The 526,958-nt window shown below is 35.4% G+C and overlaps 13 protein-coding genes and 1 long non-coding RNA gene across 26 annotated transcripts; 5 read left to right on the top strand and 9 right to left on the bottom strand.

The window, feature by feature from the left end:
• Positions 1–7,354: 7,354 nt before the first annotated feature.
• On the bottom strand, positions 7,355–19,604 carry LOC128559857 (KAT8 regulatory NSL complex subunit 1-like). Its single transcript, XM_053552628.1, is given in 9 exon segments — positions 7,355–8,363; positions 8,797–8,854; positions 10,016–10,277; positions 11,846–11,962; positions 13,241–13,341; positions 14,778–14,883; positions 17,128–17,306; positions 17,308–17,886; positions 18,684–19,604. Coding segments are annotated over 9 exon segments (2,895 nt in total). The 5' UTR covers positions 19,556–19,604; the 3' UTR covers positions 7,355–7,742.
• A 27,398-nt stretch (positions 19,605–47,002) lies between these two features.
• Positions 47,003–66,919, bottom strand: LOC123559497 (neogenin-like). Its single transcript, XM_053516855.1, has 10 exons — positions 66,100–66,919; positions 63,375–63,686; positions 62,655–62,993; positions 62,079–62,384; positions 61,103–61,396; positions 60,194–60,535; positions 59,090–59,395; positions 49,241–49,390; positions 47,917–47,950; positions 47,003–47,617 (listed from the first exon to the last, which is right to left on the bottom strand). The coding sequence occupies exons 1-10, from the start codon at positions 66,143–66,145 to the stop codon at positions 47,446–47,448; spliced, it is 2,301 nt and encodes a 766-aa protein (XP_053372830.1). The 5' UTR covers positions 66,146–66,919; the 3' UTR covers positions 47,003–47,445.
• On the bottom strand, positions 56,267–58,666 carry LOC128559856 (uncharacterized). Its single transcript, XR_008372686.1, has 3 exons — positions 58,138–58,666; positions 57,209–57,242; positions 56,267–56,950 (listed from the first exon to the last, which is right to left on the bottom strand). It is a non-coding gene; the product is annotated as an uncharacterized LOC128559856 (long non-coding RNA).
• A 1,810-nt stretch (positions 66,920–68,729) lies between the features above and the next one.
• Positions 68,730–115,298, top strand: LOC128546384 (zinc transporter ZIP10-like). Its single transcript, XM_053516854.1, has 7 exons — positions 68,730–68,956; positions 90,304–91,374; positions 106,111–106,351; positions 108,156–108,325; positions 108,845–109,027; positions 112,368–112,478; positions 115,254–115,298. Exons 1-7 carry the CDS (start codon positions 68,951–68,953, stop codon positions 115,296–115,298), a joined length of 1,827 nt encoding a protein of 608 aa, XP_053372829.1. The 5' UTR covers positions 68,730–68,950.
• A 21,725-nt stretch (positions 115,299–137,023) lies between these two features.
• LOC123559484 (long-chain specific acyl-CoA dehydrogenase, mitochondrial-like) lies at positions 137,024–168,956 on the bottom strand. Its single transcript, XM_045351344.2, has 9 exons — positions 168,805–168,956; positions 155,345–155,488; positions 154,983–155,013; positions 154,322–154,428; positions 152,163–152,327; positions 149,357–149,588; positions 143,731–143,946; positions 141,798–141,925; positions 137,024–139,176 (listed from the first exon to the last, which is right to left on the bottom strand). The coding sequence occupies exons 1-9, from the start codon at positions 168,876–168,878 to the stop codon at positions 138,996–138,998; spliced, it is 1,278 nt and encodes a 425-aa protein (XP_045207279.2). The 5' UTR covers positions 168,879–168,956; the 3' UTR covers positions 137,024–138,995.
• A 19,214-nt stretch (positions 168,957–188,170) lies between these two features.
• On the bottom strand, positions 188,171–206,344 carry LOC123559485 (dual oxidase maturation factor 1-like). 2 transcript variants are annotated; one of them, XM_045351345.2, is made up of 9 exons: positions 205,819–206,344; positions 201,455–201,617; positions 200,705–200,762; positions 198,733–198,867; positions 198,052–198,111; positions 196,359–196,512; positions 193,443–193,654; positions 192,938–193,128; positions 188,171–190,760 (listed from the first exon to the last, which is right to left on the bottom strand). In XM_045351345.2, the coding sequence occupies exons 1-9, from the start codon at positions 205,896–205,898 to the stop codon at positions 190,389–190,391; spliced, it is 1,425 nt and encodes a 474-aa protein (XP_045207280.2). In that variant the 5' UTR covers positions 205,899–206,344; the 3' UTR covers positions 188,171–190,388. The 2 variants fall into 2 exon arrangements, with proteins under 2 accessions (XP_045207280.2, XP_045207281.2); XM_045351346.2 differs by lacking the exon at positions 198,052–198,111.
• On the top strand, positions 205,408–287,583 carry LOC123560845 (dual oxidase-like). Of its 10 annotated transcripts, none has more exons than XM_053552622.1 (38): positions 205,408–205,480; positions 207,152–207,232; positions 228,491–228,549; positions 236,969–237,045; positions 237,940–238,011; positions 242,925–243,095; positions 246,328–246,515; positions 246,999–247,206; positions 247,742–247,905; positions 248,213–248,273; positions 248,667–248,763; positions 249,191–249,266; positions 249,434–249,536; positions 249,887–250,059; positions 250,612–250,787; positions 251,367–251,485; positions 252,098–252,241; positions 252,878–252,985; positions 253,499–253,537; positions 256,678–256,898; positions 257,350–257,535; positions 258,235–258,324; positions 259,245–259,380; positions 259,666–259,759; positions 260,220–260,441; positions 261,010–261,057; positions 272,414–272,554; positions 273,642–273,787; positions 275,478–275,708; positions 276,136–276,226; positions 276,509–276,558; positions 277,118–277,221; positions 277,763–277,940; positions 283,842–284,071; positions 284,358–284,522; positions 285,021–285,176; positions 285,933–286,064; positions 287,069–287,583. In XM_053552622.1, the coding sequence occupies exons 4-38, from the start codon at positions 236,982–236,984 to the stop codon at positions 287,189–287,191; spliced, it is 4,707 nt and encodes a 1,568-aa protein (XP_053408597.1). In that variant the 5' UTR covers positions 205,408–205,480; positions 207,152–207,232; positions 228,491–228,549; positions 236,969–236,981; the 3' UTR covers positions 287,192–287,583. The 10 variants fall into 10 exon arrangements, with proteins under 10 accessions (XP_053408597.1, XP_053408595.1, XP_053408598.1 ...); XM_053552620.1 differs by lacking the exon at positions 205,408–205,480 and adding an exon at positions 206,475–206,602; XM_053552623.1 differs by lacking the exons at positions 205,408–205,480; positions 207,152–207,232 and adding an exon at positions 218,108–218,125.
• A 1,664-nt stretch (positions 287,584–289,247) lies between these two features.
• On the bottom strand, positions 289,248–295,427 carry LOC123560846 (beta-1,3-galactosyltransferase 1-like). 2 transcript variants are annotated; one of them, XM_053552626.1, is made up of 3 exons: positions 295,084–295,427; positions 290,721–290,886; positions 289,248–290,284 (listed from the first exon to the last, which is right to left on the bottom strand). In XM_053552626.1, the coding sequence occupies exons 2-3, from the start codon at positions 290,881–290,883 to the stop codon at positions 289,305–289,307; spliced, it is 1,143 nt and encodes a 380-aa protein (XP_053408601.1). In that variant the 5' UTR covers positions 290,884–290,886; positions 295,084–295,427; the 3' UTR covers positions 289,248–289,304. The 2 variants fall into 2 exon arrangements, with proteins under 2 accessions (XP_053408601.1, XP_053408602.1); XM_053552627.1 differs by lacking the exon at positions 295,084–295,427 and adding an exon at positions 294,040–294,263.
• Positions 295,428–297,161: 1,734 nt separating this feature from the next.
• Positions 297,162–325,732, bottom strand: LOC123559486 (coiled-coil domain-containing protein 191-like). The gene is made up of 19 exons (XM_045351349.2): positions 325,560–325,732; positions 324,314–324,352; positions 323,767–323,902; positions 322,418–322,627; positions 320,908–321,065; positions 320,075–320,298; positions 314,131–314,305; positions 312,965–313,155; positions 312,428–312,680; positions 311,789–312,028; positions 310,745–310,994; positions 309,048–309,279; positions 308,358–308,452; positions 307,873–307,955; positions 307,152–307,253; positions 303,736–303,914; positions 300,718–300,835; positions 298,886–299,040; positions 297,162–298,288 (listed from the first exon to the last, which is right to left on the bottom strand). The coding sequence occupies exons 1-19, from the start codon at positions 325,635–325,637 to the stop codon at positions 298,120–298,122; spliced, it is 3,087 nt and encodes a 1,028-aa protein (XP_045207284.2). The 5' UTR covers positions 325,638–325,732; the 3' UTR covers positions 297,162–298,119.
• Positions 325,733–325,993: 261 nt separating this feature from the next.
• On the top strand, positions 325,994–356,612 carry LOC123559487 (PR domain zinc finger protein 10-like). The gene is made up of 20 exons (XM_053516853.1): positions 325,994–326,222; positions 327,285–327,536; positions 328,943–329,143; positions 329,946–330,128; positions 330,696–330,789; positions 331,494–331,588; positions 332,104–332,182; positions 332,815–332,942; positions 333,532–333,808; positions 334,337–334,470; positions 335,431–335,527; positions 343,581–343,724; positions 344,674–344,786; positions 345,669–345,848; positions 348,678–348,750; positions 349,237–349,302; positions 350,068–350,234; positions 351,207–351,293; positions 351,908–351,915; positions 352,873–356,612. The coding sequence occupies exons 2-20, from the start codon at positions 327,336–327,338 to the stop codon at positions 354,773–354,775; spliced, it is 4,230 nt and encodes a 1,409-aa protein (XP_053372828.1). The 5' UTR covers positions 325,994–326,222; positions 327,285–327,335; the 3' UTR covers positions 354,776–356,612.
• Positions 356,613–362,657: 6,045 nt separating this feature from the next.
• Positions 362,658–443,587, bottom strand: LOC123559489 (sodium- and chloride-dependent glycine transporter 2-like). Its single transcript, XM_053552614.1, has 14 exons — positions 443,433–443,587; positions 431,890–432,111; positions 418,212–418,348; positions 412,345–412,485; positions 403,680–403,839; positions 401,312–401,444; positions 398,511–398,645; positions 388,462–388,565; positions 387,573–387,810; positions 386,771–386,911; positions 385,695–385,794; positions 383,473–383,573; positions 373,732–373,911; positions 362,658–371,790 (listed from the first exon to the last, which is right to left on the bottom strand). The coding sequence occupies exons 2-14, from the start codon at positions 432,096–432,098 to the stop codon at positions 371,602–371,604; spliced, it is 1,968 nt and encodes a 655-aa protein (XP_053408589.1). The 5' UTR covers positions 432,099–432,111; positions 443,433–443,587; the 3' UTR covers positions 362,658–371,601.
• Positions 443,588–461,851: 18,264 nt separating this feature from the next.
• On the bottom strand, positions 461,852–463,792 carry LOC128546383 (centrosomal protein of 135 kDa-like). Its single transcript, XM_053516852.1, has one exon. It carries the CDS (start codon positions 463,790–463,792, stop codon positions 461,852–461,854), a length of 1,941 nt encoding a protein of 646 aa, XP_053372827.1.
• An 18,158-nt stretch (positions 463,793–481,950) lies between these two features.
• Positions 481,951–509,231, top strand: LOC123559492 (KAT8 regulatory NSL complex subunit 1-like). 2 transcript variants are annotated; one of them, XM_045351359.2, is made up of 8 exons: positions 481,951–483,858; positions 484,660–485,420; positions 496,208–496,313; positions 497,718–497,818; positions 499,085–499,201; positions 500,759–501,017; positions 502,185–502,242; positions 502,686–509,231. In XM_045351359.2, the coding sequence occupies exons 1-8, from the start codon at positions 482,567–482,569 to the stop codon at positions 503,304–503,306; spliced, it is 3,315 nt and encodes a 1,104-aa protein (XP_045207294.2). In that variant the 5' UTR covers positions 481,951–482,566; the 3' UTR covers positions 503,307–509,231. The 2 variants fall into 2 exon arrangements, with proteins under 2 accessions (XP_045207294.2, XP_045207293.2); XM_045351358.2 differs by having other exon boundaries at positions 500,756–501,017.
• A 4,301-nt stretch (positions 509,232–513,532) lies between these two features.
• Positions 513,533–521,401, top strand: LOC123559494 (uncharacterized). The gene is made up of 7 exons (XM_045351368.2): positions 513,533–513,691; positions 514,797–514,959; positions 515,521–515,731; positions 516,097–516,271; positions 516,930–517,043; positions 518,134–518,243; positions 521,193–521,401. The coding sequence occupies exons 1-7, from the start codon at positions 513,586–513,588 to the stop codon at positions 521,361–521,363; spliced, it is 1,050 nt and encodes a 349-aa protein (XP_045207303.2). The 5' UTR covers positions 513,533–513,585; the 3' UTR covers positions 521,364–521,401.
• Positions 521,402–526,958: the final 5,557 nt, after the last annotated feature.

Genomic DNA, 526,958 nt, shown 5'->3' with positions numbered 1-526,958 from the left:
CAGATGAGGATCTACCAGGCGGTGACATTGATAAAGTGTATTTCTGTTTTCCTAGTGGTCCCTAAAACGGACAAAGTGTCCCCATTTGAAGCAAATTTAAGAGTACCTTACAATGGTTCTACAGATAAAGTTTCATGAAGATCCATCAAGCGACCCCATTTGAACAAATTCGAGAGGATTTTATAATTGCGATAAAGACCAAGTTTGATGAATATCCTTTGAGTGATTAATGAGAAGTTGTTAAAAGGTAGTTCTTTTATTAGCCCTATGGGCCGCACGAGTTCCCACTTGTGCAAGAGCTCGTAGAACACGAAATGCAACCCCCTCCCCCCAACCCCCCACACACACCCGATGCATTCAGAAATTGCACAAGGAACAGAAATTATTTGGTCACTGTACACAAAAGTTCTACTGTTCTGGGTCAAGTGACCTTGACCGTCGACCTATTGACCTCTAAATCAATAGGGGTCGTCTGCTGGTCATGATCAACCTCCCTATCCTAGGCCCAAGCGTTCTCAAGTTATCGTCCGGAAACGGTTTAACTGTTCCGGGTCACTGTTACCTTGACCTTTGGGTTACTGACCTCAAAATCAATAGGGGTCATCTGCTGGTCATGTCCAACCTCTCTATCAACTTTCATGATCCTAGGCCCAAGCGTTCTTGAGTTATCATCCAGATACCGTTTATTCCGGGTCACTGTGACCTTGACCTTTGACCTGATGACCTCAAAATCGATAGGGGTCATCTGCTGATCATGATCAACTTCCCTATCAAGTGTCGTGATCCTAGGCCCAAGCGTTCTCAAGTTATCGTCTGGAAACGGTTTTACTGTTCCGGGTCACTGTGCCTGACCTTTGGCCTACTGACCTCAAAATCAATAGGGGTCATCTGCTGGTCATGATCAGCCTCCCTATCAACATTCATGATCCTAGGCCCAAGCATTCTTGAGTTATTATCCAGATACCGTTAAATTGTTCCGGGTCACTGTGACCTTGACCCACTGACCTCAAAATCAATAGGGATCATCTGCTGATCATGATCAACTTCCCTATCAAGTTTCGTGATTCTAGGCCCAAGCGTTCTCGAGTTATCGTCTGGAAACGGTTTAACTGTTTCGGGTCACTGTCATCTTGACCTTTGACCTATTGATCTCAAAATATGTAGGGGACATCTGCTGGTTATGACCAACCTCCCTATCACTTATGGCCCAAGCGTTCACGGGTTATCATCCGGAAACGGATTGGTCTACATACCGACCGACAGACATCTGCAAAACAGTATACTCCTCCTTCTTTGAAGGGCGGCATAATAAAATTGAGAGGGGACCTTGCAATTATGCTACAGATGAAGTTTGATGAAGATTGATCTAGGACTTCCTAAGTATTTTCAGTTTTTTTGTTGTTTTTAGCTCTAGTGGTCCATAAAAGAGCGACCTCATTTGAACAAAACTGAGTGATGCTACAGACCTGACCTTGCCTATTTGACCACGAATATAGAATATATTTATGACTCACTCACTCGCGATGGTTGAACATACAGAAACATAAAGCAGTTCATGTGCCACTATTTGAGGGCCTTAAAATGATTGTACATATGTGGTTGATGAAGATCCATCGAGTGGTTCATGAGAAGTGGTTTAAAGGGTTTTCCCCCTATTTTTAGCTCTATTGGCCAACAAGAGGGCCATGATGGCCCTGTATCGCTCACCCGAGTACCATTGCTCTAAATGATATGATCGAGTTCTGCCATAGAGCACATAGGCATACACATTAAATATCAACAGGATAAACATTTTCTTATAACAGTCCCTTTTGACCTAGTCAGGGCCAATTTCCATACCAAGTTTGAGGGTCCTAGGCTCAAATGCTGCATTTTTGTACTAACATGACTATTCCTTTGCCTGGAAGACTGAAATAACATTTAAAACCAATCTCATTAGATGTTGCTGATATATATTCGTTTACATAACATAAAGGGAGGTAATTTGTCATAAATTCAGTCAAAAGTTATCTACACTGATTGCCCGAGTCCATCTGATGGCACAAATGACATTTCAAATCAGTATCTTCATTGGTTACCGAGATACACCCATTTTAATTTGAAACAAAGGGAGGTAATTTGACATAAAATCAGTCCAAATCCGTCTACCCTGATTGTCTCAGTCCAACTAGACAATAATGAAATTTCAAACGAGTTCTTTAAATATTTACCGAGATAAATACATTTTTATTAACATCAGGGGATGCAATCATGCATTGGTATATGCATGTAGAAGATACAGAATACAAGCCTATACGACAATATATTAGTAAAGTATTCATATTGATAAATGTTCAATCAAGAGTTATCTAATATGACTAAAGACATAAATAACGTTTCAAACCAGTCTCATTAGAAGCTGCTAAGGTGTATTCATTTTCATAAAAATAAAGGGAGGTAATTTGTCATAAATTCAGTCAATATGTATCTTCACTGATTGTCCAAGTCCATCTGTTGAAATAAATGAAATTTCAGATCAGTATCTTCATTAGTTACGGAGATATACCCATTTTAATTTGAAATAAAGGAAGGTAATTTGACATAAATCAGTCCATAGTTATCTACCCTGATTGTCTCAGTCCAACTAATGACAATAATGAAATTTTAAACAAGTCCTATAAGTACTTACTGATATAAATCCATTTTGATTACAATAAGGAGAGGTAATCAGATATAAAATAACTCTGGAACCTACGACTGGATCTGACAGATTCGTCAGTGAATCCAAGATTTATTGTTGTTGAAGATATTTTGGAAGTTTGTATCAAATCAAACCATAAATGAAGTCTCTATATGGCTGCAAAAGCCAAAATAGCAAATTTTGGACCTTTAAGGGGCCAAAACTCGGGAACCCATGATGGAATCTGGCCAGTTCAACAAAGGAACCAATATCTTGTGGTGATACAAGTTGTGTGCAAGTTTGGTTAAAATCAAATCATAAATGAAGCTGCTATTGTGCAGACAATGTCAAAATAGCTAATTCTGGCCCTTCCAGGGGCCACAACTCTGGAACCCATGACGGGATCTGGCCAGTTCAAGAAAGGAACTGCGATCCTACGGTGACACAAGTTTTGTGCAAGTTTGATTAAATTCAGATCATAAATGAAGCTGCTATTGTGCAGACAAGGTCAAAATAGCTCATTTTGGCCCTTTCCAGGGCCGTAACTCTGGAACCCATAAAGAAATCTAGCCAGTTCAAGAAAAGAACCAAGATCTTATGGTGAGACAAGTTGTGTTCAAGTTTGCTAAAAATCAAATCGTAAATAAAGCTGCTATTGTGCAGACAAGGTCAAAACAGCTAATTTTGGCCCTTTGAGGGGCCACAACTCTGGAACCCATAATGGGATCTGGCCAGTTCAAGAAAGGAACTGAGATCTTATGGTGATACAAGTTGTGTGCAAGTTTGGTTAAAATAAAATCATAAATGAAACCTCTATCGTGCAGACAAGAACTTGTTGACAGACGGACGAAGGGGGATCACAAAAGCTCACCTTGTCACTATGTGACAGGTGAGCTAAAAATGCAAGATATCTCATACCTTAGAACTGAGATATCTCATAGGCAACACAGCGATAAAGTCAGAGGATTCCAAATGATGGGACCTACTAACAATTTTATTATCTTGGACATAATCCAATAAGGGAGACAATTTGAAACTCACCAAAGTCCCTCATTCTGGGAGTTTAGTCCAAATCTCTTGAAACTGTAAGAGTTATCCAGACAAAGATAGATTTCGGGATGGAGAGAAACCCTGAAAACAGACTTCCTGCTGTAATGCAATGTAATCACAAAAGAGACGAATTGCAATTCAGTTCTTTTAATTCTATATTTATACCAGAAATAGGAAAGAGCAAAATGGATAGAATGTTAAGCATAATGAATGAAATACATTGACTGAACTGCATCTCATGAAAAAGTTTCTGAAACCATTTCTGAAACATATTTGTATAAATCTGAACATTTTTTAAACTAAACTTTTAATTACTAAAATCTCTACGTAACTACATGTTTCCAAAAGTATAAATAAAGAAGATATTACAAGAAGTTTAAAGTTACTTTTTCATGCGACACTTTTCATGTGATAAATTCCATACTTCAATCGATTAAACTTGATGCAAAATTTAATACAAAACATATCAAGGTAAGTTTAAGGGTTATGAACATGTCTGAAAATAAAAATGTATTGCAAACATAGTTATCTGCACAGAATAGCACTTTAAGGTTGTAAAGATTCAAATATGTATTTACTTAAATCACAATGGTATAGAAACTTAAAAACTCCATTTCAAAAACTGGAACTATATTAACATGATTTTGTTCAAAACACATTGTTTGGAATTTTAAGCTAGTACCAGCCACATCTGCTGATAAAATTCCAGGGAAAAATTCTTCATTTCAAGAAACAAAAGGGCCATGATGCAATATTTATTCAGCTATGTCAAGTAAATATGCTGATATATAGATTATTCCTATCATTTCTAGATATAGAGAAGTTTTCCATAGCAGTAAAGTTTCTATATAAAACAGTAATTTGAATAAGTTACAATATAGCAAATGTACCTGTGTATTCATTGTTGAGCAGGCAAGTTTTTTGGGTTTTTTTTACTGGTAGTGACAAAAACATTTTTACCGACTGGCTACACTGAATACAAGTGTTTATATTATATTGGTATCACACACACCTACGTCACAAAATAAAAGCTTTACTAACTTTTAGAAGGATCTTTATCTCTAGTAAAACATAACTGAAATACATTTCTCCAGGTCAAGCCCCTTTTCAGGCATCAAAATGGTGATTTTAAAATACTGCTATAGCCCAATTTATTGAAAACAGCGGCCTTGAGCAAAGTTTCAAGGTTTGCAACGGACCATGCAAACCTAAGAAGATAGAGATATAAACTGCTTGCATTAACAACAAACATTGCAAAACAAAAACTACCGTGGTGTACTTAATTCAATGAAGCAAGTAAGCAAAGTTAAGCATGAAATATTCCAATAAACTCCTATTTATAAACACATCAAGAAAATTGCTTTTTTCAACCTTTCTCCATGAAACAAACACAGTCATCATATGTTAAGTATCTTAATATGCAAAAACAATTATTCTATACCATTTTCCTTCAGTATACAAAAAAAATAAAAAATAAACTTTGTAACCGACAGAAAATTGTTAAAGCTTGTGATAGTTAATACTCTGGAACAGAAAATGCTCACAGATTGCTTTAATCATGTTAAAATGTAACTGCAAGTAAAGGAGTAAGGGAGGTAACTTTATCTGCAAAAATTGTCTGAATGCATCATCCCAGTGTATAGAAGAAACTGGCAAATTTGGTTTCCACAATGCAATGGCACACTTTAATAGCACATTGTGCACATTTCATGCAGATAAGCATATCCCCCTTATCCAATTAAAGCAAAATGATATTTAAGGACACCTCGTTTCAGAAATAGGTAGCACCTATAATTAAACCTTACAAATAGCCGTACAAAGAAACTACGTAAAATTTTCTCAATGTTTGACTGGATTAGAAACAATAAACCAGATAAAAAAGAAACATTTAGAAACTGTCAGTTGAAGCTCTCTTTTGAGCTTTCCAGGCTGGTAAAAACTACTGTGAATTTTGATGAAAGCTTTGTAACTTGCAAAACCCACACCAACAACAACATATGATCTGAACCATTTCTTAACATGATCACCATTAATTTATATAATGAAAACAGTAACTTAGCATGCCATTTAACTAGGAAATAATTTTGTTACAAAGCAGCCATCTATACATTAATTCATACAACAACAATTGTATTTAACACAGCTATGAAATTGTGGTCCAAACCGTTATAACAGGGAAATATCACGGGCACTGACACCAGTACAGTTTACGGCACGTACCAATCAATGCCTTATATCACGTGTATAGGATATCCTCATTTCTACAAGATGAAAATCAGAGATTCACTTTATATACACTATACAATACTGCCAACTACACTGTATATACATATCAAACAATTAGAATCACAAGGAATCAACTTTTTTCTTTCATTACGAACTGAAATCGAAATTCCTTAAGACAAACTAAGAGGGAGTATATCGAGCCAGCCAAAAATGCAAAATATGCTTATGACTGCAAATTTTGCTGACGAACGCTATTAAAATGATCAAACTGAAAAGAAAAATTGTAAATTAAAGTGATAGTTTAACTGAATGCCTTCAACATATATGCTTTGAGATTTTTTTCTTTTTTGTAATGTAATTAAGATAGCTGAGAATAAATGTATCCACCCCCACCCGCCCCCGCCCCAACCCCATTCAAGTATTTGGAGAAATTTATCCTTTTCAGTAAAACAATAACACATTTATCTGAATACATGTGGAAACTGTTTTAAAATGAGAAAGAAGAGTTCTTTAATATCCTCTGTCTCCTAACTTTACCATTCAAACATTTGCAACCTGTAAGTAAGTCAATTTATTTTCTTGAGCATGAAACTTCATTGTTTTGACCCAAACAGCTATTTCGTAGAGATATAAGCTCATAGATTTTGACCTTTGAAAATAAAATGAATAGAAATTTTACTACTTCACTGGGGTTAAATTTTGCAACAAAAATTAGACCCCTATAAAAAAAATGAGTGTTTTCAAAGTAAGCCGTTTTTAAAATGTCCCAGGTATCAAATAATGTAATGGGACAAAAAAAGCATCTTTCTCCCTGCATAATATTACAACCTTGTAGCACAGTACAGCAAGTATATAATCAACATCATGATTATCGTTATAAGATAGAAATTAAACAGAACAATAACTTACTTTTGTTAATTGTATGCTAGAGAAAAATATTTGAAGTACTTTCTTCCATTTTTTATTTATTATACTAAAATTCCCAGTGTCCTACTGAAGTTATATTTCTTTAACAGTTCTGATAATATATTCCCTTTCCTTAAATTAATATCTTATAAACATATAAAACGCTTATAACAGGGGTAGAAGAATTCAATGTCACAACTGTTTTTTTCTAATTCTTAACTGCATATAAAACAAAACTTTATATCCATCAACTTTGCATCAGAACATTTTAAGTCGTTTTAATCTTAAAAAACTACCAAAATAGCAAAACTGTTTTCTGAACACAAGAAAGCTTCACAAGAATTCAATGTCACAGAAAAAATTCAACCAACATTAATAAGAAAATATATACATGATCGTATGAAACAGAATAACAAGATTATATACAACGTTCTATATACATCTGGAATATATTCACAATGAAAGCACAATTTGCAAAGAGTTCTATGAATGAAAGTTTTAATGGTATGTAAGTTTCTTTTTTTCCAAGAATTTGTCTAGCACTACAAATGTTTGTTCTTTAATTGTACCTTAAAGAACCTGATCCATGTAATTTTTTCTTCAGATACATTCTCTTCTTTTTCCCATTCTGTTTTATTTCGCGAAATATTGATAATTCTTTCAATAAGTGATGAATTTTAGTACAATTTCCTAGAAAGCAAAAACTTCTAGTTCAACTTGTTGAATCTCTTTCTTGACTTTCCTCTTATTTGATTTGTTCTTATAATCAAACTTTATATTCTAAACACTTTGTTTTCTTACTGCCCTGTCTTCCTCCAATACTGCTTTGCTGAGCCTTACATGCTCAAACACTGCCCTTACTTTTTTAAATTCCTTGGCAACACTTTTTGTATGCTTCTTTTCATCTCTTTGAATGTTTCATACTTATTGATGATCTTCTATCACCTCTATTCTCATTCCATTCGGGATCGTTTTCATCATCACAAGTTGAAGTTGACGTTCCACTTGGTGCTGGCGAGGCAGCAAAAGTTGCGGAATCCAATGGTTCAAAGTCGGGACTGATAAATTCCATACTAGGATCGTCCTGTACTTTAACAGTTCTTGGACGTCTGTATGTATTTCTAGTTGAACTCACTCTGTTCTGTTCAATTTTCATTTCTTCGTACACATCCTCGGGTATGGGGAACTGTCTTGCCGGCCATAGCTCCATATATTCATAATCATTGTAGCTATCATACTCTCTGACACTGTCATCAAATGTATTTGATCTACGTGAGGTTGACCCACTTCGTCGCCTTTCTTCGTGAATGTATGACAAACATCCAGCACTATCTGTCTGGAAAGAGGCTTCATTTAAACTACACTCTGGTGAGAATGTTTCCAATGTATTACTCTCACTTTCTCTAGAAAACCGTCCACGGCGTACAGGAGGGTATGTAATGAAATTTCGGAATCTTTTTCTCTCCTCCGCTTCCATAGTCTCATGTCTGTCAGCAAATGTATCATCAGTCATGTCTTCCACCTTAAAAAGTAAAGCAGATTTGTATGTTCCAGATTTTACTCTGTTTACTTCTTCCCACTCAATTGACCTATTTACATACCGATAAAACAACAAAGTGAGAACTGTCTGTACATTTAAAGTCAGTTTAAATTTTGTGAAATGGCATATACAGCAAGTACAGGAAATTTGTACAGATTTTTGCAAAATTTATCTCCCCTGATAAATGTGACTAATATGGCTGCTTGGGCAAATAATCATTACTATGTTAAAGGATCCTATTTTAACTTTCGTAGCTGGTTTGCCAAAGATTTCTGGAGGTGCACCTTGGAAATAATACCTCACACCTAAAAATATTACTCAAAAGATACCACACTTGAGGTCAATATTCTGTATATAGTTTCTACCCATACAATTGGTCAGAGAAATTGAGAAAAACAAGTATTATTGTGTTTACCTCTTGTTCTGCCTGTGGCTCCTCAGTATCCTGCTCTGACTGACCAAGTTCTCTCCATCTGAAATGATTCATACAAATTAATTTATCATTATAATGAGAAGAGAGCACTAACTCAAGGGGAACAACCTGCTCTTACATTTCCATATCAAGTAAATTCATGATTTCACCCCTTGTTAGAAGCGGAATTTTCTACCTTTACTATTGTCTGGCTTAATGTTGTACTATATCAAGACATTTAATGAAAATTTCAGACACATCTGATGTCAGGGAAGTTTTTTCTCTTTCACTGTTAAAACACCATCAATACATTTCATTTTGGAAAACTGCCTCATCAAAAATCACAGGAATAACCCAGAGGTCCCTCTAGGCATTCAGGGATGGACTGGGTGGGAACCTGGCTGTATAGAACAACTGACCTTCCACAAGCCAGCTTAGGATCTTTCTCACATGAAGAATTCTAAACACAAAGCAAGATTTCAAACACACATCAGTGAGAGGCAAGTGACTCAGCGACTTTAACCACTTGGCCATGACGGCAAAAGTGTTTACCTCTACTCAAGGTATCAGATTCTAGTGTCAGTGTAATTGAGGTTCAAGTTAACCTCTGAATCAGTATTATGAACTGTTTCTCTTGGGTTTCTTATCACACAGGCACAATTATAGCTCAATGACTTTTCAGCTTTTCATGGAGGACAACCCTAGGTGCCCCTCCATACATCATTTCAGGCATAGGCACCCTGGTAGAACCACAAACCTTCTGCAAGCGAGCTGCCTCGTTTCTACACATAGAAGAATTGGTTTATACTAATTTATTTTAGCTTGTGATGAAAGCTTCAAGCTTATTTGAACTCCCCACGAGTCTGATTCCTGGAAAAACCAGTATTGGTGTCATATGAGAAGGCATCGTGGGGCTGGAACCCATGACCCCCCAGGTTGAGCAGCCAATACCTTGACCACAAGCCCACCTTTTCAGACCCAGTGGGGCAGGGCTTTCAGTCTGGGCAGTGGAGGCCTCTAGTACTATGGACTTTCTTATATCCAAGTTTCTATTTCAATCAGCAACTGCAGGTTTCAATCAAAATAAGCCATCAAGCATCAAAAGGCCAATCTGCATAAGTTTTGTTCTAAATATAAAATCCTTAATACATGTACTTCAGATTAAATTTTATTGAAATATGTTGGGAAACCTTGCAAATCAATTATTGAGAGAAGAACTTACTTCGGAGTCTGAATCTCTTTATACTGCAGTTTTTCCACTCTTGTTGATGCAGCCATACTGTATGGGATAACAATGTTGTTGATATCATAGGCATTCTCAAACCTCTTCTTTCTATGCTCCTTCTGGTCTTTCAAGGCGCTGGACGATGCGCTGTGTGACAGAGTTCCATCTTTCATCTGCGGAGAATGAGTCGGGGTTTGACTCAGCGTACTGAGACTGTCCATATCTGTGTCCTGATTGATCATAGACTTCTTCAAAGCTGCTAAACACACACAAAAATAATTAACATAATGGAAAATGGATAAATAGGCATACAAATTCACTATAAACTAGACATAGGAAATAAGAGATCAATATAAATGCACCTTTACTAATCCAACCTTTTCTGTATTACAAAGTGCTTCTATTGTGACATTCTGATACAAGCAAAACTGTATTATCTGCACTATAAAATACTTACTGATATTTCATTTTATTATCGGCTTGTTAGAAGTCAATTTTTACAAGTAAGCTGACAAAGTCATAAGAAGCAGGTTTTAAAAGCTAAATCAAACACATATGAATAAATCCTAAATGTTTTTGTTGTGCAAAAAGATATGATATTGTGTCTTAAACCGTTTTCATTTTCCACTCAATCCTGTAATTGCAAGAGAAGTAAACTAATAGATACTACTGGCCTAAGGCAAGAGTTGCCATTATTTGCGGAACACAACTTTAAATTAAATATCAAAACTTCTGTTATTGATATTAAGAAAACTAGCACAAATTGCACATTTGTAAAATCTTTTTTGGTTATTTCAAGGACTTAGAAATCAATTTCTAGACTTTATTTAATGTATTTCTATTGTTGATTTTCGGGTCTATCTCTATATGAACAATGCAAAAAAGATTCCAACAAAAGCGTTTAGTTCTCTTTTCTTTCATTACATCAAGATCTTTAATCAGTGTATCTGACTGATGCTCTTAAATAGGGCTTTGTCAAATGATCATTGCTCTGTATAGTAGTAGCAACCACAGCTGATAAGCTAATCAGGCTTCTATAATAAGGAAATTTCCTAATTTTCATGGGTCACTGTACTTTTTTGGCCATAAAATCAGTATTTGTAAAGGTACAGAAATAAATCAAACATGCTTCAAACGGTCATAAAATGCCCCATATGGCTGAATAAATCGTTTTCCAGCTGTGTACCCCACTGAGCCTCAAGGCTTTGTTTATTCACAGCAGCATGACACTTCCTAACAAGCTGCCGATAATTGCACTAAAGAGACGTTGCACTCATTGGGTACCTTCTTCAAATCAAAATGCGAGTTACAAGATTCTAATGAATATTAAAATAATTTATGTAACAAGAAAGCTGATTGGATGACCTTTACGATGGTAGGCATGAAATTTATGTCCAATATTCATGAGCTAAGATATAGGCCCCTAAAGTCAACTTGAAAACTTTGACAAAATAAGCATTTTTTTCAAATTTTCATTAAAAGTTATGAAAAATATGATTAGTAGAAATACTTTTTGAAATGTACATAAAAATTTATTCTGCCAGGGTGGATAACAGACTGCAATTTTTTATGAAATGCCTTCAGTGTTCTTAAATACATACTCCAGACAAGCATCAATAACACTTACTAAAATAGTGAAAGAAGAAAAATAATAGTGAAAAGCAGAAATATTTATATCATAAGAGGAAATTTTATGCTCTCTGAGCTATGTATTTCCTTTCATTGGCATGTATTGTGATGTATAGATGGAGTGACTTGAAAGTCAGAATAACATATTAACTAGAGTATATTCTCCTTCCTACGCATAGAAATAATTCTTATCCTTACCAACTGCTAGTTGTGCTGCTCTTCGTCTCTTCAGTTCCTTCCTACGCATTCTAGTTTCTGCAGTAACCTTCTTTGATTTCTTATGTGGGGATTTACCATCATATTTGCTGCGTAATTCTACAATTCAAAGTAACTTGTTAATAGCCATTACACAAGTAGAAACACGCTTTATCTTCTTCAACAAAAACAAAGTTTGAACCATCTCGTACATTTCTTCTCACTGTGAAATGTTTATTATAAAAAGCTTGATTTTGGTCCTCTTTAAGTCAGTCCTAACTCAACCTGTCATATTTCTTTTAAATTAACTACAATTTAAAATCAGTCAAGTACATAAATAATAACACTTGCATGTAACCTTAAATTTCTCACTTTTCCCAAACTGTCCAACAGTATCTCACATTTTTGCTCCTCCAGACACCTATTTTTCAAAGATTGTCAAATAAAGTGAATATAAAGTAACCTTGACCTAAAAGCATGTATGTGACACATTGTCTCATCATGGCGTACATTTGTGTGCAGTACAAAGATTTTGTAATTCACCAATGCACCTAAAAGTTATTGATTGAATGGTGACCTTGACCTTCGACCGACAACCACGGGTTATGTGCGAGACACAGTCTAATCATGGGGGACATGTCATTTCTGTGTAGTAATAAAACGAGTCATTGACCATTAAGCGTTCACCTGTGTACAAGGCTTCAAGTGTGTTTGTATAACGTAACGGTACAAGTACAGAGGTAGGTTTCTTCTATGTTAACGTATATAATATACATGTCACACATAATTTTTTAACCTAGGGCAATAATTTGAACAATTACAGTAGACAGTACATGCCAAATATCAAGATCTAGCTATTATTGATTCAGAGAAGAAGACTTTCAAAGTTTCTTATATATGTGAACCATTAGGATAATCCATCAATGCATATAAAAGTTATGGAGCAGAAACAAGTTTTACTTGACCTTCAATTGTGACCTTGAACTGTAACCTACAAGAATATGTACACGCATAATCTACACAATGCCCTCTATTCACATACCAATTTTTTAACCCAAGCTTGAAAACTTTTGGATTAATTGCAGGATCCAGATTTTCGGACAGACAGATGGACGGAAGGCATTCTTATAGTCCCCTCTGGCATTCCATCAGCAGTGGACTAACAAACTTGTGAGAGGACCTTACCAGGATCCTAAGTGACCAATTTTGCTGCAATTCTAATATATGTAGTTTTAGGGATGTTTGACGATGGACACCAGATCATCCATCTAGAATACCAATAACTCACACCGAATCTTTGATTTATCTGAGCTTAAAAAATAGAGCTCTGTGGTTATAATTTTCTACTACTGAAACTGAATGGTAAGGTGTTTCAATGCTTATCACATGACAACTTACTGGCTGATGTTAGAAGGACAGCTGCCGCAGTCTTGTTATACTTCTTGCGATTGTTCTTTCTTGACTGCTCTTTTATCTGGGCATTTAATAACTTCTGTCGTCTGCAAACATCAAATAAATACTTGTAAAATAAATTTAGACATTGATTACACGATGCAAACGCCCAGTTTGACCTGAAGAATGAAAACACAACTTGTTTTAAACAATTAGCAACTTTATCTACTAAACAGCTCATTGATACATTTGTAATAATTACATACTCATTATGAAGTCTGATATGTAACTATGGAACCCAAAACATATTTTTCTAATATTATTACTGACATATTACTTTCATATATCAGCTGTCTGATGTCATTTCTTACATCATCATATCATCACATTGTTATTTTCAAGTTCAAACAATTTAAGAACTCTACAATGTAGATCTCCAGCTATGCCTCATTAAGTGGAACAAGTATGTAAGTTATGCAGTGAGAAATATGCACATATTCTTCTATGGATTAATACTGTATAACTAATGTCAAAAAATTATCTCGAATGAAGGAATTGTGAATAATTTTCAATACTAGATTAATAGCATATATAACAATAACCAATGTTTAAACAATTATCTGACCTTTTCCTTGGTATCTAACCAAGCTTACCCTTTCATCTAACCAATAATGTCAGACTATACTGACCTCAGTTTAAAATGAGGCCTTGAAAAACTATTATTATTAAGCCTGAAATGCCTTTTCCCTGTAGATTTATGTTTATAGGAAATTCTGACAATCAAAATCCTTAAATCAGGACCAGTCCACTGTCCTGAAAAACTCCCAGGCTTATTTGAAGTCAATATAAGATTTTACTCTATAACAAACTGTTAAAGTGACATAGAAAAACAAACGCTGTGCCTGGAAACAAAAGTAAACACTAAAATTGACAGCCGGAAGCCTTCTACAGGGACCAATATATACAAGCATGTCAAGTAAAGCATTATTAATTTTTCACAGTAATTTTTATTATACTAAATGTATCCAGTAATACTCTTGTTTCTAACTGCATTTTTCTCCCAATATAGCTATTGAAATTCCCAACCAGGCTTTAACTGACAAGCAAATCATGTACTTTCGTAATCATATGATACTACCAGATAAAATTAATTGCTGGTAGCTAGCGACAGATACCTTGACAAGTTAAATAGGCTGTACTTGCAAAGAGAAAATTTACACTTATTGATGCCGAAAACATACATGTGCAAAGTCTGAAAGCATTTGGGCAGGTAGTTTTTAAGATACCTGCTTACATGCAAAACTTTTGTGATGCCAACGCCAAAAAATGGGCGACAACATTATTAAATATTGATCAAATGTTTTCAAATACACGAGCTAAAACTGGAACCAAAGTTTACCTCTGAGTCTGTGTCAACAGTGAGTGACAGAGACACAATATCGGCCTGTATCAATACTGGGCTTTATCTCATTTCAAATCAAGCACACAAATATGGCTTATAAATATGACTTGCTCTTTATTGACATGAAAAACAAAAACCCACCTTTTTTCTGCAGCAATGGCCCTCATGGTGACTTTTGGTTGTGACTTTGAAGACTGCCATTCTCCACTCTTCAAAAGTGCTTCAAAGTGCAGTGGCAAGGCTATTTCTAAATGAAAGAAGTGTCCTAGTATGAAACATAAATCTACTAAACAGAGTTACAGTTCTTTGTTAGTTCATGCAGTTGATGAAATAGAGGGCCCAGAATGTTCATCTGACATAGTTCTTACCCCATATATCTAGTATTTAATTTGACGCAGTATTCATTAGAATAAACAGAACATTAACCTAAGTTTTTCAACAACCTGACTTTAATACTGTCCAAGTCATCAATCGTACAACTTCTAAAGCTGACAGGAAGAAAACAACAGTTGGTCGCCGCACGAAAAATCTTGTATACATGTATGCAATCCTTGTTCAACCATGCATCAAACAGCATCACTTATTTTTCATTTGCAGTTATATTAGAAAGAAAACGTAAGAATTTCTTACCTATGTCTGTTTTTACATTAAAACCATCATAACCGGAAGTCAGAGCAGAAGCATTTACATACATAACCAAAGTTTGTGATTCTGGAGATTACTGGCGTGAGTGGGGGAGGAGTTGGACACACAAGATTTAGGGATAGAAGGATGTACGGACAGCAGCACTACTATATGCCCCCCCCCCCCACATAAATGTGTGAGTCCCTGGGGGTGTTCCAAGGTTTTTCTATGATTTGACCCTAGGACCAAGTTTCTGATCTTTAATAATCCGGTTTCAACTCTTGACCTAGATTTTACAAAGAAAAACAGACTGACTTGTATGTAGGATGTGACCATTAGTGTTAGCAATGATTTTCTATTATCTGGCTCCATCTTTTTAATACTGTCTATAAAAACTGTAACCCAGTTTCAAAGATGTACTAGATTTCACAGACATAAACATTCTAAGATAAACCTCTATTGTCAACAAGCTTTTTCTATGATTTTACACACTGACCAAGTTTAAGACCTTAGGTAACCAGACTTTGAACCTAGATTTCATTCAGAAAGTTTATTAAGATCAAGCAGAAAATGTAGCCTTCAGAGAGTTGCATTGTAACAATGTTTATTTTTTCATTATTATCTCGCCTAGTGACCTTGGTTTAATCAAGACAAGCATTCTGACAGATTTACGAAGATCAAGTAGACAAGAGCTCATAGAACACGAAATGCCCTCCTTGATGCATTCAGTAACTGCACAAGGAACAGAAATTATTTTATCACTGTGCACTAGATGTTCGACATACTTACCTCAAATCAATAATTATGGGTCATTTACCAGTCATATGTGATCTCCGTATCAAATGTGATCTTAGGCCAAAGCATTCTTTAGTTATTTGGAAAAAAGTTCTAGTACCTTCTACTGTTCTGGGTCAATGTGACCTTGACCTTTGACCTAATGACGTCAAAATCAGTAGGGGTCATCTGCTGGTCATGATCAACCTCCCTATTAAGTTTCGTGATCCTAGACCCAAGCGTTCTCAAGTTATCGTCCGGAAACGGTTTAACTGTTCTGGGTCACTGTGGCCTTGACCTTTGACCTAATAACCTCAAAATCAATAGGGGTCATCTACTGGTCATGACCAACCTCCCCATTAATTTTCATGATCCTAACCTAAGCGTTCCAAGTTATCGTCCGGAAACAGTTCAACTGTTCCGGGTCATTGCGACCTTGGTCTTTGACCTGCTGACTTCAAAATCAATACGGCATATCTGCTGGTCATGATCAACCTCCCAATTAAGTTTTGTAACCCTAGGCCCAAGCGTTCTCAAGTTATCGTCAGGAAACAGTTTAACTGTTCCAGGTCACTGTGACCTTGACCTACTGGCCTCGACCTTACCTACTGGCCTCAAAAGCAATAGGGGCCATCTGTTGGTCATGATCAACCTCTCTATTAAGTTTCTTGATCCTGACCTCAAGTGTTCTCAAGTTATCGTCCGGAAACAGTTTCACTGTTCCAGGTCACTGTGACATTCAACTAACTGACCTCAAAATCAATAGGGGTCATTTACTGGTCATGACCAACCTCCCTATCTGTTTTCACTATTTTAGGTCCTTGGAAGCATTCTTGAGTTACCAGAAACCCTTTAACTGTTCCTGGTCAATGTAACCTTGACCTTTGACGTACTGACCTCAAAATCTGTAAGGGACATCTGCTGGTCATGACCAACCTCCCTTTCAACTTCCATGATCATAGGCCCAAGCGTTCTTGAGTTATCATCTGGAAACCAACTGGTCTACGGACCGACCAACATCTGCAAAACAATATACCCCTCCTAAGGCGGGCATAAATACTGGTAAATTTGTAACTTCAAAACATTTTTATACCTTGTGGGAATGACAAAACTGGATGAAAAGCTGGATCCAACAGCGGCACCTTCTCCATGATAGGCATACACTCTGCATCAAGTTTTTGCACATTATTATATCGTCCCCCACACATGGGACATGGCATCACAGGCGGGTAACATTGACATTTCACACTAGATAAGCGCGCTGCTTTGGTTCACTTGATGTAATCCAGCTGTGTGAAGGAGTTTACGTTTTCTATAAAACCTCACTGGTCTACAGCGAGCTGATACACATGAAGCATCTAATGGCTGACCCAACACTGGGGACATATTTGCACTAGAACAATCACTCAATGCCTTTCCATTAACTGGAGTACATGACTGCTGAGAATGTGCAGAACTTGATGAGTCTTGGTTGGAAACATCCACAATGCCATTCAGCGACTTAGAAGAATCCTTGTTCAAAGTACCAAGCCCCGCTGCTGGAGCGGGTGAAAGACTATTTCCAAGAGATTGGGACAACCTAGAAGCTTGCTTATTCACACTGATCATTAAAGTTGCTACATTTGCTGGGGACATTTCCTGAGCCCTTTTTGAGCCAGCATCCCCACTTGGTCCAACTGACAAGGGTGGGTCAGACAAGGTAACCACACCCTTACTCGTTCTTATAGTTTTGTAGATTTCACTCTGTTGCCGAATACGATACTCGAGATCAGACACTTGCGCTTGCAACCAAGTCCATCTTGCCATTATAGCCGCTCGATCAACAGACCATTTCCACTCCGCACGCTTATATCTGTAATACAAAAGCCTTCTTATTTTTTCAAAAAGAACCCAAACATCCAACCCTATATAAGAATACAAGTGTAGATGTTCTTGCACATTTTTAAACCATTCGTTAACTATAACACTGGTGTGCCTTTTAAAGTTATTATTATGATTAAACCTATATTTGCAGGAGGGCATAGCCTAAATGCCAAAATACAATCTATGCTTAAAGAGTGCTAGTTACCAAGTAAAGCATGTCATTGCGCTTAGATTAAGTTAGAAAGTTGCATATTATGAATAATACCTAAATGCAATAATTAGTACTCTGCAATTCTAATTATATCAAATATCAGAGTTAAGTTTTTAATGCAACAAAACAGAGTAAGATGATGTCATACACACTGTACAGCATTCCAGTAACAGGTTACTGCACATGTATGCTTCCAGTTATTGGCATGGCTTGTAAGATTTTAACAGTTTAATAACAATGTTCCTGCATTAAATTATACCCCAACTGGTCCTTTAGAATGACAATTTCCTTATATATATATATATATATATATCAGTCATTCAAATATTCAACTTGCTAAGTAACTGACATTGCCATCATTTTGTGAAACAATTAACTTCAGAAAGCCCAAGTTTTGAGTGACACTTGGGTATCTTACAATCAGCAATTTTCAAGTACCAATCTGGAGCTGGGTTGACTTGGATATATTGCAATAAAAAGCCTTGCCCAAGGCCACCCTTCAATGTAAGAAGCCAAAATATGAATTATATTAATCTCAATAACTTTCAGGCTGGGAATATAATATATATACTTACAAAGGCGTCGGAACATTTTTGTCCGACATCAGAGGGCAATCTTCCCATTCTTCACAACTTTCACCACCAGAACTGCTCTCTGTAACATCCGAGTCAACAATGTCATTCCAGTGACGCAAATTTCTCCGTAGATGGCCAGATTTCCTTTCAGACTCTGAGGAAACACTCTGCTCCATGACAAGAACACTCTTTCGTGCATCAGACTTTTTATTTGATTCAAAGTTATGCTTTGGTTGTGAAGCTTGGAGTTTACGAACCAAAGTTACCAAATTTGACGTTGACAAGTTTTTAACGTCACTACTATTAAATAATGTGTTTGGTAGATCACCAAACGGTCGGGCGGCTTTCGATGCAGCAGACTGTAAATTGTGATGCTGAAAATCAACAAAGGCTTTCAGCTGTAGTTTTACATGTGACTCAAGATGTTTACCTTGAAGCCTGCGTAATCTCCTCAAGAGGAACTGACTCCTTCGCTCAAGAAGATATTCTTTTCTAGTAATTTCTTTCAGATCTGCAGGCTTAACCTCATTGTTTGTCTCTTCAGAAACTACACGAGTTTTCACGCCACTATTCACATGTAAACTTGCGGAGTGTTGCTCTCTTGACGTACTTGGATGTGCAACAGTTTGCTGGGCAGTGGCCGTTCCAATATTTAAACACATTTTGGAAGTTTTACTTAAATCAAGGGCAGTATTCTGTGAATCTGGCACTTTAGAATAAATCAAATTTGAATGTGTATAATTCACCCGCTTTGTCAAGTCATTATGTTTACTTGAATGTCCATTCAAAGTATTTTCTTTTAACACTGGGTTCTGTTTTATAACATGTAGATCTGTTCCATTTGATCCAATTTCTGGAGAGGGCTGATTCATTTTCTTATCACACGCTCTCAGATGATTGTCAATTTTATTGTTCACTTCTGACTTAACTATGGCGTACCGTTGGGGTCGAAAATGCCGATTTAGCTTTAAGACAATTCGAATTAGTACGACCCAGGGTCGGACATATTCCAATTAGTATGACCCTGGTTGAGAAATAGCTTAAAGCTATTTCATTTAGTACGACCCTGGGTCAGACAATTTCAATTTGTATGATACTAAATCGATTTAGTACGACCCTGAATTAAGACAAATCTATTTAGCTTTAAGACAATTCGAATTAGTACGACCCTGGGTCGGACATATTCCAATTAGTATGACCCTGGGTCAGACATTAGCTTTAAGCTAATTCCGAAATAGTATGACCCTGAATTAAGATAAATCTATTTAGCTTTAAGACAATTCGAATTAGTACGACCCTGGGTCGGACATATTCTAATTAGTATGACCCTGGGTCAGACATATTCCAATTAGCTTTAAGATAATTCGGAATTAGTATGACCCTGAATTAAGATAAATCTATTTAGCTTTAAGACAATTCGAATTAGTACGACCCTGGGTCGAACATATTCCAATTAGTATGACCCTGGGTCGGACATATTCCAATTAGCTTTAAGACAATTCGGAATTAGTATGACCCTCAATTACAGCAGCCATCTTTAGTACGACCCTGGGTCGGACATATTCCAATTAGTATGACCCTGGGTCGGACATATTTACAATTAGTATGACCCTGGGTCGGACATATTCCAATTAGCTTTAAGACAATTCCGAATTAGTATGACCCTCAATTACAGCAGCCATCTTTAGTACGACCCTGGGTCGGACATATTCCAATTAGTATGACCCTGGGTCGGACATATTCTAATAAGCTTTAAGACAATTCCGATTTAGTATGACCCTCAATTACAGCCGCCATCTTTAGTACGACCCAGGGTCGGACATATTCCAATTAGTATGACCCTGGGTCGTACTAAATTGAATTGATTTAAAGACATATTATTTAGCTTTAAGACAACTGAATTAGTATGACCCTCGGACAAAATACCAGAATGCACCAAATTCACTGACCAATGAAATCAGGTGTTACATTTTCCTGTACATAATCGTCTATATCCAGAGGCCACCATAGGTCAGTTGAAATAAAATTTTGAAATCTTGAAAACAGTTATCATAAAATGTCGCTTTCAAGTTTCCTTGATCGTGTGAGGGATATAGTAAATGGTGTATTTGATACGCGTACACAAAACGGTGTAAATGATCAATCGATTAAATATTCGCTTATGGGGCTTAATTAATTGCTTTTAAACATTAATGCGCATATGTACCAGGTTTCAAGCTTATCAGATGGCCAGTGCCATAAATACACATTATCTGATTCTTAATGGGACATCATGCTGACGAGACAACAAGCCTGAAATTTCAAAATCAAAATTGATTTCCAGCTGCAGACACTTGTCCTAGGCAAAATAACGTATCTGTTGATAATGCATATATAGCCATATACCTGAATCACTGCAACAATCACTTAAGATTATTATTGGTTGCAAAAAAGGAAAAAATGTTACATAAGCAAGATCAAATAAATGGCACGAAATACAAATACAATAAAAATATAAATAATAATAACATAACGTCTGTTATAATACACTGAAAAGAAAAGAAAAAATGCATTATTTACTTCTTTAATATCTTTTGAACAAATTGTCCTAGAAAAATAGTGGTAATACTCACCTTTCATTCTTTTTGAAATTTAATTGAAGAAAAAAAACTTCATTTCATCATTTTTGTCAATTTAAAATCTGGTTTTATATTTGTTATTCATTGATAAAACATAATATGTTGATGTGCTTATAGAGAAATTGTTGTAAAACAACACACATTGCAGTAACAATATTCTTATACAGTATGCTAGTAAACTACTTGGTATCCAAAAACAAAATTTATTATCAACACAAAAGTTTCGAAAACTTTAACTGATCTGGATTTTAATGAAACATATCAAAAGCAACGCAAGACATAAATAGGAGGTGTCAAGCAAACATTTCATTTGATGTTCCACAGTTTCCATTGAATATCGAGGCCAGATTTGTCAAATTCAGAACTGGATAAACAGAAAATTACATTGAACCACATACTTTTGCTAAACATTTCCATTATACAATGTATTTACAAAGTATAACGTAATAGTGCTAGATATGTTTCATGATTCAATTAACAATATTTCAGTGGTAAATAACTTTCTTGATTGAATGAATTACCACAAGAAAAAACTGATGATTTCATAAATGCAAAATTAACGGAAATAGAAATTATCAATTTGAATTTATCTATGTTATTTTTGTCATAGGTTTTAATTTTTTGTGGTGAAGATTTTGTCATTTGTAATATGACATTATGTAGATATTGTATTCCTGAGAGAGTGATATGAAAAATGTTCCGCACATAGCTCCCCGGTCTTGTTGCAACGAGGCTGATTTCTAAAAAGCAACTGTAAATATAGAATAGTCCGTATCCACATTTTTTTCAGTAATGTGTGAGACGATGGCTCTAGGATTAGAACTCAGCATTCGTATTTATATAGTGAAAAACGAAAACCGAGCACGGCCACTAGCATCAATTTTTATATTTGACTGAACAAAAAGATTTAGCAAAAAAAAAAGCAAAAAATGAATGTCGGGTTTGAAACTCGCACCTGACGGTCATGCTCAATGTGAGGCATTTGATAGAGAATGACAGACCGGTTAGAAAATTAAGTTACCGTTGAAACACCGTGACATTATCCATTATCGCGAGTTCTTTTAAAGAGGGTTACTGCGTTGTTTTTGTTCGTATTATCAATTATATATTAATTGTATATGCCCGCAGTAAATTAACCTATCATCGTTCCTGTGTTTTGTACCGTGCAGTAGTAGAAAACGAATGAATACCTATTAATTGATCATGGGTTCTATTTCTTTGTTTGACTTTTACAATCAAGGCCATAGTAACTCATTATCCGATGATCATCACTACCGACAATATTCCCTAACTCTCCCTTTCCATCCCTACAAATTTACTGCCCAGCCCCCTCCCCGCTCCCCCCTTATTTGTTTTACTATTTGTGTCTTAGATTCCCGTATCATCACTCACCCATTTCCTTACCCCTACCCCGTCATAGAGTGTTATTACTAGACGTCTAGCAAAGGCCAAATTGAAAAGTCAGACATTCAGTCAAACACTTGTAAAATACTAATATTCCAAGTTTCACATAAAATATTGTATTGCTTGAATCTGACTCTATCTTAATTATTACCCTTTCTTCCAATCAGCTCATGCCTCATTGAATCTAACGGGTTTCCTACAATTGTTCAACCTATCCAAAGCCATGTCTCAATAACAACATCTGACCTATCTACGGAAGTGTTGCTTATCTTGCAATGGAAGTCCTGTGCGCCATGCTAATTGTCAATTGCCAAATACCTTATAAGAATATTTCGAAAACGAGTGACATATATAACAATGAAAGGCCGATGCACCATGCTAATTGCCAAATGCTAAACAGCAAATATTTTAATGCTATATTCTAATTACGTAATGCAAAAAAATGACAAATATGTAATAATAAATGCAATGTATATAATATTGAGCATTAAGTATTTGGCATTTAGCGTTAAAAAATGCCATTTCGGATTAAGTAGTTGATTTTATCATTGATTATTGAGCATTTATCAACTGGCCATTACCATGGTACACTGGCCTTTCATAATGCAACATACCAAATGCTATATACATGTGCCTGTGGAAGGCCGATGCGCCTTTCTAATTGGCAAATCGTTAATGAAAAATGCTTTTTACCAAATGCTTGAATCATATATTGGCTGTCAAACGGTAATTGTCAATGGTAAATGCTAACTGTTGAAACAATAAACGCTAAATGCTTATTGCTGAGCAAATAGCTGACAATATCAGTGGATGAATGCATTCTTTATATAGTATATACTCATTGTTCATCGCTCTATGTGATATTTTAGTAAGCATTTTACAGCAAAAAGGTACGGTTCCATGTCCCCATAATAGGTGCAACATATTACTGCTTCAAATCAGTAAGGTAGATTTTTTTCAAAGGAGTAAAGTGACATTCATTAGTTGAAAAAAAATATGATCATATATGTATAAAGCTCAATAATTTGAGAATTACCATTTATCATTTGACTATAAGAATTAGTTTGTATAAAATTTAGCATTTGACAGTAACCATTTTGTATATAGTAGTAGTTGCAGCAGTAGCAGAAGTAGTAGCAGTAGTAGTAATAGCAGTAGCAGCAGCAGCAGCAGCAGCAGCAGCAGCAGCAGTAGTAGTAGTAGTAGTAGTAGTAGTAGAAGCGGTAGCAGTAGCAGTAGCAGTAGCAGCAGCAGCTGCAGCAGCAGTAGCAGAGTAGTAGCAGTAGTAGTAGCAGCAGCAGAAGAGTAGTAGCAGTAGTAGTAGCAGCAGAGTAGTAGCAGTAGTAGTAACAGTAGTAGCAGCAGTAGCAGCAGCAGCAGCAGCAGAGTAGTAGTAGTAGCAGCAGCAGCAGCAGCAGAGTAGTAGCAGTAGTAGTAGCAGCAGCAGAAGAGTAGTAGCAGTAGTAGTAGCAGCAGAGTAGTAGCAGTAGTAGTAACAGTAGTAGCAGTAGTAGCAGCAGCAGCAGCAGCAGAGTAGTAGTAGTAGCAGCAGCAGCAGCAGCAGAGTAGTAGCAGTAGTAGTAGTAACAGTAGTAGCAGTAGTAGCAGCAGCAGTAGCAGTACTAGCAGTTGTAGTAGCAGTAGTGGTAGCAGCAGTAGCAGAGTAGTAGCAGTAGTAGTAGCAGTAGTAGCAGTAGCAGTAGCAGTAGCAGTAGCAGCAGCACCAGCAGCAGCAGTAGCAGTACTAGCAGTTGTAGTAGCAGTAGTAGTAGCAGCAGTAGCAGAAGAGAAGTACCAGTGGTAGTAGTAGCAGTAGCAACAACAGAGTAGTAGCAATAGTAGTAGCAGCAGCAGCAGCAGCAGAGTAGTAGCAGTAGTAGTAACTGTAGTAGCAGTAGAAGAAGCAGAGTAGTAGCAGTAGTAGTAGCAGCAGCAGCAGAAGTAGCAGTGGTAGTAGCAGTAGTAGTAGCAGCAGCAGCGGCAGCAGTAGCAGTAGTAGTAGCAGAAATAGCAGCAGCAGCAGCAGCAGCAGAGTAGTAGCAGTAGCAGTAGCAGCAGCAGCAGCAGAGTAGTAACATTAGTAGCAGCAGCAGCAGCAGCAGCAGCAGCAGCAGAGTAGTAGCAGTAGTAGTAGCAGCAGCAGCAGAGTAGTAGCAGTAGTAGTAACAGTAGTAGCAGTAGTAGTAGTAGTAGCAGCAGCAGCAGCAGCAGTAACAGTACTAGCAGTTGTAGTAGCAGTAGTAGTAGCAGTTGTAGTAGCAGAGTAGTAGCAGTAGAAGTAGCAGAGTAGTAGCAGTAGTAGTAGTACTAGCAGCAGCAGCAGCAGCAGCAGAGTAGTAGCAGTAGTTGCTGTAGCAGTAGCAGCAGCAGTAACAGTACTAGCAGTTGTAGTAGCAGTAGTAGTAGCAGCAGCAGCAGAATAGTAGCAGTAGTAGTAACAGTAGTAGCAGTAGCAGCAGCAGAAGCAGCAGTAGCAATACTAGCAGTTGTAGAAGCAGTAGTAGTAGCAGCAGCAGCAGGGTAGTAGCAGTAGTAGTAACAGTAGTAGCAGTAGCAGCAGCAGCAGTAGCAGTACAAGCAGTTGTAGTAGCAGTAGTAGTAGCAGCAGTAGCAGAAGAGAAGTACCAGTGGTAGTAGTAGCAGTAGCAGCAGCAGCAATAGTAGTAGCAATAGCAGTAGCAGTAGCAGTAGTAGTAGTAGTAGTAGTAGTAGCAGCAGCAGAGTTGTAGCAGTAGCAGCAGCAGTAGCAGAGTAGTACCAATAGTAGCAGTATCAGTAGTAGCAGTATCAGTAGTAGCAGTAGCAGAGTAGTAGATATATCATTGTGGAAGCATGCACGGATGATATATCACGCGGCTATGTATGTAAAAACATATGTATATTGTAAAAGCATGCACTGATGACATTTCACGCGGCTACCTGTGACGATGCATATGACCAAATACACTCACTGTAGAAGCCTGCACAAAAAATATTTCACGTAGCTATCTGTGACGATGTATGTCACTAAAAATAGTCACTAGCAGTAGCAATAACAGCAGCAGCAGTAGTAGTAGAAGTAGCCGTAGCAGTAGCAGTAGCAGTAGCAGTAGTAGTAGTAGCAGCAGTAGCAGTGGCAGCAGCAGTAGAAGCAGCAGCAGTTGCAGAGTAGTAAGAGCGGTAGCAGTAGAAGTAGTAGCAGTAGCAGTAGTAACAGCAACAGCAGCAGCAGCAGTAGCAGTGTAGTAGCAGAAGCAGTAGCAGTAGTACTAGCAGTAGCAGTAACAGTAGCAGCTGTAGTAGTAAAAGTAGCAGTAGTAGTAGTAGTAATAACAGCAGCAGCAGTAGTAATAGTAGTAGAAGTAGTAGTAGTAGTAGTACCAGCAGCAGCAGCAGCAGCAGCAGAAGCAGTAGCAGAGTACTGGTGGTAGTAGTAGTAGTAGTAGTAGTAGTAGAAGTATTGATCGTACACTCTTGAGTCCTCTCCCTGGAAAGACCAGTACTGGTGAATTATGATTAGGCTCGATCGTGACCTCAGTTGGACTCGAATCTTCGACTCCCGGGTCAAGCGGCTATCGACATTTTCAAAAGCTATAACAATACAAATTAAGTTTTCTAATTAATTAAAGGATGATTCAGGACAAATATAGTATTGAAGGTAATTATGTAACTTTTACAAGCCCTTATTACTGAACAAAAACTGGAATTTCAAACATATGATGTGCTGTTTTGACTTGTTTTAATAGCTAAAGAAAGAAGATTTTTTGATGTTTCGGCAGAAAAAAATATCATGTGATAAAAAGAATATTACATTTGTGACTTTCCACATTGAATTTATTAAACTCGTTGAATAAAATTGATTAAATGCTCGGCAGAGCCTCGCATTATATAATTGTATTCAACTCGTTTAATAAATTCAATATGAAAAGACACTCATGTAATATCCTCTATTTCTCAACTTTAAAGAGTTTATTTGATATGTGTGCATTTCCGGCAAAGCGTTCGCTTTTTTGTGGATACTGTATTATGATTATGGACTAGCTCCTAGACTATGACATATCTTTTTTACATTTTATAATTGAATGTAACGAACTGAGACAGTCTATATCCTATGGCCATTATGATAATTTTAACATCATTCCTCTGTGAAAATCTGTAGAATTAACTGGCTTTTGTCTCTATGAAATTGGGTTCGTCAAAAAAAAGGTGAAAAATGCAGAAATATATTTATTATCAGTCTTGTTGTAATCTACTATGATTATGGCATGCGAATAATATTCGATTATTAAGCGATCACTATTACAAGTAAAATGATCTTAGTCTGGAAGTGATCTTTTTACACCATCCCTCGACAAAAATACGACTAATCCATTCAACTGAAGCTTGCGTCCCCTGAAATAAATATTTTCAGTTTTAAAGTGACCGATTTATATTCATCAAATGTGAAAGAAAAGACACGATTCTAACAAATGACGTTTCAACTGAGATTTTGGCGTAACACCAAATGGCGCTATATAATTAATGTCTACTTTATGAAGAAATCATTAAAAAACAAAATAATAAGTACGGACGTGTCCACACCCTGGTACCGGCGCTCCCAAGTACAGGTGGCACTCACACATACAGCGCTCGATAAGCGATTTTGGAGGAGCGGTGGTTTAAGTATTTCTTATTGTATCTCCGGTAATTCAAAACTTTTCTTAAAATGAAAGATATCTGCGCCCTGATGTATAATTGGTGACTATGTTTTGTGAGTGTCACAACATTCCATCTTGAGATAAACAAAATACGGCGAGGTAAACGTGAACGTTTGACTCAAAAATGTCAAATGTCAAAAAAAAACACGTAAAATACTCAGTAAATACTCCAAATGTATTCATTTTTGATAAGTATCGTATAGTCATGTCTTCCTACAATAACCAGTTCAAATTTCAAGACTTAATTTGTTATATTTAAAGAATGACTCGTGTTTAAAGATGGTATGGGATTTCAAAACGGCACTCACATGGCACAGGTGTTTTTTTTTGGCGCTCAACAAGTACAGCTAGAGAAAAGTCTTCAGAAATGTAGACTTTGTTGTTGTGTCTGTATATATGATCATAAATCTTTATACCGTTAAAAAACTGACTCTAGAAGTCGACCTTTTTATGTTAAAAGTTACGGCGACAATATTTTAACATTATTTTTTATGAAAAAGTTTGTTGAAAACTGATAAATGCTGAAATTTGATATGTCCTAGGATTTCGTTGAAAAATGAAAAACGTGCTTCAAAACATTCTCAGTGGGATCAGTGGACGGTAAGGTTTGCAAGAAGATATGTGTGCTTGCGTTCGTTTGTGCGTGCGTATGCGTTTGGTTAAACGCCGTTACTAAATATTTCAGGTCAATTTCAACGTTTTTGAGTACCAGTATAATGCTATGAGCATCCGTATGATATATATATATATATATATATATATATATATATATATATATATATATATATATATATATATATATATATATTTATTATCAGTCTTGTTGTAATCTACTATGATTATGGCATGCGAATAATATTCGATTATTAAGCGATCAGTATTACAAGTAAAATGATCTTAGTCTGGAAGTGATCTTTTTACACCATCCCAATATTTTACTTGTATTATTAGATTTAAGATTCAGTTAACACTCATAACAGAGAAATGGAAGATTTTACGGTGGCTGATTTATACCATTTCACCAATTCGCCACGCGACCCCGTCGAGCGAAAACACGAGAATTAAAAAAGTTAAACGCGGAGTGTTTAGCGAGCAAAAATTCGATAACATGTGCGGAGCGAAAACACGATTATGGGGATGAAGGGGGGGTGGGGGGTGGGTGGGGGTTTGGGGTGCTGGCGTTGAGTGAGATTCAAGATGTAAAGCGGCTGGGTGCCCGGGTGCCCACCAATGTTATGCCTTTCAAACCTCAACTCCTTGCTCGGAGCCCGCTGATCAGCCAGTTTTCGCTCGACTCCCCCAACGATTTACATATTAAATCTAAACTAATACTAGGAATAAGAAAGGGCGGGAGCGTGGATTGAAAACATGATAATTAGTGGGGGCGCTGAGCGAAAAGTCGATATTTACGTTATAAATCGGCGCCCAAAATTAGCGGAAAGACGGAATGGCATACATCAGCCATTAAAGAATTTTGTTAAAATGTCTGTTAGGTTCAAAAGACGCTCATAGTTTAATATCTTATTAATTCAAGGAATTTATCAATTAATGAGTTCTTGTTTGGCTCTCTCATAAATTGATGTGAGTCATTCCGATTTAATAACAGACATGAGACGTGATGACTAGTTCCATTAACTACTGTTTAATCCAACATCAGACTGTTCTTGGTGGTGTTATCTCTACCACACATAACTAACCAGTCCGATTCATCTCTTTTCCGTTGTAGTTGCCTTAGAGCTGACGATTTGTCCACATTTCTGAAGACCTTTCTCTAGCTGTACTTGGTGAGCGTCAAAAAAATACACACCTGTGCCATGTGAGTGCCGTTTTGAAACCCCTTACCATCTTTAAACACGAGTAATTCTTTAAATATAACAAATTAAGTCTTGGAATTGGAACTGGTTATTGTAGGAAGATATGACTATACGATACTGTATCAAAAATGAATACATTTGGTGTATTTACTGAGTATTTTACTTGTTTTTTTGACATTTGACATTTTTGAGTCAAACGTTCACGTTTAACTCGCCGTAGTTTGTTTATTTCAAGATGAAATGTTGTGACACTCACAGAACATAGTCATCAATTATTCACCAGGCCGCAGATATCTTTCATTTTACAGAAAAATTTAAATTTACGGAGATACAATAAGAAATACTTACACCACCGCTCCTCCAAAATCGCTTATCGAGCGCTGTATGTGTGAGTGCCACCTGTACTTGGGAGCGCCGGTACCAGGGTGTGGTGTCAGCTATGTGATTCTGCATGTTCGCCCCAAATTTAGGTCATTTAGACAGTAATCTTCATCATCATAAATCAATGCGATGGGAACTGATGTACTTATAGGCCTATCGTGTGTCAAGTTTTACTGAAAAGTATTCAGTCGTTTTAGTTTAAAATCAGTTTTTTAAAAAGCAGCATTTATAGGCGTTAAGTTGGTCTGCAGTTTGCATTTTGCAGTTCGCATTTCGAATTGCAAACTGCAAACTGTTTTGCATTTTGCAGTTCGCAATTCGAATTGCAAACCGCAAACTGATTTGTATTTTGCAGTTTGCATTTTGCAGTTCGAAATGAAACCGCAAACTGATTTCCATTTTGCAGTTTTGCATTTTGCAGCTCGAATTGCAGAATGAATTATTTTGTGGTTCGAGTTGTATATAAGTAAATTAACTGTGATTCGCTTTCCTAGAAACATGTTATTTTATTTTGCTTTCAGGCTTTTAACTTAAACATTTCAACCCAATTTGCACTTTTAAATTTTAATTGCAAACTGCAAAACATTATGCATTTTGCAGTTCGAATTGCAAAATCAATTTTATTTTGCGGTTCAAGATAATATATATACTTGAACGGCGATTCGCTTTATAAATAAAGATTCTATAATTTTTTGCCTTTCATGCTTTATTATTTAACATTTCCATCTAATTTGTACTTCGTAATTTGAATTGCAAACTGCAAAACATATCGATTTTGCTGTTCAAATAGCAAAATGAACTGTTATTTTGCGGTTCACGTTATAAATATTTGTTTGTTTTTCGTGAATATGGAATAGGCCTATATCTTAGAAGTGAGAAAATCTCAAATATTTTCTCGAGCGCTACTCCAGTGAAAATGTGAACATTTTCTCACTTTGAGGTGAGATATATTCCATATTCACGAAAAACAAACAAATTTTCTTTTTATTTTATGCTAATTATGTTGAGATATGCATTTTGCAACAAATTTTAATCTTAACGCGGGGAACAGGCGCGCGTATACGAATATGACGTCAGACGTGTCGTGACGTTAAGTGACTCATTTTTTTCCGCTGTGAAATTATATGAAAATAAGTTGGTTACTTTTTGAAAATCCTTCGCTTGTCATTGGTTAAAAAAGATTTTTGAACTGTAACATATAAATATGTTTCCGTACTACATGACTTCTTATTTCACAATATTTTATTAAACGTTTTATTTTTCTACGGCTGCCTACTGACGCGAGTTTCGTGAATTGTAAGTTAGATGAACCACACACTTGTTAAAGATTTCAGTCGACATATTGAAGAATGGTTTATTGACATGTACGTTTGCGTTGAATAGTACAGTATTCTTATATAGATGACAGTATTTCAGTCATGTAACGGCGGGCAGTTAACCTAACCGGTGTTCCTGGATTCTGTACCAGTACAAACCTGTTCTCCGCAAGTAACTGCCAATTTCCCCACATGAATCAGAGGTGGATGACTAATGATTACAGACACAATGTCGTTTAACAAATAGTCACGGAGAACATACGCCCCGCCCGAGGATCGAACTCGCGATCCCTAGACCAACGCTCTTACCTACTGAGCTAAGCGGGCGGGCAGAGAGTCGAACACACAATCACGAAATTGGTAGCTGAACAGCTTTGATAATAAACTTTCAATAGCTATATCGTTATTTAGGTTCGGACACCGACAATTAACTTACGCTAAACATATGGAGTACTCATGACTGTCGGGTCAATACTTACAAAAGATAAAAATGAAATCAGTATTTATATAAAATAACACATTACAATTTTTATGTATGTTTATGATGGTGACTCGGAATATGTTCAATAGCTTTCTGTAAATAAAGACATTGTTGCTCTAAGTGATATACAGTGTGAACTGCAAAAATGATTTATATTTATTTATTTACTGAACCGTGGTGAAGTTTCTCAAAAGATGGTATAATTTTTAGGCTTTGGGATTTTAAGACTTAATTTTTAAATCTTGTTTGAAATTTTGACATTTTGTAATTTGAAATGCAAGCTGCATAATATTTTGCAGTTCGAATTGCAAAATGAATTTTGGTTTTGCGTTTCAGAATTCAAGATTTCAATGTCAATTGCGCTTTGTTATTTGAATTGCAAACTGCAAAATATTTTGCATTTGGCTGTTCGAATTGCAAAATGAATTTTTATTTTGCGTTTCAGAATTAAAGATTTCAATGTCAATTGCGCTGTGTAATTTGAATTGCAAACTGCAAAAATATTTTGCATTTTGCTGTTCGAATTGCAAAATGAATTTTTATTTTGCGTTTCAGAATTAAAGATTTCAATGTCAACTGCGCTGTGTAATTTGAATTGCAAACTGCAAAATATTTTGCATTTTGCAGTTCGAATTGCAAAATGCATTTTTATTTTCGATTCAATATAGGCCTATGTATCGAACTACGATGAAGGTTCTCAGAAGCATGGTATTTTGTATTTTTATTTTTATTTTTTTTTTTTGGGGGGGGGGGGGGGGGGGGGGGAAGCTTTTCTGGCTTGAAATTTTAAAGTTTCAATTTAGGTTGCGTTTCGTAATTTGAATTGCAAACTTCAAAATATTTTGCATTTTGCAGTTGGAATTGCAAAATGAATTTGTATTTTGTGTTTCAGAGTTCAAGATTTCAATATCTGTTGAGCTTTGTAATTTGAATAGCAAACTGCAAAATATTTGCAAAATATTTTGCAATTTGCATTTTGCAGTTCGAATTGCAAAATGATTCAATATGTATTGAACTGCGATGAAGTTGCTCAGAAAGACGGTATTGTTTGGGGTTTTCAAAACTGAAAATTTAACGTTTCAATCTTATTTGCGTTTTATAATTTTAAATTGCAAACTGCAAAATATTTTGCATTTTGCAGTTCAAATTGCAAAATGAATTTTTGTTTTGCGTTTCAGAATTCAAGATTTCAATGTCAATTGCGCATTGTAATTTGAATTGCAAACTGCAAAATATTGTGCATTTTACAGTTCGAATTGCAAAATGAATTTTTACATGAGATTCAATATATGTATTGAACTGCGATGAAATTTCTCAGAAACATGGTATTGTTTGGGGCTTTTCAATTTATTTTCGCTTTGTAATTTGAATTGCAAACTGCAAAATATTTCAAAATATACGCAAATTATCGCAAATAACCTTCAATATCAAAAATATCATACATATTTGTTTTTGATACAGAAAAAAAGAAATTCTGTTTCAAGTAACTAGCATTCAGTGAGGCAAATGTCTAAATACAGTCATTCGTAATACTTTAGACATCCCCCATCCCTTTTGTCCTATTAGGGTTTTGCTAAAGTCTGCTACGTCGACAAAGATTGTTTTTCTTGAGACCTCGGACGCTTGATTTCGTATACAGACATTCTCTTTTGATCGTACCAAGTAGGAGCTCGTTGGCTCTAACCACGGTTTGATGGCGGGGATCAGAAATGGCATCTATTAGCTTTGTGCAACTGATTCATTTATACGGTTTCCAGCATACTGGGGTACATTGTTATTAGAAACTCTTGATGTTTGTGTTTCTGCACATAATATAGTCAATGTGGAAATACATTTTTCACAATTTTTCCGTTCATACTTCTCTTTGCCGAGTAAACTAAACTAGCTTTACCTACTGGCCTTGATTGTGATCTGAGGTCAGTGTACTCAGTCCATATTCTTTTCCTAGCATCGCCGAAAAGACAACTTGTTGAATCTTAACCAGAATAGGAAAAAAACGCATTTGAAATTCGAACTGCAAAAAGGAAAATATTTCGCGGTTTGCAATTGAAATTACTAGCACTGGAATGATTTTAAAGCCTGAAAATCATTTTCTCGGAAAGCAAATCGTGGTATAAATTTCCTGAACCGCAAAATTAAAATCTAGCATAAAACTGCTGTTCTTGACACGTTTCGATAATGTTTTAACTGGAGAGTAAACGTGTTCTCGTGTTCACGTGCTGTTAAAAACATTTTTATGTGCGCGTTTTATGCTAGAATTGCGTTAACGCATGTACATTATATTTTCGTGTTATAACATCATCAGCTATCCCTCGGGATACGTTGCTACTCTCGCCCTCGCCCTACCGAGCTTGAGCACCAACCGATCCCTTGGGATTCTGCAGATGTTATAACAAGAAAAAAAATACGTGCGTTATCAATGCGTGCATTTTGAAAACTAATAATGTAAAGCGTAAATGAGAATGAAATGTTGAAATAAAAATTCTGAAAAGTTCAAAACATTAACATCTTTCTCGGAAAGCGAATCGCGATTAATCTGTATCTTAAACGGCGAAAAGAAAATCATTTTTCAATTTGAATAGCAAAGTGCAAAATATTTTGCAGTTAGCAATTAAAAATACAAAGCGCAAAAGTGACTGAAAAGTCCTATTTTAAAGCCTGAAATATATTCATTTTTAAAAACTGAAAAGCTCAAAACATCACAATTCATATATATAATGAATAATAAGTAAAACTTCATTTTGCCATTCGAATCGCAAATCGCAGAAAAGAAAACGATGTGACTGAAATATTCAATGTTATAGCCCGAGCTGCTCAAAATATTAACATTTTTCATGGAAAGCGAATTGCGGGTTTTATATATCTCTCGAATTGCAAAATAAAAGTTCATTTTGCAATTCGAACTGCAAAGTGCAAAATGCAAAATATTTTGCTGTTTGCAATTCAAATTACAAAGTGCAAATTAGATTGAAATCTTCAATAATAAGACCTGAAAGGCAAAAAATAATAGATTATTTCTTAGAAAGAGAATTGCCGTCCATATAGTTATATCTTGAACCACAAAAAAAATGCATTTTGCAATTCGAACTATAAAATGCGAAATGTTTTGCTGTTTGCAATTCAAATTACAAAGTGCAAATTAGAGTGAAATGTTAAATTTCAAAGGCTAAAAAAATGCGCTTCATATGTATCGTGAATCGCAAAATAAAAATTCATTTTGCAATTCGAACTGCAAAATGCAAAATGTTTTGCAGTTTGCAATTCATATTACAATGTACAAATTAGATTGAATTGTTAAAGTTTCAATCCTAAAAAGCCCAAAACAATAATAGCTTTCTCGGAAAGCAACTCGGTTCATACAAATCTTGAATTGCAAAATAAAAACGCATTTTGCAATTCGAATCGCAAACTGCAAAACAGTTTGTGGTTTTCAATTCGAATCGCAATCTGCTAAACAGTTTGCAATTCGAACTGCAAAATGCAAAACAGTTTGCGGTTTGCAATTCGAACTGCAAAATGCAAAACAGTTTGCGGTTTGCAGTTCGAATTGCGAACTGCAAACTGCAAACTGCAGACCAACTTAACGCCTATAGTCAAATGTTAACATTATATGTTTCTTGTCCGATCAATAAATCGGCCATTCATCAAGGGATATTAAAATTTATTGTCACAATTGTTCCATATAATGAGTTGGTGTGTCATGCTCAAGACCCAGCCCCTAGCTTCAAGGTCAATGTTACCTTTAGAGAACTTCTTTTATCTGGTCACAAAATGATTCATACCTAAACTATTATGGCATTTTTTGCGCAGATAAGTGTAGCATTCTTGAGCACACTTCGGGGGCGTTTGTCACTAATAGTGACAGCTCTTGTTTGAGGTTCAATGTTGGTGTTTTGAGAGTTATGTATACTTGCAATTTTTCCTATAAAATGTTACGGTCAGTAGTGGCTGTTTGTCAAGTTACCGTAAATACGCACCACAAAATAACTGTACTCTTTTGTATTTCTATGATGGTAATTATACATTCTTTGCATGGAGAAAATGAGAAATAACAAGTATCTAGTTAAAATTGACAGTGACATATATAAGTCAATGACAATGTGTTTAATGTCTAAATGTATTATTAAATTAATGCAGTAGTATGCACGGTACTTCATGTATTAGGTGAGTTTAGACCGCACTTTCTTTCTACAGTGTAAGATAATTATTATTCTATGTATATAAAATTAACTGGGAAGAGAATGACTGAATAAGTTTGCAGATGAAGCTCTGAAAACACATTAATTCAAGGAGAGCCTAGATTGTCCCAGTACTTTTAGAATGATTTACACCAAGTTCATGTGGGAGGAATAAGTAGGTTAATAGGTCGTGGTGGGTCTTTAACAATTCAAGTAATTTCTTGAATACCGATGGTTCAAAAATACTATACCCTACTTATTAACAGTTAATGCGCATGCGATAATGTTACGCACTGATAGACTCGTCATAGTGCACTACTGCGGGAAATATAAAGTGATAGTATTGGACTGGGAAATTCATGTCATGAATAATTTTGATTGATGTATTTTTTCTGCAAATAAATTTTGGGAGATGAGTGTAAGGGCATAGGAAGAAGGCGGCTTTATACTACACCGCTCCCTCGACGGAGTGATATATGATTTCTATGTAGAAATTAATGAATTAATAGTTTATATGACTGAAATTGAATGTTATACTATGGCAATGAGGATAACAAAGTCCAAATGTTAATTTATAAACATGTTCTTTTTGCTCTCGTTGATTCTCTTTGATTATGGGATAGATGACTTATTTTTATTTAGGAAATAATGCTTGGGAATTCAAAGTTGTTACAGACACGCTTGCTTATCCTTCCAAATTTTACTAGTGATGGACAGTTGCCATTAAGAAGATCGTTCTTATAGTCAGTACCAGCTATAGTATATATGCATCTGAAATCATATATGTATTTAGAATTTTAAATGCATTTAGATTTAAATATGTATTTACAATAACAAGTGCAAGTGGAGCAGGAAAAAACAATAAAATTTATAAATTTTGATCGAAATTTTGATAAAAGAGCAACAGCAATCTGCCGTCACAAACATTATTAGTCAAGGACCAAGACAACAACATACTCATATGCTATGACATTGTCTTACACCCATACCCACTCCTGATCAGTTTTATATTGCTTCTACAGTTTTCAGCTGTTTTTTTTTAAATGCTACTCGGCCGAGTAACTGAGTATGCCACGCTACGCGCATGTAATGTATCTATTTATGTCCCTGATATTTTCGAACAAGACCACTAACGTCATCTTTTCAAGACTGCGCAAAATGACATGCCTGATTTAAATTAATTCATTTTTTTCTATTGCTGACTGTAATGAAATGATAAAAAGAATTAAGTTGCTATTTCATAGCATTCTTTCATTAGACCGGTGTTTCCGATATTGGCTCTCCTATACATGTCATACGCACAATTGCAGTATATGCGCGTGCGCACTGTCCAACACAAATACAAGGGGCCTCCGTGGTCGAATGCCATACAGCGATGTAGGTTCGAGCCTCACTCAGAGCGTTGAATTCTTTATATTAGCAAGCTTAACATCTTTATCCTAAATCTAGACTGGATGTATTCCAAATCGCAATTAGTGTGCTTTACATGATTAAAGGGGCCTTAATTCAAAGCCCGGGTGTTAGTTTTAGAACATGTCTGCTTATTGGTGGTGGCATAATTGATTTATTTTTTGCAATGTTTTAAGTGTTGCTTTCCGACCGAATTTGTCTAAAGCTCCAAATTGTAAAAAAAAAGTTTTAAAATGTTAAATAGATGTTACGAAAATGTTTTAATACTGTTTACTGCAAGTTATTATTTTACGTATTCATCCACAAGGATACCCGCGGTTTCCCTTCCTGACATCCAAGGGAACAACTGCCACGTCCACGGACTGTCTATACTCTACATTTTATTAATAAAAACAACATAATAAAATTGAGAACAAAGATTTATTTAAAATTTGTAGACTTTAAACGCTTCGTTCGATAAGCAGCTATCATTAGTTTAACAGATATTAATTTTGTTTGACACTGATTACTCTATATTTTTAAAATGCTGCCGTTTCTTAGTTATAAAAGATTTTTCTGTTCTGTTTTTGATATCTTCTGAAAGTCTGAATTTTATGCCCGTAGTATTTCACAATTATTAACGATAAAAACGAAATAGCTATTTACGATCGCGCCGTATGAAATATTAAAGGTAATTTTATATAAAAAAAATCGGTTGTTTCTATATATTTTTGCTTAACATTCTACTATTATCATATCAAAATTGCTATAGAGTTCGAGCTATGTTTATTTACAAGCGGTGCTGAAAGTTTCAGGTTGTAATATGAAATGATGAATACACTACTGTTTTTTTGTGAACGTAACGGCTAAATTTCGCGGTGTTTTGATTACTTATTTCGTTGTACTTTATTTACCTTCTTCCCGACGTCGTCTGGTTTTGTACTGTACACCATCTCTACTGGACTTTCCTATGGTGGCCTCTTAAATTTGTATAAGTTTATAAGGTTTCTTTAATTACCATAAATTGTAAAATTTTGATCGATAATATCAACAATAAGAGTTTGAAATATTACATAATTTTCTGCAAAACCATTGTTTTCCCCGGGGAGGGGGGCTTCGCCCGCCTGCCCCCCCCCCCCCACTCCCCACCAGGGCTCTGCCATGGACGCTCACGTATCCATACCCCTGGTCTATTTGGTGAAGCCTTCCTATGCGCCTGGATAGGGTCCATTATCTTCAAGGTGTCTGGTGATGTGTAATTTTGAATGTGATTGAAGAGTTTTAACATATATCTGTAAAATCTAAAGTGTGTCGGTTGGGCGCACCCTGACCCATCTCCTCTCAGCTTGGGGTTCCGTGTCAGGTAGACATTTATGGAGAATGTTCTGAGAAAGGTCAAATTCTCGTCTGCTTACCATAATAAGAGTGGGCACCTTGTTAGAACCATCGACCTTCCGTAAGCCTGCTGGAAGGATTAAACGTCCCGAATGATGCTCGAATCAACATCGATGAGGGGCATGTGGTTTGAAGTCAGCGATCTTAACCACTCGGCCACGGAGGTCTCTCTGATTAATATAACAGGATTGTAACAGTGTCCAATTGGTTATGACATTCTTTTTTCAATGCAGGTCTGTCATGCAATGGTGGTGTAACGTTGAAATGACCCCGGAGATCAATTTTCAACGTTGTAAAGAGACCCCTATGTAAATTACCGACGGAGTCTAAATATAACTTACAACACCTTTACATGACTGAAAGCAAAACACCAACTGATACGAATGCCTAATATATTATGGGTGGATCATGTCAAACCACTCTGTGAAATGAGATAGTATTGCGCACATTCCGAAACTTTATGCAGAAATCGTACACCCAAACTTTCTTCATCATGATAAACAATTAGGTTATCCGTAATATTATCCCCCTTATCCGGTTAATATTGACTACGTCTTTTTCTGGCGAGATCGCTTATGTCACAAAACGCTTAAAGCCTTAAAGTGTTCTACTTTCCGCTGAAAGCTACGGAATCCTATTCGTGCCACTTAAATTGTCGCCTCGCCAACACGCGACAATGCGATAATTATCGCGTTGTCGCCTTGTCCGAAAACATATGTACATGCGAGATTTTACAATCCTCGCGAGGTTAAGAGGGCGATAATTATCGTCTTAATTGTCGCATGTCTTTCTTAATTCTCGCGTCGTGAAATTGAAATCCAATAGAAATAGTTGCGAGAATTAGTAAAACCTCGTATTGTCGCACTGTCGCTTGGGATTAAATTTCCGGACAAATTGATCGATGTAATTCTTCCTGGGTACTATTTATCAATGCCACGGTGATGTAGTAAGAAATTATCCCCTATACCGGACGACAATGCGAGGTTTTACTAATTCTCGCAACTATGTCTATTGGATTTCAATTTCACGACGCGAGAATTAAGAAAGACATGCGACAATTAAGACGATAACTATCGCCCTCTTAACCTCGCGAGGATTGTTAAATCTCGCATGTACATATGTTTTCGGACAAGGCGACAACGCTATAATTATCGCATTGTCGCGTGTTGGCGAGGCGACAATTTAAGTGGCACGAATAGGATTCCGTAGAAAGCATGGAATTAAAGGTGGCGGATTGGATAATTTCTTCGAAGTCTGAAACATTCTGAGAATGCTTTTTATGTTTCGTTTGACCTAACTAGAGAAATGTTTTCCAAATATTTTGCAAAACTGCTCACCAAAAACTGAAATAGTGTCTTATATTACACTAGGCAATTTCTCTCGTTAAATACGAAAACAAATACTTTTTTTGTCTGATACACAAGTAATACAATTATGTGTGTAATAAACAACCAGGTCAGAACTGTCACTCGAACCAACGGCCCCATATCGATGAGAGCTTTTGAATATAACATTGAAATATGACCAGACTGTAGTTGATCAGTTCGTTAATAAGCATCCAAAGATGTGTAGCTGGGTTTTTACTTCTATTCTGACCAGTATCTGCAGAGTCAGAGATATTGCCGATGAGTTATGTATTATTAGCTCGTGGCGCGCTCGAATGTATACATAACTAAATGATTATTACTTAAAGTTCTGAAAAAAATACAGAAATATTAATCTTTCATTTGTATGGTTATAGGCATATTGCGTAATATTATTGGGATCAGTTTTCAACATTGAAATATGACCAGCCTATAATTGATCAGTTTTCAACGAGGGTCAAATTTTTACGCGTGGGTGGGTCATTAAATAACGGGAAGGGTCAATTTTCAACGTTGAAAATTGATCATAAGTCCGTTGAAAAATGACCCATGGGGTCAATTTTCAACGGGGTCAAAATTTAATGTTACATCGGCATGTTCATATATTTTACAAGCAGATTGTTCCAGATTGTCTGAAAATTGACTTACCCGACAAAAGAATTAGCAATATATAAAGAGACATCCTTAAACACACCATAATCGAAAATGTCAACTGTTCGGTCTCTCCGTCAGTTAGGTTAAAACTTCCTTGTTTATCGTAATGTACGCATATTACATATTTAAGTTTTTCTTATGCTGATTTGCCTATCGTTTCTACATGTCACGCGGTTTTTAATAGCGGTTATGTGGATACTTTTGAACAATATTTAATTGTAGCACAGGGTAAATCACACATGCAGTGAGGTGCTATTTTCACAAAACAATTTATTTTTACATGTTCATTTAATTTGATCAAGTTAAACATTGTCATTAACTGTTCCTTCTAAATATAGCTTAAAAATTTAAAATTGTTTAAGTACGCAAAAAAGATCCTAAAAATATGTAATTAAAATACTTTCATCGTGTTATAAAATTCAGCTTTACTGACAAACAAGCTATATGAACACGTCAGATAGGTTGTGTGAATTGCGGCGAGCAACACTGACTGCAATACATTTAAAATCGAAAAGAAGGTTCTTCAGGTCACATTCACATTGGGCATTGTATTCCCGGACGCCGGGCAAATTGCAATTACCAGATTTTTATTTCTATCACTTACATCACTTATTCATCAATTACAAAATTTATCTCAAGCAAAAAAAAAAGCGTATTGATGCGTTCACTCAAATCGATTCAGACACTGCCCGTAGCGTGCACTCTCTCGTTTCGTTAGCTGGTAAACAATCAACAATTGTGTCGAAAAATCTTTACCTGCAATACAAAATGTACCTAATAACAAATCACAATCATAACGTACTAACAATACAACTAGCAATATATCCGCAAACACTTAAACATAAAATTGAACTGAATACCTACCGATGTAGACTGGCATCAGTCGTTAGAGTCATTAAATGTAAAGCACTTGGCCATAAAATCAATCCTCTTTGATAGCATTTTCTAAAAAAATTTACAATATCTCTAACCTCTGACTCTAACGACTGGACAAATGCGATCTGAGCTAGGCACTTTTCATCCCAGCTATAATAATCACCATCTCATTAGAGATCATTGCAAATGTGTTCATGATGTAACATAACCCTTGAATGACTCCAGTGCCCTGGATCATAGTTCTCCTTTAATGACCTTCACAGTCTGTATAGAAGTGCTTGCCAACATTTTATTTCAGGTGTTAATCAACTTTATACTTTCATAAATGTATCATCTTTAAATTGCAAATTAAGTAGAAATGAGTGTTTAGTACCAAAAAAAAAAAAAAAAAAAGAGTATCAATAGTTTATTGTCATGTTAAATCATGCTTTAGATGCAGTTACAGTAATTTCCTGTAACTAGTTAAAACTTGAACTTATTACTTGAACTGTATGTAGAAAAAAATGATAATAACACCAAACAGATATTGATTATCAAAGCTCTGTCCTCAAGATCATAGGACAACAGAAAAAAGAGAAAATTTTAGGTAACAAGAAATTATTGCTATAAATCTTAAGAAAGCTTTGAATTAATTACTGACAGACTATATGTTATTGAAACACATGAGAATTGGTTGTTTTTACTAATTTTTACACTGGAAATTCAAAAGCGTTTATAACATTTTACTCGAGGTAAACTGCCTAATTATAAATTGTTGTATACATATTCAGGTCCTTAGCAGCAGGAAAATTTTCATTGCCGTAGCTGCCTGGGTTCAATTCCCGACTCTGGCATCTTGTTTTTCTTGATTGAGCAAATTAAAGATAGTTTAGAAACAAAAACTCATATTTTAATGTTCATAATATGACCGAACTTCAATTTAAAAGAAAAATCATTCGTAGCCAAATTTTATAGGTCAGTGCCTTAGATGAGAGAAAGATTATTAATCAAATCACACAATCGGTCGAAACAATAACTGGCAGTCAAAATATTTAGTAACTTTCATGATATACTTTAATTATACTTTTGCACTGTTCACATAATTTCAAGAGAGGCCTCCATAGCGGAATGGTAAAGGTTCCAGACTTCACATGAGATGTTTCAATTCTACATGCGCATAAACCGTCCGGGTGGCTTATATAGGGAAGGTCGGCGATTTTAATCTGATGTCTGCCCATGCCTGGAACAATGCCTAGAGATGCCCCTTGTGTCTCTTCCACTGCTATAAATGCCATCGCATGATCAAACTGTGACAGCGTGACTATACCCCAACTACATACCCCGAAAAATACCAAAAACAAAAAATAAAAAGTTCAAAAATATCTAATAAAACAAAGTTCAAAAATATCTAATAAAACAATACTGAATTATTGCCTACTTCATCTGTCGAATTCAGAACTTGGTCAAATGTGTCTTTAATTTATACTTAGGAAGTTTGTGCGAGACATTGAAAGAAGGGAGATGTTTAAATAATTATTTTTGAATATATAATCTATTAGATAATCAGGAATTCTTTATGAAATTATATATGTACCATCTATTATTGGTTCTGTAAACAAGAGCTGTCCGTAAGACAGCTCGCTCCACTATTTGGCGATTTGACAGTAAAATGAATATATGTCTCTATAAGAGACCTCGGTTTTAAGAGGAATTCGACGATACACCAAATGGGCATAATTCTGTCAAGAACACAAATTAGAGTTAGTCGGATTGTTACCACACATGCAGATGATGATGGTAAAGATATATTTTGAGTTTCAAGTCATTATCTTATAGAGTACCAAAGTTATGTGAAGAAACCAAGTTTGTCAAAAGATTAAAGTATGAAAGGGGCATAATTCTGTCAAAAATACATTTAGAGTTACAGGGAATGTAACCACACATGCAGATGATAATTATAAAGGAATATTTTTAATTTCAAGTTACCAAAGATATGTCTATAAACAAAAGTTTCGATAAAATTTAACATGAAAATAATTCCAAGTATAACAACTTTATGACCTTGACCTTGGGTATAATGAGCCCAAGTCCTGCACATACTTTGTTTGTATGCTGGACAATGTTTTTGTGAACTTACAGTAAGATATAAGCAATAGTAACAAAGATATGTCAGAAAAAAAGGTTGCCGAAAAACTTTAACCTTAAAAATAACCTAAGTACAACACCTTGGTGACCTTGACCTTTGGTATAATGGGCCCAGCTCCTGCACGTACTTTGTTTGTATGCTGGACAATGTTTTTGTGAAGTTACAGTAAGATATAAGCAATAGTAACAAAGATATTACAGAAAAACAAAGGTTGCTGAAAAACTTTAACCAAGAAAGGTCACGCCAGCGCCGACGCCGAAGCGAGTTGAACAGCCCCCCTATTCTCCGAATAGTGGAGCTAAAAATTCATATTACTAAATATATCTATACTAATTGACCACAGAAGTCTATCTAACGTTTTCAAAAACAGTTCTTATGATATTATGATAAAAACATAAACTCCTGTCATATTGTCCATAACAATGAAAGTAATAAAACATATTTTGAAGGGTGTAAATGTTAAAAATATTTAACATTTAGCATTCAGCAACTATAAATGCTTGAGCATACTTCTGCAGGGAATTTACAACATGGTAAAGGCTTTGTTTTCTTTCATTTCTAGAGAAAAATCAAACATCTGGTACAGGTGATTTGAAATAGTTTAATTTATCTTGTTGCCGGTCAGTTCAGGGTGGCTATTGACAGGTGGAACTAATCCCTCTTCATGACATTATATAACCCCAGAATCGCATTTTATAAGTCTGTTGAGATGAGCCTAGAGAGAAAATGTTTTTCTTGGAAAATATCAATGTCAGTATGAAGAAAGAATAAACTTTATTACAGATAAATTGATCTCAACAGACTTTGTAAGTCTACTACCGATGGTGTGGGGAAGGGATCTAGTGGTCCCATCAACCGTAACAACCCAATAGTTGTAGATATGGAGAGGAGGATGGACATTCATCTAAACCTCTCATTCCATCAATATCTTCGACGGAGCAAAATAACGACTACAACCACTTTTCCCTAGAAGACTTGTGTTTACCATTTTTGTAAAATAACACCACTTTATTCCAAGTAAAGAACATCAACTTGATGTATACCATGTCAAGCACTACTATTATAAATAGGACGTGTACTTATCATAAAACCTGAATATGAAATAAATCTTCTTGCACCAGTCAATATTACAAGAATAACACTTGATATTTTTGCTGTTTATATGTGTTTTTACTTGAATGATATTTTAAGTACGTTCTTTAGCTTGACTTTCCTTCGGTGTATATGGTATTTTTGTGTCCAGTCGCTGTAAAATCCAGCTCACTCACTCATTCACTCACTCACTCACTTGACTCAATGTTACAAAATAATCACGCCATGAAGTCTAGTGACCCTACATGCCATGTGTTCTCCAGCTATTGTTCGGAAACCATATTTGGTCTAAAGACTCTGTGACCTTAACCTTTGATCTACTCACCCAAACAAGAATGAGTGTTATCAACATACCACAAGCAATCGTCTCCTGAAATGTGTCCAGTGTATGCCGTATGCCAAAGCATAGTTGCTGATAAGGAACTACTTTCAGTCTCGAAGCCACTATGATCTTGACCTTTAGCCAACTTAACCTTATTGCAAAATCGGGCAAAGGAGCCTCCCAATTCGAGAATATCGTCAGTCCTTTAGAAACAACCTAGATACTACATCTTCAAGATTATCAAATAAGTAGATTGAACCTGGAATGAACAGTAACTTTGATTGGGGATATGTCTTTCAAAGAAAGGGAAAAAACTGACATTCTAATATAGTTTACTGTTTTATATATTCGTGGATTACACTACAACACCTCAGAATATTAAAATTTAAGCATGCAGCCATTTGTCTTCAGCAGCCAGGCAACTAACTTATAAAATTTATTTTTGTTCTACCTTCAGCTTGTGTTAAGCAGTCATCTGACTTATGTAAACTTGCCGTTTTGCTTCCTTGGCTTGCTGCTTAATACATGTTTGACTGTATTTGTATGACTAACATATAACTTCTGTACTCAAAACATACTGTGAAATCATTTATTTTCGTGAGGGATATGTTCTTGGACACAAGGGTTTCTGACCCTAGTGATTAAAATCACTCGCCTGGTATGCAGTTAAATAACTAAGCAGTAACTACTTTGGACAATGAAACCTTATGAAATTAATATTTGATATGTGTGTTAAAAGTCGTTTCCTAAAAATCATTGCATATGTGTAATAACGAAAAGTGGTGGTCTAGTGCTTAAGGTGTTCGCCACTTAACCTGGAGGTTATGGGTTCGAACCCTATATGGGTCACGGCTGCATCTTCTCCAATACCGGTAACACCAGTACTAGTTTTAACAGGAACGGACCTAAAGTTAAGCAAATAAGATGCCAGCTTTAGCAAAACTGCTGAACAGCGAATTAGTTGACGTACCTGGCAACCTTGAATTTAAGCGGATACCTTACTTTGTGAATCCCCTGTTCATTGTGCTAGTCAGTGTTTAAATATTTGCCCGGGATGAGAAAGCCCTGATATATTTGTTACGCATGTCCATGAGTTTAACGTCGTTTTCAATAGTATCTAAATGATATAAAATGGGTCATTTTGATCCTGCTCGTGTACTAACTAGTTCTCTGCAAGTAACAACCTGTTTTGCTAGGGTTACCTAATACTATTTTTGACAAAAAAAATGAAATTTTGACTATTGGTTTTATGGAGAAATTATTCTGTTTTAATATTACCGTATAGAGAAACATGGCCATGCCTTTGGCAGTCATATTTTAAGCATATATGTCTTTTGAGAGTCGCTAAGTGATCATTTCTTTAAAATCCTATTGATTGCAAGAAAACAACAAACACAGTCAGAATTGAATCTAACTAATTTAATTAAGGACCGCTGTTCGAATGGTTATTGCAAGCTCGGCTGATTAAAAGTGCTCCTTACGGTGTCCTCAGTTGTCACTTAAAAGACAATACCTATGTGTAAAGAAATGGAATTTTGCCCAATGTAAAGAGGAACCATCTTTATAGTGTTATAAAATTACGTGTACTTTGCAACAAAATCTATTAAGGCGTTCTTTGGTAGTTTAGAACGCAACCAAACAAACAATCTCAGGCTCCTTAACACCCGTTTAAGCGGAGCTCTTTTATCCAGAAATACTATAAGAACTCCGCAATCCAAAGGCACCAGACAACAACACTATGTCCTAGCACGAGGAGACTTTTTACGGCCGTAGACTGCTTGTGGTAGTTGATAAAATTCCTTTGGAATCATAGAACGCAACCAAGCAAAATAAGTTTGTTTGAAATTCCTAGATCAACGAAAGCAAGTGCTATGGTGTATGGTGTTAACATACTATGATTTTACGCTCCCTTCAGTTTTAAAGGTTTTGTTGCCTTCTTCAACAGTATCATTTATTATGCCACTCTTTTTTGGCTTGTCTGACGTTTTATCGCAGGGTCATTCGGAAGACAATTTAGTTTGCAAGTATAAACTGGAGAACGCTAAAACGAGAAAATGTGAACTAATTAAGAAACATGTGAACCAAGGGACTAAATAACCAAAGGACGATGGAGAAAGACGAAAATAACTGGCCGTGGATCTCCAACGGTGCATCAAATGTAACTTGAATGTTAAGTAGTAGGTAACTGTACATTTTGAAATATATTTTTTTTATGTTTCATTTGTTCACATCATCAGAGTAATACATACAAAAAAAGCAAATAAAATAAATGACAATATATGTTTATATGAAATGTCAATTCTGAACTTATTCTACACGTGCTATCATAACAAACATTGTTTTTGCTGTTGTTTTTCGGTTTAGATAGAAATTGCGCAAAAGTATTTCAGTTATGTAACGGTGGGCATTTAATCTAATCAGTGTTCCTGGATTATGTACCGCTACTAACTAGTTCTCAGCTTCTCCGTATGAATGGAGGGGGAGGCTGGAGAATTTGGTACACAATGTTTTATAAATTATCACGGAAAACGAACGTCTCGCCCGGGGATCGAACTCACAACCCAGTGATCCGTAGATCTTCTCTCTCTTGAACTAAGCGGGCCGACAACATACTTTTTATCACAATACATATGCAGTTTGCTGCATATACATTGTAATGACAAATTGTTTAACAGTGCTATATGGACGATATTGCATCATAAGCCGATCCTATATCTCTTAATTGGTTATCTAGATCGGTGTATTGATTCTCAAACTCTTTACTGTCAGCCATTGTTTTATTTCCGTCTGATTGTGTCTTTGAACTTTGGCTGCCTCTGTCTTCTGTCAGCAAACCAATATTTACGTACCTGAAAAGAAAAGAAGAATTCAAACCACAGATTAAATAGTTCAGAAACGTTTCAAAAACCTATATTTAAATTTCACAAGTAAAACTAAAAATATCATTGAGATACCTTTGTATTTTCAGCTTAGTATGTTCTATTATCTTAACGTTGTTGTTTGTTGTGTTTTTTTTTTGGTGGTTTTTTTTTTTTTTTGCATTTTGTTCATTTTACACGATTTTTTTATATTTCAATATTATTACTGTTTGTGCAAATGTTTATCAAAACAAATCTGTATAAATAACTTTTAAAGATAAGAACCTTACATTTTAGCGTCCGACTGCTCAGAGATATCTGTCCCTGAAGAAAAGAATTGACATTACATCTTTTACACCATTATAGCATTGCTTGACATCAACTTGTGATTTTCTTCGTATTCTTCTCTTTTGATTTTGATACAATCAGTTTTACTTCAATGCGGCTTAAAATCAATTAACATTTAATGTCTTATACCCTTAACATAACGTTCATATCATGTGAGCAAAGGTGGGGGATACGCTATGAAAGGATGTTGTTGCAAGAGATTAAATACATTATTTTTACAGTCCAAAAAAAATACATCTCCCTCGATGAAATCATATCCAGTTATTGCATTTCAATTCCTATTAATTGACAAACGCGCTTCTTACTGGACGGGTACGCTGTCACGAGGCGTCAACACGTTGCCTTTTCTTTTGTCAGTTGAGATTTAAAATATCAAATTAATACAGTGCTTATTCGATTAAAACAATAAAGAGGGAAAAAAATCAAACGGTACATTAACCAAATAAGATAAGAATAGTGCTTTGAACAATTTTTATTTAGGATGACACATATGGGCGTCTTTTTCTGAAATATAGACAAAGGAAGGCATTCAGTGCCTACATACTTAAAACACGCCGATAGAATTCATAAGTTGTTTTCATAGAAATTATCCAACGATATATGTTGTCAAAAGGCGCACGGACAGAGCGGTTTTACTTCAAAGAAAGGTTGAAATGCACTTAGCTAAAAGAGAAATTTAAAATAGCCTTAAATGTCAGAAGTTCGGTGCAGAATATTACAAAAGTACAATACAAAGTATGCATTGAATGAACATTGTAAGAAACCTGACTAAAGATATAATGTTTAGAGGTAATGAAAAGTGCAACACCCCTCACGCCTTCGTCCCTCCCTAGCACCAACATAAGTGGAATCCTATCATTAAAAAATATATGGACTCCCTGGTCAAAAAGTAACGGACAATGTAACAACAATGAGTACGGGGTAAATTTTACGATAGATATTTAAATCTACAAGAGCCTTATACAACCAACCAAGCTAATAGCAGACTCGGTATTCGAAACGCAGATATATGGCTGACTCGAACATGGACACGATAAAGTGCACAAATTCTTCATAATTTACATGATAATGTACATTCACAAACCAACACAGTCTTGTGAAAATATGTTTCGCTTTAATAAGCTTCTTCATTTGACAATATATGAAATACACTAAGATATATGAAATTCGGAAATGATGTCGACGCGCCAAAGCTATTTCTTAACAATTGTTTTCCCTTATTGCCCTCAGATGCATATGGAACTTTTACACTAAAATATTTTTTACCTTTCAATGTGCCTTCTGTTTCTTTACTTTTCCTTTTCAGTAAGATTGTAACATAAGCAGCATATAATGCTAAAGCGACTATGACCAATCCTAAAACTACTCCAACTATTAGCGTAGAATTGTCGTCTGTGCTTGCAGTTGTGTCTTTATCTGTTGAAATTAAAACCAATCACATTTAAAATATTATCAAATTATATGAAAGTTTATTTACATGTCAAAATGAGTGTATTCTTGTTTGACTTTCACAGAAAGATTGATATGAGATGATATTAAATTATCTCAAAGAAGTGTGCAAATTAAAACTGGAAGAAGAAAAGCAGTAAAAATGTGACAAAAACGACACAAGGACCTTAACTTTTGCTCTACTTTTGGAATGTAAGTGTATGTTTCTTAAAATGCTGCGTTCGTACATACTCACATAATTAGAAAATGGTTGAAGAAATTTGTTGCCAAGGTTTGAAAATCTAAAACGATCTAGGTGCATAGACCCTGTAATCGACTCCGCTCGGAAATGGAAAAGATATTAAATCAGCAACGGCGTAATGGTGGCGTCTCATCGTCCACACACTTTCATTGTTTTAAATGAGTTTCAGTCTTATTTATCTAAAATTATACTCAATTCTGGCTGATATAACACTAGCTATGGTGTTTGTATATTATGAAAGGGTAATTATGCATTCGGCTGGAGCTTCTTCTTCTTCTTGTCGTTCGCATCTACACTGTCAGACCAGTAGCCTCGATGAAACTTGTGGTTTGCCGAAGATCCTCAATGCCTCCATACAGTTTTTGGTGGATTGAGGTATCTATCGGCCAAGTCGCAGCTCGCTCCTGGTCGTGCCTTTTACATCTCTGAAGTATATGCTCCGCAGTCTGATCTTCTTCACCACATGGACAAGTTGGCGATGATATCAGTCTGTATTTCTTGTACATGTGAGCATTGAGCTTGTTGTGCCCTGAGCGGAGCCTGACCATCATCACTTGTTCAGACCGATAAAGGAGATGAAAAGCATCTTCCTCCATCCTTGGTCTCGTTAGTGCCTTGATGATGGTGACTTTCTCCTTGTACCTCACAGGTTCTGCTGGTTGTTCTGACTGAGCTCCTAGCTTAGCCAGTTTGTCTGCCTCTTCATTGCCTGCAAGTCCACAATGGGATGGAATCCACTGAAGTGCTACTTTGCAGGTTATACTCAGGCTCTGCATTCTCCTGGCTAGCTGAGGAGCTTTATTGTTGATCAGAGCTTCCACTTGGCTGGATCACACTCGGCGCAAGTGCCTCGTGAGATCCAAGCCAGGCAAAATCTACTCGAGCCGAATACCACATTGTAGGTTCTGTTTTAATTAACCCCACTGGATTATTTAAAGAAATCTCATATACATTAGAATATTATATGTAGACTGTAAATCAGATCATAAACTTCACTTACGAAAAATCTTCAACTGCAATACAAAACGTACCTAATAACAAACCACAATCACAACGTACTAACAATTTAACTAGCAATTTATCCGCAAACACTTAAACATAAAATTGAACTGAATACCTACCGATGGTGTGGGGAAGGGATCTAGTGGTCCCATCAACCGTAACAACCCAATAGTTGTAGATATGGGGGTGGGGGTGAAAATTCATCTAAACCTCTCATTCCATCAATATCTTCGACGGAGCAAAATAACGACTACAACCACTTCTCCATAGAAGACTGATGTTGTGTTTACCATGCTTGTAAAATTACACCATTTTATTCCAAGTAAAGAACATCAGCTTGATGTATACCATGTCAAGCACTACTATTATAAATAGGACGTGTACTTATCATAAAATCTGAACATGAAATAAATCTTCTTTAGACTACTTGTGATATTACAAGGATAGCACTTGATATTTTTGCTGTTTATATACGTTTTATTGGAATGATATTTTAAGTAAGTTCTTGACTTCCCTTCGGTGATATATGACCTTTTTGTCCTGTCGCTGACCATAGAAAATCACGCCATGAAGTCTAGTGACCCTACATGCCTATGTGTTCTCCAACTATTGTCTGTAGAATACTTCAATAGGATAATAAATATTCTCAAATTATGAATAAAGTGGCTACAGGGGAAAGAATAAGATACGTATCACAGGGGTTCGCTTATTTTATTCAGTAAATATATGCCGTAAACAGAGACTGATAGTGATGTTTTTTAATCGCCAAGGGAAGCATTAATTCTTCATTTTAGATAAATAATTTTTATATCTTTGTAAAGAGAACAGAATGACGAACACTTCAATAGGATAATAAATATTGTGTGTTCATTTTAATTAAAACAATATTTGTTCAAACTTTTTTTCCTTCTTTGTTTCTATAGGAAAATATCAACCAGATACAAATCGATATCGCACAGTCAGGTGATTTCAAGGGGGATAATTTTACCGATAAGACGGCAAATTTTACCTAATTGTTGATCATGCAGAAACCATCTTAGGTCTAAAGGTCTCCGTCACATTGACCTTTGATCTACTCACTCGGACAGGGTGTCATCAACATACCACAGGCAATCATCTCCTGAAATTTGACCACTGTGTGCCAAAGCATAATTACTGATAAGAAACTAATTTCAAGCATAACAATCCTATGAATTTTGACCATTGTATGCACAAGCATTCTCCAGAAATTAATAGGAAACATGTTCAGTGTTAATGTCACTGACATTGAACGTTGACCTACTGACTTCATAAACAAAACGTGTCATTTAATAATCATCCTATGAAGTTTGACTACTATTCAGAAACCATTTGCAGTATCATGACATCAGAACTACTGGCCTGTGGGAAATAGGAGTCATCCCGTGACCAAACTCAATCATCCTATAAAATTTGGCCACTGGAGGCCGAAACATTCTCAATAGGGAACTGTGACCTTGACCTTTGACCTACTGACCTAAAAACAAAGACCAAAAACAATAGCAGTCGTCTCCTGACCACAGATAATCATCCCCTGAATATTGACTACTGACCCAATGACCTTAAATTCAATAGGGGTCAATCATTCTCCAGTTATTGATAAGAATTTTTTTTCAGTCTAACGGTCTCTGTGACTGACCTTTGACCTACTGAACCCAAAAGCAGCAGGGATCATGCTGCGATTACACACAATTACCACATGCAGTTTGATATCTGTATCCATAAGTATTCTCCAGTTATTAATACAGTGTCAAGGCCACTGTGACTTGATCTTTGATGTACCGTCCATAAAAAACAAAGGGGTCATCTATTGATCAAAGGATAATAAACCTATCACGTTTAGCCATTGAAGACGTTATTGATCAGAAACCATTTTCAGTCTCAAGGTAACTGTGACCATGCATTTTGCCCTACTAGACTCCAAAACAGCAGAATTCGTCTACCGAGCGCAGGCAATCATGAAGTTTGAATAGTGTATACCAAACAGTCTCTAGATATTGGTCAGAATCTGTTTTAGTCTCAATAACACTATGACCTTGATCGTTAATCTACTTATCCTATAAACTTTATGTGCCATCGAGTGACCACACACAATATTATTTATTAAGTTGGACCGCTGTAGGCTCAGGTGTTCTCCAGCTATTGATCAGAAAACATCTAGAGGTGAACGTGGCCAACCTACAGGCCCCAAAATCAATAAAGGTCATGAAGTGACCACATGCAATCACACTATGCAGTTTGATTACTGTAGGCCGAACCACTCTCCGGTTTAGAATTCAGTTAAATTTCACTGCGACCATGACCTCTGACACAATGAACCCAAAGGTAAGAGGTCATCTACTTGCCACAGACAATCGTTTGACCATTGTAGGCCCAAGCATGCAAAAACAGTTTTCAGTCTCAAAGCATTGCAGCCTTGACCTTTGACCTACTGATTCAAAACATAATTAGGTCATCTACTGACCAACGGACAATCATGCCATGAAGTTTTAATACTGTAGGCCAAACCATTCGGAAACCAAAGTGGACCAACATGACAGAACTGACCAACCATCATGACCAAAATATACCATCATTCTTCCAAAATAGGTTGGGATTAGGGCATAAAATTTCCTAATACTTTTATAGATTGTATGTTTATTTAAAAAATAAATAGAGTCCACTCAGTATTTATAAGACATAGTTACAGTTAAGCCAATGCTATGGGGCATGAGGGGTTTTGTGCATTTCATTACTTTTCAAGACCTGACTCAAACTGCGTCTGCTATCATTTTGTTTTGTGGTGATCTGTGTTTTGAAAATTGTCTCTCAGAGTCCATAAAACTTCATGTCGGAGTAAAACATGGTGACAACCTTTGTCCAAACTTTTTTTACTTTTTTAAAATTTACATTAACGACCTGCCAACTACTTTTAACAATAAAGATGACCCTGTGACGTTAAACAAAGGTAAACTTTGGTTGCTACTGTACGCAGATGATCTTGTATTATTGTCTGCCATTCAAAGCAGTCTACAGAACTGTATAAACAAGTTATCAGATTATTGTGAACAAAATTGCCTCTCTTTAAACTTAAAGAAAACTCAGGTTATTGTATTCTGTGGAGGTAAAAAAACTGCATTTAAATTTCATTACAGGTCGCATCAGTTGGAACAGGTCCATAGTTACAAATATTTAGGTGTTGTTTTTACATCTGATGGCAAGTTCAGTCTTTGCCAGCAATATTTACACAAGAGGGCTTCAATGGCATATTTTAAGCTACTGAACTACTGCAATAACTACACTGTTAGACCCAAGAGTTTCATTCATCTATTTGACCATTAAGCCTATTCTGTTATATTCTTAGGAAGTGTGGGGAACTGTTAATACACAATCTAAAATTGTTAAGAACGAGGATTATAGCTTTGAAAAATCATTTTGTAAAATACCAGGCGAAAAATTACATTTGAAAGCCTTAAAGTACATGCTGGGTGTAAACAAAAAAGCAACAAATGATGCAGTTTAGGAGAGACAGGACGATATCCCTTATTTGTCACTGTGGTAGTTCAGTCAGTTAAATACTTCCAAAGACTCTTAACAACAGACTCCACTTCTTTACTTCATGATGCATAAAAAGAGAGCTGTACATCCCACGAAAACAATAAAACTAGCTGGAAATCAATTATACTTTTTATATTGACCCAGTTGAATATTAAATCTCATCTATACAAATCTGAAAGCTTAGTCCGTATCATAAAGTCGCAAATAGTCTCGAACTTCAGACAGAATTGGGTAAACCAGATAAAAAAATATGACTTAGATAATTCTGGTAAACTTAGCACATATGCAAAATTTAAAAATATTTTTTGAATTTGAGAACTATCTAAATAAAATTAATGGGAAAATTATATCTTGTTATACTAAATTTAGAATAAGCGCCCACAAAACTTTATACTGAGAAAGGCAGGTACAATAAAAACACCTCTAGCTAATAGACTCTGTGAGGCATACAACCTTGGAGAAGTCGAAGATGAGTTACATATGATGTTTAGATGTTCAAAATATATTCTAACACGACTCGATTTGTTTTCCTATTAAACAAAGAAGGCTGAAAACTGTGTTACTATTCAACAATACATTTTTCTGACGTCACAATTATTATGTCATAGCGTTAGACGGCATAGCGGCGCGCTGGAAAAGAAATCGACAGAAATCAGGCATATAATTGATGGATATCGAGAAGGGCGTACATGATAATCCTTGATAACGTGTTAGAATCGAAATAATATATCTCAAACAGTGATTTGCGCGTGAATAAAATCATTTAGATGCGTATTATTTTATCACTTGGGCTGCGCCCTCGTGATATAATTCCTTTGCATCTTAACTCCAAACTATGATTTTATTCAACGACGAATCACTGTTTGGAATACATTATTTCTTAAACAACATTAGGTCTTCATTTATATCAGCTGTATCAGAATTTTGAGTCCTTGCCAGAACAACACCAGTTTGTGTTTCAAACTTTATACTTAGCAATGGTGATAAATCTTTTCTAAGTCTAACAGCAAATTATATTTTAACTGTTTCAGCGTTAGATGCCATGGTGTGACTCCTTAAGGAGTTAATATAGTACTTAAAATTGTTAGTTTAAGGTATTAAACCCCTAATATTAATCTTTAAAAAAATTACATTCTCTTGGTAGCCCCCCCCCCCCCCCCACCCCTCCCTCCCCATATTCTTTAAGTTAACCTTGTTTCACAGTTATGCAATTTTTAAACAACTTTTATCGTGCCGTTTTTTGATGTTTTTTTTAACTTTTGTATAGTTTATGGTATTTCCTCAAGCTCAAGTAGACACAAATTTCAAAGTGATGGCCACTGTCCAAAACGTTTGCCGAGAATTCATGATAACATTAATTTTGATAAAAGAAACGTCAAACTATCGCCAAACACAAAATAAAACTGTCAATACCATTTTTTCTAGGTTGCCTCAAGTAAAAGGATTTACTGAGACAGAATTCTTACTCCAACATAATAATATCTGATTACAGTGATCTTGACTTTTATTCTTTAGTTTAGAACGCAACCAAGCAAACTAATAGTAGACCCGATTTGACTGAAACAGTTCATGAGAGTTCATGAAATGTGCAACAATCTCAGGCTACCCAACACGGCCGTCAACTGCTTTTATGGTAGTTGACAAAATTTCTTTGGAATCATAGAACGCAACCAAGCAAAATAAGTTTGTTGTAAGTTCTTAGATCAATGAAAGCAAGTGTCATGGTGTATCGTGTTAACAAACTATGATTTTACGCCCCCTTCTGTTTTAAAGGTTTTGTTACCGTCTTCAACAGTATCATTTTTATGCCCCTCTATTGTTTGGCTTGTCTGTCCGTTGTTTGCAAGGTCATTCGGGAGACAATTTAGTTTGCAAACATAAACTGGAGAACGCTAAAACGAGAATATGTGAACTACCTAAGGAAAATGTGAACCAAGGAACTAAATAACCCATGGACGATGGAAAGAGACGAAAGCGACTGACTGTGGATTTCAGACGGTACATCAAATGTTACTTGGATGTTAAGTACTAGTAATATGTAACTGTACATTTTAAAACAGTGTATATGTTATTGTTAACTTTCACTAGTTCACATCATCAGAGTAATACATATAAAAAACAATAAAATAAATGACAATGTTGGTACGAAATGTCAATTCTGAACTTATTCTACACGTGTAAATATAGCAAACATTGTTTTTGTTGTATTTTGCGGTTTATATAGCGCTGTTTTTCAAAAGTATTTCAGTTATATTACGGTGGGTAATTAACGTAATATGTGCTCTTGGATTCTGTACCAATACTGACTTGTTCTCAGAAAGTAACTACCAACTTCGTGGAAGCTGGAGGATTTCAGACACCATGTCTTTTATCAAATCATCACGGAAAACGAACGCCTCGCCCGGGGATTAAACTCATAACCCCGTGATCCGTAGATCCTCTCTCTCTCTCTCTCTCTCTCTGTCTTGAACTAAGCGGGCTGGCAACATACTTTTTTATCACAATACATATGCAATTTGCTGCAAATACTTTGTAATGTCACATTGCTATAACAGTGCTATATGGACGATATTGCATCATAAGTCGATTCAACAGCTCTTTGTTGGTTATCTAGATCGGTGTATTGATTCTCAAACTCTTTACTGTCTGCCATTGTTTTATTTCCGTCTGCTTGCGTCTTTGAACTTTGGCTGCCTCTGTCTTCTGTCAGGAAACCCATATTTACGTACCTGAAAAGAAACGAAGAATTGCAATCACAGTTTGATGGTTAAATATTAATGAAAATGTTCAATAACCTTTATTAAATTTCACAAATAAAACTAAAAAATATCACTGAAGCACTTTTATGTTTTTAGCTTTCAATTAGATCTATTATCTTAACGTATTTAGTTTAATTTGCACGTTTCTATTATTTAAAGTTTGTTACTTTTATGCAAAGTGTTTATTGAAACAATATTCTTTCAATAACTTTAAGATAAGATCCTTACATTTTAGCGTTCGACTGCTCAGAGATATCTGTCCCTGAAGAAAAAAGTGACTTTATTAGATTATCAAACATCAATTTTACTACAACATAATAACATTGCTAGACAACAAAGCTAAACAATAGCAGACTTGGTTTGACTGAGTCTATCACGAGAAGTAATGAAATAAGAAACGCCCCTCACGCACCCATCTGCAGCTTAGGATGAATTCTGTTATTAAAAATGAATGGAATCCCTGTCTCCAAATGAGTTTCTTTATAGATGATTCTATTAACAATAAATACTAAAACACAACTTTATACATTTTGCATTATTTTATTTATTTAACATTTTAAAATTTAGTAAAGTTAATTGGAATATAACAGCAGAAACATTACAAAAAACAAAATTAAATCAAAACATCTCCACCAGTACTCAGACATGTTCTAAAATAACACCTGGACCTTGAATTAAGGCTCCCTTTTATACATAATACATTTATTACAATTAGGAACATATCAAGGCATCAACCTGTAATTGATATCAGGTCTTAAAATTCAAATCTCGCTGGGCCTACGATTGATTAATTTGGCTGGAAACGGCCGTAACTACGCAGCGCAGCGTAAACAAATAAAAATGAATAAAACAAAACAAAACAAAGACTACAAACGAGTTAAAAATAAAACAACACGGAGTCCAAGTAAGGGGAAATCTACATGAAATCCTTTGGAAGCACAGAACAACCAACCAAGCAAAATAATAGCAGATTCGATTTGACCGACTGCTCATGTATAACACACACAAGTGTGACCGACTCACAAATGGACAGAATAAAACGCACAACATCTGCATAATTTACGCCTCTGGAGATCATACTTTCATAACGATAATAATGCTATATATCAGTTATCACTCTCTAACGCACAAGGTATTTTATACTAAAATATTTTTACCTTTCAATGTGCCTTCTTTTTGCTTACTTTTCCGTTTCAGTAAGATTGTAACATAGACAGCATATAATGCTAAAGCGACTATAACTAATCCTAAAACTACTCCAACTATCAGTGTAGAATTGTCGTCTGTGCTTGTAGTTGTGTCTTTGTCTGTCGAAAATAAAAAACAATCACTTTTAAAATACAGTTCATTTACATTTCAAAATGATTGTATCATTGTTTAACTTTCATATGAAAATTGATATCAGATATTATCAAATTGTCTCAAAGGAGAGTGCAAAATGGAAGAAGAAAATCAGTAAAAATGTGACAAAGACTAAGCAGTGGTTTCATATTTTATATGTATCATGGTTAATTAACTTTTGCTCTACCTTTGGAACGTAAGAGTATGTTTTCTAAAATGCTGCGTTCATATATACTCATATGTTTAGAAAATAGTTGCTTTAGCTATGGAAATTTGTTGCCAAAGCTGGAAAATCTAAAACGATCCAATTGCACCGACCTTGTATCCGACTCCCATTGGATATGGATTAAATATTAAATCAGAATAGACGTAACGATGGCGTCTCGATGTCAAAAAGTTCATTGTTTTAAACGAGTATCAGTCTTGTTTATCTAAAATTAGCTTCAATTTTGACTTATATTACATTAGATGTAGGTACTTGAACATTATAAAAAGAGGATCTTGATCTGCAATTATGCAATCGGCTGGAGTTTATTTTCCTAGGCTGGATCAAACTCGGCGCAAGTGCCTCTTGGGATCCAAGCCAGGCAAAATCCACTCGAGCCGAATACCACATTGCAGATCAAGGTTCTGTTATAATTAACCCCACTGAATTATTTAAAGAAATCTCATACATATACATTAGAAGATTACCTATAGACTGTATATCAGATCATAAATGTCACCTACTATCACAACATATGAAATAAAAGAGTAAACAAGCAATACCTTTAGTGAGTGTTGTAAAGTTAAAGCTTTTGCTAAAACTACTCTTCCCTCCTTCGTTATAAGCATACATTCGTATAAAATATATTGTCGACTCTTGAAGATTTTCTAGTCCTGTACTGAATTTCCCCTCATGTTCCCCAGTATCAACATACACCGTGGTCGCATTAAACCAAATAATGTTATCTGCACTCATCTGGATCACAAAAGTCTGCGGAAACTCACTATCAAACCTTTGCTTCCATGAAATGCGAACAGATGTACTTTGAATGTGTTCAGTCTCCAAATCATATGGCACAGCTGGAGGTTCTTCAAATCAAAATTACGTGTATAGTTTTCAACGGTAATAACAAGATTGATGCGAAATTAATCTTGTTCCAATGTTTTAAGTTTTTTTAATACCGTTTATGTAGTACTTCAAATCCCTTGTGTATTGCAGTGGCCTCTATGCCCGAGTGGTTAAATGACTTCAAATTACTTGCCTCTTACCGCTGTGGGTTCGAAACCTCGATTTGGGAATAGATTTTTTTTTCTTGTGTGGAGGACATCTGGAAAGGTCGGTGGTTTTACTCAGTGCCTGAAATAATGCCTGGATGGCCATCTGGGCCTTCTACCAACACAAAAAAGCTAGAAAGTCGACATATTAACCACAATATTGTCGGTGTGGCGTTTTTGTTTAAACTCAACAATAAAAAAAACTTTCTTATGTCGTTATATACCAAACAGTTTCCAACGTGCAATAGACTAGTTACATCTCTTATAAGATTTCTGACATCGGCTAAAATATATAATACTTAAAATATAGCCGAAAATATAAACAACAGTCTACGGGTCGTGGCTCGTGCACGGCGATTGTTCTTATCAATTTGCTAGAAGAAAATGTGTTTTATTTATTCAACTTCCTACTCTGGTTGAAAGTTACTTGCGAACTTTGGAACAGATAAGTACTGATACAGAATCCGGTAGACTGGCTATATCAACCGCCCGCCGTTACACAATTATCGTTGAAAAAAATACGCGCTTAACCCACTCTAAATATAAGTAGCTCCAATCTATAGAATTTCTATCATACATCATTGAAATTTTTTTAAGAAAAAGAATATTTACCAATCGGTAAAATCTGTAACCTTAGTGATGCAGAGCCTATCTCGTTAGAGAAAACTACGTCATAAAAACCAAAGTCATTCTTCGAGTTTATCCCTAATGAAATGGTTGCTCGTATTCCATCAGTTTTGATGATATGCCCAAGAACTGGCAAATGCACAATCACTTTTTCCTGAACAAAATTACAAATGTTTTCATCCTGCCTTTTGTCATTTAGAACTTTGAAGCATTTTACATCAGACTCGTCCACGTTGGAGAAGTAGTCAACCGTTACTCTGGCTGTTCCATTTACTGCTGCAGATGCATTTACAGAGTTGACTGTCGGATTTGTGATGACAGGAAATGCTAAAACATTCAAATAGCAAAAATGTATGAAATGGATTCACTAAGCAAACAAGTTTAGCAAATCGTGAAGAACAGTAAAATTCTCAGTCGATCTATCTGACCTGCTGAAAAGTGAAATACTAGTATAACTTGTCTCGTTTTATGTGGTTCGCTACAATTCGAATCAAAAGACAAAACAGTCTTAGGTGGTGCTTACGTCAGCAGAAACCGCTTATTGTTCATAAAAGACATGGCAATATATCATTTAGACCCGAATTTCTAATTATAACGACAGAGGTTATCATCTTAACACCATCTCACCATCTGCTAAAGTTTGACCATTCCAGATTGGATAAAGAATGCCTTTACGAATTTCTTCCGCACATTCATCATAGTCGAACTTCAAAACCGGAGTCTCCTATACTAAAATATTTGAACCATGGATTCCAAACAAAACAATGTATCTGTGTAACAGAAGTTCGTTTAAAGATCTTCTTCCAGATTGTTATATTTTTATTATCGCTTTGAAGAGCGGTAAGATAAACTTTATACCAGTATATTAACAAAATGAAGTGGCATAATGCTTACATTTAACCAAAAGTTGAACAGACCCCTCTATAAATTCTTTGGTAGTTCCAAACACTTTGATTCCATTGCTTGCAGAACACGTGTACACACCGGAATGTTCGTATGTCAAATTTGTCAACACTAGCCTCTCACTACCGGGTTTCTCTGATAAAACCGTATTTATTCCTGGCCACGTGTGCACCCATTTACCATATTTATAGTCTGTATTTGGTGACCCTGTAGCATTACATATTAACACAGCATGCTTTGCTTCGACTGTGGTATTCGTTGCTGTTACCGTGACAACTGGCGGATCTGCAATGTTACAATTAACAGTTCCTATAAAAAGCAGTATTTATGTTTGTGTGTTGTTAATAATAAAATCTGTAAAAAAATCCTTTGAAAGCAAAGAATGCATCCAAGAATGATAATATCAGACTCGGTTTGATTGAGTCTGTTCATGAGAGGTAATGAAATGTGCAACACCTCCCACGCCCCTTAGCACCGGCTTAAGCGGAACTCAGTTACAAGCGGAACTCTATTACACATATGTTGAATGGACTCATGATCCCAAAGGACCAGAAAATATAACAACATTGAATCCAAGTACGGGGAGACTTTTTACAGCCGCCACACGGCACTTAAAGATTGCTGTTTTGATAGTTAATAAAATCTGTAAAAAGATCCTTTGAAAGCAAAGAATACAAACAAGAATAATAATAGCAGACTCTGTTTGATTTAGTCTGTTCTTGAGAGGTAATGAAATGTGCAACACCTCTCAAAGGTTGTGCATCACTATATCACTATTCATTTGCTACTAGTGTAAACCGATGGGCAAATCCAGGAGCATGATGGGTTTGTCAATAGTACTATAATAGATCAGACACTATAGAAATTTTAACTATTTAAAATCTAAGTATGAATAACTACACTTTCGTTTTCTGAGAGATTTTTTCTAATAATGAATTTCATGATTTACTATCAACTGTTAACTTACAATGAACATTCAGAACTACTGACGCAGTTAACTGTGGTGGTTTGACCAATGATATATGAGTAACTATACACTGAACAGTCTGTCCATTATCCTCGGCTGTGACACGTCTTTTGAATAAGGAGACGACTGCATATGTCTTTGATGTAGCATCAAGAGTTGCTGTTACTTCACCAGCGGGTATTTCTCCCTGGTAAGACCAAGACATATTTGCAGCAGGCCTACTTCCATTTGTACTACATTTGACCACGGCAATGTTACCCGCTGATACAGCTGATGTTTGCCAAGCTATAGGCAAGTTCGGTTTCACTGAATCAAAAAATATAAAATAAAAATCAAAGGTGTTTCCAAAGGTTCACAAATATGAAACCAAGGTGTTAATAACTTAATAAGCAAGTGTACTGAATTGTATTATTCTATCATCATTGTGTTTGCACTGTTGTTGTTTCTGTCAGGCAATGGATCAGTAGACTTTATAATCAAATAAACTACATCTATATTTATAAGAATTTCATTGACAACGCAGATAGAAAATTTATGGGAAAATAATACAAAGTAAATGACGTCACCGAAACTTACAATTAAGTACAAGCTCGGCGTTTACATCAGATAATATTATACGCTTTAGTTCCGTCTTGAAAGAAGTTTGACAGATATATCTGGTACCATCATCTTGTCTCTGTGGTGTAAACGTGTACTTCTCACTAACATTGAAGGAACGGGTTCCAGCAGTGACTGTAGAAGTAGAAGTTAGTGGTTTTGTTCCGATGTTTCCCCTGTACCATTCCACCAGTGGTTCCGGATAACCGCCACTTGACACACAAATAAGATTTATAACTTGAGACTCGGTAGCTCTGATTATCAAACTATTGCCTGTCGAAACTTCGGTGTTTGAAATGATTGGTGTACGTGGTGGCACTTAAAAAAGAAAACCAAACCTTGATTATAAAGTCACGGAACATCCTCTGATCAGATGCTGAAAATCTAATGTGAAATAAATGTGGCATACATTATTTCTGGTCAGATGGAAAGAAAATTACTTTTGAAACTAATGAGTAATCGCGTTTTCTACACACAAAAAACTGTTTACGATGCACTCTCTTTTAGTACAGATATGACTGTCTTGACCTAAGATAGACACACAGTAACCACAATATGCAATGCGTATTTCAAACACATTCTCAGAAAAGCGAAAGTTCAAATAAAAAGTGTAAATGTGTTACAATATAACATAACTTCTTTCTTTTCATAAAACATATACTGTTTTGTTCTACCAAGATAGTAACATAATTAATGCACATGACGTATCTCTAACAGAAAGGTTTATCTTATCGGAACACTGATACAACCCTTCATCGGTCACCGTTACATTCTTTATAACAAGGCTTTTGTCATCACTGCCCCACTCTAGTCGCGCTTTTTTCTGTACAGGAAGGTTGGGATTGGCAAAGTTTTTGTGCCCAGGATTGTTGTACTGCATCACGAAACCATTGTGCATTTCTGGACCGACCCATACAGGATACGACACTGTAGATGTACATGGAATGGTAACATTGTCCCCAGCGGTTACCACAAGCTGCTGTGCTGAGCAAAACACTGACAGCTGTATCACTGTAATTTAAGGTATTACTGTATTATTACAGTTTTATTACTGTACTCGGAGAGTACATCTAAATATATACAATTTGAAAGCCTATAATATAAGTGAATTTATGATAATTTGTTCAATTAGATTTGTTCATAATGTGCTCTCTTGTGATGACATAGTCGATTTCACACCCTTCTTCATAATACTAGCTTACACATAAAAGTCTAAGCAAGCAACGAGCAGAATTTAATTAATATATAAGGAACGTTACTCTTTTGGATATTTGTATTGCAGAAGTCTTATGTAGAAAGTTAAAGCATACTAAAATATCAGCTTACATAAAACTCTCTGTAGTAAAATATTTTAAGTCGAAATCGAGGAGTAGTTTTGAGTTGTATGTTGTATAATGTGAGAGTTATGGAACTTGGAACAGCGTGCCAATTAGATTTTAATAGGGATTTAAAGCATTCTGACTAAAAGTGACTGAGTAACTGCTTACATTCTAGACTTTTTAAGTTAATAGGAATATAAGTTTGACAAATTATAAGTCAGATACGAAACATACCTTGTGGTATCATTTAATCATGTCATGCATGAATTTCTAAAGCATTCTGCTTTCATCGTATAGTCAATAGCAAGTGCCATGTCCCCTATCTTTTGATGTCATTTATTGAAGCCAAAGACTTGTGTCGAGACTAAAAGAATTATGTTAGGTTGCTGCAGAGAATCCGACGTGTATGCAAACTGTTCACCGATTTAAGTTAACAAGAGGCATATGTTTTACAAAATGTAACCTTTCCTGCGAAGTCATCTGATGATAGCGGAGTTGCAAAAATTTTAGTATAGTCATTGCTGAGAAACAAACATACATGTGAAACTTTCACCAAAATTGCTTAGTTAAAAAGGGAAGTGATTTTGACAGCATTTAAACTGGATCTTGACCTTAACATGTTAGATGTGGTCCTGCAGTCTTCACCGCCAGCAAAAGGATGACACTAATATTGCATAGATTTTAGGAAAGTGTCGGATTATTCCCAAAAGAATTTGGAAAGTGCGATATAATCTAAATAGTCTCAGGATTAAGTTCTTCACAAACTAATCTTAATTTTCCTGCTGTTTTCTTTGCGTTATTGAAATCTAATAATAGTAAAATGGATTCATCTGCCATATCCTAAGCATGATTTTTTTGCACCGGGAACAAAATGTGCAATGGAATTCCCTACTTTTTTGCTGCACTCAAAGTAAAAAGCTTAGATATGACACTAATAATAAAAATATATCCTTAATCACCAGCCTGTCCTCCATGATGACTAGACAGAAGACATATGGGTAACTCGACATTCTTGCATAAAAACTACTTTTTTCACTGGATCCGCCCATGTATTAACGGGAGAAAAATCGTGTGCAAACAAGGCAATTCACGTGCTGTTTATACATGATTTTTATTTTTGAAATGCTTTGCCAGGGACATATGTATGTATTTCTGCGCAGACTGATATTTGGCATCTGCATCTTGTTTCTTCCATAATAACCTCTTCTTGTAGCATTATAGACACAATGTAATTCATAGTATGTTTAGCTGTATCAGTTTCCAACCCCAAACGTACTGCCCCCATCAATGTACGCACTAGCTTCTCTTAGAGTTTACTCCCTTTAAAAGCGTCTGTTCAGTTATTGTAAATAACTGTGAATAAATAAGTATCGCGTGTAACTTGTGCTATTGCCAGTTTTAAGGTATTATATTAATGACTTTTGTTAGTATCAGTCGGTTTGTTTTTACTTGATTGTTCGCAGAATTCATATAATAAACCTCGAAAGCTAGTCACTAGCTTCGTACTCATCCGTACTCTGTTTGTTCGTACTCAAAATAATTCGAATGTAAAGTTGTTATTCTTAAAATAATTGTGTTCCTGTTTATCAAATTTTTAAGTTATATGCAAAATTATGTGTAATGTAACGTTTGTAATAACTAAAAATAAAAATAAGATACTCAAAAACCTCCAAATCACGCTTTTAGTAGTGTTGTTGTTAAGTGTGCCCCGGTTATGGATATTTAAAACATGTTTACCGTTTCCAAGAACAACAAGAATGGTAAATAAAAAATGTACCGGAATCGTCAAGTCATTACATATGAAAACAATGCATTTAGTCGTCGTGTAATGTTTTTTATGCAATAATAGCGACAATACACGTTTGTTTTGTGTATTAACGCCTGCAGAAGCCCTTGGGATATGTTTGTGACCTCGACCTTCGGTCTCGGTCACAAACAATCCCGCGGGCTTTTGCAGACGTTAATACACAATAAAACGTGTATTATCCCTACAATGTAAATATTACCGAACTCTGAGCGGATTGTCGAACAGGTGGTAATCAATAAAAGTTATGCAATACAAATATTACATTCTTATTTGTTATCTGTTAAAAAGAAACACTCACCCAAAGATAGGATAATACATAAGATATCCAGCATATTATTATACATTTCCGTATACAGTGTTGAATGAATTATAACTTCCGTGTTTAAGATATTGTTAAATACTTGACCGTTGTTTATAAATTACTACGTAAATGTTTTTTTTACTGCAAGTTGTTTGCAAGTTTTAGTTACCATTTTTAACTACAAATAAACTTGCAGCCACATGTTGTTGTTTTTTTTTGGATGTAGCTCGACAAGGTATCTGTATATAATAACTACAAAAGTAAGCATCAACCCAGTATTATAAGGTACAATAGTACTAAATAGGTATCAGGCGAATCGGACAATGGCGAAAGAAAAAAATCTTTTTTAACCATGTTTTATGCCAGTTACTGCTTTTTATTTCATTGAGGACCTCTACTTGATATTTTGGTAGCATTTTCAGGGAGATTGTTTTTGCATTTTTAGAAATGTAAACAAAGCTTCTTACATATGGGTTCAACCCCTTATTTTAGCTGTCAGTTTGGAAGGTATTCCATAGTGTTGACCTGTCAGACAAAAAAATCTCTTAGAAGATACGTGACCCCTACTTAGCGGGGTGTTTTTGTGTGATTTATAGGTCATTTAAGAACATGCGGCTAGTAATCCCTGGTTATGTGTTAATAGCTCTCAGAAGATTGTTAATTTTATATAGAACATATAGCAAATTTATTTACCACTGTGTAACCTATAATTAAATATATGAGTGTCTACGTACAATCCTAAAATACAAACTATTATAATTATAGATCATTGGTAATATTTTGTACATGAAAATCAATCCTGTACTTTAATATCCAGATGCTGATATGTTAAAAGAAAAATCTTTCCACAATCATTACAAGATATTTTGAAAAAAGATACTGCTTCTTATAATTTCTGAAACAAAAGAAAAATATTTCCCACATTCTTAGTGTAGTAAAGTTTTAAAGTTACAGCCTAATGATAGACAAGCTCACTGTCGCTGAGTGGCTGCTTTTTTTAATTTCTAACGATAAATATATTTACGACAACATGACAAATTAAAACAGCAGTATCTAAGGCGTTCTGAAAATCCGCCGGTTATGTAATAAGTGCTTTTATTTAACAATTTACTGGCAAAATATCAACATGATTCAATGAATTCTCAAGCCGTTCTGAATATTGTGAATTAATCAGTAACGAGGATTCAGGCCTAGCTGTTTAGTTTGTAATTATATAATTACATATTCTAATAAACTTAAATGATAAATAGATATTTCTTTTTTCTACCCTGTCGTAATATATTTATAGACCGTATTATGTAGATGTCATACTTTCACTGAACTTAATTTGTACTCTAAAAGGTGTAATAAATCAAAACCTTATCAACAATTTAAATCTAAACCAAAACTAGATTTCATATTTTGATTAAACGAAAAGAGCTTTTAGTGTACATGTAGAAACTTACAAATAACGAATGTAGTAATAAAATGTAAAACAAGAGCTGTCGGAGGACAGCAACGCTCGACTATTCAACAGCCTTGTCAATTGAATGAATACAAAAGTTGAAAAAGGGGCATAATTTTGTAAAATGCAAAGTAGAGGTATTGAACCTCTGTACTGCATGTCATATCGTGACAGTGAACAAGTGTGTGAAGTTTCAATCCTTTCCAATTTGTGGATACTGAGATACCAGCTTACATACAAAAACTTAACAAAAAACTGCTAAGTCAAAGGGGCATAATTTTGTAAAAATGCCGAGTAGAGTTATGGGACCTTCCCAGTGCATGTTAGATCATGACAGTGAACAAGTGTGTGAAGTTTCAATCCATTCCAATTAGTGGATACTGAGATATCAGATTACATACAAAAATTTAACCAAAAACTGCTAAGTCGAAAAAGGGGCATAATTTTGAAAAAAAGAGAGTCGAGTTATGGGACTTGCTTAGTGCATGTCAGATCATGACAGTGAACAAGTATGTGAAGTTTCAATCCATTCCCATTAGTAAGTACTGAGATACCAGCTTACATACAAAACCTTAACCAAAAATTTCTAAGTCGAAAAAGGGGCATAATTTTGTAAAAAAGCAAAATAGAGCTATGGAACCTGTGCAATGTAGATCAGTTCATCACAGTGAATAAGTGTGTGAAGTTTCAATCCATTCCCACAAGTGGTTATTGAGTTACCAGGTTACATACAAAACCTTAACCAAAAATTTCTAAGTCGAAAAAGGGGCATAATTTTGTAAAAAAAGCAAAATAGAGTTATGGAACCTGTGCAATGTAAGTCAGTTTGTCACAGTGAATAAGTGTGTGAAGTTTCAATCCATTCCCACAAGTGGTTACTGAGATACCAGCTTACATACAAAACCTTAACCAAAATCGGGACGCGGACGCCGACGCATGGGCGAGTCCAATAGCTCACTATTCTATGAATAGTCGAGCTAAAAACGTTACAACTTGAGAACCCTTAAAACCAAGGACAAACGTCCAACACGGAAAACCACATTCAAGCAACGGCACACACACTTTCTAGACCTATCATTGATTGAGAAAATGTTTTATATAACGTGATAATATATGCTATACTATAATAATTAGTTACTCAAAATAATGAGTTAATAAATAAAACGCACCTGGCACTAATGTTCTTCCGCATGTACCCAACTCTAGACGTTGAATGACATTAAGTTAATATGTTAAGGTAATATTCCCAGGATTTATCAATATATAAATAGATGTATATAAAAAGAGAGATTTACAACGTCTGAAATTTTGCGCACGGCGTAACTTTTGCGCCCGATGTCACTGTACCCAGCAGTGCTCTTAATCTTTCCGCCAAAGGAGATAAAATTGTTATATTCGTGAAAGATGCAGGTATGAATTATTATTAAATTGTAGTAATGATAAATTTACTATTCTTTTTTCTTTTTTCTTTTCTTTTTTTTAAATATTAAGCGATGTAGGTTTATTTTTGTACAAAAGCGGTCAAAAATACACTTAACATCGAAAGTAATATTATAAGTAATATTACACTTTATGTATTTCATTTCAATGGTTTAACCGAATTTAGTGGCTATATTTAGAAGAGGTCTGTATAGGTTAGAGCAGTATCAAAAACTGTTTGTCGTGAAATATAACGACATCTACATTTTGAACTATTTAGGATATTTTCCCCTTTCAACACCGTGATATCTTTGCAGTGCTACAGAAACATTTTTACTTCAAAGTAACAATTATTTAATTTTAGATACAGCTCTCAGGGTATCAGCAACGGTGGGGAAAATTTTTATGCCCCCTGTCCATCCCTCCCTTCTAAGGAGGTGTATATTGTTTTGCAGATGTCAATCGGCCTGTCCGTTCGTCCGTAGACCAAGGAGTTTCCGGATAAGAACGCTAGAACGCTTGGGCCTAGGATCATGAAAGTTAACAAAAGGTTGATAATAATCAGCAGATGACCCCTATTGATTTTGATGTCAGTAGTTCAAAGGTCAAGGTTACAGTGACCAGGAACAGTTAAACGGTTTCCGGAACGCTTAGGCCTAGGATCATGAAAGTTCACAAAGAGGTTGATCATGGCCAGCAAATGATCACTATTTATTTTGAAAGGTTAGTAGGTCAAGGTCACATTGACCAGAAACAGTTTAACTATTTTTGAACGATAACTTAAGAACGGTTGATCCTAGGATCACGAAAGTTAATAGGGATATTCATCTTGACCAGCAGGTGACACCTGTTGATTTTGAAATCAGTAGGTTAGAGGTCAAGGTCACAGCTACTCGGAACATTTAAACGATTTTCGGATAAATCAAGAACGCTTGGGTCTAGAATCATGAAAGGTGAAAGGAAAATGAATCATGAACAGCAAATGACCCCTCTTGATTTCGAAGTCAGTATGTCAAAGGCTTTGGCCTAGGATCACGAAACAAAATAGGGAGGCTGATCATGACCAGCAGATGACCCCTATTGGTTTTGAGGTCAGTAGGTCAAAGGTCAAGATCATAAGGACCCGGAACTGTTTAACCGTTTCCGGACGATAACGTGAGAACGCTTATGTCTAAGATCACGAACCATAGTAGAAAGGTTGATCATGACCAGCGGATGACCCCTATCGATTTTGAGATCAGTAATCCAAAGGTCAAGGTCACAGTGACCCAGAACAGGTAAACCGTTTCCAGACGACAACTTGAGAACGCTTGTGCATAGGATCACGAAACTTTCTAGGAATGTTGATCATGACCAGCAAATGACCCCTATTGATTTTGAGATTAGTAGAACAAAGGTCAAGGTCACAGCGGCCCAGAACATTTTAAACTTTTCCGCACGATAACGTGAGAACGCTTGGACCTAGAGTCACAAAACTTAATAGGGAGGTTGATCATGACTAGCAAATGTCCCCTGTTGATTTTGAGGTCAGAAGGTGAAAGGTCAAGGTCGCGGTGACCGGAACAGAACGTTTAGGCCTAGGATCACGAAACTGATTAGGGAGGTTGATCATGACCAGCAGATGACCTCTATTGATTTTGAGATCAGTATGCCAAGGGTCAAGGTCACATTGACCCAGAACAGTAGAACTTTCTTTGCCAAATAACTAAAGAATGCTTTGGTCTAAGATCACATTTTATACGGAGGTTACTTATAACTGTACGTCAAACAGTTACCAGATAATTTCTGTTTCCTTGTAGGTTACTGGATGCATCAGGGGCGGAGGTATTTCAGGTTCTACGAGCTCTTGTTTGAAATGTTTGACATTTGTCGACCTATAGTATTTGCTTATTTCGCATGAATTATTCAGCGACAGTGACAAAAGCCGATATTAACATTCTAAGCACGTTCTTAAGTGCAAGTTTACATAGTACGTATACAGTGGTATAGGTGCGTTTAAAGCACTCCATAAACAAAAATAGAATAGTTTAAAATGAAATACTTATTAAATGAAAGATTATGTCTGCGGTGATTTTGTAATAAAACACTAGCTGTATTCAATATTAGAGATACAATTTCAAAATTTCAAAAAAGCGGAGATGTAGCAATGTGAACGTAACAATTGGTCCGTGTAACCGCATATCAGACTTTTCAGCAAAACGTCTCAAGTAACAGGGTGACAAAAAAAACCCCTAATATTAGAAAAGAAAGCTAATTTGACTTAAAAATAGCGGATCACCTTCATAGCATATTTATGCATGCACGTTTTTTAAAAGGGCGAGTTAAAATGCAAATTATTAGCAATTTTATCTATCCATAGCTATTGCTACAACTGAATATAAATTCATTATCAGTTTTTACTATAATCATATTTGCACGCATGTTTCATGCACTGACATGTGCAAACAATTATTAAAACACTAATGATTTTAGATATGAACAAATTTGCATTAAATGAAATATCTTACATGACTTTAAAGATAACAGTATTCGTTATTTAATATAGAGGAAATAAGAGGGGAAAACAAGCTTCTTTCATCAGTAGAATAAGAAAAAATGAGCCGCGCCATGAGAAAATCAACATAGTGGCTTTGCGATCAGAATGGATCCAGACCAGCCTGCGCATCCGCGCAGTCTGGTCAGGATCCATGGTGTTCGCTAACAGTTTCTCTAATTGCAATAGACTTTGAAAGCGAACAGCATGGATCCTGACCAGACTGCGCGGATGCGCAGGCTGGTCTGGATCCATGCTAGTCGCAAACCCACTATGTTAGTTTTCCCATGGCACGGCTCAAATGAGTTTTTCCATATGATTACAACTATGACAAAATGTTATTCGTCTTCGATGTCAGTAGTTCCACACAACTCACAAATGGCCGACTCTTTCGAGCTATTTCCTTTTTGTTGTTTATTTTGTTCCTATGATGAACATTATTTTGCACATATGTTATTTAGTATGTACATGTGAATATTTAAAACACTCAAAATTTCCTTATTAAGAAGTACATGGAATTCAAACATCTTAAAATCATATCCAAGGATTTTTAATGCCTAATGCCGCTCAGTTTGTTATATCATTGCTTTCTTCTATATATATATATCCCACCCCAAACGACGACGAGAGACAATAGCATAAACATGCTCGTTTTTTTTCACTCCTCATTCTAAAAACAAACTCCGTATTATACATATATTTTTTTACATTCATATTTCCATTCATACAACACGACACACATACATTGTACTAACACAGCCTAGTTATCATTCTTCATTTAACCTCTGTTTTTCTTATGGAGCGGAATTAATTCATATTTTTAAGTAACTTGTTTTCCAATACATTCGATTAATACTTTGTTTGTTTGTACTACTTTGCTTGATGTATGTTTTTATCAAACTTTGTTAACTTAAATATAAGTACTACTCGTGTTTGTAAATATAAATAATAATTGTGGAAATAAAATACAGTTTAAACCAACATTTATATATTTATTGCAAAAGTAAGTGGCATACCGGAAACATTCAGAAAATGAATAAATACAAAAATGTATGACTGAATGAGAGACAAATAGGTTTAATCGTGCCGAAAAATTGAATAAAGTAGCAATATATGGTATGTGCGGGACACCATTGTGCGTTCAGTGTTACCAAGCTGTGTTAAAACATGTAAAGCCTTTTCAAAATATCGCCCGACAATTATTCTTTTTTTGACACTCTAAACATTGTTAAACTCGGTGATACGAAGCGTATAATATCATTTGCAGTACAATCAACCGGAATTTCAAGGTTTTTTCTTCCTCTTCATGGAAAGCTGGTGGTTTCAAACAGGTTTCCGGAGTTTTGGTTTCGGTGGGCTGAATGTTGTATTCTTGTCTATTTAAACAGTTTTTTTTATGAATTTAACTTTACATTGAGGTATCCAATGTCATTCAAGCCGACACCGCACTTTATCCGGCTAAGCATTCTACAAGGCGGAACACCGTATCTAATGACGTTTTGCCTGCGGATTAATGTAATTTATCAAGAGGGGGAGGGGTGGGATGGGATCGGGTAGTGGGTGTGGGTAAGGAAATGTGGTCGAAAATGGTCAGATGTCGAGGCTCGATGGCCGTGTGCGAATGGAAAAATTCAGGTTATGAAACAATCTTGACACCACTCAACAACTGCTGAAGACAAGTTTGGTATAATGCCTAAACCATGAAAAAGAAATGTATGCGCATGCTTAAATATCCTCGTAAAGTCTAGAATCCGTATATATTCCATGATTTTACAAAAGTTTGGGTGCCAGCTTTATATACTTAGAAAAAAAAACCAACTGCACGTAGTGCTGTACTTGTAATGGCCTTAGTGCGGATTGTGCGGACATTACTAATATGTTATGCCCATATCACAGAAAGCCTCGAAAAAGTGGACAGCGCTACTCCCAAAATGTGTATGCATATGCTCTTCTAAAAGCCAAATAAAGTTACATAATAAAAAATTAACATAATTTTCACTTTAAACTATTAAAGATAGCCTTTGACTTCCAAGTGTGACCTTGACCTTGCAGCTAAGGACCCGGGCTTTTTTCGCATGACATTGTCTCATCCAGAGGGAATATTTATGCAAACTGATATTTAAATCCTGTTTTGCATGACAAAGTTTTAGACTGGACAGGAAAAAAATCCCATTGACCTTTGATCTCCAAGTGTGACCTTGAACTTTAAGCTAGGGTTCTGGGTATTGCGCTTGGCACGTCGTCTCATCATGGGGAATATTTATCCCAAGTAATACTAAAATCCCATGATGGATGACAGAGCTCTCGACCAGACAGAAAAAAAAATCCTATTGACCTTTGATCTCCAATTGTGACATTGACCTCTGAGCTTGGGGTCTGGATTTTGTGCAAGACACATAATCTCATCATGGGAAACGTTAGTGCCAAGTAATTTTAAGATCCCTTCTTGGATGGCAGAGTTATGGACCGGACAGGACAAAAGCCTTCTTGGCATTTGACATCCAATTGTGACCTTGACCTTTGAGCCAGGGGTCCGGGATTTGCTCATGACAGTCGTCTCGTCATGGGGAACATTTGTGCCAAGTGATATCCCAGCCAGCAGGGGCGTACCTGGATGATTTTGAACTGTACGCCAGATAGACGAGCAGCATAACTCTGAACCAAACAGCGACGCTGCGAGTATGGGGTAGGTAAGAGAGAGAGTCTCGATTGGATTGTGTAAGGATATTCTAGTTTTCTGAAATCATCGTAATGTTTAAATATCATGGACGACTTCTACAACCGCATTTTAACAGCTTTTTGAAAGATTCATCTACCCGTATATTGCGAATGTGTCCGGTTTTATCAAATAATAATTGATATATCTTTCCCACACGGAAGTAAACATTTTCTAGAAAACGTAAACAACATCTATTTTTTCTTTTTTTCAAACGAAAATTCAAACTGCGTCAATTGCTTTGGTATTTCGGTATCCTGATCTGGCTATAGATTCATAGATTGAATGCACACTCGATATGGGCGTTAAATGTTATATTAAGCGCAAGTTGTTTTTTTTTTACTTTAGACCTTGGATGACTCAAGCATTTTTGTTCTCCCTTTGCAGGCTTGAATACCAATGTTTTACTAGGGGCCTTTATGGCCGAGTGGTTAAGGTCTCTAACTTTGAATCACTTGCAACTCACCGATGTGGGTTCGAGCCTTACTCAGGGTGTTGAATTCTTCGTATGGTTTCGGAAACCATCCAGTTGGCTTACGGAAGGTCTTGGTTCTACCCGGGTGTCCGCCCGTGATAAAATAATGCAAGGAGGAGCACATTGGGGAAAAAAACTAAATGGAATACTGTCAATAGGACCAGCTTTTATCAATAGAATTGTTTCTTTGTAAATAATATATAATTTAGAATGAAGAAATATATTTTTTTTCAAATATTATTGATAAACGTGAAAAAGTAATGTAATTGTTTACATGTGCTAATTTATTAAGCAAATATGATGTATGCCAGAATTACTCAAACTAGACTGTATTTACTAGTATCAAATTTTTATATATGTAATAAATGAGCTAATAATTAAGATGCATTTTTATTTTTATGTAAAATGCCGCCATAGAAATACTTATATTTACAAAAAAAATAAAGAAATATAAATGTATTTAAAATTCTAACTGAACATTTTTAATAGTGTTAAGAATATACAGAAAGCATACGTAACTGTATAAAACATGCAGTATATACTTGTGAAAAATATTATCTGAAGAAAATCAAGTAAGGATCATACACATGATGCAATACACATCAGTTCTCAAGAATATTACTCAGTGTACCTTTTAAGAAAAGTTTGATAAAGCACTGCGTGTCACACTATTTCGCGAACACGATATACTACAGTTTGCAGATCAAATTGCCCTTTCGTCTTTTCTTAAATCGATGAACTTGTACCTTTACGTCACAAAAGCAGCGATACTGAAGCTATTTTTGGATCTCGTCTATACAGGTAACTCCGCCTTTCCGATACGAGTAAAAAATACTGAATGAACTTGTTTACATAGGCTGCATGACCGAGAAATGATGAATAAAATATTGTTAGAACGGGTGTTTAACTGGATTGTAACAGATGTACTAGATCTAATCTTCATTTAAAATTTAAATGAATCTTGCCACAATGCACACTACATTTAGGTAGCGTGGATGTGGAAAAAAATACCCTCTTATACGTTACAGGCCTTTTTCTGCCTAAATTTCAGTACCTTTTGCTGCAGACTTTTCTTTTAAATAATGTACCTCGTGTTTAGTTTTCACAATAATTATAAAACGTGACTGACTCGTGTTGTTGGATCCGCTCATCGTTGATTGAAGGACATAAATTCGATTCCCGGAACCGACCATGCTTCGTTAATTGAAAAAAGTCGGCAATTTCTTATGGAATATGTGAGTCTTTAGTCTAACTAATTTGACGCGATCCTAGGAAACAGTTACGAGTAGTTTTCTCCACTCGAAGGAAATTGTCATCGCTAGATTCGGGTTTAAATGCTGATTTTGTTGCGAATATAACATAAATTCAAATAAAGCTTACATGTATCAAAAGGTAGTCCAAATAATTTTACTTAAGAGTTGAATATCGTTATATTTTTGACTGGTTGATATCCCTTTTAGGTAGACAACGTAATATATCAAAATGTAAAACCGGTCTACCCGAGGATCCATTATTTAGACTAATCAAAAGTGGGATTCAGTTCCTCATTAATTTATGTAAAAGTTAACATAATTCCCCTTTAACACGATTAACGTTACATATAATGTGCAAGTGATAAAACCAATAACTTTACATGATGGTGTACTGTTATTTTTGTCTTTTTAGAGTGACCGTCACAAATATACAACAAACTAAACGTCGAATTATTTTGAATTATGTGAGGTCTATAAATTGTTCTTTCCATGAACGAAGACAGGGTTTATCAACTGCCTGTATGTAAATAACTGAAATAGTGTATAAACGACTTCAATTGAATAGTAGATAAATTCAGATACATATAGAAGCTAAACTCTGAACTGAACTAAAATAAAAAGCTAAATCTATAATCATGGAGTTAGATTTGCGAAAGTTAAGCTACGGAAGACTCTGCAGAAGTTTGAATATCAAATAAATCAGTTTTTATGGATATGACAATTAGATCTACAAGTGTTGCGTAACTGGAAGGCTCAATGATATACTTTTCTATAAAACCTTATATACCTTGCGTGGATAGAAATTTCGTCGATAATAATTTTCATAACAAACAAAAACGCTGTTTTCATTTGAATGTAGTTGATATATTCAATATTCTACTTTTAAAACATACCCATTATCACCTTATTGCACTTTACAATGTATGCAAGTACGGCGATACTTCAAAGATAGAGTCAAAGCGCGCGCTTTGTGTGGCGTAAAGATAAAGAAAAAAAGTTTCACGACAAGGTGAATGAATAATTAATGCGAATGAGGCGGAGTTAACCTGTCAGGATTACTCCAAAAATAGCTCCAGCTTCACAGTTTTTGTGACGTAAATATGCAACTCTATCGATCTGAAAAAAGTTGAAGGGGCAATTTGATCTGCAAACAGTAGTAATCGGCCAAAACCGGACCGATATCATTTTGATGTTGGCCAAATATCGTTTCCCAATATCGGACCAATGTCATTATGATGTTGGCCCGATACCGTCTGCCGATTTAAATCTCTTTAAAAAAATGACAGAGTTTTGGTTTTGCGCATGACACGTCGTCTCATCATGGGGAATTTGTGCCAAGTAATATTAAAATCCATTCATGGATAACAGAGTTATGGACTGGACACGAAATTGCGGACGGACGAACGGACAGGATGACGGACGGACGGAAAAGCGCATTCCTATAGTCCCCGAAACTGGTTTTCAACCAGTAGGGGACTAATAATCACCTGTCAACAAGCTCTGTGTGATATTTGGACCTGAAACTTGCAGTCCGAAGCTTATCGAAAGTGCATAGAACAAATACTATATGTTAATTTTCGCAATACCTATCCTGCTTCGAAACAAAATATCAAACAATTCTATTTCCTTCTCAGTTATGGCGAGGGATTTTTATCTTCTCAGTGGAAAAAAACAAAACAAATATAGTTCCAATTTATAAGAAGGGCGACAGGTCAGACCGATACAATATTATATGCTTACTTAAAGCCCACAATGCTTTTAATCTTACGTTAAAAGCAGCAGTTCAAATAGAGAATATGCATTATCTAAAAGTAAGAAAAACACTACTTTCAATATTGCACATGAACTTATACAGACAGGGTCTTAAAGGGAGGTAATCAAAACAATGGACTCAGTAATACTTTCTACTATGTTAATCAAATATCCAAATTTATTGCAAATGTTTGAAAAAAAACAAATATCGAAATGGGATTTAACCTGAAAAAAAATCCAAGTTCAAAACAAAACATATGGCAGCAACATTTTAAACAGAGGGATTTTGACCGTTTAAGACAGGGAGCACGTAGTTTCCTCATCAATTACCAAACATCTTACAACCTTGGCATTCTGTAACATCTACAATGATGGTTTCCGAGGAAAAGAAGTTACAGTATTACCTAACTAGTTAGTTTAAACATATTTATATTCAGGAAATCCTAAAATATGCACAATATCAAGTTTCAGGAATTGGACAGAAAGCTATATACGCTTAGGTTATCCTCTCCTTACTACCTAACTAGTTATGCTTGTAAATGATCTTGTCAAATTAAGTATTTCACAAAGTGAGCCGTGAGAAAGTACTGTTGAACATTAACATGCGTAGGTTACCAAACCCTTAAGTATATGTAAGGGCTTCTTTGGCAACCAACTTTGATCTGTAATCCTAAAGACATTAATTCAGAGCCCGTACTTGTCTTTTCTGGAGTTCCGCAGGGGTCCCTACCTGGGTCCCGCTCTTCCTTTTATATAGACTTCCAAAAAAATTGTCTAAAGTCTTTCTGCAGATAGCACCGCAGTATACATATATGTAACTAATCAAAACCTCTTCAACATTCAAGTTCTCAAAACATTTGAACTGGGGCATCCAAGTTCCAATCTATCAACGCCACAAGAAGGAACCATCATATCCCACTCACAATGGTTACAAAATACTGCAAGTACTAGAATTTATGACCTCAGCAAAATACTAGTATGCCTGGTGAGATTATTTCAAACAATCTTTCGTAGACTTCTACACAATAAGATCAGCTAAACGGGCTAATCAAACTCTAGGTTTCCTTCGCTGGATCAATAATGATTAAGTAATATCCCCTTAATTTCACGGCTAACCAGACTCTAGTCAAACCCTAGTCAGACCTAGCTTGAATTTAACTCTAGAGTCTTGAAATCCGGTTAGGCCAAATAGATGTCTGACATTGACAAATCTAATGTCATAAAAATGCTAAAGATGCTTAGATTCCAGAAAGTATCTTAAATTAATTAATAAACACCACACCTGATAAGGCAATGCATTTGTTTTTCTGTCCGTTACTTGTGAAATACAAGCCGTAAATTCTATTTGTACAAAATTTATACAGGTCGTTTCTATGATAAATATAATCTAACACTTCAATTTCCAGTTTAAGTCATTTGTTGCGTCTTGAGCATGAAATCACGCCATGTACCCGGATAATCTTAACTCTGTTCAGCGACCCTAACTCAGTGCCAACATGGCGGATGTAAAGCCCATACAACTTTGTTTTCTGTGTAATTACGATGTATAAAGGAATTTTCTGTTGTTATATCTATCTCCATTGATCAAGTATATATTTATTTCAAAATGTATCATGTTAAATATATCAATCCTTGTGTTTTCAGGTGGAAAAACGACGAACAAGGCAACTTTTTCAATGAAAACTTTGACAAAAAATCTTTAAAAATACTTCTAGCTTTTGATGCCTCGACTATTTGTTGTTTGAAAGCAAAGGTATACTGCTTATAGGCCCGTTTACACTATGTTGTTAACCCATACATGTTGACACAATACATGTTTAAATGTTACTGACAGCGAGAAAAGGGATAAAAACCTAACTTTGATTTGATAAAAACCGAACTCAGTTTTACATGAGGAATGGATACAAACCTAACTTACACGAAAATTGCGTGACGGATAAACACCATAACTGACTAGTATATCTATAGAAATGAATGAGTTGACATGTACATGGTCTGATTATTGTAAACAATACTTTATAAGCGGTATTGTCTTCAAAATGTGTCATTAATTTTACAAGATGTTATATGTATGCCCACTACAGTCAAATATTTTTTCATAATTTAATATTTATGCAAATAGCAATGTTTGGAAAAATCTGGATAAACCCCAAAAAATACTCAGTATAAAAGTCAAAATTATTATATTTATATAAGAATTTATTAAATACCACCGATGTTCGAAGTTCTGTAGTCCCCAATCCTCTCTCTCTCTCTCTCTCTCTCTCACTCACTCACGCACGCACGCACGCACGCACGCACGCACGCACGCACGCACACACACACACACATGTTTCAGAAGAATTGTGTTTGTTTCAAATCTTGTATATCGTATAGTGTAAGAGATTTTATAGAGGAGCTAATGGAATATTTTTGATATTGTTTAAATTGATTAGATTATGATTAATTATAAATAATGAATTTTTCAGACGGTAAATAGGGAAGAAAAGTGTGTTGTGTGGTGTGGTGTTGGGGAGGGAGAGTGATGCATGGACTGACGGACAGGGTGTGGGTATCCTTACATTTTTCACTTGTCCACGGACACTTAAAAATCCACTGTCCATAGTCAAATTTTCACTTGCTCTGATTTGAAATATTAAACCTTCATGAAAGCGCAAATAGACTGGAGATCGAGTCTTTATTTAGAACAATAAAATAGAAAAATCATATCACAGTAACTGTGGTAAAAAATAAGCAGTTGAATATTTGCCTTTTAACGTTTATAAAAGTCTGAAATCGCGTAAGCAGTGTCGGGATCTTTTGGGGTCATGCCCGAAACACTGCCCACGGAATGGTGCAAAGCCAGATGAATTCAGAGAAAGACTCTTAAAACGTTCCGACTTATTTTAGTCATACTTGCGATCTCTGTGTGCTTTTGATTTTAATTTGTGGCTGACTACTGGCTCAATATTTCCTTTGACAGTGACTTATTGTCTCAGCAGTTGGAATTCTACTTACAAACTGTCATAATACTTTTTTTTAAGTTGTTACGTTTCTGATGTCTTTAAATGCCCTTTTAGTTCTCTGTGTGTAACCCTTGTTTTCCTTTTTTAGTTTTAGTTACAGAATGCTATATGCTGAGATGCAAATATTTTTCTTCAGCTACTTTAAGTAGTTCTTATGTTCCCTTTAGCATGTATATGATTTCTTCTTTTATGCTGTTTTTTTTTTTAAATGCATATTGTAAAATGTGACTCTTCTTATTTTTGTGTAGTGTCAGCTAATCTTTTTTTTTTTTTTTTTGTTGCTTTAAATGTGCTAAATCTGTATGTGGTAAATTACTTTTTACTTTTATTTGCAAGTACCTATGTGCTATTTTGTTTTAATGCGCTGTAACATGTATGTGATAAGTTGTGATTTGTTTCTTATCTACTTAGAGCCAGATGCTTTCTTTGCTTTAATGTGCTTTAACATATTGCATTTAATTACAGCGTTTTACTTATGTTGAGCTTATTAGCATGTGTTTGTCGGAAAATAGCTTTAAGCTAGTGTTATATAAGTTTATACTTATCCGACGTTAAATAAATCTTCTTGTATCTAAATCTTCTCTGATACTTATATCATAGTGACCGAGTTACAGTGTGCGCGAGACCTAGTCAAAGAACCCATTATCTTATCACCTCATACACTTGAAGCAACACACAATCTAAATGATATTTTATGTTTTCTCATTTTATACTCGAAAAAGTAATGCTTGTCCGCGGACACACAGAATGAAAAATGCACTTGTCCGCCGCAAAAAATCACGAGTCGGATAAGTTGGACATAGGAATCCCACATCCCTGAAGGGTGGGTAGATCAAAGAACTTCGAGCATCAACAGTCCATAAAAAAAGCACAGACGAACAACCGTTTTCGTTTGGTTAGGTGTTTATCCATTCTAAAGTTTGTATTTATCCAGCACTGTTCCTATAACCATTAGGAATTAATCCCCAAATTTAAACCTACCTCAAAATCAATAAAAATTTTTAAGCATAAAAAATCAATTTCAAACTTTGATACTGTTAAACATTGTCAAAGAGATATTTATGGAACTAATACATTTAATAAGTAAGGTCTTACTGCAATTTCTGGTACTTTAAAACAGTTAGAAACATAAAACATGTTCATTTTGAAGACTTTTTTGAGTACATTTTAATGAATTCCAGCCACATAATGTGACATTTCGATTGAAATATTTAGTACACAAAACATGTTATCAATAAAGGATATTATGACTATCAAAAGTTTTACGCTAACATTGCATACTCACATAAAAAACATGAAAAAAAGACAAGGAAATTAACTACATACATCGTCTTTCTGTCAGCCATGTTGGCACTGAGTTAGGGTCGCTGAACAGAGTTAAGATTATCCGGGTACATGGCGTGGAAATGGGTCTATCTATGTGTGACAGGTCTGTAGGCTGATCTGACACTACCAAATCAAATATTAGCCTCCACAAGTAGTCCAAATATAAATAGTACTAATCTTTTTTTTTTCTTTCCTAGTAGATCTATCTTTTCTCAATAGCAACGCGTTTTCTTTTACTGGCGAACTGTAGTTTTCTTATATTAAATATAAAAGTAACACTCCTTTTTGTTTTTGTTTTTCTATAGTAGCGATATGGTTCTTTACTGCAGTATAGGAATATGTCTCTGAAAATCTGATAAGCTAGAAAATGTCAATAAACCGTTATAAGTAAGTGGATTTTATTAAATAAAGAACACAGCCGGATTTAGTGGTGTTCAGCCTGTAAACTGGGTTCGTGAAAATCACGTGATAGAACGTGAGGACCGGAAATTACCGAGTAGCTTTCGTAAAAATCGGAATTTGTCGCGCAAGCGCAGTTTCCTATTTCACAACCTGTAACGGCTATTTCTGATGCAACGGGAAATAGAGGGCAGCCATATTTTCACATAAAATTTCACACGACACTAATGTTTTGAGGTAAGAATTGATAGTTTCAGTTTCATTTTGATGTTTAGGTACAGGTATTCGTAAATACAATAGGACGACACATAATAATGACCAAGTCAGGGCATCGGTTTGAGCAAATTACAGTTTTAAATCAACACAGGTCTGGAACATGTGTTCTGGATAAAACCTGGAACAACTGATACGGGGACTGGAAACCGGCATTTATCTATGCCGTAGGTTATTCTGCTATTACTCAAACACTTACGCCTTACAGTTTAACTCGTCCTTTCAGTGAAAATCTGGGAAAGCATTTGTTGAATTTTTTGTTGAAAAAAAAGTTCTGCCATGAAATTATTGCCTGCATCTGTTTTTAAATGGAAAATATCTACATTCATGTTACTTTTCGCCCTGTGAAAATGGCTAAAATCTAGACTTACCCAGAGAGAAAGATGTCGTTTTTTACATGATATTTGCCTTGTTGATTCAGAGTATTTAGAACAAAAAAATTAGGACATATTTTAATGAAAATAGCAAGTAAAAACTGTAAACATTGCCTGAGAATATTTGTTTTTGATATTGCTCTGTTCTTCACCATTTAAATGCGTGTTAAACCTAGATGATTTTCTGCAGTTTTATTTAAAAGTTCGGAATACTAAATGTAACTTCGTTGTCGGCCTTTTTTTTTAAAAAAATATTGTTATTTTAATTTAAATACATTGTATTTTTCACACATCAGTTTTAAGATTAGATTTATTAAACTAATTTTTGGAGTAAAACAGAAAAAAACATGAAACACAGAAATACTTACAACCAAATAATCCATTTAAAAGCCTCCTTGGTTGAATTAGAATTCCAACGAAATACATCGGAAACGTTTAAACAAAATTTTTGAAATTCCAAATCAAAATTTAACATATACATGTATAAATAAAATGAACATATTTCCTAGAGAAAATCAGTACTTAAGGAATCATCGAGTACATTCAGATAAATCACATTTCCTGGAGAAACCAGATAGTACTTGACACAAATCATAAATGATCATTGTGCACATTCAAATGAAATTTCCTGGGGAAGACCTGAGTACTTTACACAAATCGTAGTGATTCATATAGCACATTCAAATAAAATTTACTGAAGAAAGGTGCTAATTAGGGCTTAATTATAATCTGCTGAAACAATTAACAGTAATATTTTTTTTCATTTTAAATTAATATCTCGATATGAAATGACTATCAAAATAAGTAAAATATTGAATAAAATAAAATAGAGTGGATATGGACCTTAACTTTGTCTTTGAGGTATGAATATTCAAATATAATAGCGCATATAATTTTACCTTATTAATTATGACAATTAACATTTAAATTTAGTAAAAAACGTTTCAAGTAACATAAAATATAACATTTTCATCAAGTCAAAACAAAAATGATCATCCATTATATATCATATATGTGGTACATAAGGTGTCCAAAGTGGTACATAAAGTGTCTGGTACATAAAGTGACACATTCAAGTTATAAGTATTTTTACATGGGGAAGGAATGAATTTATGATTGGAAGTCTGTAAATCAACAGTTGTTTGAAAATTTAACCCGATTGAATCATTTGGTTTATTACCTGCCGGCCGTATCGCCAGTTTAATACTTTAATAAGCGTCTGTTGATTTGATCACAAGTGATCAAGTCAGCAAACGCTTCAGTAAGATAACGCGCTGGCACGAGCTTATGCGAGATTATCTCCTGTTGCCATTTTGTGTTTTTTATACTTGTTTGATTTACATTATATTTCCTTTCCATTTGTAAACAAGATTATATTATAAATTTCACAATTTTGTTGCATTTAACATTAAAATCAGCACCCCAGCCATTCTGTTCACGGAATAACTGCGACTTCATCAAAGGAACGTGCTCCTTGACTATATGAAGTTATGTCTGTATGTATTCCGTTTAAGTTAATGTACACCATTAAACTAAGGTTGACATGGTAATACTTACCCTAACCTTTAGTCAGTATATTACACAATGATACCAAACTTAAACAGTGTACATACTTCAACAGTGTGCATATAGACATTTTCGACTATACGCGGACATCGTCAAAACAGCAGCCCGTTTAATTTATAATTTACTAAGCAGTGTTGACACAACTTTTGCGTCTTTTCTTTTGCTGTTCATATGAAATGAACATCATTATTTTCAATGGAAAAGAATAGGGCGAACGTATATGGCAAGCCAATTGTCCAATAATTACGTGAACCCCAGTTCACGGTCGAAAAACTAGGATTAACAATCGATAAACTAGGTTTTTCGAACGTAAAACTAGGTTTTTCAAATACTAACCTATATTTTCGAGTGAAAACATCAGACACCGGGCGTAAACCATAGTTTACGCTTGTGAACCCAGGTTTGCGTTCGATAAACTAGGTTTCTCGATTGAACTATGAATTTCGGCCGTTATCCTATGTTTACGACCATAAACTTGGGTTTACAAACGTGAACCTACGTTTACGAGCGTGAACTATGGTTTACGACGTTATCCTATGTTTTCGCTCGAAAAAATAGGTTAGTATTTGAAAAACCTTGTTTATCAGACGTAAACCTAAGTTCACGCTCGTAAACCTAAGTTAAGTTCGTAAACATAGGTTCACGCTCGAAAATATAGGTTCAAGTCCGTAAACTATGGTTCACGGTCGTAAACATAGGTTCACGTCCGTAAACATAGGTTCATGGCCGTAAACCCATGTTCACGCCCTAAATTCATTGTTGATTCTATAATCCTAATATAAAGACCGTAAACCATGGTTTACGTTTGATAAACTAGGTTTCTTGATTGAACTATGAGTTTCGGTCGTTATCCTATGTTTATGATCGTTATCCTATGTTTACGCTCATAAACCCTGATTCACGCTCGTAAACCCCGGTTCACGCTCGTAAACCATAGTTTACGAACGTGAACCTATGTTTACGACTGTGAACTGGGATTTACAATCGTGAACCTACATTTACGAGCGTGAACTATGGTTCACGGCATTATCCTATGTTTTCGCTGGAAAATATATGTTAGTATTGGAAAAACCTAGTTTTTCGACCGTGAACTAATGTTCACGTATTTATTGGACAATTGGCTTGCCATATAGTTACAAATCGATTAATACGGTTTTACGAAGGTAAAGCCGTAAACCTAGGTTCACGCTCGTAAATATAGATTCACGACCGTAAACAAAGGTTTACTGCCGAAATTGATAGTTGATTTCATAATCCCAGTATATCAATCGTAAACCATGGTTTTCATTCGATAAACTAGGTTTCTCGATTGAACTATGAATTTCGGTCGTTATCCTTTGTTTACGACCGTATACTTGGGTTTACGAAGGTGAACCTATGTTTACGAGCGTGAACTATGGTTTACGACGTTATCCTATGTTTTCGCTTGAAAAAATAGGTTAGTATTTGAAAAACCTGGTTTTACGTTTGAAAAACCTGGTTTTTCGAACGTAAACCTAAGTTCATGCTCGTAAACCCAAGTTCACGTTCGTAAACATAGGTTCACGCTTGAAAATATAGGTTCAGGTCCGTAAACTATGGTTCACGGTCGTAAACATAGCTACATGGCCGTAAACGGATGTTCACACCCGAAATTCATTGTTGATTCTATAATCCTAATATATCGACCGTAAACTATAGTTTACGTTAAATAAACTAGGTTTCTCGATTGAACAATGAATTTTGGTCGTTATCCTATGTTTACGACCGTAAACTTGGGTTTACAAATGTGAACCTACGTTTACGAGCGTGAACTATGGTTTACGACGTTATCCTATGTTTTCGCTCGAAAAAATAGGTTAGTATTTGAAAAACCTGGTTTTACGTTTGAAAAACCTGGTTTATCGAACGTAAACCTAAGTTCACGCTCGTAAACCATAGTTCACGTTCGTAAACATAGGTTCAGGCTCGAAAATATAGGTTCAGGTCCGTAAACTATGGTTCACGGTCGTAAACATAGGTTCATGGCCGTAAACCCATGTTCACGTCCGAAATTCATTGTTGATTCTATAATCCTAATATATCGACCGTAAACTATCGTTTACATTAATAAACCAGGTTTCTCGATTGAACTATGAGTTTCGGTCGTTATTCTATGTTTACGATTGTTATCCTATGTTTACGCTCATAAACCCCAGTTCACCCTCGTAAACCATAGTTTATGAACGTGAACCTATGTTTACGACCATGAACTGGGGTTTACAATCGTGAACCTACATTTACGAGCGTGAACTATGGTTCACGGCGTTATCCTATGTTTTCGCTCAGAATGTTTGTCTTGATAATCTTTAAGTCTAGTTCGAATTTGGGTCATGTGAGGTCAAAAACTAGGTCACCTGGTCAAATCAAAGGAAAAGCTTGGTAACATTCTAAAGGCCACATTTATGACCCTTCATGTATTTTCATGAAACTTGGTCAAGATGTTTATCTTAATGATCTTTAGACCAAGTTTAAATCTGGGTTACGTAGGGTCAAAAACTAGATCACTAAGTCAAAGCAAAGGAAAATCTTGTTAAAACTTTCGAGTCCACATTTTAAGTTTGAAACTCATGAGAATTGATCAGAATGTTTGCCTTGATGGCCTCTAGGTCAAGTTCGAATCTGGGTCATGTAGGGTCAAAAACTAGGTCATTCCATCAAATCAAAGGAAAAGCTTGTTAACACTCTAGTGGCAACATTTATGACCCTACCTTTCTGACACTTGGTCAGAATGTTTGTCTTGATGACCTCTAGGCCAAGTTTGAATCTGGGTAATGCAGGGTCAAAAACTAGGTCACTAGAGCAGATCAAAGAAAAATCTTGTTAACACTCTAATTTTAGTTTGAAACTCATGAGAATTGGTAAGAATGTTTGTCTTGATAAAATCTAGGTCATGTTTAAATGTGGATTATCTGGGGTCAAAAACCAGGTCACCTGGTCAAATCAAAGAAAAATTGTGTTTGTGCAATAGGGACTGCAGTTTCAACTGGATCTTCATGAAATTTGATCAGAATGTTTTTCTTGATGAAATCTAGGTCAAATCTGAATATTGGTCATCTGGGGGTCAAAAACTAGGTCTCTAGGTCAAATCATATCAAAAAGCTTGTTTACACTCTAGATGCCACTTCTTTTCTACAAACTATTGGTCACCTGGGGTCAAAATTTAGATCTCTAGGTCAAATCATATCAAAAAGCTTGTTTAAACTCTAGAGGCCACTTTTTTCCTACAAACTTCACGAAACTGTCAGATTATTTGTTTTCATGAAATCTTGAACAGTTATAATCTGGGTCATGTGGGGTCAAAAACTAGGTCAAATCAAAGAAAATGCTTGTTTACACTCATGAGGCCACATTTTTAGTCCAATCTTGATGAAAATTGGTCAGAATATTTATCTCAGTGAAATCTCGGACTGATGAAAATTGGGTCAGGTTGGGTTAAAAACTAATTCACATTGGTCAAATTGAAGAAAAAGCTTGTTTACACTCCAGAGGCCACATTTTTGCTCCAATCTTCATTAAACTTGGTCAGAATGTTTATCTGATTAGGCTGATTATTCATATCGATTGTTTCGTTGTAGAAATATGGGGTGCTTAGGGTAGCCGTCAATCTTAAATTTATGAATGCAAAGAGCCGAAGTGTTTTACGTACACTCCTTTTCAATAATAGGTTGTAACTAATTATGTATTATAATACAATGGTCAACCATCGGGGCTTAAGTTGCGTCCACTATACATCATTGACAGATATCAGTTCATTATGATATACTGCAGTAGAAAAAATTAGGTGCCTACCAGTAGAGGACTTTGTATTGCATGGCAATACTTCATTCACTTCTTTACTCGGTTTTAGTATTTTCATGTAACTTAAAATTAACTTTTCAAAAGATGTTAAGAATCAGGCAGAGCTGTTTATTGACCTTAAATGAGTTTATGAGAAAAAATGCAATTGATACGATATTCTTTCCACACCCGTAAAGTAATAAAACATATCAGCTTCTGATGGCCTTTTCAAGGTTCCGTAGAATCAACATTTATTACACAGAATTTATATTGAAAATATTTCTGAAATATCTGGGTCTGCAGCTCTCAAATGCGGGAAATATCTAATATCTGAGGCATATACTGATAACTATAGACAACATAAAAAAGTACCGGTGTTTTGAATGATTCGACAAAGTTCCAAAAATCTCCATACACCCTTGCTCTGTTACGGACTCCTATGGGATGTGTGGTTTTTCAGAGTGCAACTATTTTTTCCTAGATGAAAAGTTGACATGTCATGCTGAAGCCCATATGTGTTTTCAAATTGTAAGAAAGTGCTGACAATTGACTCCCCATTAGCAAAAAAAAAGAGAAGTCCATGCACATACATTTAGATGGGGTGTCGAGTATATGTACTCATATTTGGTTTATTAAAGGGTCCCTATTAAGTTTGTATATAAAATTTTGACCCACCAATCAGTTACAATCAAAGAGATCCACTTATCGATTCCCAACACATTAGGCTAGTTTCATAGGGGTACCCCACCCCCACCCACTCCCATTGGGGAAGTGGTAAAACATAGTTGGGTGCCAAAAGACCCACTTTTCCACTTCGTGGCCGAACAATCAACTTCGGACCCAACTGTTGACTTTCTGAATTTTTAATTAGACCCCAATAATTAACCAGGTTTAAAACTTTAATATATATATATATATATATATATATATAGCGGGGAAAAAAGATTGAAGGAAATGCCTTTTTTGATATAACATGGTTTAATTCAGTAAAAATATAAGTTAAAAATCTCAACCGGTTTCACCATTAATATGGATCTTCAGGAGAATGTTTATGTTTATAAAATCAGATAAGACCTTGAAGTTTATAAACAATAACTGATAATAGTTCATGGTCACTGTGATAAATGAAGTAGGTTAGATAAACATTTTTAAAGCAAATAATTTGTCATAAATTATCGTAAAAAGCTTTTGTGATTTTTTACACAATTTATATTTACGATTTATTTGTGACAGAATACCAATAAACGGGGTATGATTCATTGATGTGCACTTTTTTTTATTGCATGGCACATTTGCAAGTAAATATGGAGAACTCTTAAAGCCCATAAAGTAAATACACACAGATTGAAAATACCGTATGTAATGGTTTGAGGAGTGTTTGTTCAATGTATAAAGATCAAACTTTTTTTTTCACCAAGTGAACGTGATATTGTAAACACCAGATTCAGTAGTTTCAAGAGTGGTGCAGTGTAAGATCTGATCTAGAATAGGGTACTTGATCTTACCTGTAAAACAACCACATTCGCTTTTTATTTTAATGTTTTTCAATGGTTTTAGACAAAATTTTGTAAATTTATTATTTTTCATTCTTGATATATTTCTTTGTGAAATTGCCAGATATGATTCAGTTATTCGATGACAAACATTATGTTATATTATATTATAATAATATCACATTTCAGTGATTTTTTTTTTTTTTTTTACATATAGTCAGCATAATCCTCCGTTCTTTATATTAACATGTAAATTCAACTTATTTAAACAGTTTTTATCGAAGTCAATAACAGCATATGGTACAGATATTCATCGTTAATGTTTTAATATATTCTTATATTCTTATAATATATTCTTATTTTGTGTACTTTCAGGTCCTAACCATGTGCGTTTCCAGTGGACCTCGTATTTGTCTCCTATGCCTATTACTGTATGGCTGGCAAGCAAAGGCAGTGGTGCCAAACACAACTGGTGGCATTCCAAAGCTGTATGACAAGGCTGAAGCAAAGCAGGAACATAGTAATGCTGATGAGGAACAAAAAGAGCTGTATTTTATGGAGAAAGATTATTTTTTGACAAAATTGATGACAAAGTATGGAAATGGAGTTGAAATGTCTTATGAAGGGTTTGAACATCTGTTGCATAAGCTAGGTCTCGGAGGGTTGTTGGAGTTTGACCACGAGGTCAGTTGTCATAAGGCTGAAAATAGTTCTGATTTTCAGGAAATGCATCTGCACCATAATCATTCAGGGAACATATCATCTTCAAAAGTATGTGAGAATAAAGACGAACATTCCCATGAACACAAAGATCATAAACATGATAATCATCATCATATTCACAGTCACAGTGAACATGAAAATGAACACATTCATGAGGACCATGTACATGAAGAACATGATCATGGACATGCAGATCACAAACATTCCAAAGATCATGATCATGATCACACTGGAGACAATAATCAGGAACACACTGAAGAACATGGTCATAAACACAATGAAGACCATCATTATGAACACTCTGAAGAACATGATTATGAACACTCTGAAGAAAATAATCATGAACACTCTGAAGAACATGATTTTGATCACAACGACCAGAATGAAACTATTGAATTAGATGTAGATCATGAACACGATCAAAATCATACAGATGAACATGATGACCATCATCATGACCATGATGACCATCATCATGACCATGATGATCATAAACATGAGCATGTTGAAAAGGAAAATATAGATGACACTGAAAATAATCCTGTTGTAAATGAACCCACAAGTCATAATCATGAACACAATGAAACAGCAGATCACAGTCCAGATTATAATGAAGAAATGGAAGAGACTAAGAAAAGTGTCCATGATCATGTCCATGAACATGATCATCACCATGACCATGACCATGATCACCATGTTCGCAAGAGGGAGACTGATCATGAGGTAATGCTTAGTGCAAACTTTGCAATTTTTTGCAGTTTTTGATGGCTTTTTAGCTCACCTGAGCCAAAGGCTCATGGTGAGCTTTTGTGACCGCTCAATGTCTGTTGTGTGTCATCCATCATGTGTCCGTCAACATATTCTAAAAAAATCTTCTTGAAAACCACTGAGCAGAATTACACCAAACTTCACAGGAATGATCCTTGGGTGGCCCCCTTTCAAAATTATTCAAAGAATTGAATTCCATGCAGAACTCTGGTTGCCATGGCAACCAAAAGGAAAAACTTTAAAAATCTTCTGGTCCAAAACCGCAAGGCATAGAGCCTTGATATTTGGCCTGTGAAATTATCATCTAATGATCCTCTATGAAGATTTTTCAAATTGTGCCCCTGGGGTGAAAAGAGGTCCTGCCCCAGGGGTCCCAAGTTTTACATCTACCTGTATAGGAAAAACTTTAAAAATCTTCTTGCCTGAGACTGCAAGGCCTAGGCTTTTGTTATTTGGTATGTTTCATTGCCTTGTGGTCCTCTACCAAATTGTTCAAATTATGCCCCTGGGGGCCCCAAGTTTAACATAGACTTATATAGGGGAAAAAAATAAAAATCTTCTTTTCTGGAAGTTCAATGCATACGCCTTTGATATTTGGTATGTAACATTGTCTAGTGGATCTCTAACAAGATTATTCAAATTATGCCCCTGGGGTGAAAAGAGGCCCCGTCCTGGGGTCACTTGTTATATGAGTTATCCAAAAAGTATCAGATCATATTTCCTAGACTGTTTAGTTATAATTACCTGATGACCCCAAGCGATTAGGTGTCACTTGACCTACTGACCTACTTTCTTGTTATCCCCCGACGAAAGTTGGAGGGATATAGTTTTGGTGTTGTCCATCCGTCCGGAGCCATATCTAGGAAATGGTTGGGAATATTTATTTAAAACTTCATATACACGTTCACCACTATGAGTTCTTGCGGCCCGTCAAGTTTCAGTCAGATTGCCGAAGTAACACTAGAGTTATGGCCCTTAGAAGTTTCTACTGTTAACCATATAGGGTACTATAAATATGGCAATTTCTGCATCATAACTTTTGATATATTTGACCTAGAACTATGAAACTTAAACAGAATTTAGGTCACCATAATGTGGTTGTGTACACACAATTTCATTCGGATTTATTTGTAAATTAAGAGTTATTGCCTTTTAATTGTCTAAAAATCCACATATTTGTACATAACAAACTTACCATTTGGTAGAATTTCATTAAATTTCTTTTTCTTTTCCATGAACATTTATTGTAAACATGTGAAGTTTTGTACCTACACCTGGTCACCCCCTTACCTTGATCACACACCTTCCCCCGACACCCGCCCCCCCCCCCCCCCCCCCCCCCAAAAAAAAAAAATCATTCCTTATTTTAGATTTTTTTCAAACAAACTTCATATACATGTTCACCACTATGAGGTTATGGGGCCCATCAAGTTTCAGACAGATTGCCCAAGTAACACCAGAGTTATAGGGTACTATAAATATGGCAATTTCTGCATCATAACTTTTGATATATTTGACCTAGAACTATGAAACTTTAAGAGAATTTAGAGCACTATAATGTGGTTGTAGTGCATGTCAAATTGTGGGAATATGCACCGCCATGAGAAAAATATTGAGAAATTAGAGAGCTATACCACATTGTAGATTGAAGTGAGTTATTGTAATTTCCCATGTATCTCTTTCCAGACACGCGACTGGAAGAAGTTATGACGTCATAAATATGGCGGCTTAAGAGAAAATAAAAAATTGTAGGCTGCTGAATAAATATAGGTGACAACGTCTTTGAAAACTATGTTATGATTGCAAAATTGATATATTTAGTGAAGGTAATATTTATTCTAGCAGATAAAACGCTTTTATGGAAAAGGATGGAATTCATTAAGCTTAAAATGAAAAAAAAGATATCCATATGTATCAAAAAATGACGAAAACGACTGAATAACGATATTAAGTGAACAATGTCTATTTAATGGCGCAGTTTGTTCGATTTAAATAGAAACAGTCTGATAATCTATCACTACAATAGACGATTAGCATAATTATATGTATCTATATACCCTCTTTATCTGTATGAGTGTGTCAGATCAGCTTAATGCCCCGACACTGTGGTCGGAACTCAAAATCAATACACTACACATTGAGTCCTTTCAATAAACAAGATTTGGTCACTAATCACATCCCTTTATTTGTATTTTCAAGCAAAGCCCGCATATATGATCAGCAATACTATTTTTGATTCCTTAATTGCATATACAATTAGATTATGTCTGTTTTGTAGATAATTTAACCTCTAATACATGTACCACTTCTAATTTATTAAATCGTATAACTTCATGTCGAACTGATATTTACCTCATGTGAAAAAAAATATTGCGACAAAGTATATGCAGATTCTGAAAAAAAACATTCCCAGAAAAATTAAAATCCAGCAATTACAGGGTGTGCTGTTCCGTCGTTTCATATGATTCCTTTACTCTTTATTCCCTTTTTATTAGCTCACCTGTCACAAAGTGACAAGGTGAGCTTTTGTGATGGCACGGTGTCCGTTGTCCGTGCGTGTGTGCGTGCGTCAGTCTGTAAACTTTTGCTTGTGACCACTCTAGAGGTCACATTTTTCATGGGATCTTTATGAAAGTTGGTCAGAATGTTCACCTTGATGATATCTAGGTCACGTTTGAAACTGGGTCACGTGCCGATAAAAACTAGGTCAGTAGGTCTAAAAATAGAAAAACCTTGTGACCTCTCTAGAGGCCATATATTTCACAAGATCTTCATGAAAATTGGTCAGAATGTTCTGGTCAGAATGTTCACCTTGATGATATCTAGGTCAAGTTCGAAACTGGGTCATGTGCCTTCAAAAACTAGGTCAGTAGGTCTAAAAATAGAAAAAGCTTGTGACCTCTCTAGAGGCCATATATTTCACAAGATCTTCATGAAAATTGGTCAGAACGTTCACCTTGATGATATCTAGGTCAAGTTCAAAACTGGGTCACATGCTGTCAAAAACTAGGTCAGTAGGTCAAATAATAGAAAAAACTTATGACCTCTCTTAAGGCCATATTTTTCATGGGATCTTTATGAAAGTTGGTCTGAATGTTCATCTTGATGATATCTAGGTCAAGTTCGAAACTGGGTCATGTGCCTTCAAAAACTATGTCAGTATGTCTAAAAATAGAAAAACCTTGTGACCTCTCTAGAGGCCATATATTTCATGAGATCTTCATGAATATTGGTCAGAATGTTCACCTTGATGATATCTAGGTCAAGTTCGAAATAGGGTCACGTGCCATCAAAAACTAGGTCAGTAGGTCAAATATTAGAAAAACCTTGTGACCTCTCTAAAGGCCATATTTTTTCTGGGATCTGTATGAAAGTTGGTCTGAATGTTCATCTTGATGATATCTAGGTCAAGTTCGAAACAGGGTCATGTGCGGTCAAAACCTAGGTCAGTAGGTCTAAAAATAGAAAAACCTTGTGACCTCTCTAGAGGCCATACATGTGAATGGATCTCCATAAAAATTGGTCAGAATGTTCACCTTGATGATATCTAGGTCAAGTTCGAAAGTGGGTCACATGCCATCAAAAAATAGGTCAGTAGGTCAAATAATGAAAAAACGTTGTGACCTCTCTAGAGGCCATATTTTTCATGGGATCTGTATGAAAGTTGGTCTGAATGTTTATCTTGATTATATATAGGTCAAGTTTGAAACTGGGTCAACTGCGATCAAAAACTAGGTCAGTAGGTCTTGAAATAGAAAAACCTTGTGACCTCTCTAGAGGCCATACCCTTGAATGGATCTTCATGAAAATTGGTCAGAATGTTCACCTTGATGATATCTAGGTCAAGTTTGAAACTGGGTCACGTGCCATAAAAAACTAGGTCAGTAGGCCAAATAATAAAAAAACCTTGTGACCTCTCTAGAGGCCTTACTTTTCATGGGAACTGTATGAAGGTTGGTCTGACTGTTCATCTTGATGATATCTAGGTCAAGTTTGAAACTGGGTCAACTGAGGTCAAAAACTAGGTCAGTAGGTCTAAAATTAGAAAAAACTTGTGACCTCTCTAGAGGCCATACTTGTGAATGGATCTCCATAAAAATTGGTCAGAATGTTCATCTTGATGATATCTAGGTCAAGTTCGAAAGTGGGTCACGTGCCGTCAAAAAGTAGGTCAGTAGGTCAAATAATGAAAAAACGTTGTGACCTCTCTAGAGGCCATTTTTTTCATGGGATCTGTATGAAAGTTGGTCTGAATGTTTATCTTGATGATATATCGGTCAAGTTTGAAACTGGGTCAACTGCGGTCAAAAACTAGGTCAGTAGGTCTAAAATTAGAAAAATCTTTTGACCTCTCTAGAGGCCATATTTTTCAATGGATCTTCATGAAAATTGATCTGAATGTTCACCTTGATGATATCTAGGTCAGTTTTGAAACTGGGTCACGTGCGGTCAAAAACTAGGCCAGTAGGTATAAAAATAGAATAACCTTGTGACCTCTTTAGAGGCCATATTTTTCATGAGCACTTCATGAAAATTAGTGAGAATGTTCACCTTGTTGATATCTAGGTAAAATTCATAACAGGGTCACGTACCTTTGAAAACTAGGTCATTAGGTCAAATAATAGAAAAACCTTGTGACCTCTCTAGAGCCCATATTTTTCAATGGATCTTCATGAAAATTGGTCAGAATTTTTTTCTTGATAATATCTAGGTAAAGTTAAAAAAGGGGTCAAAAGGAGCTCAAAACTAGGTCACTTTTGGTAAAAATATAAAAAAAAATTACGTCATACTAAAAAACGGGGTCAGGGGAAAAAGAGGTGAGCGATTCAGGACCATCAGGGCCCTTTTTTTACTAAAAAACCCAAAAGGAATTTTTAAAAAGGAACGGGTTTTAAAATTAAAAAACCCTTTTCTTGTGTATTTAATTTAATTTCGGGTTAAAAAAAGGTTTTTTCCCTGCCTGTAACATTGCTAAAAAAAATTTTCCCCAATGTAAAACCGTGAGGAAAGTTTTGTTAAAGATCCCCCTTTTTAAACGATGTCCGAAAAGGGGAATGCAGTTTTTCGAGAGAAAACCCAAGAAAACCCTGAAAACCTACTTCTCCCTAGTTGTGAATATTTAGAAAATGTTAAACCAGTTATTTTTGGCTACAATATGAAAAAAAAATTTACGAAATTCTTAAATAAGTTTTAAATTTACAAACAATCAGTTGTTGCTTGAATAGTTGACATTTTTTTGTCAGGGAGGTGTAGTTATTAAATGAACTAACAATTCAAAGACACAGTACTGACCCGCTTGGGATTGATAAAATTTTCCCTTATCTTAAATTGTTTTTACTTTAAAGTTCTTTTACTGGAGTTTTTCGTTTTAGAGGGGATGTTCCCCATACAATCTTCTGCAAATTTCACTTAGATAACTACTGTTTAAAAGGGTACGAAATTTGGGACAAAACAGGGTGTAGGGCATGTTTTTGTCAGTTATTTTGCGGGGGGGCGTTTTAAAAAAATTTCACTTTTTTAACTTTTAATTTTTAATCTTTTATATTTGCAAGGCGGGCTTTTAAAAATTCAGTGAAGTTATCAATATTTCCTTTGCAGATAACCCGCTATTTATCCCGTGCAAGAAAAATTCTACTAAATTTTACGTTTTTAATTTAGACTTGTGTGGGTTTTTTTTATAAAGTTTATTAGGGAATTTAAAACAACCCATTTTCTAAGTGTATCAAAACAGTAGTTATTTTTCAATTTCAATGAAAATTTTTTACAAGTGGAAAGAAATTTTATCACTTTCGGTTCGGGCCCTCTTTTTTTGGAAAATATGTTGCATATTCGGGTTCATTCTTTTTCAAACTGGTTTCTACACTTTCCTTTTTATCGGGACCAAAGGAGAGGTGGGCCACGCCCAGCTAGTGGTTCTTAAAGGCCATTGGGGCTGGCTGGGTTTGATATATTTTTACTTTCCTGATTTGTCGGGTCCTTAATTTAAGGGTTTCCCCGGTATTCCTTGCTTTTTGTTGCGGCATGGAGAACAAAAAAAATGCGCAAATGAAATTTTTTTAAAAGCTTTTAAAAAGGGTCCCTTGAAAAATTTAGAAAGCAAATAATCAAGATAATAGAATACTTGGTTTGACTAAATTTGTTCCTGAGAGGTTTAGAAAGGTGAAAAAAATATCATGCCCTTTAGCACCAGCTTAAGCTGAATTATATTATAATGATATTTAACTAACTTCGTAATACTAAAGGACAAGAGGCTATTTACATATTTAATGTAGATATTTACCTGATCATTTTTGTGTTTCAATTAATAGCGTGCCCTCAGTTTCCCTTGCGTGAATAAGACACTCAGCAGTCGGGGGATTAAGTTTACGTATAATGTTCTATAACATTGGAATTATTGCCAGACTACTGTTTAAGCACACCAGCATTGTTTTGCAACTGACCGTTCCAAGGCTTTGCCGCACTACGTTTCTTTATTTTACGTTTTAAGCTTTCTGTCTATTGGCTTTACTTCGTTCAGGTATTTATCATGTTCTAACCTATACATGCATTGCTGCAGAGTTTTACGGTTCAAATATGCGTTGCGTTAACATGAATCAGAGTTTATCACAAATTGGATCTGTTGAGAAATATTTTCAGTTTCAGAGAAAGAATGACGAAAGAAAGAAAATGAAATGATTATCCCCTGCCCCTGATGCCCCTCCTCCTGCACTTAGCTAAACATAATTACGGAAAGCCCTCAATAAACGTTTAAATGAATAAATAATATTGTTTATGGATACTTTTGTTATCGCGGAGCTGAAGACGAATTAAGTAAAACGCTTTCAGTGTTGATGTCAAGTTTGAATGCATATGATTAACCAGTAATTCTGAGTAATTGAGTCGACTATTATGAATCTAAATATCTGTTAAATTTCCACCGGCATAGTCGTCTTGATCGTACTTTAATCTTGTTTAAATAAAAAAGCAAACAATGCATGTAATATGCACATGTTCTAATGCTGTACATGTTCTAATAATAACAGCATAGACAATTACTTGTGCCAACATTGATTTGTATTGCATTTTCGACAAAATCCTTCCCTTCTAGGTACTGATTAAAACCAAATATTAATAACGTATTTTCCCTTATTATATGTTTTATTTCTTGTAACATTTGGAAATAATCTCATTTCAGATTCAATGCCATAAGATTAGTCGAAAATATTTTATTTCAAGAGGTAGAAGCGACATGTAAAAATGCATTGCAAATTAGGTGGGTGGGGTACAAAAAACAATTAAAACAACTTAAATATACTTTCTACTGAGAAAGTGCAAATATAATATATTTGATATGTCCAATTGGCTTGTTTAATAACATCATATCCGATATTATAAGCAATTTTACTAATATTTTTAATCATTATTCAGCAGTATTATTTTCGTAAACTGTCGCCATATTGATGACGTCATTTCCGAATCCAGACGCGGTCCCCAAAAGAGATACATACATTTTATTTTTGTCTTGGACCAAGGAATTATTAGATATATGTGGCTATATTTCTCAACTACTTTCGAGCAGGATTACGAATGGCCGTGGACTATTGTGCACAGACAATTTTGTACGGATTTCTTTTGTTACTTCAGAGTTATTGCCCTTTAATTGTCTAAAAATCCACATATTTGTACATAACAAACTTACCATTTAGCAGAATTTCATTAAATTTCTTCTCTGTGAACATTTATTATAAACATGTGAAGTTGCGCACCCACACCTGGTCACCCACTTGCCTTGGTCACACCCCGTCCCCCTCCCAACCCCCCTCCCAAATTTTTTTTTTTTTTTTTCATTTCTTATTTTAGATTTTTTTCAAACCTTCCAAGTTCTACCATTCCCCCACCTCATTTCTCCACCCAGTCATGCCCACCACGGATCATGCATCCTCTGCCCCCCCCCCCCCCCACTTCACCTTTTTACCCCCTTTTTTTTTTTTTTTTTTTTTTTAAATTTTCAATCAATATTTATAATCAACATGTGAAATTTTGTTTCCTCTCCAATTCCCCTGCACCCCCACCCCCTAAAAAAATAAATATATACATATAGATATATATATTTCCATTCCTTTTTTTTTTTTTTTAAATGTTCAAACCTTCAACATGTTAAGTTGTGACTGCACAAACCTTGCCCAAGATATCTTACCTGTGTTCTCTTAAGGACATCTGTTCTTTTAAGTTCAAATGTACATGTTAAACAGCAACACCTGGTGCCAAACCACTCAAAGACAATATTTCGTTCCAGTTAAACTTCAAGCTCACATTTCAATTAACTGCATTTAATTTTAAAAGCTAAGCTTATTACAGTAAGCATATCCCATTCAAAATAAATTCTTTAGTCAGGATCAAAGTATCATACAATTTAATACTCTTTAATTAAACATTTGTTTTCTGTTAAATTGATTTTGACTAATGAAATTATTTGCTTGTTATTAACATCCTTAACTTTTTGCCGGATATATCTTTTTGCCATTTCTCACCACAAACCCTTTCGGCGGAGTATACCAATTCATCGAATTTGCTTGTTTTTAGCTCACCTGTCACATAGTGACAGAGTGAGCTTTTGTGATCGCCCTTCGTCCGTCAGTCCGTCGTCCGTCCACAATTTCTTGTCTGCACAATAGTGGTTTCATTTATGACTTTATTTTAACCAAACTTGCACACAACTTGTATCATCATAAGATCTTGGATCCTTTCTTGAACTGGCCAGATCCCATTATCGGTTCCAGCGTTATGGCCCCTGAAAGGGCCAAAATTAGCTATTTTGACCTTGTCTGCACAATAGCAGCTTTATTTATGATTTGATTTTTACCAAACTTGCACACAACTTGTATCACCATAAGATATTAGTTCCTTTCTTGAACTGGCCAAATCCCATTATGGGTTACAGAGTTACGGCCCCTGAAAGGGCCAAAATTAGCTATTTTGACCTTGTCTGCACAATAGCAGCTTCATTTATGATTTGAATTTAATCAAACTTGCACAAAACTTGTCTCACCATAAGATCTCGATTCCTTTCTTGAACCGGCCAGATCCCTAATGGGTTTCAGTTATGGCCCCTGAAAGGGCCAAAATTAGCTATTTTGACCTTGTCTGCGCAATAGCAGCTTCATTTATGATTTGATTTTAACCAAACTTGCACACAACTTGTATCACCACAAGATCTTGGTTCCTTTCTTGAACTGGCCAGATTCCTTTATGGGTTCCAGAGTTATGGCCCCTGATAGGGCCAGAATTAGCTATTTTGACCTTGTCTGCACAATAGCAGCTTCATTTATGATTTGAATATAATCAAACTTGCACAAAAACTTGTGTCACTATAAGATCTTGGTTCCTTTCTTGAACTGGCCAGGTCCCATAATGGGTTCCAGAGTTATGGCCCCTGAAAGGGCCAAAATTAGCTATTTTGACCTTGTCTGCACAATAGCAGCTTTATTTATGATTTGATTTTTACCAAACTTGCACACAACTTGTATCACCATAAGATCTTGATTCCTTTTTATACGCCCTAAGAGACATATTATGTTATCGCCTCGGTGTCTGTCTGTCTTTCTGTCTGTCTGTTGGTTAGCAATTTCCATTCCGCTCTGTAACTCTTAAACCCCTTGAAGGATTTCAAAGAAACCTGACACAAATGTTCACCTCATCAAAACAAAGTGCAGAGCGCATGTTTCGGATGGCTCACTTCAAGGTCAAGGTCACACTTAGGGGTCAAAGGTCATATTACTTTGTTTTGTGTGTATATTGCTCAGCATTTGCGTTGCATTGCAGTGCTCTTGTTTTTATTTGGCAGATCCTTCTTTTGTTCACTTATAATATTTTTTTTTTAATTACTTCCCTTTTATGTTACTATAAATAGCTTATTTAGTAACTTTTTTATTATTGGCTGTAGGGAAAAACCGAGACCACTTTCCTGTGGTACAACATGGATGGTACCTCCAATTTATAGGTGTATTTTGACATATCTGTACCTTTAGGAAAATTTCAACTATGTTTTCTCATGATTCTTTTGATTGATCTTGATTATGATTTTCTGACCTTCTTGTCCTTAAGTGCAATGATGACAAGTGAGCGATATAGGGCCATTATGGCCCTCTTGTTTAAGATATAGCCTTGAAATTTGGATGACATATACAGTTTTGCACACCAATCTTAAAACTGATTTTCAGTGACCATAAATGAAACAGTAAAATGGTTTCCAGGCAATAACTCTAGAACGCTTGGGCCTAGTGTCAGGAAAATTGATAGTTAGGTTGGCTATGACCAGCAGATGACCCCTATTGATTTTGAGGTCATTAGGTCAAAGGTCAAGGTCACATTGGCCAGGAACAGTTAAAACGGTTTCTGATCTTCTTGTCCAAAACCATAGGGCCTAGGGCTTTGATATTTGGTATGTAGCAAAATCTAGTGGTCCTCTACCAAGATTGTTCAGATTATTTCCCTGGGGTCAAATATGGCCCCACCCCGGGGGTCACATGGTTTATATAGACTTGTATAGGAAAAAAATTTGAAAAACCTCTTGTCCAAAACCACAGGACCTAGGGCTTTGATATTTTGTATATGACATCATCTAGTGGTCCTCTACTAAGATTGTTCAAATTATTCCCCTAGGGTCAAATATGGCTCCGCCCTGGGGGTCACATGGTTTACATTGACTTATATAGGGAAAAACTTTGAAAATCTTCTTGTCCAAACCACAAAGACTATGGCTTTGATATTTTGTAATGTAGCATCATTTAGTGGTTCGAGATCTCTACCAAGTTTGTTCAAATTATCCCTCTAAGGTCAAATATGGCCCCGCCCCAGGGGTCATATGGTTCATATAGACTAATATAGGGAAAAACTTGGAATCTTCATGTCCATAACTTACATCATTCAAATTTGGACCACATGTATAGTTTTGAGTGGCAAGATGAACCTTGACAGGAGTTGACCTTGATCTTGACCTAGTGACCTACTTTCACATTTCTGTAGCTACAGCCTTCAAATTTGGACCACATGCATAGGTTTGTGTACAGAAAAAAACTTTGACCTTGTTATTGACCTAGCGACCTACTTTCACATTTTTGAAGGTACAGGCTTCAAATTTGGACCACATGCATAGTTTTTTGTTCCAAAATAAAATTTGACCTTGATTTTGACCTAGTGACCTACTTTCACATTTCTCAAGCTACAGCCTTCAAATTTGAACCACAAGCATAATTTTATGTACTGAAATGAACTTTGATCTTGAGATTGACCTAGTGACCTACTTTCACATTTCAGAAGGTACAGGCTTCAAATTTGGACCACTTGCATAGTTTTGTGTTCCGAAATAAAATTTGACCTTGATTTTGACTTAGTGACCTACTTTCACATTTCTCAAGCTACAGCCTTCAAATTTGAAGCACATGCATAGTTTTGTGTACCGAAATGAACTTTGATTTGAGATTGACATAGTGACCTACTTTCACATTTCTGAAGCTACAGGCTTCAAATTTGGACCGCATGCATATTTTTGTGTTCTGAATTGAAATTTGACATTGATTTTTACCTATTACCTACTTTCACATTTCTCAAGCTACAGCCTTTAAATTTGAAGCACATGACTGTATAGTTCTACCGAAATGAACTTTGACCTTGAAATTGATCTTGTGATCTGCTTTTACATTTCTCAAGCCACATACACATTGTTTTGTACCGAAATGAAATTTGACATTGATTTTGACCTTGAGCTAGTCTTGAAATTTGGAACATTCAAAAATGGCTCAGTGGATGGCGCCAAGATCACTCTGTAATCTCTTGTTAGGTTAATAGGTTAAAGGTCAAGGTCAAATTAAACCAGAATGATATACAGTGAGCATATAATTTCTGTTCCTTGTGCAATTACTGAATGCATCAAGGGGGCCATTTTGTGTTCGACGAGCTCTTGTTACCTTTTAAATTGTGTACTCCATGATTTTTGTCGAGCCGCTTGTGGTGAGCTCGACTTAGTTGCCACCTTGTGCGGTTCGGTGTATGTTCGTGCGTGTATGCGTCCGTCCGTCCAATTTTGTCCTGACCATAACTTTAACATGCATGGACCAATCTTGTTTATATTTGGCATGAATGTTAACCTCAATGAGAAGGAGTGTCATGCGCAAACCCCATGTTCCTATCTCAAAGGTTAAGGTAACAGTCTTAGGTCAAAGGTCTAATTGAAGTTTGTCCGGAGCATTTCTTCTAAATGCTTGGTGTGATTTTGATTTAACTTGGCATGAATGTTCACCATTTTAAGACGGAGTGTCATGCGCAAGAACCAGGTCCCTAGGTCTAAGGTCAAGGTCACACTTAGAGGTCAAAGGTCAGATACAAGAATGACTTGTCTGGAACATTTCTTTTTCATGCGTAGTGGGATTTTAATGTCACTTGGCACAGTTTTTTTAGCTCACATGTCACAAAGTGACAAGGTGGGCTTTTGTGATCGCGCAGCGTCCATCGTCTGTCGGTCCGTGCGTCCATAAACTTTTGCTTGTGACCACTCTAGAGGTCACATTTTTCATGGGATCTTTATGAAAGTTGGTCAGAATGTTCATCTTGATGATGTCTAGGTCAAGTTTGAAACTGGGTCACATGCGGTCCAAAACTAGGTCAGTAGGTCTAAAAATAGAAAAACCTTGTGACCTCTCTAGAGGCCATACTTTTCAATGGATCTTCATGAAAGTTAGTCAGAATGTTCACCTTGATGCTATCTAGGTCAAGTTCGAAACTGGGTCACGTGCCTCAAAAACTAGGTCAGTAGGTCAAATAATAAGAAAAAACGTTGTGACCTCTCTAGAGGCCATATTTTTCATGGGATCTGTATGAAAGTTGGTCTGAATGTACATCTTGATGATATCTAGGGCAGATTCGTAACTGGGTCAACTGCGGTCAAAAACTAGGTCAGTAGGTCTAAAAATAGAAAAACCTTGTGACCTCTCTAGAGGCCATATTTTTCATGAGATCTTCATGAAAATTGGTGAGAATGTTCACCTTGATGATATCTAGATAAGATTCAAAACTGTGTCACGTGCCTTCAAAAACTAGGTCATTAGGTCAAATAATAGAAAAACCTTGTGACTTCTCTAGAGGCCATATTTTTCAATGGATCTTCATGCAAATTGGTCGGAATTTTTATCTTAATGATATCTAGGTCAGGTTCGAAACTGGGTCACATGAGCTCAAAAACCTAGGTCACTATGTGAAATAATAGAAAAAACAACGTCATACTCAGTTCAAAACTGGGTCATGTTGGGACAGGTGAGCGATTCAGGACTGTCATGGTCCTCTTGTTACCATCATGAGATGGAGTGTCATGCGCAAGAACCTAGAATTACTTCCCTTTGTTGTTACTATAAATAGCTTATATTGTAATGGTGAGCTTTTGTGAACGCTCAATTCCGTCGTCAACGTGCGTTGTGAGATGTGTGCCGTGTGTCCGTCAACGTGTTCTAAAAAAATCTTCTTCTTGAAAACCACTAGACAGAATTACACCAAGCATCACAGAAATGATCCTTGGGTGGCCCCCTTTCAAAATTGTTCAAAGAATTGAATTCCATGCAGAACTCTGGTTGCCATGGCAACCGAAAGGAAAAACTTTAAAAATTCCCGACAAGGGGTCCCAAGTTTTACATAGACTTGTATAGGAAAAACTTTGAAAATCTTCTTGTCTGAAACCGCAAGACCTAGGCCTTTGATATTTGGTATGAAGCATTGCCTTGTGGTCCTCTACCAAGATTGTTAAAATTATACCCTGGGGTGAAAAGAGGCCCACCCTGGGGGGTCCCCAGTTTTACATAGACTTGTATAGGAGAAAACTTTGAAAATCCTCTTGTCTGAAACCGCAAGACCTAGGCCTTTGATATTTGGTATGAAATATTGCCTTGTGGTCATCTACCAATATTGTTAAATTATGCCCCTGGGGTGAAAAGAGGCCCCATCCTGATGGGGTCTCAAGTTAAACATAGACTTATATAGGAAAAAAATTTAAAAAAATTCTGTCTGAAAGTTCAAGGCCTAGGCCTTTGATATTTGGCATGTAGCATTGCCTAGTGGATCTCTAACAAGATTGTCCAAATTATGTCCTTTGGGTGAAAAGAGGCCCCGCCCTGGGGTTCATTAATTATTTTGTTATATGAGTTATATAGGAATAAATACTTCAAAAGTTATCAGATCATATTTCCTAGACTGTTTAATTATAATTAACTGATGACCCCAAGCAATTAGGAGTCACCTGACTGTGACCTTGACCTACTGACCTACTTTCTTGTTTTTTAAGATACAGCCATGAAATTCGGATGACATGTACAGTTTTGCACACCAGTCTTAAAAGTGACTTTCAGTGACCATGAATGTGACCTACTGACCTACTTTCTAATATTTTAGTATCAGTTTTCCATTTTAAACATGCGGCTCAGGTGAGCGATTCAGGGTCATCATGACCCTCTTGTTTATTACTGGTCGTAGGGAAGAATCAAGACCACTTTTCTGTAGTACAACATGCATGTTACATCCAATTTTAAGGTGTATTATGACCTATTTCTACTGGTAAGGATTTTTGTGTGGACTTGGAGTGTCTTATGCAACTCATAGTCCTTATGACAGCTGGCGGGCTCGACATGTTGCCTGTGGGCATCTTGTTTATTGTATTGTTTTCTGTTTCAGTGTTTGGCAGCAAATGTTATGTTGCGTATGGTCCATGTTGATAAACCGAGAAGTCTAACAAAAGATATGTTTAAAGAACTGTGCCCAAGCCTTATTTATCAGATAGAGGCAGACTCTTGTCACAGTTCTCATAGTAGCCACGATAGTTACCATGGCAACCATGATCATGACCATGATGACCATGATCATTCAACTGAAGCAGAAAGTGCCAAGATTGACTTGTTAAGTGTCCCACCCAAAGGTACTTTAATGTATTTCTATGATCATGAATAGGAGCAATTTTACAATCAGAGGGGAAGTAAGTAGGTGCTGCTGTAACTACTGCCGTAAGTAAGGGCTGCAGTAAGTAGGTTCTGTGGTAAGTAAGTGCTGTAGTGCTGCAGTAAATAGGTTTTGCAGTAAGTAGGTGCTGCAGTGCTGACGTAAGTAAGTTTCACTATTAATTGTAGGGTTAACGCACGTTTTTTTGTGTAACAACATCTGCAGAATCCCTCGGGCTATGTTGGTGCACGAGCCCGTAGGGCTCGTGCACCAACATAGCCCGAGGGATTCTGCAGATGTGTTTCACGAAACAAATGTGTGTTATCGCTATTCTTGCATAAAACACAACTTAAGTGCTGGAAATATCGAAAAAACAAGACTATCCAGCTGACATTAGCCGATCCAAGTCGGCCGTTTCAGGTTGTTATGGACACATGTTTTATTTATGCATTTCCAGGGCATACAGAAACAGTGCGTATTTTATACATGTCGAACGGACATTCTTGTTGTGGTAATTTCTTTAATATTAAATATATGTAAAATAAGCATGACTTCCCCTTTTTCCGATATATCGGTAGGAACTTTAGCTTTAGAGGCTCGGAATTATGAGAAAAGGGCATATTCATAACCCTACACGGCATCGTGTCTTTACACAATTTGCAGGTGAGGTGCCGACAGAACACAATTCTGCTTGGTTTAAATTAATAGTCTGCCCCTTACGCAAATGAAAATATTATCGTTTAATAGAAACTGGTATCAATACCTATATTCTTCATGTCGTTAAGAATGAAATCTCTAGGCCTATAACTAGAAAATTTTGCTTTGCACCCCACCCCATCGCATTCAAAGTTTGATAAAGTTTCATAAACACAAAAATTTGAATTTTTCCAACATCGATATAATCAACTTAGATTGGATTTATAAACTCAAACATGGTTGGTGAGATCTACAAATAAATTGAAAAATACATAATAAATACCTTCTGTTCATCAAATGTTCATTAACTGTGGAAAAATCCTTCAAACTTTACGCTTCGTCATGTTTATGCTTTACATTACACACCATCACTGCATCAGTAGACTACATAGATGTGTAAAGTAGACACAAACATTTTTTAAAAGTTTTAGTGTAAGATTTAAAGTTAGCATGTCAACTTTCTCGACTCAAATTAATTTGGAAAACGAAATTGTATTTTGTAAATTGTTGTTTGCCTATCATTTCAGGGATTTAAATCGCGGCGTGTAAACTTACTTTGAGTCTAATACGCGTAATAATACAATAATAAGGAACGTCAATTCAGTCGCGTATCAAGAGAGGTAGCGCTTATACAAGTTAAAGTAAAGTTAGGTTGAAAAATGATATTTTTAATAAATATGCAGATGAAAAGATTTCATAAATCTCGGACCTTTCGACTTCGGCCAAAATTGATTCGGGATCCATAATTTTGCTTACGTTGGACCCACAACAGCATATTCAAAACGTTCACCAACAGCGCGTGCTCATGAGAATCTCCTTGTTTGTACACGTTTTTTCCCTGTTTGTGCATGCCCAAAATCGGCAAAAAACAAAGGTTTTATGCAAGAATGATAGATAAAGAATTTCTTCATTTTATTAAGGCTTGAAATTTGTAATAAAACATGGAAAGTTCTGAAATTTTATACTAGTACATTAAAGTATAGAGCATTTTGAAAACAATGTCTAGTTATACTGTTTTACATAAGAAAGGATTTAAAATTGTGTTGAACATTTGTTTTCCTAAAAAGACAATTTTTGTTTATTTTCAGTATGGGGATTCAGTGCAATAGCAGTCATAATTATATCTCTTGTGGGGTTGCTAGGTGTTGCTGTGATACCAATCATGCAAAAGGTGTTCTACAATCACATGCTCCAATTCCTGGTTGCCTTAGCTGTCGGAGCACTGTCCGGCGATGCTCTGTTACATCTTTTCCCACATGTAAGTTGGTATTACTAGACTTAAAACTATTCATCTTGTAAATTGCTGCTGTAGTGTTTGAGACTTTCCGAAAAAAATACCATGAGTTTCTGACAATTAGTTCTCTATTTAACCTGACAAGAGGTGGTAGTAATGGAATGTTTGTAATATTTTCAACAGGTAAATCCAACTGTATTGATGAGTCATTGACCTTTATGTGAGGAAGCCATCCAACTGGCTTATGGAACGTCACTGTTTCTTGCCTGTACTTAATGAAATTAAGCACGGTGGGGCACCTTGGGTCCTCCTCCACCATCAAAGCTAAAAAGTTGCTATATGACCTATTAAAGTTTCAGTGTGACGCTAAACACAACAACTTAAATTTTCTGTTCATGTTAGAAAGTTATACTGTATATTTGAAATTCTTCTGAGGTCTTTAAGTCATTTACAAATACAATATGGTCATCATGTATGTCTTCTAAAATGCACAAGATACAGCTGTAATCATTTGATGGGTGTCATACTGATAAACTGTTTCAGGCAATAGCAGGAGGTCACGGTGATGAGGGTGGCGGACATGGTGGGCATGATCACGGCAGTGGCGGCCATTCTCATGATACAGGACCAATATATAAAGGTCTGTGTGGCCTGCTGGGAATCTATTTCTTTTTCTTCACAGAGAGGGTGCTAACAATGTTTACAGAATATAAGAGAAGGAAAAAGGTAAGTTCATGAGTTTGTTCGCTATCTATTTTTTCAGCATTTTTAAATGGCCTAGTGTTACCTTGGTCTAGTTCTAGACTGGTCTGCACAAGTTCTTGGCAACTTGTTTACATTTATAAATCAGAAGTGGAGGACTGATGACTTTGCACGTACTGTCTGGTCAGATCATGACAGGAAACAACTGCTGCGCCAAGGGAAAGAATTTAGAATTCCAATGGAGAGACCTGTTTTATAACTAGTCAAGGCAGTAAGCTGACTTTCGTGAGCTCAGAGCAAAGCGAACAGTCTTAGATACCAAGATTCTAGCAATAATATGATTCCTGGTGCATTATTAGCCCGCCATCATCAGATGGTGGGCTATTCAAATCACTCTGCGTCCGTGGTCCGTCGTCCTTCCGTCCGTCCTTCCGTTAACCATTTCTCGTTATCGCATCTCCTCAGAAACTACCAGGGGGATTTTGACCAAACTTTGTCAGAATGATGTATTGGTACCCTAGTTGTGTCCCCCTGAAAATCAGACTGGTTCAACAAATTTTTAGTAAGTTATGGCCCTTTTTTTATTTCTATAATTTACATAGATTTATATAGGGAAAAACTTTGAAAATCTTCTTGCCCCAAACCACAGAGCCTAGGGCTTTGATATTTGGTATGAAGCATCATCTAGTGGTCTTCTACCAATATGATTCAAATTATTTCCCTGGGGTGTAATATGGCCCCGCCCCTGCGGTCACATGGTTTATATAGACTTACATAGGGAAAAACTTTGAAAAACCTCTTGTCCAAAACCACAGGGCCTAGGGCTTTGATATTTTGTATGTGACATCATCTAGTGGTCTTCAACTAAGATTGTTCAAATTATCCCCCTAGGGTCAAATATGGCCCCGCCCCGGGGGTCACATGGTTTACATAGACTTATATAGGGAAAAACTTTGAAAATCTTCTTGCCCAAAACCCACAAAGCCTAGGGCTTTGATATTTGTAATGTAGCATCGTCTAGTGGTTCTCTACCAAGTTTGTTAAAATTATCCCCCTAGGGTCAAATATGGCCCCGCCCTGGGGGTCACATGGTTCATATAGACTTATATAGGGAAAAGCTTATAAAAACTTCTTGTCAATAACCTACAACATTCAGATTTGGACCACATGTATGGTTTTGAGTGGCAAGATGAACCTTGACATGAGCTGACCTTGATTTTGACCTTGTGACCTACTTTCACATTTCTGTAGCTACAACCTTCAAATTTGGACCACATGCATAGTTTTGTGCACTGAAATAAACTTTGACCTTGACATTGACCTAGTGACCTACTTTCACATTTTTGAAGGTACATGCTTCAAATTTTGGACCACATGCATAATGTCGTGTTCCGAAATGAAATTTGACCTTGATTTTGACCCATTGACCTACTTTCACATTTCTCAAGCTACAGCCTTCAAATTTGGACCACCTGCATGGTAATTGTACCGAAACTAACTTTGACCTTTACATTGACTTAGTGACTTACTTTCACATTTTTGAAGGTACAGGCTTCGAATTTGGACCACATGCATAGTTCTGTATTCAGAAATAAAATTTGACCTTGATTTTGACCTAGTGACCTACTTTCACATTTCTCAAGCTACAGCCTTCAAATTTGGACCACATGCATGGTTTTGTGTACCGAAACAAACTTTGACCTTTACATTGACCTAGTGACCTACTTTCACATTTTTGAAGGTACAGGCTTCAAATTTGGACCACATGCATAGTTTTGTATTCCGAAATAAACTTTGATTTTGACCTAGTGACCTGCTTTCACATTTATCAAGCTACAGCCTTCAAATTTGGACCACTTGCATAGTTTTGTGTACCGAAATGAACTTTGACCTTAAGATTGACCTAGTGACCTACTTTCAGATTTCTGTAGCTATAGGCTTCAAATTTAGACCACATGAATAGGATTGTGTACCGAAACAAACTTTGACCTTGATATTGACCTAGTGACCTACGTTCACATTTTTAAAGGAACAGGCTTCAAATTTTGACCACATGCATAGATTTGTGTTGTTAAGTGAAATTATGTCTTCCCCAGGAGACATATTGTTTTTGCCCTGTCCGTCCGTCCGTCCGTCCTTCTGTCCGTCCGTGTCACTCAGTTAAAGGTCAAGGCCACAGGGGCCTGAACATGGAAAACCATTTCCAATCAATAACTTGAGAATCTCTCGACCCAGAATGTTGAAACTTCATAGGATGATTGTTCATGCAGAGTAAATGACCCCTATTATTTTTGGGGTCACTCCGTTAAAGGTCAAGGTCACAGAGGCCTGAACATTGATAACCAGTTCTGATCAATAACTTGAGAACCAATTGACCCAGAATGTTGAAACTTCATAGGATGATTGAACATGCAGAGTAGATGACCCCTATTGATTTCGGGGTCAGTCTATTAAAGGTCAAGGTCAGTGGCCTGTTCATGTAAAATCATTTTTTGGAAATAACTTGAGAACCACTTGACATACAATGTTGAAACTTAATAGGATGATTGGACATGCAGAGTAGATGACCCCTATTTATTTTGAGGTCACTTGATCAAACGTCAAGGTCACAGGAGCCTGAACAGTGACTTGAGAACCACTAGGCCAAGAGTGTTGAAATTTAGCGGGATGACTGGACATGCCAAGTAGATGATCCCTATTGCAGCCAACCATCAGTGTCTCTTTGACTTTTCGCTCCTGACCCCTATTGACTTCTTGCCTATAGGACTTTGCATTGGGGGAGACATGCGCTTTTTTACAAAAGCATTTTCTAGTTTGACCTTGATTTTGACCTAGTGACCTACTTTCTCATTTCTCAAGCTACAGCCTTCAAATTTGGACCACTTGCATAGTTTTGTGTACCGAAATAAACTTTGACCTTAAGATTGACCTAGTGACCTACTTTCAAATTTCTCAAACTACAGTCTTCAAAATTGATGCACATGCATAGTTTTGTGTACAAAGAACTTTGTCCTTGAAATTGATCTAGTGACCTACTTTCACATTTCTCAAGTTACAGCTTTCGAATTTAGACCACATGCACAGTGTTGTGTACGGAAATGAAATTTGACCTTGAGCTAGTCAGTAAGTCTTGAAATTTGGAACACACAAAAATGACACATTGGTGGGCGCCAAGATCACTCTGTGATCTCTTGTTTTTCAAAAAGCAACTTTTTCTGTATTTGAAATTTAATGAAAACTTCTGAAAGTTATCCTAAAAAACGTGTAGTGCTGAAGGCTGAAATTAACAACCACATTGGTACTTTTATTTCTTGTAGTTGTAAAAGAGCGTATGATAATTTTTTATTATAAAAAACACTTACAGCAGACGAAAAATCGTAAGAAATATATGAAGGATGAAGAATTGGTCAAGGTTGGTGAAAAGCTTGCCAACAGTGAATGTGATGGTATGATGATGGTTTCACCCAAAAAAAAGGTAATTTTCCTTTCTTCTATCTTACTTTAAAGGTGTTAGTCCCCTGCCGTAAAGGTACACATTTTTTTTGTTTTTAAAAAAGGTAGAATGATGCTTTTAATTGGAAAATTTTCATGGTGTTCACTAATTTAAAACTTATGTAAATTATCCCATGTCTTGGTAAATCAATTATTCACTTTTCATTTTCCCTAACTACAAAAACAAACAAACCAAATATGGATACAGGTCTTAGTTTTTTGACAGCTTTCCCAATGTAAAAAAAATACGAATATATTTGTCTTGCAAAGTCAGGGGGGTACTTTGTTGTGCGTGTGTTGATGTCGACAGTAGAAGGGGGTAAATGGGGGTTCTTTATTTTGACCCCACTCACCCTGAAAACATACTAAAAAAAATTTTAAGGAAAACTTACAATAGTGTACATGAAAATCTAAACTGTAAAATGTGTTTTTATTGGGTCCCAAAATGAAAAAATGTAATAACTTGAATCATCTTATCTAGAATAATTAAACAGATATAAGTGGAAATTTTGGTCTCTCTCAGCTTGGTTGAATAAACCCCAAAATAAGAAAAATGTGCAGTGTGTAAAACATAACATTCTTTCAAAGGTAAAAACAAAAAAAAAGAAAACGCCGGGGTAAGGCAATTTCCATTTTATAACGAAAGAATAACTTGCATGGGAAAAAAAAAGCATAAAAAATATGTACAGAAATTTTAAGCGTACTTGCGAATGTTACTTTTCTAAAGTAGATACCCGGGTTTGGGATGAGAATTCAAATTTCTCAATAAAGTTTAAAAGTTTTTGCCTTTAAAATTCTTGTAATAATGAATATCAAAGTTCATTTTAATTACAAGGGAAAGTTCATGCCAAAAACCCCTTTAAAAAATTAAAGGGGCGTAAGCTGTGAAAATTATTTTCTATGAACAAAAAGGGGATGTAAATGTTGACCTGGGAATCTCTCTAGAATAACGAATCACAGTCAAAAGTCAAATCTGCCTTTGATATTCGATTCAGTTACAAGCCATCGCAAAAACTATTAAGAAAATTGAAATGTCTGTTAGGGGGGGGGGGAATAAACAAATAATCAAAAAAACTTGTTTGCGTCAAATATTCAACCCCGAGTGAAGAAAATTTTAATTTTAAAAATCGCTTTTAGTGCATGAAAACATAGAAAAACGTGAATTGCAGCAGAAAAAGCCGGGAAAAAAAAACGGGAACTTGAGACAAAATAGTTTTGAGCGATAAAAACATGAATAATTTTTTTACTCACCCGATGTCGTGAGTAAATCAATTATTAAATTATGTTCCAACTACAAAAACAAAAAACACAAAAAAAGTACAGGTCTTGTATTTGACAGCATTCAATGAGAAAAAGAAAGGGATTTGTAATGAATAAATTTAAAAGTTTTTTAGAAATTCCAAAGTTTTCGAAACCCAGCAAAATAAAGCAGCACGGCTAATATTTATGTATCATGACAAAGCTTCAAAGGCGGTCAAGCAAATGCCGCTAAAATTTTCGCCATGCTTTCTAGCAAGCCAAAACAAAATATATTTTTACAGAAAAGTTTCCCAAAAACGACCAAACGGTCCTTTTTCGATCAGGTACGCTTCAACGACTACAAAATAAAAAAAGGGCATTTTTTTTTTTCCCAAAACACCCCCGCTTTCAACGGAATAATTTTTTAGAAATCCTATTTTTAGTTTTTCAAATTTAGGTATTTTTTACTTTTTATTATAAGTCCTTTGTAAAAAGTAAAAACATTTTTCCGTGGTAACATGGGTCGGTTAAGACACTTTTTTGTATTCACTTTAGTGTATCTCTAATATTAGAGATTTAATATATTTACTAGTATTACTATACTAGTATTATACTAGTATTACTTATATGTGGAAGCCAGGATGAAGTACTCCAAAGTATTTTTAAGATTCCTTATGGTTGCCATTCTTCTGTGACAAGACCGTATGGTGGGGGTATGAGTCACTCCTGTGACAGTTCTAAGTTTTCTTGCCCTCTGTCATTACAACCCCCGCCCTCCACCAACAAAATCTTCTTTTTTTTTGTTAACTATTTCCTGATACTGTCTCTTAGTATCCTGTGTAAACAGTTATCATCATCTATCTATACATTCTTCTAACATTCTATCTATACATTCTATCTATACATATACATTCTATCTATACATACTATCTATACATTCTATCTATACATTCTATCTATACACACTCATAGCCCACTCATATTTACTTAGTTAGTGGTAACCTTGAAAATCTTCTTGTCAGAAAACAGGGCACTACTTAAGAAATAATTATTCCAAACAGTGTTGTTGTTTTTTATCTGAACCACAAACAATGATTTATTCAAGAAAAAATCATGGTTTGAGATATTTATTTGATTCCAACATGACATCAAGGGTTATTATCTACGTCCTTAATGGAATCCACTACATTAACCTGTTTCATATGGTTTCTTTTCCAGCATGCTACTTTAATGTTTGAAACTCGGGTGAGCAGTCTACAGCCATCATGACACTCTTGTTTTATTAATGCATGTTCATGCTATTTTAGCAAAGGTTAAAAGATTTATGTTGAATATGAAATTATCAGGAACTATATTTTGAGACTTCATTATTATATAAGTTAATAAATATGTTTTCTAGGAATTTTTCCTGTATAGCGAAAAGCCACTTTTCAGGAAGTTTAGAGGCTCTAAGCTTTAATTGGGTGTGAACATTTGTTGATTTACTAGCATTTTTTCTTCCTTTATGTATCCATTTCAGGAAAGGTCTGCATCAAATCATCATTATATTCCATTTGAGAAATGAATATCCAGTTTTTTGTTATTAATTTTGATATGATACAACTGTACAAAAACCAATATTTCTATAATAAACAGAAGATTTTAACTTTTTGTTCATAACAGTAGACATTGTATCAAGGGTGGTCCAATCACATCTGTGCAACATTTTATGACATTTTTTAATTTTCATAATTCTGTCAGAGATTATTTAAGGAACAAAAAGAGCCTTTCATATAGTTAGATTCCTTTTGGAAAGGGATATTTTATTGCTTTTTATGGAATTTTATGTTTGTAAAATATTTAAGGAGTGGACTATCTTTTTATTTAAGAAATAATATATCTCATTTAGTGATTTGTCGCTGAATAAATCATTGTTTGGAGTTCAGATGCAAAGGAATTAATATTATCACGAGGGCGCAGCTGAGTGATATAATAATACGCATCTGAACGACAAACAATGATTTTATTCAAGAGCAAATCACTAAATGAGATATATTTTTGATTCTAACACGTTATCAAGGACTTTAAAATATATCCTTGACGGCATTCATTAAGTATTGGCCAGTTTTCAATCAGTTTCTTTCAGTGTGCCGCTATGCCATTTGACGCTATGACGTAATAATTGTGACCTGTGACGTGATAATTGTGATGTCAGAACAGTGAATTGTTGTATAATAATTCACTGTTTTCAGCCTTCTTTGTTTAATAGGAAAATGAATAGGACCGTGTTTTGAATTCAATGTAATGTCTAGTTTTACATTTGTATTTGATAAGAACTGGATATTTGAACTACCTGAAACAAAAGGCAAGTTTTAAATAGCATGTAAGTTAGGAATTCGTCCATTTTAAATCTATCTGGTTGCGCAACCAAGATAAATAAATTGTGGAAATAGCAATTACATAACTTTGCATTTCTAATAAATTTTGGCAAAATAGGTACTTGTTAATGCAAATCTTTGACAAATTTAATACAATATAAGCGCTTATATTCATATTATTCCTTGATCTGAGTTGGGGTTACATTCTACCAATTCAATTCCTTATTTATTTCATATTAATAACAAAACATTCAGACCTCATTTTCAGCACTTTAGAGCATTTCAAAGATATGAAAAACATATATGGTCATTTAGTATAACATGTCTTCTTATCAAAATAGATAAATATTGACATGTTATGTTGTATATAAGAAAAATAGTCTGTTTGAGAAACATCACCCTCTAAAATGCCCCCATGAAAACAACGCGTAGTAGACATTTTTCGCAAAGAATAAAACTTATTCAAGAAATTACAATGAAAATGGTCTAGATCTATTCTCAATACAATAAGCAATAAACATAAGCCAAAAATTTAACTGTCACCTCCTCACTCATTACTTTTATGATTACTGTGTGTCTAACATATTTCTCCAGGTACTCCGGGAGTTGAAAATGTTACAAACCATGTACATTTCAAAACAATGCAAAAAATGCAAATAAAAGTAGAGCTGTGAAAATGACAGAAAACTGCAAAATGTCAAAAAATATGTAAGTTACCTATTTTCCTTTCCCAGGGTACCCAGATAAGTATGATAGACACACAACAAAAACAAATTGAGAGGAAAAAATGTTCAAACAGAAGTTTGATATTTTCTACAAAACAGAACATGAACAGTCGAAGTACATGTGTTGTAGACAAAAATACATATTTCCGAACAAGGTGACCTCTATAGAAAGTATTTTCTAGTTCTTGTGAACAATTCCATATAATATATGCTATGAATATTACGGGTCTGTCAGGCATAATTTCAAAAGTAAAAATTTACCCGAGGGGTGTTCTCAGAGTCTTTACATGATCCTTAATATGGTGAATACAGCCTCCCAGTCCACTGACCTTTGAACTTGTTTGTTTGCTTCACTATTGCAAATGGTTAAGTATAATACATATGCAAACCTATATACTAGTAACACATATTTTGTACACAGTAGTGTAATAGATACTTTTGAAGATAATTTTACCTACTTGGACGAGTTTTGTGTGGTCGCTGGTTGCGTAAAGAAAAGTCTTTAATATGGGATGTTTCTAGTATAGTAAAAACATTCGGGCAGAATTTTAAGCTGTAGTTTAATAGAAAAGTTGCTTAATACAGGTGGCTGCATATACAAAGTCAACTGTATTTAAAGACAAGCTTGATTTAAGATGACAAAAATCAGAATTGAAGTCTATCCAGAGTTATTTCTTAGTGGTATTAAATTCTGTCAAGAATTACTTCTTGGTAGTATATTATCCAGAATCCTTTCTGGGTGAGTATTTGTAAAATAAGTCTCCCTATTTTTACAGGTTGACACGCATGTTCATGCGTCTTCTTGTATGAACCAAAAGCATTTGTTACGCTTTATAAAGAAGAAAATGAGGACAAGTCCTGATGAACAAGTGTGCAAAGACAAAAGTGGAAAAGTGATGACACTGAAAGAGGTATGCCATGTGAAAAATTGACATCAGGTTTCAAACATCTTCAGCATTTGACAAATGAGTGTACATGATTTAATTAGGGAAAGATTTAGAAGACATTAGTTTAGGAGAAATTCTTCATATTTATTGGATTTTTTCACAAATGAGCTGTGCCATGGGAAAATCAACATAGTGGCTTTGCGACCAGCATGGATCCAGACCAGCCTGCGCATCCGCGCAGTCTGGTCAGGATCCATGCTGTTCGCTATCAGTTTCTCTAATTCCAATAGGCTTTGAAAGCGAACAGCATGGATCCTGACTAGACTGCGCAGATGCGTAGGCTGGTCTGGATCCATGCTGGTCGCAAACCCACTATGTTGGTTTTCTCATGGCGTGGCTCAAATGCTTTTGTAGCAACCTTGCACCACTACCCTAGTTCTGTTTAAATGGTTTGAATACTCTGTACAACAGAGTTCCCAGCAGCTATTTTACTCTAATTACAAAACCTTCAGCACCAAATATGCCGTGAAAACTCAAATATATTACACTAACGTGTATATTATGCACCCCCAATCTTGTATCAAAACCTTGGGAAAACACATACATTAGAATATAATACGCATCGAAAATCAGTAGGAGAATTTGTTTACTATCGGCCATTTGCGGCTTGTGGAACAATGACTTCGCATGAAAAATCGCACTCACTGCTTAACAGGTTGTGGACATCTAAAAAATGTCATCAGTATAAGAATATGACACTTTGTTTTAAATTAATCTTTGTTTTTAATTTTATTATATTATCATTGTTCTAAATAAAAACATAGAGTGTCAGCAGTTCATGGCCATCCCTTGGATGTTTTGTGTGCAAGTCAGGAGGGGGCTGCAGCTTTCTTTATAAAAGAATTTTGTGACTTATAACATTCAGTCGAAATACCCTTTTGGAAATTTTGGCAAAATTGACTGGAATTTAACATCTAAAAAACAATAAAGAAAAACAAAAATACCTCTACCAATACCCAGACATGTTCCAAAATAACATAGGCCCCCTTTTCTATATAGAAATAAATTATAATCACGATTTGGATCTCATCCAGGCACACACCTGAAATTGACAACAAATCTCAAAATTCAAATTTCTCTGGGCCTACAATTGATTAGTTTGGCTGGAAACAGCTATAACTACACAGTGCAGTGTAAACAAATAAAAATGAATAAACCAAAACAAAACATAATTATGTGACTTTCTAAAACTGTCAACATCTTCTCAGCAAGATTTATACGTGCAAACAAACATTTAATAATTACAAGCACATCAAAGGAGAAGTTAATTTGCATGTTCGTTTATTGTCTGATTTTCGGCGATATTTATGTGCTATCAAATTGGGAAAAAATAAACGAAGCTCTGTTTTGGTGTATAATATACACCCCTTTGTGAAAATGACAAAAATCATAAAAAACATGCATAATACATGTATATTCAGATGTTTGCAGTACTCTGTACTATGGAGCCTTCAGCACTTTAGATACTTTTTACAACAGAGCCTTCAGCAACTAGAATTATATTTACAACAGAGCCTTCAGCACCTAAAATACTTTGTACAACAGAGCCTTCAGCACCTAAAATGCTCTTTACAACAGAGCCTTCAGCACCTAGAATGCTCTTTACAACAGAGCCTTCAGCACCTAAAATGCTCTTTACAACAGAGTCTTCAGCAACTAGAATGCTCTTTACAACAGAGCCTTCAGCACCTAAAATGCTCTTTACAACAGAGCCTTCAGCACCTAAAATGCTCTTTACAACAGAGCCTTCAGCACCTAAAATGCTCTTTACAACAGAGCCTTCAGCACCTAAAATGCTCTTTACAACAGAGCCTTCAGCAACTAGCATTCTGTTTACAATAGAGCCTTCAGCACCTAAAATGCTCTTTACAACAGAGCCTTCAGCAACTAGAATTCTGTTTAAAATAGAGCCTTCAGCACCTAAAATGCTCTTTACAACAGAGCCTTCAGCACCTAAAATACTCTTTACAACAGAGCCTTCAGCACCTAAAATGCTCTTTACAACAGAGCCTTCAGCAGCTAGCATTCTGTTTACAATAGAGCCTTCAGCACCTAAAATGCTCTTTACAACAGAGCCTTCAGCAACTAGAATTCTGTTTAAAATAGAGCCTTCAGCACCTAAAATGCTCTTTACAACAGAGCCTTCAGCACCTAAAATGCTCTGTACAACAGAGCCTTCAGCAACTAGAATTCTGTTTACAATAGAGCCTTCAGCACCTAAAATGCTCTTTACAACAGAGCCTTCAGCAACTAGAATTCTAATTAAAATGCTCTTTACAACAGAGCCTTCAACACCTAAAATGCTCTTTACAACAGAGCCTTCAGCAACTAGAATTCTCTTTACAACATAGCCTTCAGCACCTAAAATGCCTTTACAACAGAGCCTTCTGCACCTAAAATGCTCTGTACAACAGAGCCTTCTGCATCAAAATTATTCTGTACAACAGAGCCTTCAGCACCAGCGGCTTTAGCACCTAAAATACTCTGTACAGAGCCTTCAACACCAAAAGAGAGCATTCAGCACCTAAAATACATTGAAGTACAGAGCCACCGGCACCCCAAAAAAACTGTACAGCAAAGCCTTCAGCACCTAAAATACTCTGTACAACAGTGCCTTCACCACCATTGTAATACCTAAAATACTTTGTACTACAGAACCTTTAGCACCAAAAATACTCTATACTGCAGAGCCCTCTGCACCTCAAATGCTTTTTACTACAGAACCTGAAATACTGTATACTACAGAGCTTTCAGCACCTCAAATACTTTGTATTGCAGAACCTTTAGCACTTATTATTAATAAAATACCTTATATTACAGAGCTATCCGCACCTAAAATACTTTGTACTACAGAACCTTTAGAACTTAAAGTAATCTGTACTAAAGAGCTATCCGCACCTAAAATACTTTGTACTACAGAACCTTTAGCACTTAAAGTAATCTGTACTACAGAGCTATCCGCACCTAAAATACTTTGTACTACAGAACCTTTAGCACTTAAAGTAATCTGTACTACAGAGCTATCCGCACCTAAAATACTTTGTACTACAGAACCTTTAGCACATAATGTAATCTGTACTACAGAGCTATCCGCACCTAAAATACTTTGTACTACAGAACCTTCAGCACCTAAAGTACTCTGTACTTCAGAGCTATCTGCACTTAAAACACTTTGTACTACAGAACCTTGAGCACCTAAAGTACTCTGTACTTCAGAGCTATCTGCACCTAAAACACTTTGTACTACAGAACCTTCAGCACCTCAAGTACTCTGTACTTCAGAGCTATCTGCACCTAAAACACTTTGTACTACAGAACCTTGCGCACCTAAAGTATGCTGTACTTCAGAGCTATCTGCATCTACAGAACCTTCAGCACCTAAAGTACTCTGTACTACAGAGCTATCTGCACCTAAAATACTTTGTACTACAGAACCTTCAGCACCTAAAGTATTCTGTACTTCAGAGCTATCTGCTCCTAAAATAATTTGTACTACAGAACCTTCAGCACTTCAGCACCTAAAGTACTCTGTACTTCAGAGCCGTCTGCGCCTAAAATACTTTGTACTACAGAACCTTGAGCACTTCAGCACCTAAAGTACTCTGTACTTCAGAGCCATCTGCACCTAAAATACTTTGTACTACAGAACCTTCAGCACTTCAGCACCTAAAGTACTCTGTACTTCAGAGCCGTCTGCACCTAAAATACTTTGTACTACAGAACCTTCAGCACTTCAGCACCTAAAGTACTCTGTACTTCAGAGCCGTCTGCACCTAAAATACTTTGTACTTCAGAACCTTCAGCACCTAAAGTTCTCTGTACTTCAGAGCGATCTGCACCTAAAATACTTTGTACTACAGAACCTTGAGCACCTAAAGTATGCTGTACTTCAGAGCTATCTGCATCTACAGAACCTTCAGCACCTAAAGTACTCTGTACTACAGAGCCATTTGCACCTAAAATACTTTGTACAACAGAACCTTGAGCACCTAAAGTATGCTGTACTTCAGAGCTATCTGCATCTACAGAACCTTCAGCACCTAAAGTAATCTGTACTACAGAGCTATCTGCACCTAAAATACTTTGTACTACAGAACCTTCAGCACCTAAAGTACTCTGTACGTCAGAGCTATCTGCACCTAAAACACTTTGTACTACAGAACCTTGAGCACCTAAAGTACTCTGTACTTCAGAGCTATCTGCACCTAAAACACTTTGTACTACAGAACCTTCAGCACCTAAAGTACTCTGTACTTCAGAGCTATCTGCACCTAAAACACTTTGTACTACAGAACCTTGAGCACCTAAAGTATGCTGTACTTCAGAGCTATCTGCATCTACAGAACCTTCAGCACCTAAAGTACTCTGTACTACAGAGCTATCTGCACCTAAAATACTTTGTACTACAGAACCTTCAGCACCTAAAGTATTCTGTACTTCAGAGCTATCTGCTCCTAAAATACTTTGTACTACAGAACCTTCAGCACTTCAGCACCTAAAGTACTCTGTACTTCAGAGCCGTCTGCGCCTAAAATACTTTGTACTACAGAACCTTCAGCACTTCAGCACCTAAAGTACTCTGTACTTCAGAGCCGTCTGCGCCTAAAATACTTTGTACTACAGAACCTTCAGCACTTCAGCACCTAAAGTACTCTGTACTTCAGAGCCGTCTGCGCCTAAAATACTTTGTACTACAGAACCTTGAGCACTTCAGCACCTAAGGTACTCTGTACTTCAGAGCCGTCTGCACCTAAAATACTTTGTACTACAGAACCTTGAGCACTTCAGCACCTAAGGTACTCTGTACTTCAGAGCCGTCTGCACCTAAAATACTTTGTACTACAGAACCTTCAGCACCTAAAGTACTCTGTACTTCAGAGCCATCTGCACCTAAAATACTTTGTACTACAGAACCTTCAGCACTTCAGCACCTAAAATACTCTGTACTTCAGAGCCATCTGCACCTAAAATACTTTGTACTACAGAACCTTCAGCACTACACACTGCGAAAAAAGAGTTAATATACGGGAGTGTACGGGATCCCGTATATTACCCATATACGGGAAGAAATACGGGAAAACTAAAATACGGGCGTGTACGGGGCTTGTATATTTAAAAGTCCGTATACTAATAAAATACGGATTTCCGTATACTATGAAATACGGAATTCTTAGTATACGTATACCACCCGTATGTTATTGAAAATACGGGAAATTCTAAAAGGGTTATTCTGATCGTATAACAACACCGTATATTCCCGTATATGTCTGGTGTACGGGAATACATAAATCCGTATATTACGAAAATACGGGACGTATATTTCCCGATATGTTTCATATACAACCCCGTATATTTCCGTATATTCTGGATATACGGGATATGTATAGTTTGTATATTTCGAAAATACAGGGATTAAATTTCCGTATATTCTTCGTATACAACTCCGTTATTTCCCGTATATGCCGGAAATACGGATTTAATAATTTGTATATTTCGAAATACGGCACGTATATGTCCCGTATATGCTTGGTGTACAACCGCGTATATTTCCCGTATATGCCAGAAATACGGATTTAATAATTTGTATATTTTAAAAATACGGGACTTATATTTCCCGTATATTCTTTGTATACAACCCGTATATTTCCCGTATATTCTGGATATATGGGGTATGTATATAGTTTGTATATTTTGAAAATACAGGGATTAAATTTCCAGTTTATTCTTCGTATACAACTCCGTATATTTCCGTATATGCCGAAATTACGGGATTTTAAATAATTTGTATATTTCGAAAATACGGGACGTATTTGTCCGTATATGCTTGGTATACATCTCCGTATATTTCCCGTTATGCCGGAAATACGGGGTTTAAATAACTTATATATTTCAAAAATACGGGATGCAATCAATAATGGTGTAGTGAAATTATATTCTCCGGCATTTCAAAGGTCAAACGTTTTGCATGTTTTCGAACTTGTACGTGTATGTAGAATGAAGCCAATATTGAAGAAAGAAATGTTTAATACTAATTGACATGAACTGAAAAAAGCATACACGACCAAAACAGGTATAAATTTAAAATCAAACATGAATGAATCCATCATTTCATCTAGCGCGTCCCGATTTATTTAACATTTAATCTAAATAGCCGATTGAGAAAAGAAAAGGATTAATCAATTCATCCCTATTTATTTGTAGTGATAAATACATCCGTTGATCATCGCCATTGTAAAAATCTATGCAAGCATAAATTAACTGTTTTTCTGCACATTTCCAAGCTTGTGCATACAATGCAAATATTTATAGAAAAAAAGAGGAACTAATCCATTTATATTTTGTACTGAAAAAGTATATAAGACATGTATTGATACTTTACTTATGAAAATCAATTCTAATATTTGTACAGCGAAAAATAATCGATATAATGTGTCTGCGTCCAAAGATTCGAACAAAACGCCTTCATATGAAATATTTTACTTTTCTGTGCGCACGTGTTAGCTACCACGTGCGTATGTGGAATTCACACGTGTGCGGGTGATAACTATCACGTGCACAAGTGACAGCACGTTATACTACCATGTGCCCATGTGATAAACTAACACGTGCGCACGTGTTAGCTGATCAATGAAAAAGCGTGAAAGATCTGCAATTTTTCTAAATGGATGTCTTTCATAAGGAGTGTTATTTATAGTTAGCTGTAATTTACGAGTAAGTGTTTCTTGTTTATGAAAAAAGGCTGATATCTCGATTAGTTTCGTTGGTTATATTTCACGTTCGAACGTGTCAGCTAACAACTGCGAACGTGATAGCTATCACATGCGAACGTGTTAGCTAAGATAGTTATTACGTGCGCACGTGTTAATCAACACATTCGCACGTGGTATCTAACATGTGCGAATGTGGTGCTAACACGTGTGCATGTGATAAATAAAATGTTTCCTATGTCCCCTCTATTCCACTGTAGTATACACTGTGGCAGACTATTTTATTTCTCGTGGATGTAGGGTCCTTTAGTATTGACCAGCACATGTGAATATTTCGTATATTTCCATAAATTCATTTTCTATGTCCAAACATAAATAGCGATACAAATATTACATATATAATTCTTAGTTGATATTATACTATCGCATGTGCAGGTAGCTGGGCGGCAAAGCATTTAGCTGCCGATATCAGGGTAGTGGGTTCGAGTTTTAGCCATACCTTTTCCCCTAAATTTATTTGCAAACTTTCCACTTATTTGTCAAACGCACCGTGATATTTATGGTCCATTTATTAAAAGTTATCATATTCACCCGTTGTAAGAAAGTCAATTATTTAAAATATTCTAGACAAAAAGAAAGACACATTACCAGTCACAAGCGTACTAGAAAATAAATACTTTAAGAGAAAAAATAAAATTTATAAAGATAAAACAGGTAGCGATAACATCACATTACTTTACTTTAAAGCAATGATAACCGTGGTAACGTGGATGGCGTGACACTGATTGACTGTATAAAATACAAATATTGCTTAAAATTAACGAAAACGCTCGAAAAATATTGGCAAAGATTAATGAGTGTCTTCATAAATCAAATGATATAAGCATTTACACTGATTTACCCATCTCCACGAAAATAAACTGTACATATAATTCTGCCGAACAGTTTTACTGCAACATTAATTGATAATAATTGTATGCATATTAACTAAATCAGATAGATAGCCCATGTACCCTAAGCCTGGTAACCCAGTCTGACAATTTCTAACATTTTTCTACCTGCAAATTGACAATATCAGAAACTCGATGAATGCCAATTCACACAAATTAGCGCAAATTTAATTGGGATCTTTAATGCATAGATATTAGGTATCCAATCAATTGAGAATACGCTTCGTCACGCTTCGCGCGTTCATATATCCCAAAGCGATAACATCTGGCTCAAGTGATCGCACGCGATAATCTGTATTGCATATTTCAGAGGGAAAGGAAGTCACGAGTAAGTACTTATTTGATTTATATGTTTTAATTTTAATAAATGATTTTTTTGTGACAAACCAGACCATGAATTATATTTCAATTAATCGGAAACACGGGTTGCTTTTTATTGCTTTAACAAATTCAGAAGCGTCAAAAAGGTCAGTTTAATTTTGTAATCTTAATATAAAAAAGAAATTCAGAATATCCGTTAAGTAGTTCATTCATTCATTCATTCGATTGATCATTTCTTCACAACTAATCATTTAACTATTATTTCATTCATTTTTTCATCCATAGTCTACAAGGATGTCAGTCACCAAATGTTGATGTTGCAAGTGTTTGAAATAAAAAAATATCGTGCAAAAATCATTTGATGAATACCATTGGGGTTAAACGAGATTAAAGTTGAAAGGACAAAAACAACTCCAGATAGAAGTTTTATTTCGTAGAAGCTAGGTAGCCGAGGCTAGCTTTAAGAATGAATAAGGCGGCACGCACGTTCATTCATTCGATTAAAACTGGAATCTGGAAGAGCATTAATAAAGTTAATAATTTACAATCTTTACTTTTAGAAATGGGTACCGGTAATCTGACAAAATAACGCTTTTTTCTAGATGGCACTTTTGCAAAAAATTACAACATCTCTTTGCCTCTGTCTAGAGAGAAAATGTTTTTCTCTGCGAAAATATCAGTGTCAGAATGAAGAAATAATACTATTACAGATTATTTTATCTCTACAGACTTTGTAAGTCTATGTAAGCGGTTGTCATGCGTATTTTTTTTTTCAAAGTATTATATAAAAAAGGTTGATAATAATAACAATTTTATATTATGTGAATTTGATTATTAATCTGAAAGTTATAAGAATTTTATAGTGACCTAAAATACATACATACTATAGATCTTTTGCATTACCAATTTTAGTAACATCTTTAAAAACCGATAAAGCGGGAGAACAAATAATCCAATTTGTCGATTTCCGTACAAAAGTGTTGTTGTTGTAACACGGGGTGGGGGTGGGGTGAATCGATAACTAATAGCTTTGTCATTATATTTTTTTATCTGATGCATTTACAGGCAAACGGTTTACTAACGATGTACTTGAATGAAGTTTAAATAATATTAAAGTGAAATGCGGAACAAGTCGAATATGTATATAATACTTATATTTATGTCAAAATATAAAGTAATATTAGTAATATGAATATGGTATCTAACATATTTAAAATCGTTACATATTATACATCTAAAACAACCTTTACTTTCAGGACCATACATGTACAACAATAAGTAATTGCTGAGCTTAGTCTGTTATTTTAAATCGATTTCAACGGACCATTTGACATTTTAACAAATTAAAGTTGACGATATTTCCGATTGACTGGTATTTTTTCAGTTCTCTGTTTTTACGCCATTTTACAGCTGTAAATCTTCAAATATGACCACAAACGTCTTTTTTTTCAGCAGGGCGCTAATGATGTACTTAACAGGTTAACCATAAAACCATAAAATTTAAAGTACCTATCCTTGAGTAAGTGGGTTATCATATTTTTATGACCCAGCTTGAAAAAACACTGACCGGATATTTTTATCCCCAGGCAATATTGTAATACACAATGAAATTTAAAGGGTGATTAAACATTTGACACAATTAAATTATCTTATTTTTAGTGTAACTGTATGCAATCTTGGGGTTAAAATAAATTTACGCAATGTTTAAACGAATACTAAAAAAAGGCACTGGCCTCCAGATCGTCCGACAAGAACAGAAAAAAAATATATAATTGACCGTGCCATGAGAAAACCAACATAGTCTTAGTTTCGACCAGCATGGATCGAGACCAACCTGCGCATTCGCGCAGTCTGCTCAGGATCCATGCTGTTCGCTAACAGTTTTTCTAATTCCAATAGTCTTTGAAAGCGAACAGCATGGCTCCTGACCAGACTGCATGGATGCGCAGCTGGTCTCGTCCATGCTGGTCGCAAACCCACTATGTTTGGTTTTCTCATGGCACGGCATTATATTTTTTTAGATATATGGATATTAATGGTGCATAATTTATGCTACGTATACTGACAGACTATAATGTTGCGGTAACACATGAAATTAGATGTTTTAACTAATTTTTACGATAAAAATTGTATATTAAACGCACATTAAACACTAAACCCCTCCTTGCGTTATAATTGGTAACGACAGTGGAAAACTTCTTTATTGCCGCTGCGGTCAGGGTTCGTTTCCCGGCGCGACCACATGTCATTTTATTCGTTATAATTTTCACATCATTTAATAGATATAATTATCAGTATCCATGAATTGCAAGAGTCCATTTTTTATAACTTTTAATGCGTGCATTTTTTTTATTCCAGGTTGACACAGAGTTGTTTACTGGAATCAGAAAACGGGACGACTATTTATTTCACGATAGAGAATATACTTATGTGTGAAGTTTCTACTAGTTTGATCAACAGATGCAGACAGACAGCCCGGAATGAGCCATTCGTTCTCAGTGACAATTCGTTACAACAGATAAAAGCTTATACTTATTGAGATCAGGAAACTGAATATTTCCATGTGGTTCATCATTTGTAACCTGCTTACATATCGTGTTCCAGTACAGAACCAACATGCGTCTTTTTAAAGTACATCTTCAGACATTAAGAGGGGTGTACTGCTCTTTTAGAAGACGGCAATCGAAAAGCCTATAGCGGTAATCAGCATTCATGGGAATAACGAAAACATGTACAGACAATAGTAAAAGAATGATACTCAACTGATTTGTTGAGTCAACCGCGCAGAATTAATGTGCGAATTGCTAGTTTTTCAATCAGAAATGAACATATAATAATATAAAGAAATGCTTGATGTTATTGATTACTCACATTTTAATTCTGCTTATTTCATTTGGACAAGAAATGAAAATGATTCATAACCGTTTGAAAAACTGATTTAAAAAGTATTTAAGTTGAATAAAATGTTAGTTTAATCTGACATGTCTCCAATTAATAACAATATGATTTTTTTCTCATACCCTGTCTTTGTCTTGCTTTTTTCTAACATACCGTATTTTGCTGTAGGTATCACCGACATTCATTTTGTCATCTTTCAGTGTGTGCCCATATACAAAATCAGTTTACATAAAAGAAAAATACGGGATTTGTATACTATACATGCATATACGGGAAAAGTCTGTAAATGAATCTTTTAGAAATACTGGTCCGTGAATTCCCGAATACGAAAACCAAATTCAGTCTAAATGTGACACAAATAGGAATCTGTATACTCTGCATATCTTGCATAAACGGGGAAAAACCTGGCCCGTATATCAAAAACTACAGGTTCGTATATCCCCGTATATCAGATGCAAATACATTCCGTATATGACACAAGTACGGGATCGGTATATTGCGTATACCATGCATATACGGGACTAGTCCGTAGCCCGTATAATAAAAAATACAGTTTCGTATTTTCCCCGTATATGACACAAGTACGGGATCCGTATATTGCGTATACCATGCATATACGGGACTAGTCCGTAGCACGTATATCAAAAAGTACAGTTTCGTATATGCCCCGTATATGACAAAAGTACGGGATCCGTATACTTAGTATATCATGCGTATACGGAAAAAATCCGAAGCCCGTATATTAGAAAATACAAGTCCGTATATGCCCCGTATATTAGATGCAATCACAGTCCGTATATGACAAAAATACGGGATCCGTATACTACGTATATCATGCGTATACGGAAAAGAGCCGAAGCCCGTATTATTAGAAAATACAAGTCCGTATATGCCCCGTATATTACATGCAATCACAGTCCGTATATGACAAAAATACGGGATCCGTATACTACGTATATTCGGAATATACAGGCTCGTATACGTGTTCCGTATATTCTAAAATACGGACAGTATACGGGAAAAAAAGTCTCAAGACCCTTCGAATACATGAAAATGAAACTTATGTTAAAGCAGGACACGAATAAACACCATTTCTAGGGATTTTTTAGGAAAGTTCGTATATTGCATATATACGGGAAATATACATTTATGTATATTCGGCGTATACGGGATCCCGTATATGCATGACAAATATACGGACTTCCCGTATACTAGATGTTCCGAATACGGGATCGTATATTAGGTCCGTATATTTGTAATATACATCCCGTATACGCCCGTATTTTCGAAATATACGGGACCGTACACTCCCGTATATTGACCCTTTTTTCGCAGTGACAGAACCTTCAGCACTTCAGCACCTAAAACACTCTGTACTTCAGAGCCATCTGCACCTAAAATTCTTTGTACTACAGAACCTTCTGCACCTAAAGTACTCTGTACTTCAGAGCCATCTGCACCTGAAATTCTTTGTACTGCAGAACCTTCAGCACCTAAAGTACTCTGTACTTCAGAGCTATCTGCACCTAAAACAGAACTTCAGCACCTAAAAGCAACTTATTAGTTATGAAAATAAAGATTGTGAATCATTCTTAACACTTTTGGCCTAGAAGCTATGCTACTGGGCTCCTGTACCTCCCCTCAGTACTGTATGTGTAGAATGCTTTATGTGAGGAAGCCATCCACCTGGCTTACAGAAGGTAGGTTGTTCTACCAAGGTACCGGCCTCTCTGCTTAAAATAATGCTTAGAGGGGCAGATTGGGTCTTCCTCCACTATGAAAAGCTGGAAAGTCACCATATGACCTGTAATTGTGTTGTGTGATATAATCCACAATAACTCCAATACCTCTTCATAGTTTCTTTTTAAACGTTTTGTTTCACAACATGCAAAGCTTCTAGACGTATATCTGTTTTGTATTGTAGGTTTTCCAAAGTATTAATCTAGAGCCAATGATCTAGATGTGGATCTGTTAGATGTACATGCGGTAAGTGATTTTCTATATATGATTTTTAGCTCGACTATACGAGTATAAGGAGAACTATCCTACTATCCTACTCGACCCGGCAGTTGGCGTCTTTCCGCGTCCCACACCTTGGGGTAAAGTTTTTTTTACACTTTCTCTTTTTTCAACTTATCTCTGTTATTACTGAATGGATTTGATTCAGACTTAAAATAGTTGTTCAACATCATCACCCACATCATATGACACAAGGTGCATAACTCTGGGACCAATTTTTCATGAATTATTTCCCCTTTTTACTTAGAATTTTAGGATAAAGTTTTGATGCACTTTCACTCTGTCTCTGTTATTACTGAATGGATTTGATTCAAACTTAAAATAGTTGTTCAACATCATCACCCACACCATATGATGCAAGGTGCATAACTCTGGCACCAATTTTTCATTAATTACTCCCCCTTTTTACTTAGAATTTTAGGTTAAAGTTTTGATGCAATTTCACTCTGTCTCTGTTATTACTGAATGGATTTGATTCAAACTTAAAATAGTTGTTCAGCATCATCACCCACACCATATGACACAAGGTGCATAACTCTGGCACCAATATTTATGAATTATGTCCCTTTTTGCTTAGGGTATACTTATATAGTGTTATGATACATTTTATCTTTACCTCTCTTATTACTTTAAGTTGATATTTTTGACATAGACTCAGGCTATTGTGCAATATCTTCACAATTGGGGTCATTAAACACTCAAGTTACAGCTCTAGTTTCCTCAAATGTGCCCAGTTTCACTATCCAGCATCGAAATAGTCGAGCGCGCTGTCTCCTGTGACAGCTCTTGTATTCTGCCTACTTACCGGTAGCTCACTTGGGAGAGCTCAGATCTGCAGATTGTAGGGTCATGAGTATAATCTCTGGAAGAGGTGTACTGTTCTCCATTGTTTTGATACAATACTTGGTGTCTAAAATCATCTGTCCTCCACCTCTGATTCATGTTGAGAGGTTTGAGAAGAACAATTTAGTACTAGTACATAATCAAGGAACACCGGCTAGCTACCCGTCATGAAATAATGAAATACTTGTACTGTTGAAAAGCGTGCTAAGCGCTAAAAACCAAAAACAAAGATGAAAAAAAAAAATTATTTATTTATATGAGCCGGCCATGAGAAAACCAACATAGTGGGTTTTGCGACCAGCAAGGACCCAGACCAGCCTGCGCTTTCCGCGCAGTCGGGTCAGGATCCATGCTGTTAGCTTTCAAAGACTATTATTATTAGAGAAACCATTAGCGAACAGCAGGATCCTGACCAACTGCGCAGATGCGCAGGCTGGTCGGGAAATCCATGCTGTCGCATACCCACTATGTTGATTTTCTCATGGCACGGCTCGTATATATTTGGTCTGGACTGTTAGAAAATGAACTAAGAAAAAAGGTAAAATATGATAGGGAATCTTCTAAACAGTTTTCAAACTACTGGGTAATTCATGTCTTATAGGAAATATATAAGTGTGGTTTTATATGGTGATGGTTAGAAAAATTAATGCACTGGGATGCATTTCTCACTCAGTTATTACAATTTAATGCCTTTATAAAAAAAACATTGAAATCATCGAAAGTATGATAGAAAACAAACACTTGAATGGGAAAAAATTTAAAATTTTAAAACTAATTTAGAAACTTTTTGATGAAAAATGTGTTAAAAAAAAATATTATGATCCAATATTTTTGGCAGGCTGAATTGTAGCTGATGAAACCTGAGGTTTACATGTTATGAATAATTGTAGCAAGCTTCAAATCAGTGAAAGTTTCTTAGCATCACTTAGTGATAGATAACTAAAAGAATTAACTTCTTATAATTTACTGTGTAACATTTTGGTTGCAGGACAGAATACGTTCCATAGATTTGACAAGTTCAATGCCAAGTATAACCCTATAGGTGAGAGTAGACTCAGGGAGATATTCATCAAGACGGACAATTTCATCAATGGAAAATACTATGCCAAGTAATGAAGGTAAAATTAGTTGTTGACTTTCATAAATGTTACTTAGTAGTTTATTTTCAGTTTATTCTTTTTTGTAACTTTGTTTTTGGTTGTTTTGTGGGGCGATATTGACATATTCGTGGAAGTTAGACCATTTTATTTTAAACACTTAAAATTATGATGTTTTAATGTGGGGTTGGAAAAAGTTAAATAAGCCTTAAAGTTTTAGGTTTTTTTTTTGTATTACTGGGTGTAAACACAGAACTTTATGTTTTTAGCTCACCTGACCAAAGGGTCATGGTGGGCTTTTGTGACTACTCAATGTCCGTCGTCCGTGTCCATCGTAACATTCTAAAAAAATCTTCTTCCTGAAAACCACTGGCAGAATTACACCAAACTTCACAGGAATGACCTTGGGGGGCTCCTTCCAAAATTTTCAAAGAATTCAATTTCATGCAGAACTCTGGTTCCGTGGCAACCGAAAGGAAAAACTTTAAGAATCTTCTTGCCCCAAAACCGAAAGGGTGTAGACCCTTTCATATTTGGCAGGGTGACACCCAATCTTATGGTCTTCTATCAAGATTGTTTAAATTGTGCCCAGGGTGAAAAGAGGCCCTGCCCCAGGGTCACAAGTTTTACATAGACTTATAATATAAAAAACTTTAAAAACCCTTCTTGTCTAAAACCACATGACTGTACAGGAAAAAAAAAATAAAATCTTCCTGCCTGAAACTGCAAGGCCTAGGCTTTTGATATTAAGTAGGGTTGCCTTTCCTAATGTTTTCTCTACTAAAAATTTTCAAATTATGTCCCGGGGGTGAAAAGAGGCCCTGCCCTGGGGGTACCAAGTTTAACATAGACTTAAGTAGGAAAAAATTAAGATCTTCTTGCTGAAAGTTCAAGTCCTAGGCTTTGATATTCAGTGTTAACATTGCCTGGTGTCTCTAACAAGTTTATTCAAATATGCCCCTGGGGTGAAAAGAGCCCGCCCTGGGGGTCACTTGTTATAATTAAGAGTTATATTGGGAAAAATACTTCAAAATAATCAGGTTATATTTCCTAGACTGTTTAATTATAATTACCTTATGACCCAAGTGAATAGGGATCACTGACTGGACCTTTACCTACTGACCTACTTTCTTGTTTTTTTTAAAATACAGCCTTGAAATTGGATGACATGTACAGTTTTGCACATCAAACTTAAAACTGTCTTTCAGTGGGCCATGAATGTGACCTACTGACCTACTTTCTAATATTTTAGCGTCAGTTTGCCATTTGAAACATGTACTCATATTACACAGGTGAGCGACTTAGGGGGCATCATGACCCCTTTTTTGTAGGGATTTATTCTATATCGTTATAAGACATCCATATTATTTACGAATATTTTTGGAAGGATTTGTAACATGCATAATTGTTGGCGTACAGGTGTAGTTCCATACAGTTAAAACTATAAAAAAAATCTACAGTAACTGTCTGGACCAGTGAAAGTTTTAATGTAATTCACTGTTATATTTCAATAAGCCACTGAAAAAAAACCATGAAATAAAAGCATCTACCTTGTAAGAAACATTAAGGGGTTATATTATTTTATTGCTGTCCTTGCAGGGGATGCAGGACGGAAGAGAGCAAGTACAGAATGCCGAGCTAACGTCTGTCATATATGGAAAGTCACATGACGAATGGGACAAACTGGCAAAATGGGCCGTCGACAACAAGGTGTACTCGGACAGAGTCCGATGGCCAAAAAAATTCCCGCCCTTAAAAATGTATCATCAAGTCTTGTTATACTGGTACATAATCTGTTTAAAAAGGTTGGCCTATTGGGGATCATTTCTTGTACAGTATTAGTTTTGCCATATTAATGTTACATTGAGCTATTGCCCAAACAACCAATCGTTGCCTGGATCAGTGTCTGAAGTGCCTAGGCCGATTTGGCTAGTTATCGAACATGGCCGAGCACTTGTTGGCAGACATATTTTGTTGAAGTTTGGTGAAGTTCGGATGAGAAATGTTCGACTTAGAATGCGGACAAGCTTTGTGACAGACACACAGACTGGAGTAAATCAATATGTCTCCCACACCACTGTATGGTGGGAGAAATAATAACCGAGATATAGATTTCGGGACGCGATTTGATGGGACAAAGCTGACTCCTATATAGCCCCCAAAAATGTTTGGTGGGGGTATAATAAGTCATTACCAAGATTAATGTCAACATGAACCATTGCCCATACTCTGACCAATATAGACATTATGATCCCAATGCCTGTATTACTAAAAATGTTATATTCAGATTAATATCAGAGAGCTATAGCTTTGTTACAAGAGGGCCATGATGGCCCTGTATTGCTCACCTGTTATCATTGCACTTGAGGACAAGAAGGTCCTCAGAAAAAATATCGAAGTCCAAAGGACAGGAACAACAGAGGAAAGAAATATAACCAATAAAAAAAAAAAAAAAATCTTACAAGGTACAGATATGTCAAAATACACCTAAAAATTGAAGGTACCATCCATGTTGTATCACAGAAAAGTAGTCTCGGTTTTTCTCTACAGCCAATAATAAAAAAGTTACTAAAAATAAGCTATTTATAGTAATGTAAAAGGGAAGTAATTAAAAAAAAATGATTGTAAGTGAACAAAAGAAGAATCTGCCAAATAAATCTGTTGACATAAATGAAATTTCAGATCAGTATCTTCATTATTTACGGAGATATACCAATTTTAATTTGAAATAAAGGGAGGTAATTTGACATAAAATCAGTCCATAGTTATCTACCATGATTGGCTCAGTCCAACCAATGACAATAATGAAATTTCAAATAAGTCCTATAAGTATATATAACTTACTGGTATAAATCCATTTTGATTACAATCAGGGGAGGTAATCAGATATAAAATAACTCTGGAACCTACAAATGGATCTGATTTGACATGGAATCTAAGATTTATTGTTGTTGAAGATATTTTGGAAGTTTGTATCAAATAAAATCATAAACGAAGTCTCTATACGGCTGCAAAAGCCAAAATAACCAATTTTGGACCTTTAAGGGGCCATAACTCTGGAACCCAAGATGGAATCTGGCCAGTTCAAGAAAGGAACTAAGATCTTGTGGTGATACAAGTTTTGTGCAAGTCTGGTTAAAATCAAATCATAAATGAAGCTGCTATTGTGCAGACAAGGTAAAAATAGCTAATTTTGGCCCTTTCAGGGGCCATAACTCTGGAATTCATTATGGGATCTGGCCGGTTCAAGAAAGGAACTCAGATCTTATGGTGACACAAGTTTTGTGCAAGTTTGATTAAATTCAAATCATAAATGAAGCTGCTATTGTGCAGACAATGTCAAAATAGCTAATTCTGGCCCTTTCAGGGGCCATAACTCTAGACCCATAATGGAATCTGGCCAGTTCAAGAAAGGAACCAAGATCTTATGGTGATACAAGTTGTGTGCAAGTTTGGTTAAAATAAAATCATAAATGAAGCTGCTATTATGCAGACAAGGTCAAAATAGCTAATTCTGGCCCTTTCAGGGGCCATAACTCTGGAACCTATAACAGAATCTGACCAGTTCAAAAAAGGAACCAAGATCTTATGGTGATACAAGTTGTGTGCAAGTTTGGTAAAAATCAAATCATAAATAAAGCTGCTATTGTGCAGACAAAGTCAAAATAGCTAATTTTGGCCCTTTCTGGGGCCATAACTATGGAACCTATAAAGGGATCTGGCCAGTTCAAGAAAGGAACCGAGATCTTATGGTGATACAAGTTGTGTGCAAGTTTGGTTAAAATAAAATCATAAATGAAACCACTATCGTGCAGGCACGTAATTGTTGACGCACGGACTGACGATGGACGAAGGGTGGTCACAAAAGCTCACCTTGTCACTATGTGACAGGTGAGCTAATAAAACAGAGCCATTGCCTAAATTCATGTCAAAATGGGATATTCATGATTCTATGTATACGACATTCTTCATACTACAATGAGCCACTGCCCAAATGAATGTTACTATGGAATATTATTTATACTAAGACCAAAGTAAGCCATTGATAATGCCGCAATATCATATTCTTCATAAAATTATCAAATTAATGGCATACTTCTGTCACATTAAAGATAGCCATATGTTCTTGCACACAAACTTTAACCAGAATTTTCCAAGTCCAAAAGGGGGCATAATTTGGCCAAAATGCAGGTCAGAGTTATGGCTGTTGATGCTATCACTGTTTTATGACCCCAAAGACACGTGTGAAATTTCAATTCAATATCTGCATTACTTTTGGAGATAGAAGTTTCAAAGCTATATGCCTTTAAATGATAGCCATAATTATGTACTTGCATGCAAAACTTTAACCAAGGTGTGATGCCGACACCAGGGTGAGTAGAATAGCTCAAATATTCTTTGAATAAGATATAACAAGACATTACATTTCAAAAAAGAAATATATTTTCAACATAAAGATTCAATATTATTATAGCACTTGTGTCATTTAACAAGGGACATACTTTCCAAAAGAAAACATGTTTAAGTCAACAAATTATCAATTGCAGGAGAGGATTTCTGATTAATAATGGATAACGGTTGGTCCCAAATGAAAATTTTTGGATTAAGAAGATACTACTCGACTCATTTTCAGCAAAACGTAATCTCGCTACATTATCCTACAAATTAAATATCCCACTTACAAGTACATTGCAAAGAGATGAACATATCTTATCACAGTTATAATGATTTTATCATGGGAAGCTACATCAAATGTAAATAATTTACTATAACAGAATTATAAACATTAAATAATTTAAAAAGTTTAACAAGAGCTGTCGGAGGACAGCAACGCTCGACTATTCAACAGCCTTGTCAATTGAATGAATACAAAAGTTGAAAAAGGGGCATAATTTTGTAAAATGCAAAGTAGAGGTATTGAACCTCTGTACTGCATGTCATATCATGACAGTGAACAAGTGTGTGAAGTTTCAATCCTTTCCAATTTGTGGATACTGAGATACCAGCTTACATACAAAAACTTAACAAAAAACTGCTAAGTCAAAGGGGCATAATTTTGTAAAAATGCCAAGTAGAATTATGGGACCTTCACAGTGCATGTTAGATCATGACAGTGAACAAGTGTGTGAAGTTTCAATCCATTCCAATTAGTGGATACTGAGATATCAGATTACATACAAACATTTAACCAAAAACTGCTAAGTCGAAAAAGGGGCATAATTTTGAAAAAAAAGAGAGTAGAGTTATGGGACTTGCTTAGTGCATGTCAGATCATGATAGTGAACAAGTATGTGAAGTTTCAATCCATTCCCATTAATAAGTACTGAGATACAAGCTTACATACAAAACCTTAACCAAAAATTTCTAAGTCGAAAAAGGGGCATAATTTTGTAAAAAAGCAAAATAGAGTTATGGAACCTGTGCAATGTAGATCAGTTCATCACAGTGAATAAGTGTGTGAAGTTTCAATCCATTCCCACAAGTGGTTACTGAGTTACCAGCTTACATACAAAACCTTAACCAAAAATTTCTAAGTCGAAAAAGGGGCATAATTTTGTAAAAAAGCAAAATAGAGTTATGGAACCTGTGCAGTGTAAGTCAGTTTGTCACAGTGAATAAGTGTGTGAAGTTTCAATCCATTCCCACAAGTGGTTACTGAGATACCAGCTTACATACAAAACCTTAACCAAAATCGGGACGCGGACGCGGACGCCGACGCCGACGCATGGGCGAGTGCAATAGCTCACTATTCTATGAATAGTCGAGCTAAAAACTGAAGTACATGTTTCTCATAGATTACATTGCAAGAAGTATGCTGAAAAAGTAGAAAAAATAAATAATTTAATATATGAACTTTAAAAAGAATTGCAACGAAAAATCTGAATCACATGGACAACATAAAGTTTAGAACTTCACATAATATACCGGTTAATGCAATTTATCCTTTAGCGAAGATAAGTAAAATAAATATGACAACATTTCAATTGTAAATCAAAATCCCTGCTTCTCTGTCTATACTTAGCAGTCATGTTACTTTTTTAAGAGCATAGAAAAATCTGCTTAAATTTATTCAAGTAATCAATTTTAACGCAAACAATAATGACTGAACTCCAGAGAAGAAAAAGAACACTAGATCAGAAACTATTTGAATATAAAAAGAGTGTATGTAGAGACACAACATATAAATAGTTAAAACAATGTTTGGAACACTAGCACACATTATGTCTCTACGTCTAGACTTCATAAAAAACTTTGAAAAGGAAATGTAATCGTGCAGTTGAAATCAAGTTAATTTCCTTCAATTTAAGGGTCAATTATCATCAATATTTTAAAGCAAGAGTTAGTTTTCCCTGAAAATGTTTTTTTGACTGGTTTTATCACATGCCTTGTGTATTAACTATTTGTCCGAAACAACATTTCTAGCAATCAATTCTTTCATGATTTCATTGCTACCTCCATATATAGGCTGGACTCGGGCATCAACGAAGGCACGTGCAATGGGATATTCCCACATGTATCCCCAGCCTCCATGCATCTGTAAACACTCTGTGGCAACACGGTTCTGTAAATCTGAACACCTGAAGAAAAGAATAAAAATACGCTGTTGAAAGGAATGATCTACACTTCATTTAGTCTCAAATCTTACCAAATGACACACCAGACAAATAGTCCATAAACATTTCATGCAAATAATTGAAACAGTAATACAATGACGCTACAGACCAAGTCTGGTTTAGATCCATCAAGCTGTTCATGAGAAATATAAGAAACTGACAATGTCAATATAACAAGAGCTGTCTGTAAGACTGCAAATGCTTGACTATTCGAATTGTTGTCCCAGAAGCAGGAATATTACCCTTAATGTTTACTTAGTATCTATAGAGTTTCAATTTTGTATCTGTATCAGTTTTGTAGATAGTAAATTGCATGCAAAACTTCAACCAGAAGTTTTAAGTCCACAGGGGACATAATTTGGCCAAAATGCATGTCAGAGTTAAGGGACTTGATGCTATAACCTAGTGTTATAACCTTGAAGATACAGTAAAGTTTCAATTCAATATCTGTATTTAATTTGGTGACAGTAACTTGCTTGCAAAACTTTAACCAGGATTTTCTAAGTCCAGAAAGAGGGACAATTTGCCAAAAATACATGTCAAAGTTATGGGACTTGACCCAGTGAGGTTGGTAATTGACCTAGAAAGGAAAAACTAAGTTATAGAGCTATATGCCATTAAGTAATAGATATAGGTACCTGAATGCAAAACTTCAACCAAGAAGTCCAAAAGGGGGCATAATTTGGTCAAAATGCATCTCAGAGTTATGGCCCTTGATGCTATCACCTAGTTTTATGACCCAAAAGACACGTGAAGTTTATATTCAATATCTGCATTGGTTTTGGAGATAGTAACTTGCATGTAAAACTTTAACCAGGATTTTCTAAGTCTAAAAGGGGGCATAATTTGCCCAAAATACAGGTCAGAGTTATGGGACTTGACCCAATGAGGTTGGTAATTGACCTAAAAAAAGAAAAAATAAGTTTCAAAGCTATATGCTTTTAAATGATAGCTATATGTACTTCCAAGTAAAACTTTAACCAAAAGGGGGCATAATTTGGCCAAAATGCATGTCAGAGTTATGGCTCTTGATGCCATCACCTAGTGACCTCATAGACACATGTGAAGTTTCAATTCAATATCTGCATTAGTTTTGGAGATAGTAACTTGCATGTAAAACTTAAACCAGGGTTTTCTAAGTCCAGAAGGGGTCATAATTTGACCAAAATACATGTCAGCCTTATTGGACTTGACTCAGTGAGGTTGGTAATTGACCTAAAAAAAGAAAAAAAGAAATTTCAAAGGTATATGCTTTTAAATGATAGCTATAATTTTATGTACTTGCACGCAAAACTTTAACCACAATTTTCTAAGTCCAAAAGAGGGCATAATTTGGATTTAAATGCATGTCAGAGTTATGGCTCTTGATGCTATCACCTAGTTTTATGACCCTGAAGACACATGTGAAGTTTCAATTTTCTAAGTCCAAAAGGGGGCATAATTTGCCCAAAATACATGCCAGAGTTATGGGACTTGACACAGTGAGGTCGGTAATTGACCTAGAATAAGAAAAAATAACTTTCAAAGCTATATGCCTTTAAATGATAGCCATACGTACTTGCATGCTGAATTTTATCCAAGGAGTGACGCCGACGCCAGGGTAAGTAGAATAGCTAGACTATTTTTCCCTAAAAATTTTGCAATTAGAATTTTAGTTTCATTTTTTGAAATTAACTCTTTGAAAAAACTAGGTAGTCTGAAAGACAGCTATATCCCCCACCACTGTTATGGATAGTGAAAGGGTTGATAATATCAGGTGGAATCATTATACAGTCAAACCTGTGTTAAAGACCACCTCTGAACAGAGACCACCTGGCTCTAAAGGCCACATGTTTTGTTTCCCATTTTAACATTTACATTTTGGCTCTCCAAAGGGTGGTCTTTATAGACAGGTTTGACTGTATATTCAAGTTGTGACCTTGACCTAAAGCTGACAGGGGTGAAGGGGAATATTACTGCCAAGTTAAATTAAAATCCTTCAAGGGGTTAAGGAGATATAGAGCAGATATAAAATGGAAGGCTCTGACTTAGAACTGTGACCTTGACCTTGAGCCAATATGGCTGACTGATGAGTTCTGCACATCGTCTTGATGAGGTGATCAACTGACTATGAAAATCCTTCAAGCGGTTAGGAGATACAGAGCTGACACAAAATGCAAGGCTCGAACATTTTACCCAGAGTTGTGACCTTGACCTTGAGCCAACATGGCTGACTTGTGAGTTCTGCACATCGCCTTGATGTGGTAATCATTGGACCCAAATTTTTTGAAATTCCTTCAACGAGTTTATGAGATACAGAGCAGACACAAAATGGAAGGCTCAAACCTTTCCCCTTGACTTGTGACCTTGACTTTAAGTCGACATGGCTGACTCATAAGTTCTGCATATCATCTTGATGAGGTGATCATTTGACCCAAGTTTCATGAAAATCCTTCTGGGGATTTAGAAGATACAGAGCAGACACAAAATGTTACAGAAGGATGGGCAGAGACCATTCCTATAACCCCCCCCCCCACCCACCACCACTCGTGGCAGGGGATTAAAAAATTCACTACAAGACTTTGATACAGCATCAGTATATTTACCAGTATTTAGCCATTGAAGCTGATTCCGAGTCTAGACCTTTCTCATGGTGTACCTGGAGACATCTGTCCACAAATGCACGTGTCACAGCTATAGAGGTCTTCAGCTCAGCTAGTTTGTGCTGGATTGTCTGCAATTAACCACATCTATTGTCAGCGTATCTATAAACTATAAAAACCTAAATACTCGTAAAACTTCTTTTACTCGAACTTGGCGGGACGAGCATAATTTGTTCATCCAACATGAAATACAATGTGTATCAGCTGGTAGGAAGAGACAAGATTATTCTGACAGCTATCACAACTTAAAATTTGATAGCTTGAAGTGCTATAACTTTTTTTTTTTTTTTTTTTTGGATTTAACGTCCCACCGACACATGATAGGTCATATGGCGACTTTCCAGCTTTAATGGTGGAGGAACACCCCAGGTGCCCCTTCGTGCATTATTTCATCACGAGCGGGAACCTGGGTAGAACCACTGACCTTCCGTAAGCCAGCTGGATGGCTTCCTCACATGAAGAATTCAACACCCCGAGTGAGGCTCAAACCCACATTGAAGAGGGGCAAGTGATTTGAAGTCAACGACCTTAACCACTCGGCCACCACAATGTGTATCAGCTGGTAGGAAGAGACAAGATTATTTTGACAGCAATCACAACTTAAAATTTGATAACTTGAAGTGTTATTAGGTGGTAAGAAGAAAGTTTCCTATAAAACAGTTATTCAATTCTAGGCACATTTAACCAAAGTTAAAACAAACTTGTAAGAGTAAAAATCTAATTCTCATACAGAAGTTACTGAATACTTACACACAGGCTTGACAGAAAATACACCATATTTGGAACAGTTTTTATATTAAGCAGGTGTCTTAACATAAGCAAAATTGTGTCTGGATAAATTAAACAAGAGCTGTTTGTAAAGTACATACTGGTAAGCTTCTTCATGATATGGCCTGTTAGTTGCAACTGCATATTTAAATGTCTATGTTGTGCCCATGACCTTTGAATGTAGGAATCATCTACAAACCACTAGCAAGTATTCTATGAAGTCTGACAACTGTAGACCAAACCATTCTTTGGTTATTGATCATAAACTGTTTTCATTCTCAAGGTCATTACAAACTTGACCTTTGACCCCCAAAACAATTAGGATTGTCTACTGACCACAGGCTATCACATGGGCAATTATCCTGTAGGCCAAAGTATTTTTTAAACTACACATGTAGAGAGAAAATTGTTTTCATTCTCAAGGTCATTGTTACCTTGACCTGTGACTGACTGATCCCCAATAAAAAGGAGCCATTTACTGACCCCAGGCAACCATCCTATGAAGATTGAAGGCAGTAAGGTTCTTTAGGTATTGAGTAGAAAGAATTTCCAGTCTCTAGGTAACTTTGACCATAACCTACTTTCTGTCTAAATGTCATTGTGACCTTGACCTTTGACCTACTGACCACACAAAACTAAAGGTTTCATCTACAGACAGCAGGCAATCTTTCTGTAGTCCACAGCATTCTTAATTATTGAGCGGAAACCACTTTTAGTCTAAAGGTCATTGTTACCTTGACCTTTGACCTAACGACCCCTTAAAAATAGACTGACCACAGGCAATCATCCTATGAAGTTAGAACACTGAAGGCCAAAGCATTTTCTAGTTACTGACCATTAATCAAATGGTCTACTACCTACAAATTGACTATTAGCAAACAATATACCCATAGAAAGGGGGTACAATTCAAGTAAAATCCAGTATCCTCATACTTTTGCTGTTGTCAAACAGATAACAGAGGTTGTAGTATCCCACATTTAACGCCCTGTGTGGCTGCCTTTGCGCTAAGTAAAGTGCCTTTAAACGTGTTAATCATGAAAAGGGCAGTATATAAATCTGGTATAACATAATAATAAAATGTAACCTCTATAAAATTAGAAAACTAACTGGCAGCTTAGATATTGTCTTTCCAAAAGCTTTTCTCTGTTTGACATAAGCTCTAGTTTCCTCAAACATCCATTCCATTGATGCCTGTGCCATCACTGCTATAATAAGCCTCTCCTGAGGTAGTTCCTGCATTAGGTAATAGAAACCCTTGCCTGCCTCGCCTAGTAGAGCACTTGATGGTAGTCGTACATCCTCAAAAAATAACTCTGCTGTATCCTGCAAAACACAAGAAGCTCTTAACCCTTATCCTGCTAAATTTCTATAATGAACTTGTCCACCTATCAATTTGGATAGTACCATTACTTGTTAAAAGGGATGCTATCAAAAAGATACTGACTGAATGGCAAATAGTGCAGATCATGATCAGACTGCATGCTGATCATGATCTACCCTGGTTGCAAAGGCAGAATCAATCATGGCCAGCATGATAATGCTTAATAGAAAATACTAGTCTAAATTTATGTTTGCATGTTAATTCTATTTGGTAACATTGAAATTTTGCTAGTGTAACTTCCAAAAACCTAACGACCTCCATACTAGCCTAAAAGTTATTTGGAAGTTTACGGAATTCAGAAGTTTGGAAGTTTGCAGGCAAAGTGGACATGGTGCACTAGTGTTACGTTTTCTTACTAGTAGGCTGAAGGGGATTATTATCCTTTATAATGGTACAAGTCTGTGTAAAGTAATTAATTAATGTGCATGTAATGTACATGTGCAAAGCAACAATGATCTGATAAAGTTAAACACGATTCTTTCCATTTTCGTATATAAAAAATAATAACATTTACTCAAACATTTTCCACATACATTTTACCATCTATGAAGTCCCGAGTTTGTCAATATTTAATTGATGTCGATAATGCGTAGTTTAATTGATGTAACTAAGTCAATTCGGAAGTTCCAGTTTTCAGAAGTTAAAAATACATAGAAATAAGAACAAAACAAGAGCTGTCTCCATAGGATGACATATGCCCCCAATGGCACTTTGAATGAGTAGTTATGGCCGATGTTAGAGTTTAGGACCTTTGACCTACGGAGCTGGGTCTTGTGCGCGACACGTCGTCTTACTGTGTCACACATTCATGCGTAGTTATTTTAAAATCCATGCATGAATGACAAAGATATGGACCGGACACGCCCATCAATGCACTATCATGAAAAATGACCTTTAACGTCTAAGTGTGACCTTGACCTTTGACCTACGGACCTGGGTCTTGCGCACGACACGTCGTCTTACTGTGGTACACATTCATGCCAAGTTATTTGAAAATCCATCCATGGATGACAAAGATATGAACCGGACATGCCCATCAATGCACTATCCTTTAATGTCTAAGTGTGACCTTGACCTTTGAGCTACGGACCTGGGTCTTGCGCGCGACAAGTCGTCTTACTGTGGTACACATTCATGCCAAGTTATTTGAAAATCCATCCATGGTTGACAAAGATATGGACCGGACACGCCCATCAATGCACTATCCTTTAATGTCTAAGTGTGACCTTGACCTTTGAGCTACGGACCTGGGTCTTGCGCACGACATGTTGTCTTACTGTGGTTCACATTCATGCCAAGTTATTTGAAAATCCATCCATGGATGACAAAGATATGGACCGGACACGAAAATTGCGGACAGTCTGACAGACCCACAGACTGACAGACCGACAGACGGTTCAAAAACTATATGCCTCCCTTCGGGGGCATAAAAAACGTGACTGAGTTCTGTGCGTTTTTCAAAGGTTTCCAGTGTTTAGAAGGTCCTGTTTTCGGAAGTTCCGCTGTAGTTGTCTTCAATAAGGTTTGGCGTAACATGAAAAGCACAAAGTCTTGTCTTCAGTGTGTAACATGTTTGTTTGTTTGTTTTGGGTTTAACACCATTTTTCAACATTATTTCAGTTATGTAATGGCGAACAGTGTTCCTGGATTCTGTACCAGTACAACCTGTTCTCCGCCAGTAACTGTCAACTTCCCCACATGAATCAGAGGTGGAGGATGAATGATTTCAGAAACAATGTCTTTTATCAAGTCATCACTGAGAACATATGCCTCACCTGGGGGTCAAATTCCAACCACGTAATCAGTAGATCTGCGCTCTCCCTAATGTGCTAAATGAGCAGGCTTCAGCAAAACATGAAAATCACATTTTGTAACACAGGATGAGAAGTTATTCAAGTTTTCTTTTATGGCAAACAGAACAGGCGGCTACAGATTTTGATGAAAAAATTAATCTATGATCCATATGCTGTACAGAAATAATGATATTTTAATTAGTGACAAGTACTGCTTTAATTGTGATAACTTTAAACATATAGTGATGTTGTTTCATGATATTCTTTTCAACCTACATGTATAATATTATAAAGTTAATGACATATTTGCATGAATCAAGAACTGCTACAAACTGAATCCATTTCAAGTTGTTTCAACTCGCTACATGATGAGATTGCTTCATCTGACCAACTAACTTGGCATAAAAAATTTTTGCCTATGAAATTCAAGTCTTCTTCGAAAGCAGTGAGTAGCTGGGCCACGCATTAATAATATGGCAAGCTTATCCGAAATCTCAACTTCCACAATCAAGTCAATAATAACAAGCAAATTCAAGGAATTTATATTCCTTGCTGGATAAGTTGTGAATGAGGGGAAAAAACTTTGAAAGATATTTTATTTCCAGATATACACAAGTTATGTACAAAAGGGCCGTGCAATAGTTTGTTGGTTCCTACTTTTTACAATATCAAGGGAAAAATTCTTCTCTAAAGTGATCTATATGCAGGGTTCTCGCCAGGCTATTATCGCCTGTCGCGCGCGACATGCCTTCAGACTTTGAGTTGTATATTTGACATCCCTTATTTCCCCCGTCATCCCTTAATTGCCGAAGCGACATGTCATTAAATCATCCCAATAAACACCCCGATTAATCCGATAGCGTATTCGAAAAGCTTCCACGTGCTACCCGATAGTTTAGGTAAAGCGATGCGAGTTAAGATAACCGATAAACCAATGACAGCTTCCTATATGTGGAAGGTGTGACGTAAATTTCATCGTAGCTCCGCCTTTAAATCCTTTGACAGGCGGCATCTTGGGATGTGTACATGAAAGTGACTGTTTTCGCAAGTTTTAAGATTATACATGTCATTAGATATAATGACAGATGATTCTACAATTATCGTCCGAATGTTTTCGCAATCAAGGAAAGACAACGTAAGGAATTAAGTCAAAAATTGTGCAACACGGTAAAATGCTTTTGAACAATTATCGCCGTAATATTAATGTTTTTCACATGTATGAAATGTGTTTTCTCGGGCGGAATATCGAAAAGACAATGCAAGAATTAATGTTTTCTGTCGTCACTTTCAAAACAGAACTTGTAGAGAAAAGTTTGAAATACCCTTCGTGCATTATTTCAACACGAACGGACACTTTGGTAGAACTACCGACCTTCCGTAAGCCAGCTGGATGGCTATCTCACATGAAGAATTCAACGCCCCGAGTGAGGCTCGAACCCACATCGATGAGGGGCAAGTGATTTGAAGCCAGCGACCTTAACCACTCGGCCACGGAGGCCCCGGTCACAATTTCAGAATCCCTCCCAGCCACGCCAAATGGCCATTGATCCAAAATGGAAACCAGCGTTTCCCTGGATGACAGTCTCAGATCGTGTTGTTTTACATGTATGTACAACAAACAGTTGACATTTTCAAAAACTTAAAATAGATAAGTTTTCAGCAAATAAACTCCGCAGAAATAGAAGATAAAACTTTAAAATACAAATAGATCTGTGTGCAGCGCTAAAATTGTGTTGTTTTATGTACAATAAATAGTAAATGAACTTTTTTAGCAACTTAAAATTGATGAACTTTTAATTGTCATTCAGCAAATAACTCCACAGGATTTTTATAACCTAATATCTTTTCTTGTTGTACATGTAAATGATGCTTATTAATCACTGAAAATAACACTATGTTTTTCACTCTGAAATGCACCAGAATGCACCAAAAAGAGTTGTAGTAACACAAAATTTTCTGGGGTGACCCCCATACCCCCCATGCAGGAAGGGACACCCCTCCCGCACCCACCCCTTTGCTCGTCAGAAAATATCCTTCTGCAACATGCCTTCAGAAAATCCTGGCTAGAACCCTGATATGTTTCATGAAAATCCATCAATGATGTACATTGTTTTGTGGGAATTTATGAATCCCAAACAAACTAAATGGCCACAACTCTACAGTTACTAAGAGATTCTGATAAAAAATATGAATGCATCACTTCCCTGCAGTGATCTATATTTGTCTTAAATTTCATAAAGACCAATCTATGGATTACTTTGTTGTGGGAATTTATGAATTGTAAGATAATTATAGCACAATAACTCTGTCAATGAAGAGATCCTGACGAAATTGCATGTGCACTTCTGCCCTATAGTGATCTATATTTGTGCAAAGAACTATAAAATACACAGAATGGCAACTTGGGATAATCCCACGTCATCTCGTGTTATCTTATTTCAAAGCGTTTGCCGACTTGATCAATCATGATCAAATCAACAGACGCTTACTGAAGTATAAAACTGGTGGTACGCCCGGCACGTAATAAACCAATTTGAGTCCTTTTTCAAATGAAAACTGTTGATTTCTCAGACTTTCAATCATAAATTCATTCCTTCCCCGTGTAGAAAATACTACCCGTAACAACATTAAAAATGCACCATTATCATGATAAACAAATGATCCGAAAGTAACCTTAGTTCAAAGCGTTTGCTGACTTGATCAATCATGATCAACAGACGCTTACAACGAGATCTCATTCAGTTGTCACGGGATGTTGGTGAGATTTGCTCTATATGCCTTTCAAGTTGCCGATCTGTTTATTTTATAGCTCTTTGATTTGTGTAAAGTTTCATGAAGATCCATCAAGAGGTTACAAAAATCCTTATTTTTCACCAAATCAAAGGGAAAAACTCTGCTTTTACTGGATAAAGGGGGATTATACTACATGTGAGCAAAGGTCATGTGCTAATTAATCATTATGTGTGGTTTTGTGATTCTAATTAAAATGCTTTTTGAACTATAATACATTTTCTTTCTTTTTTTCACCAAATCAAAGGGAAAAACTCTTTTACTTGGTCAAGGGGATTATACTATGAGTGAGTAAAGGTCATGTGCTAATCAATAATTAGGTGAGGTTTGGTGACTCTGGCTGAAATACTTTTTGAGTTATAAGCATTTTCTTTTTCTTTTCAAACAAATCAAGGGGAAATACACTGCTTTTACTTGATAAAGGGGGATAATAATAAGTGTGTGTGCTAATTTGGTGATTCTAGTTGAAATACTTTTTTGAATTCTAAGCATTTTCATTTTTTTTTCAAACAAATCTCTGCTTTTACTAGGTCAAGGGAGATAACACTGTGAGCAAAGTTAATGTGTTAATTCATAATTATGTGTGGTTTGGTGATTTTAGCTTAAATACATTTTGAATCATTAGTGTTTTCAATTTCAGATGTATGGACACATTCAAGCACAGGATGGATGAACATACGGACAGACAACGCCAAAACACCATCCCTCTGCCTTCGACAGGGGATAAAAGGAACGCTTTCAGATGTTTAAGATTGCAATAATATAGCACCTGAGCCTTCATTCCAATTTTATGAAGTTTTCTGCCTTTGATAAAGCCTTTCATTCCCTCTTCCACCAGAAACAGACTGATCCCGTGAGCCACCGACTTTGCCTGGGGGTTTGTTATTGCCACAACCAGTACTAGATCTGACATGTATCCATTGGTTATAAATACTTTACTACCATTTAGAATCCAGTCATCTCCATCCTGCTTAGCATTTGTACGTATACCTTGCAGATCACTGCAAGAAATGTATAAAGGATATTTGAGCCGCGACATGAGAAAACCAACATAGTGGCTTTGCCCCTAGCATGGATCCAGACCAGCCTGCGCATCCACGCAGTCTGATTAGGATCCATGCTGTCTGCCGACGGTTTCTCTAATTGCAATAGACTTTGAAAGCGAACAGTATGGATCCTGACCAGACTGTGTGGATGCGCAGGCTGGTCTGGATCCATGCTGGTCGCAAAGCCACTATGGTGGTTTTCTCATGCCAAGCTCATTTGTTTGTTGCAGTGTAAGACGGAAATATCTTTCACAAGTGAACACCAGATGTAATATTTTCAAGAGTGAAATAGCCACGAGTAAAAATGTAAGATATGGTGTTCATGAGTGAAAGATATTTTGATCTTACTTGTAAAACAAACAAATTTTCTTTTCATTTCATGTTTTGATGAAAATACCCATTTTATAGTTTTTTTACCAGTGAAAAATATATTCAATATTTTTACTGTGAAAATACCAGATATATTTCAAACTAATATTCCGGTAATTCACTGAAAAACATGTAATAAAATAGAATATCAACACAATGATCTAATGTGTGAAAGATGCCACTTTTGAAGATTTACTTATATTAAAAGAATATAAAAATTTAAAACTTTCATTAATTTTATCTTCAATACAAATCATACTAAAATGCATATTCCTGTGAAATAGCATTTTTCCCCCTAAAACCATGAAATTGTATGCCCTATTAATTACACGACTTAACAGTATCTCTTTGCTATGGCAGTTACTTTCAATGAAAACTAGGTGTTTTTGTCAAAACAAGAGGGCCATGAAGGCCCTGTATTGCTCACCTGACCTATTGACCTAAAGATCATCAAGATTAACATTCTGACCAAGTTTCATTAGGATATGGTCATAAATGTGGCCTCTACAGTGTTAACTAGCTTTTCCTTTGATTTGACCTGGTGACCTAGTTTTTGATCCCACATGACCCAGATTCGAACTTGACCTAAAGATCATCAAGATTAACATTCTGGCCAAGTTTCATTAAGATACAGTCATAAATGTGGCCTCTAGAGTGTAAACAAGCTTTTCCTATGATCTGACCAAGTGACCTAGTTTTTTAACCCACCTGACCTAGATTTGAACGTGACCTATAAATCATCAAGATTAACATTCTGACCAAGTTTCATTAAGATATGGTCATAAATGTGGCCTCCAGAGTGTTAACAAGCTTTACCTCTGATTTGACCCGGTCACCTAGTTTTTGATCCTATATGATCCAGATTCGAACTTGACCTGAAGATCATCAAGATTAACTTTCTGACCAAGTATCATTAAGATACAGTCATAAATGTGGCCTCTGGAGTGTAAACAAGCTTTTCCTATGATCTGACCAAGTGACCTAGTTTTTTAACCCACCTGACCCAGATCTGAAGGTGACCTATAAATAATCAAGATTAACATTCTGACCAAGTTTCATTAAGATATGGTCATAAATGTGGCCTCTACAGTGTTAACTAGCTTTTCCTTTGATTTGACCTGGTGACCTAGTTTTTGATCTTACATGACCCAGATTCAAACTGGACCTTGAGATCATCAAGATTAACATTCTGACCAGGTTTCATGAAGGTACAGTCATAAATGTGGCCTCTACAGTGTTAACAAGCTTTTCCTTTGATCTGACCTGGTGACCTAGTTTTTGAACCCAGTTGACCCAATATTGAACTCGTCCAAGATTTTATTGAGGGTCCATTCTGACCAAGTTTCATTAATATTGGGCCAAAATTGTGACCTCTACAGTGTTAACAACCTTTTCCTTTGATTTGACCTGGTGACCTAGTTTCAGACCCCAGATGACCCAATATCAAACTCATCCAAGATTTTATTGAGAGTAACATTCTGATCAAGTTTCCTTAAGATTGGGCCAAAATTGTGACCTCTAGTGTGTTAACAATCAAATTGTTGATGACGATGGACGGTCAGCGTTATGCATAACTAGGCTTGGTACTGATCACTCCTGTGAAGTTTCATCAAAATCTGTCCAGCAGTTTGACCGGTGAAAGCCGGACAAGATTTTCTATTCTTAGCTCTGGTGGCCATTTTGTGCTTCTAAGCGGAAAGAGCCAGCAATATGCGCAACTAGGGTTGGTACTGATCACTCCTGTGAAGTTTCGTCAAAATTCAGCCAGCAGTTTGACCTGTGAAAGCCAGACAAGATTTTTCTTTTTTTAGCTCTGGTGGCAATTTTGTGCAGCAAAGTGGAATGTGTCAGCGATATGCACAACTAGGGTTGGTACTGATCACTCCTGTGATGTTTCGTCGAAATCCAGCCAGCAGTTTGACCTGTGAAAGCCGGACAAGCTTAATGCAGACGGACAGACGGATGGCAAAGGCATGTCTCCCCCTTCTCCGGATCAACAAGTTATATGCAACAAAAAATATATTTCAGTTTTCCCAGCAAAGTTTTCTTTAAATTTTTTGCACTGTGCATGATTTTTGTTAAATGTTCTTCTATAAATACAATTCATGCACAATAAACCTTGCTTAAAATGCTTCTTCATAATCTATCAAGGGAGATCACCTTCCAGCCCCTGGTTCTGTCATGGCTATGGCACCTATACATTTTCCCGCTGTCATGGCTGGTATAAACTTCTCTATTTGTTCCTTTGTTCCATAGTGACTAATGTATGGCATTACTATATCCGAGTGTAAAGCGAACCCTGGACCTGAACAGTTTGCGTACATCCTAAAATATACACATAAATATAAGTATTAGTTTATAAATTCAGAATGTTTAGCTTAGTGGCACAAAGTTAGCATGTTGGACTACAGAGCTAGTTGTGTGCCTTTGTTTCCCAGCAGTGGCTGATATCCAGCCTTGTGTTCAGTTCTTTTTTTTTGTTGGGATTAACATCACACTGACACAATTATAGGTCATATGGTGACTTTTCAGCTTTTCATGGTGGAGAAAGACCTATGGTGCCCCTCATAGCATTATTTCATCATAGGTAGGCACCTGGGTAGAACCACCAACTTTCCATAAGCTAGCTGGATGGCTTCCTCACATAAAGAACTGTTCAGTTTGAGATTTTTACTTAAAATTGTTACTGTTTCCAGTAGTAAAGGCAGAGACTGGATATTGCTGAGGTAAATATGACACTTGCTTCTAATTTGATTGAATATACGTTCCAGCCATTTCAGGTGGGGAATTTCATCAACTAACCTCATTGAATAAGAAATATTTACTTTTTTATTAAAACAGAATAACATATTCTCTCCACCCCTAACCCCCAAAAAAGTTTGAAATGTAATGCAAACTATGACATAACCACATTCTGCATAATTAAAGGACAAATTTATGGAACGAAACACATGATATAAAATCTAATTTAGGCATGTCTTTCATAAGCAGTCACTGAGAACAAGGCTAAGTTCAAAGCATTTGATACACTTCTTTAAAATAAGTTAAAGGGAGCGGTGATCTAGTGGATAAGGTGTCAGGAGATCAACCTGGGAGTCATGCATCACGACCTAGCCTTATTAGCTCGACTATTCATAGAATAGTGAGCTATTGCACTCGCCCATGCGTCGGCGTCGGCGTCGGCGTCTGCGTCCGCGTCCGCGTCCCGATTTTGGTTAAGGTTTTGTATGTAAGCTGGTATCTCAGTAACCACTTGTGGGAATGGATTGAAACTTCACACACTTATTCACTGTGACAAACTGACTTACATTGCACAGGTTCCATAACTCTGTTTTGCTTTTTTACAAAATTATGCCCCTTTTTCGACTTAGAAATTTTTGGTTAAGGTTTTGTATGTAAGCTGGTAACTCAGTAACCACTTGTGGGAATGGATTGAAACTTCACACACTTATTCACTGTGATGAACTGATCTACATTGCACATGTTCCATAACTCTATTTTGCTTTTTTACAAAATTATGCCCCTTTTTCGACTTAGAAATTTTTGGTTAAGGTTTTGTATGTAAGCTGGTATCTCAGTACTTACTAATGGGAATGGATTGAAACTTCACATACTTGTTCACTATCATGATCTGACATGCACTAAGCAAGTCCCATAACTCTACTCTCTTTTTTTCAAAATTATGCCCCTTTTTCGACTTAGCAGTTTTTGGTTAAATTTTTGTATGTAATCTGATATCTCAGTATCCACTAATTGGAATGGATTGAAACTTCACACACTTGTTCACTGTCATGATCTAACATGCACTGTGAAGGTCCCATAACTCTACTTGGCATTTTTACAAAATTATGCCCCTTTGACTTAGCAGTTTTTTGTTAAGTTTTTGTATGTAAGCTGGTATCTCAGTATCCACAAATTGGAAAGGATTGAAACTTCACACACTTGTTCACTGTCATGATATGACATGCTGTACAGAGGTTCAATACCTCTACTTTGCATTTTACAAAATTATGCCCCCTTTTCAACTTTTGTATTCATTCAATTGACAAGGCTGTTGAATAGTCGAGCGTTGCTGTCCTCCGACAGCTCTTGTCATATCATAGTACTGACTTTTGAAAGAAGTGGACCTGAGAGTCATGGGCTTGAATCCTACTGGGGTCACGACCACACCCTGAGTGGCTCAAACTCACACCCTCATATGATACTTATACTGGTTTTACAGTAAGCAGACTCAATAGTGGTTCAAATAAGTTTCTACGTTTGGTCTACATTTGATCACAATCAAGGTAGACTAAATCAATATAAACTACCCCACTTACTGTTCTTCCCATGTAACAGCTGTAGACAGAACATCTCCTCCTATACCACCAATTTCAGCGGGTGTGTTCACTCCAAGCAATCCATTCTCACCAGCTTTCTCCCATACCTACAATATGAAACAATTTTAACTCACTAAATGGAACTGAAGCCGCATAATAATACCACAGAGAACATTTAGCAATTTACAACAGATAAATTTTAGACTCATAAATTTAATGAAATGTAACTGAAAGTATGGAACAGAACTGACTAAATATATTCCATAATGTGTTAGGTATTTCAACAACAACACATCAAAGTTTTGTCTAGAGTTATTTATAGCTTCAACATTTCATCTAACGCCTTCATCATGATAACTCACATACAAGCAAACTGGCAACGTAATGTCAAATGGTGGGAAAATGTTAAAACACAATATCCAAATGCGTAACATTTATCAGGTACTACCCTAAATATGAAAATACCAAAATACATGTAATATGTTTCAGAATTTCAGATCAGTACTAAAAATTTAAGTGCAACTACATGTATGTGAATGAAATCAAACTCGTCCAACTTGTACCAATAAGTTTCATAAAATTATGGAAATGTGAGGTACTTAAACATGGAAATGTTATACTGCAGTTTCCTAAATAAATGTAATTAATGAATCGGACTCACCTCTCTGCTCACTTGTCCATTCTTTTCCCACCTGCAAACAGATGTTAAGAATGCACGAAAAGAACAGTTTTATTCTATATAAGTAACAGTAAATGACTGCAATTAATAAACATGTCATTTGAATTTTCAATCTATTTAAGACAAGACAAGTGTTTTTTAATATTTAGTTTTGACTGTAAAAATATTAGCATAAAATCTACAGAAAATAGTAAGAAATATCTTAAGAACAATAACATCAAAGAAAGATCAGCTGGATAAATCCCTCCTCTGAGTGGAGGCTTTCTAAGCCAATCAACGTCAACATTATCCGGGGACAGTTGTCTTACCATAAGACCATTACCAGCATTAATAATGAAACTCACTCAGAATGATAAGGCAATACTTCTTCCTCGAAAAACCGTCTCACACTCTGTCTAAATATATCATGTTCCTCTGAGAATATCTTTCTTGTTCCAATGTCCGTCAGTTTTGAGCTTTGTTGAACTTCTGGTCTATCAGAGTAGTTCCTGTAAATAGAATTTGTCAGGTAAAGTGACTGGCATAATGGAACTGGAAAAAAATAACAAGAAGAAGTGTCTGTGTGTATGTTCGGTTTAACGTCTTTTTCAACAATTTTTCAGTCATATTAACGATGGTGTCTACTTGTAGCAGTGAGCACTATGTCCAACTTTATAGTGCTGCCTCAATGGAATATCATGCCGTAGACACATGGCATGGTATCCCACCCAGTCACATTATACTGACACCGGGCTGACCAGTCCTAGCACTATCCTCTTAATGCTGAGCGGCAAGTGAGGAAGCTACAAGTACCATTTTTTACGTCTTTGGTATGACGTGGCCAGTGATCAAACCCAGGACCTCCCGCTCTCAAAGCGGACGCTCTACCACTAGGCTAACGAGGCGGTATAACAAGAAGAAGTAGCTTGATTTCCTGAGCATTACATAAGAACTCCATATAAATTTTTCAGTTGCATAATGTCATTAATCTTTGCATACATTGTGTGAATGTATTAACAACTTCACAGCTTCCAAAAATGTGTCTTAAACAAGAGAGTAGCAATTATTTAATACAGTTTAATGAAATTCTTATTACTTTGTACCCCTGTTACCAAATCTACTTTGAACAGTCTCTTCATTTTTCAGTCCAATAAAACACAAATTGGTAGGACAATGTTTTTATGTCTGCCAAATATATAAATAAACAGTCAAAATCTCAAATTACCTGCATTACCCAGAATTTCGTCTATACAATTAAAAGTGAGTGCATGGTCATAGTCTGTCTGATTATGTCCAGGGTAGGGACCTGCACAAGCTTAGTAATGAGTTTCAAAATATCATGGTTGCTGAGAAAATGGAATAGTTGTAGTAGCTGCATGGAATATGGATCTTCAAATAGGAAAGTGGGTGTGTTACTGTTTAATTGAATGGAGAAGGGGTTCAATGTAAGTTGATATTTGCAGTACTGCAACCAATCCATGCACTCTCTTATTAATATAGAACATCAGAAGTCTGGCATCAGATATTCTACTTGCAAAAAGGAAGTGGCTAAAGAATGGGTAACCAAACTATAGAGTTGAGAGGTCCGGTAATCAATATACTATAGCCATGTACTTAAATTCTAATATTAAATTTTAACAACATTTTCCATTAATAACCTGTAAGTCACATTAATGGTCACTGAAAGTAAGTTTTAAGATCGGTGTGCAAAATTGTACATGTACATGTCATTCAAATTTCAAGGCTGTATCTTAAAAAACAAGAAAGTAGGTCAGTAGGTCACATTCCACATGACCCGGATTGAACTTGATCTAAAGATCATCAATGTTAACATTCTGACCAAGTTTCATGAAGATAAAGTCATAAATGTGGCTTCAAGAGTGTTAACAAGCTTTTCCTTTGATTTTACCTAGTGACCTAGTTTTTGACCCCGCCTGACCCAGATTTAAACCTGACCTAAAGATCATCCAGATTAACATTCTGACCAAGTTTCATTAAGATATGGTCATAAATGTGGCTTCTAGAGTGTTAACTAGCTTTTCCTTTGATTTGACCTGGTGACCTAGTTTTTTACCCCACAAGACCCAGATTCAAACCTGATCTAAAGATCACCAAGATTAACTTTCTGACCAAGTTTCATTTAGATATAGTCATAAACGTGGCCTCTAGAGTGTTAACTAGCCTTTTCTTTGATTTGAACTGGTGACCTAGTTTTTTACCCACATGATCAAGATTCGAACTTGACCTAAAGATCATCAAGATTAACATTCTGACCAAGTTCCATGAAGATACAGTCATAAATGTGGCCTCTAGAGTGTTAACAAGCTTTTCCTTACATTTGACCTGGTGACCTAGTTTTTTACTCCATCTGACCCAGATTTGAACTTGGCCTAAAGATCATCAATATTAACATTCTGACCAAGTTTCATAGAGATATTGTCAAAAAGTGGCCTCTACAGTGTTAACTAGCTTTTCCTTTGATTTGACCTGGTGACCTAGTTTTTTAACCCACAAGACCCAGATTCAAACCTGATCTAAAGATCACCAAGATTAACTTTCTGACCAAGTTTCATTTAGATATAGTCATAAACGTGGCCTCTAGAGTGTTAACTTGCCTTTTCTTTGATTTGAACTGGTGACCTAGTTTTTTACCCACATGATCAAAATTCGAAAATGACCTAAAGATCATCAAGATTAACATTCTGACCAAGTTCCATGAAGATACAGTCATAAATGTGGCCTCTAGAGTGTTAACAAGCTTTTCCTTTGATTTGACCTGGTGACCTAGTTTTTTACTCCATCTAACCCGGATTTGAACTTGGCCTAAAGATCATCAATATTAACATTCTGACCAAGTTTCAAAGAGATATTTTCAAAAAAAGTGGCCTCTACAGTGTTAACTAGCTTTTCCTTTGAATTGCCCCACATGATCCAGATTCTAATTTGTCCTAAAGATTATCAAGATTAGCATTCTGAATAAGTTTCATGAGGATATAGTCATAATTGTGGTCTCTAGAGTGTTAACAAGCTATTCCTTTGACCTGATCTGGGGACCTAGTTTTTGAGCCCAGATGACCCAATATCAAACTTGTCCAAGATTTTACTAAGGGTAACATTCTGACCAAGTTTCATTAATATTGGGCCAAAATTGTGACCTCTAGAGTGTTAACAGTCAGAATGGTGATGATGGACACAAGGCGATCACAGCTAAAACAAGAAAGAAGGTCAGTAAGTCACATTCCACATGACCCAGATTTGAACCTGACCTAAAGATCATTAAGGTTAACATTCTGACCAAATTTCATGGAGATACAGTCATAAATAGTACCTCCAGAGTGTTGTATCATCAAGATTAAGATTCTGACAAAGTTTCATCGAGATATTGTCATAAATGTGGCCTCTAGAGTGTTAACTAGATTTTCCTTTGATTTGACCTGGTGACCTGGTTTTTGAACCCACATACCAAGATTCGAACTTGACCTAAAGAAAATCAAGATTAACATTCTGACCAAGTTTCATACAGATATTGCCATAAGTGTGGCCCCTACAGTGTTAACACGCTTTTCCTTTGATTTGACCTGGTGACCTACAACCTGACCCAGATTTGAACTTGACCTAAAGATCATCAACATTAACATTCTGACCAAGTTTCTTGAAGATAATGGTCATAAATGTGGCCTCTAGAGTGTAAACTAGCTTTCCTTTGATTCAGGGTTGGCATGGTATTTACCGGTGCGGTAATTACCGGTGGTAATTCCCGGTAATTCCCGTACCGGGAAATACTCCTAAAAATTGCAAAAGTGGGAAATACTGGGAAATACTCAAATTTTCAGCAAAAAAACAGTTTATTTTGACAAAAAAAAAACCACAAAATATCTGTTAAATAACTAGCATTTGCATGCACACATACACTATGGCAAAAATCATATTATATTCCACTGTCAGACCCCTGGTGACCATGAAAGTTCCTTCATCACCAGTCCAGTCCCTCTTTGGACCTTAACATGTGGAAGCAAAACACCAGTTTTGCTGCTTTTTGCACTCCAAGTCTATTTCTAAGTTTTGTTTAACTTAACATGGTCAATATCAATATCTGGCTTTGGAAGCACTTTGACACATTTAGTTCTATGAGTCCTTAATCTGTCACTCTTTGCACTGATAATACATCCACAGTCTTTACACTTTGCTTTTTGTTTTGAACCATCAACAGATTCCATGATATCATAAAAATTCCACACAGAATCTTTGGGCTTCATATTAATGCTAACTGTCACAGGATGAAAAGCGGAATAAATAAATGCTCAGAGGTTTGACTGATGAATTTCTTTTACTGTTTTGTGAAATCACAATGGTGGGAATTATTTTACAGCAAAGTATTGTTACTTTATTTGCAACAAACATGTGCAATAGGATAGTTAAATATAGTGCTTGGGGCTATACTGTATATTCTGTATCATTATAGAATCTGTCAATAATCCACCAATTAGCAGTAACACCTCCCCTGTATTTTGGAGTGTATAATTGGACTATTTGAAAGGAGTGTAATCTTGTCGGAAGTTAGTATGACAAAATTTTTGGGTCAAATTTACAACGAATGTAAGGCCTGAAGAGTATTCCCCAGTATTTCCCACCGTCCCCGGAAATACGAGTATTTCCTGTCTTTTTGCCAACCCTGCTTTGATTTGACCTGGTGACCTAGTTTTTGACCCCACATGACCCAGATTCAAACCTGACCTAAAGATCATCTAGATTAACATTCTGACCAAGTTTCATGAAGATATAGTCATAAATGTGGCCTCTTGGAGTGTTAACTAGCTTTTCCTTTGGTTCTGACCTGGTGTCCTAGTTTTTCAACCAATCTGATCCAGATTTGAACTTGACCTAAAGATGACCAAGACTAAGATTCTGACCAAGTTTCATGCAGATAATGTCATTAATGTGGCCTCTAGTGTGTTAACAAGCTTTTCCTTTGATTTTACCAGGTGACCTAGTTTCTGACCCCAGATGACCTAATATACAGTAAAATTCCTACTTACGACCACGCCGAAATTACGACCGCACCGCTAATACGACCGATTTTGCAAAGAACAGAACATTTCCTTCTTAAAACCAATGGTCGTTTGTCCGAAAATGCGACCAAACCGCTAATCCACTAATGCGACCACCAATTTCAGAACTGTTTGATTTTTTCACACTTAATTAATCACCGCAATTACGACCACTCAAATTTTTCTGTATGTTACCGCGAATCGCCACGGGAATTAACACGTGCGACATCGTGTTAACATGTTAAGCGTGTACATTTTGTATTTATCCGTTAATTGCTAACAAGTCTTTTAAACGTTATCAAAACAACGTATCAAACTGTTTGATTGTCTGAAATTGTTATTTAAAGATGTTTGGTGTTTTACATCGCTATTTTAACATAAGAAATTGTTGAAATAATTAATTTGTTTGTAATTAAACGAATGCCCGCTGATCGAATTGACTGGATTAAAACGGATTTAATGATCTAAACGGTGTTTGTTTGTTATTATTAATGTAAATACGTTTGGGATTTCAGCGGAGAATGAAGTTTGAAATTGTTTGATATTGTTGTAATGGTCTTTAATTGAACAAAATTCAAATCATTATCAGTTAAGTGCGTCCTTAATTAATACACAGTTTGAGTATTTAAGGCTAAAGAAATTAAAGAAAATAAAGCTACATATATATAAATTTAACACTGTGTTTGCCATTATTGCGTCTTGATTGTATTCCAATGTGTTATTATCTGCCAGACCTTCCCCGTATAGCCTTGTCCACTAATCAGACCAGACCGCTAATAAGACCAGTTTTACAAAGAACCATGGGTGGTCTTAATAGCGGAATTCTACTGTATATCGAACTCGTCCAAGATTTTATTGAGGGTAATATTCTGACCAAGTTTCATTAAGACTGGGCCAAAACTGTGACCTCTACAGTGTTAACAGTCAAATTGTTGACGATGGACAACGACGGACACAGGGCGATTACAAAAGCTCACCTTGAGCACTTTGTGAGCTAAAAAGAACTTTTTTTACATTATGGGAAGTTCCTCTGTCACAGTTAGGAAACAAGAGCACCATCTTGTGGATGCAGATGCTCATCGGAATTTTTTGTCTCTATATAATAGAAATATTGACCTACCCATGATTTTCTAAGTCCAAAAGGGGACATAATTCTTGCAAAAAGCAATGCAGAGTTACGGTACTTGCTGTGCAGTGTCAGCTTTTAATGGTGAATTACTTTTCCAAGCGTTGGTATGCGCCAAGCATTGGTCTGCCCACTCTTATGTATTTATGTTCTAGGATTAGATCTCAGGAATTCCGCTGTGTATATAACCGATTATTTTGACAGGAAATGAAAAGACGTTGTCAAGTTGTATTTTATACAGATAAAGTATTTGTCCGTCTGTTTGTCTATCTGTCTCTTTATTCTCGGAAATTAAATAAAGATAAACATCAGACAGATTGGTCATACAACAGCAATAACCACAGGAAAGGTAACTCCTGCAAACACTTGATTCAGACTGGAGCAATGATATTTCTATCTAATCTTCCCAGATTCAGGATTTCCAATAAATGTGAGCACCAAAAAATTGGAATGCTTGCTTTCACTTTTTAAACCTAGCTTCTTGTGTTGCATGTAGGGTATCTTAAATACTGTATGATTTTTAAGACAGGAAAGTGTGCAGATTGGAAAATACACTGTTTTTCAAAGTGAAAGTACTATGTATTTGAATGGGGCTAAAAATTCATTTTTATTTTTTATTGAAGAATGGCTGCAAAATCTTTCTAAAAGAAACTAAGGAAATCTTCCTTTTTTGTAGATATATAATTCATATTAAATAAATCAAATACATGTTGCAGAAAAAATGCAATTAGCTGCAGTAATTTTTGCACAAAAACCTGAAAAATGTGTTATGTACGTGTCAAAATCTAGCACATGACTTTTACACCCTACAAATCTTCATCACTAAATTTTAAGATCAAAAGCACAATTGATTTGTCATTCATACACATACAAGTGTCAAAAATATAATTTTCATCTTGTAATCAAAACTAACAAAACAAGAGGACCATGATGGTCCTGAATCGCTCACCTCTTCCCACATGACCCAGTTTTGGGTATGACGTCGTTTTTTTCTATTATTTGACACAGTGACCTAGTTTTTGAGCTCATGTGACCCAATTTTGAACTTGACCTAGATATTATCAAGATAAAAATTCTGACCAATTTTCATGAAGATCCATTGAAATATACGGTCTCTAGAGAGGTCAAAAGATTTTAATAATTTTAGACCTACTGACCAATTTTTTGACCGCAGTTGACCCAGTTTCAAACTTGACCTAGATATCATCAAGATGAACATTCAGACCAACTTTCATACAGATCCCATGAAAAGTATGGCCTCTAGAGAGGTCACAAGGTTTTTTTATTATTTGACCTACTGACCTAGTTTTTTAAGGCACGTGACCCAGTTTCAAACTTGACCTAGATATCATCAAGGTGAACATTCTGACCAATTCTTATGGAGACCCATTCACAAGTATGGTCTCTAGAGAGGTCACAAGTTTTTTCTATTTTTAGACCTAATGACCTAGTTTTTGACCGCACATGATCCTGTTTCGAACTTGACCTAGATATCATCAAGATGAACATTCAGACCAATTTTCATACAGATCCCATGAAAAATATGGCCTTTAGAGAGGTCACAAGGTTTTTCTATTATTTGACCTACTGACCTAGTTTTTGATGGCACGTGACCCACTTTCAAACTTGACCTAGATATCATCAAGATGAACATTCAGACCAATTTTCATACAGATCCCATGAAAAATATGGCCTTTAGAGAGGTCACAAGGTTTTTCTATTATTTGACCTACTGACCTAGTTTTTGATGGCACGTGACCCACTTTCGAACTTGACCTAGATATCATCAAGGTGAACATTCTGACCAATTTTCATGAAGATCTCATGAAATATATGGCCTCTAGAGAGGTCACAAGGTTTTTCTATTTTTAGACCTACTGACCTAGTTTTTGACCGCACATGACCCAGTTTCGAACTTGACCTAGATATCATCAAGATGAACATTCAGACCAACTTTCATACAGATCCCATGAAAAATATGGCCTCTAGGGAGGTCACAAGGTTTTTCTATTATTTGACCTACTGACCTAATTTTTGATGGCACGTGACCCAGTTCGAACTTTACCTAGATATTATCAAGGTGAATGTTCTGACCAATTTTCATGAAGATCTTGTGAAATATATGGCCTCTAGAGAGGTCACAAGGTTTTTCTATTTTTAGACCTACTGACCTAGTTTTTGATGGCATGTGACCCAGTTTCAAACTTGACCTAGATATCATCAAGGTGAACATTCTGACCAAGTTTCATGAAGATCTTGTGAAATATATGGCCTCTAGAGAGGTCACAAGGTTTTTCTATTTTTAGACCTACTGACCTAGTTTTTGATGGCACGTGACCCAGTTTCGAACTTGACCTAGATATCATCAAGATGAACATTCTGACCAACTTTCATAAAGATCCCATGAAAAATGTGACCTCTAGAGTGGTCACAAGCTAAAGTTTACGGACGGACGGACGCACGCACGCACGCACGCACGGACGGACGACGGACGACGGACACCGCACGATCACAAAAGCTCACCTTGTCACTTTGTGACAGGTGAGCTAAAAAGTGTGGTTGTTGCTATATATAAATGATAACCTGCAATTCCTTCCAATTGTTTCTATCCGAAAATCGGTATGACTTTTTACCGAATATGAGTCATATTCGCGAATATGAGATTAAATACCGAATATGAGATATATTTTTTTTATTTGTGAACTTAATCATTTTTTGTTAATATCAAACAATAAAACATATTAATAAGATATTTCAGGCGAAATTTGGGTGGATTTGAAGCATTTTTTAGGTATTTGATTACAATAATTCACCCGAGCGCTAAGAATCTCATATTCGTGTATGCGGATAATGACCGAATATGAGATGTAAATATTTCTATTTTGATCTAAATGAATTATTTTTTATACAAAACTTTTATGTATATTATCATTATAGTTCAGGCGAAATTTGGGTTGATTTGAAGCACTAAAATGTATTAATATGAAATAATTCATTCAAGCTGTATCAATGTCATATTCCTTTATGCGTGGTTAAGACCAAATATGAGATGTACTTTTAAAATCTATGAATTAAATGTATTGTTTTTCATATTAAACTGTAATATATATTATCATGATATTTCAGGCGAAATTTGGGATCATTTGAAGAACGGATAAGGTACTTAAATGAAATAATTCACTCCAGCAGTGAGAATCTCATATTCGTGTATGCGCAGCAAAGACCGAATTTGAGATGTATTCTTTGTATTTATAAATTAAAATATTTTTTTATACCAGACTGTAATATATATTATCATTATATTTCAGGCGAAATTCGGGTTGATCTGGCGCAGTAACAATGTATTTATTTGAAATAATTCATTCAAGCTGATTCAATGTCATATTCGTGTATGCGTGGTTAAGACCGAATATGAGATGTACTTTTTAAATCTATGAATTAAATGTATTGTTTTTCATATTAAACTGTAATATATATTATCATAATATTTCAGGCGGAATTTGGGTTCATTTGAAGAACGGATAAGGTACTTAATTGAAATAATTCACTCCAGCAGTGAGAATCTCATATTCATGTATGCGCAACAAAGACCGATTATGAGATGTATTTATGAATATTTTTTTTAAACCAAACTGTAATATATATCATCATTATATATCAGGCGAAATTTGGGTTGATTTAAAGCACTAATAATGTATTTATTTTAAATCATTCACTCAAGCTGTATTGATCAATGTCATACTCGTGTATGTGCGGTAAAGACCGAATATAAGTTGTAAAAATATCATCTATGAATAAAATGAATTATTATTTATCATCACACTGTAATATGTATTATCATAATATTTAAGGCAAATTTTGGATTGAATTAAACACTCAGATATCTAAATGAATTCACTCCAGCAGTCAGAATCTCATATTCGCGTGTGCGCGGAATAGACCGAAGACCGAGATGTAATATTTCTTAATCGTCAATTCATTAAAGCATTTTTATAAGCTATTTATATGAAATAATTCACTCAAGTTGTATCAATGATACATTATCAGTTATATATATATATATATATATATATATATATATATATATATATATATATATATATATAGCTCAAATATCGTATACGGGCATTATTATATTTTTATTTTCAATTGCGAAAAAAATTCTTTAATGACACGCATTGAAAACATTTAATAACTTAAACCTTGATATGTCATGGTCAGTTATCGTATATATGAGTCAGTTACTGTGTTCAAGAAAAAAACAAAACATTTAAATAAATGGAATAATAAACAAACACCGATCTTTTTGTGCTATTAAACATCATATGTGAAAATAGGGGGAAAAGATTCTTTCATGGTGCGCTTTGAAGACATTAAATAATTTTATCATTTTTCTGTGTATATAGCTTAACGATATGAAAAAAAAACACACACACAAAAAACAGCAACCATGTAAATAAAGTAAAAGATAAACAAATGCCACGCTTTTTTTGCTATAAGTGGATTTTTGTTAGTTTTTGCCAAAAAAAACCCCTGTTAATCTGATAATCAGTGATAAATTGGTGTTAATTATCCCTTTAAGACAATGATATAACATAATTAATCAGAACATCCAATAATAACTGAACTAACCAGATTAAACTCCGCTGTTCGAATTGCGCTAATTGTTTCCAACTGTGTCAACTGAGCACGGGCACACGTCCCAATTATGTGGCCCCAATAAACACGATTTATTCGGTATCCTCGCAAATAATACAAATGTCATCGTTTTTGTACTTCTTATTCGCTCATTCGAGTGATATTTTTACAATTATTTTTCAACTTGGATAACTTTCTTCTGAGTGGAAAAAAGAATGTGAAGAAATATTTCGTCAGTTCTGTTTCCCGTCAAAATGTGTGCCATAAAATGTTGTGATATATTATGAATGTCTACAATATTTCACAAAACAATAGCAGACATTTAAGTCAATACGCAACGTATATATGTCACCGTTAATACGTAATCATATTGAAATACACTTCATCTTTAATATGATCTAATGTTTTTGCGGCTTTCGTGAATAAATTAGAAACCAGAGAAGAACAAACTTACACAAAGTATATAAATTAAATGCAAAATAAATAAAAACGCCATAATACTGCGCGGTACTTATATAGACTTGTACATATGAAGTGATATATATTCCCGACATGATACTTGTATTCCGTTTTTTTGATAAGTTGTATTCAATGGGGAATCGTTTTATTTTAAATGTTATAATGACATTGCTCATTATTTTCTGCATATATACATAGATAGTTGTTTTGTCAGTCACTGAAAAGTGGAAGAAGATATATTGATTAAAAGAAGAAAAATTCAACAGATCAACCCCCGCAATGTGTATACGAATGTAAAACTGGTTTCAAACAGAGTTACGTGCGCACATGCCACCCTTCACAAGTTATCAGATCTATACATTTCTTTAAAACAAGAGCCGTTACCACACATGATGTATCAATCACATGTTAAAGCGGTTTTGCGGCACCGGCAGAACAGTGCTCGGTGTAGATAAAACGTACAATTTAGGCGATTTTCATGTAACGCCAACCGTATATAAAGATTTGTCAGTCAAAAGGGAAAGCTCAAAACAACATCCTATCACTTTCGGGCCGACTTTCATACACACTAACTCATCTGAAAAAGCGTACTATTCTTTCTTCCACGACATAGCAGACAATTTACAAATGGATGAAATTAAAAACTTAGTTATAGGCTCGGACGAGGAAAAATCTTTTAAGGTAGCAATCGAACGTTGCCTACCCGGAAGTACACATACGTTATGCACGCGACATCAAAACACAAATAATTACCTTGAGGATCATGTAGGCTATACAAAACCAGAACGAATACAATTAACCGATGCGATATATGGCGAAGATGGGTTAACATTCGCGAAAGACATTGACACATTTGAATATAAACTTGATCGCATTAAAGAAAAAATAGAAACATATGATGGAAATTGTGGAGATAAAAAATTCATGCCGTATTTCACAGACAAACTGTTGCCAGTGCTAAAACACTATGTAATAGAGCCGTGCAATAATGGTAAAATTGAACGCGGGTGGACAAATAATAATTGTGAATCGGGAAATCACATTCTGAAATCAGCTACTGGTTGGAAACGCACTGACATTCCGAATTTTATAAATCTACTGGCTGACATTGTGGATGCGGAGCGTACTGAACGCTGTCGCGCAATTCGGGGAGCGGGGAATTATGAACTGGACGAAATGTATTTGCATCACAAAATAAAATTTTCATGCATCAGAGACAATGCGTCATTTAATAGCAACAACAACCACTTTTTTGTTATTTTTGATTACAAAGAAAATTTATGTTTTCGTACTTTTGTATGTATAGGTATGACATTTTTAAGTAACTATTTATTACTTTCAAAATTGTTAAAATAATTAAAAGTAATGGGCCATGAAGAGAGTTCCTCCTCGTGGTGTGGCCTGGATGTTGCATTTCGCATAAAGAACAGAATGCTGAATTCCACGATCAATGGAATCGTTTCATTGTTATAGAATATAAACTTGATAACGACTGAAACAATTTTTGTGTGTGTGTGTAGAAAATATACCTTGAAATATATAATTTCGAAATGCGAAATGCAATAACTGAACACTCTCAATAAAAACTTTTATTAGTTCTTCAAACCAACTCAAATTTCGCCTGAAATATTATGATAATATATATTACAGTTTGGTATTAAAAACAATACATTATATATATATATATATATAAACAGGAATATGAGATTCTAAGGGCTCTGGTAAAGTATTCTAATAAAATACCGTATTAATGCTTCAAATCAACCCAAATTTTGCCTGAAATATTTTATTAATATGTTTTTCTTTTATTTAAACAATAATTTAATTTATAAATACAAAGAATACTTCTCAAATGCGGTCTTTGCTGCGCATACACGAATATGAAATTCTAGCTTCTGGAGTGAAGTATTTCAATTAAATACCTGATTCGTTCTTCAAATGAACCCAATTCTCGCTTGAAATATTATGATAACATATATTATAGTTTGATATAAAAAAAAAAAAAACAACAACATTTAATTCTTAGATTAAAACAGTAAATCTCATATTCGGTCTTTACCACGAATACACGAATTTATGACACTGATACAGCTTGAATGAATTATTTCATATTAATACATTTTAGTGCTTCAAATCAACCCAAATTTCGCCTGAAATATAATGATAATATACATAAAAGTTTTGTATAAAAAATAATTCATTTAGATCATAATAAAAATATTTACATCTCATATTCGGTCATTATCCGCATACACACATATGAGATTCTAAGCGCTCGGATGAATTATTGTAATTAAATACCTTAAAAATGCTTCAAATCCACCCAAATTTCGCCTGAAATATCTTATTAATATGCTTTATTGTTTGATATTAACAAAAAATAATTAAGTTCACAAATAAAAAAAATATATCTCATATTCGGTATTTAATCTCATATTCGCGAATATGACTCATATTCGGTAATAAGTCATACCCTCCGAAAATAGCGACATTTCAGACATCAGATACAATAACACCATTCCAGCTCGTAGAACAAATATGCTAAGTTATTTACCTGACAGATGATGTAGATACTATTTTTGACAACTTTTTCAAGCTGTTCAAACGGAAAAGATGTCTAGACAACATTTTCGGACCGGCTTTTGGACTTTGTAACGATTCGCCACAGTTGTGTCCCTTAGAGCTTGTCTAAATTCCGGATTTGAACCCAAAACATTGTCAATAAACACAGAATAAACTCCATCAAAAACATGTGCATGCAAATGAGCTAATTGGATCCGTAATTAACATAAGGTCTTTCCGTTCAAAGTATTCAAGCATTATTACAATAATATTAACTATATATAGTATGCATGACATCAAAACAAATTTAGCAGTCATTCAACATTTTCATGATCACTAGCTGGGATTCAGTTTTACACAAAATCATTTGATAAATCATGCAGCTAATAGAAACTTTCTATGAAGTTTAATCTTTTTGAAATATGGGTAGATCTAGACAAAAAGAAACATACATTAGCTAGTTTTCATACTGTACTGTACAGTAAGTATGCCATTTGAATCAGCATTTTAAAAACTATTATGTTATATGAAATAAATTCTAGGAATTCTACACTTATTTGAAAATGAAATCTTTAAAAAATCACAATGTAATGCGTTTATTTATACTGAATTCAAATTATCAGTGCAACAAAAGTAATACATCTTCTACATTACATGAGCACGACAATGTAGTGGTTAAGAGATATAAGTAGGTTTTGTCCTGAACTTGCACTATTTTGACATGCCAAAATACTGAACTCATCATAAATACCGACTGATTGACTTTTTATCGTTGAATCTGGTTGCTCATATGACCATCGCCCCCAAAAGGGATTAGTTATTTTAGGTTTTGAGGGATAAGCCTCCCAATTCTAGAGACCCTCCAGGTGTACAGCATTATTGTTATACCAGATTTATATAGCGCCCTTTTCACGATAAACACGTTCAAAGGCGCTTTACATAGAGAAAACGCAGCCACACAGGTTGCGAAATTCATCCTCTACTAGTACAGACACAAAGCGATCTGACCAGAGGGTCAGAGTGAGATAAAGCCTCCAGAACAGACAGAGAGAAAGCCTTTTTAGATACAGGCGTGCCAGCCAACTTAGCCTAGCATTTGCGAATAGACAGTCTGGTTCTTTAACGTGCCCGGTGTACAGCACCGATACACGTAAAGCCATCTTTCCTGGGAAGAACCAGTACAGGTTTCTTACATGGGACCTCAGTTTTAAGTCTCATCGTAAAGTCTTTTAGTAATTTTATTTGGTCAGCCACGGGAATCCAACCTGTAACCTCGAGATTATAAGTCTCGTGCTCTGCCAATGAGATAAATACCGACTGTTTTACCTGCTGTGAGTATACAAAATGTACGTTACTATATAAGTAAGGATACAATTCATGTTGACAGGTTAAGAAAAACTGGCTAAAAGAAGCAAATAGCAAAGAAACAATTGGAAATTAGCAAATTAGCACATATGCAATTGGCAATAAGCAAATCCGCAATTAGCAATAAGCAAATCGGCAATTAGCCTGTAAGCAATTAACAATTGGTAATAAGCAAATCAGCAATTAGCAAATAAGAAATTGACAAATAGCAAATCAGCAATTAGCAAATAAAAATGAAGTTCTTCAATTTCTTTGTCTCTATTTTTTCATATAGGAAGTATTTCAGTCTGTGTTTAGCAATAAATCCCTAATAAAACTTGCCTCCTACTGCAAAATAAAACTTCAGGATATGTTTGACTCTGATCAAATATCACCACCTTGAAAACAGTCATTTAATCCTAGGATGCCTTACATTTCAATCAGTGCAAACGATATAGAAAAACTCTTAGTCAGCCTCAAACCCCATTTATAAGGTGAGTGGTCCTGATAAGATTAAGCCAATTATAATAAAAATAGCACATACACTCTCGCTTATATAGATATACTAGCTAGATATCTTCATTCAGAAAGGGGTCATAACTCAAAAATGGAACGGGACGGACCGTTTGCTGATGTTGATATTACTCGTGGCCCAATCCATTTGTATATGTTACCTTTGTGTTCATATTATTGTATATATGCCAAATAACAAATACAATAAAATACTATTAAACTCAAAATGGAAGACTGCAAATATAACGCCAATTTACCAGAAAGGCGGCAGGTCAAATCCAGCAAGTTGTAGACCTATACCTCTGACATATGTTGTGTACAAAAACCTTTGTGCATACTGTCCTCTCATCAACCATTCATATAAAGCAATTCACCACGCACTCTCGGCATTCTGCTGCACCTCCAACATTGTTTTCGTGAAAAGAGTCCTCTGTGTCCCAGATTATAATGTTAGTAAATGATCTTCTCTTTTCTTTCTACAACAAGAAATAAACTAACGTTATTCTTTTAGACATTCTCTTCTCTTCCCATTGTCGCGCAGTGCCGATTAAAGAGAATCGACACATCTTATGAAACTGTACAAGATAGTTATGAAAGGTTACCCAAAACGTGCAGATTAAAACTAATACAAACGTGTTCATGCATCGAGTTACTGGTGGGCAGTCTGCCTTGAAGTGTAGACCATTGCAGTCTGGAGATTATATCGCTAGGTCTGCTTGTTGTTCTGTAGTCACCAAATGCAAACCTGGTTGCTCTCCGCTAGACCGCTTCCAGTTTCTGGATGTTATTACTGGTGTAAGTATCCCAGACTTGTGAGGCATACTCTAGGATCGATCTCAATAGAGACTTGAAGCACTGGGCCTTGATGGGAGTTGGGCATTGCATGATGTTGCGGCGAAGAAAGGCCAGACTGTTATTTGCCGGATTCAGTGTTGTTATTTTTTCTGGTCCTTTGGGGTCATGGAGTTCATTAAACATATGTGTAACAGAGTTCCGCTTAAGCCGGTGCTAGGGGGCATGAGAGGTGTTGCACATTTCATTTCCTCTTACGAACAGACTCAATCAAGCCGAGTCTGCTATTATTCTTAGTTGCATTCTTTGCTTCCAAAGGATCTTTTTACAGATTTTATTAGTAATGGCGTCAATAGGATTGTTCCAGGTACTTTAGTAAAACCTTTGATAAGGTGAGTCATGTAAAGATCCTTCTGAAAATCCATAACTGTGGCATGCGTAATTAAATGCTTCCTAGATAAAAGGCTCCAGTCAGTAGAGTTAGATGGCTGTAGATCTGATCCAATATCGGTTTCCTCTGGAGTTTCCAGGGAGTCTTGTTCTCGGACCTGTCCTCTTCCTAGCGTACAAAGATGACCCCCCAAAAAGACGTCTAATCAAAAGTTCGTCTATTTGCAGATGTCATTGCCATGCATTCATATATGACCCTTACATTTGTTAATCAACCAAAACCACACTGGTCAGAAACGTGGGTATGGATATATCAAATGACTTATGGGAAAAACACATCAACAGGTCAACGATAAAGGTTAACCAAACTCTTGGATTCCTCCAAAGAAATGTTAAAGCAAAATTTGAACCCCTAAAGTCCATGGCTTTCCAGACATTAGTTCGGCCACAACTGGAATATGCATCTGTAGTATGGTATCCCCACACCAAACTTAAATTGAACAATTAGAATATGTCCAAATTGGGCCATATCTGACTTCAGACGCACATCCAATGTCACTCAGATGTTACAGTCTCTAAACTGGCGCTGACTAGATCATATGAGACATACATAAATGTATCCTGAACTGTCAACACACATATGGCAATGATGTATTAAAAACAAAAGAAAAAAAAATCAAACAAACACAAAAAAACTGACAAAAAAGTAAAACAAAGAAATATAAACAATAATGAAAAAATACACAATTCAAATGTCTTAAATAAATTCAATAACGAAAAAGACTTTCCTTGTGTAGTTCCTGCTAAGGCTGTTTTCTACTTACAGCGATTATTATTTTTGAAACATTTTCAGAAACATGTGTTAAAGTATCTTACAATGGAATAAACATACGTTAAAATTGTTACATTTTTTCTCATTTTACATGCAAATAAATAAAGTCGTACCTGTCGTATTGATGAACCGACATGGAGCAATCCGTCTGCACTTGCACATAGGGACAATAAAGACTTTGTGTCTCTTCAAGTCCGTTTTACACCTGGAGTCTCCATGGGATATGTTCTAGGTCTCACGCTTTTCCTGTTTTATATGAATGAACAATCAAACTAGGTCACGTCCAAGATGAGCGTGTTTACAGATGCTATGTAGGGCTATCTACTTCAATATTATTTTCTACTCAGTTTGAATGAGATTACAAAATAAAGGTTCAAAGAAAATATTATTCCAATATCTATTTAATTCAAGCCATGATTGTTTTATATGAGATATTCACATATTGATGAACCATTTATTTGTCATTGTTTTTGTATTCATACGCGTATTTCGGCGTTGTAATCAATATATATTAAAGTAAATATAATAAAGCTGATAATTTCATATCCGCCTTCGGCAGATTCTATTCAACCTATGACTTTTGGGAAGAAGGTAAGGGGTGAGGGATTGAGAATGTATTAAATTTAAACACCAATTTGTTTGAGTAATTTTGTTTTTTCCTTATATCTAAAAAAAATACTTCTTTTAGAAATACTATATAATAGTATATTTCCACGAAAATATATTACGTTTTTCAAATGTTTGTAATAGTTTGCAACGTCAGAATAGTTAACTTCTCCAAAATCATGTGAGAAATTGAGAAAACTTTACCGTATTTCAATAGCCATCTCCCTATAAGGGCAGCATCTAATAAAGTCATTGTCATGAGAATTTCAAAGGATTGTATCTTTTCTGCATATAAATTTACATTGTCTATATTGGTTATAACCTGGAGGCGCATGTCGATGATTATAGACTGATATTATATTATCACAATCATTGTGTGCAAGGTAAAATCAACAATACTTACTGAGATTAAAATTATAATGGTTTGTATTTGCCGGACTCTCAGTGAAAAGACTCAAGCTGGAACCTGACTGTATGTACTGGGAGAGTTCTAAGCATGGAGTAAGAATGGTATCGAAGTTCAGGTTCATTGCATGTAAGAAATGGTTCTGATCAACTGCAACTTAGATTATACAACAGGAATTAATAATTGTAAAAGATATGAAATATGGCTATTACACCATGTTATCCTTAATGATTGTACAAGATATAAAATATGGCTATTACACCATGTTATCCTTAATGATTGTACAAGATATGAAATATGGCTATTACACCATGTTATCATTAATGATTGTACTGATTATTATACACGTGTAAACCCTGTAGAAATAAAACACACACACTGGCAATGAACTGTGAAAACAGGTCTCCATACATTTTTTTTTATATATTTAGCCAAGTTAAATACAACTAGTGAGGACTTTCTATATTAAATTTTGATATATGATATTGAAGATGCATGTCTTTAAATCTAATACATTATGACGATGTCTTTGTCTTTACCTAAAAGAATATGCGGTTCGATAATGTTGTATATCAGAACAAAATTAATTGCAGAGAAATTATTTTTATTATTATTATTATACCAGATTTATATAGCGCCCTTTTCATGATCAATATCACGTTCAAAGGCGCTTTACATAGTTCAAATGCAGCCACACAGTTCTGATGTCTTTTTCTCTCAAGCTAAATTTGTCGTTTTAAGGATTATATCACCAATGAATGAATTATAAAACGATTTCTTATAGAATGAAGGAGCACAATATTCATCTTTAAAAAACATCTGTTTTTTTTTAAGTTTTGTTAATATGCTTTTACCTAATGTAAAATCATTTGTTGACATATGAAAACTATGAGAGGCAGATATTACATTAATAAACGTGTAGTAATTTTTGGATGTGCACCCATAGAACTTTAACCGCAACTAACAGGGGGTACGGGATAGATTATAATCATCCTGAATATTATCATAAATAAATATTTCATAAATAAGCTAGAGAAATAAGTGAGAATTTCGAAAGATAATTTAATGTGAAAGACAATGATAGTCACCCCATGCGAAGAAGCGTTTGTCTCCATTGACCAATGCGGTTGAGTAGTTTATCTTACTCGACTACTGGATTGCGATAATACTGTCTGTTTCAAGTATTGCAACACGCTCTTTTATCTTTGATACAAGTAGGTTAACTCTTCACAATGAAGTATTTGTATATATGGCCATATATGGTAAGGAGAAATTCTTTACATTCCAGAAGCTGGGAAAGAATGTATCGTCACCTAAGCGCAAAAAATGAAAAAGTCCTTCTTTAAGTCAATGCAGTTAACCACTTCTTGCATTGAGGTGACGGTATGTAATAAGTAAGATTGCTTAATAACATGGACAAAAACAACGACATTGTGTCAAATGAGATCATGAAAATTCCCGATCCTTTAAATATAATAAACCTCAAAACTGTATGCCCTACTTACTGTTTGGTTTACTACATATCTTACATGACAATGATCTGAAAGTAAAAGCCACGATCTTCCTCAAAGAGTATGAATGGAAATGTACATTATTAAAATATGAACAAGACTGCGTTTTGAAGTTAAAGTGTTATTATATCGTTTGCGCTATATCAAACGTTTATTATGGTACTGGTCAAGCTTTTTGAAGTCTGCTACTGGCGAAACCCATCCCTCATAGATATTCAAAATATTTTCCTGAATAGAAAATGTTTCAGACTAAAAATATGTTAAAAGAACACGAATGTATTTAAACTCTTCATTTGACACTGTATTTAGTACATAATTATTTTGGTTACATGGCCATTTAAACATTATTTATAGCTGAACAGAGATCAACAAAATAAGGGTGGTTTAGATATATATAAAAAAAAACACTTGATGATCAATTTAATGAAATTAAATGTTCATTTTATAGATACTGTGGGTTTACATCCAAAAAATTGTAATATACCCCGCAACGCATGTCCAAATGCGTGTTTTATAGATTTATATAAACTTTATTCATGGTAGATATAATAACCGAACATGTACATGTGGAACATTTGTTCTAGAAAAATGTATGTTACAGTAAAAATGCTTCGTTGACTTGTTTTTTTCTTTCCATTCACTGCTTTATCAATTGATTTAATTGACTTTGAATTGAATTATCAATATTAAAAAAAAGCTGCATAATTGCACTGCACTTTACTAACGAAATAAGTACATGTATTTAAATTGATTAGAACAAACACACGATAAAGGTACAACAGTTGCATGAAAACTGGTATAAATGACATTTCAACTTCCTGATTTCGAAGTAAATAAATATCTATTTTACAAAATGTATATCTTTCTTCTTTTCTTTTAGATTAAATACCAAATATTCTTTATGGTATATCAGTCAATAGAAAAGAAAAAAATTGACTGAAAAATATCGATAGATAAAAGATTTCTTACTTTTGTTATCAGAAATATAATAATTTATAATATTTGTCAACATAGTAAATACAAATATGTATGCTATGAAGATTATGTCGGTATCAGAGACTGTAGATAACTTAAGCACATAGACAATACATGATAACTAGAGTTTGTCATCGGTATGAGACCACATTCTTCAGATACCTGGGGTGAACTCCATGTGGAGATGTTGACCCGTTTTGACCTCCTTGTATACCACCAGCAGTCATTGTTATGAATAAAAGGGCTAATCAGTCACTTCTATGCAGCATAACCAATTTGCGAGCTATAGATTCTTGACAGAACTTTGAGCATTACATCAAATATCAATCCTTGTTTTTCATTTTGGAAGTAAATCTTACTGTTCACCAGGTATGTATATGACTTTTTTCTTTTATTTTGATATTTCCCATTACGTTTATATAAATGTTAGGAAGTTAAGTTTATTTCGCAAAAGTTTAATTTTCGCTTATATTTGCGAACAGAGCTACAGACGAATTCAAAGTTCTTATGGAAGTTAAGCATAGTATAATTAACTATGAAGCGCGAATTCTTAACAACACGAACAAGTCTGTCTTTCTTGTATATTGTCTTATCAAATCGTGAAATAAAATTAATGTAAAAATTACAGAGTCTACAGAAAAAAAAACAACAAAACTAATGAAGATAAGCAAAGCAACAACACACTCATCTGTTCATTTAATTTTAGAAATTCAGAAACGTATAATTATGAAATATGTTTATATAATCACAATCTTTATCTATCTTTCAGATATTGTGAAATGCATTTGTTGGCTATCCTGATACTGTACCTTGAGATATCGTACACATTCTGTAGAAGTGTTAGACACGAGCATCACAGCGACAGCACCCAGTCATCAGAGCATCAGGCCGGCACTGGCAACGGAATTTTCTACCTCAGAAAACCTATTGGTAGAGAACTTGACACTCAAGTGACAGCCGACCGGGCCTTTGGAGACAGTGAAGATTACTTAAGTAGAAAAGAAGCCAATAAAAGACGCCAAGAAATTCAAGACATTTCAAAACTAGAAAATAGTGAAATGGACTCCAACAGAATGTTCAATTCCAAGAAACAAAGTCGGAAAATAAACGATGCCGAACACGATAAAGACATGGATTCGAAATTCAATCTCGAAAAGTCTTATTTTCTGACCGAAGAGAATGAAGTGGACAAATCGGTGGAGAGGTACATGAAAAACTTTTATTTTGACATGATAACTCTATTTCAGTATGAAATAAAAGAGTTTGCAGAAAAAGAAGCGCATATTCGCCAGCAAAGGAGAAAGCACAGAAAGCCGAGTTTGAGACCTAAACGAAGCATAAGATCACTTTTAAAAGACGCTCATATAAAAGACATTCTTATGAGATATTTCCAGCAAAAACAAAAGGAAGAGAATGGAAAGCCTTTGTTACGATATGGATGAATTTATATTTCATAACTAATATATGGAGGGAAAATACTCATTTGTTATTTGTCACTGCCAAAACTACTTTGAAGGACTTGTAAGGTTATTATTATTATATTATTATGTGAAATATTCTATACAGCGAGAGGCAAATGTCTAGCTTACAGAACAGAATTATTTTGTTTTGCAATGCAACTACATGTATTGGAATATGTTAGATTTCATTTCATTTACAAACTAAGTCCTTAAATTTTCAATGTAATGACCTAAAACTTTTTCATATAACATTAGGTACGTTTAATAATTTTTTTCATCACTCCTCATTTGTATGTTTGAAACACAAATGGATATCATAAAAGTTATTTGAAAAATGCAGTTCGTAAAACCGTTTACTTATTCACTGTCTTACATCATTAAAAGTTATGCTTTCCAGTTCAAATTATATTTCCACTGACAAATAAATATTACTTTTTCTACCACTGTATATAAAGGTAAAATATTTGTCAAAACTTTTAAAGGACGTTTTTTCAAGTGTTTTTGGTTGAAAGGAATATTTTGTCTGATTTTATGATTTTCAATATACTAATAGAACATCATTTGTAAATAACTCATATTGTCATATAGCTCCTGACTAGTTTGTAAATCAGTTGTCTGATAAGAATCTCAAAGTTGCAATGTATGCTTTTAATGATGATAAAATCGCTTTTGAAAGGTTTAACCCTCATACGTGAACTGACAAGGAGTGTACGTAATATATTTTATTAGAAAGATTAGAAGAAATAAAATAGTACGTCTCTTGTATACATAAAATGTATTTGGCCAACAATTGAAAAATAGATATATGATAATAAACATGAACACTTTATTGTTTTCTTTAAATCTACATTTTGTCAAGGCGTTATCACATGCAATATGTGATGAACATTAAAGAAGAAATCAAAGAAACATGGAAGGGATTAAGGCAAATCTCCATACCGCCATCCTAAGAACACGCACACAAATAGTCTTCCTTTACTTTCGGAAATTTGGAGTTAATTAAACTAAAAAGAAGGTAATTTTGAAGCGGCAGCATGAAACACAACAAATCTTAAAAACAGCGGACTCGCTTTTTACTAGTCGGTTAATGAGATATGATGAAAATGCAACACCTCTCAGGCCCTAGCTTGAGAGGAATAACTCTAAGTGGACTCCATGGTCTCAAATAGTCTTAATGATATTTGCTCAGATGGTAGACACGTGAGGGGTCTGTTCCATTATAGAAGCTTTAATGTCGAGCAAAGCATAATCAGTATGTCTTATTAAAGGATACCTGATCAGCTGCTATACCAGTGTAAAGAGAGTTTGACAATTACTCATTAGAAATTTGAATGGTACATGTCAAATACATACGGTCCGTTCCATGAGAAAACCTGTATAAGTACATGACATTTTATTGGGTTTGAAGGAAAGAATGTTTTATCATTATTACACCTTGAACATCCACCATTTTCTCTTTATTATTTCATGTAAAAAATCCTTTTTGCTGAAAAATAAACTCTCTGGCAGACGCCATATTTCCAGAAACGCCCTTGATGCATGATATATATACTATATCAAACGGAAGACTACTTTGAAGCGTACATGCATAGCCAATTCCAAAACAAAAATCCATGTATTCGTAGTTAGTGGCCGATAGCAGAAACAAACCATATTGCATTCCCATGTAGTGAGTGTATCAGAAAGTTAAGCAAGATATTAGTCTTAACCTTGTAACAAAAAGTTAAAGGTTAGTGTAGATTTCCCGGAAGTGCAGAGCGCCTCAAACACTGCCAGAGAGCCATGTATCGCAAAGTAGGCCTACAGAAAACGAAACTGTAGTAAAAAGATATAGCAGACGTGATGCATTTCTTCCTATGCGTAAAACAAAGTAGCATTAAACAGCGCAAACACGCTAGTAAAAGAAGGGGCGATGAAGGAAAGTGGGTATTAAGAAAAGAAACAAACCAACAAACAAGACACATACTGTATATAAACGAAAACTATATTTTTTCGCCTATAAATCGGTCAGTTTATTTTCAATGAGAAGTGTGTAAACACGATGTTTTGAGCATTTAAACAAGGTAGGTGTTTGGGCTACATGGACTCTAAGCTGGAGAAACAGATTTGTAATAAAATACATACTTTTAGAGGGTGAAAAACCTTGCCACATTTTTAAAGGTTGCAGATTTTTTTCTAAAGCCTGTTTATTCCGTTCAACCATTTTAAACTGGGTCTCACAGTTTAAGGAGGGCAGGGCAAGCGTGAGGGACAAGCCTATGCCAGTGAGGCCCGATGAGGCAGTAACCTACAATGTTGGCGAATGCTGAAGCTTTTATCAACAAAGATCGCAGGATGTAGCTTATCTGTTTAGGATCGGTAAAGCGTCGGCACAGCAGATTTTACAAACAAAGTTAAGTATGAGCAAGGTAAGTGCTACGTGGGTGCTGAAACAGCTGACATTAGACCAAAAACATCCAGGAGAATCATAGCAAAAGGGCAACCGTGATGAAAATAATTGTTTTAACTGTATTGTCACTGGGATAAATTGCGGATTCTTTATGCTGAACCTGAAACAAAAACTCAGTCAAAGCAGCGGAAACGAGTTGGTTCCCCACCTCCCAAGAAATTTAAGCTGTCTCCCTCTGCTGGCAAGGTTATACTGGTTGCTTTTTGGATTTACCTAGAAAAATGTGGCTCATTTCTTGTCAAAAGGTCAAACTGTGATTGCAAGATACTTTTCAGAAGTAATTTTGAAAAAAATCTCAAAGAAAATTTTGAAAAGTTTGCGTCCCAGGCTAGCCCAGAAGAATGTCATTCTTTTGCATGACAATGCCCCCTCTTATACTGCCTCATCTACAATAGAACTTATCAACTCCTTGAAGTGGCAATTGTTGTCCCACCCTCCGTACAGCCAAGACATTGCCCTGCGACTTTTACTTCTTTCCAGAATTGAAACAAGGCTCGCTGGAAACATATATGGAACGAGGGTGGCTTTGATTTTAGCTGTAAATTGGTACCTCAGCAGTAGGTATATTTCATGATTTGCAGAGGGAATATATAAACTCTCACGAAGGTGCCAAAGTGTTAAGACGTAGGCGGGGATTACTTTGAAAAAGATTTTTTTTAAAAATATTTTGAACGGTTTTTAAGAAAGAGCAAACAGTTCTGATATTTTCCGACCCATCTCTCGTAAACTATTTGAAGCAAAATGGACAACTCGTGTATTGACAGTCTTTCGGGTTTCACCAGTTATAGCCCATATCAAAAGTTCCGAAGGATAAATATATTCAATAAAGTATACTGTAAACTTAGGCTGCTTTCAACACTTTGAGTTGAAGAGAATCAATTGTTCTTTATTGTGAACTGACACGTAGTCTGAAAGAAGTTATTAAGGATTTCACAAACCCTAACAGTATTTTACCTTCAATACTTTTTCACTCATGAATGTATTCAAAGCATGTGATTTCATAAATTGGTTTGACTTTATATAATCGTAACTGAGAAACCCAAGACAGAAAATGTTTTTAAAGTTATTTAAAGTTATGAGAGTTTTGGCAAGTTGTAACTTGTAATTGAAAGTTCAGAGAATAAAATTAATGCTTTAAAATGAGTAAGGCACCCGAGTCGCTCAGTTTGAAACGATGGACTGAAATGATGAATACACTCAACATGATTGATGATTGACTACAAGTATTTAGTATCAACTTTAGTTAATAAAAATTAGTGTAACGTAATCTAATCATCCAAAACAAAGAAAATATATGATATGTATCAAATAAACGTTATTTCCGTTGTCTGGGCTACCAAAATGAAAAAAATAACCCAATGCACCATGGGGAAAATTTTAAACTTGTGATGAAACCAAAAATACACGGGCACGTTATTTTTCATTAACACGTTAAATATTGAATCATATGATAGTAATTCGGTGATATAAATAATTAGTAGTATGTCATGCAATGTACACGCAGTTTACGACAACGTCTTATTGTTTTCATGATGTTCTAGGCGTCGCATCTCTTAACGCGTTTCGTGACCTTCTTTAAAGCATTCTATCTCTTAAAATAGGAAATATAACTTTAAAATTTCAAACATGAAAGGAAAAAGAATGTTAAATAAATACATCGTTATATTAGAATTGATTTTTTTTTTCACCACTACAACAGGTATAATAAAGTCCTCGGTTTGCAAGAGGTGCAGTCGTATTGTGGATTTCAATGACCGTAATCAATATATTACAAATAATCTTCTCCAACAAGGCTACCGTTATTAAAAGTTCTAAATTTTACTATTGGTTTTAAGATATAATTCTAGTAGTTATTTAAAGACACTTCTTCGAGAAGGTATCAAATTATTTTATGGGGGTGTGGTTTACAAACTTTGTAAAATTTGGGGTCGTAGCAACTTTCCAATTGTATTTTTGAAGTTATTAGACGTTTTATTAAAATAGAGTTTGACCCAACTGTTTTGAGACACGCAGCATGTTTGGTGTTCAGCCCTTTTACAGTTGGTCACTACGCTTTCCTCTTTTATTGTGTAGAGGGACTCTATATGATAGGAAGTTCTTATATCCGATCGGGACGAAGCTATTTTGATGTCTGTCTTCTGGCCTGTTTCGTCGGGCCCTTAAGGATGTTTCCCTTGTTGCTCTGTCTTCTGTAAAGGCATTGAGTATAAGCGTTTTATGTTCATAAGGATTGCTTTTTATAAAATATACAAGAGCACTTTTGTGTTTTCCATGCCTTTTGTTGCCATAGCGTATGATATGGTTTCACAGGGATAACTTTTATTTACATTGCCCTGTGACTTTGGTTGGGTTAAGAGTGAGGTTAGATGCACCATACACCGGTTCAAGCTCCTCCACTGATCGTTCCAAGGCGGTGCACCACCGTGTTCCTTTATTTGTTCGTTTTGTCCTTGTGCGTTTGCTTTGTGTGAGTGTATGTGTGTTGGTCGTGTGCGCGTCCGCGTGCTAGGTTGGCGTTTGGGCAGACTGCGTTTTTGGAACGTGGCTTTCCCTGTTGGATATTTACCTTGTTTTTTGTTACTGAACGGTTCAGTATTATATATCATTGTGTAACCCGAGTTTTTCTAACTGAGAACAAATAGCTATAGATAAAGTAAAATGATATTAATATAATAGCCAAATTATCTGCATTAACATTTCATAAAAGTAAAATAAAATCTATAAAAAACTGATGTAACTTTCGTTTTATTCACCGGGCCTCAGGCTGACAGTACACTAGCTGCATCAATAACAATGTAGGTTAAATCTTGTCTGCGTGTGCAGTAATTGGGAATAGGGCATAAATGTATTAAGTGTTTCTTTGCTTTTTACGTTTTCACATATGTTTTATATATTGTGTAAAAGTCTCTATTTACCTAAATGAATGTTTAAAGGTATATTTCTGTAGAAAATCACTCTTTCAGTTTATACAAATAACGCTAAAGTGTTATCAAATGAATTGTTAAACCCCCATTGACTATATGAAAGTCTCCACGCAAAAAAGAAAGGCTGAGGATTTTTATGAAAAAAGAAATGAATCCAATCTTAAAAATATTATTGTCAAAAATGAAAATTGCTGAATGAATTGCAGGGTTATTTGAATCTTAAAAAAAGTTATTTCTATACAAATGTACAAAGAACATGCTTTTAGCACGAAAACAAATTGACAAATTGCCCTAAACTAATGCGAATTTTATTGGCAATTTCGGGGATCTCGAAAGTTTCTGTTTCGTATTTATTGCGTGATAAATAGCAAAATGATAATCGCTGTTTACCCTTTTTAAAATGTTTAGCAAAATACGGTGAATGCGTCTGTCGTGCAATTTCGTATTGCTAATCAAATCCGTATATTTACTGCTTAGGATGTTTCCGAAATGTTGTTTGCTTTAAAATGGTTCAATACCCTCAGTGACTTCTGATTATAATACCACTGTCAGCATTAAATCAGTTGTAATAAAACAAGCAAAAGTAGCATCTATAACAACGCAATCAAGCTCTAGTGTGTCTGTAACAGTTATAGGACAATAGTTAATGGATACTTCATGACATTTTTAGCTGTTACACGTGTTTGCGGATATGTTGTACAAGCATTATAACACTAGGCATCATGTACTGTTCCTTGTTTGATGTACGTGAGTCACACAAATGTGTAAAACAATTTGTTGTAAAGCTGTAATAATATATAAGATTATTCAATCCAGCAGTTTGTAACTGATGCATAAAAGAGTGAATGGGCAGATTATTGTCACATTTTTCTTACTAGTTTTCCGACAAAAATATGTTAAACGCATTTAGGGTTTTGTAAGTTTCCTAATTTTCACCAGACCCGTTTTTCAGTCGAAATCAAAGATAAATTGTCGCATTATTAATATGAGAGATGTGAAATTTTATATGCAATAATAGCTTTAGGAGAATTTCACCTAACTTTCTTTAAATATCATCTAGTGACCAAATTAAAAAAAAAAAACCTGATGGGATTTTAGCTATTCTTATATTCTTAAATGAACAGAAAATAGCAACAACTTTATCTTTGCATTATGACTTACAGATTTTTTGTATATATATTGTAAGATATCAAAATTAAAGCGATTGTGAAGAAAAATTTCAAGTGGTGTAATATCAATAAGCAATCGAGTTATGGTGTGCATTTCCGAAGTTGTTGTATGTTTGATGCTTTCCAAGCTGTAGCATTTTCCGACCTAACTCAAACTTTTGTCATAATGTTGCAATAATATTCTCACAAAACAGTAAATAAGTAAATATTACTTTGATCTAATAAAAGAAAGAAAGGTTTGTTTTTCTTTTTAAACGTATACGTGTCAGTACAAATCATTTCACAGATTGCAATGCTGAGAGGAAAAGACTGCAGAAAACGCATAATTTTCGTAAACGCAAACCCCAAATCTAATCCCATCAATAGTATTTGGGAAGTAGTCCGTCGGGAAAAAAATTGATTAAAAAATGACAATGAAGGGACCATAACAGCACAAAAAATATTCCAAGAGGGACGATATGCACATTTGGATGGGTATGTACCCATGGCAACATCTTATGGGATTTATATTTCTCAAATTAGTTCGGTTTGCCAGAGCGTGTAGTCATGTTGAGGATTTCAATGAACGTAAAAATTATATTACAAGTAAGTTTCTTCAGCAAGGCTATCGGTATTATAAATAAGTTAAATACTTTGCTAAATTTTGCAATTGTAATTGAGGGTTGGTCTTAAGATTAAATAGTAATTTAAAGACACTTCTACGGTATATCAAAATCCGATTTACTGGGGATGTGGTTTCGTAAGATTTTGGGTCATGGCAATTTAGTAAAGTTATGAATCGTTTCATTAAAAGAGGTTATGGCCCAACTGTTCTGAGGCAGACCGCAGGTTTAGTGTTCAGCCCTTTTACAGTCGGAAGTTACGCTTTCCTCTTTGATTGTGTTTTACGGAACAGACGGAGGACTCTATGATAGGTATTTCTTAAATTCAACCTGGGCTGAGCCATTTTGATTACTGTCTAGCGGCTAGTTTCGTCGGGTCCTTAAGGATGTTCCATTGTTGCTCTGCCTTCTGCAAAGGCATTTAGTACGTGCGTTTTGGGGTTTTAAGAATTGCCTTTTCGTATAATTTTAAAATGGCACTTCTCGTTTTACATAACATGCCATTTGTAGAACTATGTTCCTTTATTGTTCCTTGAATGCTTGCATTGTGTGTGTGTTGGTCCTGCGCATGTTGCGACTTGGGGAGACTGCGGTTTTAGAACGTAGCTTTCCCTGTTGGATATTTATCCTTGTTTCATTTCAAATTTCACAAATAGTAAAGGGAAAGTAGTTCGGATAAATTTTATTCCAAAATTACATTTAAGGGGTTTTAACTCCACTAAAAAGTAATCCGAATGGGATATGCCGACGATATGTACAATTGGTCTTTATAGCAATCAGTCCTGTGAATTGTTATAGAAACTCGAGTAGAGGAAAAAGTTCAATATGGCCAGACAGACATACAGACGACCAGAGAGATGCCGAAGGCAAAAGCAATATGTCTCCCATTAAATGTAGTGACATAATTAATGAAAAATGTTAAATGATTTGATAGAGATGATTTACTTGGGCTTAGTGATGCTCTGTTTGTGTACAAGGAACTCGCAAAGATAACCCTTCTTAAGTATTTCATTAGAAAATTACTTCCCCGCTAGTTTGTTGCATATTTCAGTACTTGTTATGAACAGACTCAATTAAACTGAGAGTGCTATTGATTTGTTTGATCATGTTTTTCACTAGTATGCTCCTTTGACTGGTGTTCTACTCTGCATGCCTTATTCAACACAATATATCTTAAGAAGACCCCCACCCGATGGATTGTATGCACACTGACAGTTCATAAGCTTAAACCGACAATGTCTAAAGACGGCTACTACCTTTTCTGAAAAAGGCTGCTGAAAGGCTAAATATGAGGAAGATCGGTTGCAGACAATGGAGAATAATCAAGTTGACTAATAGAAATGAAGACATTAGAGCGAGTAGATACCCAGTAATTGTACAGAAGATATAGTATAGTAAAGAAGGCGTGTAAATCTATAGACAATAAAGTATAGTTAGGAGACTAATGAAGACATTATAGCAGAGTAAGAAGGACGAGTAGATATTCAATAGATACACACACAACAGGGTATGGTAAGGACGACGAGTAAATCTGCAGAGAGCTTACAAAATGTAGTTAGGACTACGAGTATATCTGTAGAGAGTTTAGTAAGGACGGCGAGAAAATCATAGTAAGGACTACGAGTAAATCTGTAAAGAGTTTAGTAAGAGTAAGTACGGGGAGTAAATTTGCAGACATCATAGTAAGGACTACGAGTAAATCTGTAGAGAGTTTAGTAAGTACGGCGAGTAAATTTGCAGACATCATAATAAGGACTACGAGTAAATCTGTAGAGAGTTTAGTAAGGACGGCGAGTAAATCTGCAGAGAGCATAGTAAGGACTACGAGTAAATCTGCAGAGAGCATAGTAAGGACTACGAGTAAATCTGTAGAGAGTTTAGTAAGGACGGAGAGTAAATGAGAGCATAGTAAGGACGACGAGTAAATCTGCAGAGGGCATAGTAAGGACGACGAGTAAATCTGTAGAGAGCATAGTAAGGACGGCGAGTAAATCTGCAGAGAGCATAGTAAGGACTACGAGTAAATCTGCAGAGAGCATAGTAAGGACGACGAGTAAATCTGCAGAGAGCATAGTAAGGACGACGAGTAAATCTGCAGAGAGCATAGTAAGGACTACGAGTAAATCTGCAGAGAGCATAGTAAGGACGACGAGTAAATCTGCAGAGAGCATAGTAAGGACGACGAGTAAATATGTAGAGAGCATAGTAAGGACGACGAGTAAATCTGTAGAGAGCATAGTAAGTACGGCGAGTAAATCTGCAGAAGCTAAAGTGAGTAGGTAGATACGAAGACAATTACAAAAATAATGAAGGGGACGAGCAAATCTGCAGAGAACATGGCGAGGGTGACCTGTAGAAATGGAGACAATTTAGAGTAAGAAAGACGAGTAAATCTGCAGACAACATAGTATAGTTAAGCGGACACGTAGGTACGAAGAAAATATAGAGTATAGTTAGGGCGATCAGTAGATATTCTGAAAGGTGAAAGGCGACTAGTAAATATGCAGACACTGGTATATAGAAAATATGATCTGTTGATTTGTGGGCACTAGAGTAAACTCAATTTGATGGGTAGATATGCAGTTAACTTATATTATAGTACATGTGGCAAGTAGATAAAGGAAACGGTAAATATGAAGCAATAGACGACGAGTAGATACTAGTATGCAACCAGTAGTGTATAGTGAAGCAACGAGCAGATATGCAGACAATACAGTATAAGTGAGAATGACGAGGGTTTATGCATATAATAGAGTCTAGTTAGGACGACGGGGGTTTATGCAGACGATCGAGTATAGTTAGGACGACCGGGGTTTATGTAGACAGTATCATTTGGTAAGAACGATCAGGGTTTATGCAGACAATAGAGAATACATCTAGTTAGGACTATCAGGCTTTATGCAGACAATAGAGAATAGTTAGGACTACCAGGGTTTATGCAGACAATATAGTAAAGTCAGTAAGACCTGGGTCCATTCTGACAATGAGGTGTAGTTAGCGCGACCGGGGTTTATGCAGACAATGGAATATAGTTAGGACGTCTATGGTTTATGCAGACAATAGAGTATACTTAAGATGACCATGGTCTATACAGACAATGAATTAGAGATAGGACGACCAGGGTTTATGCAGATAATAAAGTAAAGTCAAGGACCGGGGTTTATGCAGACAATAGAGTATAGTTAGGACGAACGGGCTTTATGTTGACAATATCATATAGGACGACCAGGGATTATGCAGACAATGGAATATACATCTAGTTAGGACTACCAGAGTTAGTCATGATAGTTAGGATTCAAGCAGATATGCACAGACTAGTGTATATTAAAAACGACAAGAAGATAAACGGAACAAAGTAAAAATAACTTAAAACTGGGCTGCTTTGGGGACGCTTTTATGATAGACAAATTATTAGATAAAACAATATTTTACTGATATAACGAATCAGAATATAACACATAGATGAACATAAAATAAATGGTACAATTGCAATGACGGTATAAATCATAACAGGCAATTCCTACAAAGTTTTCTAAATTAAAAATAATACCTACAGTATATCTATTTCGGTACACACATAGCAAACCTTGCTAAAACAATCGACAATGAAATGACCATGTACGCAAACTACTTTCTAGCCGAAAAGAAAAAAATCATTAATAAGCCACATGTGATGGAGGTTAATATAAAATGTATAGAATATCTATTTCGTCAAATTGATTTCTTTGTCAAAAATCACAGAAAAAACATTATTTATACACAGATATAGACTGTTAAGTAGTCATCAGAATCAATCTGACTAAAGTACTTGATCTTCTAAACGAAGATCTGAGAACGACCCATTCACATACGTCTTCTGTATATTTTGGATTTCCAGTATTGCTATTTTTATTTTAACCAATCAGACGACTTGTTCGAATGCCAAAGAGTAAGAAAAATATGCAGCTGTTTCAGGGCTCGAACCCGGGACACCTCGCTTACAAAGCAAGTGGCCTACCGACTGAGCTAACCGGTCATCTGACACAATACGACATAAGAATTGTAAATATTAAAAGTCAAGGCTACAGGTAGATTTGCAAAATGTTGTAAGCTAGGCTCTGATTGGCTAGCGAAAGGGTCGTCAGAACGAGGCCATGAATAGGTCGTTCTCAGATCCTATGCGTAGCGTAATAGGAGATGTACTTTAGTCAGATTGTCATCAGAATTGTTAAATATGCTAATGTGTTCACTGAAACTAAATATGTAATATATTATGCAATGAAAACGCAATGAATCACATAAAAATTGAAAGACAATGTAGTCATATATTATAACAAAGGGTTCCCCTTTCGTTTCTCGTTAATGCAATAAGTTACACATGTTTCACAAACTGTAAAAAAAAGTGGTTAAACTGCTTTTGTAACACTCAGATATCACAACGCGGTTGCTTGATTATAGTATCGAAATAATTCTTGAATGATGCCATATATTGCTTATGGACATTGAAGCTGAAGGTTTAAATCAAATTCCATAATAACCACCAGGTACAGTCTTACCATATGTTAAAAAGCTTAATGCTAATATTCCTTTCCTCGCAAGCTAGAAGTCGTTGTATCATTTTTCGTTATTATTCAAAACAGTCACAATTCAAATATCAAATCAGAATTGTAATTGTAACTTTTTCCTGAATTACGTTTAGCGCAGAACTTGTTGTCCGACCCTTTTGCCCTTTGATTATGTATGTTGAAATTTTTGTAGTAATAACTTCATATCAAAGAATAATAAAAAAATATCAAATCAAGCGCTAAATGGGCAAAAATGCGGTATTTTTTTATTCACTGCCTTTATTTTGTGGTCGTGATTGAAGGAAATATTGTTAATATGTAAGCGTGTTATACTAACGTAATGGAAAGCAGAAAACTAAACCTATAAAAACACATTCCAAGTTAGACACCTCTCTCTCTATCGCCCTTTTACAATTTCAAATAAAAGTAATATGTGGAACAAATATCAAAACTCATCTACATTTCATAGTTGTCGTTGTCAAAACAGAACATGTGAAATTAACCTACAAACTTATAACAAAAAGCAATGATGATGTCAACGTTTGAAAAATATTTCAGCATGCGTTTTAGTAAAGCATAGAAATATCTTTTAATAGGCGAAAACAAAATCAACCAATCATTTTCACTGTTAGAAAGTCCTCGAAACACTTAAATATATCAGGATTTTCACAAAATTCCACCTCCTTTCTATCTCATGTCCATATCTTACCCATTCACACCACACCGCTAAATACACGTTTATTTGTGTCTTTTCTAGAGCTAAACACTTCAGTGTTGGTTATATAGGTTAAAACCGTTCTTTAATAGCGGTTACAACACTTTGTTAGTCTCTGGTAATACCATGAAACACCCGAGTCATTGATACTTTTATCAACGTAGCACATGCGCATTATTGAGATGCTTCTCCGTTTGTGTCAAATAGCTCACAGTACCCTTGTTAGTTAAAATCTAATAAATACTTTTCTAGCATAGTGCAAGTTACACATGGAATTCAAGCAAATCAATGGACCTAAAATTGTTTTCATCTGCACCTCTGCTACTCCACCCTTAGTCTCGTCATCAAGTGTTAATCATCGCATCAAGCTCCTTCATATACGGCTTTTTGGCATTCAAGGAATGACGTTTGTGATTCGGTTCAACGTCAACATAAATACCACTCAGTCTGTCTAAGTTCATGTCTGGATCTGTTGCCACGGGAACGTCAGCTTGTTCATGCCCGTCATTGAGATTTGTCTCGATCTGGTCTTCCTCTTCCTTTATGTTACTGAAAGCACGTGGTCGAATAGATTCGAAAGACTCATTTCCTGTAAATGAGGTATCGAGCACATGTTCGTTATACACTGGATTGCCTTTGTGCGACCTTTGACTGTCATAACCATAATTTACGTACCAGTTTAAAGGTGCTCCTTGTGAAGTCCTTCGTTCGTTTACCTGAAAATGCAGATATTTTGTTAAAGTAATGGACCCGTGATAGCAATCAGCTATTTCCGTGTGATAACGTGTTCTTCGTATCCGATTTCGGCACTCTTCGGCCATAGAAGAAAATGATTTTTCATAATAACCGGAGAATGCCGAAATTGCATACGGAGTATACGTAAAGTAACGGATATTGCCGAGTGTTATTACGTGTCCACTACCATACATTAAATTGTCATTTAATAAAATGTGACGGAAAAGTTGGGGATAATATTTCAGATCTATAGATGAAAACCATTTTGACTTTATATGTCTGCAATGTCGTCATATTTGACATCAATAACCCATAAATAGCTACATTGATCAAACGTGGAGGTGAACGTACAACATTGATCTTAATAAAAAGCACCAAAGAGAGGAGGAAACTATTAGAAGATATGTGATAAAATCCTATGTTACTGTGATCTAATTCGAATTTAATGTTAAGTAATCTACTGACGAAAATAAATCGATCGTATATTTTATGTTTTGCTATTTCCCCGCCTTAACATACTGGTACATTAGTGACCATTTAACATGAATAATTTAACATACGTTTCATGAAAATGTTTTCAATAACATCAAAGTGAAACACATTTGCTAATATCACAAAGATTAAACAATGCCTCACTTTGTATATTATGAATGTCAGAATAGATATCAAAGCAGAAAAGCTTGAGATAAATCAAATGAAATGGTTTGTGTTGAAAATGTCAAAAACTTACAAAACAGGTTATGAATCTCTTTTATGATGAAAAGGAAAATTGAAAATTGTTTATGCTGAAGGAAAAATACGCATTAGTTACAATTGGCCACCATGGTTTGTACAGGAAATTAAATACCTACATAACTATGCACTCCTTTCATTTAGAATTAAAATGCTTATTTTGATTTATTGGTTCATTCAACACACCTACATTAGACAATTTGGCGTGAAAACTACTGAATCAAAAAAATGAGATTTTCATATGTCGCATTTTATGTTTTCTTATTCATTTTGTTCTGTGTCTATTTGATCTTAAAATTGAATTAAGCTTTAAAGACCCTCCACAATCTAGTGACCTTCTTTTTCCTCCCACAACTTCGTGAAAATCATTCTGATAATACTGGTGTGATACAGCTATACTACAAGATGACATGTGGACAATTCAGACCCTCCCTGAATTAACCCTTAGCATGCTAGATAAATTGTCGTCTGCTGGAAATGTCGTCTGCTAAAATTGTAAAGTTCATTCAATTTGCTCCAAAATTGGAAGAAATATTGTCAGAGTAGCAAACAGCTTGGAACCTGATCAGACGCCGATTTAATCGGCGTCTGATCTGGTTCCAAGCTGTTTGCAAAGGGTGTTAAATTCGCCTGCAGTAGGCTAAGTGTTAATATGTTGACACAACTTCATCTTTAAACTTTGTCAATCAATCTCTTTTCAGCATAGGTTTAAAAACACAGAAAAAATAACTTTAAAAAATCTTATCCTGTTTAAACAAAGTTTTGGTCTAAACCCAACTTAATAAATCAGATAATATCCATACTGCTACACTTATTCAATAAATTGTTTAGAAATAAAACGCACTGTCTTGGCCTAATATATGTCACTGTCAATTGGTACTAGTATTTCTTTTTTTTTTTCATGCAAATCATACATGTATAATTACCACCATGGAAATACAAAAGAATACGGTTATTCTGTGGCGCGTCCTTTAACCTTTAGCCTGCTGGCGGCAAGTAATTCTGCCTTTGCGACCAGTCAGCCTGACCATGGCCTGCACTGTTCGCTATACTGTCAGTAAAGTTTCAGTAGACACCCCTTCGAATAATAAAAGGTATTGCCCAAAATGAATGATGGACCAGTCCATTTTAGAATTTTAGCAGGCTAAGGGTTAATGGTATGAATTTTATCATGTGTCTCTTATCTGGATCAAGAGATATGGAGTGGGCAAATGAATGCTATAAGCATGCATAAATTGCATAAATTATGAACAAACGAAATGGGCCATACAAAAATATGTTTTATAACCTTTTTTCGGAATGATAAATCTCGAGTTTTATTGTAACAAGCGATAAAGCTTTTATATAAGTAGCATATAAATTAAAAATCTTTATACAATCTTTAATGGAACGAGTAAATGAACGTTATTGTTGCTAAATGACGTACATATCTAACGGACGTATCTGGCGTATTCTGCGTTGACGTGTGGCTTGACGCATTTGTGAAATTTGTGGGCAGTTGTTTGTATTCTTCCTGCTCGTCCAGTGAATTATCCAGGAGGAAAAATTCTGCTAATTTCTTCGGAACCTTTTGATCAAGGGTGAACAAGATCAAACCAATGATTGTAGTTAAAACCCCTGAAAACAATTGAGTATACTGACAAAGAGATACAGCAGCTTGCTAGAACTACTTTAATTGAACATTAAAAAGATGGACCGAAATCATTCAAAATAGTGTGTTAAAATCTACATAGAAATATGGGAACAACTTATTCTCTAACGCTAACAGATCCAAACTGTCCCGTTATTTTTTTCTTTAGTAAGGAACAAGGTCAACAAAATTAGGTTTAACTTTTCAGCACAATAGACGTATATTACCAGCATCTACTACAAGAATCTATTAGTGCAATTCATACTGATTAATTACAATAATGCAAATGATTGACAGTTACCAAATACAAGTGTTGACCAGAAACACCAGCCGTATGTAAGTATAAGAGCGCCATCAGAACAAGGCATTCTAATGCCGGACTGAGGACAGAGGTAGTCATACACAACTGCCGCTAGGACCATACACACTCCAGTCAGTGTGAAACACGCGGCACCATACCAAATCACACTGCAAAGAAGTATATTTCCAGTCACCCAGAAAGCAAACGCAGACCTGAAATAAACAAGGTTTTATTAGATACATTTTCAGATATTTCATTATATCTGTAAATTATGTAAAATTTTGTCTAGAAACCAAATATAACAAAGTACATGTTTGTTAAAAGATTATTTTAGCGTCAGTCGTGTACGGTAATTCAACTGCATGTGTCAAAATAGAAATTTTATTAGTAAGAACTGACAACATTAAGTCATACATCAATTATAATTGACATAAAGTCAATTTTAACATGCAAATCAATGAAACATGAAATCTGCATAGTTGCGAAAACAGCGCAAATGCAAATGATACTCATGTACGAAATCAATTAACACATATATGCGTTTCTCTTCACACTTACATGTTTTTAATATTTTACACAAACTTCTATGAAAATGACACTGTATGAATAGAATTACATTCAATACTTAGTCAGATGATCAAACTAACAAGATTTAGTAAAATTTATATTGGTACACAAGTCTATGAACCAATTTATGTTTTCAATACAAGAACTCTTTTTGATAAAACTGCCTCATTGATTCAAGAATACGTTCATGTGATTGCACCAAACGCTAATTGTTTGACTGCGTGTTGGGGCGTAATTTTGTAACGAGTTTGTTTCTACTGTGTCTTTATCCGTATGCCTGTCTTTATCAATGGCTCATACAATGTATTTTCATAACATGTCGGCTATTTCATGATTCTAATTATGATTACATATATAAAACGGCGGTAGCATTGTATTACTACATAAAACAATACGTGCCGACGTAAGGTCCTGAGAACACGTCTCTAATTTTAGACTGTAATGTGAGGATGTGACTAAAGTGTAGTATTGCATATGAATGTTGTACCTACGGACTCTTACATATTAATGCAGATTAACTTCACATCCATTTATCAAAATTTCATTTGATAGCCCAAAAACTATACCGATAATTATTGCGCTGTCATTGCAGCAACAAAATAAATCTTAAAGTAATTAATGTGATAGGAGATTCTTTTGAAATAAACATCTTGTGATGTTAAATATAAATAATACTGTCAGTTTTATTGATTGTTTATGAATATATTTTAATATGTTAATATCGATTTTTTAAAACGTGGTTATTCGATAAGCGCCATCTTTGTACCAACAAAATAAATCTTAAAATTGATGTGAAAGATTTCATTTTATAGCCCAAAAACTATACCGATTAATTATTGCGCTGTCATTGCAGCAACAAAATAAGTCTTAATTGATGTGATAGAAGTTTGTTTTGAAATATTAAATTGATGATGTTAAATATTAATAATATGGTCAGTTTTATTGATTGATTATGAATATATTTTAATAATTTATTATCGATTTTTTGGGGACGTGATTATCTTACATCAAAATATTTACCAACAGAAAATATATCAAAGAGAAAAGATAAGGTTAAACACCAGTAATATTTCACACTATGAAACACGTTGATGTATGTTTAGTGCATCTGCTGTGCGTAATACGCAGTTTTCAATTAAAGCAAATGCAACTTAAGGTATTGGACCCGTAATAGAGTACCTCCTTTTGAAGAGTATTCAATTCTTACTATAAACCTTCTTTGACTGCAATTTTCAGGGGGCGGGGGGGGGGGGGGGGGGGGGGGGGGGGGGGGGGGGGGGGGGGGGGGGGGGGAAGGCGTAGGTTCAAGCCCCACTGGGACCAAATTTTTTTCCCCATATTTTCCTTTTTTTCTAGTAAGTTTTTACTTCTTTCAAGACTTATTATGGATGTATTGTACAAAAGTGTAAAATTTTCATTTTATAAGCGATTTCTTGCTGTTCAAAGTGACTTTACCTCTGAATCAGGAGGGGTAGAGTTAGACACCTTTAAAAATACTGAGTTACATGCGGTAAAAGTTCTCTATATTGCCTTTATTCTTTAGATTACATATTGTGGAGGAAATGCAGGTAGGTTTTACTTTTGCCCCAAGGTTATTTTTGAATGAAGTGAGCAATATTCAAAACAGACCCACAGGATTCGACCTTAATTTTCAATGTTGCGAGTTAGAATTCTGTCTCATTAAATCTGTTTACTTGAGGCACCCTAGAAAAAAATGGTATTTACAGTTTTATTTTGTGTTATATAATTGTTTAACAATAGTTTGATGTTTCTTTTATCAAAATTAATGCTGTAATGAATTTTCTGCAAACGTTGTAGATAGTGGCCATCACATTGAAATTTGTCTCTACTTGAGCTTGAGGAAATACCATAAATTATACAAAATTTACAAAAAAACGGCACGGTAAAAGTTGTTTAAAATTAGCAACACAGTGCGAAACATGGTCCACTTTAAGAATATACCAAGCAAATACCATTCTTTAAACATTACTATTACGGGTCCAATATCTTAAGTCTCAGCCTGTATATGAGAGTCTATAAAAAGCAATAGCCGTTTTAGTTAAAACATGCCTCCCAGTCTTGTTAAAAAGCAACGGCTGTATTAGTAAAACATGCCTCGACGTCTTGTTACAAAAACAATAACCGTATTAGTTAAAATACTTAGGCTACTGTTTTTTATTAAGACTGAAAGGCGTAACTGATACAGCTATTGCTTTTTACAAGACTCAGAGAATATGTTTATTACTATAATTTATATTGAAAACATGGCTGTTTTCTATTTCCGCGGGCTTTAGGATATTGTAAATATGTGACGATTTTTTATTCTGTGTAACAAGAAAAAATACATACCAAAGTAATATATGAGCAAAATAACCGGCCATGAAAGATGATCGTCCAAACCTGAGGCCACCTGCATCAATATCAAAATGTTCGATAATGGACAGTAACGGCTGCGGCAGACCTCGCTCCAAGGCGCTCCAAGTCTGCTGCTGAGTTTTTATCACTGCAATGGAAAACAAAAACTCCATAACAAAATATATCGGCAAGTAATAAGGGTTTTGTTGTAATTGACAAACAAGTATCATATCATATAAATTGATCATGACAAGGAACCGCATCTGAACCAATGAAAATGCAGTTGCTATTTATGCAGCGTGAGGTTGCTTTTTACCTAGGAAGTGTTTCGTATACTATTATTAGCATTCAGTCAACAAGATAATTGGCTTGATAATCTTGCTACCCCTAAATGTTTGAGTTTTTTTCTCATTTATTTGAACGTGATTACAAGCGAATTATGCATAATGAATTTGAGGAATGCCATAACAAAAACTGCAGAACAATATATATATATATATATATATATATATATATATATATATATATATATATATATATATATATATATAATTATGTTGTAATTGACAAATAAGTATCATATGATTTAAATTAATTGTGACCAGGAACCGCATCTGCACGAGAGCAAATGAAAATGCGGTTGCTATTAATGCATCGTGATGTTGCTTTTTACCCAGGAAGAGTTTCTTATATCATTTACTAATAAACAAGATAAATTAGCTTTATAATCTTGCGACCCTAAATGTTTGACTTTATTTGTTTATTCCTCAATTATTTGAACGTAATTGCAAACGAATTATTCATTTATGCATGATGAATTCGAGGAAATATCAAGTTGAACGTGATTCTTATATCGATAAATAATGATTAGAAATAAACACCGGACAGATGATTGATTAAGCACGTATCATCAGCTAGTCCTAATAAAAATATAAAGTCAATATCTGAGCTATACACAAATGATAAATTGCACCCATGGTAAAAATATAATGATGCAATAAATTTTAAGATAAGATCCACGTCGCCATTCAAATCATAAGAATCTTTCACTGTTTGAAGCGGACTGAAATATCTGACCCAAGGTAACTGTTTAGGCAGTAACGAGGCCGTGCCGAGTTACCACAAAAACACTTACCCTAGAGCTACATCTTTTCATCCGCGCTTTTTATCAGAAACAGATTCTTTTTTTTTTCTTGAATACCATTGTATTTTGATGCTTTTGATTATTTTGTGTTGTTGTTGTTGGATTTAACGTCGCACGGACACATGATAGGTCATATGGCGACTTTCCAGCTTTAATGGTGGAGGAAGACCCCAGATGCCCCTCCGTGCAATATTTCACCACGAGCGGACCGTATAGCTGGATGGCTTCCTCATATGAAGAATTCAACGCCCCGAGTGAGGCTCGAACCCACATCGATGAGGGGCAAGTGATTTGAAGTCAGCGACCTTAACCACTCGGCCACGGAGGCCCCTGCTTTTGATTAAGCACTATTATAGCGGCGTATGTATTTACGCATTGCACGAGTCATCTTACACCCCGGGGTTGTAAGACGAGTTTGTCCAGCACCGGCAAAAACATGGAACAATCCTGTCTGGTATGCAAGAAAAATAGCAGACTCAACATTGAGCGGTAGTGAAATGTGCAGCAACAAGACAAACGGACACTTTCCACTCAGTTACGTACCGTTAGCTAATTGGAGTTCCTCATTGTACTTAAATGAACTGTCATCTGCACGAAATGTTCCTGGAAAACGAAAGTGTTCGTGTACTTATTTTGTCCACTTAAAAATAACTTCAATAAATTCTCAAACGTATTTGATTGTATATCTTTGTCATAACAGTACTATTAAAATCAAAACTCGAGTTGTTCAAATGTTAATTTTAGATGACCGCATGGCTGCTCTTCATTATAAGAAGTATGAAAAGTATTTATTGTAACAAAAAAAATAATTCTCCTCTTAAAAGTTTAAAGGCTCATAATGTCTTTATAACGTGGCTGCAACATTTTTTGTTTTGAACATAAAATATAATAATTTCTTGTCAAATCCTATTTTCAGTAATTGTTTTCTGCAATATTTGTCAAAAGTTTGAATACTGATTTACATAGAAGAATGTTTTATTGAATACATTGTTTTTGAATACCTCACTTTACGAGTCTTTAACTGTTTAAATCCATATACAGCATTGAAAGTAGTGTTTTTCTTACCGTGTTATTATGCATAGCATCTGGGCTGTTCATCTGTTTTTAACATAACATTTAAAGACTTACGGGACTTTAATTTATTGATGTAATGACATACTAGCACTAGGTATACGTTTAGCTTGCCGTGTAAGTAACAGTTTGGACCACTAGGTATATATTTACCTTGCAGTGTCAGATTAACAGTTTTGAGTCCTATACGTATTCCCAATGTACCCTGAATATGCCCGTTACTTCTGTAGATATATGGAGAATGTACTCCCACTTCTCCCAATTGCCAGCAATACCCAAACACGCTGACTGAAATGAATAATATTTTTATTTAATGACATGGTATTTTTACTTTGTCAAAATGGTTAAAATGTGTAGGTTTTTCTGCTATTAAGCACATGGTTTTCCGTTTTTACGCTTCTGTCAAGTGCTATTTCATTGATAAAATGTCCTTTCCTTAGAAATATTTTCATTGTTCGCATTACCGTTGACAGCTACTATATTCATATTGTTCAATACAGATTCACTGTCTGACGTAATGACAAGGTAGATAACATATTGTCCGTACTCTAACTTGCATTCAATGTTATAATAATAATTAGATTAATTGCAGTGCAAACAAAATTAATGAGCAAAATTGTATACAAATTTTATATGATTTTGTTTATATTACAGAGGTAATTGATATATTTGTCTATCATTTATCATTAAGTCAAGCACTGACTTTACCATCAAGTAACTATTGAATTAAGTGAGTGAGTGAGTTGGGTTTTACGGCAAATCGACACAAAATGGTCATATATCACCGAGAAGAAGTTATATTGAAAACGCCAATTGTAAAGCATACCTTATATCATTTATGTAAAAATGTAAAGCATATCTAAATTGAATTAAGTCCACGATACAAATTGACTATTCCAATACGCTAAATGTTGAATGCAAAAACCAAACAGGCATAAGTGAGTAACCGCCGTCGTCTTAGAGATTTGTTTTATATTAACAACAATCGTTGCGTGTAAACATTCCATTTTAGCATATTGTACTAAGATATTTGAGCCGTGCCACGGGAAAACCAACATAGTGGCTTTGCGACCAGCATGGATCCAGACCAGCCTGCGCATCCGCGCAGTCTGGCCAGGATCCATGCTGTTCGCTAACAGTTTCTCCAATTCCAATAGATTTTAAAAGCGAACAGCATGGATCCTTACCAGACTGCGCGGATGCGCAGGCTGGTCTGGATCCATGCTGGTCGCAAACCCACTGTGTTGGTTTTCCCATGGCACGGCTCATTTTTGCTTTTGCGAACCCGCTTACTATGATTTACCATCAGTCTATTTTTAATTCTATCTATTTCTTTTGTTCTACATGTTACTGTTAGAAGACACAGCGTTGTGTAAGTCACAGAGTCAGATCTGTTTGCAGACAAACAAATCTACAAGAAGACAGTGTTTTATACGCCAGAGTTAAGCCAGACGGCCTTGGCAAAGTGTTTGAAGACACAGTGTTTTATCAGTAAGAGAGTTAGATGACCTGAGCCATGTGTTTGAAGACACAGTGTTTTATAAGTAAGAGAGTTAGATGACCTGAGCCGGGTGTTGGAATGTATAGTGTTTTATGAATCACAGAGTAAGAAGGTGTCCGGTTGTTTGACCGTATAGTGTTTTACAGGTCTCATTGGCCGAGTATTGGAAGACAAAGTATTTTACAGGTCACAAACACAGAGGGTACATATAGAGTTTAATAAATCACAGAGTTTGATGGCCTTGGTCGAGTGTTGGAAGACTAGTCAGAAGGTGGCCGAGTGTTGTAAGAGTCACAGACTCAGAGGTATTTGCCGAATGATGGAAGACATAGTGTTTTGTAAGACAAATATATATGCAAGAACGTTTCTTACACCTAATGACAAAGTTCTACATAGAACTCTATTTTACAGAATGTGTTTTGAGTTGTCCCTGTTTGTAGTACAGAAAGAATTTTTATTACCGTAACATTAATAACTATGCATGCCAAGTTTTTAACATTGACAGAAATATTCACAATTTTTATCAAGGGGACCGACCGAGACGTACAGCATTAAATAATTCACATACATCTAGTAACTTTGATACAGAAACCAGACTGATTATTGTTTATATGTTCTTCTTACCTAGAATAATACTGCCTACAGCCAAACTATATACCAATCGAACCAGGGTATACCATCTCTGAAGAATTAAAATACATGCAGAATTTAACAAAGCAAGATGCGATACATCTATTCCTTAAACACCATATTGTACAATGGAAAACGACTAAATTTTAAGAAACATGCGTGACAAGCTGATATATTGTTTCATATGCTGACTTCAATTTCTCACACAAAGATTTCAAAGCTACATACTATAATAACATACCGCACTATGTTTGGTACAGCGTACCAGACTATAGTACTTTTTCACTGGTTGAAGGTGCGGACTGAAATATCTGGCTCGAGGGTAAAGGTTAAGGTGGTAAAAATTATCCGACAGCCAGATATTTTAACAACTCCTACAACTAATGATAAATTCTTTTTCTTGCATACCATATTCTTCAAATAATAAAAGATATAAGATAAAACAAATATGTTCCTTTTAAGATCTTTTTTATTATAATAGCATTCATTCATAAATTATAGCACGTGAGTCATCTTAAACCCTGTGGTGTAAGACGTGATTTTCCAGCACCGGAAGAAACGGGAAAATCCTGTTTGGTATGCGGAAAAATATACATTCTTACGTGTGCCATATCATATCTATTCAGCTAGTACATATATTTAACACGAATTTTCAATTTATTTAAATGGCCAATAAGTAAAATAACCCATATCATATTTGAAGAAAGAAGTAACCATTTGCATCTTTTTGCTTCATTTCCTTACCTCTTTTCCCCTGATTCCTGCAGCTGCTATGATTGCTGCCAGTGATATGAGGATGCACGTGTAGATTATTGCAGCAAATGGAATATCCCAGGTGACAGATGTTCGGTAATCTCCGTAGTTCGAGTACCCGAAATCGCCACGGAACGCTCGGAACCATGTCATCCTGAAATTATAGTCAAAGCATTGATTGAATGGATAGGATCAAAAGGTTTTGTTGTTTTCTCATCATGCTCATGCTCTATGCTAAAATGTGCTTTTGCGCTCTCAAATTACTTACGCTCATCCAAGACATTATTTAATGACACTTAACTGCATGAGGTCATGAAAGCAGCATGATTTCGTTTACTGTTAACAGTTTGACACTGAAGCCTAGCTTCCTTATATAATTTAATATTTTGGGCTCATTTTTTTTTACTAAATGCCACCATCACTTTAATTTCAGCAAACACGTGTCATTGAATGTACTTCAACTGGATATCCTGCTGAAATGGAGCACAAGATGTCCAAAGAAGAAGACTTTTTCACGACAGAACTCTGTAAGTTTTTTTTTTTTTTTTTTTTTTTTTAAGAAGACATTTTAGCTTATGAAAGCCCCAACTGGTATTTGAGCCTTGCCATGAGATAACCAACATAGTGGCTTTGCGACCAGCATGGATCCAGACCAGCCTGCGAATCCGCGCAGTCTGGTCAGGATACATGCTGTTCGCTTTTTAAAGCCTATTGAAATTGGAGAAACTGTTAGCGAACAGCATGGATCCTGACCAGACTGCGCGGATGCGCAGGCTGATCTGGATCCATGCTGGTCGCAAAGCCACTATGTTGGTTTTCCCATGGCACGGCTCATCTGGTCTTTATTTTTAAGGAAACGGATGAATCACAATCTAAAATACGTTATAACAACAATTTAAGAGATAAAAAATATCAAGACCATCAATTAAACAGGCAAAATGAAAATCTTTTATCTGGGTGATACTATTATTTTCCTGAATCTCGATGTCTTTCATCTAATGTACAGTGTGTGTGTGTTTGTTGGTGGATGGGGAGGGGGTTTATTAATTTGACCCTGGTATTGTATAATTTTACTAAAGCCTAATATATTTAACCAGACCGTGTATATTAAATGTTAAAGCGGAGGATGTATCACTTTATTTATAGATATACATTCATCGGTTGTATTGTTATCAAAAACATAAAAGCACAGAATGACACAATATCAGTTATGACTGCTTATGAATGGTTTCCTTACATATGATTAATGTTAGTTTATTTATGTAAGCGTATCTGAACAAAAATAAAACAGAACAAGTTAATAAATTTCTTTGCTGTAGGTGTCATACACTGTATAACAAAATTAATTACTGTATTCTGTTTTTATACGTGTTTTATGCAGTTTACCGCATCTATTCAATTTATATTTAGGATCGTTTGACATGAACTTATTAATAATGTGATATGTATGTAATTCTGCTCATTATGATAGATATAAAACTGTTTCAGATTATGTTCATATAGGCATTATGGCATTTCAAAGTTATTATTCTAACACAATTACATTGTCTTAACAATTACATTGTCTTATATACCAAAAGTAGGCTGCAAGTGTTAACAAAATGTATTCGAAAATTTCTTACGACTGAAATTAACCTTTACAATAATTCGTTGACATTTTCAATTCAACTTAGAAGTTCATCAGATTTCTTTTACAGGTTAAATCACAGCCATAAAAAGATGTAGTGATTGTCAGTGGGTCTTTTCGGAAAGTTTGTGGTTTCAAAATAGATTTTGTCTTTATTTAGTACTAAATTATACTCGTGTCCTTAAATAGACAGCTGTCTATGTACGATTAAAGCAAAAAGATTGTTGCAGTTTCATTCTGCCATTTACAATAAAAAAGAAGATTGATACAAGCTCTCTGTTGTCGAAAATGTTCCTTTGTGGTTTGTGGTAAAACCTCAAAATATTTAAGACCGATTTTATTTAAACAGTTACGTCATTTAAATTACTTCCTTGTTAAAAATTGTCATCTACATAACATTCAAGGAAACACCTTTTAGAGCATTTCACTTATTTGGTATCGTTTCAGTGAAGTAAGGTTACTAGTAATATTCTTAATCATGCCCATAATATATGCTTTTGTTAAATGTGGTGTATGTAAGTGTGAGGTTAGCGTACCATAAACCAGTTTTGTTTTTTGCTGAGGTGTATATGTGATATCCCTTCCAATATTGCCTGTATTAATGTATTTTATTTTTTATAGTGTCCTCTTTTGGTGTGCCTTGAATGAAGGTGTGAGATTTCTCAACTTTGGTTTTGTTGTAAGCTCTGTTCAAAATTTCCTGCTGAAATTTTACTGTTATCTATAACAGGAGCTTATGGCATTAATAAAATCTTTAAGGGAAATAGACCATTCTCGTGGCATGACAGTAGTTCTTACAAACGATTATTCTTGTTGACAAAAAAAAAACGAATCCTGACTAAAAACAGAAAGTTATAAATTAATAAATGGCTTGATAAATGAGCCGTGCCATGGGAAAACCAACATAGTGGGTGTGCGACCAGCATGGATCCAGACCAGCCTGCGCATCCGCACAGTCTGGTCAGGCTCCATGCTGTTCGCTTTTAAAGCCTATTGGAATTGGAGAAACTGTTAGCGAACAACATGGATCCTGACCAGACTGCGCGGATGCGCAGCCTGGTCTGGATCCATGCTGGTCGCAAAGCCACTATGTTGGTTTTCTCATGGCACGGCTCAAATGTCTATGATGAAATTTTCTGATCAGTTTCAAATTGCATTAGCCAATGCCTTCTTGTAAAGCTATTAACACGTACTTATGCGGCACATTTTCAATCAGTATTAAATCTTAAGAAAAACATATAATACATAATGGTTATACTGCTTAATAGACCAAACATAACTGAATAGGCGAATTTTGGATGGGTTCAACGTCGCACCGAAACAAATATAGGTCATATGACGACTTTCCAGCTTTTCAAGATGGAGGAAAACCACAGGTACCTTTCCGAGTATTATTTCCGGCATGGATGGGGTAGAACCACCGACCTCTCGAAAGCCAGCTGGATCGCTGGATCGCTTCATAACGTCCCAATACCAATACTTAGTCACTTATAGCATCTTAATCGGCATTTTATTAAAATGGCAGCAAAATTTTATATCTTTAAGAACTTTACTGACAACCATTTTCTTTGTGCACACTCGAAACCTTAACTGTTTTATGCTGACTTTCTTGCTTGACTTTCAGATAAACACTGATGAGTAAAGTTGTGTGTTAACATCGTGCATTTGAAAGAACTGGTCAAATAATTCAAACATTTTGCTATAATATACTGTTAAAAAGCTTTAAACTGTCTTTAAAAATTACGTGAGTATACGAATTTCTTTCTGCATTTAACAAGTACATGTAATAACATATGTATGATAAGGACTTCTTCTGTTTGAAAATATCGTCCCAATCGATTCCAGATCTTTGGGTAGAATATTTGCTGTTACTGGTTATTTACAACTACCTTTAAATTGATAAATTGACGTAAATTTGAAAGTTTAACCAGAAAAATAAGAAACGCTGACAAAATAAAATGTTCGTCACTAAAATAAAAAGTTTATCATGTCTGGCAAGGCGAATCATATTGCGGCCATCCTCATTTTTCTATTTTTTGCAATATATCTTCTTTTTTTTAATCAAGTCCAGTCTAATTAATATATCAATATATTGTTTCATTTTATTCAATTCAGTCAAAAGTCATTAGTCTAATTTGAAAATAGAGTAGTCATTTTGACATCTCTAGTACAAATATGATACATAATTCATGTAACTCACTCTATTCAGTGTGACCTTAACACATACTCTGTCTTTATGACTAACACTGTCATATATTCTTTATAACACAATTATACATTATGCACTGTCATAAAACATGCAAGTTGTCTTAAATACGTGTAACCACAAGTATGTATTTTAATTAAAAGTGAAATAAATCTGTTTTATAAACCATAAAGATGAAATTCAGGTAAATTTTATATGTTTATTTCGAGGTTAAGATACATTATTTACTTTAATATAGTTTTACTGTTGCTATTAAAATGAATTGTCAATTGTATATATTCAATATTTAGTTGAATGATACATTCTAAGCAGAGGTTAAGAGAGTTTGAAGAATGATCATATGGTTACATATAATCTTTTCCAATGATGTAAATTACTAATGCTTCACAAGTTTATATAAAACATATAAGGGTTATGATACGATCAGCTCATTTATTAGACTACTTACTATTTAAACATTTATAGATCCGTTTTCCCTGTGGTCAATACATTCAGCACATCCGTATCCAGTTCCAAACTTACTTAGACTGATTTCCAAGGGGACCTTCCTCCATCACAAGGCTTGCTCTTGTTGGTGTCGTCGGCGGCGTTAAACTCCTCATTTTATTTATTTTTTGTTCAGGTCTAATATCTCGAAATTACATGTGCACATTCTGACTACAGAAGAACTTTTTCCACCACAGATTAACATTTTGGTAATCTATTAAAAGCGTTTCCATTACTAGAATTTATTTAAACATATTTCAACACACCACATCAAAATTAAAACGTTTTCTCTACTTAAAGTGTAGTATTTCAATTAACAATTGCCTCTCTGTTTAGATATATTTTAAAGTATTTCCTCTATTATGACTAACACATCTTGCATTTCGAATTAATGCGTACGCAAACATTTATCACATCCATTTTAGTATGTCTATGCTAGTACTGAGGCAGTTCTTCGAAACTTTCGAAACTTCTTAATAACCAATCACCAAGTCCTGCTATTTATCACAATGGTCGAACGTGATTTGTGTCCCGTAATATAAACCGTCATTAGTTCAAAAGTCATTACCAAAATCATATTACACGACAGGTGACAGATATGACAGTAATGAACACGAGTAAAACAGAGGAAGAAATTCATGCTTACATGGATGATTCCAGTGCATTCAGTCAGAACATTGCCCTATATTTACCTATTGTCATTCTGTGTACGTTAAATTTAACACGGGTTTCCGTTTGTTTTCGGTCGAAATTGTTAACTAACAGTTAATTAACAGAATAGATTTTATTTGTCGAAGGATATAGCTCGCGTCATATTATGGTAAGTCGTTTATGAAGTTAACACTAATAATCATGAATTCCATGCTTGCAGTGAAGTAATCCATTTTCTGTATTAGTTTTTTTTTATTGAGACTAATTACTAGTTAAATTGAATATTGTTGTAAAAATAACTACAATAAGTGGATATGACCACCTATAATTCATCATTAAGATTGGTATAATCATTTATATAACTAGATTCTAAACTACCGGCATCATGATACTGATTTAACGCCGCTAAAAGGCATTGGAATTACATTTCGATGTTAAACTTAAGTTAAATGATAGGCCTAATAACATCTCCTTGTAGGACGCCGAAACTACACAAAATTTCTTGTGATAATACAAGTGTTTTAAATGATCATTGACTGACACAGGAAACCCTACATTTGTAAACGGTGCTTGTTTATCAAATAAACGTGTTTGAATTGTATGTTATGTGCTAAAATAGATTTAATGCGAGATAGCTTTTAAAGGCGCCTTTTGTTTTCGATCATTTACATGTTTATGTTAATCATATAAATCTTGTGATGAATTTTAATACTTTTAGGTCCAATGTGATTATTTAGAATGCTGAGTACAAACAAGGTTTGAAAAGAGTAATAATAGGCTGTCACAGGTGTTAGACAAGGTAAGTACATTAGATATATTGTCCATAATCTTTACATTAATTCAAACTTGGGTTTGATTATTTTGACGGATTATCGATAGTGGTGGTATGAATTATAGATATGTCAATTTACTTTTGAAAGCGGTCTGTGAAAAACGTTACGATTTAATATCAAAAGAACTCGATCTGCTAAAATCATCAATGAACTCATTTCGCCTTAATATCAAAGAATTGTAATTGGCTTTAATATTAAAAAAAAAACTCGGTACGTTTCGATTTAATGTCGAAGAACTCGGTCTGCAGGGAACTTACCGATTCAATATCAAGGGACTCGGTCTGTCGGAATTTGATCCGATTTGATACAAAAGAACTCGGTCTGCAGGGAACTTACCGATTCAATATCAAAGGACTCGGTCTGTCGGAAACGATCCGATTTGATACAAAAGAACTCGGTCTGCAGGGAACTTACCGATTCAGTATCAAAGGACTCGGTCTGTCGGAAACGATCCGATTCAGCATCAAAGGACTCGGTCTGTCGGCCGATTCAATATCAAAGGCATCGGTCTGTCGGAAACGATCCGATTCAACATCAAAGGACTCGGTCTGTCGGAAACGATCCGATTCAACATCAATGGACTCGGTCTGTCGGAAACGATCCGATTCAACATCAAAGGACTCGGTCTGTCGGAAACGATCCGATTCAACATCAAAGGACACGGACTGTCGGAAACGATCCGATTCAACATCAAAGGACTCAGTCTTTCGGAAACGATCCGATTTAATACAAAAGAATTCGGACTGTCGTAAACGTTCCGATTTGATATAAAGAACATGAACTGCCGGAAATGTTTCGCTTTAATATCAAAGTACCCGGTCTGTTGAAAACATTTCTATTTAATATTAACGTAAACATTCCGATTACATATAAAAAGACCCGGTCAATATCCAAGAACTCTGTTTGTCGGAAACGTTTTGCTTTTATATCAAAGAACTTTGTCTAAAGAAACGTTCCGATTTAATATAAAAAAAAAATCTTGTTCTGCCGTAAACGTCCCAACTCAGTATCAAAGTACTAGGTCGGCCGGAAAATTTCTACGGACCATGTTTATCTATGAGCATTACGTTTAAGGGACATCACACAACTAACTGAGAGTGGTTCACAGAACAACTTGATAAAACATATCATATGGGTTAGTTAGTGATCCTCCACAGAAATATATTGATTCTGTATGATCAATATGGGGACTTGGCTAATGCCTTGATCCCCATGTATCATAATGAATCCAGGGTTACTAACAAACCTAAAAATTAGTAGTATGTAGCACGAAAATGATAAATGTTAAATGTTGGTGGAGTTTCTTAATTAAGCCGTGTAATACTCGAAGAATTAAATGCTTATTTGTGCGTTTACACGGGTCAGAACTTCCTGCAAATCCATGAATCGCGCAAGAAGTCTCAGTGTGGCTTACACGCACAAAAACGGAATTCAATTCTCATATTTACATTTTTACAGTAGCTTGGTATGAAAATAAGTGGTTTGCTTTCCAAATGTACCGGAAAATCAAAATATATGTCATGATATCGATCTTTTAAACATCTTACTAGAACAGCCAGTAAGACCCGACCACGTTTAATTGTAATTCACCTTTCAATCAAAATACATTTCCTGGGTTTAGTTTAAATATCGTTAGATGCAGTGCAACTCATATAGTGCCTGAAACATTAGTTTTAGCTTAAATTTACTGTTGTTTTTTTTGTTTAATTGTGGCGTCAAATTTTTAAAGAACTTTTCAAATGACTCTGTCCGGGACATAATATTGGCATTGACATTCCGGTAAATATTATAGCAAGACTCTGTCCGGGACATAGTATTGGCATTGTCATTCCGGTAAACATTATAGCAAGACTCTATCCGGGACATAATATTGGTATTGACATTCCGGTAAACATAGCAAGACTCTCTTATCGCGTTGTATAGGTTTTGATTTATTTCGAATTTAATTCTACGACCAAATGTGACTAAGTTTGTAGAAATAATATAGTATAAAAACAAACATGTCACACGAAGATGACATGGTGAATTCTTACAACCTGGACCTTCTGTTCTCTCTCGTAAAAGGTTTGTAACCGTTAAGATTTTGCAACGGTTCAGATTTTGCGATGCTTCAGATTTAGACCGTATATAAACATGCCATATCATATCAATACCTACATGTATATCACATTTCCTAAATGTTTTATGTATCATCAAATGTACAGGTATAGATAAAACACAATTATTTGATTAAATCCATTTATGTTATATTTCAATAACAGTAATTGTACATTAATGATAAAATAAGTTTACCATTTTTATAAGTATTGTATATAAAGGTTATATCACTTTCACTAGTATCACCTTTTTCATTAATATTATATTGACAGACAGTATTTATCAATAAAATGAAATAATCGAGTATTCACTGTAAGCTTCTTCGCACATCTTTAAAAAAGCAATGGGCTTTATAAATATCAAAAAAGTATTGTTCCTCATATACATTTGTATTATACGATGTAATACATTAATCTCGTAACTGGATCAGATGCTTCAGTATCTTTCCGATTTTCACGAGGTAAAGAGATCAAATTCTTAACAAAAATGGCTTCATACTTATTATGACTGACAAGTAACAGAAGCATCTGAATTTAATGTGATTTTTTTTCAGAGAAGAAACTTGAAGCAGTCAAAATAAAAAAAAATCCTCTGATATCCAAGCGACATTTCTTCTCTGTTCATAACATTAAATGATGAAAAAGATACGTTGATAGCTACAGTTGATTAATGACATTAGAGTGATAATTCTGTTTGTGTTGTGAAACACTTGTCTATCTTAATGTGTGATTCTTTCGGAAATTGGCCTCTTTATAACCATGTTAAGAAACAAATAATTAGCCTTATCTAAAATATGACCAAGTAATTTTGAAGTATCATTAAATGTTTCGCTGAAATGCATCAAATGAATTATGTAGATACAGTCATACCAGTCTTTAAAGATCACCCTTCGAGAACAAAAAAAATCTTGTCTTTGTTGAAAGTAAGTCTCTCGACACAAGTATACTAGACGTGGTTCAGATAGGGTGTGGAGTGGGGGCAGTGGGAGAGAAGTGGTCCAAAGGTAGGTTTTGTAGGAGCGGGTATTATTCTCAGCTTGTATTTAGCGCACGTTTGACTTCAGTTGTCCTTGTGTATGAACACTTATCAGACTGCAGTCTTTATATTTATCTTTATTTGGGTTAAAGTAGTGCAAGCAATTTACTATCTTTTTTGCTTGTGAGCTTGTTGCGGTACGAAGCAATCAGAAACGGGTATATATACGTACGAAACAGCACGTACATAAACGCGATCAGATTATAACGCAATTTCTCATTACGTGTTTGGAGGATTTTTTTCTGCATCACTATACAATAAGATGGCAGTGCGTGCCCATATAAACATATTTTCCTAATTATTCATCTGCATAGCAACACTATCAGATAAAGACAAATAGCATTTTGTTTACTGAATGTTTCATTCAAACTAATTGTACCTTCATTTTTATAGAATTTTTTAGTACATATGAATAAATCTTTAAACTTGCTTGAAACACACTTTCAGTCTGATCACTTAGGTATCCATTAACGGTACCTTCTGAAAAAAGTTTGGTGGCTGTCCAAACCTCAACGAAGAGGGGATACAAACAATATCTCCGTATATTTAATTTCAACTACAAAATTACGCCTTCAAATCAAATATCCAAAGGGAGTTACCCCAGCAAAGAGTAACGTTTAAGAATCTAATATCAATGCAGTAAATGACAAAACTGAAAAATGTGTCCATAGGACACAGATGCCCCTGCTATGTGATGTTACGATACAGAAGTGTGAGTCCTGTAAGTAATGACGTTTTGACAAGAAAAAAAACATGTTTAATAAAATTATTGAATGGAAAAGAAATATGACCGCACATATTCGTTTCATCTATAAATGATTAAATATTAATATCGTTTTGTCATGTTGAATGTTTGTACAACGTTATTTGAATATCTCTCTAAGTATAAAAAGTTTGAAATATGTCGAAGAAAATGATATGTAAGATCTTGACCTCTAATACTTAGGTGTCTAACTATTACGTTTGATACATTATAATACTATGATGACTGTTTTGCTAAGTGATTCAGTTACTCATCTATGTGTACAAAAATACAGAAGTAATAGACCGAACAGGAAAAATTAAGTAAATTCTTTGTCGTTTATGTGTGATCTTGACGTTTGGGCTAGGGGTCTAGTCTTTATATGCAATGTATTAAGTATTTAAATTTACAAATTAAATATTTATATTAATTTTACTTTGCATAAAATGAACATTATCCGAAATGCATTTACTGTATGGCTTTTCCCAGAAATATACTTCCGTTTCATTTCGAAGCATACTGATGAAGGAGAGATATCCATATACTAAGAAACCATTAAATGATGTACATTTGTATTTTCATTTATTTTCATGCACACCTCATGCAATAAAATATATAAGATTATAATCATGCAAAAATAATATTTATGTACAAATGTAAATACATGTACCATTTTGCATAATCTGCTTGTGTGTGTGTGTGAAGTCTTATTCAATGCAATGCAAACGTTGTATGTCTATGAAAGGTTCATATGTATATAAACACATCATTTAATCACTTGCTACATAATCGTGTACAATAATTATATCTGTATATTTACCATGTTTGTCTTTATATTATCTCATTTCTACGGTGCCCCTAAAGTGACATGTTACACACATTTTTTCCAATTAGGTAATGTGAGACTTTTTTTTATTTCGTTTAAACGAAATCATTTCGTTTAAACGAAATAAAAAAAGTCTCACATTACCTAATTGGAAAAAAAGTGTGTAACATGTCACTTTAGGGGCACCGTACATGATTTCTGCTTAGATCTATTGTATTCATATTATGCATCTCTTACTATATCTTTTTTGTGATATATTTTACGACACTTCTACAATTGCCGTTTTTGTTTTAGTTGATACATAACATGTATGATGTTTCATTTTCTTCAACGCAATATAAAAGCTTGCACTTTTGTCATTCTCCAAACATTTTGTACGGTTCATTTCGGTATATGTTTGTATATAGTCTTATTCAATGACGTCCAAATCCTTTCTTAAACTATGGATAATGATATGTCTTGTCCTGAATAATTGTTATATTTTTTGCTTGTTATAGTAGAGACCAGAGGAATGTCAGTACGTAATAATATCATGTTGCTACTGTTAACAGACTGTTATATGAGAATAAAGAATATACCTGCACATTATTTGTTATATAACTAATGAATATACCTGCACATTTTTCTTATAGTAGTAATGAGTATAACTGAACATTTAAGTATAAAGTACCGTAATGATCCCAAACAGAAGCAATTTGGATCGTCTAAGTTTGAAACGTCAGTTTCTGGGATTAAGTACACTTAGATAAGCAGTTACCTGCTGAAATTCCAGAACATGAAATTTAAGCGGGTCTTGTCTGAAAGGGGTTAAAATGTATGTTTCTTTTTACATAAGATTTAATGTCCTTACTGGGAGATAAAAGATGCACTTTAGTGGTTAACTGACCCTCAAAAGAACTTTAGCAGTTTTTGTTTTATTTGTTCCTATAATTAGTTAGTAAATAAACAATTTAGATTGTGTAAGCAAATTAAAGGCGGTTGAGCTGGTTCGTATAAAGACTTCCGTTTGTACTCTTCAACTTTTCCGCCCTATGGAACAATTGCACTTATTATCATGCCATTAGGTATAATGGACAAATAAAACTATAGATAATTTACTAAACTTTAATAGCATCTTTCATCACATCTAAATAACTTGGTAACCAGTAAAGGTTACTGTAGGTCGCCGAAAAAATCAAGCATAATGTAGTCAAAGAGAAAGAGCGAACGTGAAACGCATGCCGTCAAAGCAAAGTAAATAAAGATTTTGACTAAGATAGACCAGCCGAACTTAAACTCTAATGTTTCGTCTTCTCCTATCTCTTCAAAAAACATATTAGTCACTCAGTCTACGTGAGACGATGAAGGACAAGTAAATGATGATGGTTTGTACACGTAGTTGAAATCTACTGAAAGTCTTAGAAACCCATTTTAATCGAACAAGAGCTCATAGAACACGAAATGCCCCTCTTGATGCATTCAGTAACTGCACAAGGAACAGAAACTATTTGGTCACTGTGCATTTGACGTTTGACGTACTGACCTCAAATCAATAATAATGGGTCATTTATCAGTCATAAGTGACCTCCGTTTCAAATGTGATTTTAGACCAAAGCATTCTCTAGATATTTGGCAAAAAGTTCTACTCTACTTGGTCAATTTGATCTTGACCTACTGACCTCAAAATCAATAGGGGTCAACCTCATCATGATCAACCTCACAATAAAGTTTCGTAATACTAGGCCCAAGTGATCTCAAGTTATCGTCCGGAAACTGTTTAACTGTTCCGGGTCACTGTGACCTTGACCTTAAATATACTGCCCTCAAAATCAATAAGTGTCATCTGCTGGTTATGATCAAGCTCCTGATCAACTTTCATTATCCTAGACCTAAGCGTTCTTGAGTTATCATCCGGAAACCGATTTGTCTACGGACCGACCGTCCCGCGAACATCTCCAAAACAATATACCCATCCTTCTTCGAAGGAGGGGGTGTGGGGCATAATTACAGCGCAACTCGAATCACTTAACCCGCGACTTATGGATACTGGTTGATTATCTTATGGTTTCTTTTGATACAGTCTGACATTTAGCTTATTATAGTTTGCTCTTAAACTAGATTCTAGTTACGTGTCGCTGATTCAGAGTAACTTTTATTTTAACTTTTGTGTCCTATTTGAGCCAATGTCTGTATGACCCTTCTTTAAATTGAAATTGCAAAATCTGTCATAATGAAATTAATGAATGAGGCTCTAGGCTTTATCTATATTTTTGTCCAGAATTGGTGCTTAGAGGGTTAAAACAATCTCATACATACCATAGATAAAATGCGGAAACGGAAAATGGTGACAGTTAAAAGAGATCTGCAATTAAAATTCTGACTAACTGCTTGTTTAACAGTATTTCAAAAAGTGCGCAATAATGCTTACTTCTGGTTTTAAAAGGTTCAGACAGATAAAGTGAACGGCAAAAAGTCGAAATTTCTGGCTGGTTGTTTTGATGTCACTTCTAACTGATACGCGAGATAAAGCAGGTACATTTTATAACAGCTGATCGTCAAAAAACACATCTTTTAACATAAAAACTAAACTTTCGGTTCAAAGATAATGATTAAGCAAATATTTCTGAAGCACACAATTCAATATTGCTGACGTTAAGATTTTATTCAGAGTACCTCCCCAAAAATGAGACTTAAAGATTCCTTTGCATTTTTCATGTCGCTAAATGGTTTGTGCGTGCACAGCCCATGCTATGCACAGAGATTGCAAAATTTGTTCTGTACCAAAACGCCAGCTTGTAATCCTACCCCGTGTGGGGGAGTGGTAAACTAATTCCATTACTATGCAATTGTCCGTCGCAGTTTTATGCGAAAAAAATTCCTTTGAAACTTTTAAAGGGATTGAAATTTAATTTTCATTATGTTAAATGGCAATATGTGAAGTGAGAGCATTAACCGTAAGTGGATAACTAACGAATTGTCTCCCTTGTTGTTCCTTCTCAAGAGAAGGAACACTTATGGTGAACATGTCACACTTGACTGAGCATGTAATTGATACAAGGGTATCGTCAAAGGAATCCGATTTCCCGTAGGGCGCCGCCATCTTGGACTCATGCATATTCATTACAGATAGCCTCTAGCCCAATATGTGTTTACGCATAATCAATCTTTATTACAGTCTTTAATAGTGCAATACAACTACGTCAAATAACAGAACAAGAAGACACAATAATAAAGTTTAAATCATGTAACTCCTCGATTAAATATATCATAGTAAAGAATCGAGATTAACGAAATGAATATGCATCATCTAAAAATAGACTCCCGCCAAAACAATTAAAGGCTGAACACCACTAAATCCAGCTCTTCTTTATTTTATATAAAATTCACTTACTTCACAACGGCTTTCCGACATTTTCTAGCATATCAGATTTTCAGAGACTTATATTCCCATAAAGAACTAGATCGCTACTTTACAAAAAGAAAAAGAAAAGGGGGTGTTAACTTTTATATAAGAAAACTACAGTCCGGTAAATACAACCCGCTGAATTTACTACTTTTCGCTTCTTTCAATTTCTCTTTTCGAGACATTAAATTCTTACGCCGCCATTTTTACCGAGAATGCGATAAGAACATGCCGATTTCAATAGAATGCAAAGTGATACATACTGAAACACGGTAGGGTAAAAGTAAGCACGTTGCTGTTGAGAAAATGCACTAGGAAAGGAAAAAAGATCAGTACTATTTATATATGGACTACTTGTGACAAGACCAGCGGAGGCTTACATTCTATTTGGTAGTGATCAGCCTTAAGTAATAAAATTGTCCCTGGTCACGTGATTCATTTAGCTTTTGCAAGTCATTTCTTTTGCGTACTTCTTTACTTCCTGATTTTTTTTCGAATCGTAAACGCATGTACGAAATTTCTTTGTGTTAATTAAGTGCGCGGGTACTCGCTGGTGTAGTCGCGTGATGATAAAACTGTTAATACTTAGATTAGTTAGATCTAATTAAGTTTGCACAAAAAATGACAAATCATATTTGTCTCATTGCATTATCAAACATTTGTAACATTATGCTAAAACAATATCCCTTAAAAAGAATATTTTATATGTGCTAGAAGGAACCTTTTGGTAAGCTAAATCTTGTTTACTTAACTCGTTCGACAAAGAGAAGAAAAACTGTATTGTTGGATTGGATAAGCCTATACAAAAGTACTACATTCTGGTGTCTGACATGTTATCATTTAATGGTCATCTTCTCAAGTCTGGGGTATGTGACAGGGTTTTTTCATATAGAAAAGCTTACGGAAAATCAATAGCAATGCCTGACCTGAAAAATGAGAGTAGCTAACTTCAGATGGTTGGGAAACATATATAATAAATTCTGTATATTCTCAAGAGATTTTATCACTTAGTGAAAATGAACCTGATGACAACATATTGATACTTTGTTTACATAATATCTAAAGGAGAAAACTTTCTCTTTGTTCTGCAAGCAGCATTTTCACTAAGCAAAGTCTTTAGCTAACATTTCCGGCTACGTTCGTAATGGATTTTCCAGAGCAAGCACAGTTTTTAACTGTTGTGTTTTTGCAGCGTGCATGGAGCACGGTTTTCAATTGAGTTCAGTTTCCGACAGCGTTCATAATAAATTCTCGAACGTTCTATTGAATTAATTTTCTGGCAGCGTTCATGATAAGGTCTCTTAAGGAAGCACGGTTTTCAACTGATTTCATTTTTCCAGCAACTTCATAAAACACTGTCCGTATTAATCGCTGTTTTCATTTGAATTTGGATTAAACTAGTTCGTTAAAATTACTGACAGTGGGTGTTTTGAACAAATTTGACGGAATAAGCTTAGTTCGATTTATCTAAGTGTAAAGAATTCCTCATAGCTGTCTAAACAGCAAACTAAAGCTTTTCATGTGGAATGAAAAAGTTCTGAAAGATACTGGTCAATGTTCATTATGTTTTTAAGCATTTTACAAACATAGTTACTTACAACATAATATATTTAAATTCTTGTTTAAATCGCATGACTTATTTCCATCTTAGAATGAATTTTCAAATAACTGTCAAAGTGTTTATTAGAATGTTAGGTTTGCCCCGCCATATGATGTTTTTTTTCTCATATGATCTATTACAACTAAAAGTTTTTTATGTAAATATACATCGCTACCTCTTAAATAAGGCCGCATTTCAATAGGACAAGTTACAAAAACATTCAATAGCAAATACGAATTTTCGTGCTATAACTGCAGTTCGAACCAAAACCAAAGAATACAATATTTTAACACAAACGAAAAGAGTTGTATCGAGAAATTTGCACGAGTTCTGCAGCGGAAATATTGCGCGACATTAGGAGCGCGACTTTAGGAGCGCAATATTGAACTTCAAAATATTGACGTTTCAGGTTCCACTATAATTTAATGGGGTTTATAAGTGAGTAGATCTATATGATATTACCGTCAAAAGCAACGCCATGACCCACCCCTTATCCAACTGTTTAAAATGTGGTAGATGACAATGTTTTAGATGTTTTAATAAGCCTTAATAATGTTAGTAAGCGCAGGAGGCTTAACTAAAGCAAGCTCTTCTTTCAACTTTACCCTTTCTTTAAACATTTCTTAATTAATAAAAAAAAAATAGCTAATTGAAAAATACATGTAGACTTAAAATATTGGTGAAGGGTAGCATACATGAAAATTCAAAGAAAATAAAACTTACCTTATTCCTTTTTCGTAAAAAAAAATGAAAACTACCCAAAGTCCTTCTTTATTTGCCGATCAAATGAAAACAGTGTCAGAATATTTTATGGTATAGGTTACGTAAATCCGACACTTGTATAATCCATCACACATGCGCACTGGACATGTCGAAGAATAGTCTTAATTTCAGATATATCTATTAAACACAAGCAACCTGAACAAAACTGGAGTGTGAATAGCGCAAGTTTCTTTCAAAATGTCGATTTTTGGTCATTGATTTAATACATTCATATTACGAATAAAGACGCTCAAATACGTCAAACGGATTTTAAAGCTGGATATAAAGTGGGGACTGTTTACTTTGGTATTCACAGTATCAAAGGTGGTGACACTATATACCGGTGTTACAACAATTTGATAAATTTAAGAATCAAAGTAAGCCATCTATTGTACGAATGTGATTAATACTGCAGGTATGTACTAAAGTTTTGAAGATGGAATTGTTTTTATAAAGTTTTAACTCCTATAAAATTTCGTCGGTTTTTATTTTTTTTATTTATTTTTTTACTTACATTACATGATGCTGATGATAATAATGAAAGAAATAAAGTTAACAGTCAATTTTAACTCTAAATTTGCGTTTTTATCAAATTTTCTGTCACATTGTTCCTGTCTGTATATATGGGATAGTTCTGTCTTGGTCTAAATGGTATTAATGGTTGAAATAATTAATTTAATTATAAAAAATTTAGTCATAATATTACCGTTTTAAGGACAATATTTTTATAGCAATGTCGTTGTAATGATAATGCCTGTTTGGATTAATGTCAACATAAGTATGACTTTTTTATTATTATCATTCAAATTGCAGTTTTGAAATAACTATGCCGCAAGTTATACGAGAAATGAGACTTCGGTTAAATGGTCAATCTGATTTCGGTCATGTACCAGATTTATTTAGATTAAAATTGCACTTAAGTTTTTTTTTATTTTTGTTTATTATTTCTGTTCTTGTTACTCAAAAGTATGAATTTTATAAACATACTTTGCACAGGGAATGGTAGATATATTATCAAATATATTTTTCACTCCTATGAAACTATAATATAGGTAAATATAGTCAAAGAATGATATTTCAAAAGATCAAAATATCTTTCACTCATGAACACCATCTCGTGGCTATACCACTCGTGAAAATATTGCATCTGAAGTTTACTCGTGGTAGATATTTCTGTCAAGCAAATATCTTGTCTCTATTTATAGTATGTATATATTTCTTAAATACGTAACATGAATTACTGAAATGTTTTAAATTTTGTTTTATATGGATCAGTTATTTGAAACTTGAGAAATATGTTGTTTTTAAAATAAGGTAAGGTTTTGCAAGCTGACATTAAAGAATTAAATAAAATGATACCTTCAACTTCAAGATGTATTCTCTGTCAGAGTTTGTTTCAGAATAATCTGATCGCCAAATTTTCAATTTTAATACACGTTAAAGTTGGTGATAGACGACCTCAAAGAAATATCAGGCGATTTGTTCAGTTGTACATGTGATCTAGTGTTAGCCGACCTCAAGGCGATATCAAGTGATTTGTTCACATAAAAACAGGATACATATCGATGTTAAAATTCCCTTCGAAAATCGTCACACTCCAGATGAACTAGATAAAAAAAAATGAATATCAAAATAGATATTATGCTTATGTCATGATCATGATTTGATATGTAAGTCATGATAAAAAGTTCCTTGTCCGAACTAAAATTGACTAAAATCTTTTACATATACATTTGTACATTGTTTGTTCAAAAGTTCTGTCGCGCAATTTTACACAAACTAGTTTAGAGGATAGTTTGAAATGGTTCATAATTATTAAACCAGATTCCAGTATTGTATAATAATTATTATTATGATTTACCTCTGTTTTAGCGTCACGTACACAATTTAAACATGCAATCAAGACATATATGCATGTGACTATTACATATAATACATAACAGTATTTATTTTTTCTAGCAGGCCTATGTGCAGTTGAGTACGTATGTTATTTTAAATAACATAAATATTAATAATTTTATTTATCGTTCATAAAAGATTAATAGTATATTTGTTTACAGGTAAAGTGTAATCTGTCATTCAAGCATGAAACTTTAATTTATAATATTACATTTGGATAAGATATTATGACACTAACTAAGAAATAAGACATTGTGACTGTTTTATTTCTTCAAATATAATGAATGTCATATGTAAAATAATGCTTTAAGATAATTTCTGAATCAAGGACATGGTAATGTTATTATTCGATTCATTATGCAAGCCTAATACAGCATCAATCTACTAATTCTACAAATTCAAAGCTGTATCAAATTAATTGATTTACGTAGTAATTTTCAACTTTTACGGAAACGATATTAATATTAGACACATTTTATAGATGCACTCTTTTCCTTAAGTATATTTTTCGATCGATACAAAAAAAAATATTATATTACCCTACACATGATGATCTAAACCGGAACCCGATATTGGTATTCGCTTTTGAAACGCCATGACGTCATTTCTGCTTACGAACGTAACTTTCACCGGTCCTGGTTATTAAGCTTGATGAATTTGGCAAAATAACAGAATTACGTGTTCAGTACATGGTAATATTACATTTGTAGGCTCATCCAAACTTGTTTTAACCAGGTTTTTTTTATTGACATAATCCTGGTTATCACAATGAGGTGCGACGCTGTACCTAGTACGGCCAACTAGTGATATAATATCTATAAATAAACTTATTTCCATTGGCTAAAACCTCTAACTTTCAAATCCAATATATCGAGGGTTAAACCCAATAGTTAAGTATAGAAGACGTTTACGTACTGCGTTTAACCCTCGATACATCAAATCATCATTTTTTAAATATTAATTTGGAAGCTGGTCTGTTTGGTCACTTCTATAAAGTGTAAATAGTTATATTATATTAGAAATATTATTTGATTAAGATCAACATAGTCCAAAGCAGTTAAAGTACTTGGTATTCTAGTTTCCCCACGGACAGTAAGCATAAACTTCTTCATGCTTTTAGATAATGTTCGGATAATAAACACCAATCAAAGAGTGAAAAATTCATTTTTGTGTTTATTTTTTTGTATATTACGATGCATTCAATCTTTGCAACCAAGAGACAAAAACATACTAAAAGCAATTGAAAAAAATATGTATATTAACACTATATGATTTCGAACATACCGCAAATTGTAAACCCCAATTATAACAAAAAGAGAGTAAAAACTGAAGAAGATCGTATCACAGTTGATGTGACTGATGATTTACCTAACATTACTATCTTAATTCAAAAAAATATGACGAAGTGTATAAACGCATCCATCCACGGATATCTCTTTACACTTGTATATAAAAAAGTTGCACTGAAATTAGCTTATGATATTACATATATGTTATACGCAATGTAGCAAATTTAATTGATAAAATAGTTTTGAACTTTTTCTTACATTTTCACTTTTTTGCTCTTGTATAGTTTATTTAATCATTTAAGTTATGGTTTTTCTAATGGTGTGAGTAAATACATTACAAGAGACGAGCAATAAAATATTATCGCCTCAGTCAGGCTAACACCCATTTTCCCATTTCATCTAGCAGACTCTTTAAAATCATTACATGTTGTGACTAAAGTGGACGGTAGCATGCATTTCCACTACCGTCCATGAACAGGCTCACTCAGACCGAGCCTGCAACATTTTCGTTTTTGAGCAACCTGTGAAGTTTCCACTTTTTCTATTTTATATCAGATAACATATATTTGTTAAAAGCCAGCTGAATTTTTTTAGATGACAATTATAATGGTTAAAAATGGTATAATTTGTACAAACTATTTATGGAATATAATAGAACAAAAGGAATGATAAAATATGTTTAAGCATTACGTTTTCCATTACTGTAACATCTGATGTGCCATAACGTCATCAAATTCATCGTCGCGTATTCGTTTACGTTTTGACGTATCGCGTAGATAATTTCAGCTTAAGTATATTCTGTTGAATACTTGGTGAGAGATAAAAATAAAGTAATTTATTAAAAACTTACCTTGAAATTCTTTCTTTGTGCCTTGCATCAATATTTTTTTTATTTATTTATTTATTCAAAAAGGCCAAACATATTTTTTGGCAATCATTAGATCCGTGTTTGTATATACTTTCCAGGGCAGAATCGCATAATTTGAAGCTCGCACAACCGGAGTTATTCCATTTTACATCCCCAACAGTTGATCTAAATGTGTTCTTTTTTCCTGATACACCCAATTTAAAGCTTTTGTCACACCAAATAACTTTAAGTGTCGGTTTTGGAAGAATAGTTTTGCACTACAGCGATTCTATCAAAAGTTAACTCATCAGACGAAACAGGAGAACGCTACATACCCGCAGAGGCCTGTACAATCTTTTAGTATCAAGGTGTGATTAAGCATTGCGCAATTGTTTATACAGATTAAAGTATTTAAGACTTAATGTCAGACGTCTAGTGTAGATATGTGACTCATTAACTTTCTGTAAGGTAAGTGAGCATAGTTTTTTCACTCGTCTTCAAATTTTATGATAGCGTAAAAAATTAAATTAGCTTTAAATATGCTTTATGCAAAATTGACTTTATTTAGATGTAGATAGCACATTTTCCTTCTTGATTTAGTCAATAAAACGAAAACATTAATGTCATGTGTGAACGACCAGAATGACGAAAATTTGTCATTGATTTTATATCTATATCGGAAGGAAAATGTTTAGTTTTTGTTCAGTAGAGACCGGAATAAGTCAATGAGATGTGGGGTTATCCGATTGTTTATATGTTTCGTTACGGATTAGCTGTTGTTCTGGTCCGAATTATCTTGCATAATGATAAAAAACGAAATTCCTAAAGGGACCAAACAATTCGGGATATTAAGGTATTAGATCACTAATAGAGAACCTCCTTTTTGAAGAGTATTCAATTCCTACCATAAACCCACTTTTACTGCAATTCTTAGGGGGCGTAGGTTCAAGCCCTACTGGAACCAAATTTTTTTTCCTTATTTTCCTTTTTTATAGAAAGTTTTTACTTCTTTCAAGACTTATTATTGATTTCTTGTACAACAAGAGCTGTCATTTGACAGCACGCTCGACTATTCTCAGTGCTTGATAGTTTAAGCTATGAGTAAAACTTTAACATTACAATAAGCATATTCTTAGTCGAAAAGGGGCCATAATTCAGTCAAAATGCTTGATAGAGTTGCCTCCTCCTTTTTACAGACTGGGGTTATGATGGTAAACAAGTATGCAAAATATGAAAGCAATATCTCAATGGACTTTGAAAATATTTGGGGTGGTACGTAAACTTTAACATTTGTATGACGCTAACGCTATTTATAAGCTATTTCTTGGTGTTCAAAGTGAATTTACTACTTAAACAGAAGGGGTAGAGTTACACATCTTTACAAATATTGAGTTACACGCGGTGAAAGTTCTATATTTTGCTTTCACTCTTAGATTATATATTATGGAAGAAATTTAGGTAGGTTTTACGTCTGCCCTAAGGTTATTTTTAAATGGAGTAAGCAAAATTCAAAACAGAAACACAGCATTCGACCTTATTTTTTCAATGTTGAAGTATGAATTCTGTCTCATTAAATCCGTTTACTTGAGGCACCATAGAAAAAATGATATTGACATTTTTATTTTGTGTTTTATAATTGTTTACCAATAGTTTGATGTTTCTTTTATTAAAATTAATGGTAAAATGAGTTCTCTGCAAACGTTTTGGATAGTGGCTATCACTTTGAAATTTGTCTCTACTTGAGCTTAAGGAGATACCGTAAGTTACCGGTATACAAAATTTATAAAAAACGGCACGATAAAAGTTGTTTAAAAATTGCAAAATAGTGCAAAACACGTTTACCTTTTAGAATATACCAAGCAAAGGCCATTTTGTAAACATTACTATTAGTGATCTAATACCTTAGCCACATAACATTGTATACACCCGAAACATAGCCCTTAATTCCTTCGAGTATGACTGTTTGGGGGTAAAGTAGCAGAAAATGGTGGTGAAAATGTTGCAAACTTCCAAATATAAATAAACCCGTTTCTGTATTGGTATATAACATAAATATAGTTTTAATTTATTATTTTTTTAAAAGTTTAGGAAATACGGAAGTACACATTAGGGATCAAAAACTTTTTTAAATGTGGCTACGTCTTCTTTTATTGGCTAAATTCAAAACGCCAGATCAGCCAGAATACGGGTAATTCGGTGATTTGTTCAAGGCATGAAAATGCTAAAAATGGCTTGATTTGTTATTTGCGGACAGTAAAGGATAAAATTTTATATCCTATAAAATGTGTATGGCCTTTTTCTTGTAATTTCACACAACGCATATTATTACTGCACGAAACAACTACAAAGATGTAGTTCGCTATTTATAGGTTATTAGCGTTGTATAAATACAGTGCGACTTTAGGAGCACAATATTCTTCCGCTAAAGAAGGAGTGCATATTTCCCAATGCAAAGATATTAACCTTTTTATTACAGACTGGGTTTCGGGCGAATTTAACGGTGATGCAAAACTCTATCTAACATCCGGGCTTAAAGATGACTCACATATGACCCTTTCAAAAATGCAGTTTGATTTTTTTTTTATATAATTCCAATATGTTATAAAATTGTGCGCTACCTATATAATTAAATGCAATAACTTGTTAATAAATGTATTTTGCGACCTTTTAAAATACGATGAGCTATTATAATAACTAGTACATGATTGTATCATTTGGTTTTGTTGCAGATTTGACAAGTTATTTTTAATATATTTTGCTAAATGTATGCAAATTCTAAAAGTGTCAATCAATTGGGTAAAAATGTAAGTGTTGCTATAGAAGATTTATCAAGTGTAATAAAACTGTAGATTATTTTTAGCCCTCAATTAAAGCACCCCGAAAATGAAAAGTACGAAGATTGCTTTATGATCTTATCACATGATAGGTAGCGTTATGTTATTTTAGATGTTTTAAATCATTCCCAAATGGTATAAAAATGTATGTCACTGGGACAGTCAGTGTCACTATAACTCGGGGCACTTAATTAATATAATAATGATAAAATACTTTTAAAAGGTTACGACCATTTTTACTCGTTTTTGTTCATATTAATGATTTTATCAGGTAGGTACGGTGGCATAGAGGGGACATAGGAAATATTTTATTTATCACGTGCGCACGTGTTAGCTAACACGTGCGAACGTGTTAATTAACACGTGTGCACATGATAACTATCACGTTCGCACGTGTTAGCTACCACGTGCACACGTGATAAATAAAATATTTCATATGTGAACGTAATAGCTATCACGTGCGCACGTGATAAATAAAATATTTCCTATGCGAACGTGTTAGCTACCACGTGCGAACGTGATAGCTATCACATGCGCACGTGTTAATTAACACGTTCGCACGTGTTAGCTAACACGTGATAAATAAAATATTTCCTATGTCCCCTCTGTGCCACCGTAGGTAGGTAACGTTTTCGCCAAGGATTTGAGAAAGTACATCGTGAGATGCCAAATATTCAAATTCTGGCTAAACAAAATAAACGAGATGGGTTTAAATTGATAAATGAGTTACAATGAATATCTATGAAAGTAATGTTTTTCTATATTATGTGTTTTATAAATATGGCCTTTTTACATATTTATTAAACCTTGTAAAAAATATTAAAAACAAAATTTACCAAAAATAAAAGTTCAATAGTGTAAATATTTTTATTCAGTATTTAAATATTTTTATCCAATCCTGTAAAATAGTAAAATCAAAGAAATATGTTTTATGTGGAAAAATATTTCTTCAATACTTTTAATTTTTTTGTTCATTCTTGGAAAATATTCATTTGAATATAAAAACAAAACTTCTGTGACGAAATAATCATTTAATATTTCGAATTTTTTATTCAGTCATACAAACATTTCTTTTTGTAATTAAGACTATTTTTGTGCAATGTTCAGAAATATCCATTATATGCAGACAGCATGTTTGTTCAATATGTGAATGCTGGGAAGGTTTTCTAATTGTAACGGGTCATTTGAATGGGCTATAACAGAAAATGTCCGCAACTCCAACCACAATGGAAGGCATTTCAACCATAAATACCCCCTAAGACACCCCTAAAACACCCCATTGGACAAATATAAGCAGGGAAGACATCCCCATTAACAAATAATTTGATAGAAAGTACCCCCTGAACAACCTATGGAAGGCATTTTTCCAGAACAAAACGCCCCTCTGGACAAGCTGTCGCGAAAGACCCACTAAGACACCCCTTTCCCCTGGACAACCAATGGAAAGCATTTTCCTGAAAAACATACCCAAAAGATCCTCACCACCCTGGACAGGCACCCCATATGGAAGGCTTTTTGTCCTGAAAAACACCCTGGACAAGCTATCTCAAAAGACCCCTCTGCACAGGCACCCCCTGGACAACCTATGGAAGCCATCTTTCCTGATGAAGACCCCTGGACAAGCCGCTTCAAAAGACCCTCCTAGACAGGCATCCTTGGACCATCAGCCGTCTCAAAAGATCCTCACCACTCTGGACGGGCACACCCTGTGGAAGGCTTTTTTTTTTCTGAAAAAAAATCACCTCCTGGACAAGCCGTGTAAAAAGACCCCCAGGACAGGCACCTATGCACTGGACAACCTACAGAAGGTATTTTTCCTAAACACGCACCCGGACAAGTTTTCTGAAAAGACGCATTGCCCCCTACACGGGCAATCCCCGTCAAACAACCTATTCAATTTTGTTAGAGCAGAAATATTTTTATCATCTCTGTTCACACTTGCACATTTTATATTGCGATAATCGATCATTAGTCTAAGGGAATATCTCTACAGAAATTTATATTGAGAGGTCCATTCTGCTGAAATAGTACAAACATGTTGCAAATGAACATCTTGTTAATCTGCAGAAAAAATAGCTGATATATCTGTACTAAGAAAACAATAGTAGGGATAAATAGTCTAAATATGAATACCGATAATTTATCAGATTAGGCTCATTCATACAGCTGTATCTTTACTATTTCATGTTTGATCTCTAAAACATTTTCCACAAATACTGTCTGATTGATTTTCTACTTGTGTATGCCACTGTATATAGCTTTACTTGAATACAAATATTGTTTTTATCTTTTTTACGTATTCCCACCAACTGAATGAAAACTTATCAGTTTGAAATATTTACCAATCCCCAAGACAAGTCTACGGAATGCATTCCTGACAGAAAAGACCCCTGGACGTACTGTTTGCAGGACTAGCCCCCACCCCCTTTCATCCCCGCAACCAACTCGGACGTACTCACGGACAAGATTATACGAGTAGAGGGCGTTTTTGGCCAAAAAGATACCATAGCTTGGACAATCTGCTCTCGGACACACTCAAAGACAAGATTATAGACGGCATTTTTGTGCGAAAAGACCCCCCCCCCCACCCCCCACTTTGGACAAACTGCCGACAGTTTTACAGATCCCTTTCCGACAGACCCAATGGACAGGCTGTGGAAGGCATTTTAGGCCGAAAAATATTCCTTGGAAAAGCTATTTCCAGTTCATGGTTGGACAGTCGCCCTCCTGGACAAGATTATAGAAGGCATTTTGGCCCGAAAAGACCCCCTTGGACAAACCTTTTCCATACACCTTCCGACAGACACCTTGCCCCCCTCCATAGGGGGGCGCAGTGCCTTACCTGGACGCTGCCATATTGGTTTGATGACGACCAATGAAATCCATCGTAACAAAACGTCAAAATTCCAAAGATACAAATTATTGAACAATTATTTTAGACGATAAAATAAACACTTCGAAAGATACAATAAATAATACTATGACACAGGACAATTATTGCCAACGTTTTATCCAAAATCATTGGCATATTGAACAAATATTTGACAAGATTGAAAACTGAATACAAATATAAAAGTATTGAATAGATATTTTGTCAAATAAACAAATATCTTTGTTTTAATATAAAAATATTTTTGTTTTACAATAAATATTTCTTATGATTGAATACAAATATCTAAATTATTGAATGAATATTTTGGTAGAACTATATTAAACAAATATTTCTGTTTTACAAAATAATGTTTTATGGGAATGAATAAACATAAAAATAATATGCTATATTTATAAAAACACATAATATTGCAACACATAACACGCCATAAATATCTCATAACTCGTGTTTTGCGAAAACACCGCTTGGTGTCTTTTATGAAATTTTGAATTGTTCAAAAACATATTCATTATCACGTAGACGTTTAAACATTTATTTGAATAATATTTAGTAGTGGATGCGGCTGAATATTTAGTATTTCTTAGACATTTTGCTGTGTCATTTTCATACATTGGAGATAATTTATTCATTCAAAGGAGTTACATCATATTTCTATCAGTGATAATGTTTAGTCAGATCCGGGTTTGTGTCTAATTCCCAGGATATAGAACCGCGTAACTTGAGGCGTGAACAATCGGAAATATTCCATTTTACATCCTGATTTATTTTATTTTTCTACCCATCTTAAATTCTTGTCACATCCAAATAACGACATGTAGTTTTCGAGTAACGCAAATTTATCAATTAAAAGGTGTCCGTTTTGGAAGAATAATTTCGCACTACGAGCGATATGTCAAACTTCTATCAAAATTTTGATAATTTATCAAACCATATATACACGCGGAGGCTTAAGAAACTTTTAAAATCTTTTAGTATCAAGGTGTGATTAAGCATTACGTAACTGTTTATGCAATTTCAGGTAGTTAAAAGCTAATGACAGACGTGTAGCGTGAATATGTGACTTTTACTTATACTAAGGTAAGTGCGCCTGGTTTTCACAGCAATATGATTTAATTCTAATTATATCGCTTACATTACCTTATATTTTTCAAAATTGCTTGATGAAGGACTAAATTTGTTAAAATGCAGCTTCTTTGTCATATTTGAACGATTTTGGTAATGATAATATTTAACATTATATATGCTTGTGAACAACGATATTTGTGTATGTGGCATGCCCTAGTGGTTCTCTACCAGGATTGTTCAAATCATGACCCTGGGGTCAATATAGACCACGCCCGTGTGGTCCCTTGTTTTTCAAGCAATGGCAAAAAAAAAATTGGTTTGGACCATAAATATAATTTTTGATGCAGATTTCAATGCACATCTTAAATAGTCTTAATCCTGACCTACTGACCTATTTTCATGTTTTTGAAGGTACAGCGTAGAAATTTGGACCACGTTTCTAACGTTTGATACAGATTTCAATACTCTTGTTTAATATTCTCAACTCTGACCTACTGGCCTACTTTCTTATTTTTGAAGCTACAGCAAAGAGATTTAGACCACTTGTATAATGTTTGATTCAGATTTCAATACTCATCTCGAATAGTCTTAATCGTGACTTACTTACCTACTTTCTTATTTCTGAAGTTACAGCAAAGAAATTTGGACCACATGTACAATGTTTGATACAGATTTCAATGCTCATCTTGAATAGTCTTAATTGTGACCTACTGACCTACTTTCTTGTTTTTGAAGTTACAGCAAAATGGCCAGGCGTGGTACGGGGGTTGGGACAATGTTACCATATATGACTGTGCAAACTTATGCGTCCTTGGCATTGTAATAATTTTATTTACCGTAGACTCGGACTCTGTTTCTTTTATAAATGGTTTCATATCCTATATTTAAGAAAACATCTTGTTCGCTTCACTACTAAAAACATTTATACCATAGCTGATATGGCCTACTGAAACTGAATTAAATAGTAGTGTGTCAAATTTCAAAGTTTGTGTTGCGACCAGCATGGATCCAGACCAGCCTGCGCATCCGCGCAGTCTGGTCAGGATCCATGCTGTTCGCTTCCAAAGCCTATTGCAGTTAGAGAAACCGTTAGCGAACAGCACGGATCCTGACCAGACTGCACGGATGCGCAGGCTGGTCTGGATCTATGCTGGTCGCAAATGCACTGTCTTGGTTTTCTCATGGTGTGGCTCAATTATGTACTTTATTTCTATATGAATGCAAAGTTTACAGGAGGTGTACAACAAATAAGATAGGAAAATGAGTTCAGATTGTTTCATTTATGAATTCAAAATTTCGTCCTTGTACGTTTCCAAAACTAACAGCTCCCATCCCGTCCTCCGAGGCTGTAACGTTCATATCCTAATGTGAAATATCGATTAAATTCCATTCCGAGCCGTTTGTTACAGCTTGATGTATAAAAATAATAATAATAATAATAATAATAAGTATGATATGATATGTTCCCAAGAAACCTCCATTTCTCTTTTTCTAAAAAAAATAATTCTCGGCCCACACTCGCATCAGCGGGAGGGGATTTCCTCTCCGACACCCTCCCACTGCCATGGGTAACATCAAAATGATTCAAACAGGAATGCGTTTACTTGGTTGTTGACGAGTGTCTGATTACAACTTGAAATTGGCAGCGATATTTTTCATCATAAAGAAGACAATTAAGGTTAGTCTGATTTGAAAGTAATCATGACTATAAGGTTGGCATTCAGGCAACATTTAAATAAGAAATGTCTTTGTGGTATTTTGTAGTTAATAATAGACTGAGCTTTTAATAATTATCATAAAGTAAATTAAATAACTATTATAAAGTAAATTAATAAGGTAGTCATTAATTACATGCTTTCATATTGACTTCAATATTAGGCATTGGCCTCGGCCGTAATGTCAGTCGTTGGCCGTATAAACAGTCCTCGAACTAATAACAATATCAGTATGAAACTCCTAATTGGTAACATTACATTAATTTGGCTTTAGAATTTATCATTGGTCGTAGAAAAAATCATTGATAAAAATCCTTACCTTATAAATCTGTATCTATGCTAAAGAATGAATAAATGCGCCCAAGCATACTTGTATTTCCTTTATATATGAAGTAAGTCGTAGCGTTTCCGAGAATATGTTATCAGGTTCGGGATGGTACTACTTTAAATCCATTTGAAGGCCCGGTTTATAATCGGTATCATTCTGCTAAGCTGAATCAGCCGTTATCTGGTTACGGTATATATACTTCCTTTTATCTGTCGTCTTAAACAATTTAGACATTTGTATGCGAGGTATGAAAGACCAATTTCATACTTTCAGTAATTTCTCAGTCATTTCACACATATCAAAAAGTTGATAATTCATCATAACGATATCACATTCCAACAGTTCTTGAAATCTAGGACCTTATAGGAGTCACCTTATTCTAGATAAAGATAAATTATTTGAGGTAAGTGCGGCTGATTTTAAGTTTTTCCAATGTAAACTCTTTTATCGCATCAGCAATGATACATTTATTTTAATGAAGATCATTTTCTACGTATTCGATGGTGCAGTAATGCAATTCAAAATGATACAGGTATTATGTTAAGTCACTGAATATATACCAGTACACATTTTTTTGCCTAATAGTATTTGTGACTGAATAAAATGAAAGTAAAGTTAAACCTTTAAAAATGTCAAATACCCAAATTCAAAGGCCTAAAGCGATTCAACGAGATAATGCTAGTGCTTACGCATTATGCAGACAATTTACAGCGTACACAATAAAACCTGAATTCGCAACGAGCACTGAAGAATCATGGCGAAAAGTTTCATGTTCTATGCGAATATATTCCATTCTTATAGTTCGACAATTCACTAAATACATATAATTTTTCACACTTAAACATCATACCATCATTTTTTGCCATTTTAATGATGTTGTTGCTGTTAATGCAGATGACCTTTAAGGGCCTAGACTTATACCATCCTTGATTTTTGTTTTCATTGCCACTGACAATCAAACATGCGAAATAAACTTACAAACAAACAAAAACAAACAAACCGTGTTAGCCAAGAGTTCAAATCTCGATATCTATTTCAAATTTGCGAAAGACGCATTTTATACATGGATAAATTCTGTTCAAAGCCGTTTTCATTTGTTCGCAGATCGGGCTAGGATTTATATTTATTGTAATGAAACCGACTGAGTCAGGTCCTGCTTGCATGATGACTACAAATGCTCACTGGAATAAATATGTTGTGCATAAAGCCAAAGTCGTTAAAATGTTTGAATTTGACGGTTAGGCTATCCGATACATTGCAAGTGCCATAGCATCTGAATGTTTGACTATGATGTTATTTATTTTGACAAAGGATATCAGTGAAAAATATTTTTATATATTTCTTCATCGAGTTATTTGAAAATAGAATTTAAGGCTAATTTGTCATGATTTAATGAATGGTTATAGGCAGAAATTTCATGATTAGTGAATGATTGACTTAACTGGTATTTTTATATGCAGTTTTCTCTTCTTCGCCTTCATCAAGTTTTGACAGCTTAAGACGATGTCATAGCTGTTCTGATTCAATGCGTACGTTTTTTTCACGTTATGAGATTTTCCAGCCAATAAGATAATTTGAATCTGATCTTACCGTCAGTGTCTCCAAGGGTTATTCCTACCCTACACGCGTCATTATATCCTCTTTCATACTCTTAGACATATAAAACACTTAAATAACTTTTTAACAGCATGATCTGCACATGGTAAGGTTATCTATGACAAGTTCGAAATGCTACTCGAAATTTTTGAATCGCAGTGCAAGTTAAGTTGTTTAATCCGCACATTAGAAAATATCTTTCTCATTTCCTTGTTTTAAGTGATAAAAAAATTATCCGTTCAATGTAAAAGAACCAAGTGATAGTATAATGACAAAAAGTATAAGGGTCTGAAGAAATTAATCGAAGTAAAGGGCTCATTTGTTTACTGATGTAAATTGGGGATTTACTTATCAAAGTAACGTGTACATTTTTATACACTGTTAAAAATATGGGGTTTTTACGAAAGTCTTTTAAGTTATCAAACTATACCAAATGTTGATGCATTTTATTGATTTTTACGTGAAATGCATTGACAATGTCTATTTAATAGTTTTGCTGACCATAGAATACAGAGTAGAAATAAAAAGTGGCAAACCAATTGTTACTTTTTGTCAGTAAATCAACTGAATTTTGTGAAGATTTTTCAAAAGATCGTTTGTTTTGCAACACTGATGTTTGTAACTTCACTTGCGTTGACAAATCAACGTTAACGCATTGACTTACCGTTGTACAGCAGTATCGCATGTTCAGTTTAGTTCAGTTCAGTCTAATCTGTTTAACCTTTACCCTGCTAAATTTCAAAAATGGACTGGTCCACCATTCCGTTTGGGCAGTTCTACTTATGATTCAAAGGGGTGTTCACTGAAAATTTACTGACTGAATAGCGAACACTGCAGACCATGATCAGGCTGATCTTGATCTGCACTGGTCGCAAAGGAAGAATCACTTGCTGCCAGCAGGATAAAGTTAAGAAATGTGTCTATCACCACTTTAAAAGAGGAAATTATAGCGTCCAACTGTAAAGGGCTTTTGTTATTTATGACAAATGTACTTATTTATATTGTGTTTATAATGTGTTACTTTCCTGTACTTATATATTTATCATGTAAATGCTCTTCAGTTATGGAGGAAATAAAGATAATAATGAAAAACATTAACGTCCACTTCGTACCTAATGAAGCGAAACCTTTTTTGTACATAAAAAATGAACGTACTCCGTGACCGCAAAAATAATAAATACTCTAAAAGATCCTTTGGATACCTATATCTAAGCACATAGTATTCAAAGGCTGATGTTGTGATTGGTTTGTCCAAGTCTATGACAACAGTAGCCCTGTTTAAAGAGTTCATTGGTTTGTTTGTTTGTTTGTTTTGGGTTTAACGCCGTTTTTCAACAGTTTAAAGAGTTCATTGGTAGGCCTATATGTCTATTACTTGCATTGAAGCCCTCAACTTTGTTAACCTTATTACTAACACACGTTGTTGCGCTGAGTACGTCCCCAGTTGAATAAGAGAAATTTACAAAACTATAGACCTGAGATGGAAACTCTGAAAAAGAGAAAACAGACATTTAATTCTATTGTTTGTAGTCAACGAAAAACTGAAACGAAACTATTTTCTCATGGTAAGCTCTTTAAAGTAACTGATTTAATCATTTCTAATAATATTCTATGGATGAATATGACAAAGTAACAAAGCTTTGTTTCAAAGCAAATAATGACAGTGTAGATAGTTTTAATATTTTGGGTACAAATAAAATTAAAGTTTACATACAAATAAGATATATATCATATTTCAGTTTTGTTTGGCAAATACATAAATGTTTTGTTGATGTTAACTTGTCATTAACCTTGCAAAAGAAGTTTGTAGGCGGACAGGTTGCGTTCCACGCGCGTTTGAGGGTTGTCGCGATTATTTTAAGTCTAGCAGATTAGCATTTTCATCATTTATGGTTGGAATTGTAATTAATGTTGCCAACGTAAGATTATCTATTGTCCCAAGTTTGTTTTATTTGAGCAATTTGTTACTGATAAGAGGTAGATCAGTTTACAATAAATTTCATATTTGCGCTCCTCTGAAAATGCAGTTAATCTTTGACACAGTAAAATTACAAAGCAAGTAAAATTTGATAACGTCTGATATCTAACCCATCCTAGATGTTTTATTTAAAAATGCCTAGGAAGACTCGAGACTCAAAATCAAAATAGAAGGAATAGTGGGCGATGGGTTGAATAAGAAGAAATTGGAAGTCGATAAGTTAACAAAAGTTTATGCATTCTCTTGTTTGCTTTCCCAGATCGGGGCTAAATGATTCAAGGTAGTTTATCGACCAGCCAGATTTTAAGTGCACATAGCTTTATATAAGTATAGTTGACTTTCTCACACACGAGATACGTGAAGATACAAGTTCACATGAAAAATTGATATAGAAAAGAGAATTTTTACCAACCAATCACCACCACAATTCTTCAGACCAAATACGGCAAAGCGCCTAGCGCCTACCAGTACAAACGATTGTGTATATTCCACAACAAGTCTACTAATCCAAGACGATTAGTTTCGATGCTGCCTGATATGTAATTATACTACACATTGGTACTGGTTCATATATATACACAAATCTCTGTAATCAAGCCTCGCAAACCAACAGTGACATTTTAGTCTTTTTACTGAGCTATATATTCTAAAAGTTAAAGGATTTTCTGGAGACCAAAATCGCCCTGCTCTTACAAGATAGCGTTCTTGTTAACTGTTTTTCAAATTGGAAGACGGCTATATCATCCCTCTTCCTCACACCCTCATCTCTTTTTAATTTTCTTTTCTTTCTTTTATTTTCTTTTGAATTCTACATCATATACATAATATATCAGAGGCTTAGCTACTGAACTGTCTCGAGTACAGGTGAGCGGATAAGGTTTATAATTGTCCTCTGCTAGTCATTCCTTATTTTAAGATCGTGTTAGTGCAAACATATTATTACCACGTCAAAGTTTCAAAATAGCACGTCACAATTTCGATAACTTATCAAATGATTTAAGAAATCTTAATAATCTTGATAATATTACGAAATGACAGTGTTTAATCATATCCTTTTATTCTTTTGAGTAGACGTTAAAATACATCAGTCAATTGACGTATGTAAAACCAGGATGTGGTAAAACATCAATACTTAGGAGAGCCCGCCTAACGACTTCTAGCCGATATTGGACCATTAGGTATTGACTGAAGACATTCTCAGACATTCTCATCTTACACACACAATATTTATCATTTTTGAAAACGAATTGGTATGACTTATATTTTTTGTTTCTGGTAGAAAAGATCGGGCTTTTGTCGGACCAATCTATCGATTTTCCGATCATTTACCAACATCTATCCAACACTGACACGGTCGCTGGGATTGAATATAGGATGCACTAAACTCTGCAATAGTGCGACTAGTTGAAATAAAATCGGAATAGAAGTTACATAGGTATAACCGGGACAGGAGGTGTCAAGATTACTATAGGGTTTGTTTTCGCCAAAAAGATATTGAAAAGGTCTCTTAGTTTAATTCATTCTTTTAATCTAATTCAATTTTTTTACACTTTCATTTCTTTCATTTTAGCTCAGAGAAAGTGTTGAGCTGGCGGAAACCGTGATATAATCGGGGTTTCACTCTATGACCTACATGATTCAACGACTTGCATATTATCTCCAAGATCACCCTGTAAATTAGTGTTCATAGTTTTTAACATGCACTGAAAGTTTTCAAGGTTTTTCTTTAAATCTATGGATAAAACTGGCTTATTTGTTAACTTTTCTTCTATAACAATTAATCAAAATTTTCATTTGTAATGAAAAATGAATCCATACACTCAAGCTTTAAAACTGTATTACCTGCCTTAGCGGTCACCAGCATTAAGCAATCTTTTGCTTTGGGCAGGCGTTTAGTTACCAAATTGAGTTTTTGTTCCAATTTCAATTTGCCTTGAAAATCCGCCTTCCTCAAGCAGCCAGATTCTGTCGCTCCCTAAGCTAGGTGCTTAATACAGGTTTATGTACGTGATATATTGCATACAGCATTTGAAGGACACAAATTAGAGCTGCTTAGTATAGAAGGATGTGACTTAGCTGTAATGTGTATTTTAGGCTCTATATTTCTAGACCAATCAGACTGTCCAATGGAGTAACCACACGCTTGTCAAAAAGTAGTCCGTCCAAACATCGTCTATACAGGATATACAGTTATGACATGAACATTGAAAATACCTACACATTATCATGATACATTTTGGTAACCAGAGGAAAATCCTTGTTTTTACGTTTATAAATAGTTTTGATTGATTATGGCATGTGGTTTTATAGAGGTGCGACTTAAAGAAATTATGATTGGGCTGTTTGATCTTCTAGGACATTTTACATCGAGTCATACAAGGATGTTTACAGGAGTATCATCTGGATGAATGCTTTGTTTTGGAAACTTACTTATTTCTTTCATTTAAGTACTGTTTGCATTGAAATCGTATGAAAATTTGCAACGATAAAACACGTAGCTGAGGATACCGTCTGCACTACAGGTAAACGTGAGGATACATCATTTTATGTAAATGTTTCCGACTGTATTAGGAAGAGGAAGATTAGATTGTTGAAACGTATTATGATGTAATGAAAATGGGATGGTATTTTTTTCTTGTTGTTGAAAATAGCACAACGTACATGTTTTAGTCGAATCTTTATATCTTTTATATTTCAGTTGCAAGGAAGTGCTAACTTTTTGTATTCTAGGGTACTTTTCCTCGTAATTTATTAACTGACCATGTATTTTAAATGTATTTCTAGAAAGCACAGTTAAATGTATGTTAATTGCAGAAACCAAAAGACGATGATCACGATGCAACAGACCTGTTTACTTATTAGTATTTGTGTGCTTATCTCTTTTGGACCCGGTAAGAAATATATTTTATGATATATATTTTATGATCTATGTGATATTGATTTTGAATATTATCTACAGTGCTTATCCAGGATATATAGTTGTCGAAGTTTTAAAAGCGAGAAAAACGGATAGGTTTTTTGTTGTACACTTTTACCTTTGTTCTGATATCTTAAAATTATTTTTCACAACCAAAATGGTGACTCGGCTATGGCTGATTTTAAAGTCTGCACACCTTTCATTCCTAGATCAATGCTATAATACTTTATACGTCATTGAATTTGTAATGCAGTCGAATGAATATTGTACGCAAAACCCATGTTTTTACTGAAAAGTTTGTTTATTTCCGGATTAACCAATGTAGTCGATTATCAGTACTAACTCACCTGATTTTCGAAATATGTCAGAGGAAGTTGATCTCGAATCTTTACGCACCGTAGTTTCGAATTTCCGGCGCCCTACTTAAACCGTTCCTCGAACATTGTATCCGATAAAAACATCCTGAACAACGGCCGCTATGTCTTTTTTTATACAGAATGGAAAGTGACAGGATTAAAATTGTGCGAATGCTCCTGATCTGTAAAAATACAATTTCGTCCAGAATTTCCATGAAATCTGGTGTAAATGTTTCACAAATATATTATAACCTTTTGAAAATATATTGATAAATGAGTCACTTAATTGCGAAAATAAGTATATAATGGCTTCTCATTTGTTTTTTTTTTTTTACATTGTCGTGTAAATGAATTGTTACTACCCAAAAAAACTCTGAGTGGAATAGAGCAAAATCTTTTCTTTAATCTAGTTCACGTAGAAGATCAGCTTTCCTTTTCATATAAAATTTTCTTTCTATAGCGTACGCCCCCCACAACTGTTTTACTAATTTTTTTATGTCATTATTTTCCAGTGACGGGGTTTTCACAGCAGAGATTTGATGGATACTTTAATAACTTGATTATACCCAGCCAAGGCAGTGCAGGTAATAAGTCGATCCACATATACTTTTCTTTGTTACTATCAGTGCATATATATACACATTGCCTTTCGATATTACGTGTAAATTTTATATTGTGACAAATCTTGGAAGATGGTTTTGCACGTTCGGTTCAATTTTTGTTTTTACAATGTGGAATTTGATTAAACCGTGATTTTCCACAACTTAGAATGCACTTGAAAATTGACAAATAAACAAGATAGTGTCGTGTGCTTGGTTGTTTACTAACTTTGGACCCCACACAAATTTTACACTTGTAGCGTATGGAAAAACCACAATTTTGACGACATTCTCTCAAATAGATTTTTTTCTACAATGTAGATTTTAATGAATTTTCTCGTGACTCATATATATATATATATGAGCTTTAATATGGTGAAAAAATATATAAGTACGTGTGCTTGTTTTAAGATATTAATGAGCCGCGCAATGAGAAAACCAACATAGTGCGTTTGCGACCAACATGGATCCAGACCAACCTGCGCATCCGCACAGTCTGGTCAGGATCCATGCTGTTCGCTAACAGTTTCTCTAATTGCAATAGGCTTTGAAAGCGAACAGCATGGATCCTGACCAGACTGCGCGGATGCGCAGGCTGGTCTGGATCCATGCTGGTCGCAAATGCACTGTGTTGGTTTTCTCATGATGCGGCTCATTTGATCATGATTAAAGAGATTCGAATATTTCAAGCTGATTTTGAGACTTGGGAATTATTTTACGCTTTAAATTTTTTGATATAATACTTTATCTGTAGAAAGATAGTAACGTTGCCGTTTTGTTAATCTTAATCACAGGTTACCATTTATCTAAAAATGATTTTCCTTACCGTACGACGAGTCCAGTCTATATTCTACGTTATTCGAATAAATGACGTTGTGCCATTACTTTCTGTTGATCAAACGTGCAAAACTACCTTTAAGATAATATATCTAACATACGCTTTGTTACCTTTGCTGAAATGAATTGTCTAGTCTTTAGATCAATTTAACATAAAGGTCACGTAAAGTACACATATATTTCACATATATTTTTTACATATTACATCTATTGCAAAATTATAGATGTTCGAAAATTTCAGCCATGATTATTTCTCATTCTGTTTCAAGTTTTCAACATTTTTGCACCGTATTGTATCATTTTTATTCATATTGCGTAATTATATTTATTTCTTATACGAACATGACAAAGTGCAGGAGAAAGCAAGTGTACACCATAGCGTACTATGGGATACGAACTGGTCCAAAACTCTCAAAAACCGCATCTTGCGGTTTAAAAGCGCATCATGCGGTTTATAAAGCGCATCTTGCGGTGCCTAAAACGCAAGATGAGCTGGAACAGTTTTGAACCGTTTGTGCGTGAAATACTAACCCGCATAACCCGCATCATGCGGTTTACCCGGCGTTAACCGGATGCAGTATAGTACGGTAGGGTATTGTTTTTATATCAAGCAATGAGAAAGCTCGTTATTCATTTGAGCGCGATTTGCGAAAGACTGAACAAAAAAAAAAAAAAAAAAAAAAAAAAAAAACAGCCAGCTAATATCAAATAATGACAAATCAAAGTAATGGACATCGGAAACTTCCTTGAGCGAGTTCGAGATGTATGGGATCGATCAATAGGTCACTAGAAGGGTCACAGTCTCTAGATGCTTTAGATAGCGCCATTGTCCGGATGGATGCGTTGATTAGAAATGTCAACAGAATGACTGTATCCTATCCCGGATTAGTCCAAATAAATTGTACTCGCGAGTTGAATATCGTTATACTTTTTTGACTGGTCGATATCCCCATCCTCTAGGTAGACAGCGTGAAATATTAAAATGTAAAATCAGTCTACCCGAGGTCTCAATATTTAGACTAATCCCGGATGTGCAAACATTTTGACCGACTTGTCAGAAGCCATGGAAGTAGTACAAGAGTTAAAAAGGTTTGTAGATTATTTTTTTTTCTGTCAAACTGAATACATGGTGACTAGTAAGAACCCCCCTCAAAAATGCCCATCCCTATCCGCAAGTGGCTACCTCTAGACCCGGAATCTAGAGGTCCGGTTTCCGGACCTCCAAACAACCCGTACTGGGCAGGCTAGAGGTCTGGTTATCAATATACATGTACTATTATAAACTGTAATACAGTACCAGCGTATAAGGTACGTAATTGCTGGTAAGGTAATTGCTGCTAAAAGTTATGATTAGTTGTCATAAAGTTGCCTTTATTACGTTTATTTTTGTAAATATTTTATGTATAATAAGCTCTCACTCGAGTTCGATACATATTGAATATGAAACTTTAACTTTGTCGGTAGTCACCGTTATTTATTTCCTCTCACTGTTTGGAAAAAGTAGCTAAAAATCCTATATGACAATGAGAAAATCGGAGTCTTCTATGACAAAGAGTTATCACTTGCAAAGGCCGTGCAGTCTGTAGTTCAAAGTTTAAATTATGATGTCAAAGAAGTAATCTTGAAAGGTCATGAGTGTGTTCCTGAGGCAAATAGTACCAAATGACCCATGCTGAATTTGCCCGAGTTAAACAGCACTTATTTGATAGTTTGAGTACCTTAAAGAAGATTGTTTAATTTATTATATGCTGAGACAGCTAATGTTAACTTAAGAATTTAAAAGGTGTATTGGCACCGAGACTTCATCCATTTTACAGGAGGTGCAAAATTGTTGCACAAATTCTTGCACTGAAAGGTCCACGCATACAAATATACATGCACGTACGCACGCACGAACACGCAAAGCAAAGCAAGACGGTGCCCAACTAGTTTGTTCTTTGTGCCCACTTGTTTTGTTTTTTTTGTTTACCGCTTTGTTAATGTGTTTCTTGATTATTAGATCCTAAAGTGTGAGGTTGTTCACTGTTCAAGGTTTCTGACCATTTCTAAACGATGTTCCCATTTTCAGCGTGCCTTTTGTCCGTAGAGGTTTATATGTTACGTATATGTATATTGTATTGTGGTGTGCACTGGTATACCGACTCCACATTTATATACTGAATTAATTTTAGATATTATTAAACATTTTAATTTGAACATTTGGTAAATTTTGTTTAATTCGGGACCAAAGGAGTAACAACGACTAAACCGTTTTAATTGCCACGTTTTCACCAACAGGCGTAAGACGAATCCAAAGCTAGGCGTTAACAGGCGTAACCTGGTTATAACAATGAGTACAAGTTGTCAAACAATACATATTTCTAAAGTAGAAATCAATATATTTTGCTAGAATGTGTTTTGTATAATAATTTATCTGAAAAATCTTAAGCCGTATTGTTATATATATATATATATAAAGACCGAACATACACAAATCAACTGAATTGAAAAAATCTGAAATCATAACTTAGGTCATTAAAAATATATCGCGACGTTGAAAACAAAAAGTCTTATGTTTTATTGTTTAACCCACGATGAGTAGTCTCAATTCAAGTTTCATATTTTGTCTTTGTAATTGCACTTCTAACGTACTAGAACTAAAATACATGGTCTCCTGTCACAACTTTGCATGTGTTAGGAAAACTTTTGTGAAACTAAATACTAAAACAGCGAAACTATTTGACACAGCGAGGTTTATTTCTCATGAATGTACCCTTTAAGCGTATATCCGCCATTGACAATCATTTTCGGAATGTGTTGATAATTGTCAAGTTTTTAACTCTGTATCCGGGATCATTAACTCTTTTTGTTCACTTTTATTTTATTTTGTTTTCCCATACAAATCACAATATTTTACTGACGTATGTAATTTAGAAATATTATATATTTACGGATAAACGCTGAATAGAATCTCTATTTTGCAAATGCGTCTACCCGGATGAAATTTTATTAATTTTAATTCATATTTACCAGTTTCTATAGCCTAAGTGTCTTGCAAACTATTCAAAGCCTGCAATAGCTGTATCATGTAATGGATCTTGAGTATACATGCAATGAGATGTTGATATAAATTAAAACAAATATTTGCTGTAATCCTGGTTGAATGAAATATTTTAGAAGAACCTTTGCAAGCAAAGAAAATAATGACAGACTCGATTTAATTAAGTCTAATAATAGGAGGTATTGAAATATATAACACCCCTCATGCACCCTTATACTGGCTTAATCGGAGTTTACATTGAATGGAATCCGCAACACTGCAAGTACGCCCACCTTGCGCAACCAAGCAGACATAAAACATACTTGGTTTAATAAATTCTGACCATGAAGTAATGAAATGTTGTGCACAACCCTCATGCACATGAGTAGTGAATAGTTTCTTTGTAATAGGGTCTAATATATTGTTCCCAAGTTTTGCAATAATTATCTTCCTTGAAACAAACTAGCAGACATTTTATGTACCGAGTTTCTAAATATATTATAGGGATAGTTTACAAAATTAGCCAATAACAAAATAGTAAAGATATAAAGACAGTAAGTCTTGGTATAATTCTTTAAACATTTAAAGATTACATACATTATTTGTCAATAAATAAAATTTCATGGCACTGTGAGGAATTTTTCCCTAATCTGTAGTAAGTTTAAGGTTAGGAATGACCCTCAAAATGGAAGCTTGGAGAGATAATGTGTGCAGTGTAAGAAGCATCTATGCAATAATTATTCCAGATATGTGTTTGTCTGTCAAGCAACAACTTAAAATAAAAGATGTTTCTTAACATAACTGGTTATTTAACTGAAATGTTTAAATTCTTTATTAACCCGAACAAAATACTCTAATGTAAAGGATATGAATCTGCCATGACCTAGCTGAACGTTTTTTTATCATAAATTGTTACTACTCACATTTTACTACCGGCTGTCTTCGATAAAATCTAGCTAGATGCTTCGACATAAGTAAGCAATAAAAGAGTAAAGAAAACTCATACTATTATTCTATATAGATATTTTACCTCTCATTTCAGGGAAGCCACTGAAGCAGAACATTACCACTGATTATTCTGATTACACTTACAAAGTGTCGGGTAGAGGTCGACCAAGTGCAAGGCTCATCAGTGAACAACTTTTCAAAAAACTGCGGAATGAGACCTTTACACCAAATTCTAGAAACCTCACTGCCTTGTTTGCTTTCTTTAGTAAGTGTTACTATCTATTATTAACAAGTTATCACTGAAATATGTTTTGTATCATTAGACTGTGATGAAGATAAATGTTAACCTTTAGCCTGCTAAATTTCTAAAATGGACTGGTCCATCATTCAATTTGGGCAGTACCATTTATTATTAGAAGGGTTGTTTACTGAAAATTTACTGACTGAATAGCGAACAGTGGATGTGCAGGCTGATCTTGGTCTGCACTGGTCGCAAAACGCAAAATGACTTGCCGCCAGCAGGCTAAAGGTTAAGGACTCGAATACAGATTTATATCAAAATTGTAAATAAAAGGTGACAAAATGTGATCCGCTGAGTTTCAGGCAATATTCATTTAAAACACACATTTTTAGATGATAAATATATAAAGATAATGCGTACGTCGTGTGTCCCGAGGAATTTGCTAATGACTTCATTTCATATTGTTCAGGTAATATGCCGACTTTGATGTTAATTATATTTTTTATACGCTAGATTGATTAACTCCAGTTTAAAAGTGGTGAACGTTTTTAAAATCAATTAAGAATAACTTGTAAAAAATTGTTCAAATGTATCTTCTATGTCATTGTCATTTAATTACAATGTAACCGAACAGAAAACAATTAAATTTCTCACACTGAAGGTCAAATACGAGCTTTAATGATTATGTGGTGTTCATATGCACGTCAACATTTTTCGGCGACGCCGTCTAAATTCGTTTTCGTTACCTATGCCACGTGACTTCAGTTTGCAAATCAAACTGCTTGATAGCGCATTATAGATAATTTATCAAATGAAAGATTTATGCAACACTCTGCCTGATTGGACGAGAGTGTCAATTTCTTTCACTGTGTTGATTGTGCTACGCTGAGTGAAATGTAGACAAAGCGTTTATCCTAAACGACGCTGTTTACAGTTTTAAAGCTAACTTTGGCTCAGTATATTTAGCAAGAATATTGATATATCTCAAAATGATAATTAAGTTTAATAAATATGATAACAACCTGTTCAAATACCAACATATATCAAATTAAAGAAAGAGTAAGGGTGTGATAAGAGTCTTTCATGTAGAGAAGTGCTTTTTAAAAGATTTTCCTTGTTACATTTGTCATCTGTATATAAAAAGGTTTCTTGCTTTTGTGACTTTAGTATGGTATGCAAATAATGAACTCAGTTTAATCTGTTTCATTATATATATGCTATATAATGACTGAATTTCATTACACTGAAATGAAGGTACGCTGCATACAGTTTATCTATGTGATATGACTACGGTCAAACTTTGCTTATGAAACAGAATTATTGAAATTATTACAATTGTATGTTTTGCTTAACCTTCACTTTTTTATAGGTGTGACGTCATTGTCCAGAGATTCATGAATAGCTGATATGCATTTGTTAAAGCGGGATCAGTTGGCCTATTTTAGAAATAAATAAAAATAATAAATAAAAAAATCCTTTAATTGATTTTTTCTCATGTATTCTAATCAAACTTGATTTGTAGCATCTTTATTAGGCCCGCAGCCAACTTTGTTCAGCTGAGACATTTGACCCCTTTTAGGGGCTGCTAGAGCTAAAACTAGAAATGCCTTTGACTTCATCTCAGTGTTGTAATATTTTCTGGTTCTTCGGGATCATTGATTTTAATGCATTTAGATTTGAAGATTGAATACCGCTTAAGCCGGTGATAGTGGGCGTGGGCAGTGTTGCATTTTCCATTACTGCTCATTAACAGACTCAATCAAACCGAGTCTGCAATTTTCACTGTTTGCCTTGTTTTCGGTGCTTCCGATGGATCTACTTTCCAGATGTTATTTATACAGCGTCTCATGAACAGCTTGGTGGATCTTTGTCATACTTGGTCTGGAGCATCATTATAAGGTCCTCTTCCAAATTTATTTATATAGGAACTTGGGCCCTATTAGGGACCACTATAGCTAAAAGTAGATATGCCTTTCTTCGCATTAACCACTAAAATGTAATGGATTTTTATCAAACTCGATGTGTAACAATATCGTATGGTCTCCTGCTGTTTTGTTACAAATGGGGATAGGGACCAATTTAGCTAAAAATATAAACACGTTTAATGACCTCTTCTCAAGAACCGCTTCATGAATCTTCATCAAACTACTGCTGTAATTATTCGTCTAAGGATAAACGAAACAAATTTGCAACCCTACGAAACCTTTGCGAAAAATTAAAAGAGAACCATTTAAATTGTTAAAGTGCGGTGTTTAGTTTTGCAATTTGAAAAATGTTAGATGAAAGATGAATGTTAGATGAAAAATTCATAAACTTCTTTCCTTATTACAATTCGCCGACTATCATTTTTAAAGATATTTCTTGTTTAGAAATATCATTCATTTGTGTTTTAAAATGATGTCCCTGTTATGGTGCGGGGGCTGTTTAAAGGAAATTTGCTTTAAATGACGCCTTCTTCTAAACCCATCCATGGAAAATGTTTCGGTCGGACAGTTTTCTAATTATAGAATTCAGAATGTACAAATATAGACACTGACCCCCATCCATTTTGCATACAAGTACCTGTAAAGTTAGGGGTTTGTCTAGATGGACTTAATTCGAGTTTTGTTTGATACGCCCTATGACTGTTTGAAATGTTACAGTAGTTAAACATTTAGATATGCATTCAATCAAATTTAACTGGTAACTAACTATAAAGCTCAACAAATGAAGATTCTGTCCCTAAGTAGGAACGAAGACAAAATTCTTATGTATAATAGGAATTCTGGTCAAAAATGACTTCCTGTCCTGAACTACACGTTGAAGTTCATACAGAATTGACCAAAAGCATTCTCTTGTGCGGAATTAGACAAGATAAAGGTTTTGCATACAATTCGCGGCAGGTTGGGTCCCTTAAGTAAAATAATTCATATCGATTTTATCCAGTGTTTCATATTACAAAGTGAAATTCAACCAGACGTTTACGGACGCTTGATGAAATTAACCAAAAAGCATCCTTTAAAATTATACAAATGATATGTATGACGCCTCAGTGCACATGGGGTCTGGACTTGTAAGGTGTAATGAATCATCTTGGTTATTTTTTAAAGAAGATCCATTTAGGGCGTAGATACCAACCAAGCAAAATATCAACAAACCCGGTCGGATCAAGGCTGTTCACGGGAGGCACTTAGCAATTCCAAGACTGGACACACATCTGATACAAAATTCAAATAAGATATAAAACACGTACTTGGTCTCTTTTTGTAATTTACAGGTCAATTAGTTGCCATGGAATTGATTGACACAGATGATACCACGTGTCCTGTAGAACTCCTGTCTATCCCTGTACCGAAATGTGACCCGGAGTTTGACACAGCCTGTACGGGCACGCAACACCTACCATATGAGAGAATTTCTTACGACAAAAGAACTGGTCAATCTCCAAATGTTCCACGTAAACAGGTATTACTGTCTAACTTTTCTCTTTTTATGTCTTTATTCAAGTTAATAAGAAATTGAAAACACAAATATTAGATATTAAGATGTGACAACTCTTTCAGCCTATCATTATTTTAAATACCACTACTTTAAGCTTTCCATATAATGTTTAAAATTTATAACTTTATTTCAGAGGGCAACTAAGTGAACAACTTTTATAAAATTAACTGCTTTTTAATTTGTTCTAACTGAATATGAGCCGTGCCATGAGAAAACCAACATAGTGGGTATGCGACCAGCATGGATCCAGACCAGCCTGCGCATCCGCGCAGTCTGGTCAGGCTCCATGCTGTTCGCTTTTAAAGCCTATTGGAATTGGAGAAACTATTAGCGAACAGCATGGATCCTGACCAGACTGCGCGGATGCGCAGGCTGGTCTGGATCCATGCTGGTCGCATACCCACTATGTTGGTTTTCCCGTGGCACGGCTCATATTATATTTCATAGGTCAACAAAGCCACGAGTTATATTGACGGTAGTTTTGTATACGGGAACAACCTCATCCGTGCCTTATATTTACAAGGAAACAGATCCCCAAAACTCGCATCTGGAGATGCCTGGTCGAAATATCCACAGAAAAATGAAGAAGGTCTTGCCTTTGTTGCAAATCCTGATCCCGTAGAACATGCATATCATGACCAGTACAAATATTGGAGTAAGAATTTATATACCTATACTTTTTATGACTTCATGTATATGTTATTTTATCTTTTCAATTGATTACAGACAGGTACAAATTTGTAATATCCTTCTGTAAAATATCAGTTTCGGTACACAGAGAACATTTGTTTATTCTCACATACTGTAAATAAGCTAGAAAAGTGCAACACCCATAAGATGCAGTCGCATTGAGTATTTAAACTACACGTCACGGATGTCCTTAGATGAGATGTATATGGATTTTTTATGGTAGAGCCAGAGGAAAATTTTGTGGTTTATAAGGAAAAATGTATATGAGCCACGCCATGAGAAAACCAACATAGTGCGTTTGCGACCAGCATGGATCCAGACCAGTCTGGTCAGGATCCATGCAGTTCGCTAACAGTTTCTCTAATTGCAATAGGCTTTGAAAGCGAACAGCACGGATCCTGACCAGACTGTGCAGATGCGCAGGCTGGTCTGGATCCATGCTGGTCGCAAAGCCACTATGTTGGTTTTCTCATGGCGTGGTTCATAATCATATCTTTTAGAGCTTGGGGATAAACATGTGCAGGAGAATCCGGCGCTGTTGTCACTTGGCGTTCTGTTTTTCCGTTGGCATAACTACTTGGTGGACAAACTGGACTCTAAGAAACACCATGGTTTTGATGAGACGTTCTCTCTGGCGAGACAATGGGTTATTGCGTCGCTCCAGGTATTATACAGAAAATTAAAGACTTTAATTACATATCGTTTATAAACGGGATTATAATTCAAATGCAACATGACATACTGTTGTTTCCTTCCGCCCCTTTTGGACAAATACCTATCGAATCATGCTCATGCTGTATCATTTAACAAAGGGGGCATTAAGTAATAAAATAAAGGTCGAATCCAATGCTTTTATTTCTCTAAATTTTAGTTTGACAAACAGTGTTGTTCTTTGCTACGACATATCTGGATATCGTATTTATTTGGTTTTCACATCGCTTGCATTCAACACATCAAATGTTTGATTTCAGAGTGTGATAATGTACGAATGGCTTCCAGAACTTCTTGGCGAAAGCTTGCCAAAATATACAGGTACTTGGAGCAATAAATTGTTATTTGGAAATATTTAAATTTGAATTGGATCTTTTTTTTAAAAAAATACTGAAATGTTTAAATGTAAGTGTAATAATCCCATTTTCCAAACGTACTTCAATCGTATTTTTGTATAATAAAACCGCCTCGATAACTCGGAGTGAGAGCGTCCACTTCGAGTGCGGGAAGTCGTGGGTTTGCACCCCAGTCGCGTCATACCAAAGAAGTGAAAAATGGTACCAGTGCCTCCTTGCTTTGCGCTCAGCATTGAAAGGTAAGCTTGCTTCTCTTCTCTCGTACCCTCGTGGTGATGGATTCCATCAAAAATATCGTAAGTGATTAATATAAGTTGTAAAACTTGATTCAAAATCAATCTACATTTCCTAATTTCAGGTTACAAATCCGATATCTATCCAGATGTTACATCAATATTTGATGCTGCCGCCATGCGATACATTCTCACACTTATTCCTGCCGGAATATACCAAAGGCAATTATTGTTTAAAGATGTTATTGCGAGGTCCTGAAGTGTCCACTTTTTTCATTTCATTTTTTTTTCTCAATATATTTCTCGGTATATGCTGTTCATACACAGATGATAACAATGATCGAATGGTTAAGGTGTGGGCCTCCTCTCGTTGGTTTCTTAGTCTCTCTGTGGTTACGATGGCTCCTCGTATGAGACCAGAACTGAGTTTTCCAAGAAGCGATTCTAAAAAGACACAAGAAGCTTCGCGCTTTTATCTCAGTCGAGTTGTTAATTAATATAAATTAGTACAAACTTTAACGGAATGTATGTGTCTCCATTGTTTTGCGTTTAAAGTAATACTACATATCAAAAATTGAAATTATTAACAGATGGTTTTTAGTACCGTATTGCTTTACATTATGTTGAAATACGGAGTGTTCTTTTACAGAAATTCTAGATGTGAATATGCCATACAAGGAAAGTATGAGGGGGTACGTCTTTGCAACTCGTACTGGCGCTCACAGGTAAGTTACATTGACATAATTTCAAAACATCACTTCTTTCGTTGAATGGAACTTATTTTAATACATGAACTATGACCTTTACTGTCGTGGACAATGATCCTGATTGTCCGCTTGCATTTCATGCAAAATGACCTTAAATACTCATATACGCAAATAAAATGTTTTAGGATATATTAATGGAGCGAGAAGATGAGGTAGAAGAAACATTGATGGGTCTTGCCACACAGGTGGCAGAAGCAGAAGACGTCAAAATGGTGGAAGATATACAAAGTAATTACATTTAAGTAAAAGATTGCATTTCCCTGTACGGTTGTTTAAAGTCATAGAATCAAAATAAATTGTGATACAAAAAGGTATACGTAAATATTTGAAACACAACTCTCTTGAATCACGTAAAAGACTGTACTGCTTTATGGTAAAGAGAATCGTAAAGAAAAGAAAATTGTATTTTATGCAAGGCAAGTGTACGTTATCAATGCTAATGAAACAGAAGTATTAATTATATATTTTCATTACATGTTGCAATAAACACAAAATTATTGCCACCCTGTTTGTTGTTTTGAATTTGTATTGTCTGTTTAGTAAATTTTTAATCATTTAAGAGGTACCTTACACTTCAGGTAAATATTATGGCCCGCTCCACTTCTCCAGACATGATCTCATATCTCAGACAATAATGAGGGGGCGGGATTATGGTCTACCAGACTATAATACGGTTCGTGTACAGATCGGCTTGGAACGGATCACCAGCTGGGATGATATAAATCCTTGGTTGAACCAAACTAATCCAAATGTAAATTTTATTTTTTTTCCATTGACGTAACTGTATTTTACATGTAAAGGGCCATTAAAATTATTTCCCATGTTGAATATGTTTTTACATAAGTAATATAATGCGCTAACTGATAAAATGTGTCTACTCTGAACAATTTATGTTTCTGTACGAGATCTTGTCGGCTTTCAGATCTTCGTGCAGCTATGAACTTCCTGTACATGTATTATTTATATGAACAATTTCTTATTGGTCAAGCCTACTTACCCCTCAGCGATGTGGGTCTGACCGCCGATTCTTTTCCATTGGGAAGTTCTTCAGGTAGTGAGCAAAAAGTTGGTAAGATGGTTTTACCCAGTGCCTGACAATGCATGGTTGCACACAAGAGGACTTCCACCCACATTTCAGCCTGAGTGTCCTGTTATTAAATAGGATTTCATGACCAAACTACTTCATGTCTTAAAAGCAAACAATTGGTTTCTTAAATAATCAGATACGTTTGTTTAACTGCGGCTAGCTTCTTCTTAATTTCATTAAGTGTTTGTCTGACCGTCTCTCATATTTACACCACAGTTACTACAGACTTTACGATACCTTTACGGAACACTGGATAACATAGATGTGTTTGTGGGCGGAATGTTTGAAACTACACCAGAAGGACCTGGGGAATTATTTAGAACTGTTATCGTTGACCAGTTTACTAGAATTCGGGATGGTGACAGATTCTGGTTTGAAAACACAGAGAATCGGTATTTTGTTGTTGTAGTCTTTGAAGATAGAAAAATTATGTTCATATCATTGAAGTAAAGGTAGAGTGTAATTGATGTAAATATCTAGTTGCGATATGAATGAATTTGATACATAAAACTGAAGGAGATGATAATAGATTTCCAAAAAGTAAACAGTATAAAATTTTATTTTTTTAAGATATTTTTTACAACAAAAAATACTTGTTCTGGCCGTTTCATAGTTTTACGGGTTGCTTCAGTACATTCAAAACTCAGAGAAAATACGACGAACGGCATAGTTTTATATCGCAGCCATTTGCTACAGATTTGTATACACAAAGTTAGTATACAGATCCCTTGCTAGAGAGACCGTATATATGACATTTATAATATGGCATTATTTTGTATCGTTCACTTAAATAGCCTTGAGTCAGGTAAGAAATTCAGAAAGCTTATTAAGAAAGATTTCATGTCAGAACTACTTAAATTGTAGGACATTAATGATTGATACCAGTCCTACCGAATAAAAAGCACACTAAAACATCGTCAATTCTAAGTTTTAACATCGATATATTCATACATGCAAACAATTGTTTCCAGGCAATTTACAGATGAAGAAATCAGACAGATAAGAACTCTGAAATTAAGTGATATAATCGTCAATGCTTCAAAGGTAGATGCCTCGGACATACAGGAAAATGTGTTCACGTTTACTGCAGGTATAAAGATTAATTGAATTTAGACTCGTCATCTCCAATTATAAGACAGAAATACAGAAATATTTTTTTGAACATTATTACCGAAACATTTAAAATTATTAAACAAATTATAGATAGCTGTCACTGTGACTGTCTTCCCTCCGCCTCGACCTTTACTATGTACACATTATGACAAAATTTCACAGGTGTATTTTGCAGTGACAGAGGATGCAAATCACAAAAAAATAATCAATATACTTTCACATGAGGTCAAACTAAGTTGGGGTCTTATAAAATGTTGAAGTGGGGCCTTAATAATTTGTCGGTATATTGCTTAGAATAATATGCATTTAGGGTATGGTATAACTATTTCTGTTTCTATGGAAGTAAGATAGTTCTCTGCAGTTAGGCATTAGATTGAAGTAACCTATTACATGAATAATTTTGGCTGATGAGCATATGTGTAACCGGTTTTAACATACCTCATAAAAGCTGTTAAAATCATGGCATATTTCATACTAGTATACAAGTGATAAGGATAGAACTCCGTAACGAATAATATAGCGATAATGGACGAATGTTCCCATTTTAATCTCAGAAACATGTACCAACATTTTGAAAATCAATTTTTAGAGGGCTCTGGTAAATGCAGTGAAGCTAAATATCTACCAGAACAAGTACTGGAGCCTTGTACCCCGCATCAGGGCTACGATTACTTTGCTGGAAGTGAGGCTTCATATATTATTATCTGGGTGTCTTTTGGACTTATTCCATTCTGTGAGTATACCATGGAATTAATTAAACTTTAGTGATTTACCTTTATACACTTAATTAAACTTATTCCATTCTGTGAGTATACCATGGAATTAATTAAACTTTAGTGATTTACCTTTATACACTTAATTAAACTTATTCCATTCTGTGAGTATACCATGGAATTAATTAAACTTTAGTGATTTACCTTTATACACTTAATTAAACTTATTCCATTCTGTGAGTATAACATGGTAATGTATTCCATCATTTTAAATTGTTTACTTTTCGTTTTTAAAATAAAATCCACCGCCTACGTTGTTTTGTACAGAGTAACCAGTCCTAGAGTAAAGTTACATAATAAACCGTAACACGTGTTGTCATACTCTAATAATAATTTGGGGCCTCCGTGGCCGAGTAGTTAAGCTCGCCGACTTAGAATCGCTTGCGAGCCTCACTTAGGGCGTTTATTTCTTCATGTGAAGAAGCCATCCGGCTGGCTTACTGAAGGTCAGTTGTTCTACCCAGATACCCGCCGATTACGACATAATGTATGGAGGCGCACCTATAAGGTCTTTCTCCACCATCAAAAGCTGGAAATCACCATAGACGTTAAACCGAACAAAACGAAACAAAAATAATATTACTATTATTTTACAGTATGTTTTTTCGTGGTATTTCTCCTGTCCAAATGCAAGCAATGGCGATACAACAGAACAGTCCAGCTGCTACAGAAAAATTTAAAGGAGACTCTGGGAAATCAGGCTGGTAATCAGTTTTACAGTATACCTCTGAAACAAAATACTATCGAATGAACTTAGTAGTAGAAAAGAAATTACCTAGAAAATGATCCTTCTGCTATAGTTTAGTTGTATAGATTATACATGCTTTTGCATGAATATCAATAGAAAATAGAATAAAATACATACAAATGAATATCAGCTATTGCTTTTTAGTACAGAATACTAGTTATTAGAAAATATATACGCTGGAGAGAATACTACTTTGCTTTACTTAGAAAATAAGAAGGTCAAAAATTTTCTTGGCTATTTATTAGTATCTTTACTTCATTAAAATTAGACATCGGTTTGTAGACAAAGACCAAAATACCCGGTATTAAGTACTAGCAGAGCAGGTTTAATCACGTACTTTCAAGATATCTATATCTCAACAATATCAATAAGAATATTTGCAGAGTACGAAATAAAAAGTATTCCAAATATTTTTTTTAAATGAGTCCCGACTTGTAAATTAATGATTTTTACTTTTTTCCATTTTTAGGATTTGAAACGTTCTATGATGATATTGGTAAGATAAAAGGTACAGGCTTTGTGTATTGTGCATTGCATTTTGTTGGTTATGTTTTGGTTGTAAAAAAGAAAGGTTCTAATGTTTTCACAAATGAAAAGTTTAATAGGGGAAATCCACTTACTAGGTGTACATACGTAACATATCTAACTTCAGTTAATTATGCTTTAGTAATTGTACCAGTATTACGAAGAAAACATACAATTATGTCTAACTAACTTAATCGACTTAACAGAAATGTTATTGTTGTGATTATGTTCAGTGTAACGTTATTTACATGAAGTTGTGTGGTTTCGTGACACTTTACCTTTATATATGGGTTTGCTTTCTCTTAAATATAAGTAAAAATGAAAATTGCTTTAAACTAGAAAATCATTAGCAATTAGAAAGTACTTTTTACAAAAAACTTTTGATTTCAGTATAGTCACCTGTCATCACTTTACAAAAGCTTCCAGAATGTAATAACATCAGTATGTGTAAAGCATTAGTCATTTTAATGTAATATTTTCTAACACCATCAAGGTAAATGCGTTTATAAAGGTAATGAAATTCATCACTCAGCAGATGATCTTTACATACATGACATATGAATTTTCTCTGACAGTATCCTAAAATTATCCTTTTTTTCTGTTGATAAACTTGTTGATCATACACCCAAATCAATATAGCATGTCAGCGAGCCTAGGAATATGTCTCGAATATAGATTCCTCTCGTCCAAATTTTTAATAGAATTCTTGTGTAATAAATGGTCGTTAAGCATGTACATGTATATCAGTTTATCAACTGATAACAGACCTGACCACTTAGTCTATTCGTTGTAGGAAACAGTATTGCTAGACTCGTCATTTTAAACAGTTCTATAGAAAAACTGACCCCTCCAAGTAAAATACTGACTCCCTGAACATGACTCCCTTCGATTTTTTTATAGAATAACGACCCCGGTTATTATTCTATAGAAAAAGTGACTCCTTCCATGTAAAATACTCACTGCCGAAATTACTACATTCGAACTCTCATACAATATCGATTCCCGGACATTATTCTATTTAAAAAAAGTTACTCTTTCCCTGTAAAACACCGGCTCCTAAAAAGACTTTCGACGATAATATCTATTAAAAAGTGATCCCCACCAAACCTAACGGACAATTTTACTAGATCTACAACTCTAATACCCTCCATTGCCAATAGTTAACATTTTGATTGTACTACTACTACTGGTGCCGCTACTTCTATTGCTGTTACTACATGTACTTCTTCTTCTTCTACTACTACTACATGTACTACTACTTCTACTACTACTACTACTACTACAACTGCTACTACTGATACTATTATACCTGCTTCCACTTATACGTCTTGTACATCTGTCTCTTCTTCTCCTGCTGCTGTTGTTGCTGTCACTTATTCCTCTGCCTGCTGCTGCTGCTCCTACTACTGCAACTGCCACTACCACTACCACTGCCACTACTACTACTACTACTACTACTACTACTACTACTTTCTATTGTTGCCGCTACCGTACTTTACTGCCACTGCTAAGTATTATAATAATAATAATAATAATAATAATAATAATAACTTTATTTTCTGAAGGTGACATACTAAGTGTACAAATACAGATATTTTACAACTTATTTCCAGTATGGCCTTCAACTGATATACATTCACACATACACACAATCATACAGTCAATTTATAATTTAACATTTATACAAAAAAACACATATCAGAATTACTTAAATTTTCTCGACAAACACGTCTCAAATTAAAGAAGGCTTAAATAAACGTAATGTAACAATAACTATGTTTTAAAAGAATTATCATGCGTCACAAAGATTATACATGACAATTAAGATACATACAAAAAAGAAAGTCTGTCCCATAAGATAATAAATTGTTCCAGATTTGAATAATAAGATAGTATGAATTTATTATTATTGGAATAGAATACAGTAACATCAATTCAACAAAATTCTTGTAATTACAAGTAATTAATTGTTAAAAACTATTTTAACAAGAGAAAATTCTTTAAATTATGCTTGAAAGTAGTTATATTATTATTATGAAGTTTAATGTAAGAAGGAAGTGAATTCCATATGTGTGCAGCTTTGTAGCTAAATGTTTGTTTCAGGTAGTTCGTTTCAGGTTTAACAATAGAAAGATCCATGTTTTCGATTGAGCGCAGACTGTAATGATCATTATGAACAAAATGTAGTAAATCTGAAATGTATATAGGACAATCTCCTCTTTTACTTTTGTACACTAATAATGAAATATGGTATTTGCACCTGTTCTCAAAAGATAGAAGTTTTGAATTTCTTAATATTTCATCAAAGTTGCTACACTTTGATTTTGTAATTATTTTTATAGCGCGTCTCTGCAAAGATGTAATTTTATCAGTGTCCGATTTGTGACAAAGTCCCCAGACATTGCAACTTCTATTAATACTAAGTTCTATGCTAGCAGTTTCTTGTGCAGTTTTCTTCTGAAGAATTACTTCATACCGAAGTTTGCAGGGATTATTGACACTGGTGTGTTTTGTGAACGTATTGTGAATTGTTATTTTCCTGAAAAAAAAATGTATACACCAAGATACAGCGTCTAGAAATAGAATCCCTTTTCCCGTTGCGGAATGCTCTGATTTCTGTGTCAAGTGATGGTATCTGGGGCTAATGGTCAAACGGAAGGACGGACGGACGGACAAGGGCAAATCTATATGCTCCCCTCCCCCGAGTGGGGGCATAAAATGCAGCAATTAGGTCTTAGATACATGAGTTATCACTAAATTTGACCAAATGACCGGGGGTCGTTTTTTTATGGGAGTCAATATTCTTCATGAGGTTCAGTTTACTTCACGTGGGGGAGTCATAGTACTATGATCTGGAGGTCATAATACTATGACCGGGGGGTCACTTTTTCTATAGAATAATGACCGGGTGGTCATTATTCTATGGGGGTCGAAATACTTCATTACACCTGCATTAAAATATCTAATTATATTTACTTCATGTAAGTTCCAGATGATATGTCATGTCTGCTGATTGGTTCACCCATGTCAAATAAAGGCATATAATTATATTGATCCGTTCAACTGACAGACTATCCTAAAGGTTTAATACCAACACATAGAGTGACGTTGTGTATACTTCAGGTCCACAAACCCAGTTTAAAGGTACAGAGTGGCTTTGGGATGAAGAAACAAGATTAGTCATCATTCGGATCCACCATGAATGTGTCCTAGATATTGTCAATTTGAAGGGCAAGCCATTGAGGACCGTCAACATGAAGGATATGAAACATGTCCAATGTACACTCAGCTCCAATAAAAAGAGAAACGTTGTCTTAATACGTGTTTCTAAGGAATATGACGTGGTAATATACCTTTGCATCTGTTAGTTACAGTTGTTCATTAGTTTTTGTAAATATGGTCTAAAAGCACAACAATATACATATGATTTAAAGTCTAGTTACATTGCCTCTCAGTTTTATATGATAGACAGATAATAACAAATATATAACAACTGACTTAACGTGTTTAATTCATGGCCTCACTGATCTTCCTTAATTTTTACACAGTTTAAAGTCTAGTTACATTGCCTCTCAGTTTTATATGATAGACAGATAATAACAAATATATAACAACTGACTTAACGTGTTTAGTTCATGGCCTCTCTGATCTTCCTTAATTTTTACACAGTTACAGTGCTGTTGCATTTTTCATTACCTCTCATGAACAGTCTGTTATCAGTTGCTTAGTTGCGTTAAATACTTCAAAATGATCAAGCATGGTCATGAACTGAGCATATGCTGTTGTGTGTATCAGGTGATTGAGTTGTCAAACGAATCGCAGCGTCGGATCTTTGTGGAGACACTGCAGCACACACTTGCCAATGCTGGTGCTTCTATTGATTACCAAGAGGCCAAGCTGAAAAATATCTATAAGAAAGCGTTCACACAGAAGAAACGAAACCAGCTGTTAGAGAAGTTCTTTAAAACTGTTTTCTCTGAGGTAAGTGCCATTATATTGTACTGTACTGTGATTTTCTCAAAATGTTTAAGAAACAGTGCTTCGTGGTTGAATAAATCATTGTTTGTTGTTCGTATGCAAAGGAATTATGTCATGGTGGTATAATAATACACATTTGAATAACATCAATGACTTTATTCAATAGAAAATCACTGTTTGACATATATTATTTCGATTCTGTCACTTTCCAGATTTATTATCTACGTCTTTGAAGATATCCACCAAATATTTTCCTGTTTAGTGTGGTTTGACGCTATGACATAAAACACACAGTTTTTGTCATATTTGTTAAATAGAAAAATATATAAAGTCGTATTAGAATATTACTTATATGTCTTTAGAATAAAAAGTTTTGTTTGATACCTATTTACAACATCATAATATAGTGATTTGTTAAATATTTCATTGGTGATTTGTTATATATTTCACTTTTTTGGTTGAATTTCCTTTTAGAAAGTATGACATTTTGCAAAATTATTTCGAGTTATTGACTTTCATATTTATATAAATAGGCCTGAAAACAGCTTAAGAGAACGAGATGAAAACAATATTAGTAAGAAATATAAAATTATCCGTGCATCTGTAATTTTGCCCAGCAAATTAAATCTATATAAACTCGTAATAAATGTACAGTTTAGGAGCTCCAGATGGACTAATATTGTACAAATGAATAAATTTTAGGCATTCCAGATGGACTATGATCCAACTTTAGATCAAGACGAGATTGAAATGAGACAAGCTCGAGATATTCTTGAAACAGAACTCACAAAGGTAAAGACAGTAATCGATGCTGATATCTAACAGAAGACTAGCATTCAGCTAGCGATATGTCGAGTTTACTTTACCTACATTGCGATGCATATGGCTCTCTGGCTGTGTTTGGGGTGGAAATCTATCCTTAACTTTAGTTTTTTAATTGAAGAGAATAGGAGCCAGAGACAGTTTTATGCAAGAATAAATACATACAATAATCATAATCGCCAGACACTCATGGGTATCTTATTTAGCTACTCTACACGCGTTGACATGTAAAGTAGCTACTCTACACGCGTTGACATGTTAAGTAACTACTCTACATGAGATGACGTTTAACTTTGAAAGTGGATACGCTACACGTGATGTCTTGTAAAAGAGCTACTTTATTAATTAGCTAGTATGTACGTGATACATGTAAAGTATATACTCTACATGACATATCAAGTAGCTTTTCTACACGCATTGATATGTAAAGCAGCTACTTTACACGTGATTATATATAAAATAGCTATTATACACGTGATGATTATATCATATAACTACTTTACCCGTGATGACATGTAAAGTTGCTTCTCTAAACGTGATGACGTATTAAGTAGCTACTCTACACGTAATGACATGTTATTGAGCTAATCTATAAAGTAGCTATTCTATAGTGATGACTTCTAAAGAACATGTAGTGGTGACATATCAAGTAGCAACTCTACACGTGATGATGTGTCAAGTAGATATTCTACACGTGATGACATGTAAAGTAGCGGAATAACACAGGCGTGGATACGCAAAGATGCATAAACGCTAATGCACTTCGTGTATATACTTGTTTGAAACTGGAGAATGTCATCTTTATATACTCAAAATAGTGTTTGGCTGTTTCTTTTAACGCCACATTTTGGCAATTTTGTCATCACTAATTCGAGATATTTATATTGTAGGAGGAATTTGCTTCTGCTTTAGCAGTGAAACCTAATACAGATTTTGTTGAAAACATGTTTGCACTGATGGACACGGACCATAACGGCTATATTTCATTCCGAGAGTTTTTAAATGCCATTGTTATGCTGTCGAAAGGTAATTGCATGTCTTATATAGAAATGAGATTAATGAATTACATTTTTGTATTACATTTTCCCTTCACAAGCGGTTGTTTAGAAGTATTACATTTTCCCTTCACAAGCGGTTGTTTAGAAGTATTACATTTTCCCTTCACAAGCGGTTGTTTAGAAGTATGCTTAGAATTGCCAGACACGTGATTGTAGTGGAATCAGCGCATTATTTCCGTGTACAAAGATCATGAAGGTTTGTGTTATTTAATTTGGTACGGTTTCTAGCATACCGTTTTTAAACTTCCCTTAGGTTCTGGACAAAACAAGTTACAGACATTATTCAGAATGTTTGATCATGATGGAAACGGAACTCTAGACAGAGATGAACTGCTCAAACTGTTCAGGTATATCATCAGCGTTTTACAAAACTATTCAGGTATATTGTCAGCATTGTACCATTCAGATATAGTCAGCATTTTATCAAACGGTTCAAGTATATTGTCCGAATGGTTCCAGACTGTTCGGGTATATTGTCAGCATTGTACCAAACTGTTCACGTATGATGTAAGCGTTGTAAAAAAATTGTTACATTGTAAACATGATGAAGCATAGATTATTTAAATAATTCGTTTTGTATCAAAATTTATGTAATTTCAAATAGAAATGAGTTCACATTCCCCAGACACTATACTTAAAATACTGCCGTGACAGTTGTTCTCCTATAAGATTTTATGTCTTTGACTGTACTTTCATTTTGTCTGAAAATACATTTTAAGGGAAGAAAGCGAAAACAAATAGCTGTATCTTTATGCACTTATACCGTTTTTCGCTTTCACCCCTCGGTAAAAAGTATATTTATTACAGTTCGTTGCTAGAAATGGCAAACAGCAGTTTGACGAGAAAGGAAACAGAGGATCTGGTTGACTCTATGTGTAAGCAGCATGGATTAACCAGTCATGATGCCATCAATTTTGATGACTTCTGTACAATTCTTTCTCCTCATATGGACAAAATCTGGAATGCTGGATTGGAATGGAAAGGCTGTAGGAACTATATACCAACTTCTGGAGATGATAGGAAGAGAAGGTAGGTAGAACATTTAAATATTATCAGTCATCTTTTATTAGTGGGTGAACAACGATAATGAGGGGAAGTAAAATTATAGTTTGATGTATTAGATCCAAAAGAAGTGTTTAAAGGCGTATGCTAGAATTCCTGTATATGAGTTGGGCGAAATTTTTCCCAATAATAGAATGTCTTCAAACTTTGGATATTGAAGGACAATCATCTAAGAAACAAAAGTATGCAATAAAAGTCATAGGTCACCGGTATTGAAAAAGAGTTATCTACCTTTGAAAACGGCATTTTTGGATAACTCTTCTTCAAAACAGGTGACCTATGACTTTTATTGCAAGTTCGAAGAAATTCTATTATTGGGAAAAATTTCGCCCATCTCATATACAGGAATTATAGCGTACACCTTTAGGCATCGTTAACTTAAAATTTGTATTTTATATACACATAACAATGCTGAACTTAAAATAGTAGTGTGGCTTTTTTCCTTTGCCATATCATAATTATATAGAAAGACATGTATCATTGCTTTTTACTTTACAATATGATCACATTCATAAATGCTTCTATATGACGACAGTGTTAGCAGTTTACGGCGCCTGTCCGCCGTTGTGACGAATATGTTCAAGTAAGTTAATAACGGACCCTAACCTCGGTGCAGTGTCTAGCATGCATTGGTGCATTGTGCAGTATTACTGATAATACTCTTGATGCAGTTATTGTATGGTATAATATCGACAGTAATAATAGTGTCACTGGTATAGTGTAGTTGAATTACCGCACCCATAGTATTAAGGCATTTTCATTCGTATGTAATGTCGGATCCACTTGATACTGTACGATTTCTATTATCAAATTTTTGACATCGTGGAAGTGAAAAAAGCCATTACATGATTTTGGTAAATTAGACTAGTGAAATAACATTTTGACTTAGGAGACGTTGTTCGAATTGATGCTGTCTATAATAGGTAAATAAAGAAGTAAGAAAATGTGTTGCTTCCGCAGGAAAGATAAGGTTTGATAAAAGGAATATTACGTTTTTACCTTATCAAACTCGATGAATTGTGCGGTAGAGCAACCACTGTTTATAAAATGGTGGCATGTTTCCCATTTGCAAGTACTATGGAATCATACGAAGAATTTGACCCAAAGTTACTGTGTTTTCATACACCTTAGTCGTGTTGTTAATGAACGTTTGCCATACCTAGCAGTAGGTTTTTCTTTTATTTTAAGTTAATATGAACAATAGAACATTTCCTTTTAGCTTAGGTTTCGCAGTCGATTATACGTATACAAAGAACTTGAACAGCATGCTAAGTTAACTTAGGCAAGGTGTTGGAATTGTTATGTCTCCCTTCGGTTATAGTCGGATGCACCAAGGTTTTCGTTTATATGTACACAAGAATAATTGGTAATGGATTGACACAGCGTTATTCGAAGAACATGAGACCTTTATGTACAATTTGTAAAGCACTTTATCATATATATAAAGGTGTGTAAGGGAATCTTCTATAAAGGAATAAGCTAGTCATGATCACTTACTATAAGTTCAAATGAATATTGCAGGTTATTATTTTGTTTTTGTAATACAAAGGATATCAAAGGAAAACAACTAAAAACAGAAGAACTTAGCAAAATTTCAAACCAGCCATCTGATTTTTGTTTTGTTTTCACTAAAAATATTATAACAATACAACAGTTTAAAAAATGAACGTGCATAGATATTCAGTCGTATGATTTTGATAAATTAAAAGTATTCTTAACAAGTACACTCAAAATAAGATATTTCAATACACCTTTTTTTTTCACATGTGAAGAAAAATTCAATGAAAACATTTCAATACTTGTTTAGAAATTTCACCCTCATAACAAAAATGTCCAAATTAATAAACAGTAAGATAACTCTATACCTTGTAGTGTCCCTACTGCCGCTTTTGCAACAATAGTATGATGCAACGCCCCCATTATGCTTCTTGCTGTATAGAAATTGTGTTTGATACCTTTGTAATGGCTTTGAAGAAAAGAACACTTCGGACAACTTATGCTCTTGATTTAATCCGCTTTAAGAATAAGCGAGACATTTTCCAGGGAAACGGTATAGACATAGTAACGATAAATTAAAGGTGATGCTTCAGGAATGGCTGAATATTTCACATAAATTGTTTACGTATATTTTGTTTCTGCGCAGCCAAGATTCTATTCTAGTATTGCTGTGGAAGGGGTTGTACTTGAAAGTTACGTTTCAGGTAAACAAGGAAGAATGCTAAACTAAACATGATACACCTTAGAAACCTGGTGTAGAAACTGACTACTTGACATTTTGATTTTGCTTATGTAAAATTGCTCCTCCAGTCACGATCGATATTCCGACTGTTACGTTCAGCAGTGGCGTAGCTTCTATAAGGCACTGCAGGCCCGGGCCTGCAGATTATCCGAGAAAGTGAAAAAATAAAAATATGCAATAAAAGTCGAAGGGTAAGGGGGGTCATGCTATAGGAGGTAATGAATCAATCACTAACGGGAGTGTTCCTGGATGGTTTTGAACTGTACGCTAGATATGAGCAGCATAGTTACGAACGTAGCAGCGATGCTGCGAGTATGATGTAGGTGAGGGAGGGGGTCTCCATCTCCCAGAAAATTGAGATTTAGTGGATGTTTTAGGCAAGAGGTGCGTTCTCTTGCTGTATTCCAGCGTTAATCTATTTTGTTTGTCACATTTGTACTACATATTACGGAGGTAATCATTTAAACGTTAAGCACACCGCTCATGCTTAATAGCAGGGATCGTGACATTGTCTAAAAGCAAAAACTGCAACTCGAGCAGCCCAGGTTATTTTGAGGAATACAACCATTTTTCGTATACTTTATTTACAATTAAGAGTCCTTATTAACTTGACAATGAAATTGTGTATCGCTCTAGCACGGCTGAGAATTAGAACGTTGAAGAATCAGAGTTCTATGTTCTATTGCTCTACACAATATACTCCCTGTTTTCGTACATTAGACATCAATAGTAACAGTAGATATATGGTTATGTTTCAAAATATTTGTGTCACTGAAACACTGTGTCATTCTATGATATTTTTTATTGCACAACTGCCATGACCCGCTCACGCCAAAAGGGACCTAACACTATGGCAGTTTGGGTAACTGCATCTAACTTCTACACACGTGAAAAAAATCGAATATTCGAACCGTGTGCAAAGCTGTCACTATGAATATTTATTTATTTATTTATTTTTCATTTAATATCCTCCACAACGTCAAGATTGCATAGGCAATGAATGGAACGTTACCTAGCACATTTAAAGTATACTAGGTTTTGTTTTTGTTTTTATCTTATTTGAAATCTTCGTCAGTGCATTAATGTAATGCATTGCGTCTGCATCAGCATTTTGGTAAGTTTTTCATGATACCTCGCACTTTAAAGGTATACTAGGTTTTTTATTTTTGTTGTAATCGTATTTGAAATCTTCATCATTGCAAACGTTTCAAGTTTTCTCACGGGAAACTTAACATTTTTTAGTCAGATTAAACATCTAATTTTGGCAAATGCAAATTTAAACTGCACGAATTGCTAAAAGTATTTCTGTATTCAGATCTGGAAATAGAATGATAGATGTTATTGCAACCATTGATAATGTCTTCGATATCACATAAGCAGCGACGGGTTTCTTACTCGAGGTACCGGATGACTATCATTCTTATTCTCCCACTGCTCTGTTTTTTTGTTTTATTGCATCTTATTGATACTTGAATAGCAGTCAGGCGGGTGATCCTTTGTGCAAAAAGATTCCAACATGCCCAAATTAAATATACCGGGGTTCAATGGGCAAAGTGATATGTAGGTGTGTTTGTAGAAAACGAGCGCTCGGTAGTTGCCATAGAAACTTGCATGCACAACAGAATCTCGCTTTTGACTGAACTAGGGGTTTATGGCAAAATGATTCGCATGAAGCGGCGGTCTAAATCTCAAACATCCAGTTTATATACATGTACTGGTATGCTGAGAGTTAGTGTCAATTAAATATAAATCATTGGCTAAACTTTTTGTAATAGCAGCAAATATTTAGACTGTGTTTAGCTATACATGCAATACGTCTTATTTTAAACATAAAGCATATAGTACTGTTAATACAGATAAAACTGTTACTTTTTGTTTACCTAAACTGTATGTAGTAACTGTTCATATTTTCAAATATGAAACTCAGATCTAGTATACCTCTGAGACATAGTCTTTAGGTTGTATCCGCTTGTATCTTTGTATGTTCGAAACCTCGCACGAGGTGTCTATTTTTTTTTCATTTTTCATTGTGAGGAAACCATCAGGTTGGCTTTCTGAACAATTTATGGCTTTATCCAGGTTTCAGTTCATGCCTAAAGTTATGTCCAAAGGAGACACCCGGGGTCTTCCTCCCAACATTAAACACTGTTAAAAGCTGGACAGTTCTTTTGAGACATAAACACGTACTTGTAAAAATACAGTTGATGATTTTATACTAAACCTCTGAAACTGTTTAGGGTTTACCTACATAATTGTTTTCCATGGCATTAAAACACTTGCTTTACTTTCATTTTTCGCTTGTTTCTACTTAAGTTTGTCACTTAGGCAGACTGAATTTTTGGTTCTTGTAAGACATATCTATGCGAAATGTCTTCTACATGTGTAGAAAACTTCAACTAAACGGATGCACAATATACACATATGTAATTAAGATCATATGACATTACGAATTCATTTAAAATATATGAAACTTAAAACGATTCACAATGTATGTTCGACATCAAATGATATGTCCGTACTCCCTATATAAGGTTTGTTCACTTTTACGCTATAGATCACAATAATCCAGATGCCACTGATCACGTGAACTGCAAACTGCAAAGAAGATAAGTATGATATACATAAATGAAGCACTATCAGTATGCCCAGCTTTGTAAGCAATGTGTAATTTAGAAAGAAGGAAAATACACATAGATGTATCGTTCAAAGGTGTTGCCACCGGCCGTTCCTGTGCGGTTCCCACTGTGTTCCTTAATATGTTCGTTTTGTTCTCGCTGACAGTTTGTGTCGGATTTAAATTGTACGCACAGGCGTATAGGCGTATGACCAGATACGCGCCTGACCAATATTGAACATGTAATTTGAGCTTATTTATTTGATATTTCCATGATCAAACAAATAAAACAGATACCAGTAGTTTTAATTATTTTCTCGCTCGTATACCACCGCCCCGCCAATTACCGCCCCGCAACTTTATTAATATTGGCAAATAGACAGTACCTGCGCCGAAAAATAGGGTTGCGAATGTCATGATCAAATTACGCGGACGGGATTCGAACCCGCGACCTCCAGGTTAGGAGTCCGACGGTACTTACAGGTTTTTTTTAACAAGAGGGGAAAGGGCCCAGACCTGTCACTCTTTTTTTTTTGTTTGTTTTTTTTAGGGGGAGGGGGATAGATATCTAGGTATTTGAGAAAAGGGGAATAAAAACCTGATGTAAAGTCAATTTTTGTGGAAAACTGCATGATTTGAAAGAAATTTACTAAGGGGAAGGGGCCTATCAGCGGCCCCTATTACGAAGGGGAAAAACCCTGATTTAATTCTGCCCCCTACACCTCGGTGCCTTTCAATAATTCGTGAATCTAATGCATATTGAAAACAAAAACTGTTTCAAGTTTATTAAAGTTTGAAAGTATTGTTTTTGATAAGTCTAGACTGTGCTGTAAAATCTGTTTCATAGTACAAAATGCAAATCTTGAAGTGCCTATACAGCTTATTTTGCAGTTGAACAATATTGAAATGTGCATCTGTTTAATAAATGATTTACTGCATTTTATCGGTGAATAAATAAAATGAGAACTTCGTTCGGATGCTTAGTAATTAAATCAGGAGTGGGTAGCACGAGTGATTTAATTATTCGCATCATATTATTCATCAACAAAATACAGGAACATATTTTTTGTCAGTCACACTGTGAGTGATATAGGTTTGCTATTTCTTTTAATAGCATTCAGCAAAAAATAAACAGAATTTGTTTGTTGTGAATGGATATGGAAAAACACATCGAGAACTGGTACAATAACTCGCGCTAACTGCTCATGAAAATATTTAATTGCATCTACTGTCAATGTGATATATTCCATTTCCACTAAAAACAAACAAATTCTGTTTATTTTGTTTTGCTGAATGCTAATAAAATAATTAGAAAACCTATATCACTCACAGTGTGACTGATATGGAACTGGTAATACTGATTTTGGGTCAGTTATACTTAGTTATGATAACTTAGTCATAAACTGAACTTTGATCGTTTTTTGTGTTTTATTGAATTAAACTCCTCCGCTTAGCATTGGTTTTATTTCGCCAGATTGGCTCAGAATGCACCACAGACACTCTAGTTTTTCAAAATTTTCGTGGGGATGATACACCAATACCCCACTACCAAAGTCGCTTCTTCGGCGCATCGGGCCTGCAATTTATAAAATGCAAACTACGCCCCTGTTCAGTGCTGAATACTTTACTTTAATCGGTTCTGTTTCCGACGGTTTCGGCTTAGACTTGATGCTTACATATGTTGATGAACCGACTGGAAGAAAATAAGTTGTTCCATTTATTCCAGGGGCGAACTTCCATCAACTACCAACGTAATGATAGAATATTTTTGTAACGATGAAAAATAAATACTGTAATGTTACTTATTTTTGAGTCTTATTTGTTAAGAGGGTGATATCACTAAACAATTTGTTATGATTTTACTGTCTATTTATTTCAGATGGAATTTTCTGTGTTCAAATGGAATCGATTGTTTTGTAAGATGTATAAACATTCTACTGTATTATGATTTTGTTGTAAATGTTTAAAAAAACAGAAGACTGGTTAGAAACGTTTTAATATTTATTTAAAATGTTAAAAACTGAAAATGGCAACATTTTTTTCCTCAGTTTTCCGTCACGAGAGGATTTGTAAAGTATTTTAAGGATTATTGAAATAATTTACTGATTATTTATGAAGTGATATACTGGTCGTTTATAAAGTGATATACTGGTAACTAATGAAGTGTATACAGCAAATTGTTTGATAATTTATAACGAATGTTGGCAGTCGTTTCTAACATATTTGAGATTTCAAGATAATAAAAAAGATTCCGCGAAATAATAAAAATTGAATGGGCCATTCGTCATATTGTTCGTGATTTATGTGACTCCAAATATAAAGAGAGAGAGATTTGTATTTTAACTGAAAGTACATAGAGATGGCGTAGAGCTAGTATTTTTATGAAATATTTGCAATGTAGACATTGAATAGAGCATGTTTTCAATGAACTATATATGGAAAAGGTGTGTAAATTAAGTGTTCATTTCAATAATTTTTAGCCCACGTGATGAGTCACAAGAAGTTATGGATCAACAAAGGTAGTTCCAAATGTTGTGAGAAGTTGTTTCCCTTTAGGGTAGAATGAAATTAGTTCAGTAGATTTATATACTTATATAACATATACAAACACTTAATCTTTCCCGTTACGCATAACCGTAATCTTTTTATCCGCTCTCATATATCTTCCCGAATCGTAGGATTTTTAGCTATAAGTCTAAACTATATATCTTATGTATTAACTTGAGAAAAGGCAATATAGTGTCTTTTATCGATTAGATATGCTTCAGTTTTTAACAGCAGTAGTGTCTGCTTGGTGTATAGCATAACAAACTGTTCAAACATATTCTACCTTTAAGTATGTTTCAGGTTAATTATTTTCAGAACAATTACAACTTACTAATAATAAGTAACTTCAAAGTTTGAATCAGAACAAAATTCATGTGAAGATTGCTGTCAAGTGATTGTAAAATGTGTGCAGGGTAATAAAAAGTGAATTTTTGAAACACCATGAAAAATATCGAATATGAAACTTTCATAAATATCAAGAAAAGGACTATAAGTTGTATCCTTAATTCTTTTTGACGGAGGATAGTGCCAATTCCAGAGGAGACGCTTCTTTTCTTACAACTTACCTTTATCCGAAGTTAGTATTTTAGTTGAAGAAGCGGAAGTTTCAGACTTTGAACCTAGGCGAATGCGGGTCAAGGTTTACTGTGGTACGTCGTCTTGCCACTAGACCACTGCGCCGGTTAACAGTGTTTCATTTTTATTTTAACCGCCAATAAGCACATGACATTACATTAATGATATACTGTACAGTATTTGCTACCTGATTGTCCGCGTTACATCTACTTTACTCTTAACATAATTTTCACATTTAAGGTTACTAGGTAAAATAAAAAGAAAGTCTTGGTAAGTATTAAAGATAATGCACTGCTGCTAATCTTTGTACTAATCACACTGGCCATAGCTTTCGCAGAAGCGGGGGTTCCAACGCCGCGGCGGTGGAGAATTCGTCGCAGAAGCGGTGAAGAAATATGGCCGGCTGACTACATTACGGTAAGTTTTCTAATGGGTTTTCCCATATTTAATCACGTTTGAATGGAAACACCAGTGAGACAGGAGGCCACATGTGTACTCTCCCAGTCACAAACACTTGTTCAGTGCAATTCTTTGTCGTTAATTTAAACACTTCTGTACAGTTTGACGAGGGACTGTCGTTTTTGTAGAATTTCCATTAAAAAGGATAAAATATTGTACAAAGCGACCCCTGAGCACGTTTGCATCAAATCGTAAGTATGACACTGACAAGCAAAAACTACTTCTGAGTAATCGGTGAATCTTTATTGCAAGCATTTAAGCTAATCAACCAAAATGTGATTCCTACGCAGTGGCGGTGGATACAGTTGCAACGCATTGCGTAGGAATCTTCTTTCCTTAATGTTATGGATGGACGTGTAACTTAACTAAACAGCACTTTTCCCAGGAATTTGAATGGGGTATATCCATGAAATCTCTTTGACATAAGACAGCAATAGAAAATGAATGTTTAGAAATAATATTCTATTGATTTGCACTTCCGTTCTGATGAATACATACATGAAATGTAAGCTTAATGTTTTGAACCATAAGAAATGACACCATGTTCTTTTGTACCAAATGCACTTCAATTATGAATGTTCATATGAACGCATGAAATTTCGTTAACTTCATTTTCCCTAAATATGAACAAAATATCAACTGACAATATAGACCGTTTGATTAATTACTGACCACATGCGACTTTTACATCCTGTAACACACCAACTTGACTAATGTACAATACAATTACTTACGTAGCATACCATAACAAAATGCCATTGAGAAGCTGCGTTATACAAATTAAGGATTTTTACAAGAAGGCTGATTCATCTCCACCTCTACAATGTCATTTTCTTTTCTGTAGTTTACCACAGGATTTCAAAATTCCAAGAGAAATGTTTTGATTGATTGTTTCAACATTGAAAAATAAATAAATGGAGAAACAGAGCACAGACAACTAACAAACGACAAACAGAAAGCAGTGATATAATAAATAATTAACAGTAGACAATAACTTGATTCACCAAAAAAAAAACTGTCACATCGCAAATCAAACCTAAGAGACATTTTACTCATTTTCCTAGTGCCAAAAAGACGATAAAGAAACAACTGATTCATAGACCGTCAAAATATAAAGAAAATTGATAATTTGAGAGAATAAGAAATGGTTGACGATGTTTTATTTTATGAATAAAGAAGTTCTATGAAAACTTCTAAGGCGAGAGTTCTTATTTTTCACTATGTTTCTAAACCTTACAAAAATACAAAATACCACTTAATAACATCGTTCTACTTTTCCTCTCGTGTAAGGTAGAACAATTGTACCAATTTACCGTCTTCAACAAAAGAAGCAGAGCGATGTTATGTAATGGATATTTGTATTTTTTTTAATTTTTTTAATTTTTTTACGTAATTGTCTGTACTCAGTTTCTCCGTTTATTTTTCAGTGTTGAAACAAAAAAATATCTTAACTTTTTTCTTGACATTTTGAAATCTTGTGAATAGAAAAGAAAAGGATATTGTAGAAGTAGAGATACATCGGCCTACTTGTAAAAAGTATAACGCATATAACACAGCCAGCTGCTCAATGGCATTTTGTTATGGTATTCTACGTATAAGTAATTGTATTGTGCATTAGTCAAATTGGTATGTTATATGATGTAAAAGTCGCATGTGGTCAGCATTTAATTAAACTATCGATATTGTCAGTTGATATTTGTATATATTCAGGGAAAATGACTTTAAAGAAATCTTTCATGTATTCATATCAACAATCATAATTGAAGCGTATTTGGTATGATAAAACATGGTGTTATTTCTTGGCAGGAGATTATGGTTCAAAACATTAAGCTTACTTTTCGCGTATATATTCAAAAGAATGGAAGTGCAAATCAATTAAATATCATTTCTAAACATTCAGTTTCTATTGCTGTCTAATGTCAAAGAGATTTCACGTATCTATCTTAATCAAAATCTCGGGGGAAATGTTTTAGTTAAGTTAAAAGTCCATAACGAACATTAAAGAAACAAGATCCACCGCAATGTGTTGCAATTGTACCCAACGCCACAGCGTTGGAATCACTTTTTGGTTAATTAATTTATATGCCTGCAATAAAGATTCACCGATTACTCAGAAATAGTTTTTGCTTGACAGTGTCGTACTTACGATTTGATGCTAACGTGCTCAGGGGTCGCTTTGTACAATATTTTACCCTGTTTAATGGAAATTCTACACAAAAAAAAACGGAAATCCCTCGTCAAACTGTACAGAAGTGTTTACATTACCGACAAAGAATTGCACTGAACAAGTGTTTGTGACTGGAAGAGTACACATGTGGCCTCATGTCTCACTGGTTGTTTCCATTCAAACATGAATTAATATGGGAACACTCATTAGAAAACTTACCCTAATGTTGTCAGCCGGCCATATTTCTCCACCGCTTGTGCGACGAATTCTCCACCGCCGCGGCGTTGGAACCACCGCTTCTGCGAAAGCTATGGCCAGTGTGCTAATGGCTTTTCTAACTTTCAATCTAAGTCACAGTATCAAACACAACTGGTAAGTGTAATAAAAGAAAATAGACACAGCAGTACTTATGGTAACACAATAGACACAGCAATGACAGTATTTATGGCAACACAATAGACACAGCAATGACAACACATGAACAAACGAGTTACATTTTATATGTTTATAATATACGTACTGACAATAATTTTATGTTTGTTGAAAATATTTATGTTCTTAGTTTAATAATAAGATGTAAATGAGTAACATAAGTATAAAATTTAACACCATATATGTATGGTTCACAAATGTTATGATTAACAAGAAAAAAAAAAGAGTTATACGTTCAATATTGTAACTTTTGGCATGCCATAGAATATCTTGTGCCGATTTTTATGATTAACAAGAAATAAGAGTTATACGTACAATACTGCAACTTTTTTTGCATGCCATAGAGTATCTTGTGCCGAATTCTTCTTTCTTATTTCAGATTTTATTTTGAATGAAGTGACATTGGATATAAATATGTTCTTTTTTTCTCTATTTACAAATACCAACTGAGCTCTTTAGCTATAGATTTATATATATTCAGTAGTTCTGTTTGTCTTTATTTAGACGTATCTTCCCGTTACTTCATCTGTCTAGCAGAAATTCTTGGTATTTCTAGTTAATATGTATCTTCGTTTCGATTTTTGGTTTTAGTATGTATCTTTTACACATTTTGTTATTAGAGATTTATTTTATTCTAACGTGGCTGTGCTGTTACATTTCTTAATGTATTGTGATTTTAAGTAACACGAGAAGGTTTGAATTTGATGTTTCACTTTCTGATTTAGAGCCAGTAACTCAATTACAAAAAACAAAATGCCAAATTACATATTTCACAGTCTATCTGTATAATGAGAGATGGTAATAGATAATTTATTTTGAAAAATGTGGTGAAGAAATCCCTTACACGAATGAAAAACCTGTTGCAGCTCGTATCTTTTTATTATATTTTTGTACTGTATTGTTAGTGCGGAAGCCCGAAAGCGAACGGGACAGTCGAGCGATGTAACAAGATTCCTGAAGAGCGATTCACAGGCCTCCATCAGTAGTATTGACAGTAGCTCTATGGACACAAATCTTGGTACAAACGTTGGTACCAAGCGCACTGGGTATGCAAGTCTACACACTAATATAATACATTGATCTAGTTTATTTTGAAGCATGGTTTTATAGGGCCTAGTATTTTTATATATTTTTACACTGAGGTTCACTCGGAACATAACATGTATACTTGAACAAAGTTGTGTTAATACCGTTCCTGACTGAATAGAGTTAGATGCAAAAATAAAAATGATAAAACGATTGATCTGATAAGAAATGCAATCACTTTTTCACGTACAAAACTAGTACAGCTCATTGCTTCTTCCACTAACGAGAGGCACACATGTCCAGTTTATTTTTAGAAGATCCTGTTTCTCGATTACTTTCCCATATGTTTATCCTGTTAACCTAAGTGTAACTGTAACTATTCAACATCTAATGTACGAAAGACGGGTGTCTTCGTGGTTTCATACTTCACAATTGAGAACAACGAAATCATGAGTTTCATTATTTTACAGTCCATGACTTCATGAGATCTTTCACACTCCGCAACGTCACGATTGTTGAAACGTTAAATTAAGAAGTTTGAAATCATGAAAAAAAAAAACATTATAAACTTCAAGATTTCACATTTCACGACTTCGCCAATTTTTATTTTATAAAATATGAAATCGCCAAGTTAAAAAATCTTTAAGCATGTGTAATCGTGAAATGTTACGTTCTTCACAATTTCAGGTTTTAAGTTGTGAAGTGTGAACATGAAGACACCACCGGTCTTTCGAACTATGCCATATTAATATTTTCTCATAGCAAGTGATTAATTTATATCATCACTGAAATCAAGAGGGATTTAGACTGATTTCAAAATGACCTAAATAGCCGACGCTAGGGGTTATGGTGGTTGTTGCACCTTGCATTACCTCTCATAGACATTCTTACTGAAACCAAATCTGCTATTTATGTGCTTGGTTGCATTCTATGCTTCAAAGGGATCTTCTTATCTAAGCAAAGACTAAAGGGTCTGAGTGGTGTTGCTGTTTTATTGTCTCTTATGAAGTCTTAACCAAACCAAGTCTTCTTTATCTATGCTTGGTCTTCTTGTAGAATTTTATTGGTAATTACATATTTTAATGTATTTTTAATTTTTTTTTTCAGGTTTATTGCTATTCGAGAGACATACACTCCACTAAAAGCTAAAATGAGACGTCTAAAACATTTTGTTGAAAACAACCGTCAACATATCTTTTACCTTGTTCTCTTTTTCGGAATTTGTTTGGGACTTTTTGCAGAAAGGTTCTATTGTAAGTTTCACTTAAGGTATTCCATCAATAACAAGTAATATTTACTGTACATATTTCAGACAAATTATAGACACACATATTTTCAAAATATGAGTAATTTTCTTCGTGTCAGATTCCAAATATAGATCCTCCTTAATCTAGACTTCTAGTTTCAAAAATCACCCAATAGAGTCAATACCCCGTTCGCGTATAATGGCTACCTAAAGTTTGCATATTCGTCCTTGTTCAACTTTCCCCATCGGGTTCCTTACCCTCCCCTCCCCGCCGGCCCAATTTTGCCCCTTACCTTTTCCTTCCCCTCCATCTATATTTAACATAAATTAATATGTACTTGTTGGATGTTTGAAGCAACCCGTCTGAAATATTTTTCCATTACAGCTACTTTTAGTTGTGGGCCTACTATGCAAATGCGTGACGCTGGGGCTGTGATTTTAGTGTGCTGTGTTTCCGAGTAATCTATCCTTACCTATTTTCTTTTGATTCGCCTTTTGAATCAAATGCCAGACACGATTTTCATTGTACTATTCTCAAGTGTATTTAAGCCATATTTATGATAACAATCTTTTCATTCAATATTGACTTTATTTGTAACTGGATATAACTATCAGGATATGTCTTGGTGTACATAAAAGCAATATTTCCGCGTATAATTTTGTAAAAGAAACAATCGAAATTTCTTTCCCAGATGTAATTTTTTCCGAATTTTTACCAAGGATAAATTCATTTTTTTTGTTCACAAAAATCGACATTATAAAATACATCTTCTCTATTCCTACTACTATCGTCCGAAACCCACTACCCTAGACAAATTTTCTGGGTGTGATCTACCAATTTTAACCCCCTTGCAGGAGGGGGTGCACCCTTCCCCTCCCACACCCTCCCCCATCTCGCCAATTAGCTGGACGATGTGCCCCTTTTCAAGCTGCCACATCCTGACTGCAGCAATGAAACATGTATAGTTTATAACTGGATCTTGTACAACAAAGCCGCAGTTCACGAAAAAGCCCTCTGACAGATTTTATGATTAAGCAGTAGAATTTTCTTTATGCAACTGGATATTTTTGTTCACTCAGTCATGGGATTACTTTTATAAATAATTAAAAGCGTTTGTATTTTTGCCATGAATTAAATGTCAATACATGTAGATAATTAATAAGACATTATTTATCGATGCAAATTGCAATGATTGAAAAACATAAAATGAACAGTGCATAAGATGAATTAGAAGTTCAAAACGCATAATTATATAAGACAATATTTCATTTCTTCTGTTCTTTGCAACTTAAAGAAACTTTGCAAGTATAATGAAGAATTTATTGGTGCAAACTTTATCATGAAATGATGTGGCATAAATTTTCTCAAAATGACGCGCTCGCAAGCAATATATATGTATATATTTAAAAATGTATCGCTTATATGGATTGTTTAATTTCAATGCTATTTTAAAATTCTTAAACTCCCTTTCGTATTAAAAGCTGCAAAAGACTAATTTAGATTTTCTCCAAAGAGTTCGCTTTATACTATTTTACCATGAAACGATTGAAAATAAACATTCTGGGTGATATTTAATTGAATTTACTTCAAACTGAAAGTCTAGCTACAGTCCTATTGAAAAGTTTGCTATGGTGATTATGACGATTGAAACAAAATCGTCTTTTACTTGATCTATCAATATGATTTGACATTACAGATTATACGGTAGAACGTGAGCACAGCGGATTACGTGCCATAATGAGTTACGGAATCAGTACAACACGCGGGGCGGCAGCAGCCATGTCCTTCTGTTTTTCTTTGTTGTTACTGACCATGGTCAGAAATACCATCACGTTTCTTAGAGGAACATTCTTAAACTTGTATGTCCCGTTTGATTCTGTTGTGTCTTTCCATAAAGTTGTAGCCTGGGCTGCACTGTTCTTCACAGGTATTATTTCACATCTTTTAGCAGTTATTTATGAGTTTCTGTATGTTGATAGAGTTGTTATATTTTCTGGTCCTTTGGGATCATAGAGTCATTTAAATTTTTCTTAACAGTGTTCCGCTTAAACCGGCGCTGCCAGGCGTGATAGCGTTGCACATTTCACTACCTCACATACTTAATCAAACAGAAACTGGCGTTAATTTGCTTGTTTGTGTGCTATATTTTCTAATAGATTTTATTTTCAATTCCAAATTTAGTTATGAAAAACTTGTTTTGTAATTGAAATTATCGGTTAATGTTAGCCACGTGTACTACGTAATTATTAATCTTCCACAAGACACATTTGGTAATCTGTGCGAATTTAGTAAAGAGATTTTACTTATTCGGAACACATCTCAAATTGTACAGTGTTGGTTTCTTTGTCTTTCAGCTTTACACGTTGTAGGCTACGGATTCAACTTTTATCAGCTTGCCACTCAGCCAACAAAATACTTCTGTATATTTGATACTGTTGTTTTCAGGTACCATATGAGAACAGTTTTGATATGTAAATTAAATTCGTTAAACTATCCATGTCTCCACATTTTCAGTAATTTTCATAAACGTCTCGGTATATTTTATTTTTTCAAACTCTTGAACTTAAATTACTTGCTCACTTGGGTAAAGTGCATTTCACAGACGTACAGAGTGATAAGATGAGAGATTACATATTTTTCGCCATATATATCCCTTTGTAATGTTTCACGTTTTGTTTCTTACGCATCGTTGTTTTAGTTAAACAAATGCATCCATTTTTCTTACAGAGCAGACATTTTACCAACATTCAATTTCTGGTTCTTCGGAAATGTTACTGGTATGTACTTTTCAATTTAAAAGCAGAATAAAATTATTGATGTTATAAATACAATAAAACCCCTAGTTTTCAATGATACATACATTAATAAAAAGTTAAGGTTACCATGAAGTATAACAATTGTCACATGCTTGTCATTATCAAAATGTAAACTTCTACTCAAGAGGGTAAAAGTGCACAAGACAAGGAGGGGCATCCGTGGCCACTGTCCTCAAATCACTTTCCCCTCATCGATGTGGGTTCGAGCCTTGCCCGGGGCGTTAAATTCTATATGTGAGGAAGTCACCCAGCTGGCTAACGGAATGTCGATGGTTCTACCTGGGTGCCCACCCATGATGAAATAATGAATGCAGGGGCGCCTAGGATCTTCAATGGCTGGAAAGTCGCCATATGACCTAAAATTGTGTCGATGTGACGTTACAAATAGCCGGATACAACAAATGTCCAAGTACTTTTTACTATGACGCGTTTTGCAGTGGCCAGATGTTGGTCTTTATAACATTTTACAATTTTAACTGAAATCGTGGTAAAGTGAATTAACTACTTTCATGTATTTCAGGATTTACCGGACTTCTTTTGGTTATTGTTATATGCATAATCTACGTGTTTGCAACACAAACAGCCCGAAGACTTGTCTTTAATGCATTCTGGTTATCTCATAAGGTATTAAATGTTACTGTATGATTTGATTTTATTGAATATTATTTTGTAACGAACTATGGGCACAAATAGTACTGCTTTACTCGTATGCAATGGTAAGAAATCACTCCAACGCTTGAAAGTTCTGTTTTGCGATTAAAATTTCATTTGGACCTTAATTTATACTTCGTTGAATATCAAAGAACGAATGGAAGATAATTTTAATGGTGAAAGGGTCGCATAGCTATAAATACTTTCTGTCTTGCAAGGAAAACTAACTACACTTATTTTATTCAGCTATGAAAACCAGACAATGACCTTGAAGCTGTAACTTATGGATGCTAAAAGTATCTTATCGGCTTTTCAAGAGGACGTATATTTCTTTCTAACATATACCAGCCTGAATTGAAATAGATCCAAGAACATTTTCAAATTTGTTTACAGTCATTTTATTATTGAAATGTTGTTGCACATTTGACAAAAGGATTAATAAATACGTATTCATTAATTCTTCGATATGACATACAACTCAGACACAAACAACAGAAGTTGACTCCAATTTCAGCTAATTGCCATCCTGTATGTCTTGACGATTCTACACGGAGCATCAATGATCGTGCAGAAACCCATGTTCTACTTGTACTTTGTCGGCCCGGCGATTATATTTACCATAGATAAGGTGATCAGTCTCAGCAGGAAAAGAATGGAGATTGCGATTGTGAGAGCTGAGAATCTAGCTTCTGGTAAGTACTAGTTGTTTTGTTACACGCGTCTTTTGTGGGGATACCATTGTCAGTTTGGACAGCGAAAATATTTTATTGAATTTCAAAAGTATTGTCGTAATTCAGATTTAGTGAAATTTAAAAACGCTTCTATGACAAGGCATATCAACCTGACTATTATGGAGATACTATTTACAAACTCCATAATACTGTGTGTTATTGCAGTTTTCCAACTGTATTTCATGAAGTTATAAAAGTTTTATCAAAAGAGGTTATGACCCGACTATGTCGAGATAAAATGCATGTTACACGGTGCTTATGGAGTCTATATTTTGCAAGCATTATCAGTTTATAAAAATAAAGAACGCGCATTCTAGCATAAAACTGCTGTTCTTGTCACTTTTCGGGGGTGTTTTAATAGGAGAGAAAACGTGTGTTAACAGAGAGATTCTCGCGCTCGCGTGCTGTTATAACACCTTTTTATGTATGCGTGATCCGTGACAAAGCGTAAACGTCATTCGGCCCCAGAACGGATAATTCAAAACGAAATGACGTCAACGTAAAAAACAACCCAGACATTCCCACGCATTTCATGGAAAATTAATGACGTTGAGAGACATTGTATCCATTTATCAGTTTTTACGCGTTTTATGCTAGAATAGCGTTAGCGCATGTTCATTTCGTGTGATAACATTTGCAGAATCCCTCGGGATACGTTGGTACCCTCGCCCTAACGGGCTCGGGTACCAGCCAATCCCTCGGGATTCTGCAGATGTTATAACACGAAAAAACATGCGTTATCCCTACAATCCAATTCCTACTGGGAATACGCTTAAAATCGGTTGCGCAACGTCCGGTGCTGGTGTTGCGCGTAAAAGAAAGACGAAATTAAGATATGCGAAGTTATGATTTTGCTTAGTATGATAGAAGAATATTTTTTTTTCGAAAAAAGGAAAATGCTATTCGACACAAATATGATGATACATCATAGAATCTATATGTAAAACATCTGGTTTGTAATTTATGATTCGGCTCTGTTATCACAAAAACTCTGGCGACACGAAGCGTGAGAAAAGTATGAAATCAACAAAAATGGTAGTTTCTGACCTCATATGCCTAATCTGAGGACATCTGATGCTTTTTATGATAACTCAACTGTTATGAAGTAACGGATATCAAAATCATTTGCTTCAAATCCTGCTTACGGGGACATATTTGACAAAAAATCATCGGGAATGGGGTTGCGCACCGGGAATGGAGTTGCTCGTATACATCATAATAAATATAATGTATACGCGCAACTCCATTCCCGGGGCGCAACCCCATTCCCGATTGTTTTTTGCCAATCTTTCCCCCAAAAGCAACATTTCATTCAAGTGCATGTAATATTTATGACTGTTTTACACGTGTTTGATCATTAGAAGTCACATTTCCAGAAAGAAGGCACAAGAGTTAGAAAATTAGCATTTTTCATGATTCCATACTTTTTGACAGTTACAGCCAGCAGAGTTTTCGTGATATCAGGGCTGATTCTTAACTTAATAATTTGGTATTTCAAACATATGATCTTTGTTCATTTTTGTGTCGAATAGCATTTTGCTTTTTTCGAAAACACTCGTAAATGTCATTATTTACAAAAACAAAAACCTACCTACCTCGATTTTGTATATATTGATGAGCAACACCGGCACCGGAAGTCGCGCAACCCATTTTAAGCGTATTACCAGTGGGAACTGGATTGCGCGTTTACCACCCGTGAGAATTCACCGAGCGTACGAAACCACGTTTTCTGGTGCAAAAGTATTTCAAACATATGATCTTTGTTCATTTTTGTGTCGAATAGCATTTTGCTTTTTTCGAAAACACTCGTAAATGTGTCATTATTAACAAAACCAAAAACCCACCTACCTCGATTTTGTATATATTGATGCGCAACACCAGCACCGGAAGTCGCGCAACCCATTTTAAGCGTATTACCAGTGGGAATTGGATTGCGCGTTTACCACCCGTGAGAATTCACCGAGCGTACGAAACCACGTTTTCTGGTGCAAAATTATTTATGAATAATAATTATAATAACATCTTTATTTATAGAAGGTAGCACATGAAGATAGATCGGTACAAAGTACAAATGATATATCTTAATTTTAAATGTGGCCTTCTGAAAAACAACAACAACCGAATACAATTTACACTATCACACAACCGAATTATTATCACATTCATCCTTATTAATATCACATTCATTCTTAAAAAATACCGCTTAAAACAGATATTGCATTTAAGTATCTATTTATACAATTTCCATTTAGGCAATCACTTAGTTATAATAATCAATCATATTATAATGGTATAGTTATAATTCAGCTGTTATAAACAAAGAGATTCTTTAGGCAGTCAACTCTAAGATATACTTTTTATACGCCCGTTCAAAAAACGGGACGTATTATGGGAACGCCCCTGGCGAGCGGGCGCGCGGCGTCCACAGACTTTGTCAGGAGCATATCTTCTTCATGCATGGAGGGATTTTGATGAAAATTGGCAAAGTTGTTCATCACCATGAGACGGAGTGTCATGCGCAAGAACCAGATCCCTAGGTCTAAGGTCAAGGTCACACTTAGAGGTCAAAGGTCAAATTCAAGAATGACTTTGTCCGGAGCATGTCTTCTTCATGCATGGAGGGATTTTGATGTGACTTGACACAATTGTTTACCATCATGAGACAGAGTGTCCTGCACAAGAACCAGGTCCTTAAGTCTAAGGTCAAGGTCACACTTAGAGGTCAAAGGATACAAGTATGAAAACTTTGTCCGGAGCATTTCTTCTTCATGCATGGAGAGATTTTGATATAACTTGGCACAAATGTTCACCACTATGAGACAAAGTGTCTTGCACAAGAACCAGGTCTAAGGTCAAGGTCACACTTAAGAGGCCAAAGGTTAGATACAAGAATGACTTTGTCCAAAGCATTTCTTCTTCATGCATGGAGGGATTTTAAAGTAACTTGACATAATTGTTCACCATCATGAGGCGGAGTATCATGCGTAAGAACTAGGTCCCTAGGTCTAAGGTCAAGGTCACACTTAGAGGTCAAAGGATACAAGAATGAAAACTTTGTCCGGGGCATATCTTCTTCATGCATGGAGGGATTTTAATATAACTTGGCACAATTGTACACCATCATGAGACGAAGTGTCATGCGCAGGTCTCTTCCTTAGAATTACTTCCCTTCGTTGTTACTATAAATAGCTTATATTGTAAGTTTTTCATTACTAGTCGTAGGGAATAATCGAGACAACTTTTCTGTAGTACAACATGCATGTTGCATCCAATTTTGAGGTGTATTACCTGGTTAGGATTTTGTGTGGACTTACAATTTTTTTTTTCAGATTAACTTCCCTTAGTTGTTACTATAAATAACTTATATTGTAACTTTTTTTATAAGGAATCAGGTCAGTAATTCGGTCGAAAATGTGCTTCCGTGGTGTAGTCGAAAGAAGTCCATAATAAATAGATCCTAATTTTCCCATTTTCTGCGCAAAGTCGTGTAGAACGAGTGCTTTAATCACACTTTTTCGCTACTAGAATACATTCTGCATGAAATGAGACGGTTTTCATGTTCATACAACCCACATGGCAAGTTTTGCAGATAGAAACCGGAAGTAGGTGTTTATTGCGCGGAGGAGAGCAAATATGCACCATTTTTAGGGTAGCAGACCACAACTGACTGGCATTTCACTAGGAACTATTCAACCCCCTATTTTCTTTTCATTTTTGCGTTAATTTGTGATAGAACTTTCATGAAAAATTGGTGTAGGAAAAAGTGATGATCTCTAAAGATACGTAAAGACGACATGAAGTTGTCGTTTTTTATATGAAACAAAGAAGGATTTGAATTACTGACCTTTAACCTATAATTGACCGGTCAGTAGGTCAGAGACCACCAATTCAAAAAAGTACAGGGAACTTACTGGGAATGAGGTAAGTGTATACCTGGGAATAAGGTAACGTCTGTGCGTTCTGATTGGTCAGTCATGTAAACAAACCCAGGAAGAGATTATTTTTTCAAAATTGATATTTTTTCACTGCATTTACAGTATTTTATTATACATTTTGACAAAATTTGCTACATTTTATGTGTATTGAAAAAAAGTTTTATCAAACGAATTTCTCCCGCCATGCCAACGATGTAAACAGGGGGTCATCTCATTCACACGAAAATTACTTATATAAAGTATCACTATTCATATGTTTTTCGTCCGATATTTTGGTAGAACTAAGATAGTTCTTGAAAACTATGTAGTTAGATATACATGTTTCGATGTATGGAAGGCCGTACACGCCATAATGTTATAATGTAAGTCTATGGGAAAACAATTGGTGGTCTCTACCCCGTAGGGAACAAAATCCAACGCAGTGATCTCCCTTGCCGCTCCGCTCATCCATGAGCGAAGCGGCAAGGGAGATCACTGCGTTGGAATTTGCGTAGGGAAAAACCAAGACCACTTTTCTGTGGTACAACATAGATATTACTTTCAAATATTAGGTGTATATTAAGGTACCTCTTCCTGGTAAGGAATTTTTATGTGGTTTTAGAAAAACAAAAGAATTACAATAATTACTATTAAAACAACCACAAAATTAAAATTCTATTTGCAAATACAGGTGATAGTGTAAAGAAATTTGCTCTGACGGGCGTGTATTGTGACATTCTGGCACTCTTGTTATATTTCTTTTTAAAATATGTTAGAGAACATGTGAAGATAATTTCATTTGATATTGAATTCCAAACGTTTGCACCATTGTAACAAAAGGTTTTTTACCATAATTTGTACGATATTTAGGTATAACTATGTCATTATGAGCAGCAGATCTTAGATTGTATGCTTCATTGCTGGAAAAGGTTAAAATTTCAGAGATATATGACGGTGCTAAATTGTTGCAAGCTTTGTAAATAAAGACACCCGTGTGGAAGTTACATCTTTCATTAAATGACACCCATCCAAGTTCTTTTAACATATCTTTTGTTCTTGTTTGGAACGTTTAATTCAAACTTATTCTTGCAGCTCTACCTTGAACTTTCATTATTTTCTTTAAAAAACTCTTATTTCCTTGACACCATACAGTACTACAATAATCAAATATTGACATTATATATGCATTATAGAATAACTTTTTCATTTCATCTATCAAACAGTAAGACAGACGTCTCAATAATGCTATTTTTGAGTTAAGTTTAGTGCAAACTGTTTCAATTTGAACATTCCACGACAATGTGTTGTCTATATAAACACCTAATAATTTTTGCACCTCGACTTTTTCTATAACTTGCTTGGAAATACTTAAAAATAGTTCTTTACAATTGTTACTTTTTTGTTTAGTACACAAAATCATGCATTCTGTTTTCTTTGGATGAAGTGACATGTTTGAATTCCACCATTGTTGCACAACATCTAAATTCTACCGGAGTTTAGTTTGCACTTGATCTAAATCATAATCTGATTCATACACATAGTGGTCTATATTGCCACTTTTGAAGCTAAAACGATATCATTGATATATAGTTAGAGTAAAAGTGGATTAAGAATAAAATCTTGATAAACTCCAGAGGTTACAAGCATACTTTTAGATTCATTCTTACGGGTTGAAAAATCAGTCATGATTAACGGAAATAGAATCAAACATCGTTGATGTTTCAATTGTTAAGATATTAAAGAATATAGAAGTACTTCGTTCGTAATATATTTACTATCGGCTCACCCAAAAATGGACATGAAACTAGATTATAAAATACCGCTTTTCTCGTTGTGATTTTATAATTCTTAGAAAATGGTCATAGAATGACATTTATTTCGAAATATTTTGATGATATGTATGTTAGTGCACGCTGCTGTACATTTTTCATATTTTTCTATATTGCAGATATAACATTCATAGAGTTTAAACGCCCTCCAAGATTCGAATACAAGTCCGGTCAGTGGGTCAGGATTGCATGCAGCTCACAAGGACAAAATGAATACCACCCATTCACCCTAACATCAGCGCCTCACGAAGACACACTCTCTCTTCATATAAGAGCTGTTGGTCCTTGGACACATGCATTTAGAAGTCTTTTCGATCAGGACTGCCTTAAAGAGTCACCTTACCCGAAGGTATGCGTACATTGTCTAATGTTTATATTTCATATCTTTATGGTTGAATTTAGAACACGTTTTATGTAAAACCGTTATTATGTCCATTCCGAACATTATGACACGTTAAAGAACTATGCTGGTGTCTGTTAGATCTAGTCTAAACATTATTCCTTCTTAAAGAAGGCAAACAGCTGTTGGAAGATTATATGTATACATTTTTAAAACAGACGAAACTATTGTAAAGAAAGTCAGTGCCTAAAATCAGTTTTGTACAACTACAATATTTGCTCTCTCCTTTCAACAGCTGTTTCTAGACGGTCCTTATGGTGCAGGGCAGCAGGACTGGTATACGTACGACGTATCTGTCCTAGTTGGAGCAGGCATTGGCGTCACACCTTACGCTTCTATACTGAAAGACTTTGTACACATGGCGACCATCAAAAGTACATACAAGATAAGGTGCCAAAAGGTAAAACATTTCCACCTAGGTGAAACGTACAAGTTCTTGTCAGAAATAAAGAGCTTTTGCATTTTATAGGACGTTTCAGATATATACAATACGTTTTCTATTGCAACAGTAATAAGTATATTTTAACTGATTTTAAGTGAGAAATTGACAAACATTTGCTGATATTAATGTCATGGGGCCGTAAAGACGCTCGCAAAGTTCCGTATTATTATGTATTCTCTGTTGGCATTTCGGCATTCTTCGGTTTTAAACGTAGTTCAATGCGTACACAGCTTTCGGTAAAACCTGGAGATTGCCGAAATTGTGTACGGAGAAAACGTAATTTGTCGTCAGTCGTTACGGATCTACAACCATAGTAAATCAATCACCAAACATTAAGTTAGATTGTTTTTTGTTTTTTTTCTGTTGGTCTTCAATGTTGTTTATTGCAATGCTTGATTAAAGTTTGTAAAAGCTCTTGATAAACGAAAAAAGTTGTTTATAAAACTTTTTTTTCAGTTGTATTTTATTTGGGTGACCGGAAGTCAGAGACATTTTGAATGGCTGCTGGACATCTTACAGGAAGTTGAGGCAATAGATCAAAAGGGAATTGTCTCTACTGACATATTCATCACACAGTTCTTTCAGAACTTTGATCTTAGAACAGCCATGCTGGTAATTAAATATACTCATATATGTTCTACTGGAGTATAGCGACAAACTATATATGGATGAAGCTAGATGTAATCATAGTAAAATATTTCCCAACTGACAACGTATAGTGGGGCTGGAGTGCTGATAGTTTTAATCACTCTTTATAGCTATTTGCTTTGTTACATAATAGAAATATTTGTGTTCTTCTATGCCTGGTGAAACTTTTAAGGATCTTGCTTCCTGATACACTTCAAAGCATCAAAATGTTCAAAAACTCATAGTCTCAAATGGTCAAAACATCGCATCATAGCGTCAAAATGTTCAAAACAACACAGCGTCCTTCACAGCGGCATCACAGCGTCAAAATACTCTAGTAATTGTTCAAAACAAGTGGCATTGTGGAGTTTTCAGTCAATGTTTCATAGAATGACATAAATTCAGACAAATTCCTTATCATTTAATAACATATCTGACTGCTTGACAATGACACTCAGCAGTTTTTTTGTTTTGTTTTTTTACAATTTACAGATTACACCATTGATTGGTAAAACTTCATTTGAATTTGCTAATAGTACAAATACTAACAACTATTTTTGTAAACTTCGGAATATTTTCAAAATGACCTGTAGTTTGATCAGAATTTGCTGTAACAAAGTTGCTCCATCTTTCAGTTTGATAAAAAACTGTCATCCTCATTTTATATCTAAATCAGATGTGTTTACATGTAATTTATATAACATGTCTTAAAAAGCTTTCAGATATTCATTGTTTTTACAGTATATTTGTGAGGAACATTTCCAGAAGGTTTCCGGAGGTCGAAGTGTATTCACAAATTTAAAAGCAAGCACACACTTCGGACGCCCGCATCTGGGGAGTATGTTTAAAACAGTGCATAGGGCGCACCCGATGGTAAGTTTCCAAACAACTTTGATACCATTGTATAAGGATCGGAATGATATTAAAGTATGGTATTTGTATGTTTCAGTGTAAAATTGAAATATCTTTCACAGAGTGAACATCACACGAAATGCACTTACGAGTGACCACACCACGGGTTAAAAACGTAAGATCTGTTGTTCACCAAGGATAGGTAGTTTAACCAATTCTATTAATTATACCCACGTTAACGAAGTACAAGAGCTGACAAACTGAAGTCGCCATATCGGTGCATGCGTGCACCTGTGACAGCACTTGGATGATAGTTGGATTGAGTTCATTTTGGTACACGGGTATATAATCTTAAGACACAGGTCGATGATGATTAAGGTTACAATCCACCATTTTTTGCCAGAGTTATGGTATGCTTTCGACTTAAAATTACGCAAATTTCGATGTTCATTCGAGAAATCTTGAAAGGATTAATGAGTTGAATGACAGGAACTTGATTGTAAACTGCAGGCCTTGTTCGACTTCAATTAAAATTCACCAATTTTTGAGATTTGGTCTTTTTCTACGCAAAACTTCAGTTTTCCTACAGACGTTTTACAACTGTAAAATATGTCTTTAGTGCTGTTTCGGGAGTATTATTTATTCTGGCGAAAGGTGGCCAATAATTCTGGTTGCACTTGATTCTAAAACTAATGGTTTTAACAAAACTGTATCCATTTTGTAGGCATGTACCAGTGAACAATATAATGTATTTTACTGTGAAATTACAAGCTATAAGTTATTTCGGAAACATGCAAAACGTTAATCAAAATATTTACTTAAAGCTATCATTAATACCAAGCTAAAATAATTTGTATAAACCAAAGATACAGACGATATTCTGAAATACGTTTTGTATTTGTTGTATACCCAGCAGTTGTCATTTCTATATATTCAAAATTAAAGTTCAATACAGCAAGAAAATGAAGTAGCATAGTTTGGACTGCTTTGGAGAAAAATTATCATTTTTTTTATTTTATTTGCAGGTTAGAAAAGTTGGTGTGTTTTCGTGTGGACCACCCGGGGTTACTAAGAGTGTTGAGAGGGCGTGCGTTGAGAGTAGCAGGACTACCAAGGCGTTGTTCGAGCACCATTTCGAAAACTTTTAGATTCTCATGCTACATGTGTTTGAGAATTTAACTACTTTGGTGAAGGTTTAGCCTGCTAGTGACTTTTGAAAAACAGAGCTGCCTGGAAAACGTCATAAAAATTGATGAAACCATATTATATACTGTTTATGTTTCAAAGAAGTCTAGTTTAAGTTCGTTATCTCGAATTCCAAGCGATCGAGCGTTATACTTCGAGATAACCGAATTTTGACTTAAAATGATATGAGCCGCGCCATGAGAAAACCAACATAGTGGTTTTGCGACCAGCATGGATCCAGACCAGCCTGCGCATTCGTGCAGTCTGGTCAGGATCCATGCTGTTCGCTTTCAATGCCTATAGCAATCAGAGAACCGTTAGCGAACAGCATGGATACTGACCAGACTGCGCGGATGCGCAGGCTGGTCTGGATCCATGCTGGTCGCAAAGCCACTATGTTGGTTTTCTCATGGTGCGGCTCAATTATTTTGTGCACCTGTTTTAGGATATCTGCGAGATAGCCGGAGTTTTGAGAAAAGAGAATTCGAGATATCAATTTTTAACTACACTTCGTTTATTTTTACAATTGCATAATAATGATCAAGTTTAAAGTGTATATGACTGGCTGAAATTTTGTATATTATCAATTAAGTCGGATATTGTCACCTCAGAATTATCTGAAACAACCCAAGTTATAACGGACAGTGGTTATGCTATGCAAAACTTGCATTTGTATGATTACTCGCGGACACAGCAAAACTATTTTTTTTTCTAATTTATAACATTTGCGTTTCTTTTAAACAAACAAATCATGTATCATAGTACTTAATCAACACAACCGACGAAATTCGTCGAATATTACATGATGTTGTTAAATAAATAGTGTTTTCATTTTTCAACAGCTAGGTGTTGAAAAAGCTGCACGTCGTTGTCATGTCTTTAAAAACAAAAGAAAGCAAGTGAAACAAAACTGTCACAAAGAAAAGAATGAAAAATTGTACTATTTGCCATTTCAGTAAAAACATGTGAGTTAATACTTGGCCTAGAAGCCTTGTGTTTCCCTATTGAGTTATCTTTATAGAAGATGTTACAATAATAATAGTTAAGCTTTCAAACACTACTATTGTTCATATTTAACTATTTTATTATTTATTATTAATATTTATCTTTTTTATCATTTATTATTATCATAACTAATGTGATGACGGTCTGGTTACTATTAGTTTGTTATTGATATATTCATTACACGTTTCTAAGCTCCAAATAGTGTATTAATACAAACAGTTCTAATTATTAACAATGAGAACCACAGACAGCCGCTATGTGTATCAGATAGTCTAGTGGATGTCTGCCATTGACAACTGTCGCAATTATTTTTTTTTAATGTTTAATAAATACTTTAAGCGTATTTTTCAATACATAAATTGAATAGATACGTTTTGTGGTTATGATTCCACATACGTTTACGTTACGGTTTCTTGTAACCCAAAATGTTTTATGAATAATATCGGGTCAGCGGTATTGCACAGACTTTCACAAAGCGTATTTCAGTTATAGTAGTAATTTTACCATCCACAATATTCGTGTAAAATTTGAGCTTTAATTAGGATTGTACATATGATAAATACATACGAGCCGTGCCATGGGAAAACCAACATAATGGCTTTGCGACCAGCATGGATCCAGACCAGCCTGCGCATCCGCGCAGTCTGGTCAGGATCCATGCTGTTCGCTTTTAAAGCCTACTGGAATTGGAGAGACTGCGCGGATGCGCAGGCTGGTCTGGATCCATGCTGGTCGCAAACCCACTATGTTGGTTTTTTCTTTTGGCACGGCTCATATGTACCGTTCTCTCCGTTTCAGAGATTTAAATAGCAGCAGTGAAAAATGGCTATGTTTTTCTTTTGCTTTTCATTTCATGTTTTTGTTTTTCATAAAACTACAAATAAATAGTTATGTCTTTGTTGTTTCGTCTGATATTTTATACCTGTGATGAAAAACAAAAGGTAGAGTTGGCTGTAAACGTCTCATACATGTAGCCACGACGTACACAATGTCCTTTTTGTTGTGTTTTACACGTTCAAACTAAAGTTGTTTACCAATATCAAGTACATACGTGAAGTTTAGAAAAATGTATCAATTTTCATTTTCGGCTTTCAGGAGATACAGGTTCTCTTTGGTGCTACAATCTATTTCCTTGTTTTCAAGCTGAGCAAATATCACATACATTTCTTTCACAGTAACTTCGTGGCCGGTCGATGCATTCTGAAACGCACATCCGGTCGGCTGCCTCTTTGAGAAAGAGAATCCCCAACTATGAACATGTTTGATATAAATGCTTTCAGCAGCAATACCTGTGATGAAAACATCTTCCATACGAAACAGGTTTGCTTGTGCCGACGATCTGTACAAATCCGACACTATAGAGGATGAAAAACCATAGGCTGTCCCTGAACAATATGTTGGATAAAAGGTCTGAGGAAATTCTTTTGAAGATACGTACCATTTTGAAAACTGGTCTCTAATAGGCGGTGCATTCTTAAACACGTGACAAAGAAAGAAACGCTCTTCTTTGCATTGTGTAAATTCTCGTATTACATTCCCTATATTGATGTACATGTCATCGTCTGATTTTAGGTAAAATTTGGAATTCGAGCAAAAATCATCCAACCACTGGAGCATGGCAATTGATTTCAATGTCAATACATTATAATCGTCCTTCAGTTCCACTTGTATGAGGTCATTGTAAAGCTCCGCCTCTTTTCTTACCTGTCTGTTTATACTGTTATCGTCGCTTTGACCAACTATAAATATAGCTAATGCATTTATTTCACTGAGTTCCGATGCCCACGTGTTTCTAATGGCGTTTCTTTGTAAGAAATGGTCGACTTTACTTATGATTACAACAACAAGATCCCACTGTTCACTCTCGTCAGAGGTGTTCCGAATGCAGACTGTGTGGTTGTTCACTGAGAAACTGAAAATAGTTGCACTTCTGTCCATTTTATCTTGATTCGCGTTATGAAGTTTTCTAAAAGAGCTTTTTCTTCCTGTTCCTGACCATTTCTCCTTTGCGCGAGTAGTACCCGGTATTTGCTCTCGCACAGCTGTGGTATCTGAAGAAGTAAAATTGATGTAAGTTATTGCAAAGACCTTTTAAAATAAGGTACTTGACTTTTTAAAATTAGTTAGCATGAAATAAAAGAGTGCTGTGCCGTGGAATTCTGGTCAAGTTGAACCAATGATTTTGAAGCGTTATGGGTATAACATCACACTCATTATTACTGACAGATATTGGTTCAAGGGATGCAATATTTGCAACTTTTCGGGAGTCTTTCAATTATAAAGAAGTCGATCTTTAAAATCATTGAAAAATCGAACCGTATTTAACGACGACAAAAGTATATAAAACGATTTTGAAATTATCAGCTGGTGCACAATCGCTTGACAACATTATCTGACTTACAAAGAAAGAAAGACAAGCTATTTTCAGATAATATTATTATAAAAGAAAAAAATGGTTTTATTGCTGGAGATTTCAGAAATGTTTACCCGGCTGAAATGTCCCGCTAGAAGTTAGATCCTCTGGTTCAAGGTCGACAAAACTTTCAGTAGGATGATGTTGAACTGGGAAACTTTGATGAGAGTAAAAGAGTAAGTTGACAGCTGCGCATGCGCACAGAAGCAGCAATATGAAACTCAGATAAGTATTCATCTCCTGAAAATAATGAAATAAAAAGTGATAACATTTCACAAAAACATAGAAGTTATGCAGTTTAAATCTCCCTATGATCGCCATATCGTGGTCATCGTTTATTCTGTAAAGTAAGAATTTTGTAAGACAGGGGATCCAATCTCTAAGCTGTAAAAAGTAGTGTTTTTCACTTACGACGTTTTCTTTATGGGACGCCGATATATTGTTTTATATTTTCCATAACATTGTAGAAAACGTAAAAGGGTGGATAATGTGTCGGCTGCTCAATCCAGGGGTCGTTGGTTCGAGCCACACTGGGGGTCACGACCATGACTTGTACTGGTTTTTCCAGGAAGCGGACTCGAGAGTGGTTACAGTAAGCTTGAAGCTTTCATCACAATCGAGCTAAAACAATTAGTATAAACTAAAACGCATGATGCCGATTCTATAAAGCACTGCAACTTGTACAACTATGCCTTAGCGGATGTGTAATTCATTTAGTAATTTCTATAGGAACTATATGCATACATATACATTGACCTGCCTAGTCCAAATAATAAGTCGTTTCGGTACAGCGTCACGGATAACTTTTGACTGTCGCTGTCCCGTCAGAGGGATGACAGATCATAAAATAAGTCATCCAGATAAGCCAAATGAGTAAGGCTATGACCTGCCCTGCTTAGGCGTTTATTTGTTACTATGACGACCGGAAAGGGGTAGTTGAACGGCAACATTAAAAATTATCTGAAAGCATCGGATAGAAGATACGTGTATGTAAAAGTATATTCTGTACAACTTTCAATGAAATTATCAGTAGAAGAGAAAGTAACATATCTCGTATATGACCAAATAAGAGTAATGTAACACCAGTAGCCCCAGTTTTCATAAGCACTAAAATTTCATGGTACATAGCTACCATCAAGGGACTTTCTGGAGGTGATACCTTTGTGACTAAAACGAGTTACATTAAGTGTCAATGGAAACCTGTGTTACCTTTATGATAAAAAGTGTTACGTTTAGCGTTGACGGAAGTGTTACCGTTATGACACCTAGCTTCATAGAATAACTTTAATTTCAGCAGTTTGTTTGATTCATGTTCACAGCGCGTTTCCGAAATACAATATTAGACAAAAAACAACAAGAATCTGGCTGTCTGTATAAAATCTTATCAAAGATTGTTTCTATAGTAACGGATTTATTCTGATACGATTCGTATGTTTTTGCAATATATCTACACTTAATTTTCAAAATGGTCTTAGTGGAAGTTGTTGCAGGCGTGATGCAATTTTATGCATGTTATATTGCCAGTAATGATTTATATAAGCGGAATTTGCGTAACAAAAATAAAATCTGGAAAGTAGATCCCTCGGAAGCACCGAGAACAAGGCAAACAGTGAAAATTGCAGACTCGGTTTGATTGAGTCTGTTCATGAGCAGTAATGGAAAATGCAACACTGCCCACGCCCCCTAGCGCCGGCTTAAGCAGTATTCAATCTTCAAATCTAAATGAGTTGAAATACAAGTAAAGTTTCTGGCCATGTATGCATATTTTGTATAATAAGTGAGAAAATAGATGTCGTCTGATTAAATTTTACATAGTCCAAATGCAACAATTCCACGTCCATGTGTTTATATGATCAATCGATTAAAATGAAAATCAACTGCATGTTATATAGTTCCCTCGTGGTTACGTTTTTTTTATAGAAATGTCATTGGGTCTTCAAAAATTGCTTTTTAGGGTAACTCCCCAAAATTCAGTAGGAAGGGTGGGTATTTACGTGGGCCAGAAACTAAACGATAAACAGACACAATACACACAAAAGTGATTGTATTGGCAAAATTAGTATTCATATGCATTTAGTCACACTTTAAAAGTCCCTAACTTGTGAATGTTATTTAAAAGTCCCTAACTTGTGAATGTTATTTAAAAGTCCCTAACTTGTGAATGTTAACAGTTCCGCTATAAAACTGTGGAAAAATCTCTAGGATTGGGTATTTTGCTGGGTAGGGTCGCGTTACCCTAGACAATATTTATTTATTTGGGTTTTACGGCGCATCAACACAGTATAGGTTATATGGCGCCAAACAGGACTATAAATTTTGGTTCCACATCTCATTTAACCCTAGACAAACAATATGTTATGCCTTGTATAAAATACAAAGAAATTAAGGTGTCTTTTTTTTTTCTTTTTGGAATTTTCACGCTCTTAGAAAGTAGTTTTGTGGTATGATGATTAAACTGGTTTGGCATGTAATGCATGTTTGTTTTGTCTTATCTACAGATCTGTATCTAGATATGAGGAATTCGCTGTAAGCATTTTGTAAGGGGCGTTCTACCGTGCTAATGAAATGCTTAAACACGATTATTCCGTCAGAGTTTGTTAATATACATCTGTAAAGCATTTCTAAGAATGTCGTGTCACTGGAAATGATTTCACACACAGTTTGTCAAGCAGACGGCTGTCACATATCATTTACTAATTATTAAACTGCAACTTTAAAGGCACTGGTCTCAAGATATAAACAACAAAATATTTTTTTAGATATCTGGAAATAAATGCTTTATTTCTTAAGAATGCTTCGAAACTTAATTACTGCCAGACTATATGTTACGGAAACACATGAGAATTAGTTGTTTTACTACTTTTTACGATAATCGAAAAGCGTTTGTAGGTAAACTGCCTCGATTATCGATTCCCGACGCGGTCATCTGTTTTTTTTTTTCTTGATTTGGCATTTTAAAAATAGTTTAGAAACAAATACTCATATTCTAATGTTCATAGTATGACCAAACTTCAATTTGAAAGAAAGATCATTTTTCAGCCAAAATCTGGAGGTCAGTGCCTTTAATGTACGATTTTTATTTGAAATACATAATATGATACATGGATGCAGGTTATGACAACAAGAACTCATTTACGCAATATATATTTTCGGCACCAATTAAAACTGATGATTAACTTTTAGCCTGCTGGCGGCAAGTGATTCTGCCTTTGCAACCAGTGCAGACCAAGATCAGTCTGCACATCCGTGCAGTCTGATCATGATCTGCACATTCGCTATTCAGTCAGTAAATTTTCAGTGAACACACCTCCGAAAAATAAATGGTACTGCCCAAACTGAGTGATGGACCAGTCACTTTTAGAAATTAAGCAGGGTAAAGGTTAACTAACTTACTAGACGTCCCGTGCCTCCTATATTCCAACGTAACTTCCTGATAATTATAAAATATCAATTATTGGCTCGGAAACACATACAGCTGTTTCTGAAACATCTCTTCGCTATGCAACACAAATATCTCATATGAACGAACATAAAAAATAAATACGCAGTATGAAAAGTAGCATTGTTTAATACTTCATTCCGTAGCATAACTATTTTTCAAAGATCAATACTATGAAAGAACTAGGAAAGAACCATCCCTGTTTTTCGGTTATGTACTTTAAAAGAAAACATGTTTTTAGCTTGTTTGACGAAATCAAAAACTGCAACTTTCATCTTATTAATAAATTTGAACATGAAGACAGACATGTTTGGAGGTCACTTCACTAACGATGGACTGACTATACAAACAATCTAACAGAATAAATACTTAACTTTAGGAATCATAAATAAATCTGAATAAGTAATCATGAATCAAAAGGTAAGTATCTATTAGTGTATATGTATATATATTATCAGCTGTTTACAGCCAAATGTTACTAAACACAGACCTATCTTGTAATAGATTAGATGGGAAAAGTCTGGAAAATATCAGCGCTAATACAGGTTAACGATCATTTATAGGCTATAATTATCCCGGAGATATCTTGTTAGAAAGTTTCCATTTCAGAAATTGGAAACAGTCTTGAGATGTTTTTTTTTCTCCTGGAATTTGTTTCTAAAATACAATTAATAGAAAATGCCTAGCGGAATCTCATCCTGAACAGTAAATTATGTAATCACTGGCCGAAGAAGAAAAAATCTCTTCAAATTGATACTTGTTTTTGTTAAAGTGAAATTATTTGTACTTTAGCAATGTAAATTCAAGCAACGGTATCAGTAGAGCAACAGCAAAAATTTAACTGTTTTTTTCTGTTATTGTAACACCGAAACTTCATTTGCTCGAACTAGAGAACAATGCATTACACGAACTAGAATATTTTTTCCAGGGAAATAATCTAATATATATATATCAATGATCTTGTCTTTTCACATATATAAAATAATAAAACAACATACCTTAAGCCGAGAATCATTCTCCTTAAAACTAAATGTAAATATTCCGCGTGTATCGAACTTCCTGAATTTTATTGAGCAAAGTTGTTTTCGTACAATAAAATGTTTCTACTCAGTAGCACATAAAAGTGTGTTTATGACCGCAGAGTTTCTATGTGTATCATAAAGGCAGTGCAGACAGGTGGTAATACGATACCGTTTACATATAACAAATGGCTTGGAAAAGCGGCCAACTACTGGGCGCTTATCAGTAAATACCGTATATACTCTAAAGACTGACATAATCGATTACCGTACTCATTAAAATGCTGCAGACTTTGAATTTGTCTTTATTTGCTGTACGTAACAATCATAAGATTACATTTCCAGGCAACACCAGGACATAAAGCATGCTTTGGACTTTTATTGTAAACAATATTAACGCAGACAAAAATCATTTAAAAACTGCACGTCGTGAACTCATTCTTACCATGGAGCTATAACACACCATCTATCACAACTCCCTGTTCGTACAGACATCTGGCGAATTCTCCTTGCTTTTTACCACTACTTTTACTCGTTTAACATTCTTGCTAGTTGACGCGTAAAGTCTAGGTCCCCAGCAGGGGTTTGACTATATAGAAGATAGATAGATAATTCGTCCTTCACTTCTCATGTATTGCCGCCATCGCTTGCCTACATGATAAGACGTTTTAGGACAGCGTGATAACTTTTGACTGTCCCAGTCCGGTTAGAGGGATATCAGATCATAAAAGAAGCTATCCCAAACTGGTGACTACCTGAACAAATGGCGGGTAATGCAAGATACAGAAAATTTTCTTATGTCAAAAGTTTCCTATACAAGACCTCATGCAGTAGTTACTTCCGAAGGACTACTAGTGTAGGGAATTTCCTCCTTTGGGGTATGACCTAAAAGCTTCCGTTTATAAAGCTAATGCGCTAACCAGAGCTATGAAAGTCTAATATCTGAGTAAACTAGAGCTATCACTGGAGTGACTGATATCCCCAATGTGGATAATGACGTAAGAAAACTATTTTGAATTTGAATAAAATCTGTTTAGAAATAAATTAGATAAGGCGTAAAAAGAATTGTTTGTTTCCGGCATCCCAACCTACCCTAAATTTTTGGCCCGACCCTAAATGTTTTTATGGCCTTGGAGAATATTTTTTTTCAACTTTTTAACAAAAAGTTGCAAAACTTCACTTTTTATGCTTTAAACATGTTCAGTGGTGTTAGAAATCAACTTACTAATGCTCTAAAGGCATAACCCCCTTGTTTGTATTCATTTTTCGACATAAAAATAGTTTCCGAAAAGTCTCGCTTAATAAAAAAAAATTCCAAAAAAAAAAAAAATTTCCGACCTAACTACCCTAATTTTTTTGAGCATGTTACCGGAAACAAAGAATTTTTTTTTGGTCTAAAGTGAAAATGTGTCAAAACTTTAACCGAAATTCAAAATAAAAAGGGACATAATTCATAAAATATTGGTGTCAGAGTAAATGGACCTTGTGTCATATGGTGTGGAACAAATCTTTTAAGTTTAAACCAAATCCATCAAGTTATAACAGAAAAATAGTGAAAATGTACCAAATTAGGATGCAGATGTTGATGTCAGCTGCATAGCTCTCCATATACTCTACATAGTCATGTTTTAAGGGAAAAACAGGGAACAAAACAATAAAAAATTCGACGTAAAGTCGGAACAATATGCAAATGTCCACAAGATGTATGCCAAATTTTATTTGTATCAGACCGAAACTGTACGAGTTCGAGTACACAAGGTATCAAGGTATCATAAAATTAAAACAAGGGGTTACCGGGTTAACTCCAGACAAGTCTCAACAGTATATGCACATCCACTTGATGTTGTTCATATTTGAACAAAATTGAAACTACAGAACTATTGTATACAAGAGGTCGTGAGAAAAACAAATGACTGACAGATCAAACGCTATATGCCTTCTGGGTCTTCAACACTGGGCATTAAAAAGTTTGCTGTTCATGAGAAAACTTCTTGGGGGATAAAGGATAATTGCCATCTCTTAGCACTTCATGCCGTGAAATAAGCTAAAATATCTACTCATTTTTCATATTTATTCTTATAAAAATCTACAAGTATTGAGCAAATTACTAAATACATTGACTGAACCATTAGGCTGTAAGTTAAGATGTACCTTACATTAATCTAATAAATAAATACAAAAGACAATAACTTTAAATTGGCTGATATGTTTTTGAAGGAAGTTACATTATTAATTTGAACTGAACATAAATTCAGTGATTTTTATCACTGATAAGTGTTATTTTTGGTGTAACATATAAGCTTCTATGTTCATGTACGATACCAGAGGGGTCAAACTTTGAGATACAAGCATTCCCTATGCTTGAAGATGTTTCCTTATGCATGCAATATCAGAATAGTCCACTCTGGTAGAGCTTAAACCAGCAGCAGCAAAGGGCCAGTTATTTGAGGCAACTAAGATTATCTGCACTCAGCTCTGAACAGAATATGCACAACAGAAACAACCTAGGTGTCTGGATCTTCGTTTGATTTTTTGTTTTTGTTTCAGGTTTAGCACCATATTTTCAACTGGATTTCATTTATGCAATGGCAGAGAGTTAACTTAAACAATGTTCCTGGATTTTGTACCACCAGTACTAAGCCGTTCTCCACAAGTAACTGCCAACTTCCTCACATGAATCAGAGGTGAAGGACGAATGATTTCAGACACAATGCCTTATCTCAAATCGTCACAGAGAAAATGCACATCGCCCGTGGACCAAACTCATGACCCCGCAATTCGTAGATCTGCCCTCTCCATATTGAGCTAGGAATGCTAATTCTTCATTGAATAATATAAACCCAATCTAGAAGTTTGAAAATGGCAGCAATGAAGGCATTTTTCTTGCCGTTGAAGAACACAATCTGAAAATATCCTCCCAAACATCTCTTCTTGTTTTGTCATTTCGTTCTCCGCAAAAATAATTTTTTATCTCAAAATATTAAAGTACTTTTTTTCTATATGATTAAATAAATATCATATATGAAAGTCTTTGCTGGTATCAACTGATGTTGAAGGTTCAAAATCTGGTAAAATTGAGGCCACTTTCTGTCGTAACTCAGCACGTCTTTTTTCTCGAAGTTTCTCTTTCTCAATCTCTTCAGGAAGCTTTCTCCAAGCAGTAAAATGTCTTTTAAATAACAATCTGAAAAAAAACAACAATAATCGACAAATGTAACAAGTGCTACTTTTTACAAAACTGGCGTATCTAAATATGTCATGATTTAACAGATATGTTTAACCTTTATAACGTTATGTGGTTGTCACTGCTGGGGAAATACTATCTACTGATGAGAATAATGAATGAAAACACTGCCTAAGTGTGTAACGTTCTCTCTACTTGTAGAGTTGTAAAAGAGGTGTTTTCTGTCATTCTAAGCTAAGAATAAGGAATTTCCATATAAATTGGGCATCAGAAGGAGATGGCTAATGTGCATGTATAAAAATATGCGTGCACCCTTTAATATAGACATCCATGTGTATTTTTCATATGTGCACGGATAATTGTAAGTGCATGTATATACACACACACATCTCCATATAAGCGTGCTCCTACATATTTACACGTATAAAAATATACACATTTATGTATATATTTATGCATACACGCATATTTTTATACATGCACGTATATTCTGAAATATGTGCACAGGCAAAGCAGACTTGACCCACATGGTACACCATACTTTTAAAGGATCTTCTTATAGATGAGATTGAAAAGAAAAGTGTTGTAAAAACTTACCTCCTATAGTGTTCCCGAGCTCTTCTATCTTTTTCCCAGGATGCAACTTTTTCTTCATTTGCATAGTCCCTCCAAACTTGGAGTATTTTATTTTTAATGTTCATTTCATAATGCATCTTAGCCTTGTGTTCTTCTATAATCATGTGATGTTTGTACTGACATATATGAAAAATTGAAAAGTCTGCATTATTTTTTACATTTAAGTTAACCTTTAATATATGAAAATGCAAACAGTATAAACTTACTAACGTTAGCTGGTCAATAATGTTTACTACTGACTAGCAAACCTTTTCACAAGGTTACAAACGAACTTCATTCTCTCGAACTCGTATTAGCATACAAACACCAACATTCGCTTGACCTCATAGTCAAGTCCTGGCTCACTTCTCATATAATACATAGTGTTCGATGGGCTGACTTACAGATACTGTGAAATCATTAATATTCGTGGGGGACTAATTTTCGTGGATTTCGTGGTTGAGTAATTTCACGAAATTTAATCCCAACGAACATGTAAATTTCCCATTCATTTTATGTTCAATAGTTGAAATCCACCAATTCATATCCCCATGAAATTGCCGTTTTGACCAAAACCACGAAATTTAATGCCCACGAAATTAAATGATTTTACAGTAACTTGAACAAATTTTGCCTGTCCTATCAGGTTTGAGTGAATGAAGTTCGACTGTATCAATAAATTTTCACTGATTTTTCTTTTCCAGTTTTGACTCAAGTGTTGAGTATAGACGGGTCATATAGCACAAACTATGGCTTAGCAATTTATATAACAACTCATGCAATAATACAAGTTATAAGAAACACAGCTTTTGATAAGAAAAACTGCTTTTCAGAGAAAAATATGCCAGAAACAATGTGCCTATCAAGTATGACGATCATATGTCAAAGCATTCTGAAGTTATTGAGCAGAAACTAAATTGCAAACAGAAAAGGCCACAAGCACCATCAGATATGTCCATCTAATCACTTCATATGACACAGACCATGACCTTTGACTAAAACAATCTCTAAAGTCAAGTGTGTTTTTTCTAAACTTTCCTGTCACTGTCACTGTGACCTTGACCTTTGACCTCCAAGGGACAGATAGGTGGATAAATGGATGGCCTACATCATAAGATATGTGCCACTGGGCATAGAAATATGATTCCAAACTGCACGAATTTTTCATAAATAACTGAATAGAACTCTGACAATAAAGCAACTAGTTTTTACTTGTTATTTACACTGACTTTATTCTAATAAATCAATGTTCTTACTTTAATATAAGGTTAAAGGTCAGTAATTCAAATCCTTCTTTGTTTCATATAAAAAACGACAACTTCATGTCGTCTTTACGTATCTTTAGAGAACATCACTTTTTCCTACACCAATTTTTCATGAAAGTTCTATCGCAAATTAACGAAAAAATGAAAAAAAAATAGGGGGTTGAATAGTTCCTAGTGAAATGCCAGTCAGTTGTGGTCTGCTACTCTAAAAATGGCGCATATTTGCTCTCCTCCGCACAATAAACACCTACTTCCGGTTTCGATCTGCAAAACTTGCCACGTGGGTTGTATGAACATGAAAACTGTCTCATTTCATGCAGAATGTATTCTAGTAGCGAAAAAGTGTGATTAAAGCACTCGTTCTACACGAATTTGCGCAGAAAATGGGAAAATTAGGATCTATTTATTATGGACTTCTTTCGACTACACCACGGAAGCACATTTTTGACCGAATTACTGACCTTATTCCTATAACACACTGAAAACAGTAACACAGAGTGATCCCTTTTCAAAATATATGTAATATGTACATATTATATGAGTACATACCAGTCTCCAGTTTTGGAAGCAATGTTTGATTGCCAGGAAATCTGACATTTGTTTGGCCAGAGATTCTTTCTCCTTCCATTCTTCCTTCACATGGTAGTGCCATGCTAACAAAACTTTCCTGTAATATATATAATCCAATATGAACATTCTGCCACTTAACTTTTTTCTGCTGAAGTCATATCCAAACTTAATTTTTTGCAAATACTGTGAAATAATTTTATTTTGAGGTTATTAAATTTCGTGATTTTGACAAAAATGACTATTTTGTTGGAACATGAATAAATGGAATTTAATGTTAAAGAAACGATAAACTGAAATTTCAGTAATTCTTTGGCATTGAATTTTGCGGAATTTCAAAACCATGAAATCAATTAAAATTAGTCTCAAACCAATATAAATGATTTCATAGTGGCATTTTTTCAAAGTATACATTAGGTACTGCCATGCTACTTTTAACCTTTACCCTGTTGAATTTCTAAAATGGGATTGGTCTATCAATCAATTTGGGCAGTACCATTTACTGTTGGAAGGGGTGTTCACTGAAAATTTACTGACTGAACAGCGAACAGTGCAGACCAAGATCTGCACAGGTTGCAAAGGCAAAATCACTTGCCCCCAGCAGGTTAAAGGTTAAGTATCTTAGAGCCTTTATGAATTCTAATCTTATTTCTTTATTTATGTCAATATGAACAAGGTTTTTTCTGACACTGTTGTTTAAGAAAAATATTTATCACTGTTGATTCATTATTTATCTTGGGGGCCTCAATGGCCGAGTGGTTAAGGTTACGGACTTCAAATCACTTGCCCCTCATCGATGAGGGTTTAAGTCTCACTCAGGGCAGTGAATTTTTCATGTGAGGAAGCCATCCAGCTGGCTTACGGAAGATAGGTGGTTCTACCTAGATGCCCACCCATGATGAAATAATGCACGGAGGGGCACCTGGGGTCTTCCTCCACCATCAAAGCTGGAAAGTCGCCATATGACCTATATGTGTGTTGGTGTGATGTTAAACCAAACAAAATAAGTACGATAAATATTATTAATTAGATGAAGTATGAAAATTTCTAATGTAATACTTCTAAATCTGCATCTCAGAAGATTAAACAAATATTTGCTATAACTGAGAATCAAGTTAAAAATAATTATTGTTATCTTGATCAGTTAATTATTTACACTACCAAGTAAACATCCATCTTTAGTTTAAAACAAGAGGGCCATGAAGATCCTGTATCGCTCACCTGACCTAGGAATCATCAAGATTAACATTCTGACCAAATTTCATTAAGATATGGTCATAAATGTGGTCTCTAGAATGTTAACTAGCTTTTTCTTTGATTTGACCTGGTGACCTAGTTTTTTTCCCTACATGACTTAGATTCAAACTGGACCTTGAGATCATCAAGATTAAAATTCTGACCAAGTTTCATGAAGATACAGTCATAAATGTGACCTCTACAGTATTAACAAGCTTTTCCTTTGATTTGACCTGGTGACCTAGTTTCTGACCCAAGATGACCCAATAATATCGAATTCGTCCAAGATTTTATTTAAGGTAACATTCTGATCAAGTTTCATTAAGATTGGGCCAAAATTGTGACCTCTAGAGTGTTAACAAGCTTTCCCTTTGATTTGACCCGGTGACATAGTTTTTGACCCCATAAGACCCAGATTCAAACTTGACCTATATATCATCAAGATAAACATTCTGACCAAGTTTCATTAAGATATGGTCATAAATGTGGCCTCAAGAGTATTAACTAGCTTTTTTTTTTATTTGACCTGGTGACCTAGTTTTTGACCCTACATGACCCAGATTCAAACTGGACCTTGAGATCACCAAGATTAACATTCTGACCAAATTTCATGACGATATAGTCATAAATGTGGCCTCTACAGTGTTAACAAGCTTTTCCTTTGATTTGACCTGGTGACCTAGTTTTTGACCCCAGATGACCCAATATCAAACTCATCCAAGATTTTATTGAGGGTAACATTCTGACTAAGTTTCATTAAGATTGGGCAAAAATTGTGACCTCTAGTGTTAACAAACTTTTCCTTTGATTTGACCTGGTGACCTAGTTTTTGACCCCATAAGACCCAGATTCGAACTTGACGTAAAGATCATCAAGATTAACATTCTAACTAAGTTTCATGAAGATACAGTCATAAATGTGGCCTCTAGAGTGTTAACAAGCTTTTCCTTTGATTTTACCTAGTGACCTAGTTTTTGACCCTATCGGACCCAGATTTTAACTTGATCTATATATCATCAAGATTAACATTCTGACCAAGTTTCATTAAGATATGGTCATAAATGTGGCCTCAAGAGTGTTAACTAGTTTTTCCTTTGATTTGACCTGGTGACCTAGTTTTTGACCCCAGATGACCCAATATCGAACTCATCCAAGATTTTATTGAGGGTAACATTCTGACCAAGTTTCATTAAGATTGGGCCAAAATTGTGACCTCTAGAGTGTTAACAAACTTTTCCTTTGATTTGACCTGGTGACCTAGTTTTTGAACCCGGATGACTCAATATCGAAATCGTCCAAGATTTTATTGAGGGTAACATTCTGACCAAGTTTTATGAAGATTGGGCCAAAATTGTGACCTCTAGAGTGTTAACAAACTTTTCCTTTGATTTGACCTGGTGACCTAGTTTTTGAACCCGGATGACTCAATATCGAAATCGTCCAAGATTTTATTGAGGGTAACATTCTGACCTAGTTTTATGAAGATTGGGCCAAAATTGTGACCTCTAGAGTGTTAACAGTCTTTTCCTTTAATTTGACCTGGTGACCTAGTTTTTGACCCCAGATGACCCAATAGCAAACTTGTCCAAGATTTTATTGAGGGTAACATTCTGACCAAGTTTCATTAAGATTAGGCCAAAATTGTGACCTCTAGAGTGTTAACAGTCAAATTGTTGACGACGACGACGGACGGACGACGGACACAGGGCGATCACAAAAGCTCACCTTGAGCACGTTGTGCTCAGGTGAGCTAAAAAGATTTACCTTTGTAAAGATTTTTCAAAATGTTGTTTTGCTATTTCTTCTTCTTGTTTTGCTATGACCACAAGTTTCTTCATAGGTATAAGACCTCTATATTTGAGTAGAGATTTCTCAAAGTGTTTGTCAGCCATTTCCGTCTGCTGTCGTAACTTCTCTTCCTGCAACAGTCGCTCCGCTTCCCTCTGAACAAAACAAACAAAATTTTAAATCATACACTGTTGTGAACCAGTATACTCGAAAGTGACAAAAAGGGATTCTAATCATTTGTGAAACTGTACTTTTTTTCACCCAAAAGGGAAGTTGAATTCATATATTGTTGTAAATACATTATCAGTTGCATTTTTGGGGGATCCGTATGAAATTTTGAAACATTTAACATGTTAAGAACATTTTTACTGCACACACATCCTCTTGCATGCCTAGATACCTTCTAAATGTAGTTGCTCATTTCAGTATTGTATTTGAAAACAAAAATATTGCACATATCATGTACAATATGACCATACAAATGAATTTCTTTAATGCAAGTTGTTACACTAAAAAGGACCTTCCTATAAAAATTTGCTTTAAAATATGAAAGAGCAGTCTAAAAGACATCCATATCCCCAGATGCTGTGTTTTATAGTAGAATGGGGCTAAATTAGTGATGAAGGAAGCTGAAGTTATGGTTTTGAATACCCAGTCATTCTTCAGTAAAAGTAGGGGAGAAAACCCAAACAAGAGCTGTTGGAGGACAGAAATGCTTGCTTATTCAACAGCCTTGCCAACTGAATGAATATAAAATTCGAAAAAGAGGCATAATTTTATGAAAATGCAGAGTTATGGAACTTGTGCACTGCATGTTAGATTATTACAGTCAATAAGTGTGTGAAGTTTCAATGCATTCCTGTAAGTGGGTACTGATATACTAGCTTACGTACAAAAACTTAACCAAATCAGGATGCCGACGCAGACATACGGGTGGAGATAAAAATATTTAAGACAATTTTAGTTCTTGCATCTCCCATCTCATTGTCATCTATCATTACAGTATGTTTCATTATATTCCTTTCAGTTCTTTTAAAGTAATTGTCAAGACAACAAAGTGTGGCGGACAGACAGACGAACTGAATTTCTATCCTCCTTCCACTTCCGTGGTGGCGGATAAAAATTGTTGAAACTAGAAATGTGTCCATGGGACACAGATGCCCCCACTATATGACAAAGGACACAAATTTTTTCCTAGGTCAGGGGCCATAACTCCTACAATACTGAATGAATCCGTACACGAAACCCCAGGTGCAAAACTACACATGCTGACCAACATTCCTGTAAAGTTTTGTGACTCTACGTCAAATACTTTTGGAGCTAGGCGCGACACAACATTTTCGGAAGGATGGACGGACGGACAAGGGCAAATCTATATGCCCCCCCCCCAAAGTGGGGGCATAAAAAACAAGAGATCACAGAGTGATCTTGGTGCCCACCAATGTGCCATTTTTGTGTGTTCCAAATTTCAAGATTTATTGACTAGCTCAAGGTCAAGTTTCATTTCCGTACATAACACTGTGCATGTGGTCTAAATTCGAAAGCTGTAGCTTGAGAAATGTGAAAGTAGGTCACTAGATCAATTTCAAGGACAAAGTTCTTTGTACACAAAACTATGCATGTGCATCAAGTTTGAAGACTGTAGTTTGAGAAATATGAAAGTCGGTCATAGGTCAATCTTAAGGTCAAAGTTTATTTCGGTACACAAAGCTATGCAAGTGGTCCAAATTTGAAGGCTGTAGCTTGAGAAATGTGAAAGTAGGTCACTAGGTCAAAATCAAGGTCAAATTTCACTTCAGAACACAAATCTATGCATGTGGTCCAAATTTGAAGCCTGTACCTTCAAAAATGTGAAAGTAGGTCACTAGGTCAATGTAAAGGTCAAAGTTTGTTTCGGTACACAAAACCATGCATGTGGTCCAAATTTGAAGGCTGTAGCTTGAGAAATGTGAAAATAGGTCACTAGGTCAAAATCAAGGTCAAATTTTATTTTGGAATACATAACTATGCATGTGTACCAAATTTGAAGCCTGTACCTTTAAAAATGTGAAAGTAGGTCACTAGGTCAATGTATAGGTCAAAGTTTGTTTCAGTACATAAAACCATGCATGTGGTCCAAATTTGAAGGCTGTAGCTTGAGAAACGTGAAAGTAGGTCACTGGGTCAAAATCAAGGTCAAATTTCATTTCGGAACACGAAATTATGCATGTGGTCCAAATTTGAAGCCTGTACCTTCAAAAATGTGAAAGTAGGTCACTAGGTCAATGTCAAGGTCAAAGTTTATTTCAGTGCACAAAACTAGGCATGTGGTCCAAATTTAAAGGTTGTAGCTACAGAAATGTGAAAGTAGGTCATTAGGTCAAAACCAAGGTCAACTCATATCAAGGTTAATCTTGCCACTCAAAACCATACATGTGGTCCAAATTTGAATGTTGTTGGTTATTGACAAGAAGTTTATAAAAGCTTTTCCCTATATAAGTCTATATGAACCATGTGACCCCCAGGGCGGGGCCATATTTGACCCTAGAGGGATAATTTTAATAAACTTAGTAGAGAACCACTAGACGATGCTACATTACAAATATCAAAGCCCTAGGCTTTGTGGTTTGGACAAGAAGATTTTCAAAGTTTTTCCCTATATAAGTCTATGTAAACCATGTGACCCCCGGGGCGGGGCCATATTTGACCCTAGGGGGATAGTTTGAACAATCTTAGTAGAAGAACAGTAGATGATGTCACATACAAAATATCAAAGCCCTAGGCCCTGTGGTTTTGGACAAGAGGTTTTTCAAAGTTTTTCCCTATATAAGTCTATATAAACCATATGACCCCCGGGGCGGGGCCATATTAGACCCCAGGGAAATAATTTGAATCATCTTTGTAGAGGACCACTAGATGATGCTTCATACCAAATATCAAAGCCCTAGGCTCTGTGGTTTTGGGCAAGAAGATTTTCAAAGTTTTTCCCTATATAAATCTATGTAAATTATAGAAATAAACAAAGGGCCATAACTTACTAAAAAATTGTTGAACCAGTCTGACTTTCAGGGGGACACAACTAGGGTACCAATACATCATTCTGACAAAGTTTGGTCAAAATCCCCCAGGTAGTTTCTGAGGAGATGCGATAACAGGAAATTGTTAACTGAAGGACGGACGGAATGACGGACGGATGGACGGACGGACGGAAGGACAACGGACCACGGACGCAGAGTGATTTGAATAGCCCACCATCATCAGATGGTGGGCTAAAAATGTGCTCCATCAATAATTTATAAATTTTAGTGGAAATTATTTGCACAAATTTTCTTAAAAATGAAGCCCCAAATACAATTCATGAAACGTCAAATTTATTCAGAATATTGTGTTTTTAGGCCGCTATCATTAATTACCTGTTTCTCCACTCTCTTTCTTTCTTTATACGCCATTGCTCTTGCTTTCTTCTCTTCTTCCTCTTCACGTCTCCTGGCCTCAGCCTCAGCTTCAAGATGCAGCTATAGTGAAACATAAATGGAACTATATTACCTGGTGGCATTGAAATGAATTTTGTAGAAAGACTGACAAATATTTATCCATAAAGGTCTTCTACATGTTCTCGTATCAAATAGGAATATTAATGTTACACCCTAAAATTCAGTAACAATGAAATAGTAATGAGTTTTCACATTTCATTAATTTCTGAACAATACATGTATTTATAAATACAAGTAAAATGTTTCAGACAATATAACTTGGATAGATATACAAGCTTACTTTGTTTTGGGTTTTTTGTTGGATTTAAGGTCACCCCCAACCCAATTTTATGTCTTATTGCAACTTCCCAGCTTTTGGTGGTGGAGGAAGACACCTCTTGAGATTATTTCAAGCACAAGCAGAAACCTGGGTAGAACCACCAACACTTCTTAATCCAACTGAACTACTTACTTAAATGAAAGAATTCTACACCCAAAGGAAGGTTTAAAACCCACAACTGTAAGGGACCAGTGATTCAGAGTCAGCACCCTTAACCACTCAGCCATAGAGGTCCTGTTCCAAACTTATTACTTCCCAATAAAGTCAGGAAACAAACATTCAGGTACAGTTTGAGAACATTAGCAGAAAATGTAGATATACCAATCTTTCTTCTTCAGCTTTTCTTCTTTTCTCCTCTCTTTCTTTTTTCAATCTTGCCCTCTCTGCTGCCCTATCATCCATATCTAAAAGAAAGAAAAAATTCAATTTTGCTTTGTCACCTACTGTCATATCATTTGGTAATTTTTCAGCTTAAAATGTTGAAATTGACCCAAGGCATATCATAGTTTGGATATTGTAACTGACCAAGCAGGCACATGGCTAGAATCATACACCTTCTACGAGCAAGGTGGAACATTTCATCACATGTAAATGAGGTGCAATTTTTTTTTTAATCAACTTTATACACACTGCCACCAAGACCTGTAAAACAACTGAAAGTCGCAGTTCAGAAAACAGTATTTTCTAAGAAGGAATTTTATAACAGAATATTATATCTATATCCGGTCAGATATCATCACAGAGCTGGTCAGAAAACAAGTAAACCTTAATATAACATGTTACTGAATGTAACAAGCACAACTTACTTTTGAGGACCTGAAGATATTTAGATTTCTCCGAGGCTGTACTGGTGTACGAGGACGGTCTGGAAACATCAGTCCTTGCAGACACTGGAGCAGTTCTGTAAAACGATGGTAAGTATTAGTAAATATCTAATTGATAATAATAATTAAAGATGGACTTAATCACCTTTAAAAATGGATATACAACGCATTTATTAAAGATAACCACTGTCCATATTTTACTAAAATATTTTATCTTCAGAAATGAAAGTACAAAATCCTCATCAAGTAGATTTAACTTTACTTAATATATAGATTGATTGTGTATATAGAGCTACATTCATGATTAAACGTCATGCACTAACAATCAATTATTAAAAAAACTTCCAGTTTTTCAGTGGTACTACATATTTATACTGTGTTTAGCTGTAATTGCATCAGCTGTGTATCATTTTAAACCTGATGTGCAATACTGTTAATACACATAAATTTTGAATGTTTACACAAACCATATGTAATGATTTTTCATGTTTTCAAATATGAAAACTGGGTTTAGTATAAGTCTAAGTCATTCATTTGAAATATTCTTTAACTTCATGTTGCAATTCAAAATACATAATAACACACTATTCAAAATTTTGGAGTAAAAAGTATACACTAGTAAACAGACTATATATGAATTTGTTAATGCAAATTATTATTACACTTTCTTACCTGTTTGTGGAAGCACCTGTCCGTGATGTTTCTGGGCCAGTATCATTGTGTGACCTCTGACCTCTAGTACCAGCTTGTGTAGCTGACTGTGGGCGTTGGTTCGAATGAGGAGTTTTATGAGAGTCTGTCTGGACAGCTGATTTAGGTCTAGTCTTTTCAGCTTTTGAAACAGTCTTTCCTGATTGTTCTTTATTTTCTCTATCTTTTAAATGATTTGTAGTTTTCTTTTCAACTATAAACATAAAAATATACAAAATATACACAGCTGCTATATACAGTAATTGTGAAATTATTACTGATAATACAGGGATTGTTTTATTAATGACCATGTAGCAAAAGACCCGAAACTATATCCAAAGAAACAACAAAAATAATTATCTATTTTTATAATATACAAAAACTGTAAAATCGACAAATTCATGTTCTGTAAAAATAGCCTCTTTGGCGTAAACAAGAGCTGTCTGTAAAACAAGAACGACCACCCCATGAAGGCCTGTCCCATTTTTAGTCCCAAGATTACAATGAGATCTTGCCCTTTGACCAAATGACCCACAACACAGTAAGGGTCATCTACTGGTCACAGACAATCAGCCTATGAAGTTTGTGGATTTTAGCTATTGAGATGAAACTGTTTAAGTCACAAATGTGACCTTAACCTTTGACCTCCTGGCCCCAAAAACAGTAGAGATTATCTACTTACCACAGGCCCTATGAAGTTTGACAACTTAAAGCCAAAAAGGTCTTTAGTTGTTGATTTTTTCTTCATTTTTAGTCTCAAGGTCTGTGACCTTAACCTTCGACCTCCTTACTTCCAAAACAGTAGGGGTCATTGACTGGTTACAAGCAACCGCCCTATAAAGTTTGACCACTTTGAGACCAATTGTTCTCTAGTTTTGAATAGAAGCCAGGTAGTCTACTGACCAACAGCAGACAGACAGACCAACAATGAGCAAAACAATATATAGAAAAAAAAAAATCAATATGATGAAGTTAAATGATTTTGAAGTAACAAGTTAAAGTTCTTTCATCACAGTAAGTCATGTTGTTGTCACAGAAGCTTGTTTATCATCAATTACAAAATTATACCCACTATACATATTATACAAGGATCTTACAGTCAACTAAATCTGAAAAACTCAGAACCTGTTCTCTTACACACGTAACATCTACAACCAAGAGCAAAATCAGGGTGAAATTTTACAAGAATGAGTTTGGAGACCAGACTCAAAATGCAGCCATGCCATTGGTCAATTTTAATTTTGTGCCCAGAAACAACCAATCAGATGCTAAAATTTTAAGTTTGGTTCTCAATGTCAATTTCATAACCTTAGGCCCTGAAATTTACTTTATTTCAATTTTTGCACTATTATGTTGTAGCAGCCCACCTGGCTTAGCTCAATAGAAGAGAGCGCAGATCTACTGATTGGGGGTTGTGAGTTCAATCCCTGGGTGAGGCGCATTTTCACCTTGACGATTTGTTAAAAAACATTGTCTTAAATCATTCATCCTCCTCCTCTAATTCACGTGGGGATGTTGGGAGTTACTTGCGGAGAACAGGTTTGTACTGGTACAGAATCCAAGAACACTTGTTAGGTTAACCGCTGTCCTTAAAATAACTGAAATACTGTTGAAATATGGTGCTAAAACCAAAACAAATAAATTATGTTGTAACACTAAATGAATGAAAATAAACATACACTGCTGTTCTGTCTCTGCAATGTTGTGTTCTGTATCAGCCATCTGTTTAGACATGTGTTGCAGCACGAGTTTTTGCTCCACTAATTGTTTCTGGAGTTCCGCATGAGTGCTTTTGAACTGGAGATCCTCTATGAGCCGCTGTTGTTCCAGTATTTGTTTCTTCTGATCCTCCAAAATTTTCTTCTGAGTGGCATGTCTGTGCTCGTATGTACTCACTTCCTTCTTATGCCATGGTTGTCTGCCATATTTCTGTGCATAGAATTTTCAATATATGCAGTTTCTATAAATGTACTGTATTCCCTAAAATAAATGCTCCCTCTCTAATACTCCATTTTCATGCATTCTATGGATATTTTTTTTCAGAAAGAAGTCATTTCAAAGGTAAGCACTAGTATTACGCTGGTATCAGGTAATGATCAACTGACAAAATTCAACCATTATATCTTGGATGTATAGCATATTAAGCCTTAAATGAAATCTACAATAAATGTATATATTTTTTAACTGTCAGAGCTTTCAACCCCAGTTTGCAAAATACAAGTCCCAAATTTCTACAGAACTACACACATTCTTCTTACTTTCATTTCAATTCTGGTACATTTGGCTTGGTGCTTCACTTTTGGGCTTTAAGCCTTAGTATACATTATCTTATTTTATGACGTACACAGTGAACAAGTTTATGTCCTTTCCTACATAACCCTTAAAACAATCTTTAAAGTCACTAGTATACCAGAACTGTGTATGTTTTCTGATTTATATATAAAAAATTTCAGTTCTGATCTATTATACAGCCTTTTACCTTTATTAATTCAATAGCAAACATTTATTTACGACTGTGAGAAATTAAAATTTACATTGTAGAAAAAAATTTATTCACAAAAATTTTATCAAAATTGTGATTTTCCCATTGACACCCTTTATGAAATCTTAAACGAGATCCAAATTTTTCACACTTTCACAATTTTTTAAGTATACTCTGAAGCTATGAATTTTATCACATTAAACACTGTAGAAAAACTTTTGATTCAAACATGCTGAACTACCTTAAGTATTTTAGCATTCATCTCTTCAGGGGAACAGGTTGGTTCTCCACCAGCAAGATCTGCCATTTCTTCAGGCGTCAGGTTAAGATGACGCCGAGTCACCTGCCATGGCTCATTTGGTACTCGGGAACGAGGAATCTTGTTGTGTGAGGGACCTGGTGATGTTATATCACTGCGGGCTGTTGACATGGAATCACTTGTCTGTGGAGGTAATTTCCTTGAATTCTCAAACATGGCATTCTGGATGAAAAGAAACAGAACTGAATAAATTATTTCGAAAGCATCTCTACACCTGTATTGCTAGAACATTTGGATTACTAAGTTTAAAACAGGACTTAAAAAGGTAACACCAATGTCTTTTGTTTTTGTTACAATTGTGTGAAGGAAGAAATCTTTGTAATGGCAAGAAACAGTTGAAATTGTTTAGAAAATCATTACATCCAACAGGGATAAGAAGTTTTCATTGTGATGTCTTTCAACTGGTTTCAAATATGTTATGTTTTTTTAAAACTTAGCTTTTTTTCAAAGTTACCACTATAATTATGTTCCTAAATCATAAGATGTTGATTATATGTTTTAGCTAAGAGCTAAAATTTTAAGTTTGATATCTCTCTGAATTTTTCTGCATTTTATTCTTACAATTTTATCAGCTGTTGACTGTCTGTCTGTTTCTCTATTGCGTGGTGTAGACTTGACTGAACCAGTGTCCTCATGGTTCCAGAGTTTCCCGGTAGCTGCAGCCTCGAGGAGGGACATCATCTTGTTACGAGTGTTGTTCTGGGCACTCTCTAGCTGACGTCTATCCTGTTCACTCTGTACCCACACCTGCCATGCAATGAAATATTTCCGCAGTAATGTCTGCCGGCTATGTCTCTCTGCAATCTGCTGGTTTCTGTAATGCAAAATTTAACCTTTAGCGTGCTAAATTTTTAAAATGGACTGGTCCATTCAATTTGGGCAATACCATTTATTATTCGAAGGGGTGTTCACTGAAAATGTACTGACTGAATAGTGAACAGTGTAGACCATGATCAGCCTGCACGAGTAGCTTTAAGGTGCTTAAGCCGTTGCAACTGAAATTCAATCCTGAATTTCATTATGCAGCATAGCCAACCTTCTATCATTTCTTTAATTTATGCAATCAGCTAAATCATAGATTAAAACATTTTGTCTAACCTTTGAGTATTAATGACATCCCGCTCTTGCTGTTTAGTTTCTCGGTCCATACGTCTCCCCCTGATGTATGATCTCCAGGCATTCCATGCCCGCAGCATGAGTTTCCAGTCAAACATGGCTCGTGCTTTACCCATTTTCAATCTACGATCTAGCACCAAATTGTACCAGGCAGAAAAATGTCTATGCAAAGTCTGCAAGAAGGTTATATTACAAACATGATTGAAAATAATGTCTAACACACTACGATAAAACATGGAGTAAACAACTGTAAATCTTTACTTTATTATTTGAACAAATAAACCGTATGTCTTTTTGCTCCAAAATCTCTTAAAATATAATAAATAGAGAAGAAATTAATTCTAATATAACTCTAACACAATTTAAAAATTAATGATGAGAAAGTTTTCTCTGAATTTTTCCATTACGAAATATGGTTTAAATTTTCATATTAATGTAGCAAGTAAGCTCTGAACTGTTAACTTTTAGAAGTGCACAAGATTTCAGAGAGCTATTATTATCCAAATTAAACAATTAACAAGAGCTGTCTGTAAGACAGCACGCTCAACTTTTCCCAGTGCTTGTCTCTGAATTAGAGCTTTGCCAGTAAAAGGGGCTTAACTCAATCAAATATATAATCAAAGTTATGGGGATTGTTTCTTCTGGTGCAGCCTTTGATAGTAAATACTAAATAACTATCTTAAGTCAATAGCTTTGAAAGTAAGATATTGGACGTTATATAAAACTTTAACAAAAAAATTCTAAGTTAAAAAGGGGCATAACTATGTCAAAATTCAAATAAGAGTGATGGGGATTGTTTCTCTTGGTGTAGACTTTGATAGTTAATAACTATTTCAAGTTTCAAGTCAAAAGCTTTGATAGTAACAGAGATATTTGACTTCATCAAAAACTTTAACCCAAAAATTCTAAGTTAAATAGAGGCATAACTCTGTTAAAATTCAAACCAGAGTTATGGAGATTGTTTCTCCTGGTGTAGACTTTTATAGAAAATAACTATTTTAAGTTTCAAGTCAAAAGCTTTGATAGTAACAGAGATATTTGACTTCATCAAAAACTTTAACCAACGGCAACGGCGACGCCGGGTTGAGAACAATAGCTCTACTTTTTCTTCTCTTCGAAAAGGTGAGCTAAAAAATGATGAAACAAACCTTCAGATTATTAGCTGCCTCTTTTGCTTCTAATTCCCTGATTCTCTGAGCCAACAATCTTTGCCGTTCCTCATATCTTTTCTGGTCTTCAATAGTTTGTTGTTCTTCTGCCTCAGTATCCCAGGCAACCTTCACCTTGGCAGCAAGAAGTATCTCTTCTTTAGCCTGTCTCTCTCTGTATAGAAAATGTAAACACCTGAATATTACACTCCATCATGCTTTTTCATCAATCAGCCTTTGCTTTCATGTACAACATGTCAGCATTACCCAAACTTTACAAGATGAAAATACCTCCTACGAGTTGCAACGATGAAATACTGACTGATCCTGCTAGATAAAGAATAATTATGTAAAAGTGGCCTACATCTTGTAATATACACTTTATAATGGATCTTTTCCACACAATCTATGCAATTTTATAATAATATATTGAGATAATCTTACATTATAAAGTCACTTTCATCGAAAAAAAACAGTATTACTGAAAAATAAACATTCAAATCGTTCTTACTCCTACCAAGCTTGGTATTAAGTCAAATGTGTCTAAATAAGGTATATTCATTTGGGGAAAAAAATCATTTGATTTAAGATATATAAATTTCAAGGCATCTTAAATGGGCAAACAATCAAACTTTTGTCTAAGTCTAGTTGATTTCAAATAAGCCTTGGTGAATACAGCAATCATATATCCTTTCGACTACCGCTATCGTACACCGACGCACTACCTGAGACGCCAAATGCAGACTATATTTTTGGGGTTCTCCATTACCGCTACTGTTTTGCAGACGGGCTACCGCAGACGACTAATACGTACCAGAAAAATGGGGGTGCTCATTTCCATAGCGTATAATGCAGTATTTGGGTAAAAATTGTATATTTTCGCAATTGAAAATAGAAGGAATTAACAAAAATATACTACATTTTTATGCTGCGGTAATTTTTATGTAAAACGGTTGCTACACTATGGTAGTTATGTCCATTGTGTGGTTATTGGTATAACTACACTGTGGCACAACTTATAGTTTCTTGTTTCCTGCAATAGTCTACTATGGTATTTATATGCAGATAAAACAAACAGTTAATGTTATTTATTAAAAGTCACATATTTAAACGGCTACTGCATCACTGCGGCAGTACATGCTATTTTGTGTGAATATGTATTAATACGCTGCGGCACTCTCTTTGGTTTCGCATGCCCTGCATTAAACTATTGTGATAATCGGGGGGTTAAATAATGCCTTCTGGATAAGTTTTGATTACTAGTATAATCCTTTCGCAGGGTAACTTTCTCAGCACTGTGGAAGTGCACTTAATTTCATTTAATATGTATAACTACACTATAGCACTGCCTTAAAATTCAAGTTTCTCACAAAAGTCTACTAAGTTCTAAGTAACAGGACTAGTTAAACTACACTGTGGTGCTACATTGAAATTCGTTCTTCTTGTAAACGTGTACTGTGGTAATTATTTGCAGAGTGGTTTGGTTGCTGTACCACTTCTCCCTATGTCAGCCCCTCCCCCTCCCCAATCCCGTCTAACAAGACATATGCATCCCCACACCTATACCTAGAGCCTCACTCCCTGTAATTACTATAAGTACATGTACTCTTTTATCCAGGCACCATAGTGCTTTGGAATTCCCTTCCAGTACAACTTGTGCAAGCCCCAACCCTGAACCAGTTTAGGCAGGGTGTAACCAAACTTGCACACAATGCTTAACATGATAGACCTGTTTCTTTAAACTGCTTTTATCTGTAAGTCCTTTTTGTTTTTAACACTATCAACTGTATTCATGCTTGCAATACACATCGTGTATTACTTTTATTCTCCTGTCCATTCTACTTTTAAAATTCTTGTACAGGCGCGCAACTGCACGTAATACTCGTAAAGAGGAGTGATGCAGTATAAAAAGATAAATAGATAAACGTTTAGTTAATAGTATGTATTAAAGAGAAGATTTAAAATATTCGTTTTAGCAGATGCAGTTTCTGCATATCTTTGGAAGTTTAAAGTTTATATTAGAGGGAAAAAAAGAAGTAGAACTAACGAGGAAGGTTGTTGAACATTTGTTTGAACCGTATAGTGCTTCTAGACACATCCCTTTGGCACAGGCGTTCCTTGCCAGCTCTACCCATCTTTGTCGGTCTTTTAATAAGGGCGAAAATTCTTGCCATATGATTTGAAACCACAGAAATAAGTCCGATGGAAGGATGTTTCGGCAGGAATAATGTAATACATGTAATACATTATAATTCCTGGTTTCGGTTAGTACAATGAACAAAGGACAGCATATGACACGTCAAATCAAAGATGAAAACATGGTAGCTAGAGATGGAAGGTTACCGTTCAGGAATTAGGAAACCCAAACAAACGCAGGTAGTGAATACCATTGACCGAGAGTTTGCAGACTCACATGAAATTATCTCAATGTCAGGGCGAACAAACTAAAGACCGCCGGTGGTCTCCGAACACCAACGTCATCAATTGGTTCTAAGCAGTGTAAAGCCAATTTACACAGGTATAACAATACTCTTCTTATTAAAAAGTTATATTGATCTAATGAGTAGTTTTAAAGATTTCATGGTATTATTGAGTCATTGCTATGTTACGTGAACGTACTTTTTTTTACTCCATGTATATAAATTGGGTCTGAGTCAACAATTCGCTCAAATCCAAAAATGTACTCCAATTATCGCTCTGGGTCAAAAGTTTGATCGATTCATCTTTTGATAATTAATTTTCACATGCAATATACTTTTCTATTATGAGCTGTCCCAAGGGAAAAGGTGTTTAGAGTTAAAGTTTTAAACATGTTTCATAAAGTTTGGCTTCTTGTGAATTTTGATACATTGTAATATGGTATAGAAATAATAATCATACAACCGGGCATATCAAATATAGACACATAACTAACTTATTAAACAGTTCTACCGATGACATGTTTATCACAGTGAATTTCGGACATTTTATCTTTCTATGCGACATTAACAATGCTAATTACCCTACCCCCCCCCCCTTGCATTTAGACGGCTATTTAAAAAATACATGTATATATAGATTAACGGTTATTGTCGTAAGTTGTTGACAAAATTGTTACGTTCTTACTCAGTTAAAACGGACTACATACAAATTCAACAAAAAACAGGAATTATTTCATGACTTTCAGTGAACTTTTTGTGTAACATTACATATGCTCTATGTTACCTTTTGCGATGATTTGTAAGTAATGAATGATCCTCATCTGTTATAGCTTTTACAACTTGCTTTCGTTTAAATATTTTTTTTTGTCAAATGTTTTTGTTTGCTTTTAATGTTTCACTTTTAGTCTGCTACCCCTTTCTCCGGATCGGACTATAAGTAGACTGTCTATCATGAATTTTAGTCCAAAATACGTTGTTCAGGTTGTGTAGCATTTGATATGATTCTTCTTACTCATACCCGTTCATAGGAGATTGCCTGTACTGTAGTGTTTTCAGTCAGTTGTTCATTTTATTGTTTTATCTTATTATTTTCTGTTATAAAAATGTTGTTTTTTTTTGCATTTTACTTTGAGTCACCCACTGGCACCAGATCATAAAGAAAATGCCTCCGTACGTGTTATACCCTACCCCTAGGTATTCTATAAGAACCATGGTCATGAACGGGAAAGTGCACTAACCCGTTTCAATCGTACATTTCTCAACTTAAACGCGCAGTTCGGTGCATAGGTACCTAGTATATTGAACAAGCGATAATTTATCTTCCATCGTGCACCAGTCACATTGTCTCAATATTCCATATTTCTGAGATTATCAACATATTTTTTGCTTTCGTCAACGTTACAGAAAAAACTTGCTTGAACTTCCCTAATGAACATCCGGTCTAGAGGTCACGGCAGTGCGCACATGTTTGGCGAAACGTAAACAAACAAAAACAGATTTTTAAAAAATCACAATTTTACACTAAAACTCGAAATGATGAATGAAATTCATCTTGTATATGATCTTTAATTTGAAATCGTACTTTGGTCTGCATCTGTTCTGTATATTTTATTCATTTTGCACATTTTGCTGCATTTTCACATTTTAGCGAACACGTGTAGTAAAATGACGATTGACATACATTTTCACAACAGCCAATCAGATTGGTTTTGTAATCTAGAACGGAACTTCACCAGGGAAGTTCAAGCAAGTTTTTTGTGTAATGTTGAAATTACTATAAAACTACGCGTTGTTTTTCTAAGATAAGATGTATTGAAAAAATGTGACCGGTACACAATGGAAGATAAATTACCACTTGTTTGATATCCATAGTACACATTTACCGCACTGCGTGTTTTAGGTATGAAATGCGCGATTGAAACGGGTTAGTATATTTTCCCGTTCACGACCATGGCTCTTATAGAATACCTAGGGGTAGGGTATAACACGTACGGAGGAATTTTCTTTCTGATCTGGTGCCAGTGGAGTCACCTACCAGTTATGTCAGCGGACCATGTAAACGCGTCAACTATACGTTATTAAGGTTCATTTAGATTTATTCATATTCATAATCTGTTGAATACTGTACCATTTATAAAGCATTCAAGAGTATCCATGCATTATAATGCATAATGCATGGAGCTCAAAGTCAAAATTACCATTGTGTACTTTGGGATAATTGAAATGCATTCTTACCTAAAGTTTGAGTTTTAAATTTGAAAAGTACAATACTTCCATAGTGGATAAATTTACACACTACTAGTATGCAATTGGAAGAAGCGATGTGTGCATATGTATTACCGTTGCGGCGTAAAAACGATGAAGCGTTCTGTAGAGAATTACCACAGTGTATATATGTATGTTCCAAGTGCAATAACAATTAAAATATTACTGCCGTAGTGTATAAATGTACACTATTTCTGATTACCACAGTGAAATTTTGTATTTCATGGAAAAAAGTTCAGAACTTCCGTAGTGCCATAGTGAAAGTAACTAGTGAAAAGTCTACAAAACGCATCAGTGGCAGACTCGTGGTTTTCAGACTTCTAGAATGCCGGAGCCGCATAATGCAGACGTAGTAAAATAGCTTTAAATACCGTAGCGTAGAAATGAGTAATTAATTAAGTTTTAAAAACTGAGTTCGGTAATTACCACGACGAGCAACCATCAAAACTAGTGGGTATTTTTGGAGAGTAATGATCCCTTAATTGTCTGAAAAGGATTTTCTTATCAACAAATTGCGATAAAAATGATTTTAGAACATTATTGCGCACGAGACGTTTGGTTTTGTTTTTAAACTTTATGGAGACCTGTAATTTGTTGCGTAATATTATTTAGTATGTCATATGAATGATTTAACTTATTAGTTTAACTGATTCTATACCGTTTTGTTAATAACATAAATGAAAGTTTACACTTCAGATCAAATTCTGCAATAAATAAAAAGCATTCAAATTCCCCCCAGCTACAAAGAAAAATTAAAAAATTCCGGTAGTCCTACGCTGTACGATGTCGGTAATCTGGACCATCGTTTTGATGGTACGTTTTAGGCGTCTGCGGTAGTCAGTCGGTGTATGATAGAGGTAATAGCGACCCCCGTTTTTATGGTACGTATTAGTCTGCTATGATAGCCGAAAGGATATACAGAAATAATATTGAGAACAAACCAAATGTATTGCTGAAAGTGATTAAAAGCCCCACAAGTCACTTGATAAGGGACGGTAAAATTTTGTTATCATGACCACTGACTCCAAATGTGACCTTGACCTTTGGACCTTTTTTGTGCAATTCTTTATGATGAGGTTAAAAATTCATGCTATTTTTCTTTAATCCTTCTAGAAGTTAGTAAGACACGGCAAAGACATAAAATAGAGCTATTTCAACTTTGAAAACCAAGAGAAGTTATCTTCAAACATAACCATATTGTTACAAGTTATTGAAACACAGATAAAAGGTTGGAAAAATTTGTCTATCTTTTCTCATACTTATACTTTTGTTCCTCCATTTTCTGTCTTTCTTCTTGCATCTGTTTCCTAATCACCGTCATTTCCTTCCGTATCTCCGCCTCCTCTCTCCTCACCTGTAACTGCTTATCCCGCTCTTCTTTTATCACTAACCTCTTCGCCATCGCCTGCACTTCTTTACGATTCTGTTTCTCCTCACGTTTTTTTCTCAGCTCTTCATCACGTTTCTCCCTATTCTCTTTAACCTAGACAGAGAAGGTCACGAAAAGGTTTTATTCTGCTAAAATTCATGAAAAATTCCTGGCACGAATTCAAAATATCCGTAGACATTAATCTGCACACGTCCTTGAATACAAACACTCACGTTTTGTAAATTCTTAACACCACAAACAACGCTGCTAACTATGAAATCACAAAATGCAGCCTACATGGAAATTAACACAGAGACCCATTAATCTGCATCACATCCTTGATTAAAAACACTCACGTTTTGTAAATTCTTAACACCACAAACAACGCTGCTAACTATGAAATCACAAAATGCAGCCTTACATTTACCTAACTTAGATTATAGAACAATGTGAACCCTTCATAATATTGGACTCCCGATTCTGACCCAAAATATTGGGACAAAAAACATTTTTGGTCAATTTTGAGGTAGTTTTAAAACAAAAGTAGAGCTTACATTGACACTGGTAGTAAACTTTACCTCTGCGGCAGAGAGTGGAATCTGTCTCGCTGCACTATCGATTTTTGTTTTCTTGAAAATAAAACCAAGAAATCACCGTGATATTTGTTGTTTCTTTTATTAACCAGTTTACTGTATACCATGCTGTATGTTCTGAACGTCTTACCTGTTGATGTCTCAACTCCATCTTACTGCGAGGATCTTTATGTTTTCCCCATTTGTCCAGTCCAAGATCCTTCTTGAATTCTTTCTTGACAACTTGTTTATCTAGCATGTTCTTCATCACAGAGGCAACAGCATCATCCTCGTCGAAGTTGTATATATCTGAAAGTCGAAAGAGTTATTTACCTAAAACATGTATAATATAAATAAATGGATCAGACGCAGAAAATGCAGATTTCTGCCACTGAACTTCATATTGGCAGCACTAGCTGATGTTCAGCATTTAAAAATATATATCTTTTACTGGAATTTGACCTACAAACTGAGTATTGAAACAAAAATAACCAAAGAATCCCAAAACATCAGCCTCAACATCATGTCCAACATGAAATATGTTAAACTGGCTCAGGAACAATTACCCTATGTTTGAGTCCAGTTTCAGATAGCAACTATATCATTGGTCATGAAACTACAAATCAAATGCTAGAGATCTGTGTGTTGAAAACAATACCCAGTCTTAGAAGCATAAGCTCAGACCTGGTTTGAAGGTTGGAGACCTATCAAGGAATGCTACCTTGCCATTGATTAATTTCAAGATTGAGATGAGAATCAGCCATTCAGTTGCTGCAGATAACTGATTTGAGACCTTGACACATGACCACAGTGATATATAATAAACAGAACTTCATTGTAACTTTTATATTTCTAAATAAATCCAAATTTTCTAAGTCGAAAAAAAAGGCCATAATTTACATTAAATTCAACCGGAAGTTATCTAATCTGATTATGTAAGTAGGTCTGACAGACAAGAAGCCTGGTGTGAAGTTTTATTCCAATATATGTACATTTGTAGTTGTTGCTCAGAAATGACTTCTACTTGCATGCAAAACTTTAACCAAATTTTCAAAGTCAAAGAAAGAGCCACAATTTACATTAAATTCAACCATGAGTTATCTAACTTGGTTAAATAAGGTCTGCTGACATGAATGCAATGTTTACTGAGACATGGCCTTACACACAAAACTTCAACCAGGTGTGACTCTGATGATGACCAGGCGTGATGCTGATGATGACCAGCCATGATGATGATGATGACCAGCTGTGATGCTACAATCACCAGGATTGGTGTGATCCTGACAATCACCAGGTGTGACTATAACACCTTAGTGAGTAGAACAGCTCTCACTTTTCTTTGAAAAGTCAAGCTAAAACACTGACATCTACATGTAACAGTTTTCAATGTGTAAATGAATTAAGTGGTTATTATGCCATTTAAGTATATTAAACTTACTGAATGCAAATTCTGTTTCAGCAAAGCTGTATTATACTACAATGTTAAGCAAAGAAAGCAAAACGTGAGAGAGAAAAAAAGCAAATAAAATGTTTACAAAATCATTTTACATTTTAAAATTTTAAACATTACATTTAGTACAAAATGAAACTATACCTGTAACCATTATATTACACCAATATAAATAATCCACTGCACACTGGTAAAAATGTTTTAAAATTACCTTTTGAAGATTTATCATTTTGCCTTGATGACAATGGCAGCCCATATTCTGCATAATTATTAGCCAGAAGATTATCCCATTCCCGCTTTACGTCAGACTGTATCTCATGTTTCTCCCAACCGTCGTCCTCATAGTGACAGTCTATTTCAGGTTCAAGGCCACCAATCAAGTTCACTTTTTCTTCCATCCAATGTGACAGCAAATCTTGAGCTACAAATGTTTTCATCAAAATTATTAGATGAACTGGTCATTAGTTCTAAATTACGGTTTCCTAAAAACTAGAAAGATAATAAAAAACCTTTTTATTTCCACTTAATTATTACTTTAAAAGTTCCATACACTCCATGCTGTTCACAGTTTTATATCAGCTAGGTTTACCACAGACATTTTCTATCAACAAACTGAGGTTGAAACAAGGCTACATGTACTTCCAAGAGAAGGGTGGCTTATTTTCCCCAATGACCTCAAATTTCTTCAAAAGTTACTTTGACTGAAGTAAAGGAAGTCATTTATACAGCCTTAGGTGTCCCTTAGATCTATGATTATGAAATCAATTAAAATTCCCCCGAAATTGCCATTTTGGTCATAACCATTAATAAAATTAAGCACCCCACCTTTCCCCCAAATTATTTCACAGTACTTTATCTGTTAATCTGTGATAATTCAAAAGCTCTGTCACATCTGTGACTGGAAAATGTTTTAATGAAGAATCAGCAGTTTTAAAGTTACTTCGTAGGAACAAATGTTTGAATGAAAAACAAAGTTAAATTGCCTTGTGGCACATATTTACCAGTCAGATGAAGATCTGATAAAAAGACATATTCTAACATAAAAATACTTTTTCTACCATTTATTTCTAGTGGGGGTGGGGGGTTAAAAAGAAAAGTAAACATGTATATGCATTCTAGAACATAAATGTTTAATGGCCCAACAACATACCATTCATTTAATTAAGCTGCTAAATGAGCACCATGAGAAAACCAACAAGTGCATTTGCGACCAGCATGGATCCGGACCAGCCTGCACTTCTGCGCAGTCTGGATCCATGCTGGTCGCTTTCACAGTCTATTGCAATAAGAGAAACCGTTAGCGAACAGCATGGATCCTGACTAGACTGCACGGATGAGCAGGCTGGTCTGGATCCATGCTGGTTGCAAATGCTCTATGTTGGTTTTCTCATGGTGTGGCTCATGTTATTATAGAAAAGCGTTAATGCACGTTTGTTTCCAGTTATACGGTATTACCATCAGTAGAATCTCTCAGAATACATTGGTCCCAGAGCCCTTTGGATTCTACAGATGTTATAACAAGAAAAAACATGTCTTAGCCAACATTATCAGATAACTTGCCTTCATTATAAGCCTGCTCATCATCTTGCATATACTCTCTTGTTGCCTTGGCAATCGCTTTCCCTCTCGCCCTTCCACCATATTGGTTAACACCAAATACTTGCTCTGCTGCCCTGTTTGAAGCATCTTCAACTTTCTGGAACAAAAACACCCTTTATATTTCAAATCCTGCATCCTAAGGACTTGAGGATATATTGTTTCTTTTGTTACTGTCAAATCATTTAATTTTTGCTGAGGAAAAAAATTTTTTTATATTTATTTCAATTTGAGAAATCAACGTGCAACAAAGAATCCCATTCATTTCATCTTTTAAAATTTGAAATCCACTAATCCATTTTAAAATCAATTATTTATTTTTGTTAAGAAACCACAAAACTTTATGTCAACCAAGTACTGAAAATAAACTCATGTTGTGCCTTGAATATTAGTTCAAGATCAAGGTACTGTGCCTTGGATATTAGTTAAAGATAAAGGATCTGTTTGGGTATTAGTTCAATGAAATCAAGCAAATTAAATTGCAAACTCATTAAAATTGGTTTTATCTTACCTGGATCCAATTTTGAATGTCATTATTTGTTGTTACTTTCTGAAAAAAAGAAAAAATATAATTTATTGTTAATTGAAAAAAAATGTACCTACATTATAAATAGACTTCTGAGTAAATTTGTCTTGAAATTGGTTTATGCTCTATTTCTACTATTTTATACCTACATACATTTCAAAAAGGCTGTTTTGTTTTGTGCGATGTTACCCCTCAACAATTCAAGTCATATGGCAACCTCTCAAGTTTTAAATGATAGACAAAGATCCAAGGTGCCCCTGCGAGCAATATTATGGGCAACTGGGTAGAACCACCAACCTTCCTTAGACCAGATGGATAGCTTTCTCACATGAAGAATTCTATGAATGAGACTTGACTGTACTGTAGTTTATGTGTAAGACTCCATTTTTCATGTACAGCTCCCTGATTTAAGCTTACGCGCTTGTGAAATACAAGTGAAAATTTTATATCATAAGTTGCGATTTTATGTACAAGGTCTAGCTTGAGACTAAACATTTGGGCTGAATATTCCAAATTTCTAATTTTTGATCTTTATCATTGTTCTTACTTTGACAAATCGTACAGACTTTGTATCTGGTAACTGTAACAAAGAAGTGTAAGGAAATCATTGCACACTTTGTGCTGTAACAGCATTATCAACCTCAATAAAATTGCCTGTATTTTGATGTATGGGAGTTTTTCAAAAATGTTGAAATTGTAACAGAAGTTGTTGTATGATCGAGACATTAGTCAAATAATTCAACGTTCAGATTGTTTTATATTTTTGACTGGCAATCTATAAACGTCAAAACTCTGTACATATATAGGTTTAAATCACCAGAAAATTCGTAATTTTGGAAATTATTTGATAATTTTTACATAAATCAATGAGGAATTGAATCCCCTTTTGATTCATGTAAAGTTTTATTTGAATTTATGGCCAATTCATGAAATAATCGGCATTTAAACCTGTAGCATGTAAAGCATCAGCTGCGATGAAAATGTCATCAGAAATTGCTTCAACTATTTTGGTCTTTCGAGTCGGGATTATTGCCCATATGAAAAAATTATCTCAGTATTTTCTAGGATTGAGTGAAATTAGTTGGACTAATCGAGACATGTGCTCAGTTTGTCTTAAAAAGGCGAAAATATATTGGCTGAGGGTTGGCAAGGGCGGATTGGGATGTGGAGGGTGCTGACCCCCAAGTGTCTGTGGAACAGGTGAAATTTTAGAAAATCATGTTTATCATGCCTGAGAGCGAGAATAAGATCGCGGATCTTCTTGGCGCTTCCAGCGGTAAAGTCCTGGTTTATGTATGTCGTCTGTCATAGTTATCACATTTTAACAGCTCTGTAATCGAAAACACGAAGAAAACTGAAGGCCGCTGAAAAAAACTTTACGTAGGCTGCCATTTGTAAACAATGTTCTCGCAATTAGCAATATCACGTGACTTGAATCGGAAGAGAACGAGACTGGAAACATGGAGGTTAGTCAACTAAAATATTTGGTAATATTTTGCTAGAAAACACACATTTAACGGTTTTTCAACACTTTCAGGTTCGGCAGTTTTGATAATAATATACTGTCACCATTTGAGGCGGGTAATTTTTTTGTTATTTTGTGCTTCTTACTTTGCAAAATTCCTTTTAACCCCTTCAAGGTGGACTCTCCCGTACCGAGTGGTTCGGCAAAAGTGGTACACTCCCAAGCTCAAACATTTTTGCAAATAGGGGGATCTGGTCAGTCTGGAATAATCCATTGACATGTCAAACTTGAACTACAATAATTAACAATTTATTTTACATAGGACACATGCTAAATTCTTGAAAGATTATATAGACATGACAACCAGAATAGAAAATTATTCCAAAATGGTGGAAAGTCAAAGAAATTGCAGGGGTGTAGCATACGGAGGTTAGTGACTTTGAAGTTGAATGTGGAGTCATGTTCCATGAGCTTACAGATCAAGATTGGTTAACTATACATGTCCAAAGGCATTGTTATGATCTTTTTAATTGTTTTGTTGGCAAAACATTATTTTTCCTACTGTATGGACAGGGTTTTTTTCTAGCTAATTTGGGAACATAGCATATACCCCCAAAATTCGGAATTTTGACGCTTAAATGTTCCAAATTGGGAAATATTTAGTTCCATAAGATATAGAAAGGATGTGTCTAAGCACTTTCTCATACACTTGTTTCACATTGTACAACCTATTTAACATAGTTCCATTACAAAATTGTCCATAATTTGGTCAATAGTTGTGCAATTTTGATGAAATTTTTTTCAGAATGACATTGGGAATTTTTCCACTTATTTTGGGAAAAATACATACTTTTTGGCATTGGGAATATAGCCGAATAACGGCTATAAAAACGGCTGAAAAAAAACCCTGCAGTCAAACTAAATCTTACAAATTCTCAAATTTGAAAAATAGATCTACTAATTTTACTTCACTGGAAATGTTGCTTTTAAGCTAACCTAGACAGTTTTTGTTTAATAGAACTAAATATATCCTTCAGGCACATAGCCAGGCATATTGATGCACATATTTGCGAAATACTAATTAAACACCATCATAGGCGTAGCTAGAGCTTAATAAATGATATGCGAGACACAAAGTGCCAAGTAGGGGGAGGGTGGAGCACAGGGTTCCCCTTCCATCGCCACCCCTCCCACACTGATAATTCAAGGGGACTTCAGTTCGGACACTTAAAAGGTCAATATTTAAATTTTTGCCCCAGCATTCAACCTGTATTTCCCAAGAAAAGAAACAGTGCAAAATTTAGTTTGATTCCAGTCCATTATAGTAATTGTGCCAAAAGCTCAGTTAAGGACATTTTATCATGTTTTTTGTCCATACAGGAAATTGATTTTAAGAAAAAAACATCTGTATATAGGTCAGCCGTCTGTGGTGTTGTCAAAAACTGCTCTCTAAGAAAAACATTTAATTTTAAACATGCATGTTAATTTCAGTTGCAGTAAATCATTTCAACCCCTGGTTGTTTCTGATAGTGCACATTGAAAATGGGAGATTCAGGATCAAACAATCCATCGTCATGGCAGCGCTCGCGCCCAGATCATACCGTTTATCAAACTGCAAGAGAAGACGAACCAAGCTCTTCAATAACTTCCTCATCCTCGGCATCATTTGTACCACCTGCCTATAGAGGGCAGCCAGTGTTCCAGAATTCCAACCGTTACGTTACAAATAATTACGATGTTCAGGTATTTTACATTTTTGTATTTTACAAAATAAAACATGATTTTGTAGTATTACATTTACTTAGCAATATAGAATTAAACGCTCGTTATAACTTTTATTATGCAGAACAGATTGTCATTTGAAATTTGATCATACTTACAAGCTAATAGTTAAGTCTACCATATTTTCCCTTATAAACACTCTAAGGGAGTTGCATTGTACATTTTACAAATTACAAAATGGGGTTGTTTATTAAGACCCTATAAACTTTTTAAAAGGTATAAATTTAACTTTAATGAAAGAAATTTAATGACTATAGCGCTACCAAAGTGCTTGTGTGACCTGTATTTACTCAAAGTTTTTTACTTTTAACTCCACTATTCGGAGAATAGGGGGGCTATTCTACTCGCCCCGGCGTCGGCGTTACCCTTCTTTGTTAAAGTTTTTCAGCAACCTTTGTTTTTCTGTCATATCTTTGTTACTATTGCTTATATCTTACTGTAACTTCACATAAGCATTGTCCAGTGTACAAACAATATATGTGTAGGGGCTGAGCCCATTATACCCAAGGTCAAGGTCACCAAGCTGTTACACTTAGGTTATTTTTAAGGTTAAAGTTTTTCGGCAACCTTTGTTTTTCTGTCATATCTTTGTTAATATTGCTTATATCTTACTGTAACTTCATGTCCAGTATACATACAAAGTGTATGTAGGGGCTGAGCCCATTATACCCAAGGTCAAGGTCACCAAGGTGTTATACTTAGGTTATTTTTAAGGTTAAAGTTTTTCGGCAACCTTTGTTTTTTTTTGGTACTTTTAAAGATAATGACTTGAAGTTAAAATTATTTCTTTATAATCATCGTCTGCATGTGTGGTTACAAACCCCATAACTCTAATTATATTTTTGACAGAATTATGCCCCTTTTGTACTTAACTTTTTTTGCAATCTTCGCTTTCTGGATATTACTTTAATGCAATATAAGATAAAGACTTAAAACTTAAAATGTATCTTTATCAGCATCATCTGCATGTGTGGTAACAATCCCCATAACTCTGATTTGTATTTTTGACCAAATTATGCCCCTTTTATACTTACCGTAATTTTTTCTACAAACTTCATTTTCTGGACATAACTTTGGTACTACATAAGATAATGACTTGAAACTCAAAATATATCTTTACCGTCGTCATCTGCATGTGTTGTAACAATCCCAATAACCCTAATTTATGTTCTTGACAGAATTATGCCCCTTGGTGTATCTTCCTTTTAAAGTAAAGGTCTCACATATATTCATTTTACTGTCAAATCCCCGAATAGTGGAGCGCGCTGTCTTACAGACAGCTCTTGTTTTCTTCTGAAATATGTAAGGGAAGGCATATATTGAGGGGGCATTAATTAGGGAATATATGGTATTTGATAAAATTACAGGGTGCTTCGGTTAGCAGTCAGATGTACCAGGCAGCTGAGTCTTCGTATCAGTCCGGTCAACAGGAAACACCCCGACAGTATATGGAAATGGTAGGGTCTGGTAACGAGGCTCAGGTTCAGATGGCTAATTACAGCAACATGGATAATGATAATGATGCTTATGGGAGTGCCCAGCCAGTGGCCAGTAGCTCAGTCTGTGATGTAAGTACATGTAATGTCATATTTATCTAAAGGACTAAGGGCAGTTTTTGACTACTGACTGGCATGTTTGATTACACCACCTCAGAAATAACATTCACAGACTTTTTATGCCCCCAGCATCTACTGATGCGGGAGGCATATAGTGATTGTCCTGTCCCTTTGTTAGTCCGTTCGTCCATCCGTCCGTACGAGGTTAACCAAATGGGACCGTTTCGTCTAGCATCAATACCCCTTACTAGAATGACTTGATACTAATGCAGATGTAACCTGTGACCATTCCTCATCTTCAGACATCACCTGACCTCAGTTTGACCTTGACCTTGGCCTCATTTTGGACTTAGGTTGCTTTATATTGGCTATCTCTTGGTTAACCAAATGGGACCGTTTTGTCTAGCATCAGTACCCCTTACAAGAATGAATTGATACTAATACAGATGTAAACTGTGACCATTCCTCATCTTCAAACATCACCTGACCTCAGTGTGACCTTGACCTTGGCCTCGTTTTGGACTTATGTGCAAAATCTATCGACAAGGATGCCACTGGTGGCATCAAGCGTTTATTGAACGCAGCTCCTTGTTTTTCAAGTTTTGACTTTAGTCCATCAAATGTCTTGATTATAGTTCAGTCTTAATATACTACAAACTATGGATCAGTGATTTATATAAGAGTATTACCATTTATAACAAAGTAAGAAAATATAATAGCAAATATGCAAATTCACAAGTTTCTTATTTTATTGTAAATTTTTAGACTTTCTCATCAGAATGTTCAAAATGACTTTAATAATTCTTATTTACAGCAAACAGGATATCCTGTACATCAGCTGATAGTAGATGCACAGAATAGAATTGTTGCAGTACAAAGAGTGATCTCCCCTGACGTTGACAGTACAGTCAGCCAATCAGTAAACAGTATGCAGTTACCACAGCGACAAGTTGCAGAACCTGGGAATTCAGATCAAAGATCTCTACTGATACAACCAGTATGATCTCATCAATGCATTATTCTGATATCTTAGAGAATTGTTAAGACCAATTATTTCAATATTTCACTTTTAGATTATTGCCAATATGTTTCATTTAAGTCCTCACTGATGGAATGAAAAATTTTAGAATCCTAAAGTCTCAGTAGAATATATCTATATATAGGAAAGGTCACTTTTACATAATGCAGAAGATTGACCTTATTTTTACTGAGCCACCACGAACAGGTCGATTCACATATTACAGTCTGTCAGTGAGTATATGCGACAAAATCAAATGTTTTGAATGTGTCTAAATACACAATGGAAATATCTACATGTTTGATTTGGGGATTTGGTTAAGGACCATAGGGTGGGGATTTACTCCTGCAATAGTGGTCTGAGGCCCTGGCTACTTATCATTAGTAAAAATTGTAAATAAGGAGACTCCGAAGAGCCCCTCTATTTAGCAACTGTCACCTACTTCAATAGCTAATGAAACCCATGTTGACAGAACATTTTGAACATGTTGTTTACTCAGTAGTACTGGTATATATATTTTGTTGATATAATTTGATAATATTACAGAGTACAAGCAGCAGGTCTTTACTAAACATGCACCAGTCACAGACTCAATCTGAAGTATCAACATCAGCCGAATCCTCAGCCCAGGTCAACAGAGGTTTGTATTAGGTTTTTATCAGACACATAGGTGGTTTAATAACCTATGTGTTTACTTGCTTTAACTTAAAAACTGGTATATATTATGGTTTAAAGACAAAATTCTTGTAAATATTGGTGTTCGTAAGAGAAATAAACAGGTCGAGTATTTAAAAAGAATTTATGGTCATCTCTTTTGACTGTAATTTATAGATACACATCGATATAGAATTAAGATGCATACATGTATATGATCACTTTCTGTATTAAACATAGTTTATTGATAAACATGATATGTAAATGAATAATTAAAGACCAAGTCAATTCAACCAACGTCTCCTATATTTAAAACATTGTCAGTGTCGAAGCTTTATTACACTAGTGTAATACAAAAATTATGTAATGGCTTTATATCACTTCCATGACATGAAACATGATAAACATAATATAATTGAGCCGCACCATGAGAAAACCAACATAGTGGCTTTGTGACCAGCCTGCGTATGCGTGCAGTCTGGTCAGGATTCATGCTGTTCACTAACCGTTTCTCTAATTTTAATAGGCTTTGAAAGCGAACAGCATGGATCCTGATCAGACTGCGCGGATGCGCATGCTGGTCTGGATCCATGCTGGTCGCAAAGCCACTATGTTGGTTTTCCCATGGTACAACTCATATTTAGAATTAAAGAAGCAGTGAGAATATACACAGTGACTGTATTGTAACAGGGAGAAGAAGCTATGATGGGATGGAGTCAGCTGTTAGCTCTATAACAGGATCAACCTCCAACGAAGCAGAGGTCACACATAGATTATCACTGAAGGTTTGATACATTTATCTTAAAATTGTTTTTATGCCCCTGAGCATATAGCAATTGAACTGCCCATTTGTCCAACCATCCGTATGAATCGGATTGCCTACAGCCCTCATTATGGTTATTTGCAAAATTAAATCGCAACCGGCAAAACTTTTAAGTTTATTACATCTTCAAAATATACATAAACCAGGAAATTTCCTGTTTGGTTGATACCACAGATTTACACGCCAGTGAAATTTGATGGAGTGCAAAGATGTCAACTCAGTATCTGTAAAGGTTCAATGTGTTTGTACGTTGATGTTTAAGGTCACTGTCTCCAATTCACTTACCTTTAACTTGTGTGGGTTTGAGCTCTGATCCAGTTGTCATATTAAAATTTAAAGAGCCATCCAGCTTGCTTGCAGAAGGTTAGTGGTTCTGCAGAGATGCTTCCTGTCTTAAATAATGGACTCTTTTTCACTCTGTTTTTGTTATGTCTAATCAATAGATTTTAAAATTCCAAATATCTTTTACTTGTGTAGAATCGAAGTTCAATAGATGATATAGTATCAGGGGAACCAGACACGACACAGACAGATGAGGAGGAATACCGGGCTGCAGGTTTGTTAATTTTAGACAAGTTTACTGGGAATCCGTGATGAATAGTGTTACATTTTCATTGATTCTTTAGTTAGGTTTTTACATGAGAACTCATAGTGTGCTGTTGTTAACCTTTAGCCTGCTATATTTCTACAATGGACTGGTCCATCATTCAATTTGGGCAATACCATTTATTATTTAAAGAGTGTTCTCTGAAAATTTACTGACTGAAAATTGAACAGTGCAGACCACATCCATGCAGGCTGATCTTGGTCTGCACTGGTCGCAAAGACAGAATCACTTGCCACCAGCAGGCTAAAGGTTAATTATTAGCTTGAGAATTTGAAATTTTCTAGTCTATAGCTTTTGTTTACATCCTTTTGTTAGTATCACATATATCATCTGCATCACAAAGGTTTGGCACGTGAGAAGGTTTCTTAAAAATTTCTTTGAAACTTTACATAAATTTTTGGCATCATGTGGAGACTGCATCTGACAATTTACGTAACTCTAGCTAACATTTTTGTCAAAATTACGCCTTTTATAACTGGTACAAGTTTTACAGGTTTCTCATGATCTGTTGTATTGAATGCTTCCAAATTCTTTATATACGGCAAGTATTAGAATTGCCAGTTTATATTTGAACATTTCAGACAAGAACTATGTAGACGACAGTTCAAGTATAGACAACAGGGATAATTTAAACAGCAGCATGCTTCCTGTAGAGAGTAATTCACATCCTTCCAGCAGTAACAATGTTGTAGATTCTACACAGATGATGGTGAGACTTTGTTATACAGGATCACTTTGTTTAGTTGTGTTTATGTTTCATGTTCTTATATACATGTTATAACCCTTGTGAGGTGCCTTGATCACCCTTTGTTCATTTTGTATTGTCTTCGGTGCCAACGTTTGCACTAGAGATCTCAGTTTTTGCTTGGTTTTGATAATGTTTGCCGTAATAATATCGGAGAATACTTGGATACCGGGTCATTAGCAAAACATTGTTCACAGGCTAGAGGCCACATTTTCTACTTGGTCCTTTTTTTTTTTAAATTGGGGAAAACTTAAAACCTTAAATAGTTAAGCACAAATGATTGTCTACTGGAACTTTTAAGGAAATGGTTGACATTTGTGCAGATAGGTACTTTCCTGGATTTATTTTTAATCTGTGCTTACAATTACAATTCTTTTTTGATTATCCAGATTTAATATCTATTCTCCCACATTTTCTTTTTGAAATGTTCATTGGAAACAAATGGAGTAAACATTTCTTCGCCTCTTTTTTTTTTCTCCCATTGGTGCTGCTTGATCTCTTTGATTTATACACACATAATTATTTACTATTACAATGTCTTATTAATTTTCAGTCAATGAGGCTTCCAGTTTCAAGTTCTGTTTCATCAGTATCAAACTTGTCTACCAATTTCATGCCAGTTAATGTTGGCAATGGTTATCCAGAAAATCTGCAAGCCGGGCCCCATGCACAGCTGGCAGCCAATGATATTTCTCTGTCTCAATTCACAACCAATCAGCTTGCAGCATCAGCATCACAGCTGGTTTCCAGCATGGAATCTCAACTGAACCAGACTAATTATATCCTAGATACATCAAGCGAAGATACAAGTACAAAGATGGGACCACCAGGTAAAATACACAGTCTACCTGATAGAAAAGAATTATGATAGATCTGACATGGAAACTGTAATGTACAATAAAATCTGTCTTTAGACAACATTAGACCAATGTTCAGACTCGGTACCTTACTTAAAGCTTATACCTTGCACTTTTCGTCAAGAAAGTGTTTTGAACCAAATAAAGGCCTGTAGTTATTAGTAGATCTTGACGTTGATTAAGACGAGTTATTGCAATCTCCTTAAAGCTGTAAATGACTCTAGAGGAGTTGGTGGTAATGGTAACAGGTGGCTCCTAATAGATAACTAAGTTAGATGCACATACCTGTACCCTAATGGCTCTCCAATTAGACCTTAAAATACAAGCAAATTTTCTCAACAGTAGTTCTGTAACTCAACTCCAGCTCATAATGGTAGGACTTGCTGGAAACTTATTAATGAAAAATGGGATTGGAGGACGTAAGTCTTTGATTTTATTTATGATTGCTTTCTTTCCTCCTGTGTAAGACGAGATCCATCAGGAACTGTATTTCTGTTACAGATTTGAATGCACAGCTTTCTAACTATCTAAATGCACGAGGAATTGGTATGGACAATACTGCACAAGGATATGTTCTTGACAGTACAGAATTAGAGGAACCGCAGCCTGGCACATCATCTGGAATCTCCAATAATGTAAGTTTTATGCAATTGTAACTGTGTCAGTTAACTTAAAAACTGTTGCACTTGAAATTTGCAAAAAAAAATGTTGCATTATGAAGATAAGAATAAAAAATAAAACTTTTCAATTTTAAGTTACTTTTTGATGTTTCGTATTAATGTTTTATCGAGGATGTTAAAAGACTGGTTTTGCAGAGAGATATTACTAGTAAACAATAGTGGCTCTCATATATTCCCATAAGGCTTTCCACGTAAACAAAGCTGGAATTTTAGATTCCTGATTGCTACAGTTTCTGAATGTTGAAAAAATAGCTCTTCGGTAGAGATGAGATTTTTTAAATATTATATAGGTCTAATCAAGTTAAAGTCAAACTTCATTTGCTCGAACTCGAGGGGACCGACAAAATTTAAGATATCTGTAGTTTGAGCCATCGGACAATTTACATTATACAGGGATTTTACTGGTACCTGATGATGAGCAGTGTTCGAAATATTGAGTTAGAGCGAATGACATTTGATTGTACAAATGTAGTGTCATACTGGGATCGTCTAAATTAAATTTGTTATGCTTTGTTAAGAAAATTTATACAATCTCGGCTTTTGCCATATTTCTACTACCATTCCGACCAATTTTTTATTCGCTTTTTCAGACTAAAAGTGAAATGTGCTGCAAAATAAAAATGTAAAGAAAAATTTGCTGCTTTAAAATTTAAAACATTCTCATTTGTTACGTTAAAAAGGTATTTAAAATGCTGAAAATGCATTTCCTTCTGAACCCCCTTACAGGGGCGCTGCCCCTTGACCCACGATGGGGGCCTGGCCCCCGAACCCCGGCTATTTTTTCAGGATTTGAAATTCTGGTCTGTTATCACCCGTGTTTGTAGTACTGTGGTGTAACTTATTAAGAACATTTTCACTAAAAGGAACAGGTGATTCTGAACCATCTTAATATTCATCAAAACGATATTTTTGTAGCGGAGAAAATCAAGTCGCATTGCTTGTCTTGATAATGAAACTACACCATGGAAGAAGCCTCAGTATGAATCTAGACCTTACAATCCAAGGGAGCTTTGTAAGTATATATCCCAGTATTTTTGAGTGCCTACTTTAATGGTACATTTTTACATAGCTTAGAAGTTATCATATATCACAGAAGTCCTCAGTTTCAACAGTAAAGAATGATGTAGTTTGATTTCTGTGATTGTGGAAATAACAGTATTATGGCATTGCCATATCTATCATGATTTTGTCATGATATTGCTATACCTGTTCTGATTTTATCATACTATTGCCATATCTATCGTGATTTTATTATGATATTGCTATATCTGTTCTGATTTTATCATACTATTGCCATATCTGTTCTGATTTTATCATGATATTGCCATGTCTATATTGATTTTATCATGGTGTCACCACATTTATGCTGACTGTTATTTCATTGCCATATTTATCCTGATTCTTTGATGGCATTTTCATTATTTTATTACTCATAATAAAAACCAATTATCTCATACAACACTTTTTATTCATCAAGAAAAATGCATTGTACTTACAACGATATTTAAAACATACGCATAAACATTTTGTAATAATTTAATTAAATTCAGTAAAAGTATATTGACATTATTGGGAGTTGATCGGCCGCTCATGACTCAACAAGGGTCTCACCATGTAGAGTCGTTAAAAGCCCAGAAAAAATTTCCGCCAACCGAGAGGAGAACAGACGCACCAACCCAAGGCTTGCAAAAACAACGCAACGCGCAATCCATCGAACTTCGAATTTGTGAATCCAACCCAGCCCGGTGTCCCCGGGATGCGGTCAAATGCACAACCCTAGCCAATGTAAAGCAAGGCAATATAACACAACGGACCACAAGGCAAAGCAATGCAAGACACTTTGTACTTTGTAACGGGTATCACTCAAAAACGCAAAGTAACGCAAGACACTTTGTACTTTGTAACAGGTTCACTCAAAGGCAAGCAACACAAGACACTTTGCACTTTATAACAGGTATCACTCAAATGCAAAACACACAACAATTTCAATTGAACGTCGAGCTACCATTCCACCCATTTCGGGTTTCCCCGAAATGAGCGAAACCGCCAACACGAGTCAATGAAAGGCAAGGAAGGCAAGGCAAAGTGACACCACGAGAGCGACGCAACATACGCAACATACGCAACACACGCAACACTAGGAAATTGCCAATACTAGGGCAAAACCTTTTACTATCCAGTTAACACAAACGGGTAAACATATGTACCCAAAGTACGCAACTTGAATGCAACATACAGACACCGTATCCGCTCACCTCACGGCCGACAGAATTTTACCGCCAACACTTTAATGAGCGACAATACCATCAAGCCAGTATTATAAATAAACACCTTTTACTTATAGTATTATGACAATTTTGAAGAAAAACTAATATTAAGGTCTATCAAATGTCACAGTTAAAAAGCCAGTGTCCTACATAATAATTGTTACCACAAATAATAGCAGAATTTTCTTGGGTGATATCCAACTGTGATCACAAAGTTTTTAAGTTCACATGAAATAATATTACGACAGTCAATACTTCCTATAATTATTTTCCTGTCCTTGAATTTCATGTCAATAACAATTTAACTTAAAAAAAGTGAAAATTATTCTAATATTTTATTACTTCACTATTGTCTTCTTGTACATTTAGTTTATATATTTAATACTAAAAATATGTATATTAATTATCAATCAACTACCCTTTCCTTTTAAAGAAGTATAAAAATTTCAAATTATACTGGAGAGTCTTATATAAATATAGTCACGCCCATGCTGAACCGTTTTCTTAAATAACAAAATTTATATACACTGCATCAAAATGTCTCAGTTTTTTTTTCATAACACGGTATAAAACATCTCACTTTTGGGAAGTCCTTGGTCACGTAACAAGAGACATCTAGCCCCGTCATAACATTTTGATGGCAGGATGTGTTATCTCCTGCATGTTATTGCTCCCCGGGTATATCACCCTCATCAATTTACTTTGGCAGGGTTTTAAAAACCCTGCAATTGTAATAAAAAAAGGGCAGAAACCAAAACAACTCAGTCGTCAAGACCTGGTGGACAATAACAATTAACTTGAACTAGAACATCAACGTTAGCTATTGTTAAATAGATGGACTTTATGCAAATTTCCTTTACAACTTTGAACCAATTTCATAAAACATTCCACAGATGATTAAGATCAACATAAATAGATCGTAAGTGTATATAAAATACTGACAAAGTATTCTAGCAAGTTGTTAAAACTACAATACTAGCCCGAAATTAAAGATGCAAAACTCTATGTTTCGAAATTTTTCCTATAAATACAGGGTGTGGCGGGCGGGTAGTTTTGACGTTACCGACGGGGGTAGCTAGCAAAATGTGAGAGAACTGCACGAGATATTGGTATTTATATTATATCGACTGGGTACCAGTATCAATAGGAACCAGTTCAGATCAGCCAAGTGTAACAATATCGATGACACGTTTATCTACGAAAACAGACGACAATTTAAATAAACTAGCAGACGGTAATTAACGAGCAACAATTTGAGAAAAATAAATTAAATTATTTTAATTCTAAAATAATTTCCATTATTTTTTTACTCAAAATAAAAACCAAATTACTCATACAACATCTTTATTCATCAAGATATGCATTGATACTTACAACGATAGTTAAATACGCATAATACTTTTGTAATAATTTAATGAAATTCCAAGTAAAAGTATATTGACAATATTGGGAGTGATCGGCCGCTCATGACTCAACAAGGGTCTCACCGTGTAGAGTCGTTAAAAGCACAGCAAAATCCGCCGACCGAGAGGAGAACAGACGCACCAACCCAAGGCTTGCAAAAACAACGCAACTGCGCAATCCATCGAACTTCAAAATTGTGAATCCAACCCAGCCCGGTGTCCCCGGGGATGCGGTCAAATGCACAACCCTAGCCAATGTAAAGCAAGGCAATTAACACAACGGACCAAAAGGAAAAGCAATGCAAGACACTTTGTCCTTTGTAACAGGTATCACTCAAACAACGCAAAGTAACGCAAGACACTTTGTACTTTGTAACAGGTGTCACTCAAAGGCAAAGCAACACAAGACACTTTGCACTTTATAACAGGTATCACTCAAATGCAAACACACAACAATTTCAATTGAACTTTCGAGGCTACCTTTTCCACCCTTTTTCGGGTTTCACCGAGAATGAGCGAAACCGAACACGAGTAAATGAAAGGGAAAGGCAAGGCAAGGTAAAGTGACACCACTGAGAGCGACGCAACATACGCAACATACGCAACACACGCAACACTGGGAATTCCCAAGTACTAGGGCAAAACCTTTTACTATCCAGTTAACACAACTGGTAAACATATGATACCCCAAAATACGCAACTTGAATGCAAACATACAGACACCGTATCCGCTCCCCTCACGGCCGACAGAATTTTACCGCCACAAAAAAATTTATAATTTATCCGCCAAAATTCTACGGCCTTTAAAACCCTCTTCTTTAAAAAATCGATCTTTTAAGTAATCACCAAAAACTGTAGTCCTTATTTTTTATACTGTATTCCATCTGACCGAAACAAAATGTGGCATAGCATCAATATCAAAGCCTAATTAAAATGAATTTGCCACCTGATAAACTAACTTGCGGTAGGCCATATATTACTAAATCTAATCTTACAACTTCCAAAGCTATGATTTTGATATAACTTGCATCAACAATTAGACGTACAAGCTCCCCTTTTAAAGATTTGGCTGAAATGGCAGAAAAAAGAAAAACTGACATTTTACTCCAGATTAACGAGTAGAAGTCCTGAATTTACGATTCATTTCTCTATTAATTGAGATAATTAATGCACATACAGAAGACATTTTGTCTGCGCCTATAGAAAAATTTATGTGACCCGATTTCTACTCCTTAATTCTGAAATAACGGGTTTTGATAGATACATATTTCATTGTTTTGAAATTTTATATACGCATATTTGTTCTCAACTACGGACAAGTCTGTACTTGAACAATATGTATGTTAACGTTTTTCTCACGTAAACAAACCAAAGTTATGATACAAAAAACAAAGTCTAACATATTTTCAACTCGTATTTCCCCGTATATCGTGCACGGGAAAACAGTCGCATTTGACCTTTATTTAAAAAAATTTGTCGATAAGCCCGCTTGTCTCGGTAGCACAATTATCTCGACAGCCGTTCTAACAGTTTATTATGACGAAACCCTATGTAAATGAAAAACCTGTGCAGTTTGTTGAAATTAATTTAAAGCCCCGCTCCGTCCTTTCATTTTAACCTTGAATCGTAACTGAAAAAAGCAAGAAAATCCCCACTATGAAAAAGGACACTGTCAAAATAGAGTCTATTTTTATATATAATTCTATATGAAATACCATTAGTTTTTCGTGCAACAGTGTGGTACGTGCCTATTATAAAACATGTTGCATACACACAACAGAATTAATTGAATAGCAGCGGGGTAAGGATTTTTTAAACCTGTAATGTAAGTTAAATTCGTCTTCACAAAACAACATACACTATATGAAAATAATGTATGGGTTGATATCGGTCATTGTTAAGGTAAACGGTAAGTGATTTTTTTTATTTTTTTTTTTTTTTTATTTATTTTTTTTATATAATAATGATTTAATTAGCTGTATTGTATGTAACCGAGGTATAAGTGCTACTTTATTTAAGATTGTAACAATGTTCGAAATCTATGGATCTACATCAGGAGCTGCTTATCTGAAACTGAATAACTTAAACCAAAAATGTCCATCGTGACTACTGGTACATGTTCAGCGTATAATAGAAAGCAATAAAATCTGACAACTACAGGGTAGTTTGTACAAGATACTTATAACTGCCCTATTGAGGCAAAAGAGCTTTTAGATTTTTTACTTATTAAATTTAGCAGTGTTTAATAAGTCTGATCCCAAACCACAACCGCCGCTAAGATTGGAAACAATTCCGTCAATGTAATGTTTGCTGTAAATCCAAGTCTGTATATAAATCAAGTCATCAGTGACGGTTTAAAATAAAAAACCAAAATCGGAAATTCACCCGGGTAAATATCAAAAGACAAAATTATAAATTTAGTTTGTAACAGAAAAAACTGAAATCCAACTGATTTTTTTTTTTTTTTGTAAAAATCATAACATTGTTAAATATCCTAATTCTTGTTTGATGATATAGTTTTATCAGACCAAAAACGGCGAGTAAAGATTGACCGGTAAAATTGTCATCGTGACCCAACCGGGACAATCTTAGAAATGTGACAATTTATTAGTGTTCAACTTTGATTTATGCAGATTCTAAAATCTAGCAAACTATTCAAATGTTATGTACCTGGTTAAGTTACAAATGAAGGCGACTTTAATTGATATGTCAACGTCCTCGTGTATCTACAAATAGGTTTTAATTTGTGTTCGCCTGTGAATTTAATGTTTTGACATACTTCTATGCTACATAAAAGTAAACTATTTAATAAATGGTTAAATTGAACCTGCTGCGCATGAATGACGTAAACTGAGAATCCGAATGACCCAATTATTGAAACCCCTTTATATTACCGTTAATAAGATCGTTCATTGTATGATAAATGGTGAGTTCCTCTATATTCACCTGAAAAAATTTTTGTGAAATGAAACATTTTACTGAAATCTTGAAATTTAGCGTGGGACCGGCTACTCGGTCAGTTTCAATATTATTTTAAATTTGCGTATTGATTATTCTGAATTCAGTGGGAAAAGTATTTAACTATTACTCTTAAAGTGAACATAGCAATTCAATGAAATTAGAAGACAGTTTGTGTAAGAGATAAGATGTTCCAACTGTTATGTTTCCTAAACTGACAGAATCTGAGAAATGATCCTTTATGAAAGGAAGCTCGAACAAAAAGACGAAGACTTTAGATTACTTGAAGACTTTATATGCGCGTTGAAATTTGTACACTTTACATCGTAAGCAAATTTGCGAATAAACCACGTACGATTACAGAAATTACAGTCATAATACATATACATAAAAACTGATGTTAACTAGTTTAACCAGCATGTAATGGCCATAAATTTTTTGTTTGACTTAGGCCATGGAGCTGAAGTGCTTTTAAAGTAAAAGAAATTGATCTCATAACTCGTGAATGAATAAGTTCTTCTAACGCAAAGCGCGATCTCTGAAGTTATACATATAATGCAATATCTCATCAATTTTGTAAAAATACCGGGGATACGAAATGTAAGTGATGAATCATTTAGTTTCCCCAAAAAATCTTAATATTTTTCTGTACATTCAATGCGCTAATAACTATTCAGATTAACTACCAAACCCTTGCAAAATACGGACTTTTGACTGTGCATTTCGTTGTGAATACCTAATTATCTACTCGCCTTAACATTTAATTAAAGCTGACCCCGAATCGCTAAGTAAACATCTGTTCGAGCGTAAAGTTTGTAAAGAAATGTCAAATACAGTTCTATTACTAGGTCATTCGTTTCCAGAAGTTTTTCAAAACAAATATTTCTCTACATGCAAAATTCTTATAAATATCAAAATATGAATATCGTAGCTAGGATACAAAAACTACATCTAATTTACAAACATGATGTTTACAAAAACGAACTGTTGTTAGACACCTGCTCCAGTTCTACCTTATAACCTTAAATTGACACTGAAAAGCATGAAAATCAGACTATGAAAAAGAGACGCCTGTCAAAAAAGTGACTATTAAATCAAATTATACATTTGTGTATACAAAACACCTTTGATTTTGCGAGCTAAGTGTAGTACATGTTGCCTTATGTCATCAAAAGTTATATACACAGTAAAATTCGAATAACCGTGGAACCGAGTTTACTGATATTGTATGCCAAAATAGAGTCAAAAGGATTAGCCTTAGACGCGTGCGTAGATTAATATTTGCGTCGCCACACCCCATTCGTGAATATTAGGAAAAAACCTAAGGCTCTATGTTTGAACAACAAACAATCTATAAATCTGTGATATTATTTTTCGACATACGGGAGAAGATTGGTAACACCATCAACAACATTCCTCTAAAGCATCTGCACCTAGCATCCCTTTGCCATTGTCCTGAGGAGCATACTGCAGAATATTTTGTTGCAAGGATTCCTCCGAAATATCAGTTCCGCCTTTGACCCCGAGGCATTGCAATGATAAATCAAAACATGTAAAATGTTTTGACGTTACCGACGGTGTAGCTAGCAAAATGTGAGAGAACTGCACGAGATATTGGTATTTATATTATATCGACTGGGTACCAGTATCAATAGGAACCAGTTCAGATCAGCCAAGTGTAACAATATCGATGACACGTTTATCTACGAAAACAGACGACAATTTAATAAACTAGCAGACGGTAATCAACGAGCAACAATTTGAGAAAAAATAAATTAAATTATTTTAATTCTAAAATAATTTCCATTATTATTCTGATTTTATCATTGCATTATTTTCTTATTGTATTGCTATAAATATGCTCATTAAATCATGACGTTGTCATGCCTATAATGATTTTCCCATGGTATTGCATGACTAGTATTTCTCTCGTGTTCTAAAACAAAGAATTAATAAACAGGAAGTAGTTCAAGCAGACTTGTTAGATTTTTCGCTTTAAAAAATTACCACAAGATTTTATCATACCATTAGGTAACTGACTGACACATGAGCATTCTGTCTCACATCTGATGTCGTTGTTGTGTTTCTCAATCTGATAGTCATTTAATAGGTAAACAAGTGTGTTCTAAAATGGGAAGAATTTAGCCTTACGAAAGTTTATTCAGAATATATAGTAGATAATGATGATTTACACATTCTTACAAACATTGTTCCATCGCATGTGGGGAAGTTGGCAGTTATTTATTGAGAACAGGTTTGTACAGGTACAGAATCCAGGAACGCTGGTTAGGTTAACTGCCTGTCATTACATAACTGAAATACTGTTAAAAAATGGTGTTAAACCAAAAACAAACAAGCAAACAAAGTATTTGTTTTAAAAATGTGATATTATAATGAAAATCTGAAGTCATGCCTTTCGTTTTTTTCTTTGAATTAGGGTGCGAAGAGTGTATGCGGGGTTATGATGTGGAATGTACACAGCATAGACTGATTCCTATTCAGGATAAGGTTGTGTTCTCACGAGCTTGGGCCAGTCTACCACAGTCGTTACAGATCTTTAGGATAGAAGATGATAATAATGGTACTGTCTCAGTGTGCACAGAATAAAGGACTGTTTTTCAGCCAATATCTTTTTGGACTAGTGAAGTTATAGAAATAGCCAAAATAAAACAGAACACTTTTGGTATAGTGGAATTTTAGAATTTATGGGCCCAAGTAATGTGGAAACAATTTGGAAATGAAAGTAAAGAAATTCATAGCCTAAATAAAGTGGAAATCTATTGGACTAGTGAAGTTTTTGAAATTACCAGCCCAGATGAAATGGAAGCCCTTTGATCTTGTGAAATTTTAGAAATTACTGGCCCGGATAAATTGGAAACCCTTTGATCTTGTGAAATTTTAGAAGTTAATGGCTCATAGATTGGAAGCCCTTTGATCTTATGAATTTTTTGAAATTACTAGCCTAGATAAAATTGAAGCACTTTGGACTAGTTAGATTATATATTTGATTAGCCAATATTCAAAGGAAGCCCTTTGGACAAGCAAAATTTTAGAATTTTCTGGTCCAAATTGAAGCCCTTTGGACTAGTGAAACTCTAGAAACAAAAATGGTACAATATTATGGATGATAATCTAGCAAGTAAAATGTACTTGGTAATTTATAACTGCCTAAGGAAATAATCTCTGATATTTAGTCATCAGGAATTTTGCTAATGCAATTGATATTTGTTGGTAATTAATATCTGTTGAACACTTATCTAAAAGTCAGTTTATACATCTAGTCTTAGCATCAGTATATGAACTGTGATTAAAAATGAATAATTGTAGATATTTTTAGGTAGAAAAGTTAGAACAAAGAACTTAACAAAGTTCTTCAGTCATCTGTAGGTGTACAAAGGCAACTTTTCAATATATGTAGATATGTTTACTTCTGCTTCATGACAGAAATATAAGCATGGCAGTTACTTTTGCACTTTAGTGGATATGTATATGCAAACTATAATTAATTTCTATTTTGATTATCGTTTCAGAACTTGGTATATTTAATAAACGACCAATTGTAAAGCTTACACAGTTTGGTCCCTTCGTAGCAGAATTGGTGGACTCGGAGGATAAAGTTACAAATAGAAAATTCCCTCTCATGGTATATAAATAAGACTGTGACTCAATGCAGACTTGGAGTGCCGGTATAAATTACAGACTCCAGTATATACCGGATTAACTAAATTTGTACTAAAATATCTTATATGTATATATTTTGTAACCATGGTGATACTAACCCTAGCCTTTAGTCAGTATATTATGCATATTATACACTAAATGCGTGCGGACATGCAAAAATATGCATATTTTTGCCGAGCGCTACAATTGATAATTATTTCCGGGCATGCGCAGACGACCGCTCCAAGTCTGCAGTGAGTTACATCGTATACATAATGCTCTTTCTTTGTTCTGCCATTGATTGGTCTCACAGGCAACTTAATTTGCACTTAATTTCACCCATATTTTGAAAGTTTGCATGTATGAAATAAATATACTGTGAATAAATAGCGCTTCTTACGTAAGATGCAGAAGTGACAGGATTTCCCGAGCTATTTACGTTTGAATGCCAATCTTTTTGCAGATGGTGTCTGTGACAGAGAGGTTAAGCATTAAGAAGCATACTTCTGTAAATTTAAGCAAAAGAAAGATACAAGGTCAATTTTTGTTCATGAGGTGACAATCTGATTTTGTGGTGAAGTTTGCTGTTCTGCATAGAGTTCCTGTGTCGGTCCAAATTTTATTTTAATTTAATATATACCATTATTAAAAGTTATTTTAGCTTGATTGTGATGAAAGCTTCAGGCTTATTTTAACTATTCTCTTCCTTGGTAAACCAGTTTTGGTGTCATGTGAGAAGGCGCGGTTGTGACCCCATGGGGGCTTGAACCCACAATCCTCGGTTTGATCAGCCGACACCTTAACCATTAGACCACTGCTTCTCTTTGCATTGTAATAAAGTATTACACCGTTTTCCTTGCGACAGGTTGAACGTGACGGCGTGACCATGCACTATGAGACATCTGATGAAAATGCTTGTAACTGGATGATGTTTGTCCGTCCAGCACAGAACTTCAGTGAACAAAATATGGTGGCATATCAACATGGAAATGAAATATATTTCACAGTATCAAAGGATATAAATGAACCAAAAACAGAACTAAAGGTATTTGCTCAAGCTACTAGAGTTTATTATTTGTATATTTGATAATATCTGCAATGTTTGTATTTGTATAGCCTCCTGTTAATTAGAATTTTTGGTTGATTGGTTGGTTGGTTGGTTTTGATCTTAACTAGAAATGTTTTTGCATACATTTGTCAACTTACAATTAGATGCTATTGTTTCTGGGGTCAAAGTTCAAGGCCACTGAACTCCAGGCTAAAAACATCATTTCAGAGAAATTACTGGTGAACACTTTAGTCATGAGTGGTTAAAAGTAAAACAAAAATGGTCAGTCTTTTTGAGGATGAAAGGTCAAGGTCACAGTGACCTTTAGACTGAAAACTCCGTAGAATGATAATTATGTCTCCCCCAGGAGACATATTGTTTTTGCCCTGTCCGTCCCTCCGTCCGTATGTCACACTTCATTTCCGAGCAATAACTGGAGAACCATTTGACCTAGAACCTTCAAACTTCATAGGGTTGTAGGGCTGCTTGAGTAGACGACCCCTATTGTTTTTGGGGTCACTCCATCAAAGGTCAAGGTCACAGGGGCCTGAACATTGAAACCATTTCCGATCAATAACTAGAGAACCACTTGACCCAGAATGTTGAATCTTCATAGGATGACTGGTCATGAAGAGTAGATGACCCCTATTGATTTTGGGGTCACTCCGTCAAAGGTCAAGGTCACAGGGGCCTGAACATTGAAAACCATTTCCGATCAATAACTAGAGAACCACTTGACCCAGAATGTTAAAACTTCATAGGATGATTGGTCATGAAGAGTAGATGACCCCTATTGATTTTTGGGTCACTCCATCAAAGGTCAAAGTCACAGGGGCCTGAACATTGAAAACCATTTCCAATCAATAACTAGAGAACCACCTGACCCAGAATGTAAAACTTGATAGGATGATTGGTCATAAAGAGTAGACGACCCCTATTGTTTTTGGGGTCACTCCGTCAAAGGTCAAGGTCCCAGGGACCTGATCATTGAAAACCATTTCTGATCAATAACTAGAGAACCACTTGACCCAGAATGTTGAAACTTCATAGGATGATTGTACATGCAAAGAAGATGACCCCTATCGCTTTTGGGGTCACTCTATTAAAGGTCAAGGTCACAGGGGCCTGAACATTGAAAACCATTTCTGGTCAGTAACTTGAGAACCACTTGACCCAAAATGTTGAAACTTAATAGGATGATTGGTCATAAAGAGTAGATGACCCCTAACGATTTTGGGGTCACTCTGTGAAAGGTCAAGGTCACAGGGGCCCGAACATTGAAAACCGTTTCCAGTCAGTAACTTGAGAACCACTTGACCCAGAATGATGAAACTTCATAGGATGATTGATCATGCAGAGTAGATGAACCCTAACGATTTTAGGGTCACTCTGTAAAAGGTCAAGGCCACAGGGGCCTGAACATGGAAAACCATTTCCAATCAATTACTTGAGAACCTCTCGACCCAGAATGTTGAAACTTCATAGGATGATTGTTCCTGCAGAGTAAATGACCCATATTGTTTTTGGGGTCACTCCGTTAAAGGTCAAGGTCACAGGGGCCTGAACATTGATAACCAGATACGATCAATAACTTGAGAACCACTTGACCCAGAATGTTGAAACTTCATAGGATGATTGAACATGCAGAGTAGATGACCCCTATTGATTTTGGGGTCAGTCTAATAAAGGTCAAGGTCACAGTGGCCTGTTCATGTAAGATCATTTTTTGGAAATAACTTGAGAATCACTTGACCTACAATGTTGAAACTTAATAGGATGATTGGACATGCAGAGTAGATGACCCCTATTTATTTTGAGGTCACTTGATCAAAGGTCAAGGTCACAGGAGCCTGAACAGTGACTTGAGAACCACTAGGCCACGAGTGTTGAAATTAAGCGGGATGACTGGACATGCCAAGTAGATGATCCCTATTGCAGCCAACCATCAGTGTCTCTTTGACTTATGCTCCTGACCCCTATTGACTTCGTGCCTATAGGACTTTGCATTGGGGGAGACATGCGCTTTTTTACAAAAGCATTTTCTAGTTTCAGTTGCTATGGGGTCAGTTAACCAAGGTGCATGATCACAATGGAATTAAGAGTATAAACCTACTTTGATCAATAGCTGGAGAGTACTTAGATCAGTGGTCATCAATCTTGTCAAACTTGATAGGAAAGTTGTTGAATCCTTTTGTGTTGTATTTCACCAGGTTAACTTTTAACCTGCTGACGGCAATTGGTTTCGCCTTCAGTCTGATCATGGTCTGCACTGTTCCCTATTCAGTCAGTAAATTTTTAGTGAACCTTCCTTTGAATAATCGGTGGAACTGCCAAAAATGAATGATGGACCAATCCATTTTAGAAATGTAGCAGGGTAAAGGTTAAAGGTCAAGGTTAAAGTGACTCTGAAGCTGAAACAGTCACTTATAAATAGCTGGAGACCATTTTTGGCCTATAGTCTTCTAACGTCATAGCATGTAAGTTTATGGTCAGTAGATGACCCTTAAAGTTTTTTTTGGGTCAAAATTAAAGATCTTAGTGATCTTGAGTAACCTCAGGTTTCACGAAAATTGATCTCCCATAAATGTTAATGAGTTCACAGCATTGTCATATGATTCAGCAAGCTGTGTATAAAATAAAATCCACAACAGGTTCTTGAAATTGTCTTGGGAGTTTGGTTAATTTGTGTCCCAGTTAAATGTTGACTCTTTTTCTTTAGACGTTCAGTATATATACATATTTTTTTTTCATTTAAATATAAAATAGGTTTTGAAATATATTGCTAGCTTGTTGAAAGTATAAAAAGTTATATGTATATATGTATAGGTTTGGTATGCTGCTCACTATGCTGAAAGATGGAATAAGCCAATCCATGAAGCCACAGAACAAGATTTACACGGTACTCACAGAGTTATCTACAGCTCTTTTAAGGAGTTACCTCCCTTTCCTTAGAAAATAAGAAAATTCAAATATTTAGAAAAGAAGAAAAAATACAACTCATTAGATGTAATACTTAATACTCACCTGTAGTTCTAGAAAAATACCTGTAAAGGATGATTTTGATCTTTCATAGAAGTGTATTTCAACTAAGTTTGATTTTTTGCAAACATATTTTAGCAGAGACAGAAGAGATATGAAACATACAAGATGTCATTTGAGCCATGCCATGAGAAAACCTGGTCTGAATCCATGCTGGTCGCAAAGCCACCATGTTGGTTTTCTCATGGCGCGGCTCACATTACTGACACTTTGAATTCAGGGAATAGGGCCTACCAGTCTTAAATATAGCATTGTAAATATTGAAGTTGAATCAGAAAATAATTTTGAACAGTGTTTTGCTGTTTCAAAATAGATTTACTCTTATGTTTGTATTTTTATGTTGTAGCTATGGAACAGCTGTTGTGCAAGTTTCAGTGTTATGAGTGCCCTAAACGATTCAAGTCGGCATCAGGTTAGTAGCAGAAAGTAATTTTACTAACTTATCAAGTACTAAAGTTTGGTTCAGGTATTATTACTAACTTATCAAGTACTTAAAGTTTGGTTCAGGTATTATTACTTACTTATCAAGTACTTAAAGTTTGGTACAGGTGTTATTCCATGAAATAGGCACAGAACTTATTTCTAGGTCATATGGCAACTTTCTAGTATTAGTCTACAGTAACATACTTCTCATTTTACATGCTTAATACTGTTTTCTTAGATCCATGTTAACAATAACATTCTGCTCCTTTCACATGCATGACATTGTTTTCCCCTGAGGACATGCATGATAATGTTTTACCTATTCCTCATTAACAATACGTGCTACCCATTAACCATACATTACACGGCTTTCCCAGGGAACATCCATGACACCAATAAACCTATTACTCGTGAACAATACATGTTGCTCATTATACATGCATGACTGTATGATGACATTGTTCCCTCCAACCCCCCACCCCCTTGAGGACATGCATGACACTATTTTACACATTCCTCATTAACAATACATGCTGCTCATTAACCATTCTCAGAGGAAATCCATGACTGTCACAATTAAGCTATTACTCATGAACAATACATACTGCTAATTGCACATACACAATATTGTTTTCCCCGACAATAACATGATCAGCAGTCAGTTTCTCAGTTTTGTCATTCTGACAATTCATCTGACAACAAAAACTGTTGTGTTTTATATGCCATATTTCAGTGGTGTTAACTTTTATTTCAGGTTTACAGAAACACTTGATTACACACGATTCTGATCCATTAAAGAACAACATAAGTGAGGAGCCGAGCTCCAGCCAGCTGGAATCCCCACCACGCCAGAGGAAGCGCAAAGCATTTGCAACACAGGCAGGCATCAGGAAAAAACTCCTGGCAGCTAAGAAAAACAAAGTGAGAAATAGTTTTTTGTCACTAAACATAAATCTCTGAATTTAGGAAAAATGATGAGTGTATCAGTAAACTATGTTTGTTAGTAGTTCTTTAACTTGGTGTTTAAATATAATGTTGAAACAGTTATTATTATGTTTACTATTTAAGTGGGGCCGCCGTAGCAGAGTGGTAGAGCGTCCGCCTTGAGATCGAAGGGTCCTGGGTTGGATCCCGGCCACTGCCTTGGTGGTAGTGTCCTTAGGCAAGACACTTTAATTCCACATTGCCTCTCTCTCTCTCTCTCTCTGCTCTTAGAGGTTGGTTCCATCTGGAATGAGTCTCGAGAGCCATTAGTATAAGTTGTAAGAACTTGTTTGGCAATCATGAATAAATAAATTAGTATAAACTACTATTTATGTATCTTGTAGTTGGTATCTTTTTATTATATTAAAGTTTAGTTTTATAGTATTTCATTAATTTTGCTATTACTTTCACATACATTAAATATGATATTTATGATATTTGACAAACAACATATTGGAGTCTCTGTTTAACTTCAAATCTTGTTTGTATTATGAAAAATTATCACTTTTGATGAGTCATTTTATTCTTTACCCCTAATTCATGCTGAGAAGTTGGTAGTTTTCTTGTGAAGTACAGGTTAGTACTGGCAAAGAATCCAGGAACACTGGTTAGGTTAACTGGTTGTCATTTCATAATTTTTTTTTACATCATATGTTTAAGAGAATACACACAATAAAACACACAAGCATTTTTTAATCAGAAAATATAGAACATACCAGTTTGAGATTTGATCAAGGACAAAATAATGTTCGGCTGTGCCAGTTGTTTGTTTTAGCTAAATTGCAAAATAATTACAAAGTACATATTTATGTTGAATTTTCATTAATGGCGTAAGTGGTAATTTGTAAAATTGTTTTTTTCTCTGTAAACTCTTCTAGTGATATAATCATAAATCTGAACTTATTTCAGGAATCTGGTTCATCAGAGAATAGTGGGAGCTCTCCAGCACTGTTCCACTGGAAGAAACGCTCCACTAATATTTACCTGAACAAGTATGTATTACATTTTATTGAGATTTATTGGGTTTATATTGCTTAAGGTATTAGATCACTAATAGTAATGTTTACAAAATGTCCTTTGCTTGGTATATTCTGAAAGGTAACCGTGTTTTGCACTATTTTGCAACTTTTAAACAACTTTTACAGTGCCGTTTTTTATAAATTTTGTATAACTTATGGTATCTCCTCAAGCTCAAGTAGAGACAAATTTCAAAGTGATAGCCACTATCCAAAACGTTTGCAGAGACTCATTTTTGCCATTAATATTAATAAAGAAACATCAAACTATATGGTACAACAATTAATAAAAACAAAATTGAAAATGTCAAATACATTTTTTTCTATGGTGCCTCAAATAAACGGATTTAATGAGACAGAATTCATACATTCAAGATTGAAAAAAATAAGTTGATTGCTGTGATTTGTTTTGAATTTTGCTTACTCATTAAAAATAACCTTAGGGCAGACATAAACCTACTAAATTTTCTTTCACAATATATAGTCTAAGACTGAAAGCAAAATAGAGAACTTTCACCATGTTTAACTCAATATTTTTAAAGATGTGTAACTCTACCCCTTCTGTTTAAGTAGTAAATTCACTTTGAACACCAGGAAATAGAGTTGGTAAAAAGTTCCCTGAAAATTTGAGAATCAGTCTCATGTGGTGATAGACATTATTTTTAGCTTGACTATCTGAAGAATAGTCTAGCTATTCTACTCACCCTGGCGTCGGCGTACACCTTGGTTAAGCTCTTTCAGCAAGTACATGACAGCTAATGCATTTAAAGGCAAATTTATAGCTTGAAACTTATTTTATCTTTTTCTAGGTCAATTACCAACCTCACTGGGTCAATGTCCCATAACTCTGAATGATTCTGAGCAAATTATGCCCCCTTATTGGACTTAGAAAATTCTGGTTAAAGTTTTACATGCAAGTTACTATCTCCAAAACTAATGCAGATATTGAATTGAAACTTCACTGTGTCTCCGGGTTATAAAGTAGTTGATGTAGCAAGTCCATAACTCTGACTTCAATTTGCCAAATTATGCCCTTTTGGACTTAGAAAATTCTGGTTAAATTTTGCGTGCAAGTACATACAGCTAATACTAAGGCATATAATTGAAACTTATTTTTTTTTTCTAGATCAATTACCAACCTCACTGGGTCCATCCATAACTTGACATGTATTTTGAGCAAATTATGCCCCTTTTAGGACTTGAAAATCTGGTAAGTTTTGCGTGCATTAAGTTACTATCTCCAAAACTAATGCAGATATTGAATTGAAACTTCACATGTGCTTCGGTTATAAAATAGTTGATAGCAGCACTCCCATAACTCTGATATGCATTTTGTCAATTATCTCCCTTTTGAACTTAAAACTCTTTTGAATTTAACCTTTTGGGTAATTTTCCTGCTTCTGGACAATATTTCAAATAGTCGAGCTTGACTGTCTTACGGACAGCTCTTGTCTAAAATGTTTTGTTACTTCCTATTCGAACTCTAAGAGTACCAGAAATGCATGCGAGATTCCTGAGAAATCAGCACTCGCACATCACAGAATCAAATGTTTGTGAAGATTAGATTTAGAATGTGCGCTATGTCACTTGGCATTTAGCAACGGCACCCTGCTAAATTTACATATTCTTTCACATAGTGAAGAAGAAGAGATGGAAGACAGTGGGTTTGCTTCACAGTTTGAAAATGGCGGACTTCAGACAGGAACATCTTCTCAGGTCCAACAGATTGGCTGTCCTGGATGTTCCCGCCAGTTTTTAAGCAAGAGGGATTTGATAAACCACGTAGGTGAACACGGAGCTCCGAAGTCGTCCAACAACTACAGTCTGGATTATCATTCAGATATCATGGGTTCAGGTCCTAGTCGTAAACACAGATGTGGAGTTTGTTTTAAATCTTTTACAACCATTGATCGACTGGCGAAACATCATCAGTGTCATGGGGACGATGTAGAGAAGCCATTCCAGTGTACCGTCTGCTTCAAGCGATTCATGAATAATTCAGCCATGTCATGTCACATGAAGATTCATAGTACAGCTAAGTATTATCAGTGTCCTATATGTCATATAGGATTTGATCAGACGTCTGCAATGAGAGAACACAGTCTTATTCATGCAAACGCAAATGGTTCTTTCAATTGCCCTCACTGCGATAAGATTTTTAGTGAGTTCCTTGTTCTTAAGAAGCATATTAGAGGTTTCCATACAAACAGAACGTATCCTTGCACAATCTGTGAGAAGGTTTTCCCAAGAGCAGACAAGCTGCGCTTACATATGCTGCGTCATTCAACTATTCGGGACTTCATGTGCGATACATGTGGCCGCCAGTTCAAACGAAAAGATAAGCTTAAAGAACATATCAAAAGAATGCATTCTGCAGACAGGGAAGAGAAGGATCGCATTAAAGCATTAAAACCAAAGACAAATAAATTCATTCCAAAGGTTTCACCAACCGAGTATCACAGATTTATCTACAAATGCCACCTTTGTTTACTCGGATTCAAGCGGAGAGGGATGTTGGTGAATCATATTGCCAAAAGACATCCGGACTTGAAACCAGAATCAGTTCCGGAGCTTAATTTGCCCATTTTAAAGACACAGCGCGACTATTACTGCCAGTATTGTGATAAAGTATACAAATCAAGCTCTAAACGTAAAGCGCACATTCTTAAAAATCATCCTGGCTCAGATTTGCCACAAAGTGCTCGGAAGAAGTCAAATATCGATGAAATACCAGGCGTGCCGAACCCAACATACTCGCAGACAGTAGGCAGCATCACTACAATGCCCCACCAATGTGAACACTGTCATAAACAGTATGCTAGTAAAGCAAAACTTCTACAGCATCAGCGAAAACATCATCCCGAATTGGTGCCATTATATACTGATAGACTGAAGAGGGAAGCTTTACATCATTTACAACAAAATGTTGCCCAGCAGGCTAATGAAACAGCCACTTATGTTGTTGAAAAATGTGAGGATATACAAGACTCTCAAGCCGCTGATTTACTTACCCAAGCCATGAGTGAGCTGACACAGTCTGTAGAGTTTAGGCAGATATCTGGAGGTTCGGGCGCAGAACAGGCCTACCTTGCTACTAGGCTAGCTCAAGGGACACCTACCATGGTTCAAATCCAGACTTCAGGTGGACAAGGCACACAGACTATTGAGTTAACCCACCTGAGTCAGGCACTGCAACATTTTGCACCACCACAGGGACATCTTCCTATACAGGTCCAGGTGTCAGCTGGTGTTGCTAGCCAGATTTCACTCCCCCTTACAAGCCAGGCAGGCTCTGCTAGCTCAGGAACCCACATACTTACTGTTGATCCTGGTCAGACATCCGAGGAGGCTTCAACACAGAGTACCACCCAGGCACAGCAGGCGCTCAACTTCCCACCCATAAGCATTGTGTCAGGAGCTTATATACCAAAATCATGGACATACCCTTATAAATCACATTAAACTAAAGGCAGAAAATAGAGGCGTTGGGACATATCCCTATAAATCTCATTAAACTAAAGGCAGAAAATAGAGGCGTTGGGACATATCCCCTGTAAATCACATTAAACTAAAGGCAGAAAATAGAGGCGTTGAGACATATCCCTATAAATCACATTAAAATGACAACTGAGAATAGAGATACAGGGATATACACTTATAAATTGTATTACAGTAATAGCAGAGAATATAGATATGTAGGACTTGCCATAATAAATCACATAAGAATGACATCGGAGAATATAGATGTAGGGACATAGTCTCGTAAATTGCATTAAAATAACAGCAGAAAATAGAGGTGCTGGGACTGCACATTAGAATTATGGCAGAGAATAGAGACATAGGGTCATATCATTATAAAACACATTTAAGAAAAACGGCACAGGAAAAAGACACAGAACTGGAATATCAGAAGCTTGATATCTTTAATTAAATGAATTGATGTCGATGTACGAAACCATGAATTGAAATTCAATTATATGACACTAGATGAAGTCCACTTTCTAATGTACATGTTGATATTTTATGTCTTCGTTCTAAGAAGACCTGCTTAAAGGTTGTGAAGTGACTTAAACGATCTACAACTGGTTTGAAATAGTTTACTTGTGGAAGGATTGACTGCTAATTTTGTGTATAGTTTATAAATTTAAGCTAGACTAGATGGTTCATTTTCACAGTGCATCATAAGGTCATTCCTCTTCAACCTCTTGTTCATGTTAGAGAAGCTGTAACTTACTTGTGGGGGACATGTCAGTATTGTTAAGGAACCTTTGGAACACTAAAAGTAACTGACAGTCTTACATAATCAAGTTAGGTTTCTCAAATGGCGTAAATGCAGTTAACAAATGTAGCACTCTAGAGACTGATTCCATGAATTAAAATTTCTGTCAGCGGTTTAGAGGTATGTTTGAAAATTTGTATTTGATTAATTAGTATGTAAAGGTTTTCAATTGTTGGCATAAAAGATTTAAATGTACTTCACTTGGTGCTAGAGATAGCTTAGTTGTCACAGTGAGTTGAGTACTACATTATACTATCAGGCTCTATAAAGCTGAATTTGGGTTCAAGTCTCAGTATTCAAATGTCTTTGTTTAAGGTTATAAAATGGAGTATAGAGACCAGTCTAAAGATTCAAGCAGCTGATTAGTTGATTCTGAGCCCAGTCTTGAAATTGACCAATGGCAAGGCTGTATTTGTACCCCCCGACAACAAAGTTGTAAGGGGGGGTATACTGGTTTCAGGTTGTCTGTCTGTCTGGCCGTCTGTCCGTAGACGCAATCTTGTGCGCACCATCTCTCCTTATCCCCTTGACAGAATTTAATGAAGCTTCACACAAGTGATCAGTATCAACAGTAGTTGTGCATGGGGCATGTTAGGTTCTTTTAGAAAAAAAATTTGCAGAGTTATGGGACTTTGTTTTTTTGTTATTATACTATATACATAGACACAATCTTGTGCACACCATCTCTCCTCATCCCCTTGACACAATTTAATGAAACTTCACACAAGTGATCAGTACCAACAGTAGTTGTGCATGGGGCATGTTAGGTTCTTTTAGAAAAAAATTTGCAGAGTTATTGGACTTTGTTTTTTTTGTTACTATACTATATACATAGACACAATCTTGTGCACACCATCTCTCCTCATCCCCTTGACACAATTTAATGAAACTTCACACAAGTGATCAGTACCAACAGTAGTTGTGCATGGGGCATGTAAGGTTCTTTTAGAAAAAAAAAATGCAGAGTTATGGGACTTTGTTTTTTTGTTACTATACTATATACATAGACATAATAATCTTGACACAATTTAATGAAACTTCACACAAGTGATCAGTAACAACAGTAGTTGTGCATGGGGCATGTTAGGTTCTTTTAGAAAAAAAGTTTGCAGAGTTATGGGACTTTGTTTTTTTTTTGTTACTATACTTAATATACATAGACACAATCTTGTGCGCACCATCTCTCCTCATCCCCTTGACACAATTTAATGAAACTTACACAAGTGATCAGTAACAACAGTAGTTGTGCATGGGGCATGTTAGGTTCTTCTAGAAAAAAAATTGCAGAGTTATGGGACTTTGTTTTTTTGTTACTATACTATATACATAGACACAATCTTGTGCGCACCATCTCTCCTCATCCCCTTGACGCAATTTAATGAAACTTCACACAAGTGATCAGTACCAACAGTAGTTTGCATGGGGCATGTTAGGTTCTTTCAGTGACAAAAATTGCTGAGTTATGGGACTTTGTTTCTTGTTAACATACTATGTACATACAGTCTGCATATGCAGTCTTGTGCGTGCCTAATCTACCAAACCCTTGCACACAATTTAATGAAACTTCACACAAGTGATCAGTACCAACCCTAGTTGTGCATGGTGCATGTTACATTCTTTTAGATAAATATTCTGCATAGTTATGGGACTTTGTTTTTTGTTACTATACTGTATACATACAGTCTATACACATACAGTCCACATAATTATGCAATCTTGTGTGCGTCAAATTGCAATGTACTGTGTCAGTGCATGCGGGGGGTACATTCATCACCTTTAGTGATAGCTCTAGTTTGAGACTGGTTTGAAACACATTTTGATAATTTTGAACAAAGTACATGTATGATTATGCTGTTAAAGAAGATTTTCTCTGAAAAGTTGTATTATAGTTTGATAGTGTGCAATGAAATGTTACCTGTTGTAGATTGTTAATCATAATTGAGCCGCGCCATGAGAAAACCAACAGTGTGCGTTTGCAACCAGCGTGGATCCAGACCAGCTGCGCATCCGCAGTCTGGATCCATGCTGTTCGCTTTCAAAGCCTATCGCAGTTCGAGAAACCATTAGAGAACAACATGGATCCTGACCAGACTGCGCGGATGCACAGGCTGGTCTGGATCTATGCTGATCGCAAACGCACTATGTTGGTTTTCTCCTGGTGCGGCTCAATTATAATGTGTTTATTATTACAGTTATCTATTTATGGTGTGTTGTTGATGTGTTTTTGAATTTGTTTGAATTCCGTCATGTAGATATGCCACTTTAATGTCATTTTTTAATTAGTTTGTTAAGCTTATGTTATTAAAGTAGACTGGGTTTGTATAGAAGGTAGGTATTGTGAAGGCAGTACAAGAAAATCAGGTTACAGTTCAGTATTAATGGCAGACTAGCACTAAAAATAGGACAAAACACAGCAAATTCCTGTCAAGGGTATTTGACATTTAGTTGCACAGTAAGAATTTCACACTTTGTAGAAGAAAAGCCTGTATTAGTCACTTGCATTACAAGTATAAATAAAATCAATATAGACGACAGTCCGTAAGGGGGTAGGATAAAAATGGGCATTGTCTAAAGCATTTTCTGCAGGTATTTTTGAAACAAATTTTTTTCAAAAGGACTTTGGCTATTCATTGAAATTTGATTTTGAGGCAATTTACAAAAAAGATAGAATACAATATTGTGATGATACTGGGTTGCAGATATTTAATTTTTAAAAAAGACCGTGATAAAAGATAACAGCGAATTTATGGTAAAGTGGAATGTTGCCTCACTCAATGGAATTTTGTTAATATTTTAGGGTTTTCAGTCAGACTTGTATTGAATTTTTGGAATTTAGAAAGTAGAATGGATGTTCATGTGTCAAAAATTTTAAGATTTTGAAGTAATTTAAAGCAAAGTGAATTGGTGAGGTCCTGACAGTCTTTATCTTTAAAACTACACTTTGAACAAAAGTTATAATTGAACTAGATATAAGAACATCAATAGCACGATGCACAAAAATTAAAATCTGTTGTCACTAATGTATGATAGAAATCATAATGAAAAATAAAAAAAATAAATTCCTGCCAAGCAGTGTTATGAAAGATATTTCTGATGTTTTTTGGTTACATTGTTTTGCAGCATTTTTATAGTTTACCCCATGAATAAAAATACTGTACTTTTGTCATTAGTTTTGATAGTACTAAGTTGCAGGTGGATGTTGCTGTCTTGCATGCTTTAGTGAAGTATATGTCATAACCTTGCGTGAATATTCAGTTGCTGATACCATCTGTTAAAAAGAACTATTTTATTAAATGTAATAGTTACATTTCACATTGCTTGTTGTTTCTTTAGATTTGCTACATGTAGGAAAACAAGTTTAATTTTTAGCTCATCTGATTTTTTGAAAAAAAATGAGGAGTTATTGTCATCACTTGAGCGGTTGTCGGCGTCGGCGTTGCCTGGTTAAGTTTTATGTTTAGGTCAGCTTTTCTCCTAAACTATCAAAGCTATTGCTTTGAAACTTGGAATACTTGTTCACCATCATAAGCTGACCCAGTACAGCAAGAAACATAACTCCATCTTGCTTTTTGCAAGATTTATGGCCCCTTTTGTACTTAGAAAATATCAGATTTCTTGGTTAAGTTTTATGTTTAGGTCAACTTTTCTCCCAAACTATCAAAGCTATTGCTTTGAAACTTGGAATACTTGTTCACCATCATAAGCAGACCCTGTACATCAAGAAACATAACTCCATCTTGCTTTTTGCAAGATTTATTGCCCCTTTTGGACTTAGAAAATCAGTTTTCTTGGTTAAGTTTTATGTTTAGGTCAGCTTTTATCCTAAACTATCAAAGCTATTGCTTTAAAACTTGCAACACTTGTTCACCATCATAAGTTGACCCTGTACAGCAAGAAACATAACTCCATCATGCTTTTTGCAAGATTTATGGCCCCTTTTGGACTTAGAAAATATCAGATTTCTTGGTTAAGTTTTATGTTTAGGTCAACTTTTTCTCTTAAACTATCAAAGCTATTGCTTTGAAACTTGCAACACTAGTTGACCATCATAAGCTGACCCTGTACAGCAAGCAACATAACTCCATCCTGCTTTTTGCAATAATTATTGCCCCTTTTGGACTTAGAAAATCATTTTCTTGGTTGAGTATTATGTTTAAGTCAACTTTTCTCATAAACTATCAAAGCTATTGCTTTAAAACTTGCAACAGTTTTTCACCATCATAAGTGGACACTAAACATCAAGAAACATAACTCTATCCTGCTTTTTGCAAGAATGATGGCCCTTTTTAGACTTAGAAAATCATGGGTAGGACAGTATTTCTATTACACAAAAAAAATCAGATGAGCGTCAGCACCTGCAAGGCGGTGCTCTTGTTATATTTATATTTAATATTCTCTCCCTGCTCCCAGCCCCCCAACCCAAAACTGCCATAGAATTGATACGTGGTGTTTGAACTACCTGTCTATTTATCTATCTGTCTTGTGTAATAGACTGCTACAGATTCCATCTAATTTAAATGATATGTAGAATATATGATGCACATATCGTCACACTTTTATGTCCGTTTTTTTTTTCTTTTGGTAATTTTACAAAAATGAGCTTTTAAAACTTTGTAAAAGGCTAAACACAAATGACACTTGAAAATAAAAACAATTTGATTGGCTATAAAAATAAGAGCCGTTATGATACCCTTGTGTCTGTTGTAAACTGCTCTTAGAGCCAACAGTTTTGTCCAGTCTTAATGAAACTTACAGTATTTGTCTGTATGTCAAGTTTGGAACTGGATTATCTAAAGGCAAAAGCTAGATTACTATGCCAAAGCATAGAAAAATCCTTGGCACTTCAGATGCCACATCTTTTCTTTGAACTTAGTTAAACTTATCCAAAATATATACTTAGTCAAAATATATGTCTCTATCATTTGAAATTGGATTACCTGAGGTTAAAAACAAGGACATTGGGTAAAATCATAGAAAAACCTTGTTTGTACTTTTCTATTTGATTTTCATAAAATTTTGTCAGAATGTTTGTTGCTATAAGTCTAGGTCAATTTTAAAACTGGAATACATTTATTGGGCCACTGGGTCAGATCATGAAATAACTTGATAGTACTCTTAGGCAAATTTGGTCAGAACATTTGTTCCTATGAAATCTAGGCCAGGCTGGAAACTGGGTTGGCTAAGGTAAGAAATTACATCACAAGCTAAAACTCATCAACATCCTTGGATAAACCTTCCTCAGATTTGTTCCAGTGGTTTTGCCTGTTTGAATGCTTAAAGACAGAAAAAGACCTTTAAACAACGTGGTGGTCTAGTGATAAGGTGTCGGCCACTCAATCTAGGGGTCCTGGGTTTGAGCTCCGCTGGGGTCACGACAATGACTTGTACCTGTACGACACCAGTACTGGTTTTTCAAGGAAGTGGACTCAAGAGTGGTTTCTAAACCAAACTTTTTCCAAGGATCCCTTAATTAGCGGATGTGATTCAGTGTTTAGTTTGTAAAACTCAGTTGAGCACTCTAAGGCTAGCATGGCCCTCTTCATAATACTATTCCATCAACCTTAATGTCATAAAATATTCTTGTTTACTAATGTAATGAAGACAAATTTGGCTTTCATTTCTAACAATTTTAGCTAGCCTCAAGGGTGAGCTAATGTGATCACCCTTTGTCCATCCAACATCTATGAACAGTTTTACTAAGGCATTCGAGACCTTTTTCAAGTAGTCCACATGAACCGTGGTCAGAATGTCTTTCAAGTCCTAAAACGACTTACTGTGATCAAAGTCTAGGCTACTGGATCAACTGGAACATTGTTAAAAATCTCAAGGCAGCTCTTTCTACTCAATCCAAGTTATGAAACCTAGCCAGTCTTTGGTTATTGTGGTGAAAAACTAGGTCATAAGGTCAATTTTAAATAAAAGTTAGTCCATATTTCTTACCTTATCTAAATGAACACTAGTCAGAATGAACATGAAATTTTACTGATGGGTGTCGACAAATCATGAATAAATTGTCAATGAAAGCCCCCAAAAGAAGCTAAATGTAGTAGAATAGCCACTCGGAGCTAACAGTAATTTTCTAATTAGACAATGTTGTTAAAAAAATTTTGGGGCATATTTGTCAAAATAATTACTTGAATTATGCTATTGCTCAGTCGAAAAAAAGTTTGTGATCTTTTGCAAAAATCCGACCGATTCCCATCACTACTTTTGTCTACCGCTTATTGGTCCAACTCTGGCCCATGCATAGAGTATTTTATCAGCATTTAGAGGCCCACAGAGTTCTTTATTATCACTATAAGTTAGAAGAATTTATTTTACCATTAATGTAAGATATGACCAACTTAACATTTTTTACCAAAATTTTATTCAGTGAAGTCAATTCAATCAATAGTAGACATGTTGAACACAGTAACACTCAGGTGAGCTATACAAGGCTTTATTGAAATTACAGGAGAATTGTAGCATTTTCCCTTGCAATCTGCTGTCATTTATTTGATGATGTGGTAAGCTGGTATGCAACGTTTATAGGAACATTTTTATTTAACCAGGATTTCATCTGAACCTAACGGCATTTGTTTTTATAATTATATGTTCTCCGCGGGCTTTTATGGCAGTTGCACAAGAAGTAAAGTTTTGATATTTGAGGTATGAAAGCTATGCAGGAATCCTATACATCGTTGAAAGTTGATCTGTAAATTTTGAAATTAGAAACTTTAGCTAAGTCTGTAGTAACCAATATTTACAGCATGTGTGAATATTTATTTCTGGGTATGCTGGTGGTGAGGTTAAAGTACTATTATTGAGCAAAACATACTGTAAAATCATTGAATTTCGTGGGCATGAAATTTCGTGGTTTTGGTCAAAACGTCAATTTCGTGAGGATATGAATTTGTGGATTTCAACTTTTGAACATAAAATTAATGGGAAATTTTACTTGTGCATTGGGATTAAATTTCGTGGATTGACTCAACCACGAAAATTAGTCCCCCACGAATATTTATGATTTCACAGTACAACATAGAAATTTATTATCTAAGGTCAAGAATAGACAGCAACACAGAAAATAGTTTGGTGACTTTATTCCAATATCAAACCAGAAAGCAGTGATCAATGCATATAAATGTTTTCTAGGTGAAATCAAAATTATACATGTAGTTCAAATTAACAAATTTAGTGTAATACCATCTACTTGAAAAAGTGTCTATATATATTCGGACTCAAACTGTATTGTTTGCTCTAAAATCTAACAATTATAGGGGGAAAAAAAGAGTTTCAAGAAATTTTCGTGTATAGAACAAAGGAAAACCATAAAGACTAATTATCTCGACAATACTAATAGGTAATCACTATTATGATTTTAGCTGAGATCCAAAGATTCTAATTAGATTGGAAACAAGACAAAAAAGAGCCTAGCACCCCCTTGATATGTATCCAAAAGCATGCTTTGTGCTGCAGACAGACAGATGCACACATACATAAGCTACAGGAGTAAGCTAGACAAAAAATGAAGATGGATAGAAGTGTTTAATGAAAACATTTTACATCTGCACATGCCTGTTATCTGAGAATGCAAGCCGTCTGTTTCAGTAACTTTAGGTTTCAAACAAAATGAGCCGCGCCATAAGAAAACCAACATAGTGGGTTTGCGACCAGCATGGATCCAGACCAGCCTGCGCATCCGCGCAGTCTGGTCAGGATCCATGCTGTTCGCTTTCAGAGCTTATAGCAATTAGAGAAACTGTTAGCGAACAGCATGGATCCTGACCAGACTGCGCGGATGTGCAGGCTGGTCTGGATCCATGCTGGTCGCAAACCCACTATGTTGGTTTTCTAATGGCGCGGCTCAAATGCCTATATTTGTAAAAAGCAAATGTACTGATTAATGATATTATGCAATTTTGAATTTAAAATGAAATTCAAAAATTTGTACATAGGCTTTTTCAATTTAAATTTTTAAAAAAATCAATATGTCATACTCAATTCACATGGAACCTGCAAAACGAGATGTATATCTAAGTTAATTCAAGGATGCGCATTCAGTAATATATCAAAATTATTCTGTTATATTGGTATGGTATGAAAACTGCTGTTCATGGTATATATGCAAAATCACTACACTCGGCTGATTAAAATTATTCCTTCATTATCCATTTAACTTAGGTCACTTGGTTATGAAATATTCCATTCCAAGCAAGAGAAATAAAAATTTAATGATGACATGATTGTGGTTATCTAATTTCAGTCTGATACCAGTAAGCCTAACAAAAAATTCACTCTGGAAAGGTATTAATATTTATGGAAACAATTCAACAGAATTAATGTATTACCATGGGCTAGACCAAAACTTAGGGGGAAAAAATTATCACCATTAAACTTGCATCTATTCAAGACACAGTGAAGTACATCATATTTCTTAATATTTACATCTGAAAAGAAATGTACGATAACATGAATTATTTACAAATGAATCGAAAGCACCTTTATAGCTAGGTTAATTACACTCACTCCATTCAAAACCATTCATTTTATTTGCATACCTATATACAACATTATATATACTAAAAGCTAGGTGATTGCTGCTAGCAGTAAAAAAGGTGACTACCGTATTTTGGTGTGTATAGGTTGCGGTAATGTATAGTCCGCATCTAATTTTTTCTCTGGAAATGGTCGGAAAACTTAAGTTCTAGCGTATTAGTCGCAGTTAAATTTCGGATTTATTCCCCAGCAATATTTAGTATTTACCGGCAAAAAAGTTATGGCGGCGGCCATATTGATGCCGTGGACTGAATTATTATCAGAACCTGATTGGTGGAAATCGGACAGTGTTACTTTCGATCCCAACCATTTCGTACAAACAGTAGTATCGGTAACAGCCTACATCAAAGAAAAGCGGCTTTTTGACACTAATTGGCAGCAGACGATTTGCGTTTACATTCTGTAATTCTGCAAGTTTAAGTGTGAATTGTTTGCACAGCAATTATAACACCTTTCCGTGTCATGTAATTAACCGCGTTCTTTTGATTCTGAGTAAAAAGATTAACAAAATATCTCTTTTTGGATTTTTTTCTTTTGTTTAAAAATCAAAAGTAAAAAATTATCTTTAACGTTTTTTAATACGCTAAGAATTAGTATAAACAATGTTTGGAATGGAGAACGGATCTGTCCAGATTTTATCCAACCCAGAGTACATGTCAATGGCGTCCAGTAAAGTGAAAGTAGAAACAATCGTAATTCAAACCGCAAAAACATCTTTGAATTAAAGTCATTCGTAATTTTAATAGTCTGTATGGGTAATTTACGATATATTTTATTGAAAGTAACTGCTATTGGTTGAAAAGCCGCCGATATTGATATTTTTTTATCATTTTGTTCGTAACAGATGCACGTAATTTTGCGAGAGCTACGGTCAGAAAATTGGCCCGAAAAAAACTCTGCTGGCAATGTTCTGTCGTATAGGTTGCAGGATCTTTTTCAGGCAGCAAAATGGGTAGAAAAAGTGCGACCTATACGCACCAAAATACGGTAGGACGGTGGAAAAAATGAACCAGGTTAACTGTTCTTCATTACCAGTTTCTTAAATTATGCTTAAAATAAAATTACTGTGATTTAAAGACACAAAATAAATTTCCATATTTTCTAAATATAAGAGAAAGCAAGCCTCGAGGAAATCCGCATGAATATTCGTAACTTTTGCGTAAAAAGAATACTGCTGTAAGAAAGGATTATTTCAACTGGATCTATAAGATCCTTTGGAATCAAACGCATACAAGCAGAACTATGGCAGACTTGGTTCTATCAAGTCTGTTCACAGGAGGTAATGAAAAGTGCAACCTAAGCTTTTAGCAGAACTCATCATACTGGAATATTGAATGGACTCTATCCAGACAATAATAACAACAATAAACCCAATCCAAGCAAAACTTTACAACAGCTACCACACACACTTAAAGATTGCTGATGTCACGTAAAAATCAAATTAACAACTGTAGACAGATAACAGAAACTCAAACACCACCATTCATATGACATGCTACATGTACATAATGATATATAGAGGACTATGACTGATAGTAAACCACACTTGAAAATAGCATATATATACATGATGAACATACATGAAGAGAAAATTGATACAGTCAGAAATTTAAACACATACAAACTCTGGTAAATTTGCACTTCCGTGAATTTTGTGAAATTCAAGTTAATTGGTAAAAGTCCAGTGTCAAAATGACTAGTTTTATCCGATACGAAAATTGACCAATACTAATTTTACAAAAATGAGCTTCCAAGAGTTTGTAAAACAGTAAGTGATGCTTGTGCTAATTTTACAAAAATGAGATTTTAAAAGTTTGTAAACAGTAAGGACACTTTACACTTACATAAAATGGCAACAATACGATCAGTCTGCCTATAAAATATCATGAAGTTGCTATAATCTAAACACTGAGATTCAAAAAAACAAACTTGTGTAATAGAGGAAACTAAAAAACATCTATATAAAATCGAGATTTCTGGGGAAAATGTTTTATAGTCTATACATGGACATTTAAAAACTAAATTGCGTAAAAAGAGAAAATAAAAGACATAAATGAGTCAAAAATCAGAGATTCAAGAAGAAAACCAAGTAAAAGCCAAAATTAAAAGACAAAAAAGTTGAGATACTACAAGAAAATGCAAGCTGAAAGATCCGTAGACCATTTATCAAAATACGACTAAGTGTATAAATATTAAAGCTCTGGCAATTCCAACAATTGGAGTTTAAACTTCCTCATTCACCAGCACACATTTCACTTAACACTGTAAAGCTGTCTCTATATATAAAATAAAAACATTTTTTGCATATACAGACAAAATCCTCTTTTAATTTAACTTTCAAATTACATACAGGACAACATCTTTCAACTCCTGTAAAAAAAGACATTTTTTTATTTTTAAATTTCTGCAATCAGGACTCACAAAGAACAATTCTGATAAAAGTATGAGAGATTCACATTAAAAAGTTAAATATCACTCAACATGAAATACCCTTCCTTCTATATTCAAAGGAAAAGTAATGATAAAATACTCTACAGACATTGAAACAGTTTTGAAATTATACCAAGAATTCTTATATCCATTAGAAAGGATTTTGTCTGCATTAACAAAATGAAGTTGTTTAAGAAAATAAATTCACAAATAAGCATGAAGCCATGCCAATAATTTATTATTTTTTTAATTTATCAATTATTTTTTTAAAGCATTATCAACAAAATAAAGCTAAACCCTAATCCTAGCAGCAAACTAATTAAAACTAAGAATATTAAGATTATTTACAAAGAAGCACTGATATTTTGATATTTTCATAGCACTTTTTTTTTTTTCATTTATAAATTCTAAAGCTGTATTCACAAGCTAACCGTAACATCTTCATATTTGAAACACTGACTAAAAATACACAACATAAAAACAGGAGACACTGCAAGTTAACAATATCTGCACAAATATTTACAAACTGTACACTGAGGTAATGGTATTTTGTACAAATGCTGTTGTAGTAATAAATACTGTAGTAAGTAAAACATTTTTTTTTTCCTCAAAATGCTGAAGTGTGTAATACTTTGGCGGTAAGGATATGTTAACATTGGAGCTGTAATAATTTTGGCTTCAAGAAAAAAAAAAGCCTTGATATATCTTTTTTTTCATCAAACAGACATATTTACACTCTGTGATACACCATATCTGATTTTCACTTACGGGACATGCAGAGCATGTAGTATCTTACATTACTAACACATGGAATGAAGTAAATGTGTGTGTTTTTTCAGAATGTGTACAACCTTTAGGTGAGAAACATTGGTCTTATTTAACAATGTGATTGTTTCTGAAATGAAAATTGTTGGTCTGCTGCTCCAGTTGACTAGAATCTCTCAGCTGACAAACTACCTGAAATATTTTACTGAAGTTTTAAAATGCTGTAACTCTTCTTTTTTTAAAACATTTTTTTCAAGTTAAGAAAGTTCCAAATTAACACTTTGAATTCTTATTTATATTACCTCCCTCCCCGTCCCCCTGCCCATTTGTATTTTTACAACAGAAAAAGGGACCAGATATAAATTCTAATGTCTGTTAATATCTTTTAAAGTCCAAAACAATTTTCAATATACAAAATGTTAATTTCCCAATCAGTAAAAAAATGTACACTTTGCCACTATCTGCTTATTTATGGCCGGACAATTTATTGTGATGGCATACAATTCAAATATGCACCCCACTCCTGAATTTTGCAATGCCACCAGTTGAGCTATTAAGAATCAATATGAGCCGTGCCATCGGAAAACCAACATAGTGGGTATGCGACCAGCATGGATCCAGACCAGCCTGCGCATCCGCGCAGTCTGGTCAGGATCCATGCTGTTCGCTAACAGTTTCTCTAATTCCAGTAGGCTTTGAAAGCGAACAGCATGGATCCTGACCAGACTGCGTGGATGCACAGGCTGGTCTGGATCCTTGCTGGTCGCATACCCACTATGTTGGTTTTCTCATGGCACGGCTCAATTATGGTATTTCAATAAAACGTTTGCAACATTAAGATGATAAAACACTTTAGAGCACAAGATTTTCATAAAACAGCACTTTCTCTAACATCTTTTTATTTGCTGAATGAATAAATTACAACAGTATTACTGGTACTGAATGCTGAAGTGGTTCGAACGAAATCATAAAACCCTGAGAACTGTACATAAAGCTTTACACAGCACAATACTGCACAGTAAACAGCATATTTCAAACAAAATGTAACATAGTTTTTACAAAAGAAGTGTTGCCCTATCAACTTATTGCTATTTACCTGCAGTAAAATATAGGAATAAACTGAAAGAAGTAAAAAACAAAATAACCCCAAATGTAAAGGCAAAAATGTTTCCTCCATTTGAAATACATTTTCAATAAAAATATGTAATTCTTTTCACTGTACAGTGAAACACCGCTCGCTCGAGGTCGCAAGGGGATGAGCAAAATGCTCGAGTTATCCATGGTTTCGAGCGACCCAAACATTGACCAACATACGAAGAAAATTGAAGTTTGTTTTACCAATTGTCATCGAGACCATTTGCAGAGGAAACGGTGATGCGTAGTAATAACACACTCGTGACATTTTCACAAAAACAAATCGGGCGGGACCACATGAATTGCTCGAGCGAGCCCGGGTGCTCGAGCGAGCAGTGTTTCACTGTATATTAAAATTTTAAAAAATGTTCACAGAAAACTAAAAACATTTTTTTTTTTAAACTGAGTAAAAATCCATAACTCAATAAATTAATATTAAAAGTAACAAAATACTTGAATTCTTTTCAATTACAAAAACTGAAAAGAAATATTCACTGGAACTTACTGTCTTGGCTAATTTATATAAAATACTATGTGTACTGTTGCAGTAAACACAACAAAAATTTTACCATTAACATAGCTGAGTCAATAAATTTAAGCCAAGCACAAGACAGAATCATAACACTCTACAAACAAGAGAATTTAGTATTTCAGACATAACTATTATGAATAGTTCTTCCATAATATACTAGCTTTTAATTTATTTACTAACAAACAATAGTAAAAGTACACTTTCAAAATTTTTACTTAAATCATGAGGCAACCCCCATTAGGCTAATTGTAATTGTTTTACTAGGGGGGTATTGTGACTGTTCACAATGTTCATGTCTGCCAACCATGCTTGGTTGTCTTAAACAACAATAAGGCGAAGATACTGTTGTAAAAACTACACTTATATCAAAAGCTCTGCAAAAAATTACACCACAATTGTTTATTCCAAGCAAAACTAATATAATCAAAGCTTTATGGTGCTTTGAACGTGAAATGTCACTTTCAAAATTATGAAATGTAGATCTAAAAACTTTAGAGAAAGACAAAAGAACTGTAGAATTTTATTCTGTACTTGTCTGAACACGAGTGTCTTTTCCAAAGGCAACGAGGCAGTCTTCCAAACCAACTTGCCTATTTAGCCAATTCCCAAGATTTTTACTTTAATCCATATGGGTGTACAGAAACCTTACCAACAAGTTAACTTATTGTGTTATGCATGCAGTCACTATCCACTGACAGCATAACACAAATTACTCAGACACACCAAATGTAATTTAGTCTTAATTGGAAAGACAACATATTCAATGAAAGGCATTATGTAGCCAGAAAATATGGAAGGCAAACTATTTACTTGAGATGCCAACAGTGGCAAAGGGGAGAGTGCAAGAGGGAAACCCCTCTTGCTTGAAAGGTATACTGAGCCTTCTTCAAGATGCTATTTGTTTTAATTAATCATTCTGGTCTGTAGATCTACATTTCATATCAAGAATCAGCAATGTTCTTATAAAATGGATGAATCATGTACCAAGAATTATGTAAAAGGGAAGTATCTGTGCAAATCCTTCACTGGGTGAACATAAAATCTACTACATATTTTCATGTATAACAAGATCACACATAAATATGACCAGAAAAATTTAAACTAGATTAATATACATGTATATTTCGTCAGTAACAAACAAATGATGTAGATATGACTGGCTTAATATAAATGTTAATACTGTTAATTATTCAAAATCAAAACAATCTTAAAATGTATAGGTCATAAAAAGCAGTGAATCAGCTAAAAGGTTATGCAATGATCTTTTTTTTTTAAAATTTTACTTAAAAGCGTAACAGTTGTCTTTGGTTTATCAAAGCAGACTAGCATCATGTCATATGTAAACAGATTTGAAGATGAATGTAAACATTTTTACTTGTAATCTATCAAATCAACATTAAAAGTTTGAGCATTTTCATAATCATATAGTCATGTTTCTCTTTCCCCTCGCTGAATAACAAAAAAAACTTCAAAAATTCTTACTTCCATCAACTGTATGTTAAGTAATTATGGAAAACTGTCTAGCTAATGTATCCTGGGTTTCTTTCCAAGATATGCCAGGTCCTGCAATAACTGATAACCCTTCTACTTTATTTACACTGGTAGGGAGACAAAAATATCACATACAGTCTAACCTGTACTAACGGTCACCTCCGATCAGCGGTCACCTCCATTCAGCGGCCATTTTATGATGCCCCCGACGGATTTTCCTCTATTTTATCACTTTATTCAGTGGCCACCTGCCGTCCGCTTTTTGGAAAACCCAAAAAGAAATGGGCCTAAAGGCTAAACTGGTCAGAAGTCTGAATACATATACTGGCTGCACCTCCGATCAGCGGTCACCTGGCTTAAGGGGCCAAATTGTCTGCTTCCCTTGGCTGGCTGCTTAAGACAGGTTAGACTGTATATTCAAATATAGCTCACCACAAATAACTGGTCATTTTTCTACCTATGTTATACTGATTTAGTTCTGAACAATTGGACAGTTAAAGCAGCTGACCAGCCATATGTAGATTCCCAAACAGTTCTTTATACAATGCTTTGAGCCAAACTGTCACTTTTGCTTCACCAAGGACAACACTAGAGTGTTATGCTGATCCTCCAGCAAAGAGACTCCCATACACTTATCAAGAAACAATTTCATCAAAAATGGGAATAATCCTTAAACTGGCTTGTTTTCAATTATATTACTCAAATTTATGGTTCTTGCCCATATCCAGTTTATCTATGAATATTTATACTGACTGCATATATAAACCTATGATGGTGTTTTACAATAGAATTGTTCCATAATTTCATAAAGATAACTTTTTTTTCCCCCATTTCACCTGAACCCTTCTGTCTTAATTGGGATTCCGAAAGAATTAAACTCTTTGCCTATACTTTTTCATTTCATATAAACAATCATAACATAGTTCACAGATAAATATCGAGTTCTGCACCAAAATCACAAACAAACATGATTCATTTGTCAATTAATAAGGAAAAATTTTCTTCACCTTAAGTACCTTTTACATATTAACCTTAACCATTTCTACCTTATCATTGTGTTTCCATAGATTTCTCAATATAGAAAGATGCTTAACATTTGACAAAAATGAAGACCACATATTAAACATTTTCTGCACCATTTTGCGGCGACACTTCTTTCATGCCGATGGCGCTGAAACCTACACCAGTCAAGGGTGCACTACTCTCCAGAGCCTCAGCAGACAATGTATCCAAGGCCCTTCTTTCAGCAAGGTGCTCTTTCTTGGCAGGACCCCAGTCTGGGGGAGTCTTGCTCAAAAACTTCACACTCTGTAAATATATAAACATTTATCAATAACATTAAATGGAAGTTATAGGTCATGTATAATATACTACGACATTTAATAACTTACAAAGATTTTTTTTCCAGGTATTTTCTAGTTGCAAAGCCCAGCAACACATTTGTCTATATCTAAAATTAGAAATGTGCCCACCAGGCAAGGTGCCCTTAAAAACTACCACCTGTACATGGAAACAAGAGCACCGCCTTGCGGGTGCTGACGCTCATCTGATTTTTTTTGTATAATAGAAATATTGTCCTACCCACGATTTTCTAAGTCTAAAAAGGGCCATCATTCTTGCAAAAAGCAGGATAGAGTTATGTTTCTTCATGTTCAGTGTCCACTTATGATGGTGAAAAACTGTTGCAAGTTTTAAAGCAATAGCTTTGATAGTTTATGAGAAAAGTTGACTTAAACATAATACTCAACCAAGAAAATGATTTTCTAAGTCCAAAAGGGGCAATAATTATTGCAAAAAGCAGGATGGAGTTATGTTGCTTTCTGTACAGGGTCAGCTTATGATGGTGAACAAGTGTTGCAAGTTTCAAAGCAATAGCTTTGATAGTTTAAGAGAAAAAGTTGACCTAAACATAAAACTTAACCAAGAAATCTGATATTTTCTAAGTCCAAAAGGGGCCATAAATCTTGAAAAAAGCAAGATGGAGTTATGTTTCTTGCTGTACATGGTCAGCTTATGATGGTGAACAAGTGTTGCAAGTTTTAAAGCAATAGCTTTGATAGTTTAGGATAAAAGCTGACCTAAACATAAAACTTAACCAAGAAAACTAATTTTCTAAGTCCAAAAGGGGCAATAATTCTTGCAAAAAGCAAGATGGAGTTATGTTTCTTGATGTACAGGGTCTGCTTATGGTGGTGAACAAGTATTCCAAGTTTCAAAGCAATAGCTTTGATAGTTTAGGAGAAAAGATGACCTAAACATAAAACTTAACCAAGAAATCTGATATTTTCTAAGTCCAAAAGGGGCAATAATTCTTGCAAAAAGCATGATGGAGTTATGTTTCTTGCTATACAGGGTCAGCTCATGATGGTGAACAAGTATTCCAAGTTTCAAAGCAATAGCTTTGATAGTTTAAGAGAAAAGCTGACCTAAACATAAAACTTAACCAGGCAACGCCGACGCAGACGCCGACGCCGACAACCGCTCAAGTGATGACAATAACTCATCATTTTTTTTTTCAAAAAATCAGATGAGCTAAAAATAGTTATCTATATTGATCATAATAAATTCTGTTTATCAAATTTGAACAAATAAATACAACAGAGTCAGTTCATACAGTTAGGTAATGATTTTTTCTCATCTAAATATTTACAGAGATCAAGAATTATGTCTGACAGCCTGAAATGAATGATTAAATTTCATGACTTCTGGTAAAAAGGGTGTAAATTTTACAATAGATAAAGAAAGAAATTTTTTTTTTTCGATCTGGTTAAGGCTGGCTTTTTCAAGAACTGTTTATAACAGGAATATTTAATGAGAATGATATAACTAGATGAATGTCCATACAGGCACTGGTGCCCCCAGTCCTGTCACTGTATGCATTTTTGACTAAGTCAAGGGCCACAACTCTGGCCAGGCTGTGTGAAATCCAAACTGAAACACCAGGTGCACAAGTTCACATGCTGAATAACAATCCTGTGATGTTTGATTATTCTAGGTTAAATATTTTTTGAGATATGCGCAACAAAATTTGGACAGACAGATGAATGTACAAGTGTCTCCCCTATCCCCAACCCAAAGTGTTTTTTTCTTTTTTTGGGGGGGGGCACAAACATATAACTTTGACATCAACTGAATCAGCAGCATATCTTGCTTTAACTTCTATAAAACTACTTACCTAAAACAAAATAATACTCAATTTTAAGTATGTTTCATGTAGACCAGGTGGAGTTCTTGGTAAATAAGACATACCTCTATAAAACTGCAGCCTCTTGCTCTTTTGTGTTCAAGGATTTTGTAAAGCATTACAGTTGGTATTGCAAGAATAGACGACAATGAAATCAACCATCCAACACCATCAGACCAGGCTGGGAATACAATCTCATTGTACTTTGTTGGCTTGAAATCTATCCACGTAAAAATCAGGATAGCCTGTAATATAAGAGGTTTGAAAAATAATCTCACACTACTTTTGCTGACTTTAACTAACAAGACAGCTTGCACAAAAAAAAGTGCAAATATAAACAATCTGTATAAAGTCTAGTCATGGGACATATGATATATTATTGTTTTTTTCAATTGACATGATCTAGGGCGTTATTTTACAGGCACAAATGTACAGTAAAACATCCAGCAAATTTATGTCATAACTTTACTCAATGACTTTAGCAAAAAAAAGGAACTTTCCTACATCTTAGACAGGTGGCATAAGTTTTGTTTGAACAGCAGATACTGCCTTAAACATACCAAAACAAAAATTGTCTACATTTTTTACCAGCATTTACTTTAAACTGACTAGCATTATAAGAATGATGTTTTCAGTTCAAAGGAACTGACATAAATCTGGCATGCCTGAACATGAAGCTGAACTGGAACCATGACCAATCCTAAAATCCTGTCATGTAAAATAACAGCATGCACATTGCCTTCGACAGTGAGTGACATAAAACAGGATTCGTTTCACCTGAAGCATCTGTATAATGACAATGGTTTCATGTTATATCAACCAAACATGCATCTATTTTGCTATTTAATTGTCAGGTAAAAAATGGAAGGTAATATATACCAGACAGCCTGAAAATAACTCTTGTGTGGAATTTTCCTCTATTAAATGAAGAGATGTTGAATGTATTTCATTTTCAAAATTAACATACAACTACATTTAAGCTTATTTCAATATCTGGTGTTTTAATCAAAAGAAAACAATCTGGGAGAAAATATGTTAAGTCTAAGTTACAAATGCAGATGATAATATATAAATAAGTTCATAAGATGAGGTCTTTTTTGCAGGCACATCTTTGTTTTGGGTTTAACGCCTTTTTTGAACATTATTTCATTTATATAATGGCGGGCAGTTAATGTAACCAGTGTTCCTGGATTTTGTACCAGTACAAACCTGTTCTCTGCAAGTAACTGCTAACTTCCCCACATGAATCAGAGGTGGAGGACGAATGATTTCAGACACTTCCATCAAATAGTCATGGAGAACATACCCCTTGCCCACGGTATCAAACTCACGACCACGTAATCTCTAGATCTGCGCTCTCCCTACTGAGCTAAGCGTGTGGGCTCGGGCACAATTTTTTATTCTTCATTTAACCATTAAGAGGAACCACTGCATCATCTCTAGACAATGTACTGCATGAAACTACAGGGCAAACTTTGACTCAATGTCATATGACAACTTTTTCTGCTTTCAAAGGTGGAGGTCATCCCCGAGTCCACCTCCAGGCATGGGAAGCACATCGGTAGAACTGCCTAACTCTATAAGCCAGATGGATGGCTTCTTTGCAGGAAGATTTCAATTCCACAAGCAGGGTTAAACTCAATTACAGGGCAAACCTGCCCCATTTATGGTAAGAAGTTTTTGACAAGCTTGTCCTGAAAAAGAACTCTTATCTTATGGTTCTAAATTAGGTTGAATAAGGTTTCTATAACCCAAACTAAAGGAAAATCTATCAACAGTACATGTAGCAATTTAACAATCTTCCTCTTGTTACTTAACTATTTTTTGGTTATTATTGGTGATTACTTCTTTGCACTGTAAAGCATTATGCACGAAACTCAAACAAGTGACTCGAATGACAGTTCAAGTCGAATTTGTTATAAAGTTCACATGTATCTATAACGAACCCTGGATACCAGACTAAAGTAAACATTGTATTAAGTACAAACTGCTTCAAACATGACATTATCTCATTAGTGATCAAATTACATGTACTGCCAAAACTTATGGTGAAAACTTATCATATCTTATGCATACAAATTAATACCGTATTTCAGTGTGTATAGGTCGCACTTTTTCTACCCATTCTGCTGCCTGAAAAAGTTCCTGCGACCTATACGACAGAACATTGCCACCAGTTTTTTTTTTCGGGCCAATTTTCTGACCGTAGCTCTCGCAAAATTACGTGCATCTGTTACGAACGAACAAAAAAAATATCAATATCGGCGGCTTTTCAACCAATAGCGGTTACTTTCAATAAAATATATCGTAAATAACCCATACAGACTATTAAAATCACGAATGACTTTAATTCAAAGATGTTTTTGCAGACTGAATCACGTTTGTTTCTACTTTCATTTTACTGGACGCCATTGACATGTACTCCGGGTTGGATAAATTCTGGACAGATCCGTCCTCCATTCCAAACATTGTTTATACTAAGTCTTAGCGTATTAAAAAACTTGAAAGATAATTTTTTACTTTTGATTTTTAAATAAAAGAAAAAAATCCAAAAAGAGATATTTTGTTAATCTTTTTACTCAGAATCAAAAGAACGCGGTTAATTACATGACACGGAAAGGTGTTATAATTGCTGTGCAAACAATTCACACTTAAACTTGCATGATAACAGAATGTAAACGCAAACCGTCTGCTGCCAATTAGTGTCAAAAAGCCGCTTTTCTTTGATATAATCTGTTACCGATACTACTGTTGGTACGAAACGGTTGGGAACGAAAACAACACTGTCCGATTTCCACCAATCAGGTTCTGATAATAATTCAGTCCGCGGCATCAATATGGCCGCCGCCATAACTTTTTTGCCGGTAAATATTAAATATTGCTGGGGGAAAATCCGAAATTTAACTGCGACTAATACGCTAGAAGTTCAATTTTCCGACCATTTCCAGAGCAAAAATTAGATGCGGACTATACATTACCGCGACCAATACACACCAAAATATGTAATTCTGTACAGGTCTCTAAATTAAACAGACATACAAAACGAAAATTTTAATTAATGAGAAATTGTAAATAATAGCTGCAATTCTATTAATTAAAGTCTTTTTCTGTGTTAAAGTCAATAATGTAAATCTTCATATCTCATGCAGACAAATTAATATACAGTTGAACTTCAATGGCTCGAACTCGGATCTTTCGAACACCCGGGATCGCTCGAACTCTTCGCCCGGTCCCGAATTTATTCCTTCTTTATTCTAGAGTTCTACCTCGGATCGCTCGAACTTCGAAAATTCGAACTCTCGAACTCATTTGGTGGTCCCTTCGGCTCAATTACAGTGATAATTACACCTATTCAGTCGAACAGCCAATTTGTCACCGGAATGGCTTGTGTTTTACAAAGTTTTTTACACCTCTGCCTGACATTCGCCAAACTTCCACTTTAACCGGCGCGTGCGTAATTTTCATACGCTTATGTAATTAGCGTCGGTATACGACAAACAAATTAAACAAAGTGACTTTTGTTCACTGCAATGCTTTAATGGGCTTTGATTAATACGAATAAAATTATTTAAAATAATTGAGCAATGTCTGTCTTTATTTTTTCTGCATAAAACGGGAGATTCGATGTTAACTTCCATACTGCTTTAGCATGGCTGAATAACTTAGTAAAGGACCCGGAAACGGGGGGATAGCTAAGTCGGCTTCTGGAAAAGGAACAAAACGAAAATAAGATCAAAAAACTTTAGAAACAAAATATATAACGCCATCATCAAATGTGAAAATCTCAATCTCATATGTTAGAACTATGTACAAATCTCTCTCCAAATTAGAGTTCAACAAACGTTCGGCGGTTCAGTCCTCCATCAAGGATTTAGTCAAAAAAAATGTAAAACTGTATACTGTACATGACTCACTGATATTATGAATAAACTGACGTATGCTCATTCGTTGTGTATATTTCATGTGTCTATTTATAGCCTATGTCTACATGTGACGCCATTTAGTACTGTTTTCAAATATTTCTGTGTACATGTCTGTGAATTAATTGTTTGCGTTTTAACATGTTTATATTTGAAAATATTTGCACTGGACTATGATTCATAAAGGTTTGCTATTCATGTCTTCTTATTTGATGCTGTCTTCACCAAATTCTTGATTATATATTAGGCCAACATTTTTTAATTTCAAAAAAATATGGGGGGGGGGGGGGGGGGGGGGGGACAAATAAAAATAAAAATAAAAGTCCCAATTTTGAGCAGTCGACCAAATAAATAAAAATAAAACATCCAAAAAATACAATTTTTTTATTTTTTGTAAACCACAGAAAACGAAAGCTTGCAAGCTTAAATTGCATACACACTCACAAATGACCTATTCTGAACTAGTTTATATCTTATCATCTCAATATACTGTTGTTTTCTTTATGTGTAGCTTGTATGAATAATGCCATTTTCAAAGTCACCAAGGATATGCACTATCTGTGTTTTTGTATGTATCTATTTTGAAGTAAAAATAGACTTGTGGAAACATTTTTCATTATTAAATATACATATACCACAGTTGACATTATCAAAATGTAAAACCACTGCATAATGTTTATTATTTAAACATGAATAAAAACTGCTTTAAAATGGGTATATGCAATGACTACCTCAGGTCTGCATCCTGCATATATGCATATTGATTGGCTGGAGATGGAGTCTTAAAAGACAGGCATTGTCATACTAGAAATGAAAAATTATGAATTGATAAATATTATGCACACTCAGTGACACTGGCTTTAAAATTAAATTGCTTTGGTTAAGTTTCATTGCCTTGAATATTGTTTTATATTTTTGCTGACTGTCAGTGCCCCCTATATTGTACGACAAGCCAAAACAATCTGAATTTTGGTTCAGCTAAAATGTGTACAAAATAACAACCTTATCGGCCGATGTTCAGACAACATTATCGGAGATTTATAAGACTCTTCACTGAGATGGGACTTGGAAATAATAAGTTATGAGTCCGAAAAAACATTTATTACTGGATATGTCATTATGTGTTCCTCAGTGTCAAAGGCACATGTGGCATATAGTGTCTGAATGTTTGTCCCAAACATACTTTCAAAGGGTCTTCTTACAGATTTTGTTGGTATACTTTATTAAGTGAACATGACAAAATATTGCTCGGAGTTTCATGTTTTGTAATTATCTTTTGAGTTATAATACCTGGCTAGAACGTGATCCTAGGAAATATTGAGATAATCTTTTATATATGGCCAATATCTCCACTGGATTAGATTGCCTGTCACAAATATTAAACAACCGTTAATCTGACGGTCCAATTATTTTGACTAGTTTGAATCTTTTATCACATGTATCATTGTCAAGCATTTGCTGGGACATGTCATTTTACATTGAAATTGCACTTTGTTTTGAACAGAACTACTGAAAATTGTGGTATTAGTTAGTTTTTCTTCTCTAACCCTCAAGACTTCAAAGTAAAAAAAAATATGTTTAGCAAGCTGATACTCACTTTTGCTCTTCCATTTTGCCATTTCTTTGGTTTCTTTCCTTTTTATCAATTGTGGTATTTTTCTGACAGTCCCACATGAATTCGATCGTTGTCCAATTATAATATACAGACAACAAATCATGTACATGTGATATGCCAGATTTTTCAACATCTGTTGATACTGATAGTGAAGGCCATTTTTCGTAGGTGATTACTCCTAGAATACAGGCTGACTCGGACCATGGCTGATTCGGACCAAATTTACTTGGCTTATTCGGCCCAAATTGTCTAAGTTTTCCTGACACTGATGTCATGAGTAAAAATAAAATTTATGAGTATTAAGTTTAATGTCTGATGCAAAGAATAATTAAAGTCCTTATTTAAATGCGTAAATTATGCATTTTAGTTTGTCAAAACTTCTTGCCCACTTGTACGGTGTATATTTTATGTCCTTTCTTCAAGTTAAACCTCAATATAAGCTATAATCAACATTATTTTCTGAAAATTGCTGAACCATCCTAAATTCATGGTCATTATTGACTGTTAATTAAAAGTTTGAGGTCTGAATCAGCCAAAATATATGGTCATTATCTACTTTTAGTCAAAGTATGTGGTCCGAATCAGCCAAAAAATTTGGTCCGAATCAGCCATGGTCCGAATCAGCCACGGTCCGAATCAGCCTGTTTCCTTACTCCTAATGTTGAGCTTTAGGTGCCGTAATTTCTACTCAGATCCAATTTCTTTACAACACTTGTTATCTCTGCCATCTCATTCCAAAGATTATTGTCTGTAAACTTGTATATTTTTCCAATTTAATTTCACACAATTTACATTTATGCAGGCTGCCTTTTTTCATGCGTCTACTGATCTAGATTAAAAACCTCTACCATACAGTTAAACTTTTATTTTTGGCAGCAGCAATTACGGACGGTCGGCGGGTAAAATGAAAATAAAAGTACTGAAAATGACTTTTATTTTTATTTTGTTTTGTCAAAAAATAGGGTCGGCGCTCCCGTAAACCAGAAAATTAAAAAATGCTGGCCTTAGTGTTTAATCTATGCTTTTTTCGTATCTATGTCATGTTTGAAAATAAATAATAAAGACTATTTCAGCGTTTGTTTTTACAAATCATTGTATCATACACACATGTAGGTACAATATGACAATATATTACGATGTAAGGTTTGTAACACATCATGCCCTCGAATTCCCAAATTCAAAATGGCCACCATTTGGATGGCTCGAACAACGGAAAACTAGAACTTATTTCAACAGGACCCTCAAGTTCGAGCCATCGAAGTTCGACTGTACCAGTAATTCTGTACCTCTAAATTACACAGACATACAAATCAAAAATTTTAATTAGAAATTTCAAATAATAGCTGCAATTTTATTAATTAAAGTATTTTTCTGTGTCGAGTTCAATCATGTAAATGTCTGTCAAAATAATGTGTGTCTGAATAAATATCCAGACAATACAGGACTGCTTTCTCCACAAACACAATAACCACTTTATTTAAGCATACATCATGCTATCATTTCATCTAGATTATTCTGATGCTTGTCAGTGAAGAAGCACTGTTTCTCAAGATAGTATTCACGTGAACCTTTATAATGAAACCTCACCTGTGTTTATACAATAAACTTTCTGTCTCAGTAATGCATACAGATAGCATTGTCAAGGTAAGGATATCATAAAAAAAAACATTTGCTTGCAGTAATGCGACCTACCCGTGAAAATCCCTGTGACCCAACTTTTTTTCTGGCCAGTGAGATGAATTTTTTTCACCTATATGCACAAAGAAAAACTTCCCTACCTACCTACCCACACAAACAATTTTGGGTTGTGTTACCGCAAACAATTTTTTAATTTCGGCCTAACAAATGAGGAAGAAAGGTTTTAACAGTATAATTCATTTGTGCTGATGACACTGACTACTTTTAACTTCACTGTATCAATTACATAAAATGCAGAACTGTCTATTCCTGTGTGATTTTTATAATGTATTTGAAATATTAAGAATATGCGTAAGACAAAATTGAGTTACTTAGAGCTGGCTTCTCTTGCTTTTGTAGCTCTCTCGCAGTCAGATTATCTTCTATGTGGATTGTAGAAAAGACAAATGATACACAGCTTCCTAATGCATTTTGTCATGGTCAATCTTGGCTTAAAAAATACTGGGAATCAAGTGTACTTGCTAAACACTTAAGAGTGATCAATATTTCAACTAAAACAATAAATTTGTTTTAATACCATAGTTTGGTGTATTGCATTCACCCAATACCCCCATCACTGAAGAATTTCTATTTCCCTACTTTTCGGATTTAAAGTACAGTGCATTCGCGATGCTACGAATCGCAATTTTACGAAATACCGGTATACTACGAAAAGGTTTTATGGTCCCGGCTACTTTCCTTCTTATTTCTTATGTTACAAAGTTGCGGTTTTACGAAAATGCAATTTTACGAAAAATGCGCTCCTACGAATGTATTGTTATGTCCTTAAAGCGTGTTAACAACTTGTTTAAGTTGCGATTTTACGAATACCTGTATCATCTAAATTTTCACACCTTCCATAACGGCGTGAAAACGCTTTAGATTGGAAAGTGTCACTATCATTTAGCTGGGCGTAAACAGTAATTTAAGTGTGAAAACTTAGTAATTGAATTGGAAACACATACGCTGTACACTATGACACAAGTTAGTGGTTAATTTGTTCTCCTATAACTTTCAGATCGGATGGCAGTCACACTTGCTCTGATATATATACGTCTCCAACAATCACTGCATAAAGAAAATTAAAAAAAGTCCTGATCTCTGTTTATTGTCGTTTTATTATTCCAAACAATTCAGTAAAGGGTAGCTGAGAGTATCGGAATAAACAATTGCGATTTTTTTGTTCTCATGCAACAAAGTGAATAACAAGTGAAAAAAGAAAGAAAACAAAACAAAAGAAAAAACAACCCATTTTACATTCCAGATACCATCTGAGTTCAGATTCGAATAAGATCTGTAGTAAACCTAGATGTACATATAAAATTGGTATACATTTACTCCGATACGAAAATCATATGTTTAAATATCGCTGGTTACGACGTGTAGATATTAAGGTGCTGTAAAGGGAAATTTCCTATGCTACGCTCGAACGAAAATGCGATATTACGAAAAAACAGCTGGTCCCTTGGCTTTTCGTAGGATCGCGATTGTACTGCAGTGTAAATTTGTTTTAATATAACTACATCACCCTGGTGCACTACAATCATGGTTAATTCTAGAACCATTTCTTTGGACTTAAAACTAAATCTAGCTTTCTTTGAAGAATTTTTACAACTAGATTTTTTATCAGCACATTACCATTCTTTAGATAATTCTACTTCTTCTTTTGTACATTACTGGCATAGTGTTTGCATTAAACATTTCTGACCAAGAAAAACTGTTACAGGAATTTCCTACATGTATAATTTCCGTGTTTATGTAGAACATACCCTATTGCCTGCTGCAAGTTGTAGTTAGGCCTTACATAAATATTGTTTGTTTACCCTCCTGCTACCTACCAACAAATTCTTAGACTAAAGCAATACTATTATGAGAATGTGTGGTTCTAACTACAAAAGAATCTTATTTACTTTATTGTAGTTACTTCCAAATCAAACAGATGACGATTTCAGAGCCAGTTTCAGCTATTATCTATGTATACGCAGGAGTAATACACTGATTTTACACCACATATTATTTATTTCAAATGTTTAATAGCTTGCAGCGTATACAGCAAATAAGAATTGTACCAAATTATTTTCCCTACCTATATACTCAGCTACTGATGTCATGGGTAACAGGAGGGAAACAAAGATTTTTCAAGGTTTGCCTAACTACTGAGTTGTTACCTCCCTTGACACCTTTCTTGCTCTACTATTATTGATGAGGTTAACTGTACACTAAAAGTCATAAAACTCCTTTTTCTTTCAATCATGGGGAGATATTTATTTATTTGGTTTGGTTTAACGTCGCACCGACACAATTATAGGTCATATGGCGACTTTCCAGCTTTCATAGTGGAGGAAGACCCCAGGTGCCCCTCCATGCATTATTTCATCACAAGCGAGCACCTGGGTAGATCCACCGACATTCCTTAAGCCAGCTGGATTGCTTCCTCACATGAAAAATTCAATGCCCTGAGTGAGGCTCGAACCCACATTGATGAGAGGCAAGTGACTTGAAGTCAGTGACTTTAACCACTTGGCCATGGAGGCCTTTTAGGGAGATAAGTTCATGTAGTAAGAGAAACATATTTTGGCAATGGCGACACTTACAAGCAGAGCAAATGGGGCAACAAACTTCCAACTCCAGGCCCAGATTTTGCCAGGTCTGTATCCTAACATGGACTCTATATCTGTCAGGAACCGATCCGCACCTATGTGAAGAAGAAAATCACAGGAGTTAAATTCACTCAGAGTGGTAAAATCTTCAGTACAAAACTTGTACTGAAAATTCCTACACATATATTCAAAGAATTTAAGGTGCAAACAGATTATAACTTCACCACTCAAAGAGTATTCATTTGGTTAGTTCCAACAAACAACAGATTTTTTGTCAGTTCAGTATACAGCAATCAGTGAGTTAATATCACTTCAAGAAAAAAGATATCATAAAATTATAAAATATAGCAGTTATACAGATCAAGCTTTAATTCTATTCAGTCAAAAACAGCTGTATAGTAAGCAAGGTGATATAATGCAAATATAGGTAAAACTTCCCAAGTTTGGTAAAATTATAAGAAATGTAAATAATCTTCGAGTAGTGAGTTCTGTTGTATTTTTTATTAGATATTCAAGAAATAACTTAATTGAATCTGAATATTGAAATATAATCATCAAAATCTAACTCTGAACCAACAAATTAAAGATATAGCAGACAAAATTGTTACAACACAAAAAAGTAAGGCAATTTTTGAGAGTTTTTTTGTTGTTGTTTTTTTAATTTCAATCGTCATTTTGAAGACATGTCTGCTAAATTTTAACTTTTAATAAAGTTGTGTTTCAATACCAATGAGCTCTCGTTTCTCTACAATAATTCTTTGCTATTTGCATAACCAGGGTACATTACAAAATTTACCTCCTGTATATTCATTAAAGAAACTGGTGAAATTGGCAATAAACAGGTTTAATAAACTGGAAGGGTAGATCATGCAAATACCATGAAAGGTTCAAGTTTTTACATATCTTTCTGCTAACTGTAAATATGCCAATAGCCAGGAATTTTTGTAGGAACTATTTTCACTTAAATCTGAAATTATGCAAAGTTGTGTATGTTAATGAAGTATATTTATCTATAGAGAGAACTTGTGGCAAGTAATTTGATTTAAAGTATAAAAAAAAAAAGAGAGAAAAAAAATGGTACTGTTACATTGGTAACTGAATGGATTGAAATTAATTGTGGAAAAGTCATATTAAAGATCATTTAGCTGGAATACTAATAATACTCCATTTTCATAAAAAAAAAAACGTAGGAATTTACCAAGTAGGTCAAACCACTTGCCACATTACAAAGTTCCAGTATTTTCTAAACTTCTTTTGAACTAAATTCATACAAAAACGTGTCACCATGAAACACAACTTTATACTAGTTCAAATTTTTTGTAACAAGTTGGAATTTCAACTGAAAAAATTCTATCTGATTTTAACTACCCTTTAGTGAAAAAGGTGTGTAAAAAAGATGTAACATTTAACAAAATTAATCATTTTTGCTTAAATTTTTTACTTATATCATTTTTTTTTTTTTTTTTTTTACAATAGTCTATAAAGGCACAACCTTTCTAAATGTTGCTTTCATCTTTCTCGTCTTCAAATATGTATAAATATGAACTGAAACTGAATGCAAAAATATGCTCAGGTTTTTGTATTTTCCTTATTTTTAAAAATGTGTATATATGGCAAAATTCCTTTCTGAAATACTCAAGGGTGTATAGTTTGCCAATATGACATAAACCAAGAAGTCAAAATTTACCTAAAAATTCTTGAACCAGTACCAAACCTAAACTAAGCATGGGCATCTACATTCAAAAGGTTTATACATATATGAAGACCAGAAATAGCAACTTAAATTTTCTGCAAAGAAAGAATCATATGAACTACATACTTTTTCAGACTTGTGTTAATTGGAGAGTAAAAAATGTCATGTGTACTTACTTGTTTTGTCCGTGTTTTCTTGAAAACTAACATACAAAAAAAAGGACAAAAAATTGCAAGGTGTTAAAGAATGTATGGACAAAAAAACTAGGAACAAGCCGAAAAAAAGCATGTAGTTCATTTTTGGTGTAAATTAAAATTTCTTTATTGAAGATACAAGGTACTGAAAAGTACCTCAATTCATCCGTGCCTTTGTAGTCTTTAAATGCTAAAACAACCAGAAAAATGAGATTAATTACTCGATTACATGGTTAAAATATTATTTCACACGTCCTGTGACTTTATTTGGTTCTCAAAGGGATCGGGGAGCTTACCCCTCCCCGTCTCTGATCACCATAGAAACTCACCATAAACCCAAGACAATGCTAAGGACTCGACGAGGCCTATCACAAGAAGAGAGTAGGTGGCCGCATAGTTGTCAAATAACTGTAATATGTACATTCCTCCCTAAACAATAATACAGAAAAATAAAGGGAGGTAATTCACTGCCTGTTTTACATATAATGGAAAAACTGCTCTACACTTACCGTGCTAAAAGCCGTGTGACTAAAAACCAATGGAAGTCTTGTACATTACTGACACACTTCTTTCTGAGCAAATATTTTTTCTGCTTACACATATAATGAAACTGACTTATTTGGTTTTAAAATGATTCTCAAAATCACAGATTTTGTAGCAATAACGTTAACTGTACTTGTTTAAAAATCTGGCTTGATAAATTTTTATTGTGCATTTTGCAATAACCCTCAGTCAAAATCCTAACAAGCAAATGAGACTGTAACAGAAGTGGTTGTAAATGCTCAATTCTTCCATTGAAGACACAGTGGAATGTCCCTGCTATAGCAAAATGTACCATCATACTCTGCTACAAAAAGCACTTTTTTCTTTAACTACAAGAAAGAAATGCTCTTGTGTTTACAAAACTAAGATGACACAGGATCGTTATCACAGAATAGGGTAAAGTAACAGAAAGGGTTATCTGTGGCTAGAATGATATTTTTGTTTTGTTTCAATAATAAGACCAATTAGGTCAATTATAAGTAACAGAGTATGCATGGTGATGTAGGCATAAAGAGCAGAAATACAGATCCTGAAACACAAAACTGTATACATGATCAGTATAATTATTTCACACATTATGAATATAAAATCTTTATGGTCACTTTATGATAAAATTATTCCTTAGCTTTAACTCTGTGTATTCCATTTATTAAGTTAATATAAATACATACTTTAAACGCAATGTGTTGTGTTTTAATAGTGATTCAACGAATGTTAGCCGCAACATGCAAAATGAAAATAATAGACTTGATAAAAATGCTTGCTTTATGATTAAAAAAACAAACAAACAGTACTGCAATAGTAAGTGACATAAGGAGACAACATGTATGTGTAGCGTTAATGCCATCCTACATGTACGCACCTGTGAAGCAAATGCCAGTCCAATGATGTAACACACTACAGATATTCCCACAAGTAAGAGAACTCTCCGTTTTTGGTTTTTACGGAAGATGCGAGGAAATCTGTCCAGAAGTGTTGTGTGCACAGTAGTCACTGTTGAAATCTGAAAACAATCATATATGTGCTTAGGTTGTATTATAGAATAACAACCACTAAGGAACATTTCTTTTGTTCATGATCCTAGCAGGTTTGTCCAGACACATGACCTACCAAGGTCAGTTCTGGTACATGGCCCTAGCAAGTTTTTTTCTGGCTTTTATTCGTGACTCTAGCAAGGTTTGTTCTGGCATAAGACCCTAGTGCAATTGTTCTGGCACATTTCCCTAGCAGGTTTATTCTCGCTTTATTCATGACTCTAGCAGGGTTTGTTCTGACTTTTATTTGTGACACAAGCAGTTTAATCTGGCATAAGCCCCTAGCAAAGTTTGTTTGGAATTTATTACCCTAGCAATTTATTCTGGCACGTGACCCTATAAAGATTTGTTCTAGTGCATGACTTTAGCAAGGTCTGTTAATCATGATTGTTTCTGGCACATGACCGTATCAGGGTTTACTTTTGCAATTGTTTTTATAAACTTAGCAAGGTTTGTTCAGGAACATCCTCAAAGAAACATAATTGACAATAAAATAATCATAATCATAGTTCACCTATCCACACAAATTTTATGCATAATGCCTTTTTTTGGTATTTTACTAGATATTTCAATTAGAACTTTTAATGTTTAAAAGTCTCATAAAGAACTATATTTTGTCACCATACTCACCTGAGTACCTAGTCCAAGAGTGATCAACATAAGGAAGAAGAGAACAGACCAAAGTTGTGAGATCGGCAATTTTGTGACAACCTCTGGGTACACAATGAAAGCAAGCCCCGCCCCCTCAGCTGCTACCTTGTCGACTGGTTGGTTCAGCTCGGATGCCATGTAACCAATGATACTGAAGATTACAAGGCCAGCAAATACACTGGTCACGCAGTCCATAATAGAAACAACAATGGCATCACTGAAAGTATAAATAAGCTATATTAAACAGATGTTAACCCTATTCTAGCAAATAAACATGTCAAAAAATTGAAATTTCCTCTCAAACTTGCTTTAGTTACATGCGTTGTAGGGATTTAGTATGTTTACCCTTTACCATGGAATGCACATATAAAGCAAGAGACTGGTTTTGAAAAAGCTCATGCTCGACCCTTCTCCCCATCTTTTCCCGTAATGCTTCATTTGAATGGAATTGTTATCTGATAATTTAATAGCTTGCTAAATTTTTGGACAATATTTCTACACATCAAACTTATGAAATGCTTATTTAATTTCATTCATGTTGCTTGTGAAAAATCTTAAACCCATGATGAAACAAAGGATCTAAATTACATCTAGTGTGATACTAACATTTAATTCTTGACAATGTGTGCAAAGTTAGTATATAACAGTGCTTTAACAGCACATCATCACCTCATTAACCTCTTAAGTAATGACTGTTTAATGCTAGACTGAACCCTTCCTAATTTCCTTTTTTTTCACACCGAGAGTGATAAACTGTGAAGTTTTCATCAATCAAACCAACAAAACATGAAATACTGAGGATCAGGGACACACCTACATGTCCAATCCAACCTGTCCGTCCTTCTGAAAGGGAAAAAATTCTACTTACAAGAAACAGTTGTTGTGAAACTTGTTATAGCTAGCCAGTGTAATAAGACCACCCCAGCATGGAGACAGAGAGAAGAAGATCTGAATAGCTGCATCTCCCCATACCTGTAAAATACATACATACACACCATTTATATACAGTGGTAAATAACTCGTTCAATGGCATGAGAACCTAGGTCCACTGGACAATATATGTAGACCCCAGCAATATACCTAGAATGTTCTATGTTTGGATAGGCCACATGCTCGAATTACTCAAGCATGTTGCTTAGTCATTTTGTTTAACTATATCCTGTCTCCTCTACAACATCACATCATCACATGCACATTAACATCTGCAAACAATATAATGTCAAATCTGCATTTGTTTAAGTTCAACTATTCCTGTGATCTCTTGTCAAATTCTATGAATGCAATAAAGTTATTACAGCAAAACTGTGTATAACAAGAGCACCACCTTGCGGGTGCTGACGCTCATCTGATTTTTTTTGTATAATAGAAATATTGTCCTACCCATGATTTTCTAAGTCTAAAAAGGGCCATCATTCTTGCAAAAAGCAGGATAGAGTTATGTTTCTTGATGTACAGTGTCCACTTATGATTGTGAAAAACTGTTGCAAGTTTTAAAGCAATAGCTTTGATAGTTTATGAGAAAAGTTGACTTAAACATAATACTCAACCAAGAAAATGATTTTCTAAGTCCAAAAGGGGCAATGATTATTGCAAAAAGTAGGATGGAGTTATGTTGCTTGCTGTACAGGGTCAGCTTATGATGGTGAACAAGTGTTGCAAGTTTCAAAGCAATAGCTTTGATAGTTTAAGAGAAAAAGTTGACCTAAACATAAAACTTAACCAAAAAATCTGATATTTTCTAAGTCCAAAAGGGGCCATAAATCTAGCAAAAAGCAGGATGGAGTTATGTTTCTTGCTGTACAGGGTCAGCTTATGATGGTGAACAAGTGTTGCAAGTTTTAAAGCAATAGCTTTGATAGTTTAGGATAAAAGCTGACCTAAACATAAAACTTAACCAAGAAAACTGATTTTCTTAGTCCAAAAGGGGCAATAATTCTTGCAAAAAGCAAGATGGAGTTATGTTTCTTGATGTACAGGGTCTGCTAATGATGGTGAACGAGTATTCCAAGTTTCAAAGCAATAGCTTTGATAGTTTAGGAGAAAAGTTGACCTAAACATAAAACTTAACCAAGAAATCTGATATTTTCTAAGTACAAAAGGGGCCATAAATCTTGCAAAAAGCAAGATGGAGTTATGTTTCTTGCTATACAGGGTCAGCTTATGATGGTGAACAAGTCTTCCAAGTTTCAAAGCAATAGCTTTGATAGTTTAGGAGAAAAGCTGACCTAAACATAAAACTTAACCAGGCAACGCCGACGCCGACAACCGCTCAAGTGATGACAATAACTCATCATTTTTTTTTCAAAAAATCAGATGAGCTAAAAATGAATGTCAAGCTATATCAGACTGTAAACAACATGTCTGTTGGATACTGCAACAAATATGCAGTATAAATGCAGGAGTTACATTGATCCTCATATCCTGTTAACAAAGAGCTAGCTTCTAGTAGGCAGTAATTCTCTCATTAAAATTGTCCATTCTCATTCACAACTGTGCCGTCAAAAAGAATTAAATATGAAACAAGAGGGTCATGATGACCCTGGATCGCTCACCTGAGTAATATGAGCTACATGTTTCAAATGTCAAACTGATGATTTTTAGAAATTTTTTGGAAGATTTTTCGATGTACAATCAAGTAACCCCTGGGGTGGGGCCAATTTTACCCCAGGGGTCATGATTTGAACAAAGTTTGTAGAAGACTACTAGGCAATGTTACATATCAAATATCTAAGATCTAGGGCTTCTGGTTTATTTTTAGCAAATTTATGAAGATTTCCCTATGAACAATCAAGTAACCCCTGGGGCTGGGTCAATTTGTCCCTGGGGGGTCCAGATTTGAAATTTTTTTGTAGAGGTCCATTAGGCAATGCTACACGTCAAATATCTAAGTTCTAGGCCTTCTGGTTTATTTTTAGAAATTTTTGAAGATTTTTCTCTGTACAATCAAGTAACTCCATGGGGCGGGGTCATGATTTGAACAAATTTTGTAGAGGTCCACTAGGCAATGCTATATGCGAAATATCTAAGCTCTAGGCCTTCTGGTTTATTTTTAGAAAATTTTTGAAGATTTTCCTATGTACAATCAAGTGACCCCTGGGGCGGGGGTCAATTTTGACCCCGGGGTCATGATCTGAACAAATTTGGTAGAGGTCCACTAGGCAATGCTTCACACCAAATATCTAAGCTCTAGGGCTTCTAGTTTTAGAGAAGAAGATTTTTAAAGTTTTTCCTTTTGGTTGCCATGGCAACCAGAGTTCTGCATGGAATTCAATTCTTTGAATAATTTTTGTAGAGCTTCACCCAAGGAACATTCCTGTGAAGTTTGGGTGAAATTGGCCTAGCGGTTTATGAGGAGATGTCGTTTAAAGTAAAAGTTTACGGACGACGGACAGTGAGTGATCAGAATAGCTCACCCTGAGCCTTTGGCTCTGGTGAGCTAAAAACAAGAGGGCCATGATGGCCCTATATCGCTCACCTGTTATCATTGCACTTAAGGACAAGTCTTCAAGGTCAAAAGATCATAATAAAGATCAATCAAAAGAATTATGAGAAAATATAGTTGAAATTTTCTTAAAGGAACTTTTAATAAAATTATTCTCAATTCAGGCCAGTAGTTTCATACAAGATTTAATTTTAAAGTTTTCTATATGGACATAAAGGGATAATGAGTGTCTCTTGCAGGCTGCCATGTTTTTCGAAGAATCAAAATTATCTCAAGGAATTTGGTAGAGGGTCATCCAAGGCACATTTGTGTAAAACTATTTTGAAAACAGACCAGTAGCTTTTGAGAAGAAGATTTTCAAAGTTTTTTATATAGCCATTTAGGGAAAACAAGCCTCACCTCCCCCCCCCCCACCCCCTATCAGGGGCCATAACTACAGAACCCATCATGGGATCTGGCCAGTTCAAGAAAGGAACCAGTATCTTGTGGTGATACAAGTTGTGTGCAAGTTGGTTAAAATCAAATCATAAATGAAGCTGCTATTGTGCAGACAAGGTCAAAATAGCTTATTTTGGCCCTTTCAGGGGCCTTAACTCTGGAACCCATTATGGGATCTGGCCGGTACAAGAAAAGAACTGAGATCTTATGGTAACACAAGTTTTGTGCAAGTTTGATTAAATTCAAATCATAAATGAAGCTGCTATTGTGCAGACAAGGTCAAAATAGCTAATTCGGACCCTTTCAGGGAACATCACTCTGAAACCCATAACAGAATCTGGCCAGTTCAAGAAAGGAACCAAGATCTTATGGTTATACAAGTGGTGTGCAAGTTTGATTAAAACAAAATCATAAATGAAGCTGCTATTGTGCAGACAAGGTCAAAATAGCTAATTCCGGCCCTTTCAGGGGCCATAACTCTAGAACCCATAATGGAATCTGGCTGGTTCAAGAAAGGAACCAAGATCTTATGGTGATACAAATTGTGTGCAAGTTTGGTAAAAATCAAATCTCAAATAAAGCTAATTTTGGCCCTTTTAGGGGCTATAACTCTGGAACCTATAACGGGATCTGGCCGGTTGAAGACAGGAACCGAGATCTTACAGGGATACAAGTTGTGTGCCAGTTTGGTTAAAATAAAATCATAAATGAAACCACTATCATGCAGACAAGAAATTGCTGACGCACGCACGGACGCACAGACGACAGATGACGGGTGATCACAAAAGCTCACCTTGTCACTATGTGACAGGTGAGCTAAAAAAAGAACAAAAAATGAGAGAGCTTACACCTGATAAAGTTGAGGAAACAGAATTTTTTTTACAATAATGTGAAAGGAAAATTTTAAAATGAAGAAACTTTCTTTTTACGAATATTAAGTTTGATTTCGTGGTAATTCATGTAAATTGTCATGATGAACTACCAGTGAACAGGACAGCAAGTTTCACAACCAACCACATATTTTACTTTTTTTTTCACTTTCGAGTTTTGCTTAACTAACACTTGGGAATTAAAAGACACTTTCTGAAGGAAGTTCCATTCCAGGACACCATGACTACGACACCCCTTCCCATCACTGAATATGGTTTTACGACTCTAGGTGAAATGATTTTTAAGATGACTGCAACATGAATTTATAAGCACTTCATGTGTATTATTTACAAAGTCGAGGACTATAACACTGGTCTGACTGAGTAAAATCCCAAACAGAACACCAGGTGTACAACACATGCTATATAACAATCCTCTTAAATTTTATGACTCTAGGTCAGGTACTTTTTGAGATACATGTAGCACAAATTTTTATGCCCTTTATGCAAATTTTTTACTAAGTCAAGGGCCGTAACTCTAGTCTTGCAACAAAACTCAGATGCACAAATTCACACACTGAATAATATTCCTACTTGGTTTCATGACTCTAATTCAAATATTTTTCAGGATATTATGCAACACCAACTTTAAAGCACTCAACATGTATTTTTCACTTAGATCTATAATTACGTCGAGGTTCGAATTTAGTCAAGGACTGTAACTTTGGGGAGCATCCATGACGGTTCTGAACACACAGCAGTGAGAGCATGACTGTGTCAAAAACACTTCGCAGCCTCAACCACTTTGCCACTAAAAAAGCCAAGACCATGTAAATTTGTGCGAGGATGCAATTTGGAGAATGTCCATTAATGGAAATTATTTTAGAATTAAAATAATTTAATTCATTTTTTCTCAAATTGTTGCTCGTTAATTACCGTCTGCTAGTTTATTAAATTGTCGTCTGTTTTCGTAGATAAACGTGTCATCGATATTGTTACACTTGGCTGATCTGAACTGGTTCCTACTGACACTGGTACTCAGTCGATATAATATAAATACCAATAATCTCGTGCAGTTCTCTCACAGTTTGCTAGCTACACCGTCGGTAACGTCAAAACTATTTACATGTTTTGATTTATCATCGCAATGCCTCGTGGTCAAAGGCGGTAACTGATATTTCGGAGGAATCCTTGCAACAGAAATATTCTGCAGTATGCTCCTCAGGACAATGGCAAGAGGGATGCTAGGTGCAGATGCCTTAGAAGAGAATGTTGTTGACGGTGTTATTAATCTTCTGCCGGTATGTCGAAAAATAATATCACAGATTTAGTAGATTGTTTGTTGTTCAAACATAGATCCTTACGTTTTTTCATAATATTCACGAATAGGGTGTGGCGACGCAAATATATATCTACGCACGCGGCTACAGGCTATCCTTTTGACTATTTTGGCATACAATATCAGTAAACTCGGTTCCACGGTTATTCAAATTTTACTGTGTATATAACTTTTGATGACATAAGGCAACATGTACTACACTTAGCTTGCAAAATCAAAGGTGTTTTGTATACACAAATGTATAATTTGATTTAATAGTCGCTATTTTGACAGGCGTCTCTGTTCATAGTCATGATTTCCATGCTTTTTCAGTGTCAATTTAAGGTTATAAGGTAGAACTGGAGCAGGTGTCTAACAACAGTTCGTTTTTGTAAACATCATGTTTGTAAAAATTAGATTTAGTTTTTGTATCCTAGCTACGATTTTCATATTTTGATATTTATAAGAAAAACATGAGTTCAAGCTAAAACAAGTTATAAACAAAAATTAGGTTATTTTGCATGTAGAGAAATATTTGTTTTGAAAACTTGTGGTACGAATGACCTAGTAATTGAACTGTATTTGACATTTCTTTACAAACTTTACGCTCGACAGATGTTTACGTAGCGATTCAGTGTCAGCTTTAATTAAATGTTAAGGCGAGTAGATAAATTAGGTATTGCAACCGAAATGCACAGTCCGTATTTTGCAAGGGTTTGGTAGTTAATCTGAATAGTTACTAGCGCATTAAATGTACAGAAAATATTAAGTTTTTGAGAAATCTACTAATGAATTCATCACTTACGTTTCAGTATACCAGGTATTCTTACAAATTGATGAGATATTGCATTACATGTATAACTTCAGAGATCGCGCACTGCGTTAGTGAACTTATTCATTCACGAGTTATGACGATCAATTTCTTTTACGTCAAAGCACTTCAGCTCCATGGTCTAAGTCAAACAATAATTTATGGGCCATTACATGCTGGTTAAACCAGTTAATATCAGTTTTTATGCATATGTATTATGACTGTAATTTCTGTAATCGTACGTGGTTTATTCGCAAATTTGCTTACGATGTAAAGTGTACAAATTTCAACGCGCATATAAAGTCTTTAAGTAATCAAAAGTTTTCGTCTCTTTGTTCGAGCTTCCTTTCATAAAGGATCACTTCTCAGATTCTGTCAGTTTAGGAAACATAACAGTTGGAACATCTTATCTCTTACACAAACTGCCTTCTAATTTCATTGAACTGCTATGTTCACTTTAAGAGTAATAATTAAATACGTTTCACTGAATTCAGAATAATCAATACGCAAATTTAAAATAATACTGAAACTGACCGAGTAGCCGGTCCCACTGCTAAATTTCAGATTTCAGTAAAATGTTTCATTTCACAAAATATTTCAGGTGAATATAGAGGAACTCACCATTTATCATACAATGAACGATTTTATTAACGGTTAAAATAAATGGGTTCAATAATTAGGTCACTTCGGATCTCAGTTTACGTCATTCATGCGCAGCAGGTTCAATTTAACCATTTATAAATAGTTTACGTTATGTAGCATAGAAGTATGTCAAAACATTAAATTCACAGGCGAACACAAATTAAAACTTATTTGTAGATACACGAGGACGTTGACATATCAATTAAAGTCGCTTTCATTTGTAACTTAACCAGGTACATAATATTTGAATAGTTTGCTAGATTTTAGAATCTGCATAAATCAAAGTTGAACACTAATAAATTGTCACATTTCTAAGATTGTACCGGTTCGTCTCGATGACAATTTTTACCGGTCAATCTTTACTCGCCGTTTTTGGTCTGACAAAACTATATCATCATACAAGAATTAGGATATTTAACAATGTTATGATTTTTACAAAAATAAATCAGTTGGATTTCAGTTTTTTCTGTTACAAACTAAGATTTATAATTTTGTCTTTGGATAGTACCCGGGTGAATATTCCGATTTTGGTGTTTATTTTCACCGTCACTGATGACTTGATTTATGATACAGACTTGGATTTACAGCAAACATAACATTGACGGAATTGTTTCCAATCTTAGCGGCGGTTGTAGTTTGGGGATCAGACTTATTAAACAACTGCTGAATAATAAGTAGTAAATCTAAAAGCTCTTTTGCCTCAATAGGGCAGTTATAAGTATCTTGTACAAACTATCATGTAGTTGTCAGATTTTATTGCTTTCCTATATACGCTGAACATGTACCAGGTCGTCAATATGACATTTTTGGTTTAAGTTATTCAGATTCAGATAAGCAGCTCCTGATGTAGATCCATAGAGTTCGAACATTGTTACAATCTTAAATAAAAGTAGCACTTATACCTCGGTTACATACAATACAGCTATTGAATCATTAAAAAAAAAAAAAATCACTTACCGTTTACCTTAACAATGACCAATATCAATCCATCACATTATTTTCTTATAGTGTATGTTGTTTTGTGAAAGACGAATTTAACTTACATTACAGGCTTAAAATCCTACCCCGCTGCTATTCAATTAATTCTGTTGTGTGTATGCAACCATGATTATAATAGGCACGTACCACACTGTTGCACGCAAAACTAATGGTATTTCATATAGAATTATATATAAAATAGACTATTTTGACAGGTGTCACTGTTCATAGTCGGGATTTTCTTGCTTTTTCAGTTACGATTCAAGGTTAAAATGTAGGACGGGAGCAGGGCTTTAAATTAATTTCACAAACTGCACGGGTTTTTCATTCACATACGGGTTTCGTCATAAATAAACTGTTAGACGGCTGTCGAAATAATTGTGCTACCCGAGACAAGCGGGCTCTATCGACAAAGTTTTTAATAAAGGTCAAATGCGACTGCTTCACGTGCACGATATACGAGGAATACGAGTTGAAAATATGTTAGTCTTTGTTTATTGTATCATACTTTGGTTTGTTTATGTGAGCAAACGATTAACATACAAATTGTTCAAGTTTCAGACTTGTCCGTAGTTGAGAACAAATATGCATATATAAAATTTCAAAACAATGAAATATGTATCTATCCCCCGTTATTTCAGAATTAAGGAGTAGAAATCGGGTCACATAAATTTTTCTATAGGCGCAGACAAAAAGTCTTCTGTATGTGCATTAATTATCTCAATTAATAGAGAAATGATCGTAAATTCAGGACTTCTACTCGTTAATCTGGAGTAAAATGTCAGTTTTTTCTTTTTCTGCCGTTTCAGCCAAATCTTTAAAAGGGGAGCTTGTACTGTCTAATTGTTGATGCAAGTTATAACAAAATCATAGCTTTGGAAGTTGTAAGATTAGATTTAGTAATATATGGCCTACCGCAAGTTAGTTTATTCAGGTGGCAAATTCATTATAATTAGGCTCGATATTGATGCTATGCCACATTTTGCTTCGGTCAGGTGGAATACAGTATAAGAAAGTAGGACTACAGTTTTTTGGTGATTACATAAAAGATGCGATTTGTTAAAGAAGAGTGAAAGGCCGTAGAATTTTGGCGGATAAATTATAAATTTATTGTGGCGGTAAAATTCTGTCGGCCGTGAGGTGAGCGGATACGGTGTCTGTATGTTTGCATTCAAGTTGCGTACTTTGGGGTATCATATGTTTACCAGTTTGTGTTAACTGGATAGTAAAAGGTTTTGCCCTAGTACTTGGCGATTCCTAGTGTTGCGTGTGTTGCGTATGTTGCGTTGCTCTCAGTGGTGTCACTTTGCCTTGCCTTGCCTTGCCTTTCATTGACTCGTGTTGCGGTTTCGCTCATTCTCGGTGAAACCGAAATGGGTGGAATGGTAGCTCGACGTTCAATTGAAATTGTTGTGTGTTTGCATTTGAGTGATACCTGTTATAAAGTGCAAAGTGTCTTGTGTTGCTTTGCCTTTGAGTGACACCTGTTACAAAGTACAAAGTGTCTTGCGTTACTTTGCGTTGTTTGAGTGATACCTGTTACAAAGTACAAAGTGTCTTGCATTGCTTTGCCTTGTGGTCCGTTGTGTTATATTGCCTCGCTTTACATTGGCTAGGGTTGTGCATTTGACCGCATCCCGGTGACACCCGGGCTGGGTTGGATTCACAATTCGAAGTTCGATGGATTGCGCAGTTGCGTTGTTTTTGCAAGCCTTGGGTTGGTGCGTCTGTTCTCCTCTCGGTCGACGGATTTTGCTGTGCTTTTAACGACTCTACACGGTGAGACCCTTGTTGAGTCATGAGCGGCCGATCAACTCCCATATTGTCATATATACTTTTACTGAATTTAATTAAATTATTACAAAATGTATCATGCGTATGTTTAACTATCGTTGTAAGTATCAATGCATATTCTTGATGAATACAGAGTGTTGTATGAGATAATTGGTTTTTATTTTGAGTAATAAAATAAGCTGTTTTCAAACAGAAATTAAAAAAAAAAAAAAATGTTTCGGTCAAATGATGAAAGCTAGAGTACCCACTTGTATAAATAGCCTCTCTGCCTCTCTATAACCTAAAAATAATAACACTCAAATACTAGAGTAATGGTTTATTAGAATATGGTTGAAAAGATATTACATAGCGAGGGCTGAGCGCAAAACTATTGTATCTTGTTCTTTATTTATATACAGTTACAATAGTTTCGCGCTCAGCCCACGATTATTAGGTCCATAAAACATCTACTGCTTTCAAATGTACATCATTCTGCAAGATAACATGAGCAATGTTTGTGTTGAAAATTTGTGTAAAACCAGCAAATTTTATAAACAAATTACAGTGAAAGCAGAAACCCAAAAAACACAATATAGCACAGAATTCTGGGATATAACCTAGTTATCTAAACATGCTGTCTATATACCTTTGCATCTCCAAGCTTGTGCCACTGTGGTTTGAAGTAGTAAACAATTCCATTTACTGACCCTGGTAGTGTAAGACTTCTTACCAACAGTATAGTCAGCACTATGTATGGAAAAAATGCTGTGAAATAGGCAGCCTGTAATTATACAAGAAATAAAAGAATATATTAAATAAGGCAGTATACAACAGTACATAGCAAAAAATGCTGTAAAAAGACTGGGGAATGGCAGAACAGTAAGTAGCAACTCAGTCTGTGATATGGGAAAATGACATGATATAGACACATTCTCACAAACCAGGTCTGTCACTGATAGTTTTATTTTGGTTTCAGTGAATATGCTGCATGTCACTACAGACCTTTGCCAACCAATCAAAATCATTCATGAAAGGTAAGGCAGTTATAAGGCATACTTCAAATCATTGTGATAAATTTCTAAAATACATAATTACTGGAGTAAATCTTTATTGACAGCAATCATTTTGTATTGCCCCTGTTCAATGTAGGCAGAAATTTTTCTTAGATGTTACATAGATCAATTGTAGAGAAACAAGTGTTTGGCTGAAATCACTCCTTGGGGTAATTACTGGTACCAATTAGACAAAAGAAATAAATCTGTAGGTTCATCTCTGGACTATAACATGCCTCTAAATGGAAAATGCTGAGAACTGTAATCTGTGATAAACTAGGTGCTTGTCTCTTCTACATGGCATTATAAAATATAAACAGAAGAAGGTTAGGCAAGGACCACTGCTACTAAACTTAAACTACCATATGTTGCCTGTAATAAAAAAGGTCTTATCCCTAATACAACTTTGACACTCTCAATCAATACTAACATTTAGCCTAGACATGACCCACCAAAAATCAATGCTTGCTACAGATGTTGTGACAGTCATCTTTACAAGTAGCAATCTCACTTGAACAAATATCTTCCCCTGGTTACCTCAATTAATTTTTATCATTCAAACGGATAACCTTGACAATCTGTATACTGCAACTATTGAACCACTGGTATTAAAGATGGTTTTTAACTTCCCTTCTCATTACAAAAAACTAATGTTTTTGTCAACAAAGGGAAAAGGGGTTTGACTAAGTCTGTTTTGTGCACATCACAGGAAATTAGATTAATTCACTTCAATACTCTTACATATCATAAAATTCTTAGAATTAGTTATGATTTTCCTAATTCACATTCCCATTAAAGATAAAATGTTTACTATCAATACTGGTAGATGGGAAGACATAACAAGAGAAGTTCAACAAAGTTTACTGAATTTCTCAACATCTGTTTCATGAACATTCCAAAATCAACAGAACATCTCAAAATCAACAGCTAACTAAACCTTATCCATGGGATCAATATACCACTCTATTTTCAAACTGAGGAAACCTCAAACAGCAGTAACTGTAAGTTCTTCCTGGGATAACTACACTATAAATGCAAGTTTTTCTCCATTACCAGAAACTGAGAAGAGATGCTAAAATCTGAAGGTTGATACAAGTGCTAATGTTCTGAAATTAATATTGATCCAAATCTTTGTAATCTACAGACCTACTTCTGTCAAACCAACTTAAAAAGATACCCAATAATAGCATCATTTGTGGCAAAATTATATCTCTCATATTATTTCCTTTTAAGTATCCTTGTTTCAGAAGTAATATATAAAGGAAAATTTTCTTCCATCTGCAGATAAAGCAGCTTTTATTCATTCTCAAGTACTTTTTATTAATTCATTCTCAAGTACTTTTTATTAATTCACATTTGATTAGGTACACAATATTTCATAGAATTTTTTTTTCAAGTTCATTTCAGCTATTTTATAGTAAGGGTTGATAAGAGCAAGATATGGAGAGGTTTTATTACAGAAAGTGGCATAAATTCATTGACTAATAACCTTTTTAGAGCAAGTATTTGACTTTAAGATAAAGAGTTGTTTGGTCAATGTGTTTGAAGTGTTTGGGGGGGTGGGGGGGGGGGGGGGGATATAAAAAATATTTTCCTCCATTACTTTACCCACACAGAGAGCAAATATCAAGGGCTGATCATGAAACTTAGATAACCATGTACTTGTTCTATTTTGTACACATCAGGCCCGAAACTTAGAACAGGCAAAAGTTGGTACTCCATCAGATATTCTCCAAGAATAAATTTTGTTAACAGATGAACACACCTAAAATTCCTGTCTCATTAAAACTGTCAAATCATCCATATTATGCCGTGTTCATTTTCATTATCAGGCCACAGCTATAATTACCCATCAATATGCAAATCCAATTACTGACTTAAGTTATCTATCAGTATATAAATCCAATTACTGACTGAACTATCTAAGATATTATTACATTTGCTCTCCCTTAAACTGCAACACGCTAACACCCAGCACTGCGGAAAATGGTTCCGTATACGGGAGTGTACGCATTCCGTATACTCCTTATATACGGGTGTATACGGAAACATTTTTTCCCGTATATGGAACATTCCATATACGGGAATTCCGTATTCTTTAATTGGACATTCATGTTTTTCTCACATGGATCCGTTCATTCATACTTAGCATAAATACATTTCAACAGTTTATGTCAGTATTCAAAGTTAGGGATTGTCAAGGTCCAAAAGTATGTTTAAGGCGTAAGTTTCGATCATACTTTCAGGAAAGATACCTTTTATATGATATTCGTATATAAGACATATACGACACTGTATACTCCCGTATATGCACAAATTTTCCGCAGTGCAGACAAGCAATAAATAAAGGGCCAGTTTCTTTTTCACATCACATTACAAACACCTGTTAACCTACCTTTCCACCAGATTTGATTCCTTTAGCAAGACAGAAACAGACTAGCACCCATGCCAGCAGTAGACAAAGGGCCAACTCCCATTTTAAAGTTCCCACATCATGAACACCTTCTGTTATATCTAACACAACTTTGCTGTAAAATAAAAAAAGAGATTTATCTTTTACAATTGAATACAAATCAATGAATTTCAGCTAGGAAGATTCATAAATTGATGTAGCCTGGCTCCCTGGCTGCATGGTTATTTTTTATATAAATACAGGAAACATTTTGTTAGAAAATTTTAAGCCTCTAAAATAGCACAATTTTATCTGATGGCTGAACCTATGTTTGGAGCCAGGGGCAATAAAAAATGTCAATGTAGAAACAACCCTCTGGAGTTACTTCCCTCTTAATGAAGAAAACTGATATATGTAAATAAGAACAAACATAGGGATGGGAGCCAGTCTAAAATTGATGTGAATCCTCCTATATTAGTCCTTATTGAATCTGAACAGAAAACAAAAATTCTGAAAAATTTCTTTTGGACATTGTGAAAAAGCAATACAGAGTTATTGAACCTAATCACTACAAGTGAAACCATCACTGTGAACAAGTGTGTGAAGTGTCAATCCATTCCCACTAGCTGACATTCAAGCACTTATCCAAACTGGAATGTGGGCAGATGTTGCTGTTAAAAGTCAGTGCAACATGTCTACCTATTTTTCAGCTGAGCTGTTGAGCGTAAAATAACCTAAACAATACGACTTTAATAGTTTCAATTCTTATGGGACAAAGAATTCCCAATATTTTCATATGCGTATCTACTTGCATCATCATTACATAAGTTACCCTAGGAGCACTTACTGAAAATGTCATATCTATTCTATTTTCATAGTATTCACTGTCAGTACTGCTAATTGTTGAGCGGGCAAGACATACGATGCATACAAATAACAACAGCAAGGTGAAATCAATACGTTGCCATGAATAGCCTACCTATCCTACTACAGGTTATTATTGTTATTGAAACTTGTCAAATTCCTAAAGTTTTCATTGAACAGAATAGGCGGAAAAAAAGCTTGAGTTACAATGTAATGAAAAAAAATTTGATATTCAGGAAGTATGACTGTAATTCTAGGAACTCGAACACAACTACAGATCAGATGTGACATTGATCAGATTTCAGAGAAATACAGTACAGTGAAATCGGCCTGGAGTGAAAACCACTTGCAGGCCTAAATTGTGCTTGCTGTATCGAGGCTGTTGCTCTGCACATGTTGATTTACTAATAATATTATTAAATGGAGAACAAAATACATTTGAAACTCAGTATCTCGAATTTCAAGAGATCAAGGGCTTTACTTGAAGATAACTGAGATTCGACTTAAATAAGAACCACGTCATTGAGGCAAACATATGTGCCAAGTTAATTAAGAATTCCTTGATCCATGGATATGTTACAGCCTGGACAAACTCGGACGGAAGCACGCACGCATACATTGAACCGCCATGGGCTCAGCAAAAACGAAAATACACAACTAAAAACAACTTTATCGTATATCACCATAGGTTCTGTATCGTACCTGTTTAAGCACCCTTCAATAGGTGGTGCAAATAACATAAACACCAGACAGTGGGCAAAACTTGGCCGATTTTCGACACTATTTACGTGCTATCAAACTAAGAAAAAAATGTATGAAGTTCTACTTTGCTGTATAATACACACCCCTTTTTGAAAATAAAAAAAATCGTAAAATTCTTGTAACATATTCAAATTTATGGTAAATTGTTATGCTTCGGTAACAACTCCAATTTCAACGAACAGGGCAGGTTAAATCTGTATCAAGTAATCAAAACACTATATTATCATGACTAACAAATTGTTGCAGAGCTCAGCCAAATATCTAACATAATGCCATGATTAAAGAAATGATATCTTAACCCTTACCATGCTAAATTTCTATAATGGACTGGTCCATCTTCCAATTTGGGCAGTACCATTTATCATTTGAAGGGGTGTTTAGTAAAAATTTACTGACTGAATAGCGAACAGTGCAGACCATGATCAGACTGCACGGATGTGCAGGCTGATTTTGGTCTGCACTGGTCGCAAAGGCAGAATCACTTGCCACCAGCAGGCTAAGGGTTAAAACAACCCTAACAAGTTTGACCGAATTAAATTTGACATAATTTAGCAATCATATCCCCTACAGATATGCATATCTTACAAATCCATGCTCAGCTTTTTGGATCATAATCAATTTCAAGTGATCAACATTTAACCTTTTGTCCTGAAACCAGACTGAGATATCATTCAGCCATAATTGCTTGCTATTAGCATTCTTTAATGGCACTATGCATAACTTAATTACTGCCATTATAACTTACTGAAAATAATCATCACTGGGCGATATAGGATCCGCGCAGTCACTAACAGAGTCCCATACAGAAGTGTTTACTTCAGTCTTGTACACACAAGCCCCAGCACACCATCTCCCAGCATTGTCGGTACAGTTTTTGATTTCCGCAGGGGTGGCTTTTGAACAGGCTGCAACAAAAGATTACAGGTATCTATTGTAACAATTTTACATTGAATGTAGTAACTACTGTATATTAGTGTTATGTTAGGTGAACGACACAAATATTTGTATCCCTATCAGATGGTATTGTCACGGTTCTATTGTCACAACAGCTGATATTTTGATCATGTTATTATACAATGAGCTGTAAGGTCATTGGCAGACCATGTTAGGTCAAAAACAATTTTTTTTTTTCAAGTTACTGTAGTATGTACTGTTATGTCAGAAACAGACCCTTTTTTTTATCATGTTATTGTAATAATGTTCGCTTATGTCATAAGCAGACCTTTTTGAATTTTAGCAGCATTTTGGTCAAAACTGAGGAGTTATAAGATTATTCTTACCTTACCCTACTAAATTTCTATAATGAACTTGTCCATCTTCCAATTTGGACAGCATCATTAACTGTTAAAAGGGGTGCTAACCAAAAAGATACTGACTGAATGGTGAACAGTGCAGATCATGATCGAACAGTGCAGATCATGATCAGACTGCACAGATGTGCAGGCTGGTCATGATCTACACTGGTTGCAAAGGCAGAACCAATCGTGCCCAGCATGATAAGGGTTAGTATTACCAGGAATACACAAGAACTTGTTACAGAGTTTTAATACAATATATTTTCAGCCAAAACAAAGTCCTCAGCATATATAACAACTCTAGTCTGAAGACTCTCAAAACCTATGTACAGAAAGGGCAGTTAGTACATGGACCAATTAACTAGAGTACCTGTGACCTTGACCTTTGAGATTGGGGTCTGGGCACTTGCACACTACAAATCGTCTTGTAATCATGGTGAACAGTTATGCCAAGTTATCTCAGTATAATCCATGCATAATCTCCAACTATGAGCTATCTTGCATGCTAAACATTTGTGAATTTTATTATTATTTTTTTTTGGGGGGGGGGGGGGGGGGGGGGGGAGGATTGGGAATGGGGATGGGAGAGGAGGGCCAATCAACAGCATATCTAACAGGCACTGTTTCCTCTTACATCTAAACAAAGTAAAACTGTCAAGATGAATATAACTACATTTGCAGGTACATGTACCCTAGTACATAAAAGAGATACTAATCACTAGAACCAGCTGTCTGGCCACTCACTGACAGAGATTTCTCATACTGCTCTGCAAAGAATCAAAAGACCAACTTTTTGGGTACAACCTAATTTGTCCCATTTTTGGATGGAGGTTTGGGAGTATGACCGAATATTGCGAATAATGGGCAATAAAATCGGTTGAAAAAAAAAACACTGCAATGATTTAAGATTATTTACAATTTATTTTAATACCTTTTGAATGACTAATGCCAAATGGTACAATTCTATCAAAAAGTTAACAATAACAGTATTAATATTTTATCTATTATCAAAGTTCACGAACATTGTATAACAACTGGAACAATTCCTGTTATCAGATAAACAATTTGTTTTGTTTATATATATTTCTGCATGCACCTGACTGACATTTTTTATTAATCAAAGCATTTACAGACTAAATAAATTAAAATTTCTTCAAACTAAAATTAAAGCAGCATGCCTCCAGATCGTTCGACAACAAATTTTTAAAATTTTTTTTAGATATCTTGAAATAAATGCTATACATCTTAAGAAGGCTTTAAAACTTAATTACTGATAAACTTTATGTTACGGAAACACATGAGAATTTGCTGTTTTTACTACTTTTTACGATGAAAATCGAAAAGCGTTTGTCACGCTTTTACTCCATGTAAACTGTCTCGATTATAAATAAACTATATTTTGAAGACATTATTCACTATTCAGCTATAGCGTATTGGTTATGACGACGGGGAAATGTCTTATTGCGGGAGCGGTCCGGGTTCAATTTCCGACGCGGTCATCTTTTTTTTTTGATTTGGATTTTTAAAAAAAAATAAAAACAAAAATTCATTTTAATTTTCTAATAAGCCCAAACTTCAATTTGAAAGAAAGATTTTTTTTTTACCCAAATCTGGGGAAAAACTGCTTTAACATGAAATACACAAAATATAGTTACAGAGTAAAATCAAAATTCAAGAAAGTTGTCTTTCCAGATGCTCACTAAAAAATTTAAAGAGAGGACAATGGGATGCTGAGACCAAGATTTTGGGCTTGCCAACAAGCGGTTTATGAGAAGAATGGTTTTTTTTCTTATTTTATGCTCTGGCAGTCCCCCAAACCAGTCAGTCAAACATTTTAAACAAACTTGGAGAGGAACCCTTTCAAGCTTCAGCCCAAATCTGGGCATCTATCTTGGTTTTATGAAAAAAGTTGTTTAAAGGTGAAAAATTAAAGCCGATTCGCAATGGACATAACAGGCCATCGCAATAGAATGTGTGCTTATTTATGCCTGAGACTGTCTTTGATTTTTCAAAAAAAGTTCTCTCAGCAAATGTCCCCACCCAAAGCAGAAAAAAAAATAATTTGGATTTTTTGTGGAAAGAATTATTGCAGTGAAAAGTTGTCAAAAATGCATACGTAGATATCGAAAAAAATTTTAAACTAATACAAAAGGGGTCCGGACATGAGTGGATTAAATTAAAATTTTTTTTTGAGTCCCCGAGCCATAATTATGAAAATTATGCTAATTTAAATGCCTTAGCATGGGTTTTTACCCCGCAGAAGCTTGTTTTCAAACTATTTTTTTAATGGCAGGAAAAAAATATTATCAGCTATTTTTTTCCCTTTAAAAATTGCATTCAGTTGTTCAAAGAATCAACTTTTAAAATTACCTCAACATCTTTTCGGTACACAAAACTATGCACGTGGTCCAAATTGAAGCTGTAAGCTTGAGAAATGGTAAAAGTAGGTCACTAATTCAAAATCAAGATCAAATTTATTTCGGAATACAAAACTATGCCATGTGTTCCAAATTTGAAGCTGTACCTTCAAAATGTGAAAGTAGGTCACTAGGCCAAAATCAAGGTCAAAAGTTTATTTCCAGTGCACAAACTATGTCATGAGGTCCCAAATTTGAAGGCTGTAGCTACAGAAATGTGAAAGTAGGTCCACTAGGTTCAAAATCAAGTCAACTCATGTCAAGGTTCATCTTGCCACTCAAAAATAAACATGTGGTCCAAATTTGAAGGGCTGTACTATAGAAAAGTGAAAGTAGGTCACTAGGTCAAAATCAAGGTCAACTCGTGTCAAGGTTCATCCTCGCCACCCAAAATAATACAATGTGGTCCCAAATTTGCATGTTGTATTTATTTGACAAAACATTTTAAACTTTTCCCTATAAAACCTATAAGAACCATGTGACCCCCGGGAGGGGCCATTTTTTTGACCTAGGGATAAATTGAACAAACTTGGTAGAGAACCACTAGATGATCTACATTACAAGTATCAAGCCTTAAGGCTTTTGTGGTTGGAAACAAGAGATTTTCAAAGTTTATCCTTATATAAGTCTATGTAAACCATCATGACCCCCAGGGCGGGGCCATATTTGACCCTAAGGTATAATTTGAATAATCTAGTATAAGACTACTAGATGATGTCACAAACAAAATATCAAGCCCTAGCCCGTGGGTTTTGAAAGAGGTTATTCAAAGTTTTTCCTATATAATTCTATATAAACATGTGACCCCCAGGGCGGGCCATAATTGACCACCAGAGAAATAATTTTGAATCATCTTGGTAGAAGACCATTAGATGATGCTTCCAAACCAAATATCAAAAGCCCTAGGCTCTGTGGTTTTGGACAAGAAGGTTTTTCCCTATATAAATCTATGTAAAATATAGAAATAAACAAAGGGCCATAACTCCATCATAAATTGTTGAATCAGTCTGATTTTCAGAGGGACCCAACTAGGGTACCATCACATCAATCTGACAAAGTTTGGTCAAAAACCCCTGAGGAGATGCGAATAGCGATAAATTGGTTAATGGAATGGACGTACCGGACACCACGGACCAGAGTGATTTTATAGCCCACCACTGATGATGGTGGGCTAATAAAACAAGGAGCTGCGTTCAATAAACGCTTGATGCCCCCGGTGGCATCCTTGTCGATACATAGCAACCTCAGTCCAAAACGAGGTCAAGGTCAAGGTCAAACTGAGGTCAGGTGATGATTGAAGATGAGGAATGGTCACACGTTACATCTTTATTAGTATCAATTCATTCTTGTAAGCGGTATTGATGCTAGACGAAACGGTGCCATTTGGTTAACCAAGAGATGGCCCATATAAAGCAACCCAACGTTCAAAAATGTAGGTCAAGGCAATGTCAAACTGAGGTCAGGTGATGTCTTGAAGATGAGGAATGGTCCACAGGTTACATCTGCATTAGTATCAAGTCATTGTAGTAAGGGATATTGATGCTAGACGAAACGGTCCCATTTGGTTAACCTCGTACGGACGGACGGACAAACGAACAAACGAAGGAACGGATGGATAGGACAATCACTATATGTCTCCCGCATCAGTAGATGCGGGGGGCATAAAAACCTTTCAGTATTTACTTTAGAAGTTGACATTTGAATGAAATTTTTGAACTAAACAGTTAGTTCATTGTTCTTTTGAACTGGTGTCACACAAGTGAACAGATAAATATGATTGATCTGGGTAACCTGGAGATCTGATATCTGTCAATGTTCTATGTTTGAGCTAAGTTACTTCAATATCAATCAGGTTTCCTAAAATCTTTAACTAAGGTCAAGGGTTCAATCCACACTGATCTCACTACCACCCTACAGGTCATGGGATTAAAGACTGATCTCAATAAATTTTTGCTTTAGATGTCACCGACTGGTAATAAGTACCTAACTACATGCTGTTACCTAAACAGAAAAGATGTGAACTTTAATACTAGGCGAGAATAAAATAGAAATTTGTGAAGCTACATTTTCAACATATCTGAAATATGTCAGACATGATAACAAAAATTTTTGGCAACTATTAAAACTTTAAATGCATGATGCTCACACTTATCAAAACATTTCTTTATTTTTTCAATTGCTAAGTTATAGCATCTGCAATCTTAATTTTGATGCCTCAAAGAATCACACCCATAGCTAAAATTAACGGTTTTGATATATCAATTTCAAACTCTGGGGTTTCCTTTTAAAATATGTGCAGATGTGCAATGGTAGAAGTCTATAAGTTTGAGGTCTACTGTAGGACAGAGACAATTATAAAGCTGTTGAAGGATACTCCTGGTACAATTTTCAAGAAAATAATCCATAAATGATTTATTCATCCTTTTTTGTTATTAAATTAATCAAATGAAATTCTGTCAAAGCAAATTTTGCTGTGGGAGTTGACTATATACTTTTTGTGGAGTCGACAAAACATATGATAAATCTTCCTATCAAACATTGTGCAAATAAAACAAGAGGCCCAGAACTGGCCTAATTTGCTCTCCTGAAGAAAACCTGGTGAAAATCCTTTACCAGTAAGCTGTTCATTAAAACAAAATTACCAAGTGCCCCCAATTTAACAAACATGATAAAGGACCTCATAATGGTGTTCCGGACTTATCAAGCATTTCATGAAAAGAAGTTAATTAAAGGAATTTCTATATTTAACTCTAACAGCCCAGGGCCAAGCGTCTTCAAATGAACAAATTTGTTGAAGGACCTTATAAATAATGATGCTAAAAATAAAGTTTGATGAAGACCCATCAAACGGTTCAAGGCAAGAAGTCATTTAAAGGCATCTCTAGCAAACCCTAAAAGGGGGCAAGTGCCCCCCAACTGAACAAATTTTGGAGAGGACCTTATAATGATGCAGCCCCAAAGAGGGGCCAACTGCCCTCATTTGAATAAATTTTAGACAGGACTTTGTAATGATCTTAGAGACCAAGTTTGATGAAGACCCATTCAGCTGTTCATGAGAAGTCATCTACAGGTATTTCTTATTTCAGCTCTAGCCGCCCCTTAAAGGAGCCAAGGTGAAGCCTTTGAACAAACTTGATAGAGGTCATTGCCAGGATGCTACTATCCAAGTTTGGTGTAATTTAGACCTGTAGTTTAGAGGAGAAGATGTTCAAGTAAAAATGTTGACACAGGACACCAGACCATTCATCTATACTAATAACTCACCCTGAACAAAGTTCAGGTGAGCTAAAAATAAAACGAAAGCAGACTGTAACATTTTTATAGCAATGTTCCTGGAATAATCATGTAAGCAAGAATACCAGAGACATGAAAATCACACGTCCACAAGGTCAAAGTAAGAACAACTATATAACTGTTTTAAACAAACATGTCAACAAAACGTTAGAAAATGTCAATTCTACAATGATTTAACGGATTTTAATTTTGTCATCCACAACTTTATATGTATATCCCTTTTCAAATTTATCAAAGAAAACAAGAGTGGCAGTAAAAAAGCTTAAACTACGAAAGGCATGTTGAGAATTTTTTTTTTCAGCTTGCATTTCAATGGCTAACAAGGTTCATTGATTCCTTGCCAACCTGACTATAACTGCACAGTAAATGTATTCTCCAACAATTAATGACAACTTGATGAGAATAGTTACAATAGGAGTAATGCAACTGCATTTGTTTAGTTGGGTTTAATGTCATAACGACACAATTATAGGTCATATGGCGACTTTCAAAGTTTTGATGGTGAAGGAAGACCCGTGCATTATTTCATCATGGGCACCTGGGTTGAACCACGAACTTTCCGTAAACCAGCTGGTAGCATCCTCCTATGACGAATTCAATGCCCCGATAGGCTCGACCTGTATCATTTAGAGGGCAAGTGGTCGAATCCCGTAACCTCCTAAGGATATCACAATTTGTCTATGTTCACAACTACAGAAAGAGATTTAAAATCATGCTGGACAAAACTTAATTATTTGGGCTTTTAAAGAAGGTAACCTTGCGTTAAGGAATCAGCCACTCAACCTGGAGGAAGTAGACTCGAACACCACTGGTGTCCTGAATGAATATTTCCTAATGATTATGACAACAGTACTGTTGTTTTTTTCTCCCAGAAAGCTGATTAACCAACTCCCAATTATCTTTGGATTCCAAACACAAGACAGATTTATTATCTAGTGACAATAATTTCAGACATCCATTATCAAGCTCTTGAAAATCTTCTACTCAGATATAATAATCAATATCTTGTTTCCTAGACAACTGAGTGACACTGAACTTGCTTCTTGTATGCTTAATGCTTTAAACTGAACTGGGAAGAATTTTGTAAATGGTAGCATGTCCCTAAACTAATGCTTCTAGTCTCTGACAAATATATTTCATTGCTTCATGTAATGAGATAAAATGCAGAACAGTGTCAGACCTGGGACAAGGTTCAAAACTAAACATATGAGGCTTCCATTAATACTTATTTGAAAAATAGTCTTTCAAGCTGAAAATATATGTTGGAAGGGTGGTGATGCATGGGGTATAGGATCAGGAAATGGGACAACATAGATGAATTAAGCTTAGAAGATATGTCCCCCCCTTAATATAATCTGTGCATTTTTTCAGTAGCTTTGACAGATTTTTTTTTAAATTGTTACTGCATTTCACAAAGATGTAAGTTGTACTATTACGTGTTATTCACGTGCAGAACTAATCAATTCTCCTAACCAGTGTAACTAGTTAATTTATGTTATGTGTAGTTGTTCTGTGATTTTTTTCTACAAAAACAGGTAGATTTACATGAGAAAACATCTGCTTGTTTCATATAATAATCATGACAGGGGCAAAAACAGGTTGCAAAAATAATTCTCTGCACAGAAGTCTGACATGCTATGATCAGCAAATTCTCACATATTTGATAGTCTAGAAGATATTGCATTATTATTTTTTTCAATAAACAAGAGCACTGCAATGCGGAGCAATATATGCCCAAAGGTATGATCTTTGACCCCTAAGTGTGACCTTGACCTTGAAGCGAGCCACCTGAAACATATGCTCTGCTCATCGTCTCAATGTGGTGAACATTTGTGCCAAGTTTCTTTAAAATCCTTCAAGCAGTTCAAGAGTTACAGAGTGGACACCAAACCAAAGTAATATGACCTTTGACCCCTAAGTGTGACCTTGACCTTGAAGCAAGCCTTCCAAAACATGCACTCTGCACATCATCTCGATATGGTGAACATTTGTGTCAAATTTCTTTGAAATCCTTCATTCAAGAGTTACAGAGCAGACACCAAATTGCTAACGGACGGACACCCGCGTCGTAATATAATACGGAACTCCCTTCAGACATATAAAAAAGACAAAAATCAGAATAAGGAAAGTATGCATAGCTCACAGAAACTGTTTTTCAGCCAGAACCCAATTTTCAAACAGAACTAAAATTTTTCTCAGAGGGAATGAGTTAAAAACCTTCATGCTTTCTTCAATGGAGTCTTTGGGGGATGTACCTCTCAAATCTTTAATAATTAAGGTATGTAACTATTAAGTCCAAAGAGCGTGATGGCTCTGTAAACTGACACTTGACATTAAAAAAGTACATTACCAATTTGATTCTGAAAAAAGAAATGCAGATAGTTTTGAATGCTATAATGTTTACCTTCAGTACTCCAGTCTCCACATTCTTCCCACGGCAACATAGCCTTAAATGATGCAAACAGATAGTAGAGGGTGTATGCAATGATCATATTGTAGTAGATGGCAATCAGTACTGACACTATAAACATGGCCCAACCAACTCCTGAAATAGACAGCAATGATCATATTGTAGTAGATGGCAATCAGTACTGACACTATAAACATGGCCCAACCAACTCCTGAAATAGACAGCAATGATCATATTGTAGTAGATGGCAATCAGTACTGACACTATAAACATGGCCCAACCAACTCCTGAAATAGACAGCAATGATTGGCAATCAGTACTGACACTATAAACATGGCCCAATCAACTCCTGAAATAGACAGCAATGATCATATTGTAGTAGATGGCAATCAGTACTGACACTATAAACATGGCCCAACCAACTCCTGAAATAGACAGCAATGATCATATTGTAATAGATGGCAATCAAGTCGTAATCAGATAAACATGGCTCAACCAACTCCCTGAAATAGACCGCAATGACAGATGGAGTAGATGTCAATCAGTACTGACCCTATAAACATGGCCAAACCAACTCACCTGAAATAGACAGCATGGATCGACAATCAGTACCGACACTATAAACATGGCCCAATCAACTCCTGAAATAGACAGCAATGATCATATTGTAGTAGATGGCAATCAGTACTGACACTATAAACATGGCCCAACCAACTCCTGAAATAGACAGCAATGATCATATTGTAGTAGATGGCAATCAGTACCGCACTTTTAAACATGGCCCAACCAACTCCGAAATAGACAGCAAGGGATAATATTGTAGTAGATGGAAATTTCAGTACCGACACTATAAAACTGGCCAACCAACTCCTAAAATAGACAGCAATGATCGGAAATCAGTACCAACACTATAAACAGGGCCCCAATCAACTCCTGAAATAGACAGCAATGATCATATTGTAGTAGATGGCAATCAGTACTGACACTATAAACATGGCCCAACCAACTCCTGAAATAGACAGCAATGATCATATTGTAGTAGATGGCAATCAGTACCGACACTATAAACATGGCCCAACCAACTCCTGAAATAGACAGCAATGATCATATTGTAGTAGATTGCAATCACTACCAACACTATAAACATGGCCCAACCAACTCCTGAAATAGACGGCAATGATCATATTGTAGTAGATCGCAATCAGTACTGACACTATAAACATGGCCCAACCAACTCCTGAAAATAGACGGCAATGATCATAATGTAGTAGATGGCAATCAGTACCCACACTTTAAAACATGGCCCAACCAACTCCTGAAAATAGACAGCTTCTCGTTCTATATTTATCAATGTTTACAAAGGTAAATCGTATCAACGATTTAATGAGAGTCCAGGAAATTCTCAAAACAGTGCAAAACTCAATTGTTCTCGTAGTTCTGGGAACAAGAAACTTATTAACCAACAATTTGCATGTAAATATATACCGGTATACATAACTGTGGCAGCATTTTACGTTTCGGTGATATATATTTTTTTAAATCACAAACCACAACGAGTTGGTACACACTGACACATCTTGTGTCATATCGAAAAAAATAAAATGCTACCTTAGTAACCCTACCTATAAATTTGCGGACCATTTAGGAGACCTTACCCTAAACACACATTTATTTTTTAAGGCCTAGTGTAGTGCCTGCCATATGCCACAATTAACACTGTTAATTAAGGTCAATTACTCACATTATTTTCTTGTATAATACAGCATGCTTTATAGGGTCATTGGCTGAGAACAAGATATCAATCAGTGTCATAAAAACAGGAAGGATATAGTTGCTTTATAACAGCCTGGTAACTGAGATAAGAAAAATAATAGTAGACAATAAGAAAAATAATAGTGGACAATAAAAAAAACCATTAAGCTTACATTTTTTTTTCATTTACCATGAAAATTTATGACCAAACATTAGAGTTAATACTATCCCTAGCTAAACCAGATTCTGGATAAAAATAAGATGTCTTGGCACAGTATCTAGCCATGGAAAACTGAAACGCAAAAATCAATTCACAAAACACAAACACATGTGTCTAATGCTCCAGCCACTTTCTGACTCTTTCTATGCCAAGAAAAACATTCTGCCTATTAACATTTAAGACAAATGCCTAACCTGCCAAAGTCACAAATGTATCACTTATTACTATAACCAGCCCACACATGGGTCTGTTTATGAAATACCACTAATATCTAGTAATTTAAATAAATTACAGGACTGTTGGTATAGATTTTGAATAAGAACATGAAAAAAAAAAAATATATATATATATATAAATTATATCAAACAGGCTGTAAGATTTATCAAAGTAAAAATACACATTTTACAGAGAAATCAATTTGCCAGACAGACATATCTGTAAATTAAACAAGGCTGTAATATGGTTCAGGCTAAAAGAGATTAATCGGTGAATACGATATACAAAGACAGGCAATGAAACAAGATCAGAGCCTTGTAGAGGGCATAAAATACAATTTCAAACAAACCCGTTCAGTAGCACCTACAAAGGCATAATATATTATCTATGGCTATTTGCATAACTTCAACCCCACCATAATTAATTACTTGTTGTATTTTATAGTTCTGACAAGTAACAGGGTCTTTGAGTCTGTAGTTAGAATTGCAAAGCTTTAATATCTTAAAATATTTCAAAGCAATTAAGATATATCAATCCTAGAGGTACTTCAACAATACAAAGTAAGGTAATAATAAATTATTGTGTAACTCAATATTCAAGAGAGATGTGTCATAGTTGCAGTGTTTCAATCAATTTTATTTTAAAAGATCTAAGAAAATGCAATTCAGAACCATCTAGACTGTTCCATATTTTATGTGAACAGAAATGAGAACACTACTGTACTTTCAAGATAAAACATTTATGCAGAGCCTAGCTATATTTTTCCAACCTTGATACTAGGCATTCATCAGAAACATGTGGGTGTTTTTGTTTATTGTTGGAAGATAAAAGAGAACATATTTCAGTACAAGAATTTATTCCTTGCAAAAATGTGGTTGAATTTTTTAGCCATAGACAGAATAAGACACATACATTTTTTTGTTGCTTACATTAAGACCCAACTACAACCATTATTATACTTGTAAATGCTTTTATGCCAGTCAAAGTACTAAATTATTCACTATACATATAAGGAAAGCCCTTTACAGAATTATTTAAAGACTCAGGCTGCAATACCTTCAGTGTTTTCATACAAACTTTTAAACACTAAGATTTCACTTTGTCAAGAACCATAACTCTGGTCAGGATGGATGCATTCCCAAACAGAACACCAGGTTCACAACTTCCAACGATAATAAATAATAACCATCCAATGTTTTATGACCCCAATAAAAATACTTTCTGAAATAAATGCAATGACCTTTATGCATATGTTAAACTTAATCAAGGGTCATAACTCTGGTCTGACCAAAAGAAATCCAGAACAAAACCCCAGGTGCAAAACTTCAGATGCTGGACAATCACTATTTTTATGCCTTCCGCATCAGTAGATGCTTGGGGCATAAAAAACTGCACATTATACATGGGTATCTACGGTAATGCATTACCATGTAGTTAGTAATTAGTTTGGTTTTGATCGATATTTTGATCTTTTGTGTGAAAATGTTATGACTGGACATATATCTCTTTATTCATTATAAATAGATAATAAAAAGAAACTTTGGCCAAACTAACATACAAACTAGCTTTCTTAACACCCTGAGGGTCCTAGCTAAGTAAACAGAAGTCCTGACCTCTGGTCCCAGTCATTATTAATTATCATTTTGTACCTTTTGAAATTTTTTATGCATTTCTAATATGTTATAACCAATATAAGAAAGAAATAATTTTAAATTATTAAACCACTGACCAAAATGTAGTAGAGTCATAACCTGAATTTATCATATTCAAGAACATCTGTGAAAATACACATCTCACAAAATCAATGGAAAATTTTAGGAAAGTGAAAATGGAACGTTCTCAAATAATTTAGAAAGATAAATATTTAAAGAACTATTCATACAAATATCAGACCTTAAATGATAAAAAACAAACATATCACTCTTAACCTATTTTTTTCAGGTCACAGGCTGTTGAAAGTAACATTATTTCACTAAATAGGATTTATTTCTTATAATTATATGCCCCAAATAATGGCCAGTCTGACATACTGACAAAAAAAAACACAATAGGGTAATCGTCCTATGAAATCACACCAACTTAAGGATAAAGGAACAGACCACAAGAACAAACTACAGCCCCTCACTAACCTGACTGACAGATTGTAACCATTTTCATAATAAATGTAAAGTTAACAAAAAACAACTTGTTTCCTCATGGTTATAGAAATTTTTTAAGTCCTAGATTTTTCAAGTGCTACGTGTCATTACCATAGCAAATCAACCCTATAATCTTATCATGCAAATTGTCCGTATAAAATCCTTATTGTCATATCCTTGTCCTAGTTTAATTCAAGCTCTTTTCTAGTCATACATTTAGCTACATAGGTTTTGTTTGTTTACATGAAAAACAAGAATGATGTCAATACTGAATGACACATGCCCTGCTTGGTAAAAAAAGACTAACATGTAACAGTTAATATAATCCAAGTTTCATAGAAACTGGATGGAAACTTTAGGAGCTAGGTAAACAATGTACAGATGTAGTTGTAGTCTGAAAGACAGCTATATCCATTGTCACTGTTATGGATAGTGAAAGGGTTGATGGTATTAAACATTCGAGATGTGACCTTGACCTTAAGCTGGCAGATTCAACACATTGTCTTGATAAGGAGAATATTACAGCCAAGTCATATTAAAATCCTTCAAGAGGTTTAGGAGATACAGAGCAGACATAAAATGGAAGGCTCAAACTTTTGACCTAAAGTTGTGACCTTGAACTTCAGCAAACATGGCTGACTCATGAGTTCTGCACATTGTCTTGATGAGGTGATCAATTGTCCAAAGTTTCATGAAAATCCTTCAAGGGGTTTAGGAGAAACAGAGCGGACACAAAATGGAATGCTCAAACATTTGAACTAGAGTTGTGACCTTAACCTTAAGCTGACATGGCTGACTCGTAAGTTCTGCACATCATCTTGATGAGGTGATCATTTGACCAAAGTTTCATGATTATCAGTCAAGGGGTTTAGGAGATACAGAGCGGACACAAAATGGAAGGCTCAAACCATTGACCTTGAGTTGTGACGTTGACCTTGAGGCGACATGGCTGACTCACGAGTTCTGCACATCGTTTTGATGAAGTGACTATTTGACCCAAGTTTCATGAAAATCCTTCAAAAGTTTCAGAAGATACAGAGCGGACACGAAATGTTACGGAAGATGGAAGGACAGAGACCATTTCTATAACCCCAAACGACTTGAAATTCTGATAAAGTTTTATAAAGATGAGATAGAAAGTATGGCCTCCAAAATGTTAACAAGGTTTTCATATTAAAGACCTAATTACCTATTTTTGACCCAAGACGATATGAGAATCTCTCCGAGGTTTAATTGATTTCAAGGTAACATTCAGATTCTGACTAAGTTTTATTACGATTTGGCCAAAACTGTGACCTCAGGAGGGTTGACATTGAATTGTTGATGACCCTTAGAGGTATGTCTATTAAAATGGCAATTCACATGCCAAATTCTTGTTGAAGGTATATACAAAGTTTCACTTTGAACTCTATGAAAACTGTGTAAGTTGATTACATGGAATGGAAAACTGTTAAAATGCAAATAAACATGTTTCTTCCCTTTCTTCTTTTTACTACTTCTTTACAAACTTCAAGAACATCATTTCAAATACGAACCTTGAAAGAGAGGCGAAGCTTTCCATATAGATACGACCCCAGAGCTGGCAAATTGTCCAAATGATAACTCGAGGTAGACTAGCGGGATACCCGTAACAAATAACATAACAATAAACGGAATCAGGAAGGCACCTGAAAATAAAGAAATGAGAACTTTAGTAAATAAATATACAAGGAATGTTGATCTCCAGAACAGCTTATTTTTTCATACTCTATCTGGCATCAGTGCATTTCAAGTTCCGGCCATTTCCCATTAGCTTAAATCGGTAGAATTTTTTCCGACAAACTTTTGTGAGTAATATTACCAAATTGATGTCTGACATTTTAAATGACTGATTGACAGGCAATTATGCAGCTGATGAAAAAAAATAATGTTTTCTCAATAAAAGGAACAAAAAGAAAAAAACAACACTTTTTATGTCTTTTAGGAACCAACAGTTTCCGATGTAAACAATGGCTACTAATGGACTGGAAGGGCAAAACTCTAATTACTTAATATTGACATTATTTTTTTTCCTAAAAATCCCTTTTCTCTCTAACCTTATCAATGATAAAAAATTTCAGAAAATGCAATGGAAGAAGGACAAAGAAGTGTACAGATTTGACAAGCATTACTGACTGTGCTGGTCAATCGTGTGTGGGACATGGAGCAAGTCACGTGACAGGATTCATTCCTGTACAGATTTTTTTTATTTGTAGATGTGTGATGCACTAATACTTTATTTAAATGATAAAATATTCTATTTATATTTATGTATATATATATATATTTTTTTAAATAAGAAAAGAGGGTCATTGACCCTAAAGCGCTCACCTGTGTACAAGGCTTCAAGTGTGTTTGTATATGTACAGAGTTAGGTTTCTTCTATGTGAGTCTTTATTATATACATGTCACACACACTTTTCAACCTAGGGCAATGATTTGAACAATTATGGTAGACATTACAAATCTGATATCACACCCCAAATATCAAGGCTCTAGCTATTATTGATTTAGAGAAGATGAGTGACCACACCCACTGGCAGCCATGTTTTTTGACGCATTGGAATTATTTGAACAATCTTGATAGAGGGTCCCACAAGAACCATTTGTGTAAAATTATTTTAAAATCAGGCTTGCAGTTTCAAACAAGAAGATTTTTAAAGTTTCCACTATATACATAGGGAAAAGTGACCACGCCCTCTGGCTACCATGTTTTTTGACAAATCAAAATAATTTGAACAATCTTGGTAGAGGGTCACACAGGGTTTTTTCTTGCTGTTTTGGGAACATTGCCTATACCCCCAAAATCGGGAATTTTGACACGTAAATGTTCCAGTTGGGAAATATTTATCCCATAGGGATATAGAAAGGATGTGTTTAAGCCTTTCTCATACCCTTTATTTCACATTTTTACAACCTCTTTAACAATACTGCATTACAAAATTGTCCATAATTTGGTCATGTTTGTGCAATTTTGATGATTTTTTTTCAGAATGTAGACTGGGAATTTTTGCACTCATTTTGGTAAAAAAACATACTTTTTGGCATTGGGAATATAGCCCTATAACGGCTATAAAAACGGCCGAAAAATCCCCTGTCACACAAGGACCATTTTGTAAGAATATTCTAAAATCGGGCTAGCAGTTTCACACAAGGTTTTTAAAGTTTCCACTATATACATATAGGGAAAAGTGACCACGCCCTCTGGTGGCCATGTTCTTTGATGATTCAAAATAATTTGAACACTCTTGGTAGAGGGCCCTAGGTCGTTAACCTGAATAACACATCATAACAGTTTTGTAAACATGTTTTACCTAGTGATTTCATGGAGACAAATATTCTGACCAATTTTCATTAAGATTGGACCAAAAAATGTGGCCTCTTGAGTCTAAACAAGCTTTTTTCCTTTGATTTGACTGGGTGACCTAGTTTTTGACCCCACATGAACCAGATTAGAACTTGAACTAGTGACCATCAAGACAAACATTCTGACCAACTTTCATATTGATTAACAACTGTGGCCTCTAGACTGATCATAATATTTTCCTTTGATCTGGCCTAGTAGCCTAGTTTTTGATCCGACATTACCCAGTTTCAAACTTGACCCAGCGATCATCAAGACAAACATGCTGACAAAGTTTCAAAAACTGAGTTACAACTGTGGCCTCTAGAGTGTTCACAACTTTTCATTTGATTTGACCTGGTGACCTAGTTTTTGACTCCACATTCGAACTTGACCTAGAGTTCATCAAGACAAACATTCTCAGGGGTGTAAAAAAAATTTCACACCACTCGCCCTGCAGGACTAGTAGCCAGTAATATCTACTCGCCCTTAGAGAACAGCCACTTGCCCTAATAATTGACACTTAATACTGTCACTTTTATGAAAGGAGTATTATGTACAATAGTATTATTTCTTGAAAAATATTTATTTTGAAAAGTGTCTAAACATCCATCCACCCGTGTTGAAAGAGAGAAAAAAAAGTTTACAATTATCGGTAATTATTCATTCAGTTGATAAACTAAGTAATTGACCTTGTTTTCATGATCAATTCACACCCCCTCAAAGAGCTAAAAGAAGTGTGTCAGTATCTTGACATCAGAAGTGGATATCAAAGCGGTATTTTTGCTCGAGATTGTCATGGCATTACGTCATGTTTTTGCGCCATGTTTTGGGAAAATCCACTGTCTGATCGTACCGCATCAGTTCTTAAAATTGCTGAGAAATAGAACAATAAAAGTTTTCTTTTAAATTTTTTATCAAAAGCGAATGTGCTATATCCCGGGATAAAAGGTAAATGTCTCAAAAAAGTTAGTTACTGTAGTGGATATCCTACCTCTGTGACCTATTTGCCTCAAGGAATTTTTCATTATTGTTTGACAAGAAAAACGTTTAAATTGTCGTGTCAAAAAGTACATGTACAAAGATTCATTTAAAACTTATTAAAACCGCAATGACACCACATTGCTTTATTTTAAAATCGCATTTCTATTTACGTTCACGAGGTCACGTAACCTATTCTGCCGCACTAACAGAAATCTGTTTGCTAAAATCGTTTCCACTCCATGTATTGTAATTGCTGTCGCCTTTTCATTATTTAAGATTTTTTTTTTTTTTCTGTTTTTTTGTACTTTCTGGGCAAAGTCTGAATTTTATGCCAGAGTATTCATCATTTATTTACTTTTAGAAAGAAATAAGTAACTAAGATCGCGCTGTTAAAAATTTTACAAATGATTATATGAAAATTTTCGACGTTTTTATAGAATTTTGCCTACATTCTGTCGATATCTTATTAAATTATTAGATTTCAAATTGTATTATTTCTCAAGGGTGATGAAAAATTGAATCGAAAAGGTTAAAAATAAATGCACTACGCACTGTTTTTGTGTACGTGTCGATGTAAATTAGATATTACGATAGGTCGCATGTGCTTGTGGAATGGAAAATTACCGGCATGACGTTTTAATATCTATACGATTCGCGGGCAAATTCCAGTCAATCCAGGTAGCGACTGAACCATCTCAAAGTTTGTTGACGTTTTGGAGATGTAATTTCTGAATGTTGATAAAGTAAGGACTAAAAAAAACTCGCCGATCGGTCGAGTATACAGCGAGGTCCACTCATCCTACTCAAACAATAACTCACCAATGCGAGCGGGCGAGTGGAATTTTACACCCCTGTTTCTGACCAAGTTTCATTAAGTCTGAGTCACAACTGTGGCTTCTAGAATGCTCACAAGCTTTTCCTTTCATTTGACCGGGTAACCTAGTTTTTGATCCTATATGACACAGATTTAAACTTGACCTAGAGATCATCAAGACAAACATTCTGACTAATCCTCTTGAGTTTCAAACTTAAATTGTCGTCTCTAATGTATTAACAAGAATTCCTTTGATCTGGCCTAATGACCTAGTTTTTGAACCCACAGGACCCAGTTTCGAATCTGACCTAGAGATCATCAAGACAAACATTCTGACCAAGTTTCATAAAGATTGAAACACAACTGTGGTCTCTAGAGTGTTCACAAGCTTGTCCTTTGATTTGACCGAGTGACCTAGTTTTTGACCCCACATGATCCAGATTCGAACTTGACCTAGAGATCATCACGACATTCTGACCAAGCTTCATAAAGATTGAGTAACAACTGTGGCACAACGCACGATGGACGCTGGACAATGACCAGTCACAATACCTCATGCGAGCTAAAAATGCTTTTGATCTGCATAATAGCAGCTGTTTACACCCATAAATCAAGGACTGAATAAAGAAGCCATTGACACCTATCATATTAAGGGACAAGTATCAATTTACATTATTCAGAGGAATGTACATTATGCTTCAAAACTGATGGATTATTAATATGCTGAGCATGATAATCTTGCAAAAACATTCCCTTTTCATTAGTTTGTAAGAAGTAAGTGGAGACTTTGTTTAGAATTATATTAAGTAACTTGAACCAATATTCAGGGTCTATTATGCCTTTTAGAAATCCTCATATTTTATTACCTAGTTTACATAATGATTCTGCAAAAAAAGTCTATACTGATATAACTTATATAATACCAGCTCATAAAATTGAAAGAGTACATTTGTAACATAACACAATGTTTTAAAATGCAAATTTCAAACAAAAGCACACCATGGGCCATCCCCATATATCACTACAGCAAATTAAAATAAGTTGACACTAATGGCAATTTGTTCTTAAGTCAAAGAAAATCCTTTCATATTTCTTTATTTATATTTTATGATTATTTATTTTGTTTGACAGAATGAACAAAATTTGTCTATTTTTGTAAGGCATCAGTGAAATGATTGTTTAATGAGGTGCTCATTTCAGTTTACAAGACCACACATTTAACAAATGTCATAAAAAATCATAGATATTTGTTCAGTTTCAGTTCCGGTTCGTCGTATCTGCGAAACTGACTTTTTAAAATTTTGGTGTCAAAAATGACTAACATTTCAAACAATGTACAGTATCCCATCAAAACTGTAGTTCAAAACAAATTATGGTACTTTGAAAATTAAAAAAGTTGCAATTACCAACCTCGGAGTTTTTGGAATGATGTTTTATATCATTGATTAACCCTTAGCCTGCTGCAGGCGAATTTAACAGCCTTTGCAAACAGCTTGGAACCAGATCAGACGCCGATTAAATCGGCGTCTGATCAGGTTCCAAGCTGTTTGCTACTCTGACAATATTTCTTCCAATTTTGGAGCAAATTGAATGAACTTTACAATTTTAGCAGACGACATTTCCAGCAGACGACAATTTATCTAGCATGCTTAAGGTTAATATCAATATATAGTATTGTATCACATTTTAAGAGAAATCAAGGAAGAACACTGTTATGGAAAAGGTAGATGATTAACAGCAATCAATATGACCACTGTATTCACAATTTCTGATTGGAACTCATATGGCTTTGCCATCAATTTTAGAGGTCAGAGCAATCAACTTGCAGCAACTGTTAATTGCACCATCTCGGTAGCCTAGTGGTAGAGTGCCCACTTCCAGTGCAGGAGGTCGTGGGTTCGATCCCTGGCCAAGTCATACCGAAGACGTAAAAATAATACTAGCAGCTTCCTCACTTGGCGCTCAGCATTAAGAGGATAGTGCTAGGACTGGTCAGCTTGGTGTATCATGTAACGTGTCTCCAGTGAGGCAGCACTATAAGTTGGGCATTGAGCTCACTGGTACAAGTAGACAGTGTCGTTTATATGACTGAAAAATTGTTGAAAAAGACGTTAAACCTGAACACACACATGCAACTGTTGAAGCTACAGGCCTCCAGATTTATAACAATTCCTTGTTAAATTTAGATAATTCGGCTTTCTCAAGTTAGCAATTTCATGTGATTTTGCCTTTGCGTCCAAAGCAGACCAAGATCATGGCTGCGCTGTTTGCTATTCAGTCAGTAAATTTTCAGTGAACACCCCTACGAAAAATAAATGGTATTGCCCAAACTGAATGATAGGCCCTTCCATTTAAGAAATTTAGCAGGATAAAGGTTAAACAGTGAACAGAAGTGATGGCATCAAAGCTTCAGTGTCAAAGTTCAATTGCCTTGACAGCAAAGCAAGACTTAGTGTGTTTTATATAAGCGAATTATTTGGCATGGCAGATTAATCTGTAAATCCTAATTCACTTGTGTCTAAACACAGATTATAAGTAGACTAAGGTATGAGACTACAATATGAATGTAAAGCCATTCACATCTCCCTGTCTGGTATCTGGAATGCTGATTTTTCTTGCTTTTCTCCATGGAAAATGATTTGTCTGACACAAGATTGACTGAGCAACTCACAAAGATGTTTATCAGATCTAAGGAAGGCTTGATGTTATTATATCTCCTGCTGTATGTCAAAGACTATTTTAAGCTAACATACTGGCTCCTGGCCTGACCGAGTTCTTCCTTCAGTGTATGTCGGTTGGCAAATGTGTAAACAGTTTTCTGTTGCAACATATGTAACTTCAGCTGATTTTACAGAGAAAATATCTATCCTAGTTAATTCTTCTGTCTTAATACCCTTCCATGCCCAACAACTGTATAATTGGGGTTCAGTGATTGACAGAATCATTTCTTATGGTATTTGACCTATACTAAAAATCAGCAATTTCTGGTTGATTAGGATTTCTATGTATGTAATTTTAGTATCGCTCAGTTACATAGAAAGCCATGTGTTTGTATGAGCTTGTTAACAGCCAAAGAAATCTGAAATAATGTGACCACTTGCACGCTTAGCTCAATAGGTAGAGCCCAGATCTACAGATCACGGGGTCGCCAATTCGAGCCCTGGGTGAGGCGTATGTTCTCCATAATGATTTGATAAAAGACACTGAGTCTGAAATCATCCTCCACCTCTGATTTATGTGGGGAAGTTGGCAGTTACTTGTGGAGAACAGGTTTGTACTGGTACAGAATCCAGGAACACTGGATAGGTTAACTGCCTGTCATTACATAACTGAAATACTGTTGAAAAACGGTGTTAAACCCAAAACAACCAACCAACAACAGATAATGCCGATTGTCATTGCAGGTCCTTTATTCGAACTTTGAAGTTTAAGCCCATCTTGATGAAAGAACATACATTGAGCATAATTTTTAGAACCACTTTTCTCACTTAGGACACTTAAAATAAATTTAACAGGATTTGTATAATAGGATTTATAGCAAATAAATTCTATCTTTTAAAAACATTATCGAAATCAGGTAACATGTTATTCTTTGATATGCAAATAAAACTGAAGTGCAGTTTAAAACTAATCTAACTCCTGACATGTCACTGGCAACAAATCACAAACAAGAGGACCATGATGGTCCTGAATCGCTCACCTCTTCCCACATGACCCAGTTTTGAGTATGACTTCGTTTTTTTCTATTATTTGATATAGTGACCTAGTTTTTGAGCTCATTGACCCATTTTTTGAATTTGACCTAGATATTATCAAATAAAAATTCTGCCCAAATTTTCATGAAGATCCATTGAAAAATATGGTCTCTGGGTTTTTTTCTTTTATTTGACCTATTGACCTAGTTTTCGAAGGTTTTAAACCCTGTTTTGAACTTGACCTAGATATCATCAAGGTGAACTTTCCCCACAAATTTTTCATGAAGATCTCATGAAAATATGGCCTCAGAGAGGTCACAAGGTTTTTCTTTTTTTATACCTACTGGCCAGTTTTTGACCGAAACATGACCCAGTTTCGAAACTGACCTAGATATCATCAAGGTGAACATTCAGATCAATTTTCATAAAGTTCCATTGAAAAATAGGGCCTCTAGAGAGGGTCAAAAGATTTTAAAATTTTAGACCTACTGACCTAGTTTTTGACCACAGTTGACTCAGTTTCAAATTTGACCTAAATATCATAAAGATGAACTTCAGACCAACTTTCATACAGATCCCATGAAGGGTATGGCCTCTAGAGAGGTCAAAAGGGTTTTAAATTATTATTTGACCTACTGACCTGTTTCTAAGGCACGTGCCCCCAGTTTCAAACTTGACCTAGATATCATCAAGGTAAAACATTCTGACCACTTTATGGAGATCCATTCACAAGTTTTGACCTCTAGAGAGGCCCAAAATTTTTTCTATTTTTAGACCTACTGACCTATTTTTGACCCCACATGACCCTGTTTCGAGTTTGACTTAGATATCTAAAGATGAACACTCAGACCAATTTTCATACAGATCCAATGAAACATATGGCCTTTAATGAGGTCACAAGGTTTTTCTATAATTTGACATGCTGAACCTATTTTTGAAGGCACGTGACCCATTTTCCCGAACTTGACCTAGATAATCACAAGTGTGAACTTCTGACCAATTTTCATGAAGTGTCATGAAATATAGGGCCTCTAGAGAGGTGACAAGGTTTTTTTATTTTTAGACCTACTGACCTAGTTTTTGATAGCACGTGACCCATTTTCGAACTTGACCTAGAATCATCAAGATAAACATTCAACCAACTTCATACAGACCCCATGAAAAATATGGCCTTTAGAGAGGTCACAAGGTTTTTCTAATATTTGACCTACTGACCTGTTTTTTGACGGCACGTGACCCGAGTTTCGAACTTGACTTAGATATCATCAAGGTGACGTTCTGACCATTTTCATGAAAAACTTGTGAAATATATGGCCTCTGAGAGGTCACAAGGTTTTTCTATTTTTAACCTACTGACCTATTTTTTTGAAGGCACGTGACCCAGTTTCGAACTTGCCCTTTAATATCATCAAGATGAACATTCTGACCAACTTTCATAAAGATCCCATGAAAAATGTGACCTCTATAGTGGTCACAAGGTTTTTCTATTTTTAGACCTACTGACCTAGTTTTTGACCGCACGTGACCCAGTTTCGAACTTGACCTAGATATCATCAAGATGAACATTTTGATTAACTTTCATGAAGATCCCATGAAAAATGTGACCTCTAGAGTGGTCACAAGGGTTTTTCTATTTTAGACCTACTGACCTTTTTTGACCGCACTGACCCAGTTTCGAACTTGACCTAGATATCATCAAGAGAACATTCTAACCAATTTTCATAAAGATCCCATGAAAAATGTGACCTCTAGAGAGGTCACAAGCAAAATTTTACGGAGGGAAAGGACGCACGGACGGACGACGGCACGACACCGCGCGATCACAAAAGCTCACCTTGTCACTTTGTGACAGGTGAGCTAAAAATGCCAGCTGACCTGTAATTTTGTAGAGAAAAAAAACAGTTTAACTGCCATACATAATTATATGTAATTAAATTTTCATCTGTGTCCAAAGCCAGTTCTTCATAAAATTGTAAGTGAGCATCAAGTTTGATGACAGTACCAAAATCCCAACTAAAGTTATAAACCATAAACCACCTTTTTGATGGCCACAGTAAAAAAAAAATCTATGGAAACTTGGTAAAAAAACTTTTCTTGCAAGTGAATTTCATCAGTATTTTGGGGGGAAAAACTGTTAAACTCCACTCATTAGTTTTCTTTTAAATGGACCCCAAATAACAGACCATCTCTTGTCAAACACAACTCCTCAAAGGACTTTTTTTGGCAGTTTACAGCATGCATATATTAAAATACAGTTGAAACTCGAACTTTCTGGTATTTCCTGGAAATTCAACTGTACCTATACTGTATCTGCTTTAAAATGCCAAGTGTGTAGGTGTTTCACCGTGTCTGAAAACAACATAGTGACATTCTGCTAGGTCTGTGTAATATATTGTGTCATTTTTCCTTGTCTCAAACACAGCATGCCTTCCCATGAATGACGTTTGTATAGCATCATCAGCACTTACTTACAAAGACTCTAGGTAGTAGATTACTGTGTACATGTATATAGACAGACAGCCAAGCCTAATTCCTCCTGGTAACTAATTGTTATACAAGATACACCTGTATATGTATTTTACCGAGTTTCTATACTATAGCTACTTCTCTGCAAGCAGAATCAACTTGTACCAGCACAAGGTTCTATGTGCATTGTGCAATGGCTGGTATCAGCACCGACTTGTATGGTTACTGGCTGGTATGAACAACGGCTTGTATGGACACTTAATGTGTATGACTGACTTGTATGAGCACTGACTTCATGGGCATTTGCTAGTACGAACACCGGCTAGTATGAACACCAGCTAGTATGAACACAACACAGACTTGTATGAGCACTGGCAAGTAAAAGCACTGACTTTAAGGTAATTTGCTCGTATGAACCCAAGCTTGTATGGGCACTTATTAATATTTGCATGATCACTAGCTGGTATGAGCACTGATCTGTATGAGCACCGGCTAGTAAAAGCACTGACTTTAAGGGCATTTGCTCGTATGAACACAAGCATGTATGGGCTCTTATTTGTATGATCACTGGCTGGTATGAGTGTTGGCTTGTAAGAGCATTACCCAGTGTGGTGAATGAGCTGTCAAACACTATTGCTCATTTTATATAAACAATTTCTATGCATTTGGCACTTTGTACTATTATTTTCAACACTACTGCAATTCATATCTCAAACATAAAATGTATTTGCCTTTTGAAAGAAAACACAGTCTTTCCATAAAATTATAAACAAACCTGAGAAAAACCATCCTATGTTCCAGATGTTAGAGTTTTTCTAATACACATGTTCCAGTTTTTCTAATACACATGTTCCAGTTTTTACATGAGAAAAATACTTTCTAGAAAACACTGAGGCCTCACCAGATTATGAAGTTCATCTGGCCATCCAGGCAAAGTTTTATCAACGTCCACTACACGGTTTTCAGGGATGTTGTCTGAAGAAAAGTGTGGATGGACGGACAAAGGATTGAGAGTGATAGCTCACATGAACACTTTGTGCTCCAGTGTGCTAAAAATCTGGTCAAAATTAAATTTTGTTCTTCAGATTCTATTTCTTCAGATGCAATAGCCAACAAATTATTCTAAAGACATGAAAGTGTCGGAATCTGAAACCACTGAACATTTTAGCTGGGGCTCCAGCAGGCCAGCAGAGCCCCTGTTGGGTCTAGGGTGAAGCCCTTGTTGCATGCCGTGATTTTCCCTTAAGCCAACATAAGTTTCTTTCAGCATGTTCAGTAGCTACCCTCCTTTCCAGTTCATATTTATCTCTTCAGTTTCAATATTTCGTATCTTTTGTTATATATATATATATATATATAACTTTACTATACCGTAGAAGTGGGCAGATATACGTTTCATCATTAGATTCAATCCGTAAAGGACCGTAGAAGTGGGCAGATGTACCCGTAAAAGTGGGCAGACTAACGGTACTGGAATTGAAAAGAATCTGCCCAGATTTACGGGCTTGGTGATTTATATATATATATAAACCAGAAAAAGGTAAGTAAAAATATGACATCTCATCAATTGATCATATTAACACTTAATCTTTAACCCAGATAGTACAGCATCTATATTAACTGTCTTCATTTGTTATAAAAGTAAATGTAAAGATGTGTTCTTTCCTCTTTACAGCCCAATAAAACTAATCATTCCCATTATTCATACACATAACCCAGGATGATTAAGGAGATATAAAGGAGTTAGGCAGTTTTTTGATGATTTATCTAAGCACAGAGGCTGTATCAATTAATAAGTTAAGTGTTGTATATAGGTGAGGTCTTGAACTTTTGAGGAGAACATGCTGCTAAGATAACATTCCTGATTTCACTGCTTCTACTTCAGTATACCACATGCCAGACACACAAGGATTCTGTGTTAGCAATATTCAGTGTTTCAAGGTTTCCCTAGAAATATTGTAAAACTATTTTTCAACAGGCTAATTTACCTCGACTTTACTAGTAACAAGAGCTGTCACAGGAGACAGCACGCTCGCCTATTTCGATGCTGGATAGTGAAACTGGACATATGAGGAAGCTGGAGCTGCCACTTGAGTGTTTAGACAGGTAGACAGATTTATTTCTGTGTACAATATACATATTCATGGAAATATAAATAACAACATACAGATAACAATGAACAAGATAGAAATCATCTCTTATTTCTATTGTGGTCCTTGTTTAATGACTCCAATGTAGATGATTCTGTTTAGTAACAACTGAGATATGGTGTAAAAGCATCAAAATTAAACTGAAATTCTAAGTAAGAAGGGGGCATAATTCATGAAATATTGGTGCAATAGTTATGGCTCTTATGTCATATGATGTGCATGATGATGTGAAACAATGATTTTAAGTTTGAATCAAATCCATATGATAATAATAGTGATAGAGTGAAAGTGCATCAAAACTTTAACCTGAAATTTTTAGTAAAAAGGGGGGATAGTTCATGAAATATTGCCGCAAGAGTTGTGCCCCTTGTGTCATACGTCATGGGTGATCATGAGAAATAACTATTTCAAGTTTGAAACACATCCATCAAGTAATTACAGAGATAAAGAGAAAGTGCATCAAAACTTTAACCAAGGTGTGGACGTGGAAGGGCGCCTATGCTAAAGCAAACGCTGGGTCAAGTAGGACAGATCTCCATACTTCGTACAGTCAAGCTAGGACAGTGAGAATGAACTTTCATACTGCGTCTTTTCAGTTTTTGTTTGGTTTTCTTTCACTTCTTTGTAATATGAATAACTTTAATTTGATAGTTTTCATTATGTACATGCAAGGAAATCTGCATAACAACAGAACCAACAACAGTTTCATAAAATTTTGCATTAGGGAACATACGAGACATAACTATGCTTCCCATTTTAGTTCTCCCCAACAGAAAGGTACTGAATACTGCTAAATGGAATATGGGGCCATGATGATGATAGCCCAGCTGTTATGCTATCCAAAGTTTCACAGCTTGCTAGAGCTGTCGGTAGAGGGTCAAGCGAGGAAAATATAGATCTGTGAAATATTTATATATTAGAAATTGGGCCAATGTTTTCTGACAATCTTAAATATAGGTGGGTATTATGTATGACTGTGTGTGGTGTGCGTGCATCTTTGTGTGTGTGCATGTGTGCCTGCGTGTGTTAAAAAAGACTAAGGGTGATGATGTGATGCTTCAAGGCAATACTAAGAAACAAGATTTGAAGAAATATGAAAGGGGTCAACCTAACAAACATTCTGTAAAATTTGGTTGAAAATGGCTTTCTGGTTTATGTGGGGATGTTTTTTTAAGATACTACCGATGACCATGAGCACTTCATGCTCAGGGGAGGTAAATCATATTGTTATACCGTGAAAAACAATTGCTGCAAGACAGGCCATGTCAAGATACTTTCCTGATTCTCAGATTCAAAAATGCAGCCCACTCATGCAGATGCTCATGAATTCTCCCAAAACACACTATAAACAATATATATAGTAAGCTTTGTGTGCAGAAATGGCATAACCCCAAGAAAAAGTCAGAGTGAGAAAGTCAGGATCTGTTTTCTATTATGATAATAAATACCATTCTATACTGTGCCAGCTATATGGCCATGGTTAATTTATACATTCCAGCATTATATGAACACAGAACTGGAAAGACTTGCTCCATTTACTAACAGGCAAGGACCGGCCACATTATACACTGTCACTTAGTAATTTACTTTGCACCACTTTTCAGATAATAATATACCGGTAGTATTTCTATAAGTATCACAATATGGTACTGCTGTATCATAATACTCACAATAAAAAATTTCTGGGCATCAAACCCCGAAATTGACATTCCACCCTCTCCCCCTCTTCTAAAAACCTGCTTTCCCTTTCTGTAGCATACATATGGGAATCTCCAGACATTACCCAAGCCAACTGCATAGCTGAGACAGGAAAGAACAAAGTCCATCTTACGGGACCAGTTCCCTCGCTCCTCGTTTTCATCATCATTTGATGACTCGGAGTATTCATCACTAACACCATTAGCTTTCAGATGGTAGTCATATTCTTGTCGTTTGTCAGTGTATGCGGTCATAGTGAGATCTTATCTGCAATATAAAAAAAGAAATCATTACATTAAGATGGACAAAACTGAGGTATATAAGTCTGAAATGAAGGTCAAAACTTTTTTTGGAAGACGGACCGCTTCAGTCATATTAGCATTTTTTTTCCTTCTTTGGAAAAAACTTGTAAAAGGACATGTTTCCTATTGCCAAAGAGGAGTACAAACAAGAGGGTCATTCGACTCTAAAGCGCTCACCTGTGTACAAGGCTTCAAGTGTGTTTGTACAAGTACAGAGTTAGGTTTCTTCTATGTGAGCCTATATTATATACATGTCACACACACTTTTGAACCTAGGGGAATAAATTTGAACAATTATGGTAGACATTACAAATCTGATATCACACACCAAATATCAAGGCTCTGGCTATTATTGATTCCAAGAAGAAAAGTGACCACACCCCCTGGCAGCCATGTTTTTTGACGAATCGCAATAATTTGAACAGTCTTGATAGAGGGTCACACAAGAACCATTTGTGTCAAATTATTCTAAAATCGGGCCAGCAATTTCACACAAGAAGATTTTTAAAGTTTCCACTATATACATTTAGATAGGGAAAAGTGATCATCTATTTTAAGTTTGAATCAAATCCATTTAGTAATAACTGAAATATAGTGAAAATGCATCAAAATTAACCTAAGTTCTAAGTAAAAGGGGGCATAATTCATGAAAAATTGGTGTCAGAGTTACAGACCTTGTGTCACATGATGTGGGTGATAAGGTGGAACATCTATTTTAAGTTTGAATCAAATCCATTTAGTAGTAACTGAGATAAAGATTTCGGGACACGACGGGATGGGACATGATGCAACAAAACTGACTCCTATATAGCACCCCCACCCTCCCCTCAAACATGTTTGGTGAGGGTATAACAACACTGAATCCAAGTACGGGGAGACTTTTCACAGCCTCAAAACTTAATGTCTGAAATCTGTTTCAATTTATATGTGGAAATAAACTTAAGGGATGTAAATTTTTGTAATGCTGTCCCATATAGACTATACATGTTAAATACCAGTTTTAAAGATCAGATATTAAATTTATTAAAAGAATTTGGTCTGGTAAAAATTATCTGGTCCGTAAAAAATCATGTTTACCAACCGCCCGTCCTGTGAATTTTCAGGGTTTTCGGAACACTGAATGATATGGGTGACATAAGCAGTAAAGTATAAAAGGCAAGGTTAAACCACCGTTGACAGGCAAATGCAAGGCGGGACTTAATGTCTAATGACAGCAGTAAATTTCCAATAACATTTCAGCTTACACTTATAAACACAAGCTAAAGGATTGTCTACAGATGTTGATAACTGAGCATGTTTGGTTTTAATTTATGCTAGTATAGTAGTCCTAACTTGACCACGATGGTTGACCTTAGGCTGATTATTCATATCGATTATTTCATTTTAGAAATAAGGGGTGCTTAGGGTAGCCGTGTATAGGAGAGATCGTGTTTGTAAACAAATCCATTGTATTTTCTATTTTTAGAACTGATAAGACAAAGACCGTGTGGGCAGACGCCGAGCGTCCATGTTTTTTTGTAAACAGTGATGTTTTTCTAACGGCTTAAACTTTCTTAAAACACAAACAATATCAATAATTTTTTGATCAATGGAAAGTGTATAAAACAAGCAATTTATTGATTACTTTTGATTATAATTTCGAAATTAAATGGATTAATTATGAAAGCTTAACTTACAGTGTTTTTTCTAAAAGTTTGGAGGATCGTTACGCCGCTATTAAAATCTTATGTCATTTAAAACGGTTATTCATTTTAAAAAGATATTTAAATGGGAAAATATGAAAATCGTAAGCATTTCAAAACTTTTTGAATTTTTAAAATCCATAAATGAGCAAAAAAGTTATCAAAAATTAAAAATTCAGATCCCATACACAAACGATGTAAAAACATTTGTTTTACCCACCACCAGATAAACAGGTATTTATGCGTGACGTCATGGCGATCTCTCCTATATTTATATGGAATTAGCTTGTATACAGTGCAGTATCAAAGTATGTATACTTACGTTTGATCACTTGAAACTTTCCAATACAATAATTTATATTTTCATTTTCTCGTGCAGCTCGTGTTTTTGTGCTTTTTTTTTCAATAAAATTTGCTTGACATGTACAATACTGTGTATATAAAGCGTTTTACGTACACTCCTTTTCAATAATAGGTCGTGCCTCATTATGTATTATAATACAAAGGTCAACCATCGGGGTCAAGTTGCGTCCACTATATTTATATATTAACTATTCAATTACATGCTTTCTGTTACAGCTGATAAATTTGTGTTTTGTATGCCTGTATTTATTTAATATGTGATACATTCTGGTAATAGTTTAATTATTACTTTTAAGGATGTGCAAGCGTTTTTTTCAGGATATCCACCATTTTGAAAAATATTTCTTCGAATATTGCTTTCTAACAAACGTTTTGCCAAAAATTAATGCTAAATAATTAAAATATGGCTAATAATGTACCATTTAACCAAATATATTATGCTTTTTGCGAAAAAAAAATTTCACCCTTATTTTTGGCTGGCATTTGCCTAAAATTGATGTAAGATTTATAATGGGGTAAGGGTAGGTAATTTCAAATATCTATTTAAGTAGATCAGATTTGGTTTTGATATTTTTCTGACTGATAAATATCATGTTAAGCTTTAAATAAAATAAAAGTTTTCAAGATAGCACTTTATATTATCTAGAAAATATGAATTAAAACAAAAAGAACAAAAATATCAAAATTCACCACTTTTTAACAGTTTTTTCTTAATAAATCTCTTAGATGCACGGTGACCCCAACTTTTTTTCTTTCCATTTTGAAGCATTTTTGTGTGTCATTAATGCTGCAAAATATTTTGAAAATCTTAACGTCAGAAATTTTTTTGTAGATCTAAATATGTTTTTTCCATTGAAAATAAAGTGGGTGGGGTAATTATGTCAACATGTAAAAATTAAAGAGATTTTTTAGTGACATTTATGCTTATATAATACTGACATCACCATATATTCATATTAACCTGTAAGACCTGAAATCCCTATAAGATTAAGTACGATATTGTATGTTTTATAAAGTACCAACATTTTTTCAATTTTACAAAATTTCAGAAATGCGTAAACAGTGGGTGAAGAAAATACCCTATAAAAATTAAAACGAGTTCGGTGACCTATGTTATTTCTGCTCTTGTTTGTCTTAGAAACTAATGTTCTTCAAGCTCACAGGGTATGAAAAAAATCTTAACATTAGAAAAAATTCGCACGTACATCCTTGAAACTGAATAACGTTTACTATCATTTTGAAATAAATATTTTAAAAATTAATAAAACAACTTTTGGTTAATATTATTGTATTACCAGCTGCCCATTACTATATAAGAAAATTTAGTCAATACTAACTATTGACGTGTTGCGACAGGACTCCTGTATTTTGAAAAAGGACCCTTCACAATTTGGACCCAATGGGTCCTGGGACTCCTGGGTTTTCAGGTCTACTAAATGGAACCCCTGATTTTTACACATCTGACATGTTTTTGCTACTCAACAAAACCCAGTCTGTGATACCAGACCCAACCCAAAACAGGTTAAAAAAGAATTGTTACAAGACAGACATAAACAGAAAGAAGTCCCAGCTTATCATAAAAGCATTTCCTTATGAAACTTAAAAACACTGATTTTCTAAAAATTTCTTGCAGCTTCCGACCAGATTTTCCATACTTCAAAGGAGGTTCTTTTGTTTTCATAATTATATAAATGCATCTTATTTGAATATTAAGTTACTGGAAGTTTCCATAAGGTTCTATGTATGGAACAAATAGCCCCTTTTTTGGCAATTTATTTGGGAACCTATACATGTAGCAGCTATAACAAATTCATTACATTAAATTCATATTAATTTTATACATTATAACAGACTTCCGGAAAATTTTGATGCGGTCCGCTGTTTCTTAATCCGGATGCAGTCCGACTTGACCGGCATTTATCCTACCCCGAGAACCACAACATCTCGGACAACACATCAAAATGGTGTCACTAACATATTGTGCCGGGGCAGAACCGGGAAAGAAACGTAAAGTAACGCCAGACAATTGTAGTGAAAAGAAAAAAATGTACAAAAATAAGAGGGTTGATCGAGCATTTAATGAGAAATGAACTTAAAGGGAAAGGCAATGTTGTTCTTATGTTAATTCCGTCTGTTTTCTTAAATCATTTAACGAAGTGAAAGAATTTTCAAATCGGCTAAAAAATGAGAAACTTATGAGCATTTAAATATTTGATCAAAATGGCGGCCATTTTGTTTCCATAGCAACAAAAACAAAAAGGCAGGTTTATTAAATTTCTAGATACATATTATATCTGAACTGTATTTTTCTATTTCTGTAAAACAATTTTACTACCCTTTCAAGCTATAATGAAAGAAATTACCATGTTTTACATCTTATACTCAGAAACATATGAAATTAATATACTTTAAAGGTTATGTGCTAAAAATAAAGAATTCAGCATCATAAACACACTAAAATGGCTGCCTATATATCTTTTGCAGTAGTTATCCGATTTTAAAAATTCTTTCAGCGTTATGAAAGGCTTGAGAATGGCTTTCATATAAAATAACTTATTGTCTGGCTTTCCTAATTACCCTTTAAAATCGCACCTGGCTCGTATATGATGGAGAAAAGCAACATATGCGGTGCACTGACATGTTTTTAGGTCGGGCATTATTTTTTCCGGTCCGGCAGATTTTTAGGCATTGCTGGACCAAATGTCCGGCCATTTTTTCCAACTTTCCTGAAGTCTGAACAAAATAGTGTCTAAACAATTACTTATATGAATTTCAAGTACCGTAATCAAATACTATAAAATATGAGATTCAATTTCTTAAATTTAATAACATACCAGTCAGCTAAAAGCAAACCAGACACAAATTCTAAAAACAGAAAGCATAAAGAACAGCATTTCTAATTGATTTATCAAACAGTGGTCTGGAAAAATGTGATCAAGAAAGCTATTTCTGTCTGCAGAACTTTAATTGAGTTTGCAGACTGAAATTCCTGCATAAATCACAAGGGATAATGACACTGATGCATTACTTCTATGCTCAAAACCTCAATCAACTATCACGATTATTTTCCATAGAAAAAAAACAACATAGATTACTTTTTTTTTTTTTTTTTTATAAATGACAGCTGCTGTTGTTATTGACGTAGAAACACTTTTATCCTATAAAATTTGTAATGCAGAAAAGAAAAGAATAATTTCCCATTGGTTAATTAACACTTTCCACAACCTAAACCTTAAAAGCAAGTTTTTCTTAATGGCAAAGAAGGTACCTCTATCACTGACAGTCCTATGTCCAAGTAACACAAAACATCTATATTAACTTCCTTTTAAACACACATACACACGCCAATCAAAATGCCCTGTCCACGTATATAGCTAGCAAGATTGCATCAGGCAGGTAAAAGTATGATATATCAGGAAGAAACTGCATGACAACCTTAAAACAATATATATAATCAATCAATCAAAAAAAAGAGATGTTATTTCGTTATTTTATCTCTTTGAACTTAGCATGATGAAATTTTGTTTGCTGAGTGCAGGGGTAAACCCAGAATATTGTTAAGGAAGAGGGGGAGGGGGTGGGGGAGTGCAGAGTTTCTACTAGGGCTGTCATTGCAGGTTTTTTTTTCGACCGCTTTTATAGCCGTTATTCGGCTATATTCCCAATGCCAAAAAGTATGTATTTTTCCCAAAATTAATGCAACAATTCCCAATCTACATTCTGAAAAAAATTTCATCAAAATTGCACAAAAATTGACCAAGTTATGGACAATTTCATAATGGAAGTATGTTAAAGATGTTCTACAACGTGAAACAAGTGTATGAAAAAGTGCTTACACACATCCTTTCTATATCTAGTGGGACTAAATATTTCCCAATTTGGAACATTTATGCGTCAAAATTCCCAATTCTGGACACACATCCTTTCTATATCTAGTGGGACTAAATATTTCCCAATTTGGAACATTTATGCGTCAAAATTCCCAATTCTGGGGGTATAGGCTATGTTCCCAAATTAGCTAGAAAAAACCCTGCATTGATTGGGTCTTAGGCATATCGACGATACCAATATATCGGAAGACAAATATCGACGATACATCGATATATTGTTTATTAAGTTAGATTAACAACCTATTTGTTCATGTGGATTCTTGTTAATTTATTTCTACTTATATTGCCTGCTTTTCATATTCCTGTTTGATTATATTGTATTTGTATTAATGTATTTTTACTATTCTCCATACAGGTAGTGCTGACTAGTGGAAAAAGACTGCTACAGCAAGTTTAGTCATTACTTTTTTGACAACTTCCGTTACTAAGTGTAAATTTTTGTAGGCAGAAAGTTGTTTCAGAGGGTCTGGGTGTTTATCTGGATGTTTTTTTTTTCTATTTGTAAAATATCGATTTTTAAAAATGGGAATCGATAATCGATCGACCGAAAAATATTGTTGATACATCGATATCGTTTCTATCAATGACAGCCCTAGTTTCTACACTATCCGTGGACAATCCCTTGCTGTATTGCTCTACCTAAACCTCCATTGGTGTTATCTGTCAAGACTTTTATTTGACATTGCTGAAACAGGAACATTTGACGCAATGTCATCTTTTAAACTGGTAATTTTCTTTTTTATATAAAAGCAATCCAACAGAACAAAGTTGTTAGCTTTTAAATTGAGCTATTTTCTAACTAGCTAACTTAGTAAGCCATTCCTTTTTCAAAGAAATTTTCATTACTTTTAACTGCTAATCTGTTCAATTCTCAAATGACTGCAATTATCTATAATTTAAAAACAGTTCCTTTTATATGAACAGACAAAACAGCTGTTATATTGCTTATAAAGTAATGAATTCTGACAAATTCATTTTTTAGAAAATTATGAAACAGAGAATCTAATAAAATTTCCAAAAAGTTAGTTTTGTATTTAATTATTCAGTCATATAAATAATCTGTTGACTATAATTCAGTGCATGGCACTTTGTATGTACAGTAGCTTCCCTTTTAAATAACAAGAGGACCATGATGGTCCTGAATCGCTCACCTCTTCCCACATGATCCAGTTTTGAGTATGACGTCGTTTTTTCTATTATTTGACATAGTGACCTAGTTTTTGAGCTCATGTGACCCAGTTTTGAACTTGACCTAGATATTATAAAGATAAAAATTCTGACCAATTTTCATGAAGATCCATTGAAAAATATGGTCTCTAGAGAGGTCACAAGGTTTTTCTATTATTTGACCTATTGACCTAGTTTTTTAAGGCACGTGACCCAGTTTCAAACTTGACCTAGATATCATCAAGGTGAACATTCTGACCAATTTTCATGAAGATCCATTCAAGGGTATGGCCTCTAGAGAGGTCACAAGGTTTTTCTATTTCAAGACCTACTGACCTAGTTTTTGATCACAGTTGACCCAGTTTCAAACTTGACCTAATTATCATCAAGATAAACATTCAGACCAACTTTCATACAGATCCCATGAAAAATATGGCCTTTAGAGAGGTCACAACGTTTTTTCATTATTTGACCTACTGACCTACTTTTTGAAGGCACGTGACCCACTTTCGAACTTGACTTAGATATCATCAAGGTGAACATTCTGACCAATTTTTATGAATATCCATTCACAAGTATGGCCTCTAGAGAGGTCACAAGGTTTTTCTATTTTTAGACCTACTGACCTAGTTTTTGACCGCACATGACCCTGTTTCGAATTTGAGTTAGATATCATCAAGATGAACATTCAGACCAACTTTCATGAAGATCCATTGAAAAATATGGCCTTTAGAGAGGTCACAAGGTTTTTCTATTATTTGACCTACTGACCTAGTTTTTGACGGCACGTGACCCAGTTTCAAATTTGACCTAGATATCATCAAGATGAACATTCAGACCAACTTTCATACAGATCCCATGGAAAATATGGCCTCTAGTTAGGTCACAAGGTTTCTCTATTATTTGACCTACTGACCTAGTTTTTGATGGCACGTGACCCACTTTCGAACTTGACTTAGATATCATCAAGGTGAACATTCTGACAAATTTTCATGAAGATTTCATGAAATATATGGCCTCTAGAGAGGTCACAAGGTTTTTCTATTTTTAGACCTACTGACCTAGTTTTTGACCGCACGTGACCCAGTTTCGAACTTGACCTAGATATCATCAAGATGACCATTCAGACCAACTTTCACACAGATCCCATGAAAAATATGGCCTTTAGAGAGGTCACAAGGTTTTTCTATTATTTGACCTACTGACCTAGTTTTTGACGGCACGTGACCCAGTTTCGAACTTGACCTAGATATCATCAAGGTGAACGTCCTGACCAATTTTCATGAAGATCTTGTGAAATATATGGCCTCTAGAAAGGTCACAAGGTTTTTCTATTTTTAGACCTACTGACCTAGTTTTTGATGGCACGTGACCCAGTTTCGAACTTGACCTAGAAATCATCAAGATGAACATTCAGACCAACTTTCATACAGATCCCATGAAAAATATGGCCTTTAGAGAGGTCACAAGGTTTTTCTATTATTTGACCTACTGACCTACTTTTTGAAGGCACGTGACCCAGTTTCGAACTTGACCTAGATATCATCAAGGTAAACGTTCTGACCAACTTTCATGAAGATCTTGTGAAATATATGGCCTCTAGAGAGGTCACAAGGTTTTTCTATTTTTAGACCTACTGACCTAGTTTTTGACCGCACGTGACCCAGTTTCAAACTTGACCTAGATATCATCAAGATGAACATTCTGACCAATTTTCATGAAGATCCATTGAAAATTATGGCCTCTAGAGAGGTCACAAGGTTTTTCTATTTTTAGACCTACTGACCTAGTTTTTGATGGCACGTGACCCAGTTTCGAACTTGACCTAGATATCATCAAGATGAACATTCTGACCAACTTTCATAAAGATCCCATGAAAAATGTGACCTCTAGAGTGGTCACAAGCAAAAGTTTACGGACGGACGGACGGACGCACGGACGGACGACGGACGACGGACACCGCGCGATCACAAAAGCTCACCTTGTCACTTTGTGACAGGTGAGCTAAAAACTAATGACACAAACACTAGCTGGCTTGTGATAATGATTTTTTAGAGCTAAAAATTACTAGAAAAATGTTTTGGCTTGCACTTAAAATTGATAGTCACAATGTGTAAACTCAGCTATTACAATAAAAAAAAAAATAAGATTTAGTAACGGTTAATCCTGGATTTCCTTCAGAAGAGTTTAAATACCTGACCTACAAGTCATTCTCCGAAAAAGTTCAGTTCAGAACACTGAGCCTATGACATGCACATGTGCAGTTTTAATACCACGTTCTGTGGTAAACAAGTATTAAATGTAGCAATGTCACAAAACAGGGCCATAAACGTCTGACATTCTGATATGAATACAAATATACAAAATGCTAACAATAGCACAACTGCTATATCAGAACTCTTGAGGACTGAAGTCTACGATACTATCCAAACTTCGTCTTGAAAGTAAAAGCTATTGTCTACCCAAACTAAAAACGTTTACCAATTTCTATTTTAAGAAACAGTGACCTTGATCCGAGTGACTCCAAATACAATCACAATCTTTGTCTCGATAATAGCTATATTCACCACAACAGATGCACAAAAACTATTAAACATTTAGCAGAAACCATATTTATAATTTAAGTAAAAGGGACCTTGACCCTATTGGTCGAAACACAATCCCTGATTGTCACCTCCACTTAAGCTACCTTACTTTAGCAACTATAACTCATTTCTATCTCAAGTTATTGAGCAAAAAAAATATTTTTCTATTTTAAGTAACAACGACCTTGACCTTGACTCTAGTAACCCTAAATAAAACCCCAACCTTTTGTACTGATAAAAGCTACAAACTAAATTTTGTGAAATAGGTCCATCCAAACCACACTTATTCAGTGGACACCATCCTCCCACTCAAAGGAAAAGGACCTTTATTTTCCCCACATTGCCATCTATCCAAAAACATTGCAATTAAGTTTGGCGAACATTTGATATGACCTGGTCAAGTCTGGGGACGGAAAACTTCTATGGAAGCCACAGGTGATCCCGTAATAGTAAATACGTCCTTTTCTCGTTATTCTGAGCCCCTAACAGGTATTTCAGCTCTTTGTAGGAACAGTTCTAGTTTCAAAAGAGATTTTGCTATAGTTTGATACTCCAATATTTAAACTTAAAAAAATCCCTATGAAGGAAAGTTCTAACGACTGTTGTCAATTAACAATCCAGGCTTTCGCATGATGACCCTCACCCTCTGAAACAGCCAGATGCTCTCTCGTTGAACAAAGACTTGTGATCATTTGTGCTACCTCTCAAAAACTAAGGCTTTTTTTTTGGAAAAAATCTTTTTTTAAGATTAAGAACAGATATATGATTGTGTTTACAGACAAAAAAGTTTTACAGTAAGTGGTTACTGTTTCTTGTAAGAAAGTAATATATTACCCCCATGATTTTAGACAAGCAAATTTTGTGCCAAAATTTTCAGTTGTGAATATTTCTATTTTAATGTTTCTTTTTATTCCTTTTTAACTGCGTGTTTGTAATGACATGCATAAGATTTAGTAACAGGAAATAGCTGCATGACATTGTGCTAATTTTCCAAAGGCCCGGCTTGGAAATACAAGAAAGTGGCAAATGTCCAATATCAAGGGCATATAAAAATGTGTTGTGGTTGTAAAACATCCATATTCTTCTGAAATTGTTTTAAAAGAAAGGTAACTTTTTTATTTAAGAAAAGATTGTTTCAGTATTAATCTGAGGTGGCACAATGCAAATGATTAAATTTTCACAGGTACAGTCTCGACTGAACTTTTTTTTAGAGAATTGTAGTTTAAAATTGGAACAAGAAGACTCTATCTGCAAATGCTATTCATTGCCTCCTCTTCCTCCCCTCCCCCTACCCCACCCAATTAGCTTGAAACAAAGCATTTGTATGATATAAAAAAAAATAGCCAAATTACTTCCATTATACATCAAACTTCTATTATGTGACCACTTTAGAGTGAAACTTCAAAACTATTATTAAATGACTTAAATACAGCTGTGAACAACTTGAATGCAATTTATCAAAAATTCTAACACTGAAATATAAAGTTACTAAACTTTTAAACTTGTAAACTGAAATATAAAATATACAGAAAGAAATGGTTTGAACTGAAGAGGCATAATTTATATTAATTCAATATAAAATATTAAAATATAATTTACCTGCTTCTGACAAATTATTCAAGAACTATCCAAATTTCTGTAAATAACTGAGCAAAAAATAAGTCAGTAGGCCCTTGTGTTATCCACAGAAGTTTATAGCACACTGGCAGCCAGAGATAAAATAGAGTAAGGTAAATACAGCATACAGTTACTGTAGTACTTTAACCCATTACTAGATTGGCTTCTCCTTTATCTATAGGAAGCACTGTAAAATACTACTAAATATTGTGTTTGTAACTCCGCAGATTATATAGTCTTAAGCAAGGCATTGTCCTACAATTGATTGAAGAATTATGTATTATTAGGTAAGATTATTTGATAATTCAGAATCAAATTTTAAAAACAAAAAAAAATGAGTCATTGCTTTAATGTAAAAAAAAATCTGAATATTTTAGGTTTCTAACAATCTCAAGGGAGGGAGGGGTGGGGGGCTTTGTGCTATATTTGCAATGCAAGTTCTTTTCTGATAGTATGCAGGTGTGAGATTAAAAATTGCTCGCACTAAGAATGAACATTTCCTCTGGTAAACAAAGTGAAACAAGAGTTCGTAGAACACGAAATGCCCCCCTTGATGTATTCAGTAACTGCACAAAGAACAGAAATTAGTTGGTCATTGTGCACTGGACGTTTGACGTACTGACCTCAAATCAATAATTATGGGTCATTTACCAGTCATAAGTGACCTCCGTATCAAATGAGATCTTAGACCATGAACTTTGACATACTCACCTCAAATCAACAGGGGTCATCTGCAGGTCATGATCAACCTCCCTTTTAAGCGTCCTGATCCTAGGCCCAATTTATCATCGAGAAACCGTTGAACTGTTCTGGCTGTTCGAGACCACCATGACCTTGACCTTTGACATACTGACCCCAAAATCAATAGGGGTCATCTGCTGGTCTTGACCAACCTCCCTATCAACTTTCATGATCCTAGGTCCCAGCATTCTCAAGTTATCGTATGGAAATAGTTATACTGTTCTGGGTCACTGTGACTTTGACCTTTGTCCTACTGATCTCAAAATCAATAGGGGTCATCTCCTGGTCACAGGGTTTTTTCTAGCTAATTTGGGAACATAGCCTATACCCCCAGAATTGGGAATTTTGACGCATAAATGTTCCAAATTGGGAAATATTTAGTCCCACTAGATATAGAAAGGATGTGTGTCCAGAATTGGGAATTTTGACGCATAAATGTTCCAAATTGGGAAATATTTAGTCCCACTAGATATAGAAAGGATGTGTGTAAGCACTTTTTCATACACTTGTTTCACGTTGTAGAACATCTTTAACATACTTCCATTACGAAATTGTCCATAACTTGGTCAATTTTTGTGCAATTTTGATGAAATTTTTTTCAGAATGTAGATTGGGAATTGTTGCATTAATTTTGGGGAAAATATATACTTTTTGGCATTGGGAATATAGCCGAATAACGGCTATAAAAACGGCCAAAAAAAAACCCTGGGGTCATGACCAACCTCCCTGTCAACTTTCATGATCCTAGGCCAAAGCGTTCTCGAGTTATCATCTGGAAACCGTTTAACTGTTCTGGGTCACTGTTAATACCTGGACCTTTGACCTACTGACCTAAAAACCAATAGGGGTCATCTGCTGCCATGACCAACCTCCCTATCAACTTTCATGATCCTAGGCCCAGGCCTTCTTTAGTTATCGTCCGGAAACCGTTTAACTGTTCCGGGTCACTGTGACCTTGACCTTTGACCTACTGACCTCAAAATCAATAGGAGTCATCTTCTGGTCATGACTAACCTCCCTATCAACTTCCATGATCCAAAGCATTCTTGAGTTATCATCCAGAAACGGATTGGTCTACGGACTGACAGACGACCGACATCTGCAAAACAATATACCCCTCTTTCTTCGAAGAGGGGCATAAGGAGATTGACAAAAAATGAGCTGACCTTTTTTGTTTTTAATACCTGTAATTTACTGTAAGTCATTATTATACTATGTTCACAGTCCTGTTTAAATTTTCCAATGAAGAAAAAATATAATTTGAACATCCTGTAACTGGCTTCACACAGCAAAAATGTCAATATTAAATAATGACACTAAAATTAATAGCTTTCACCTCAATATACTGTGTGGGAATTTTCCATCTAATTTTCCACTCAGAGGTGCAACAGTTGTACAACACTCTCATGCAATAGCTGTAGATTACCTTTCTGCAAAAATTGCAAGTACGAAATGGTAAAAAAATGTTCAGGTAACAAGGTGCATTATGCTTTTAATCGCAATATTATGTGGATGCAAATCAACTGTGTAACACCCTTGCAACTGCATGGCAGACCATGGACCAGACCATGGATTCAGCAATGCTGGGCAGACCTTGGGAGACCATAAATTTGGTAATTTCCTGGAAAGACCATGTCTACCATGGATAAGAACATGGATTTGAAAATACTAGGCAGACTGTGGATGAGACCATGGACTCAGCAATGCAGTGAATGCTTGGTAGACCATGGATTTGGCAATGCAACTATTATGGTGCATGTTATGTATTAATCACAGAACTTCGTCCTTAGAATAAATGTGTAAAAGCTGTGTAAAGCAGAATCCATTCATATAATTTAAGTAAACACGTCCTTGACCTTAGTTGCTGAAATGCAATCAGACTTTATAACTACTGAACTAAAAAATATATTAAAATTTACCTAAAGTTAACAAAAACTGCGCAACACTTAGCAGATTTGCCTATCTCATAAGTGTTTTTCATGATTATTCAACTTAAATGAATAAATCTTGACTTGCCCAGTATATTTTTCTTAATTTCCAGAGGCCCTTATATATATCTTCTTATTAATGAGTTTAGATGACATTATGACAGCTGGTATAGAAACATCCTTCCTAAACAAACATAAACATATTTCAAAAATAATGTCAGTATTACATATTGTGCATAAGTCAACCTCTGTCACTTTCTTTCATATAACACATTTATTTTACCTGTATAATATAATACTAAGGGTTGTGACACAGTTTAAGAGAAACAAAACAGTTATAAAGTCTGTAAATGATCACATTCTTTTAAAGAAATTGCGGTCAAATAAACAAATAGCCTTTCGTTGTCATGATACAGTTGTATGTATATACTGAACGTACTAAGACTGTACATATCTTATAAGAGTTAATTTCCTTGATCATAAAATTTTCGACAACTGTTTCTTTGCCTGTTATTTAGTTTGCACTCTGCTTCAGGCTTTTTCTTTGCTACGTTTTCTCTCTTTTTCTCTATAATTTTCATTGTACATTTTCTGGCATATAACATATGTATGATATACTGTTAGAAGCAGGTGATGTTAACTTTTTATCAAATTTAATTAATTTCAAGTGGATGTGTAAAAATATGTTTTTCACTATTACTTTTTGTGTGTTTCACACATATCCATAGTGTATAATTTCTGTTTTAACTCAGCCCTTTTTTTGTAAATTTGGGGAAGGGTACCAGGTCCCTTTTGGAGGGGAAATTTATGTCGCAATCATTGTTTGGAGGAATATATTTGCTAAAAAGTTGTTAAAATCAGGACTGAAAATCAAAACTAATTTCATTTTTTTTTGCATGGGGAATTTTTGGCCAAGGTGGGGAAAAAAGTATACTTTTTGGATTGGGGAATGGGGCCGAATTTCGGCCCTAAAATCAGCATAAAAAAAGGCCTGTAACTTAAGTAAAGCAATTTCTTTCAAGGAGAAAAGTGCTTGCTGTCTGCTCTTCAATGTCATATCATAGAAGTTATTTGACATAATCAAAAATATATTTGTACAATTTAATTTAAACAGGGTATTCAGCTTCTATGAATACTGTAAAATTTGTCAAAAAATGTGAGCAAAGTGACTGAAAGAAGCTTAATAATTCTAGTGGAATGGGACTCTTTATCATTTTTAAACAATTTTATTAAAAAAATTGTAAATAGTGATGTCACTATGATTTTTGTTTTAATTGAGAAAATATGTTTAGAAAGTGTTTGCATACTTGGCCTAATTAAATTAACAGTAAAAGATAATACTTTTCAGACTTTAGTTGATAATCAATTTGGCTATGAGAAAAGAGAACTAGAATGTGTCTTTAGGACACAGGGTGTGCCCCCCACTGGTACATTTGTCACAAATAAGGGGCAATAATTCAAATGTTTGCAGTCTTAAAGGGGTATAGCCTCAACAAACATTTTATGAAAAGGATTCATTATTCTAGGCCCTATACTTTTTGAGCTATGAGCATCACAAACAAAAAATCCACTATTTTGGCTATTTCAAGGGCCATAACTAATAAGAGCTAAGATTCTCAAGAAGAATGCCTAGTGTGCAAGGTCACATCATGTTAAAGACTCCAGCATGGTTTCCTGAATTTACATCTAATTCTTTTTGAGCTAGGCACATAATTAGGTGAAAAAGTGCATTTTTTACTATTTCAGGGGCAATAACTTTAAAAATAGGGGGTTGAGCCAGCCAAAAAATTAGAGGTGTGCAAGTTTATATCATGATAAAGACTTATGCAAGTTTTCAACCATTTATATTAAATACTTTTAAGCTAGGTGCGTCACAAGGTGAAAATGTACTATTTCAGGAGCCATAACTCTAAAAATAGGGGGCGGATCCAAATGAAAAATAGGAGGTGCGCAAGTTCATATCATGATTAAGACTCATGCATGGTTTCATGAATCTATATCAAATACTTTTTGAGCTAGGCATGTCACAAAGTGAAAATGTGCATTTTTGACTATTTCAGGGGCCATAACTCTGAAAATAGGGGTGGGACCCAAATGAAAAATAGAAGGTGTGCAAGTTCATATCATGATTAAGACTCATGCAAGGTTTCATGAATCTTAATCAAATACTTTTTGAGCTAGGCATGTCACAAGGTGAAAATGTGCTATTTTGACTATTTCAGGTGCCGTAACTATGAAAATAGGGGGCGGAGCCAGATATAACAAGAGCACCGCCTTGCGGGTGCTGACGCTCATCTGATTTTTTTTGTATAATAGAAATATTGTCCTACCCATGATTTTCTAAGTCTAAAAAGGGCCATCATTCTTGCAAAAAGCAGGATAGAGTTATGTTTCTTGATGTACAGTGTCCACTTATGATGGTGAAAAACTGTTGCAAGTTTTAAAGCAATAGCTTTGATAGTTTATGAGAAAAGTTGCCTTAAACATAATACTTAACCAAGAAAATGATTTTCTAAGTCCAAAAGGGGCAATAATTATTGCAAAAAGCAGGATGGAGTTATGTTGCTTGCTGTACAGAGTCAGCTTATGATGGTGAACAAGTGTTGCAAGTTTCAAAGCAATAGCTTTGATAGTTTAAGAGAAAAAGTTGACCTAAACATAAAACTTAACCAAAATATCTGATATTTTCTAAGTCCAAAAGGGGCCATAAATCTTGCAAAAAGCAGGATGGAGTTATGTTTCTTGCTGTACAGGGTCAGCTTATGATGGTGCACAAGTGTTGCAAGTTTTAAAGCAATAGCTTTGATAGTTTGGGATAAAAGCTGACCTAAACATAAAACTTTACCAAGAACTGATTTTCTAAGTCCAAAAGGGGCAATAATTCTTGCAAAAAGCAAGATGGAGTTATGTTTCTTGACGTACAGGGTCTGCTTATGATGGTGAACAAGTATTCCAAGTTTCAAAGCAATAGCTTTGATAGTTTAGGAGAAAAGTTGACCTGAACATAAAACTTAACCAAGAAATCTGATATTTTCTAAGTACAAAAGGGGCCATAAATCTTGCAAAAAGCAAGATGGAGTTATGTTTCTTGCTATACAGGGTCAGCTTATGATGGTGAACAAGTATTCCAAGTTTCAAAGCAATAGCTTTGATAGTTTAGGAGAAAAGCTGACCTAAACATAAAACTTAACCAGGCAACGCCGACGCAGACGCCGACGCCGACAACCGCTCAAGTGATGACAATAACTCATCATTTTTTTTCAAAAAATCAGATGAGCTAAAAATAGAAGGTGCGCAAGTTCATATCATGATTAAGACTCACGCAAGGTTTCATGAATCTATATCAAATACTTTTTGAGCTAGGCATGTCACAAGGTGAAAATGTGCATTTTTGACTATTTCAGGGGCCATAACTCTGAAGATAGGGGGGCGGAGCCAGATGAAAAATAGGAGGTGCGCAAGTTCATATCATGATTAAGACTCATGCAAGGTTTCATGAATCTATATCAAATACTTTTTGAGCTAGGCATGTCACAAAGTGAAAATGTGCATTTTTGACTATTTCAGGGGCCATAACTCTGAAAATAGGGGGCGGAGCCAGACGAAAAATAGGAGGTGCACAAGTTCATATCATGATAAAGACTCATGCAAGGTTTCATCAATTTATATCAAATACTTTTCGAGCTAGATGGGTCACGAACTTCGGACGAACAGACAGACGCACAGACAAGACCAAATCTATATGAAAACTGGTTATTCAATGGTAAGGCCTAAAAAAAAAAATCTTTGTTTCCGGTAACATGCTAAAAAAATTTAGGGTAGGTAGGTCGGAAAAAAATTTTTTTTTGGGGTATTTGTTTTTATTAAGGGAGACTTTTCGGAAATTATTTTTTTGTCAAAAAATGATTCCAAATAAGGGGGTTATGCATTTAGAGCATCAGTAAGTTGATTTCTAACATCACTGGCCATGTTTAAAGCATAAAATGTGCAGTTTTGCATCTTTTTGTTAAAAAATTGAAAATCAAAGGCCTGAAGGGCCTGAGTCGGCTAATGATTGATGTACTGACAGTATAGTCAACCAGTTTCAGTTGGTTTTTAGTTTTTTTCTTAAAATTTCATAACACAGCTCGATATTTACCCAAAATATTATATCCGGATACGATTACACTTTTCTACAGTTTCAACAATATATTTTACAAATTGTGATGATACGAAGACATTTAGCAGCAATTGGCAGTATCTGACATTGAAGTTTACGGTTAAATTACCTCTTATTTAAATCTTTTCATAAAAAAGTTGTTTCGTTTCGTGAAAGCAGCCAAACATAGACGATCTACTTTCGATTTCAAAAACTACAAGAAAATACAATTTAATGTTTCGCCGACTTGTTTATTTCTCGAAAAATAAGAATTAAAATCATTTTTAATATCAGTAGTAACTAAACAAACCAGTAGGAGCTTCTTCTTCCGATAATTTATCCGTTTACTGACTGCAAAATTCAACCCACGCAAAGTTTATAGAAGTCATACGATGCGTGTTTACGTTCAATGTGGGAGAATTAAGGCTGATCGGCTATGTTACCTAACGCATCCAGACGATTCAGATTTTGTTTTTTAAAAAGCATTGTGTGCGTTTCTGTAATTTTATATACGTTTTTATACGCTTAGAAATTATTAGACATGCGTATTTGCATTATTTCTGTACGTAATTTACGCTAATACGCATCTTATCTGGAGCCCTGTGGAACTATTTTTTGTCTTTCACTGAATGTTATCCAAGCTTTGTAAGCCTGCGCAATTCTTAAAATGCACATTTATGCTTAATGAGTTACATTCGAGTATTGCACAATTACAAGTCATAAATATGACAGATTACATCGTATATTGGTCATAGCAAAGGGAATTGACACAACTTAACTTCATTCATGCAGTGAACTGTTTGAAGTTTGAGAAATCTAATGGAACTACATCCCTTCACGTGTTATTCGGTCCATTTAGAGAATCGCTGAACAGCAAGGACTCGTCAAAAGGCTTTCAGCCTTTAGCCGACTCAAAAATATTCTCCAAGGCCATAAAAACATTTAGGGTCGGGCCAAAAATTTTGGGTAGGTCGGGATACCGGAAACAAACAATTTTTTTTTTTTTACGCCTAATCAGGTATACTGGTGCCAGAAAATGCTAAAATTCCCAACCCCTCTGTACTAGACTGTAGTGTCACTGTAAGACAAAAGTGGACTTTTACCCAATGTTTTGATGAAATATGCACCAAAAGCTAAGATATAAATATATCATACAGAGTGAAAATTTTTGATCCTTTCAAACAATGATTTTATTTTAAATACAGCAAACTGAATATAAGACTCACAGTATTAGCATCCATGTAAACTTAAAAGTAAAATGGATATTGAAAAATAAACCAATGCACTGAAATTTTATCTTAAATTTACATAGTCATAGATCTATAACTGATTAGTCCGCTGATTACACGGGCATGTATAGGAGAGATCGCCGTGACGTCACGCGTTAACATCTGTTTATCTGGTGGTTGGCAAAACAAATGATTTTAACACCGTTTGCGTATTGAATCGGAATTTTTAATTTTTAATAACTTTTTTGCTCATTTATGGATTTTCAAAATTCAAAAAGATTTGAAATACTAACAATCTTCATATTTTTGTATCCAAATATCTTTTTTCAATGAATAACCGTTTTAAATGACATATAATTTTAAAAGCGGCGTAGTGATTTTCACAACCTTTAGAAAAACAGTGTAAGTTAAGCGTTCATAATTAATCCATTTTATTTCGAAATAACAATTAAAAGTAATCAATAAATTGCTTGTTTTATAACCTTTCCATTGATCAAAAAATTATTTATGTAATTTGTGTTTTAAGAAAGTTTAGACCGTTAGAAAAACATCACCGTTTACAAAAAACATGGACGGTCGGCTTCTGCCCACCCGATCACTGTCTTATCAGTTCTAAAAATAGAATTTGTATACAAACACGATCTCTCCTATTAGATATATTACCAAGCACCCGCCAGGATGGACATGCACGCGCGGAATTTAATAATTAAGGAAACTGTAAAGCGCTCATGTTAATTTCTCCGTTTCAATATCGATTTCAGTGGCGTAAATCGTGTTTAATAAAAGAACTTAAATCTACTATTACATAAAGAAAAATACAAACCACACAGAATGCGAAAGTCGAGAAAAAGCAAAGAATAATAGATATCCGTCGATGTTTCGTCTGTTTACCACATGTGTGTTCTAAATCATGCAGCAAGACGCTTGGCCGTGTATTGATAATCGATATGCCAAAAGTATTTTAAACGAATTTATCTTTCATTCAATGCCAAGAATGTTCGCGAATAGCCTCCCTTAATTTATGTGTTACTTATGTACAATTTATACCATTTAGTGTACTTCAGTTTGAAAATCAGTGTTGGCTGTGTTCTTTGAATGTAGCTTTTTTTCCTGATGGACTTGTCCTTTGTTTTTGTATAATATTTTATTTCAAATTCAGTAATACTGAGTAAAAATACCTACATTGCGTCTTTAAAAGCTGACTTACACCTTGTATACCAATTACCGCGATATTGTAACATATATTTTTTTTTACTTTAAATACGCCCCAAACTAACAATTAAATTTCAATACGAGATGGGTTTGTGAGCAAAGCCTACTAGACTAGTACCTTAGCAATGCGTTTCCTCAAGTGTCAAATATATACACACTTACCCTTATGTATAGACACATGAACGAAATTTCCATGCTAATATCTCGTATCAAAACTATGGAACGTCTGAATTACCTAAATCTTGTATAAATATATTCCAGTACTCGATTCAGGTAGGTTTTGCTTCTTTATAAAAGGGACTAGAAGTTCTATGTCGGTGAAATACCAGAAACATGTGAAATATATTATTTTCATGACAAAATACTGTAAATACACGATTTTCTTACTTATCGCATAGTGCGGCAATTTTCCTTTGATCTTTGCAGCATGTTATACATAGTAACACACATTATTACTACAAAACTGTTCTGATATCTTACAAAACTGTTGCGATATATATCAACACGGAAATCTCTATGGAGTTTCATAAGAAAAAAAGTGTTCCGATATATATCAGCACAGTAAAACTGTTCCGATATATATCGGAACACTTTTTCTCTATTGAGGTCCTATCAAGGGAGTATAATTTTTTCCTTTCAAAGAAAAGATGATTTTAGCTCCAATTTACAGTTCACAGAGAAAGAATTGTCACAAACACCTACATTTATAAAGTAAAAGAATAAATAAACTAGAATATTTCAAAAACTTGATAGTTATTGCCAAATTCAGAAATACATGAAATATATGAAATTCTGAGATTTCTCAAATGTTTCTTTTTCTTTGATTTTTTTTACAAACAAAACAACAAGTTTTACAATATGTCTGGCCAATGAAATGCAAAGATTCAAAACCAATGCAGAAATTTGTTGGGCACTTTTATCTGGGGAACACATTTTTTAAAACAGAAGTTTTAGTGTTTCAGTCAGCGAGGCGCAGAAAGGGAATCAAAATAGTAAAAATAATAATAAACAAATTTAAATGAAAATAATATATAAATTTTAATGATAAACTATGCGATAAAACAGTTATAATATGTAGTGCTCGTGTGTTACCAGGATATATCAGAGCTAGGGGTACATCTCGTTATTTTTCTCTTCACATATCTGTCTCGGCCTACCGGCCTCGACGATATGTGCAGAGAAAAATACCCTCGATGTACCCCTAGCTCTGATATATCCTGGTAACACACTCTCACACATACTATAACTATTACATATAGGTTATTAGCACGACTAAATCTATATTGCACGATACTGTGTTGGAGTTTGCGAGTGCCAACGTAGGTTTAGGAGTGCTAATAACCACGTATGGAAAGACATTGACGTTTAATGAGTTGTTATTTATATACCTATACATAATATCAATTACACGGAATGAGTCAATCAGTTAATCATACAAAACATCGACGTTAACGATTCTTTTAGTAAAATGGCGCTAAAAATGACGTCACTCGTATATGGCTGGCCAATAATAAGAGGTTGATAATGCCCGCTATATTGTTCTATGCAATTTTATTACTATTTATAGAGGAAAGTATCATTATTCAAATTCGTGCTAATAAACAATATCTTCTCCCCAAAACTGACAGGTCGAGTAGAACTGTTATCACCTAATATGTTTAAAATACGGCTAGATGTCTCACATACACGAAACTTTTAACGCTCCTCGATAACTTTGTCAATTTGTTTCACAGTTACTTAAAGTACGTCAATGAAATTTCTCACGTTCTGAGAAAAATGTCTTCAAAATCAACAAAATCGAATGTTCCCAGAATCTTTTGGTGCGCTTTGAGAGGTTTGTGGATTTTTTGCCGATTCTTTTGTTGATTTCTACATCAAGTGAACGTGTGTTAGAGGTGGTAAAGCCTAGATACTGGAATTGGTTGACTACTTTCAGATCCTCTTGGTTGATGGTGAGTCTGGGAATTGCCGCTGTGCTTTGACTCACAGTTTGGGTTTTCTTTTGACTGATGGTGAATTCAAAAAGATTGCATGGCTTCTGAGAACCTGTTCATTAGCCTTTGGAACCCTTCGTGTTGGTCTGAAGCTACTGCAGCGTCATGTGCAGAGAGCATATCTCTGATGAGGACCTTTCTGATCTGTATCTTGGCTTTGAATCTAGACAGGCCGTCAGAGCTGGAATGGAGGTAAACACAGTCTGTGGCTGTACCAAAAACGTGTTTGAGGAGAAGGGCAAAAAAGATTCCAAAGAGTGTAGGGGCTAGAACGCAGCCTTGTTCCACTCCACTCTTTACTCCAAGTTGGGCTGATATGTCTCCGTCAAACTGGACAATACTCATCATTCCGTCACAAAAAGATCTCACTATGCTTAGTAACTTGTGAGGACAGTCTTCGGAAGATTCGAACGCCTTTGTTAAGTCAATGAAGGCGATATACAAGGGTTGGTTCTGTTCTCAGCATTTCTCTCGGATTTGACGTAGGGTAATGCGAGCGAACAATTTTCCGACAATGCTGAGCAGCGAGATGCCTCGACACAGTTGTTGCAGTCGCTGCAGTCACCCTTATTCTTTTACAGAGTTATGATGTTAGCATCCTCATGTCTTGTAGAACTGCACCTTCTCTCAAATACTGAACTAGGAGTCGATGTAATGGTTCTAGCAAACTGGGCTTTCCACTCTTTACTTTAGCTGGGATGAAAGCCTTGCCTGTAGCCTTTCTTAATGATATTGGTCAAAATAGCTTTGCCAAGTTCCTCCGCTGAAGATTCATGTTCAAGCTCTGACACCATGGGTAGTTGGCCAATAGCATCAATGACTGACTATTGAACAATGCTTTCTCTGGAATACAGCTCAAAGTGGTGGTCCACTCATCTTTCGTATTGTTTGGCCTTTTCGGTGATAGTTGCACCAGTTTTGGATTTGAGGGGCGCTGTTTTCTCCACGTCTGGTCCGGTTGCTTTTTTGATGCCAGCGAACATGTCATTGATGTTTCCAGTCTGTGGAGATTGCTGAATTGTGTTGCAAAGATCAGACCAGTAGTTGTTAACACAAGTCCGAAATACTTTCTGGACAGCATTCCTGGCAAAACTTAGAGAGTTGAGAGTCGCCTTGGATGGCTTGTCCTTGTGGGTTTGTAAGGCAGACCGCGTTTGGCATCAATCAGAGGGGTGCGTCTCTCGATGTTGTGGTCGAACCAGTCATTCTCTCTGGATCCAATTTTCATGCCAAAGATGTTGCATTCGTCAAGTTGTGCCAATTTTGGGTTGAGGCTAGGTCATAGTCTTTAACAAGGAAGGAGTTCAGAAGGCTGACAAATTCAGATGACAAGTGTGGCAACTTTGTCTCCAGGTTTCCTTCCTGCTTTGTCTTATGAAACCTTTTGGGTTGTATGTTGATGCTAGAGCACACAAGGGAGTGGTCTGAGTCGCAGTCAGCGCCATGAAAGCGTCTGGTAATGAGAAAGTGAGTCAGATGCTTGCGTCTTGTTAGCATAAGGTCAAGCTGATGCCAGTGATGGACCCTGTATGACGTCACGATTTCCTGTGCTGTTTCTTCATTGCACTTCCCTACTCCAAAACAGCCTAGGCAGTTTGGCCAAACATCATTGTCATTTCCTACTCGAGCATTGAAATTTCCCAGTACGATCAGATCCGCTTTTGATGAGGGTGTCCAACTGGCTTTAAAACACATCCTTGGTGTTGTGAGAGGCCATGAGAGTTGGGGCATACATACAAAGCAGGTTGATGGGTCCACTGGTGCGGTTAACTTGCAGGCTTATCAAGCGATCGGTTGCTTAGCAGATTCTGAACCAAACCTTGTCTAACTGCAAAGCCAACAATATCAATAACTCGTGTGATGTACATATTTAAGCTTGCACGAATTGTCTCCCATATTAGAAATCGAGCAAATTACATTTTGACATATAAATTTACGTGAAACAAAATCTCTAGTGAATATTAAAACAGTTGTACACAGTTTTGCTTTTTTACCAATATGTTACACTTATTTTCACTCCTTTTATATTATAATGCCAAACTCATGAAAATTTCACTCAACTGCGGGTGAATAGCTTTAAAGAAGAAGCCAAAAATGGACCTATGTCGTTCCTCCGAGGAGAAACTTGGCATTTTTACTATGCTTATGACCAAGTTTGATTACCAGTCATTAAACAGTTTATAAGAATTAAAGCTACTTTTTGATTTATCTTTTTTTTTTGCTGTGATGGCTCTAAATTGTGTAACTGTCAGAGTAAACTTGAGAGATGTCCAGAAGTGTGTTACAGATCAAGTTTTTTCCACCAAGTTCATGAGAAGATGTTTAAAGATTTTTTTTCTGTTTCAGCTCTGACACCCTCTACTCGCCAAGGGTGAACATTTGAATACAATTAAGAAAGGTCCTTCAAAAGGATACTAAAGACCAAACATAGAAAGATCTTTCAAGCGGTGCGTGAGTAGAAGGATTTAAGGTTCATTTTACTAGTTTTTGCTCTAGTTGCCCCTGACAAGCCGAGCCGTCTGAAGAAAATACAGCGAAGTTCATGCAAGGGTGTTAATGAACAAGTCTGATGAGGATTGTTGTGAAAATACGTTGTTTTAAGATTTCTTTCTATTTGTAGTCCACGTGGCCCCTAAAATTCTAGAGAAAACCGTTTGAATAAAATTGAGATAGGCCATGTAGGCGCAGTCAGGATTAGCTGGAAGGGTGTTCGAATGCGAACCATGAAAGGGCGAGGGAGAGTTGGGGTGGGGGAGGGAGATAGGTGTGGGATGGGGTATGGAGAGCAATCTGGAAATCCGGAATGCATTTCGTGCATTTTGGCGTGTATCTGAGAACTTATCGGATTAAGAGTTACAGTCGGTTTGTCAAAGGCACCTCCAACAGAATTATAAAAAAAAAAATCAATTTTTTGTAAAAAAAGTCTCACAAACGTTAATCAAACGTTTTCGATATTTTAAACATTGTGAAATGGATAAAGCAACTGCTGTACACCTGTATATAAAAGTTCAATGGTCTGATTTTGAATCAGTGCTTACCACTACCACGGTCGCGGATACTCACTTGCCCAGCAACCCTGTAAGATCAAAACTCCGGCTGAATATTTTTCATGGAGCTTCATAAATTTGTGTAGGTTTGGCTGAAACCACAAAACAAATCCACAGAAAAAACAGAAACAAACATTCAAAAGCAATACGACCGCCTGGTCCATATCCTTTTGCGCACCTACAACGTAATGAAACGTCTAAATTTTCATTTATGAAAACCGGCCCAATGTTTACAGTGAACGCCTACAACGCATTTGAAATTAGACACCGTTTTAACGTAGTAACCCGGGCACTTTTTAGTCGCAATTTTTAACCATCAAATATATAAAGATATATAATGGATACAGTTAAAGTTTTATAATATTGCGCATGCATCTTAATAGTTGATCTATAAACTCTAAATATTTAAGGTTTCCTCTTGATATCATTATGTGTTACACTAATTTAATCAATAAAATCAATACAAATACAAAGTTGCACATTTTAAGTGAAATGAAAAATTACAGGATAGCTTTCAATCGAAAACGCCAAAAATAGGGTCCTAACAGCAGTTTTTAAGCTTGTATGTCGCTCTTCTTTATACAATATTGAAACTACTCAATAAAATTTATTTTCTTTGAAGAAACTGATCTTTATTGAGTTTTCAAAAACACGTTTTACTTCCACTACATGTTTTTACTCTTCAATCTGACTAAAGTACATATCCTATTACGCTACGCATAGGATCTGAGAACGACCTATTCATTGCCTCGTTCTGACGACCCTTTCGCTAGCCAATCAGAGCCTAACTTACAACATCTTGCAAATCTACCTGTAGCCTTGACTTTTGATATTTACAATTCTTATGTCATAATGTATCAGATAGCCGGTTAGCTCAGTCGGTAGGCCACTTGCTTTGTAAGCGAGGGGTCCCAAGTTCGAGCCCTGGAATAACTGCACATTTTTCTTACTCTTTGACATTCGAACAAGTCGTCTGATTGGATAAAATAAAAATAGCAATACTGGAAATCCAAAATATACAGAAGACGAATGTGAATGGGTCGTTCTCAGATCTTCGTTTAGAAGATCAAGTACTTTAGTCAGATTGTTTACTCTTTAACTTAATAATCAAAATATACGTTTCAGGGTTCTCTGATAGACACGGAATATCATGACTTTGCAAGACCTGGAACGTAATATATGCGGGTGCTGGGTATATTAAAACGTCGTATAATTACGTAACGAGCGGGAATTTCAACAAAAGCTGTCACAGGAGACAGCGCGCTCGACTATTTTGATGCTGGATAGTGGAACTTGGCACATGTGAGGAAGCTGGAGCTGTCACCGAAGTGTTTAATTCCGCCAATGTGGATGAAGATAAAAGCTTAAGTCTGTGTCAAATGTAACAGTCTGTGTCTAACAGGGATAGAGAATTATATCAAAAACATAAAATAAGTATAACAGGGACATAATTCATAGAAAAATCTGCAAAAGTAATGCACCAGGTTATTGTGTAATATCATGTGGCAAATGATGTGGAGCAACTATTTGAAGTTTTAATTAATCAAATAATTGAGATAGAACAGAAGTGCATTACAACTTGAACCTGAAATTCTAGTAAAAGGAGGGTATAACTCATAGAATTTTGGTGCCAGCATCATGAACATTGTGTCGTATGATGTTGGTGACCGTGTGGAACCACCGTTTTAAGTTTGAATAAAATCATTTAGTAACAACAGAATTAAAGTGAAAACGCATCAAAAATAAACTGACAGTCTAAGTAAAAAAGGGACATAAGTCACTGAATATTTGTGCCAAAATTATGGACCTTGTGTCATATGATGAGGACGACAATGTGGAAGAACTATTTTAAGTTTGAATCAAATTTATTAAGTAATAACACATATAAAGTGAAGGTGCACCGATATTAACCTGAAAATCTAAGTAAAAAGGGGGCATAATTCATAAAATATTGTTGCCAGAGTTATGGCCCTTGTGTCATATGATGTGGGTGATGATGTGCAAGGGGTCTTTCTTTTTTTGTTGCTTCTGCACCTCGTTGGGTCTTGTCGAGGATCATTGATGTAGAAATAGCGTTGCATGTTGACAAATCGATCAGGTGACAAAAGTTGAGGCAACCCGTTCATTTCTTAGAGATTGGTTTGTATAGGGATGGTTTAGGATCTAGTGCCATAATCATTCGGATACCAAGATACGCTCTAATCATGTCACTTGTAATCGGTTTGTAATATGTGTCCGTCCAAACACGATCTTGTTGTCGTTTCTTATCCTGATAAATGGGCACGTATACTCGCATCATTTCAAAGATTGATTCAGGAAACACTTCAAAGAAATGGTCCAAAGGAGTGCAAGTTTCTGATAGGTGTCGCCTTGCTCCTGGAGTGGGTCCATTGAAAGTTTCTTTCGTTATCATTTGCAATTTTTCACTCTACCGCAATGCGCCGAAATGGTCATCCACATCAGCATCGGAACTACCATCAGTCGGTCGAAGAACTTTCTAAATCATTAAAAATATTCTCCATGTCAACGTCACTCTCATAGTCATCGCTCTCGTAGTTTGAGTTATCACTATCTGTATTATCGGGCTTTGATGGCGGCAAATCATTTTTGTTTTGCTTAGGCCTCTTTTTCTTTGGTCTCGACATAGTTTTCTTTTGTTTTGTTAGAAGCGATGCCAGAGGCACCCTATCGCCTGTGCCTGCCTTGTTTTCACCAACCATGCCAACTCGTTTAGTCTTAAACATCGAAAGAGGCAAGTTATCATCTGCACTGCATGTGTCGGCATGACATTTATCAGTTGTGTGATGTATTTTTGCTTTCATTTCTTCGAGGGGTATTTCATCCGCAGTGGAGTAAAAATCGCTCTCTGTCAGTTCTCGCGATGTTTGAGATTCTGTATGTGTGCTGTCCTCTGTGACATCCGATGTTTGAGGTTCTGCATGTGTGCTGTCATCTGTGACATCTGATGTTTGAGTTTCTGTATGTTTGCTGTCCTCTGTGACATCCTATGTTTGAGGTTCTGTATATGTTCTGTTCTCTGTGACATCCTATGTTTGAGGTTCTGTATGTGTGTTGTTCTTTGTGACATCTGATGTTTGAGGTTCTCTATGTTTGCTGTGCTCTGTGACGTCTGAGATTTGAGGTTCTGTATGTTTGCTGTCTTCTGTGACATCCGATTTTGAGATTCTGTATGTGTGCTGTCCTCTGTGACATCCTATCTTTGAAGTTCTGCATGTGTGCTGTCCTCTGTGACATCTGATGTTTGAGGTTCTGTATGTGTGCTGTCCTCTGTGACATCCGATGTTTGAGGTTCCCTATGTTTGCTGTCCTCTGTGACATCCGATGTTTAAGGTTCTGTATGTTTTCTGTCCTCTGTGGCATCCGATGTTTGAAGTTCTGTATATTTGCTGTTCTCTGTGGCATCCGATATTTGAGGTTCTGTAAGTGTGCTGTCCTCTGTGACATCTGATGTTTGAGGTTCTGTTTGTTTGCTGTCCTCTGTGACATCCTATGTTTGAGGTTCTGTATGTGTGCTGTCCTCTGCGACATCTGATGTTTGAGGTTATGTATGTTTGCTGTCCTCTGTGACATTTGATGTTTGAGGTTCTGTATGTGTGCTGTCCTCTGTGACATCTGATGTTTGAGGTTCCCTATGTTTGCTGTCCTCTGTGACATCTGATGTTTAAGGTTCTGTATGTGTGCTGTCCTCTGTGACATCCGATGTTTGAGGTTCTGTATGTTTGCTGTCCTCTGTGACATCCTATGTTTGAGGTTCTGTATGTGTGCTGTCCTCTGCGACATCCGATGTTTGAGATTCTGTATGTGTGCTGTCCTCTGTGACATCTGATATTTGAGGTTCTGTATGTTTGCTGTTCTCTGTGACATCCTATAGTTGAGGCTCTGCATGTGTGCTGTCCTCTGTGACATCCTATGTTTGAGGTTCTGTATGTGTGCTGTCCTCTGTGACATCTGATGTTTGAGGTTCTGTATGTGTGATGTCCTCTGTGACATCTGATGTTTGAGGTTCTGTATGTTTGCCGTCTTCTGTGACATCTGATGTTTGAGGCTATGTATGTTTGCTGTCCTCTGTGACATCTGATGTTTGAGGCTCTCTATGTTTGCTGTCCTCTGTGACATCTGATGTTTAAGGTTCTGTATGTTTTCTGTCCTCTGTGGCATCTGCTGTTTGAAGTTCTGTATGTTTGCTGTCCACTGTGACATCCTATGTTTGCTGTCCTCTGTGGCATCTGATGTTTAACGTTCTGTATGTTTTCTGTCCTCTGTGACATCTGATGTTTAAGGTTCTGCATGTGTGCTGTCCTCTGTGACATCCTATGTTTGAGGTTCTGTATGTGTGATGTCCTCTGTGACATCTGATGTTTGAGGTTCTGTATGTTTGCTGTCTTCTGTGACATCTGATGTTTGAGGTTATGTATGTTTGCTGTCCTCTGTGACATCCTATGTTTGAGGTTCCCTATGTTTGCTGTCCTCTGTGACATCTGATGTTTAAGGTTCTGTATGTTTTCTGTCCTCTGTGGCATCTGATGTTTGAAGTTCTGTATGTTTGCTCTTCTCTGTGGCATCCGATGTTTGAGGTTCTGTATGTGTGCTGTCCTCTGTGACATCTGATGTTTAAGGTTCTGTTTATTTGCTGTCTTCTGTGACATCTGATGTCTGAGGATCAGTATGTGTGCTGTCCTCTGTGACATCTGATGTCTGAGGTTCTCTATGATTGCTGTGCCCTGTGACATCTGAGATTGGAGGTTCTGTATGTGTGCTGTCCTCTGTGACATCTGATGTTTAAGGTTCTGTTTATTTGCTGTCTTCTGTGACATCTGATGTCTGAGGATCAGTATGTGTGCTGTCCTCTGTGACATCTGATGTCTGAGGTTCTCTATGATTGCTGTGCTCTGTGACATCTGAGATTGGAGGTTCTGTATGTTTGCTGTCCTCTGTGACATCCGATGTTTAAGATTCTGTATGTGTGCGGTCCTCTGTGACATCCTATGTTTGAGGTTCTGCATGTGTGCTGTCCTCTGTGACATCCTATGCTTGAGGTTCTGCATGTGTGCTGTCCTCTGTGACATCCTATGTTTGAAGTTCTGTAGGTGTGCTGTCCTCTGTGACATCCTATGTTTGAGGTTCTGTATGTGTGCTGTCCTCTGTGACATCCGATGTTTGAGGTTCTGTATGTGTGCTTTCCTCTGTGACATCTGATGTTTGAGGTTCTGTATGTTTGCTGTTCTCTGTGACATCCTATAGCTGAGGTTCTGCATGTGTGTTGTCCTCTGTGACATCTGATGTTTGAGGTTCTGTATGTTTGCTGTCCTCTGTGACATCTGATGTTTGAGGTTCCCTATGTTTGCTGTCCTCTGTGACATCTGATGTTTAAGGTTCTGTATGTTTTCTGTCATCTGTGGTATCTGATGTTTGAAGTTCTGTATGTTTGCTGTCCTCTGTGACATCCTATGTTTGAGGTTCTGTATGTGTGCTGTCCTCTGTGACATCTGATGTTTGAGGTTCTGTATGTTTGCTGTCCTCTGTGACATATGATGTTTGAGGTTCCCTATGTTTGCTGTCCTCTGTGACATCTGATGTTTAAGGTTCTGTATGTGTGCTGTCCTCTGTGACATCCGATGTTTGAGGTTCTGTATGTTTGCTGTCCTCTGTGACATCCTATGTTTGAGGTTCTGTATGTGTGCTGTCCTCTGTGACATCCGATGTTTGAGGTTCTGTATGTGTGCTGTCTTCTGTGACATCTGATGTTTGAGGTTCTGTATGTTTGCTGTTCTCTGTGACATCCTATAGTTGAAGTTCTGCATGTGTGCTGTCCTCTGTGACATCCTATGTTTGAGGTTCTGTATGTGTGCTGTTCTCTGTGACATCTGATGTTCGAGGTTATGTATGTTTGCTGTCCTCTGTGACATCTGATGTTTAAGGTTCTGTATGTTTTCTGTCCTCTGTGGCATCCGATGTTTGAAGTTCTGTATGTTTGCTGTCCTCTGTGGCATCCGATATTTGAGGTTCTGTAGGTGTGCTGTCCTCTGTGACATCTGATGTTTAAGGTTCAGTTTGTTTGCTGTCCTCTGTGATATCTAATGTTTGAGGTTCTGTATGTGTGCTGTCCTCTGTGACATCTGATGTTTGAGGTTCCGTATGTGTGCTGTCCTCTGTGACATCCGATGTTTGAGGTTCTGTATGTTTGCTGTCCTCTGTGACATTCTATGTTTGAGGTTCTGTATGTGTGCTGTCCTCTGCGACATCCGATGTTTGAGGTTCTGTATGTGTGCTGTCCTCTGTGACATCTGATGTTTGAGGTTCTGTATGTTTGCTGTTCTCTGTGACATCCTATAGTTGGGGTTCTGCATGTGTGCTGTCCTCTGTGACATCCTATGTTTGAGGTTCTGCATGTGTGCTGTCCTCTGTGACATCTGATGTTTGAGGTTCTGTATGTGTGATGTCCTCTGTGACATCTGATGTTTGAGGTTCTGTATGTTTGCTGTCTTCTGTGACATCTGATGTTTGAGGCTATGTATGTTTGCTGTCCTCTGTGACATCTGATGTTTGAGGTTCTCTATGTTTGCTGTCCTCTGTGACATCTGAGATTGGAGGTTCTGTATGTTTTTGTCCTCTGTGGCATCTGCTGTTTGAAGTTCTGTATGTTTTCTGTCCTCTGTGACATCTGATGTTTAAGGTTCTGCATGTGTGCTGTCCTCTGTGACATCCTATGTTTGAGGTTCTGTATGTGTGATGTCCTCTGTGACATCTGATGTTTGAGGTTCTGTATGTTTGCTGTCTTCTGTGACATCTGATGTTTGAGGTTATGTATGTTTGCTGTCCTCTGTGACATCTGATGTTTGAGGTTCCCTATGTTTGCTGTCCTCTTTGACATCTGATGTTTAAGGTTCTGTATGTTTTCTGTCCTCTGTGGCATCTGATGTTTAAAGTTCTGTATGTTTGCTGTTCTCTGTGGCATCCGATGTTTGAGGTTCTGTATGTGTGCTGTCCTCTGTGACATCTGATGTTTAAGGTTCTGTTTATTTGCTGTCTTCTGTGACATTCTATGTTTGGGGTTCTGTATGTGTGCTGTCCTCTGTGACATCTGATGTTTGAGGTTCTCTATGTTTGCTGTCCTCTGTGACATCTGAGACTGGAGGTTCTGTATGTTTGCTGTCCTCTGTGACATCCGATGTTTAAGATTCTGTATGTGTGCTGTCCTCTGTGACATCCTATGTTTGAGGTTCTGCATGTTTGCTGTTCTCTGTGACATCCGATGTTTGAGGTTCTGTATGTGTGCTGTCCTCTGTGACATCCTATGCTTGAGGTTCTGTATGTGTGCTGTCCTCTGTGACATCCTATGTTTGAAGTTCTGTATGTTTGCTGTCCTCTGTGACATCCGATGTTTGAGGTTTTGTATGTTTGCTGTCCTCTGTGACATCCTATGTTTGAGGTTCTATATGTTTGCTGTCCTCTGTGACATTCTATGTTTGAGGTTCTGTATGTGTGCTTTCCTCTGTGACATCTGATGTTTGAGGTTCTGTATGTTTGTTGTTCTCTGTGACATCCTATAGCTGCGGTTATGCATGTGTGCTGTCCTCTGTGACATCTGATGTTTGAGGTTATGTATGTTTGCTGTCCGCTGTGACATCTGATGTTTGAGGTTCCCTATGTTTGCTGTCCTCTGTGACATCTGATGTTTAAGGTTCTGTATGTTTTCTGTCCTCTGTGGCATCTGATGTTTGAAGTTCTGTATGTTTGCTGTTCTCTGTGGCATCCGATGTTTGAGGTTCTGTATGTGTGCTGTCCTCTGTGACATCTGATGTTTGAGGTTCCCTATGTTTGCTGTCCTCTGTGACATCTGATGTTTGAGGTTCTGTATGTGTGCTGTCCTCTGCAACATCCGATGTTTGAGGTTCTGTATGTTTGCTGTCCTCTATGACATCTGATGTTTAAGGTTCTGTATGTTTTCTGTCCTCTGTGGCATCTGATGTTTGAAGTTCTGTATGTTTGCTGTTCTCTGTGGCATCCGATGTTTGAGGTTCTATATGTGTGCTGTCCTCTGTGACATCTGATGTTTGAGGTTCCCTATGTTTGTTGTCCTCTGTGACATCTGATGTTTGAGGTTCTGTATGTTTGCTGTTCTCTGTGACATCCGATGTTTGAGGTTCTGTATGTTTGCTGTCCTCTGTGGCATCTGATGTTTGAGGTTCTGTATGTTTGCTGTCCTCTGCGACATCCGATGTTCAAGGTTCTGTATGTTTGCTGTCCTCTGTGACATCTGATGTTTGAGGTTCTGTATGTTTGCTGTCCTCTGTGACATCTGATGTTTGAGGTTCTGTATGTTTTGTTCTGTATGTTTGTTGTCCTCTGTGACATCCGATGTTTATAATTCCGCTGTAACATGCGATATTTGTGGTTCTGTATGTGTATTTTCCTCTGTGACATTCGATAAATGTTAATCTGTGTTTTCATTTCCAGCTGTTGCTTTAGGTTTTGTATTTATTTGTTTCTATTGTGAAAAAGATTTCATCGTCCCTACCATTCAATGCAAAAGAGTTTATCTCTGACTCAGACACTTTTATCAAAGGCATAAAGTTGTTCGGCTCAAACAAAAGAGCCTCGTCGACTGTCTAGATCACCGTCTCTGGTCCACATGATGTACACTGCATCTTCGACAGTTGTGATTTCGGCATTGTTAAGACAGTGGAACAGTGGGCGGATACCTATTTTACTGATTGGTTAAAAGGACCAAATGCACCGCTGTAACAAAGAGGACAACGCCAGTAAGATGTATGAAAGAGGACCAACTTCCCTTTGTACATGTTTCCATCGCCATTGCTAAGATGGTATTCTCGTAATTTCTTGTCTCATCATATGCTTTACACCCCTTGTCTATCAATATGATTTTTTGGATACTATCAACAGATAAATTAGACTTTGGATGCTGAATGGCCATATTAATGGGTGGATGGTTGGTGAGCTTGTCTGCTTTTATGAATAGTTCGATAGCTTTAAGGGCACGCAGGTCTTCCTATAGGGTTGCATCACCTAAAACAAAATATTCTCAAAGTGCATAGTTTTACTTTCTTTTGCGTTTGGCTATATATTCTAGCATGCGTCCAAAACATTGTTACAAAAATTGGTACAGGACTACTTTTTTGCTTGATACAGAATTGAAATGATCTTCGATTAATTTCTCAAACTCTCGGTTACATAAAATGCATCAGTTGCACCATCAATTATAATCATTTGTATTTTCAAAATCAACAACAGCTTCGATTATTTTACTTAGTCTATTAGATCTAGTGTTTATGCTATAATTCAGCACTTCAAATATATGACTTAACTCGAACAACTTGCCGCATATGCTGATCGAAACGGCATCATTGCCCAAGTCTTGGCTGGAAACAGCTGGAAACCATCATTTGTAGCAAATATGTCGCCCGGAAGAAGTGATCCTGCCAGTAAGTCTCTTCTTAAGACAGAGCTGTCCATCACTAGCTGCGACCGGTGAAAAATCTTTAATTTTATATCGTGTTTGGTCTTTAGAATACTAATAACGTCTAATTTTTCGTGTCTAATTTTTCGTTGTCAATCAAATCTTTAACGATTGTCTGTGAAGTCTGCCTAAAAGACACAAAGTGGCATCATAATCAATTTGCATTTCATTAAATGAGCTCCTTTTAGTCAGCTTTTTAACTTGTCAAATCATTATGCCTAAGTACCTTTTATTTTGAAATTAAAATGAAAGGTTGTCAATAATTATTAATTTAATGACGTCAATATACGTCTAAACGAACATTACGCTCATCACTATAATAATTATTACGATACTAACTTTAGTTTTTCATGTCATAATTATTATTATTATTATTTATTATCCTCCAATAATGAAGATTACATACACAAAACATAACACATACATAATACAGAAACATATATAAACAGAAATACACAAATATGTACACATTTCTAAAAGCTATTACAGACATTATATATCTCAGTGATCTTTTGTTTCTTTCGTCCATACATATATCACTGAATGCCTATAAAAAGTACGGTTTTACAATCTTTTACCTTGATATTACTTGCTGTATACAGCATTGAGAGCAACATTATCTATAAGTCATATATAAACCATTAAACAATATACATTAATACCCATTATGTTGTATGTATGGACTCTAGGCAATATCATCCACACCCCTTACCGAAACGAAATATTAGAGGTTTAGATATTCTTGCCATTGTTTAAAGACTGGTTCTCACCTTATATCATTCCCATTAGGGTATTATTAATCTGTGTCATTTATAAGCCTACAATCCCACAATTGTAAAATTGCAAGCAGCATCATGAAAACCTTTACCGAAATGAAACATAAGAGTTTTAGAAACTAGTGCAATTTTACCACATCCTACTTATTACATAACACAGTTTATCATGTATATTAAAATACCTTTAAAATATTGTGCAACAACATTAGAATATTCCTCAAATAATTTATATTTTGAACATGCTCATTTGTTGCCAATACGTCGAACAACAAGATTTTGACCTGCTCTTTGGGGCTTGATACAATCAAATGAGTATAAAAGTCTTGTCCATTCGAAGAAAAATATACTGCCACAGCTTAAAGCCTATCGCCATTATTTCCTGTACAAAAACATATCTTGTGTGTTAGCAAATCAGTGACTAGTCTGTTACACTTTTGACACACTTGTAGATATTCGCGAGAATAAAACGGTCCCATGGCATTTACAACAGAAGTACAGTATGGTGCTAACACCGGATTGGCCTTGCTTAATTTCCATAACTCACAGCTTCCTTCAATGTTCACTGTTAACTCCGTCTGAACGTCAGGATATTTTGCAGTCAAGTTTAAAACCATATTCCATTTTGCATGACCAATTACTGCCGCACGAAGAATATTTCTCCACTGATAATTACTTGGGAATATAGCCGATAAACTATACTCTGTCAAAAAATCTAAAAGATTATACTTCTGCAATATCTTCTATATATCTGGTACAAATCCATGCATTTGCATATCACAATTTAAAAAGCTGAAGAGTCTCTTGTTAAATAAGTCTTTTGCATTGTATTGTGTAGGAAGCCGACATAGCTGTCCTAGAAATTGCAGCTTTCTGTAATCAATGTCTCAATCAATAGGATGGGAACCCATACTATGGCCCTTAAAGCAAAATCAGTGTTTATATTTGCGGAAAGATGTTGAACATATTTAATACAAAATCTGTGTGATCGTTCAAGCTGCAGCAGATCAGAGGGAGCATAATTGTTCCAAAGCTCACATCCATACATCTCTTTCGGTATGACAATTGATCTATAGATGGAATACAACGTTGTTGGATTTAACTCATCAGCATTTAAACCACAGTTAGATATACTGAGTAGGGTACCACGTAGTTTAACACCCGCATTATATGTTACTTTTACTGAATAGTAAACTATCTGTGTATTACCAAGATGAACTTAGGACTCAGTTTCCAGTATCTGTTTGTCACCCAAAAACCAACGCCTTGGTATATCGCTTTTACATTTGCTTTCATTAAAAACAATTATACCACACTTATCTGGATTATACTCGTATCGCCAACTACGTGAATAATTGTGGCAGATTTGCATCATTCCATTGAGTCCAGCTTGTGAATACGACATGAGTACCATATCATCCGCAACTGTCGGTGAGGAAATATTCATACTGTATATGGATTACCTAAATTATTGTTCTCTAATTCTTGTATAAGCGCATTTATAAATAAAAGATATAGCAAAGGCGAACTCTTCCCGCCTTGACGCGTACCCTGTCCAACACAGAACCACTCGAACCTAAATTCGTGACTTCTGACTCAGCTGGTCATGTTCGTGTGCAAGCTGACAAATGAAAGAAAGGCCGTCGGTCAGTTTAAAAAGAATCGCACCATGCCAGACACTATCGAAGGCCTGCTTGGCGTCCAAGAAGCAAACGTACAATTTACTGTGATTCTCTTTGCTGTATAAAATACTTTCCCTTAATATAAATGAAGTCATTAAACATCCTAATTTTTCTTGAAAACCATCTTGAGTTTTACTTAATTTGTTAATAATGTCATCTTTAGATCTGTCTGATAAAACAGGTTCGTATAATTTTAACACCACAGATGTTAATGTGATGACTCGATAATTGTTTGGATTGTCTTTTGATTTATTTCCTCCCTTGTGAAGTGTAACAGTAATGTTTCATCTCATCTGGAATGTATGCCCTTCTTATCATTGCCGTGAACAAAATTGAGAGAACATTCACAATAAATGTACCACCAAACTTTAAGTGTTCATACATGATTCCGTCTGCGCCTGGTGCTTTACCAGTAGGACAAGAAGAAATAAATGATTCGATTTTCTCACTTGTAACCATAATAGAGAATGAATTACAAATAACATCAATCAATTCATTTGAGATTAGATATAACAAAAATAATGACATATTCCTGTATGTATTGAGAAGTTAACCCAGCTGTCCTGCCTCTCCCTTCATAGCTACAGTCTTAGACTGGTCTCAGTCCTTACATTTGCCAGTCATAGTCTCTTCTCATATTTTATGTTAAATTACTTCCCTTCATAGTTATAACATGGTTACCTTTTCTTGCTGCCGAATGTAAGTACAGCCAGATATTCAAAAGGGATCAGTCTATAACAGGGAGCTATCTATTAATGAAAGATATCTGACAAGGAAATACATTAGTATATATAAAAAAAACTTATTATCAGCCTAGTAGCTAGTCTACTACAGCCTCAATACTTAATTTCACGGTGGTCCAATTTTCACAAAATTCGAGCAATGATCGAAGCTAGGATTTAAACCCGCGCGAAACGTAGATTTTGATATTGCAGGAACTTTTAATAGAATTAATTACATTGCGGTATCCGATCCACAAATAGGTAAATGCCGATGCCTGGTGGTCCCATATTTTTGTTGTTGTTGTTGTTGTTGTTGTAATCACATGATTACATTCAGATCGATGCCATTGTTTTAACAACCCTTTTCACCAATTCCAAATGAATGTACATTGTTGGGCGAGTGCTCCAAAAATGAATTAATCATACACTGCCGATGTTACAGGTGTTGTCTTTAGCTTATTTCTTATCCAGGTTTATCTCAGAATATTTTTGTTACAACTAATAGAGATAGACCCTAAAATTTTCAATGATAGAAACACATTGAATTAAGTCTAGATATTGATTTCCAAGTCCTTGACATAACCAAAAAATGGTTTCATAAATGTGAAATTTATGATAGTTTTTTTAATATCAATTACAGAAGTTTAAATATTTAATTTAAAGTTGTGATCCACAAAGAATGACAACTCTTGCCTTTGGCTAGTACTTATAAGCAGAGATATCTAGTAGTTTACTTCCCTTGCAATTACACAAATGAGTGGAAAATGAAAACGGTTTAAGACACAATATGATACTTTTTTGCACAACAAAAACATTTAGGATTTATTCATATGTATTTGATTTACCCCTCAAAACCTGGTTCCTATGATTTTGTCAACTTAATTATGGTGAAAAAATAACTTTTAACAAGCCGATAATAAAATGAAATACTTGTAAGTATTTTATAGTGCAGATAATACAGTTTTGCTTGTATCAAAATGTCACATGAGAATCACTTTTGTAATAAAAAACACCTGGTAGGATTAGTAAGGTGCAATTATATTGATCTCTTTTTTCCTATGCCTACAACTAATAATGTCCAATTAGTAATCTAGTGAAGTGTAAATATGATACAGGGTGGTTATTTAACATACACATACATTTCTTTCAGACTGGCTCTCCTGGAACGTTATAAAGGTTGACATATTGCATTTATGCGTTCCACTTGATTATTTTTCGCTGTTCGATATTTGTTTCAGCATAAAACTGAAATACGTTTGTTTTTTTACGTAATCATTTTAACTTAAAAAGTACAAACTCAATATATGTGCGTTTTCTATATGATAGCGTACGTCTTATTGCAACATGCGATTTTGCACGCTGCAGTAGCGCGAAATGTCGGCTTTCATTTCAATAATTTATCTAAAACAAAATTTTGTAAAAAGACTATAACGGTACTAAGCGTTGAAAAAAAAATCGTGCCTACCTGTAACAAACAAAGTAATGCAATCGTAAAAACGTGTTTTCATACGGTTCAAAACTATTTAGCATAGAATGCCTGTAACGGGGGTTTAATAAATGACTTGGTGCTGAAAAACAACTGAAACTGACAGAAACGTATTTATGCTCGTATTTACGTATTGGAACGTTGTTTTTTTTTCTTCTCTCGTTTTAAGCAGAATCCCGCTCCAGGTTTAAAACATGCCCGTTTCATAAGGTTGCAGGCATTTGCTGTAAAGACTGGCCCGAATTTGAAGTTCCAAAATTATAATTGTGTAAAGATTAGTCCGGTGCCGAAAGGACATGAGCGACCGATTATCAGTAAATGAAGTTTTAGATGATTTTACTAGTGTTATTAGAGATGTTGCAGACCCTCTGTTTTCTAAAGCATTCACGACAAAAACACAGGTCTCGTTTTTGGATCGTAATTATTCAAATGATGCAGACTGGTTCGACGCTGATTGTAGATCAGCAAAACACACTTATTTAAATGCTTTAAGAGCATTTAATAGCTGTAAAAATACTGCTAGTAGAGAAAATTTCTGTAAATATAAAAAAGAGTATAAAGAGTTGGTTCGGAAGAAAAAGAAAAATTATTTAAAACGCAAATATGCTGAAATTGAGAGATTAAGGTTTTGTAAACCCAAACAATTTTGGAGCCATTTTAAGAAAAAGAAATCTGGTATGCCCCAAAATGACATATCTGTTGACGAATTTATGAAATATTTTGAAAATTTGTCAAATAGTATTTTTCAGTCTCAAAATGAAGAATCAAAAAGATTTTGCAATGGACATGACTTTAATTCTATGGATTGTCCATTCGAAGAAATAAACGAGCTCATAACATGTGAAGAGATCAAGAAGGCTATAAAGCTCCAGGCTCAGATTTTCTTTTGAATGAATACTTTACAGAAACAATAGATATTTTGTGTTCCCATCTTTGTGATATTTTCAATGCAATATTAGAATCTGGTTTTTTTTCCCAGAGAAATGGACCGAGGGTATAATTGTGCCGGTATTTAAAAAAGATGATCCCAAATTTGCAAGTAATTATAGGGGGATAACCTTAGTAAGCTGTTTATCTAAACTTTTTACTACAATATTGAATAAAAGAATTGAAACTTTTTGTGATAAATATACAGTTATTTCTGATAGCCAGTTTGGTTTCAGAAAGGGTAAATCGACCGTGGACTCAATTTTTATTTTACAATCTGTAATACAGCATTATCTCAATAATAATAAACGTTTATATGTTGGATTTATTGATCTTAAGTCATGTTTTGACAGCATATGTAGAAATTCATTATGGCTAAAAATGTATAAATGCGGTATCCAAGGTAGAATGTTACGAATTATAAGGGATATGTATGATAAAGTAAAATCATGTGTTAGATGTTGCACCACATATTCTGATTATTTCCAATATGCAGTAGGCTTGAGACAAGGGGAGGTAATTTCGCCGATCCTGTTTTCTCTCTTCGTTGAAGATTTAGAGTTGTATTTACAAGATAATTTTAATTCTGGTTTATTGATAGATGATATTGTATTGATTTTGTTGCTTTTTGCTGATGATATGGCGATTTTAGGTAAATCGCCAGAGGATTTACAAAACAGCCTTGATTTACTATATACATATTGCAATTACTGGGACCTTGAAGTAAACACTTTGAAAACAAAAATCGTTGTCTTTAGGAAAAGAGGTAGAACGTCTGAACGAGAAAGGTGGCTATATAATGGCAATCCTATTGAAGTTGTAGATAATTTTAACTATCTTGGTACTGTTTTTAACTATACTGGTAATTTTGCATCAAATATAGAGCATTTGATTGGCAAGGCTTTAAAGGCCCTTAATTTACTAACGTATAATTGTAAAGATTTCGATCTTAAGCCTAAGTTATTATGTCAGTTGTTTGACTCATTTATAGGATCTATTTTATCATACTCTTCAGAGGTATGGGGCTATACGAAATCTAAGGAAATTGAACGTATTCACATGAAATTTTGCAAACGAATTTTAAATGTTAGAACCAGTACATGTAATGCAAGTATATATGGCGAGTTGGGACGATATCCCCTACATATAAACAGATATGTTAGAATAATCAAATATTGGTGTAAATTAATAAATACAGACAATATAATACTGCAATCTATTTATGAGTTAAATGTGTCTGATTGTCAAAAAGGCCTGAATAATTGGGTGACGAATGTTAAGAATATGTTAGATATGTATGGTCTAACAGAATATTTTACTAACTGGAATAGAATAGATTCTAAACTATTTCCAGAAATGTTTAAACGTAGAGTTATAGATAATTATATACAGGTGTGGCACGGTTCTGTAGAAAATAGTTTAGTCTTAGATTTGTATAAACATTGTAAAAAGAGGATAGCATATGAATATTATCTCGATGTAATGCCTAAAAGTCTTAGATTCAATATTACAAGAATCAGAGTATCCGCACACGCTCTTAGAATCCAAACCGGTAGATATGGCCAAAACAGAATACCACGCAACGAAAGATACTGTGTATGTTGTAGAACATTAGATATTGAAGACGAATATCATTTCATCTTAATATGCCAGTGTTATAATGATATAAGAAAGAAATATCTTAAGAAATATTACTTCAATAGACCATCAATGATGAAATTTATTGAATTGATTACTACAAATGAAAGGAATGTTTTAAACAATTTAGCTAAATATATTAAAGAATCCATTTAAATAAGAAATACTATTATTAATGCTAATGGTTAATTGTAGCTTTGTGCCTAATATAATATGAAGTTCCAATTATATCACAGATGTTACGGTAAAGCCTTTGCCGATTCGTCAACCATGGGGAACCTACACCTACGGTGGACACCGCCGTAGGGTAGGGGGCACTCATGTGATGCTCACTGGGCACCACAGGGTGTGCTGCCATTAGGATGGTCTAAATGTGACCCTCTCCTGGCGGCTTGACACCTGGGCATATGGCGGTGCCTACGGTTCGTTACATACACTTTTCTCAATTCATTTGTCAATTTTGCATTTTGACCAATATTGTTATTCATGATTGATATAACCTTTGGGCAATATACTTTGCTTTGTACTCTCAAATGTGTACGGTTAACCTGTCATATATATTTGGGTACAGGCTACAATTGATTAGAACCAGTGTTAAGATACCTTTTATGATGTCGGTTGTATTATTCATCCTCAACTACATGTTAACTTACACTTTCACACGTGATACCATGTTTAATTGTATATTATATATATTTATATGATGATGTACTATGTACAAGTCAAAATAAAATGTATGTTCTGTTCTGAAGCAATTAGATGCAAAGAACAAAACTTAAATTCGCAAACTATATTCGTAAAAATCGATAATTATTGATTATCAAAATTGTGGATCGTTTACTAAATATAATTGAATAAATGAAATAAACGTATTTTTTCTTGTAGCAGTACAGCCATTACGGTACGTTTTGTTGAAAAACGCCATAACGTATTAATTTATTGTTTTTCAAATGTTCGCAGTGCGTGCAAAACAGATTTTCCGTATTCTTCCATAAAAAAAACGCGTTAAAACGTTATGGCAGTTCTACACGTATAGCGCGTGGCCGTCGAAAGGATATAAAAGTGAAATCGTACACAGAAGAAAAGTCCGAAGCTCCTACCGATCAGTTCGGTCGTGAATCGCCCATCATTTATGACAAAAATGTGTTTAAGGAATGTGTTGGTGTTATCAAATAAGCGGCAGTGTATAGTTTTTTTATATTTTTTTTATTTTTTTTTTCTCTGGAGAACGCACTCGAAATAATACTTTTTCTCTACCATGGCATTGTTTACTTGCTATTTTCGCATGGTTTTCCAAAGTACTAGTAGTTGAGAAAAGCGCTTAGATTTGCTGGGAAACGAATAGAAACTAATATTCCACAATGTTTGAAGCACATCTTGCTCTGTATACCGTCCTTTACAATAATATCTAAATAACTGAAAAAGACAATTTTCTTACACAGAACCACCAAAACCGCTCAATTTGAAATACTAGTAATAATCTGGTGAACATTTCTTTCACATGTATGCAAATTCAGTAGGATTTTAAAGAAAAGCTAGTTAATTCTGTGAATTTTCTCAATATTGTAAAGAACATTTGTTATAGAATAAAGCATGAAAAAAAAAACACAACTTATCATCAAAAGTAAAAAATCAAGGAAATACAATTATTTGAATGGTGACTGCACAGTTTAGTTCATGATTTTACTTTGTTTTCGTATTTTGTATAGATATAAAAATAAGAACACTGTCTGGCCTTTTTCATTATAAAGATATTGGCAGATATTATTTGACAATAAAACCAGATTTTCGCATTTTCTCTATTCCTGTACTTTTGTATAATGATGATGACAATAATATCAATAATAATGTCAATAATGATAATGATAACGATAATCACAATAAATCTAATAATGAATTACCATTCCACATTCACAGAAGGAAACGCAAACACGGGGACTCCCTGCTGTGCTAAGTGCCTTCCTAAAGGTGTCGTTGTTTTTTTATATCCAGAAATCTAAGCCAATTTGCTGGCTTATTGGCGAAATTGTCTCCCTTGAAAACAGATAATCGAGTGTATCGATTAGCCGTTATCGGTCAATTAACGCCTATTGAAATATAGAAGGAGAAAAACTTTAACACATCAAATGACATCAAAAGCATTATCTGACAATATTTATTAAGTTATTAAAGTAATCTGCATATTTACATCTTCTTTCGATGTAGGGATAACGCATGTTTTTTCGTGTTATAACATCTGCAGAATCCCGAGGGGAGGGGATTCTGCAGATGTTATAACACGAAATCAACATGCGCTAACGCTATTCTAGCATAAAACACGTAAAACTGCTAAATAAAAACATTGTCACTCAAAGTCATAAATTTCCACGAAATGCGCGGGAATGTCTATGTTGTTTTTACGTTGACGTCATATCGTTTTGAATTATCCGTTTTGGGGCCGAATGGCGTTTACGTTTTGCCACGGAACGCGCATATATAAAACTGTGTTATAACAGCACGTGAGCGCGAGAATCTCTCTGTTAACACACGTTTTCTCCCCTGTTAAAACAGCCCCGAAAAGTGACAATAACAGCAGTTTTATGTTAGAATATAATTTTTAGCTCATGGTGAGCTTTTGTGGCCACTCAATGTCCGTCGTCAGTCGTCCGTCGTGCGTCGTCCGTCCGTCAACATTTTCTAAAAAAATCTTCTTCTTGAAAACCACTGGGCAGAATTACACCAAACTTCGCAGGAATGATCCTTGGGTGGCCTCCTTTCAAAATTGTTCAAAGAATTGAATTCCATGCAGAACTCTGGTTGTCATGGCAACCGAAAGGAAAAACTTTAAAAATCTTCTTGTCCACAACCGCAAGGCATAGAGCCTTGATATTTGGCATGTGACATCATCTAATGGTCCTCTATGAAGATTGTTCAAATTGTGCCCCTGGGGTGAAAAGAGTCCTGGGGGTCACAAATTTTACATGGACTTATATAGGAAAAAACTTTAAAAACCTTCTTGTCTAAAACCACAAGACCTAGGCCTTTGATAATTGGTATGTAGTATTGCCTTTGTTGTCCTCTATTAAAATTGTTCAAATTATAACCCTGGGGTGAAAAGAGGCCCTGCCCCGGGGGTCTCAAGTTTTAAATATACTTATATAGGAAAAAAGTTTAGAAATCTTCTTGTCTAAAACCACATGACCTAGGCCTTTGATAATTGGAATGTAGCATTGCCTTGTGGTCCTGTATCAAAATTGTTCAAATTATAACCCTTGGGTGAAAAGAGGCCCTGCCCCGGGGGTCTCAAGTTTTACATATACTCATATAGGAAAAAACTTAAAAAATCTTCTTGTCTAAAACTGCAAGGCCTAGGCTTTTGGTATATGGTTTGTTGCCTTGCCTTGTAGTCCTCTACCTAAATTGTTCAAATTATGCCCCTTGGGTGAAAAGAGGCCCTGCCCTTGGGGTCCTGGGGGTCGCTTGTTATATGAGTTATATAGAAATAGATACTTAAAAAATTATCAGATCATATTTCCTAGACTGCTGAATTATAATTACCTGACGACCCCAAGTGATTAGGGACCCCCAAATTTAACATGGACTTATATAGGGAAAAAAATAAAAATCTTCTTTTCTGAAAGTTCAAGGCCTAGGCCTTTGATATTTGGTATGTAGCATTGCCTAGTGGATCTCTAACAAGATTGTTCAAATAATGCCCCTGGGGTGAAAAGAGGCCCTGCCCTGGGGGTCACTTGTTATATGAGTTATATAGGAATAAATACTTCAAAAAGTATCAGATCATATTTCCTAGACTGTTTAGTTATAATTACCTGATGACCCCAAGTGATTAGGGGTCACTTGACCTACTGACCTACTTTCTTGTTTTTTTAAGATACAGCCTTGAAATTTGGATGACTTGTACAGTTTTGCACACCGATTTTAAAACTGACTTTCAGTGACCATGAATGTGACCTACTGACCTACTTTCTAATATTTAGCAGCATTTCACCATTTGAAACATGTGGCTCATATTACTCAGGTGAGCGATTCAGGGTCATCATGACCCTCTTGTAAATAAAATATGATCTTCTTGCTTCCATAAGCGTTGAAAAAAGTAACTAATTTTGATCCCGAGTCCCACTGATTGGAGCTGGGGCTAGGCCTTTAATTCTATAATAATAATAATAAAACTTGCTTTAAACGAGTCGTCTCGGCAAGAATCCGAAGCGATCTAGTGGTAACACTGTCTGATCGTGACACCAGGGACTGTGAGTTCAACCTCTCGCTCCTCCAGCTAAAATAACTAATGCGTATTCATTCGAAAACGAGTCCCTGTTTTGTTCATATCCTACTAGCGCAAATCGCATCAAAGTATCAAAGTGTGATGGTAGGGTAGTAGGATGTGTGGTGGTAGGATAATAGGATGTGTGATGGTAGGAAAGTCATATCATGATGGTAGTATAACGATGGTAGGATGATATATCGCATCCTACTATCATTCTATAGCCATTCCATTCTACCAGTGCTATCCTACCTCATTATTATCGTACCATCGTAGCGATTGTAGCCTACAATCTACTATGATAGTTTAAAAATGTTAAAATGGTACGATAGCGATGGTAGGATAACGGCGATAGAATAATAGGATAGCGGTGGTAAGATTATTATTATGTATCCCCCCTCCCCCCCACCACCCCCACTGGGGAAGACATATTGTTTTTGCCCTGTCTGTCAGTCCTTCCGTCCGTCCGTCACACTTCATTTCCGATCAATAACTGGAAAACCATTTGACCTAGAACCTTCAAACTTCATATGGTGGCAGGGCTTATGGAGTAGACGACCCCTATTGTTTTTGGGGTCACTCCGTCAAAGATCAAGGTCACAGGGGCCTGAACATGGAAAACCATTTCCGATCAATAACTTGAGAACCACTTGACCCAGAATGCTGAAACTTCATAGGATGATTGGTCATGCAGAGTAGATGACCCCTATTGATTTTGGTGTCACTCTGTTAAAGGTCAAGGTCACAGGGGCCTGAAAATGGAAAACCGTTTCCAATTTATAACTTGAGAATCACTGGGCCCAGAATGTTGAAACTTAGTGAGATGACTGGACATGCCAAGTAGATGATCCCTGTTGCAGCCAACCATCAGTGTCTCTTTGACTTTTGCTCCTGTCCCCTATTGACTTCTTGCTTATGCGACTGCATTGGGGGAGACATGCGCTTTTCTACAAAAGCATATCGAAATAGTAGGCTGGCAGTACATATCAAAGTATATCATCCTAGATTCTATCATCACCCCCCCCCCCCCCCCCCCCCCACGCCACCCCTCACCTTTCGGCAAAGCTTGCCAACTTGCATTACGTTTACTATTATTGACGCTGTAACCTTTGTATAAAGTCTGTTAATGACCGTCTATATCTGAAAAGATCAATGGATTGAGCCAAGGCAGCTTTTTACAGATTTTACCAAACGTTTCAATGTTGATTCTGGCGATTTTACAGAAGGTTGGATAAATCTATCAATACAGAGGACTGTTATTACAAGTTTACAACCGCATCATATATTTAGATTGATCGGCTATAATTGACAGATTTGCCAACCTTCATCCAAGGAAACTCGAGTTCAAAAGTCTTATTTACTGAAAGTGCGAAAAGACTAGTGAATATGGATTAGGTGCTGATGTATGGACTTTGTACGTCGAGTATTAGTTCCAGCCCTATGAGGAATTGATAAATCTAACATAAGTTAATCTGTAATTTTACATGAAACTGAATATGAAATCAAATTTTACAGCTTTGCCTTTTTCCTTTTAGTATATTTTTCAGTTATAGCTATATTGTAAGAAATATACAGTGTCACGCTTCAGTTGCTAAAAACATAGACGCAATTTTCCTGCGCTTTCGTGAATTTAGATTAGATTTAAATTGACCGAAAAGCTTATTTTAACCCCCATTTAACCCCACGAAAATCGTACGACGTCCGTACTGCTTCCGTGCATGCAGAGGCTGCGCGGAGAAGATAGCTTAAAAATTCTGGGGGTCAGTCCGTCCACCATCTCCCGAAACCACTGGTGGTTCGATTTTAAGGTAAGCTTTGAAGTCCCCATACTATTCCCGCATCAACTCCTGCATCAGGGTGTCGTAGTGTCCCAGGGTGACCCGTCTCAGCAGCCAGGGCTTCACTCACACCGTCCTCTTTCTGTACCTCTGTCGGACCTGCTTCTCATCGGGGACGGCTAGGCTTGTAATCATTGCCTGCTCTCTCTTCTCCTGACCTGCCTCAACTGCAACCGTAGGTATGCCGCTCTGAGTCTTAGTGGTACTATCATTTTTCTGAAGAGACGAATAATGAAAACATGTTGGAGATGGCCAATATAATATATATAACCATCTGGAAAATGTTTTGTCCATATCAAGGCCGCTGCATGGCAATGTTCAAAGCGGCCGTTGTAGGGTTGCCACGCGATGGTTGCTTAATATCCGTACGTTTTCACAGGTACCACACAGGCAGCAAACGGCAACCATGCAGCAGCTGTGCGAGAGCCTTGCGAAGGTCCCACGAGTCTACAACCTCCGTACGATTTCTTTTGTGGAACCATGTCCACGGAAAATCGTGTGTTGGCTGCACGATCAGCGCGCGGCCTCCTAAAGATGATGGGGATTGTGCAATGCCTCCTGCGACAGCATGTCAGTACATGCGATCAGTTGTTTAGACGGCATAGAAACTACGACTATATCCTACCGTCCTACTTTCATTATCCTACTACAGTAGCGTAGGAGCGAACTCAAAGTTGGGGGCAAAAAAAACCCCCAATAAACAGACTAGATCGAGATCTAGAACTGTCACAGGGGTATATCATTTTTTTTAAGTTGGAAAGGGGCCATAACTACGTCAAAAATTGTGGTTTGTAGCCAAAGTCGAACTTGACCTGTAGTTTACGATGTTGTGTAGGCCTACCAAAAATTAGCCTTTCATGAGTTATTGCCCGGAAACTATGAGTTTGGCAAATCTTAAGTTGGAAGGCCCCTATCCCACCATCTTACTAATCTATGGGCGGTACAAAACTAGTAAGGGACACTTCCGGAACTGTAGCGTCTTCTGTATTTTGTACTGGCTTTATATAAATTAAGCTATGATTTCACCGTTGTTGTTGTCGCGTGCACGGGCGCAAATGCAGACGCATAAGCCAATTAGAAGTATCAGCTTTTTTACCACCCCACAGTGCAGTTAATATAAAAGCAGTTCTTCCCATAAATTACAATTATGATATTTTTTGCTCGATAAAGAATGTTCAGTTTTGAAATTAACTTTTGAACAGACCTTTGAAAATGAAAATAGATTTTGTTATACTGAACTTATTAAATTAGTTAAAATAATACAAAACACAGGTAATTTTAGTCACTGGAACAGCTAAATACTATATGCAAGCCAATCGGATAATAGATCCTCAGAGGGATAGGTTTATTGATGGTTCAATACATAACGATTGTCCCGCATTTTTTGTTATGAGGTTGAAAACCACAGTACGCCATCTTCGTTGCGAAATAGAGCTCAATAATCGTTCACATAATGCGGGTTTAGAGCAGAAATATTGCAAAAATGGTTGATTAAATAACGCATTACTTTCTGAATATATATATGGTGCTTGTTAGTGTACAATTTGTAAGGCACCGTCGGATTTATTGCAGAAAACGTTCGAGTATGATGAACGAGGAAACTGTCGACGGTGAATCGTAAAATGGACGTGGCCCAGGTCACGTGGTTATGACATTTTCGAGGCATTTTCTGGTTTTTCTAGGATGTGTTCTAAAGCAGACGAAGTGTCATGGATAGAATTTGATTGGAAGACACCCTACTAGCGCAAAAAAGGAACAATCGAGCTCGCAGAAATACTATTTCTGAGGTGCAAAGTGCGTGTGAACTTCAAGCATAATAATAACGTCACGTGTTTTTGTTTAGGTCATATACATTTATAACTACTTCACGATTGTGAATAGTTTTGAATTGTTACATGATTCTTTGAAGATACATGTATTATTGTTGTTATTTGAGATTTATAAACTTCGTTTTCCATGATGTGAAATGGGCTGTCAAGTTCTTTCAAGCATGAAATCTACATGTCAAATACCGTGTCCTTGAGACTATGTTGTATAGCGGCCATGGCTCCTGCTCTTACGGAATCGACCAGTCAGTCTAGAGTACAGCTGCCTGGTAGTCCGCCACCAGTTGTATCAGAAAATCCAGTGCAAGTTCAGAAACCTTCCAGTAAAAATTTATCAAGCACAGACATTGCATCAGTGAAAGCAAAAATCTCAAGATCGCTTTCATCAGAATTACAAAACACAGCTAGAGGACTTCTGAAACCAATACAAGGAAATATTGATACAGCACAAGTTATTCTTACCGAACAAATACAAAAAAGCTTACAAGATTTAGGTCTGCCGCCTAATTTCCCAGACATTTTAAAACAATTAACAGCCGTTAAGTCAGAAGTGAACAATAAAATTGACAATCATCTGAGAGCGTGTGATAAGAAAATGAATCAGCCCTCTCCAGAAATTGGATCAAATGGAACAGATCTACATGTTATAAAACAGAACCCAGTGGTAAAAGAAAATACTTTGAATGGACATTCAAGTAAACATAATGACTTGACAAAGCGGGTGAATTATACACATTCAAATTTGATTTATTCTAAAGTGCCAGATTCACAGAATACTGCCCTTGATTTAAGTAAAACTTCCAAAATGTGTTTAAATATTGGAACGGCCACTGCCCAGCAAACTGTTGCACATCCAAGTACGTCAAGAGAGCAACACTCTGCAAGTTTACATGTGAATAGTGGCGTGAAAACTCGTGTAGTTTCTGAAGAGACAAGCAATGAGGTTAAGCCTGCAGATCTGAAAGAAATTACTAGAAAAGAATATCTTCTTGAGCGAAGGAGTCAGTTCCTCTTGAGGAGATTACGCAGGCTTCAAGGTAAACATCTCGAGTCACATGTAAAACTACAGCTGAAAGCTTTTGTTGATTTTCAGCATCACAATTTACAGTCTGCTGCATCGAAAGCCATCCGACCGTTTGGTGATTTACCAAACACATTATTTAATAGTAGTGAAGTTAAAAACTTGTCAACGTCAAATTTGGTAACTTTGGTTCGTAAACTCCAAGCTTCACAACCAAAGCATAACTTTGAATCAAATAAAAAGTCTGATGCACGAAAGAGTGTACTTGTCATGGAGCAGAGTGTTTCCTCAGAGTCTGAAAGGAAATCTGGTCATCTACGGAGAAATTTGCGTCACTGGAATGACATTGTTGACTCGGATGTTACAGAGAGCAGTTCTGGTGGTGAAAGTTGCGAAGAATGGGAAGATTGCCCTCTGATGTCGGACAAAAAAGTTCCAACGCCTTTGTAAGTATATATATTGAATATTCCCAGCCTGAAAGTTATTGAGATTAATATAGTTCATATTTTGGCTTCTTACATTGAAGGGTGGCCTTGGGCAAGGCTTTTTATTGCAATATATCCAAGTCAACCCAGCTCCAGATTGGTACTTGAAAATTGCTGATTGTAAGATACCCAAGTGTCGCTCAAAACTTGGGCTTTCTGAAGTAAAGTTAATTGTTTCACAAAATGACGGCAATGTCAGTTACTTAGCAAGTTGAATATTTGAATGACTGATATATATTTAAGGAAATTGTCGTTCTAAAGGACCAGTTGGGGAACTTGGGGTATAATTTAATGCAGGAACATTGTTATTAAACTGTTAAATCTTACAAGCCATGCCAATAACTGGAAGCATACATGTGCAGTAACCTGTTACTGGAATGCTGTACAGTGTGTATGACATCATCTTACTCTGTTTTGTTGCATTAAATAACTTAACTCTGATATTTGATATAATTAGAATTGCACAGTACTAATTATTGCATTTAGGTACTATTTATGATATGCAACTTTCTAACTTAATCTAAGCGCAATGACATGCTTTACTTGGTAACTAGCACTCTTTAAGCATAGATTGTATTTTGGCATTTAGGCTATGCCCTCCTGCAAATATAGGTTTAATATTATTAATAACCTTAAAAGGCACACCAGTGTTATAGTTAATGAATGGTTTAAAAATGTGCAAGAACATCTACACTTGTATTCTTATATAGGGTTGGATGTTTAGGTTCTTTTTGAAAAAATAAGAAGGCTTTTGTATTACAGATATAAGCGTGCGGAGTGGAAATGGTCTGTTGATCGAGCGGCTATAGTGGCAAGATGGACTTGGTTGCAAGCGCAAGTGTCTGATCTCGAGTATCGTATTCGGCAACAGAGTGAAATCTACAAAACTATAAGAACGAGTAAGGGTGTGGTTACCTTGTCTGACCCACCCTTGTCAGTTGGACCAAGTGGGGATGCTGGCTCAAAAAGGGCTCAGGAAATGTCCCCAGCAAATGTAGCAACTTTAATGATCAATGTGAATAAGCAAGCTTCTAGGTTGTCCCAATCTCTTGGAAATAGTCTTTCACCCGCTCCAGCAGCGGGGCTTGGTACTTTGAACAAGGATTCTTCTAAGTCACTGAATGGCATTGTGGATGTTTCCCACCAAGACTCGTCAAGTTCTGCACATTCTCAGCAGTCATGTACTCCAGTTAATGGAAAGGCATTGAGTGATTGTTCTAGTGCAAATATGTCCCCAGTGTTGGGTCAGCCATTAGATGCTTCATGTGTATCAGCTCGCTGTAGACCAGTGAGGTTTTATAGAAAACGTAAACTCCTTCACACAGCTGGATTACATCAAGTGAACCATAAAGCAGCACGCTTATCTAGTGTGAAATGTCAGTGTTACCCGCCTGTGATGCCATGCCCCATGTGTGGGGGACGATATAATAATGTGCAAAAACTTGATGCAGAGTGTATGCCTATCATGGAGAAGGTGTCGCTGTTGGATCCAGCTTTTCATCCAGTTTTGTCATTCCCACAAGGTATAAAAATGTTTCATATTAGAGGTTACAAATTTACCAGTATTTATGCCCCCCGTAGAAGGAGGGCCAGGGTATATTGTTTTGCACAGTGATAAAATAATTTCTGTTCCTTGTGCAGTTACTGAATGTATCAAGGAGGGCATTTCGTGTTCTATGAGCTCTTGTCTACTTGATTTTCCTAAGTCTGTCAGAATGCTTGTCTTAATTAAATCAAGGTCACTAGGCGAGATAATAATGAAAAAATAAACATTGTTACAAATTACAATGCAACTCTCTGAAGGCTACATTTTCTGCTTGATCTTGATAAACTTTCTGAATGAAATCTAGGTTCAGAGTCTGGTTACCTGAGGTCTTAAACTTGGTCAGTGTGTAAAGTCATAGAAAAAGCTTGTTGACAATAGAGGTTTATCTTAGAATGTTAATGTCTGTGAAATCTAGTTCATCTTTGAAACTGGGTTACAGGGATATAAATTAACACTCAGACCCTATTAGCCATCTGGGCTCCTTACAGGCAAATTCTAGGGGCCCAGCCTAAACGTTAGGGGCCAAGCTATTATTAGCGGAAAAATATACTAACAGTGGTTTAGATCGACATACTTAATAAGTCTTGTAATTTGCTTCCTGCCAAAATACATCAATTTCTTAAATATAATTACAGAACACTCATCAAACTCACACTGTAAAGGAAAGTTGTAATCAACCAGTGCATGACATGTTCTAAATATAGGGCACAGCCTCTCAAACACAGAGACGCACTTAAAGTTTGAATGATTTTTGCAGCACTAGAGGGTTTGGGTTGTTTATGGGCATTTTGATAGAGGCTGCACGCTTAGGCCAAAAAAAAAAAATATGTATGTTTCCTGTGACATGCCAGAAAAAAATAGGGTAGGTAGGTCGATTTTTTTTTTTTTTTTTTTTTTTTTTTTTCTTTTTTTTTTTTTAGAATGTGCATCTTTACATTAGTGGAATTCCCTTGTCTGCTTTTGCCTATTGTCTTATCAATACATATATGTCTATCCTAGATGGTAGATGCTATACACTTTAAATACACAGCTTTTTATATACCCTTTGGCTTTTAATCTTATTTTTAAATACATACGGTCAGAATATTTCAACAGATGCACCGTTGGTTCAAGCCTACCTTAAACTCAGGATTTTTTATGTCAAGTTTAAAGCAGGGATGTAATTTTTTTTCCACACCACCTGCCCTGCAGGACAACTAACCACTAAAATCTGCTTGCCCTTAGTGAACAGTCACATACCCTTATAACTGACATGTTTAATATTGTCACTTTTATGAAAGGAGTATTATACATGTACTATAAGTAAATTTAAAATGTAACACTCAGTAGACAAATATGATTCTCTTGTACACTACATTTCCTTTTTAAGGTGGCATTTTATTCTTCTTAAACTTCCTTTTTACAGCAGACATTTTTATTTTTCATTCCTGTATTTTTGTCAGCAGCACCAGCCAGTTGCTTTCCAAAATAACTGCAGCGATAGTAATAATAATTAAAGTCTATCCCCTCCCGTATTTTCCTAAACTATTAGGACAGCATAAAATATTTAGTTATTTTCATTTTCTCAAGACTTATTTCCCAAAAATAATTATTTTGAAAAGTGTCCCCAAAATATGGACATAATTATCATCATCCACACACCCTTTGTGAAAGCGAAAAAAAAATTATCGGATATTATTCTGTTTATAAGCTAAGTAATTGGCCTTGTTTTCATCATTAATTAACAACCTCCAAAGAGCTAAAAGAAGCGTGTCGGTATCATGGCATCTGAAGTGAAGATCAAAGCGGTATAGTTGCCCGAGATTGTCATGGCATTACGTCATGTTTTCGCGCCATGTGAAACATCACTGTTTGATCGTACCGCCTCGCTTCTTTAAATTGTTGAGAAGAAATCAATAAAAAAGTTTCTTCTTTATTTTTAGCTCACCTGTCACAAAGTGACAAGGTGAGCTTTTGTGATCGCGCGGTGTCCGTCGTCCGTCGTGCGTCCGTCCGTCCGTCCGTAAACTTTTGCTTGTGACCACTCTAGAGGTCACATTTTTCATGGGATCTTTATGAAAGTTGGTCGGAATGTTCATCTTGATGATATTTAGGTCAGGTTCAAAACTGGGTCACGTGCCGTCAAAAACTAGGTCAGTAGGTCTAAAAATAGAAAAACCTTGTGACCTCTCTAGAGGCCATAATTTTCAATGGATCTTCATGAAAATTGGTCAGAATGTTCATCTTGATGATATCTAGGTCAAGTTCGAAACTGGGTCACGTGCGGTCAAAAACTAGGTCAGTAGGTCTAAAAATAGAAAAACCTTGTGACCTCTCTAGAGGCCATATATTTCACAAGATCTTCATGAAAGTTGGTCAGAACGTTCACCTTGATGATATCTAGGTCAAGTTCGAAACTGGGTCACGTGCCTTCAAAAACTAGGTCAGTAGGTCAAATAATAGAAAAACCTTGTGACCTCTCTAAAGGCCATATTTTTCATGGGATCTGTATGAAAGTTGGTCTGAATATTCATCTTGATGATTTCTAGGTCAAGTTCGAAACTGGGTCACGTGCCATCAAAAACTAGGTCAGTAGGTCTAAAAATAGAAAAACCTTGTGACCTTTCTAGAGACCATATATTTCACAAGATCTTCATGAAAATTGGTCAGAACGTTCACCTTGAGGATATCTAGGTCAAGTTCGAAACTGGGTCACGTGCCATCAAAAACTAGGTCAGTAGGTCTAAAAATAGAAAAACCTTGTGACCTTTCTAGAGGCCATATATTTCAAAAGATCTTCATGAAAATTGGTCAGAACGTTCACCTTGATGATATCTAGGTCAAGTTCGAAACTGGGTCACGTGCCATCAAAAACTAGGTCAGTAGGTCAAATAATAGAAAAACCTTGTGACCTCTCTAAAGGCCATATTTTTCATGGGATCTGTGTGAAAGTTGGTCTGAATGGTCATCCTGATGATATCTAGGTCAAGTTCGAAACTGGGTCACGTGCGGTCAAAAACTAGGTCAGTAGGTCTAAAAATAGAAAAACCTTGTGACCTCTCTAGAGGCCATATATTTCATGAAATCTTCATGAAAATTTGTCATTATGTTCACCTTGATGATATCTAAGTCAAGTTCGAAAGTGGGTCACGTGCCATCAAAAACTAGGTCAGTAGGTCAAATAATAGAGAAACCTTGTGACCTAACTAGAGGCCATATTTTCCATGGGATCTGTATGAAAGTTGGTCTGAATGTTCATCTTGATGATATCTAGGTCAAATTTGAAAGTGGGTCACGTGCCGTCAAAAACTAGGTCAGTAGGTCAAATAATAGAAAAACCTTGTGACTCTCTAAAGGCCATATTTTTCAATGGATCTTCATGAAAGTTGGTCTGAATGTTCATCTTGATGATATCTAGGTCAAATTCGAAACAGGGTCATGTGCGGTCAAAAAACTAGGTCAGTAGGTCTAAAAATAGAAAAACCTTGTGACCTCTCTAGAGGCGATACTTGTGAATGGATATTCATAAAAATTGGTCAGAATGTTCACCTTGATGATATCTAAATCAAGTTCGAAAGTGGGTCACGTGCCTTCAAAAAGTAGGTCAGTAGGTCAAATAATGAAAAAACGTTGTGACCTCTCTAAAGGCCATATTTTTCATGGGATCTGTATGAAAGTTGGTCTGAATGTTTATCTTGATGATATCTAGGTCAAGTTTGAAACTGGGTCAACTGCGATCAAAAACTAGGTCAGTAGGTCTTGAAATAGAAAAACCTTGTGACCTCTCTAGAGGCCATACCCTTGAATGGATCTTCATGAAAATTGGTCAGAATGTTCACCATGATGATATCTAGGTCAAGTTTGAAACTGGGTCACGTGCCTTAAAAAACTAGGTCAGTAGGTCAAATAATAGAAAAACCTTGTGACCTCTCTAGAGACCATATTTTTCAATGGATCTTCATGAAAATTGGTCAGAATTTTTATCTAGGTCAAGTTCAAAACTGGGTCACATGAGCTCAAAAACTAGGTCACTATGTCAAATAATAGAAAAAACGACGTCATACTCAAAACTGGATCATGTGGGAAGAGGTGAGCGATTCAGGACCATCATGGTCCTCTTGTTTTTTTAAAGCGAATGTACAACATCACGAATGAACTTAGAGGTAAATGTGTCAAACGATTATTCCGGATATCCTACCTCTGTGACCTGTTTGCCCTCAAAGAATTTACATTATTGTTAGAGAAGAATATCTTACAAAGTGTAGTGTCAAAAATAATTCTTGTACGAAAAGATTCATTTAAAACTTAATTAAAAACCGCAACAACATCATACTGCGTTATTCTAAAGCGACATTTCTATTTACATTCACGAGGTCACGTAACCTATTCTGCCGCGCTAACAGAAATCTGTTTGCCAAAAAATCGTTTTACTCCATGTTTTTAAATTGCTGCCGCTTTTTCATTATTTAAGATTTTTTAATTCTGTTTTTTATACTTTCTGTTCAAAAGTCTGAATTTTATGACCATATTATGTATCATTTATTTACTTTAAGAAAGAAATAAGTAATTAAGATCGCGCTGTTTGAAATTTTACAAGTGATTACATGAAAATTCGGCCGTTTTTATAGAATTTTGCCTACATTTTTGTCAATGTCTTATTAAAATTATTATAGAATTCAAACTGTATTACTTCTCAAGCGGTGTTGAAAATTTGAAGTGATTATATTAAAAAATGAATGCACTACGAGCGTTTTTGTGTTCGTGCCGATAAACAAAAGTAACGGCGATATTAGATATTACGAAAGGTCGCACGTGCTCGTGGAATGGAAAATTACAAGCATGACGTTTTGATATCTTTATGATTCGCGGGTTAATTCCAGTCAATCCAGGTATTTTTTCGTGATATAATTTCTGAACTTGGTAAAGTTACGACGTAAAAACCACTCGCCCGATCGGTCGAGTATACAGCGAAGTCCACTCGTCCAAAGTGCTATAAAAATGAGTATTTCTTTGACAATTTAACTCGTCAATGTACGATGGATGTGAATATAGAACTGTCAGATCCTCCCGCAAATTTTTGTCCGAAAAAAAGTTTAGGGTCGGGGGCTAAAATTAGGGTCGGTCGGGTCACCGGAAACATACATTTTTTTTTTTTACGCCTTATGGACATCTGAATTCTAGTATTTTGTTACATTGTCGAGTTACAGGACTCGCAACCCGTCACGAAATTATTACTTGTACAAAAAGTACAAACCATGTTGAGGTCGGTGTTCTATGCAGCCGCGGTCTGTTACCAGCCTATTTTTCATTAAAAGTCCTCATTGGCCTTCAGGTCTTTTAATAATCCTGATAATATTTCCTTTTGTCGCCGTGACCGGCCGTTCTAAGCTCTTTAACAACCTTCAATAAACCTCTACTTTCTAGTGCTGTATTTCTATGGGCGCAGCCATTATTAGTGACGGAGTAAATGATCCGCGTATTCCGATTGGTCGTAGTATATATCGGTAAATTTAATTGGTCGATTTAAGTGACGTAGTGCATATTAATAAGACAGTCTCGGAAAAACCCAGAATATTGACATTAGGAGAATCCAAAGCCATTCGCCGGCTGGGCGACTATTTTGGAAAATTGACTCGACCAGCTTCAAATCTGGTCGCACTGGGCGAGTGTTAATTTATATCCCTGGGTTACAGTTTTTAGCTCGACTATTCGAAGAATAGTCTAGCTATTCTACTCACCCTGGCGTCAGCGCCGGCGTCACACCTTGGTTAAGTTTTTGCATGCAAGTACATACAGCTATCATTTAAAGGCATATAGCTTTGAAACTTATTTATTCTTTTTCTAGGTCAATTACCAACCTCACTGGGTCAAGTTCCATAACTCTAACATGTATTTTGAGCAAATTATGCCCCCTTTTGGACTTAGAAAATTCTGGTTAAAGTTTTACATGCAAGTTACTATCTCCAAAACTAATGCAGATATTGAATTGAAACTTCACATGTGTCTTCGGGGTTATAAAACTAGTTGATAGCACCAAGTCCCATAACTCTGACCTTCATTTTGGCCAAATTATGCCCCCTTTTGTACTTAGAAAATTTTGGTTAAAGTTTTGCTGCAAGTACATACAGCTATTACTAAAAAGCATATAGATTTGAAACTTATTTTTTCTTTTTCTAGATCAATTACCTACCTCACTGGGTCAAGTCCCTTAACTCTGACATGTATTTTGGCCAAATTATGCCCCCTTTTGGACTTAGAAAATTCTGGTTAAAGTTTTGCGTGCAAGTACATACAGCTATTACTAAAAGGCATATAGATTTGAAACTTATTTTTAGCTCGACTATTCATAGAATAGTAGAGCTATTGGACTTGCCCATGCGTCGGCGTCCGCGTCCGCGTCCCGATTTGGTTAAGTTTTTGTATGTAAGCTGGTATCTCAGCAACCACTTGTGGGAATGGATTGAAACTTCACACACTTATTCACTGTGATAAACTGACTTACATTGCACAGGTTCCATAACTCTGTTTTGCTTTTTTACAAAATTATGCCCCTTTTTTGACTTAGAAATTTTTGGTTAAGGTTTTGTATGTAAGCTGGTATCTCAGTAACCACTTGTGGGAATGGATTTAAACTTCACACACTTATTTACTGTGATAATCTGACTTACATTGCACAGGTTCCATAACTCTATTTTGTCTTTTCACAAAATTATGCCCCTTTTTCAACATAGAAATTTTTGGTTAAGTTTTTGTATGTAAGCTGGTATCTCAGTATCCACTAATGGGAAAGGATTGAAACTTCACACACTAGTTCACTGTCATGATATGACATGCAGTGCAAAGGGTCAATAACTCAACTTTGCATTTTACAAAATTATGCCCCTTTTTCAACTTAGGAGTTTTTGGGTTAAATTCTTATATGTAAGCTGGTATCAGTACCCACTAATGGGAATGGATTGAAACTTCATACACTTGTCCACTGTCATGAGCTGATAAGCACTATGCAGGTTCCATAACCCTATTTTACTTTTTTACTAAATTATGCCCCTTTTTCGACTTTCTTATTCATTCAAGCGACAAGGCTGTTAAATAGTCGAGCGTTGCTGTCCTCCGACAGCTCTTGTTTCTTTTTCTAGATCAATTACCTACCTCACTGGGTCAAGTCCCATAACTCTGACATGCATTTTGGCCAAATTATGCCCCCTTTTGGACTTAGAAAATTCTGGTTAAAGTTTTGCGTGCAAGTACATACAGCTATTACTAAAAGGCATATTGATTTGAAACTTATTTTTTCTTTTTCTAGATCAATTACCTACCTCATTGGCTCAAGTCCCGTAACTCTGACATGTATTTTGAGCAAATTATGCCCCCTTTTGGACTTAGAAAATCCTGGTTAAAGTTTTGCGTGCAAGTACATACAGCTATTGCTAAAAGGCATATTGATTTGAAACTTATTTTTTCTTTTTCTAGATCAATTACCTACCTCACTGGGTCAAGTCCCATAACTCTGATATGTATTTTGAGCAAATTATGCCCCCTTTTGGACTTAGAAAATCCTGGTTGAAGTTTTACATGCAAGTAACTATCTCCAAAACTAATGCAGATATTAAATTGAAACTTCACATGTGTCTTCCGGGTTAAAAACTAGTTGATAGAATCAAGTCCCATAACTCTGACATGTATTTTGGGCAAATTATGCCCCCTTTTGGACTTAGAAAATCCTGGTTAAAGTTTTGCGTGCAAGTACATACAGCTATTACCAAAAGGCATATAGCTTTGAAACTTATTTATTCGTTTTCTAGGTCAGTTACCAACCTCACTGGGTCAAGTTCCATAACTCTTAACATGTATTTTGAGCAAATTATGCCCCCTTTTGGACTTAGAAAATTCTGGTTAAAGTTTTGCGTGCAAGTTACTATCTCCGAAACTAATGCAGGTATGGAATTGAAACTTAACATCTTTCTTCGGGGTTATTAAACTGGTTGATAGCATCAAGTCCCATAACTCTGATATGCATTTTGGTCAAATTATGTCCCGTTTCGAACTTAAAACTCTTTCGATATTTAACATTTTGGGTAATAATTTCCTGCTTCTGTGACAATATTTCGAATAGTCGAGCTTGGCTGTCTTACGGACAGCTCTTGTTATAGACAGTATTAAAAAGATGGAGCCAGATAATAGAAAATCATTGCTAACACTAATGGTCACCTCCTACATACAAGTCAGTCTGTTTTTCTTTGTAAAATCTAGGTCAAGAGTTGAAACCGGATTATTAAAGATCAGAAACTTGGTCCCAGGGTCAAATCATAGAAAAACCTTGGAACACCCCCAGCGACCCACACATTTGTGTGGGGGACATATAGTGGTGCTGCTGTCCGTACGTCCTTCTATCCCAAAATCTTGTGTGTCCAACTCCTCCCCCACTCACGCCCAGTAATCTCCAAAATCACAAACTTTGGTTATGTATGTAAATGCTTCTGCTCTGACTTCCGGTTTTGACAGTTTTAATGTGAAAACAGAGACATAGGTAAGAAATTCTTAAGTTTTTTTAGCTCACCAGAGCACAAAGTGCTCAAGGTGAGCTATTGTGACCAGTCATTGTCAGGCTTCCGTTGACGTGCGTCGTCCGTCAACATTTGCCTTGTGAACACTCTAGAGATCACATTTTTGACCCAGTCTTTATGAAACTTGGTCAGAACGTTAGTCTTGATGATTTCTAATCAAGTTTGAAACTGGGTCGTGTGGGATTAAAAACAGATCAAAGGAAAAGCTTGTGAACACTCTAGAGACCACATTTTTGACCCAATCTTTATGAAACTTGGTCAGAATGTTTGTCTTGATGATCTCTAGGTCAAATTTGAAACTGGGTCATGTGGGGTCAAAAACTTGGTCAGTAGGTCAGATCTGTGGAAAAGCTTGTGAACACGCTAGAGGCCACATTTTTGACACAATCTTTATGAAACTTGGTCAGAATGTTTGTCTTGATGATTTCTAGTTCAAGTTTGAAACTGGGTCATGTGGGATTAAAAACTAGGTCAGTAGGTCAGATCAAAGGAAAAGCTTGTGAACACTCTTAGAGACCACATTTTTGACCCAATCTTTATGAAACTTCGTCAGAATGTTTGTCTTGATGATCTCTAGGTCAAGTTCGAAACTGGGTCATGTGGGGTCAAAAACTAGGTCAGATCAATGGAGAAGCTTGTGAACACTCTAGAGACCACATTTTTGACCCAATCTTTATGAAACTTGGTCAGAACGTTAGTCTTGATGATCTCTAGGTCAAGTTCGAAACTGGGTCATGTAGGGTCAAAAACTAGGTCTGTAGGTCAGATCAAAGGAAAAGCTTGTGAACACGCTAGAGACTACACTTTTGACCCAATCTTTATGAAACTTGGTCAGAATATTTGTCTTGATGATTTCTAGGTCAAGTTCGAAACTGGGTCATGTGGGGTCAAAAACTAGGTCAGTAGGTCAGATCAATGGAAAAGCTTGGAACACTTTAGAGGCCACATTTGTGACTCAATCTTTATGAAACTAGGTCAGAATGTTTGTCTTCATCATTTCTAGGTCAAGTATGAATCTGGGTCATGTTGGGTCAAAAACTAGGTCACTAGGCCAGATCAGAGGAAATTCTTTTCAACACTAGAGACCACAATTTAAGTTTGAAACTCATGGGAATTAGTCAGAATGTTTGTTTTGATAATCTATAGGTCAAGTTCGAATCTGGGTCATATGGGGTCAAAAACTAGGACACTGGTCAAATCAAAGGAAAAGCTTGTGAAAACTCAGAATGTTTGTCTTGATGAACTTTAGGTCAAGTTCAACTCTTGGTCATGTAGGGTCAAAAACTAGGTCAGTAGGCCAGATCAACTCTGGTGAGCGATGTATAGGGCCATCATGGCCCTCTTGTTTCTAATATACATTGTAACTGCAAATGAAAAATAAGTGATGCTATTTGATGCACTATTGAACAAGAATTGCATACGTACAAGATTCTTCGTGCAGCGACCAACTGTTTTCTTCCTGTCAGCTTTAGAAGTTGTACGAATGATGACTTGGACAGTATTAAAGTCAGATTGTTGAAAAACTTGGGTTAATGATCTGTTTATTCTAATGAATACTGCATCAAATTAAATACTAGATATATGGGGTAAGAACTATGTCAGATGAACATTCTGGGCCCTCTATTTCATCAACTGCATGAACTCAAAGAACTGTTTAATGCTGATTAGTAGATTTATGTTTCATACTAGGACACTTCCAGGGGTCAAATTTAGCAACATTTTCTACTAGCTAAAAGTAGCTTGTGCCCTTTTTGTTCAGTAGCTAAAATGAAAAGATACCGGCTAATATTAAACAATAATTATAAATACTTAATTACTTTATTAATATTTTACTGGCCAAAACCTACCGATTAATCTCTGTAAGTAGCCAGTCACAAAAAAAAAAAATATTAGCTTAAAATAGCTAGTGCCATTTTTATCCACTTACAATCTAAAGTCAAATCCTTCCATGTTAACTTGATGCAAGCTGCAATCATGCATTATATCAGAGTTTTATTGAACAATGAAATATCATTTATAAACATAAATGATAACATTTCTTTCATGCAGAAAAATGTATACCTGCAGAACAAACTTTATTCAAGCTTTGAAGACATTTGCTTGGTATATTATTGACTAGCTGAAATTAGCTAGTACATTCCAAGCCGACTAGCTATTCTCAAATTCCACTAGCATTTAGCTTGTATGCTTGTCTAAATTTGAACCCTCTTCTTTCGTTTAGAAATAGCCTTGCCACTGCACTTTGAAGCACTTTTGAAGAGTGGAGAATGGCAGTCTTCGAAGTCGCAACCAAAAGTCACTATGAGGGCCATGGCTGCAGAAAAAAGGTGGGTTTTTGTTTTTCATGTCAGTAAAGAGCAAGTTATATACGCTATATTTGTGTGCTTGATTTCAAATGAGATAAAGCCCAGTATTGATACAGGCCGATATTGTGTCTCTGTCACTCACAGTAGTTTATGCAGAGGTAATCTTTGGTTCCTATTTGAATATATTCAATATTAATAATGTTGCCACCCATTTTTTTTTTGCGTTGGCATCACAAAAGTTTTGCATGTAAGCAGGTATCTTAAAAACTACCTGCCCAAATGCTTTCAGACTTTGCACATTTATGTTTTCGGCATCAATAAGTGTAAATTTTCTCTTTGCAAGTACAGCCTACTTAACTTGTCAAGGTATCTGTCGCTAGCTACCAGCAATTGATTTTATCTGGTAGTATCATATGATTACGAAAGAACATGATTTGCTTGTCAGTTAAAGCCTGGTTGGGAATTTCAATAGCTATATTGGGAGAAAAATGCAGTTAGAAACAGGAGTATTACTGGATACATTTAGTATAATAAAAATTACTGTGAAAAATTAATAATGCTTTACTTGACACGCTTGTAAATATTGGTCCCTGTAGAAGGCTTCCAGCTGTCAATTTAAGTGTTTACTTTTGTTTCTAGGCATAGTGTTTGTTTATCTATGTCACTTTAACAGTTTGTTGTAGAGTAAAGTCCTATATTGACTTCAAATAAGCCTGGTAGTTTTTCAAGACAGTGGACTGGACCTGATTTAAGGATTTTGATTGTCAGAATTTCCTGTAAACATAAAGCTATAGGGAAAGGCATTTCAGGCTGAAAAATAATAGTTTTTCAAGGCTTCTCATTTTTAACTGAGGTCAGTGTAGTCTGACATTATTGGTTAGATGAAAGGGTAAGCTTGGTTAGATACCAAGGAAAAGGTCAGATAATTGTTTAAACATTGGTTATTGTTATATATGCTATTACCATTGTATTGAGAATTATTCACAATTCCTTCATTCAAGATAATTTTTTGACATTAGTTATGCAGTATTAATCCATAGAAGAATATGTGCATATTTCTCACTGCATAACTTACATACTTGTTCCACTTAATGAGGCATGGCTGGAGATCTACATTGTAGAGATCTTAAACTGCTTGAACTTGAAAATAACAATGTGCCCATAAGATGAATGAAGAAATGACATCAGACAGCTGATATATGAAATTAATATGTCAGTAATAATATTGAAAAAAATATGTTTTGGGTTCCATAGTTACATATCAGACTTCATAATGAGTATGTTATAAATACAAATGTATCAATGAGCTGTTTAGTAGATAAAGTTGCTAATTGTTGTGTTTTCATTCTTCAGCTCGAACTGGGCGTTTGCATCGTGTAATCAATGTCTAAATTTATTTTACAAGTATTTATTTGATGTTTGCAGACGACAGAAGTTATTAAATGCCCAGATAAAAGAGCAGTCAAGGAAGAACAATCGCAAGAAGTATAACAAGACTGCGGCAGCTGTCCTTCTAACATCAGCCAGTAAGTTGTCATGTGATAAGCATTGAAACACCTTACCATTCAGTTTCAGTAGTAGAAAATTATAACCACAGAGCTCTTTTTTTAAGCTCAGATAAATCAAAGATTCGATGTGAGTTATTGGTATTCTAGATGGATGATCTGGTGTCCATCGTCAAACATCCCTAAAACTACATATATTAGAATTGCAGCAAAATTGGTCACTTAGGATCCTGGTAAGGTCTTCTCAAAAGTTTGTTTGTCCACTGCTGATGGAATGCCGGAGGGGACTATAGGAATGCCTTTCGTCCATCTGTCTGTCCGAAAATCTGGATCCTGCAACTAATCCAAAAGTTTTCAAGCTTGGGTTAAAAAATTGGTATGTGAATAGAGGGCAATGTGTAGATTATGCGTGTACATATGCTTGTAGGTTACAGTTCAAGGTCACTATTGTAGGTCAAGTGAAACTTGTTTCTGCTCCATAACTTTTATATGCATTGATGGATTATCCTAATCATGGTACACATATATAAGAAACTTTGAAAGTCTTCTTCTCTGAATCAATAATAGCTAGATCTTGATATTTGGCGTGTACTGTCTACTGTAATTGTTCAAATTATTGCCCTAGGTTCAAAAATTGTGTGTGACATGTATATTATATAAGTTAACATAGAAGAAACCTACCTCTGTACTTGTACCGTTACATTATACAAACAGACTTGAAGCCTTGTACACAGGTGAACGCTTTATGGTCAGTGACTCCTTTTTTTACTACACAGAAATGACATGTCCCCCATGATTAGACTGTGTGTCGCACATAACCCGTGGTTGTCAGTCAAAGGTCAAGGTCACCATTCAGTCAATAACTTTTAGGTGCATTGGTGAATTACAAAATCTTAGTACTGCACACAAATGTACCCCATGATGAGACAATGTGTCACATACATGCTTTTAGGTCAAGGTTACTTTATTTTCACTTTATTTGACAATCTTTGAAAAATAGGTGTCTGGAGGAGCAAAAATGTGAGATACTGTTGGACAGTTTGGGAAAAGTAGAGTGAGAAATTTAAGGTTACATGCAAGTGTTAGTATTTATGTACTTGACTGATTTTAAATTGTAGTTAATTTAAAAGAAATATGACAGGTTGAGTTAGGACTGACTTAAAGGGGACCAAAATCAAGCTTTTTATAATAAAAATTTCACAGTGAGAAGAAATATACGAGATGGTTCAAACTTTGTTTTTGTTGAAGAAGATATAGCATGTTTCTACAAGTTACTTTGAATTGTAGAATTACGCAGCAAATATGATGGTAAATCCCCACATAAGAAATCAAAGAAGGTTACTGCAGAAACTAGAATGCGTAGGAAGGAACTGAAGAGACGAAGAGCAGCACAACTAGCAGTTGGTAAGGATAAGAATTATTTCTATGCTTGTGAAGGAGAATATACTCTAGTTAATATGTTATTCTGACTTTCAAGTCACTCCATCTATACATGACAATACATGCCAATGAAAGGAAATACATAGCTCAAAGAGCATAAAATTTCCTCTTATGATATAAATATTTCTGCTTTTCACTATTATTTTTCTTCTTTCACTATTTTAGTAAGTGTTATTGATGCTTGTCTGGCGTATGTATTTAAGAACACCGAAGGCATTTCATAAAAAATTGCAGTCTGTAATCCACCCTGGCAGAATAAATTTTTATGTACATTTCAAAAAGTATTTCTACTAATCATATTTTTCATAACTTTTAATGAAAATTTGAAAAAATGCTTATTATATAAGTTGACTTTAGGGGCCTATATCTTAGCTCATGAATATCAGACATTAATTTCACACCTACCATGGTAAAGGTCATCCAATCAGGTTTCTTGTTACATAAATTATTTTAATATTCATTAGAATCTTGTAACTCGCATTTTGATTTGAAGAAGGTACCCAATGAGTGCAACGCCTCTTTAGTGCGATTATCGGCAACTTGTTAGGAAGTGTCATGCTGCTGTGAATAAACAAAGCCTTGAGGCTCAATGGGGTACACAGCTGGAAAATGATTTATACAGCCATATGGGGCATTTTATGACCGTTTGAAGCATGTTTGATTTATTTCTGTACCTTCACAAATATTGATTTTATGGCCTAAAAAGTACAGTGACCCATGAAAATTAGGAAATTTCCTGATTACAGAAGCCTGATTAGCTTATCACTTATCAGCTGTGGTTGCTACTACTATACAGAGCAATGATCATTTGACAAAGCCCTATTTAAGAGCATCAGTCAGTTACACTGATTAAAGATCTTGATGTAATGAAAGAAAAGAGAACTAAACGCTTTTGTTGGAATCTTTTTTGCATGGTTATATAGAGATAGACCCTAAAATTTTCAACAATAGAAATACATTAAATAAAGCCTATAAATTGATTTCTAAGTCCTTGAAATAACCAAAAAAGATTTTACAAATATGCAATTTATGCTAGTTTTGTTAATATCAATAACAGAAGTTTTGATATTTAATTTAAAATTGTGTTCCGCAAATAATGGCAACTCTTGCCTTCGGCCAGTAGTATCTATTAGTTTACTTCTCATGCAATTACAGGATTGAGTGGAAAATGAAAATATCATCTCTTTTTGCACAACAAAAACATTTAGGATTTATTCATATGTGTTTGATTTAGCCTTTAAAACCTGCTTCTTATGACTTTGTCAGCTTACTTATGGTAAAAATTGACTTATAACAAGCCGATAATATAATGAAATATCAGTAAGTATTTTATAGTGCAGATAATACAGTTTTGCTTGTATCAGAATGTCACAATAGAAGCACTTTGTAATACAGAAAAGGTTGGATTAGTAAAGGTGCATTTATATTGATCTCTTATTTCCTATGCCTAGTTTATAGTGAATTTGTATGCCTGTTTATCCATTTCCCATTATGTTAATTCTTTTTGTGTGTGTTTAGCAGCTTTGAAGAAGTCTATGATCAATCAGGACACAGATATGGACAGTCTCAGTACGCTGAGTCAAACCCCGACTCATTCTCCGCAGATGAAAGATGGAACTCTGTCACACAGCGCATCGTCCAGCGCCTTGAAAGACCAGAAGGAGCATAGAAAGAAGAGGTTTGAGAATGCCTATGATATCAACAACATTGTTATCCCGTACAGTATGGCTGCATCAACAAGAGTAGAAAAACTGCAGTATAAAGAGATTCAGACTCCTAAGTAAGTTCTCTCAATAATTGATTTGCAAGGTTTCTCAACATACGGCAATCAAATTTAATCTGAAGTACATGTATTAAGGATTTTATATTGAGAACAAAACTTATGCAGATTGGCCTTTTGATGCTTGATGGCTTATTTTGATTGAAACCCGCAGTTGCTGATTGAAATAGAAAGTTGGATATAAGAAAGTCCATAGTACTAGAGGCCTCCGCTGCCCAGACTGAAAACCCTGCCCCACTGGGTCTGAAAAGGTGGTCTTGTGGTCAAGGTATTGGCTGCTCAACCTGGGGGTCATGGGTTCGAGCCCCACTGGGGTCAAGACCATGCCTTCTCATATGACACCAATACTGGTTTTTCCAGAAATCAGATTCGAGAGGAGTTCAAATAAGCTTGAAGCTTTCATCACAAGCTAAAATAAATTAGTATAAACCAATTCTTCTAAATGGAGAAATGAGGCAGCTGGCTTGCAGAAGGTTTGTGGTTCTACCAGGGTGCCTATGCCTGAAATGATGTATGGAAGGGCACCTAGGGTTGTCCTCCATGAAAAGCTGAAAAGTCATTGAGCTATAATTGTGCCTGTGTGATAAGAAACCCAAGAGAAACAGTTCATAATACTGATTCAGAGGTTAATTTGAACCTCAATTACACTGACACTAGAATCTGATACTTTTGAGTAGAGGTAAACACTTTTGCCGTCGTGGCCAAGTGGATAAAGTCGCTGAGTCACTTGCCTCTCACTGATGTGTGTTTGAAATCTTGCTTTGTGTTTAGAATTCTTCATGTGAGCAAGATCCTAAGCTGGCTTGTGGAAGGTCAGTTGTTCTATACAGCCAGGTTCCCACCCAGTCCATCCCTGAATGCCTAGAGGGACCTCTGGGTTATTCCTGTGATTTTTGATGAGGCAATTTTCCAAAATGAAATGTATTGATGGTGTTTTAACAGTGAAAGAGAAAAAATTTCCCTGACATTAGATGTGCCTGAAATTTTCATTAAATGTCTTGATATAGTACAGCATTAAGCCAAACAATAGTAAAGGTAGAAAATTTGCTTCTAACAAGGGGTGAAATCATGAATTTACTTGATATGGAAATGTAAGAGCAGGTTGTTCCCCTTGAGTTAGTGCTCTTCTCATTATGATGATAAATTAATTTGTATGAATCATTTCAGATGGAGAGAACTTGGTCAGTCAGAGCAGGATACTGAGGAGCCACAGGCAGAACAAGAGGTAAACACAATAATACTAGTTTTTCTCAATTTCTCTGACCAATTGTATGGGTAGAAACTATATACAGAATATTGACCTCAAGTGTGGTATCTTTTAAGTAATATTTAGGTGTGAGGTATTATTTCCAAGGTGCACCTCCAGAAACCTTTGGCAAACCAGCTAGAAAAGTTGAAATAGGTTCCTTTAACATAGTAATGATTATTTGCCCAAGCAGCCATATTAGTCATTCCCAACATGGAACATTTATCAGGGGAGATAAATTTTGCAAAAATCTACAAATTTCCTGTACTTGCTGTATATCCAATTTCACAAAATTTTAACTGACTTTAAATGTACAGACAGTTCTCACTTTATTGTTTTATCGGTATGTAAGTAGGTCAATTGAGTGGGAAGAATTAAACAGAGTAAAATCTGGAACATACAAATCTGCTTTACTTTTTAAGGTGGAAGACATGACTGATGATACATTTGCTGACAGACATGAGACTATGGAAGCGGAGGAGAGAAAAAGATTCCGAAATTTCATTACATACCCTCCTGTACGCCGTGGACGGCTTTCTAGAGAAAGTGAGAGTAATACATTGGAAACATTCTCACCAGAGTGTAGTTTAAATGAAGCCTCTTTCCAGACAGATAGTGCTGGATGTTTGTCATACATTCACGAAGAAAGGCGACGAAGTGGGTCTACCTCACGTAGATCAAATACATTTGATGACAGTGTCAGAGAGTATGATAGCTACAATGATTATGAATATATGGAGCCATGGCCGGCAAGACAGTTCCCCATACCCGAGGATGTGTACGAAGAAATGAAAATTGAACAGAACAGAGTGAGTTCAACTAGAAATACCTACAGACGTCCAAGAACTGTTAAAGTACAGGATGATCCTAGTATGGAATTTATCAGTCCCGACTTCGAACCATTGGATTCCGCAACTTTTGCTGCCTCGCCAGCACCAAGTGGAACGTCAACTTCAACTTGTGATGATGAAAACGATCCGGAATGGAATGAGAATAGAGGTGATAGAAGATCATCAATAAGTATGAAACATTCAAAGAGATGAAAAGAAGCATACAAAAAGTGTTGCAAAGGAATTTGAAAAGTAAAGGCAGTGTCTGACTTTGAGCATGTAAGGCTCGGCAAAGCAGTATTGGAGGAAGACAGGGCAGTAAGAAAACAAGTGTTTAGAATTTAAAGTTTGATTACAAGAACAAATCAAATAAGAAGAAAGTCAAGAAAGAGATTCAACAAGTTGAACTAGAAGTTTTTGCTTTCTAGGAAATTGTACTAAAATCCACCACTTATTGAAAGAATTAGCAATATTTTGCGAAATAAAACAGAATGGAAAAAAGAAGAGAATGTTTCTGAAGAAACAATTACACGAATCAGGTTCTTTAAGGTACAATTAAAGAACAAACATTTGTAGTGCTAGACAAACTCTTGGAAAAAAGAATAACTTACATACCATTAAAACTTTCTTTCATAGAACTCTTAACAAATTGTGCTTTCATTGTGAATATATTCCAGATGTATATAGAACGTTGTATATAATCCTGTTATTCTGTTTCATACGATCATGTATATATTTCTTATTAATGTTAGTTGAATTTTTTCTGTGACATTGAATTCTTGTGAAGCTTTCCTGTGTTCAGAAAACAGTTTTGCTATTTTGGTAGTTTTAAAGCTTAAAACGACTTAAGATATTAATGTAAGCAAAGGTAATAATTGAGCCCCGCCATGAGAAAACCAACATAGTGGCTTTGCGACCAGCATGGATCCAGACCAGCCTGCGCATCTGCGCAGTCCGGTCAGGATCCATGCTGTTCGCTTTCAAAGCATATTGCTATTAGAGAAACTGTTAGCGAACAGCATGGATCCTGACCAGACTGCGCGGATGCGCAGGCTGGTCTGGATCCATGCTGGTCGCAAAGCCACTATGTTGGTTTTCTCATGGCGCGGCTCATATATTGTAAGAGAACTGTTCTAGAACTATTACTTCAATAGCACACCTGGAATTTTAGTATAATAAATAAAAATGGAAGAAAGTACTTCAAATATTTATCTTTAGCATACAGTTAACAAAAGGAAGTTTTGTTCTGTTTAATTTCTGTTTTATAATGATAATCATGATGTTGATTATATACTTGCTGTACTATGCTACAAGGTTGTAATATTATGCAGGGAGAAAGATGCTTTTTTTGTCCCATTACATTATTTGATATCTGGGACATTTTAAAAACGGCTTACTTTGAAATCACTCATTTTTTTATAGGGGACTAATTTTTGTTGCAAAATTTAACCCCAGTGAAGTAGTAAAAATTCTATTAATTTTATTTTCAAAGGTCAAAATCTATGAGCTTATATCTCTACGAAATAGCTGTTTGGGTCAAAACAATGAAGTTTCATGCTCAAGAAAATGAATTGACTTACTTACAGGTTGTAAATGTTTGAATGGTAAAGTTAAGAGACAGAGGATAGTAAGTAAAGAACTCCTCTTTCTCATTTTAGAACAGTTTCCACATGTATTCAGATAAATGTGTTATTGTTTTACTGAAAAGGATAAATTTCTCCAAATACTTGAATGGGGTTGGGGCGGGGGCGGGGGTGGGGGTGGATACATTTATTCTCGGCTATCTTAATTACATTACAAAAAAGAAAAAAATCTCAAAGCATATATGTTGAAGGCATTCAGTTAAACTATCACTTTAATTTACAATTTTTCTTTTCAGTTTTGTCTTTGTAATAGCATTTGTCAGTAAAATATGCACAGTCATAAGCATATTTTGCATTTTTGGCTGGCTCGATATACTCGCTCTAAGTTTGTCTTAAGGAATTTCCATTTCAGTTCGTAATGAAAAAAAAAGTTGATTCGTTGTGATTCTAATTGTTTGATATGTATATACAGTGTAGTTGTTGGCAGTATTGTATAGTGTATATAAAGTGAATCTCTTGATTTTCATCTTGTAGAAATGAGGATATCCTATACACGTGATATAAGGCATTGATTGGTACATGCTGTAAACTGTACTGGTGTCAGTGCCCGTGATATTTCCCTGTTGTAACGGTTTGGACCACAATTTCATAGCTGTGTTAAATACAATTGTTGTTGTACGAAATAATGTATAGATGGCTGCTTGGTAACAAAATTATTTCCTGGTTAAATGGCATGTTAAGTTACTGTTTTCATTATATAAATTAATGGTGATCATGTTAAGAAATGGTTCAGATCATATGTTGTTGTTGGTGTGGGTTTTGCAAGTTACAAAGCTTTCATCAAAATTCAAAGTAGTTTTTACCGGCCTGGAAAGCTAAAAAGAGAGCTTCAACTGACAGTTTCTAAATGTTTCTTTTTTATCTGGTTTATTGTTTCTAATCCAGTCAAACATTGAGACAATTTTATGTAGTTTCTTTTTATGGCTATTTGTAAGGTTTAATTGTAGGTGCCACCTATTTCTGAAACGAGGTGTCCTTAAGTATAATTTTGCTTTAATTGGATAAGGGGGATATGCTTATCTGCATGAAATGTGCACAATGTGCTATTAAAGTCTGCAATTGCATTGTGGAAACCAAATTTGCCAGTTTCTTCTATACACTGGGATGATGCATTCAGACAATTTTTGCAGATAAAGTTACCTCCCTTACTCCTTTACTTGCAGTTATATTTTTAACATGGTTAAAGTAAAATGTGAGCATTTTCTATTCCAGAGTATTAACTATCACAAGCTTTAACAATTTTCTGTCGGTAACCTAAGTTTATTTTTAGCTCACCTGTCACAAAGTGACAAGGTGAGCTTTTGTGATCGTGAGGTGTCCGTCGCCCGTGCGTGCGTGCGTCCGTAAACTTTTGCTTGTGACCACTCTAGAGGTCACATTTTTCATGGGATCTTTATGAAAGTTGGTCAGAATGTTCATCTTGATGATATCTAGGTCAAGTTCGAAACTGGGTCACGTGCCGTCAAAAACTAGGTCAGTAGGTCTAAAAATAGAAAAACCTTGTGACCTCTCTAGAGGCCATATATTTCACAAGATCTTCATGAAAATTGGTCAGAATGTTCACCTTGATGATATCTAGGTCAAGTTCGAAACTGGGTCACGTGCCATCAAAAACTAGGTCAGTAGGTCTAAAAATAGAAAAACCTTAAGACCTCTCTAGAGGCCATATATTTCACAAGATCTTCATGAAAGTTGGTCAGAACATTCACCTTGATGATATCTAGGTCAAGTTTGAAACTGGGTCACGTGCCATCAAAAACTAGGTCAGTAGGTCAAATAATAGATAAACCTTGTGACCTCTCTAAAGGCCATATTTTTCATGGGATCTGTATGAAAGTTGGTCTGAATGTTCATCTTGATGATATCTAGGTCAAGTTTGAAACTGGGTCACGTGCGATCAAAAACTAGGCCAGTAGGTCTAAAAATAGAAAAACTTTGTGACCTCTCTAGAGGCCATATATTTCATGAGATCTTCATGAAAATTGGTCAGAATGTTCACCTTGATGATATCTAGGTCAAGTTCGAAAGTGGGTCACGTGCCATCAAAAACTAGGTCAGTAGGTCAAATAATAAAAAAAACCTTGTGACCTCTCTAGAGGCCATATTTTTCATGCGAACTGTATGAAAGTTGGTCTGAATGTTCATCTTGATGATATCTAGGTCAAGTTTGAAACTGGGTCACGTGCCGTCAAAAACTAGGTCAGTAGGTCAAATAATAGAAAAACCTTGTGACCTCTCTAAAGGCCATATTTTTCATTGAATCTGTATGAAAATTGATCTGAATGTTCATCTTGATGATATCTAGATCAACTTCGAAACACTGTCATGTGCGGTCTAAAACTAGGTCAGTAGGTCTAAAAATAGAAAAACCTTGTGACCTCTCTAGAGGCCATACTTGTGAATGGATCTCCATAAAAATTGGTCAGAATGTTCACCTTGATGATATCTAGGTCAAGTTTGAAACTGGGTCACGTGCCTTAAAAAAACTAGGTCAGTAGGTCAAATAATAAAAAACCTTGTGACCTCTCTAGAAGCCATAGTTTTCATGGGATCTGTATGAAAGTTGGTCTGAATGTTCAGCTTGATGATATCTAGGTCAAGTTTGAAACTGACTGGGTCAGCTGCGGTCAAAAACTAGGTCAGTAGGTCTAAAATTGTTAAAATCTTTTGACCTCTGTAGAGGCCATATTTTTCAATGGATCTTCATGAAAATTGATCTGAATGTTCACCTTGATGATATCTAGGTCAGTTTCGAAACAGGGTCACATGCGGTCAAAAACTAGGCTAGTAGGTATAAAAATAGAAAAACCTTGTGACCTCTCTAGAAGCCATATTTTTCATGAGATCTTCATGAAAATTAGTGAGAGTGTTCACCTTGATGATATCTAGGTAAAGTTCAAAACAGGGTCACGTACTTTTGAAAACTAGGTCAATAGGCCAAATAATAGAAAAACCTTGTGATCTCTCTAGAGATCATATTTTTCAATGGATATTCATGAAAATTGGTCAGAATTTTTATCTTGATAATATCTAGGTCAAGTTCAAGACTGGGTCACATGAGCTCAAAAACTAGGTCACTATGTTAAATAATAGAAAAAACGACGTCATACTCAAAACTGGGTCATGTGGGAAGAGGTGAGCGATTCAGGACCATCATGGTCCTCTTGTTTATTTTATTTTTGTATACTGAAGGAAAATGATAGAGAATAATTGTTTTTGCATGTTAAGATACTTAACATATGATGACTATGTTTGTTTCATTGAGAAAGGTGGAAAAAGCAATTTTCTTGATGTGTTTATAAATAGGAGTTTATTGGAATATTTCATGCTTAACACAGGATTCAGTTTTGCTTACATGCTTCATTGAATTAAGTACTCCACAGTAGTTTTTGTTTTGCAATGTTTGTTGTTACTGCAAGCAGTTTATATCTCTATCTTCTTAGGTTTGCATGGTCCGTTGCAAACCTTGAAACTTTGCTCAAGGCCGCTGTTTTCAATAAATAGGGCTATAGCAGTATTTTAAAATCACCATTTTGATGCCTGAAACGGGGCTTGACCTGGAGAAATGTATTTCAGTTATGTTTTACTAGAGATAAAGATCCTTCTAAAAGTTAGTAAAGCTTTTATTTTGTGACATAGGTATGTGTGATACCAGTATAATATAACCACTCGTAGCCAGTCAGTAAAAATGTTTTTGTCACTACCAGTAAAAAAAAACAAACTTGCCTGCTTAATAATGAATACACAGATACTCTTGCTATATTGTAACTTATTCAAATTACTGTTTTATATAGAAACTTTACTACTATGGAAAACTTCTCTCATAGGAATAGTCTATATATCAGCATGTTTCCTTGACATAGCGGAATAAATAATGCATCATAGCCCATTTCTTTCTTGAAATGAAGAATTTTTCCCTGAGTTTTATCAGCGGATGTGGCTGGTACTAGCTTAAAATTCCAAACAGCCAAGTGTTTTGAACAAAATCATGTTAATATAGTTCCAGTTTTTGAAATGGAGTTTTTAAGTTTCTATATCATTGTGATTTAAGTAAATACATATTTGAATCTTTACAACCTTAAAGTGCTATTCTGTGCAGATAACTATGTTTGCAATACATTTTTATTTTCAGACATGTTCATAACCCTTGAACTTACCTTGATATGTTTTGTATTAAATTTTGCATCAAGTTTAATCGATTGAAGTATGGAATTTATCACATGAAAAGTGTCGCATGAAAAAGTAACTTCAAACTTCTTGTAATATCTTCTTTATTTATACTTTTGGAAACGTAGTTACGTAGAGATTTTAGTAATTAAAAGTTTAGTTTAAAAAATGTTCAGATTTGTACAAATATGTTTCAAAAATGGTTTCAGAAACTTTTTCATGAGATGCAGTTCAGTCAATGTATTTCATTCATTATGCTTAACATTCTATCCATTTTGCTCTTTCCTATTTCTGGTATAAATATAGAATTAAAAAAACTGAATTGCAATTTGTCTCTTTTGTGATTACATTGCATTACAGCAGAAAGTCTGTTTTCAGGCTTTCTGTCCATCCCGAAATCTATCTTTGTCTGGATAACTCTTGCAGTTTCAAGAGAGTACAGAATGAGGGACTTTGGTGAGTTTCAAATTGTCTCCCTTATTGGATTATGTCCGAGATAATAAAATTGTAAGTAGGTCCCATCATTTGGAATCCCCTGACTTTATCACTGTTTTGCCTATGAGATATCTTTCATTTTTGTTAAATGTCTGGAATATCAAAATTAGACACTTCAGCGTTTATAGAAAATGTAGTTGAAGGCATTTTTAAATCAACAGTCATGAGGATCAATAACTTGGCTTCTTTTACATCATATTGTTACAAATAACATAGCGATAACAACAGAGTAATCCTAATGAAAGAACCTACTTACTAAGAGTATGAAAGGGAGATAACTGACCAAAGTCTCCCATTGTGTTACTATCCAGTGAACTTGTGCATATTTCAGAACATGAATGTACCTGTGCAGTTTAGAGTTATGGCCCTTTGAAATTGTTCAGAATGATGTTTTTTTTTTCTGAATAACTCCGTTTTCAAGTGATCTTTGCCAAGTTTCCAGAAAATATCTCTGTAAAGTGAACTTGCATATTTGCAGGACAAATATATACCATCCCTGGTTAAGGAGTTGTGGCCCTTTGGAATTTCACAAAATGTATGAACTCTTGGCTCAGATGTAGTATAGATGGATGGTTTAGTATCCTTTGTCAATATATTTACTATAACATTGCTGAAACTAGTGGTCAGAATTACTACAAACATTTCCGAAGCTACCTTGTAAGGTCCCCTCTCAAGTTTGTTCAAATGGGGGCACATGGCTTTTTTATTGGCCAATAGAGCTAAAAATAGTGGAGTGGGGGGACCTTTTTACCACTTCTTCTCATGAACCACTTGATATGTACAATCATTTGAAGGCCCTTCCTCTAATTTGCTCAAATAGTGGCACATGAACTGCTTTATGTTTCTGTTTGTTAAACCATCGTGAGTTAGTGAGTCATAAATTTATTCTATATTCATGGTCAAATAGGCAAGATTAGGTCTGTAGCATCACTCAATTTTGTTCAAATGGGGGTCACTCCCTTTAGAGCTAAAAACAAAAAAAACTGAAAAGACTTTGGAAGTCCTAGATCAATCTTCATCAAACTTGGCCTGCAGCATAATTTTACGGTCCCCTCTCAATTTTATTATGCCGCTCTTCGAAGAAGGAGGGGTATATTGTTTTGCAGATGTCTGTCGGTAGGTTTGTAGACCAATCCGTTTCCATATGATAACTCTAGAACGCTTGGGCCTAGGATCATGATAGGTGATAGGGAGGTTGGTCATAACCAGCAGATGACCCCTACAGATTTTGAGATCAGTAGGTCAAAGGTCAAGGTGACCCGAAACAGTTGAACCGTTTCCAGACGATAACTTGAGAACGCTTGGGCCTAGGATCACGAAACTTGGTAGGGAAGTTGATCATGATCAGCAGATGACCTCTATTGATTTTGAGGTCAGTAGGCCAAAGGTCGAGGTCAAAATGACCCAGAACAGTTAAACAGTTTCTGGATGATAACTCAAGAATGCTTGGGGCCTAGGATCATGAATGCTGATAGGGAGGTTGGTCATGACAAGCAGATGCCCCTATTGATTTTGAGGTCAGTAGGTCCAAAGTCAGTGACCCGGAACAGTGAAACCGTTTCAAGACGATAACTTCGAGAAGGCTTGGGCCTAGGACCACGAAACTTGATAGGGAAGTTGATCATGATCAGCAGATGACCCTATTGATTTTGAGGTCAAAGGTCAAGGTCACAGTGACCCGGAACAGTTAAACGGTATCTGGATGATAACTCAAGAACGCTTGGGCCTAGGATTATGAAAGTTGATAGGGAGGTTGGACATGACCAGCAGATGACCCCTATTGATTTTGAGGTCAGTAGGCCAAAGGTCAAGGTAACAGTGACCCGGAACAGTTGAACCGTTTCCGGACGATAACTTGAGAACGCTTGTGCCTAGGATAGGGAGGTTGATCATGACCAGCAGACGACCCCTATTGATTAAGTGGTCAATAGGTCAACGGTCAAGGTCACATTGACCCAGAACAGTAGAGCTTATGTGTACAGTGGCCAAATAATTTCGGTTCCTTGTGCAATTTCTGAATGCATCGGGTGGGGGGGGGGGGGCATTTCGTGTTCTACGAGCTCTTGTTCAAATGGGAACTCGTGCGGTCCCTAGAGCTAATAAAAGAATTACCTTTTAACAACTTCTCATGAATCGCTCAAAGGATATTCATCAAACTTGGTCTTTAGCACCATTATAAAATCCTCTCAGATTTGTTCAAATGGGGCCGCTCGATGGATCTTCATGAAACTTTATCTGTAGAACCATTGTAAGGTACTCTTAAATTTGCTTCAAATGGGGACACTTTGTCTCTTTTAGGGGCCACTAGGAAAACAGAAATACACTTAAACAATGTCACATGAACCGCTTGATAGATCCTCATCAGCCTTGGTCTGTAGCATCTTGATAAGGACCTGTCTTAATTTTGTTAAAATAGGGTCGCTTGTCCCCTTTTAGGGACCACTAGAGCTAAGAATATAAATACTTTAGTATCTATAAACAAGTTTTTCTCATGAACTGCTCGATGGATCTTCATCAAACTTTGTCTGTAGTATTATTGTAAGGTCCTCTCAAATTTGTACAAATTTGGGCATCTGGCTCCTTTTAGTGCCCGCTACACGTAAGAATACTGTTAGAAATATGTTAAAATAACTTGATGAACCACTTGATGGATCTTCATAAAACTTTGTATGTAGCATCATTATAAGATCCTCTCGACTTTGTACAAATGGGGATGCTTGGGCCTTTTTAGGGATTGTAAGGTCCTTTTCAAAATATTACAGATGGGGGCATTTGGCCCCTTTTAGGAGTACTAGTAGCTAGAACTAAAAATAGAAAAAAAAGCTTTAAACGACTTCTTCAAAAATAACGAAATTCCAGTCGGACCAAGTGGTCTAAGATGTTGATCTGTGGTGTCTCCAAATACACGAATTCTGAATTTCGTTAAAAATGGTTTCCTTAAAAAAACGTTGCTTTCTTCTGTATATGGCAAAATGACACTATTATCTTAGACCTTTCGGATCATCTCAAGAATTAATAGGAATTTAAACCTACTACACCCCTCTTAAAATCAAGGAAAATTGGGCTTTATTCCTTAGGTCCAACACATGCTATACACTCGTTTCAGTTCTTTAATATAATTTGACTATGTTTTCATATAGATCAACATTCGGGCGCAGAGCCCGGCTAAAGTGCCTGTCAGTGCGTGAGTTTTCGGAGAAAAAGCAGAGCAATTATGCTTATTGTCATTTTGTTGCAGAAAGCATACTGCTTCTTTCGAACCTGCCTCGAAAAGTAATGACCCACAAAATTCATAGATCTAGGTGCTCTTTTTAGCTACTTGTGTATACTTATTGATTTCTCTGAGAATTAACTTTCAAAATTTAAAATATTGAAATTAATACACATTGTACAACGATACCCCAAAATTTTAACAAATGGACAGGGATGTACACCTACCACCTCAAGTTTTTTTGGTTTTTTTTCCAAGTCATTTTTATACGCCGAATATTCGCTTCTGTTGTTTATTGATTTCTTTTAGTAATTAAAAAATGATATCAAATCTCCTTGATCAAGGGTACCCAAAATATTATTTTTTTTTTAAATCGAGCCGGGGCCATAATTCGAAGCTGCTCCTCTTCTACCTAGAGATCACAGAAAGTGACTGAAACAACAGAAAAGAAAATAGACAATGTGCTTGTCTGAGCAGCGTTGGAAATTTGTACAATAAAATAATTCCGTGCAAGAAACTGGACTGACTTCATCTGAATCATTATTCGTTTGCTCTAGAAGAACCACAATAGTTGCCGCTTTAAAATTGGACGGAATTCATCTGAATCAGTTCGCGATTGTAATATATACGATGTCTCAAAGTCCGGATAAAATTGCTACCAATTATCTGTATACTGTATAAAAGGTCAAAAGAGCAAATATTAAAATAATTCTAAGATATGGAACTGAACAAGTGGAGTTGGGGAGGTGTGCTATAAATTTCGCGGCTTCGGGCAAAACGTTAATGAATTGATGGATATCAAATTAAGATAAATTTCTTTTTTTTTTCTTTATCGCGGTTTGATGCATCGAAAATAAGTCCCTCACGAAAGTATAGACGCCGTTGCTTGATTTCGTCAGGTCTTATCTCAAGATGTTCTATAAATGTCCAGTCACGAGATGAGGTTCATTTACTAGTAACACTTGCATAAACAACAATGTTGGCGCTTGTGGTTATTCTTTGTTTATTTCATCAAGGGTTTGGTTCTTCAATAGAAGTACGACAAGATGAATTGCCAGGTCTAGAACCAGATGCCTTAGACGGTATGTAATTTTCCTTCAGTCTTGAATTCATTTAATCAAACGTGAATCGCCAGGTCGCAAATGGTCATGCCTGTCGAAAATGGCCATATGTTTGTGTTTTCTAAATTCATGTTTTTCCCTTTTGAATACGAGAGATTTCTTTTTGTATTTCTGTTGATGAGTTTGGAGCAACTGTGACAGCAGAAATATTTGCCATAATAAGCCAACATGAAGCAAAGCAAAGGTCAATGTCATTTTTAGTGTCGAGTGCAAGACTCAGGTTCCAATATCACAAGTCGAGGTCACAACTTTGAACCAAAGGTCATGTCTGACTTTGTTCAGACTGTAAATGGAAAATCCATATAACAATATTTTTTTTTTTCAATTGACAGAAACGTTTGCCTCAGTATGTAATTTAACTGTAAGAATAAAAACTCTTTAGTTTATATCCTTTTCATGTTGTATGTATAATTGTCATTGTCTTGCAAAAAAAATTAATATGAAGAGACTGCGTCTCGCTTGCGCAAAAGACAGACCCTCACAAATGTCGTCATAGATGTGCGTGTAGAGTGGCGGGACGGGGAACGGTAGGGGAGTCGAAGGTACTGCCAGGTCATGTCTGGGTCGTAACATTTACACACATGGAGCAATCTGTCTTGTAACTGACAGAAATATGTGTCGCCATGATACGGCGTATCGCATGCAAAACCAGAACGTTTATCTCTAAGGTCAAGGTAACAAATGGAGGTCAAAGATCATAATTGATTTTGTCCGGGCTATACATTTGACATCCATGGAACAATCATATTTGATTGGCAAAAATACATACATTGACGCGATATTCTGAGCTCAAAGCCCAGAGCCTTATCTCAAAGATGAAGGTCACACATGAGACTCAAAGATCATATATGGCATGCACAGAACAAATGTATGTTTAATTGACAGGTATGTTTCGTCAGTGAGGCGGTGTTACAACAAATAATAGGATCGACACTGTTGGCCTTTCAGACATTCAAAGTCTAGTTATAATTTTTATCAAAAGGAAGACAAACTTTTCACTTTCCTAAAAAAAAAATGGCATTAAACACTACAAACAGGCAATCCTGGCATTGTTTTTCCATTGCAGCTTTCTTGGTACCGTTTCGAGAGTCGGTTTTACACCGCGTGGCTGTAGGATGGAACCACACAATCACAGACAGTGCCAAACTTAAAGTGGACATGCAGAAGTGCAGTATCCAGATCAAAGCTACGGTAGAACACTGTAAAACATGCGCAGCAAATGCATGTCAGTTAGTACAGATACATTGTACTTGTTTTATTGCACTGCGGTCCTAAATCATGTACACTTGGTAACAAAGATTACCATGAATTATTTTTTCGTACTTTTAGAACATTATATCTTATTGGTAATTATTGAATGGCATATCAATCAACAAATGCCACTATACAATTTCAGGCCTCTATCCATGTTTGAAAATGTCACAAAAATACGCATACATGTGTTGGATTTATAAATCGGGCGAATTTGTTTATTAAAAGAAACAGAGGTCTATTTATTGACACCTCACTTATCAGACAATCTACAGTACATGTACTTATACGAAGTTCGGTCAGGTTTGCATTGTATCAATATTCCACTTTTTGCAATAACAGTGGTAAATTAAACACAATTGTGAATTGTCCTCTCGAATTTTGTACTCGTACATAAAATATTATCAAAGCAAAAGGATTTTTGCTATATTAAAATATATAGGTCTATGAACCGAAATACACCGAAATCTAGAGAAACTTAATAATGATAGGGGTGACGCTGTTATGCAAGGAAATATAGTTCCAAATAATCTTTACAGACAACAACGTCAAACTGTCAGCCACTCACCCACCTTCAAAGACTACCTGAATCTAGCGGTACAGCTTGTCAACCCAGTGCAGTATCTGAAGGAACCTCTCAATGAGATAGGAGACAAGTTTGGGGATCTCATTGACCTTCTAGGATCTGGAAGCGATTCCTTCATTAACTCAATGAGCGCCCTTGGAAAAAACGTCGGTGGAGCTTTTCAGGTATGTGAGAACATTTGAGTTACATCATATCCCATTGGCTTTTTAGTCATATTACATTTGCATATAGGCAAAGCCGTAGTGGTGAATTTATTGTTAAACATTTATACACACATACATCTATAATTTATACATACATACATGTATATAGGTTGTTGCCATTTGGTTTACCTTTGTTGAATTAACAGTCATGCATACTATTGTACCCACTCTCCTACAATGTTTTGCAATATCATGAATTGTTCACCGCAATTTTCAGCTGTTGTCAAAAGCCTTAATAAGAAGTGGTCCGCAAGACACTACCATTCGCATTATGTATGTTATAGGGAGACAACGTAACAGTATACGCGTTCATGAATATATTTTAGGATGCTTTTCACGGTGTCGAGTCTGGATTTAACGCAGTTAAGGACCAGCTTGCTTCTGTCGGCGGTACAGTTATCGGTGGAATAACTGACGTCGGGAATACAATCGGTGATAAGGTCTCCAGTGCTGGCCATGCCATAGAACACGCGGGACACAGTATCATTCATAGCATCGGAAGTAAGCTATACAATACACAGTGGTCATGTCAGTAATATACCATACTTTTATCAAACGGCTAGCCGGTCAATAGCCAAAACTGTTTGACAGAGGTCCGACGCCGATCAGTGGTCAAAATTGATAGCCCGAGGTAAATAGTTTTGACTATAGACTGGCAAACCCGTCAGTAAGTGTTTCATGTTATCATGTTATCAGTGACGAAACTGCACACATTTATGTTTCAAGTTTTGACTATAGACTGGCCATATAGTACACACTATTGACCTGCAGTTTATATAAGGAGCCATGTAATAAATAATGTCAAGTCAATCAGATATATTGATACGCACTCTCGTTTTAATTATGTATGTGTTGATGAGTTCCTCCAAACAAATATAAGAGCTTTTTAACCCTTACCATGCTGTATTTCTATAATGGACTGGACCATCTTTCAATTTGGACAGTACCACTTATTATTCAAAGGGGTTTTCACTGACAATTTACTGACTGAATAGCGAACAGTGCAGACCATGATCAGACTGCACGGATGTGCAGGCTGATCTTGGTCTGCACTGGTCGCAAAGGCATAATCATCTGCCGCCAGCAGGCTAAGGGTTAATAATATACATAAAGAGTTTCTGTTTCTCGTGAATGTGCAAATATTTCTTTGGTTTTGTAGGTATCTTTGGCAGAAAACGAGAGACAATAAGTCCTGAGCTGAGGGCATGTATGGCACCATGTCCTGTTTGCAATCCTTTACTCATGCCTGTACAGAGAAACATGATATCCGCAGGTATGTCCTGTATTCATTTCACTTTACTCATACATGTACAGAGAAACATGATATCCGCAGATATGTCCTGTTTCCATTTCACTTTACTCATACATGTACAGAGACACATGATTACTGCAGATATATATGGCACGCTATCATGTGTGCAATAAAAATGTGATAACCGCAGGTGTATCTTGTACACTGTCAGTTATAGTCCCCCCTGAGAAAGGTAACAAAACAAAGGTACGTGTGACACAATGTATTGTTTGCAAGCCTTTATTTTTGAGCAGTAAAAAGAAACATGACAATGTACGAGTAAAATATGACACTCTATGTTCTCTGTAATCATATACAAATGTACATAAACCAGTACAGAGAAACATGATAACGAATATTGACGTATGACACTCTGTCCTGGTAGTACTCATTTACTTGATGTCCTGTTTGTATTACACAGTTGTTTGAACCTTTGCTGGATAACTTTCTAACCATAATTATATATGTTGGTGCCCTATCCAGTTGTCCATCCCTGACGTCTGTACAGGGAAACATGATATCTGTAAATATGTATGGCAACATGTCATATCATCTATGTAATTCATTACCTAAGCCTGCTGTCCTGTTTGTAACGCTTTATTTATGCAAGTACAAAGAAAAACACACGCACACATGCACGCATGTTCTACCATACCCCTAGGTATACTATGAGAACCATTGAACCCAGTGTTGAAATATACATTGTTGAAATATACATTGTTGAAATATACATTGTTGAAATATACATTGTTCTCATATACATGTACAATGGCTTTTTCTTTCTGCAGGAGGGTAAAACTAAGAATTTTAATCATTGAAGGGAAAGGCAATGTTGTTCTCAAGTTAAATCCATCTGCTAGGATTTCTTAAATCATTTTAAGAAGTGAAAGAATTTTCAAAATCGGTTAAAGACTGAGAAAGTTATGAGCATTTAAAAATACCTTATCTAAATAATGACTGTAAATGTATAATCAAGGCGGTCTTGTATGGATGTCGCATTTTCAATGATCAATAAGTAATGAATAATGCTGGCAGTATTGTAAACACTGAACAGCCAATATTTCTTGAACAGTTTGTGGAGCAGACGTTGTGAAGTTTAACGACACGGTTAGAGCAAATGTGGCCATGATAAAGGGGGTCTTTACTGCAGTATCTGACAAAGTCCATCCTGTAGTCACGAAGGTATGGTAGGGTTTTCTTCGGTTTAATGTCCTGTAGTGTTTTTATCCCAGGTGCCCCTCCATGCATTATTCCATCACGAGCGGGTACCCGGAAGGTCGTTGGTTCTACCCACGTACCCGCTCGTGATAAAATAATGCACGGAGAAGCACCTGGGATCTTCCTCCACCATTAAAGCTGGAAAGTTGGCCATATGACCTATCATATGTCGGTGCGACGTTAAATCCATAAAAAAGCTCACCTGTCACATAGTGACAAGGTCAGCTTTTGTGGTCGCCCTTCGTCCGTCCGTCGTCCGTTCACAGTTTCTTGTGAACACGATAGAGACCATAGTTTGCAATCAATTTTAATCAAACTTGCACACAAGTTGTATTGGCTTAATATCTCGGTTCCTTTTGAAAACTGGCCAGATCCTGTCATGGGTTCTAGAGTTATTGCCCCTTAAAGGGCCAAAGTTTTCTATTTTTGGCTTGTGAACACAGTAGAGACCACATTTTGCAATCAACTTTAATCAAACTTGCACGCAACTTGTATTGGCATAATATCGCGGTTCCTTTCGAAAATTGGCCAGATCCCATCATGGGTTAGAGGGTTATGGTCCCTTAAATGTCCAAAATTTGCTATTGTTTGCTTGTGAACATGATAGAGACCACAATTTGCAATAAACTTTTATCAGACTTGCACACAACTTGTATTTGCAAAATATCTCGGTTCCTTTCGAAAACTGGCCAGAACCCATCATGGGTTCCAGAGTTATAGCCCCTTTAAGGGCCAAATTTGCTATTTTTGGCTTTTGAACACAATAGAGACCACATCTTGCAATCAGCTTTTATCAAACTTGCACACAACTTGTATTGGCATAATATCTTGGTTCCTTATAAAAACTGTCCAGGTGCCGTTATGGGTTCCAGAGTTATGGCCCCTTAAAGGGCCAGATTTTGCTATTTCGGCTTTTGCAGCCATGTATAGACTTCATTTATGGTTTGATTTGATACAAACTTGCAAATTAACTCTAACCGTTACCCTAACCTGTCAGATCCAATCATAGGTTCTAGAGTTATGGCCTCTGAATGAGCATTGAAAGGTCAGCACTTATCCATAAAATGGTTTTATCTCTGGAACTATTGATGGTTTTGGTTTTGAAACATAATGTATGTCATCAGGTTGACCTAGACACTATGCACTTATTTTATATCTGATAACCTCTCCCTGATTTTAATCAATTTATTATTTATTTATTTATTTGGGTTTTACGGCGCACCAACACAGTATAGGTTATATGGCGCCAAACAGGACTACAGATTTTGGTTTCACATCTCATTTACATCGAAATAAAAACATGAGGTATGGAATCAAAATTGCATACCTGCTGGAATCAAAGAGTTACAGCAAAACCAAGTGTTAAGACCCTATTAGTCGCCTCTTACGATCATGCAAGGATAAGGTAGTGGTTCCGATTCTTTTCATACTAAGATCGTCCCAGAACACGGGCGATTTTAATCAAAATGGATTTATATCAGTAAGTACTTATAGGACTCATTTGAAATTTCATTGTTGTCATTAGTTGGACTGAGATAATCAGGGTTGATAACTATGGACTGATTTTATGTCAAATTACCTCCCTTTATTTAAAATTAAAATGGGAATATCTCTGTAACTAATGAAGATACTGATCTGAAATTTCATTTATGCCATCACATGGACTTGGACAATCAGTGTAGATACATATTGACTGAATTTATGACAAATTACCTCCCTTTATTTTTTATGTATATGAAAATACCTTAGCAGCTTCTAATGAGATTGGTTTGAAACATTCTTTATGTCTTCCATGATAAGAAAACTCTTGATTGAACGTTTACCAATATGAATACTTTTCTAATATATTGTTGTAAAGGCTTGTACTCTTCTACCCACATGTACCAATACATGATTACCTCCCCTGATTTTAATAAAAATGGATTTATCTCAGGTAGTATTTATAGGACTCATTTGAAATTTCATTTAGGGGAAGTTAACTTTTGACTGAATTTAAGACAAGTTATCTCCCTTTATTTTATGTAAATAAATATACCTCAGCAGTATCTAATGAGATTAGTTATAAATGTTATTTATGTCTTCCAGGGAAAGGAATAGTCATGCTAGTACAAAAATGTAGCATTTGAGCCTAGGACCCTCAAACTTGGTTTGGAGATTGACCCTGACTAGTGACCCATAGGTCAAAAGGGACTGTTACAAGAAAATATTTATCCTGATGATATTTAATGTGTATGCCTATGTGATCTATGTCAAAACTTGAGCTTATCATTAAGAGCAATGGTACTCAGGTGAGCGATACAGGGCCATCATGACCCTCTTGTAATATCTTTATTGATGGAGGAAGAACACGGTGCGCTTCCTGGCATTGTTAGACACGGACGGGCATTTATGGTAAACCACGGACCTTTCGCAAACTCAGTAATTTACTCCTTCACATGAAAGAATTCATGGCTGGCGAGAAATGAAAAGTCTAATAAACTAATTAACAGTTACAGTTACTGTTGACACCACGTGTAAGTTAGTGGTGTCAACACTTAAATTTTCTAAATCAAATATTAGATGTTAACAATGATACATCCCGCATACGTTTAAAACTTGTGTGCACTAGTCTGTAGAAAATTCCCCGTCGCATCTTATGTATTATTACATTATTCCTAATGTAAATTGCCAGTCAATAGTTTGTGCTATTGATTGGTCTATTTTTGCTGTGCTAAAATCAAATCTTGCAGAAAAAATATGAAAATTTATTTATAATGTCATGTGATAAAATAATTATTGAATGGACTTTAAAGTTACTTGACCCTTGGTGGATCGGACCTCGGGCAATATTTTTTACTACTGACCAGTAACCCATTCAATAAGTGTATACTTGTATAATATTGCGAATATTTCCCACATTTTCTATTTTTACAGGTTGAATTCGACCCGGAGTCTCAGGTTGGTGTGACATACACACGGGTTTTCGTGACGGCTAATATAAGAGGCCGTTATGTACGTTACATGTCTGGTGTAACATACGACATGATGAACATGGGATCTTCAGCAAGAAACATGGCAAGGGAATTCTGGGAAAAATGGGAATAGAACTTGTCAAGATATAAACACAATATAGTGTACAGATAGTTCTGTTAATTTTATTATGCTCCCCGCCAGAGAAGCATATAGTCGCCGTTTCGTCCGCCCGTCCCGAAATTTTTCTCGGGAGCATTTCTCAACAACCACTGGTAAGAATTAAGCGAAACTTGATAGGAAGAGGAGATGCGCATATTGTATTCGTGTTCCGGTCGGATGATTTGAGTTATTGCCCTTTGATTATTCAACATTAATAGTATACTGTAGTACAGTTCTTGTTCGGAATATTTCTCAGCAATCACTGGTTGTAATTTTGCCAAACTTCAAAGGAGGCTTCACTATCAAGTGGAGATGCGCTTATTGTTTTCGTGTTCCGGTCGAATGATTTTTCATCGAGTTATTGCCCTTAGATTATTCAACATTAATAAACTATAGTACAATTCTTGTCCGAAGTATTTCTCAGCAACAACTGGTTGGAATCTAGCCAACCTTCACAGGAAGCTTTACTATAAGGGGAGATGCCCATATTGTCTTAGTGTTTCGGTCGGATGATTTTTCACCGAGTTATTGCCCTTTGAATATTCAACATTAGTATACCATAGTACAGTCAGCAACCACTAGCTAGAATTCATCAAAACTTCATAGGAAGTTTCAACCAAAAGAGGAGATGCGGATGTTGTCTTCAAGTTTCGGTTGGAGGATTTTTCACCGAGTTATTGCCCTTTAATTATTAAACATTAGTATAGTAAAGTAACATTTTTTGTCTGGAGTATTTTTCTGGAATTCATCGAAACTTCATAGGGAACTTCATTACCAAGAGGTGATTCACATATTATTTTCAAGTTCCGGTCGGATGGTTTTCTCTAAGTGATTGCCCTTTGATTATTCAACATTAGTAAACTATAGCGCCATCCTGGTCAGGAGTATTTCTCAGCAAACACTGGCTTGTGAATTCCACTTGTCTTTTTAGTACTAGTATGCAATAATCATATTTCGGGAAGCATTCATCGGTCTTGTTTTACTCCTCTTTGAGGCTACATTTCTCACTGACAAGCAGTCACACAACTCTTCGTACATCTAGTTTTAACTTGTATCTCCGACATCTCGAGTTAGTTTATATTTTCGCCTCCTGGAAAAGTCTGGTTGAGAAGGCATGATCTTGACAACAAACCACGCCTTAACCAAAAGTGCACGCTTGATTTTTGTTTCGTCAGTTAACTTCCCACGCTATATGCTTGACTCATATATTAGTCGAAGTGGTAGTGTCCCACGGAACAATACTGGACTTCATGAAAGGAATTGCATCCCGACATGACCGTCTTTCCAAAGTCAATCGACTCGAATACATTTGAGAATGGGGCGTGTGATAAGAATCAGAAATTCAACACGCTATGATATCACCCATATCAGATAACCCAGTGTCAAACTTGATTTCATTTCAGGTGTAGTGTATATCAGATATATATGAGGCCGAGAAGTAACAAGATATTTCTATTATTTAATCTTGTGACTATAGAATGCACACACATACTGACAAGAGTTCATGTAGTGCAGGTTGAATTTTATATGATTTAACTCGTGACCTAAAAGTTTAACCAAGATGACCCAGTTTCATTAAGACAAACATTTCAACCTGGTTTCATGCAGACAGACTAGACAGTGAACGGCACTATATAGGTCATTTTGACCGCTTTGTGATCTTCCCCCACCCCTCCATAGAATACAAGGATTTTAAATGTCTTTCCACAGATAATAAGCTAGCAGGCCCGGGCCGAGGGGCTCGCCCCCCCCCCCCCCCCGCATTTGGCTAAGAAGTTACATATACTCATCAAAGGTGCACCCTACAATTTTGGCAAAGGAATAATATTTCATCACAATTTAGACCCAGAAACACCATTTCATAACTGTATTTAAAAAATGACCAGGGAGAAAGCCCCCTGACCCCCCTAAAATGAGGGGGGTACCCCACCAGTAAATGCTCCAGAAGTAACCATTTCATAACTGTATTTAAAAAATGTCCACGGGGGCCCCCTAAACATGGGCAGATGCCTTCGCGCCTTGGCGGTGACGTCGTTCTAGAATAGTGCCCCCCTGTCAAATATTTCTGGGTCCGGGCCTGAGCTAGAGCAGGAACACGCTAGAGTAACTTTCGAAGTTCATTATCATTCATACATTCCTGTGAATTAATATATGGCCCTTACAATACACAAATTTACCCGAATAATCCTATTTTTAACAATAAATTACGAACAACAAAATATTGCTGCACCTTTTATTTAATATTCTCGCAATAATGTGATACTTTCCAATCCAGTTCTAGTGGTTCCTTCTGAACACAAAATAACTGCCACTTATACATGTCGTGTCCTCGCCACTTATACATGTCGTGTCCTCTAACAATAACATTGTGTATACAGTAGTGATAAAAATAATAGAACAATTGTGCGATTTCATTGACATTACACATATTAATTGGTATTTTATACCATGTTGACTCCAAAACACTTTTTTTTCACCATTTGTAAAGGCTGCAAAGAAAGCTTCAAAATTATACATAAACAGAGAGTAAAATCAAAGAGAATACACAAACTAAGCCGAGACATTTGATTGGTTGTTTCTTCTCATTAACGCATTGAAACTGACCAATGGTAAAGCTGTATTCTCAAACGGGTTTCCTACCTCATAAAACTTGCACGAGCTGGTGGTACCATGAACTAGACAATAAACTGTGACTTGTCAATGTAAGTATTATGTCTTGTGAAAAAAAAGTTGAAGTTGAACAAAAATATTACGCTAACAATCACTCGGTGATGGAATGCTATGTATTTTACAAACAGTAGAAGTTTCAGTGGAATGTTTTTCGTTTTAGACAACAAACTGGCTTATTCTTTTAAATAATGGGAGACAGTTGAAATTATTTTATGGTGAAAGTGAATATGAGTTAATGATATTTATTTGAATATAAGAGGTAATTATTTTAATGCCACTGCGATGCATTATGTCCAGTACCAGTGAGGTTAAGTGTAGTTTTTCAACAGTATTTCAGTTGTGTAACATCAGTCAATGAACCAAACCAATTTTCCAAAATTCTGTGTCATAAATGACCTGTTCTCTGAAAACTGCCATCTTCAAATGAATCTAAGAGGCATATCATCTATCAAATCGTCACGGAGAACAAACAGCTCGCCATGAGTATCAAAGTTCATGATTTTGCACATTCCTTATTGAGCTTAGCTGGAAGACATCTGCATCACTATAGTACCAGTTTCTTTCTATTACAAGAGCTGTTTGTAAAACAAATACATCTCCTATGACAGCCCGTTAGAGATAACTAGGTGTGCACTTTTCAGTCTCAAATGTGTTCTCTAAATTATTGACCTGAATCAGTTTTAAGTTTCAGGATCATGTCACCTTGACCTTTGTCACCGAAGTCATATGGACCAGGAATCACCCTAAAGAAGTTTGACCAGTATATGCCAAAGCATTCTCTAGTTACTGATCAAGTGTCTCCCAATTGTCATATATGGACAAAATATACTGTCAAATTAATAATATTCATGAGGGGACTCATTTTTGTGGATTGTGTGGTTAACAATCCTAGAAATTAAATCCTAAGGAACAAGTTGAATTCATATTCATTTCTAAGTTCAAAACCCAGAAACTTACATCACCACGAAACAGCCCCTCTCGCTTAAAACAACGAAATTTCGTGCCCACATTTTAATGATTTTACAGTACTGGCCTCTTCTTAGAAAGATGACATGAAAATAACTTCAAATGTATGATGAATTACGAGTGGGCAGAATAAATGACTCTCCAACAAAAAATTACTAATGCTGCATCCTATATAGGCAAGAACAAAACGGAAATTTCTTGATATATACATGTATATGACTTGAACGTCATAACTATTTACAGTCTGCACTAACAAAACTGCCACCTGGCATTACAACAGTGTGTAAAATAAAATGATAATTGAATAAGCCATGATGTTCTGAATACATATGAGTATGATAATTTCTGGTACATGAATGACAGTACATGTATATAAGTTCCTGTGATTATTATATATCTTTCACCTGGATTTCTAATAAATAGGATTCTTTGAAAACATAACATTAAATTAAAAGCAAAACGAATAACAATCCATGCATAAAAGAAAGATTAAAATACAGATATCACCTTTAAACAAACTTCTATGTCATGACATCGCATTATATCTAATAAAAGGTTGTACTTTTTGATATCTAATAAAAGGTTGTACTTTTTGATCTTTTATAATTCTAACAAGAATAAATTCCGTTTGTAAAATTTGGCCATTTTAAATCAGATACTTTACTTGGGACAATTTTAATGCAGTTTTCTTCCAAACTTTATTTAGTCAAGTATTCCATTTCTATATCCACAGACATAGTTACATGCAACACAGTCATTCTTCTTTCTGTTGTCTTAATTTTGTCCTAGAACCTCAGACTACAATTTGTTAAGTATTTGGCGATAAACAATACAATCTGTAAATTTATTTCAATTTGTTACCATGTAATGAAATTAATGGCTTTATGGCTATAGCACTGGCAAAAAAATAATATGAACATGAAATCTTTCTATGCAGTTACGTAAGTGTATATATATTATACCAGATTTATATAGCGCCTTTTTCATGATAACACATTCAAAGGCGCTTTACAAAGCACCAATTAACTTTGACAGCTTTATGTCCAAACTTCTTAATCTGCAACTAACTATTGGTCTCAAAGTCACTGTAATTAATATTGACCTAATGATCCCAAAACAACAGCAATCTTATGAAGTTTGATATAAATAGGTCAAAGCATCTTCCAGTTATAGATAGGATAGCAACTGGTCTACCCCTGGAGACGAACCAATCGACAGAAGCCCCTCTCATGAAGGGGATATAAAAGCTATCACAACTGTGACATAATCATTTAAGTACTATTTTGATTATGAATATGTTTCCAATGAAGGTGATACCTGATCAAAACAAGGAATAAACGAAATTGGTGTAGACATAAACTGTAAATTATTATGCAGCGTATTAACCGTAATTTATTATGCAGCGTATTGGAACAGACATGTGAAAAATGAAGAAAAACACTAAAAACATTGTTCATGTATGTGAAATGTGCTCTAATGTAAAGAGCAAAAACAATTTTCTCAAAATAACCGGGTTCTTGAATCTCTATGTTGCGTTAGGCAATAGCCATATTGTTACACACAAGTAAAGACATACATAAATGTTTACAAAGAAATATATACAAGAAAACAACACTTTTTATATGAAATAAATCGAAACTGCTATCTAGATATCTAATGATCTACATACAAGGACAGCCTTACACAGACTCTTAAAGTACATGAAAAGACACAGGAAATTTAAGTGAAATGAAAATTAAGCACTTATGTCTACATCTATATTCTACATTTTATTTATACAAAGAACTTGCTTTTTAAGCTAATCACTCACACATACAAACACACACATATAGCTACATTTTCAACATTGTAAATTGTTAAACTATGACACTGAAGATCTTTGTAACTTTCAGTGTTAGGTCAACATGTCTTTCACCAGGTGAACATCAGTAA

The sequence above is a fragment of the Mercenaria mercenaria genome, chromosome 10 (assembly GCF_021730395.1).
Source record: "Mercenaria mercenaria strain notata chromosome 10, MADL_Memer_1, whole genome shotgun sequence".
Classification (NCBI taxonomy): Eukaryota; Metazoa; Mollusca; class Bivalvia; order Venerida; family Veneridae; genus Mercenaria; species Mercenaria mercenaria.
This window is presented reverse-complemented; position numbering and strand designations above follow the sequence as displayed.

Excerpts from the sequence above, each read along its gene's own strand:
- LOC123559484 (XM_045351344.2), bottom strand. The coding sequence starts at position 168,878 with ATGTTGTCTAGACATCTTTTCCGTTTGAACAGCTTGAAAAAGTTGTCA. Across the intron at positions 143,947-149,356 it reads AAATTGGAATGAAGGCTCAG|GATACAGCAGAGTTATTTTT; the intron begins GTGCTATATTAT and ends TGTGTTTTGCAG. Across the intron at positions 139,177-141,797 it reads GCTTCAATGGCTAAATACTG|GTGTTCAGATTTACAGAACC; the intron begins GTAAATATACTG and ends TCTTTTCTTCAG.
- LOC123559487 (XM_053516853.1), top strand. The coding sequence starts at position 327,336 with ATGGGAGATTCAGGATCAAACAATCCATCGTCATGGCAGCGCTCGCGC. Across the intron at positions 329,144-329,945 it reads CCAGTAGCTCAGTCTGTGAT|CAAACAGGATATCCTGTACA; the intron begins GTAAGTACATGT and ends TCTTATTTACAG. Across the intron at positions 334,471-335,430 it reads CATCTGGAATCTCCAATAAT|CGGAGAAAATCAAGTCGCAT; the intron begins GTAAGTTTTATG and ends ATATTTTTGTAG.
- LOC123559485 (XM_045351345.2), bottom strand. The coding sequence starts at position 205,898 with ATGAGGAGTTTAACGCCGCCGACGACACCAACAAGAGCAAGCCTTGTG. Across the intron at positions 196,513-198,051 it reads GGAACTCCAATTAGCTAACG|TGATAAAAACTCAGCAGCAG; the intron begins GTACGTAACTGA and ends TTTCCATTGCAG. Across the intron at positions 193,129-193,442 it reads CTGGTCAACACTTGTATTTG|GGGTTTTAACTACAATCATT; the intron begins GTAACTGTCAAT and ends AATTGTTTTCAG.
- LOC123559497 (XM_053516855.1), bottom strand. The coding sequence starts at position 66,145 with ATGTATAATAATATGCTGGATATCTTATGTATTATCCTATCTTTGG. Across the intron at positions 63,687-66,099 it reads ATGTATTATCCTATCTTTGG|TGATACAGCTGTCAGTGTTT; the intron begins GTGAGTGTTTCT and ends CTTAAATTACAG. Across the intron at positions 59,396-60,193 it reads GTTACAGATTTTACCGATTG|AACCTCCAGCTGTGCCATAT; the intron begins GTAAATATTCTT and ends TTTGATTTGAAG.
- LOC123559494 (XM_045351368.2), top strand. The coding sequence starts at position 513,586 with ATGTTGGCGCTTGTGGTTATTCTTTGTTTATTTCATCAAGGGTTTGGT. Across the intron at positions 513,692-514,796 it reads AGAACCAGATGCCTTAGACG|CTTTCTTGGTACCGTTTCGA; the intron begins GTATGTAATTTT and ends TTTCCATTGCAG. Across the intron at positions 518,244-521,192 it reads TCCATCCTGTAGTCACGAAG|GTTGAATTCGACCCGGAGTC; the intron begins GTATGGTAGGGT and ends CTATTTTTACAG.
- LOC128546384 (XM_053516854.1), top strand. Across the intron at positions 106,352-108,155 it reads GTTAAGTGTCCCACCCAAAG|TATGGGGATTCAGTGCAATA; the intron begins GTACTTTAATGT and ends GTTTATTTTCAG. Across the intron at positions 112,479-115,253 it reads TGGTTTCACCCAAAAAAAAG|GAAAGGTCTGCATCAAATCA; the intron begins GTAATTTTCCTT and ends TATCCATTTCAG.
- LOC123560846 (XM_053552626.1), bottom strand. The coding sequence starts at position 290,883 with ATGAATACTTATCTGAGTTTCATATTGCTGCTTCTGTGCGCATGCGCA. Across the intron at positions 290,285-290,720 it reads TAGCGGGACATTTCAGCCGG|ATACCACAGCTGTGCGAGAG; the intron begins GTAAACATTTCT and ends TTACTTCTTCAG.
- LOC123559492 (XM_045351358.2), top strand. The coding sequence starts at position 482,567 with ATGTCAAATACCGTGTCCTTGAGACTATGTTGTATAGCGGCCATGGCT. Across the intron at positions 483,859-484,659 it reads AAAAAAGTTCCAACGCCTTT|ATATAAGCGTGCGGAGTGGA; the intron begins GTAAGTATATAT and ends TTTGTATTACAG. Across the intron at positions 485,421-496,207 it reads AGTTTTGTCATTCCCACAAG|AAATAGCCTTGCCACTGCAC; the intron begins GTATAAAAATGT and ends TCTTTCGTTTAG.
- LOC123559489 (XM_053552614.1), bottom strand. The coding sequence starts at position 432,098 with ATGACCGCATACACTGACAAACGACAAGAATATGACTACCATCTGAAA. Across the intron at positions 388,566-398,510 it reads ACAAGCTTGGAGATGCAAAG|GTATGGGGAGATGCAGCTAT; the intron begins GTATATAGACAG and ends TGTATTTTACAG. Across the intron at positions 371,791-373,731 it reads GAGGCTGCAGTTTTATAGAG|AGTGTGAAGTTTTTGAGCAA; the intron begins GTATGTCTTATT and ends ATATATTTACAG.
- LOC123559486 (XM_045351349.2), bottom strand. The coding sequence starts at position 325,637 with ATGACAGACGACATACATAAACCAGGACTTTACCGCTGGAAGCGCCAA. Across the intron at positions 312,681-312,964 it reads GATGTCATTAATACTCAAAG|AAACCAGCAGATTGCAGAGA; the intron begins GTTAGACAAAAT and ends TTTGCATTACAG. Across the intron at positions 312,029-312,427 it reads AGTCAACAGCTGATAAAATT|AATGCCATGTTTGAGAATTC; the intron begins GTAAGAATAAAA and ends CTTTTCATCCAG.
- LOC123560845 (XM_053552616.1), top strand. The coding sequence starts at position 236,952 with ATGTATGTTAATTGCAGAAACCAAAAGACGATGATCACGATGCAACAG. Across the intron at positions 272,555-273,641 it reads GTTGGTACCAAGCGCACTGG|GTTTATTGCTATTCGAGAGA; the intron begins GTATGCAAGTCT and ends TTTTTTTTTCAG. Across the intron at positions 286,065-287,068 it reads TGCATAGGGCGCACCCGATG|GTTAGAAAAGTTGGTGTGTT; the intron begins GTAAGTTTCCAA and ends TTTTATTTGCAG.
- LOC128546383 (XM_053516852.1), bottom strand. The coding sequence starts at position 463,792 with ATGTCACAGAGGACAGCACACCTACAGAACCTCAAATATCGGATGCCA.